This window comes from Geotrypetes seraphini, chromosome 11, assembly GCF_902459505.1.
Source record: "Geotrypetes seraphini chromosome 11, aGeoSer1.1, whole genome shotgun sequence".
Classification (NCBI taxonomy): domain Eukaryota; kingdom Metazoa; phylum Chordata; class Amphibia; order Gymnophiona; family Dermophiidae; genus Geotrypetes; species Geotrypetes seraphini.
Window position 1 is genome coordinate 546,424 of NC_047094.1, and position 506,855 is coordinate 1,053,278.

Sequence of the window (506,855 nt, forward strand, 5' to 3'; positions counted from 1 at the left end):
ATGAGCAAGGTCCATGCAAACTGCAGGAAGGATTCAATATGCCAAACAGTTGATTGGATCAACACGGCCAATCCTCTCTCATTTTCAGTTCCAGGAGGCTGAGTGACCTCACCCAAAAGAGCTATGCCCACATTCAGGGCTTTCAAGGACTTGAGAGAAGCTTAGAAACTTAGAAACATGATGGCAGATAAAGGACAAATGACCCATCTAGTCTGCCCAACTGCAGGAACCATTTTCTAGCTTGTGTAGGAATGCAGCCAAGTGACAAAATTCATTGAAGGCTAAACACAATATGAAGCCCAATAAAAGAACAGAAGGCAGCAAGAGTGGGGCCATCAGACACCCTAAGACATTGAATAAGGGGCAACACAGGTGGGTTTATTGGGGGAATGGAGCAATAACAGCAAACATCGTCAACAATAGCAGCAAAATAGATGAAGGCATCCAGAGAAGGATGGGGGAGGGCAGGAATATTTTTTTTCATATCTTTTCAGTTGTTTGTTTTTGGGGGACTAAACCACCTCAGTGGAAGTAAGCGATAGGCAAGCAATAAATGTACAACACAAAGAAAGGGATTGAAATACACAAAAAGTCAATAACACCTGTACACTTCTTTATGGATAAGAACATAAGAAGTTGCCTCCGCTGAGGCAGGCCAGAGGTCCATCTCGCTCAGCGGTCCGCTCCTGCGGCGGCCCATCAGACCCATTGCCTGAGTAGTGGTCCCTGACTAACTCTATAACCTATCTCTACTCCTATCCCTATACTTACCTCTACTCCTACTCTATACCTATCTGTACCCCTAAATCCCTTTGTCTTCTAGGAACCTATCCAAACTGCAAAGCACTACTGGCAAAACTTTTGTGGGCAATGGTCCAATAGGCATGAACCTCCAAACGTCTGGCTAGTAGTGTTCAATAAGTAGGAAATTCTTGTGCAATTTTCTAGAAATATATGTGTGTCAGCCCCCATTTACTTCACTAACATATCGTAAATTTAGAGCATACAAAATCATTTTATATACACATTAGCCTAACTAATTAATGCACAGTACAGGTGGTGGAGACAAAAACTGTCTGAAATCAAGAAAGTGTGGGACAGGCATGTGGTATCTCTTAGGGAGAGGAGGAGAGAGTGGATGCTGTGGATGGCAAGACTGGATGGGCCATTTGGCCTTTACCTGCCTTTGTGTTTCTATAACCATAAAGCTCTATGACCTCACAATGCAAGTGTTAAGAGTCTTACTTATAACAAGAATGCTCTATGACCTCACAATGCAAGAGTAAAGAGCCTTAGCCTACATGGAGAAGAGGAGATACTGGATGGGTCATTTGGCCTTTACCTGCCTTCGTGTTTCTATAACCATAAAGCTCTATGACCTCACAATGCAGGTGTTAACAAGCCTTAGCCTATAGGGAGAGGAGATAATGGATGCTGCTCATGGGCAGACTGGATGGGCCATTTGGCCTTTACCTGCCTTCGTGTTTCTATACCATAAAGCTCTATGACCTCACAATGCAAGTGTTAAGAGTCTTACTTATAACAAGAATGTTCTATGACCAGTGGCGTACCAAGGGGGGGAGTGTGGGGGGATCCGCCCCGGGTGCAGCTTTAGGGGGGGTGCACAGCTGGCCAGGTTCGGGAAATGGTCGATCACCAAGGCAAAGTGAGTCGAATGCAGAGCCCATCCCGGGCTCCGTGATAAACTCACTTTGCCTTTGCGTTAGACCATTTTCCGGACCTGACCGGCTGTGCACCCCCCTAAGGCTGCCGTCGGAGAGGAAGTTCGGGCCAGCCAATCGCTGCCTGGCTCTGCGGAACTTCCTTTCCGACAGCAGAATTGATGTCGGGGAGAGGAATGCTAGTCGGCCTGACACAGGGAAGCAGAGAGAGCTTGGGGCAGCCGCGGCGGCAGCTTGGGGCCTGTTCCCCGATGGTGGCAGCAGTGGCTTGGTGGAGGGCAGGGAGAAAGAAAGAAAGGGGGCAGGCAAGGAGACAAGGGAAACAGAAAAAAAGAAAGGGGGCATGAAGAGAGAAAAAAGAAAGGGAGACAGGGAGAAAAAAGAAAGGGAGAGAGGAAGAAAAAGTTGGGAGAGGGAATGAGGTCTGGAGGAGAGGAAGCATACAGGCTGAAAGAAGGGAAGAAAGATTAGATGCACAGTCAGAAAAAGAAAGTGCAACCAGAGACTTATGGAATCACCAGACAAGGTAGGAAAAATGATTTTATTTTCAATTTAGTGATCATAATGTGTTTGAATTTATATCTGCTATCTATGTCTATGTCCCCCTTTTACTAAACCGCAATAGCGGTTTTTAGCACAGGGAGCCTATGAATGTCGAGAGCAGCCCTGGGCATTCAGCGCAGCTCCCTGTGCTAAAAACTGCTATTGTGGTTTAGTAAAAAGAGAGGGGGTATATTTGTCTATTTTTGTATGGTTGTTACTGAAGTGACAGTGCATAGAGTCATCTGCCTTGACCTCTTTGAAAAAAATCCCAGAATAGGGATGATAATTAACATTTTCTCAGCGTACAGTGTGTTTTGTGTTTTTTTTTAAATTTTATTGTTGGTAGATCATTTTGACTTGGTCATTTTAAAAGTAGCTCGCAAGCCCAAAAAGTGTGGGCACCCCTGAGCTAGAGCGTTGAAGTTGCATCAGAGACGACCTTTACGGCAGCCATATGGAACTACAATGCTCCGGCTGCTGTAAGAAGGCAGTTTAGACATCGCAGGCCACAGGGCAGGGAGGTTTGTCGGACCAGACCTGTTGTCCGGGGGGGGGGGGGCCCTTGCAGATTTTGTTACCAAAATCGGAAAGGTGAGAAAGGGAGAAAGATGGGCCTGTGGTGGATGGAGAGGTTGAGACAAGGGGGGCAGATGATGGAAGTGGGTAGAAAGGGGAGAGAGAAGAGGTCAGATGATGGAAGTGGGGAGAAGGGAGAGCAAATGCTGAATGGAAGTGGAGAAAGAGAACACATACTGGATGGAAAGAGGGATAAAGAAAAGGACATATGCTGGATGGGAGAAGAAGATAGAGTTAGTGAGATAGTGGAGGGGTGAAGGAAAGGGGTGGCATGCTGTGGGTAGACATAGTGAAAAGAGGGAAACTGAGGACTGCATAGTAAGATAGAATTTAATTTAAATGGAGGCAGAAAATAAATAAGGAAGACCAGAGAAGGAAAGGGAAGAGAGAGAGATGCCAGAGAACGGGGAAGGAGACAGAGATATCAGATCTAAGCAGAGGAAATGAGAAGAGAGAGATGCTAAAAACCACAGGGGGGAGGGAAAGAGAGATGAAAGGAGAAAGATGCCAGACCATGAGGGAACAGAGGGAAGATGATGTATGCCAGACCAAACGGGGGAGAGGGGGGTCTAGAGGAGAGATGGAAGGGGGAGGCGTACAGTTTCTGGAAGGGGCATAGAAGGAGAGAAGATGCCATATAGGGAGGGGCAGAGAGATGGCAGACAATGGATGGAAGGAAGACAGTAATAAGAAAATGAGAAAAGCAGAAACAAGAGAAGAGAAAGGTAGAACAAAAATTTTCTATTTATTTATTGCTTTAGGAGACATATGTCACTGTTTCTGTGGTGTTGCATTTTATGCAGAGTCCAGCTTGTTGCTGGTTCAATTTAACCTTTGTCTATGTATTTCTATTTTATCCCCCCTTTTACAAAACTGTGGAGCGTTTTTTTAGCGCCAGCTGTGGTGGTAGCAGCTCTGATGCTCAGAATTCTATGAGCGTCAGAGTTGTTACCACCTTGGCTAAAATCCACACTACAGTTTTGTAAAAGGGGGAGGGGTTAGTTTGTGATGACATATTTCATACTAGGCGAAGGTGTTTTCTGTGTTCTGTGTGTTCGAAAGACATGGTTTTCTGTTAGGATTGACTGTGCAGGATTGATCTGTAGTACTCTGGCTTGTTTAGTTTTACAATGGGTGTATTGATGTACTGCTCACTGCAATATGTAAGATGCTGCCTTTTCCTAGGTACTCATGTGTGACTTGTGGCTTGTTACTAAAAATCATATTTTTTGTACAAATGGGAGGGGGGAGGTGCCAAAAAATGATGGGCCCCGGGTGTCACATATGCTAGGTATGCCACTGTCTATGACTAAACTAACTAAACCTTAATTTTATAGACTGGGTCATCAACCAAAAGGAGCTCGACTCGGTTTACAATAATGGAAAAAAAGCCATAAAACATAACAAAAGAAATACACTAGAATGGTTAGTTTCCAAAGTGTTTAGCAAACAGGAAAGTTTTCAGGGATTTCTGGAATAGAGCAAATGGGCCTCAACTTCTTAATGCAAGCAGTAAAGCATTCCAGAGTTCTATTAATTTAAAAGTGAAAGACTGACTGAGTCCCCTGAAAGATCTGTTTTTACCCCTATGACCTCACAATGCAGGTGGAATAGTCTTAGGGGCTCATAATCGAAACGGAAATACGTCTAAAAACTGGCCTAAGTTGGCGTTTAGACAATCAGTGAGACAAGTCGTCCAAGTGCCGATAATCGAATCGGGTTTTAGACTTATCTAACAATGACTTAGGCCTTGACAGTGCTGCAGTACAACCAGAGCTAAAAGGGGCGTTTTAGGAGGAGTGGTGAAGGCGGGACATGGGCCATCCAACACTTAGTCGTACTGCATGTATAACCGAAAGTTTTAGAACACTGCCTAGACAGAACTTGGACGTTGTGACTTAGGCCATCTAAAACCAGGTCTAAGTCACAAGAAGGTATCCAAAGTGACCAGATAACTACTGCATACACAAAGTACTGCCACACACTGCCCCAGTGATCACTGACCCCCCACCCCAACACCCATAAAAATCATAATAACTTTACATATCTGCCTCCAGAACATCAGCATCTGGCAGCCTGGCATAGAAAAGCCTAGTAGAGCTGCACAGAGGAGGCTTAAGTGGTCTTGGGGGTGGGTTAGTGAACTATGGAGAGGAGGACCCAGGCCCATAAGCCACTCTAATCACTGCATTCATGGTGAAACATGTGCACCCCCCAAACCCTTTTGTACTGCCATATAAGTGGCACCTGTAGCCATAAGGGCTATTGGAGTAGTAGATAGGTGGGTCTAGTAGGTTCTGGGGGTGTTTGGTGGGGGGGGGCTCACCATGACCTATAAGGGAGTTGTGGTGAGATGTTTATGTGGCACCCTTTTTGTAAAGTTCACAGCAGTGCCCTGTAAGGTACCCCACTACTCTGGTGCCATGTCTGGGTGTCCAGTCCCTCACTTTTCTGGCCCCTCCCATGCCCAAAAGTTATTTTTCTAGGCGTTTTTGACTTTGAAGAATTTTTAGTCAAAAATAGGGTATAAAGATAGACAATTTAGCAGTCTGCACAATCAAACGGCTGAGCGTACAGTTACACGATTTTTGAAAAAAAATATATATATATATTTTGGACGCATTTTTTGATAATGGACTTTTTACATATCTGACTTTGGGTGACTAACGACTTAGGCCCAAAATGGACTTAGATGTTTCTTTTGATTATGCCCCTCTTAGCTATAAGGAGGGGAGGAGATAATGGTTGCTGCGGATGGGCAGACTGGATGGGCCATTTGGCCTTTATCTGCCGTCATGTTTCTATGTACATATTATCATAATAGATGATGGCAGATAACGACTGATATGGTCTGCCCAATAGAGTTGCCAGACCAGTGGCTGCCATGCAGTGCAGGTTACTTTCCGTAAATCAAGAAAACTTCCAAAATTCTAACAGCTAAAGATATTTTGCCCATGGGCATCCTGAGAAATTTGTAAAGCTCAGGTAAAGGACATTTATCTTAATGTAGTCCAGCAAACAGGAGCAGCACAGTCTCAATCAGTGACTGTAGAGTAGACAAAAGTAACTTTTACAGCACCGTAATAAAGGTTGGTCTCTGAATAAATCAAATTGTCCTTTTATCAGGGGCAAAGTCAACACTTCCTCAAGGAGGACTCTCAGCACGCCAAAGGTAGCCTCTCTGAGCTCAGTGTACAATGCTCCAAAACAGTTTTGGTGCCAGCCATGAGCAATACGGACTGATGTCTTTCACCATTCATTATACAAGAAAAGCAAAGGCTGGACAACCTGCCGAGTCCAGTTTAAGAGGTCTGGATTTTCTTCCAGCATTCAACAGTGGAAGTTATAAACTAGCCAGGTTTTCCATTTGTCATAGTAACATAGTAACATAGTAGATGACGGCAGATAAAGACCCGAATGGTCCATCCAGTCTGCCCAACCTGATTCAATTTAAATTTTTTTTTTTTTTTTTCTTCTTAGCTATTTCTGGGCAAGAATCCAAAGCTTTACCCGGTATTATGCTGGGGTTCCAACTGCCGAAATCTCTGTTAAGACTTACTCCAGCCCATCTACACCCTCCCAGCCATTGAAGTCCTCCCCTGCCCATCCTCCTCCAAACGGCCATGCACAGACACAGACCGTACAAGTCTGCCCAGTAACTGGCCTAGTTCAATCTTTAATATTATTTTCTGATTCTAAATCTTCTGTGTTCATCCCACCCTTCTTTGAACTCAGTCACAGTTTTACTCTCCACCACCTCTCTCGGGAGCGCATTCCAGGCATCCACCACCCTCTCCGTAAAGTAGAATTTCCTAACATTGCCCCTGAATCTACCACCCCTCAACCTCAAATTATGTCCTCTGGTTTTACCATTTTCCTTTCTCTGGAAAATATTTTGTTCTACGTTAATACCCTTTAAGTATTTGAACGTCTGAATCATATCTCCCCTGTCTCTCCTTTCCTCTAGGGTATACATATTCAGGGCTTCCAGTCTCTCCTCATACGTCTTCTGGCGCAAGCCTCCTATCATTTTCGTCGCCCTCCTCTGGACCGCCTCAAGTCTTCTTATGTATTTCGCCAGATACGGTCTCCAAAACTGAACACAATACTCCAAGTGGGGCCTCACCAATGACCTGTACAGGGGCATCAACACCTTCTTCCTTCTACTGACTACGCCTCTCTTTATACAGCCCAGAATCCTTCTGGCAGCAGCCACTGCCTTATCACACTGTTTTTTCGCCTTTAGATCTTCGGACACTATCACCCCAAGGTCCCTCTCCCCGTCCGTGCATATCAGCTTCTCTCCTCCCAGCATATACGGTTCCTTCCTATTATTAATCCCCAAATGCATTACTCTGCATTTCTTTGCATTGAATTTTAGTTGCCAGGCATTAGACCATTCCTCTAACTTTTGCAGATCCTTTTTCATATTCTCCACTCCCTCTTCGGTGTCTACTCTGTTACAAATCTTGGTATCATCTGCAAAAAGGCACACTTTTCCTTCTAACCCTTCAGCAATGTCACTTACATACATATTGAACAGGATTGGCCCCAGCACCGAACCCTGAGGGACTCCACTAGTCACCTTTCCTTCCTTCGAGCGACTTCCATTAACCACCACCCTCTGGCGTCTGTCCGACAGCCAGTTTCTGACCCAGTTCACCACTTTGGGTCCTAACTTCAGCCCTTCAAGTTTGTTCAACAGCCTCCTATGAGGAACTGTATCAAAGGCTTTGCTGAAATCCAAGTAAATTACATCTAGCATATGTCCTCGATCCAGCTCTCTGGTCACCCAATCAAAAAATTCAATCAGGTTTGTTTGGCACGATTTACCTTTTGTAAAGCCATGTTGCCTCGGATCCTGTAACCCATTAGATTCAAGGAAATACACTATCCTTTCTTTCAGCAACACTTCCATTATTTTTCCAACAACTGAAGTGAGGCTCACCGGCCTGTAGTTTCCTGCTTCATCCCTGTGACCACTTTTATGAATAGGGACCACATCCGCTCTCCTCCAATCCCCAGGAATCACTCCCGTCTCCAGAGATTTATTGAACAAGTCTTTAATAGGACTCGCCAGAACCTCTCTGAGCTCCCTTAGTATCCTGGGATGGATCCCGTCTGGTCCCATCGCTTTGTCCACCTTCAGTTTTTCAAGTTGCTCATAAACACCCTCCCCCGTGAACGGCGCAGAATCTACTCCATTTTCTCGTGTAACTTTGCCAGACAATCTCGGTCCTTCTCCAGGATTTTCTTCTGTGAACACAGAACAGAAGTATTTGTTTAGCACATTTGCTTTCTCCTCATCACTCTCCACATATTTGTTCCCAGCATCTTTTAGCCTAGCAATTCCATTTTTTATCTTCCTCCTTTCACTAATATATCTGAAAAAATTTTTATCTCCCTTTTTTACATTTTTAGCCATTTGTTCTTCCGCCTGTGCCTTCGCCAAACGTATCTCTCTCTTGGCTTCTTTCAGTTTCACCCTGTAGTCCTTTCTGCTCTCCTCTTCTTGGGTTTTTTTATATTTCATGAACGCCAACTCTTTCGTCTTTATTTTCTCAGCCACTAGGTTGGAGAACCATATCGGCTTCCTTTTTCTCTTGTTTTTATTGATTTTCTTCACATAAAGGTCCGTAGCCATTTTTATCGCTCCTTTCAGCTTAGACCACTGTCTTTCCACTTCTCTTATGTCCTCCCATCCTAACAGCTCTTTCTTCAGGTACTTTCCCATTGCATTAAAGTCCGTACGTTTGAAATCTAGGACTTTAAGTATCGTGCGGCCGCTCTCCACTTTAGCCGTTATATCAAACCAAACCGTTTGATGATCGCTACTACCCAGGTGAGCACCCACTCAAACATTAGAGATACTCTCTCCATTTGTGAGGACCAGATCCAATATCGCTTTTTCCCTTGTGGGTTCCGTCACCATTTGTCTGAGCAGAGCCTCTTGAAAGGCATCCACAATCTCCCTACTTCTTTCCGATTCCGCAGACGGAACATTCCAGTCCGCATCCGGCAGGTTGAAATCTCCCAACAGCAGAACCTCCTCTTTCCTTCCAAACTTTTGGATATCCACAATCAGATCCTTATCAATTTGCTGCGATTGAGTCGGAGGTCTGTAGACTACACCCACGTAGATAGAAGTTCCATCTTCTCTTTTCAGAGCAATCCATATCGCTTCTTCCTCTCCCCAGGTCCCTTACATTTCGGTCGCTTGGATATTGATCTTTACATAGAGAGCTACTCCTCCACCTTTATGACCATCTCTGTCCTTCCTAAAAAGATTATATCCCGGTATGTTTGCATCCCATCCATGTGATTCACTGAACCATGTCTCTGTGATAGCAACAATATCTAGATCTGCCTCTAATATCAGGGCTTGCAGATCATGAACTTTGTTGCTTAGACTGCGAGCATTTGTGGTCATCGCTTTCCAGCTATTTTTCAGCGATAACCTCCTTTTTCGTATGGATTTTTGTGTCGTTTCACTTTCCGTTGTAATACTAAGAAATGAGTTGCTGATATTGCTTATGTTGCAGCCTTTACTACTATCACATCTTTTCTTTTGCCGGGGGTGGTCTCTATAATTGTCCTTCGTACATACACCACCCCCACCTTCTAGTTTAAATGCCTAGAAAAATATTGTCTAAATTTCTCTGCAAGGTTTCTTTTTCCTGCTGTAGTAATATGTAGCCCATCAGTGCAATATAGCTTCTTGTCCTTCCATGTATTCCCCCATCCTCCTATGTACCTGAAGCCTTCTTGATGACACCAAGCTCTGAGCCATCTCTTAAAGTCCTCTGTGTTTTTCACTCTTTGCTCTCCTTTTCCATATGCAGGCAGTATTTCAGAAAAAGCTAAAGTCTTTACAAAAGGTTTCACGCCCTCACCAATCTCCCGAAAAGCTTTCTGTGCTGCAAGTGTGGAGTTGTTGGCCAGGTCATTTGTTCCCAGATGGATAACAACATCAGTGTTAAAATCCTTAGTTTTTTCCTTAATTATAGTCAGTATTTGCCTGGAACTCCTGGTAGCTGAGGATCCTGGAAGACATTTCACTATTTTGGTCTCCTCGTCTTGTGTTCCAAGGTTAATGCCTCTGATGATGGAATCCCCCAACAGTAATAGTTTTCTGTTTTTGGCTTTTTTATTTGTACTTAGGGTGTGCTTGTTCTCTTGAGTTACCTTCATTGGTTCCAGTCCCACCTCCCTTCTGTTTTCCTGAGTATCACAGTGCACTAGTGGAGCGAAGGAATTCTGTAGAGGTAATATTAGTGAAGGTGGATGTTTCTGTGTTACATGTCGCAGTCTTCCTGAGCCTACTGTGACCCATTTATTCCTGGGCTGTTTTATTCTTTGAGGTAGAGGTGGTAAGTTGGTATGATTTTGTGGAGTAATGGAAGCTGCTTTAATTGTATTCAATTCCTGTTTAAGTTTGCAGAGCTCCTCCTTAATACTGGCAAGTTGAAGACAAATTGGGCAAGCCTTAAGCCTCCAAATAGTATGTCTTGGAATTAAAGCACCACAGTGATTGCATAGAATAAAGGTCATCTTGATTGGTTGTGAAGTCCTGATTATATGGGTCTATATATATGAATAGTGGTCCCTGTGGTTGGTGGGACTATAAGTAAGACTACTAGTAAGGCAGAAATATAGGCTCTATACCACCTAAACACAGTATTTTAAACAAAACTGCAGGTTCTATCAGTGCTACCCTAAAACACAGGATTTATAACAGGATTTTCCCTACTTTAGTCACCCTGAGCCACAGGCACCAGAAATATAGGCTCTATACCACCTAAAACACAGTATTTTAAACAAAACTGCAGGAAGAGGAAATAAGATTTAACAGAGGAAAGAGAAGGATTTATTTTTTTGTGCTTTTTTATATTTTTTTTAGTAAGAAACAGGGAGGAGAAGAGAAATTAAGCAGATATAATGCTGAAAACCAGTCAAAAGAGCAGAATATGAAATGCTGAGTAACTTAGCTTTTAGAAGTTCACAGGGCAGCCTTGTTTCAGCAATGTCCCAAGGATAATGCAATTAACCTTAGAAGTAAACTAGAGCCCCTCCCTTCACCACCTAATCAGCAGAAAACAATGGCTGAATACTAGTAAGACCGAAATATAGGCTCTATACCACCTAAAACACAGTATTTTAAACAAAACTGCAGGTTCTATCAGTGCTACCCTAAAACACAGGATTTATAACAGGATTTTCCCTACTTTAGTCACCCTGAGCCACAGGCACCAGAAATATAGGCTCTATACCACCTAAAACACAGTATTTTAAACAAAAATGCAGGTTCTATCAGTGCTACCCTAAAACACAGGATTTATAACAGGATTTTCCCTACTTTAGTCACCCTGAGCCACAGGCACCAGAAATATAGGCTCTATACCACCTAAAACACAGTATTTTAAACAAAACTGCAGGTTCTATCAGTGCTACCCTAAAACACAGGATTTATAACAGGATTCATTTTATTATGGCTGTCTTATCTATTTTTCGATCTGCATACTTCTGGTCTTTATCAGTGTCTTTAATTGTAAATTGCCTTGTTTGAATTTAAATATCTTAGTCGTGCTTTCCCATGGCCTGCATACCTGTGGCTGCCACTGAATCCAATGCAGCCTTAAATGTCTCAGATTTTGGGCTTTCTGTACTGGCTTTATAATCCATGTAAGGTGATAATTATTAGATCTACTTGTTAAAGATATAAGACGAAAAGAGGCCTGCTGGGTCAGATCAACAGTTCTCCAAGCCAGGGATCCTGTCTGTCGTTAGGGATAGATCCAAACTAGAGAGTTGCGCGGGGACAGAAATCCCACCCGTCCCCGCCAAAGTCCCACCTGTCCCCACCCGTCCCCGTGAGGACTCCCACCCGTCCCCGCGAGGAATCCCTCCGTCCCCACCCGTCCCCGCGAGGAATCCCCTCCGTCCCCGCGAGGAATCCCCTCCGTCCCCGCGAGGAATCCACTATGTCCCCGCCCGTCCCTATAAACTATAGAAATAGTTATTTCATTTAATTATGCTACTGAATTAAAGGCTCTGGTAGAAACCCATTTAAAAATAAGCAAAAAGACTTTATTAATTTGGAAATATTAATTGGGAAGAATACATACTTTGTAAACGGGTTTCTACCAGAGCCTCTAATGTTTATAAATTTTTATCAACACAACTAATATACTACTTTATCCTTAAGCAAAAAAAAAAAAAATAATAATAATTTTTTTCCTACCTTTATTGCCTGGTTTCTGCTTTCTTCATGTTCTCATTCAATTCCTTCCATCCACTGCCTCTCTTCTCTCTGTGTCTTCCATTTGCTCTGTTACTGTGCCTCTCCCTTTCTCCCCCCTCCCAAATTGGTCTGGCACCCATCTTTTTCCCTCCGCTCCCCCCATAGTCTGGCACCTCTGTCTTCTTCCCTGCCAGCGTCTTCTTCCCATTCCCTCTTCCCTATTTCCTTTCAGTGTCCTTCTCCCCCACCATCTTCCCCATGTCCTGTCAGGCAGCATCCTTCTCCCCCCTCTGCCTTCCCCATGTTCTTTCAGCGTCCTTCTCCCCCCTCTGTCTTCCCCATGTCCTTTCAGCGGCCTTCTCCCCCCTCTGTCTTCCCTGTGTCCTTTCAGCAGCCTTCTCCACCCCTGTTTTCCCCATGTCCTTTCAGTGGCATTCTCCACCCCTTTGTCTTCCCCAGTGCTTTCAGGGTCCTTCCCCCCCCCTCCTCCCATTTACCCCATGTCCTTTCAGCGTTCTTTTCCACCCCTTTGTCTTCCCCAGTGCTTTCAGCGGCCTTCTCCCCCCTTAAGCGTCTTTTCTTCTCCACTCCACCTTTCCTCCCTCCCTGCCTCCACCTTTGTGGCACTTTTGCACCCGACCGACAACAGAACAGGCCCGGTCGGACAAATCTCCCTGTCCTGTAGCCGCGAATCTAAATTACCTTCTTACAGCAGCTGGAGTAGTGAAGCTGCTGTAAGAGGTAATTTAGATTCGCGGCTACAGGGCAGGGAGATTTGTCGGCCGGGCCTGTTGTCGGTCGATCGGGGGACCTGACCGGCTGTGCATATTCTCCGGGGCGGACCGCCCCCTCCCTCCTCTTTCATACGCCATTGCCTTCTCCCTACCTGCCCTGCCGCACACAGCCGACCGGAAGTCTTCCTGATGTCAGCGCTGACGTCGGAGGAAGGGAGGGCTTTGCTTAAGCCCTCCCTCCGACGTCAGCGCTGACATCGGGAAGATTTCCATTCGGCTGTGTGCTGCGACAGGGCAGGTAAGGAAAAGGAGACTACCCTCGCGGCTCGAGTGCACTGCGATCCAACCCCGCAGGAACCCCGCGACCCTCGGAGGCGTCCCCACGGGATCCCCGCGACCCTAGGGGGCGTCCCCACGGGATCCCCGCGACCCTAGGGGGCGTCCCCACGGGATCCTTGTGACCCAAAGGGGGAACCCGCGGGATTCCCGTCATCCCCGTTCCCGTGCAGCTCTCTAATCCGAACTTCACTTCCCAGTGGTTAAATAAGGATTAACTGAGCTGTCTTCCAACTATCTCTTCATTTGGTGCTTCTGAAAATAGCCTTAAGATGGCGCCATTTCTTCATGAAACATTTCTGCAGCTCAGACCTCAGGAAGCCCCTTTTCTGACAGTACCACTGATTCATTGCATCTAATTATTTAGATATTTAGATGTACAACGTTTTGTATAAAAGTATTTATATTTTGCTCACTAATGAGCTATAGCATCAGGTGTGCTCCAACAGGTCCCGCTGTAAAATCCCAGTGAAGATGTAAGACCTGCTGGCAGACAATCTAGTCTTTATTATTAGCAGCTTGAAGTGATGGATTTTCCATTTCTAACTCTATTTTCCATTTTTCAATTTTCTGTTAAGTGGATTTCAGGCTGATGCTTTGTGTTGGATGGCAAATGTGGGATGAATTTTCTTTCGGTTATCATGCAATCTAAATATTAGCATAAATTCCATCATTTTCATAGACAAAGTGGCCTCTCAAGAATGCCCACAAAACACAGTTACCATGAGATGGAACACCTATATGCCCATAGCCTGCCAAAGCAGCAAACCACTACATTCAACTGACTTCAGAAATGTGCTTTAATTTGAAATGCAAAATTCCTGTAAAAATATCCTTTTGTCAGCATTACATTTTTTTAAAGTATAAAATAAATTTGTTTTTACCTCCTTTAATTTTATAAAATTATAGGCCTGAAGAAAGGGGAGGGAGAAGGACACTCTATGGTCACTCTTGCCCTACGACACAATAGTTTTATAACTTGAATGTATAAATGATACTAAGAGACAGGGGTGGGTATTTATGGCATGTGGGTGAGCATTGTATGTGCGGGTGGGGTGGATTGTTTTTGATGTAAGACAATACCGTTAAGGCAAGTCTGTGCTTGTATGTACGTGTTTTGTAATATGTGTTTTTTTTTTATTATGCATGTGTTTTTGAAGCCCGCTTTGTATAAAGCAGGATATAAATAAAAACCATAATAATACAAATGATGGTCTTTTTTTCAAGTTTCCAAGTTTATTTAAAATTTGATAAACCGCCTTATCAATAGTTTCAAGGTGGCTATACAATAAAATCAGGGGGAGGACAAATAATAACAAAGCTATCATCAATTAAAACAGTGGACAAATAAGACAAAAGGACATACTGAAATGAATGGAAAAAAGGGAGAACTACAATATAAATAAAGGAAAGAAAAAGGTCTAGGCAAATACAAAAGGTAAGGGTAACATATAGCGGTCCTACTTAAGTGGGCTGAAAGTAGGTTTAAGGATTTTATAAAAAAGGACAATCAAAACTTGGAATGCGTCTTTAAAAAGGAAAATTTTAAGAAAAGATTTGAATTTCTCCATGGATGTCATCTCTCTCAAATGGTTAGGCATTGAATTCCAAAGGGAGGGAGCAACAACCGAAAAGTACAGTTACTTACCATAACAGGTGTTATCCAGGGACAGCAGGCAGATATTCTCAACATGTGGGTGACGTCACCGACGGAGCCCCCTAGCGGACGTTTTCGCAAGCAGACTTGCTTGAAGACCTTCAAGATTGCGATTGGCCCGCACATGCGCACATGCCCCTCCCGCCAGACCTATGGCATGCGTCTCCTCAGCGTGGCCTCAATTCAGATAGCTAGCAAAGAAGCCAACCACAGGGAAGTGGGTGGGTTGCAAGAATATCTGCCTGCTGTCCCTGGATAACACCTGTTACGGTAAGTAACTGTGCTTTATCCCAGGACAAGTAGGCAGCATATTCTCAACATGTGGGAGACCTCCAAGCTAACCAGAACGAGATGGAGGGAGAGTTGTCAATTTAGGAGAACAGATTTTGCAAATCGGACTGGCCAAAATGGCCATCATGGCTGGAGAAAGTATCCAGACAGTAGTGCGAAGTAAACGTATGAACCGAGGACCAAGTGGCAGCCTTACAGATTTCCTCAAGCAGAGTTGAGCGGAGGAAAGCAACAGACGCCACCATCCCTAAGACCTTGTGGCCTGTGGCTCGACCCTGCAGGGAGAGACCAGCCTGAGCGTAACAGAAAGAGATACAAGCGGCCAACCAGCTAGAAATGGTCCACTTAGAAACAGAGTGACCCAAGCGATTTGGGTCGAAAGAGAGGAACAGCTGGGGAGCAGAACGATGAGGAGCGATGCGCTTCAAGAAGAAGGACAGCGTATTCTTACAATCAAGAGAATGCAGAGCCACTTCTCCAGGGTGAGAATGGGGCTTCAGAAAAAACACAGGAAGAACAATGGATTGGTTGATGTGAAACTCAGAAACAACCTTAGGCAAGAACTTAGGATGGGTACGGAGAACCACCTTATCATGATGGAAGACAGTGAAAGGTGGGTCCACTACCAAGGCTTGAAGCTCACTGACCCGACGGGCAGAAGTGAGAGCAATCAGAAACACAACCTTCTAGGTAAGATACTTCAAGTGAGCCCCGCGCTAGTGGCTCGAACGGGGGTTTCATCAAGCGAGCAAGGACCATGTTAAGATCCCAAACTACCGGAGGAGGTTTAAGGGGCGGATGAACGTGGTAAAGTCCTTTCATGAAGAGGGAGATCACAGGATGAACAGAGATAAACTTCCCGTCAATCGGCTGATGAAAAGCAGCAATGGCACTAAGGTGGACTCTAACCGAAGAGGACTTGAGTCCAGCGCCAGACAAGTGTAACAGATAATCCAGGACAGCAGATAAGGAGGCAGCGGCTCCTGCTGCCGAGTAGCACACCAGGAAGAAAAGCAGGTCCACTTCTGATGGTAACATTGGTGAGTGGACTCCTTCCGAGATGCCTCCAGGACGTCCAGCACAGGCTGGGAGAACTGGAACGAGGGCATTAAGTCTCAAGGAACCAAGCCGTCAAGTGCAGAGACTGTAGGTTGGATTGAAGCAGAGAACCTCGACTCTGCATAAGCAGAGAAGGAAAAACAGGCAGAAGAAGAGGCTCCCTGGAACTGAGTTGCAACAGAAGGGAGAACCACGACTGTCGGGGCCACCAAAGAGCTATCAGAATCATGGTGGCACGTGTGGACTTGAGCCTGACGAGAGTCTTCAGAATCAGAGGGATTGGAGGGAACGCATACAGAAACAGATTCGTCCAATCCAGCAGAAAAGCATCCGCCTCGAGCCTGAGAGGGGTGTAAACCCTGGAGCAGAAGCAGGGCAATTTGTGATTGAGAAGGGACACGAACAGATCGACATCCGGAGTCCCCCAACAAGCAAACACCTGATGCAGGGTCAAGGAATGGATGGACCACTCGTGAGGTTGCAGAAGACGACTCAACTTGTCCGCCAGACAATTGTACTGGCCTTGAATGTAGACCGCTTGAAGAAATATGTTGCGGCGGATGGCCCAATCCCAGAGCCGCATCGCCTCTTGGCACAGGGATAGGGACGCCGTGCCCCCTTGTTTGTTGATATAATACATGGCGACCTGGTTGTCTGTGCGGACCAGCACCACTCAGTCACGAAGCAGGTGACAAAAAGCTTCCAGAGAGAGGAAAATCGCTCGAAGCTCCAGCAGATTGATGTGACAAAGGCGCTCGGCACTGGACCAAAGACCCTGAGTGCGAAGACCGTCCAGATGAGTCCCCCAAGCATAGGCTGACGAGTCCGTCATCAGGATCTTCTGCGGAGGAGAAGCATGAAACAGAAAACCTCTAGAAAGATTGGAAGAGAGCATCCACCAACGGAGAGACTGCTTCAACAAAGGAGTCACGACAATGAATCGAGAGACAGGGTCCTGATCCTGGTTCCATTGGGACGCTAGAGTCCATTGAGTAATATGGAGCTGAAGTCTGACAAAAGGAGTCAAGTGAACCGTGGAGGCCATGTGCCCTAGGAGGACCATCAGGAGCCGAGCTGGGGCCACCCTCTGGCATAAATGAATAAGGGCCTCCAGATGAGGCCAAGGCAAGAAGGAGTGGAGACGTGTCCAGGACCGCTCCGATGAACTCCAGTGACTGGGACGGACAGAGGTGAGACTTGGGGAAGTTCACCTTGAAACCCAGACTCTGAAGGAGCAAGATGGTTTGATTCATCGCTCGCAGAACTTTGTGGCGAGAGGACACTTTGATCTACTAGTCATCAAGATAGGGAAACACCTGCAGGCCGCAGAGACGCAGGGCCGCAGCTACCACAACAAGACATTTCGTGAACACCCTTGGAGAGGCTGCCAGGCCGAAGGTAAGAACATGATACTGGAGATGGAGATCCCCTACCCGGAATATCAGATAACGGCATGAGGCCAGGTGTATCGGAATGTGCGTGTACACCTCTTTGAGGTCCAGCGAGCACAGCCAGTCCACCTCATCCAAGAGAGGGTACAATGTAGGAAGGGTGAGCATTCTGAACCGTTCCTTGACCAGAAACTTGTTCAGAGCATGGAGGTCCAAGATCGGACGCAGATCCCCCGTGTTCTGGGGTACCAGAAAGTACCGGGAATAAAATCCGATATTCCACTGGTCCGGAGGAACCTCTTCGACTGCCCGAAGGCGAAGAAGGGCCTGAGCTTCCTGCAGAAGGAGAGGCAGCTGAGACCGAGTAGAAGGAAACTCTCTTGGAGGAAGGTCCGGGGGCACGTGACTGAAGTGAAGGGAGTATCCCTCCCGGATGATGGAAAGCACCCAACTGTCGGTGGTAAGACTTTCCCACTGGGTAGAGAAATGATGGAGATTATCCCCGATGGGGAGGGGGGAAGGCTCCAGGAGGAAGGGAGCCCAAAGGCTCAGACGGGAATTGTCAAAAAGACGGCCCTGGCTTCGCCAGAGCCGGCAGCTGGGCCTTAGCCTGACGCTGCTGCTGTTACTGAGGCCATTTTGAAGGAGGCCGGGAGAACACAGGGGTAGATTTCTGTGGATACCTCCAGGGAGGAATTTTGTATTGCCGAGACGAAGGGGTCTTCGGCTTAAGTCTCACCAGAGAGGTGAAGGACCGTTCATGTTCTGAGAGGCGCTTAGTGGCTACCTCTAAGGAATCATCAAATAGCTCATGACTCACGCAAGGGAGGTTGGCCAGACGATCCTGGAGATTCGGATCCATATCCACAATCCTGGGCCAAGCGAGGCGACGCATGGCTATCGCAAAGGCCGTAACCCTCGAGGATAACTTGAAGGCATCATAGGCTGCCTGAAACATATAGAGGCGGAGCTGGGAGAGCGCCTCCTCGAGGAGACGAAACTCCTGACGTCAAGAATCCAGCACGTCCGCCCGGAATGAGTGGAGAGCTTCCACACAGAACCGGAGATAGGACGTGACGATAAAGTTATAATAAGGGACACGATTCGCCATCATTGAGTTTTGATAAAGACGGTGACCAAACTTGTCCATCGTACGGCCCTCCCGACCTGGAGGGACGGCTGCGTATACCTTCGAGGAGTTGGATTTCTTCAAGGAAGATTCAACCACCAAGGATTGGTGTGAAAGCTGAGAACTTTCAGACCCCTTGACCGGGATCGTCTGGTAACGGGACTCCAATTTGGAGGGAATAGCCGGGACCGCATAAGGGGTCTCCAGGTTCCGGAGAAATGTTTGCCGGAGAACCAGCGCTTCACGGGGCAGATGAGCAACACCCATTTCCGCCAGGAATTCCTGGGTATAACGAGACTCAGACTGGAGGTCCAGGTTCAAGGCCCTGCCCATGTCAGAAATGAAATGAGTGAAGGAGGAGTTTCGAGAAGAAGACTCATCCTCCTGAGGAGATCCCGAGCGAGATCTAGGGGCAGCAGAGAAAGAGGGAGAAATTTCCCTCGAATAGCATGCCGGAGCCTCGGAGTCCCATGAATGGGAGATCAAGGAGGCTCGACAAAATTGCCTCGGGGGCGTCGAGGAACGACCCTGTATAGGGTGGATTGGTGAGGATCCCGGAGTCCGAGGGACCATCTTGTGGAGCCTTGGAGAAGACGGGGCAAAGGAAAACTCCTCCACTGCTTTTGAAGAAGACCCCTGAGAGGTGGTCATCAGCCCCGAGGGGGAATGCACAGTAGAGTCCAACTCAACGACAAGGGTGTGCCTGGAAGGTATCGTGGTCGGAGACTTGCCCCGCAGGGGCGGAGAAGACTGCAGCTTTTTAGAAGGGACAAACCTCGGCAAAGTAGCAGGTCAAAAGCGGGCCCCTGTCATGGGTCCCCGGAACATCACAGGCCCCGATTCCAGAGATGAAGAATCGCACGAGGGAACCCTGTGAGTCTTGCGGGCATGGCCCCGAGACACAAGAGAAGGACGCTCAGGCTGGTCAGACCGGGGCTGGGTCAAGACCGAGGTCAGAGACGTCGAGATCGGAACCAGTTGGCTCACCACCAAGGAAAGCTGTGATGTAAGGATAGCCTTAAGCATGTCCTCGAACATAATAATTATAATAATAATAACAGTTTATATACCACAGGACCGTGAAGTTCTATGCGGTTTACAATGATTATAGAGAATGTTACAAATTGAATAGAATTGACATAGTTAGTGTCTATTGTTAGGAGATCTGGAGGTCTGGTATTGAGAGAGATATTCTGCAAATCAGTTTCCTATGTACTTTAAGAACAAGTATGTTTTCATTTGTCTCCTAAATTCCCTATATGTATTGGTAAGCGTAAGTAGTTGTTTCAGATCGTTGCCCCATAATGCTGCTTGATAAGAGAGAAGGTATTGGTGATGAATTTTGAATTTGCATCCTCTAACTGGGGGGAAACGAAGTGCAAGTTGGAGCTTCTTTTATGTCTATTGATTGAAAAGGAGAATAGGTCGGTTATGTATTTGGGGGCTAGACCAAATAGAACCTTGAAGCAAAAGCAACCGAACTTGAACCTCACTCGCGCCTCCATTGGCAACCAATGCAGGAGTCGGTAGGAGGGAGTTATGTAATCGAACTTCTTCAACCCAAAGATCAGCCTGACTGCTGCATTCTGCACAAGTTGCAATCGCCGCATATTCTTCTGGGAAATTGCCAGATAGGCAATGTTGCAGTAGTCCAGTTGGCTTAGTATGAGGGATTGTACCAGGATTGTAAATGATGGTGCGTCAAAATACGCTCTAATGGACCGAAGCTTCCAGAGAGTAGAGAAGACTTTTTTGACCAAAGAGTCTACCTGGTCTTTCATGGTCAGGCCCTGGTCCAGCGTTACGCCCAGAACCTTCAGAGTGAGTTGAATGGGGTAACAAAGATCGTTGATGCGTAGTGGAGTTGTAGTATCTAGTGGGTGTGGTGAAGCTATGAAAAATTTTGTTTTTTCTGAATTGAGCTTCAGTCTAAATTCAGTCATCCATTGTTCCATCGAGTTTAGTGCTTCTGTTGCCGTGGGAGTGACTTCTGTGAGAGAGGTGGCGAATGGGATGATAATCGTAATGTCATCTGCATAACTGAATACTTTTATTCCTAGTTGGGATAGTTGTGTACCCAATGTTGACATGTAAACATTGAAAAGCAGTGGGGTCAGTAGTGACCCCTGTGAGATGCCAGATGGGTTACTCCAGGTGTCCGAGAGATTGCAATCAAAATGAACTTGATAGGTGCGGGATATAAGGAAGCCTTGGAACCAGTCTAGCACCTCTCCTCTGATACCAATGTCATTTAAGCATTGTAACAATTTCTCATGGTCTACTAAGTCAAAGGCGGAACTCATATCAAATTGCATAATCAGGGCATTGAGGCCTCTACTAAACAAGGAGCATAAGTTATCTAATATGGCTGCGATTACTGTCTCAGTGCTAAATGAAGATCTGAAACCTGATTGGGTTTCATGTAGAAGAGAGAACTGGTCAAGATAATCCATCAATTGGGTGTGCACTAATCCTTCCATGATTTTTACAAACAATGGGATGGAAGCTACTGGTCTGTAGTTAGTTACTGATGCTGGTGATTCTTTACGATTTTTTGGAATAGGGGTTATTATAATGTGACCATTATTCGTAGGGAATTTTCCGTTTTTTAGATTTTCGGACAAATAATTCAACAATGTTAGTTTAAAGTCTAATGGGACTGATTTCATAATTTCTGGGGGACAGGAGTCCAGGATGCAGTATGATTTTGTATATTTGTTGTATACTTTGATATAATTATCCCATTCTAAGCTTTGAAAGGAGCTCCAGATCATATCCACTGGTATTTCATTTCCTTGTCTGTTAACTATTTGGTGTTCATGTATGTCGTTTGCTGGGCAGTTATTCCTTAGGTTTTTAATTTTTGAGTCAAAGTGTTGTGCTAGGTCATTTGCTGAAGGTAACTTAATGTTATGCATGGATTGAGTGTGGTGAGTGGTATCAAATAAATGTGTAACCAAGTTGAACAATTCTTTTGTATTGGTTCTTGTTAGGCTAGTATTGGATGGGTCAATTTTGGATGAGTAGAATGCCTTGCGTTTATCTTTTATCAATTGTTTGTAACTTTTTATGTTGGATCTCCAGATGTTCCGATCTGACAGTCTACCCGATTTTTTTCCAGATCCTTTCAAGGCGTCTTACTACTTGTTTCATTTTCAAAAGTTCAGCGTCAAACCATTTATTATGATTATTTGGGCGGCGTTTAATATTACGTTTAGGGGCAATATTGTCTACGATGGTTGTGCTCGTTTTCATCCAGTGATCCCAGAAATCAGCTCCTTCTTCTATTTCTGCTTGTAGTTCATATTGAGACCAATATTTCTCTGGGTTGATATGGCCCCTTGAGAGATATTCTTTTTTTGTCTTTGATTGTGTTTTAAAATTTAGATGAGACCAGGATAGGGTAAAATAGTAAGTGAAATGATCAGACCAGATGTCATGATGCCAGGTGCCCTCTGGTAGAGAGATGGAAGGGTCAAGAGTCTCCTTTGTGGACATAGCTACTACATCTAAATGATGGCCTTTTTCATGTGTTTGTGTGGTCGGAGGGAAGTTATAATTAAGCAAAGATAGGAAGTTTTTAAAATCTTTTGCTTCTGTGTTGCCTTCATCATCTAAGTGTAAGTTTATGTCTCCTGCGATAATATTATATGAAGGAGCAATTGAATTATGTAGAACAAATTCGTAGAAGTCCTCTCTGGCTTTTGTCCAGCTTTTCAGTGGGACATAAAATAGTATGCAAGAAAGGATTCTTCTAGTTCTTTGTTGCTAATTTTGCATGCCAGTATTTCTAATTGATTGGACATTTTGGAATCCAATAGTTCGAGTTCAAATCCTTCTTTAGAAACAACATGAGAATTTTGTAGTTATCTGGTAGAAGGTCATTTATTATTGGATCTTCTTCAGACATTAACCATATTTCTGTTAGAAAAAGACAGGCTATTTGCTTGCTGATGATCCAATCTTTGATTAAAAAAGCTTTGTTTCTTACGGATCTGGTGTTAAGGTATGCGCAAGAAACAGAAGTGGGTGAGATAGGTCTGGCGGATGTGGTGGTGGTGGTTCTGACAGGTTTTATTTCCCTTGTCCTTTTTTTGAGAGTACGTTGGTGTCTTCCTTTGCTAGTAATTACATTAATAAGATTTTCTCTATCTTCCTGCTGGTTAGTTAGAAGCCTGATAGGTTCTTCGGGGTAGTGGACTATTTGTAGTTGTGGATAGAGTGCATTAGTGTCCTTGATGCAACCGGTTGTTAAGTAGATCAATAGAATCAGTAGTAAATTCATAATTGCAGATTAATGTGATACCTTCCTATTGTAATAATTATAATGATTTCCCTAGCCTAAACCAAATTCCTGAGGTTGTTTTTTTTGGTGGGTTTTTTTTTTTTTTTTTTTTAGTGGTAGACAATTTTTGGGATTATTTAAGTGATACTGAGCAGTGGGAGGGGGAGGGGGCGTTGAGAGGCGGAGCTGGTCTCACTTATCAGGATATTTTGGGGTGGGCATGGAGGGTCATTGGGGTGGGCAGACTAGATGGGCCGTGGCCCTTATCTGCCGTCTATGTCTATGTTTCTATGTTTCCTATCAATGTTATACAGGAATATGCAGTACTATCAATGATATACAAGAGTAGTAGCTGTGACTGGTGCTATACAGTAATTTTCGGCTATAACGGTTGTTATACTTATCAGGATATCTTGAAGTCAGGCACCTTTGTTGCTTCACAAGACGTTGCTTCACAAAGGCGCGCACTAAGGCGGGCACCCGCCTTTGACACACGCCTTAGACAGCGCACCAAATGGCTGAAGAAGGGTCTTGGGGACGGAGCCAAGGCCCCGATGCAGGATCCGAAATTCGGGTCGGCAGGCCAGGGAGGAAAGATGGCGGTTGCCCTCCTCCTGGTTCTACCGGCTGCTGGAACAAACGCGGTGCTCCGTTAGGCAGGCCCTTTTCAAAGGGCTGAAGAAGGTCGAGTCTTGGGGCCGGAGCCAAGGCCCCGATGCAGGATCCGAAAGTCGGGTCGGCAGGCCAGGGAGGAAAGATGGCGGTTGTCCTCCTCCTGGTTCTGCCGGATGTTGGATCACAGGTGCAGCAGTGCGCTCCTTCAGGGGCGACCTCGAGGAAGAGTATTCCCTACGTAAGGAGGCACGCTTAGAATGAGGTCTTGAAGATGCCGACAAGGCGGTACTCGCATGAGGCTCAGAGGTAGGCTTCTTTGACGGCACACCTGAGGAGGAAAGACAGCCGGAGTAGCAGGAGGAGCCGAGGCCAGAGCCTTGAATTTGTGGATCAGTGATGGAGATAACCCAGTTGCAGTTCTTGAACCCGGTGCGAGCCGGGACATAAGAAAAAAAGACAGCCGCAGCCTCGCGAGGCCAGGTGGCCAGAGCAAGACCGGAGACCCGGTCAACAAGACACGAAAAGAAGAATAACAAAGACGCGAGCACAGCGACTCAAACAAAAATAACAAAGAAAGCTGCCGTGCAAGAGGGACAACGAGATTGCGCGCAGCACGGGAGCAGTGCTTCTGGCTCCATGGAAAACATAGAACTGAGGCCACGCTGAGAAGACGCATGCCCTAGGTTGGGCGGGAGGGGCTTGCGCAGGCCAATTGCAAGCTTGAAGATCTTCAAGCAAGTCTGCTTGCGAAAACATCCGCTAGGGGGCTCCGTTGGTGACGTCACCCACATGTTGAGAATATGCTGCCTACTTGTCCTGGGAAAAAGATGGAATTTCTCCTCGTATTGATGTGTCTGAGGTAAGTGGAGAAGAGAGAGCTTAGGAAGATTTTTTGCTGACACTGATATGACATGTGTAGTTTGACATTAAGGGGTTCTTTTATCAAGCCACGCTAGCGGGATTAGCGTGGACATTTCATCACGCACTAACCCCCGCGGCAGGCTAAAAAACTAATGCCTGCTCAATGCAGGCATTAGTGGCTAGTGCGGCAGGCAGTTTAACGCGCGGTATTACACACGTTAAACCCCTACTGCAGCTTGATAAAAGGACTCCTAAGTTGACAATGTCAGTTTGGCTAAAGATGGATAAATTTGCATTTGTTTCAGGATAAAACTTGATGGTTGAAGAGCAGCTTTTCCCCCACTAAGTATGGGAGTCAACTTTTCAAAACTATTGGAGATGCCAAATCCAACAGAAATTCTCTCTCCTTAGACACAGTCAATATTGGGGGTGCTCAAACACCCACAGAACTGACTCCTTTGCTACTAAAGCAAGGTATCCAGTACATGTAGAGCAAACCTGATAAATTTGGCTCACGTTCTGGCTCACAGCAGACACAGAAAACCAAGTATCTTAGATAGGTAGCAATGGTCATCAACCTGCTGATCAATCTCTTTCAGGACATGTTATGTCATGTACAGTCTTATATCTTGCAGATTACAAATAGCATAAATGTTACATACTGTAGAACCAGATTACATCCTTAACAGATATTTCAGACCCAACACGGAGCCTGCATCAGGAGCCCTCAAGTTCTCCACTCAATAAGAAGACAAAATAAATGAGCTTATATAGCAATCATATTTTAGTGCAGTCTATAATTTTGTACAGAATCTGCTCTAAATCTCTTATTAATCGATTACAGTTGATTCAAAATTCAGCTGTAAGATTAATATTTACTTTATGGAAATTTAAGCATTTACAATCCTATTACACCAGATTTCATTGGTTACCTTTGGAAGCTATAATAAAATTCAAGTTAGGAGTTACAGTTTCTAAGATCTTGATGTTCCAGATTATCTAACAAGTCTACTATCCTTATTGCATAACCCTCTTTCTAAATATCAAATAAGAAATTCTTTTAATTGAAATATCCTATGGTTAAGAATGTAAAGTCTGTTAGACAATTTCTTTTGTCAATTCAATATCAGATGGTTATTGGGATGCTTTCTTCTAGTTAATAATTGCCTTTTTTAGCAAAGCTGATGAACTGTTCACGATCATTCTTATTATGGTTTTAGTTTTTAATAATGTTTTAAACATGATTTTATAGGATTATTTGTATACAATGATGATTTTGTTTTTAAATTATGTATGTAACTCTGTGAACCGTTTAGTTATAAAAAGTATAGAAATTTTTAAAATAAATAAATAAATATGTTTCTGTGGGTAGTATCTTCGGTTCAGAAAATTTTGAAATTTTTTCTGTTTCCATCATGATTGATTTAAATTGAACTTAATTATGCTATGTAAGTTTAATATTTTAAATCTATAATTCCCAGACAAATTGGTCTGGTTCTTTTATTTTTGTTATCTGTCCTTCAGCTATTTAGATCAAGGCGGAATAGAAAAAACTTAAGATAATTTCATTGAGTGTCCACTAGTTTCTGTATTTTTTGAAAGGGTGAAAAATTGATTCACTCATCCTGTTCTACACCACTCAGTTGATCCTGCTGTCTTGCCTCCATTTTTTTATTTGCTTTTCTAGAGGATTTTGGATTTTTATCCCTTCATGAACTGGTTAATGTTTGGATACTGTGTTAGAGAGGGTGTTTCATGAGGATGCATTGCAACTTAGACAAAGACAAGTGAAGAAAGCTGAGCAATTTTGGAGGAAACATCCTACATCATAAGTAAAACTTCGATGTAGGCAATTATAGAGATTAATGATACTCAAATAAAATTAGCTAAGAAGTCCTGTTATTCAAGTATTCTCCCTAATGCTGTAAATCCTTCTCAGCAGCTATTTTCAAACACTTCTGGTCTTTTGAATGGTGGAAATAATGAAAAAGAGAACTAACTCTATCAGCCCATTTTATTTTCTATTTTAATATTAAATTTGTAAGTTCAGTTTCTGATAGGCATACAATGCAAATCCTTTAATGAGATGTTGCCAGTGGTTGAAGAAAGAAAGGGGCAAGCATTTGCTGATAACATTAAATGACAGTCTTTTGAATTATTACCTTGCAATTCATTATCTAAACTGCTTTCATCCATGAATATAACTTACTGCGAGTTGGACCCTATTCCATCGAAGTGGATGAAATTGAATGTTCATGAATTTCTACTGATGGTTAATCAACATCTCTCTGCAGGTTGGAAACAAGCTTTGGTTCGACTGCTTTTGACAAGTTTAGAGTTTCAAGTTTAATAAAATTTTGATTAAAACGCATTATTGTATCTTCAATGCAATGTAAAAAATTTAAAATAGGGTATGACAAACATAGTATTTGGGGAAAAATACTGAAACAGACCAGTACACGATGACAGGAACAAAAGGAAAGAGGGAAGGACCACAATGAAGGAAAGGAGTACATAGAAGGAAAAAACAGTAGGTTAAAAACACTTATGATTTGTTGACCTTGTAGCTTTTACCGTTTGAATGCATCTTTAAAAAGAAAGCATTTAAGATTACCCTTAAATCTATCTGGGTTAGTTTCTCTCAAGGAAGCAGGCAGTGAGTTCCATAAGTGAGGAGCTGTCACGGAAAAGATTGTATCCCATCGAGTGTTGATAGTTTTTAAAGAGGGAACTGAAAGAAGATGTTTATCCTCGGATCTTAATGATCTAGATGGAAAATGAGGAGTAAGAGTTCTTTCCAAAAATAAGGTGCTTATGTCATTTGAACTTTGAAGATTATTAGAACTATTTTGTATGATATTCTATCATTTATGGGCAGCCAATGTGCATTCTTTAAAAGTGGAGTGACATGATCGAATTTTCTTTTATTAGTAATAATTTTTATTGCGGTATTTTTAATAATCTGAAGGTTGTTCAATGTCTGTCCTCAAGGGCTGCAATCCAGTTGGGTCTTCAGGATTTCACCAATGAATTTGCACAGGATCTATCTGCATGCAAATAGAACTCATGCATATTCATATGGGAAATCCTGAAAACCCGACCTGGCGAGAGGCAAAGTTGGACACCCCTGCTTTAGAGCCTACAGCTTTCAAATCCTTGTTTGTAGCAAAAGAAGTAATGAAACAGCTTTCTACTTTTATCTGTCATTGTATTGCAACCATCATGGCCATAGAACTGAAACTTTATTAACATTCTTAAAGCCAAATTTATAGTACTTTAAAATTAGACAAATCTGGTCTTGTGACAATGTTGATGGGTCTCTAGAACATCTGTTATTCAACTGTAAACACCTTGGGATTTACTGGAACAAAGTGTGGGGCACAATATGCTCAATCTTAGACATTTCAGAACCTCTCTCCCTCAGAACTCTCATACTAATGTCTCACAGTTTGACCGCTCCACTAGATAAGCATAAAGATTCTCTCCTGACAATCATGTTGTCGTTAGCAATCCAAAATGTTCTTTTTAGTTGGAAACATTTGGAAAGTGTTGAATACCACGCATGGTGGAACACACTGTGTCTTCATAGTAAATATGAACGAGTTTTAGCAGAAAAAAATAATGCCCTAGTAAAGTATAAGAATGTCTGGTCTCCCATACACCATTACTGTTTGAATGTGTGAACTGATATTGTATCTCCTCATTGAATTCATATAGCTCTTCTGCCTCTAGAATCTGATATCTCTCTACTGCACTTCCTAGACAAGATCTTTCTTGTCACCTCTTGCATCACCTTGTTAATATGCCTGTTTGATACTTGATCTCAATATTTTGTTTTCCTGTACATGGACCATATACTCTCAATTGTATTTATGTTGTCCTTTGTTTTATGTTTCTTTTTTGGAAACTTAATAAAACATTTTTGAACTCTAAAATTAGACAAATCATTTTTGCAGTATCCTTAGACTTATCTTAGGCCTTTGATTTAATTGATAGAGGTCTATAAAATAATGAATGGAGTGGAAAGGGTAGATGCAAATTGCTTGTCGGTCGGTTCAGCGGATGGCCACTAGGATGATCTCGGGGCTCAAGGATGATCTCGGGGCTCAAGGTTCTCTCATACGAAGAGAGACTGAACAAATTGCAGCTCTACACCCTAGAGGAGCGCAGGGAGAGAGGGGACATGATTGAGACATTCAAATACATCAAGGGGCGTATTGAGGTGGAGGATGACATCTTCTTTCTCAAAGTCCCTCTGCCACCAGGGGGCATCCGCTCAAACTCAGAGGAGGGAAATTTGGTGGGGACATCAGGAAGTATTTCTTCTTGGAAAGAGTGGTGGATCACTGGAACGGGCTTCCAGTGCAGGTGGTCGAGGCCACCAGCATGCTCGACTTTAAGAATAAATGGGATATCTACATGGGATCCCTACGAAGGTCGGGTTAAAGGAACTGGGTCATTTGCACTTAGACTTAATGGGGTGGGTTGGTAGAGTGGGCAGACTTGATGGGCTATAGCCCTTTTCTGCCGTCATCTTTCTATGTTTAGTGTTTCCAAAAATACTAGGATTAGGGGGGCATGCAATAAAGCTACTAAAAAGTAGATTTAAAACAAACCAGAGAACATATTTCTTCACACAACATGTAATTAACATAAACAGTGCCTCTGCTGGATCAAACCATAGGTCCATCGTACCCAGCAGTCCGCTCACGCGGCGGCCCAACAGATCCAGGACCTGTATAGTGATCCTCTATCTATACCCCTCTATCCCCTTTTCCTTCAGGAAGTTATCTAATCCCTTCTTGAACCCCAATACCGTACTCTGTCCTATCACACCCTCTGGAAGTGCATTCCAGGTGTCCATCACCCTTTGGGTGAAGAAGAACTTCCTAGCCTTGGTTCTGAATCTGTCCCCTCTTAATTTTTCTGAATGCCCTCTCGTTTTTGTATTTATCGAAAGTTTGAAGAATCTGTCCCTCTCCACTTTCTCTATGCCCTTCATGATTTTGTAAGTCTTTATCATGTTCCCTCTAAGTCTCCGCTTCTCTAGGGAAAAGAGCCCCAGTTTCTCTAATCTTTCAGCATATGAAAGGTTTTCCATACCTTTTATCAATCGTGTCGCTCTTTTCTGAACCCTCTCGAGTATTGCCATATTCTTCTTTAGGTAAGGCGACCAATATTGGATGCAGTACTCCAGATGGGGGCGCACCATCGTCCGATACAACGGCAGAATAACTTCTTTCGTTTTGGTTGTAATACCTTTCTTGATAGTACCTAGCATTCTATTCGCCTTTTTAGCGGCCGCTGCGCACTATGCTGACAGCTTCATTGTCTTGTCCACTATTACCCCCAAGTCCTTTTCTTGGGTACTTTCACCCATTACCAGCCCTCCCATCATATAGCTGTGCTTTGGGTTTCTGGAATTCATTACTAGACAATGTGGTGAAATCAGTTTGCTTAGCAGGGTTTTAAAAAGGTTTGACTAGTTTCCTAAAAGCGAAGTCCATAGGCCATTATTGAGATGACTCGGGGAAATCCACCACTTATTCCTAGGATAAGCAGCATAAAATCTGTTTTACTACTTGGAATCTAGCTAGGTACTTGGGTTGGCAACTATTGGAAGCAGGATACTGGGCTTGATGGACCTTCGGTCTGTCCCAGTAGGGCTATTCTTATGTTCTTATTAGGTATTGCCCAGGATTCAGTCCTGGACTGCTTCAGCTCACTTTTATCTGAAACTTTGGTGCAATGGTGACATCTAACTCTGCTCCCTACTTGGGAGAGTGGGGTGTTCAACAAGGTTTATTTAACATCTTTTGAGTCCTTTACAGACTGTACAGAAGACTGGGATTGGTGTATTTTTACACCAATGATATTCATCCTCAGGCAGGAAGCAGCTAGTAAAGCACTTCCCTTGCTGGCTGATCTATTCTCGGTATTCAGTATCTAGGTAGCAGCCCGGAAGTTAACCAGGCACCGGCCAGTATTCAGACAGCCATTTTGTGTCCTAACTTCATGCCCCTACTTAGTTGGTTACTGGACTGGAAAGCAACACTAACTGGCTAGGTTGGCACTCCATCCTAACTCTGCCCTTGCCCGCCCCCAACCTAGTTTGCTGACAGAAATATTTTGCGCACTAACTAGTTAACTACTGCTGAATATTAGATGTTGGCTTACTCAAGGGGGGTCTAACCAGGCAGGATAAGAATAGCCTTACTGGGTCAGACCAATGGTCCATCAAGCCCAATAACCCGTTCTCATGGTGGCCAATCCAGGTCCCTAGTACCTGACTAAAACCCAAGGAGTAGCAACATTCTGGAACCCCAAAGAGTATCAAGATTCCATGCAGAATCCCAAAAGAATAGCAAGATTCCGGAATCCACAGAGTAGCAATATTCCATGCTACCGATCCAGCACAAGCAGTGACTTCCCAGTACTTTTGTACTCTGCTAGGACAGTGTCCTGTTTTATTGGCAGCAGAAAGCGAATTTCAAAGCTGCAAAATTATCCAGTCCCAGGAGGGAGACTTTTTGACCAGTTCTGGTTTTAAACTTCAAAGCCTTGTGCGATTTGTTGGCCCCGACTGTACCCATGAAAATCAGTGCTTCATTCCATGAAGAGGTTGTTAGAAATCCAAGACTGGCCAAAAATCTCCCTCTTGGAAGTAGATAATTTGGCAGCTCTGGAGCTCCTTCAGCTGTAGTATTTCCTTGTCCCCTGGGCCACAAAGGATGTACCGATTTGCCCAGTCATAAGCCACCCTGGCATTCCTTGTTCTCAGGCCACCTCTGCTCTACAAATTACAATCTGTCTGCAAACTGCAGGAGGCTGAGGCTCATGACATTGTCTGTCTCATAAATAGTGCAACTAGAAAGCTAAAGTTTCCAGAGATGGATTTTAATAGCAAAACACTTTCACATCACAACAGAAATGAGGAAGATATTTAAATATAATGAGCAGTTCTGTGACTAGGGTTCCAATGCAGCATCTCTCCATTCAGAATTATCTTCAGTTCTGGAAGTGAAAAATCTGGTAATTTCCTGGGCCACCATTAGAATTGGTGCTTCCAATATGTATGCAAATAACATTGCAAGCTATATGTTTTACATAATAATGTTTGTAAAAATATTCAAACTTCCTCTAAATTGATTCTTGTGAGCAAAGCTTTAGAAAGATTTCCAATTGCCCTTAATTCACCTTTTGCAATAGGGAGCCCCCTCCCCCATGATTCTCCCACCCCAACCCACAGCAACACATCTAAAGGCTCCCTATGTGGACTGCTCCCCTACTTTTCAGCTCCTGCATCTTGTAGGGCTTATTTTATATAGGTGACATATTAAAGTGCATTTGGAAAGTCATCTTAATCAGGCCAGTGACTCCTAAAACAATTCAGACTTTTCCTGTATAATTTCTACCTCATTTTCTTGGTTTTCAGCTCTAATGAGGTTCTGGTTCTTGATACAATATACAGAATAGTGGCTTAGCAGACACTTCAATTAATAATGTTCTATTGTTTTCATTTCAAACAAACTTGGAAATGACAATTGATTTTCTACTTTAAGTAAACAAAACAAAGAAGTAGGAATGACATTTATTTTACTTCTCTTCCATAACATTTCCTTCCCTCGTTAACTAAAGCCCATAATTAAAAAGGTGTGATGATCTTCATGTGGCCAAACAAGTAGAAAAGGTGACAAGGAAAGCTAGAAAGACACTAGGGTGCATAGGAAGAGGTATGGCCAATAGGAAAAAGGAGGTATTGATGCCCCTGAATAAGACTCTGGTACAACCTCATTTAAAATATTGTGCACACATGAGGTCTGCCACCTTCACACCAGGCAATCCTCACGCCCACCAGCCACCCAGCAATCTGCATGACTAATGATCAAATCACCAATTACAACAATTGTCCTAACCCTTCCCTCCTAGGTCAAAGTCCCTGGAAACACATCCTTAATGTGAGAGGATATTGCATCCAGGGTGGTGCTCTCCATTTAGGAGATCTCCCTCCTCCAAGGCAGCATAGGGGACTTCTTTACAATATCCCTGTTGGTCTCCTCTATGTATCTCTCTGTCTCCATCAGCACCTCCAAGTCTGCTACTCTAGCCTCAAGGGAACGGACTTGTTCTCTGAGAGACAGGACCAATTTGCAGTGAGCACACACATCAAACCTCTTGCCAACTAAACATAAGAATATAAGAATAGCCTTACTGGGTCAGACTAAAGGTCCATCAAGCCCAGTAGCACATTCTCATGGTGGCCAATCCAGGTCACTAGTACCTGGCCAAATCCCAAATTCCATGCCATCGATCCAAGGCAAGCAGTGGCTTCCTCCGTGTCTTTCTCAATAACAGACTATGGACTTTTCCTCCAGAAACTTCTCCAAACCTTTCTTAAAACCAGCTATGCTATCTGCTCTTATCACAACCTCTGGCAATGAGTTCCACAGCTTAAATATTCTCTGAGTGAAAAAATATTTCCTCCTAGTGGTTTTAAAAGTATTTTCCTGTAACTTCATGGAGTGTCTCCTAGTCTTTGTAATTTTTGACAGAGTGAAAAATCGATGCACTTGTACCCATTCTACTCCACTCAGGATTTTGTAGACTTCAATCCTATCTCCCCTCAGCCGTCACTTTTCCAAGCTGAAGAGCCCTAACCCTTTTAGTCTTTCCTCATATGAGCGGAGTTCCATTCCCTTTATCATCTTGGACGCTCTTCTTTGAACCTTTTCTAGTGCCGCCATATCTTTCTTGAGAAAAGGAGACCAGAATTGAACTTAATACTCCAGATGAGGTTGCACTATGGAGCGATACAGGGGCATTATAACATTCTTAGTCTTGTTAACCATCCCTTTTTAACTAATTTGTAGCATCTTGTTTTCAAGTTTCATGTTTATAAAAATTTGATATACCGCCTATCAGTCTTCTAAGTGGTTTGTACTAGAGAATGACACGGGGAGCGATCCCCGCAGGGAGCTGCGGCGTGGCTGCGGTTTGGCTGCGGGTTATGGAGATTCCAAAGCCAAATCGCCGCAGACACGGGGACAAAAGTTTTCACCGCCCGCAAAAACGGTGAAAAGATTTGTCCCCGCAGGCCAATGTACCCCCTTCTAGGAACCGCTATTTACCTGTGTTTCACCGTGCTCCTCATTTGTCAGATCAACCCTTCCTGCCAATAGAACCCGCCCCCCCCGACGATCGCCGGCAGGAAGGTGCTCAGCCCTTCATGCCAACAGAACCAGCCCTCCCCAACGATCGCGGCAGGAGGGTGCCCAACCCCTCCTGCCGGACCCTCCCCCAACAAATCCCGCCATCCCGAAACACCACCCTTAGTCTTACTTTCTAAGTTGGACCGGACAGCTCCTCGCTCGTCTGGCCAGCAGGCCTGCCTCCGTCCAAATGAGGCGGGCCCGCCCCTCCCCTCCCCTGCCTAACCCACAGGATCCTAGGGCCTGATTGGCCCAAGCACCTAAGGCCCCTCCTATAGCGGGAGTGGCTTTAGGTGCCTAGACCAATCAGGCCCTAGGATCCTGTGGGTTGGGCAGGGTAGGGGCGGGCCCGCCTCATTTGGACGGAGGCAAGCCTGCTGGCCATACGTGTGAGGAGCCGTCCGGTCCAACTTGGAAAGTAAGACTAAGGGGGTTCCGGGGTGGGAGGGTTCGTTGGGGGGGGGTCCAGCAGGAGGGGTTGGGTACCCTCCTGCCGGCGATCTTAGGGGAGGCCATTGGGAGGACCGGCAGGAGGGGTTGGGTACCCTTCTGCTGTGATTGTCGGGAGGGCCGTTGGGGGGGGTCTACAGGAGGGGTTGGGTGCCCTCCTGCCGTGATCGCTGGGGGGAGGGGAGACTTGCAGCCGTAGCCGCGGTCACTATGCTAATCACGGCAGGGAGATCTTTGCCACGATTAGGTACAGCGGCCGCGTCTACTTACCATGTAGGCTAACATTGTAAGCATTTAAAGTACATGTCGTGTTTGTTTTTGCATTGCTAGCCCCAGGGGTGGTGGAAGATTAGTGATTGAAAAACTGTATGAAAAATAACTATTTTAAATTTAGTGATCAAAATGTGTCAGTTTTGAGAATTTATATTAATTAATTTTTTCTCTGCGTGTTTTGTTTTTGTATAGTTATTAACTAATATTTAACTAAGTTTTAAAGAATGTTTCCTTTATACGTAAATAAAGAAAAGTATATAAAATCGTACCCGTTTGAGGCTTTTATGTATGCAGCGGTGACGGTGACGGGGCGGTGAATGGGGTTGCAGTGGCGGTGACGGGGCGGTGAATGGGGTGGCAGTGGCGGTGACGGGGCGGTGAAGGGAATGGCGGTGACGGGGCGGTGCAGAGGATGGTGAGACGGGGACGGGGCGGTGACGGGGACCAATTTTTTCACCGTGTCATTCTCTAGTTTGTACATAATAAAAATAGTAAAATAGGGTAATATACACTAAAACATACAGGACCTACTGGAACGATAGGATTAAAGTAAAGAAGTACATTATAAAATAGGAAAGAGAGCCATATAGGGGAAATACAAAAGGATGTACTTTAATTTTACTGCTTCTTAATTGATGTATTCCAATTTTAACTGATTGTTTTTTATGTCACCTCTATTTTGATTGTATGTATTTTACCATATTGAGAACCGCTTTGAACCTTTTTTGGTATAGCGGTATATAAAAATAAATTATTATTATTATTATTATTAAATGAAGAATGTTTTTTGGCCACTGCCGCAAATTGGGCAAAGGTTTCATCGTATTGTCTACAATGACACCCAGATCCCTTTCTTGGGCGCCAATCCCCAAGGTGGACCCTAGCATCCAGTAACTGTGATTTGGGTTATTCTTCCCAATATGCATCACTTTGCATTTGTCCACATTAAATTTCATCTCCCATGTAGACGCTCAGTCCTCCAATTTCCTAAGGTCTGCTACAATTTTTCACAATCTGCATGTGTTTTAACAGCTTTGAACAGTTTAGTGTCATTTGGGAGATAATCATACACGTGACACTCGGTGCAACAGACTGAATAGCATCCCTCTTGCTGCTGGTCTACTGTCTGCATCTTAGTATTATTGAGCTGATTTATTAAGCCTTATCAAGGTAGCAGGAATATTAGACTAGTATAGAAAGCATTTCTGTTCACTGATGCCTACAACAAAAATCCGTCCTACTGAATCACCCATTATACTTTTATAAGTTCCCCAGTGCTTTATCTCCTTGCCAATGAAGACAACTTTTGTCCCCATCCTCATCTCCCCCTTACACTTTCTTTTCATGTCCATTTCCACCTTACATTTGACCCCCCCCCCCTCTTCTGTACTCTCTGTTTCTTCTTCTCCTCTCCTATTGAAAATGATCATAAATGTGAACAGCTCACAAGGATCAGATGGGAGGTACTGTATATCAAATGTCTAATAAACTTGAAATAAGGAAAAAAACATAAAATCTGTTTTACTCCTTATGATCTTGCCAGATGCCTGTGATGTGGGTTGGTCACTGTTGGAAACAGGATACTGGACTTGATGGACCTTCGGTATGTCCTAGTACGGCAACTCTTATGTTCAAATCCCCATCACTCAGAAAGATACTATACTTCAAAATGACACAAACGTACGGGCAGGTAAAAAAATACTTAAGAGTACCTGATTACTATTCAATGTATTGGAAAACCACTTTGGGTAAATCTCTTCATGAAAAGGCAGTTAATAAATCCCAATAAATAAATAAATAGAAACCACTGTGTATCACTCCTGCCCCAAGTTCACCCATTAGCTATAGCCAAGATATAAGAGGGGGCTGAAGGCAATTTAGAAACACAGGATGAGAGGGTGAAGGAAGGAACCTGGACCCAATAGCACTTGAACATGTCTTTGTTTAAACATTATTTTCTTAATTTTTAAAGAAAGAAACTACAAATGAAATGATAAAAAAAAACTAAAAACTTTCTCATGCAATACTTCTGGTGTTTTTCCTCATAATATCGGGTTTCTTTGCTTCTAGTTCTTTACCCAAGGAAGAGCACATAAGAACATAAGAAACGCCTTCACCGAATCAGACCATTGGTCCATCCAGTCCGGTGACCCGCACACGCGGAGGCCAAGCCAGGTGTTCCCCGATGAAGACCTGTTTATCCATATCCATCAATGTGATTTGCAAGAAGGTGTGCATCCAACTTGCCCTTGAATCCCAGAATGGTTGTTTCTGTCACAACCTCCTCCAAGTGTCCACCACACGCTGCGTGAAACAGAACTTCCTGGTATTTGTCCTGAGCCTGTCGCCTCTCAACTTCAGTCCATGGCCTCTTGTCTGATTCACATTTGACAACTTGAATAACGATGCTTCTCGAATCCTTTTATTATTTTATAAGTCTCTATCATATCCCCTCGCAGTCTTCTCTTCTCAAGCCCAGTTTTCTGAGGCGTTCTTTGTAGCTCAAATTTTCCATACCTTCTACTAGCTTTGTAGCTCGCCTCTTCACCTTCTCCAGCAGGGTCACATCCTTTTTTAGGTAGGGAGACCAGTGCTGGACACAGTTTAGGTCATGACTGAGGCTGGAATACTGTAAATTGGTGATTGATGGAAGTAGAAGGGAGGTACTGTAGATAGAATCTGAGAATAAGCCGTTTATTCCTGGTAATAATGGTTCAGTGATGTTATACTGTTGACATGGTTTCCACTTGAGGGCCTGGGCCTTTCTGATATCCGCATGCTAGACCATGGTTCAGTGGAGACTCATTTCTAGCTCCATGCCACAGCATGTGGTTGCAAACTGTCTCATTCATACTCCACTGTCATAGGATGCAGTTGTCTATTTCCCTGTCTTTAAGTCTTCATGGGCCATGTTGTGATCCATTTCTTATTATATTTGTGTTTTAGTTAATTTTTTCCTTGTTTGCAGGTCCAACAAAGTTCCCATTACTTTTTTCTTCTACTGCACTGGTAGAGTCTCATTTATCCCTCCTATTTGTCAGAACAGTTACCAAAGGAATAAAGAGAGTGACCTAATGCTTATGTCAAGGGGTTGAGGGTTCAAAGCTCACTGCTGTTCCTTGTGATCTTGCATAAGTTCCTTAACTCTTCCCTATCTCAAGTACAAACTTATGGATATAAGATTTGCCATTCTGTGACAATCCAAAAGTCAATCTAGCCCCACATCTTCTTACCAATAGTAACCAACTGAGGTCAGAAGTATCTGGCAGAATACCAAAAGGTAGAACTATTCCATGCTTAACTATGATCGAGAGAAAAAAATAATGTCTCCTATTTCTTTTAAATTTATTACTGTGTAACTTCATGATGTGTCTTCTAGTCTTTATACTTTTTGAAAGAGCAATCAGTCAGCTCGCAATTACCCATTTCACTTGACTCAGAGTTTTACAGACCTTTATCATAACCCCCCACCCTCCACCTTCTCTAAACTGGAGATCCCTAATCTCTTCCGACTTTCCTCAGGTCAAAGTTGTTTCATTCCTTTAATCATTCCATTCGACATACTCTGTGATAAAATTTTAAAAAGGAGTAGAGTACACACAGAGGATCCCTAAAGAGCAGAAGAATGAAAGGAAGCCTAGAACACAACTGTGAAATGATTGTTGCACTTGTAGGAAGGTTCAGGAGAGGTGCCAGCAGTTACAGCCCCAGCTACAAAATGAATGAGCACATTGGTCTGTACAGTATCTGCTCTCATGTTACTATGATCACTAACCGTCATCATGTGACCGGCCCAGCAGTATTACCCATCACATATTCACAATCCCAGTTGTCTTCTCGCCAACGCACACACCAAGGACTCCTTGCTGCTCCATCACCCAGTCATCTTATCCGGTGCACACACACAGAGGGCTCTCTCAACCCCTCAGTCATCTTCTCGCTGATGCACGCATTGAGGACTCACCTGGATCCTTCTTCACCAGTCTCAGCCCCAGTTGTCAAGCCTAAGCCCTTCAATTCCAGGCTCTACTGGGTCCCTGGCTACTTTCTTCAGCTCTTTACTTGCCGGTGTATAGGTCCCCATGGACCCTTCCTCCACCAGGCTTTGTATGCTGCACCAGTCCCACCTGTCAGGATTGTTTAACCACACAGGGTCAGATCTCTCTCTCTCTGCTGGTGTATAGGTCTCCACACACCCTCCCACCACTGGCCTTTCATTTTCTGCTGCACCAGTCCCCCCTCTCAAGACTGTTCAGCCTGACTACGCTACTCTGCTGCACTGGGCCCCCTATTAGCACTGGCCTTTAGGACTTACCAGGAATTAGGCTGAAACCAGCATTCCAGCTCCCGAGGGTTCTGAGTGTGCTGAGTGTGCTGTGCTAGGAGCTGCTCTTTTCAGCACCACAATCTACTCAGGGTAAGTGGACAGCTCCCAGCAGCATTTGCAATTCTTATGCAAATCAGCTCTCCTCTCAAGCTCAATGAGCTCCACTACTCGGGCACCCTCCGCTGGCCATTGACAGGTACTCCACCCTGTCACAGTAACACCTTCAAATAAATCTAGCAGGCTAATAAGACAAGTCTTTGTTTTTAAAATCCTGGGGACTCTGCACACTTAAGCTCTGTCTATCCATATGGTCAGTAATTTTGTTTCAAGGAATAGGATCTACCACTATTTCTGGCACAAATATGAAGTTCACTGGTCTATCGTTTCCTGCATTACCTGGAAGCACCGTTCAAAGACTGGTTTTAGTAATTGCACGTCTTGTCCTCAGATAGCAAAGCTGATGCTAATGGTAGGTTACAGATCCACAATTATACTTTCCAGTATGGTTCACCATTATTCTGCTTCAGGTTTCTTTCTGTGAAGCATTACCATCAAAAGAGATAGAAATTTACACAGTGCTAGATTCTGAATAGAGAAGGAGCCTTTCAATAAAGTGTTATGTTGGAATACCCACACGGGATAAGGCCCTACTGGACATAGTGCTTACAAACGAGGAAAGAGTTTCTGATGCAATAGTAGGTAATCATCTGGCATCCAGTGATCATCGCATGGTATGGTTTAATATTAAGAAAGGTGTAGAAAGGACTCATTCGAAAGTGATGGTTCTACACTTTTGAAAAACGAACTTTGTTCAGATGGGGTTTACATCAAGGAATTCCTGTCTGGATGGGAACATCTGGAATAATAATAATAACTTTATTCTTATATACTACCAGACCAAACTTAGGTTACAAATCTATCAAATAACTGCATCTTTACTAATTTTCTAAAATAATAATAACATGAAACACCTGGAATAATTTTACTGAGCCAATCATTCAGTTTGCCTGCCTGAAAGCAAGGATTCTATCAAGAAGACAGGCTTTTACTATTGGATATGCAAATAAATAAACTATGTGTGTGGACTTATTTGAATCATCCAAGAGAAAATGGGAAGCCAAATAGACTGGAGACATACCAAATATTGATTTTAAACAAATACAAGCAAATTTAAACAGGACTCTTGCCTCCATCGGCAACCAGTATATTTTTGGTAATAGGGACTGATGTGCTCCCATTTTTTCAAACCAAATATCAACCGTACTGCAGAATTTTGTATCACTCGTAATCTTTTAAAAGTTTTCTTATAAGTACCCAAGTAAATTATATTACAGTAATCAAGGATACTTAATATGGATGATTGGACCAACAAGTAAAACGATATTTCATCGAAATATTTCTTAATGGTTCAGAGTTTCCATAACCCCGAAAAAAACTAAGTTTTGAGTACATATTGGCAAAAACCTATTAAAGATACTGGTCTGCACCTTGGGCTTTGAAATGAAATCCTTCCTCTCCCCCCAACAAACACAGGGAATCCACACCAGGGGTTTTGGTGAAGTGGCTGAGATCTTAGCCTCAGGCTTCGTGTGTGAGTCCCTTACCCTGAGGACAGGACTGCCAAGGGGGTTACTTGAACACTGGGCAGTTTGTTACAGGTATACAGTATAGCAAGACAGAAAGGACGAAGTCTGGTGTTGGCAGTGGAAGAGAAGGGAATAGATAGGAGGGACCTACCGGCTGAGTGGAGCCGATGGGGGGGGGGAATAAGAAGAGATAAGTGAAGAGAGGTAATGAGAGGCTGTCGAATGAATAAATTTGTAGGTCAGTAATAGGAGTACGAATTGTATTTGGAAATGGATGGGGAGCCAATGAAGTGACTTTAGGAGAGGGGTAATGTGAGTACAGCGGCTCTCACAGAATATAAGTCATACAGCTGAATTTTGAACAGATTGAAGGGGAGAAAGATGGCTGAGAGTAAGACCTGAGAGTAGAAAGTTGCAGTAATCTCGATACCACCTAAAGAAAATGAGGCCTACGCAGCAGACAGAAACTGATCAGTTTTCCCAGACACACAATGGCACGACCTAGACAAACTCTACAAAAAATACAATCATGCAGCCTGCGACCCCAACCACTGTCTCCCATACCTGTTAAAAGCCGCCAGCACTAGATTCCACACCCACCTCATGCGGTGGATTAGTTACATGCTCACAGAGGGTCAATTTCCACAAGAAGTCGCCAAAATTATCATAACCCCTATTCTGAAAGACCAAAAGGGAGCAATAGATCAGCCATCCAATTACAGACCTATAGCCTCAATACCGCTATACATCAAACTAATGGAAGGCCTTGTAGCAAAACGTCTCACCGAATACTTAGAAACCCACAACATTCTTCATCCCTCACAATCAGGCTTCAGAGGCAACTACAGTACAGAAACACTACTAATCTCTCTCCTAAACACAGCCAAACAACACCTAAGCAAAGGCAAAAAAATGTTACTCATACAACTTGATCTCACAGCGACATTTGACTTAGTAGATCACGACATCACAACATCCTATTACAAACACTGGAGGCAATAGGAATCACAGGCAAAGTCTACAATTGGTTTGAAGGATCCCTCCGCTCAAGAAGATACAGAGTAAAAGCAAACAATTAACAATCGGAATCCTGGAACAACCCTTGCGGAGTTCCCCAAGGCTCCCCACTATCACCAACACTCTTCAACCTTTACATAGCCACACTTGGCACATGCTTTGACAAACAAGGCATAACGGCATACAGCTACGCAGACAATATCACCATCCTCCTGCCTTTCGACCAAACCACTCCCAACACAATGAACAAACTATACTAGAAACAGTGTCAAAATGGATGAGAGACCACAAATTAAAACTGAACCAAGACAAAACCAAATTCTTACTTCTAGAAAGAAATAAACCCCAACCATAACAAACCTAGAAATAAATTCCATCACGTACAATCCAACCTAAAACTGCTGGGAATAATGATAGACAAAAGCTGCACCATGCAACTTCAAATCAGCAAACAGTTCAGAAGGCATTCGCAACCATGCGCAACTTAAGACAAGTCCAAAAATACTTGAACAACGAACAATTCAAACTCATAGTACAAGCGCTAATCCTAGGACTCCTGGACTACTGTAACATACTTTACCTGTCATGCTAAATCAATTACAAACAGTCCAAAATACAGCCCTAAGACTAATATATTTGCTGAAAATATATGACCACATTACCTTAGCTTTCTAGGACTCACACTGGCTCCCAGTACAAGCACGCATACAACAAAAAATTCTACTGCACCCTATTGAAAGCCCTAAATGGAAATGGACCAAGTTATCTGAACAACCGCCTAATCAGTTAAAACACATCCAGACCAAGGAGAACTCAAGCACACTTTACCCACCCCCCAATCAAAGGCATGCAAAGCAAAAAAATATGACGGTCTACTAGCCACCAGAGCAGCAAAAATAGACCACCACCTCTCAAATCTGCTGACCACGATGCTCAACTACATAACATTCAGGAAAGAACTGAAAACCATACTACTCAAGAAATTTGTCAAATGATTTAACCAAACCGTATTGACCATTCCCAGATCCTGACGCATACTATAGCTATCAACCTTGTAATCTCCCTGGAAATGCCCAGGCTAATTTCTTGTTGTAAACTGCCTAGAACTGAAAGGTATTGGCGGGATAGAAGACATCAATGTAATGTAATCTAAGCACAAGGTGATGAGAGTGTGAATAAGGGTTTTGATAGTGTGCTCAGAGAGTGTATGCCATCGATGGAAATAAAAAGCAGGAAACTAGTTGTTCCTGGGACATTTTATAGAGTTAGAAGATTTGTACTGATTTTTGAGACCAAGCTATTCTTCTAATGTAAATTGCTTTTCTAATGGGAGTCTTCCAGAAGCAATGGTTAGAATTCTCAGCAGTCTTTTCGTGATTACTAATTTGCTAGACATTTTCTCTAAAGCATTAATAAATGGTTCTGCTTGTCTGACAAATTATCATAATAATGTATTTTAATCGGATTCAAGAGCCTGGAGAGTGCTGAAAATCAAATATTTTAGAATTGTTCTTTTCCTACATCCAAAGCTAATTGCATTTGGGCCGGTTCTGCTGGCGGGTGCCTGGGCTGCGCTTGTTTCAGTGCTACGGCTGTGATACAGCTGTGTCAGGCATCGAGTGTGTGATTACAGCCGTTAATCACTGCCCTTTGGGTGCAGGGGAATAGGGTCCAGCCAACCTCCCTGCTAGAGGGATGATTTAGCTATCTCTTCACAGGAGAAACTAATTCAGCAGATGGATTGCTGAAAAGACCCTCCACGAGAGCGATCAATCAGAGTTTAATCAGCGCAGTCTCTGGCACATTCATGCTGGTGGTGTGGAAGGAAGTAGGGCCCCAGTCAACCAGAGAGTAATGAGTTCTGTAAGTTAATTCATTTAAACAATGAAGACAACCCCTTGAACTATGAAGTGTTATGCCTGTGATCTCAGATGACTCCCTAAGGAATTTAGCCTCTTGGTATAGGCGTGCATAGCCCGGTGGCAAGACAAGGATTACTCTCCCTGGACATGTTCACAAGAGCAGTGAGAGGGGGAGGAGGCGCAAAAAGAAAGTGCAGAGGGTGGGGCCTGATAACCAGTGCAAGTTGTCACTTTCAGTTTGTTCATGGGACTTGAATGGCAATTGAATGCATGAATTCCTGAAGATATTTCACCTGTATATCAAACTTGTTCCTGTTCTGTCATAGGGGAGAACACCCTCCAGGGATTCAAGACAAAGTTAGACAAGTTCCTGCTGAACCAGAACGTACGCAGGTAGAGCTAGTCTCAGTTAGGGCACTGGTTTTTGACCAGAGGGCCGCTGCGTGAGCGGCCTGCTAGGCATGATGGACCACTGATCTGACCCAGCAGCGGCAATTCTTATGTTCTCTGAAAAGATGAAAAAACTGTATTCGGTTGTCTACCCAAGTTGATGACTGCTTACAGTTTAAGTTTGGCCCCCTTACTTCTTGCTACTTTAGAGCGATTGTTGAATTAGCCATTCACCAATCTTAAATCCTAGCCACTGCCCAAGTGAGATGCCCAGGGCCAGCTCAAGACTTGATCCAGGTGAATCAGGATGCCAGAGCTCAAGAGTGCCAAAAGTCTGCCTCACTGGCTCAGGCTTCCCAACAGCAAGGCTATGTGTTGCTCTCACTCTGCCTGGTGCACTTCCAGTGGATGCTGTCAACCAGATAAGTGCCAATAAGTGGAATACCTTGGCAATATTCAGACACTGCTGAGACAATCCATGACTGGAGCTACTGTCTGGGTTTTTGCCAGGTGCTGGTGACCTGGATTGGCTACCGTGGGCCTTAAGTCTGACCCAGTAAGGCTATTCTTAGCACAGATAGCCAGGACCGTAAAAAGGTTTCCTACCTTTGGTAAGTTGGCTATCTGGTCGCTGACTTATACCAATTGCCATCCCTTTTCTACCCACAGCGTTGGTGCTTTAAAACATGATGATCACCACAGGCCGGATTTTGGCCCCTTTGCTCATGTCTAATTTGCAGCTGTGAGCTAATGGGAAGAGTTTCCCTGCATGGTTGCTTTATGTGTTGTTATGTGTCTCTTAAGTTGCATAAATGTTATAGCAAAGATTAAGAAGAACTTGTTTATGAACAGAATTTATTTTTATTTTATTTAAAAAAATTTATATACTGTCTACAAGTAGGTGGTTTACAGAGCTATGAAGATAAAAACTTAGGAATAAACATCACAAAGCAAAATCTTAACAACAACTACTCTTAAAATAACCCACTGTGCCAATGAAAACCTTGGACATTTCACAAAATTGCTGTAACTAACAATTGCATTTTTAATAATTTATAATCTTAACTGGTCAGAACATAGCTTTAACAGTCCCACCAATGTGTCCTATATCTTAATACCAGCAATACAAAAAGCAGCGGCAGAGTTTCAGCAAATCTACCTCACGTTATCGGTTCCAAGAACTTTTGATTTTCAGATCTTAAAGCTCTTTTAGGCTTGCCAGGAACTTATGACCTGGATTGGCCACCGTGAATTTGGGCTGCTGGGCTAGACAGACCATCGAGTAAGGCTATTCCTATGTACTCTGCCCCCCCCCCCAAAAAAAATAAAAAATACTCCATGCAAACTGCACTACTTCTACTATTTCTCATTGCTTTAGCGCTGAGAGGCAAACTCTCTCCCCCTCTCCCAACACAACACATGTAGTGCACCCCAAGAACAGAGAAATGCACACCCACCCAGAGGGGATAGAAGAAGGAATGTCATGAGCTGGGCTCTTTATGCTTTACCCTCTTGTTTAATCTATATTGGTGTTCAGATAAGCTAAAATATTCCTGGCGTTACCAGTGTTCCCGCTAAGCTGCGTTGACGTGCGCACGCGCACAAAATATTACCTCGCAGCGCACAAGTTTCTCGTCACAGCGCACACAGTGTAGAGCACAGTTCTTCAACCGCCGGTCCGCAAACAAAATCTTGCCGGTCCGCGAAGGATTCGGTCCCCGCCGCAACGAAAGGCCGACGTCAGCTGACTTGCAACTTCCTGTTGCAGTCGCTGTGCCGGGACTCCTGCCTTCCACCGCGTTTGCCTCCTGCCTTGTCTCCGCACCTCCAGACCAGCAGCGGCAGCTGTGTATGCTTTTAACTTCGGCACAGAGCTGCCCCTAATCAATAGTTTAGCGCGGTTTCATAAGGCAGCCTCGGGGCCTTTGCTAGGCCGGCCCACATCGCATCATCGAAGCGGGCCGGCTATCAAAGGCCCCGAGGCTGCCTCATGAAACCGCGCTAAACTATTGATTAGGGGCAGCTCTGTGCCGAAGTTAAAAGCATACAGAGCTGCCGCTGCTGGTCTGAACTCTTGGGCCGCTGAAGGAGGGCAAAAAGCAGCTGTCCTGGAGCTTTCCCTTCCTCTCGCCTTTACAGGTTCCTTTTTTCCACCTTTTTTTTTTTTCCTTCAAACGGCAACGGGCCCCAGCATCGACATCAATCAAGTAAGTTCCACTGTCAATCAAGCGGTTCTGCTCGGCCAAAGCTTCCCCTGTGACATGAGCCACCCTCAGGGGAAAGAAAGTGACCCACAAAGGTGAGGGGAAGGAGGGCAGATGATGGAAGTTGGGGGGGGGGGGAGAGAGAGAGAGAGAAGGGGCAGATGATGGAATGGAGGAGATGAGAGAGAGAGAGAAGGGGACAGATGATGGAAGTGAGAAGAAGGGAGAGAGAGCAGAAGGCAGATGGATGTCAGTTGAGAAGGGAGAGCAGATGCTGAATGGAAGTGGGGAAAGAACACATACTGGATGGAAGGAGGAGATAAATAAAGGGGGAAGAAAATAGTAAGATAATGGAGGGGTGAGGGAAAGGGGTGACAAGCTGTGTGTAGACACAGTGAAAAGAGGGAAACGGGACTAAATAGTAAGAAAGAATTTAATTTAGATGGAGGCAGAAAATAGAGAAGGAAGACCAGAGAAGAAAAGGGAAGAGAGAGCAGAGAATGATCAGATCTGAGTGGAGGAAATGAGAAGAGAGATATGCTAAAAACCACAGGGGGGAGGGAAGGATAGAGATGCCAGACCATGAGGGGAACAGAAGGAAGATGATGGATGCTAGACCAAATTGGGGGGTGGGGGGGGGGGCAGGAGGAGAGATGGCAGGGAAAGACAGACAGTGAATGGAAGGGGCAGATGCTGGACTGAAGAGACAGAGAAGGTTATCATGCTGCTGTACCGGGCCATGGTACGCCCTCACCTGGAGTACTGCGTCCAGCACTGGTACTTTAAGAAGGACACGGTACTACTCGAAAGGATCCAGAGAAGAGCAACTAAAATGGTTAAGGGGCTGGAGGAGTTGCCGTACAGCGAAAGATTAGAGAAACTGGGCCTCTTCTCCCTTGAGCAGAGGAGATTGAGAGGGGACATGATAGAAACATTCAAGGTACTGAAGGGAATAGACTTAGTAGCTAAGGCAGGGAGAACGAGAGGGCACTCTCTAAAGTTGAAAGGGGATAGATTCCATACAAACGTAAGGAAGTTCTGTGGTAGAAAGCAACATATTTATTTGGCTCATAACTTGCTGGCGCCCGATATTTTTAGCTCACAGTGAAAAAAGTTTGCTCACAACACCCGCCCGCTTAGAGGGAACACTGGGCGTTACTCCTTATGATGTTTCTTTGCAGTTGAATGGAGTCGGGAAGGTGTTATGATGGTTAGTTTTGGTTCTAAAAATTATATATTCTGGGTAACAAGTTTCAAGTTTTATTAAAATTTGATTCATTTGCTTATCGCAATTTTACTAAGCGAATTACAAAAAATAAAAACAAATACCAATTATTAAAAATCAAAAGGATATATTTACAGGGTGCGACATTAAACAGACCAACTGGCACAGAAGGAAAGAGGGGGATAGAAATACCATCTTTATAGGAAAGGTAACATATAAGGTAAACACAAATTGTTAAGGGTCTGGATAAGAACAGGGAGAATATGGTGAAGAAATATTTCTAACTGGCATATTAGGAGACGAAGGCGTCCTTGAAAAGGAAACTTTTCAAGTTGCTCTTAAATCTATCTAAGTTTTGTTCCTCTCTTATGTATAAAGGTAGAGCATTCCAAAGTTGTGGGCCAATAATAGAAAAGATTTCTTGTCATCTTGTACTAATTATCTTCAGTGATGGGACTGTAAGTAAATGTTGGTCTCTAGATCTAAAGGAACGAAAAGGCATATATGGAATAAGTAGTTTTTCAATAAATTGCGGTGATTTAGTTGATAGTGTTTTAGATTGTAAACAATTTTTATTGACTGAAAAACAGGCAGAACCATAGGAAAACTCCAGTATACAAAAGACAACAAACAAAGGCAGAAGATCCGCTTATCAAAGCATAACCGGTAACCAATTCGTTTTTTCTAGTTTGTTCAAACTTTTTGGCATTGAAAATGAGTTTTACGGCTGTATGCTGAATTATCTGAACATAGTAAATGACAGCCAATAAAGACCTGAACAGTCCATCCATGATTAAATTAAAGCATCTTTATTCTTTGTTATTTCTGGGCCACCCAGTACAGTCCTTAGGTTACGACTACTGGAGTTGCCATCAACGCTCACTCCAGCCTATCCAAACCATCTCCTCTCTGAGATTCAGACCGTGAAAGTTTGACCAGCACCATCCTCATGATCCAAATTGCTGGGGCTATCCCAGGCTTATCCTGCATCAAACTGCCATATACAGGACACAGATCATACAAGTGTGCCCATCACAGTTTTCCTCTGCACCACCTCCCTGGGGAGGGCATTCCAGGCATGTACCACCCTCTCCATGAAAAAGAATTTCCTAATATTAATCCTAAGTCTACCACCCCGCAACCTCAATTTATACCCTCTAATCTAATCTAATCTAATCTAAACCTTAAGTTTATATACCGCATCATCTCCATGAGAATGGAGCTCGACACGGTTTACAAGAACTTAAAATAGTGGGTAGAGAAGAAGAAAAAGGATTACATGAACTTATGTGTAGAAGGGGGTAGAGAAAGTTTTACCATTTCCCTTCCTAGAAAAGATGTGGTTCTATATTAATACCTTTCAAGTATATATCACCCCTGTCCCTCTTCTCCTCTAGCGTGCACATATTCAGGTCTTCCAGTCTCTTCTTGTATGTCTTTTGGCTCAAACCCTCTACCTCTGCACCACTTCAAGTCTTCTTATATCCTTAGCCAGATAGGGCCTCCAAAACTGAGTACGGTACTCCAAGTGAGGCCTCACCAATTGCTTGTACAAGGACATCGACAGCTCCTTTCTTCTGCCAGTTACACCTCTCTTTGAACAGCCAATGGCTACTTCTGTAAATGGAAAGAAGCCTGCAGTGGCGCTGAATGGGCTGAATCCGTTTGAGAACAAAAAGCCGTGATTTTGGTATGATTGTCCGTGTGTGCAGATGTAACAAGTTGCTGAACCTGCCAGAAACGGTGTAGTGCAGTCTGTGATGGAAAAAAGATGCTGCTGAAGAATTTGGACGTTACCAGTGTCATGTGATACAGCATCGTCTCCACAGTGTTTTTGTTCCTGTCATGGGATACAGCACACACCAGGTGGGGCTAATAATACTTGAAAGAATAATCGGCAGAGCCATATGTCCTGCATGTCCAGAAAGCTTCACAGAAGCTCCTGATCTAAGGTCTTTTCTGCACCTTAATCTTTCACAATACAGTACGTGCAGAAGGGTAAGCTACAAGTTATCAGCAGTGGATGCATTATGCTGCCCTCAGAGTAATTATCGCGGAGTACAAGTAATTGAGGAAATGGCAGTGGAAGAATTTGGTGGAACAGGGATAGAAACAGAGAAAAAGAGAAATGAAAGACCAGGTGGCCTATCTAGTCTGCTTAGACTTGGCCCCTCCTCTCTCATAGAGAACTAACGGACTTGTCCCAAGCTGTCTTGAATTCACTCTTCATGTCCCGTAATTCCCACCACCTGCACCGGGAGGCCATTCCAAGCATTCACTACCCTTTCCATGAATAAGTCTTTTCTGAGGTTACTTCTGAATCCTGGTTCTACTGTAGTCTCTGGAAATTTTTTCAAACAGGCATTAGAGAGCTCTTAATTTGAATTTATGACACTGATTTTGTCCCCAGAGGTAACTCCCAACCTCCTCTTGGAATCTCTTATTACAAACGCTCTTTGAAGCAGAACAAAGCTTTCACAACTTGGAAAGGAGTAGAACAGATGAAATAAAGGGCTCTAGTTCAGCCTCTGTAGAAAGCAAATGTCAGCAGCAAAGACTGACTATACAGTAGAAGACAAAAGATACGAGTCAGAGGGTAGACCTATATAATTCTCCAGTAAATGGAAGGAGGCCCTGAGAAGGAGATTCACTTTTAGAGCAAGTAAAGCACTGATCATACCAGTCGGCAGTATGTTCAAAAAGCATTTTTCACTTGTAAGGCATTGTTCTGCTTTTCCTAAACTGGGCGCAAAAAGTCAGCAGACTGCAACCTGGACCCTACTGTTCTGTCATATTTAGGCAGAACAGGGACAGTACTTTGTAAGGTAAAAATGTGAACCTGTCTAAGAAGGTGTGTTCAGTACTGGGAATTTTTTTGGCAGTTCTGGGAGATCTATTAAGAGTTATACTGGATTTTTTTTTCTTTCAAATTATTATCCCAGTAAGAACTGATGACTAACACTGAAGCACCACCTCATGCAAAGTTAAAGCTTTTATTATTATGCTCCAAACATTTTCTCAAAGGGATTAAGGAGTTGATATTTTGGGGCCTTTTATGAAACAAGCATAAAATAGGTATAGATCTAGAATTATAAATCTTTTTCCACCCACCCACACTTCCTTTTTGAAAACAATGTAATGAATGATTTTAAGGTTTGGAGTTATTTCACAGATTAATGTGCACTGCTTTGCATTAACCACTAGGCGGTGCTGTGTAATTACCAGATCCAGGCTGGAAGACAACTTTTAAATGCACAATGTTCATGATTTCAGTAAAGATAATTCTCAGCAAATTGATACATGCAATGCTGAATATACAGCATACAGGGTCAACATACAGCTATGAATAGATACTCATAAGACTTAATTTATAAAAGTGTAGGTGCTTTTTTTTTAATTTCTAAGGAATGCCAAACTTTTGAGAATCCACTATAGGCTGGGGATTAAAGGTTTTCTGAGGCAGGCCTTATAGAGTTATACAGACCTGCAAAATTCAATCACTCTCCAGATAACTTTGGTGCTGGCAGAACATCTTTTTTGGCTAGGAGGTAGCAAACAAACCAATCTGCAGCCCCTACACCAAAGCTCTCCAGCTACTGATGCAGTGATAGACAAAATACTGGCAGGCCCATTTCTCTGTGTATGACTTTAAACATATAACTCACGCAGAATCAAAAGCTCTCTTCTGAAAAAAGCAAACTCTTCCATATATTTATGATTAATAATTCTTATTTTTTTTAGTTTTAAAAATCTTTATTATCGGTTGTAAAAGCCCAAAATTACAACAACAGAATGACCTCCATAACTATTGTTCACAAAGTATCCCCCTCCCTAATTATCACACCCTTCCAAGCCACACTGCACCTCTGTAAAATGCCAGGTTATGTGTCATTGGTTATTCAACAAACAACCTCCAAATTCTCTGTTCCTTCTCCCCCCCCCCCCCCCTTTAAAACTTCTCAACACTGCCTTACAATCAATCCAATGCAAAATCTTATCCTGGTAGTCAATCTGTTTCAGGAAAAGTTAGTTGTTCCATGTCTTTTAGTGACTTCAATTTCCTCCAATTGGACAGAGAGGACTTCAATTTCCTCCAATTGGATGTTATCTTTTTGCTTCCAAAAAGATAACAACCCATTTTGCCACAGTGAGGCCCAGGCATTTAGTTTTCTGTTGCCAATGAGGTCCGGTCCCATTATAAAGATCCAATAGGGAGCTCTAAGGAAATATTAGGAAAGGAATCAACAGCATTTTTGACAATTTTGCACATACTCACTTCCAGAAAGGCTTCAATGCATGCAGAAAGGACCCCTCTCCCCTCCCACACTGACTCGAAACTGAGGGAATCATGGCTTTCAATCACAGGGGTGTATACTATCATTGAGTCAGAATCTTATATGCATTCTCCTGTACCAGCGGATCGATTCACTTTCAGAAAATAGTAGCCCACTCCTCCTCACTAAAAACCACCCGCAAGTCCCACATGACCATGAAAGAGTGTTCAGATGACTCGAAACCCATGATATAGTGATATAGGACTCAGAGTTGCCTTGGATGTTTCCCCAGCGTTAACCTCTGGATTCCTCTGACACCATCCTTGAGCAACTATAAAATGCCTTCTCTGTAAATATAGGTAAAAATCTCCCTCAAACTACAGACTGGTGAGTCTGACTTCAGTACCTGGAAAGATGGTAGAGCCACTGATAAAGGACCACATCATTGATCACCTTGACGGATACGGGCTGATGAGGACCAATCAGCATGGTTTTAGCAAAGGGAGATCGTGTTTGATGAACTTGCTGCACTTCTTTGAGGGAGTAAACAGACAGATAGACAAGGGCAACCCGGTCGACATTGTATATCTGGATTTTCAGAAGGCGTTTAACTAGATTCTGCATGAACGACTATTCGGAAAATAACGAGATATGGAATCAAGGGTGAAATATTCACGTGGATTAAAAATTGGCTGGATCATAGGAAACAGAGAGTGGGGGTAAATGGACAATACTTGGACTGGAAGAGCATCACCAGTGGGGTACCGCAGGGCTTGATGCTTGGACCCGTGCTCTTCAACATCTTTATAAATGATCTAGATATTGGTACGGCGAGTGAGGTGATTAAATTTGCAGACGATACGAAGTTATTCAGAGTAGCGAAGAAACAGGGGGATTGCAAAGATCTGCAACATCACATAATCAGGCTCAAAGAATGGGCATCAACATGGCAGATGAGGTTCAACGTGGATAAGTGTAAAGTTATGCATGTAGGTAACAAAAATCTCATGCACGAACACAGGATGTCCGGGATGGTACTTGGAGATACCTCCCAGGAAAGAGACTTGGGAGTTATGATCGACAAGTCGATGAAGCCGTCCGGGCAATGTGCGGCGGCGGCGAAAAGGGCAAACAGAATGCTAGGAATGATAAAGAAGGGGATCATGAACAGATCGGAGAAGGTTATCATGCCGATGTGCTGGGCCATGGTGCGCCCTTACTTGGAGTACTGCATCCAGCACTGGTCGCCGTACATGAAGAAGGACATGGTACTACTTGAAAGGGTCCAGAGAAGAGCAACTAAGTTTATTCAAGTTTATTTAAAAATTTCTTATACCGCCTAATCAAACCTTTAAGGCTGTGTACAAAGGAGTATCAAAACAATGTATCAAAGTAAATTACAAAACAATTAAAAACAACTTGGGGAAAGTGAGAATTTTTTAGTAACGTGGACAAACGGAAATGAAGGGAAGAAGGACTAGAACTACAATTGGTAGGAGGAAAAAGAACATTTAGGGAAAAAACAAAAGGAAGGGTGACTAAAGATAAAAAAAAACCTTTCCAAAACCTGGTTCGCCCTTTAAAGGGCAATTTAAGTATCAAATACATCAAGAAATAAAAATGGTTAAGGGGCTGGAGGAGTTGCCGTACAGTGAAAGATTAGAGAAACTGGGCCTTTTCTCCCTCGAACAGAGGAGATTGAGAGGGGACATGATCGAAACATTCAAGGTACTGAAGGGAATAGACTTAATAGATAAGGACAGGTTGATCACCCTCTCCAAGGTGGGGAGAACGAGAGGGCACTCTCTAAAATTGAAAGGGGATAGATTCTGTATGAACATAAGGAAGTTCTTCTTCACTCAGAGAGTGGTAGAAAACTGGAATGCTCTTCCGGAGTCTGTCATAGGGGAAAACACCCTCCAGAGATTCAAGACAAAGTTAGACAACTTCCTGCTGAACCAGAACGTACGCAGGTAGGGCTAGTCTCAGTTAGGGCGCTGGTCTTTGACCAAGGGCCGCCACATGAGCGGACTGCTGGGCACAATGGACCACTGGTCTGACCCAACAGCGGCAATTCTTATGTACCTGAAAAGGAATCATTTTCTCATAGTGTAGAAAGTGTTTAAATCTGAATAAGCCTCGTAATTCCCATCTGTTGAATAGTTATCAATCTAACCCTCCCTCAAATCGAGGTTCCTCCCTAATTGGGGCCAGAGAAGAAGAGTTCCCAATCCCCACCTCTTCAAAATCAACCACCAAACCAGGGGTGTCCAACCTGCGGTTCCGTGAAGTATTTTGTGTGGCCCCAGTCGAGAGTGATGCAGTGTTTTCCTCTGCTGCCCCTGGGTGTTTACCGTCTTGCCGGCTCCCTCCTCTGTCTTGCTGCAGCGTTTGCGCATTTATGCGGCCCAGGGAAGCCAAAAGGTTGGACACTCCTGCTCTAAATAGTCATCAAATGTTACAGATCTGGGTGTCATTGTAGACAATATAATGAAACCTTCCGCCCAATGTGTGGCGTCAGCCCAAAAGCAAACAAGATGCTAGGAATTATTTTAAAAGGGATGGTTTACAAGACTAAGAATGTTATAATGCTCCTGTATCGCTCCATGGTGCGACCTCACCTGGAGTATTGGATTCAATTCTGGTCTCCTTATCTCAAGAAAGATATAGTGGCACTAGAAAAGGTTCAACGAAGAGCGACCAAGATGATAAAGGGGATATAACTATTCTCATATGAGGAAAGACTATAAAGGTTAGGGCTCTTCAGCTTGGAAAAGAGACAAGGGGAGATATGATTGAAGTCTTCAAAATCCTGAGTGGAGTAGAACAAAAATTGCAAAGACTAGGGGACACTCGATGAAGTTACAGGGAAATACTTTTAAAACCAATAGAAGGAATTTTTTTTTCACTCAGTTAAGCTCTGGAATGCGTTGCCAGAGGTTGTGGTAAGAGCGGATAGCATAGCTGGTTTTAAGAAAGGTTTGGACAAGTTCCTGGAGGAAAAGTCCATAGTCCGTTATTGAGAAAAATGGGGAGACCCAATGATCCACAGTGAAAACAATCCACCAATGAAAACAAAAACTGTGGATATAGATGTTCTGGAGATAATTTATTAAACACTGACATATAAAACCATGAAAATTCAATTAAAAAAGTACAATGATAAAAAATACTGTGATAAAAATCCAACCGGACCCTACACGGTCCATGTTTCGGCAAACATGCCTTCCTCAGGGGTCCAATGGTTTGCAAACTCACATATAAAGAATTGGATTGAAAACAGTCTATTGTCTTTAAACGTGAGCAAAGAACACCGCAGACAAGCTGAAGTAGCTAAAAAATGCTAAGAAGCAAGGACCGTGTAGGGTTCCGGTTGGATTTTTATCACAGTATTTTTTATCATTGTACTTTTTTAATTGAATTTTCATGGTTTTATATGTCAGTGTTTAATAAATTATCTCCAGAACATCTGTATCCACAGTTTTTGGTTTTGTTTTCATTGCTATTGAGAAAGACATGGGGGAAGCCACTAATTGTCCTAGATCGGTAGCATGGAATGTAGCTACTCCTTGGATTTTGGCCAGGTATTAGGGACCTGGATTGGCCACCTTGAGAATGGGCTACTGGGCTGTCCCAGTAAGATGGAATCTCTGAGAGTGAGAAAGAGATAATGGTTACTGTGGATGGGCAGACTAGATGGGCCATCTGGCCTTTATCTGCTGTCATGTTTCTAATCTTATGTTCTTATGGAAAGGATCAGAAAGATATGCTAATCTGCTGCTCATCCCAGTAGAAACCTGCAGGAAGTGGCAAAGTGCCTCTGGGGTAGAAAAACTGTGTTCTACAAGCGTGGTGTGTTTGTCTAGGAACAATTTTCACTCCAACAGCAGTCTCAACTGTGCAGCTAACTAATACCAATAAATATTCGGTACTGCTCTTCCTCCATAGATGCCAATCTGGAATGTTTCCTTCCCAAATAAAAACAGAAAATGCCTTCTGTATCTGCTTCAGCACTGCTATGGGAACCTGAATGAGCAAGACTTGAAAAAGAAACAGCAAACAGGGCAAAATGTTCATCTTAATCACAGAGATTTGTCCCCATCAAGATAACCAAAGACTTCTCCTCTTAGAAATCATTATAAAGGAATAGCATCTGCAAATACTACTGCTACTACTTATCATTTCTATTAGCACTACCAGGCTTATGCAGCGCTGTACAGTCATAAGAACAGACTTCCTAGGTCAGACCAATGGTCCATCAAGCCCAGTAGCCCTTTCTCACGATGGCCAATCCAAGTCACTAGTACCTGGCCAAAACCCAAGGTGTAGCAATATTCCATGCTACCGATCCACGGTAAGCAGAGACTTTCCCCCATGTCTTAATAGACTATGGACTTTTCCTCCAGGAATTTGTCCAAACCTTTCTTAAAACCAGCTATGCTATCCGCTTTTACCACAATCTCTAGCAATGCGTTCCAGAGCTTCTATTCTCTGAGTGACAAAATATTTCCTCCTATTGGTTTTAAAAGTATGTCCCTAGTTGAGACAGACAAACTAGACAAAAGGGAATATCTACAGTATATACAGTGCCCATAACTCATGTGCATAACTGCCAAATTCTTGCAAGCATTACTCCCTAAAGATGTGCATATCGTACAGGAAGGCGGAGCCTGGGCAGAGGATGGGCGGGATCTGCAGTATTTAGGCAGCAGCACTTACTCTAGCGCTCAGGTTCATGTTGCTGGAAAGGAGGCACCTACAACCCTTCCTAAGGTGCCTAGCCCTACAGAGTTTAAATGTAAATCAAAATCAATCAAAATCAAAATTGCAAAATTATATACTTCTAGTGAGTGTGAAAGTCCCGATGTGGGATGTCAGATATGACCACTGAAAGCAAAAACTTTTCAACGGTCTGTCTATTCTTCATACATCCCCAATCGTTATAACATTGTGATATGTTTATGTATTTTTTCTTTGTGCTTTTTTTTCCTCTTTATGCTTTATACTTTATACTTTTAGTAGAAAATTTTTTTTTATACGTTTTTCAGTGCATCTATCCTAAAATTTAAAGAACTTATCTTCATTCCATTGTAGGTGATAGTAGTAAATATCTTGTGTTCCTGCGTTCAAGTCAACGCTCCCCTCTGTCAACGCGTTTCGCTGATCTTAATCAAGGCTAGGGGCACTAGGGAAACACATAAAAAGTCAGTCCATTAGAAAACAAGTAAAACTCTAAATCAAGCACTGTCAAAAATATAAAATAAGCACAAACCTGCATGATTGTAATTTCCTAGTTGTGCTATCAAGCGGCATCTGAAAAATGGCCGCGGCGTCTTTTTTCACTCACAGATATAGGACCCTCCCCTTACGTCATGATTGCTAATTAATAGCTAAGATCGACCTGGGCTAGCCAATCCGATGTTTCATTTAACCCTTCCGGAGCCATGGAGTTCAACATGATCATCCACCGGAGTTCTTTCAAGTTCAGATTTTTTTCAAAATTTCCTCCCTCCCACCCTACTGTAATCATATCAAGCACTCTCCATTTAAATGCTGTTGATTCCTTTCCTAATATTTCCTTAGAGCTCCACTATGATAAGTGATTATGGGAAACTCCTCGAACACTTTGGGGACAGTTTTCAAAATGTGCCACCAGGAACAGAGAAAGTGCCCACATATCATGTCTACGGTGCTGCTTAAGAAATAATTTGCGGTAGTAGAAATCCTTCCAGGTGGCTATTTATAGGGAGACCACAAAAGCAGTCCCTCCAGGGTGTCTCCATCCTCCTACACTGTGATCTTGGCCACTCTGGGGTACAATGTCTCAAATCCTTCCACAAGCCACCTACTAGTATAGAGCAGTGCTTCTCAGCTCAGTCCTTAGGACATATTCAACCAGTCGGGTTTTCAGGCTATCCATCAAGATTTTGCATGCTCTGCCTTCTTGCTATGCAAATGTATCTTACGTATTGTCACAGTGACTTGGCTAAGAGCACCTTGAGGGCTGGGTTGATATCCACTGGTACAAATTCTTCAGCCTTTCATATGCTGTCCTGTGCCACCCTAGAGTACAGCGCTTCAAACTTTCCACATGTCACTCCAGGTACATCCTGAATTGTCTTCTTTAACCACTCCATTCTAACACTGCAACATGTCTATGGACAAAAGGGTCTATGTGAAGTTGCCTTGTCTGCATTTCCTGATACTGAAGAAGTATTGATCTTTTGTGAATTTTCTTTGTGTCTTTTGGAATGAGGGTGTTAGGATGGTCTGTGCCAGCAGCATCAGAGCAAAGTGCCTGGGAAGTGGGGCTTCGACTCTGCATTCCCATCTTGTGCTCTCAGGGTATGTCAGGCACTGATAAGGCAACAAGAAAAAGCTGAATAAGCATTCTGAATATAAGTCTGCAACTAATCCCACTAATCAATATTTTTCATTAAGCAACTGTGAGAGTCACCATTAGAGGGAAAATATGTTTAATTGGACGTGTGATTGAAACCGAGGGAGAAAGAGGCCATATCCCCATGCTCTGATATCCTGGAACCTCATTCCTGTGTGTGCTCTCTCTCTCTCTCTCTCTCTCTCCTATATTGGGAAACAAGTGGGACTGGAAGATCTTTATGAAGCTACAGTGGAAATTTTATTATAGACTGGTTCAGGGAATGTTATTCTTTCATGGTGCCTCTGCAAACAGAACAGCATAAGGAGAGCTTGTGTGTGAGGAGGAGCTTACCTAAGATGGCGGCGTGATCTCAGCAGGGAGACACCAACGCGGATCTTTTGGGAAATTTCCTCTCTTTTGCCTGATGGTGAAGAGAAAATCAAAGGTCCGGGTATTCCCGGACAAGTCAACCATTTCGCAGACCAGGCCGATGGATCTCTTTGTTGAGCGAAGCTCCTGAACTGCACATCCGGAGGATCAAACCTCGGCTGGAGAGGGCATGCAAGTTCTCCTTTGAGTGAGCCACACTTTCCCTGGACGAGCGAAGCCCGCAGACTCATCCTGCGGCATCAGAGGAGCTCATGTTGGCTGAACCGACCCAGGACGCTCACCTGCTGGCCCAACAGGACAGATTTTCTGTCCATGAACGAAAGCAGGAGGAGTCTTCTTTAACAGCATTGCAGCCAGCAGGGAGACTGAAACAAGCCCAGGAAACTTCAGTGACTTCTATAGCGGCAAAAGGTACTGTGTTTTCCACTACAGGGCCCAAAACTGAGATTGCCCCTCTGACTAGACCTAAGGTCTTTAATATGGAATCATTGTGGGAGGCGATATCCAGTTTACAAATTTCCTTAGGCAATCAAATTGAGCAACTTTCATCAAGGTGTACCATGGTGCTTTCTGAAAATTCAGAACTTAAGACTAAAGTATTAAGTTTGGAAAATAAAGCGGATGATATGGATACCAGGATAAAGACTTTGGAGGCCTAGGCATTGACTTGGGTTAAAGACACTTTAAACAAGAAATGGTAGAAAATTCCATTAGCAGATGTAATCTCCGGATCATTAATTTCCCAAAAATATTTCTGACAACTGCTTTAACAATGTTTAAAAGATATTTGAATGAAGTTCTTAAAGTACCAGAGTCCTCATACCCACCTATCTCCAAAATATATTATTTACCTAGACGAATAAAAGCTCAAAGCCCGAACCAGCAGAATTTATCTGCTGATAGTTTGGACTTATCTAATTTCCTGGAGAAGTCGGATATGGAGGTCTAGACTTCAGCTACATTATTGGAACAATTTGCTATAGATTCAGATAGGGAATGGATGCTTAAGTTGGTTTTCAAATATAAGGATGTTCCCTTTTTGACTAACGTTATAAGAATGTATCCAGATGTGTCGCGTCCTACTCAAAAGCGAAGGTTTATATAATTTCCACATTGTACTCTTATTTCTAGGTGAATTTGATTATGTATTTAAGTTCAAATAATGAATTTTATTTATTTATATTTTGAACGTGAAGAATATCTTATGATGGAATTTGTTTATTATTTTATGGGATTTTTGTATGATTTTGTATGATTCAATTACACTTTGTATATTTTAAATAGTAGCTAATTAAGAATATTATAATAGCTTGTAAGGAGTTTTTCAGTACCTGATCGCAATTTACGTTTCCAAGTTTTTCGTAATAAATTGGGGAGGGTGGGGAGGGTTGGGGAAGAGGGAAGGTAAGGGTGGGTATAGGGGTAGATGGTATTATATATTTGATTTTGTTTATTGGAAAAATGATTTATTAAACATTACTTATAAGAAGAATTGCAGGAATACAACGTTTTGATTTCAAATGAATTATAAGATATTTTCTTTGAATGTTAATGGTCTTAACCATCCGATAAAAAGGGAAAAAACATTATTATTAAAAAAAAACCAGAATGCGGATATTTGTTTTATCCAAAAGACTCACTTGTCAAATGTAGAATCTAAAAAATTGTACTTTTTTATATTGTTTTGGAACCCTTGTTATTAGCTATTCAACAAGCGAGGGAGATACAAAGTATTTATTCCTCGTTCAGATCGTGAATATAAAGTATCTGCATATGCAGATGATATTCTACTTCATTTGAGAAATCCGGAAAAGACCATTCCATGTTTACTGGATTTGATTGAGAAATTTGGAAAATTCTCAGGATATAAGATAAATTGGAGTAAATCTGAAGTTCTTCCTTTAAATGTATACTATACAAAAGGATTATTTGATTCCTTTTCTTTTGTATGGAAGGAAGATGGGCTAAAATATTTAGGAATTTGGATTAAAAGTACGCTAGCTGATACAATGAAAGTAAATGAAAAATCTTTATTGCAGAAGGTAACAGAAATGTGTGAGCAATGGAATCCTCTACATTTATCTTAGTGGGGGAGAGTACAAACTGTTAAAAAGATGATCTTGCCTGTGGTTTGTTACCAAATGGGAATGATACCAGTTTTTTTCAAGGGGTCTTTTTATAAAAAGTTGAATAGTATTTTACCAAAATTTATTTGGCTAGGTAAAATTGCTAGAATTGCTTTAGTGTCTCTACAAAAACCAATTAAGGAGGGTGGGGTAAATTTTCCTAACTTTTATAGGTATCATCAAGCCTATATTTTGCGCCAAGGTATGTATTGGGTCCTCCCAGAGCCCAGTGAAAATATCCCGAACTGGTTTTGGTTAGAATGGAGACTCATGTTTCCTTTGCGACTAGTGAGAGAGGGAGGGAAATGGAAAGAAGAAAAAGCATGGAAGCTCTGGAAGAATCCCTCTGGAAGAATCCCTGTAAGTCCTGACATTATTAAACCAGGTGAAATGGGACAAGGGAAAACCATAAGCTCATAGCTCATAGAAGCTGTTCTCTCTACAAAAACCTTTCTCTCCCCCTACAACTAGTATCTTATCTCTGCAGCTGATGGAAACAGTAGATTACCTGTAAAGAGATATTGCATACAATTTACCAGAAAACATGCAAGAATGAAGAAATACCCAGGTTTTAAGAAAAGTTAGCTACTGTGTCAGCAAAACTGGAGAGAAAATAACAGGTCCTGATACTGAGGTCTGGCATCAGGCCCACACAGCCAGATACCATGAAGAGATAAACAGACCATGGTCCGAAGATAGAATTCTCAAGAGATATCATCTACAGTGTCAGAGATATTTACGGTTGGGAGGGGGTCTTGTGCTCGGAAATACTAATATGGGGAGGAAACAGGCATTTCGGGGAACAGGTTAGGTCTTACGGTAAACAGAGTAAACATATAACGTGACGCAGGTCAACCAGCCAATAAAAGAATGTAACTAAGCAGTAATGCATAGGAAAGTAGCCAATGAAGATGTATCATGTGATGTAAACCAACGTGGTGTTGGCCACTAAGAAATGTATAAAAGCTAGGCTTTTAGGAAGCAGAAAAAAAAGAACAGACATCAGAGGACCTCTAGGCCTAGAGGTCACCTTCTGAGCCACTTTCTATATACTAAATGATTTATTCCTGTAAGCTGTTATTGTTTAGCTAAATAAATATATACTTATTGAAACCAGTATATAGTGTTCGAGGTCTCATTACCAATGTAGGCCTGACATCTGGCCCACATCAGTGGTGAACCCCGACGTTGAAAAAGGGAATATGCACCTTTAGAGACCTCACTGGATTGCAGGCCTATACTCTGCTTGTCAGATTGCCTCTCCATTACTTTTGGCCAAAAGTGTGTTTCTGGGTTGCCTACTTGTACTTATGCAGTGTCTCTGCTCAAACTTCCTTATTTCCTTGCAGATTTGCTGTGTTATTTTACTTCCCCTTTTCTGCGGTTTTTTCTTTCTTGTTCTAGCTTGAAGCCAGCAATGGAATGTGGTCTGCCTTAAACACTGCTTTCTCTTTTCTTACTATTCCTGTTTGTTTGTTGCTACACAGGCGCAGTGGTGTCAGCTTTGGACGACCCCGGACCCAGGAGCAGGATTCCATGTTGATTCGCCCGGGACCGGGCTCCCATCCTTAGCTATCCTACTGGTCCTGTATGGACTAGCCTTCGCAGGGTTCAGGTAGCCAGCATATGTATTTAATTTGTTTAATGACTGGTGGGAGTGTAGCCAGCATATGTATTTAATTTGTTTAATGACTGGTGGGAGTGTAGCCAGCATATGTATTTAATTTGTTTAATGACTGGTGGGAGTGCAGCCAGCATATGTATTTAATTTGTTTAATGACTGGTGGGAGTGCAGCCAGCATATGTATTTAATTTGTTTAATGACTGGTGGGAGTGCAGCCAGCATATGTATTTAATTTGTTTAATGACTGGTGGGAGTGTAGCCAGCATATGTATTTAATTTGTTTAATGACTGGTGGGAGTGCAGCCAGCATATGTATTTAATTTGTTTAATGACTGGTGGGAGTGTAGCCAGCATATGTATTTAATTTGTTTAATGACTGGTGGGAGTGTAGCCAGCATATGTATTTAATTTGTTTAATGACTGGTGGGAGTGCAGCCAGCATATGTATTTAATTTGTTTAATGACTGGTGGGAGTGCAGCCAGCATATGTATTTAATTTGTTTAATGACTGGTGGGAGTGTAGCCAGCATATGTATTTAATTTGTTTAATGACTGGTGGGAGTGCAGCCAGCATATGTATTTAATTTGTTTAATGACTGGTGGGAGTGTAGCCAGCATATGTATTTAATTTGTTTAATGACTGGTGGGAGTGTAGCCAGCATATGTATTTAATTTGTTTAATGACTGGTGGGAGTGTAGCCAGCATATGTATTTAATTTGTTTAATGACTGGTGGGAGTGTAGCCAGCATATGTATTTAATTTGTTTAATGACTGGTGGGAGTGCAGCCAGCATATGTATTTAATTTGTTTAATGACTGGTGGGCGTGTAGCCAGCATATGTATTTAATTTGTTTAATGACTGGTGGGAGTGCAGCCAGCATATGTATTTAATTTGTTTAATGACTGGTGGGAGTGTAGCCAGCATATATATTTAATTTGTTTAATGACTGGTGGCAGGGCAGCCGGCATATATGTGATAAGTTAAGCTTAGGTATAGTATAGTTCAACGCAGCCAAATTGACATTGAGTACCACTTCCAGTTATATGTTTTCTTATATTTTTTTTTATATACTTCTCTTTTTGATACAGGCGCCGATCCAATTGCTGGTTGATTTTTTGTTTTTTTGGGTTTTTTTGCCAACATCTGGCCCTTCGTTCTCCCACTACTTTTCTTCTGTGGTTCTTTTGAGGGGAGTGCTTCGTCTCAAGGTAAATACATGATTTTTCTTCTTTTATAATTGCTGAACTAAACGGAGGTACTATGTTCCCCTTAGCTTTTCTAAAAAGTGTAACCCACCCGGAATTACACAAGCTTTTGCACCATTTCCATGACAAATGGGTTAAACATACTTCAAAAAAACACTCCCCAAATTCTCCGGATTGGACGTGGCCCCCACAGGGGTCCCTCTTTTATGATGATTTACTTTCCCTTCGTACCGCTATTCTCAATGACAAGCAAGGACGATCAAGAGAAAAACACTTAGAAATGTGGAAATTGTGGCGGGCTCATTGCGTGGACCCCCCCTCTGCAGCTACACCACACATGTCTGCTGCTAGTCCATCGGCCCCGGACCCGTCGACATCCAAGCTTGGTTCCCAGAAGGTCGCCTCTCCGCCCCCATATAGCACGGTCCCTACTACTCCAGGGTCGTCCGCTCCGTCATCTGGTATATATCCTTCTCTGCAACCCCCGGCCTGTGGATATGACCAAGCCCCTTATGTGCCACCGGAGACCGAGAAACCTCCCAGTCAGGCAATCCTGACTGCCCCCCTTGCCCCCATCACCGCACCCTCTTATCAGATAAATGGTTTTGTTGATTTGTCTCCAATACCCCCCGATGTTTTATTTCCCCCTGACACCTCATCCGGCCCGTCTTCCAAAGCTGATTCCCTAGACCAACGCGCTAAAAACATACAGGTGCATTGGCAGGATGAGGAATTAGCCAAATTTAGACATGATCTAGGCTCCTGTACCAATCATATCCTACAGAACAAAGGTAGTCGGGCTACCTTACCTTCCCTAATATCCCACTGCCCTAACCCCTCTGACTGCCTTTCTGCAGAGTGTCATGGCCTTCCGGATCATGTTAGTTTTGCCCAGAAACATGAAGATTCCGGTTGCAAATATGAGCAGCGCGGTTGTCGTGTTTGCTACCGTCTGCCCTCTTGTCCCGACCCACAGGATTGTACTGCCTTTGGTGCGTGTACTATCGTAGCAGCTCATAAAAATATTTCTGACGGCCTTGTTCACCCTTGGTCTCCTATCTCTAAACAGCCCACCCTGGATAACTCAACTTGTACAGTCCCCGTACCCCCCGTCGCCCTCAAAGCCCCTCAAGAGGGTTCGTTCAGTGAGTCTCCACGGGAGTGCCCCATGGTTACATCGCTCCCATCCCGTGCATCTATCATTGACCGTCTTGCTCCTGTAGCAGCGCCTGCCCCCGTAGCCACACCCAGGGGCCCTGGGCCGGAGCCCCGGACATCCCCGGCCCTCCCAAGTTCCCCCATTTTACCTAAAAAGAAAACTGTCTATATCGATCTGGCAGATAGCAATTCAGTCCATATTGATTTAGCAGACACTTCTGGAACATGGTATAAATCTGCTTCTTCTGCACAGTCTGTTCCCACCACTATCTTGACCCCCCAAGCCTCTCCATCCCTAGGTGACCTTCTGTCAGATATTCCCGAGCATGGCTCTCTCTCTATGTCTACCCCGCTGTCTTCTACCCTCCCTTCACATCCCATACATTCTCCATTGGTACCGTCTCTTACCCCACCTTCCTCCTCTCATGGGGACCGCCCTACAACCCCCTTTACTCCCGACTGGAAGCTTACGTCTTGCCCAGCCCCTGCTGATTGTGCCCTTAATGCTGGCTGCGGAGGTCGCGCCTTTCATGTCAGTTACGCCCAGCGCCACATGGCTTCTAACTGTCAGTGTCAGTATTGCCGGGTGTGTCTGGGTTTTCCTTCTTGCCCGAACCCCCATGACTGTACATCCTATGGAGCCTGTATTCATCTTCCCCCTCATATTAGTCTATCTACGGGACATTCCAGACCTTTTCCGGAGCCCCTCCGACCGTTGCTGTTTTCTGAATATGTCCCTCCTGTTCCCCTTGGTGCATTGACTACTGATTTTGCTGGATCATACTACAAGTCTTGTCTCACCCCAAAGCAGATAATCGCGCAGCATGAACACTCTACTCATTATGTCCACCCGTGGCTTGACAATCTTGCCGGTTGGACAGAGTCGTGTGCTCCCCAACTTATCCCCTTCCCTCGTGAAGGCTCTTTCGAGACCAAACATATGAATACAGCCCGTTTATGCATTCGTCAGGGCTTCCAAGATTCTGGTTGGGATTTACAATACATGAAGGATGGTCTAAAAATTTGGGAAAAATATGAGCGCAGATTTTTTGGCCAGCCTGCTGAACCCCCTACCCACCAACCTATCTTCTCCGGATTTTCCCCTACTAGTTCTTCTCCTAGTGCTACCCCTACTAACGCAGTTCCTGCCATTTCTACTACGGCTATTTCTATCCCCGCGTTGCAAGTCCCTCTCATTACTAAGCACACCACTGCCGGCTCCACCAAAACTGAATATGATGCATGGAGCTTTGCTGATAAACTTTCTATCAAAGCTCAACTTCCACCCTTGTTGAAGGGTGCATCTCCATGGATTTCCAAATTTGAGCAGATTACTTCCCAATGGGAACTTGCTCTGGGGGATGTTCGCTCTTTACTAGTTGAATGCATTGGCAAAGTAACTACTGATATTTTTGCTGATGCAGGCATTGCCAATTATACCATTGATGTCAAAAATTTTGACGGAGACCGTTTTAATAATTATAGGTCCTCAGTCTGGAAAGCCCTTCGTACTCATTTCCCGGATGAGAAAGATATGTCCCAACTTACCTCCATGCAGTATAAAGTTGGCTCTGACATATACTCTTTTATTCGGGATTTTGAGGACATATGGGAACTACAAATTGGCGATCCTTGTTCCAAGGATAAGATTAAAGGCTTGGCCTTCCAAACATTGCGTGGTACTATGCCAAAGGCCATACAAACCAAACTAGATGGGATTGTGGGTATGGCTGGCAAGCCTTGGTCAGAAATTATTACTCATATTACTCATTATTCCCATCTCTTATCTGATGCGGAAATCAAGGAGCAGAAAGAATTACTTCAATTACAGAAAAAGGCTCTGACCTCTCAAATTCAGTCTCAGTCTCATCCACTGCCCATATCTCCACCTTCCCCTCCCGTAGCCCCAATGGCACCCGATGTTCTCTCTCAAATGAAGCAAGCTGTCCGGCTTGCTCAGCAAGAAGCTGTCCAGCTTGCTCAGATTCAATGGTCTCAGCCTGCTTCCCCCTGGCAACCTTGGCAGCCTTCGGCTGCTCCCATTTCTACACCTCGGGGTATACGCAACACTGAGCGTAACTCCTTTTCTCAACCTCGAGGCCGCTCCGGACCCCAATGTTGGACCTGTAATAGATATGGTCATATATCTTCTGGGTGTCAATTGAACCCCTTCTCCCGAGCCACCAGAGGTATGGCAAGGGGTCGGGGGCATCCTGCTCCCCTTACTGCTGCTCCTGACTCCACTTCCCCTCCCCCTTTATCTTTCCCCTATCCCTGTGCTCCTCCACAACCATGGTACGACCCCACTGAACCAGCTGGCCCTCAACCTCCCCCAGACTCTTTATGACTACCCCACCATTTTGTTCACATTTCTGTGTCTGGTCACACTGAACCCATCAAGCTGGTACAGATCGGCGATGACGCCAACATCCCCTTTATTGTTGACACCGGCGCCACTTTAACCTCTATTAATTTCATTCCTCCCCACTACCCTGTTTCCACCCGGACGGTCCCTACCATCGGTATTGAAGGGGCAGCTCAGCAACATCACATCATCCCTGATGTGTTGTTGATCATTGATGGTCAGGTCGTGCTTGCTGACATTTTGTACGTTTCCTCCTGTCCGGTCAACCTCTTGGGCCGTGATGTGCTTTCTAAAATCAGGGCTGTCATCACATTTGTCGGTTTTCATCATTCTGCTCCCGTATTGGACCCTGCCACTCGCTACGGTTGTGTGACCAGTGTCGCTGGAGTCAAGCTTATCCTCAAAGACCCATCCACTGGTCCGACCATACCACAATACCCATTAAAGCCGGATGCTTTGCATGGTATCCGTGCTTTAATTCAAGAACTCTTGGAACATAATATCATTGAACCCACTGAATCCCCTTGGAATACCCCCCTCTTTCCCATTCGCAAGGCGGATGGTAAGACCTGGCGTCTAGTACATGATCTACGCGGCCTCAATCACCTCTTGCAGCAGGAGTTTCCTGTTGTCCCTAATCCCATCACGTTACTTACCTCTTCCGTCCTACATGCCTGGTTCTCTGTCATTGACCTCAGAAATGCCTTTTATTCAATCCTCTTGCACCCTGATTCCCGGCCCCTTACGGCGTTTACCGTAGGCACTGACCGGTACATGTGGCAGCGCCTTCCCCAGGGCCTCCACGAGAGTCCTGGTATATTTTCTCGTGTCCTTGCCCATGACCTACAGGGGTTTCGCGACGCCTTGCCCCCTGATTCCCAAGCATCCCTTTTTGCTTATGTTGATGATCTTCTCTTGTCCGCTGACACTGAGTTACTCTGTCATAGGCTCACCGATGATCTCCTGTCCTATCTGATTTCTAAGGGGTATGCCATTAACTCTGAAAAGTTGCAATATTGTCAACAGGAAGTTACCTTTTTGGGCCACACCATACGGGCTGACAGTAAATTTCTCTGCCCTACTCTACTTAATGAGATCGACTCTCTTTCTATTCCCCTCACGGTCCATGATCTCCGTGCCCTGCTGGGCTTACTTAATTACTGCCGGGAGTATATTCCCTGTTTAAGCACCCGTGTTCTGTCTCTCCGCGCGCATTTAAAGGGGAACCCAGAGGGGAAGCAATCCATTCATCTCTCCTCCTCGGATGTCGACGTCATCAAATCCCTACAAGCTGACCTCAAATTGGCCCCGCAATTCATGTTACCCCTTCACACACTCCCGGTTGACCTCTATGTCATTAACCACCCAGAGGGGTGGGCTGCGGTGGCTGGCCAGGGTGATCATACCATTTGTTACTTATCAGGCTCTTTCACACCGGTTGAGGCATGCTTCAACCAGTGTGAACAGGGGGTAGTTGCGGCCGTTAGCGCTGTTTTGAAAGTTTACCAGTTTTTGCCCTATGCCTGTATCTCTTTGCATTCTACTCATGCATTGTCCAAAATCCTATCCCTTCCCACAGTCACCTTTACGACACGAAGACTGGCTACTTACCTAGCAGTTCTCCTTACAGGGAACATTGACATTCGCCCCGTACCAACGGATAATGTTCTGACGGATAAAGTACAGCCATTCCTTGCTTTTTTTGGTCCCGAAGCAACGGCCCTGCATGGCTGCCCCCAAGAATTACCTACTAACCCATTTGTCAAACCGTATAAAGATGGGTTTCATATCTTTGTGGATGGGTCACAAACGAGCGCAGGCACGGCTTTTGCCTGGTTTGTGTACAACATTAAGGAGCAAGTCTGGGAAAGTGGGTGGAGCACTATGCCCACATCCCTTACAGCACAGGCGGCGGAGCTAGCAGTTCTATTGCACGCCCTTGAAACCTATCCTGACCAAACTCTGACAATTTACTCTGATTCTATCTATGCTATTAAATGTATTACAGAGAATCATGATAAATGGCGGGTGAGAGGCTTCATTGATAGCACAGGCAAACCACTACAACATATTGCTCTTCTGGAGCGTCTTATGACAGCCATACAGAACAGAAATACCCCTGCAGCAATTGTAAAAATCAAGGCTCATGATGACACAGACGGGTCCTTCCCTCAAAAAGCACATCAGCACGTTGACTTTTTGGCCAAAGAAGCTACCACGTATTCTCAGTCCACTCTGTTGTATGTGAACACGAGGGCTCACTCTACGGAGCTCGCGGCCTCCTTTGCTGAGGGAGCCACGTTAGAAGAATTACAAAGATGGCAGGATATGGGGTGTAAAAAGGTAAGAGGCGTTTGGAAAACACAAGATATGAGAACATGTATATCTACAGCTTCATTATGGCTATATGCCCAAGATTACCATGTGAAGACACATGCCCCTTTCTCATACCTAAGTACCCGACTTAGACCGTTAGTTTGGCATCCGAAACTGGATGCCATCTTAAAAGAGGTACTCCGATCATGCCCCACCTGCATTAAAACAAATCCCAGGGGCACTCCCACCCCGTTGGGGGTTATACCCATTCCTGAAGGGCCTTGCAGGAAGTGGCATATTGATTACACAGATATGATATTTGAGAACCAAGGGAAACGATATCTCTTGGTATGCATCTGCCCTTTTTCTCAGTGGATTGAAGCCTATCCGTGCGTTTCTGAAACTGGGAAAGATGCAGCTCAAAAGATTTGTGCCGAAATTGTAAGTAGACATGGGGTACCTGAAGCCATTATTTCAGATAATGGCAGTCATTTTCGGAATGACCTCCTAAAAGAACTATGTGGCTCTTTGGGCATTGAACAAAAATTTGTCACTATCTACAGACCACAAGCTAATGGTTTGGTTGAGAAGGCCAATGATCTCATTAAGGTGGCTTTAAAGAAACTAATGCCTTTAGAGTCCAAAAATTGGCTGAAGTACTTGCCGGCAGCACTCTATGCAGTCCGGAATCGGACCTTACAATTTAAGGATCTTGTAACCAGTCCATTCCAGTTGTGCACTGGAAGGCTACCATATTTTCCACCCTTTCAACAGCCGGGCCAGAGGGCCTTGCCGCAGGTTATATCTGATTATGTGTTTTCTTTGCAGACAGCGCTGCAATTACTGGACGACAAAAGGCAATCCTCAGTAAGGGCCCCAACGCCGTGGGTCTACAAGTACCACAAGGGACAGCAGGTGTATAAACGTAATTACCAGAAGCAGAACTGGAAACAGTTGGCCTTTCACGGACCATATATTATCGAGGAAGCATATCCGTTTGCAGTCAAGCTACAAGGACAGACTACATTGGTGCACCATAAAGATCTTAAGCCGGCTCCTACTGTAATGTCTGCCCTGACCGAAACTCGAGACAAATAACTAATCCAGCTTATGAGCTGGTGGACTAACTTACTGTCTTCTGACTTTATTTGTTTTATATATATATTCAGTATTTCCTGGCTGTTAGGATATGTTATATTAGTGTTGTGTTCCAAGAGGTGTAGAACAGCCATAGACTTTGGGTTGCATGTACACTTTGTCAAATGATAACGCATACATCCCCTTCACCTTTCATGAGTAACATATTAAGTTGCCGCTCCAATTCTGGTTTTTTTCCTTTTTTTAGGGTTCCTTTTCTTTGTTGAAAGCCTCTAACTGGTTTTGGGGGGTTGCCAACTTCCTGGGCGGATTCGTTGTACATTCCCCCACTGGTTTCCCCCGTTAGCCCAAACCCGGCCCCCAATTTTCAACCTGGATAACCCAAATGGGAGCTCCATGTAGCCTTTTCCCTGATCCTCACCCAGGGAAACTTCCCTTCTCCCGGATAATGAGCCATAAACTGAACAACCTATTGCGATTGATTGTCTTCCTCTGGTTTTGCGCAGGAGGGCTTACAACCGCTCCAAGGGAATCCTGGATTGGGACGTCTTCCCCTTTGCCGGCTTGCACCGCTTGTGTACATCAGACCCGAACAGGCACCCATATTACTAATACATTGATTTATTACAAACATTTTGCTTGTAATACTACCATCACGGAATGTGTACATAAAGACTACACCTATCATATGTGTGTAGTTCCCAGAGGGGCAGGGGATAATACTTACACTCATGTTTGTTTCGACCCTCAAGCCCGACCCTCTTACCAGCTGTATATACGATCCTGTGATAATCATAAGTTCACTGGGGGATTTCGCTGTTGGAATACAAAGAGCAACTCTTTAAAAATCCCTTCCCTTGACACACCTATAGGTTTCCCCTTAGATGTTTGCACGGTCATCAACTACCAGAAATTTTCACATCATAACTGTGACAAGCTTAGCCCCTTCAAATATTTTCCCCTTAGGAAATATCTTTGTCCACAACGGGACTGGTACACCTATGACACCAATGATGGATATTATTGGTGCAGCTCCTGGTCCCTGGTTATAGCAGATACCCAGAACCCTGCTTTTGGAGGAGATCCTTTAGTAAAAATAACCCAAAGTTCCATGGTCCCAGATAAACAGTGCGTTCGCCACAATAATTGTTCCTTAATCTATTTCCAGATACAGAACCCTAAGGCTTTCCTGGTCCCTCGACGATATCAGATAGCTATTGAGATGGGAGGAAGAGCCCCTTATGGGTTCATGGAAATAGGCCTTAGACTCACCCAACCAGTCTCTTTCCATAAGACCCATCAAATTGAAGAAATAGAACATTCAGTTGAGTATGGTACCTCCGCAAACAACCTATTTCTTGCCTTAGCTGAAACTATAGCAAGCAGCCTAAATATCACTAACTGCTATGTTTGTGGTGGTACTCATATGGGGGAACACTGGCCATGGGAAGCACAGGAGATTGACCTTACCAAAACGTCATCATTTATAGTGAATCTTACCAGGCCTCCCCCAGCAACGATAGGTTCCCCCTGGGTTCTGAAATCCCTTTTTGTCCCCCGTTTTTGCCTGGTAAGGCCTCATACCTCCCAAAGCTTTGGGGCTTTCCAAGCAGGATGGTCCGCTTGCACCCATACTTATACCTGGAATCATTCTCGGTGGGTCACCTGGCCTGCTGATACTCCACCCTTCGAAGATGCCTTCTTTCAACTATTACACCATTCTCGTTATGTTAAGCTCCAGAAAGGCCCCTCTGCACTAGTTAATTGGCCAGCCCCAGATGGTCTTTATTGGATATGTGAGAGTAAAGCATATATTTGGTTACCCAGGAATTGGGAGGGGTCATGTACCTTAGGTATAATTCGCCCCAGCTTTTTTCTGCTCCCTCTTGCACACATAGATTACCTAAAATTTCAAGTGTACCAATCCCTCAGCCGAACCAAGCGGGATGTAGATGTTAGTAAAAATTTGCTAATTGGTGCCTGGACGGATAAAGAATGGCCCCCTGCTCGTATTATCAGTTACTATGGGCCTGCCACTTGGGCAGCTGATGGCATGTGGGGATATCGTACCCCTATTTACATGTTGAATAGGCTTATTCGACTCCAGGCAGTGGTAGAAACCATTACAAACGCCACCTCCCTTGCCCTAAATCTTCTGGCTGCCCATGATGATCAACTTAGAAATGCTATGTACCAAGATCGTTTAGCTCTGGATTATTTATTGGCTGCAGAGGGTGGTGTATGTGGTAAATTTAATTTGTCTAATTGTTGTTTACACATTGATGAAATAGGTCAGGTTGTAAAGGATATTACTGATAGTATGAAGGAGGTTGCACATGTCCCGGTACAAAGTTGGAGTGGAGTTGCACCAGACTGGTTCACTTCCTGGTTTCCTAACATCGGTGCCTTACGCCCTATTTTGATTTTCTTATGCATCTTGTGCCTCATTTTCCTATTAGTACCTTGTTGTGTTCCTTGCTGTATTAGTCTAGTACGTAGTACTACCATATCGGTGTCTCGGCAAATGTTTGCAGCACAGATATACTGTCTCCCCAATTCCTTACCAGTTGAGGGGGATTACCTCCCTATGCTACCCACGCACGATCAGTTTACTGATTGTACTCGTTTTAACGAGTGTGACTCCGCTGATATTGATGCCCCTTCCTATGAAACCACATCACCTGAGATTCTCTCCCAGGAACCGTTACCTCCACCACCACCTCCTCTTCCCCCTATATCGGCACTTTATGCTGATGTTTCTATCACAGCCCGGCAGGTATAAGCTTTATGTAGCATTTGACATGAGTTTAATGCAGCACCTGAATACCCATGTAATTTCTGCTTTGCACAATAGCTGGATTATTTACTGCTTAGCCTAGTGTTATAAACAATAAGAACACTGCTGCGACAGGTTATATTACTCTGTCCTCGGTAGCATAGTAAGGGTGGGCACTTGTCTCTTTCCTTTTTCCGTGTGTACTTCCTAGCACATAGCCCTGGGCCCATACTGTGTAATCTCTGACACAATCTAACCCTTCGCCAAATGACCGGATGTCAAAGCCACCTGGCGGGGCTTTGAAGAGGGGATGAGAGAGGGAGGGAAATGGAAAGAAGAAAAAGCATGGAAGCTCTGGAAGAATCCCTCTGGAAGAATCCCTGTAAGTCCTGACATTATTAAACCAGGTGAAATGGGACAAGGGAAAACCATAAGCTCATAGCTCATAGAAGCTGTTCTCTCTACAAAAACCTTTCTCTCCCCCTACAACTAGTATCTTATCTCTGCAGCTGATGGAAACAGTAGATTACCTGTAAAGAGATATTGCATACAATTTACCAGAAAACATGCAAGAATGAAGAAATACCCAGGTTTTAAGAAAAGTTAGCTACTGTGTCAGCAAAACTGGAGAGAAAATAACAGGTCCTGATACTGAGGTCTGGCATCAGGCCCACACAGCCAGATACCATGAAGAGATAAACAGACCATGGTCCGAAGATAGAATTCTCAAGAGATATCATCTACAGTGTCAGAGATATTTACGGTTGGGAGGGGGTCTTGTGCTCGGAAATACTAATATGGGGAGGAAACAGGCATTTCGGGGAACAGGTTAGGTCTTACGGTAAACAGAGTAAACATATAACGTGACGCAGGTCAACCAGCCAATAAAAGAATGTAACTAAGCAGTAATGCATAGGAAAGTAGCCAATGAAGATGTATCATGTGATGTAAACCAACGTGGTGTTGGCCACTAAGAAATGTATAAAAGCTAGGCTTTTAGGAAGCAGAAAAAAAAGAACAGACATCAGAGGACCTCTAGGCCTAGAGGTCACCTTCTGAGCCACTTTCTATATACTAAATGATTTATTCCTGTAAGCTGTTATTGTTTAGCTAAATAAATATATACTTATTGAAACCAGTATATAGTGTTCGAGGTCTCATTACCAATGTAGGCCTGACATCTGGCCCACATCACTAGGTCATGTACTTAGTATCAAAATGCCAAGGTTATATAAAGATCATAGAATTTTTGTTGATACAAGGAAAACTTTACGTTATGTAAATATTCTAACTCCTATTCCGATAAATAAAACAAGAAATCAAACGATTTGGCTTAACTCCAAGATCAAAATTGGCGGTTATAAAATCATCTGGAAGCATTGGATGATGGCAGGAATACGTACATTGGAAGATGTAATATCTAATTGTAAGATGCTTGAGTTTTCACAATTGCAACATAAATTTGGCCTCAACAAATCACAAAGTTTTAGATGGTTGCAATTGAAGCAGACTATTCAGGCGGGGTTCCCTGAATGGAAAAATCTAAATAATCAATTTAGTTTGGAATTCTTATGCTTTCAGGTAGATTTCATGGGACACCAGGCCACACAGTGGTATAAATTAATATCTGGATTTGTGAATAAAAAACCAAACACTGGTCTTCAAGACATTTGGAGCATTGAGATTAGGCATCAAATTAATGCGTCTCAATGGTCACGAATTTGGTCTTGGAGGATGAGATGTACAGTGTCTGCATCTATGAGACAAACTTGTTTTTTTCTTCTTCATAGAGCTTTTTGGACCCCTGTTTGTTTGCAAAAATTAGATAGCTCTAAGTCTAATAGATGCTGGCACTGTCATCTTGAGCCTGGGACATTAGATCATCTTTTATTCTATTGTCCATTTATATTATTATTTTGGAAATCAATTTGGCCTCAAATAAATAGGATGTTGGAAAATCCAGTGGCCTTGACATATGATACTATTTTATTTGGCACAATAATGAGAGCAAAGAGTCAGATTACTTCAAATGACAATAAGCTTTTATTTATTTTGACTGGAGTTGCCTTGCCATCCAACAGATTACATTCAATTGGAAAAATCATAGCAGATTAAATTATAGCTTCTGGTGAAATTCAGTTTGTCATATATATAAAATGGAAAGAATAGCAATACAGAGAGGATATTTTGGTAAATTTCAGGAGGTGTGGGGATCATTAACAGATTTTTGTAATGAGTAATGAACATTTTCCCAAAGATAAAATAATTGTGGGGATGGGTGGGTAATATTTTAGGAAATAGTTTGATGTATAAAATATATGAATATGGTTGGAGTGTTACGGTTTGATATATGTAAGGATTAGGGAGGTGGAGAGGGATCTCAGATTTGGTATTAAGAGTTGTAATTAGGAATATGATTAATACAATGAATTCTATATAAAATATGCATTATCAGGGTTGGGGGCAGGTTTATTCATTATATTTATGTGATACATATAAATTAATCAAGTGTTATTGTAAAGGTCAAATGTGTTTCTATGTTACACTTGTTGTACTATGTAAAAATGAATAAAGAATTAAAAAAAAAAAGCGAAGGAAACCATTTTTGATTTTGAGGTCGAAGGCAGTGTCACACCTGGGGCCCATCATTTTTTGGCACCCCCTCCCCCCATCTGTACGAAAAACATGATTTTTAGTAACAAGCCACACGTCACACATGAGTACCTAGGAAAAGGCAGCATCTTACATACTCAGTGAGCATACAACAGCAATACACCCATTGTGAAACTAAACAAGCCAGACTAGTACAGATCAATCCTACACCGTCAATCCTAACAGAAAACCATGTCTTTCGAACACACAGAACACAGAAAACACCTTCGCCTAGTATGGAACTGTAGTATAGATTTTAGCTACGGTAGTAACAGCTCTGACGCTCATAGAATTCTGGGCATCAGAGCTGCTTCCACCACGGCTGGCGCTAAAAAACGCTCCACAGTTTTGTAAAAGGGGGGATAAAATAGAAATACACAGAGAAAGGTTAAATTGAACCAGCAAGAAGCTGGACTCTGCATACAATGCAACACCACAGAAACAGTGACACATGTCTCCTAAAGCAATAAATAGAAAATTTTTGTTCTACCTTTGTCTTCTCTGGTTTCTGCTTTCCTCATCTTCTTGTTAGTCTCTTCCTTCCATCCACTGTCTGCCATATCTCTGCCCCTTTATGGCATCTTCTCTCCTTCTATGCCCCTTCCAGAAACTGTATGCCTCCCCCTTCCATCTCTCCTTTCACTCCCATTGGTCTGGTATCTGTCTCCTCTCCTTCCCCCTCTGCTCTGGCATCTCTCTCTCCGCTCCCTTCCTCCTGTTCTTCCCTGGTCTTCCTTCTCAATTTATTTTCTGCCTCTGTCTAAATTCTTTTTTACTATTCAGTCCTCAATTTCCCTTTTTCACTTTGTCTACCTATAGCTTGCCACCTCTTTCCCTCACCCCTTCCAGTAACTAACTCTATCCTCTTCCCTCAATCCTGCATGTGCCCTTTTTTTCTTTCTCCTCCCCACTTCCTTCCAGCATCTGCTCCCCCTTTCCCTCACACTTCCATTCAGCAGCTGTCCTTCCTCTCCCCCACACTTCCATCCAGTGTCTGTTTCCCTCTCTCTACCCCTTCAATCTACTGTTCACCCTCTATCTCGCCCCTTCCATTCACTGCCCTCTTTGCTCTTTCTATCCAGTGTGCACCCTCTCTCTCTCTCTTCCATATGGCATCTTCCCTCTTTCTATGCTCCTTCCATAAACTATCTATCCCGTGCCCCTTCTCTCCTTTGTACACATGATTGATTTCAACTCTGTCACCTCTCTGATTTTCTCTCTCTGTCACCACCCCCTCCCCTATGCTCTGGCATCTCTTTCTTCTCCTTTCTTTCCTTCCCACCTCACGGTCTGGCATCATCCCTTCCCTGATTCCCGGCATCTCTCTCCTTTCCTTTTCTTCCATCTCTCCCTCCCACTCCATGCTCTGACATCTCCTCCTTCCTATCCCCCTTCCTTTTCCCTTGATCTGGCATACCTTCCTCCTTCCCTCCATGCCCTGGCATTTCTTCTTCCCTCCAAGCCCTGGCATCTCCTTTCATTCCCTCCAGTTGGGTACAGCAACACTCTCCCCAATTCTCTCTCCCTCTGCTCCCTTTCCTCCTTCTGTCACCCAAAGCCTGGTGTCCTGAACTTCATCGGGCAGCAGCAGCATTCACAATTCACTACTGTTGCCCGCTTCAGGCCTTCCTCTCCGTCGGGTCCTGTCTTCCTGAAAACAGGAAGTAGGCAGGACCCAGAAGAGAGGAAGGCCTGAAGCCGGCAACAGCAGCGGATTGTAAAAGCTGCTGCTGCCCTAAGAAGGTAATGGCACTAGGCCTTGGAGCACCGAGGCAGACCGCTTCTCCCCTCTCCCAGCCGAACCCCCGCTGACCCTCCTATCTCTCCCCCCCCAAGTAAACCTTTCTGACCCTCCCAGCGAGAGCAGCAAACCTCCCTCCAGTAGTGTCAACTGCTTCACGGCTTTCTCCTGCCAGTGAAGCGTCACTGATGACGTCATCAGTGACGCGGCAGAGGGAGGAGAAAGCCACGAAGCAGCCGACACTACTGGAGGGAGGTTGGGAGCATGATAATAATAATAATAATAACAGCTTATATACCGCAATACCGTGAAGTTCTATGCGGTTTACAAAAGATTAAGCAAAGGTACAAATTGACTGACTTCAAGAGGGGAAGAAGAAAGAGAAGTAATTAGACAGGAAATTCATTGTTGAGGAGAAAAGTGATCAAAAGGACAGTAGGTCGCTATTGAGAGGAAAGAGATAAGTGGATCAGTTGTCAAGATGTTTTAGGAACAGGTGTGTTTTTAGACGTTTCCTAAATTCCTCATAAGTAGAGGGCGAAAGTAATTGTTCTAGGTCTTTACCCCATGATGCTGCTTGGTGTGAGAGAAGGAATTCATGGTGTTTTTTCAGTTTTTCTTCATTTTTCAGTATTTCTTCATTTTATTTCAGCTTAATTTCAGCTCCTTCTCCATATGTATGATGGACTAACTACAATCTGTATAATTTCTCATTATTTCCTTTAATATGAAATATTTTGTAGTGATATTCTTTTGATATACAGACTGTTATTGCTTCTTGACTTTTTTTTTAGATTGTCAATTGTTAAAATTAAAGAAAGAATTAAAGAAAAAAAAAAAAAGGAGAACTTGTGTGTTTTGTGGGTTGGAGTTTGTAGCACATGGCAAAACACTGTGTTGGTTATACAACTTTGCTGGCAGATGTCCATGGAAGTGCTGGTGTTACAAGTCCAGTCCAGAGTCCCTCACATATACTTTTACCGGTGCCCTCACTCATCCCCTGCACCACTCTTCAGATATTCAGTAGACATCGGACAGAGTTCTAACAAAGCATCTCAGTCCTGCTCTTCCAAAGCAATTCGTTCCTGTCTGGAAGCTCCACTTACTGTTTAGGTGGTCTGAGGAGGTTGGAGATGGAAGCTCACCAAAACGTTTTTTGTTGTATCTTCCACAGAACTCAGCTGATTCTTATGAAATTTAGTGCGTTATGTCCTGAATGAAGTTGATGTTAAATGTTGTAAATATTTTCCAATTGTACCACAACACTAACTACCTTGTGAAAATGAATTGTGACCTGGATAAAAATGCATCAAATGTTTTATGGCGTATCTTGCAGAAAAATGTAAAGTTAAAAAGTAATGTTTCAATTAAGCAAATGTTTGAAGTGCATACCCATTGCACAAAGGCACAAAGCCTTGACCACCACTGATCTATTGACTTGTCAATGATGCTCTGCTCCAACTCAGCCGAAAAAGAGATGAGGTACTGTTTAAAGTCTTAAACGTCAGATATCGCTGTCTGGTAGATGCGTTCCTGTATCAGCCCCCTGATCTGGTAGTCAACTGGGTTGAGGTCTAGACCAATAAAGTCTGAAGTCTCCTGATGTAGTAGTTCTAAGGTGTCCTTTGCCCAATGTACTGGGCCATTGTCCTGTTGGAAGATAACGTTGCTGGCAACAGCTTCAGTGTCAAGAGGACACCCCAGTAGTATGTACCATTGATCTTAACCCCAAGATCAATGAAGAGCAGATTTGTGAATCCAAGTTTTGAGATTGCGACTGAGACCATGACTGATTGGCTGAAGGTCGGGCAGATCCATAGTAGACGCTTGGCTTTAACTCACACTTCAGTGTTGTTGACGGTACATACAGGCAATCATTCTATGTGTTAATCAGTGGAGCTACTGTAAATATCTTTTCATCTGTAAACTAGATAACGCTGTGCTCCAGGTACTTGGTCAAAAGCTACTTGCACTGTTTCAGGCATGTGGCTTTGTTGTGTAAAGTTAACATTTGAGTAAGATGCTTTTGAAGACACTTTAATTTCAGATCGTCATGAATTATCCTAACTACAATTGTCTGGCTTATTTCTGCTTCTCTTGCTATTTGGCGAGTTGTTCACTGTGTATGCAACGCGTGCTCCTGGCTCAGTACAAGATTGTCTACAACATCAATGTGCTTTTGTAGGTGAATCAAGCACAATTGTCCGCTGCCTGGCTAACAATCCACAGTGCCTGTTGCTCAGATCTTGTATAGCAGCACATCAAGGCTGTTTTTGTTCCAACCCCTCTTTCAACAATCGTTGACTGCTGTAACCTTTTAGCAGTACCAAGTTCTTTATCAGAATTTGGTCTTCTGCAGTGAAAACCATTTTGACAGAGACTGTTTACAAACTATCGTCTGCTTCTGTGCATATCCCTTAGCAACAATTCATTTTCACAAGGTAGTTAGCGATGTGGTGAGGTAGAAAATATTTACTACATTTTACATCCGTTTTATTCAGGACACGACGCACTGGCCCTCTTTTACAAAACCATAGTGCAGCTTTTAGCGCCAGCCGCAATTGTAGCAGCTCCGATGTTCATAGACTTCCATGAGTGTCAGAGCTGTTACTGCCACGACCGGCACTAAAAACCAAGGGAGGGGGGTAAATGTTATAAGAATTGTCTGAGTATGATAAAAAAAAAAACCCAGTATATATTGTATGGACTTTTAACACAAAAATCATCAAATTCCATTTCAGAAAATAATGACTTAAATTAGGCTCTGCAGAGATGAGATTCACTGAACTTCCAACGATGGCCAGAAAGTATCTTAGCCTAAAACCTACAAAAAGCTAGAATTAACCAAAGTGTTCAAAAGTGAAATTTCAATTAACAAATCAATCTTGCTGACAGATTCTTCTTCTCAAACATGATGGTGGACCTTTAAATGCCCTCCTTTGTTCAGCAACTTTATTGACAGAACCCTGATGAATGAACAATTTTCCAAACAAATTCTCAAGTAAAAATTACTTCTCAGTCAAAAAATGATCTTAAGTCAAAAATGATGCAACTCCAATTGAGAATTCAGTCTCAATGGCTCAACTGAATTTCAGCAGAAAATCCATTGTGGCACAGGAACATGAAGGCTTCGATAATTAATATAATTTTAAAATTTGTTGGTGTAAAAAGAAGATGGCGCTGGACCCTGGGGGGTGGGGAAGGAGCAGAATTTAGATGGAGCTAAAGCCCATGTGGTCCTCTACTTTCTAATGCCATCCTGAAGCATTTGGGGGCATTGCCCAGCCCCTGTAAATGTGCCAATAGTATCAACAAAAGTATGAAGAGGGGATCAGCAGCCCCCAACCTCAGACTCCCACTTCAGTAAGAACAGCAAGAGCGGCTTGATGGCTCCAACATAACAGCTACCAGACCAAGCAAAGATAGTGGGAGTCAGTGACCCCAATAAAATAGCATCAGTCTTCTTGATCCCTGTCAACAGCTTCTTCCTCTCCCTGTCTTTTATCCCGTTCATGTCCCCTCCTCTCTTCTACCCTCTCAGTCCCAGTACCATCTCTTGCCCTCTCATTATCATATCCCCCACACTCTTCTGAACAAATTTACCATGCTGCATTAACTTACATCTATTGGGGAAACTGTTCTCAGTAATGGCCCCCCAATTACGGAACGCTCTTCCCCAATATATCAGAGAAGAAAAAGACCTCAGTCAATTCAAAAAACTACTAAAAAGTTATCTTTTTAAAGATGTATTTAATTTCTAGCTTTTTCCTATTAGACACAGACATTAGGGCTCAGTTTCATTACCTCATCCTATTGTTTCATTCCTTGTTTTGTCTCTTTTCTTAAGCAGTGATGATGTAACTTTACCCTTCTATCCTTCTCATTTCGTGTATGTCTTAATAATGTTAGTTTTAAGTCATTTTGATTACTTATATAAACCTGTTTTATGAAGTTGTAAATCGCTTAGTAACTGGAATAAGCGATTCATCAAATATAAATAAAAACTTGAACTTAAACAAGCCATATTACTAGAAATGATGCTAGAAGTTTCATGCGGACAGAACACCTATCTTCAATGACACACAGAATAAATGACCGCAATCTAGAAATACAAATATGTAGACAGAAATCAAACTTGTGACCTGGATTGGCCACTGTAGAAAACAGGACACTGTCTAGATGGACCATTGGTCTGACCCAGTATGGCGGTCCTTATGTTCTTAAGTCAGAACTTCTATGTAGAACACTACCAGAGAAATTGAAAGAGGTGCCGTTTCCCCTATACTATACTAATCAGGCATAGGATTGGGAGTGGGGTGCAACCAGGGCAATTATGAATCTGTAGGCAGCACAGCCTCCCAAATTCCTGTCAAGGACCTCAGTCGTGTCTAAACACTAACACCACTAGATAGAAAATAAATTTAGTTTTCCACATTTGTTGTCTGGTCATTTGGTTTTTATTTTTTTTAATCATGTTGGTTCCAGTGTCTGGTTTCCACTTTCCTCTGGATTCTTTTAACTTTCTTATCAGGCTCTTCTATCCATTAGGCATTTCTTGTGTCTCCTATCTTAGACCTTGTCCCCCATTGTTCAGCATCATTCCTCTGTGTGCCTCTCCCTCGCTATATCCAGCTTTTCCCTTTTCCACCCAACATCTTTCCTATTATTTCCATGTGATCCAGCATCTTTTTATCCTTCCAACCTCCACCTACTATCCAGCATCTTTCCTCCCTTCATAGGTTCAGCATCTCACTCTCTGTTTCCATTTCCTCCCCCTGCCCACTGCCGCATGTTCCCTACCTCTGTGCATCTAGCCTTTCTTCCCTCCCACAGTCCCACATCTCTTACTCTCTCCTTACTATATTTCAACATATTTCTCTCTGGGTTCTCCCCTCCCCCATCGGGTTGTTTGGCTTCTCTTCCTCTCTTCCCAATTCCCTGTGGATATATAATCTCCCCCCCCCCCCTCTCTCTCTCTCTCTCTGATCCCCACCCCATGAGTCCAGCAACTATCCCTCCTCCTCCAGTGCAAGCTCAGCAGCTGCTCCTGCTTCCTCCTCACCCCCCCCCCTCCCAGTTGCCAGTCAAACAACTCTCCTTTCCTCCTTCCCTTGTGCAAGTCCAACAATTCCCTCTGACACACCCATGCTTCTCCCATAGCCATTCCCCCTTTTCAGGTACACTCTAAATATAAAAGATTTACACAAGCATCTTTATAGAATATTGGCACACAATTTTGGGCACCATATATAGAACCCAGGGGATAGTGCTACAACAGGTAGAGATTTTCTCAGCAGCACTGTCTATTTGGACATATATGTAGCTGTCAATTACATATAGATTTTGTTGTATATAAACACATATTATCACTCTTTGCAGCATGGCTACCACTCCCTCACAGCTCTAATTCCACTCACTCCTGCACCAAAGCACCTCATTCTTTTCCATTCTATACTATATAATTCCATATTCTGCAAGGAGAATTTTAAGATCTAATGAACAAAACTTATTGTCTATCCTCTCGTTGAAAATTATAAACACTAGACGACAATTTATTTTTTCATGTACTGCACCGCAGACTTGGAATGCCCTCCCTATTTCTTTAAGGGAGGAGAAGGAATTTGGAAAATTTAAAAGTAACTTAAAAACATTTATTTTCAAGGATGCCTTTGCAAACTAATTTTATTATCTTATTACCCTACTTTTTTATTATTATATTTTTTATTTGTTACCCTCTTGTATTTTCCCTTAATGTCTTTTCTTTACTTTAATGAATTGTATTTCATCCCTCCTCACCTAATGTTAAGAATATGTTAAATTGAGTGTAATTTAGTCCTTTTTAAGTATTCTTATGTATTGTATTGTCACCTAACAAATATAAATTTTAATATGTACATCGCTTAGAAGTCTGATTAAGCGATTAATCAAGAAACCTAATAAACTTGAAACCACCCACATGCACGCCATCTCTCCTAATTCACCTCACTCCTGCCCTGTAGATCCCCCTTCTATTTTTCTACTGAAACTGACCCCCTCCCACACCTCACAGCTCTGCTAATGCACCTCACTCCTTCCCCACAGCAGCCCCTCCCAACTGACAACTCAGCTAATGCACCTCACTGCTGCCCACAGCAGCCTCTCCTATTACAGGACTGATACCACCCCCTCCCTCCTGATAACTCAGCTAATGCACCTGCCTCACAGCAGCCCCTCCCAATGCACCTCACTCCTGCCTCACAGCAGCCCCTCCTATTCCAGGACTGATACCAGCCCCTCCCCCTCCTCGCAGCTCAGCAAATGCACCACACTCCTGCCTCACAGCAACCCCTCCTATTCCAGAACTGATACCACCCCTCCCTCCTCACAGCTCAGCTAATGCACCTTACTCCTGCACCATAGTGCCCCCCATCTATTCCAGCACTGGTCCCAGCCCTCTCACTGTTCGCAGTTCTACCAGAATTTCAGCATAGCCTTCATCAATACACATGAGATATTTTTCCTGTGATTTAATAACCTCTCCTCTTAGCTCTGTCCCTCTGGAACATGTAGATGTGCTTGGGAGAATGAATGACTGTAGACATGACATGTTTGCATGAAGGTAGGAAGTATGGAGACGGATTTGATAAATGGAGGCTGGAGCTGTGATTGCTTCTAATGAAAGTGACCTGCATCTGAATTGTCTGACTATGGAGGAGAAAATCGGACATAGTCAGATGTCAGATTCCTGGTAAGAGCAGCACCCAAGTCTCTCTTTTCGCTGCTCAGCCACATAGAGGCGGCATGCAGCTCCTCTGCTAAATCCCTTCCAGCTTGAGGCACAAATCTAATTAGAAGTCGATACAGCTGCAGAAAGTCTTCTGCAGGGCTGACAAAAACACTAAATGAGTTTTGAATAGGAAAGAGACCGTTGTGTCCCTGCATTAATAATAAATAGCGGCACGTCGAGGAGATTGCGACATTACCCTCCTTCCTATGAATTATGGATGGGTTAATATGAGGCAGGATCCCTGGCAAGGTCTGGCCGACTATATGTGCCAGGAAACACTGGGTCTGTTTCAGCATCTGTCATCGCTCTTTCAAATAGCAACACTCTAGAAATTTCAGGCTTAACTAAGCCACAGAAAAGGATTTGTCCTCAATTCACCCCATTCTCTTGTCTCTGGAAGACACAATGGGAAAAACCCAAATGCAGACATTTTATTGCTTAAAAAAAAGTGTGTTCAGGCAGCTCCAGAAAAATCATGATAAATGTTCTATGAATGTTGACCTCGTCGCTCTTGGATCTCCCTTCGCCCAAATACAGGAACTTAGACCAAATCTATCTAGCTTTACCTGAAGGAGGTCAGGGAAGTGCCACAGCCACGTAGAGATTTTGCCACGTATAAAACTTTCAGCTTGTGATAAACAAGGAACGTTACTACAAGAAGCCTCTTCTTTTTCTTGGGGGGGGGGGGGGGTGAAACATTGCTCCTAGATATGCTCTGAAGATTTATTAGGAAAGAACAGAGCGTGCAGACCAGAGTGATTCCTGGAGCAGCAGTTTGTTATCCTGTACAGATCACAGAATGCAAGAGATTAATTGCAGGTCTCTTCCACAGACACGAAAGGGGAGATTTTTCAGGATATAAGAAGGTCCAACAAGCACAGCATCCTATCCATGGCTATTCAGGCTCCACAGTTGGCATGGACCGTCATTTGCAACATAGCCCATGTCACTAAAACCCAAAAATGAGCAGGGGGGGGGGAGCGGTGATGTCTTTTGAAAGAGAGTCCACTATTTGGATGACGACCGTGTACTCGTCATTTTTCCCTGAAAGTGTATCATTGCGCATAGTCCGCCCTCTTTTAAAATTGTGCTCTCACGTTGTGTGATTGTTGGGGGATGCTTACTCCTCTCATTAGGATGAAGAATACATTTGCTTCCAGGGTGGATGTATTTCTTCATTTACTGCTAGTACTCAAGGACTTAACTTATTATAATGCTATTATCCGTAAGTTCCTGTAGGGCACTAGCCAACTGCGGATGGCTCTGTGCCATCTTCAACTGGCCTGTAGGAATGGAGGCCCAGACTATCTGGTCTTAAAACCTATGATGTGGCATCTCGATTGCATTATGTTAGAGACTGGATTTTTGCTACTCAAGAATTTTGAGACCTTACCTATGAATGCAATGAGGGGAACACTTTTTCACCTATGAAAAGTTGGCATCTTTTATTAGGCACAATGAGGTGGGTCTGGAGGCTTCTCAGGAAGAAGTATGGTTTACACCGCACATGTTCTCAATACTTGCCTAGAACAGGAAATGGTGACTTTCCTCCAGGACTGCAACAGTCTCAGTTTAACCTTTGGCCTGTACATAGTGTTTTGCTTCATCAAATGCTTGAGAAAGATGGGGCAACACTATTATCTAATGGTCTCCCCCACCCAGATTTGTTTATGCACACCTGAAACATTATGCTACAAGTTTGATTTGTAAATATGCCAAAGAGGTTCAGGAGTCTTTATCTGATGCAGGTTGGCCACGTCCAGGAACCACTAAAGAATTGGTTAGCTGATATTATGAAGGCCTGCAAACTCCCTGCATCATACATTAAAATTGTGGAAAGCTTGAATTTACAGTAGAAGAATTAAGCAGATGGAGCCGTTCTAGGATTTAAAAGCAAACTAGATGCACATCTCCTTATGAGAGGCATAGAGGGATATGGGTGACTAAAATTACGCCAGGTGTACACCTGGCTGGGCCTCCGCGTGTGTGGATCGCCGGACTTGATGTACCAAAGGTCTGATCTGGAGATGGCAGTTCTTATGAGTCCGTTTGGTGACCAATATCCTAATGCAAGGATTGCATTATACATTTCTGTTGCGCATGTATATCCATCCCTCTCGAGCTCATAAGATGGATCTACTCACAGATGACACTTGTGGCCTTGGGTCCTGTAATCCACTGGATTCCAGAAATTTCACTCTACTCTGTTTGAAAAGCGTTTCCATACTTACCACTGAAGTCAGACTTAGCAGTCTTTAGTTCCCTACCTCTTCCTTACTTCTGCTTGTGTGTCCAGTGAACATAAGAACTGCCGCTTTGAACCACAAGGTACAAGCGGAATAGAAATCACGAATGTAATGTAATGTAATCTCCGGATAAGACCTTCGGTCCATCAAGTCTGGCAATCCGCACACGCAGAGGCCCAGCCAGGTGTACACCTGGCGTAATTTTAGTCACCCATATCCCTCTATGCCTCTCGTAAGAAGATGTGCATCTAGTTTGCTTTTAAATCCAAGAACGGTGGATTCCGCAATAACCTCCTCTGGGAGAGTATTCCAGGTGTCCACCACTTGTTGCGTGAAGCAGAACTTCCTGATATTTGTCCTGGACTTGGCCCCCCTTAGTTTCAGTCCATGTCCTCTTGTCCGTGTCACATTGGACATTGTAAATAATTTTTTTCCTGCTCTAGTTTGTTGATTCTGGATGTTCCTTCTTCTAAGTCATTGATGAAAATATTAAATAAGATGGGCCCAAGTACCGAGCCCTGGGGCACACTGCTAGTCACTTTCTCCCAGTTTGAGAACTTCCCATTTATGCCCACTCTCTGCTTTCTGTTCTCCAGCCATTTGCCTATCCATCTTAGTATATCTCCCTCTATTCCATGGCTTTGTAGTTTCCTGAGAAGTCTTTCATGTGGAACCTTGTCGAACGCTTTCTGGAAGTCCAAGTATATTATGTCCACTGGTTCTCCACTATCAATTTGTTTGTTCACGGTCTCAAAAAATTGAAGTAAATTCGTCAAACATGATTTCCCTTTCCTGAAGCCATGTTGACTGGCTCTCATCAGGTCATGCGTATCCAAGTGCCAGACTATGCTATCTTTAATCAGTGCTTCAACCATCTTTCCAGGGACAGACGTAAGACTCACAGGTCTGTAGTTGCCCGGTTCTCCTCTTGATCCTTTTTTGAAAATTGCCGTGATGTTCGCTATCTTCTAATCATCCGGTATCTGTCCAGTTCTAATTGACAGGTTGTAAAGTTTTTGCAAAAGCTCTCTGATTTCAACCTTCAGTTCTTTTAAGACTCTCGGGTGAATTCCATCAGGTCCAGGGGATTTGTCACTTTTAAGATTGTCGATCTGGTAGTATATCTGGTCCAAGTCCACTTCTACTGTGGTGAGGTTGTCCTCTATTACTCCTTTGAACACTTTCACTGCTTCTGGTATTGTTGCGGTGTCCTCCTTCGTAAAGACAGACGCAAAGAAGGAATTTAGTCTGTCTGCAATTTGTTTGTCTTCCTTGATGTACCCTTTTCTTCCCTGGTCATCCAGCGGTCCCACCGCCTCTTTTGCAGGTTTTTTTCCTTTTACGTATCTAAAGAAGGGCTTGAAATTTTTGGCCTCTTGTGCTATTTTCTCCTCATAGTCCTTTTTGCCATCCCTCACCGCCTTGTGACATTTCTTCTGATCATCTTTGTGTTTATTCCAAGCTTCGGTTGTTTTCGTGCATTTAAATTTTTTAAAGGAGTCCTTCTTTTCTTTTATGGCTTCCTTCACCTCTCTAGTAAGCCATGCCGGTTCTCCTTTGCCTTTAGTTTTCCTTTCTTTGGAAATCCGCGGATTGTAGAGATTTTGTGCTTCCGTGATAGTATTTTTCAGTAGGGATCATGCCTGATCTACCGTTTTAACTTTTTCCATCTTTTTCTTAAGCCATTGTTTCACCATGGTTCTCATGCTATCGTATCTTCCCTTTTTAAAGTTTAAGGTCGTGGTTAAGGTTTTGGTACATTTCCCTTTCCCGATGTCAAGTTTAAAGTTGATCATGTTGTGATCGCTCGTCCCCAGCAGGACTGTGACTTCTACTTCTTTTGTCGGCCCCGTAATGTCATTTAGGACCAAGTCCAAGGTGGCGTTTCCTCTCGTCGGCTCTCCCACCATTTGTTCCAGGAAGCAGTCCCCTAACACTTCCAGGAACTTGGCCTCCTTACCACAGTTTGAGGTTCCCAGGTTCCAGTCTATCCCCAGGAAATTGAAGTCTCCCATGATTATTACATTACCTGTCTTACATTCTTGTTTAATTTCCTCTATCATTTCTGAGTCTGTCTCCTCCGTCTGTCTTGGGCAGGGGTGTCAAAGTCCCTCCTCGAGGGCCGCAATCCAGTCATGTTTTCAGGATTTCCCCAATGAATATACATGGGATCTATTTGCATGCACTGCTTTCATTGTATGCTAATAGATCTCATGCATATTCATTGGGGAAATCCTGAAAACCTAACTGGATTGCGGCCCTCGAGGAGGGACTTTGACACCCCTGGTCTTGGGGGTCCATAGCTAAAGTGGTCTGAAAATTGTTCAGGGTTGTGAGAGATTCAGGGGTTTTTCCCTCACTAAGACTGCAGTTACGCCATGGGGCATCAGACAAATCAGGGAAAACTACATATCCTATAATGACCTGAGTTTTGCAGCTCAGTGCTGAGATCCATTAGGTAGGGGAAATAGACCTAAGTCAGAAGGGCAGGACTAAGGCAGTCAGGAGTACTTCTGCTCCAGAACTGAATCATTCAAAGAGATCCCAGGGAAGAGGTCTATGTGTGAGAAATTTCCACCTTTCCTAGCTGTAGGCTGAGAAAGAGCCCTAGAAAGGACTGGAGAGTATATGAGAACATCAAGAGATGACTGGTCTCTGCTGGGCTATGGTAAGCCAACCGCATATATTGAATCTATTGAGGAACAGTATTGGGATAGAGTCTTGTGATAAATGAAGACAAGTGTGGTGGAACTGAATTAATACTCTATGAAAGAACAGGCTCAGGTCTGCAAAAGAATATAAGATTGTTCATTGTACCTTTCAACCAGATCTGTCTGCTGTTTCTGTGTGAATGTGGACAGGGTGCAGGAAAACTCGGACTGGACTCTGTCACAAGGGTTTAGTAGCACACCTCCATTTCTATTTACGTCTGTCTTCTGTGGTCCCACTCTTGGCACTTCAACTGTGAACACAGAACAGAAATATTTATTAAGCAATTCAGCCTTTTCTTTATCAGCTTCTACATATTTGAGCCTCACAATGCCATTTTTGATCTTCCTCCATCACTAACATATCTAAAAATTGTCATGTCCTCCTTGTTTCACCATGTCGGCTTATTTTTCTTACAGTTTAATCTTTGCTTTCCTGCCTACTCTAGCAGCTTCTCTTAACTGTTCCAGATATTTTTGCCCATCTTTCTCTTTCTGCAATCTTTTGTCATTTATGAGGCTAAATGTGTTCAGCAGATGAAAATCTCTAGGTAGCAGAGATTATAGCTAACTCATTCACAGCCTACATGCAGGACAGGGTCCAGCTTTTGGAATAATTGTTCTGGCTGGAAACTGTGGGCTCAGCAATGCCCCAGAGTTCTGCCTGATCATTTATTTCTAGCCCTTTCAAGAGTCACCTATCAATCTGACGCTGATGATTTTCTGCTTTTATTTACTGCACCCAAGGACAATGGAGTGGACTCGACTCTATTCAGAGTCAGTTCTGCAGCTGGGGTAAAGCTCCTCCTGTTTCCTCTGTCCCTTCATTATCTGAAGTATGGCATCGGGGAATTCTCTGCTTCTAATTTGTCTTTGAAGAGTCAGATTAGGACTGTATGTGGAAAATACCTCTTTTTATCGATTGTGAATGCACCCTTTGCCCTCCTCATTCCTGAGAATTACCTTACAGGAACACAAAGTCCATCCTGAAAGCTCCCCCTCACCTTAGCAGCTGCTCTCCTGCTCTGTTCTATCAATACCATATTGGCCGCACTTACAGCAGAGACCGTTTCTGTCACACTCCTTTAACTGAGTGATATATTAACAGAGCTAACAGGAGTTTAATAATCTGAGATTTTCCTGCCTCATTATAAGCACATAAACACAATGAGAAGGCACATACTTTTCATCCATCATTTTCAAAATTACATATTTCTCAATATGTTTGACTTCAAGAAGAGGAATGGGCTGTTGTGATTACATCCAGCCCTGAGGTAGGTAATACTCCCTGGGATATTAAGAAGATGGAGCAAAGTTACAAGTTATTCTGCAATCTGTGGAAAGGGGAGATGCCGTCCTAGACTGAAGGATTATGACAAACGTTTAGCCTTCAGGTCAAGCTGTCCCTGGTATACTCAAGAGTCATAGGCGTCGGAACGGGGGAGGCCAAAGGGACCATGGCCTCCCAAAAATTCTCAGTTGCTGTGGTTTTAGTCCTTCCACCCACCATTCTTCTGGTGTTTGCTTAGACCTTAGCGCAGACAACGCACAGCATCAAAAAACAGGCCTGCCCCAGAACCCTTCATCTACTTCCAGGGGCAGAGAGTGTCCTGTCCAGGAATCTTTTCTATTGGCAACCCTTGGGAGTCAGGAACGAAAATAGTAATGTTTTGTGGGAGAGCCCCTCCCTTGGATTACATAGTAACATAGTAACAAAGTAGATGACAGCAGATAAAGACCCGAATGGTCCATCCAGTCTGCCCAACCTGATTCAATTTAAATTATTAAATTTTTTTTTCTAAGCTATTTCTGGGCAAGAATCCAAAGCTCTACCCAGTACTGTGCTTGGGTTCCAACTGCCGAAATCTCCATTAAAACCTACTCCAGCCCATCTACACCCTCCCAGCCACTGAAGCCCTCCCCAGCCCATCCCCCCCCCAAACAGCCATACACAGACACAGACCGTGCAAGTCTGCCCAGTACTGGCCTTAGTTCAATATTTAATACTAGTGTTTAAACCCGTTAGATTAACGGGTGCTAGAATATATGTGCAGAGTTAAAACAATTTACTGTCTGTCTCCTTGGCTACTGTCTGTCTATCTGTTTCATTGGCTGCTGTATGTCTCTCTGTCTTTTTTTCCTATCTCTCTCCTTTTGTGTTTTTCTGTCTGTCTCCTTGGCTACTGTCTGTCTATCTGTCTCATTGGCTGCTGTATATCTCTCTGTCTTTTTTTCCCTATCTCTCTCTCGCCTTTTGTTTTTTCTGTCTGTCTCCTTGGCTACTGTCTGTCTATCTGTCTCATTGACTGCTGTATGTCTCTCTGTCTTTTTTTCCTATCTCTCTCCTTTTGTTGTTTTTTTTGTGTGTGTGTCTCTCTCTCCTAGTGCATTTTTTTCCTTTAAATCTGTCTGTCTAGCTCCCTGTCCTTTTGTGTGTTTGACTACCATCTTCTGTCTGCTTAGCCAGCCTCCTGCAAATGAACAGCCTCACTCTCAGCCACGATTCTTTCATCTGCCAATTCCTTTACTCTTTTTCCTTCCAGTGACCTTACAGCTTCTTGCTCCTCTTCTTTCAATCTCTGCCACTCAGAGACGACGACACAGAACCTTCTGTTTGCCTTCCTATTCAGGACTATCTGGGCTCCGGGCTCGCCCGCCACTGCCAGCAGCCGCGACAGCCGTGGCCTGCAGCCGCCAACATCCGCCTCAGGGGGGAGAGAGAGAGATGCGCGCGTATGCACACTCCTACCTGTGGTGACCTACAGCACACGGAAAACGGGAGCACGCAGATGGGAGTGTGCATGCACGGCTTAGGGTTTTATTATATTAGATTATTTTCTGATTCTAGATCCACTGTGTTCATCCCACGCTTCTTTGAACTCAGTCACAGTTTTACTCTCCACCACCTCTCTCGGGAGCGCATTCCAGGCATCCACCACTCTTTCCGTACAGAAGAATTTCCTAACATTGCTCTTGAATCTACCACCCCTCAACCTCAAATTATGTCCTCTGGTTTTACCATTTTCCTTTCTCTAGAAAAGATTTTGTTCTACGTTAATACCCTTCAAGTATTTGAACATCTGAATAATATCTCCCCTGTCCCTCCTTTCCTCTAGGGTATACATATTCAGGGCTTCCAGTCTCTCCTCATACGTCTTCTGGTGCAAGCCTTCTATCATTTTCATCGCCCTCCTCTGGACCGCTTCAAGTCTTCTTACGTCCTTCGCCAGATACAGTCTCCAAACTGAACACAATACTCCAAGTGGGGCCTTACCAATGACCTGTACAGGGGCATCAACACCTCCTTCCTTCTACTGGCTACGCCTATCTTTATACAGCCCAGCATCCTTCTGGCAGCAGCTACTGCCTTGTCACACTGTTTTCTCGCCTTTAGATCTTCGGACACTATCACCCCAAGGTCCCTCTCCCCGTCCGTGCATATCAGCTTCTCACCTCCCAGCATAAACGGTTCCTTCCGATTATTAATCCCCAAATGCATTACTCTGCATTTTTTTGCATTGAATTTTAGTTGCCAGGCATTAGACCATTCCTCTAACTTTTGCAGATCCTTTTTCATATTTTCCACTCCCTTCTTCGGTGTCTACTCTGTTACAAATCTTGGTATCATCTGCAAAAAGGCACACTTTTCCTTCTAACCTTCAGCAATGTCAACCACAAACATACTGAACAGGATCGGCCCCAGCACCGTACCCTGAGGGACTCCACTACTCACCTTTCCTTCCTCCGAGCGACTTCTATTAACCACCACCCTCTGGCATCTGTCCGACAGCCAGTTTATAACCCAGTTCACCACTTTGGGTCCTAACTTCAGCCCTTCAAGTTTGTTCAACAGTCTTCTATGAGGAACTGCATCAAAGGCTTTGCTGAAATCTAAGTAAATTACATCTAGCATATGTCCTCGATCCAGCTCTCTGGTCACCCAATCAAAAAATTCAATCAGGTTCATTTGGCACGATTTACCTTTTGCAAAGCCATGTTGCCTCGGATCCTGTAACCCATTAGATTCAAGGAAGTACACTATCCTTTCTTTCAGCAACACTTCCATTATTTTTCCAACAACTGAAGTGAGGCTCACTGGCCTGTAGTCTCCTGCTTCATCCCTGTGACCGCTTTTGTGAATAGGGACCACATCCGCTCTCCTCCAATCCCCAGGAACCACTCCCGTCTCCAGAGATTTGTTGAACAAGTCTTTAATAGGACTCGCCAGAACCTCTCTGAGCTCCCATAGTATCCTGGGATGGATCCCGTCTGGTCTCATTGCTTTGTCCACGTTCAGTTTTTCAAGTTGCTCATAAACACTCTCCTCCATGAACGGCGCAGAATCCACTCCATTTTCTCGGTCCTTCTCCAGGATTTTCTTCTGTGAACACAGAACAGAAGTATTTGTTTAGCACATTTGCTTTTTCCTCATCATTCTCCACATATCGGTTCCCAGCATCTTTTAGTTTTGCAATTCCATTTTTCATCTTCCTCCTTTCACTAATATATCTGAAAAAATTTGTGTCTCCCTTTTTTACTTTTTTAGCCATTTGTTCTTCCGCCTGTGCTTTCGCCAGACGTATCTCTCTCTTGGCTTCTTTCAGTTTCACCCTGTAGTCCTTTCTTATCTCCACATCTTGGTTTTTTTTATATTTCATGAACGCCAACTCTTTCACCTTTATTTTCTCCGCCACTAGCTTGGAGAACCTTATCGGCTTCCTTTTTCTCTTGTTTTTATTGATTTTCTTCACATAAAGGTCCGTGGCCATTTTTATCGCTCCTTTCAGCTTAGACCACTGTCTTTCCACTTGTCTTATGTCCTCCCATCCTAACAGCTCTTTCTTCAGGTACTCTCCCATTGCATAAAAGTCCGTACGTTTGAAATCTAGGACTTTAAGTATCGTATGGCTGCGCTCCACTTTAGCCATTATATCAAACCAAACCGTTTGATTATTACTACTTCTCAGGTGAGCACCCACTCGAAAATTAGAGATACTCTCTCCATTTGTGAGGACTAGATCCAATATCGCTTTTTCCCTCGTGGGTTCCGTCACCATTTGTCTGAGCAAAGCCTCTTGAAAGGCATCCATAATCTCCCAACTTCTTTCTGATTCTGTAGACGGAACATTCCAGTCCGCATCCGGCAGGTTGAAATCTCCCGACAGCAGAGCCTCCTCTTTCCTTCCAAACTTTTGGATATCCACAATCAGATCCTTATCAATTTGCTGTGATTGAGTCGGAGGTCTGTAGACTACACCCACGTAGATAGAAGTTCCATCTTCTCTTTTCAGAGCGATCCATATTGCTTCTTCCTCTTTCCAGGTCCCTTGCAGTTCGGTCGCTTTGATATTGATCTTTACATAGAGAGCTACTCCTCCACCTTTTGGACCATCTCTGTCCTTCCTAAAAAGATTATATCCCAGTATGTTTGCATCCCATCCATGTGATTCACTGAACCATGTCTCTGTGATAGCAACAATATCTAGATCTGCCTCTAACATCAGGGCTTGCAGATCATGAACTTTGTTACTTAGACTGCGAGCATTTGTGGTCATCGCTTTCCAGCTATTTTTCAGTGGTAATCTCCTTTTTCTTATAGATTTTTGTTTCGTTTCACTTTCCGTTGCAAAACTAAAAAATGAGTTGCTGATATTGTTTATGTTGCAATCTTTACTATCACATCTTTTCTTTTGCCGGGGGTGGTCTCTATAATTGTCCTTCATACATACACCACCCCCACCTTCTAGGATTGATAATTTTATGCTTCTGTTTTTAGTGGGGAAGATTACAATGGAACAGGGAGAGAGTTTTAGAAGAGAAAAGGCTTATAAAGATTATTCTGCAGTTGATATAGAGAATTTACCCCCGTTGAAGCAGCATTTACTGGAGCAGGCAGAGTTGGGTACAGGGATTGTGGAGACTTGTAGATGAGGTTGTCCCTTTTAGGATGGTTGGGGGAGTATAAACGTAGGTGAAACCTATGGTATTATGCGGGATTAGTGTTGTGACAACTTAGGAGAACAGAAAGGATTTGGAGAAAATTGTGTGATGCAGAGAGCTTGGAAAAATATAATACTAGTTTTTTACCCCGTTACATTAATGGGTGCTAGAATAGTGTTTAGACTTAAGCATTTCTTTCTTTCTTTCTCCCTGCACCCTGTCTGTCTTCCCCTCTCCCTTATTTTTACCTCCTCCTGTCCAGCAGCACCCCTTCCCTGTTCCCCCTGTCCAGCAGTAGCCCTTCTCCCTTCCTTTTACCTCCCCCTTTCTAGTAGTACCCCTTCTCCCTTATCTGCTCACTGTCCAGAATCTGCTAGGCCAGGCAGCCTCCGGGCATTATCGAAGTGGGTCGGCCTAGCAAATGCCTTGCGGCTGCCGTCACCACTGGTCTGGGGGTGAGAAGGAGAGACGTCGTCAGAAGTCAGTTGGCATCGGAGATCGGGGCAGGAACGTTGCTGGGGAAACCACTGCTTATATCACAAACCGCCAAAGGCTTCTATTGTGTATGCGGCAACACGGAGCCACAGATCACGGCCGCACGGAGTTTCAATTGCGCATGCGTGCTAAGGGTTTTATTATAGCGGATGCTGTGGTATTATGCAAGAGGTGAAACAGGCAAAATACTACCATCACTTAATAAGGGATTCCCTAAACCCAGCAATCATTAATAGGGGCTACTAGAAGTATAGGATTGCAACCTACTCTACCCTCCAGAAGATTTGGCTATATTTTTTAAACTAGGTTAGAGGATTTAAGGAAGGAACAAGGGATCTCATGGAGCCTTAGAATTAAATGTTGTTCCAGCAGCATAGGTTAAAAAGGATTGAGGGAGGGTTGATAGAAGAATTATATGGAATGGTGGTAAAGAGTTTAAAAGAGGGGGTAGTTCCCACTGGCGTAACAAGGGGGGGCGGTCCGCTCCGGGCGCACCCTCCAGATGGCCACCCTCCAGTGTTCTTCCTAGGCTGGCAAACTGCGGCTCAACTTGAGTGCCACCGCCGCCATCGGGAACAGGCCGGCACCGAGTTCGCCCTGCTTCTTTTCCCTGTGGGGCCGACCAACTCTCACCGCCCGACGTCAATTCTGACGTCGGAGAGGACGTTCTGGGCCAGCCAAGTTGGTCGGCCTCTTGGGTAAGAGAAGCAGGGTGAACTTGGCACTGGCCTGTTCCCGATGGCAGCAGTGGCAGCCTATTCTCCGGTGGTGGTGGCAGCATTTTCCCAATGGCGATGGCACGGGGAAGGGGAGGGAGAAATAAAAAAAGAAAGGGGGGGACAGGGAGCCAAAAAGAAAGAAAGGGGGCAGGGTGAAACAAAGAAAAAGAAAAAAATGGGGCACAGAGAGAGAGAAAGACAGACATAGAGAAAGAAAGGGTATGGAGAGAGAAAGAAAGAAGGGGGCAGGATGAAAGAAAGAAAGAAATGGGGCACAGAGAGAGAAAGACATACAGAAAGAGAGGGGGCATGGAGAGAGAAAGAAAGAAGGGGTCAGGGTGAAAGAAAGAAAGAAATGGGGCACAGAGAGAGAGAGAGAAAGACATACAGAAAGAAAGGGGGCATGGAGAGAGAAAGAAAGAAGGGGGCAGGGTGAAACAAAGAAAAGTTGGGGGAGGGAATGTGGTCTGGAGGTGAGGAAGCATACAGGAGGCTGAAAGAAAGGAAGAAATATTGGATGCGCAGTCAGAAGAACAAAGTGCAACCAGAGACTGATGAAATTACCAAAGGTAGGAAAAATGATTTTATTTTCAATTTAGTGATCAAAATGTGTCCATTTTGATAATTTATATATGCTGTCTATATTTTGCACTATGGCCCCCTTTTACTAAACCACAATAGCGGTTTTTAGCGCAGGGAGCCTATGAGCGTCGAGAGCAGCGTGGGGTATTCAGCGCAGCTCCCTGCGCTAAAAACCGCTATCGTGGTTTAGTAAAAAAGGGAGGGGGTATATTTGTCTATTTTTGTATAGTTGTTACTGAGGCGACATCGCATAAAGTCATCTGCCTTGACCTCTTTGAAAACTCACGGAATATAAATGATAATTAACATTTTCTCTGCGTACAGTGTGCTTTGTGTTTTTAAAATTTTATTGTTGGTAGATCATTTTGACTTGGCCATGAAGGTAAGGGGGAGGGAAGGAGGGAAGCTGCTGAAAGACATCTAGTAATCCTTGCAGGCTTGACTGTGCAGGGAATTATTTTTGTAAAATCATGTTTTGTTATGTGACTTGCATTATTTAAACTTTAATTTCTATGAATGAATAGAATGAAAATTATATAAAATTACTTGCTTGTTTTTATGTGCGTGCGCTGAAGGAAAGTGGAGAGAGAGTGGGCTGAGGACGCTGAAAGGAAATTGGGAAGAGAGAGTGGGGAGAAGACGCTGATTTATAAATTGACAATTGTATAGAATATTGTTTCTTTTTATACTTTAATATAATAAGTTCAATATAAAACAATTCAAGACTTGTGTGGATGGAATCAGGGGATGAGGACCGAGCTGACTGGTAGGGGATGGAGACAAATTTTTTCCCCCTGTCATTTTCTAGGCTCTGCCATGAATCGATTTCAACTACGGGTTGACGTAGCTGTTGTAGCGCAAGCGGGTATGGCTCTCAAAAAAAATCTTAATCGTTGTACTGCTGGTTTTGGCTCTTTTGACTAATGAGTTTGCCTACCACTTCCCTAGGGCCTTAATTTAGATGATCGCCCGGCTGCCATCTATCGCAAATCCTGCCGCTGCCCAACATTTAAAAAAAAAAAAACCACCCTCCACCTCTCACCGGCTTGGTGATTTCCTGGAACCTTAGCTCATGCTTCAGGGCTTTAAGATGTGCGTGCCAGGTTCCCTTCTCTCCGAAACCGTAAGTTATGTTCTGGGGGGGAGGAGGAGAAGAGAAGTCGGCACGCACATGTTTGAGCCCCGGAGAATGAGTTTGCTAGGGCTAAGGTCAGCGACGGAAGGAAGCTAAGGGAGAAAGGTCAGCGATGGAGGGAAGTTAAAACTTGTCTTGCTGCTCTTCCTTGCTTCAGGCCTTCCTGGCTGCCAGGTCCTGCCTACTTTCTGTTTCCGCGAGGAAGGCCCAAAGCAAGGAAAAGCAGCAAGAGGTCAGCGAAGGAGGGAAGCTTGCGACTCCACCGATGGGAAGAGAAATGCTGCTGCTGCACACAAGGGGGAGAGGGGGGAACAGAGATGCTGTTGCTGCACCCAAGGGGGGAGGGGGAAGAGAGATGCTGCTGCTGCACCCAATTGGAGAGGGGGCAAGAGAGAAGTGCTGCTGCTGCTGCACCCAATTGGGGGGGAGAGAGAGGGGAGAAGGAACACCAAGGAAGGGAGAGGAAATAGATGCCAAGACTATGGAAGGAAAGGAAAGGAGCTACCAGACCATGGAGGAGGGGGGGAAGAGATGTCAGGGGGGAGGAGGCAGATGCCAGACCAGATGGAAGGAAGGAGAAGAGATGCTAGATAATGGAGTGGGAGGGGGAGAGGAGATGCCAGGGCATGGGGGAAGGAAGGGAAACTAAAGGAGACAAAATGCCAGACCAGAGGGAAAGAAAGGAGAGGAGGTACCAGAGGGAGAGATAGGAAGAAGATGCCAGGGCATGGGGGGAGAGAAGGGAAGGAGATAGAGATGCCAGACCATGGGCTGGAGTGGGAAGGAAGGAAGGAAAGGAAAAGAGAGATGCCAGAGCATAGGGGAGGGGGTGAAGCCAAAATGAATCATGTGCAAAGGAGAGAAAAGGCACAGGATATACAGTTTATTGAAGGGACATAGAAAGAGGGAAGATACCATATGGAACAGAGAGAGGGTGGACAGTGGATGCAAGGGGCAGAGAGAGAGTGGACAGTGGATGCAAGGGGCAGAGAGAGAGTGGACAGTGGATGCAAGGGGCAGAGAGAGAGTGGACAGTGGATGCAAGGGGTAGAGAGAGAGAGAGAGAGAGGGCACAAGCTGGGTGGAAGAGGTAAAGAGAGGGCAGATGTTGCATGGAAGGGAGAGAGGACAAACGTTGTATAGAAAGAAGAGAGCAAAGAGAAGATGATTAAAGCAGAAACGACAAAAGGTAGAAAGATTTTTTTGTTGCTTTACTTAGAATCAAGTAGTATTGTAACTGTATTGATAAAATTTTATAAATAGGAAATGGAAATAAGGCAATTTTTTGGACTAAACCCTTTTCCTCAGGTCAGGACAGGATACCATAACAGTACTGTTCTGAAGAAAGATTTGGCCTCTGAAAGCTAATTGAAAAATGGATTAGTCCAATAAAATGGTATTTTCTTATTTCTCATTATTTGTTTTATTTTTATTTGTTAATTTGTAAAGTGGTGATTGTTATGTATCAGTTTTTTCAAATTTACATCTACTGTCTTTATATTTTGCACAGTATTAGAGGACATGTTACTGTTTTTGTGGTGTTGTGGTGTTGCATTGTATGCAGAGTCTGGTTTCTTGGCGGTTCAGTTTAACTTTTGTCTACATATTTCTATTTTTAGTTTGTGATTATTCCATATTGGGTGAGGGTGTATCTCTGTTCTGTATGAAAAGAACATAGTTTTCAGTTGGCATTGACTGCAGGATCAATTGACTGTGCGGGATTTGGCTTGTTTAGTTTTACAATGTATGTGTTGGTGTTCTAGTACTCACTGCAGTGTTTAAGATGCTGCCTTTTCCTAGGTACACTCTTGTGCGATATGTGGATTGTTACAAAAAATCATATTTTTCATATAAATGGGGGGAGGTGTCAAAAAATGTTATGCCTCGGATGTCACGTATGCTAGGTACGCCACTGGTAGTTCCTAAGATTTGGAAGCAGTCAGTGGTTAGCATGTTAGAAATGTTCTTTGCCCTTGAATAGGCTATGCATGGTCCGTCTGAGAAAACTTGAGGGAGCTGTAGCATATACCAGTGTTTACGAATGCTCCAAACTCCCTGAGAATCTTGATGGGAATAAGATAAAGCAGAAATTTGTTTGTGCATCAGCTCAGGATTGATTGCTGGAGCAACAGGGAAGGGTTAGCATATATAGCCCAATGAACTGCTTGTCTGATCATTCCTTCAGAATAACCTCTCTGTAGAATGGCATACCTCTGTATAATATGAGCTTCTTGTTTCTCTTTATTTCCTCTGGATCAGTCCAGCACCTGTACTTCTCACTTCTCCCTCCCTCCTTCTGGTCCAGCATCTTTATTTCTTTCTCTTCTCCTCGCCTACATTTCACTCCCAATCCCACAAACATCCCTTTGTGGCTCATTCCTATGTGTTCTGAAATCAGCTTAGAAAAAGAGAGCCCCACTCAAGCGAACAGTGTCTCTGCAGTAAGCCCTGTCCTTTTTTCACTCTGACAGCAGAGCAAATCGGAAGGAGCAGTGGTGGACCCGGAAGGGTCTGAACACTTGGGGAGGCAGGGGGGAGCACTGCCATGCTCATGCCAGATTTCAGTATTTATCCTGTCCCCATTACTAAAATCAGAGACATGGGTCAAAAACTGGGGCAATCCCCCCAAATTGTAGACATTTAGGAGCCTGGGCAGCCACTGGATGAGTCTTAATCTGCCCTACTTTCCTATGAGGGTATTACTGAAAAAAGAATAGATCCAACTACAACAGAAATTGCTCTTAAATCTTTAAGGAACCTTTAAAAGAGCAGTTTTCATTATTGAGAGTCATGCTGAATTTTTTTGTCATTCTGTTTTTTATTTTTCAAATAAAGAAACCATTTTTATATTTCCTGCAGACATGCAATTTCCTTCCTGCCAGACAACTGACACTTGCTGACTTTATTGCTTTTATATAAGACAAGCCATGAAAAAATGTTCATTTCTGAGCAGAAGATATTAGAAGGAAGAGTTTGACTCATCAATCAAGCCTTTCATGTTCAACATAGAACCAGTTTCCCCAGCTCTCTTGCACCCCAGTCCCATAGCTTCCCAGCAGAACCAGTTCTTATCTTGTCCAGTTCCATTGCATATTTCTCTTTTGAACAGGGACTGTCTCTTCTGTGTTTTGACATACAGTGCTTTAGAAATGTTAGTAGTAGTAGTAGATTGAGATGTACCTACACTGACCAAAAATTCAATCCCTCAGGCAATTGCTGCCCATAACTTTACCTTGTACTCAGTAGCGTACTGCAGGAGGGGGAGGTCCGCCCCGGGTGCACACCCTGAGGGGGTGCTCCCGGCCTGAAGTCATTGGTGTCCGTTCCCCCCCCCCGACGTCCGGTTCTTCCCCTCTTGCCTCCCCGCACCATTTAGAGTAGTGAAGCAGCCTGCAGCAAGATCACGATGTCAGCGATCTTGTGCTGCTTGTGCTGTCCTCCGCCGCGGACCCACCCCCCTCCTCTGACATCAGAGGAGGGGGCGGGACCACGGCGGAGGAAACAGCACGAAGCAGCGCAACATCGCAATCTTGCTGCAGGCTGCTTCGCTACTCTAAATGGTGTAGGGGAGATGCAGGGGGGGGGGCGAGCGGTCCTCAGGGGTGGGTGGGCAGGCAGGCCTTCAGGGGGAGATGCAGGCCTTAAAGGGGGGGACAAGCCTTCATGGGGGGAGACAGGCAGGCCTTCAAGGGGGTGCAGGCCTTCAAAGGGGGGATAGGCCTTCAGGGGTGAGATGCAGACCTTTAAGGGGGGGACAGGCCTTTGGGGGGGACCCTGGTTTAGAAGTACACGGAGGGAAGGGGGTGTTCAAAGAGACATACATATGCCAAACTTTGGGGGGAAGAAATAATGGGTCTGAAAATAGAGGAGAGGGAGAGAGATGATGGACCATGGGATTTAGGGAGGGAAGGAACAGAAAGGGAGAGAAATTGGACACAAGGGATGGTGTGGAGGAGGGATAGAGATACTGGATAGGAGGGTAATTGGGAAAAGAAAGGGAGAGATGATGGACCCTGGGGTGGTGGGGAAGGAGGGAGAGATGCCGGATGAAAGGGTAGTTAAGAAAAGGTGGATCTATGGAGGGAGATGAAAAAAGGAAAGATACCAGACATCCTGGGGAGTGAAGGTAAATGGAAAGGGAGGACAGAGATAGCAGATGGATGGTTAGCATGCAGAAAGAAGAAAGGAGACCCTGGCAAGCAAGTTATCAGAAGAAAACCAGAGCCTTGGACCAACAAGATTTGAAAAATAACCAGACAACAAAAAGTAGAAAAATTAATTTTATTTTCTGTTTTGTGATTACAATATGTCAGATTTGAAATGTGTATCCTGCCAGAGCTGGTGTTAGACTGCAAACGTGAGCTAGGATTTAACAGAGAGAGGAAAAGTCCTTTTTGTTTCTTTATTTTATTTACACCACAGAGCAGTGTGGTTAGGAGAAGCCAAAGGGGGTGAAAAAGCTATAAAACCCATCAGGATTTTTGAAAAAAATTACCCAACTGGGCAGGAAAATCGAATCGAAAATCCAATTCAATAGGCTGAATCGAATCGAAATTTTTTTTCCTGAATCTGGCAGCACTAGTTTGCGCTTCTGTCTTAAGACTTTAGGACCTGGGATTGGGGAGAGATGGCATCCTCAGTACTTTATAATGCAAGTGAAACGAGGATTTGGTCAGACTTTTGAAGGGTCTGCAGAAGAAAAATATTGTATAGGCCGGGGACATGAGACAGCAGGAAATGGGAACTTTTCATCCTTCTATTTTTGTGAATGGAAAGGCTGAGGATGTCAGAGAATTCAGTTAAAATATGTGCTTTATAAGAAAATTTAATAATGTGTTTTATAAAGTTTATAGCATTGCTGGCCTACCCGGTGAGGTGTTCTTAGTGGTGGTGGTGGCAGCGTGTCAATGTGTTGAGAGGAAGAGGTGGTCTGGGAAATTCTGCTGAGCAAACTCCGGACCCATTTCCACCCCCCAGTTAGTCCACTCCACTCAACTGGTTCACACACTGAGTGGGTCTTTGGGTGTTGTTTTGGGATCTCTTCCAGTGGTTTATCAGTATCTCCTTCTGGTCCAAGGAAGGAAACTTTGTTATCCTTAGCATTGACCTACAGAATATGTTTGTAACAGCGCTGCTTGTGTGGCATTAGGCTATGTAGTGATCGAAAGAAAAAAACAGACCTTTGCACATTTTTGCACTATATGGTGGGTGTATGAGGAGATTCACATTTCCTGCACAGCTAAGTCCATGTGAAGTTACCTTGTGCTGTATTTGACATCTAGCAAGGTCTCTGTTTGAAAGGAAAGATCTAAACTTAAAAATGAAGTGGCCAGAAGTTATGGTAAAAGCAGATAGTGTAGCTGGTTTTAAGAAAGATTTGGACAAATTCCTGGAGGAAAAGTCTATAATCTGTTATTAAGACATGGTGGATGTGTCTGCTTGCCCTGGATCGGTAGCTTGGAATGTTGCTATTCTTTGGGTTTTGACTAGGTATTAGTGACCTGGATTGGCTACCATGAGAATGGGCTACTGGGCATGATGGACCATTGGTCTGACCCAGTTAGGCTATTCTTATGTTATGTTCTCATCTGTAGGGGCCTTTGTTTTCACTTCTTATTTTAATGCATTTTTTTTCTGGGAACTTATCAGTGTTTTTTATAATGGGAACAAAAATGGAAGAGAATTAATGTGTGTGGGATGAGGGGGTAACTAATTTCTTCAGCTAAATAATTCAATCCACCTCAACCAGACATAGGAGAACTCACGCACCATTCACACACCCTCCAACCAAAAACGTCAAAAGAAAAAAACTGTTCGGCAACCTCCTAGCCATTCGAGCTGCAACACTCGACCCCCAACTCTACAACCTATTGACCTCGACCACAGACTACAAAACCTTCAAAAAGAAATAAAAACCCTTCTATTCAAAAAACACATAAAACCGAACTAACACAATCAGAACTGTCCCAAGCATCACCTGCAACTACTCCATATGTACTTTTGATGTCATGACAATTCAGACATAATTTATGTTGTGTTATGTTTGGAATAAAAGAAAATTTTCACTGCCTGTTTCTATTCTGACCATTTATTCCGTTTCATGGTCATTACAAAAAATATATTTTTACATGGGGGGGGTGTCAAAAAATGATGGGCCCCGGGTGGCCTAGGCACGCCACTGCTTGTACTAACTTTGGTGGAGGAAATAAATGTTATTCTGGGGAGCAAAAGGGACAGCAGGAGAGATGAAAGAATGGGAAGAAGAATGGAAAGATAAAGAAAAAGCAAACAACTTTTTAAATCCATCCTCTGCAGCTCCTCTCATTGATCTGTAGTCCATTTCTGCATTAATTAATCTCTCTCTCTCCAATATAAAGTCTGTTAATTACCTCTGATTAATTAGAGTGCACTTTTTAATTGCATCCTCTAGCTAAGAAATTCTGTTCAATAGGTAGCAAATTAGTGACCCAACAATCAGCTTTAAACCAATTAGTGATATGTAATTAGCATCAGTGAACATAACAGAGCCAGAGGCATAACGACATATGTGACCAAGTCCAGAAGAACATGGATTGGCTGAGACTTGGCCATTACAAAGGTCATTTTCATTTCATGGATCCAGGTCTCCCTTCCTTACCCTTCATCTGCCCTTATAGCCTTCCCTTTCCCTTCCAAAGCCTCCTCCTAAGGCTCCCATCAGGCTTCCTGTAGGATCATGTGCCCTTTTTTGGTTCCTTCATATGTGATCACTAAGACATCAACAAACAGAGCTGAGGTAACCATTTAATTTTAAATGAATAAGAAATCCGTTTAAACTTGCATGGATTTCCAGATATGCTATCCATGTTAATTGCTGCTGCTGAAAACAGACCGACTACTCAACTGTTATCAAGTGGATGGCTGAGTTATGCGTTCAGCAGCAGAATTTCACCACAGAACAAACACTGGCTGTATTCAGACCAATAACCTAATTCTAAAATAGGGAGCCAGCCCAGAAGTAACTGAAATGGTAATTGTAAAAACCCATTTCTAAACTGTCTAATGCAACTGCTGGGACATAATGATGAGCCAACAATAACCTACTTGAACTTGTAACCATGTATTTGTAATTATGACCTAACTGTATTAATAACTGGAATATCTTAAAGAGAGGAAGAGATAATGGTTTCTGCAGATGGGCAGACTGGATGGGCCATTTGACCTTTATCTGCCGTCATGTTTCTATGTTCAATCTACCGGTACTAGCAACCAGGGCCGGATTAATGAATAGGCCCATTAGGCACATGCCTGCTGAAGGAGAACACTGAAAAAAAATTTTAAACGGCAACAGGCCACCACCCAGCATCGATCGGCAACACCGGACCCCTCTCCCCTTGTTTAGACATAGAAATGGTGATCCTTTTATTGGATTAATTTTAATTCATGTTTGACTAACTTTCAGAGACCAAATTCTCCTTCCTCAGGTCAGGACAGAATACTGTAATAGCAGTATACTTTACTGACCTAACGAAAGAGGGTTTGATCTCTGAAAGCTAATTAAAAAATGTATTAGTCCAATAAAATGGTATTATCTTATTTTCCATTTTTTGTTTTATTTTTATTTGTTAATTTGTAAAGTGATTTGTTATTTCTCTTTTTTCAAATTTACATCTGCTATCTTTATATTTTGTTCAGTATTGGGGGATATGCACCACTGTTTCTTCACCCCCTAAACTGTACCATTCTTTCAGTTTGTAACACAAGCCAGCATGCTGGATGCTCTGCACTGCTCCGATGATCGTCAGAACAGCGCAGAACATTCAGCCCGGCAGCCAGTGCTAAAAACCTCTTCCATGCTTTTGTAAAAAGGGGGAGGGGTTAGTTTGTTTATTCCATACTGGGTGAGGGTGGTTCTGTGTCCAGTGTGTATGCAAGACATGGTTTTCTGTTAGCATTGACCAGCCTTGTTTGGCGAAATGCATCAGGCAGGGTTCCTGGGAGCACCTTGAATAAACCTGACTTGAATCTCCTTATTGTCTGCCGATCTTCTTTTGTTCCACATTGGATTATTTGGTGGACCGTTTGCCTTGTTGTTTTGTTACAAATTAACTTACATGTGGAACACACCAGAGGAGATACAGATTTGGTTGTTAACATAAGAACATAAGAAGTTCTTCTGCTGGGTCAGACCAGAGGTCCATCGTGCCCAGAAGTCCGCTTGCGCGGCGGCCCAACAGGTCCCGGACCTGTGTAGTAGTCCTCTATCTGTACTCCTCTATCCCCTTCTCCTTCAGAAAATTGTCAAATCCCTTCTTGAACCCTAATACATACGGGTTAAAGTTGGACGACAGAGTGAGGCAGTTGAGAGGAGTTGCAAACTTGGTTATTAATATAGACTTATGCATTTGAACACTTTTATATACGTATGGAAAGGGTTCCTAGTTAAAGTCCTGGGCAAGTATGTGGGAAGGGAAGTAAATGGGATTTTGTTCAGAGATGTTTGGGGCTTGCATAGAACTAAAACTGTACACTGGCACTGGTATGGTAATCTTTGTTGTTTGTTTTGAATTTTATAATAAAAGTAAAAAAGAAATACAAGTGGAAATAAAGAAGTAAATAAAAAAACAGGTAAGTAAATGTGGGTGGAGCAGGGCGGGGCAGGGCAGGGCTAGGGGGCCCAGTGTACTTGTGTGCCTAGGGGCCCTCGACGAATTAATCCTGCCCTGCTAGCAACTCTATTGAATGTCAGTGTCAAACTGTCCATTGTATAAGGGCTGTTCAAAAAGCTATGCACTTTCAATTTTCACAGGGTATGGTTGGGGTGGGACAAGTGGTAAGAGGGCATAAGAACATAAGAACTGCCATCTCCGGATCAGACCCATGGTCCATCGAGTCCGGCGATCCGCACACGCGGAGGCCCAGTCAGGTATACACCTGATGTAGTTTTAGTCACCCATATCCCTCTATGCCTCTCGTAAGATGTGCATCCAATTTGCCTTTGAATCCTAGCACAGTGGATTCCTTAATAACCTCCTTTGGAAGAGCATTCCAGGCGTCCACCACTCGCTGCGTGAAGCAGAACTTCCTGACATTTGTCCTGGACTTGTCCCCCCTTAGCTTCAAACCATGTCCTCTTGTCCGTGTCACGTTGGACAATGTAAATAATTTATTTTCCTGCTCTATTTTATCGATGCCTTTCAGCATTTTGAACGTCTCGATCATATCCCCTCGCAGCCTCCTCTTCTCAAGGGAGAACAGTCCCAGTTTCTTGAGTCGTTCCTCATATTCCAAGTTCTCCATACCTCTTATTAGCTTCGTTGCTCATCTCTGCACCCTCTCCAGCAGTTTTATATCCTTCTTTAGGTTGGGAGACCAATGTTGGACACAGTATTCCAAGTGTGGTCTGACCATTGCTCTATAAAGCGGCATTATGACTTTCTTCGATCTACTCGTGATTCCTTTCTTTATCATGCCTAACATTCTGTTTGCTTTCTTTGCCGCTGCCGCGCATTGTGCCGATGGCTTCAGGGTCCTATCTATCAGTACACCCAGGTCCTTTTCTTGTTCGCTCTTACCCAGAGTTGCGCCTGACATTCTATACTCGTGTTCCTTATTCTTACTACCTAAATGCATTACTTTGCATTTCTCCATGTTGAACTTCATCTGCCATTGCTCTGCCCATTTCTCTAACTGATACAAGTCGCTCTGGAGTTCCTCGCTATCCTCCTGCGATCTGATTGCCCGGCATAGCTTTGTGTCGTCTGCAAACTTAATGATCTCACTGGATATTCCGTCTTCCAGGTCAATGATATAAATATTAAATAGGATCGGCCCAAGTACCGAGCCCTGGGGCACACCACTAGTCACTTTCTCCCAGTCTGAGAACTTCCCATTTATGCCCACTCTCTGCTTTCTGTTTTCCAGCCATTTGCCTATCCACCTTTGTATATCTCCCTTTATTCCATGGCTTTGTAGTTTCCTGAGAAGTCTTTCATGTGGAACTTTGTCGAATGCCTTCTGGAAGTCCAAATATATTATGTCCACCGGCATTCCACTATCAATTTGCTTGTTCACGATCTCAAAAAATTGAAGTAAATTTGTTAAACATGATTTCCCTTTCCTGAACCCATGTTGACTGGGTTTCAGCAAGTCGTGTGTATCTAAGTGCCGGACTATGCTATCCTTGATCAGTGCTTCAACCATTTTTCCAGGGACAGACGTAAGGCTCACAGGTCTGTAGTTGCCCGGTTCTCCTCTCGATCCTTTTTTGAAAATTGGCGTGACGTTCGCTATCTTCCAGTCATCTAGTATCTGTCCAGTTCTGATTGTCAGATTGGCGAGTTTTTGCAATAACTCTCCGATTTCAACCTTCAATTCCTTTAAGATTCTCGGGTGAATTCCATCCGGTCCAGGGGATTTGTCACTTTTAAGTAGCCCGTTCTCACGGTGGCCAATCCAGGTCACTAGTACCTAGCTAAAACCCAAGGTGTAGCACTATTCCATGCTACCGATACAGGGCAAGCAGTGGCTTCCCCCGTGTCTTTCTCAATAACAGACTATGGACTTTTCCTCCAGGAACTTGTCCAAACCTTTCTTAAAACCAGCTACGCTATCCGCTCTTACCACATCCTGTAACTTCATTGGGTGTCCTCTAGTCTTTGTAATTTTTGACAGAGTGAAAAATCGACCCACTTGTACCCGTTCTACTCCGCTCAGGATTTTGTAGACTTCAATCTCATATCTCTCTTCAGCCATCTCTTTTCAGTTCTTGTTAGGATCTCGCCATTAAGGGTGTAAGTCTTGCATGGATTTTGGCTGCCCAGGTGCATGACTTTGCATTTTTGGGCATTGAAGCTGAGTTGCCAGGACCTAGACCAGCGCTCCAGTAGGAGTAGGTCGTGCATCATGTTGTCGGACATTGAATTTATGTCTGTTGTGCTTTTGCCCACTACATTGCTTTTGCCCACTACATCGCCAATGACGCCACTACATTGGCGTCATTGGCGAATAATGTTATTTTACCTCGCAGCCCTTCTTCCAAGTCTCTTATAAAGATGTTGAATAGGATCGGGCCCATGACCGAGCCCTGCGGCACTCCACTGATTACCTCCGTCATTTCGGAGGGGGTGCCGTTCACCACTACCCTCTGAAGCCTACCTCCAAGCCAGTTCCCAACCCATTTCGTCAATGTGTCGCCCAATCCTATAGAACTCATCTTGCTCAGCAACCTGCGGTGTGGTACGCTATCGAATGCTTTACTGAAGTCCAGGTATACGATGTCCAGGGACTCCCCAACATCCAGCTTCCTCGTCACCCAGTCAAAGAAGCTGATCAGGTTGGATTGGCAGGATCTCCCCTTAGTAAATCCATGTTGACGGGGATCCCGTAGATTCTCCTCATTCAGGATCGTATCCAATTGGCGTTTGATTAGAGTTTCCATTAGTTTGCACACTATTGATGTGAGACTCACCGGTCTGTAGTTTGCTGTCTCCATCTTGGAGCCTTTCTTGTGGAGTGGAATGACGTTAGCTGTTTTCCAGTCCAAAGGGATGTTACCCGTACTAAGGGAGAGATTGAAGAGCGCAGATAGCGGTTCCGCCAAGACATCACACAACTCCCTGAGCACCCTGGGGTGTAGGTTGTCAGGCCCCATTGCCTTATTAACCTTAAGCTTTGCCAGCTCGCAGTAGACACCGCTGGGTGTAAACTCGAAATTACTAAACGGATCATCTGCATCAACCCTTGTCTGTAGCTGAGGGCCGAGTCCTGGCACCTCACGGGTGAAGACTGAGCAGAAGTATTCATTTAACAGTTGGGCTTTTTCCGAGTCCGCTTCTACATAGTCTTCATCTGGTTTCCTAAGACGTACTATCCCTCCTGAGTTCTTATTTCTGTCACTGATATACCTGAAGAAGGATTTATCTCCTTTCTGGATGTTTTTCACTAGAGACTCCTCCATGCAGAATTTGGCCTCCCTAACTGCTGTTTTGACGGCTTTTGACTTGGCCAGATAGACTTCCCTAGAGTCCTGTTTCCCTGATTGTTTGTAAGAGATGAATGCTTTTTTCTCCTCCTTGAAATCTCCGCAGAGAACTACTGTGGCTTATTGTTCCTTCGCCGTTTACTTACTGATTTAACAAAGCGGTTTGTTGCTTCTTGTATGGTGGCTTTCAAAGTTGACCACATTTCTTCCACATTGTCGGTTTCTGCTTGGCTTTGTAGCGCCTGGTGAACGAAGTCTCCCATTTCTTTGAAGTTTGTGTCCTTGAATTTGAGGACCTTGGTCAGTGTGGTAGATTTAGTGAAACCTTTCCTGAGATTGAACCATACCATGTTGTGGTCACTGGAGGCCAATGTGTCGCTCACCGAGAGCTCTGTGACACTTTCTCCATTGGTAAGTATCAGGTCCAGTATTGCCTGATCCCTTGTTGGTTCCAACACCAGTTGCTTGAGTCTTGCTCCCTTCATAGAGTTTAATAGCCTCCTGCTGCTGCCGGAAGCAGAGGAAAGCGTGTCCCAATCCACATCAGGCATGTTGAAGTCACCTAACAATATTGTGTCCCCACGCAAGGTGATATTCTCTATATCTCCGATTAATTCCATATCTAGGTCATCCTGTTGTCTTGGGGGTCTATATATTACGCCAAGATACAGGTATTTGTCCTTCCCTCTGGCCAAATTTACCCAAAGGGATTCCCCAGTGTAGTGGACATCTGTGATTCTGGTGACCTTAATGTCATCTTTAGTATATAATGCTACACCTCCTCCCATTTTGCCTTCCCTGTCCCGGCGAAGCAAGTTGTAACCCGGTATGACCATGTCCCACCCGTGGGAGTCCGTGAGCCAGGTCTCAGATATCGCCACCACATCCAGGTCGGCATTCCTCATTTCTGTTTCTAATTCCAGGATCTTGTTTCCCAGACTGTGGGCGTTTATGTACAAAGCCCTCCATGTTGTATGTTTGTTACGTCTCAGTGGGGATGTTCCCGCTTGAGCTACTTGGACATCTTTAGCATTATTTGCATGTTTTGTACTTTCCCTAGACCCAGAGTTACAACGTGCACCTATCCCGGACTCCCCAGACCAGAACTACAGTGTGTTCCTATCCCAGACTCGGAAATGTGTGTACCCTGTGGGGGTATTCCCGCTTGGGCTACTTGAACTCCTTTAGTACAATTTGCAATGTGTGTTCTCTCGCTGGACCCAGAATTGCAATGTGTACTCCCCCTAGACCCAGAATTATAATGTGAGCCAACCCCAGACTCGAAAGTGTGTATACTCTCCCCTGACCCAGATAGGTGTTTACTTACCTTAGTCTCAAAAAAGTATTGGCAGCTTAGCTCGCCAGATAGGTTGTTTGTGCCCGTACCCTCCCCCAACTTACCTAGTTTAAAGCCCTGTGTAGTAGGCGGGCTAGACGGTGTCCAAGGACGTTCTTCCCTCTTCTGGTCAGGTGTAACCCGTCTTGTCCCTGTAGTCCTTGCAATGCCTCTCCATGGTGCAAGAACCCAAAGTTCATCTCCTTGCACCATCCCTGCAGCCAGTCGTTTGCCCTCTGGATGCAATCCTCCCTGGCACTGCCCTTGCCCCTTACTGGGAGGATCGAGGAGAAGACTACATGCGCATCCATCCTCCTCAGCTTCTCACCCAAGGCTCTGAAGTCTTCAGGTATGCTCTTCGGGGTGCTCCTGGTGGTGTCGGTTCCGACGTGGATGAGAATCATGGGGAAGTGGTCACGGGGCTTGATGAGTCTGTCCAGGTAAGCGGTTACATCCCGGATCCTGGCCCCTGGCATATAGCAGACCTCTCTTGATTGCAGGTCTGATCTACAAATTGGACCCTCAGTGCCCCTCAGCAGCGAATCCCTGATGACCACCACTCTGCGCTTCTTAGGGGTGGACCGATCTGTTGACTCCGGAACTGGAACCGTCTGCTGAACAACTTCCTGTTCCTCATTGTCAGGACCTTCCTGTAGCAGCTGGTATCTGTTCCTCAGGGTGTTTTGTGGTGTCGATGTAGAGCTGCCCTGTATGTGAGAGAAAGAGACAGAATAAGGTCTTCTGCATTTTCCTGTGGAGGAAGTCACCAGCTGCCAGAAATCAGCGTCCCCAGCCACTTCCTGTATTCCGACGGTTGGTCTCAAGTTTGCAGGTTTGGATGCTTTGGATGTCTCTAGGATGGTCTTGTCAGGTTCCAATCAAGTGGAGCAAACTTCATTCAAGGCAAGGCAAATCATAGGTTGCATATGCAGGAGTTTCGTCAGCCATAAGCCTGAAGTCATTATGCCGTTGTATAGATCCAAGGTGAGGCCCCACCTGGAATACTGTGTGCAATTCTGGAGGCCGCATTACTGTAAGGATGTGCTGAGACTGGAGTCGGTCCAGAAAATGGCCACCTGGATGGGCTCGGGACTCAAGGATCTCCCGTACGAGGAACGGCTGGATAAGTTGCAGCTGTACTCACTCGAGGAACGCAGAGAGAGGGGTGACATGATCGAGACATTCAAGTATCTCACGGGCCGCATCGAGGTGGAAGAAGATATCTTCTTTTTCAAGGGTCCCGCAGCAACAAGGGGGCATCCGTGGAAAATCAGGGGCGGGAAACTACACGGGGACACCAGGAAATTCTTTTTCACTGAAAGGGAGGTTGATCGCTGGAATAGTCTTCCACTTCAGGTTATTGAGGCCAGCAGTGTGCCTGATTTTAAGGCCAAATGGGATAGACACCAATATTCTTCATTTTTTTTTGAAGATGAGAATAAACGTGTGGATAAAGATGAGCCATTTCGTGTAGTGTATCTAGATTTTCATTGGCTTTTGACAAAGTTCCTCATCAGAAACTCCTGAGAAAATTAGAGAGTCATGGGATAGGAGGCAATGTTCTGTTGTGGATTAGGAATTGGTTATTGGGCAGAAAACAGAGGGTAGTGTTAAAATGCCATTTTTCTCAATAGAGGGTAAATAGTGGAGTGTCACAGGGATCTGTACCCACCTCACTCCCCTTTTATTAAGCCCAACAGCACGGGCTGATGCGATAAATACTCCAATGCCATAGGAACTGAATGGATGTCAGAGTATTTGCTGCATGGCTTAATTAAAGGGGGCCTAAATTTGCAGATTTGAACTATTTGCAGATTTGAACTATTCAAAGTTGTTAACACACATGTAGATTGTGAAATGTATTTAAACAACATTTTAAAAATGAATTGCCAAATTCAATGTACAAAATAATTAAAATAAAGAAAACAGAAAAGGAAGTCATGATGGCATTATCAACTGATGATCTTATTTCTTTCTGGCACTGAGTATCGCCAATGTTTACGATTGGCCTAATGTAGGGAGGGTGTTGCTTTTGTTCTTCTATGGATTCTGGCAAGTATTTGATATTCTTTGCCAGATCTGGAAAGATCTTCCATTTTTCATCTGTCTGCAGAGACTGGCTTTATTTAGTTTTTCTAGGTGCATTTATATCTGTCACTTTTTTCCTTTGTTTGTGGTCTCTTACTCTGCATTTTACATAATTACAGAGACAGAGAGAAGATCAAAGGTCCCTAGAGTCCAGCTTTCAACAAGGCAATCCAGGTTGAGAAAACCACCTACATCTGAGCTGATTCTGCCAATAGTGGGAAAAGAATTCTTTCCTGTCTCCAAATCTAGTGATCAGTTCAAAGAAACTTTGTCTGCTGTTTTCCACATTCTTTTTCCTGTAAAGCATTGCCCAATATCTGAACTGCTACTGCTGCTAAGATGTATCAGAATTCTCTTTAGACCAGAGGTGAGCAACCATGGTGTTCAAGGGCCACAACCTGATAACCCTATTTCTTCTGAGCAGAGACTGTCTATTGTATGTTAAAATGGACAGCGCTATGGAAATATTAAATAGTAGTAGTAACCCAGTTGGGTTTTCAAGATTTCCACAAGTAACATGCATGAGATTGATTTACATGTACTGTTTCCATTGTATGCATTAGATCTGATGCATATTTATTGTGAGGTTAGGACAGCCATTGTGGCTAGAGATTTGATCATTAGCATGTAGGTGGCTAGTGAATATGAGGATCTCTTAGTCTCTTGCCTTGTCACTTATGCGAAAGTAACACACCTCACACATCACCTAGATAAGACTTTAGACAGTGCTGGGGAGCAGTCTTTTGTCTTGGTACATATGAGAACCAATGACATAGGAAAATGTGGGAGAGAGGATCTGGAAGTCAAATTTAGACTCTTAGGTAGGTAAACTCCAGGACTCAAGAAACAGACAGAGCTCCAGAGTCTCAATGCATGGATGAGGTGATGGTGCAGGAAGAAGGGTTTTAGATTTGTTAAGAACTGGGTGACATTCTGGAGAAGGGGGAGCCTATTCTGCAAAGATGGGCTCCAACTTAACCAGGGTGGAACCAGGTTGCTGGCGTCAACATTTAAAAAGGAGATAGAGCAGTTTTAAACTAGAAACTGGGGGAAGGCCGACAGTCACTGAATAGTGCCTAATTCAGAATACGGTATCTTGAAACGCTTGTGTACCTTCTATGTAAACAACTTTGAATCCAAAAGGGCTAGCTTGGTTAAAATGACTGAAGAGAGTACAGTAAAAAGATGGATTGTTCTTAAACATCATTCTTTGGAAAATTCTATATACAGGAAATTTGTGGAACCTGCTAAATCATATTTTTGTTTTATCTTTCAGATACTCACATAACATTACAAATTAATTTTCAACCACAAATGAGCCTGTGTGGCTTACATCATATCATGTAGAAAAGAAAAAACAACAAAAACACCACACTCTCTAGTCAATAAATAAACATAAGTGGAGTAATACATAACTTAAGAAAGTATATTCAATAAGATAGTAATATGACTACAGTCAAATATGTTTAAATTGAATATAGCTGTATTTCAATTTTCCATTTCTAGACCAAAAATACCTTTCAGTTCAATGCGGTGTACAGAAAATAATAAATGAAACTGTACAATAACAGTGATCTACACAATGTGTTTTGATGGTATGTAAGCTGACTGAAAACTTCCACTTAAAGGAGAAAAAAAAACCTCAGACCCCCTCTCCATATGTTTTTAGGCAATCAATACCTGCCAATTGAATGGGATTTCTTTAATCATCGGTCATTAAAAAATCCCTCCTTGTAATTTATCTGAAAGGTCCTGATCCCGGCGGGACCCATTTCACCATGAGCTTCTTCAGGGAATCAGAAATAATTCTGTCATTCATGAAAACTGATAAATGATAAGACAGACAGAGAATCAAGGTTATATGAAGGTGCTCACTCAGGATGTACATGAAGGAGCATGACCTGCAAGAGTATTTAAAGACTCTACCTAATGACTTCACTTCCGGGTGGGAAGCATCTGAAGCAGGATACTGGCTAGATGGACTGTTGGTTTGACTGACAATGGCTATTCTTATGTTCTTATGACTTTAAAAGTGCTATTCTGCTGCTGTCTTGTGAGTTGTATTAGTGCCATGCTGCTGTTCCCTAGGCATACTTCTCATTTGCCTAGTAGTAGGGCCAGCCTGTGTAATTTCTGTTTCTCTCATTATAATTATAGAAAGTATGGAAAGAGACATGGTAAAGTGGGATTTTATTTGTCAAGATTATTTGAAGAGTGGTGTACTGTTTTCTCATTGTTTTATAGTGTTACCGTATTTTTGGTGTGTATTGATTTAACAACTCAGAATTGTAGATAGAATGGTTATATATCAAGCAAAATAAATATGGCTTCAGCTACATAAGGGTTTTTTCTTAATCTGTGGCCCTTATTTAAATGACTTTAGATGACCAAAACTATTTTAAATTGAGGCAGAGCAAAGTTGTCTATTTGCAGTGAATTCTGCCACTCAATGAATAACGTTGGCATTTATTTCCAGATAAATTAGCCTTGGATTAGAGCCTTCCTATATTTCAGTTTGCTGAACATCTGGATAACTTTCAAGGTATATTTTATCCTCAAATATCAAGTTTTAAGTTTAATTAAAAATTTGATTAAATCGCAATATCAAGTTTCAAAGCGAAGTAAAATTTATATAAAAAATTGGGGGAGGGGACAAACAACACTTAAAGTTGAATACAGAGACAAACATATACAAAAGGTGAGTGGGGAACTACAATAAATTAAGGAAAAAACCCAATCTACTTGGGTTACTCCACAATCTCTTCCAAAACATATTCCCAGTCCATAGTCTGCTGGTGAGATAGACATTGGACGGTAGCATGGATTGCTGCTACTATTTGGTTTTTTGCCAGGTACTTGTGACTTGGATTAGCTCTGCCATGACAGGATATTGGACTAGATGGACCATTGGTCTGACCCAGTAGGGCTATTCTACCTAAATACAGCTGAAAGTGGATGTAGAGCTGTATTGAGTGAGAGCAATTTTTAAAAGGCAGTTTTAACCTCATAAATGATTACAGTATTTACCCATGCAAACACTTCATGTACTTGAAGCTACTGCTGAAAAGGAGCCACTAAATTCAAATCCTTTTCTCTTCTCTTCTTTTATTTAAATTGCTCTAAAAATTGACCTCTAAAATCTGTACTTCTTTTCCCATTGGGGTCTAACACTCTGGATGAACTTTCTACAAATGTAACTTTGAAAATAGCTCCCAAACCATCAAACCTACCATACCAAAGAGACCCTAAAGTAGACATGGGCAACTCCGGTCCTCGAGGGCTGGAATCCAATCGGGTTTTCAGGATTTCCCCAATGAATATGCATGAGATCTATCTGCATGCACTGCTTTAAATGCATATTCATTGGGGAAATTCTGAAAACCCGATTGGATTCCAGCCCTCGAGGACCGGAGTTGCCCATGTCTGCCCTAAAGCAGCAATACATCTACTGGCAAAACTGCTAAAGGAGAGCTGAAGAGTAGCTTTAACCAGAATCCATAGAAGGTTCCAATAAATGTAAGAAACTGAAGAACGGATCATCAGGAGACCCATATGCAGCTCATTCACGTGAAGAATGAATATAGCACAAAGAGAAGATTCCTCAATCACAGCCAATGGAGATGTCACACTGATGCGCCTAAATCATGAACACACCACGAGAGCAGATTTCAGTATGTTTTTGGGTATTTATAGACCACTATTCCATACATCATCATAGTGGTTTACATAGTGCTAAACAAAAATGAAAAGAACGCCATAATCAATAGAAAAGTAAAATACAAAGAAAATAATAATAATTTACAAAGTAAATTCTAATTAAAATAAAAAATAGAAAAAAAGATTATAAAACTTAAAAAATACAATTGTAAAAATCAGCGACTGCAAATCTTTTCCCCAACAGCGCTTAGATTGATTCACCTAAAGCAGGGGTGGGCAACTCCAGTCCTCGAGGGCCAGAATCCAGTTGAGTTTTCAGGATTTTCCCAATGAATATGCATGAGATCTATTTGTATGCACTGCTTTCAATGCATATTCATTGGGAAAATCCTGAAAACCTGACTGGATTCCGGCCGTCGAGGACCACAGTTGTCCACCCCTGACCTAAACTAAACTAAACCTTAGGTTTGTATACCGCGCCATCTCCGCAAGCGCAGAGCTCGGCACAGTTTACAGAGTTAAGAGGAAAGGAACTACAATGAAAGGATATAGGAGAGGGGACTAAGAAGATGGAGAGATGACCTAAAGCATCAAGGATAGCTGAAGAGGTGCCTTATCTCCATCAAAATTCCACGTAGGTGTTACATGACAGGTAGATCAGATGTTCTTCTGAGTCCCATGTATTGATACTCAGAAACCCCGAAACCCTGCGCAAACTACCTAGGCTAGGGGAAAGTTTTACAAACAGGGTTGTGGTCAGCATGAAAAGTCATCCAATATTAAGGAATAAAGTTGAAAGAAAAGGCAGTGGCTATTTGGAAATGGAGTGTCATTTGGATTCGTTTCAAATGAGTTCCTGCTACAAACGCCTCAATTGCATCGACACAATTACAGTAGATTTTAGCCTCAAATGTCCAGAGTCTCAACTTGATGGCTGCATTTTAATGCTGCAGTGTTTCTCTTAAACCCGTTTTGACAGAGCAACATTGTATCTGTGCTGAAGCTATAAAAATGGTACTACACACAGTAGACCCCCTTCCCATCTCTCGGGACCCGAGCAACTGCCCCTCCCTCTCATTACGGAGGGCTTTTTTCAATTCGGTTCTCTCCTGCCCCATCTATTTCACACTAAAAGGCTCTTTCTTCCTCCACCCCTCCTTCTTTCCTTCCTCCCTCTCTCTCTCACAAACGCACATACACTAAGGAACTCTTTCCGTCCCTCCCCTGCTTCCAACCCTCTCAAGGGGGCTCTTTGCCTCTCGCTCCCCTCCCCACCCCAATTCCCTCTCTTTTCCCTTCTTTGCTGACGTCATGTGGCTCATTTCGGTCCCTGCAACAGCCAAAGCAAAGACTCCAGAGGTAGAACTGAGTCAGGTCAGAACCGAGCCCAGCCGAAGCAAGACGAAACAGAGCGCTCAGAGTTCGTCAAGCCCAATCCGAAGCACATACAACTCCAGGTATGGGAGCCGGAACCGGGCCCAGCCTGGTCCTGAAACGAGGAAAACAGGAGCCTGGGACAAAAACTTAACCGAACCGAATGCAAAGACAGGCAAGAAAAGAAAAGGCGAAATTTAAAGGCTGACACCGAGCGGAACAGAATTGAACCAGCCGCGGCCAGATTTCAAGCTTCTGCCGACACCGGGTCAAGCGCAAGGGATCCAGTGGAATCCGAACCGCAGTAAGAAGTCGGGGTACCGATAAGGACTCCCGAAACCCAAGGGCCAAACATCCAGGATAAATCACTTCCCCTCAAACCATTTTCTCCTGCCAAGGTAGACTCTCCTCTCTCTTCATAACTGTCTTTCCTCCCATTTGTACCCCCCCTCTCCCCTCTCCCCCCTCCCCGGTTTGGGCATTCCTATCTCCATCAGGTGTTCTTTTCCTCACTACATCATTCAACTTCTCTCTTCTCTAATCAGCTCCCATTCTCCATAATTAATTCTGTCTTCTCTCATTTATCTATCACTTTTTAACCATCCTTCATTTCTTTCTTTTCCCGTCTTCATCACTCCTTTTTTCTTCTGTCTGGAGTCATCACTCTTCTAACCTGTCTCTCTTCTCTTTGCTCACCTATATCTATCACTGTCTCTAATCATCCTTTCTGATACAGATCTAGCCCCTTCTCCACATCATGCTATCCTCCATTTTAGCACATCCATCAATATCTCTATCCTCTCTATCTTAAGTGTGGTTAAAGCTCCAGCCTCAGCACCCTGAGGTTGTGGGTTCAAACCCACACTGCTCCTCGTGACCCTGGGCAAGTCACTCAATCCCCCAATTGCCCCAGGTACGTTAGATAGAGGGAAAACTGCTCGAGTACCTGAATAAACCCATGTAAACCGTTCTGAGCTTCCCTGGGAGAAAGAACGGTATAGAAAATTGAAGAAATAAGAATCAAATAAATAACTCTGTTCCATCCATTCTCTCTCTCTCTCCATTGTTAACTCTTTCTCTAATATCTACATTTACCCTCATCAAATCTACATCCAGCCCAACTTCAACATCTTCATGTTCCTTACCATCTTCATCATTAACTCTATAATTTCTACCTTCATATATTTATTACTATCTCTATCACTGACTTTCTCCATTTTTGACCCCTGCTTTATTTCTCACTTTCATTTCTCTTCTCATTTCTACATCGCCATTGCTCTCTCTAATCATTTTTGTCCCCCCTGTCTCTTTCCACATCTTTCCTTCCCATAACCATACACCTCTCTACATCTAGTTTTCTCCAGCTTTTTCTGTTTCCCTCTTTCCTGTTCTTAGTTTATTTTCTTCTCTTTTCAAGCTTTCATCTCTCTCCTCCAATCCCTCCAACATGTTTGCTGTTCTCTTTAGATTCCTAACTTTTCCAAGTACTATACTCTTTTCTCTCAAACTGTAAAGGTGTCAAGGTTTCTTTAACAAATTGATCTCTTTCCTTACTACATTACAACTTCTCTAATCCTTTGATCCTTTTCTGTTCTTCTTTGTTATTCCTTTACAACTACTTTTATCATTAACCTTTTTTCATTCTTCTCTCCATAACATTCAAACTCTAATTTACTGCCTTCTGTTCTTGCCAATTCTATCACCCTCCAATCCGTTACAATCCTCTGCATCCTCCTGTTTCTCCCAGTCTAAGATAAAGTTCCAAATGCTGTTTTCTAGTAAAGTTATAGGATTTTATTTAAAACAATTCACTTAATTCTGTTTCCTGCTTCTGCTATTGCCTCAGAAACATTCCTAATCATCCTACATATGACCTACCAAAATATAATCCATTCTGCCAGAATCAAAGAGGAGAAGATGCAGGCATTTTCTCCATGGAGACATGGCTAGTAGGTTCCTTGTCAGTCGGATGCTGGCAGCTTCTAAAAGGCTAACCAGACGATTTCTCTTCCTCTTCACCCTGTCCCTATCTTGCACCTATCTCTGCTATTGCCTCATCTTCTGCTGTGACTCAATCATGGAAAACCCAAGTTATGAAGGCTACAGGTGCATTCTTAATCAAAATGTTGGGGGCAAGAAGCTGCTTCAGAAATCTCCTCCCTGCAATGCAGCTGTAGATCACAAGGAAACTCAGATTAACATCCATAGTCCAGCATCCAGGCTCATCAGACTGGTTCCTCCAGAGGACAGCTGGACTGAGAGGAACTTCAGTTACATTCATGAAGATGTTTCAGGACAAGAGACCAGCAACAATACAGGAATGCCCAAATTTGGTAGGAAGAAACTTCCACATACCATCATAGCTGGAGTGAAAAAAGGGGGTACTAGAGCAGTTCTGGAGTTTATCCGAGTACATCCTGATGTCAGAGCAATGGGCACGGAACCTCACTTCTTTGACAGGAACTATGATAAAGGGCTAGATTGGTATAGGTAAGATAATTATTATATTTAGCACTTAAACTCCTCCCCCAACAATTTATAGAAAAAGTAAAATGATTTTAATAACAATTAAGGGAAAAATAACAGTGTACTCTGCACAGACTGCTTGTGTGGATATCATTGACCAGAGCAGAAACTGCATGCGTTCATCATTACTCGCTCTCCCAGGTTCACTGTCTCTCTCTGCCTGCTAGTGGCTCTTTGCCTCTGTCCTGTGTGTACTTAGCTATGTCGGTCAGTCTTTTTTCTCTCATGTGTCCGATATCATTGCCATCATTGTTCTACAGCAGGTGTTACTGAGTTAGAAGAAACGTGATATCTCATGTCCTCAATATCTAACATCGAGTCTTGTTTTAAAATCCAGAAATGGAAAGCAGAAGTGCACAAGTCAATAATGCTGTAAAATCCTGAAGCCAGTGAAACACTCATTAATCTATAGTAGCCATTGAAAGGTACTTTGTGAGGCACAGATATTTCCGACATGAGACACAGCAGAGCTTAGTGTTGCCTTGTTGTCTTTAGAATACAGTTAAGGAGGAAAGGCATTAAAATCAATAAATACTTTACGCACCAACTTTGCTGTCACTGCCCCTTCTCTTTGGAATTTACTGCCTATACATCTCCGTAACGAATCAGATATAAAACAATTTAAAATAGAATTAAAAACATTTCTATTCCGAGACGCTTTTTGTTAAACGCCCTTTTTTTTTTTTTGACAATCTTTTTACCCAACCTACTGTTTTAGCCTTTATGACTTACCTATCCTATATTTATTGTAGTTCTTCCCCATCTGTCCTTTTGTTGCTGTATGTTTGTGTAAGTCACTTGTCTTCCCTGTTTTAATATGTTTAACCTGTTTTTGTGTAATTTTATTATGTTAACCGCTTAGAAATTGGATTAAGCGGTCAAACAAATTTTTAATAAACTTGAAACTTGACTGTGAGTAGCAGAATATTGATTACCATCTAGGCACTGTATTTTCCTTTGTTTGATTGCTTAGGATATAAACTTTTTAACTGATGAAAAGTGACAATGGTAGGAGAACCAAAAAATGCAAAAGTACCAGAGAAGCAGCTGCTGCAGAGGGAGATATTTGATACTTTACAGATCAATCAAAAAAAATGGAGACATCTTGTTATTGTTTCTGTGAAGTATTGAAAGACCTTCAGGGATGAATGCTCCTCCCAGGAACACTTCCTGATACACCATCATCTTCAGAAACCCCATGAGAGGATGCAGAGATACCTTAGGGCAGAACCTGGTTCAAGTCAAATTCTATTAAGCCTAACATCCTGGCTTCAACAATGGCCACTTCAAGTCCACATACCCAGCAGCATTTACAAATTCTCATGTACAATAGCTTTCCCCATATTGCCATAGCAGTCTGCCCATCACTGGTCCTAATGCCATCCAAACAAACTCTTGCCTATCCTGATCCATCTTGCCGCATACGGAACCCAGACTGTAGAAGTCCATCCAGTGGCAGAGGGTTGGTTGGGCTCCCATAAGTTGAAAACTAATAAAGATAAAACTATGGTTTTTATGGTTGGGACTAGTGCTGCCCGAGTTTCAATTTGATTTTTTAAAAAATCGGCCTCCCGATTTGATGACCGACCCTCCCCCCCCCCTGTGCCTTCCTAAAGCAGGAGCAGCAGTGCTGCCTCTTGCTGGCCGTCCGCTGCCACTCCTGCTTGAGGAGGGAGGGTCAGTCGGAAAGGCCTGCATGTTCCCCCAGCTTCTCCTGAAGCTAATACAGCAGCCTGCAGGATAACTGGTAGACAACAATCTTGGTTAGGTAAATGTATTCAGCAAGGTAAGTTATCCTATTGCAGTTTTCAGAAATTAATTAAGACCACTTTGTTCAATAAGTTTATTACTTAGTGAGTTTTATTATTGACATTCTATTTTACAAATATTTATAATTTTTTTTTACTGTATTATTGTATTTCCACTAGAACTTTTGGTTATGGTGGTATAAAAGAATAAAGTTATTATTATAGCAATCCCTGCAGCTTCCATCGTCCTCAGCAGCACGTTCCCTCTGCCGCAATCCTGCCCCTGACATCAGAAGAAGGGCGGGACCATAGCAGAGAGAATGTGCCACTGAGGACAACAAGTTTCAAGTCAAGTTTATTTTTAACTTAATGAATCGCTTATTAAATTTTACTAAGCGATGTACAAATTAAAACAAATAAAATATCATTTACATCAAAATAATCAGTAAATTATATGGGTTAAACGGACTGACATACAAACTTACAGATACATATGGAAAAGAAGGGCTGAACTACAATTATTATTATTAGGTAAAGGAGAGGACATAAATGGTAAAAACAATAGGAAAAAGGGAGGGGTAAAAAGTTGGGGGTTGGTTTTTTTTTTCCATTTCGTTATTCTTTTCCTTAGAAAGAAAAGAGAGAGAGAGAGAGAAAAAAAAAAAAAGTAAACATTAAATATATTTATAAATTAAAAGCGGCTTTAAAAAGAAAGCTCTTCAGTTTGCCTTTAAAATGGTTTAACTCATTTTCATCTCTAAGATACTGGGGTAAGGTGTTCCATAATTGTGGAGCCATTACAGAAAAAATGTCATGACGATGGGTTCCAATAATTTTCAGTGAGGGAACTACTATAAGTTTTTGGCTAATGGACCTAAGGGAACGAGATATCCTATGCGGAATGAGTAATTTATTAATAAATTGAAGCTCATTTGAGGATAGAGTTTTAAAGATTAAAAGTAAGATTTTAAACGTAATACGATGACTGACGGGGAGCCAATGGGATTCGATCAAAAGTGGTGTAACATGATCATATTTTTTCCGGTTATGTAGGCTGCCGTATTAGCTTAAGGTAAAAGCGGGGAAGCTGGGGGAACATGCAGGCTTGTGGGGGGATCAGGCTTTCGCGGCGGGGAGGGGGGGGGGCAGTATAACACATTTGCTATACTCTTATGTTGAAGAATGAGAGATGCCTGCCAGGCCTGTGCAGAGGGAGGAAGAGGAAGGGGCAGGGGCAAGAAGAGTAAGAGAGGGGAGGGGATATGCCAGACCTGAAGTGATGTGAAGGGAAGAGAGAGACCAAACCAAAAAGAGGGGGAGGAAAGCAGAGGAGAGGTGCTGGACTAATGGAGAGAGAAATACAAGACTACAAGGGGAAGGTACAAGAGGGACAGATACTGCTCCAAAGTAGGTGAGCAGGTTACAGGATGGCAGGAGAGTTAGTAGGAGAAAGCCTGTACCTGGGGAAGGGAATAAAGGAGGTAAGGAAGAAAGAAGAAGCTGGATATGGGGGAGAGATAAGATGCTGAACATGGAGGGAGCATAGGAACAGGGACACAAGGAGGACAGTACTGGAGAGGAGAATAGGGACAGGGACACAGAAGAGAGATGCTGGATATGATAGATAAGGGATTCAGAGGGAGGATGGATGGTGGACAGGGGAAGCTGGGGAAACATGCAGGCCTAGGGGGGTGCCCTGATGTAGAAGTACACAGAGGGAGGGAAGGGGTTCAAAGAGACATGCATATACTGGACTGGGGGGAGGGAGGGGGAAAAATTAATGGTCTAAAAACAGAGGAGAGGGATAGAGATAGACAATGGAATTTAGTGAGGAAAGGAACAGAAAGGGAGAGAAGTTGGACACAAGGGATGGGGTGTAGGGGGGTTGGGGCTAGAGATACTGGATATGAGGGTAGTTGGGAAGAGAAAGGGAGAGCTGGTGGACCCTGGGATGGTGGAGAAGGAGGGAGAGATGATGGATAAAAGTGTAGTTGAGAAAAGGAGAGATGGTGGATCTGGGGATGGTGGGGTCTATAGCTGCAGGGAGATGGAGGTGAAAAAAAGGAAAGATACCAGACCTCCGGGGGAGGGAAGGGAAACAGAAGGGGAGGACAGAGATGGAAGATGGGTGGTTAGCACGGAGAAAAAAGAAAGAAGGAGACCTGGCAAGCAAGTTATCAGAAGACAACCAGAGCCTGGGACCAACAAGATTTGAATAATGACCAGACAACCAAAGGTAGAAAAAATAATTTTATTTTCTGTTTTGTGATTACAATATGTCAGATTTGAAATGTGTATCCTTCCAGTGCTGGGGTTAGACTGCGAACGTGAGATAGGATTTAACAGAGAGAGGAAAAGTATTTTTTGTTTATTTTGTTTACACCACAGCACTAGTGTGGATAGGAGAGGGCAAAGGGGGTGAAGAGGATATAAAAGGGGTGAAGAGGCTATAAAATAAACTCAACAGGATGTTTGGGAAAAACACACCCAATTGGGCAGGAAAATCGAATTGAATCATCAATTCAATATGCTGAATCGAAATTTTTTTTCCTGAATTGGGCAGCACTAGTTGGGACCAATACATAAAGCAAGACACGACCTGTATTTGGTGCTAGGAAAGAGTAATTATGTATTAGATATGCAAACTAGACGTGACTTTAGAATTACATGGTTCTAACTGTACTGAAAGTCATTCTCGTAGTTAGAACCTTGTAATCCCATGCATAGATTAATTTCTGTACATAGAATCATGTAATTTCTTATAAAATGAAGGAATGGTTAAGTTGCAATAAATCCTTGTGAGTGTTGTAACATCTACATGTCAGATAGAACCCGGAAGTCATCGGAGTTAAAAATACTGAAACTTGTCACTTAGAACCCTGTAATTCTAAGGTCACGTAAGAATCTTAGGTGTTCAGTTGGACAATTTACTCTCTGTGAAATATCAGATATGTAAAGGAATTAAGAAAATTTGCAGTTTATTGAGGAAATAATATTTGCTCTTGTGGTTCAATCTTTTATTGTATATTATTGTAATATAATTTATTTGGGATATTCTAAGAACCTTTTGAATAGATTACAGACAGCAATAAGAGTGATTTTCTCCATTTCCAATAGGATTATGCTTTATATAGTAAAATTGCATTGGCTCCCAGTGATAGCCAGAATCTATTTAAAACTTGGTGTTTTAGCTTTTAACGTTCTGTATGGTTTAGTTGCTCTCAGCCTCCATGAAGAGACTTCTCTGAGCAAAGAAGGCTCAGAAACCATGGGTTAAGGAGAACCCTGGGAAGTTGAGAAGACTGGAAAGGACTGTTTGAAAGAGCTGGTATTATTTCTGATCAACGATTGATTGATACTGGCAGTAGAACAAGCTGTAGCACTTCCCCCTGAAGAAGCCCGTTGGTGTGAAACGGATTTGGCCTCCATTGGGTTTAAAAGATAAGTGCTTATTGTTAACGTATTTATAGAGCCAGATTCAATATTGTTTTGATTATAATTCAACAGTTGCCAGCTTTTTATTTCTTGTTTGAACATGAGAGAAATGATATTTTATTAAAAATCACATAATTAGTTATAAACAGTATTCACTAATAGTAAATTTGAACAAATTTAAATTATTAAAAAACTTTTCAACAGAGGTTTTGACCGATGATGACACCCTAACCCTAAATTGGTGTCCATCCATTGACTGGATTCCAAGGGTTTTTTGAGGTCTTTTTCCTCTGTTTTGTCACTGTTCTACATTTTTCATGTTAATCTGAGAATTTTTGGGTTTTGAACACTCACTAAGGTCTTCACTCATTTTGTTCAGTACCTAGCATATGTGACACCCGGGACCCATCATTTTGTGACACCCCCATCTACATGAAAAACATGATTTTTAATAACAATCCACACATCGCATAACAAGAGTGTATCTAGGAAAAGACAGCATCTTACATACTGCAATAAGCAGTAGAGCATCAATACATCCATTGTAAAATTAAACAAGCCAGACTAGTACAGATTATCCTGCACAGTCAATGCCAACAGAAAACCATGTCTTTCAAACACACAGAACACAGAAAACACCTTCACCCAGTATGGAATATGTAATCACAAACTACCCCCTCTCCCCTTTACAAAACCGTAGCGTGGTTTTTAGCACTAGCCATGGCAATAACAGCTTCGATGCTCATATATATGTAGACGAAAGTTAAACTGAACTACCAAGAAGCTAGACTCTGCATACAATGCAGCACCACATAAACAGAAACAGTGACGCATGTCACCTAATATTGTGCAAAATATAAAGATAGCAGATGTAAATTTGAAAAAGCAGAGAAATAGAAACATGATGCCAGATAAAAGCCAAATGGCCCATCTAGTCTGCCCATCCGCAGTAACCATTATCTCTTCCTCTCTCTAACAGATCATCACTTTACAAATTAACAAATAACACCCCTCCCCCTTTTATGAAGATATGTTAGGGTTTTATTATTGCAGGCTGCGGCAGTAAAAGCTCTGGCGCTCAAAGAATTCCTATGAGTATCAGAGCTAATATCGTCATGGCTGATTAAAAGAATAATAATTAAAAAAAAGCCTAATGCAGTTTTATAAAAGGAGACCAAAAGGGGGGAGGGGGAAATAAAACAAACATGGAAAATAAGCTGATACCATTTTATTGGACTAATACATTTTCCAATTAGTTTTCAGAGGCTAGACCCTCTTTTCTCAGGTCAGTAAACTGCTGTTACGGTATCCTGTACTGACCCGAGGAAGGGGCTTTTGGTCTCTGAATTAGTAAAAAATGTATTACAATTAGTCCAATAAAAGTATCGCCTTATTTCCATTTTCTAGTTATAAATATTTATCAACACAGCTACAGTACTACTTTATCCTAAAGCAAAAAAAAAAATTTTTTTTTCTACCTTTGTCTTCTCTGGTTTCTGCTTTCCTCATCTTGTCACTTTCTTCCATCCAGTCTTCCTTCTCTCTGCTCCTTCTATATGGCATCTTCTCTCTTTCTATGCCCCTTCCAGAAACTGTATGCCTCCCCTTTCCATCTCTCCCTTCACCCCCATTGATCTGACATCCATCTTCCCTTCCTTCCTCTAATGGTCTGGCATCTCTCTCCTCTCCTTCCCTCTCCCATACCCCCATGGTCTGGCATTTCACTCTCTCCTCTCCCTTTTCTTTCCTCATCTTGCTTCTTAATTTATTTTCTGAATCTGTCTAGATTGTTTTTACTACCCTGTCATCAATTTTCCTTTTTACTGTGTCTGCCTACAGCTTGCCACCTCTTTCCCTCACCCCCTCCAGGATTTCACTAACTCAGTCCTCTTCCCCCCCCCCATCCAGCATGTGCCCTCTTTTTATTTACCCCCTCCTTCAATCATGTGCCCTAAGAACATAAGAAGAACATAAGAAGTTGCCTCTACTGGGTCAGACCAGAGGTCCATCGCGCCCAGCGGTCCGCTTCTGCGGCGGCCCATCAGGCCTATGACCTGTGAAGTGGTCCCTGACTATTCCTATAACCTACCTCTACTTCTATCTGTATCCCTCAATCCCCTTATCCTTTAGGAACCTATCTAAACCTTCCTTGAACCCCTGTAACGTGCTCTGGCCTATCACAACCTCCAGAAGCGCGTTCCATGTGTCCACCACCCTCTGGGTAAAAAAGAATTTCCTAGCGTTTGTTCTAAACCTGTCCCCTTTCAATTTCTCCGAGTGCCCCCTTATACTTGTGGTTCCCCACAGTCTGAAGAATCTGTCCCTGTCTACCTTCTCTATGCCCTTCAGGATTTTGAAGGTTTCTATCATGTCTCCTCTAAGTCTCCGCTTTTCCAGTCCCCTCTTTTTCTACCCCTTCCATCCAGCATCTTCTCCTCTCTCTGTCCACTTCCATCCAGTGTCTGTCCCTTCTCTCCACTTCCATTCACTGTCTGTTCCCCTCTTTCTCTCCCACTTCTTTCCTGCAACTACTCCCCTCTTTCTCCGTCTCCTTCCCACTTCCATCCAGCATAGGCTCTCACTATACCCTCCCCACTAACATCCAATGTCTGCCATTTCTCTCTCTCCATCCACCCCTCTTCCATCAGCATCTGCCCCTTGTCTCTCCCTTTCCCCCACTTCCATCAGCATCTGCTCCTTTTATTCCTCCGACCCAATTCCATCCAGTATCCTTCCTCCTTATGTCTCTATCCAGGGACTTTGCTGCAGCTCCCACGATGACCAGCTGCCAGTCCACTCCTGCCAACATCACTTACTTGTTTCGGAGCAGAGCTGGCAGCTGCAGTCAGCACGGGACCTTGCTGCACCTCCACACAGCTGCTAGTCCACCCCCTCCGTCACATACTTATTCCGGAGCAGAGTTAGCAGCCGTGGGGAGGTGCAGCAAGGTCCCGTGATGACTGTGGCTGCTGACTCTGCACTACAACAAGTGACATCAGAAGGGGTGGACTGGCAACCACAGGGTGGTGCAGGAAGGTCCCACAATAATTGAATTTAAAGTTTATTGCCACTGCTGCTGTTTCAGGAAAGCAGCAGTGGCAGAATAGGGTGGGAGGCTCCGGATCTAGTGTGCCAGCTGTGCACCCCCTTAGGGCATGCACCTGGGATGGATGCCCCCCTGCCCTTCGTACGCTACTATTCTAAAGCTCCCCACTTTTTCAAAACTGCAAATTTTGCCTAGAAACTTGCTGGGATAGAGTCCTTGGGCTTTCCTCATGTGGGTTCTTGCCAGGATTATGCAAATTTACCATGTTTAGAACGTTATTGCACCATGTGCCATGTGGCACAGCCAGGGGAGCCACAGTGTCCAACTTAGCCTCTCCCATGCTGAAGCAAGTGACCAAATGCTTAGCTAGCCTGGCAGGATGGCCTTCGTGACTTTTGGGACTTGGCACACCTGGTAATTCCATCTGGTAGGCTGTCCTTTGCAGTCTAAGAAATGCAAATGGCTACAGGCATTCTCCGCCATCCTCCTCCAGTTCTGTGCCTCCTGCTGAAGAGGCAAAATGGTGCCAGGTCAAGGGATGTTCCTCTTCAGATAGGGGGCCGGCTCTAAGTCTGTTTTTTCCGCCTAGATGTACATGACATCTGACAAGTGAGTCTTGGATTTTCTTCAGTCAGGCTACAAGACGGAATTTGCCCAGCCTCTGCCAGATTAGTTTGTGGACTCTCTACAGGTAGCCCGGTCACAGTACTTAAGATTCCAGCCACCATTCAGCACTGGCAGGATATTTAAGCTCTAGATCCAGGGTCGCCTGAACTTTCAGGCTCAGGCAGATACTCTACATACTTTCTCATGCCCAGAGAAAGGCTCAGATGATCTTCAGCTCATGGTTCGTGGACTCTCTTACAGGTCGCCTGGTCACAGCACTCAAGATTCCAGTCACCGTTCAGCACTGGCAGGATATTCAAGCTCTAGATCCTGGGTCGCATGAACTTTCTGGCTCAGGCAGATATTCTACATACTTTCTCATGCCCAGAAAGGCTCAGAAGATATTCAGCTCATGAATACGTCTCTCAAGGTTCCACGCTTTCAAATGGAGACTGTGATTTCAGTCATTGCAGTAGTGCTCCATGGGAGTTTTTTGCCTCTCTGGTTCTCATGGAAGCATATTTGCACATTTATTTTATTCCGGCCCACCAAAACTTTTTCTGGTTTCATGTTATGGAACAGCATTACCAATTCTCAACTCTGCTTTTTTGGCTACAACAGCACCCCGGACCTGCACCAAGGTGATGGTTGTCATGGCGAGTTACATGCCCCCAAAAAAAGCCATCTGATCACACAGTTGCTGGAATACCTGGGAATTATCTTTGACTTGATGTGGGTCACATCTATCTACTAGTAGCCTGCTGGCAGAACCTGTGTGTGCTCAGGTTTCTCCTCTTCTAGAGCATCTGACTCCATCAGCATGGGTTTATCTTCAATTTCTGGGATCCATGGTTGCCCCACTAGATGTGGTTCCTTGGGTGAGGGTGCACAAGTGTCCTCTTCTGCATGCATTGCTCTCTCACTAACTTGGCACAGGGATGCCTTGCAAGCCTATCTACCTTGGACTCTTGAGGCCGAGCAAGCATGGACTGGTGGATTCTCCCACAATCGTTCTGTGGGAGCGTACCACTACACATTGCCTTCTGAATCATGGTGCTGTCCAATGTCAGCCTTTGGGGCTGGGGAACCCATTGCAATTGCTCTCCTGTTCAGGGGAGTTGGATGTCCTTTCAACGGAAGTGGTCCCTCAACCAGTTAGAACTCAGAGCCATTTGGCTAGCTCGGATGAGATTGCAGAAATCTCTGGAGGGTCAAACGGTCAGGGTCTTTTCTGGCAATGCTACAGCAGTAGTCTACATTAATTGCCAGGAAGGTTCAAGAACACTCCTCTGGCTCACCTTCTTTTTCTTTGGGCAGAGCGTCATCTCCTAGTGCTGCCAGCAGCTCATGTGGTGGGAGTAAACAACGTTCAGGCTGACTTCCTCAACAGACAGACTCTGGATTCAGGTGAGTGGGTTCTGTCCCCAGAGGTGTTCTGAGCGATAGTGTGATGCTGAGGTTGGCCTCACTTCAATCTTATGGCCACAGCAAGAAACAAGAAAAAGGATTGCTTCTTCAGTCGAAGATCCAAGCCCAGTTGTGCGAGACTCTGTGCTAAGGTGCAGCTGTGGCCTCAGGAGATTCTCCTGTATATTTTTCCTCTTGGGCCGATAATCGGCCGGGTCATTCAGAGATTCACAGTTCATCTGGGCTGTGCCATTCTGGTGGCTCCAGGTTAGTCTCGCAGACCCTGGTACATAGATTGGAGGCATCTGCACAGAGGTTGCAGCCTTCAGCTAAGTGCCACTCCGGACCTTCTCTTGCAGGGTCCGGTCTCTATTGAAGATTCAGGTCACTTTGCTCTTACAGCAAGGCTATTGAGCGCATAGTCTTGGATCATAAAGGATATTCTACCTCGGTTGTTGATACCCTTCTGAAGTCTAAGAAGTCATTAATGGTGTCGGCTTATGCTAAAGCGTGGAAGGCCTTCCAGCACTGGTGTGCCCAGGACCAGGTGGACCCTTATTCAGCTCTGATCTCGCTAATTCTTGCCTTGCTTTATGCTAGGTCGGATAAAGGCTTCACTATGGCTTCTCTTAGGGTCCAAGTGGCCGTGCTGTCCTGTTTTAGATCCTGGAAGTATCAGTTTTCCTTGGCGTCTCATCCTGATGTCGCTGGATTCTTGAAGGGGGCTATTCATGTCCGACTGCAGGTTAAGCATCCTTTCCCTTCTTGGGATCTTAACTTGCTGTGGTCTAACCTTCTCAAGATTCCTTTTGGGCCTCTTTGAGATGTTTTCCTCTTGGACTTGATGCTTCAGACCGTTTTTCTGGTAGCCATTACTTCAGCGCATCATGTATCAACATTTCAGGCTTTGCCTTGCAGGGACCCTTTCCTCTGTATTTCGGAGGCGGGAGTTTTCCCTTCGGATGGTTCCTTCCTTCCAAAGGTAATTTCAGTTTCCCATGTCAATCAGGAAGTGTGTTTGCCTGCCTTTTAACTGACAGGTTTCAAGACACAGGACTGCCTGTTGAAGAAACTTGGTGTGCACAGAGTTCTTCTGCATTCTCAGGAGGTCACCCACAAGTTTTGTTTCTCTGACCATTTGTTTGTGCTGACTTATTCAGTTAAGCGGGGCACTCCCGCTTCCAAGACCATAATTTCCAGATGGATCCATAGGGCCATTTCATCAGCATGCATTCTTTCACAGAAGCTGTCTCCTGTTTCTGTCAAGGCACATTCTATCAGGAGTGTGGCTTCTTCATGGGCCAAAGCTAGAACTGTCTCTCCTGAGATTTGTAGAGTGGTGACGTGGTCTTCTCTGCACACATTTTCCAAGTTCTACAGCGTGGTCGTGGTGGCAAGACAGGACTCCGCATTTGGGTCCTCGGTCTTAAGAGTTGATGCAGCAAGCCCACCCTATTTTTTGTGGGGACTGCTTTTGTACTTCCCTACTATCTAGAATGTTTCACCTATTGCACTGGAAAAAGAAATTATGTATTTACTCTAGTAAGCTCGTTTCCAGTAGATAGGTGAGACATTCTAGACTCCTGCCCAGTCCTTCCTGCGTCTCTCTACTGTTTCAATCAGTTTTATGCTTCTCCAAGTTGACTCATTGATGTCTGTCAGCCATTGTGGGCTGGGAAGTGGTTTCTAAGCTCCTTTGAAGCTAGTGTTGGCAGTTAACAGTACTGTCTAGTTACTTTTGAGCAGAACACTTTGTTTAAGCCTGTTGCTACAGGTGTCTCTACTTCATGTATATTTGGTGGCTCTACATGTTTAGGTGCTAACTAAAGGAGGAGCTAGAGAGCCCAGTGAAGTATAACAGAGGCAGAGTGAAAAATCCGGAGTGAATTCCTTCTGCAGCAGCATGCAGATATAGGGAAATAACCTTACTGTCTAGAATGTCTCACCTATCTACTGGAAAAGAGCTTACCAGGTTAAGTATATAATCTTTTTAAAATAAATTTGTATTAACTAGTTGAGGTTGTTTTTATGTATACGCCCACTAATTCAGTTTATATGTAATTAAAACTTTTGTTTAACTAGATCTGTTACCAGCATATACTCTTTTATTGTAATATGCCATGAACAGTGGAGGCAACTTCTTATGTTCTTCTTAACTCTTTTTAAAGCATAGCCAGGCATGAAACTTAAATGAACAACAATTTTAAATATAAAACAAATTTTGTTCCCTCTTTGTGAAGAGCCTTGAGCAGCGACGCTCAAAATGGGAAACACTCTCATTGAGTAATAATCTCAGCCGCTATCTTCCTCATCCGCTTAATATAAATGTCATATAAAAAAAACTGGCAGTTTGTTGAACAGCTCAACATAAGAACATAAGCAGTGCCTCTGCTGGGTCAGACCAGAGGTCCAACACGCCCAGCAGTCCGCTCACGCGGCGGCCCATCAGGTCCAGGACCTGTATAGTAATCCTCTATCTATACCTTTCTATCCCCTTTTCCTTCAGGAAATTATCTAATCCCTTCTTGAACCCCAAAACCGTACTCTGTCCTATCACACCCTCTAGAAGCGCATTCCAGGTGTCCACCACCCTTTGGGTGAAGAAGAACTTCCTAGCATTGGTTCTGAATCTGTCCCCTCTTAATTTTTCTGAATGCCCTTTCGTTCTTGTAGTTTTTGAACATTTGAAGAATCTGTCCCTCTCCACTTTCTCCATGCCCTTCATGATCTTCTAAGTCTCTATCATGTCCCCTCTAAGTCTCTGCTTCTCCAGGGAAAAGAGCCCCAGTTTCTCTAATCTTTCAGCATATGAAAGGTTTTCCATACCTTTTATCAATCGTGTCGCTCTTTTCTGAACCCTCTCGAGTATTGCCATATCCTTCTTAAGGTACGGTGACCAATATTGGACACAGTACTCCAGATTCGGGCGCACCATCGCCCGATACAATGGCAGGATAACTTCTTTCATTCTGGTTGTAATACCTTTCTTGATAGTACCCAGCATTCTATTCGCCTTCTTAGAGGCCGCTGCGCATTGTGCCAATGGCTTCATAGTGTTGTCCACTATTACCCCCAAGTCCTTTTCTTGGGCACTTTCACCCATTACCAGCCCTCCCATCGTATAGCTATACTTCGGGTTTGTTTCCTTCATGCAAGACTTTACATTTCTCTACATTAAATTTCATCTGCCATCTCGTCACCCACTCTTCTAGTTTATTCAGGTCCCTTTGTAAATCTTCACAGTCCTCTTTAGTCCCTACTCCACTAAATAGCTTGGTGTCGTCTGCAAATTTTATTACTTCGCACTTCGTCCCTGTTTCTAGATAATTTATAAATACATTGAACAGCAGCAGTCCGAGTACCGACCCCTGCGGAACACCACTCGTGACCCTCCTCCAGTCCGAGTAGTGGCCCTTCACTCCTACCCTTTGCTTTCTACCCGCGAACCAGTTTTTGATCCGTCTATATATGTCTCCTTCCACCCCCATGGTTCTTAAGTTTCCGTAGTAGGCATTCATGGGGTACCTTGTCAAAGGCTTTTAGGAAATCTAAATAGAAACATAGAACATGACGGCAGAAAAGGGCTCATCTAGTCTGCCCACACTAATGGCCCACCCCCTAACTACCTCCATGAAGAGATCCCACATGTCAATCCCATCTTTTCTTAAAATCTGGCATGCTGCTTGCCTCAATTACCTGTTGTGGAAGATTATTCCAGCGATCAACCACCCTTTCGGTGAAGAAATATTTTCTGATGTCGCCATGAAATTTCCCACCCCTGATTTTCAACGGATGCCCTCTTGTTGCCATGGGTCCTTTAGGAAAAAGAGATCCTCTTCCACCTCAATACGGCCTGTGACATATTTGAACGTCTCGATCATGTCTCCCCTCTTTCTGTGTTCCTCGAGTGAGTACAGCTGCAACTTACCCAGTCGTTCCTCATATGGGAGATCCTTGACTTCTGAGACCATCCTGGTGGCCATTCGCTGAACCGACTCAACTCTCCGCACATCTTTTTGATAATGCGGCCTCCAGAATTGTGCACAGTATTCCAGATGGGGTGTCACCATGGATCTGTACAACGGCATTATGACCTTGGGCTTACGGCTGACGAAACTTCTATGGATACAGCCCATGATTTGTCTAGCCCTGGATGAAGCTTTCTCCACTTGATTGGCAGTCTTCATGTCTTCGCTAATGATCACCCCCAAGTCACGTTCTGCCTCAGTCCTTGCTAGGATCTCACCATTTAGGGTGTAAGTCCTGCATGGATTTTTTCCGCCAAGGTGCATGAACTTGCATTTTTTGGCATTGAAACTTAGTTGCCAAGTCTTTGACCAATGCTCCAGTGGGTCCTGCGTCATACTGTCAGGCATTGAGCTTTTGTCGGGCACTGTGCTTTCATCTGTTGTGCGGTTGCCTACCATGTTGCATAGTTTGGCGTCATCGGTAAAAAATGTAATTTTACCTCGATGTCTATGGGGTCCCCTTTGTCCATCTGTTTGTTAATTCCTTCGAAGAAATGCAATAAAGTTTTATTAGGATTTTATATACCGCCTATCAAGGTTATCTAAGCGGTTTTTACAATCATATACTCAAGCATTTTCCCTCTCTGTCCCGGTGGGCTCACAATCTATCTAACGTACCTGGGGCTATGGAGGATTAAGTGACTTGCCCAGGGTCACAAGGAGCAGCGCGGGGTTTGAACCCACAACCCCAGGGTGCTGAGGCTGTAGATCTAACCACTGCGTTAGGCATGATCTTCCCTTGCAGAAGCCATGTTGGCTTGTTTTCATCAGTTTATTCCTTTCTAGATGCTCGTCGATGCTGTTTTTTTATCAGCGCTTCTGCCATCTTCCCTGGAACTGAGGTTACCGGTCTGTAGTTCCCCGGGTCACCTCTCGATCCTTTTTTAAAGATGGGCATAACATTAGCTATCTTCCAATCCTCCGGGATCACACCTGTTTTCAGGGATAGATTACAAACCTGCTGTAGAAGTTCCGCTATTTCCTCCTTTAGTTCTTTCAGTACCCTAGGGTGGATTCCGTCCAGGCCTGGAGATTTCTCAGTTTTTAATCTATCTATCTGCTTGTGTACGTCTTCAAGGCTTACCTCCATGGATGTTAATTTTTCTGCTTGATCTCCTTTAACGATTTTTTCAGGTTCTGGCACATTGGATGTGTCCTCTCTTATAAATACTGACGAAAAGAACATGTTTAGTCTATCCGCCACTTCTTTTTCCTCCTTCACCACTCCTTTCCTATATGCATATGAAGTTTTTTGTATGAAATTTATATTGAGCTGATGAGGAACCTAGTGAACATAAGACCAGTGGGTAAGACCAGTGGTTCATCTAGCCCAGTAGCCTGTCCTCACGGTGGCCAATCCAGGTTACTAGTAACTGGCAAAAGCTCAGAGTAGCAACATTCCTTGCTACTGATCCAGGGCAAGCAGTGGCTTCCCCCATGTCTTTCTCAATCACAGACTATGGACTTTTCCTCCAGGAAATTGTCCAAATATTTCTTAAAACTAGCTATGCTATCTGATCTTATCACAACCTCTATTGCAATGCATTCCTGAGCTTAAATATTCTCAGAGTGAAAAAATATTCTTCCTTTTGGTTTAAAAAATATTTCCCTGTAATTTCATTGAGTGTCCCCTAGTCTTTGTAATTTTTTTTTAACACAATGAAAAATCGATTCACTTGTACCCATTCTACTCCACTCAGGATTTTGTAGACTCCAATCATATCTTCCCTCAGCCCTCTCCAAGCTGAAGAGCCCTAACATTTTTAGTCTTTCCTCATACAAGAGGAGTTCCATCCCCTGTATCATCTTGGTCGCTCTTCTTTGAACCTTTTATAGTGCTGCTATATCTTTTTTTGAGATAAGACGACCAGAAATGAATGCAGTACTCCAGGTGAGGTCACACCATGGAGCGATACAGAGGCATAATAAGATTCTTAGTCTTGTTAACCATTCCTTTTTAAATAATTCCTAGATCTTGTTTGCTTTTTTGGCCACCGCTGCACATTGGGCGGAAGTTTTCATCGTATTTTCTACAATGACACCCAGATCTTTTTCTTGGGTGCTAACCCCCCAAGGTGGACCCTAGCATCTGGTAACTGTGATTTGGGTTATTCTTTCCAATGTGCAACACTTTCCATTTGTCCACATTAAATTTTATCCGGCTGAGATTATTATTCAATAGGAAAGAAAATGTTTTCCATTTTGAGTGCTGATTCTAAAGGTTCTTCTCAATGATGAAAAAAAATTTCATTTAAATTGTTGTTACTACTACTATTTATTATTTATAAAGCGCTGAAAGACATACACAGTGCTGTACATTTTAACAAACAATAGTTATTCATTTAAGTTTTTTGTCTTGTTATGCTTCAGAAGTTTGGATGTGATTATCAGGCAGTTTGAAAGTTGGTGACTAAATTTAAAGGATTTATGATGTAGTTTGGTCTTGTGACTGTGCAATTATAGCTCAACCTGATTTGGATTATTTTGATTATTCTGAATATCAAGTGGCTATCCTGTTGCAGAGGACCTCTTTGTTGGATTCAAGTGGGGAAAGAATTTTGATTGCCTCATGGCAAACTTTAGAGGATGTGTATAGAAGATTAATGAGAGCTGAACTGCATGCAGATACACTGACTCAATATGTAAAAAAATCATGTGATCCCAAGAGGCCTTTGTATTCAGAAAGCACCTAAAATGTTTACCTCAGATGCTTCATTTATAACTAAATGGAATGCCATCCTTAATAAATGTAGTAGAGATTTAACGCTCTTGACAGTTGAAATGACTGGACAACAGAGAAAGATCTTAAGCAAGAGATTGAGATAGTAACATAGTAGATGACAGCAGATAAAGACCCGAATGGTCCATCCAGTCTGCCCAACCTGATTCAATTTAAATTTTTTTTATTTTTTCTTAGCTATTTCTGGGCAAGAATCCAAAGCTCTACCCGGTACTGTGCTTGGGTTCCAACTGCCAAAATCTCTGTTAAAACCTATTCCAGCCCATCTAAACCCTCCCAGCCACTGAAGCCCTCTCCAGCCCATCTTCCCCCAAACAGCCATATACAGACACAGACCGTGCAAGTCTGCCCAGTACTGGCCTTAGTTCAATATTTAATATTATTTTCTGATTCTAGATCCTTGTGTTCATCCCATGCTTCTTTGAACTCAGTCACCGTTTTCCTCTCCACCACCTCTCTCGGGAGTGCATTCCAGGCATCCACCACCCTCTCCGTAAAGTAGAATTTCCTAACATTGCTCTTGAATTTACCACCCCTCAACCTTAAATTATGTCCTCTGGTTTTACCATTTTCCTTTCTCTTGGAAAGATTTTGTTCTACGTTAATACCCTTCAAGTATTTGAACGTCTGAATCATATCTCCCTTGTTTCTCCTTTCCTCTAGGGTATACATATTCAGGGCTTCCAGTCTCTCCTCATACGTCTTCTGGCGCAAGCCTCCTATCATTTTCGTTGCCCTCCTCTGGACCGCTTTAAGTCTTCTTACGTACTTCGCCAGATACGGTCTGCAAAACTGAACACAATACTCCAAGTGGGGCCTTACCAATGACCTGTACAGGGTCATCAACACCTTCTTCCTTCTACTGGCTACGCCTCTCTTTACACAGCCCAGCATCCTTCTGGCAGCAGCCACTGCCTTGTCACACTGTTTTTTCGGCCTTTAGATCTTCGGACACTATCACCCCAAGTTCCCTCTCCCGTCCGTGCATATCAGCTTCTCACCTCCCAGCATATACAGTTCCTTCCGATTATTAATCCCCAAATGCATTACTCTGCATTTCTTTGCATTGAATTTTAGTTGCCAGGCATTAGACCATTCCTCTAACTTTTGCAGATCCTTTTTCATATTTTCCACTCCCTCTTCGATGTCTACTCTGTTACAAATCTTGGTATCATCTGCAAAAAGGCAAACTTTTCCTTCTAACCCTTCAGCAATGTCACTCACAAACATATTGAACAGGATCGGCCCCAGCACTGAACCCTGCATTCAGTTGATGAGTATAATAAACAATATGTTGAATTGATGAATAGGATTAAGCAGCTTAGAGAGGACATTACAAAAGTAAAAATAAAAAAATTTAAGTGGGTTGAATTGGACCACTCATCGAATCAAATATACCCATGAATGTATAAAGAGGCAAGACCATCTGTTGTGAATAAGAGAACATTTGATAGCCCCTCCGATAGCTCAGAAGTGGAGATAGTGATGCATCAGTTAGTGGTGCTTGAGGTGATTTAAATTTTTTATATCAGTGATCCAGTGGAGGGATTCAGCACAACCGGAGAGTTGGCTTTCGGCTACAGGTAGCCAGAACCGGCCGACAACAGGAACCCAGAGGACCTCTAACCAGAGCTCAAACAACAAGGGATCAGCAATAATTATTTTGAGATGCGTCTTTAATAGATATTCATCATTCTCTTCTGAAATTTGGATTAAATTTTGGTTTTGACAGTTTAATATGATCCTTTCAAAAACAAGAATGGGGTTTTTTCAATTAATTCCAATAAACTCCAACTCCGTCAGTTTTTTGCTAATAATCTTAGTAGAGTGGACATCTCCATTAAAAGCCCTCACTCTCAAGGGTAGCCATCTTGACCTATTATTTTTACTTCTCAGGAGGTGGTTTTGAAAGATCTTGAACATATGGAGAATACTATGAGGAGAGCTGGTTATAACCTTACGAAGAATCAATATCAGGTATTGTTAGAGTTGCGTGATAATAAAGAACTTTTAGTCCTACGAGCAGACAAGGGAGGCTCAACTAGTGTTCAAACAATATATACAGGAAGCAGATATTCAATTAAATGATTCCACAGTGTATGTTTTGTTATCAAAAAACCCCCTCAATGACATACAAAAAAAGGATTAAGTAGTGTCAGAGGCTTTTGAAAGAGATATTATTTTTGAGCCCACTGTATCCATCGATGCCCCGCATATATTTTCTTCCACAAATTCATAAGAGTTTGGATAAACCACCAGCAAGACCCATTGTCTCTGAAAAATTTGGTACTGAAATTGCTGTCTCAGTTTGTGGATATTTTCCTGCAGCCTAAGTTCAAAGAAATTAAATCATTTCTAGAGGACACTTATCTGTTACAACTTGCTCAAGATCTTTTTCTTCCCGATGGAGTGATTCAGGTATCTTTAGATATTGTTTCACTATACACCACGATTTCACAGGAGGCTGCTTTACAAACAGTACAATCAATTTTATCTTCAAGATTGGACCCTCACAGTGTATTTTCCACTCAGTGTTTTATGAAATGGACCTCTTTAGTAATTCAAAATAATTATTTTTTCTTTCAAAATGATTTTATGAGCAAAAACAGGGGGTGGCCATGGGAGCTTCTTTGGTTCCCTCTATAGCCACTCTATTTATGGCTAATTTTGAGGAAACATATTTATTCATTGGAATATTTTTCATCTGTATTATTTTGGAGAAGGTTTTTGGATGATGAGTCATGCAGCAGCATTTTGAATGAAGAGGTGAGAGAGATGGGTGTGTGAGAGGCCTGAGAGAAGTACATTGCAGTAGTCTAAGTGCGACATGATGAGAGCATGGATAAGGGTTTTGGGTAGTGTGTTCATAAAGGAGAGGATGGATTTTGGTAATATTATAGAGGAGGAAGTGACAGGTTGTGGCAGTTTGTTGGATCTGAGCAGAGGAGAGAGAGGAGTCAAAGATCACCCCAAGGTTGCGAGCTGATGAGACAGGGAAGAGGATAGTGTTGTCCACAGAAATAGAGAATGGTGAGAGGAGGGAGGTGAGTTTAGGTGGAAACATAAGGAGTTCAGTTTTAGCCATATTCAGTTTGAGACATCCAAGCGGCAATGTTGGACAGGCAGGCTGAGATTTGGGCCTGAATTCCTGTAGAGATATCTGATGTGGAGAGGTATATCTGGGAGTCATCAGCCTAGAGGTGATATTGAAAACCATGAGACGAGATCAGTGTACCAAGAGAGCAGGTATATATGGAAAAGAGAGGGCCCAGGACGGAGCCTTGGGGGTACGCCAATAGACAATGGGATGGCAGTGGAGGAGAATCCACTGTAGCATACACTGAAAGTACAATGAAAGAAATAGGAAGAAAACCAGGAGAAAACAGAACCCTAGAATTCCAGTGAGGACAGCGTGTTGAGAAGGAAGTGGTGGTCAACAGTGTCGAAGGCAGCAGACGTATCGAGAAGAATGAGGATAGAGTCCACTGGATTGGGCCAGGAACAGGTCATTAGAGACTTTAGCAATGGCAGTTTCTGTAGAATGGAGAGGGCAAAAGCCCGATTGAAGTGGGTCAAGAATATTATGAGAAGAAAGTCCAGGCAATGGCGGTAAATAGCACATTCGAGTAGTTTGGCTAGGAAGGGGAAGAGAGAGATAGGGTGGTAGTTGGAGGGGTTTGTGGGATCTAGTGAGGGTTTTTTGAGGAGGAGTGATTACATCCCCTCTTTTTATGCTTTGTAAACTCTTTCTCTTCTCTCTTCCCATATTTTTTTAACTCTGTAAACCGTGTCGAGCTCCTCTTCAGTGGAGAAGATGCGGTATATAAACCTAAGGCTTAGTTTAGTTTAGTTTAGTTTAGAGTGTAGCTACGGCATGTTTGAAGACATCAGGAACTATAGCAGTGGAGAGTGAAAGGTTGAGAATGTGACAGATGGAAGCGATTACAGTGGGAGCAATAGATCAGAGTAGACGGGTAGGAATCGGATCAGAGGAACAGGTAGTGGGTTTGGAGGAGGAGAGAAGGTGAGCAGTTTCCTCTTCTGTGACTTCAGAAAAGGAAGAAAGGATTGTAGGGGTTATTGAAGGGAGATTGACAGAGTCAACAGTTGGAAGGGGTGGTGGTGGAGGTGACATGGTTGAGAATTCAAGATGGATCTTGTGAATCTTGTCTTGGAAGAACTCTGCCATCGTCTAAGGAGAAAGGGGAAAGTGAAGAGGGGATAGGAGATGGGGGTACTGAGTAGAGAGTTGAGTCTGGCAAAGAAACAGCGAGGGTTAGCACTAAGAGAGTTAGTTAAATGGTTGTAGTAGTCTTGTTTGGCAAGCGAGAGGGTAGATCGGAAGGATGTCAGCATGAATTTGAAATGAATGAAGTCGGCATGTGTGCAGGAGTTAAGCCAAAGACGTTCAGCAGCTCAGGCACAGGAGCGCAGGTAACAGATTTTGGGGGTCAATCAGGGCTGGGGTTTGGCATGTCTTACAGGATGTGAAATGGGAGGGGCAAGGGTATCAATAGAAGATGAGACAATGGAGTTATAGGAGAGGACAGTTTCATTGGTAATTTGTTTGACATAGTAGTAGAAAGGATGGATGAGACAGTGGTAGAGAGCATGTCAGGGTCAATAGCCTGAAGTTTCCTAAATGTATGGGTAGTGATTGTTGGGTTGGGGGGGAGGGTGATGAATTGTGAAGGTTAATAGCTGATGATCAGAGATGGTAAGATTCAAGGTGCAGAATTCAGTGAGAGAGCAGTTGGAGGAGAGGACAAGGTCAAGGCAGTGGCCTTTCTGGTGGGTAAGGGCAGTGGAGCACAGCTGAAGATCATATGAGGACGTTAGAGCAAGAAACCTGGATGTATAAGAGTCAGAAGGGTCATCAGCATGGATGTTGAAGTCACAGAGGATAAGGGAGAGAGATGAGGGTTCAATAAAGGAGGAGAGCCAGGAGTCAGTCAGTGAGGAAGGAGGAGGATTTATCAGGGGGTCGGTAAATGGCTGCTACTCTGAGAGACAGGGGGGTGAATAGACAGATGGAGTGAACTTCAAAGGAAGGATAACAGTGAGATTGAAGCAGAAGAAGGAGTTGATATTTACAAGATGGTGAAAGTAAGAGTCCAACACCACCTCCATGACCATCTGGGCGAGGCGTGTGTGAGAAAAGGTACCCTCCATGACACAGGGTGGCAGCTGAAGCAGAGTCCTCAGGGCAGATCCAGGTTTCAGTTATTGCTAGCAGGTGGAGCCTTCTAGAGATAAAGAGGTCGTGGAAGAAGGTAAGTTTGTTGGAGATGGAGCGGGCATTCCACATGGTACATGAGAAGGGCAGGAACTGGGGAGGACAGGAACAGAAATAAGACTGGTTAGATTGTGGTGTGAGCAAGAGAAGGAGTAGGAGGATACGAGTGAGTGTGAGCGCTGGTCTAGGTCCTGGCAACTCAGCTTCAATGCCAAAAAATGCAAAGTCATGCACCTGGACAGCCATAATCCATGCAAGACTTACACCCTTAATGGCGAGATCCTAACAAGAACTGAAGCAGAACGAGACTTAGGGATGATCGTCAGTGAGAACATGAAGACTGCCAATCAAGTGGAGCAAGCTTCATTCAAGGCAAGGCAAATCATAGGTTGCATACGCAGGAGTTTCGTCAGCCGTAAGCCTGAAGTCATTATGCCATTGTTTAGATCCATGGTGAGGCCCCATCTGGAATACTGTATGCAATTCTGGAGGCCGCATTACCGTAAGGATGTGCTGAGACTGGAGTCGGTCCAGAGAATGGCCACCCGGATGGTCTCGGGACTCAAGGATCTCCCGTACGAGGATCGGCTGGATAAGTTGCAGCTGTACTCACTCGAGGAACGCAGAGAGAGGGGTGACATGATCGAGACATTCAAGTATCTCACGGGCCGCATCGAGGTGGAAGAAGATATCTTCTTTTTCAAGGGTCCCGCAGCAACAAGGGGACATCCGTGGAAAATCAGGGGCGGGAAAATGCACGGGGACACCAGGAAATTCTTTTTCACTGAAAGGGTGGTTGATCGCTGGAATAGTCTTCTACTTCAGGTTATTGAGGCCAGCAGCGTGCCTGATTTTAAGGCCAAATGGGATAGACACGTGGGATCTATTCACAGAGAAAGTAGGGGAGGGTCATTGGGGTAGGCAGACTAGATGGGCCGTGGCCCTTATCTGCCGTCTATTTCTATGTTTCTATGAGAGAGGCATGGGGGCTACGCCATTTTTGAGATGCACATAAGTGGAGATTTCTGAATGAGAGGAAGAGAGTGAAGTAGCTTTAAGGCTGAGAAAAGGGTGGGGGAGAATAGGGAGGGTGAGGTGGTAAAGCTGAAGTGACTGGTGTGGTGATGGGAGGTTAAGTGGCTTGGGATGGGGAAGGTCAATAGCAGTAAGAGGAATTGATAAACAGGAGCCATTGGGGGAGGAGAGGGAGTGAGAAGTACCTGCCTCCTAATTAAATAGTGAAAATTGTCCTGGATATGATGGTGGAAGATAGAAGAGTGGTGCCAAGTCTCATAAAATGAAAGGAGGATAAATTTTTAAAAGTAAACTCACCATGGAGAGGCAGCACGTGAAAATCATGGCCATATATGAGTGCCACAGAAAAGTAAGGATAAGGAAGGGTATAAAATTTTTTGCTCATGCAGAATGAGTGAACAGAGCTATAGAAACCTTTAAAGGTACTGCTCCATTGTGCTTGGAGGAGGGTTTTTGGAAGGGAATAAGTTGATCGCAGGGATGTGTAAAACCTGGTTGGGTGAAAATCCTGTCAGTCAATGAATCTTTAAAGGTACTGCTCCATTGTGCTTGGAGGGATTTTGGCAAGGAATGAGTTGATCGCAGGGATGTGTAAAGCCTGGTTGGATGAAAATCCTGTCAGTCAATGAATCAAGAGGCACAAGATGTACATATATTAGATAAAATGAAAGCCCCTCTGGATGATTTTAAGTATCATGCAAAATTAATGTCAGAAAGATGTTTTAAGTGAGGATCAAGAGAATGTAATTAGGAGAGCTTATTTGTGAGCACGATATATAAATTGTGATCTCTTATTATAGTACCAAACAAAGGCATAGGAGGACAGAATAGCTGCTGTTTTTCCATTTCCCATTAATTCTTCTACATTAAGAGCTATAATTTGCAAGCATTGGTCTATTTTGACAATTTATGAGTTTGGAACTCCCCCAAATTTTGCATATCATAGGGGGAAACAATTGGAGAAAATATTGACTTACAGAAGACTGGATTATTTTTCAATTAATACTCCATTGACAGGTCATATGAAATGTGGTGCTTGTCAATAGTGCAAATCTAATATTGAAGGACTACTTCGAGAGGTCTTACATAGTAACAGGACTATTTGTTCAAAAACTAATACATCTTTTCATCTAAATGTGTCATCTATGTTATAATCTGCCCTTGTGAAAAATTTCACATTGGCAGATCAATGTGCTCAAGTTAGAACTCGCTTAACTGAACATAAATCCAGACTGAAAAATAAAACTACTTTGGCACCATTGGTGTTTCATTGGGAGCAAAAGGGGCATTCCTTTCAAGATTTTAAGTGGTGTGTTTTGGAATAAATTACTGTTGGGTGGGAGGGTAGTGATATTGAGACACTTAAATTATAAAGAACAGTGCTAGATTTTTGAAATGAAAACCCTGGAACCAAGAGGCTTAAATGCAGAATTGAACTGGATGTCTCTGACCTAAAAAAATGCCTACAAATGAATTCCACATTTTTGGTAATGTCAGAATGTATGCATGTGGATGGTAGCTTTAATTGCGGCTTGGTATGCTGTGTCACCATGTTGTTGGAGCAGTTGTACATATGCACTATGTTAAGTACTTAATATAAGTGCTTTTTTTGATTCTTGTTTGATTTTTGTGAATGAGCAAATTCTGTGTATTTTGGAACCAGGTTTTTTTGTGGGGGGAGGGTTGCGGGGGTTCAAACAACTTTGCCCTGATGCAGATTGTGAAACATGCATGTCAGGCAGTATGTTATTGAATGACAATTTGCTACTGAACAGCTCAAGATAAGTTTCTTTCTAAATTAAATCAACATGATATATGCATATGAAGTTTTTTGTATGAAATGTCTATTGAGCCAGTAAGGAACCTAGTGGCTGAGATTATTGCTCAACGGGAAAGTGTTTCCCATTTTGAGGATGGAGCCAGTCCATAGGAAGGCTACTAAAATGGTGCGTGGTCTTCATCATAAGGCGTATGAGGACAAACTTAAATATCTCAATCTATATACTTTGGAGGAAAGGCAGGAGAGGGGAGATATGATAGAGACATTTAAATAGATAAATAACTGCAGCAAAAAATGTTGCAACAATTTTATAAGCCAAGTGGTGGAAATACCCTTTGAAAAACCATTTAAGTAAAGTGGAGGAAAAAGCCTCTAGTTTTATATGCAGACAGCAACCCAATGCACAGTTATTAAATATTTTCCTATTTTGAAAGATTACATTTAGAGAAGTAGTGGAGTTTTTTTTGCCTATGATACAGATTAAGAACGTCTAAATAACTCATTGGGTTGCCGTCTGCATATAAAACTAGTTGAGGCTAGTGGGGGGGAGGGAAATGCTGCTGCACAGGGAAGGGTGGGAGGGAAATGCTGCTGCTGCACATGGAAGGGGGGAGAGGGAAAGGGGGCCAGGGTGCGAACTTGCTTTGCGGGAGGGGTGTACTGAGTGGCAGGGAGCAATCTTGGCTTGCTTTGGGGGGGGAGACAGAAGGGGGCCACGAAGAAAGGCAAAGAAAGGCAGGCAGGGACCATGGAGAGAGACAGAAAGACAGGCAGGCACCGCATGAGAATGAAAGACAGTCGGCAGGGAGAGAGACAGAAAGAAAGACAGACAGACAAAGGAGGTGAAAGAGAGAGAGACAGAAAGAAAGACAAAGGGGGCCAGGGAGAGGGAAAGACAGACAGACAGCGGGAGGGAGAGAGAGAGAAAGAAAGAAAGATAGACAGGGGAGAGAGAGCGACAGAAAGAAAGAGACAGGGGCAGGGAGAGAGACAGACAAAGGGGGCCAGGTAGAGAGACATACAGAAAGAAAGACATCTATTCTATTACCCGTTAATGTAACGGGCTTAAACACTAGTGTTTCTATATTTCATGATGGCAGATAAAGGCCAAATGGCCCATCTAGTCTGCCCATCCGCAGTAATAGTTGGAAGATAAGTTTGCGGATGTAATCATTAGGAGTAATCATTAGTGCAGACATGAAAACTGCCAATCAAGTGGAGAAGGCTTCATCCAAGGCAAGGCAGATAATGGGTTGTATCAATAGAGGTTTCGTCAGCCGAAAGCCTGAAGTCATAATGCCGTTGTATAGGGCCATGGTGAGACCTCATCTGGAATACTGTATGGAATTCTGGAGGCCACATTACTGTAAAGATGTGCGCAGAATTGAATCGGTTCAGCAGACGGCCACCAGGATGATCTTGGGGCTCAAGGGTCTCTCGTACGAAGAGAGACTGAACAAATTGCAGCTCTACACTCTCGAAGAATGTAGGGAGAGCGGAGACATGATTGAAACATTTAAGTACATCACGGGACGTGTTGAGGTGGAAGATGATATTTTCCTTCTCAAAGGACCCTCAGCCACAAGAGGGCACCCGCTCAAACTCAGGGGCGGAAAATTTCATAGCGACACCAGAAAGTATTTCTTCACAGAGAGAGTGGTTGATCATTGGAACAAGCTTCCAGTGCAGGTGATCGAGGCAAACAGCGTGCCAGACTTTAAGAATAAATGGGATACCTATGTGGGATCCCTACGAGGGTCGAGTTAAGGAAATTGGGTCATTAGGGCATAGACAGGGGGTGGGTCAGTAGAGTGGGCAGACTTGATGGGCTATAGCCCTTTTCTGCCATCATCTTCTATGTTTCTATGATGATATGAAGTTATTCAGAGTAGTGAAGACATAGGAGGATTGCGAAGATCTACAAAGTGACAATCAAGCTCGAGAAATGGGCAGCAACATGGCAAATGAGGTTCAACGTAGATAAGTTCAAAGTGATGCATGTCGGTAACAAAAATCTCATACACGAATACAGGATTTCCGGGGCGGTACTTGGAGAGACCGCTCAGGAAAGAGACTTGGGAGTTCTGATCGACAAGTCAATGAAGCTGTCTGCACAATGCGCTGCGGCAGCAAAAAGGGTGAACAGAATGCTAGGAATGATAAAGAAGGGGATCACAAACAAATCAGAGAAGGTTATCATGCCGCTGTACCAGCCATGGTGCACCCTCACCTGGAGTACTGCGTCCAGCACTTGTCGCCTTACATGAAGAAAGACATGGTACTACTCAAAAGAGTCCAGAGAAGAGTGACTAGAATGGTTAAGGTGCTGGAGGAGTTGCAGTGAGGGATTGGAGAAACTGGGCCTCTTTCCCTTGAAAAGAGGAGACTGAGAGGAGACATGATCGAAACATTCAAAATACTGAAGGGAATAGACTTAGTAGATAAATACAGACTGTTCACACTCTCCAAGGTAGGGAGAATGAGAGGGCACTCTCTAAAGTTGAAAGGGTTTCAAGACTAAGCTGGACAAGTTCCTGCTAAACTGGGACGTACACAGGTAAGGCTGGACTCATTTTAGAGCACTGGTCTTTGACCTGGGGGTCGCCACGTGAGCGGACTGCTGGGCACGATGGGCCACTGCTTTGACCCAGCAGCGGTAATTCTTATGTTTAGATCTAAAAGGGGTAGACTCAGGAACAATATCAAAAAATAGTTTTACACAGTAAGAGTGCTGGACACCTGGAATGCACAGAAAAAAGTAGTAGCAAAATTGTAAAAAGCAGGGCATAAAGATAGAAGAATTCTATAGAAGCCTGGTGTAGTTAGAAGTCTAAAAAGCAATAGTTGAAAGGTTATACAACAGAATAGGTGAATCTCTTCATAAAGGTGGGTAATAAATCCCATTAATAAAAGGGGATGAATATAGAATTCCCTATGAAGATTTGAATCTGCAACTAGCCAAAGTGCCTAAGGTGCTGTTGGACACGTCCTCCAGTGTGACCTCAGGATGCTCCCTATTTTGTACATTGATAAAAAGCATTTTCATTTAAGTTGGGTCATATGGGAGACATCTAGATACCTTCTTATCTCAATGCTCATAAATTATTTATCCAAAGTATGAAAGAAAAGAAACTTAATGAAATTTTTATCAGGCTCCAAGACAAGAGCAATCAGAAGAGTCCCTTTGAAGCTGCTGTGTTGGCAAAAGAAACCTTAAAACATAACTCATCTTAACAATACTGTAGATGGTAAAGCCTTATGCAGAAAGCAAATATTGCTCTAAATAATCTCTCTTAAAACATGGAAAGTTATTCTGATCTTTTGCTGAGAAACCAAACTCTAGAGAGTCCCTGACCTCAAAAATTAAACATAATACTTCAATTCTTACAGTCCGCAAATAACCTATCAGTTCCATGTGGTTAACAGTTAAAGTGACTTGGACAATCCTGGAATTACATAAAAAACAGACCTAAACTAATAATTTATCAAAATAATTAATGGAGTAAAGTCAAGATTTCAACAACAGATGCTCTTGAAATAAAATTGTCGTCATTACCTTTCTGAATAACTGATAGAGGGATATAGTTCTAGGTTAATCACAGCTTGATAATATAAAAATGTCAAAGATTTGAATGATTTGACCCTAGTTACTGCTGTAAAGCTTAACGTCATCTTTAGCCACTAAAGGAATTTCTGCTATAATGTACTTCTCCTAGGATCTTGTTATTTGCTGAATCTGTTTTTATTAGCTGAATTTAATTATTACTAAGTTTGTATTTTACTATCCCCCTATTCTACAAAACTGCACTAGCAGTTTCTAGCGTGGGGAGCTGCGCTGAATGGCCTGCGCTGCTCCCGACGCTCATAGAAACTCAATGAGCGTTGGGAGCAGCGCGGGCCATTCAGCGCAGCTCTCTGCACTAAAAAACGCTAGCACGGTTTCGAAGAAGAGGGGGTATGTTTTTAGTTGAATTTGTATTCTCTGTAGGTCTCAATTTGTGTATGTTCTTTTGTAATCCACCTAGTTGATAGGCGGAATAGAAATTTTTAAAATAAATAAAGCCTTATGAAATTACATGTCTCTACTTTCTGAACCAGGTGCTTTTAACATCTGCAAGAAAGTCAACAGCATCTTGTGTTTTATTCCAATTTTTTTTATTTTTTTTTCGTATTGATTGGATTTTACCTATGAAAGCCACAACATTTTTCAGTAAGTTCCTCCAGAGATCCTGAGCAGCTTGCCATACTGAGCACAAATATTCTGTAACATAATTACACCTATCTCTGGTGAAAATGATGGTGAGAGAGAACACCAGCAGCAGCTCCCTTTCTAGTAAGTGCTGAGGAAACATCAAGGCAGACTGTACAGAGAAAACAGCTTTGGCTCGCTTTTGGTCTGCTATCACAGGTATTTTTGTAATTCCTGTCCATTTCAGTTTAAAAGAATAATGAAGATCTACCTCTTTATTAATGCCTTTTCACTATGACAATTAGGTTCAGTTGTTCTGGGAAGGGCTAACTGTCTTTGAAGAACTATATTTGATTGTATATGCTTTATTATGTGCTGCTTCCCTGGTGCCATCGCCAGCAAAACGGTCAATATAACCATAAATCCCTCTAGCCATGTCTCGTCCTGCACTAAGACTGCAACAGCTTCCCCATGCTTCTAGGGAAACCTTACTCCATAAATCACTGAGTGCCATCAAGAGATGGGCATGAGACTCTAACATTACACCGATCAGTCAAAGCAACACTAACCCCATGGCTTTTCTTAATATATCTTTAAACAAACTTCAGCTGCTCATAATATATCCTGCAACCATTCCTTATCATGCTGCTTCAGAAAAAAAACTACAGACCATGGTCTTACCTGAATTCGTTGACGTCCTCAGAGATAGATTGGTGTACAACACCAAACTGGTTTAAATAACTATGTGGACTGGCTACATACCCCTAAGATCTTATTTCTATCTCTAGTCCCTCCTAGAGGGCCACAATCTAGTTGGGTTTTCAGGATTTCCCCAATGAATATGCATGAGATCTATTTGCATGCACTGCTTTCATGGTATGCTAATAGATCTCATGCATATTCATTGGGGAAATCCTGAAAACCCAACTGGATTGCGGCCTTCAAGGAAGGACTTTTTCACCCCTGCTCTAGAGGAAGCCAAGGAAACTGACACAAAAGTGTAGTTAAATATTCAAGACCTTGGGAGTGTTTTCACCTCTTACTAAATTGGTAAGATGACAACCAAAAGTCTCCCCGAATAACAAGTGACTGGCCATTTTATTGGGATCATGACATCATCAATTCATTATTAAACATACATAGTAGGTACATCTTCCAATTACAAATTGCACACTTCAGCAATATTCTATTGGTTCTATTCAAGTCACATGGTTTTTGGTAATTTCCCTTAGCAACTATAATGGCTTAACTCATCACATGCTATTGATTTCACCCATCAGCAATAGAAGTGAACATGTTCATCAAGGACATGCTGACCTTGTTGACATGCTCTATTCTATTGCAAACATCTATTTTACAAAAACTAACATTTGCTAGACAATATATCTCTGTAGGCTACAATTGCATGGTTAGTCACATGATTTCCCCTAATTCTATAAGACATCCCTATGTCATACTGGTAAAAAGCTAAATCTTGCCTCCCTAAGCATTTGTCAAGGGAACAGTACAAAATATGTTAGTTCTGAGGTCAGTGTGCCCCTAGTTATGACTTTGAGCTACAATTCAACTGCCATGTTTGGGTTATCACATACATGAAACCTAAATATTTCTCACTCTGATAACAAACAATATGTACTCTGCGTGCTATCCATATTATGCTGTATCTCAACTCTCTGAAGCATTTCTACCATTCAGGTACATCTATAAGGCCTTAAATAAAATTGTATCTAATACATATTGTTTATGGCCCCCCCTTTGTATCCTGCTTAATACAATTAGCACAATCAGTATCAGATAACAAGGCAATATTCAATCAACCAATTAGAGAAATTTGTCTACTCAGCTGTAAATTTCCGCCATAACTACCAGCAAATAAGGACAATTTGTTATATTCTTATATCCAACAGAAGCTCTCAAATATTAAACATAATGCAGGACATTGTCTCCTTCACTGTAAGATCTCTAAGATATAGGCATAGCTTTGGGGGAGGTGGGGAATGCCACAAGGGTATAGGAGTATTTTTCCTCTGTTCTACTGCTGCCGCCGCCACCAAAGCACCTTGCTTCTCTCTCCTTTCTCTTCCAATCTCCCCACAAAGCTCCTTCCCTTTGGTAGCTCCTTCATCTAGTCAGGCTGTAGAAGCAAGAACAGTGGATATAGAAATATAAGGTACCATGAGGAGGCTTCTAGTCTCTGAATTCAGGAGGGCTCTGCTAGCATCCCACCCCTCTGATTCAGAACATAAGAATAGCCATACCAAGGGTCCATCTGGCCCAGTACCCAGCAGTAGCCAATCCAGGTCACAAGTACCTGGCAGAAACCCAAATAGCAACATTCTGTGCTACCGATCCCAGGGCAAGCAGTGGCCTCCTCCATGTCTATCTCAATATCAGACTATGGACTTTTCCTCCAGGAACTCGTCCAAACTTTTAAAACTCAGAAACATTAATCGCTATTATCAAATCCTTTGGTAACAAGTTCCAGAGGTCAACTATTCATTGGGTGAAAAAAATATTTCCTCCTATTTTTTTAAAAAGTATTTCCATAGCGTCTCTCATTTTTTGGACTTTTTGAGAAAGTGAAAAATCACTTCACATTTACCCATTCTACACCACTCAGGATTTTGTGGGGCTCAATCATATCCCCCCCCCCCCCCAAGCTATCTCTTTTGCAAGCTGAAAAGCCCTTTCTTTATACCAGAGGAGGTCCATCCACTTTATCATTCTGGTTGCTCTTATTTAAGAGGGACGGTGTTGCTCATTGGTAAAGCTGCTGCCTCTGTACCCAGAGATCAAATCCCAGTACTGCTCCTTGTGATAAGACACTTAATCCTCCTCGTGGGCAAGTCACTGAGGGGCAGATTCCCAAAACAAAAATCTGCCTTTAATGTGCTCGCTAAACCATTTCCAGCCCATAGGAGGAGCCTTAAACAACCTGGGCCAATCAGAGCCTCAGGCCCCTCCCAGGATGCACTTGGGAAGGGAAGGCCCACCATTTTGAAGAGGCAGGCCTGTTGACTGGAGGGAGTAGGCATCCCTCCGGCCAGTCATCGTAAGTAAGGGAGATGGCAGTCAGAGGCATGGAGGTGTCAGGTGGTTGCATGGCAGTGGGAGAGAGTGGGCATCTCTCCCCCTGCCAGGGGGTGTGTCAGGTAGTGCGTTGCTTGGTGGCAGGAGGGAGTGGGAATATCTCCCACTGCAGGGGGTTTGTGTCAGGTGGGGGAGGGGTCACTTGACATCAGCGGCGGGAATGGGCATCTCTCCCACTGTCTGGGGGATATCGGATGGGGGTTCTTGACTTGCTTCCGGTCCCTTGTACGCTGCTTCAAAGCATAAGAAGACTATGATCTTTGTAAGGCAGGTCGATTATAAGGAGCAAATCTGTGTTTCAGATAATACAGCTGAAAAAATTGCAGATGGTATGCTCTTCAATATGAAAAAGAGGAGGAAGGATGACAAAATTGTTAAGTTTGCTCCGTAGGATGTGCTGAGAGTTCCCTACTTGTCGAGGAGTCTTCCTTAAATTGTGAGACTGTGGCCTGTACCTTTTCTCCAAAAAGACTGTACCCTGAGCAAGGAGTATCTGCTAGTCTATCGTGAAGGTCTTCTCTAAGATCTGATGCTCTAAGCCAAGGGTGTCCAACCCGCAGCCCCATGAAGTATTTTGTGCAACCCCGCTCGTGCTCAAGGGTGATGCAGTGTTTTCCTCTGCCAACCCTGGGTGTTTACCATCTTGCCGGCTCCCTCCTCCGTCTTGCTGCAGCGTTTGCTCAAAGCTGCGAGCAGCGGATCCTATTTGCCTCTTGCAGCTGACATGGAAGTGTTCCCTCTGATGTCGTGATGTCAGAGGGAATGCTTCCAGATCAGCCACAGGAGGCGCGTGAAAGCCGCTGCCCATGGTTTTGAGCGAACACTGCAGCAAGATGGAGGAGGGAGCAGGCAAGACGGTAAACACCCGCGGCACAGATCTCCCATTTCACTCTCACTTAAAGCAACAGAGATTCTTCAGGAACAAAGCATTTTAAATTTGCCAGCACTGTTCACTGGAAGTGTTTCCTGAGGATCCCCAATCCTCAGGAAACACTTCCGGTAAACAAGCTCCGGAAGTGACAAAAGATGCCTTGATAGAACCTCTGAGGCAAGATAGTTTGGTGATTCTTAGAGAGGGTCGTAATACTGCTAGGCGGCATTGAATATTGAACAGTGCTAGCAAATTTAAAATGCTTTGTTCCTGAAGATGCTCTGTTGCTTTAAATGAGAGCGAAACGGAGATCTTTTGTCGTTTGTTTCCAGATGGCCGGGTAGAGAATCTACACCCAAGCTAAGTACTATAATGATGATGCTAACATCATAAATTTAAAATAAGGATAAAAATGAATGCAAGAAATGAATTATAAGCGAATTACACAAAAAGATAAAAGTTTCATATATATTAAATTGAATAATGTAAAGAGTTTAAAGGACCGATGATAGCTCGCAAGATAGTTATGAGCCAAGACTAGTTCAACGGGTGACATAGCTGCGAGCACTTGAGATCCAAAAAATCTCTTAGTTTAGCATCAGCCTACTTTATTGAAGATTAATAGTGTGTTTCACAAGTTTTCAGAAGGGATTATTATTCTCTAGTGAGAAGCATAAAAAGACTTTCTGTCAAATTACTCCTTTATGCCAAATTACAAGAGACAGAGCTTGTTTGCTTCTCCCTCTTCTACTGATAAGAGAAGCCAACGTTGGAGTCCTCTGAGATATTTCTGATACATTATTAAAGCTATAGAACACGTACAAGGGTAGTTTGAAAAGTATGGTAAAAAAAGCACCTTAAACGATGTAATCTCCATCAAGGGAAAGCCATTAAAATGGTCAGTGGTCTTTGTCATAAGGGGACAGACTTAAAGATCTCAATATGTAGACTTTGGAGGAAAGGCGGGAGAGTGGAGATATAATAGAGACATTTAAATACCGACTTGGCGTAAATACACATGAGTTGAGTCTCTTTCATTTGAAAAGAAGCTCTGGAAGAGAGGGCATAAGATGAAGTTAAGAGGTGATAGACTCAGGAGTAATCTAAGGAAATACTTTTATACATAAAGGTTGGTAGTTGCATGGAATAGTCTCCTGGTAGAGCCAGAGTCTATGTCTGAATTCAAGAAAGCATGGGACAGGCATGTGGGATCTCTTATGGCGGAGATAATGATTACTGTGGATGAGGCTGACTGGCCTTTATCTACCATCATGTTTCTATGTAAGGGCTATACATTTAATCCAGCAAGTTTCCAGTTTTTTCATAAGCTATTTTTCCTACAAACTGGAAACTCACTGGACTAAGTGTATGGCTCTTGACAGAGACTATGTTGTTTAACTTGCTTCTTTACCAAACTTTTCAAGCCACCCTCATAGACTACTAGCTGATATCAGAATCTCTCACTCCTGCTCACTCTCTGGTTATTGAGATGATAAAATTCCAGTTTATGGTGTCTGGATCTCCATTCTTCTGGATTACTGAAAGTACTGGCTGCTACTCAAGTCGACGAGATACATGTTGATGGTCAGTGTATCAAAATTTGAATAAACTTGAAAACTTGGTATTAGTGCTTCCTTTCCATTTATAATATACCACAGCTGCTTTCATATTAAGAAGGACCTTCCCTAAGTCCTGCCCTAAAGTTTTGAAATATCTGTCTTTTTTTTTTTTTTTTTTTTTAATTATATATTTATTTTTTAAGTTCAAAATTTTAATTTAGTTTGAAGATTATAGAAAGGTAATAACAAGAAGAAATAAAATTTGGAGTGTATACAACAGCTCAGATCAAATAGTCATACATGGTGAGGGGCACCGAGGGACCAATTTTCAGACTGGATATGCAATCTAGGGAGGTCTGCTGTCTGCCTGGAGCCAGGATACAAGATGTCACTGCCAGTCTGGATAGACTACTCACGCCTCGAGACCACTTTCCTATGCTTCTTGTCCACATAGGAACCAACGACACTGCCAGGAACACGCCAGAGACCATTACCAGAGACTTTGGAGCACTGGGTGAGAGGCTGAAGCGGACAGGAGCGCAGGTGGTTTTCTCATCGATCCTCCCAGTTAGAGGCAAGGGAAGAGCCAGAGATGAATGTATCCTGAGGACGAACGAGTGGCTACAGGGATGGTGCCGGGATATGAACTTCGGATTCCTAAACCATGGGGAAGCGCTACAAGGACTTCAGGGACCAGACGGACTCCTTCTGACCAGTAGGGGTAAGAACGTCTTTGGACACCGACTAGCCCGCCTGCTTCACAGGGCTTTAAACTAGGTAAGTCGGGGGAGGTTATCCATTCACATATTAGTGCAGAAAGAAATTATCCTGATGAGGTGAGTCGAAACTCCGCTTCCATGTCCAAGGTAAGTACCCACATTGCAAACAGTTCTTTAGGAGTCACACCGACTCAGGTAGGATACGCCTCACAGGGACTTAGCAAACACAAGATATGGAAGGCCATGTATGTCAATGTACACAGTTTAGGTAACAAAATTCTAGAATTGGAGGCTGAAATAAGGAATGCTGACCTAGATGTGGTGGCAATATCTGAAACTTGGTTCACGGACTCACATGGGTGGGATATGGCTATACCGGGCTACAATCTACTTCGTCAGGACAGAGAGGGCAGGTTAGGAGGGGGGTTTGCTCTATACATTAAAGAGGACATCAAAACCACCAGGATCACAGATGTCAAGTACACCGGGGAGTCCCTCTGGGTAAACCTGGCAAGAGGCAGAGAAAAATGCCTGTATCTAGGTGTGGTATACAGACCCCCAAGACAACTGGAAGACATGGACACAGAATTAATTGAAGACATAGAGAATATCACTCTACGAGGAGAAGCTGTACTGCTAGGGGACTTCAATATGCCTGATGCAGACTGGAACTCATTTTCAGCGACAACCAGCGGTAGCAGGAGGCTCTTAACCTCCATAAAGGGAGCACTTCTCAAACAAATGGTAACGGAGCCCACTAGGGCCCAGGCAATCCTCGACCTGGTACTCACCAACGGGGAGAGCAGCTCAGAGGTCTCAGTAGGAGATACACTAGCCTCCAGCGACCACAACATAGTATGGTTCAACCTTAGGAAAGGCTTCCCTAGATCAAACACGAAAACAAAGGTACTCAATTTCCGGGGCACAGACTTCGCACGCATGGGAGATTTCGTCCATCGGACGCTGCAGGACCAAGCGGAGACCGATGATGTAGAAGCTAAGTGGTTAACACTGAAATCAACCATACATGAAGCAACTAGCCGCTTCATAAAATCAGTAAATAAACGACAAAGAAACAATAAACCCCAATGGTTCACCGCGGAGATCTCGCACCTCATTAAGGAGAAGAAAAAAGCGTTTCTCTCCTACAAGCGCACAGAGAAAAGAGAGGCAAAGGTAGAATATAGGACCAGGTCTACAGCGGTCAAAATGGCAGTTAGGGAGGCAAAACTTCGAGTGGAAGAAATTCTGGCAAAAAACATTAAAAAGGGGGACAAATCCTTCTTCAGGTATATTAGTGACAGAAAAAGGAACACAGGCGGGATAGTACGCCTTAGAAGGCTGGACGGAAGTTACGTGGAAGCAGATTCCGATAAAGCCGAACTACTGAATGAATACTTCTGCTCAGTCTTCACCTGTGAGGCACCGGAACACGGTCCGTAGTTTAAGGCAACACAAAGCACAGAAGACCCGTTTCAGAATTTTCAGTTCACACCAGGTGAAGTTTACAGTGAACTGGCAAGACTCAAGGTGAACAAAGCCATGGGACCAGACAATTTGCACCCAAGAACATTACAGACTCGTAGTCCAATCCCTAGTCCTAAGTCTAATGGACTATTGCAATATTCTCTACCTTCCTTGTCCCACCTACTTAATAAAACAACTACAGACCGTGCAAAACACTGCCCTCAGACTGATCTATTCCCTTGGAAAATTTGACCACATCACCAACGCTTTCCTAGATTCACACTGGCTTCCAATACAAGCCCGCATCCAATTCAAACTCTACTGCATATTATTCAAAACATTAAACGGAACGGCACCCACCTACCTAAACAACCGCCTAAACAGGAACCTCTCATCCAGACAGAGGAGAACCCAATCCCCCTTCTCCCACCCCCCTTATAAAGGAACCAAGCGCAAAAAGATGTACGACAACCTACTAGCAACACATGCAGCTAAATTGGACCCCTCAATCACAAACTTACTGACAGCATCAACGGACATCAAAGCTTTCCGAAAAGAAATCAAAACACTGCTATTTAAGAAATTCATCCAAATGTACTAACCCCTTTTTCTTTTCCCCTCTCTCCCCCTCCCAGTATCTTCCCTTCAAAATTGTTTCAGACCTAACGCTTTTAATTGTATTCATCTTCCTGGAAATGTCTAGCTATCTTCTTGTTGTATTAGGCCCAATGTCTTTAATTGTATCCCTCATCCTGGAAATGTCCAGTTATCTTTTGATGTAATCCGCTTAGAACTGCAAGGTACAGGCGGAATAGAAGTCATTAATGTAATATAATGTAACTCCTTGTAGAACTCTACAGTTAAACCATCCGGTCCCGGTGATTTTTTAAGAGCCATAGAGTTGATAACTAGAGAGAGTTCAGAGAGGATTATTGGTTCATCTAAGAGGTCGTTGTCCTCACTGTCAAGTCGAGGGTGTGGAATGTTGTTCAAAAAGTCCGGGATCAGTTGCGGACAAATGAGCTCAGACGTGTAGAGTTTCTTGTAGAAAGTCATAAAGGCTTTGGAAATAGCAGAGGATTCAGTGATTTCCTCATCAGACTCTAATTTAATAGTGGTGTTAAGGGATTTTTCTTCGCGCTTTTTAAGAAAGTTAGCCAGGAGGTGACCACATTTATTGTTCTCAGCAAAGTAGGAAGCTGATTGTTGGAATATTGCATGCGAAGCTTTTCTGCTCAAGGCAGAATTGTATTGGAAACGGGCCTTGTTAAGGCAGAGTAGTAGGTTGATATCAGACGGTGTTTGTTGATGTTGAGCCTCAAGACATCTAATTTCATCCTCAATTAGCTTCTTTTCTTCCTTCAATTCTTTGTGTTTATTAGCTGTGTGGTTTATTATAACTCTGATAAAGGCTTTGAAAGCGTCCCAGCAGCATGTCCAAGAGGTATGCTCAGGTGTATTAAACAGGAAAAACTCTTGGATCTGAGTTCTAATCAGATCACAAAACTGCTTGTCTTGTAATAGGGCATTATTAAAGTGCCACTGCTTAGGTTGTGTAAGATGAGACCTGATTTTGATCTGAATAGTAATAGCTGCGTGATCAGAGACTATTATAGGCAAGATGTTTGTATCCATTGTAGAAGCACATAAGGAGTCGCTAATCAGGAAGGTCTATTCGAGAGTATGATGAATGGGGAGGTGAGAAAAAGGTGAACGCCTCCACATTGGCGTGCATGTGTCTCCAGATATCAGTTAATCTAGTGTTGCTAATCAGCTCCTTGAAGGCATACTAAGATTTTGATTTTTTGTATGCACAATTTGATTTTCTATCCCTAGTAGGGTCCAAGACCAAATTAAAGTCCCCTGCTACAATCAGTTGAGAATCCACCTCCTCCAAAAGCGATTCAGTTACACCATGAAAAAAGTCTGGGCAGTCCAAATTTGGACCATAGATATTAAACAGACAAAGCCTCTCCCCCGCATTGTGGATCGTAACCTTGACCCATCTTCTATTGAGATCCGTGGAGAAAGAGAGTATAGAATTATCACTCTTATTCCTTATTAGGGTTAGTACTCCCCCTCTGCGGTCTATAGCTGTACCGAGAGCAGATGCAAAGAGGCAGGCAGACCTCCAGGCTGTGAATGCATGGTTGAGGAGATGGTGCCAGGAGGAAGGCTTCCACTTTGTGAGGAACTGGACGTCCTTCTGGGGAAAGAGTAAGCTCTACCGGCGGGACGGCCTGCACCTGAGCACAGCGGGAACTAGACTACTGGCAGCCAATGTGAGGAAGGAGATCGAGAGGGCTTTAAACTGAGGAGAGGGGGAAAGCCGACAGCTGATCTGATGTTGAAGCTTCGGACAACAGCATCCAGAACAGATGCTGAACGGGCTGACTGCAAGGAGGAAGTAGAGAGACCGGTGGATCTTATGATCAGACAGCGAGGGAAACATCAGGTAAAGGGAGCTTGCTGGGAGGAGACTAAGGGGCATGGAGACACAAGGGGACTGGGTGGCACGAGGGCGAAAGCTGAGGGCAATATAGGGGTGCCACAAGGCGAGGGGGATCAAACGGAGGTTCAAGGGATGATAGCCCAGGAGGGGGCCGGTAGGGCTAGAAAACCCAGAGGAAAAGCGGGGAAGTGGGGTGGCGGAAATGTGGGGAAACCGAAAGCTACGAGGGTAAAGGCTGAGGGCAAAGCAGAAGCACAGGGAACAGGAGAACTGCCCGAAGTTCAAGGGGAGGCGGCCCAGGAAAATACAGAGGTGGAGGAAAAACGACGGGACCTGCGGTGCTTGTACGCAAATGCAAGAAGCCTCATGGCCAAGATGGATGAACTAGAGGTCGTGGCCAAGGGGGAAGACCTGGATATAATTGGAATTACAGAAACATGGTGGACAGAGGAGAATCAATGGGATGTGGCGCTGCCGGGGTACAAGCTCTACAGGAGGGACAGGACCCAAAAGAAGGGGGGAGGCATAGCACTTTATATAAAGGACTCTATCTACTCGGTCAGGATGTATATGGCAAAGAAGGCAGAGGGGCTGGAATCGCTATGGGTCAAATTGCCGGGAAACAAGGGTGCAGGCATAAAACTGGGGCTGTACTATCGCCCACCTGGTACGCCGGAAGGAGTCGGACACGACTTGGAAGCTGAACTGAGACAAGAATGCAGGACTGGATGTGTAACAGTGATGGGGGACTTCAACTACCCGGGGATTGACTGGAGTATGGGTCACTCCAACTGCACTAGGGAAACAGGATTTGTAGAAGCTGTGAGGGACTGCTTCATGGAGCAACTAGTCAGGGAACCGACGCGAGGGAGTGCTACTCTTGACCTCATCCTAAACGGACTAGGGGGGCCTGCAAGAGGGGTAGAAGTGGGAGGACCACTAGGCAACAGTGACCACAACGCGATCAGATTCACATTGGAAAGGGAGACACCCACGGTAAGGAGGACCGCAACAACTGCGCTCAACTTCAGGAAAGGGAACTATGTTGCTATGAGGGAAATGGTGGGGAGGAAGCTCAGAAACATCCTTAGGATGGAGACTGTAGGAAGCGCCTGGACCCTATTCAGGGACACCCTGCAGGAAGCACAAAGAATGTACGTCCCCAGTTTCAGGAAAGGCGGCAAGAACAAGCGGTCAAAGGACCCGATTTGGATCTCAGCAGAAGTAAAGAGGGCAATAAATGACAAAAAAGTATCCTTCCGGAGATGGAAAAAGGACCCAACGGAGGAAAATCACCAGGCGCACAGGAAATGCCAAAAGGAATGCCACCGAGAAGTTAGAAAAGCAAAAGGGAAATACGAAGAGGGGCTGGCCAGGGAGGCGAAAAACTTCAAGGCATTCTTCAGTTACGTAAAGGGGAAGCGACCAGCGAGAGAGGAGGTGGGGCCGTTGGACGATGGGGACAGGAAGGGAGTGATTAAGGAGGATAAAGAGGTAGCTGAGAGGTTGAACACGTTCTTCTCGTCGGTTTTCACGAGAGAAGACACATCTAATATACCGGACTCAGAGGAGCTCATGAGTGGGGAACAGGCTGAAAAATTGAAACACATAGAGGTAAGTAAGGAGGATGTCCTCAAACAGATAGACAGGTTAAAATGCGGCAAATCGCCGGGCCCGGACGGGATCCACCCAAGGGTTCTAAAGGAACTAAGACAAGAAATAGCGGGCACAATCCAGCATGTTTGCAACCTATCCTTGAAAACTGGAGAGGTACCAGAGGACTGGAAATTGGCGAATGTCACACCCATCTTCAAGAAGGGATCGAGGGGTGACGCCGGGAACTACAGGCCTGACTTCAGTTATAGGGAAGATGGTGGAAGCTATGATCAAGGACAGTATTTGCGAGCACATCGAGGGAAATGGCCTACTGAGAACAAGCCAGCACGGATTCTGTAAGGGAAGGTCATGCTTAACGAACCTTCTGTACTTCTTTGAGGGAATAAGCAGTCGGGTGGACAATGGGGAACCTATAGACATCATTTACCTCGATTTTCAAAAGGCTTTCGACAAGGTGCCACATGAAAGGCTGCTTAGGAAGCTGTGGAACCACGGGGTGGGAGGGGATGTGCACAGATGGATCGAGCACTGGTTGTCGGGTAGACTGCAGAGGGTCGGAGTAAAGGGACAATATTCTGACTGGCGGGGAGTCACGAGCGGTGTGCCACAGGGATCGGTGCTGGGGCCGTTACTCTTCAACATATTTATCAATGACCTGGAAAAGGAGGCAAAGTGCGAGGTTATAAAATTTGCAGACGATACCAAACTGTGCGGCAGAGTTAGGTCCAGGGAGGAGTGTGAGGACCTACAAAGGGACCTGGACAAACTGGAAGACTGGGCAAACAAATGGCAAATGCGCTTTAACGTGGAAAAATGCAAGGTCATGCATATAGGGAAAAAGAACCCGTTGTTCAACTACAAATTGGGGGGGGGGCATTGTTGGGAGACAGCAGTCTTGAGAGAGACTTGGGTGTGCTGGTGGATGCATCACTGAAACCATCTGCACAGTGCGCAGCAGCCTCGAAAAAAGCCAACAGGATGCTGGGCATCATAAAGAGGGGCATAACAACCAGGACGCGGGAAGTCATCATGCCATTGTATCGAGCGATGGTGCGTCCACATCTGGAATACTGCGTTCAATATTGGTCGCCGTACCTCAAGAAGGACATGGCAGTACTTGAGAGAGTCCAAAGGAGAGCAATGAAACTGGTAAGAGGACTGGAACACTGCCCATACGCTGAGAGGTTGGATAGGCTGGGACTCTTCTCTCTGGAAAAAAGGAGGCTCAGGGGAGATATGATAGAGACCTTCAAGATCATGAGGGGCATAGAGAGGGTGGATAGGGACAGATTCTTCAGGCTGAAGGGGACAACAGGTACGAGGGGGCATTCGGAGAAACTGAAGGGAGATAGGTTCAAAACAAATGCAAGGAAGTTTTTTTTCACACAAAGGGTCGTGGACACTTGGAATGCGCTACCGGAGGAAGTGATCAGGCAGAGTACGGTACAGGGATTCAAACAGGGATTGGACGGATTTCTGAGGGATAAGGGGATCGTGGGATACTGAGAGAGGTGCTGGGATGTAACACAAGTATAGAAAGCTAACCAGGAAATAAGTATAGAAACCAAATCAGGTCGTGCATGTGCAAGACCGGAGGGTTAGGACTCCGGTGGGAAGATAGGACTTCAATGAGAAACCAAGGTGGCAAGGGAGCCCCTTCTGGTGATTCAGACAGGTCGTGACCTGTTTGGGCCGCCGCGGGAGCGGACTGCCGGGCAGGATGGACCTGTGGTCTGACCCGGCGGAGGCACTGCTTATGTTCTTATGTTCTTAAAAGTATGGCAGCAGGGCCCACGGGGGTTGAACCTTGGCTGAAGCAGCATTGTCCAAGTGGGATTCCTGCAGCATAACAATATCAGGATTGTAGTTGTCAAGATAGGTTAAGATCTTTTTCAATTTAGTTTTGTTAAGACCTTTTGGGTTCAGTGAAATAATTTTAAGAGACATAACAATGCATATAAATGATTCTAGGTATGAATAGGTGAACATATGTATATTGTGCCATTGGTAACATCTCAGTCCAAGTCTGTCATTACATTTCTAACTCGTGGTTTGGTAGAACGTTACTTTTAGTGAATGAGACCTTGTCTCTTGATACCTTATTTTTATATTATTTTCCTCTCCTATTATGTTGTTCCTTTCTAGTTGTTTATGGACTTTGTGCCATTAAAGTAGTTAAAACAATTTAATAAAACCTGAAACCTGATGATGGATTGTATGCATCTAACGCTCTTCTTTTCTTTACTTGCAGGAATTTGATGCCCCGAACATTAGAAAATCAGATTACAATGGAGAAAACTCCCAGTTACTTTGTCACCAAAGAGGCACCAAAGCGAATTTTCAGCATGTGCAAGGAGATAAAGCTGATCATTGTGGTAAGGAATCCTGTGACCCGAGCCATCTCAGACTACACACAAACATTATCCAAGAAGCCAGACATTCCAACCTTTCAGGACTTAGCATTTAAAAACTGGACTTTGGGTCTGGTGGATACCTCATGGAATGCAATCCGTATTGGCATGTATGTGCTTCATTTGGAGTCCTGGCTACGATACTTTCCCATATCACAAATCCACTTTGTAAGTGGAGAAAAGCTCATTACAGACCCGGCTGGGGAAATGGGCAGAATTCAGGATTTCCTGGGTATCAAAAGGATCATTAAGGAGAAACACTTTTATTTCAATAAAACTAAAGGTTTTCCCTGCTTAAAGAAGACAGAAGATACTAGTTTACCACGGTGCCTAGGAAAATCTAAAGGAAGAACTCATGTCCAAATCGACCAAGAGGTGATAGATCAACTTCGAGACTTTTATAGGCCATACAATGTGAAATTTTATGAAACAGTAGGCCAGGATTTTCATTGGGAATAAATGTACAGTATTTGGATTAAATCCACCCTGAGCAAGAATTCCTTGAAGTAGAGAAGTCAACTCTGAAGAGGTTCTCGAAGAATTAGCTTCCTGAGAGATTAAGCAAAGTTTAAAATTATAAAAGAATAAAAAAATTAAATATTTACTACAAACGACCTACTGAAAATTCTTCACCCTTGTTCCCCGATTCTCAAGAATCACATGCATTTATTCACATGCATTAATTCACATGCATTAATATAGCTACATAGTTATCAAATGACATGATGTCAATGAAAATGACGAAAAACATGAAATTTCATGCTTTTTTCATAATAGTACTCACCATTTTGAAAGTGTGCCCTTTTTTTTTTTTTTTTTTTTGCAGAGTAAATGCTCTTAACATTACACTGAATGAAAAAAAAAATCACATTTATTTATTTATTCGATTTTTTTAGCCCATCCTCCCAAAGGAGCCCAGAACGGGTTACAAAGTACATCCATAATAATCCAGACAGAGCAGAGATGACAGTTTACATAAATTACAATATAGACATGACAATAAAATATATGTACTAAGTAGCATCTGGTGAGATTAAGTGACATAGGTGCGTTGACTGGGTGGCATTTCAGGGTGAATGACTTTAAGGCGCTGGGTTAGTAAAGAGGAAGGTTTTCACGGCCTTCCTGAAGTTCCAGAGTCCATCTAGTGATCTGACAGATGGAGGAATTGTGTGCCAAAGTTTGGGTAAGAAATGTGAGTAGGAGCGTTTGCGGGCGGTTTCAGTTTTGAGGGAGCGGCCAGAAGGTATGGTCAGTCGTTTTTCTCCTTGGGACCTCAGTGGTCGTTTTGGGAAATAGATTTGTAGTTTAGTTTTCATGTAGTACGGAATCGTTTCATGGAAGGTTTTGAAAGTGAGGAGCAGGGCCTTGAAGGTGCAGCGTTTTTGAATGGTCAGCCAGTGCATGGAAGCTAATGCAGGGGTAACATGGTCGCGGATGCCTAGGTTTTTCAGAAGGCAGATTGCAGCGTTTTGCACCCTTTGGAGGCGGGAGAGAGTTTTGGTAGGCAGGCCGACTAGTAGAGTGTTACAATAGTCTACGTGGGATAGAACAAAAGCGTAGAGTAGTTGGGCAAATTCAGGTTCTGAGAAGTAGGCACGTATGGTTTTTAGCTGGTGGAGGTAGTAGAAGGAGGATGATACTAGTTTGAATACGTGATCTGTCATTGATAAATTAGAGTCAAGAGTTACTCCTAGGCTGCGGACGTTGTCTTTGGTGTAAGGGTGTTTGTGGCCCAGAAAAAGGACGGACGGGGGTATACGCATAAATCTTTGTGGATCCAGAGAAGTTCTGTCTTGGATTCATTTAACTGTAATTTGTTTACGGTCATCCAAGACCCCCTTACGTGCTTTATCTTTGCTGTTTAACCTGTGTTTGTCAATTAACTTAGGTACCAGTAAGTACAAATTTTACAACAGCACCTGGATGCCCAGATTCCATTTAAGCAGTAATATTTTGGCACACTTGCTCCTGTCATATATATGGCAGATAAATGTGCACCTACATGCAAAAGTTACAGGATTCTCTATCTTAATATTGTATGCAAAGTAGACTTGGGGAAATCCACTGCTTATTCCTAGGATAAGTAACATAAAATCTGTTTTACTCTTTGGGATCTTGCCAGGTAGTTGTGAACTGGATTTGCCACTATTGGAAATAGGATACTGGGATTGATGAACCTTCAGTCTGTCGCAGTATAGCAACTCATATGTTCTTAATTATAGGAGACACCTATGCCCCACATTCTTGAACACCCCTTGCATTTCCATGTTAAGAGTGTAGAATACCACTTAGCCTCTATCTAGCAGAGACACATGAATCTGTAACAGTGACATACCTAAGTGCTAGCTGCCTATAACTTGAATGTGCAAACATCACTTGCTCACTCACATCTAGACGCTCATGTTACAGAACAAGGGGGTGAGTATATCAGCGAAAATCACCAAAAGCAAGCTTTCTCAGAGTCTGTCTTTTTGTATCATACTATAAACCCCTGAGGCATGATGCTACGGAATATTGTAATAGCTTCTGTCCATGCACCATGAGCATCTCTTCCAGGTGAGACACTGATAGGGAAGCTCTATCATGAAATGAGAAGAGAGAAGGCAGAAAAAAATCTAGCAGTTTTGCCTATGCCCTAGGAAAACAGAAATCTGAGAAAAACTGTCCTTACCTAGGAATGTCTGCTAGCAGAGATCTAGAAAATACATGGAGCTAGAACAAGCAGAAGCCCAGGGAGGAAGAGCGGGCAGGAAATCAAATCCAAGAAGATGACACAGCTTGGGGAATGCAGACAATCATCGGGATTGTAGTAGCAGGGGTTTTCTTCTTGAAGGTGAACAAATTAGTCATTACCTGGTAATGACAGAGATAGAGGATATGGGCTGACACTATGCACAAAGCCAGCAATATATAAGAGAGTTGGAGCACAGAGGTCCTGGGAGATGAAAGCAGCCTTCAGACAGAACAAGAGATTCAGTGGAAGCTGATCCCAGGAAGCAGATGCAGTCTACATGAAGCCAAGAAAAGTTTATTTGTTTGATATAATAATAATAATAACTTTATTCTTGTATACCGCATTACCATGGAAGTTCTATGCGGTTAACAGAAGAAGAGACTGTACATTTACAGCGATATTACAATTTCATTAATATTAGATTTACATTTTGGAAGATACATATTCGGTCAAGTTACCTTTACATTTTTGACAGTAAATATCCTGTGAAGTTATGTTGGCGGCTAGGTTAGTTAGATACAGCAGCGTTACAGATAGCAGTGTTGCATGAGGCGGTAAGGGTCTAGGGGGGGGGAGGTCAGGAGGGAAGGGAGGAGGAGGGAGGGTTAATCAGAGGAACTTGTCAAAGAGGTAGGTTCCTCTGATTAACCCTCCCTCCTCCTCCCTTCCCTCCTGACCTCCCCCCCCTAGACCCTTACCGCCTCATGCAACTCCTCTGATTAACCCTCCCTCCTCCTCCCTTCCCTCCTGACCTCCCCCCCAGACCCTTACCGCCTCATGCAACACTGCTATCTGTAACCACCTAACATTACGTCTAGACAGTTTATAATACATTTAAAATAAGTATATGTATTAAAAAAGGGTAAAAACACCAACACTAAGTCTGTAAAGACAATGGATAGATACAGAAGGGAGGATGGAGAAAAATACAATTTCAAAAAAAAGGCCATACAAATTGGAAGGGGGTAAAACAAATGGTGCTTGTTGGTAGGTAGGCTTTAGAGGTGCTCTGTTTGCATAGTGGGAGAAGGGCTTAGAGGAAAAGCTAATATTGAGGAAGGTGCACAAGCCAGGAACAGCTTAACCACTGGACCAGGTAATAGGGTTACCAGGCATCCAGGAAAACCTGGACATGTCCTCTTTAAGGAGGACTGTTCAGGTGCCCAGACAGACTTTACAAAACCCAGCAATTTGTCCAGGTTTTGGAAGGCCCCAATGAGCTCCGTCAACATCTGGAGAGCCTCTGAGCAGGCGCCGATGATGCCATACACATCCACGCATGCTCCAGGCCCTCCTTGCCAGGGAAGAAGAGGATTGTGTGTGTGTGTGTGTGTTTGGGGGTGGGGGGCTGGGGAAGAATGGGGCAGAGCTGAAAGCGGAATGGGACTGAGCCATGTGTCCAGGGTTTTGCGGTCCAAAATATGGTAACTCTACCAGGTGAAACTCTGGCTCAGGGTGCCATAATACCCTGCCTCTGACCTCTGGTCTACAGGTTAAACCTTTTCTATCACCCACTCCCACCCCAGTCTAGTCTCCCCTTTCGTCTCCCTACCAGTAGATATGGCACTGTTCTCTCGCCTCTCTCTCACAGTCCTGTAAAGTTTACATCAGTAGCTGACGGCAGTAGTATCAGCAACAATCTCCATACAAATGTATCTATAAAATGTTGATGTCCAGTAAACTATATAAAATATTTTAATTCAATGTACCAACTGGCCTCAAAAATCCATAAGGATATTACTCTATTGAGCAGCTGCTCAAAAGAGTCCTTTCTTATCACTGACCGCTATGCAGAAAGGGGTGGGAAGTAAAAAAAATTCCCAAACACAAAGATTGAAAAACCATTTACGCCCCTAAACTCGCATGCAATTAAATGTCAAAAAGTCATATAAATATATGTAATGAACTGGACAAAGAACATTAGTCACAAGAAGGTTGTATTGAAAAACAAGGTTACTTAGCTCCAAACAATTCCAAAAGCATGGAATAACGAGGAAGAGCGTTGATGAGATACACTGCTTTTATGCGCGTAACATTAGCATGGTACCGAAGATCCAGCATTGGTACCGCAGGATAGTGGCCTTATGCTCAGGCTTGGCCAATACCAATGGAGCCAGGTGTCAGAGCAAGAAACTTGAACATGCCACTAACTTGGAAAAGCACTTTGATCTTCTCACGGTACGAGGGCACTGGAACCGTTTGGCCGGTACCATGGTGCCCTGTCTGGCCTCAGCGAGGATGACTCTAAAGAGGATGCACACCTCAATGCAGGAGAGGCTAGTTGTCGCCCTCACCTGGAGTACTGCATCCAGCACTGGTCGCCATACATGAAGAAGGACACAGTGCTACTTGAAAGGATCCAGAGAAGAGCAACCAAAATAGTTAAGGGGCTGGAGGAGTTGCTGTACAATGAGAGGTTAGAGAAACTGGGCCTCTTCTCCCTTGATAAGAGGAGACAGAGGGGACATGATTGAAATGTTCAAGATAATGAAAGGAATAGACTTAGTAAAGACAGGTTGTTCACCCTCTCTAAGGTGGAGAGAACAAGAGGGCACTCTCTAAAGTTAAAAGGGGATATTCTGTACAAATGTAAGGAAGTTCTTCTTCACCCAGAGAGTGGTAGAAAACTGGAACGCTTTTCCGGAGGCTGTTATAGGGGAAAACACCCTCCAGGGATTCAAGACAAAGTTAGACAAGTTCCTGATAAACCAGAACGTACGCAGGTAAGGCTAGTCTCAGTTAGGGCACTGGTCAACTAAAGCAAAGTAAGGTCCAGGTGCCGTCCCCCAAACTTTCTTCCCGACGTCAATTCTGATGTCGGAGAGGAAGTTCCAGGACAGCCAGGATTGACTGGCCTGGAACTTCCTTTCCGTCAGAATTGACGTCGGGAAGGTTTGTGGGCCGGTGCCCGAACCTTACTGCTTTAGTTGCTGTGGTCGGTGGTGGACCAGGGGTGTGTTTGAAGCGGTCCAGGGAGGCAGGCTTCAACACTGGAGGGGAAGCGATCGCCTGTCCCATTGTCCCCATGGACAGCTTCGGGACGCTGTCTCTGAAAATGGGACATTTCAGCATCCCGAAGCTGTGCGTGAGAACAACAGTACAGGGGATCTAAAAAGGGGACAGCCCCATTCAAAACAGGATGTAGGGTCACCTTAGCTATGCTGTGTGATTAGTTGACTTTGGACCGAAGATACTGCTACATTTCTTTAAGTCAGGGGTGTCCAACCTGCGGCCCTGTGAAGTATTTTGTGTGACCCCGGTCGAGGGCGATGCAGTGTTTTCCTCTGCTGCCCCCAGGTGTTTATCGTTTTGCCGACTCCCTCCTCTATCTTGCTGCAGCGTTTGCACATTTGTGCTGCCTCAGAAACATTTTTTTCAGCCAATGCGGCCCAGGGAAGCCAAAAGGCTGGACTCCCCTGCTAAGTTGATGCTGCAATTCTGGTCTGACCCAGTAGCGTCAATTCTTATGTTCTTTAAAAATTTACGTGAATGAAAAAAAACAAACAGCAGATCTCAAATCAGTGTGCAAAACTGATTTAGAAAAATGTGCTGTTGTCAGATTATTCCCAAAAAATTTTTTTGTTGCCTTGTGTAATTATATTGTGATAGTATTTAAGTAGTAGCAGCAAGACAGGCTGCCTTCAGGCAGCCCCTGGGTCTTCCCTTTGTCACATTCTGCCTTCTCTGATGCAAGTTCCTAAGCCACAGAATAACTTTTCCTAAAGTGAAGCAGTTATGCAGGTAACTGTAATCAAGTAAATATGCTGCCTTCAGCAACCTAAGTTTCCAAGTTTATTGATTTCTTGATATACCATCTATCTCAAGAATCTAGACGGTTTACAAAACAGTTAATACAGTAAAAGATTTAAAAATATTCAAATACATTAAGGGAAGTTGACAAACAGACTTAACTAACATGGCACCAAGGGGGAAGGGAGGCAAAGTTACAAAAGAAGTACAGTCAAGAGAGGGTATGGGGAAGGAAGAGCACAACTGGTAGGGGTGTCTTTTCTTTGCTCCTCCTCTACTGCTTTCTGTCCTTTCATAGGCAGAAAGCAATAGCAGAAAGTTTCCAGGTCACTGAAGGCAGCATATTTACTTCAGTCATGCTGCCAACAGCCTGAAGAGTTACAGCAGAGCCAGGTGAGCAAGCACTGGATCCTGGGAAAGGGGGGGGGATGCTGGACCGTGGAGACTGGGAGAAAAGAGAAGATGCCAGACCTTCAGAGGAGGGAGGGGCAGCTAAATATGCCAGACCACTGGAGGGGGAAAGGGAAGTAGAGATGTCAAACCAGGAAAAGGAGGAAGGAAGGGATTCCAGATTAAGGCAGGGGGAGGGAAAGAAAAATACAGATGCCAGACCACAAAAGGGGAGAAAAAGGAAGGAGGAGAGATGCCAGACTATGGGAAGGAGAGACTAGAGATCCCAGACCATAGGAGAGGAAAAGAGAGGGAGGGTATGGTGCACAGGAATGGGAGGGATGGGGAAGAGATGGAAGAAATACTGTTTATGGATAGATGGGAATAGGGGAGAAGATGGCACACATGGATGGTGGGAAAGGGCAGAGAAAGGGAGGAGACAGTGCACATGGATAGATGGGAAGGGAAGACATGGAAAAGTAGATAAATCTGAGGAGGAAGCAGAAAAATGGAAGTTAAATAATAAAAGTTAATGCCAAAGATGAATGTAGGGCAGAGAGAAAACAGCAAATGGATAAGGCCTTGGAAACACAGTTAAGAGCACAGACAGAAGGAAGTGCAACCAGAGACTGGGAAAAGATGAACAGAAAAATAAAATCACCAAGACAACAAATGTTGGAAAAGTGATTTTATTTTCAATTTAGTGATTGAAATGTGTCCATTTTCAGAATTTACATCTGCTATCTATATATTGCATTGTTCGGGAAGAACTGTATTTCTGTTTCTCTGTTGTTGTACTGCATGCAGAGTCTGACATCTTAGGGTTTCGTTTATGGTCTTGTATTTGTATAGGGTTTATCTGTGTTCTGCATGTGTGACCAGGGCCAGGTGCCGGGCAAAATGGTAAAAACGATTATAATAAATAAAATTGTGGAACACGTAGACAAACATGATTTAATGAGACAGAATCAGCATGGGTTCAGCCGAGGGAGATCTTGCGTCACAAATTTGCTTGACTTATTTGAAGGTGTGGATAAAGATGAGCCGGTTGATATAGTGTATCTAGATTTTCAGACAGCCCATCCTACCTGAACAACCGCCTCATCCAAGCATCCACAACCAGACACAGAAAAACGCACTCCCCATTCATACCTCCCCCGATCAAAGAAGTAAAACGATCAAAACTACACGACAGCCTCCTAGCCACTCAAGCTGCAAGACTAGACAACCAGATCTCCAACCTTCTGATGACCACCCCAGACTACAAGACATTCAGAAAAGAAATAAAAACTATACTTTTCAAGAAATTCCTGAAGCAGCCCTAACTTCACGTACTCTTAATAACTCTAAAATTGACAAATGATCTACTCTTTACTTCACTAGTAATGACAATTGTGCTTCCATTGTTACCCTCTTTTAAATCTTTTGTAAGCCACCTCTAGAGGGGTAAAGTCGAGGGGGTGGGTAATTAGAGTGGGCAGACTTGATGGGCTATGGCCCTTTTCTGCCGTCTTTTTTCTATGTTTCTACTCTTAACAACCCGAGAAATGTCAAAAGATCTACTATTTACCTCTCTAGTAAATCAATCGTTCTCCCATTGTAACCCCCGTTTATTAATCTTTTGACCACATCACTGAAGCCTTCATCAACTCACATTGGCTTCCAATCCAAGAAAGAATCCAATTCAAATTCTACTGCATACTATTCAAAACACTACACGGAGACAGTCCATCATACTTGAACAATCGCCTCATACAAGCACCCACTACAAGACAAAGAAAAACGCACGCCCCATTCATACCCCCCCCAATCAAGGAAGTAAAAAGAACAAAACTACACGACGGCCTCCTAGCCACCCAAGCCGCAAGGCTGGACAACCAGATCTCCAACCTCTTGATGACCACCCCAGACTATAGGACGTTCAGAAAAGAAATAAAAACCACACTTTTCAAGAAATTCCTGAAGCAGCAATAACATCACGACCGCTTAGTAACTCTAAAACCGACACTTGATCTACCCACTACTGCACTAATAATAACAAAAGAACTTCCACTATGACCACCTATTAACTCTTTTACAAACCACCTCACCCTCAACAACCTGCTAAATGTTTATAAGATCTACAACTTACCTCTCTAGCTAATCATTGTAACTCTGTTTTTTTTAAACTAACCTTTTGTAATCCGCCTTGAACCGCAAGGTAATGGCGGAATAGAAATCCCTAATGTAATGTAATGTAATGTAATGTAATGTAATGTAAGCCGCTTTGAACCGCAAGGTAATGGCGGAATAGAAATCCCTAATGTAATGTAATGTAATATGAGAGGCTCCTGAGAAAATTAGTCATGGGATAGGTGGCAAAGTTCAGTTGTGGATTAGGAATTGGTTATTAGACAAAAAACATAGGGTGGGCATAAATGGCAATTTTTCTCAATGGAGAGTAAACAGTGGAGTGCCACAGAGATCTGTACTGGGACTGGTGCTATTTAACTTATTTATAAATGATCTGGAAATTGGAACGAGTGAGGCAATTAAATTTGCAGATGACACTAAACTGTTCAAAGTTGTTAAAACGCATGCGGATTGTGAAAAATTGCAGGCGGACCTTAGGAAATTGGAAGACTGGGCATCCAAGTGGAAGATGAAATTGAATGTGAACACATGCAAGGTGATGCACATTGGGAAAAATAACCTGAATCAGTTACTGGATGCTAGGGTCCACCTTGGGGGTTAGCGCCCAAGAAATGGATCTGGGTATCATTATAGACAATATGATGAAACCTTCCACCCAATGTGCGGTGGCGGCCAAAAAAGCAAATAGGATGCTGGGAATTATTTAAAAAGGGATGGTTAACAAGACTAAGAATGTTATAATGCCCCTGTATTGCTCCATGGTACAACCTCATTTGGAGTATTACGTTCAGTTCATGTCTCCTTAGCTCAAGAAAGATATAGTGGCACTAGTAAAGGTTCAAAGAGCGACTAAGATGGAAAAGGGGATGGGACTCCTCTCGTATGAGGAAAGACTAAAACAGGGCTCTTCAGCTGAGGGGAGATATGATTGAAGTCTACAAAATCCTGAGTGGAGTAGAACAGGTAAAAATGGATTGATTTTTCACGCCATTAAAAATTACAAAAACTAGGGGGACACTCGATGAAATTACAAGGAAGTGCTCTTAAAACCAATAGGAGGAAAATTTTTTTCACTCAGAGAATAGTTAAGCTTTGTAACACATTTCCAGAGGATGTGGTAAGAGTGGATAACATAGTTGGTTTTAAGAAAGGTTTGGACAAGTTCCTGGAGGAAAAGTCCATAGTTTGTTATTGAGAAAGACATGGGGGAAACCAGTGCTTGCCTCTATTGGTAGCATGAAATATTGCTACACCTTGGGTTTTGGCCAGGTACTAGTGACCATCGTGACAACGGGCTACTGGGCTTGATGGACCATTGGTCTGACCCAGTGAGGCTATTCTTATGTTCTGGTAGGAATGAATGTCGTGAAGCATTATTAGTAACATGTCCCCAAGTAGGAAGATATTTGTCAGCAGTTTGTCCGGGCTTTGGAAGACCCTGAGCTCGAGGCCGCATCTGGAGGGCCAGGGGTGGAATAGGGCAAGGCTGGGAAGGGATGGGGGTCACATGTCCTCTTTTTTTTTAAGAAGAAATCTGGTATCCCTACACAAATCTGCAGGTGCTGAGCTCAACTAATGTTATGAACACACCAGATTAGTCTGGTGCGTCTCCATATAAATAGGGGAACTTCTCTGACATTTGCTCCAATACAAAATATAATCACAGGTCCTCAATGAAACTGTGCTTAAATACACTTTTACATGAAACAAAACATTATACTTAGCACTAAACTATCATTTCTTGTTTCAGTTATAAGTGCTGGAGAGTCATTGCCTGAGGAGGAGGAGTGTGTGGCACAGTGGTTGGAGCTACAGCCTCAGCATCCTCAACCCCACCCTGGGCAAATTGCTCAGTCCTTCATAGCCCGTTATGTTAGATACATTGTGAGCCCACCGGGATAGGGAAAATACTTGAGTACCTGATTGTAAAACTGCTTAAACCTCCATAGGCGATATATAAACACCTAATAAACGAACTTGAGAAGTTCCCTCATTTATACATAAAGGCCCTAATTATATAAAACCATTTTTAGCTTTTCCTATTTAGATAGTATACTCTGTTGCCCACAGCATCACTCACTGCCCTCTGCTGTGATTCTAGGGGAACAGCATGCAAAGAAGTTGGTTCTAGGGATTCCAATGGCAACACAGATTTTGTAGTAGAAATGGTAGCAGTGGCATCTCTAGACAGAAATATTTGGGCTGGCAACAAGGAGGCAATCCAAAGTGACATTTCCATATAGCATAATCACCTCCCCCCAGCAACTTTAAATAAGCTATAGAAAGTCACAAAGGTCTTCTATGCATAAAGAATTCTTTCAGCTGGTTTCAAGCACCCTGGAAAACCACCACTGTAATTAACAGCGTTCATTTAAAAAATTCTTCTATATGGGAGTGAAATTTTGGATTCTACCCAAAACTGAACAGAATCCAGAGAGACACCAAGCTACCTTGTCCCAGGAGGCAGATTAGACTTTCTGGTCAAACCTGGTTTGGAACTTACACCGCCAAAGCAGTGTGAGAGTTACAGCCCCTGCAGGTCCCATAAAGCATCATGATAAGGTAGTCAGAATGCCAAAAGTGACATAAAACATAAACGATTGGCTGGGCAACATTATCTCGCACTCCTCATCCTACCTAGACTTCAGGAAATTATTAAAAACTAACCTATTTAACCGTTTTATAACCTTACTCCCCTATGCCCGTCCTCTTGTTCCCAAGATCTCTTAGCCTCCTCCTATCCCCTGCTCACCTTTACATATGACCCGTTATATTTTATTGTACCTGTATCCTGCTTCCCTTCAATTGTATCTTCACTCGCTGATTGCATATTGTACCTATATCCTGTCCCAATATGCACTGATTGTCCAGCCCTCTTAATTGCATCTTCTTTCGCTGACTGTCCAGCCCTTTAATTATATCTTCTTTCACTGATTGTACCAATTTTCGGTTTGTCCAGCCCTTCTTTATTGTAAACCACCTCGAACTACTACGGCTTTGGCAGTACATAAGAAATAAATTATTATTATTATAAAATCTCTCAGCTGGAACTAGATATGTTGGCAGCTCTGAGAATCTCTGTAAAAATCCTGAACCTCCAGTTCTGTAATACTCCACACTCACATAACATAAGCATCGCCTCTGCCGAGTCAGACCATAGGTCCATTGCGCCCAGCAGTCCGCTCCTGCGGCGGCCCCCCAGGTCAGTGACCTGTAGTGATCCTTTACTTAAGACATTTTGTCCTGTATAGTACTCCTCTAACTATACCCTTCAATCCCCTTTTCCTTCAGGAACTTATCCAACCCCTTTTTGAAACCCAAACAATGGAATTAGGACTTTTCCCCTTATTCATTACATAAGATTATTATTTAAACTGTGATAGCATCTCGGTAACAGCTACATGGTTTCTAGGGTTGTTCAGAAAAACCTAAAGTTGGGAAAACTATGCGGATTGAAGTTTTTCTCATGAAGCTGATTGTGCTTGATTTAAAATGTTAAAAAATTATTTTCTGAAGCCCATCCTGGGGACCCTCAAAGCCACTGATTACATAAAGCTCTGTTTTTCTTAACATTTGCTATTTTTGCTTAATGGAGCAAATTTCTTGATATTATAGCTCTAACTTTTGTTTTAACACTCAGCAATGATACATTGATAAAAAGACATTTTATGCAAATATTCTAGCAGTATTTTATTAAATGACCTTCAATATCTGCACTTTATTGTGGAAAATAACAGAAATTTAACATACTTCGCTAATACACTTTGGTGTAGTCATCTCCCAATGACATTCCCAACACTCAAGCATTCAATGTCTTCTTGAGATAGTCAGGCTAAAAGCCTGCTAAGCTGTTCAACTCCTTGTAACAAGGTATCAGTGAATATAAAGTATGGTTTATTGTATTGAATGCTGATGAGGTATCAAATTGCATTAATATCATTTGTTGTCCTTTAGTTAAAGCTGATCTTACTCTAGTTACCAAATCAGGCATGTTTCTGTACTATGATAATTTCTAAAACCATGTTGAGATGACCATAGCAGATTCCAGCCGCATACCACCCCTGCTCAGCAGCCCTTGGAAAATCATCCCTTAGTCTAGGAAGCCGAACACTCTCAACACCATCCACCATCCATCTCCAGGATACAAGTTTCTCTGCCCTGGCCTTTATCCTTGACAGGAAGGATTGAAGAGAATACCACCTGAGCACCTGACTGCTTCACCTTCTCTCCCAGAGTCATAAAGTCACTTTGATATGTACAGAGGGGTACCTAGTAGTATCATTAGTGCCAACATGGATGAGAAGCATCAGATAATAGTCACTAGGCTTAATGAGTCTCAGCAAGCTCACCATATCTTGGATTTTGGCATCAGGCAGACTACATACTTCCTGGGACATCATGTCTGATCTGTGGATGGACGCCTCTGTACCCCTCAGAAGGAAATCACCATCCACCACTAGCTTATGCCTCCTAGTGTCTTGGATTCAGCAACTGTGGAGATTTTGAGCTTTTGTCCTTCCTCTCCCTTGGATGTTCTCATCTCCTCCACTTCTAGGGCTACATACTGGTTCATCAGGTGGTCACAATATCAAATCTGCACTGTCCCGTAATCTGTGTCCCTCAGCACAGCCTCTTCTTCCCCACTGCTGGAAATATTTAATGCCTTATGAAAAATTTTACCAATGTACCTTACATTCACATAGATGTTTCTCAAGTCTTGTCACCTCCTTTCAATTCCTTTACTTCCTTCATGAGATTCAAGTTGGAGAAAACTTGCACGTGGAACCACTCTCTTTGCTTGGGTAATATTTTCTGTCTGCACAAAGACAGAAGCTGTAACCCATAAAATAGCTTTCATGACACAATGTTTTTCAAACAGCACAAAAGTGTAACCCTTTGTACAATAGCCAATAGAGTCCAAAAAATGAAATCCTCTGTACAATTGGCTAACACACTTAGTCCCTCGGATTGTAGAAGTCTGAATGCAAGCAGGTAAGTTATTCCAATGGAGTTTTCTTCCCCTTAGCAGATCCTCACTCAGTACTTCTTCAGAAAAGGAAAGAGAGCTATAATAGAGACATCTAAATATCTACATGGCAAGCCTGTTTCATTTGAAAGCAAGCTCCAGAATGAAAGGGTATAGGATGAAGAGGAGATAGGCTCAGGAGTAATCTAAGGAAATATTTTTTTTTTCCAGAAAGGGTGGTAGATGCATGGAATAGTCTCCAGGTAGAGGTGGTGATATATATTTTTTGCAGCATGTTTATATCATTTTTATGAATTTTCCATTACAGGAACAAGTTGACATGATGCTCAACATAGATGAGAAAACACCACATTTAGATCCTCTGAGGAAGCTTGTTTAAAGTGAAATGGAGATCCCTACTGGGATGGTACACTGAAGCTAAGTACTTGCTAGATTTTTTGATACCTGCAATGATTGGAGGGGTGTTTTTTTTTTTAAGATGGAAGACTTGAATTCAGTCCATATCGCTAAACATTGGCATATATATGAGAATAGTGCAAGACTTGACTTGCAAGATCTTTTTCCTTTAACATTTCATAAAAAGTGACTAAGGGTGTATTTAAATACTATATGCTATAAGGTTTGTTACATTCCCTAACTCTATATCTGTATTATTACAAGTGATCTTTGCTGGGGAAACAAATTCCCATTTGAGTCTATGCGTTTTGGTGAGGGGGAGGGGGATTTGCAATGCTGTGGGGGGTTTTTAACTGATTTTATCCTATATTGCAAACTGAATTGATATACTGTATAATTTTTATGTAAAAGGCAGTATATTAAATTTTACAAATAAAAGTGGTGTGTCAATCTAAGAGTTCCACTTAATTATCATAATGCCAGCCCACATTATCAATTCCACTTCCTCTACTAAGACCATAATCCAGTCTACAGTATCATTGAAGGCTCTACTATCAGAACTCTCTCTTCTCCTCCTCTACTATCATTCTCAGTCATCCTCTGGTGCAGTGGAATCCCCATAACATCCAATGGCTCTTTTCAGACTTGATAATTGCATATCTGACTAGGCCTCGTGTTATACTGGCTCCAGCCACATAACTGCAATAAAGGCTCATTACATTCCCAATGTGTCTGCCATACACCATCCTGTCATATTCAGCTCATCTGTGTATTAAGTAGGAAAATGGAGAAGCAGCGTTGCCTGAAATCAGAGGGTAAGGTGATGGGAGAATGGTTTCAGATGACAAGAGTGAATCAAATATGTATTACGCTGAATCCATTAATGTCTTCATAGCTACTGCAAGAGATTCTCAGTCTCTTAATGAAATATGCATGATCCTTCTATTTATTCAGAGACAGCGCTAGCAAAAGGACATTTATTTTAAGAAACAATTTGTAAGGTTATCTTCATTGTTTTTCAAAAACAATCCAGCCACTTTTTGCCTTCACAGCTTGTTAAAAATCAGCCTCTCGTCAGATAAAAATTGACTGTGGACCCTTAAGGTTACAGAAGGGTTAGACTCCAGTGAAAGTTGGTGCCAGATGAAAGACTAAGCGAGCACTTTCCTCAGAAGAAAATTAATGGATAAAGCTTCAAAACAAAAGAAAGACTTTGAGAGAAATGCAAGGTAGATTTTAGGAATTACTAAATCTATCTCAGTTGATATCTACATTCCAGATTGGTCTCATCAGAGCATAGGACAACTCTCCTATATGAAGTAGTAAATTCTGGTCATGAGGATCTGGCAGATCCCAATTTCATTCTACTTGAGATTTATATAATGGGCTATGCAGCTCAGGGGCAGAACCACAGGTGAACCAAGGCCTACCCAATTTGGGCTCAGGTCCACCCAGCACCACTGTGAAAGGAATAGGCTAGGTTCCCGCACTGCTCTCTTTCTCCCTCAACCCTCCCCTAACTCATCCCCATCCACAAAATGCATCCTTTTCTGGCTCCTTTCTATACCTTTGCTGCTGCATCTCCTTCCCCAGTCTCCTCCATCCCATGTCTAGCAATTATCCCTATCTCCCCTTTCTCCCTCATTGTACTTCATCCACAATTCTTGCCAGCTCCCCTGTTGCTCTCTTCATGGGTCAGTGGTAGGGATTTCCACACACTTCCTGACACTAACCCAGAAGCCTGCCCTCTGCCATGTCCCACCCCCTCTGTTACAACTTTCTGACTGGGAAATGGCAGAGGGGAGGCTTCTGGGTTAGCTTCAGGCAGCATGTGGAAATCACTGCCACTGACCCATGAAGAGAGCAACAGGGGAGCTGGCAAGAATTGTGGATGAAGTACAATGAGGGAGAAAGGGGAGATAGGGATAATTGCTAGACATGGGATGGAGGAGACTGGGGAGGGAGATGCAGCAGCAAAGGGATAGAAAGGAGCCAGAAAAGGATGCATTTTGTGGATGGGGATGAGTAGGGGAGGGTTGAGGGAGAAAATGTTGGATATGGGGCTGGAGGAGAGGGAGAGATGGTACATAGGGGAGGGAAAAATATTATATATGATGATGGAGGGGGAAGAGAAAGATGTTGCATGGAGGGAATAAGAAGAGAGATGTTAAACCAGGAGTGTCAAAGTCCCTCCTCGAGGGCCGCAATCTAGTCGGGTTTTCAGAATTTCCCCAATGAATATGCATGAGATCTATTAGCATACAATGAAATAAGTGCATGTAAATAGATCTCATGCACATTCATTGGGGAAATCTTGAAAACCCGACTGGATTGTGGCCCTCAAGGAGAGACTTTGACACCCCTGTGTTAAGACACAAGGGAGGAAGAGATATATGTTAGATGTGAGGTAGATGAGGGAAGAATACAAAGGTAGAAAGGGAATAAAGAGGGATACGTTGGATCTAGAAACAGAAGGGAGTGATAGAAGAGAGAATGCTGGGTCATGGAGGAGAGGGCAGGAATGGAGCAAGGAACAGGGAGATGAAGTTACAAGGACAAAGGAAAAAAGGCAGCAGATGCTAGGCCAGAAAGGTAGAGGAAGAACTGGGAATGATGGAACTATGTGAGTGATGCCAGAAGGGAGTGACCAGGAAATGAATAAGATAGTCATTATAGAGGGTAGAAATATGGCAAGGGGCAGTAGATTAAAGATGAAAGCATATAGAGGGCTGGGGAAAGTGAGATGGGGAATGGAGATTTAGTGGGTGAGAGAAGATGGAAATTTGATAGTAAAGTAAAAAGGAGGAAAAGAGTGAGAGGGGGTGAAATCTTAATTGGCAGAGGCAGAAAAGAGAGAATCCAAGATGGCAGCAGTATAGCTTCGGCATCTCATTCTTTATTTCCTGAGGCATCTTTCTGCTTGTGGTGATATGCCACACTCAAAACGCAAGGGAATTGTTCGAGCTGAGCTCCCTGCGGCTCGAACATCTACCCCTTTACAGTGCTCCATGCTGGAGTTTGTCGGAGCCGGTTCTTATGTTAACATCAAAGGAATGTCCAGCGGTTCCCCAACTGGAAGAGAGGCTGGGGCTTCGGACTGGAAAGTTTCACTCTCCCCCCCCCCCCATGTCTGTTTCACTGCCGCACCCAGAGTCTACTGCGGCTGAGCAGGAAGTATCTCCCGTTATGTTATCTTTGAGAGAGCAGCAGGGGCTGTAGCCAAGATAGAATTTCCGGAGGTAGAAGAAACCGGGGAGGTTTCGTCTCAACATAGAAAATTGTCAGCAGTATCGTTAGAGAGCATTTGAGAAGCTCTCATGAAGATTAACACCACAGTTAACAAATCTTCACAAGAAATTGCTACGCTTGTAAGTACTGTTAATATCTTAACAGAAAAGCTCCAAGGTACTACAGAACACTTTAATGCTGAACTTAACCAGGTTAAGAGTAAAGTGACGGATCTACAAACTCTAGCCACAGAAATGGTCAAAGACAAAACTATTCTAAGTAGGAAGATAGAGCAACTGGAAAATTATAAAGAAGATTGAATATGCGTTTACTCAAACTTTCCAAGATCATTGGGAATGTCCCCTATAGAAATGCTTACAAAATATTTTGTTGAAATTTTGAAATATTCTTCTGAATTAATTCCACCAATTAATCGTATATACTATATACTTCCCTAAAAGGAAATAGGGGTCGCTTTTGGTGAAGTTGGTGCTGCGGATTCAATCTTACTGAAATACTTGAAACTTCTGTTTCAGATACCACAGAGCAAGCTACTTTATTAATTTCCTTTGTCTTTGAGGGCGGCAGACAGTACTGAAGATTCGCTAAATTTGCATGTGCCTATCGCTGGTGATAGCAATGGGCACTTGCACAGAATAAAGCACAAAAATCAACCCAACAACAAAAAATTGAGCCACAAGTAATCCTCTTCAGCTGCAAAGTAACACTCCCCTGACAGCCGGAGAGATGTCCACTCTCTCCCACCATTAACCAACACAGCCACCCGGCAGCGGGAGAGATGCCCAATCTCTCCCACTGCCAACCGACAAAACCCCCAACCCTCCTCTGTAGCAGATGCCCACACTCTCCAGACAACCGACAGCCCCCTGGCAACGGGAAATGCATTAAGGAGGGACCTGAGGCTCTGATTGAACCAAATTGGTTAAGGCCCCTCCTATGGGAAGGGCATTATACTTCTGGGCCAATCAGAGCCTTAGGCCCCTTCCCAGATGCATCGGCAAATAGCCTAAGGCTCTGATTGGCCCAGACACCTGAGGTCCCACCCATAGGAAAGGCCTTAAACAACCTGGGCCAATCAGAGTCTCAGGCCCCTCCCCGGTTACAGTTACTTTATTTGATATACCACCATTACTGACAAAAAAAAGTCAAAGGATAGAAATAGAATTGATTTACAAAATGTACCTGGGAAGGAAAAGCCCATTTTGAAGAGGGCCAGCTGGCCGGAGGAAGTAGGCATCCCTCTGACCTGCTGGCTAAAGGTAAGGGTGGGGGTTGTCAGAGGCACCAGGAGGGGGATGTAGCATAGCGGCGGGAGAGATGCCTAGGGTTGGGGATTGTGTTGGTTGGTGGCGGGAAAGATTGGGCATCTCTCCTGCTGCTGGAGGGATGTATCAGTTGGCAGAGGAAGAGACTGGGCATCTCTCCTGACGCCAGAGGGGTGTATCAGTTAGTGGCGGAAGAGTGGGCATCTCTCCCGCTGCCAAGGGGGGGGGGGGGCTATAATGCACGCGCTCAAGCATGTTTTTACTATTCCCACTAAAAAAAACAACTAATTTTTATGTTTTGTCATTAGTCACAGTCAAAATACAAACTTTTAACAGTGCTGGCACTGTACTGCACCTCAGACCAGTCGCTGATTTATGTTGCTAAAAGCAGACGCCACTCTTGGAGAATGACTCAGCGATGTTTAAGAATCCACCGGAGTGCTCGTTTGAATACTGAAAAGCCCATTTGCATGGCAGTGTCAGACTGCTAGAAAGCTTGCAAAAGACTGCCATAAGCCATTTTGATAATCCGCCACAAAAATGCATGCAGGCTAAACTGGTTAGAACCAGTTTAGCGACTGCGCTAAATGCTGATTTTGTTTTGAGAATCTAGGCCTTAGTGCTTACAAATGGGGAAGTGTTTGATGTTACAATGAGTTTGGTGGAGGATGGGCTGGGGAGGGTTTCAGTGGCTAGGAGGGTGTAGATGGACTGGAGTAGGTTTTAACGGAAATTTCAGCAGTTGGAACCCAAGCACAGTACCGGGTAGAGCTTTGGATTCTTGCCCAGAAATAGCTAAGAAAAAAATTTAAATTGAATCAGGTTGGGCAGACTGGATGGATCATTCGGGTCTTTATCTGCTGTCATCTATTATGTTACTATCATATGGTTTAATATTAAGAAAAGTGTAGAGAGGTCTCATTCAAAAGTAAAGCTTTTGATAAAGCTCCTCACGAGAGGCTCCTGAGAAAATTAAAGTGTCACTGGATAGGTGGCAAATTTCAGTTGTGGATTAGGAATAGGTTATCGGATAGAAAACAGAGTAGAGTTAAATGGTCATTTTTCTCAATAGAGGAGAGTAAACAGTGGAGTGTCGCAGGGGTCTGTACTAGGACCGGTGCTATATTATGGTATTTTCCTGAGGATTGTATGTAGATTCATTTTAATACATTTGTATCTTATCATGTATTTGATTTTACTTTGTCTTTATTTTAATATTGTGTATGTAAATTATGAAAACCGTTTAGTCTTAAAAGGTATATACATTTTTAAAATAAATAAAAATAAATGATAAATGATCTGGAAATTGGAACGACGAGCGAGGTGATTAAATTTGCAGATGACACTAAACTGTTCAAAGTTGTTAAAACGCATGAAGATTGTGAAAAATTGCAGGCGGACCTTAGGAAATTGGAAGACTGGGCGACCAAATGGCAGATGAAATTTAATGTGGACAAATGCAAAGTAATACACATTGGGAAGAATAACCTGAATCACAGTTATCGGATGCTACAGTCCACCTTGGGGATTAGCGCCCAAGAAAAGGATCTCGGTATCATCGTAGACAATATGATGAAACTTTCCGTCCATAAAACAAGCTCAAACTTGAATTTTGTTTCCCCCCCGGTTAACCCTTTCAGGACCAAGGGACATATTTGTCCCATAACTTTAAAATCCTATAAATTTTGATTGGGATAGTCTACAGTTCTAAATTTGATATGTACGGATTCCATATGATACTGTCTTTATGTAAACAAACTGGTTCCGACATTCATTCATTAGCGTCGTTGCCAGATTGACGAGAAGATTCACTTGCCACACTGTCCATAAGCCAGAAGTGTGATTTTTTTTAAAAAAAAATAATGATATTTCACAAAAAAAATCAATTTTTTGGCATCTGCAAGCCCTTTTTACCATAAAAATGTCGTCAAAACCACAAAAATTGGCCTACGATCCTTATGGTCCTGAAAGGGTTAAAGGATGTAAATTCAAAATTCATCACCAATATCTTCTCTCTTATCAAGCAGCATTATGGGGCAACGATCTGAAACTACTACTTACGCTTGCCAATACATCTAAGGGAATTTAGGAGACAACTGAAAACATATCTGTTCCTAAAGTACATAGGAAACTGATTTGCACAATCTCTCTCTCAATACCAGATCTCTAGAACTGCTAAAGAATAGATATTAACTATGTCAAATCTACTTAATTTGTAACATTTTTTATAATCATTGTAAACCGCATAGAACTTCATGGTCCTGTGGTATATAAACCGTTATTATTATTAATGTGCGGCGGTGGCCCAAAAAAGCAAACAGGATGCTAGGAATTTTTTTTTTTTTTTTAAAGGGATGGTTAACAAGACTAAGAATGTTATAATGCCTCTGTATCGCTCCATGGTGCGACCTCATCTGGAGTATTGCGCTCAATTCTGGTCTCCTTATCTCAAGAAAGATATAGCGGCACTAGAAAATGTTCAAAGAACAACGACCAAGATGGTAAAGGGGATAGAACTCATCTTGTATGAGGAAAGACTAAGACGGTTAGGGCTCTTCAGCTTGGAAAAGAGATGGCTGAGGGGAGATATGACTGAAGTCTACAAAATCCTGAGTGGAGTAGAACAGGTACAAGTGGATTGATTTTTCACTCCATCAAAAATTACAAAGACTAGGGGACACTCAAAGTTACAGGGAAATACTTTTAAAAATAGGAGGAATTTTTTAATTAATTAATTTATGATTATTAACACGATATACAAGTAAAACAACTTGCGTAGGCAAATTGAAAGAAAACAATATATATCACATAATATTAACATATTAGGAATCCAAAATTTCTCCTTAGACCTCAAACAATTACTGGGGGGGGGAACTCTTTAATGATGGGGACCTAGTTTAACTGAAGAAACAAAGAGAAAATAAATGAAAAGATATTAACGGCTTAAAAGCCCCTCAATATCCAATTACCCCCTGGAGATTTTCTTCAAGTCTAGGAAGGCTCGCAAATGTTCAGGAACAAAGAAAGTGTATTTAGTCCCAGCATATTTGATAAGGCATTTGCATGGGTACATCAATTGGAAGACTGCACCAATTTCTTTAGCTTCTTGTCTCATAACAAGAAATGATTTCCTTCTTGACTGTGTCTCTTTATTTACATCGGGGAAAAATCCATATACATTGACCCATAAAAGGAATTTGAGATTTCCAAAAATAAAGTTTTAATACAGAGTTCAAATCTTGTTGAAAGATAAAAGGAAATTTTTTTTCCACTCAGAGAATAGTTAAGCTCTGGAACGTGTAAAACACCAGAGGATGTGGTACGAGCGGATAGCGTAACTGGTTTTAAGGAAGGTTTGGACAATTTCCTGGAGGAAAAGTCCATAGTCTGTTATTGAGATAGACATGGGGGAAGCCACTGCTTGCCCTGTATTGGTAGCATGGAATATTGCTACTCTTTGAGTTTTAGCCAGGTACTAGTGACCTGGATTGGCCACTGTGAGAATGGGCTACTGGGCTTGATGGACCATTGGTCTGACCCAGAAAGGCTAGTCTTATGTTCTTATAAAGGTTCTAGACTTTAAAAATAACCCCTAACTTTGTGGTTGGATGGGAAATTACGTCAAGGAATTGTCTGGATGAGAACATCTGGAAATAGTAGGAAAGCAGTGGGCAAAACAAAGGAGCTATTAGGTGAAAAAGAAGGCCACTCTGGTTATCAAAAGTAGTAGCTGAGAAAGTAAAGAAAAAGAGGTTAGCTTTCATAAACTACAAAAATATATGGAAAAATTGAGGCTGGTTGAGTAGTCAGAAAAGCAAAGATGCAAATGGAAGAAAATATAGACCTGGTAATGCAGGGAGACAAGACATCTTTTAGATATATTAGTTAAATTTTTGTTATTTCCCACAATAAATTGCAGACATTGAATAAAATACTGCTAGATTTTTTTAAATCAATGAATAATTGATGAGTGTGAAAACATAAAAGTTATAGCTATAATATCAAGAAAGGTATTTCAGCAAATTTTAAAGAAAAAGGAAGCTCTGTGTAATCAGTGGCTTTGAGCGATCACAATCACAATCAAATTCATGGGAAAAACTTCAATTCACACAGTATTTTCCAACTTTTAGTTTTTTCTGGGCAACTGAACTGTTCTGAGCACAAAGGGTCTGAAACATCTCCAATTGATTTAAAATGCTGCAGCAAGACTAATAGAAGATCGTAAATGGTGTAGCCACTTGACTAATACAATATAGGGCTAAATTTAAAACTCTGATCTTGAAGGTCTTCAAACAAAATGGCCCAGAGTGCTTGGAAGAAAAGGATCTTCCCCTCTACATAACTCTCCCAAGGAGTATCCCTAAACTCACCCTCTCCAAAGGACATCACACATTGCGATACCCACAACAGTCCTGAAATGCGCTCCCTGAAAGTCTTTGCTTAACATAAGACTATCTCTACTTCAGGAAAGTGAAAGCTTGGCTCTTCAACCAGGCCTTTAAAGGAAGCAGCTAATGCACACAAGTGACATTGGCTACACATACTATAGGATATGTTTATCTACTCCTTCCCTAAGAATATTCATGCAACGTTCTTTAAATTAGTCCCCTTATTTTCTTATTCCTGTTACTTTATCTATATGCACCATCTTTGCTTACACCCTATCAAAATGTTTTATTCTGTACTATGTTGACATTGTAATATTTTTACTGCTGCAGTTGGCTATTGCTTACGACACTGCCTTGAATGAATTTCAAGAAGGCAGTAAATAAATCCTAATAAATAAAATTACTAAAGCAGACTTTTGTCCATTTCCTGTCAAAATGGCTCAGTGAATCTAGACACCAAAATCTGATCCATTGTAAGCTCTCTGGGGACAGGGAATTACCCTGTGTCCCTGAATGCAACTCACTTTGTACTACCAAAAAAAGGCATGAGCTAAATATAAAAATGAGAATTCATGGGAAATTTCTTGCAATGGGAATAACTCTTGCACTACTGTTAAGAACATAAGAATTGCTGCTACTGGGTCGACCAGTGGTCCATCATGCCCAGGAGTCCGCTCCCATGGTGGCCCTTAGGTCAAAGACCAGTGCCCTGAGACTAGCCTTACTGCGTATGTTCTGGTTCAGCAGGAACTTGTCTAAATTTGTCTTGAATCCCTGGAGGGTGTTTTCCCCTATAACAGCCTCCAGAAGAGTGTTCCAGTTTTCTACCATTCTCTGGGTGAAGAAGAACTTCCTTATGTTTGTACGGAATCTATCCCCTTTTAACTTTAAAGAATGCCCTCTCATTCTCTCTACCTTGGAGAGGGTGAACAACCTGTCTTAATCTACTAAGTCTATTCCCTTCATTATCTTGAATGTTTCAATCATGTCCCCTCTCAGTCTCCTCTTTTTAAGGGAGAACAGGCCTAGTTTCTCTAATCTTTCTCTGTACGGCAACTCCTCCAGTCCCTTAACCATTTTAGTTGCTCTTCTCTGGACCCTTTCGAATAGTATTGTGTCCTTCATGTACGGCGACCAGTGCTGGATGCAGTATTCCAGGTGGGGGCGTACCATGGCCCAGTACAGCGGCTTGATAACCTTCTCTGATGTGTTCATGATCCCCTTCTTAATAATTCCTAGCATTCTGTTCACCCTTTTTGTCACCGCCACGCATTGCGCGGATGGCTTCATTGACTTGTTTACCAGTCTCTTTCCTGGGGGGTCTCTCCGAGTACTGCACCAGACATCCTGTATTCGTGTATAAGATTTTTGTTATCAACATGCATCACCTTACACTTATGTTAAACCTCATTTGCCAAGTCGCAGCCTATTTCTTAAGTGTGTTTATGTCACGTTGCACGTCTTCGCAATCCTTCTGTCTTCACTACTCTGAATAACTTCGTATCATCTGCAAATTTAATCACCTTGCTCATTGTACCAATTTCCAGGTCGTTTATAAATATGTTGAAGAGCACGGGTCCAAGCACAGAACCCTGTGGCACTCCACTCGTGATGCATTTCCAGTCCGAGTATTGTCCATTTACCCCCTCTCTGTTTCCTATCCACCAGCCAGTTTTTAATCCACGTATTTTACCCTCGATTCTATGGCTCACAATTTTTCAAAGTAGTTGAACACCTTTTGAAAATCCAGATATACAATGTAGACAGGGTCACCCTTGTCTATCTGTCTGTTTACTCCCTCGAAGAAGTGCAGCAAGTTCGTCACGCAAGCCGTGCTGGCTGATCCTCATCAGATTGTGTCCGTCAAAGTGATAAATGATGTGATCCTTTATCAGCGCCTCTACAATCTTTCCCAGTACCGAGGTCAGACTCACCGGTCTGTAGTTTCCCGGATCTCCACTTGACCTTTCATGAAGATCGGCGTAACATTTGACACTTTCCAGTCTTCCAGAATCCTTCCTGATTTGATTGACAGATTGGCTATTAGTTGAAGCAGTTCAGCTATAGCCCCTTTCAGTTCCTTGATTACCCTCAGATGGATGCCATCCAGTCCCAGGGATTTATTGTTTTTAAGACTATCAATCTGCCTATTTTAGACTGACCATCAACCCTGTCAGTTTCCCGTCTTCGTTTCCTGTGTATACCCTGTCGGCTTCCGGTATGTTGTGTATATAAGAACATAAGCAATGCCTCTGCTGGGTCAGACCTGAGCTCCATCATGCCCAGCAGTCCGCTCACGCGGCGGCCCAACAGGTCCAGGACCTGTGCAGAAATCCTCTATTTATACCCTTCTATCCTCTTTTCCAGCAGGAAACTGTCCAATCTTTTCTTAAATCCCAGTACCGTACTCTGCCCAATTACATTCTCTGGAAGCGCATTCCAGGTGTCCACCACGCGTTGGGTAAAGAAGAACTTCCTAGCATTTGTTTTGAATCTGTCCCCTTTCAACTTTTCCGGATGCCCTCTTGTTCTTTTATTATTTGACAGTTTGAAGAGCCTTTCCTTTTCTACTCTCTCTATGCCCTTCAGGATCTTATAAGTCTCTATCATATCCCCTCTAAGTCTCCTTTTCTCCAGGGAAAAGAGACCCAATTTCTCCAATCTCTCAGCGTATGGAAGGTTTTCCATCCCTTTTATCAGACGTGTCGCTCTCCTCTGAACCCTCTCGATTATCGCCATATCCTTCTTAAGGTACGGCGACCAATACTGGACGCAGTATTCCAGATGCAGGCGCACCATCGCCTGATACAACGGCAGGATAACTTCTTTCGTCCTGGTTGTGATACCCTTCTTGATTATACCTAGCATTCTATTTGCTTTCTTAGCGGCCACTGCGCACTGTGCGGTCGGCTTCATTGTCATGTCCACCATTACCCCCAAGTCCCTTTCCTGGGTACTCTCATTCAATAACATCCCTCCCATCGTATAGTTGTACCTCAGGTTTCTGCTTCCCACATGCAGTACTTTACATTTCTCAACGTTGAACTTCATCTGCCATCTCGTCACCCATTCCCCTAGTTTGTTCAGGTCCCTTTGCAATTCTTCACAGTCCTCTTTAGTCCGAGCTCCACTAAATAGTTTGGTGTCGTCTGCAAATTTTATTATCTCACACGTTGTCCCTATTTCTAGATCATTTATGAATATATTAAATAGTAGTGGCCCGAGCACCGAGCCCTGAGGAACATCACTTGTGACCCTCTTCCAGTCCGAGTAGTGGCCCTTCACCCCTACCCTCTGTTTCCTACCCGCCAACCAGTTTCTGATCCATCTATGTACGTCTCCATCCACCCCATGGTTCTTCAGTTTCCGGAGTAGATGCTCGTGAGGCACCATGTCAAAGGCTTTTTGGAAATCTAGGTATACGATGTCTATGGGGTCTCCTTTGTCCATCCGTTTGTTGATTCCTTCGAAGAAGTGCAATAAGTTAGTTAAGCACGATCTCCCCCTGCAGAAACCATGTTGGCTTGGTATCAGAAGTTCGTTTCTTTCCAAATGTTTATCGATGTTTTCTTTTATCAGCGCTTCCGCCATTTTCCCCGGAACCGAGGTCAGACTCACCGGTCTGTAGTTTCCCGGGTCACCTCTTGATCCCTTTTTAAAGTTGAGAGTGATGTTGGCTATCTTCCAATCCTCTGGTATCACACCTGTTTTCAGGGATAGGTTGCAAACTTGTTGCAGTAAGAACATAAGAAGTTGCCTCCGCTGAGGCAGACCAGAGGTCTATCTTGCCCAGCGGTCCGCTCCCGTGGCGGCCTATCAGGGCCATTGCCTGAGCAGTGGTCCCTGACTATTTCTATAACCTACCTCTACTCCTATCCCTATAACCTACCTCTACTCCTATCTATACCCCTCAGTAGTTCCGCTATCTCCTCCTTTAATTCCTTCAGAACCCTTGGATGGATTCCGTCCGGTCCCGGGGATTTGTCAGTTTTTAGTTTTTCTATCTGCCTGCGTACATCTTCAAGGCTCACTTCCATGGATGTTAATTTTTCTGCTTGATTTCCATTGAAGAATTGCTCAGGTTCCGGTATGTTGGTTGTGTCTTCGTTCGTAAATACAGACAAAAAGAACATGTTAAGTCTTTCCGCGACTTCTTTCTCCTCCTTCACTACCCTCTTCCTGTTTCTATCATCCAGCGGTCCTGCCTCCTCCCTAGCTGGCTGTTTCCCTTTAACATATCTGAAGAATGGTTTGAAATTTCGTGCCTCCCTGGCTAGCCTCTCTTCATACTCTCTTTTGGCTTTTCGAACCACTCGGTGATATTCTTTTTGATACTTCCTGTGCTCCTTCCAGTTCCCCTCAGTTTTGTCCTTTTTCCATTTCCTGAATGAATTTTTCTTATTGCCTATCGCTTCCTTCACTATTTTAGTCAGCCATACCGGGTCTTTTGTTCGACTCTTTTTGCTCCCCTTTCTGAATCTGGGTATGTACAGATTTTGCACCTCGCTCACCGTGTCCGTGGCATGTTCTACCGTTTGCCATTTCTTGGAAGTGTTCCTAAGTTTCTTCCTTACCATTTCCCTCATTGCTTCATAGTTTCCTTTCCTGAAGTTGAAAGTTGTTGCTATGGTTCTCTTTCCTTTCGGTATTCCTACTTCAACTTTGAACTTGATCATATTATGATCGCTGTTTCCCAACGGTCCCACTACTTCCACTTCCTTTGCAGGGCCCATTAACCCATTTAGGATTAGATCCAGAGTGGCATTTCCTCTCGTTGGTTCTCTAACAAGCTGCTCTATGAAGCAATCTTGTGTAGCCTCCAGAAAGTCTGTCTCTCTAGCGCATCTTGAGCTTCCAAGTTTCCAGTCTATCCCGGGGTAGTTGAAGTCTCCCATAATAACTGTGTAACCACTTTTGCATTCTCGCTTCATCTCGGTTTCCATTTCTCTGTCGATATCTCCGGTTTGCCCGGGTGGATGATAGTATAGGCCCATCTTTATTTCATGTCCTTTCCTATCCGGTATTTTAACCCATTGCGATTCCAGCTTGTTGGTCATTTCTGCTGTGTCCATTCTTGTCGATTGTATGCTTTCTTTTATGTATAGGGCTATTCCACCTCCTTTCTGTCCTGACCTGTCCTGGCGATACAGCTTGTACCCCGGCAGTACTGTATCCCATTTGCTTTCCTCATTCCACCATGTTTCAGAGATTCCAATGATGTCTATGTCCTCTGCATTGGCCATGGCCTCTAGTTCCCCCATTTTGTTGCTTAGGCTCCTTGAATTAGTATATATGCAATTTAGGTCCTGGCATTTTGTCTTCACTACCTTTCCCTGTGCTTCGTTCTTTGGTGTCTTCTCTTTTGCTACACTCTTTCTAACCTCCTCTTCTGGGTTAGTTGACTCCTGTAATTTGTCCCTTGTTTCTTCCCAGCCTTTTTTCCCCTTAGTATCTTCACGGGATACTTTCTTCCGAATCATCGTCGCTAGGTCAACTGTCGGCTTTCCCCTTCCTTTTAGTTTAAAGCCTGTTCTATTCCTCTCATGACGTTGTTTGCTAGAAGTCTTGTTCCCGCTGCGCTCAGGTGCAGTCCATCTCTCCTGTAGAGCTTGCTCTTGCCCCAGAACGTTGTCCAGTTCCTCATGAAGTGGAATCCTTCTTCCTCACACCATTTCCTCATCCACGCATTTATTGATTGTAGTTCCTCCTGCCTTTTCACATCTGCCCTCGGTACCGGTAGGATCTCTGATAATGCTATCTTTTGGGTCCTCATCCTTAGCTTCCTTCCCAGAATCTTGAACTGTTCTACGAGTGTGCTTCTTCTGTAGTCTCTCCTGCTGACATCATTCGTCCCGATGTGGATCATTACTGTGGTATCTTCCGTCTCCACTCCTTCCAGGATCTTCCCAATTTTGTCCACGATGTCCTTGGTTCTCGCTCCTGGGAGGCAGGTCACCAGTCAATCCTCTCTCCCTCCTGCTATGTGGCTGTCCACATGCCTCAGGATCGAGTCTCCCACTAGGATCGCTGACTTTCCCTTCTTCAGTTTTCACTTCGGTCTCAGGTCAATGTCCTCGGTGTGCTTCTCTCTCTCTTCTGGGCATCGACTAGCCAATTTCTCCCCCTCTTGTGGTATTCCTCTGTGGCTGTCTTCTTTGAGGTCATCTACTTCTTGCTCCTCCTTCCACATTGGTGTAACTGCATCCTTCATCTGGAGCTCGTTCTCTGCCACCCTCCTCCTGTATGCTTCCTCAATGAATTCCTCAAGTTCCCTGACTTCCTTCTAAATGTGTCTCTCACTCCTTAAGCCTTCAAATGCCTTGATAGAGTCCTCCGTGGTGTAAAGTCCTTCTAGCTCCAGTATCTTGTCCTCAAGTCGCTTGACTTCTTTCTTCAAGCTTTTCAGCTCCTGACACCGACCACATACATAGTAACATAGTAGATGACGGCAGATAAAGACCCGAATGATCCATCCAGTCTGCCCAACCTGATTCAATTTAAATTTTTTTTTTTTTTTCTTCTTAGCTATTTCTGGGCAAGAATCCAAAGCTTTACCCTGTACTGTGCTTGGGTTCCAACTGCCGAAATCTCTGTTAAGACTTACTCCAGCCCATCTACACCCTCCCAGCCATTGAAGCCCTCCCCAGCCCATCCTCCACCAAACGGCCATACACAGACACAAACCGTGCAAGTCTGCCCAGTATTGGCCTAGTTCAATATTTAATATTATTTTCTGATTCTAAATCTTCTGTGTTCATCCCACGCTTCTTTGAACTCAGTCACAGTTTTACTCTCCACCACGTCTCTCGGGAGCGCATTCCAGGCATCCACTACCCTCTCCGTAAAGTAGAATTTCCTAACATTGCTCCTGAATCTACCACTCCTCAACCTCAAATTATGTCCTCTGGTTTTACCATTTTCCTTTCTCTGGAAAAGATTTTGTTCTACGTTAATACCCTTCAAGTATTTGAACGTCTGAATCATATCTCCCCTGTCTCTCCTTTCCTCTAGGGTATACATATTCAGGGCTTCCAGTCTCTCCTCATACGTGTTCTGGCGCAAGCCTCCTATCATTTTCGTCACCCTCCTCTGGACCGCCTCAAGTCTTCTTACGTCTTTCGCCAGATACGGTCTCCAAAACTGAACACAGTACTCCAAGTGGGGCCTCACCAATGACCTGTACAGGGGCATCAACACCTTCTTCCTTCTACTGACTACGCCTCTCTTTATACAGCCCAGAATCCTTCTGGCAGCAGCCACTGCCTTGTCACACTGTTTTTTCGCCTTTAGATCTTCGGACACTATCACCCCAAGGTCCCTCTCCCCGTCCGTGCATATCAGCTTCTCTCCTCCCAGCATATACAGTTCCTTCCTATTATTAATTCCCAAAAGCATTACTCTGCATTTCTTTGCATTGAATTTTAGTTGCCAGGCATTAGACCTATCCTCTAGCTTTTGCAGGTCCTTTTTCATATTTCCAACTCCCTCTTCGGTGTCTACTCTGTTACAAATCTTGGTATCATCTGCAAAAAGGCACACTTTTCCTTCTAACCCTTCAGCAATGTCACTCACAAACATATTGAACAGGATTGGTCCCAGCACTGAACCCTGAGGGACACCACTAGTCACCTTTCCTTCCTTTGAGCGACTTCCATTAACCAGCCCCCTCTGGCGTCTGTCCGACAGCCAGTTTCTGACCCAGTTCACCACTTTGGGTCCTAACTTCAGCCCTTCAAGTTTGTTCAACAGCCTCCTATGAAGAACTGTATCAAAGGCTTTGTTGAAATCCAAGTAAATTACATCTAGCATATGTCCTCGATCCAGCTCTCTGGTCACCCAATCAAAAAATTCAATCAGGTTTGTTTGGCATGATTTACCTTTTGTAAAGCCATGTTGCCTCGGATCCTATAACCCATTAGATTAAAGGAAGTACACTATCCTTTTTTCCAACAACTGAAGTGAGGCTGTAGTTTCCTGCTTCATCCCTGTGACCACTTTTATGAATAGGGACCACATCCGCTCTCCTCCAATCCCCAGGAATCACTCCCGTCTCCAGAGATTTGTTGAACAAGTCTTTAATAGGACTCGCCAGAACCTCTCTGAGCTCCCTTAGTATCCTGGGATGGATCCCGTCTGGTCCCATCGCTTTGTCCACCTTCAGTTTTTCAAATTGCTCATAAACACCCTCCTCCGTGAACGGCGCAGAATCTACGCCATTTTCTCGTGTAACTTTGCCAGACAATCTCGGTCCTTCTCCAGGATTTTCTTCTGTGAACACAGAAGAGAAGTATTTGTTTAGCACATTTGCTTTCTCCTCATCACTCTCCACATATTGGTTCCCAGCATCTTTTAGCCTAGCAATTCCATTTTTTATCTTCCTCCTTTCACTAATATATCTGAAAAAATTTTTATCTCCCTTTTTTCCATTTTTAGCCATTTGTTCTTCCGCCTGTGCCTTCGCCAAACGTATCTATCTCTTGGCTTCTTTCATTTTCACCCTGTAGTCCTTTCTGCTCTCCTCTTCTTGGGTTTTTTTTATATTTCATGAACGCCAACTCTTTCGCCTTTATTTTCTCAGCCACTAGGTTGGAGAACCATATCGGCTTCCTTTTTCTCTTGTTTTTATTGATTTTCTTCACATAAAGGTCCGTAGCCATTTTTATCGCTCCTTTCAGCTTAGACCACTGTCTTTCCACTTCTCTTATGTCCTCCCATCCTAACAGCTCTTTCTTCACGTACTTTCCCATTGCATTAAAGTCCATACGTTTGAAATCTAGGACTTTAAGTATCGTGCGGCTGCTCTCCACTTTAGCCGTTATATCAAACCAAACCGTTTGATGATCGCTACTTCCCAGGTGAACACCCACTCGAACATTGGAGATACTCTCTCCATTTGTGAGAACCAGATCCAATATCGCTTTTTCCCTTGTGGGTTCCGTCACCATTTATCTGAGCAGAGCCTCTTGAAAGGCATCCACTATCTCCCTACTTCTTTCCGATTCCGCAGACGGAACATTCCAGTCCGCATCCGGCAGGTTGAAATCTCCCAACAGCAGAGCCTCCTCTTTCCTTCCAAACTTTTGGATATCCACAATCAGATCCTTATCAATTTGCTGCGATTGAGTCGGAGGTCTGTAGACTACACCCATGTAGATAGAAGTTCCATCTTCTCTTTTCAGAGCAATCCATATCACTTCTTCCTCTCCCCAGGTCCCTTGCATTTCGGTCGCTTGGATATTGATCTTTACATAGAGAGCTACTCCTCCACCTTTATGACCATCTCTGTCCTTCCTTAAAAGATTATATCCCGGTATGTTTGCATCCCATCCATGTGATTCACTGAACCATGTCTCTGTGATAGCGACAATATCTAGATCTGCCTCTAACATCAGGGCTTGCAGATCATGAACTTTGTTGCTTAGACTGTGAGCATTTGTGGTCATCGCTTTCCAGCTATTTTTCAGCGATAATCTCCTTTTAGGTATGGATTTTTGTGTCGTTTCACTTTCCATTGCGATACTGAGAAATGAGTTGCTGATATTGCTTATGTTGCAGTCTTTACTACTATCACATCTTTTCTTTTGCCGGGGGTGGTCTCTATAATTGTCCTTCGTACATACACCACCCCCACCTTCTAGTTTAAATGCCTAGAAAAATATTGTCTAAATTTCTCTGCAAGGTTTCTTTTTCCTGCTGTAGTAATATGTAGCCCATCAGTGCAATATAGCTTCTTGTCCTTCCATGTATTTCCCCATCCTCCTATGTACCTGAAGCCTTCTTGATGACACCAGGCTTTGAGCCATCTATTAAAGTCCTTTGTATTTTTCACTCTTTTCTCTCCCTTTCCATATGCAGGCAGTATTTCAGAAAAAGCTAAACTAAACTAAGCCTTAGGTTTATATACCGCATCTTCTCCACTGAAGTGGAGCTTGACACAGTTTACAGAGTTTAAAAAATATGGGAAGAGAGAAGAGAAAGAGTTTACAAAGCATAAAAAGAGGGGATGTAATCAGGAGAAGAGATTATTATATGCTAGAGAAAAGCCAGGTTTTCAGTTGTTTTCGGAATAGTTGGAGGGAGTCCAGGTTCCGCAGCGGGACAGTGAGGTCGTTCCAGAGGCCGGTGATTTTGGAGAGGAGGGATCTACCCAGTTTACCTGCGTAGAGGATGCCGTGTAGAGAGGGGAAGTATAGTTTATGTCTGTGGGCAGATCTGGTGGTAGTTGGTGTCGGGGCGAGGAAGGATAGAGGGATTAGGGGCGGAAGGATGCCGTGAATGATCTTGAAAGCCAGGCAGGAGCATTTGAAATGAATTCTGGAAAGTACTGGGAGCCAGTGAAGATTGGTAAGTAGAGGGGAGACGTGGTCATATTTGCGTTTAGCAAAAATCAGCTTAGCCGCAGTGTTCTGGATAAGCTGGAGTCTGCGAAGACTTTTTTTCGTTAGGCCTAAGTAGATGGCGTTACAATAATCGAGTTTGGATAGGATGATGGATTGTACAAGGACGGTGAAATGCTTTTGGTGAAAATAGGATCTAACTTTCCTCAGCATGTGGAGGCTGAAAAAACAAGATTTTGCCAGGGAACTCAGGTGATCGTTGAGGGAAAGGGAGAAGTCGATAGTGATGCCAAGGACCTTGCTTGAGAACTCAAGGTGTAGAGCAGGGCCTGTGGGTAGGGTGAAGAGGGCGGGCAGGTGGGCTAATTTTGGGCCTAGTCAGAGTAATTTTGTTTTTGATTCATTTAATTTCATCTGTACTGAGAGGGACCAGGCATGAAGTCTCATTATGCATGATGTGATGTTCTCTTGGAGGTTTGTAAGGTTTGGATCTGTTTCCAGGAGGATGAGGATATTGTCTGCATGTGTGTAAATTGTTTCAAGGGGGGATAGTTTAAGGAGCTTCAGGGAGGTCATATATATGTTGAAGAGAATAGGGGATAGGGGAGAGCCCTGTGGAACACCACAGGATGGTGTCCATGAAGCGGATTTGGAGCCGTTTGTGTTGACAATGTAGGAACGATCGTGAAGGAAGCTTGAGAACCACTTTAGGACAGAAGAGTCTATCCCAATCTCGGAAAGTTGGTAGATTAGTATATCGTGATGCACGACGTCGAAAGCCGCGGAGAGATCAAACTGTAGGAGCAAATTTGTTTCGGGCGTGTAGTTGTTGCACCTTTGAGATTAGGGAAACTAGGAGGGACTCGGTGCTGAAATTGGGCCTAAATCCGTATTGGTAGTGTTGGAGAATGGAGAATCTCTCTAGGTAAGAGGAGAGCTGAGTGGCGACTATGGTCTCTAGAAGTTTTGTTAAAAGAGAGATGTTTGCTATGGGGCGATAGTTCGATGGTGAGGAAGGGTCAAGATCGGGTTTTTTCAGAAGAGGGGATAAGGCAATGTGTCCCATTTCGGTGGAGAACAGGCCCTATAGTAAGACTTTGTTTATGAGGTTAGTAAGGGAAGAGATGGCCTGTGTAGGGATTTTTTCGTAAAGGTAGGATGGGAAGGGATCTAGGATGCACTTGCAGGATTTAAGTTTGAGGCAAAGTTTAGAGATCTGGGTCTCGGATACAAGTTCGAATATAGTCCATGATCTGTCGGCAGGGATAGCGTCGGAGTCTTTCGGGGGGAGAGAGTTGTAGGAGATAGCTGAGGGAAACGAGCTCTTTATGGTAGTGATCTTCTCGTTGAAAAATTTGGCTAGGTCATTTGGAGATGGGAGGGGGGGAGGGGGCGGAGTCATTTTTAGAAGTTAGGTTCCGCCAGATGTGGAACAGTGTACTGTTTTGGTTTTTTGACCTGGAGATTTTGTCTCCATAGTAATTCTTCCTAGCTTTTTTTAGTACGGAGTTGTAGGATTTGATGTTTTCTCTCCAGGATTGCTTATCTAGGGGGGATTTTGATTTTTTCCATCTCCGTTCCAGGGCCCGACATTTCTGTTTTAATTCTCTGTGGTAAGGGAGGTACCAGGGAGCCTTGTGAGAATAGGAGATGATTTTAGTGGTTAGAGGGGCAAGGGCACGGTACGTGGATTCGGAAAGAGTCACCCATTTGTGCCAGATTGAGTCAGGGTTCGTGTGAGTGGGAAGGGGAGGGAGTTTGTTGAGAAACTGGGACCAGAATAGTTCATTTGAGATCTTTTTGCGGTAGGTGATGGAGTTTGTGGCACAGGTTGGGGTATCAAGGGCTGACATGAAGACAGGGAGGCAGAAAGAGCCTAGGAGGTGATCCGACCATGGGACATGTTCCCAATGAATCGTATCTGTGGAAGTTTTATGCTCAGTCAGGTCAAGAAAGCTAATGATGTCAATGGAGTGCCCCTTTTCATGGGTAGAGGTGGGCGGGGAAGCAGTGAAGCCTAAGGAGGTGAGGAAGTCTTTGAACTCAGTTGAGTCATTGTTGGTGTTGTTGTCTAGGTGAAGGTTTATGTCACCTATGATCAGTAGTCTTTGGAATTTTAGATAGGCCTTTGTTATGGTCTCAAGAACAAAGTCAGAGGATTTATTCCAGGGGTTGGGTGGGCGGTAAAGTAGCAGGATGCCTAAAGGGTGGGGGCGAAGTTCGTCGTTTATTGAGGCTAGCATGAATTCCAGGGAGGGGTGACTACCCTTTTCTAAGAGCTCAACATTAAAGAATGATTTGTAGAGAAGAGCTAGACCTCCTCCTTTTCGATTTAATCTAGGAGAGAAAAGACCGTGGTAGCCTGGGGGACAGAGTTCATTTTGTGTGAGTAAGTCATCTTTTTCGATCCATGATTCAGTGATGCACAAAAAACCCAGATCAAAATCCTCAAGTAAATCTTTTACTATTTGCTCTTATTTCTGACGGACCTGGCATTACAATAGAGAGTAGGGACTGGGGTGAGAGAGTCAGAGGTAAGGATTTGCAGGTTTGCTGGGGGAACAGGTTTTAGGGAGGAGAGGTTAGCACCTCAGTGTTTTTTGAAATGATGGGGTCTGGAGGATACTAGCATGGGAATTCTGAGCCCAGGACAGATGTTGTTGGGGAATGTAGCATCGGGAGAGTTTGGGAAGAGGTTTTTGGGAGTGGGAAGTGTTTGTGAGGGAGCAGAGAAGGAGGATAAGAGGCCAGAGTGAAGGAATTCGGGGGCAGAGCAGGGCTCCCACGCTGCCCGAAGTCACCGGGCCGAAGAGAGGAGCAGCTCCGAAGGCAGGGAGCTGCTTCTGAGGAGAGCGATGAGAGTCTCTGGACTTCGGGGGCGGAGCAACGGCTCCCACGCGGCCCGAAGTGGCGGTTGGAGTGAGGAGCAGCACCCGATGGCAGAGATGCTGCTCTAGAAGAAAACTCGGTCCAGCAGGGGAATTCGGGGGCGGAGCAGGGCTCCCACGCTGCCAAAGTCACCGGGCCGAAGAGAGGAGCAGCCCCGAAGGCAGGGAGCTGCTTCTGAGGAGAGCGATGAGAGTCTCTGGCTTCGGGGTGGAGAAACTCTCCCCAGGAACTCCTGCTGGTGGCTGGAGGGGGTCCGGTAAAGGCTGTGCGCCGTTGGCCCTTTAGATATTTAAATTCGGGTCCCCCGCTGGTCTGGGAGAGGGGCGGAGCAAGGGCTCCCACGCTCAACTCTCCCCAGGAACTCCTGCTGGTGGCTGGAGAGGGTCCGGTAAAGGCTGTGCACCGTTGGCGCTTTAGATTTTTTAAATCCGGGTCCCCCGCTGGTCTGGGAGAGGGGCGGAGTAAGGGCTCCCACGCTCAACTCTCCCCAGGAACTCCTGCTGGTGTTTTTAATAATTAAATAATTTAATAGATAAAGAAGTGTTGTTTAAAAGGAGGGAGCTCAACTGTCAGCCAGCCACCATCCAGCCTCCAAGTTCCGGAATCTTTACAAAAGGTTTCACGCCCTCACCAAGCTCCCGAAAAGCTTTCTGTGCTCCAAGTGTGGAGTTGTTGGCCAGGTCATTTGTTCCCCGATGGATAACAACATCAGTGTTAAAATCCTTAAGTTTCTTCCTTAATTATAGTCAGTATTTGCCTGGAACTCCTGGTAGCTGAGGATCCTAGAAGACATTTCACTATTTTGGTCTCCTCGCCCTGTGTTCCAAGGTTAATGCCTCTGATGATGGAATCCCCCAACAGTAATAGTTTTCTGTTTTTGGCTTTTTTATTTGTACTTAGGGTGCTCTTGTTCTCTTCAGTTTCCTTCATTGGTTCCAGTCCCACCTCCCTTCTATTTTCTTGAGTATTGCAGTGCACTAGTGGAGCGAAGGAATTCTGTAGAGGTAATATTAGTGAAGGTGAATGTTTCTGTGTTACATGTCGCAGTCTTCCTGAGCCTACTGTGTCCCATTTATTCCTGGGCTGTTTTATTCTTTGATGTAGAGGTGGAAGTAGTCATACATATGACAGTCTGTGCAGAACACTGAAAAGCTCATCTTCTGGTTTCCCTCTGCTTCCATCGTTGTTTCTACTTTTAAGATAACAGTTAAGATTATGTGCTCTTTCTGTGCCTGCTTCTTGCCTTGCTGCCTTCTTCTTGTGTATGCTGCCTACGCTCTACCTTTCCTTACTTTTGCTTGTGTGTTTGTTCTTTCTGTGCCTGCTACCTTTGCACAACCTTGCCTAACTTTTGCTTGTGTGTGGTTGTTCCTTCTTTGCCTTGCTGCCTTCTTGTGTGTGCTGTCTTTGCTCTTCCTTACTTTACTGCTTCTTGTGTGTGTTGGTTCCTTCTGCACTTGCTTCTTCCTTACCTTTCAGTCCTTCCCTGTGCTCCTGGGTGTAGTGACTTGGCCCTTCGCAAAGGCGCTCTCGCTAATGCGAGTGCCTTCGCCGCGCGCCAAATGGCTGCGTGCCGTTAGCTCCTCCCCTTTTGTAGGAGAATTCGGACGCTGACTCTTCCGACACGGTGGGGGTGGGCGGAGCTTACTCTCACTCTGCCCCTAGCCTCCTGCTCTTCTCTGTCTCCCTCCTCGGCTCTTTTCTTAACTTTAAACTGCCTTTAAACAGCTTTTCTCCTGCTCCTCTTGCTCTCTCTTAGCTATTATTGCTGCTCCTCCTGTCTGATGCTGTGCACTGCGTGTGCCTTTGGCTCCTCCCCTTTTGTAGGAGAGTTCGGACGCTGACTCTTCTGACACGGTGGGGGTGGGCGGAGCTTACTCTTGCCCTGCCCCTAGCCTCCTGCTCTTCTCTGTCTCCCTCCTCGGCTCTTAACTTTAAACTGCCTTTAAACAGCTTTTCTCCTGCTCCTCTTACTCTCCCTTAGCTATTCTTGCTGCTCCTCCTATCCGATCCTCTTTGGTAAATACAGACGCAAATGTGTTCAGTTTGTCAGCGATGGCTTTGTCCTCCTTTAGCACTCCCTTTATTCCATGGTAGAGAATGACACGGTGACAAAATTCATCACTGTCCCCGTCCCCTTGGATAACCACGGGAAATCATCTTCATGTCATTCTTTAAGGAGAGAGGGAAGAATCAGAGTATGAATGGCCACAACCACTGACCCGCAAGCTTTGCTTTGAATAATGATGGTGTTGAAGGATTGAGATTGAAATAGACACTAGAAAATGACATGGGATTTTTTCCAGCGGTTATCCGCGGGGACGGGAATGGTGATGAATTTTGTCACCGTGTCATTCTCTATTCCATGGTCATCCAACGGTCTCACTGCTTCCTTCATGGGTTGTTTCCCCTTAATATATCGAAAGAACGGCTTGAAGTTTTTTGCCTCCTTGGCTTTTTCCTCATAGGCTCTTTTGGCCCCTCTTACCGCCTTATGGCACCTGCTTTGATGTTTGTGCTTTGTCCACTTTTCGTCCATTTTTGACCTTTTCCATTCCTTGAAGTCTTCTTGTCTCTGATCATTTCCTTCACCGCTACAGTGAGCCACGCCGGTTCCTTATTCTTTTTCCTCTTGGATCCCTTGTTGATATGCGGTATATATAAATTTTGCACCTTGGTGACTGTGTCCTTAAAAAGGGACCATGCTTGCTCTAGCGTTTTTACAGTGTTTATCCTCTTCTTAATCTTCTTCCCCACTATGAATCTCATCCCTTCGTAATTCCCTTTTTGGAAGTTCAATGTCGTGGCCATCGGTCTGGATCGATGTTTTGTCTCCGTGTCCAGGTTGAATCACTGCTTCCCAGTGTCCCTTCTACTTCTACACTTTGCGACGGTCCTCATAGTCCATTTAGAATTAAGTCCAGAATTGCATTTCCTCTCATATTTTCTTTGACAAGTTGTTCCAGGAAGCAATCGCCTAAAGCATCCAGGAACTTGGTCTCCCTACTACAGCCGGAGGTGCCTAGGATCCAGTCTATCCCCGGATAATTGAAGTCACCCATGATAACTGCGTTGCCTCCCTTGCAGTTGCGTTTAATCTCATCCATCATTTTTCCATTAATTTCTTCGGACTGCCCTGGGGTTCGGTAGTAGATGCCGATTTTTGTTTCCATTCCATTTGTTCCTGGAATTTTGGCCCACAGAGACTCTACCTTATTTTTCATTTCTGGGGTGTTCTCTCCGGTAGACTCAATTCCCTCTTTGATGTGTAGGGCAATACCCCCACCTTTTTGACCTACTCTGTCTCTGTGGTATAGCTTGTATCCCGGTAGCACAGTGTCCCAGACGTTTTCCTTGTTCCATGTTTCCGTGATGCTGATGATATCAAGGTTATCTTTTTGTGCCATAGCTTCCAATTCACCCATCTTATTCCTTAGGTTCCTTGCATTCGTGTACATACACGAGTTTGCGGCCTGTTACTTTTTTGCATTTCCTTCTCTCATGTCCCTTTCAATCCGTCAGGATTTCTGTCTTGCCTATGATCTGGTGAGTCTTCCCCGCTATCTTCCTGCATGGTATCCTCTGGGTATATCAGTTCCTGAACCATTGACTCTTGGTCAACTGTCGGCTTTCCCTTTCTTCCTAATTTAAAAACTTTTCTCTTGATATTGCTTGCAAATAGCCTCGTTCCGTCTTCTCTTTCAGTTAGTGCCATCCCTTAGTCCAATTAAATATCAGAAAATAAGGTCAACAAAGAAGCTGTAGGTTTGTTACTACTACTATTAATTATTTCTATAGCACTACCAGACGTACATAGCACTGCAGAGTCACAAAGAAGAAAACAGTCCTTGCTTGAAAGAGCTTACTGTTAACCGAGTCGAGCTCCATTTTGGTTGAAGACCCGGTATACAAAACTAAGTTTTAGTTTAGTTTAGTTAAGGGGAACGGTTAATCAGCTGGCTGGATTGGAGGGCAGAGAAGTAGGGTTAAGTATTGAAAGCTATATCAGGAAGGTGGGTTTGTTGGACCAGTTTAATAAATTCTGTACTTTTTCAGAGCTGCATTTGCTAAAGAGACAAATCTTCCTTATCATAATGTATGGCTGGAACCTACAGTCCTACTCTTTAAATTTAACCTCATGATTGAAATGCAACACGGTGACTTCTTGCCTTGTCAGGTTGGCCCTCTTGGTTTTGCTCTGTTCCTCAGGGCCACCAGTGTATTCACACACTTACTACACCGTTTTTTTTTTTATTGTTTTTTTTTTAAACAACTATTCTGTGTTCTTTCAGCTTTGCTAAAATCAATTGTTATTGATTTTGTTATAAACCTCCCAATAGCCTAAGAATTTGGCAGGCAAGGATGGAAGAGATGAAACTGCCAGTAAATTGTTTAAATTAGCCCCTGCTAACTGCTGACCCTAAAATTACCAGATGTCAGGAATGTGCTTTTCACATGTGTTTTATTAAAATTGCTGGATTGATTCTTAGTTGCTCTGCATGGCAATCGTTAGAAAGACTTGCAATTAGTCTGTGTCTGTCACAAAAAAACCTTGCTAGCATAGAAATGGAAGTGAGAGATGGTATAGTAATTAAACTAGTGTCCACACTAGCTAACTCTCCTCTAGTGGGAGACCAAAATCCCGACATGCAGCTACTTCTCGCTGATGGGATGGGGGTACTGGGCTATTGAAGTATTAGAAGCACTAGCCCTGAACAGAAACTGAAAACACCAAGGGATGAACAGTTCACTCTGTTAAACATTTTAATAACATTTCTACAGATAAACCATTTTCCTTTCACTGAAGTATAGATTTCATGTTCAGTAGTAAAAATCTGATTTTAATAACTTTTCCCATACACTAACATTATTCAAAATTAATCCCAAGCAATGACATCCCTTCCTAGGAATTATGTGGGATTAACCTGTACAGAAAACCCACCTTTTTGATATAACTTTCAATCCTTAACCCTACTCCTCTGCCCTCCAACCCAGCCAGCTGATTAACCCTTCCCCTTAATCTAATCTAATCTAATCCTTAGGTTTGTATATCGCATCACCTCCACGTTCGTAGAGCTCGACGCGGTTTACAGTAGGAGAAATAGGAAAGAACTACAACAGAGGGTTAGAGGTAGAAGTGTGAAGAAAATTTAGAGGACTTGGGATGCCAAGATATAAGAGTTTCCTCGATTCCTAAATTGGAGGGAGACTTACATTTTTTGAGAAAAGCCAGGTTTTCAGATGTTTGCGGAAAACTTGGAGAGAGCTCAAGTTCCGAAGAGGGGAGGTAAGGTTGTTCCAGAGCTCAGTGATTTTGAAGTGGAGGGAGGTCCCTAGCTTTCTTGTGTGGGAAATGCCTTTTAGCGAGGGGAAGGATAGTTTTAATTTGTGGGAGGATCTGGTGATATTAGGGTTTGAGGAATTCCAAGAAAGAGGGATAAAGGGAGGGAGGATACCCTTAACTGTATCCATGACATCCTGTTTGTGTCTTGGCTGTTTAAATTGTAAGTTCTTTCGAGCAGGTACTGTTTCTTCTTCTTTGTGACTCTGTGCAGCGCTTTGTGCGTCTGGTAGCACTATAGAAATAATTAATAATAGTAGTAGTAGGAATTGAGCAATTAGACGGACCAAGCCATGTTAAATTTATGACTTGTCTGGGAATGTGTTTTGGTTGTTGACTCTCCAATTTATACTCTAGTATTTGTTTTCTATTAATTCCCTACCCCACCCCCCTTTTATGAAGCCGCACTAGGCATTTTATCGCCGGTCACGGCGGTATTAGCTCTGATGCTCATAGAATTCCTATGAGCGTCTGAGCTAATGCCACTGCAGCCAGCGATTAAAAAGCTTCATAAAAAAATGAGGAGGGGTATTTTTTAGTATCTTTAATAAATCATAAATTATAAAGTGATTTAACAACTCCAAGCTGGGGCTATCCACTGGTATTCAGTAGTATTTATTTATCTATTTTGGCCTTTGCTCACATCTTTTTCAAACGTAGCTCAAGGTGAATGAACATATGGATAAAGGTGAATCAGATGATATTGCGTATTTGGATTTTCAAAAGGCATTTGACAAAGTACCTCATGAAAGACTTCTGAGGAAATTAGAACATTATGGAATAGGAAGTAATGGCCTAATAAGGATTAAGAACTGGTTGAAAGACAGAAAACAGAGAGTAGGTTTAACTCAAACCCTTTGCAGGGCCACATTTTAGATCTGTAGGTACTTGGAGGGTCTCAGAAAAATAGTTAATGTCTTATTAAAGAAATGGCAATTTTGCATGAGGTAAAACTCTATAATTTATAAATCTTTCCTTTTGGCTAAGTCTTAATAATAATATTGTAATTTATAGCTAAAGAAACATATGATCAAGAAACTGTTTTATTTTACTTTTGCAATTATGATAAACATAGCGAGGGCCTCAAAATAGTACCTGGTGGGCCGCATGTGGCCCCCAAGCTGCGAGTTTGAGACCACTGGTTTAACTGGTCAATATTCTCAAAGGAGAAGGGTAAATAGTGGGGTACACTCCACAACCACAAACTCAAGGGACCAACTAATCCAAACTCCACTACCCTTGACAAAAAAAAAAAAATATTCCTATTCTCAAGTAAGGAGTATAAATTTACACCTTGGCTCCACAGTGCATTGATGGAATCAATATTTATAAAATAAATAAATATTTCCAGAGATATGGGAACTTCATAAATGGGGAGAAAAAGCCTCAGACTCAAGCCTACTGCTGCATTTTTCTAAGCATTCAGGCTGCATTTAGAGCCACCTCATCGGCATAAAAAAAACCCTCCCTCCTCCATTTATTCTTACAATCTGAATATTTCTAAATATTTTTTCTCTTATAAATATATTCAAATCTCAAAAATCTTTAAAATTTCAATCAAATAAATGCTCATCTATTTGCACTGGGAAGCAAACTCACAAACTCCTAAGAAAATAGCTTTGTTTGGGAGCGACCATAAAACTGCTTCCCATTAATGTACACGGACTGCGTATGGGTGCGTGCTAGTGTGAAATGTTATAATGATTAAACTAATCTCCTAAACACTAATCTCTCCACAGCATGACTGCTGGATCAAGTTGCTTCGCTTCCACACCTCCCTCTCCATGTAATGCTTATACACACTGCTGTTTTCTGGCAAGTCTGCTCAACCAAAGCAGACGATGGCCAGCAAGCATTTCGCTAAGCTGTGTCAGGGATTCCTAGGCTGCGTTTGGCACTTAGTCTCCGTGCTCACAGGCAATGACATCGTCGGGTTATTTTTACAGTTTTCTTGTTTGTGCTTTTATTTGATCCCTTATTGACCTGGGACCCCTGATGAAGGTCTGTTAACCAAAACACGGACCGTGTTGGGTCCCCTGGTTTGTTTTTAAGGTGGTATTATTAACCGCATTCAATTATTTGATATAAATAAATTCAGCTTGCATCATTGTACGTGTTTCTGCAGTATTCCTTGTTTTTGTTTCATATCCTTCACTGCAGATCTTGTTGGTTCTTCCCTTTGTTTGTTCTGGATCTTTTTTATCTGGACTGGCTCTCTCGATTTCCTCATTCAATTTAAAATCTAGATCAATAGTTTGGGATGTTAATTTGAAATTTACTATGGAACACAGTGCTCATTCCATCACTTTTTTGGATACCAAAGTCACCAAACAGGACAACAGTTTGATATCTTCTGTTTACCGAAAACCCACTGAAAAAATATGACAGTAAACTAAACTAAAGCTTAACTTTATATACCGGGTCGTCAACTTAAGGAAGCTTGACTCGGTTTACAACAATTAGATAAAAACTAAAGAAAGTTTACAATGATTAAATAAAGTAATAGAAAAAGATAGATAGCGTTACAGTAATCTAGTCGAGATTAATATGATTGATTGGACCAAGACAGAGAAATGTCAATAATGAAAAAGATGTCTAACCTTCCTCAACATTCGTAAACTAAAAAAGCATTTCTTGACAAGGGAATTTATTTGGTCCTTAAAGGTAAGAGAGTAATCAAAAAGGACTCCCAATATCTTAGATGAGAACTCAATCTGCAAAGAGGCCCCAGATTCCAAAGCTATAGTAGGAGGAAGACAGTCCAATTTTGGACCTAACCACAGAAGTTTAGTTTTAGTTGTATTAAGCTTCATCCGGACAGAAAGAAAGAGCCAAGGCTTGAAGTTCAAAAATACAATGATTTACTTTGGAAACTAAATTGGTAATATCCGAATCGATTTCAATCAGTATAAAGATATTATACGCATAGGTGAACAGCGTTTCCCAAGCTAACAGCTTAAAAGTATTCAGTGTAGTCATATAGAGATTAAATAAAATTGTAGAAAGCGAAAAGCCCTGGGAAACCCCACAAGGAGGCCGCCAGGAATTGGAGATATCACCTTCGATACTCACTGAATAAGAGTGAGACAAAAGAAATTTAGAGAACCAATCCAGAACAACCTGATGAAGACCTATATTTGAAAGTAAATGAAGTAAAATGTCGCGATGTACTACAACGAATACCACAGATAAATCAAACTGGAGCAAAATAGAACATTTATTTTGAAGACGTAATTGTTGAATTTTTGAAAGAAGAGAGATCAATAAGGTTTCAGTACTAAAATTAGAACGAAACCCATGTTGAAACGGCTGGAGTAATGAGAATTTCTCCAAATAATCAGTAGTTGACCAGCTACAATTGATTCTAACATTTTTGTTAACAAAGGTATATTGGCAATTGGTCGGTAGTGAGAAGGGATAGTAGGATCTAAATCTACTTTTTTTTAGAAGAGGATTAAGTGTTATTTGCCCCATGGATTGTGAGAAGTATCCATTTTCCAAAGAGAAATTCAATAAAGTAGTCAACAATGTTATAGCTTGAGATGAAATATTAAGAAATAGATATGATGGAAAAGGGTCCAGTGAACATTTACACTTTCTCATCTTTTCACACAGTTTAGAAACTTGAGGTTCAGATACTGGATTAAATGAACACCAATAACGATCAGCTGGTATCTCCTCTATAGAATTTTTGGAATTTGTAGGGATATCTCCAATTTCACCTATGGGAAAAGATTGCCTGATAAGAGAGATTTTATCTTGAAAAAAAAACAAGCTAGAATATCAGCAGAGGGAGATGAGGATTGGTCAGATTTAGAATCAGAGTTAGTCAAAGAACACCAGAGTTTAAAAAGGATACCACTCTGGTTATCAGACTTAGCTATTTTACAACCATAATAAGTTTTCCTCACTTTTCTAAGTTCGAAATTATATTTTCTAATTGCACATCTCCAGTTTAATTTGTCCAGATCTAAATGAGATTATTTTCCATTTCTTTTCTAACTTCCTACAATTTTGTTTTAGGGCTCTATGAAAAGGTAAAAACCACCATGCATTCCAAGCATAAGAAATTGTTTTAGTAATTACTGGCGCCAAATGAATGACAGTAGTCATCCTACATGGTTAAAACAAGCGTTGCCTCTCAGCCTATTTTTGCGAATCTGCAGAATTTGTTACATCATTCAGGAATACAAAAAGAGGTGAAGGTTTTGAAAGCCAGATTCAAAGCACACAATTATCCCACCTGGACGATACACCAGGCTTATTATTGGGCTTTATATGCTGGCCCAGTGGCCCTTCTTCAATCCCAACCTAGAGTCCCTTTGGAAAAATAAGTTTGTATTCTAACTCATTTGGACAAATCTACTAAGGTGGCTGCAAGCATCCATCATCACTGGCACATACTTTTGGTGCATGAACCCTTTAATCAAGGTTCTTGCATTGCCTACAAAAGAACTAAAAATTTGGGTAACTTATTAAAACAAAAGGAATCAGGTTCAGTCTCATGAAATTTTCTTGCACAGCCATCAGTCTTGTGGTTCTTGTATCATGTGTGACACTTCCTTAACCTGTACCACTTGGACTAATCCACAATCAAATAAGACATACACTCTTAAACAACAAACTTCCTGTATGACTGCTTGGGCCGTTTACATTATTATCTGCCTGTGTCAACTTATCTATGTGGGTCGTACCTTTAGACATATTAAAACTTGTCTAATAGAACACAAGAGCAGATTACATAACGCTACAACTACAGCTCCCATAATTCCTGCCTTCAATTCAGCCACACATTTGATCAGCTCAGATGGCTGATCATTGAGTCTTTACCTTCCAATTTTATTGGCAATAAAAAACACTTTATTTAATATTGAGAACAATTATGGATTTTTGAATTGAATTCGGTATTTCCTTCAGGTCTCAATGAGAACATCGAATGGAATACTATCATTTAATCACTTTTTGCCTGATTTGTGATGTCCTTCCAGTTTCTTGTTTTCTTGAGTCAACACTCTCAGTACTGACTCTCAACTGTCTCTGGTACGCTGGCCTTGTTCCAGCGCTTCTGCTGCTTTCATTTTTTGAAGCTTGCAATTATTGTAGGTTACTGAAGAAGGATGTTTATCCGAATCTGAGTTCAGTTGAATCTTTTGTTTTTTAACTTTGACTTCACTCTTAAGCAGCACATTATTACCTTATATTTTGGATTTTCGTACTGAAACACCTTCGGGAATCCTGGGGTCCTTTGGATCTCTAATTGAGATAAGTAACTGTGTCTTATTTCAGTTTTCAGGACTGTGCAGTTTTTCTGTTTTACAAACTGTGTTAGAGCAGCATTGTGAATACACACATTTTTTAGTGTTATTGCACTTTATTATTTTGGCACTAATTTGTTTCACACATGGCAGACTCGATGATGGGCTGTAGCCGGCACACGGGTTGAAGTAGTGAACGTTAATTCATTTATCTGACTGTTCAATCTACACTGAGGTCTTCCTATTAAAAATTCAAATTCAAATGAATACTATAATTAAGTAAGATTTTTTCCTTTTGTGGCTGCGCTATACAGTTTGTCAAACACTGACGCTATAGAACTTGTTCTTTTTTTCAGTTTATGCTGCTGTTCTATAAAGACTCAAGTTTTGTCAACCTTGATAGAAAAATACAGCAGTAGGCTCGAGTCTGAGGCTTTTTCTTCCCCTTTATGAAGTTCCCATATCTCTGGAAATATTTATTTTATAAATATTGATGCCATTGATGCGCTGTGGAGCCAAGGTGTAAATTTATATTCCTTATTTGGGAATAGGAATAATATATTTTTTATCAAGGGTAGTAGAGTTTAAATAGTGGGGTACCCCAGGGGTCTGTGCTGGGACTGCTGCTTTTTAACATATTTATCAATGATCTAGAGATGGGAATAACTAGTGAGATAATTAAATTTGCTGATGACACAAAGTTGTTAAATTGCAAGAGGACTGTGAAAAATTGCAAGAAGACCTTGTGAGACTGGGCATCACAATGGCAGAAGACATTTAATATGAACAAGTACAAAGTGATGCATAAACAAACTATTTCTTAACTGCATTACCCTTAAGTTCTAGGTAATTTACACAAGGTTAATGAAAAAAATCATAAATAATGAATAAGAACCCTGAAATTAAGAAGTTTTCAGTAGTTTTCTAAATTGATAATAAGAAACTGAAGAGAGTAACAATTATTTGAAATTCTTGACCCATGCATGTGGGAAAGAGGAACCCAAACTATAGCTAAGTCACTGCCCAAGAAAAGGATCTAGGTATCATTGATGATACATTGAAACTCTCAGCTCAATGTGCAGCGGTGGCTAAGAAAGCAAATAGAATTTTAGAAATCATCAAGAACGGAATGGACAACAAAGAGGAAAATGTCATAATGTCCTTGTATCCCTCTATGATATGGCCGTACTTCAATACTGTGTGCAATTCTGGATACAGAGAAGGGTGATGAAAATGATAAAAGGGATGGAACGACTTCTCTATGAGGAAAGGCTAAAATGGTTAGGGCGCTTCAGCTTGAAGAAAACACAGCTCAGTGGTGATATGATAGAGGTCTATAAATACTAAGTGGAGTGGAAAGGGTAGATGTGAATTGCTTGTTTACTCTTTCAAAAAAAATACTAAGACTAGAGGATATGTGATGAAGCTATTAAGTAGTAGCTTTAAAACAAACTGGAGAAAATATTTCTTCATATGTGTAATTAAACTCTACAATTCATTGCTAAAGAATGTGGTGAAATCAGTTAGCAAAGTTTAGGTTTGGATAATTTCCTAAAAGAGCCATTATTGAGATGGCTAGGGGAAATCTACTGCTTATTTCTAGGATAACCAGCATAAAATCTATTTCATTACTTAGGATCTAGCTAGGTACACTTGAGATCTGGGTTGGCCACTATTAGAAACAGGATGCTGGGCTTAATGAACCTTCAGTCTGTCCCAGTATGGTAATTCTTATGTTCTTAAGCAGTAAATTTATTGGCATAATCAATGAGCCCTGGCCACTTTACCTTCCCTCATCCATCCCTTTTATCATTTTCATCACCCTTTTCTAATTCTGCTACATCTTTTTTTGCGAAACGGTGACCAGAATTGAACACAGTATTCTTCAGCACTGCTGCCGGCCTGGCCGCGCATGCATTGCTGACTGCTCTCCTCTCTCCCTGGCAGCCAGGAATCAACTGTTTTGCTGTGCTACCAAGGAACTAAAGCTGCCTGCCTCATTGAGCCAAATTAGGCCCTGCCGCCAATTCCACCAGCCGAGCCTGCCTCAGCTGCTCTTCCCAGCCATGGAGACACAAGGACCAGAGGACAAAAGCCCTCACAGCTGCTCTCAGGTGTCTCCTGTACCCTACACCCAAGCTTAGGCCCCAAACACAGCTAGACTCCAGCACCAGAGACCCCTCCAAGTGGGCTAAAACTAAAAAAACAAAAGAAAACCCACAACTGGTTACAAATAGCAGAACACCTCCCCCCCTCCCCACCCATGAAGAATCTTCAGAGGCCTGCTCCAGAGCCTTTTTACTGTTAAGTCCCTCCTTGATGTAACTTCTGATTTGGAAAACCAAGTTTCATCAAGGGGTGCTCAGCAGAAGGCAGGCCTCTGAAGATTCTTCTCCTGGTGTGGCTGAGGCTCCTAAATGTAAAACTGGCACAGAGTGAGAGGAAAGCTGGGAAGGAAGGTTTAGACATGCCATTGCCATTTCTTTTATCCATGGGAGCAAGGCTTTTTACTGCTCTTGTGGGGTGGTAAAAGGCCTTGCACCTGTTCCTGCAGTAAACTGGCTGCAATTTTTCCTGTTCCCATGGGAACCCGTCCTTGTGTCATTCTCTATTTATTTATTTAAAAATTTATATATCATATATTACCTATACGGTTTACATAATAACAGGCATAAAATGTTAAACAAACATGCATAGTTCAATTATTGCAGAACACTCTTTAAAAATGATCAATAAACACTAAAAAAATTTTCAAATCCAACTTGAAAATAAAATTTCAACTCAAAAAAGCATTCACAAACAGTTGAGTTTTTAACATTTTCTAGTTTCAACTTGCCTGAAGTGAACAAGTGTTGATCAATAAAGGTTGTTTGATGGAATGATCAGAAGTTGTGGAGAATAGTGATTTGCCTGGGGTAGAGGGTATTTTGGTTGGGCAAGACGGAATGAATGGAAGTGGAAAATGACCTAAGACTTTAGGGGGTCTGAAGTTGTCTTTGAATATTGTCTGTCTATAAGAATTAAAGTTTGCATCAAGTTGGCTAATGGAGGTAAGATTATTTAACAAGAAGGGAATTGGCAGCACTAAAGAAATAAGTAGTAATACTGTAGTAGAATTTTCCTTGTAGGACTCCACAGTATAGGTGTGAGATTTGGCATCTTGTCTTTGAACAATGTAAGACCTATCTGTTAAATAGGGTTTAGACCACTGCTGTGCCAGTCCAGAAATAGAGATGAGTTTTGCAGCCTGTGGAGTAGCAAGGTATTGTATACCAAATCAAAAAGCCACAACAGTAGTAGTTTTGTTGCAATTCAGATTAGTACAAATGTATATTATTACTCCTTATAGGATAGATATTCTTTATGCTATGATAATGACAAAATCCGAATTGGCTAGGCTGCAAAATACTGGCATGTTCCATACAAGTTGTTAGTTGATTGGCTTTTACTACTAGCTTTTTGGCAGAGGAAGAAAAGGTTAGATATTGGTTGATAATTACTCAGTGTTGTAGTAATGCAACGTGGGTCTTTCAGCCAAGGTTAATATGAACAATTTTCCAGTATTTGCGGATTTTGTTGTTCTTTAGATTGGAGCAGATCATACTTACCAACTTTGATAGAAGAGGATACAGTGGGGTTTTGGTGCATTTCATAAACTGCAGGAATTTGGTGGCAGCAAAAATTGAGGTGAGATTGAAGGACCACCAATTGCTTTAAAAGCTTTGATGGAAGATGGTCTTTTGGCACTGTGGTGTGTCATGACTGTAGAATGGAGAGTTGCGCGGGGACAGAAATCCCACCCGTCCCCGCCAAAGTCCCACCCGTCCCCACCCGTCCCCGCAAGGAATCCCACCCGTCCCCACCCGTCCCCGTGAGGAATTCCTCCGTCCCCACCCGTCCCCGCGAGGAATCCCCTCCGTCCCCACCCGTCCCCGCGAGGAATCCCCTCCGTCCCCGCCCTTCCCTATAAACTTCAGAAATAGTTATTTCATTTAATTATGCTACTGAATTAAAGGCTCTGGTAGAAACCCATTTACAAATAAGCAAAAAGACTATTAATTTGAAAATATTAATTGGGAAGAATACATACTTTGTAAACGGGTTTCTACCAGAGCCTCTAATGTTTATAAATTTTTATCAACACAACTAATATACTACTTTATCTGAAGCAAAAAAAAAAAGAAAAAAAGAAATAGAATTCTTTTCCTACCGTTGTTGCCTGGTTTCTGCTTTCCTCATGTTCTCATTCAATTCCTTCCATCCACTGTCTCTCTTCCTTCTGCATCTTCCATTTGCTCTGTTACTGTGCCTCTCCCTTTCTTCCCCCTTCCAAATTGGTCTGGCACCCATCTTCTTCTCTCCGCTCCCCCCATAGTCTGGCATCTGTCTTCTTCCCTGCCAGCGTCTTCTCCCTACTCTCTCTTCCTCATTTCCTTTCAGTGTCCTTCTCCCCCCCATCTTCCCCATGTCCTTTCAGCGTCCTTCTCCCTCTGTCTTCCCCATGGCCTTTCAGCGTCCTTCTCCACCCCTTTGTCTTCCCCATGTGCTTTCAGCATCCTTCTCCCCCCTCTGTCTTCCACAAGTGCTTTCAGAGTCCTTTCCCCCCCCGCCCTTCCCATGGCCTTTTAGCGTCCTTCTCTACCCCTTTGTATTCCCCCATGTGCTTTCAGCGTCCTTCTCCCTCCTCTGTCTTCAAGTGCTTTCAGAGTCCTTCCCCCCCTCCTGTCTTCACCATGGCCTTTCAGCGTCCTTCTCCCCCCCTCCTTCTCTACCGCCCCGGGTGCAGCACAGCTGGCCAGGTCCCCTTACTTTTGTGGCACTTCCCCGACCGACCGACAACAGCCCCGGTCCGACAAACCTCCCTGCCCTTAACCGCGAATCTAAATTACCTTCTTACAGCTGCTGTAAGAAGGTAATTTAGATTCACGGCTACAGGGCAGGGAGGATTGTCGGACCCGGGCTGTTGTCGGTCGGTCGGGGAAGTGCCACAAAAGTAAGGGGGCTGTTATCGGTCGGTGCTGCAAGCAGAGAAGGTAGGGAGAAGAAGAGCCACGCGAGTGAGTACATCCAGCCCCGCAGGAGCCCCGCGACCCTCGGAGGCGTCCCCATGGGATCCCCGCGACCCTAGGGGCGTCCCCACGGGATCCCCGCGACCCTAGGGGCGTCCCCACGGGATCCCCGTGACCCGAAGGGGGAACCCGCGGGTCCCGCGGGATTCCCGTCGTCCCCGTTCCCGTGCAGCTCTCTACTGTAGAACAATGTCTCTCAAATCTTTTTAGCTCCAGCACACTAGATGGAGCAAATGTTTTTCACAGCACATTATAATTTAAATTATAAAATTGCAAAACCAACAAAAAATTAAATTTGAGACCTATTTATTTAAAGTTCTTTAAAGCTATTTAATGGGTAATTGTAACCATGGTGAAACTAAAGTATATTTCTTAGCACTATATCCCTTCGTTGACTATAAAAGTGCCCTTTGTTATAGCTCTACCATCAAACTACTATCAAACTACTAAACGAATACTTCTGCTCAGTATTCACCTGTGAAGCACCGGGAGCTGGTCCGCAACTACATATAAGAGACAGTCAAAAAGACCTATTCAAAGATTTTGAGTTTACACCCAGTGGCGTCTACTACGAACTTTCAAGACTCAAAGTAGACAAAGCCATGGGACCAGACAATCTACACCCCAGGGTGCTCAGAGAGCTGTGTGAAGTTTTAGCTGAACCACTATCCGTGCTCTTCAATCTTTCCATGCGCACGGGAAGAGTACCCCTGGACTGGAAAACAGCTAACGTAATTCCACTCCACAAAAAGGGCTGCAGAACAGAAACAGAAAATTACAGACCGGTGAGTCTCACATCCATAGTGTGCAAACTCATGGAAACACTGATCAAACAGGAACTCACCAAATACTAGAAGAAGAAAATCTACGTGATCCACACCAACATGGATTTACCAGAGGAAGGTCCTGCCAATCTAATCTGATTGACTTCTTTGACTGGGTGACTAGTCATCTGGATGCCGGGGAGTCCCTGGACGTGATTTATTTGGACTTCAGCAAAGCTTTTGACAGCGTCCCACACCGCAGGCTGTTAAACAAACTAAAATCTATGGGATTAGGGGATACACTCACTACATGGGTTAGGGATTGGCTAAGCGGTAGGCTTCAAAGGGTGATGGTAAACGGTACCCCCTCCAAAACATCAGCAGTGACAAGTGGAGTACCACAGGGCTCCGTCTTAGGGCCGATTCTATTCAATTTATTCATAGGAGATATTACCCAAGGACTTAGAGGAAAAGTATCACTGTTTGCCGATGACGCCAAACTATGCAACATAGTAGGTAAAAGCAGTGTGCCTGACATTATGACGCAGGACCTACGGCAGCTGGAACAGTGGTCGTCAACTTGGCAGCTAAGCTTCAATGCTAAAAAATGTAAAGTGATGCACCTAGGTAAAAAAAATCCACACACAACTTACACACTAAATGGTGAAACCTTGTCCAGGACCAAGGCAGAACGTGATTTAGGAGTGATCATTAGTGATGATATGAAGGCTGCCAATCAGGTGGAGATAGCTTCGTCCAAGGCAAGACAAATGATGGGCTGCATCCGTAGGGGTTTTGTCAGCAGAAAACCTGAAGTCATAATGCCGTTGTACAGATCCATGGTGAGACCTCATCTGGAGTATTGTGTTCAATTCTGGAGACCGCACTACTGGAAAGATGTGTTGAGAATGGAGTCGGTTCAGCGAATGGCTACCAGGATGGTCTTGGGGCTCAGGGAACTCACGTACGAAGAAAGGCTAAAATAACTACGGATGTACTCGCTGGAAGAACGGAGAGAGAGGGGAGACATGATTGAGACCTTTAAGTATATTACGGGACGTATAGAGGTCAAAGATGCTATCTTCTGTCTTACAGGGCCCTCGGTTACAAGAGGGCACGCGCTGAAAGTCAGGGGAGGGAAATTTTACGGTGATACCAGGAAGTACTTCTTCACCGAAAGGGTAATCGATCATTGGAACGAGCTACCTCAGCAGGTGATTGAAGCCAACAACGTGACAGATTTTAAGAGAAAATGGGATATTCACGTGGGATCTCTAGGGGAATAAACGTTAGGGAGTGGGTCATTGGTGTGGGCAGACTTGATGGGCTAAGGCCCTTTTCTGCCGTCAATTTTCTATGTTTCTAAATGTCAGAACATATGAACTGCCATCTCTGGATCAGTCCATCAAGTCCGGCGATCCGTACAAGCGGAGGTCCAGCCAGGTGTACACTAGAGAGCTGCACGGGAATGGGGATGACGGGAATCCCGCGGGTTCCCTCTTCGGGTCACGGGGATCCCGTGGGGACGCCCCCTAGGGTTGCGGGGATCCCGTGGAGACGCCTCAGAGGGTTGCGGGGTTCCTGCGGGGCTGGATGTACTCAGCCGCAAGGCTCGTCTTCTCCCTACTTGCCCTGCCGCAGCACAAAGCCGAACCGAAGTCTTCCCGATGTCAGCGTTGACGTCGGAGGGAGGGCTTAAGCAAAGCCCTCCCTCCCTCCGACGTCAGCGCTGACATTGGGAAGACTTCCGGTCGGTTGTGTGCTGCGGCAGGGCAGGTAGGGAAAAGGCAGTGGCGTACTAAGGTGCGGAGGGCGGTTCGCCCCGGATGCAGCACAGCCAGCCAGGCCCCCTACCTTTTTGGGGCTTCCCCCGACCGACCGACAACAGGCCCGGTCCGACAAACCTCCCTGCCCCGTAGCCGCGAATCTAAATTACCTTCTTACAGCAGGGAGGTTTGTCGGACCGGGCCTGTTCTGTTGTCAGTTGGGCGGGGAAGCGCCACGAAGGTAAGGGGGCAGGGAGAGAGAAAGGGAGGAAAGGTGGAGTGGAGAGGAAAAGACGCTTAAGGGAAATGGGTAAAACTGAGGGGGGAGGACGCTGAAAGCACATGGGGAAGACAAAGGGGTGGAGAAGGACGCTGAAAGGACATGGGGAAGACAGAGGGGGGAGAAGGACGCTGAAAGCACATGGGGAAGACAGAGGGGGGAGAAGGACACTGAAAAGACATGGGGAAGACGGGGGGAGAAGGATGCTGAAAGCACATGGGGAAGACAGAGGAGGGAGAAGGACGCTGAAAGGACATGGGGAGTACGGGGGAGAAAGACGCTGAACGGACATGGAGAGGACGGGGGGAGAAGGACGCTGAAAGGACATGGGGAAGACAGGGGGAGAAGGACGCTGAAATGACATGGGGAAGACAGAGGGGGGAGGACACTGAAAGCACTTGTGGAAGACAGAGGGGGGAGAAGGACGCTGACAGGACATGGGGAAGATTGGGTGGAGAAGGACGCTGAAAGGAAATGGGGAAGAGAGAGTGGGGAGAAGATGCTGGCAGGGAAGAAGACAGAGATGCCAGACTTTGGGGGGAGCGGAGGGAAGAAGATGGGTGCCAGACCAATTCGGAAGGGGGAGAAAGGGAGAGGCACAGTAACAGAGCAAATGGAAGATGCAGAGAGAAGAGAGACAGTGGATGGAAGGAATTGAATGAGAACATGAGGAAAGCAGAAACCAGGCAACTAAGATAGGAAAAGAATTCTATTTCTTTTTTTTTTTTTTTTTTGCTTCAGGATAAAGTAGTATATTAGTTGTGTTGATAAAAATGTATAAACATTAGAGGCTCTGGTAGAAATCCGTTTACAAAGTATATATTCTTCCCAATTAATATTTCCAAATTAATAAAGTCTTTTTGCTTATTTATAAATGGGTTTCTACCAGAGCCTTTAATTCAGTAGCATAATTAAATGAAATAACTATTTCTGTAGTTTATAGGGACGGGTGGGGACGGAGGGGATTCCTCACGGGGACGGGTGGGGATGGAGGGATTCCTCACGGGGACAGGTGGGACTTTGGCGGGGATGGGTGGGATTTCTGTCCCCATGCAACTCTCTAGTGTACACCTGGTGTAATTTTAGTCACCCATATCCCTCTATGCCTCTCGTAAGGAGATGTGCATCTAGTTTGCTTTTAAATCCTAGAACGGTGGATTCCACAATAACCTCCTCTGGGAGAGCATTCCAGGTGTCCACCACTCGTTGCGTGAAGCAGAACTTCCTGATATTTGTCCTGGACTTGTCCCCCCGTCTGTGTCACATTGGACATTGTAAATGATTTTTTTTCCTGCTCTATTTTGTCGATTCCTTTCAGTATTTTGAAAGTCTCGATCATATCCCCTCGCAGTCTCCTTTTCTCAAGGGACAACAATCCCAGCCTCTTAAGTCATTCCTCGTATTCCAAGTTCTCCATATCTTTTATTAGCTTCGTTGCTCATCTCTGCACCCTCTCCAGCAGTTTTATATCCTTCTTTAGGTTGGGAGACCAATGTTGGACACAGTATTCCAAGTGTTGTCTGACTATTGCTCTATAAAGCGGCATTATAACTTTCTCCGATCTACTCATTATTCCTTTCTTTATCATGCCTAACATTCTATTTGCTTTCTTTGCCGCTGCCGTGCATTGTGTTGACGGTTTCAGGTCCTATCTATCAGTACACCCAGGTCCTTTTCTTGTTCGCTCTTACCCAGAGTTGCACCTGACATTCTATATTCGTGTTCCTTGTTCTTTCTGCCTAAATGCATTACTTTACACTTTTCCACATTAAACTTCATCTGCCATTTCTCCGCCCATTTCTCTAAATGACACAAGTCACTCTGGAGTTCCTCGCTAGCCTTCTGCGATCTGATTGTCTGGCATAGCTTTGTGTCATCTGCAAACTTGATGATCTCACTGGATGCTCCTTCTTCTAGGTCATTGATGAAAATATTAAATAAGATGGGCCCAAGTACCGAGCCCTGGGGCACACCGCTAGTCACTTTCTCCCAGACTGAGAACTTCCCATTTATGCCCACTCTGCTTTCTGTTCTTCAGCCATTTGCCTATCCATCTTAGTATATCTCCCTCTATTTCATGGTTTTGTAGTTTCCTGAGAAGTCTTTCATGTGGAATCTTGTCGAACGCTTTCTGGAAGTCCAAGTATATTATGTTCACTGGTTCTCCACTATCAATTTGTTTGTTCACGGTCTCAAAAAATTGAAGTAAATTCATCAAACATGATTTCCCTTTCCTGAAGCCATGTTGACAGGCTCTCATCAGGTCGTGTGTATCCAAGTGCCGGACTATGCTATCTTTAATCGGTGCTTCAACCATCTTTCCAGGGACAGACGTAAGACTCACAGATCTGTAGTTGCCCGGTTTTCCTCTTGATCCTTTTTTGAAAATTGGCATGACGTTCGCTATCTTCCAATCATCCGGTATCTGTCCAGTTCTAATTGACAGGTTGGCAAGTTTTTGCAAAAGTTCTCTGATTTCAACCTTCAGTTCTTTTAAGACTTAGAGCAGACTGTTTACATATAAGAGACACTGACTTTTGGCATCAGTACAAGTGAGCTGTGCAGTCCCTCTTAGAATCAGTCTTTACGAATAGCCAAGCAGAAATCAACTAGGCTGATTCAGAGCATATGACTCCACACTCACATGCAAAAACAACAAAAGCCTAGCCCAAGCGGACCAGGAAAACACTATTGGATACTGATTAGAACAAGAACCTTCCCCAAACATCCCACAGTTCACCAGCTAAACCTGCCGAACCATATGCCACTGCTTTTGTAACTCCCCCAACAACCAACACCAATAGAAAAAAAATATACTCTTTGAAAAACACAGAATAATACGACAGGGCGGGGTACTGTGCTGGTCTGGAGGGACTAAAAGAAAGAAAATTGGCAGGGAAGAACCTAATTTCTCCATCTTTATCGTCCCTCCAGACCGGCACAGAAATGGATGGGACGTACCAAAGTAGTATCCATTATGGGTGGGATCCCCGAAGAGCCACCACTAGAATGCTCTAACCGAACACCACCTCTCAATGTGCCTGACTGTCCACACGGTAGTGCCACACAAAGGAATGGAGAGAAGACCAAACCGCAGCTTTACAGATCTCCACCGGAGGTACAAGAGAAGACTCTGCCCAAGAAACTGCCTGACCCCGAGTGGAATGAGCTTTGAAAAATTCCGGAACAGGATTCTTTTGAAGAAGGTACGCTGAAGCGATAGCCTCCTTGATCCATCATGCAATAGTAGCTTTGAAAGCACTATCCCCCTTACGAGGACCCGTTAAGAGGACAAAAAGATGATCATATTTCCGAAACTCTTGGGTTCTCTGAACATCCAATTTGCACAACTTTCGCTGCTCCAAAGAGCCTTCCCGACTATCCAAGACCAGGAGGACCACAGACTGGTTGACATGAAAAGGCAAAATCACCTTTGGCAGAAAGGAGGGAACCGGCTGCAGCATGATCCGCACTCGAGAGAACTCCAGGAAAGGCGGCCTACAAGAGAAAGCCTGCAGTTTAGACACGCGTCTTGTGAAAGTAATGGTTACCAGGAAGACCGCCTAAAGAGTAAGGTCCTTCAATGTACAGGAACCGAGAGGTTCAAATGGAAGACGAACGAGAACAGATTGAGGGGTTCCAGGCAAGAACCGATGGCCTAACAGGTGGTCGGAGCAATTTCGCAGCTCTCAGGAATCTAATTACATCTGGAAAAGAGGTCAACCGCCGACCAAGGAGCCTAAGAAACAAAATGGGGGAATTAGAAGCCATGATCATTGCGGAGGACATAGACATCATTGGAATCGCTGAAACATGGTGGAATGAGGAAAGCAAATGGGATACAGCACTGCCGGGGTACAAGCTCTATTGCCAGGACAGGTCAGGACAGAAAGGCGGTGGAATAGCACTATACATAAAAGAAAGCATACAATCGACAAGAATGGACACAGCGGAGACGGCCAACAAGCTAGAATCACTATGGGTTAAAATACCAGGAAGGAAAGGGTCTGAAATAAAGATAGGCCTATACTATCGTCCACCCGGACAAACCGGAGATATCGATGAAGAAATGGAAGCCGAGATGAAGCGAGAATGCAAAATCGGTAACACGGTTATTATGGGAGACTTCAACTACCCTGGGATAGACTGGAGTCTTGGAAGCTCAAGATGCGCTAGGGAGACAGAATTTCTGGAGGCTGTACAAGATTGCTTCATGGAACAGCTTGTTAGAGAACCGACAAGAGGAAATGCCACTCTGGACCTAATCCTAAATGGGCTAAGGGGACCTGCAAAGGAAGTGGAAGTAGTGGGACCGTTGGGAAACAGCGATCATAATATGATCAAGTTCAAGATGGAAGTAGGAATACTGAAAGGAAAGAGAACCATAGCGACAACTTTTAACTTCAGGAAGGGAAACTACGAAGCAATGAGGGGAATGGTAAAGAAGAAACTTAGGAACACTTCCCAAAAATGGCAGACGGTAGAACATGCCTGGTCCTTTTTCAAGGACACGGTGAGCGAGGCGCAAAATCTATATATCCCCAGATTCAGATTCAACAAGAGACAAATAAAAGACCCGGCGTGGATAACTAAAATAGTGAAGGAAGCGATAGGCAATAAGAAAAATTCATTCAGAAAATGGAAAAGGGACAAAACTGAGGTAAACTGGAGAGAGCACAGGAAGTATCAAAAAGAATGTCACCGTGTGGTTTGAAAAGCCAAAAGAGAGTATGAAGAGAGACTAGCCAGGGAAGCACAAAATTTCAAACCGTTCTTTAGATATGTTAAAGGGAAGCGTCTAGGGAGGAGGTGGGACCACTGGATGACGGAGACAGGAAGGGAGCGGTGAAGGAAGAGAAAGAGGTCGCAGAAAGACTTAACATGTTCTTTTCGTCTGTATTTACAAGTGAAGACACAACCAACATACTGGAACCTGAACAAATATTCAATGGCAATCAAGCACAAAAGTTAACATCCATAGAAGTGAGCCTTGATTATGTGCGCAGACAGATAGAAAAACTAAAAACTGACAAATCCCCGGATCCGGATGGAATCCATCCAAGGGTGCTGAAGGAACTAAAGGAGGAAATAGCGGAACTACTACAGCAAATTTGCAACCTATCTCTGAAAACAGGTGTGATTCCGGAGGATTGGAAGATAGCCAACGTTACGCCCATCTTTAAAAAGGGATCAAGAGGAGACCCGGGAAACTACAGACCGGTGAGTCTGACCTCTGTTCTGGGGAAAATGGCGGAAGCACTAATAAAAGAAAAAATTGATGAACATTTTGAAAAACACGAACTTCTGATAACCAGCCAACATGGTTTCTGCAGGGGGAGATCGTGTCTGACCAACTTCTTGCACTTCTTCGAGGGAATTAACAAACAGATGGACAAAAGAGACCCCATAGACATCATATACCTAGATTTCCAGAAAGCCTTTGACAAGGTGCCTCATGAACGTCTACTCCAGAAACTGAAGAACCATGGGGTGGACGGAGACGTGCATAGATGGATCAGAAACTGGTTAGCGGGTAGGAAACAGAGGGTAGGGGTGAAGGGACACTACTCAGACTGGAGGAAGGTCACAAGTGGTGTTCCGCAAGGCTCAGTGCTCGGGCCGCTGCTATTTAATATATTCATAAATGATCTAGAAACAGGAACAAAGAGTGAGATAATAAAATTTGCGGACGACACCAAACTATTTAGTGGAGCTCGGACAAAGGAGGACTGCGAAAAATTGCAAAGGGACTTGGACAAATTAGGGGAATGGGCAGAGAGATGGCAGATGAAGTTCAATGTTGAAAAGTGTAAAGTATTGCATGTGGGAATCAGAAACCCGAGGCACAGCTATACGATGGGAGGGATGTTATTGAATGAGAGTATCCAAGAAAGGGACTTGGGGGTAATGGTGGACATGACAATGAAGCCGACGGCACAGTGCGCAGCGGCTGCTAAGAGAGCGAATAGAATGCTAGGTATAATCAAGAAGGGTATTACAACAAGAACAAAAGAAGTTATCCTGCCGCTGTACCGGGCAATGGTGCGTCCGCATCTTGAGTACTGCGTCCAGTATTGGTCACCATACCTTAAGAAGGATATGGCGTTACTCGAGAGAGTTCAGAGGAGAGCGACACGACTGATTAAGGGGATGGAAAGCCTTTCATACGCTGAGAGATTGGAGAAACTGGGTCTCTTTTCCCTGGAGAAGAGAAGACTTAGAGGGGATATGATAGAGACTTACAAGATTATGAAGGGCATAGAGAGAGTAGAGAGGGACAGATTCTTCAAACTTTCAGAAAATAAAAAAACAAGAGGGCATTCGGAAAAGTTGAAAGGGGACAAATTCAAAACGAATGTTAGGAAGTTCTTCTTTACCCAACGTGTGGTGAACACCTGGAATGAGCTTCCAGAGGACGTTATAGGGCAGCGAACGGTACTGGGGTTTAAGAAAGGATTGGACAATTTCCTGCTGGAAAAGGGGATAGAGGGGTATAGATAAAAGATTACTGCACAGGTCCTGGACCTGATGGGCCGACGCGTGAGTGGACTGCTGGGCACGATGGACCTCAGGACTGACCCAGCGGAGGCATTTCTTATGTTCTTATGACCATGCAAGAGATCGCATAAGGAAGACAACGTGGTAATCCATACCCTAAGAGAGGACCAGGCGAGGCTGCACTTCAGGCCACCCTGCAGAAACTCCAAGATGTGAGGCAGTGCGGAAGGGCTCAAACCACCATGCGGAGCACCACTCCTCAAAGAGATGCTAAACACACACATAAGCCTGAGAGGTCGAATGTCTCCGAGACCCTAATAAAATGGAGATCACCCTATCCAAATATCCCTTCTTCCTCAGGCGAGCCCTTTCAAGAGCCAAGCTGTAAGATAAAAGGGACCCGGATCAAACATTTGAATGGGACCCTGAGACAGAAGATTGGGTGATAGGGGCAGTGGGAGAGGATCTGCTGCAAGCAGACTAACCAGATCTGTGCACCATGGGCACCTGGGCCAATCCAGAGCCACCAGGATCACATGGCCTGCATGTCGAGCAATCCGAAGAACTCTGCCCACCAGAGGCTACGGTGGAAAAACATATAGGAGGCCTGTAGTCAGCCAAGCCTGTACCAGAGCGTCCAGCCCCTTAGCCTGGCAATCCCTGCACTGACTGAAGAACCTCAGTGCTTTGGCATTGACACTCATGAGGTTCGTGATTGGCTGACCCCAGGATTTAACAATTTATTTGAAAGCCTTCAGCCCAAGACACTACTCACCAAGATCCAGAGCATGACGACTGAGATAGTCTGCCTGGACACTGTCCACTCCAGCAATGTGGGAGGCCGAGCTGTCTAGAAGATGAATCTCTGCCCATTCCATGAGGAACCTCCGAAAGTCACGCAAACATCCCTTGGCGAACCCTAGCGAAACCTGGTGAGGTCAGTCCTCTGGTAACCAAGGCACTCTAGACACTCTCAAAGCCTGAACCAGATTATCTAACTCCTCCCCAAAAGGAAAACTTACTGAGTTTAGTTTTAGATACCACATCCACTTACCAACCTCAAAGCCACAGGGTACGGAGGATAGCTACTCCAAGAGCCATGGACTTAGCTGAGTCATGCTAAAGATCATACATGGAATCAGAGCGATAAGACGTGCCTAGCTCAATATTATTCAATTTTAAAATAGGCAATATAGCAAATACTTAATATCCTCAAATTAGTTTCCTCTTGCTATATAAAATCAAGTTTGTAAGAAAGCAGTATGTAGATGTTAAACATGGGGAATTCTCAGAACGCTACTCTGATATGGAAATAATCAGTGTAGCAGCAGTCGTCACTGATCTCACCCAATATATCTCATGACTACTTAAATTACTTGTTTTTATATGAATAAATATTTGAATAAATAAGTCTTTAATCTTTAATTCTCATAATACTATTAGTCTCTTTTCCTCAATGATAAAGTGCAATTCTTATTTCCAATTCAATTCATTTCAATTCATTTCTTTCATTCTTAAATTCTTAAACTTCACTTTGAGTGTAGTGTTGTTGCACTGTTCCCCACCAACGCGTTTCGATTCTTCGTCAGGACGGGGCTAGTGCGGCAACAGCAGCTCTACTAATCCAGTGGCCATTAGACATTCTAAAATGCTCAATATTATCCACTTCCTGATCCACTAAGGACCAGTCAGCGGACTCAGTCAAGAACTCACCCTGATCACCAGAAACAAGCCCGGGCCGCCAATCCGCCACAAATCACCGCCTGGTCAGCCAGAGCAGCAACATCAAAACTTTGTTTAAGCAGAGCCTCCATTTTATGGTCCTGAGGGTCTCTCAGGGTCCTATATGTTCCTACCTTTAATGTTGCTTTTCTATCAAAAATTATAGTTCCAACCCCTTTCCTTTATTTCTAGTAAGTGAATATCTGTCTCAATACTGTCTATGTGTTTTTAAACCCTAATTTTAATGTAAATCACTTATAAGCGTTATCAAATTTTTAATAAAACTTGGATAACTATTGCATATAAAATAAAAACAAAATTACTTTGCCGTTAGTTTTCAGTAGCAATCGCATCAAGGAATGTTGTTTGTTTGGGCGGTTGTATCCTTATGCACACAGATGCTCATAACCTTGACATACTTTTGCATATGTGACATATGTCATCTGTTCTAGTGCATACTTGTGAAGGGAATTTTTTTAAATAAAGTAAAATGGGGGGCGCTAGAGTACCTGAGTGGAATGGCAGCCTGATCAAGTTGCTCTCCATACAGCGTTATTATTTTCAAAATAAGGATTGAACATTGATAAATAAATTTTTCTGGAACCATATAAATTCACTGCTAACCCTTTTCTCTGCTGGAATATCTTCAAATCAAGAAGTGATGGCCACTAATAAAAACTGGAAAAAGGCATAAACCGGAGCCCAGATCTCCATCCAAGACACCTCTGCCTGTATCAGAAAATGGCAGTATGACTGAGGTTCTTGATGAACTTAAAGTTCTGAGAGCCCTTATGACAGAATCCAAAGAAGAAATAATGAATGGAACAAAAGAGATTAAAGAAGAATTTTCCAACCTAACATCAGAGAGGGCTCAATTCAAGATTCGGGTAACTGATCTTGAAATTAAAGCAACTGCTACTGAGGACAGTGTTAAACAGATCAAAGGACAAATTAAAAAGATAGAAGTTCTGGAGCAGGAAATTGATGATGCTAGCAACCATGCACGTAGAAATAATTTGAGAATTCTTGGAGTACTGGAAGGAAAAGAAGGCACCTATGTTGTTAAATTTGTGGAGCTACTGATCCCGAAGGTGCTTGATATCACATTTGAGAGGGAATTTGAAGTGGAGCGTGCCCACCATACACCAGTAACAAGACTAACTAACAGTAAATATCCCAGACCCTTAATTCTAAAAGTTCTGCGGTATCACCATCTACTGCAAATAATGCAGAAAGCTAGGTCTCTAGCTCCAATTCAATATGAAGGTGATACCCTGCTCTTTGTACCAGACCTGAGCAAGAGAACTGCAGAGGCACGAAAGAAACTCCTTGCTTACCGCCATCAATTAAAGAACCTAGGAGCTCGATTTGGTATTTTCTATCTAGCCCGTATGAGTCACTTTACACAACATTACAAAGGATTTCACTAACTCGAAGGATCTGGCTGACTTTATTGAAAAACACCACTGGACTCCAATAGATAAGGCTTGACACGTGGCAGCCAGTGACTGTTGCTGTTCCTGATACGCCATATTGGAGTGATTTTCACCTAAGTGTGATACTACTTACAGCTTCAATTTAAAACTGCTTTTGTTCTTTCGGTGTTTTGACTCCTTGATCTGATTAAAGCTTTTTCCCTGCATATGCCTTGCTTCACTTGCCTGACTCTGCCAAACTGTTAATTGTTTATTCTCCAGCCCTGCTCTAATTACCTGTCGCGGCTGAGAGCAGCATGGTTCTGATATCTCCAGTGACACTGGTTTGTCTTGCTTGTTGTTGTTGTTTTTTTTCTCTACATCAGCTTCTCCACCCAGCTACATTAACTTTCCTTTTAATTTACTTTTCTTCTACAACTACAAGATCGTCTTCCAGCTCATCTGCTGATCATCATGCTAACTGGATTAGAACTTCCATTTCTGGGTTTCTATGCTTGTGATGTCAAGTTTACTGCTGCATTCTTTTAAATATCTTTCACTGTTTTATTTACACAAACATTGTGCCATAGACTTGATATGTTTTATCTTGATCTGCATAATTGTTGTGTGAAATCACTGACCTCCCTTGCTTTCCTATGAATTGTTTGTTACCAATTGTGCTATAGTTCACTGAATTGCTCCTTTGAAATGCAGATTTCACACACTCATGGATGACTAGATTTTGAGCTAGGGCTACTTAAACTCTGCTATGCTGTTTTTGAATGGCAACCCCTGTGCTCATATCAAGGTACTAATATGTGCTGCTTGAGGAGATAGTTCTGTGAGCTCCTTCCACAATTACAAGAGCTTTTCTTGATTATGCTTTCTTGCAATTGATATTAGCATTTATAGTGTCTTGTTCAGAAGTTTGGCTTATCCTCTTGAATGCACTGTCTGAATAAAGGAGATTCCCTTTCCTCACATTCTAGCAGGGTTGCTTTTTGATAAACCCTTTTTTTTTTTTTTTTTTGTCTGCTGCCTGTTGATGTCCCTGTTTATTTTGTTTACCCTGTGTGATTCTGCTTTATATGATACTCGAATGCTTTATAACGGTTAGATTCTTACTGCTTATTTGCTATATGTAAGCTTCACTGAATGACGAGCGAGTGAATGCCGTCCCTATCACATATATAGTAAGATCACCTGCTGAATATTGCTTAAATCATCTGCTGCTTACCCAGATTAAAACTGAAGGTTTATCAAGGTGTTAAGAATACTGTGGGTATAGAGCTATTGTCCTTATTTTTTATTTTATCTGAACGTTTTATTAACATTTCTTTTTTTTAAATTTTCAATGAGTATTGCGTACTTGCTGAATGGTGAGCTATTTTTTACATGAATAATTGCTGCCAAGAACAGCCGTTCCCCTGACCTTTAACTTTTACCTTGAGCAGAATCGCTGTTTAAATTTGTGTTATGGCTCATTGTTTACTGTGTATTTTGCAAGCAGGCAATTAAGTTCAATACCAGAGGTTGAATTGTCTATTAGTGCTGGGCTGATAATATGGTTAGACTGGCTAGTGATCTTTCCATATCAGGGCTCCTGTAACTATTAATTGAGTTCAAGTTGCTAAATGAATTTTTATTTAACATTGAGTGTCTTAATTGTTTTTGCCTTTACTTGATTATTACTAGCAACTACCTTGTTTATTCTGGTTTACTATTAATGATGCTTGAAAGAGGAGCCTTTGTTCATCTTTCTGCGCTATCACAATTGCACCTCCTTGACCCTGTTGCCACTGACATCTCCTGTTCTGTGGCCAGTCCAATGTGGTGCTGGGTGGTTTTACTTTGGATGGATTAGGATTATATTCAATAGATTTGACCACTGAGGCTAGCAGGCTTATCATCTATAACTTAGCTATGGCTGATTGTGTGAGGTGTTTGACTATTGTTGCTGCAAATATTTAACTGGCACCCACTCTACCCAGATGACTTGTGCTGAATTATCATATATATATTGAGAATACTATAGGTTAGCCCGGGAGAGCTGTAAGATCAACAGTTTTTTCTCATAATTTTCTGATATACTTGTCTATGCTGTTCAACTTGTAACTGGGTCTCCATCTCCTCACGATCCTCTGCTTTGTTCTTATTAGACTAATTTTAGTTGTTAGGAGGCATATCTCTTATATTGTGCTCTTCCTGCCAATTATTGGTCTATCGCAGATATGTATCTTTCCCTTAACTTTCCTGAAATCAGTATTTGATTTTTGTGCAAGTTTGAAAGCTCTATTATGACAAATCTGTTTCACTTGGTACAGTTTGTAAGTTTTGGAGTGTTTTCTACTTACATATATTGCTTATATATCATGGTTGTTGTTTTTAAAAATTCCTATTCTTATTTTTTTTGTTGTTGCATAACTTGTTTGATACTACTGAGCTAATAGGGTATGCTAGCATAGATCTGTTATTGATAAATATTATACATGCTACTTTTTCATGATGGTATCCATGGTCATTACTCTCCTATGTTCCTGTTTTTTCACTCTTCTGATGATTCTCTACTACTGATGTTCTTTACTTGATCCTTTTCTTCTGACGCTGTGGGGTGAATGGCTCATAATGGCTGGTTTTCCTTTTCTCCTCTCTAACCCACAATGTGTATTTTTGCAGGATGTTTTCCCTGCTTGGGGAGTGTTAGTATGACCGCAGCCCTATTTTGCTGTTCCTACATGGAGTTGACAACGGAGGAATGTACCCTTGAACCATTGAGATTGCTGCTATGGATAGTTGTTGTTCTAATAGGTACACTTTTCAATGTCATTTAACATAGTATCACTGAATGTCAAGGGCCTTAACAATGTTATTAAAAGGAAAAAAAATTTGTCCCATTTAAGCTCTTCACAACTGGATATCATACTATTACAGGAAACCCATCTGAGTGCTACAGAGGCTAATAAAATACGGCTCCCTTGGACCCATTTGCCTTACTTTTCTCCTGCGTCAGGGAGAAGAAATGGGGTCCTTACCTTAGTCAGAAATAGACCGGATTTCACTGTTCTATCGTCTTCTAATGATGCTAGTGGAAGATGGGACCATGTTAACTCGTGTGTTAATAAATGCCCTGTATCTGTTACTAATCTTTATGCTCCAACGTTGGACTGTCCTGAATTTTTTGAGGAAATTGCAAATCAAGTTGTGAACTCCAACTCTACCTATCATATAATTGCTGGTGATTTTAACCTAATTTTGAACCCGTGCCTTGATAGAATCTCTACAGCTATTTATCGACCAACCAAGGCGAGCGCTGCCTTGCTAGACATGACACAGCTTGAATTAATAGATGCTTGGAGAATGATACACTCGAATGATAAGGAATACTCATTTTACTCCCCTCCACATGGATCATACTCAATTGACATGTATCTCATAAGTAGCTCTCTACTTCAATCCCTCAGCGACTCCTCTAATAAATAAATATCTGTATCGGACCATGCCGCTATCACACTTACCCTGGATAATGTAGTACCGCTTTTAACACCCAACTCATGGAGATTTAACTCTTCATTGCTTTTAGAAGATGGATTTAAGGAGCAAGTGGAAAAAGCTATCACTGAATTCTTTCTTTTTAATATTCTAGAAGATACCAGTTGGAATGTCACTTGGGACTCCTTCAAAGCATACATCAGAGAAGTGATCATGTCGTTCAGTTTGATGGTTAAAAAGAAAAACAATGCAGAACTCCGAAAGCTTGAATCTCTGATTAAAACAAAAGAATTAGCACATCAATCTGATATCAACAACCCTCTTCTTATGGGGGAATTGCAGAAATACAGATTTCAATACAACTCTTTACAGAGGAAAACTGCTGCTCATTCTGTACTTGTTCAAGCAGCCCACTATTATGCAGACAATAACAAGTCGGGTCACTTATTAGCATCATACTTAAAGCATAAAAGTGAGCATAAATCCATTTCCAGCCTGACCCGGGCGGATGGCACAGATATATACCTCAAATTGCGCTACGTAAATTGAAGCGATCCAAAGAGTTGGGGGGAGTAAACTTCCCTGACTTCTTGCACTACCACCAAGCTTTTATCAAACGACACGGTTCGTAGTGGTTGGATACCGACACCACCTATAATTCTCCTGTCTGGTTACAATTGGAAAAAAGTCAGCATGGTCACTCTCGCCTTGTCTACACTCTATCTACTCCACTACGTGTAAAGGATAAACAACAGTTCATTTACTATTCTACCCATGAAGTTCTCAAAGCCTACGACAACTTGATGGAAATTAAATGGCATGAATCTCGTCGAATTTTACTGTGTCATAACGATCATATTAAGATACAGGACAGATCACTTGATTGGAAGCTGTGGCAGAATTGTGGCATCTGGACTCTTCAGGATTTAATAAAGGATTCCCAATGGATGTCCTTTGAGGACCTTTACACTAGTTACAATTTGCCACCTCATCAACAGTATCAATGGATACAGCTGAGAGCCACTGCTTGACAGCTCTTTATCCGGATGTAGGGAAATTAATTACTACTCCAGAACTGATTTCTCAAACATCGCTAATTAATAACAACAAAAAAGGAGTTGCTTCAAGATGGTATATCCTCATGAGAAAATCTATGACTTCCTCCCTGTCTAACGTGATGAATGCATGGCATGGAGATTTTGGGACTTTCATTAGAAGATGAGACTTAGCAGGAAGTCTGGAAAAATTTGTTTAAATCCTCTCAATCTGCCAGTGTTTTTCAATCTATGTTCTTCCTGCTGCATAGAACTCACTGGACCCCAATTAAGGTATCAAAATTTTCAAACGGACTCTCTTCTATATGTTGGTCTTATAACTCACAGGAGGGCACGTTAACCCATATGATCTATGATTGTGCACATTTAACAGGTTACTGGAATAAAATATGGGACACTATTTCTAAAATCTTACACATACAAGAACCTTTGAGTTTGCGCATCATTATATTAGGTAATCACGGCCTACTACATACGCTACCTGTTCATAAGGCACGACTGCTTAACATCTTGATATTCCTGGCCCTTAAAAACATATTACATTGCTGGAAAGACCTTTCTAGGGTGAACTACATCATCTGGTGGAATACACTATGCCTTACAGCACAGTTACAAGTTTCAAGTTTCAAGTTTATTCAAAATTTGTTGAATCGCTTATTTAAATTTACTAAGCGATTTACAGAAACAAGAAAAATAATACAAATACAAGGTTAGTTAAACTTTAATACAATGTTAAAAAGAAAAAAAATAAAAATAAAAATTTAGTTAAAATTAAGTTAAAATTATACAGACTAACAGACACATAAGGAAAGAAGGGTAAAATTACATATGTATAATAAAATAAAAGGTGTGAGGTAAAAGAACATGAGGTAAGGAAAAGAAGTAAGGAAAAAGATGGAATTATAAAAGATTAGGGAAATTGTTTTCATACATTATATGCATCCTTAAAAAGGAAACTTTTTAAGCTACTTTTAAACTGCTTTAAATCCTTTTCAGTTCTAAGATACAGGGGCAAATTATTCCATAATTGTGGGGCTATGACAGAAAATATATCAGTACGACGAGTTCCAATTATTTTTAGTGAAGGAACTGTTAAAAGATTTTGATTGGTTGATCTTAATGTGCGAGGGGTACAGTAAGGAATAAGTAGTCTGTTAATAAATTGAGGTTCGTTTGTGCTCAAAGTTTTAAAAACTAAAAGTAGTATTTTAAAAGTAAAACGATGAGAGATAGGGAGCCAATGAGATTTAATAAAAAGTGGTATGACGTGGTCAAATTTTTTACAGTTATGTATTAATTTAATTGCTGTGTTTTGCTGTGTTACGTACCGTAACAGGTGTTATCCAGGGACAGCAGGCAGATATTCTTGACTGATGGGTGACGGCACCGACGGAGCCCCGGTACGGACAATTTTAGAGTGATTGCACTCTAAGAACTTAGAAAGTTCTAGTTAGGCCGCACCGCGCGTGCGCGAGTGCCTTCCCGCCCGACGAAGGCGCGCGGTCCCCAGTTAGTATAAGCCAGCTAAGAAGCCAACCCGGGGAGGTGGGAGGGATGCAAAAATATCTGCCTGCTGTCCCTGGATAACACCTGTTACGGTAAGTAACTGTGCTTTATCCCAGGACAAGCAGGCAGCATATTCTTGACTGATGGGTGACCTCCAAGCTAACAAAAAGAGGGATGGAGGGAAGGTTGGCCATTAGGAAAATAAATTTTGTAAAACAGATTGGCCGAAGTGTCCATCCTGTCTGGAGAATGCATCCAGACAATAGTGAGATGTAAAAGTATGAACTGAGGACCAAGTAGCAGCCTTGCAGATTTCCTCAATGGAAGTGGAACGGAGGAAAGCTACAGACGCTGCCATAGCTCTAACTTTGTGGCCCGTGACAGAACCTTCCAGTGTCAGGCCCGACTGAGTATAACAGAAAGAAACGCAAGCAGCAAGCCAATTGGAGAGGGTGCGTTTAGATACAGGATGACCCAACTTGTTAGGATCAAAGGAACAGTTGAGGAGATGATCTGTGAGGTTCAGTGCGTTCAAGATAGTAAGCCAAAGCACGTTTACAGTCCAAGGTATGCAAAGCCTGTTCACCTGGATGAGAATGAGGCTTTGGAAAAAATACAGGTAGGACAATGGACTGATTAAGATGAAAGTCAGACACAACCTTAGGGAGAAACTTTGGATGTGTACGGAGGACCACCTTATCATGGTGAAAAACAGTGAAAGGTGGATCGGCCACTAGTACATGCAGCTCACTGACCCTCCTGGCAGAAGTGAGAGCTATAAGGAAGACCACTTTCCAAGTGAGAAATTTGAAATGTGCGGTGGCCAAAGGTTCAAAAGGAGGCTTCATTAAAGCAGAGAGAACCACATTGAGATCCCAGACCACAGGAGGGGGCTTGAGAGGTGGTTTCATATTGAAAAGGCCCCTCATGAACCTAGAAACCAAAGGATGAGCCGAGAGGGGTTTTCAATGAATTGGCTCATGAAAGACAGCAATGGCACTAAGGTGAACTCTGATAGAAGTAGATTTAAGACCAGAGTCAGACAAGGAAAGAAGATAGTCCAACACCAGTCCCACTGCTAGAGACATGGGATTATGGTGATGTAAGAGGCACCAGGAAGAAAACCGAGACCACTTCTATTGATAACACTGGAGCGTGGCCGGTTTCCTGGAAGCGTCAATGATAGAGCGGACAGGCTGAGAAAGAAGTGAGTGAGCCGAAGTCAGCCCGAGAGATACCAAGCTGTCAGGTGTAGAGACTGTAGGTTGGGATGCAGTAGAGTCTGCTGATGCTGAGTAAGCAGAGAAGGAAACAGTGGAAGCAGTATGGGTTCCCTGGAACTGAGTTGAAGTAGAAGGGAGAACCAATGTTGCCTGGGCCACCGTGGAGTGATGAGAATCATGGTGGCTCGTTCCCTCCTGAGCTTGAACAATGTCCGCAGCATGAGCGGTAGAGGAGGAAATGCACATAGGAAGAGATTGGTCCAATCCAGGAGAAATGCATCGGGTGCCAGACGGCGAGGAGAGTAGAGTCTGGAGCAAAACAGGGGCAGCTGATGATTGTGAGGAGCTGCAAAAAGGTCCACTTGAGGAGTGCCCCACTGAGCGAAAATGGACTGGAGAGTCAAGGGGTCGAGAGTCCATTCGTGAGGTTGAAGAATTCTGCTGAGATTGTCTGCTAAGGAATTCTGCTCCCCTTGAATGTAGACAGCCTTCAGGAATAAATGACGAGCTGTCGCCCAAGACCAAATCCGTTGGGCTTCCTGACACAACAGGCGAGAGCCCATCCCTCCCTGTTTGTTGATGTAGTACATTGCAACTTGATTGTCTGTGCAAATGAGGAGTACTTGAGGAAAGAGAATATGTTGAAAAGCCTTGAGGGCATAAAACATTGCTCGGAGTTCCAGGAAATTGATGTGGTGTTTCTTTTCCTGGGCAGTCCAAAACCCCTGAGTTTGGAATTCGTTCAAGTGAGCTCCCCAGGCATAAGGGGATGCGTCTGTGGTGATCACGAAATGATGAGGAGGTAGATGGAACAGTAGACCTCTGGATAGATTTGAAGATGTCAACCACCAAAGAAGCGACTGTCGAAGAGACGATGTCACAGATATGTGTTGTGAGCAAGGATCCGTCGCTTGGGACCACTGGGTCGCTAGGGTCCATTGAGGAGTGCGCAGGTGGAGACGTGCGAAGGGTGTGACACGCACTGTCGAAGCCATGTGCCCCAAGAGCACCATCATGTGATTCGCAGAGATTGTAATCTGTTGAAACACCTGCTGACAGAGATGAAGGATGGTCTGAAGGCGGTTGGAAGAAACGCCCTCATCAGAACAGTGTCCAGAATGGTTCCAATAAATTGAAGCCGCTGGGTCGGAATGAGGTGCGACTTGGGTAGATTGATTTCGAAACCCAACAGTGGAAGGAAGTGAATGGTCTGGTTGGTGGCAAGCAGAACCGCCTGAGGTGAATGAGCCTTGAGCAGCCAGTCGTCCAGATAAGGGAAGACTTGAAAATGGTGAGAGCGGAGATAGGCCGCTACCACAATCAGACACTTGGTGAATACCCTGGGAGAGGAGGCCAGACCGAAGGGTAGCGCCTTGTACTGATAATGATGTTGATTGATGAGAAAGCGTATATATTGCCTGGATGTCAGATGGATAGGAATATGTGTGTAAGCCTCTGTGAGATCGAGGGAGCATAGCCAGTCGCCCTGAGTGAGAAGAGGGTAGAGGGTGGCAAGAGAGAGCATTTTGAACTTCTCCTTGACCAAACATTTGTTGAGATCTCTGAGGTCAAATATAGGTCTGAGGTCTCCGGTCTTTTTGGGAACTAGAAAGTACCTGGAGTAAAATCCCTGACCTCGCTGATCTTGAGGAACTTCTTCGATGGCATTGAGAAGGAGGGATTGAACCTCTTGAGCGAGAAGAAGGGACTGAGACTTGTTGGAAGCAGACTCTTTTGGCAGGCCTAATGGCGGAGGAGTCTGAAAATTGAGAGAGTAGCCGTGGGCTATGATAGAGAGCACCCACTGGTCGGTGGTGATTACTTCCCATCAAGTCAGAAAAATGTTTAGTCGACCTCCTATGGGCTGTAGAAGAGGAGATGAGGGAGGAAGACTGGCAATGCCCTGGAGAAGTGAGTCAAAAGGGCTGAGTCGGTTTAGGTTGAGTAACAGGCTTTATGGCAGGCAGCTGTTGTTGGCGAGCCTGTTGTTGCTGTTGACGTTGCCTTTGAGGTTGAGAAGGATGAGGCTGAATCGGCCGAGCAGAAAAACGCCTCTGATACGACGGCTGCTGCCTAAAAGGGCGAGGAGGAGGAGGTTTCTTTTTGTTTATCAATAAGGTAACCCACCTCGTCTCATGGGCAGAAAGCTTCTGAGTGGTGGTATCCAGAGATTCTCCAAACAGCTCATCACCCAGGCAGGGAGCATTAGCAAGGCGGTCCTGGTGGTTCACATCAAGGTCTGAGATGCGAAGCCATGCCAATCGTCTCATCGCTACAGACATAGCAGTAGCTCGGGATGTCAATTCAAAAGTGTCATAGATGGAACGGACCATAAACTTCCTGAGTTGCAAGAGACTGGCAGTGCATTGTTGAAAGGCAGAAAGCTTGCGGTCAGGAAGATACTTTTGAAAAGTGGCCATCTGCTGGATAAGATGTTTCAGGTAAAAGGAGAAGTGAAACGCATAGTTACCTGAACGGTTGGCCAACATAGCATTTTGGTAAAGTCGTTTACCAAATTTGTCCATGGCCTTGCCCTCTCTGCCAGGAGGGACAGAGGCATACACACTAGAGCCTGCAGATTTTTTGAGGGTTGACTCCACCAGAAAAGACTCATGTGGTTTGTCAAACCCTGGAATAGGAATAACCTTATAAAGTGATTCCAATTTCCTTGGAGCTCCAGGAATGGTGAGAGGAGTTTCCAAGTTTTTGTAAAAAGTTTCCTTTAAGATATCATGAAGGGGTAACTTTAAAAATTCTTTGGGAGGTTGGTCAAAATCCAAAGCCTCCAGGAATGCTTTTGACTTTTTGGACTCAGACTCCAAGGGAAGAGAAATTTAGTGAAGGAAGAGTGCTCTGGCTTACTAGCAGGATGCTGCACCGATAGGTCAGCCTCATCCGATGAAAAATCCTCCTCGGTACCGAGAGGATCCTCTGAATCATCCCATAAATCAGGGTCACGTACCGATGGAAGACGGCCCTGAGAGATAGGAGTAGAGGATTCGGTATGCTTGGTCTTGCGTACTGATTTGCCTGAACGCATCGACACCGTACCCGGTGACTGTAAAACGGGACGGGTGTCAGAGAGCGGTACCGGATCAGAGGCCGAGTGAGCAGTACGTCGAAGAGACTTCGGCTCTGCCGATAAAATAGGCATAGACATGGAAGAGGCAGATTTAAGCGGTGCCGATAACGTCGATGCCGACAATATAGGCTGGTTGACGATCGGTACCATAGGCTCAGTGGGGACCGACACCGGAAGGCTCAGAGTTAGCAGAGCCGGGAGCAGGTGTTGTAATTGCTCCTTAAGCTGGACCTGGAGGATGGATGCTATTCTCTCATCCAAAGACGGTCCCGATGGCACCAGTACCATTTTTTTCTTGGTACCTGCGGTGCAGCTCGACGCTCAAGCGAAGTCGATGCCGATGAAGAGGCAGTGACTTCTATGGGAGCGGAGCATTTGCGGGGCCGGCGTGCAGTCTTCAGGACTTGGCTCACTGCTTGTTCGACTGGCGGGCCAAGGACAGTAGGGGATGGCTTCTTAGCCGGCTTATCTACAGGGTGCGACACCGACGATGGATCTTGCGGTGTCGAAACCACCGGTGTCGACTTAGAGGAAGTTGCCGGAGTCGATGCCGGGGGAACTTACATGGCGGCACCGAAAAGAATCCGCTGCTGAATTTGGCGATTCTTCAAAGTTCTCTTTTGAAGAGAACTACAGCGGGAGCACGTTTCTGCCCTATGGTCTGGACCCAAACACTGAAGGCACCACTTGTGTGGGTCAGATAAAGAAATAGGGCGTGCACACCACTGACACTTCTTAAAACCCGGTGAAGGGGGCATGAAGGGAAAAACGGCCGTAGCAAAATCGAAGCCCGAGGCTTCGATGGTGCCAACAGGCCCCGCGGGGGCCGACTGAAAAAAGTCGAAAAAAAAGGACGTGTTTTTTTTTTTAAAGTAAAGAAAATAAGAATGTGAAGAATTTCACGAAGAAAAATAACGCGCAAGCGGGAAGGCAACGAAAAAAGAAAATTTGTCCAACAGCCGTTGGACACACGCGACTTCTTAGCTCCGCGGAAACTAAGAAACTGGGGACCGCGCGCCTTCGTCGGGCAGGAAGGCACTCGCGCATGCGCGGTGCGGCCTAACTAGAACTTTCTAAGTTCTTAGAGTGCAATCACTCTAAAATTGTCCGTACCGGGGCTCCGTCGGTGCCGTCACCCATAAGTCATGAATATGCTGCCTGCTTGTCCTGGGATAAAGTAAAGTATGAAAGTGTTATAGCGGAAAAACACAAGTCCACAAGCTCCCATACCAAAATTTGGAGTCCAGTTAACTTCTATTGCAGTACAGGCTAGTGCTGCCCGATTCAGGAAAAAAAAATTGGTTTATCGATTCAATTTTCCTGCCCAATTGGGTGTTTTTTTCAAACATCCTGGTTGGTTTATTTTATAGCCTCTTTACCCCTTTTGCCTTCTCCTAACCACACTGGCGCTGTGGTGTAAACAAAATAAACAAACAAAAAAGATTTTTCTTCTCTCTCTTAAATCCTAGCTCACGTTTGCGGTCTGACACCAGCTCTGGCAGGATACACGTTTCAAATCTGACATATTGTAATTACAAAATGGAAAATAAAATTAGTTTTTCTACCTTTTCTTGTCTGGTCATTATTCAAATCTTGTTGGTCCCAGGCTCTGGTTGTCTTCTGATAACTAGCTTGCCAGGGTCTTCTTCTTTCTCCGTTCTAACCATCCATCTGCCATTTCTGTCCTCCCCTTCTGTTTCCCTTCCCTCCTCCAGAGGTCTGGCATCTTTCTTTTTTTCTTCTCCATCCACATATCCACCTTTTCTTAACTACCCTTTCATCCAGCATCTCTCCCTCCTTCCCCACCACCCCAGGGTCCACCATCTCTCTCTTTCTTTTCCAACTACCCTCCCATCCAGAATCTCTATCCCTCTTCCACACCATCCCTTGTGTCCAACTTCTCTCCCTTTCTGTTCCTTCCCTCCCTAAATCCCATTGTCCATCATCTCTCTCCCTCTCCTCTATTTTTAGACCCATTATTTCTTCCTCTCCAAAGTCTGGCATATGCACATCTCTTTGAACCCCACCTTCCCTCCCTGTGTACTTCTACACCAGGGCCCCCCTCCCCTGAAGGTCTGTCCCCCCCCCTTGAAGGCCTGCCTGTCCTCCCTGAAAGCCTATGCCACTATCCCTGGCCTGTCCCCCCCTTTAAAGGCCTGTTCCCCCCTTGAAAGCCTGCACCCCCCCAAGACCTGTCCCACCCCCTGAAGGACTTCCCCCCCAGGCCTGTCTGTTCCCCTTTGAAGGCCTGTTCCCCGTTAATAATAATAATTTATTCTTGTATACCGCCACACCCAAAAAGTTCTAGGCGGTTCACATCCATTAATTAAGATCCGTGCTGACACACGGATTTACAATATTTTGACAGAGTTAAAGGCCTGTTCACCCCACCAAGGCCTGTCCCACCCCCTGAAGGACTGCCCCCCCTCCTATCCGAAAGACTGCGCATCCCCCCACCGGGAAGGCCTCCGTGTTCCCCCTGGCCTCCCCGAACCGTTTACCTTACAGCTTCAGCCGAACATCGCAGTTACAGCTCTTTGCACTGCAGTGCAAAGAGCTGTTTCCTCTGCTGCGGTCCCGCCCCTCCTCTGATGTCAGAGGAGGGGCGGGACCGCAGCAGAGGAAACAGCTCAAAGCACTGCAGTGCAAAGAGCTGTAACCGTGATCTTCAGCTGAAGCTGTAAAGTAAACGGTTCGGGGAGGCCAGGGGAAACATGGAGACCTTCCCGGAGGGGTGCGCAGTCTTTCGGGGGGGGGGGAGGCAGTCCTTCGGGGAGGCCAGGAGGGAAGCTGGATGCAGCACTTCCTGACTGACCCTCCCTCCTCGCCCTCTAAACAGGTGCGGCAGCGGCCAGCAAAAGCAGTGCTGCCGCTCCTGCTTTAGGGGGGCGAGGGGAGAGGGTCCGAATCAGGAAGCCGATTTTTTAAAAATTTAAATCGATTCGAATTGATTCACCCGAAGTGAATTGGTGAACCGATTCGAATCATGAATCAGGCAGCACTAGTACAGGCTAATGACATTCAGTTTAAGTCCTGGAACATGGATGTCTACATATGAACATAGCTGTTGTCTCCTGGCTCTCTCCACACATTCCTTTAGGTGTATGGCTCCGGTGTCTCTCTCTGTGTTTTGGATACTACATGTACTTCTGGCTGCGCATTGTGCTGATACTCTCCTCCTTCTAAATAGGCATGGGTCTGCTTGCTGTATTATATTATATTAATAATATTTTGTGACTCCTTGCATTGATGCAGCTTGTATGTATCTTGCCTTGTTAACATTTGTTGTACTTTTATATGCTAAAATCAATAAAACTTTTGAACTTAAAAAAATAAAGTAAAATTCTTGAATCTCTCGTGGTACACACAGTTTGAAAGGCACTGCTATAGGACCTTGGTGATAGCAAAAATTAAGGGGATATTGAATACTAAGTGTTCTAGTTGGAGAAGGTGCATTAGTTGGCATCTGTGGTATTATGCTGAGATTAGATGCTGATAACAACCTCAGGCTACAGAATATTTAGAAAAGAAATAAAAACCATACTATTTAAAAAACCCTGCTACCCAACAATTCCTTGAAATTAACCTAACACCATCACTATTCTCTAAAACAATCTAATGCCACAAGAACCACCTCATCTCTTTGATCCAACCTCTATATTCTCAAATTCCTCTGGAAATGGCCAGATATATCCTTATGTAATCCACCTTGTACCGCAAGGTAACGGCGGAATAGAAATCACTAATGTAATGTAATGTAATTAGCTGAAATAAGTGAGAAGGGGGCATGGCCAGCTGGCCAGCTCAGAGGGTGGTGAACACCTGCTTGCTGATGTGGTCATGTGAATTGAAATGCTTGTGTCAAGGTTCCTACATTAAACAGATGTTGCCTTCATGAATGACACTTTACTTTTCTTCTACGGATTTAAAAATTTTAAAAAGAGGGACAGGGTTAGACAGTGTGTTTGCATTATCCTGTTTATGGAAAATCCCCATTCAGGCATCTACTTTCTTAAATTTGTTTTAAATCTGCTACCAGAGGATAATTTTCAAAAACATTTATCCAGGTAAATACCATATTTTTCGCTCCTTAAGACGAACCTGACCATAAGACGCACCCTAGATTTAGAATAGGAAAACAACAACAAAAAAAACATTCTGAACCAAATTGTGTACTAATATATACCAGGCTCTGCACTCAGCCCCCCTCACTCCCTGCCAGGTTCTGCAACCAACCCCACACTCCTTGTCAGGTTCTGCACCCTGTCCCCCCTCCCTGCCAGGCTCTGCACCCTGTCTCCCCTTTCCTGCCAGGCTCTGCACCCTGTTTCTTTCATTTTTCATATACACACAGCAGATATAAATCCTCAAAACTGACACATTTTGATCACTAAATTGAAAATAAAATCATTTTTCCTACCTTTGTTGTCTGGTGATTTCATGAGTCTCCTTCCTTCCTTTCTTCACTCAGGCCCACCAATTGTTCCTTTCTATTCCCTCCCTCCCATGTCCCAAGTTCTTGCTCCCTCCCCCTCACTACCTTCCAGCCTTTGTCCTCCCTCCCATGTCCCGAGTTCATGCCCCCTCCCCCTCACTGTCTTCCAGCCTTTGTCCTTCATCCTCCCTCCCTCCCATGTCCCCAGTTTGTGCCCCCTCCCTGCCTTCCAGCCTTTGTCCTCCCTCCCTTCCTACCACATCAAAACCTGCCTTCCTCCCTCCCTGCTGCACTGAAGCCTGCCTACCCGCTGCCGATTCCTCCTCCTCTTCCCCCGGTCCGCTGCAACTCCAGCAAGGTAAGGGAAGGGCCAGCATGCAGCAATTGCATGCCGCCAGTCCACAAGCCTTCCCCCGACATCAGTTCTGACGTCAGAGAGGTCTGGGCCAACCTTCTCTCTGACGTCAGAACTGACGTCGGGGGAAGGCTTGTGGGCCGGTGACATGCAATCGTTGCACGCTGGCCCTTCCCTTCCTGGAGTTGCGGTGTAGCGGCTGCGAGCAGCAGCGGCAGGCAGGTGGGGAGCAGTGGCAGCCGGCAGTCAGCCCGCGTACCCCCAACAAGCGAGACATTTAAAAAGGTATGACGGGGAGGGTGGGGGTGTTTAAAAAAAAGTTATCTTCGCTGCAAAGACGCGACGACATTTCCACCCATTTTTTGGTGGAAAAAGTGCATCTTATGGAGTGAAAAATACGGTATGTATTTTAAAAGTGCCATCAATTACTGCAGCTTAAAGTAAGCATGGTCTGCCATGGCACATCTAACATTTTGCTGGACAGAAAGAAGGAAATTCCAAGAAGCCCTTTTAGGTAGGGAGAAAAAAAATATGCAGAGAAATTATGTTTTCATGTCTAAATGCATTTTTCACTGAACTGTCACCCACCCTAAAAGCATGTGCAAAGTTTGTGGCCTTTTATATCCATGGATAATATTCAAAGGTAAAGTGTGAGTGCACAGGATCAGGAAATTAATGCTACAGTCAAAGAAGACAAAGAGTCTTTAAAATGCACCTTTAAAAATGTGTTGTACTGCCACTTCCACAGATATATAAGATTAAGGAACAAAAAGCTGCACTGTTTAAATAAGGGATGTCTTAACATTAGTCCTCGAGGGCCACAATCCAGTCTGGTTTTCAGGATTTCCTCAATGAATTTGCATGAGATCTATTTGCACACACTACTTCCATTGTATGCAAATAGATCTCATGCATATTCATTTGGGAAATCTTGAAAACCCAACCTAGCGAGGGCCAAGTTTGGACACTCCTGGTTTAAATATTTCACACATATAATGTGAGGGCTTGCAAAGGAACAGCAACATTTCTCCTGCAAGAGATTTCTTTATGGAAGATGAGAAGTCTTATGATACATCAGAGATCAAGCAAGCACCGGAAAGAAAGGTGTGCTGTTCTCCTATTTTTTGGTTTTAGAAATAATCATTGTATGGCATTCTGACACCACAACAAACATGAGTCTGGGCACCTATTAATCTCCACTGTATATGATGAAAGTAGCTTGTCCAAGGAAGTCTGGGTAATACGATCATTAGCATTAACAGCATCGTCGAGTCTGTGAAGAAAAAATCATGCTCAAATGTTACAGAATTTACTAAATTTCATGTATTTTTATATATACACTGATGCTCTGTAATTCCAAGTATGTATATTCAACAGTATTCCTGTAAAAGAAGCATTCTGAACATAAAAATATATATTCTACATCTGAAAAGTGCATCCATTTGTAATAAACCAGAAATAAATAACACGAAGACCTTGTTTACTTTTCTCATGCATTGGTCCCCCACTAACTTAAAAAATTAACATATACAAATAACATTCCAGTCCTACAACCTTCTCCCGTCCCCCACCTCCCCAGTTGGAAGCCTCCAAAAAGTTAAAATACATGGAGATTATCAAAAGGCAAACAGCACTGAAGGCAAGGATGACAGAAACAGTCCAGTGTATAACCAGAAACTCCAGATGCTCTGTGCAGGGTCAGTATTCACTCACTTTTAACCACTGGTGAAACTTAGCTCTATAGATTAACTTTTACAAAGGCGCTAGGAGAGGAAGCTGCAGGAGCACAGCATCTTCACCTAGCAATTACTGCAGCATGATTAGCATAACTTGACCCAAAATAGCCAGACTTTGCGCTTCTCTCTAAAATACATTCTATTGAGGATTTGGATTTATACAAAAGATGCCAAGATCATGCCTCCATCTAAGAAACAGCACAGGTGACAACGCTGAGATTAGAATTTCCCCATGCATTTAGGCAAATATAATCTTGCCCACTCATGCAGTGAGATCGCAGCAGAGTGTCTTATTGCACGAAGTGGATGACATCACACACAGCTTGCTCCCAGGAAATGTACATATCAATTTCAGTGGCACTGGTTACAAGGAAACAAACCAGTACAAAGGATCAACAAAGTCTCTTATACAACCTGGTTCCCGTTAAGATTTCCCTGGTAAAACTCTATGAGGAAAGATTAGGGATATTTCCTTTACAGGTGTTGAATTATGATCAGATAAAAGCATGATCTTGATTTAATTGCGGCTACACTAACCCCTACAACAACATACTTGTATCTAGGGTCCAAATCAAAAACCATGTATATCTCGCCAAAGATTAACTCTCAGTGGGCACTGCCACGGCACACAGTAAAACATTACAGGTTGGTAAATCTAATCTAATCTAATCTAAATCTTGGGTTTATATACCGCATCATCTCCGCAGATGGAGCTCGACACGGTTTACATAAGAAATAAACACAAAAACTGGACAGAAATGTCAACTTTCAGACAAAAGATGAGTAAGGAGAAATTAGGTCTTACCTGCTAATTTTCTTTCTTTTAGTCCCTCCAGATCAGCACAGATGGATGGGTTTACGCTCCTCTACTGGCAGGTGGAGACTGAGAACACAGTGAATTCTATCGGCAGTACAAGTAGGTTGTGCAGTCCCTCTTAGAACCAGTCTGACAAATAGGAATTTAAAAAATATATTTTTATTTGTAAATTGGATACAACTGTTGGAAAAAGATTGAACAGATCCAATACTGTCCCCACAATTCACCAGCTAAACCAGACAAACCAAAATGCCACTGCTCCACAGTACTTACAGTTCCCTTAAAAAAGAAAAGTGAAAAGACAAAAAAATAAAAATAAATTTGACAATCCCACAGAAAAAAATGACTTCATATCCACAAAAAACACTGGGTGGGTTCTGTGCAAGTCTGAAGGGACTAAAAAAAAGAAAATTAGCAGGTAGGACCTAATTCTCCTTCTTTAGCGTCCCTGCAGACCAGCACAGACTGATGGGATGTGCCAAAGCAGTACCCATCACAGGTGGGAACCCCGAACAGCCACCACAAGAACTCGCTCACCATAAACAGCATCCTGACATGCCTGGATGTCAACCCAATAGTGACGCACAAAGGAATGCAGAAAAACAAAAACAAACCAGACTGCCACCCTACAAATATCCACCAGGGGCACAAGAGAACTCTCCACCCAGGATACCGCCAGACCTTGACTTCTCGTAGAATGAGCTTTAAGAAAATCAGGAACTGACTTCTTATGAAAAAGATACGCTGAAGCGATAGTTTTCTTAAACCAGCAAGCAATGGAAACTTTAGAAGTACTTTCTCCCTTACAACTGCCTGCTAATAGGACAAAAAAGACGATCCAACTTCTGAAACTCTTGAGTTATTTTCAGATAGGCTTGGAGAACTCTGCAGATATCCAACTTGTGCAACTGCTTCTAGTCAAAAGAACATTCCCCCTCACCCCTTAGACTAGAAGGAAAACCATCTGATTCACATGAAAAGGGAAACAACTTTCAGGAAAAAAGGATGGAACAGGCTGGAGAAAACTCCAACAAGGGAACCCGACAAAAGAACATAAGAATTGCCGCTGCTGGGTCAGACCAGTGGTCCATCATACCCAGCAGTCTGCTCATGTGGCGGCCCTCTGGTCAAAGACCAGTGCCCTAACTGAGACTAGCCCTATCAGCATACGTTCTTGTTCAGCAGGAACTTGTCTAACTTTGTCTTGAATCTCTGGAGGGTGTTTTCCCCTATCACAGACTCCAGAAGAGCATTCCTGCTTTCTACCACTCTGGGTGAAGAAGAACTTCCTTACGTTTGAACGGAATCTATCCCCTTTCAAGTTTAGAGAGTGCCCTCTCGTTCTCCCTACCTTGGAGAGGGTGAACAACCTGTCCTTATCTACTATCCCCTTCACTACCTTGAATCTTTTGATCATGTCCCCTCTCAATCTCCTCTGTTCGAGGGAGAAGAGGCCCAGTTTCTCTAATCTTTTGCTGTACAGCAGCTCCTCCGACCCCTTAACCATCTTAGTCGCTATTCTCTGGACCCTTTCGAGTAGTACCATGTCCTTTTTCATGTACGGTGACCAGTGCTGTATGCAATACTCCAAGTGAGGGCGCACATGATAACCTTCTCCAATCTGTTCGTGATCCCCTTCTTTATCATTCCTAGCATTCTGTTTGCCCTTTTCGCCACCGCCGCACATTACGTGAACGGCTTCATCGACTTGTCGATCAAACTCCCAAGTTTCTTTCCTGAGAGGTCTCTCCTAGTACCGCCCCGGACATCCTGTATTCGTGCATAAGATTTTTGATACTGACATGCATCACTTTACACTTGTCCACGTTGAACCTCATCTGCCCTGTCGATGCCCATTTCTCAAGCATGAATATGTCACGTTGCAAATCCAGCACACATCACACTGATGTAATGGCCACAAGAAACATCACCTTCGAGGTAAGGTCTTTCAACCTGCAGGAACTCAGAGGCTCAAAAGGAGAACGAACCAGCACCGACAGGACCAGACTGAGATCCCTGGCCGGAACTGAAGGATGCACCGGAGGACGCAGCAACTTTGCTGCCCTAAAATGGATCACATCAGAATGAGAAGACAACCGCTGTCCAAGCACCAGGCTTCTAAAGGATGACAAGGCTGCCACTTGAAGCCACAAAGACAACCAAGCAAACCCCTCTCAAGCCCATAAGAACATAAGCAGTGCCTCTGCTGGATCAGACCTAGGGGTCCATCCTGCCCAGCAGTCCGCTCACGCGGCGGCCCATCAGGATGCGAGGTACAGACATGCAAAGGGGAATCACGGCTCTCACAGAACAACAGTCCTCAAAGAGATGGCAGATGTGTATTTCTGTACAGGAAGTTGAGAACCTAAAAGAGTAGAGACCACCCTATCTAAATAACCTTTCTTGCTTAAACGCTCCCTCTCAAGAGCCAAGCTGTAAGAGAAAAGGGACCCAAATCGAACATGGAAATGGGACAGTTAAAAGGCAGAGGCAGAGGAAAGGGCTCTGCAACAAGGAAACAATCCAGATCCCCATACCATGGGTGCCGCAGCCAATCCAGGGCCACCAGAATCACACAGAATCAATTCAAAGAAGAACTCTGCCCACCTGAGGCCATGGAGGAAAGACATACAGCAGCCCGCCCACCAGCCAACTCTGCACCAAAGCCCCTCGGCCTGAGAATTTCTGTACCGACTGAAGAATCTCTGCGCTTTGAAGTTTCAACACGTGGCCATGAGATCCATCATCAGCCGACCCCACGACCGATCAGATCGAAGACCTCCATCCCCAGCCACCACTTGCTGGAATCCAGTACATGATGACTTAAGAAATCCGTCTGGACATTGTTCACTCCCATTATGTAGGACACCGAGATGTTGAGCAGGTGACTCTCCACCCACTCCATGAAAAGCGGTGTCTCTTGCGCCACCAAATGACTCTTGGTTCCCCCCTGCCAACTGACATAGACCACCGCCATGGCATTGGCGGAGAGAACCTGAACAGGTTTGCCCACCAGGAAGAACTGGAAGGCCGTAAAAGCCAACTGAATGGCTCTAGTCTCCAGAAAGTTGATCGACCACGAGGCTTCCTCCAGTGACCAGCTGCCCTGAGCTGAACAACTGAGACACTGGGCTCCCCAGCCGAGAAGACTGGCATCCATGAGAAGAACTTTCCAATGGAACTGATCCAGACTCACTCCTTGGATTCGATTGTGGGCCTGGAGCCACCAACACAAATTGTGGTGAGCTAGACCATGAAGAAGAACCAGCATGTCCAAATTGTGGAACTGCATGAACCATGTCTGAAGAGCATACTGAATTGGAAGCATATGAGCACGCACTCACTGAACCACTTCCAATGAGGCTGCCATCAAGCCCAAGACCTGAAGAAATTCTTGTGCCTGGGAACAGCGAGAGCCATCAGAGATCAAATTTGTGACTGCAACTTCTGCACTCATGCTTCGGGAAGGAACACCTTCCCTAGACCGATGTCGAAGAGAACTCTGAGATACTCCAAGTGCTGAGATGGGTTCAACTGACTCTTGGCAAAGGCGACTATCCAGCCTAATGATTGTAGTAACCCCACTATGCGGGCTGTGATACGTGTGCTCTCCTAAAAGGACTTTGTTCGAATCAATCACTCATCCAGGTACGGGTGAACCAAAATGCCATCTCTGGGTAAGGCTGCTCCCATGACTACCACTATCATAATCTTGGGAGACAGTACAGGGAGCCAGACCAAACAGAAGCACACAAAACTGAAAGTGTCATCCCAAAATTGCAAAGCGAAGGAATCGCTGAAACTCCTGATGTGCTCATGAGAAGTACTCACTGTGAAAACTGCTAGGCAGGCCCAATTAACAAAACCAGTCAGCTAGGGAAAGAAAAAATATGAATGAAATGTTTCCCTTCAGACTAGCACTAATATTGTGAAAGGCTCTGCTTGGGTTTTTTTTTCTAAATTAAAGGAGTAGACCTCACTGGCTCTCTAAGCTGTAGTCAGTGCCCTTTGGCAAGGCGTACAGCTTTAGGCACCACTAACACTGAGGGGGAAGGGGAGGAAAGTGGGGGAGGGACTCAGCAGCCCGAGAGTGACATCTCCAAAGACAAAAGTGCCTTCAGCAGGACCCAACCTCTTTCTGGACATGAACAGGGCCAGGAAAAGGACACCTCTGATCCCTTCCAACAATCACAGCCTAAGGGCCTAACAGGACTGCACAGACCTACTACCTCCACCTGGAGACTGAGAACAGACTCATTCCAAGAGGGACTGCGCAGACCACTTGTACTGCTGATAGAATTCAATGTGTTCTCAGTCTTCACCTGCTAGTAGAGGAGCATAAACCATCCATCTGTGCCGGTCTAGAGGGACACTAAAGGAGGACACGTTACCCAGCAAGACAATGCAAGAATGTGGATCAGGCCTATCACTGGCTGGGTAAATATGCTGCTTGCAGGTTATTCCATAAAACAAATTCCAAGTCCAGCTAGACAGGTAATGATGTAAGGCTTTAGAATCTCAGTACCCACATGGTCCCACAGCTTGCAAATGTGGTGATTTTGCTTTATTCTACCTAGTCTTACACTCTTTTTTGGGTATTCTATAGACCCTCCCCGGACCCCCCTTCCCAACACACTGTCTTTAGATCATGCTTTATTTCTCCAGGCTTGTGTTGTTCCCCACCATAACACGCATATTTCTTTAGACCAGTTTATTCCCAAACCTGCCCTGGCCAAGCCCCACTCAGTTGAGTTTACATAGAAATATAGAAAATGACAAAAAGACCATAAGGCCCATCCTGCAGGCCCATCTACACCATCTCCCTTTCCTCTCCCATGGAGATACTTTATGCTTGTCCCATGCTTTCTTGAATTTAGATACCTCTGAAAGATATCTGTAATGAATATACAAGACAGATCTACAAAACCTGACAGTTTGAGAACCACCATCTTAGATAATCCGCCCCCCCAGCCTTCTTATGATATAATTCCTACTGCCCCACTCCCCCAAACTCTTACTGCTCTAGTGAAACCCAGGGTTGCTGCCTTTGACAAGACTTGATATTTGAAAACAACGAATGGAAGCGCTAATTTATACCTGAAAATCCCTACTAGGGTACAGACAGTCCAAAGTGCAAAGATTATCAAGGGTAACACATGCTGTATTCCCCTAATATATACAGTCTAGAAAGTAGCTCTAATCTGACTATACAGTATCTTCCACCACATCTGCATACCATGTGGCAGGAAGAAAATCTGAGTGATGAGGTGCAATAAAGGAAAACAGCCACATAAATCCCAGTGTTGGGACACAGCTAAAGAACCAGCAACTCTGTACAAACAGTGCTCAGAGGGGCTCAGTGAAGAAGTTTCTTGCATAGTTAATCAGAGCATGCATTCAAAGCAATCAGCCATGCAAAAATTACTTTTACACAAAACTGTGCACTGCATCTTTGCTGAGTCTTTTCTTAAACCAGGGAAGCAACCTTCCCCTCCCCCCAAGAGAGCATCAACAAATTTATGCATATCATTCTAAAATATGTCCACTGAGCAAACTTGTTACACATAGTATATATATCCATTTTTTTGGCAGCCATGAACTTATTCTACAAATTCAATTTCATAAACAAGAAATTAGCCCCAAAAAATCCATGCCAAGTTGGAGTTTGGTGAACATTTTTCATCACCTGAAGAGGCAGCTGGCACCAGTACAAGTTTTTGATTCTCATAAATGTACTGCCAACCCTGAGCAGAAAACAAGGGTTCACTGATGCAGGGAGGGTATTGGAGAGTATCATCACAGAGTAGAACAATGAGATACAATCTCTCTTCCTTGGTTCTCTTGGGAACCTTCTCAAATTTTATAGTTCTATACAGTGAAAAATCCATGCGTGGAAGACATGACATCAGATACTTTGGCCCCACACCCCTTCACTTTCATCTTTGCCCTGCACCGCGTAGGAGCTCATACAGCTTGCTTAGTTGTTCACCAACACTGCTGATTCCAGTTGTTATCCATCAGGTTTCCTTGTATATGATATACTTTAGGACCCCTGAGGAAGGAGTGCTTCTTCGAAACACAGACCGTGTCGGATCCTGGTTCATCAACCCTTTTGGATACAAACTGTTTTATAACTATATTTATATTTATGATTGTTCATTAAAGACTTGGCGTCTTGTACACCATTACTGCAGTTTTTGTTTTTCGATCCGATATTTTACTGCAGTTTCGTTGGATTCTTTGCTTGTTTTTGCCCACACCCCTTCTCTCCAGATTTGGCCCTAATCTATCTCTACATGACTATCCCAGCAGTCTGGTTTTAAGGGTCTCCACAATAAATATGCTTAAGCAATATTTGCATATATTGGAGGGTGGTAACTTGTCCACAGACACTGTAGATATTCTTACAGCCCTAACATCTGAGTTAAGAAGCAGTTCTACTTATCTCATGAACCCGATGATACTTATGTTGCACTGAGGAGCTAATTTACCAATGCTAATGAAATTTGTGCCCAATATTCCTGATAGGCCCAGTTCACATTGCTTCCATCATCTCCCTTCCTCCCTTTAAAAAAAAAAAAAAAAAAACCCTCTCACAAGATACCTTGCACTGCTCCTATCACATCATCTGAAGATTTCACCAGGGCCTAAAGGGAGAAGAAATGAAGAGCACCGTCCGCAACGGAGACTGAAAAAGTGGACATCCGCAATCCTGGTGGAAGACTCCATCCTAAGGCAAGTAGACAGTCACATAGCAGGAGGGAGAGAGGATCGGCTGGTGACTTGTCTACCAGGAGCAAGAACGAAGGACATTGTCGACAGAATTGAAAGAATCCTGGAGGGAGCTGAGATGGAGGAGACAGCAGTGATAGTCCACGTTGGGACCAACGATGTCGCCAGGAGAGGCTACAACTAAAATGCACTTACTGAACAGTTCAAGATTTTAGGAAGGAAACTGAAGATGAGGACCCAGAGGATAGCCTTCTCAGAGATCCTGCCAGTACCGAGGGCAGAAGCAAGGAGGCAGAAAGAACTACAACCAATAAATGCATGGATGAGGAGATGGTGTGAGGAAGAGGGTTTTCTCTTCGTGAGGAACTAAACAACATTCTAGGGCAAGAACAAGCTCTTCAAGAGAGATGGACTACACCTGAGCACGGCGGGGACTAGAGAACTAGCAAATAACGTCAGAAGAGCAATCGAGCAAGCTTTAAACTAAGTAGAAGAGGAAAGCCGATAGTCGACCTGGTGTCGACGTTTCGGAAGACAGTATCCCGAGAAGATACTGAGTGGGAAAAAGGCTGGGAAGATGCAGATGGCAAACAACAGGAGCTAAAAAAGCAGGGAAGCTGGATGAAACGTGAGGAGGATAGGAGGAGTGTACTACAAGGGGAAGTCAAAATGGAGCAGGATGAAGGGAAGGAACGAGAGGAAGTCAATGGGAACATACCACAAGGGAAAGACAAAAGAGACAAAATTCAGGAGTCAGCAGGTCAGGGAGGGGACGGAAAGAAAGACGTAGCACAAGAGAAATCAACAAGGAAGGGTAAATACCAGGACTTGAACTGCATGTACACTAATGCACGGAGCCAAAAAAACAAAATGGGGGAATTAGAAGTCATGGCCAATAATGAGAGACTAGACATCATAGGGATCACAGAAACATGGTGGAACGAGGAAAACAATTGGGACATAGTTCTGCCAGGGTACAAGCTCTACCGAAGAGACAGGACACATCAGAAAGGAGGAGGAATCGCACTATACATCAAGGACACCATTAAATCAACCAGGGTGGACGCGGCAGCAACAAATGACCAACCAGAATCCCTATGGGTTAAAATACCAGGAAAGAACGGAACCGACATAAAGATGGGTCTGTACTGCCGTCCACCTGGGCAATCCGAAGCAATTGATACAGTAATGGAAGCCGAATTGAGGCGGGAATGCAAGAACACAAACACCATAGTTATTGGAGACTTCAACTATCCTGGGATAGACTGGGTCTTGGAACTTCAACATGCACAAAGCAGACGGAGTTCCGGGAGGCTGTACGAGACTACTTCATGGAACAACTTGTCAAGGAACCAACGAGAGGGTCAGCGATTCTGGATCTAATCCTCAATGGGCTAAAAGGACCTGCAAAGGGAGTAGAAGTAGTGGGACCTTTAGGCAACAGTGATCACAACATGATCCAATTCAAAGTGGAGGTAGGGTTACCAAAGGGAAAGAGAACCATTGCAACAACGTTTAACTTCAAGAAAGGGAACTATGACACCATGAGACAAATGGTGAGAAAAAAAACTCAAAAACAGCTCTAAGAAAGCGCTGACTGTGGAGCAAGCCTGGTCCTTATTCAGAGACACGGTAAACGAGGTGCAAAACCTGCATATACCCAGATTTAGAAATGGATGCAAAAAGAATCAAGCAATAGACCTGGCATGGATAACAACTGAAATAAAGAAAGTGATAGGAGACAAGAAAAGGACATTTCGGATTTGGAAAAAGGACAAAACCGAAGAAAATTGGAAAGAGCACAGGAAGCAACAAAAAGAGTGTCACCGAGTGGTCAGAAAAGCAAAGAAAGAATACGAGGAGAGAATAGCCAAAAAGCACAAAATTTTAAACCATTCTTTCGATATGTGAAAGAAAGGCAATCGGCGAGGGAGGAGGTGGGACCTCTGGTGAGGGCAGCAGGAAAGGAGTGGTGAAGGAAGAAAAGAGGTGGTTGACAGACTGAACACGTTCTTCTCATCCATCTTTACAGGGGAAGACACATTCAACTTGCCGGAACTGGAAAAGATCTTCAGGGGAGATCTAGGGGAAAAACTATCATGCATTGAGATAAGCCTCGAAGACGTACTCAAGCAGATAGAGTAAAATCTGACAAATCTCCGGGCCCGGACGGAATCCACCCTAGAACACTGAAAGAGCTCAGAAACGAAACAGCAGAGTTACTGCAGCAGATCTGCAACCTAACCTTGAAAACAGGGGTAATCCCGGAGGACTGGAGGATAGCGAATGTTACACCTATCTTCAAAAGGGGATCGAGGGGCGACCCAGGAAACTACAGACCGGTAAGCTTAACCTCAGTTCCGGGAAAGATGGCCGAATCCTTGATCAAGGAAAGTATCAATGAGCATTTAGAAAATAATAATCTGATAAGAACAAGCCAGCATGGTTTCTGTAAAGGAAGATCATGCCAAACTAACCTACTGCATTTCTTTGAGGGGATATGTGAGCAATTGGACAAGGGCGACCCCATAGACATCATATATCTTGATTTCCAAAAAGCCTTTGACAAGGTACCCCATGAGCGCCTACTGAGGAAACTGTGGAGCCACGGGGTGGTAGGGGACGTGCACAGATGGATCAGAACTTGGCTGGCGAATAGGAAACAGAGGGTAGGTGTAAAGGGGCACTACTTGGACTGGATAGGGGTCACAAGTGGGGTCCCACAGGGGTCAGTGTTGGGACCACTGCAGTTCAATATATTCATAAACGACCTGGAAACAGGGACGAAGTGTGAAGTCATAAAATTTGCGGACGACACAAAACTCTCCAGTAGAGTCAGAACCATGGAGGATTGCCAAGAATTACAAGGAGACCTAAACAGATTGAGTGAGTGGGCAATAAGATGGCAGATGAGCTTCAATGTAGAAAAACGTAAGGTCTTGCATGTGGGGAAGAGGAACCCAATGTACAGCTATACGATGGGAGGGAGGGTACTAGGGGAAAGCAGCCTTGAAAAAGACTTGGGGGTTGTGGTGGATAAAAAGATGAAACCAGCGGCGCAATGTGCAGCAACCTCAAAGAAAGCGAACAGAATGTTGGGCATAATCAAAAAGAGTATCACTACCAGAATGAAGGAGGTTATTCTACCATTGTATCGAGCGATGGTTCGCCCACATCTAGAGTACTGTGTCCAGTACTGGTCGCCGTAGCTTAAGAAGGATATGGCGATACTCGAGAGGATCCAGAGAAGAGCGACACGGATGATAAAGGGCATGGAGAACCTTTCGTATGCTGAAAGGTTGGAGAAGCTGGGGCTCTTTACCCTGGAGAAGCGGAGACTTAGAGGGGATATGATAGAGACTTATAAGATCATGAAAGGCATAGAGAAGGTGGAAAAGAACAGATTCTTCAGGCTAGCCGGGCCCACAAAAACAAGAGGGCATTCAGAAAAATTGAAAGAAGACAGATTTAAAACGAACACTAGGAAATTCTTCTTCACTCAAGAGGGAGGTGGACACCTGAAATACGCTCCCAGAGGAGGTGATAGGGCAGAGTACATTATTGGGCTTCAAAAAGGGATTGGATGACTTCCTGAAGGATAAGGGGATTGAAGGGTATAGGTACAGGTATTAAATGAATAGGGGATGAAAGACTTAGGTAAAGTCCAATGACAGGTCATGGACCTGGGGGGCTGCCGCGGGTGCAGACTGCTGGACACGATGGACCCCTGGTCTGACCCAGCAGAGGCAATGCTTATGTGCTTAAGAGTCCTTCACACTTATTCCACTAACCTCTCAATGTAAGGAAATGTGCCTAAGACTCCTCATACTACTACCATCACCTCCTCCCTTCAAACAAGAAAGCTCATACTTCTCCAATCACCCATAAGCAGTGACCCCAGGCAAGTCACTTAACCCTCCATTGCTCACCGGAATAGATAGGGAAATCAATGTATTGTAAATCACTTTGAGATCCATAGAAAAAAGCTAGTATATCAAATAAAGATAACAATAAATAAAATACAGCATCAAAAAAGGGCCAATGGAGGGATTCCCCTCAAAAGATTCCAGAGAAGTTTTGAAAGGGGCTGCTTAATGGAAGATTAGGTTTACCTTCGATAATCTTCTGTTAGTCCCTGAAGGATTCCATACGCTAGGTGTTCAATCCCAACCCGTAATCAGGAGTTGTAGAAATCCAACACTTTTCTAAGCACATGCTCCACACCCCCTTAGCCTGAGAACTAGAGAACATATCCAGTTAAGTCCCAAAGCCAAGTAACATACCATAACAAATATGTGACAAGGGGGTACAGGGGAAGATCCCCAGCAACACATATAATTTCTGAACTGGTCTGCTCTGCAAAACATGAAGCAAGTAATACACATGCACAAAGACAATCCTGCCAAACATTGAGGAACAATGTAGAACTAACCTGCTGCATGCAATGAGCACCCACATGAGACAGCCTCCAGTAAAGCATACTCATGGAAGGGCAACACTGCTCACAGGATCCATCAACTGGCTGGAAAGACTTCAAGCCTGCAAGGAGAACAATCAAGGCGGAAAGAAGCAGGCTATTCAACAACTGAGTGTGTATACAGAGAGGCCGGGTCGTATGGATTCCTACAGGGACTAACAGAAAGAAGATTATCGAAGGAAGAAACCTAATCTTCCATTCTGTTATGCCCCTTCTGGATTCCATACGTAAGGTGACATACCAAAGCAATGGTAACAGCTCGGGAGAGACAGAAGAGCCTGCCCTCAACCCCGAGGTCCCAACAGCGGAATCAGTTGCGTGGGCTTTAAGCGAAATCAGCGGCTGCTTACATTTGCCAACATTAAACATTCTAGACACTCACATGTTTTACTTTTCCATCTGTCAAAGGGTGTAAATTTAAAAGGCATCATCAACGTCTCCTGTCTTATCAAGCAGCATCTTGGGACAAGGACTTAAATCTTTTCACTGCGACTTCCAGTACCTATCAACTACTTAGGAGACATTTGAAAACATATCTGTTCACTAAAATATTTCATTTAATTGTAATTATTTTACTTCTGTAAACCACATAGAACTTAACGGTACAGCAGTAGAGAAATAAATTTTTATGTTATGTCACAGAAATGGCCATTCAAATCCATCGAGTGATCAAAGACTTGAATGCTGGCTGACCACAGCGAGGTGCAACAGCCAGGACAAAAAGGTGATCAGACAACCTGAAATCATAAGTCCTCTCCAAATAGTGGAGCAAGACTCTCCAGACATTCAACTTGCATAAGATCTGATCTGCGTGCTCCAAACCTGAGGGATGAAACGCAGGTAACCGAACCTCCTAATGGACATGGAAGGTTGATACCATCTTCAGCAGAAAGGAAGGTACAGTATAGAGAACACCACACGCGTCCATAATATGGAGAAAAGGTTCCCTGCACAAAAGAGCCTGAAGCACCGATAAACATCGTGCCGAGACAATGGCAATCAGAAAGACCGTCTTAATCGTTAGATCCAGAAGAGAAACATCCTTCAGTGGTTCAAATGGGGTCTCTCCAAGGCCCTGCAAAATGATGTCAAGGTTCCATGAAAGGAAAGGAAGACGCAAGGAGGATGCAAACAAAGCGCCCCTCTCAGGAATCTGGTCACATCCGGATGAGCAGTAAGCGAACTAGCACCTGTGTGTGCTCGAAAACATGAAAGGCCTGCAACCTGAACTTTAAGGGAGGCCACTGCCAGACCTTTGTCTAGGCTATCCTGAAGAAAAGCCAGGACCATCGAAATGGGAACCCTCTCAGGTTCTGCTTGATCCTTAGCACAGCACTGTTGGAAAGCCTTCCAGGCTTTGGCATAAGAAGCCAAAGTGGAAGGTTCCTTGAACGCAAAAGAGTCGAGATAACTACCTCCGAAACCACACTTCATGAAGGCTGAGCACTCAAGAGCCATGCCGTAAGACCAAACCACCATGGGTTCTCCATAAGCACTGGCCCCCGACTGAGAAGGTAGCAAAAAAGAGGGAGCTGAAGTTTCTTATCCCACTGAAGACAGACAAGATCCACATACCATGGGCAATGAAGCCAATCCGGACTTACTAGAATCACCAGGCCAGGATGCAGCACTATCCGGAAGATGACCCAACTGACCAGGGGCCACAGAAGGAATACATACAGGAGCTCGTGAGCCAGCCTGGGCTGAACCAAGGCAGCCAGCCCAAGGCTTCCACGTTGTGTTTCTTGACTGAAACAGCACCTGGCCGAGTTATCTGCTGAAGCCATCAAGTCCATCTAGAGCTGACCCCAGCACTGTATGATCAGATAGAACACCTTTTGTGAGAGGGATCATTCTCCCGGATCTAGGACCTGTCGGCTGAGGAAGTCTGTCTGAACATTGATGACTCCGGCCACATGGGCCGCCAAGAGAGACAGAAGATGTACTTCTGCCCAGCAGAACAGTATACTAGCCTCCTGGGCCAAGGAAGCGTTTCTTATGCTCCCTTGATGATTTATGCATGCCACTGCTGTGGCGGTCAGAGAATACTCGCACCACTTTTCCTTCCAGTAGAGTCTGTAGAGCAAGTAGCGCCAGCCAAATTGCCCAAAGCTTCAGAAGAATGATCAACCAACGTTTTGGACGAGGAGTCCACTGCCCTTGAAAGGAACAGTCCCATCAGTGAGCACCCCAACCCAACAGGCTGGCATCCATCATGAGAGTCATCCACTCAGAAATCCAAAGAAGCCAGCCCTGGCAGACAGTCTCCCCCTGAGGCCACCAGCTCAAGCTGCTGCGAGCTGGCACCATCCAGGGAAATGGCATCTGAAGGGGTTGACGCTGCAGAGACCACCAAGAGAGGAGGGACTGCTTTAAAGGGCACATATGTGCTCTGGTCCAGGAGCACCTCCAAGGCTGCCATTGACCCCAGAACCTTCATATAATTCCAGGCCATAAGAGCCAGATGGTCTAGGAGATCTCTGATCTGTTGTTCAAGTTTCTGTCTCCGTGCCTCGGGAAGAAACACATGACTGGTGTCGAAAAGAAGGCCCCGATACTCCATGGACTTGGAGTGCATCAAGCGGCTCTTCCTGAAGTGGCCAACACCTGCAGCAAAGACACGACTATCTCCACTGCACATTTGCACTCCTGACAAGATGGGAGTCTGGATCAACCAGCTGTCTATGAAAAGATGGACCTGGACCCACTGCAAGCGGAGAATAGCTGCTACAACTACTATCACCTTGGGGAGAGTACAGGGCGCCATCGCAAGGCAAAAGGGCAGAGCTACATACTGGAAATCCTGCTGCAGAAAATGGGAAAAATGCAGAAACCTGTGACGCTCCGGGTAAATCGGAATATTCGACTCAGAGATCCAAGGATGCCAGAAACTCTCATAGAGAGACCGCAGCTAACACAGAAACTTGACTGATAAACGGTATATAAAAATAAAGAAATGATCACTGTGCACTCTGTTACCATGCCGAAATGAGACATCCTCAAGAATATAAGAAAAGCCTTACTGGGTCAGACCAATGGTCCATCAAGCTCAGTAGCCCGTACTCACAGTGGCCAATCCAGGTCCCTAGTACCTGGCCAATACCCAAGGAATAGCAACATTCCATGCTACCGATCCAGGACAAGAAAAGGCTTCCCCCATATCTTTCTCAATAGCAGATTATGGACTTTTCCTCCAGAAAATTGTCCAAACCTTTCTTCAAACCAGCTACGCTTTCCGTTCTTATCACAACCTCTGGCAATGCGTTCCAGAGCTTAACTATTCTCTGGGTGAAAAAAAAAAATTCCTCCTATTGGTTTTAAAAGTATTTTCCTGTAATTTTATCGAGTGTCCCCCTAATCTTTATAATTTCTGATGGAGTGAAAAATCAATCCACTTGTACCTATTCTACTCCACTCAGATTTTGTAGACTTCAATCATATCTTCACTCAGCTGTCTCTTTTTCAAGATGAAGAGCCCCAACCTTTTTAGTCTTTCCTCATACAAGAGGAATTCCTTCCCCTTTATCATCTTTGTCGCTCTTCTTTCAACCTTTTCTAGTCCTGCTATATCTTTCTTGAGATAAGGCAGGGGTGTCAAACTCAAATCACAAAAGGGGCCAAAATCTAAAACACAGGCTAAGTCATGAGCCGGATTTTTTATTAAGATACTTACCCCCTCGTTTGCTGACGCACAGCGTGGGCCCCAGCGCCAGTGATGGCTCCGATGCTCACAGGACTTCTGTGAGCATCGGATCAATCGCCGCCACAGCCAAAACCCACACTGTGCCAATAAAGGAGGGGTTAGTCTTAGTAGAAGTATAGGAATACAACCTCTCCTACCGCAAGCCGGCTACAAAATAAATAAAAAAGACTTTTCCTTTCTTTTAGGTCCTAGTTCACGCTTGCTGTTTAACATCAGCTATGACAAGATATACATTTCAAATTTGACATATTGTAATCACAAAACAGAAAATAAAATTATTTTTTCTACCTTTTGTTATCTGGTCATTTTGCTTTTAGTCCAGGTTTCTCTTTCTGATTTTGTAAATCTTCTAATTCTCTTTCCAGTGTCTGTTTATTTTTTTCTCCTCTTCTCTCTTGCTCTAGTCACTGTCTCCAACATATTGATTTTTCCCTATCAACTTTTCTCCTTTTCTGTCTCTGTTCACTCAAATATTGCCTCTCTCATCCTTCTACTTTTTAAATTTTCAGCTACCTATCAATTTTCCATCTTCTCTTATTCTGTAGTTCACCCATTTCCCATCTCACTCCTTTCCCAATCTCTTATTTCCTTCTATCTCTCCTCCTCTCTCCTCTTGGTCCAACATTTTGCTCCCTCTCTTTTCTGTTGTTCTTCTTCCCTCCCCCCTTGATACTGAACAATGAGATGGAAAGGGAAAAAAAAAAAAGAGAGATGCTGCATCTCTCTCTCCCTTGCACCCCCAAGCCTAACATTTCTCCCTCCCTTCCATCTCCAGATCCAACTTCTCTCTCTTTCTCTTCCCAACTGCCCCCCATCCCATCTCTCCCCCTGTCTGCCTGCTTCCCTCCCCCCAGATCCACCATTTCTCCTCTCTATTCCCAACGGTTCTCCCTTCAAGTATCTTTTTCCCTCTTTCTCCACACTACCCCAGGTCCAACCTCTCTCTCCCTTCATCTCGCTCTCCTCACAGCCCAGCTTGCCTTTCCCTCCAGCGCCGGTCCCTCTCTCCTCACAGCCTGGCATGTCTTTCCCTCCAGCGCTGGTCCGAAGTCGTCGCCAAATTGAGGAATCTGCCTGCCTCAGCGATTCGGCAGAGTTGTCCGTGGCTCCCCTTCCTGCTTTTCGCCTGCCACGGTCTGTCTCCAATGACGCACAACTTCCTGTTTCCACCCAGGTGGACTGTGGCAGACAAAAGGCAGGAGAGGGAGCCACGGACAACACTGCCGAATCTCTGCCGATGCAAGCAGACTTTCCGGCATGACGGTGACGTCAGACTGGCGCAGGAGAGAGGACACGCTGAGCTCTGAGAAAGGGAAGTTCAGGAGCACTGTTGCGGGCCACATAAAAAGGCCAGGTGGGCCGGATTCAGCCCGCAGCACTTGTGTTTAACACATGTGAGATAAGGAAACCAGAATTGAACGCAATATTCCAGATGAGGTCGTACCATGGAGTGATACAGGGGCATTATAACATTCTTAGTCTTGCTAACCATCCCTTTTTTTAATAATTCCTAGCATCCTGTTTGCTCTTTTGGCCACCACACATTGGCGGAAGATTTCATCGTATTGTCTACGATAACACCCAGATCCTTTTCTTGGGCACTAACCCCCAGACCCTAGCATCCAATAACTGTGATTTGGCTTATTCCTCCCAATGTGTATCACTTTGCATTAGTCCACATTAAATTTCATCTGCCATTTGGACGCCCAGTCTTCCAATTTCCTAAGGTCTGCTTGCAATTTTTCACAATCCGCATGCATTTTAACAACTTTGAACATGTCACTCCCTTCTTAAGAAAGCACACTGGCTCCCAGTCGCACATCGTATACAGTATAAACTAAGCCTGTTTACTTTTAAGTCCCTGTTATATAAAACTCTAGCTTTCATTTACAAATCTTTGATCCCCTATACTCCAACCAGATTACTCAGATCTATTGATCAACATTTATTAGTTATTCCTTCACTCAAAATTATTAATACATGGCGACATTTTATTTTCTCTGTTACGGCTCCGCAAACATGGAACTCCCTCCCTATTTACTTAAGAGAAGAAAACAATTTAGATAAATTTAAGAGCAAACTAAAAAGTTTTTTCAGGGATGCCTTTGATATCTAAAACAGCCTAATTGGGAGTTCCATTTCATTTTTATAACCTCAAGGTTCATTGTTTATTCCCTCCCTATTGTTTTTTACCATAATTGTTCTCTTTTCTATCAGCAATATGTATTTCTTACCCATCCTTTCCTTTCATTTTAACATATTCGTACTGTTAGTCCTTATCATGTTATGCATGTACAGTCTGTTTAATCTGTCTGTGTTGATGCCCTTTTAGTTGTATACAATTTTAATGATATGTGCATCGCTTAGAAATTTGAGTAAGCGATTAATCAAATAAACAATAATACAATAAACTTGAACAGTTTAGCGTCATCTGCAAATTTAATCACTTCACTTGTTGTTCCAATTACCAGATCATTTATAAATAAGTTAAATAGCACCAGTCCCAGTAGACCCCTGTGTTCTGAAATGGGTTCCATTGCTCTGATGTCTAAGAAACACTGCAGAGTATCGGTGACCCTGGACTAATGTTCTGGCCGACTAGCTGGAGTTCAGAAAAAAAGCAGGGGGCAGGCAAAAGGGGTCCCACGGATCCAATAAAAGTCAAGACCACTCCTGATAAAACTGAGAAGTTGGCCTTCAATATAAAGAAGCCCCACCGGATCCCTAATGGCATCGGGTTGTTTTTGTTTTTAAGCATAGCTGCTGCATGAGAACCTGAGGATGCCTGGAATTGTAACGGGAATATCTCTGGTAGGAAAAACCTGCGGATCCCCGACGACACCTGCGGAAGGAACAAAAGCACTACAATCCCCTCCTGACATCCAGCAAAACTGGTTCACAGGGAGAGACTTAGGGCAGCACTCGGCAACACCAGTGATGAGGACATCTAGACCTTTACCAAAAAGAAGCTGGCCCTTGAAAATCTGTTCAGAGACAGCATCCCCAGCCCAAAGACGAAACCAGAGTCCAGTGCACATACACTGCGTAAGCAGACTTTACTAAGAACGCAAATGAGATCATAAAGGGTGTCCGCCACATAATCCATACCATCCATCACCAGCGGAGGACAGGCAGACATCTCCACAGAGGACGCACTGTGCAGTCAGGCATGACAGGCTTGCGTCGTAAATGAAGTGGTCACCGCTGCTTTGATACCTAAAGACACCACTATCTACCCTTCAATCCTGAAAGTCTTTAAGCATCACTCACCCATCACTAGGGAGGACTGTGCATCAGAAAACCTGCATCACGACGGAATCTACCTTAGGCTGGTCAAACCTGCTGAAAATCAGGAGTCGGGAGATAAAGCTTAGACATAGCATTAGAAGGGCAGAAAGAGCTGTCTGGAATATCATACTGATCTGTAGCCAGACCAAGAAACTGGAAATGGGAAAGAAAAAAGGCATATGAGAATGGTCCCTGACCGAAGCCTGAGAAATAGAAAAGATTGATGAAAATCCAAGATGGCCGCTGTCAGCGAATGTGTGCCAAAAACAGCACAAATAAACAAAACCCGAAAATAAATAGCGATTTGGGGGTCTGTGGAGATAGGGGACTTTTTAAGCGTTCAGCAAACCACCCCCAAGGTTTCCATAGGAAATAATGGAGGTGTACGCACAGTTCTGCAGTGCAATGCCTGTCAAAAGTTTTAATAGCAGCTGAGAGGAGGAAAAGGATTTTCTGCCTCAGAAACATTTCCTGCAGAAATTGTAACTGGATAGGTTCTCTAGCTCTCAGGAGGTTTGCACCAAAAGACATATGAGAATAATAATAATAATAACAGTTTATATACTGCAATACCATGAAGTTCTATGCGGTTTACAAAGATTAAGCAAAGGTACAAATTGATTGACTTTAAGAGGGGAGGAAGAAAGAGGGTTAATAGGACAGGAAATCCATTTTTGAGGAGAGAGTGATCAATAGAACAAGTTAATCGCTATAGAGGGGAGAGAGAAGAGAGGATCAGTTGTCTAGATACTTTAGGAACAGGTGTGTTTTCAGACGTTTCCTAAATTCCTCATAAGTAGTGGGCGAAAGCAATTGTTCTAGGTCTTTACCCCATGATGCTGCTTGGTGTGAGAGAAGATGTTCATGGTGTTTTTTCAGTTTACAACCTCTCACTGGGGGGGAAACAAAGTTGGAATGTGAGCTTCTCTTGTGTCTGTTGGCTGAGAAGACAAAAAGGTCAGTTATATATTTAGGGGCAGGTCCGTGTAGTGCTTTGAAGCAGAAGCAGGCAAATTTAAACTTTACGCGCGCCTCCATTGGCAGCCAATGCAGCTGCCGGTAGTAGGGTGTCACATGGTCAAACTTCCTCAGCCCAAAGATCAGTTTGACCGCTGCATTTTGCATCAATTGTAAATGCTGCATGTTCTTTGGGGAAATTGCTAAATAGGCGATGTTGCAGTAGTCAAGTAGACTCAGTACGAGGGATTGGACTAGGGTTCTGAATGCCGCTGTATCGAAATAAGCTTTAATGGATCTGAGTTTCCAGAGAGTGAAAAATCCCTTTCTGATCAAGGAGTCCACCTGGTCTCTCATGGTTAGGCACTAATCCAAAGTTTCACCTAGTATCTTTATGGTAGGTTGGATAGGGTAATTAAGATTATAGATATATAGTGGAGATTTGGTGTCAAGCGGATGTGGTGAAGCAACGAAGAAAGTTGTCTTTTCTGAATTAAGTTTGAGCCTAAAGGTTGTCATCCAGTGCTCCATCACGTTTATGGCTTCTGAAGCTTTAGGAATAGTTTCAGAAATAGAATTAACGAATGGGATGATGATCGTAAAATCATCTGCATAACTAAATAGTTTTATCCCTAACTGGGTTAGCTGCGTGCCTAGTGAGGACATGTAGACTTTGAAGAGCAATGGAGATAGCGGAGACCCTTGTGGCACACCGGATGGATTGCTCCAGGTATCTGAAAGTTCATAATTAAAACGTACTTGATAAGTGCGGGACATAAGGAAGCCAAGGAACCAATTCAGCACCTCGTCCCTGATACCAATGGCGTCTAGGCATTGCAGCAATTTCCCGTGGTCTACTAGATCAAAGGCAGAACTCATATCGAATTGCATAACCAGGGCATTAAGGCCCTTACTAAACAGTAGGCGCAGATTGCCTAAAATAAACGCAATTACTGTCTCAGTACTGAATAACGTTCTAAAACCGGATTGAGTTTCATGCAGGAGAAAGAACTGATCCAGATAATCCATCAGTTGGGTGTGTACCAATCCCTCCATAATTTTTACAATAAACGGAATCGATGCTACTGGTCTGTAGTTGGATATTATAGCTGAAGATTCTTTTCGATTTTTTAGAATTGGGATTATTATTATGTGACCATTATTAGAGAGGAACTTCCCAGTTTTTAGGTTATGAGCCAAATATTGCATCAACGATAGTTTAAATTCTAAAGGTGCCGCTTTCATGATTTCTGGGGGGCATGAGTCCAGAACGCAATAGGATTTAGAGTATTTGTTATATAGTCTGTTGTAATTGTTCCACTCTAAATCTTGAAAGGAGCTCCAGATCATGTCTGCCGGTGTATCATTTCCTTGGGTGATAGGCATTGGATGATCACTAGGGTCGTTTGTTGAACAATGAATTCTAAGGTTTTTAATTTTCGAATCGAAGTGTAGTGCTAAGTCATTTGCAGAGGGTAACTTAGAGTTGTGTGTGGGTGTGGTGTAGCGAGCGGTGTCAAATAAATTTGTGATCAGGTTGAATAGCTCTTTTGTATTGATTCCTTGTAAACCATTACAAGATGAGTTGATTTTAATTGAGTAGAATGCTTTACGTTTGTCTTTTATCATTTATTTGTAGATTTATTTTTATGTTAGCTCTCCATTTGTTACGGTCTGTTAGTTCTCCTGTTTTTTTCCAAGTTCTTTCTAGTCGTCTAGCTAGTTGTTTCAGTTTTAGAAGTTCAGTGTCACACCATTTGTTATATTTATTTGCATTGCTTTTGCTATTGCGTATAGGGGCGATTTTATCTAAAATGGATGTGCTGGTTGTCATCCAGTGATCCCAGAAATCGATTCCTTCTTCTATCTCTGATTGCAATTCATATTGTGACCAGAAATCTATTGGATTAATATAGCCTCTGGTGTGATGTTCTCTTTTTATTATTGGGCGTGTTTTAGATTTAGAATAAGACCAGATTAGCTTGAAATAATAAGTAAAATGATCAGATCAGATATCATGACACCAGGTGCCTTTACATATAGAGATGGCAGGGTTTGGGATGTCCTTTGTGGACATGGCTACCATATCTAATTGATGGCCTTTTTCATGTGTTTGTGTGGGTAGAGGGAGGTTGTAATTGAGTAGGGATAGAAAGTTTTTAAACTCTTTCGCGTTTGTATTGAACTCTTCATCTAGGTGTAAGTTTATGTCTCCTGCGATGATATTGTAAGAAGAACCGAGTGAATTGTTTAGGACAAATGCACAGAAGTCTTTGTTGGCTTTTGGCCAGCTTTTTGGTGGGACATAGAATAATATGCATGATAGGGATTCTTCTAGATGACGGTTGCTAATTTTACAGGCTAGAATTTCTAGTTGGTCGGTCATTTTGGAATCTAATAGTTCGAACTCAAATCTATCTTTAAGAATAATTGCTTGACCTCCTCCTTTTTTTCCCACGCGGTTTAGCGTAAGGATTTTTAAATTGTCTGGTAGGAGGTCAATTATTATTGGATCATATTCTGATAGTAACCATGTTTCAGTTAGTAAAAGGCAGGCTATTTCCTTGTTAATGATCCAATCATTAATTAGGAAGACTTTATTCCTGACAGATCTAGTATTAAGGTATGCACAAGGGACAGATGTGGGTTTGATAGATTTGGTAGCGGTATTGGTTTTGATGGGTTTTACTTGCCTTATTCTTTTTTTAAGGGTTCGTTGGTGTCTTCTTTTATTTGAGATAGCAGTAATGTGATTTGTTATGTTTTCTTGTAGAATAGAGATGTGTAAAAGTGAGAGATCCGGGTAGTTGATTGATTGTGATTGTGGGTGGAGGAAGTTAACATCTTTGATGTTGCCAATTAGCAGACAGATCAGGAAAATCAGGAGGAGATTCATGTTTGCAGGGTATGGTATTTCTTCCTAGCACAGAAGTGTAATGATTTCCCTGTAAATTCTTGAGTTATTGTTTGTATGGTTGTTGACTGGATTGGTGTAGGTTTTGAAGGTGGTCCAAAGGGATATAGATCTTAAGCAGTTCTACGACAAGTCTCTAGTAATTACACATGCAGCTATCAGTTACTCATGCATTTAACAGCTATTTGTGTCTCTGATGATAACATATGCCTCAAAAATTCCTAAGTAGTCCTAATTCAAGACTTCACCAATTACACATACATCTAGTGGTTAAATTTTCATCTAGTAATCGTATGACTCTGATGGTAACATATGCCTAGCAGTTAGATATGCAGGCAGGCAGTTCTTAATCGTAGGATCGGGTCGATGGGCTCTCTGTAGTGGCGATGGCTGACCCCGCTGCTTGTAAATAAAAAGCAGGTAGTTATTTGGCGGAGCACAGATACTTGGCAGGATCAGGTCGATGATCTCCCGATAGTGGTGGCTGATCCCTCTGCTTGTTTTTAAAAGAAAGCAGGCAGTTGATTCTCCCCAGCGGACTGCGGGGGGAGGACGGGGCTCAGACACCCGGCAGGAACGGGTTGATGGGCTCCCGATAGTGGTGGCTGGTCCCTCTGCTTGTTTTTAAAAGAAAGCAGGCAGTTGATTCTCCCCAGCAGACTGCGGGGGGGGGGGGGGTAGGGGCGGAGCTCAGACACCCGGCAGGATCTGGTTGATGGGCTCCCGATAGTGGTGGCTGGTCCCTCTGCTTATTTTTAAAAGAAAGCAGGCAGTTGATTCTCCCCAGCGGAAGCTCTGAATATGTATACCTTAGAGCAGTGATCTCAAACTCGCAGCCCGCCAGTTACTATTTTGAAGCCCTAGGTATTATAAAGAACGATTCTTTATGGAAAACTTATGCCTTAAGTGTCCGGCAGTCGCTATAACCTCACGCAAGCACTTTTCTGCATCTGTACACGATTGTGAGGTGGAATGGAGAGGACAACCGCGTACAAGCAGGCAATCGCTTGCATGAGGTTACAGCAGTGAGGTGGGCAATATTCCAGAACATAAGGCAACCATTGGAGGCAGTACAATTTTTGTGCGTGTGTCTGGTGCTGTAGGAGGTGAGAGCTGAAGGCAGTTGCAGACGTGACCGCTGGACACTTAAAAGCACAAGATTTCCATAAAGATTCATTCTTTATAATACCGAGGGTCTCAAAATAGTTGGTCCAAAATCTTGTCTCTTGCAGTTGATACTTTGATAGTTTTTCACTTTCTGCATGTTGCACTGCTTTCAGCTGAGTATAGCTGAAATTATCAGAAGCAATTAAGGAAATATTTATAAACATTTCTTTAATAAAACATTATTTTTTTCTGCAGCCCTCCAAGTACCTACAAATCCAAAATGTGGCCCTGCAAAAGGTTTGAGTTTGATACTGCTGCCCTAGAGGTAAGGAGGGACAGGGGAGATATGATTCAGACATTCAAATATTTGAAAGGTTTTAACACATAACAAAATCTTTTCCAGAGAAAGGGAAATGGTGAAACCAGAGGACATAATTTGAGGTTGAGGGGTGGTAGACTCATGAGTAATTTTATGAAATATTAGGAAATTCTTCTTTACGGAGAAGGTGGATGATGCCTAGAATGTGCTCCCGAGTGAGGTGGAGAAGAAAACAGTGACAGAGTTCAAAAAAGCATGGGATGAACACAGAGGATCTCTAATCAGAAAATAATGGTATACTACAAAGTCTGTGTCCTGTGTATGGCCATTCAGTTGAGGATGGGCTGGGCTAGGTTGGTTTAGATGGGCTGGAGTGTGCTTTGACGGTAACATCTTTACAGAAGCTAATGTATCATAACACCTTTACAGAAGCTCATGTAGTGTAGAGCCTTTGCAGAGGCTCATGTAAACTGCTCTGAATTGACTCCCCAGTCATGAGTAGTATAGAAGCTCTCAATAATCATAATCATACTCCAGTAGATGGGACCTAAGTACAGTACCGGGCAGAGCTCTGGCTTTCTGGCCCAGAAATATGTAAGAAAAAGAACACTTTAAATTAAATCATTAATTTATAGAGTGTATGGTTAGGCAGACTAGATGGACCATTCGGGTCTTTATTTGCCGTCATTAACTGTGTTACTAAGGGGGTGGCGCATGGGCTCAGAAAAATGTTGGATTTCTGCAACTGCCGAATTGCGGCTTGGGATTGAACACCTAGCGTATGGAATTCAGAAGGGACATAACAGAAATTGAATTTATGCTGCTGCCTTCAAAACTCTATACACTGGCTTCACCCGCCATAAAAGCTATTCACATCCCAAGGCACCTCTCATTACTTCCATTATGGCCCACCCCAAGATTACTTTCACTTTCTCATGACTCTTCAAAAGAACATAAGAATAGCCTTACTGGGTCGGACCAATGGTCCATCAAGCCCAGTAGCCCGTTCTCACGGTGGTCAATCCAGGTCACTAGTACCTGTCCAAAACCCAAAGAGTAGCAATATTCCATGCTACCGATACAGGGCAAGCAGTGGCTTCCCCCATGTCTTTCTCAATAACAGACTATGGACTTTTCCTCCAGAAAAGAAACCTCAGCCCTAAGAGACAACCCAAATCTTTCTTACTGATCAACATCTCAGTTAGGAGAAATTTTGTACTACTCCCGCTTACTCCCAAGATCTTTCATACTGCTCCCATTGCTACCCACCCCCTTCCCCCCACATCACACACACACTCTAAAAGAAATCTTATCCTGCTCGTAAAACTCCCTCTAACAAAGCCCCATCACTCCAGTCATTATTAGCAAATGCTTATGCTACAAGCTATGAGACATCCAGCTATTTCATAATGTCTTTCCAAGTCTCCTTGCATTACTCCTATCATTCTCACAAGTCCCCTCATGTTGTTTTAATTAATCCCCTCTTTCTACAAGACATTCACATTCTCATCATGATCCCAAAAGTGCAGTTATGAAAAACTTTGCACAATTCCCATCACCTCTGACCCAGGACATCTTTCAGTGGTATCAACACCTCTAAAACATATATGCTCCTACAGTCTTCCCCTCCCACTGTGGCCAACACTATCTTGACGACCTTCTCACTGTTGCTCTCATCCTATAAGACTATTCACATTTCTTTCAAAACTGTTACAATCATCACATCAAGACCCCAAATTTCTTGGGAGAATGCTTATATAAGAAAAGCAAGCTGTCCCTTGCATCTCCAACACTTAATCTAGTTAATCTTCACTGCTTACCTGGCTACAGCAGAGAGCTCTCCCACATGACTCTGTCACTTGGCCTGGCTCCAATCTGAATGCACACAGTACTGTATAAAGCTCTCCCATATACCCCCCATCACTCAGCATGGCTATTGCATAAATGCATACTTCCAACATTCAGCCCGGCCATAGTAAAAAAGCTCTTCTATGCACAACTCCTACAGTCAGCCCAGGCATGGTAGAAAGCTCCAACTGTGGGCCTAGCCACCGTCCAAATCTCCCCTACATACCTGTAATAAAAGGCACAGCAAGAGTGCAACACACAGCCCACATATGGCAAAAAGTTCTCCTGTATACACCAAGCAGCACCAGCACTATCACTGCTGCTGGGTTCCTGTCCCAGCTTCCAGGGAATACCAGGAATGACAGCATGGGATCCCACTCTGCCACTGAGGCTGGGATCCTGTCCCAGTTCACTCCCTTGTTATATTTTCCAGATCTCTACTCATTCAACTAAGATTTTTTTTTTTTTTCATTTTCATCTTAACCTTTGCATCACCTATTTTTAAAGACATCTCTTTCCCAATCCTGCCTTACCCATCAGATTAACCATTATTGCACAGAACCAATAAGTTTAACTGACTTTTCAATGATTATGAGTTCAAGAAATATAATTTGTGGATCTCTGTCAAGTGCTGTAGGAATAAATGCCACGTGGCTCTTTTGGTCCGCTGGCATACTTTTGTCTATGGCTAATTTTTTGGTCTAATTGCAGAATAAGACAGTGAGATTCCTCTGCAACCAATACAAACCAGAGAAGCTGATCCACAGAGACATCAAGGTATAATTGTGTGCTGTGTCAAACAGCAGCAATTACGGTGAGCACAAGCCAGCAAAATGGCAGGACTCTTTCCACAATGCCCATGATTGTGCTAGAAGATATGCCTGTTTTGGTTTGAAAAGTTTCAGCAGATTCTTTATAGATGTTGAACCCCAGAAAAGCAGCAGGTTTCACTGAGGCTTTGAGGCTGCTTTTGTGGAAGAACTCATGCTGGAAGGGAATTTTCTCAATGTTGTCTCTGCTGTTTTTAGTCCACTGGCGCTCTCCCCTAGGGAAGTTTTGCGTTTGTGTGATGACAATAAAGAATGTTTCCCAGAAGTAGATACTTTAGCTGTTGGCCCATCAGAACAAAGAAGCTGTCTGTTTCTCTCCAATTTCTCATCTGTAGTGTTTTTGACAACTGAGCGACAGGAGCCCCCATGTGCTCTTTTGGACAACAGAGTTGTTTTCCCCAAGTCAGCTGACTGACGTGTCTCCTTCTGTCTCAGGGCTGACTTCAGGAAAGACAGTCCTTTATCTTCGGATTTGCTATCCCTTTTCAGTGTGGATCTGCTAGTCCCATGCAGGGAACGTAGGCTTGCCATAGAAGAGCTCCTTACATGCTCACCAGGCTTGGGATGTGGAATCCGCACGGAGCTGACACCTTTGGAATTGCAGGCAGTGCTAGTTTTGTCAGAGCCCAAGCTAATTTTAGATGCCTCCCTGCTGAGAGCTCTCTCTGAAGCTCGCCTTTTGACAGTAGATGAGGAGCCCGAATCTCTCCCTACAGAGAAGCTTGAGTCAGCAATCTTCTGTGGTGTGGCAGATACTGGCACAATCACTTGCTTTGGCTTTTGTGATGCCACTGATTTTGTCATGTCTTGCTTTTTTGGCGTTTCCTTTTTTGGCTGACCCACTAAGGGTCCAGTAGATGAACGTCGTGACCCAACACTTCTTCTGGAGCTCTTTGGGGCAATGGTGCCATGTGTTGGTTGCTGATTAATCAGAGATACTTTTTCATCTCTGGTACTTGTAGCTGTAGAAGGAACACCTTTGGCTGTGGCTCTCTTTTCTCCCTTTTGTGACAGTAAACCTGAGACACTGCGGTGTTGCCCCTCTCTCACAGGAGAGCTCTCTGCGGAGTCACTCTGATCCACAAAGGCAATGTGGTTGCCATTCTCCAAGACATCAGACCTGGGGCTTCTCTTCTCCAGATGAGATGTACGCTTTACAATCGGATCCAAAACATTTGCACTTGCTTTCTTACCAGGTGATTCACTACGCAATGCCCCTTCCATGACTGCAAGTGGTGCTCTTCCTGAGGGCTGGCAGTCACGTCTGGTGCTGTCCGTGGACTCACTGTGGCTGGTGGACAAGTTCCGTAAGCTCCCAAAGCAGGATGTGGAAACCTTGTCATCACTTGTCTCACCAATCTTCTCCAGCGTAACAGGAGAGTCCATGGAAAACTGTGATGGAGAGCTGGAACGCATGTGGAGCTTGGCAGCTAGTGACCAGGATGGTCTGAACCCATTCTCATTGGCTGCCAGTGGGCTGGTTACTGAGAAACGTGCAGACAAGCTCTGTCTTTGCACACTTCTGACAAAAGGACGTGTGGAGAAGCCCCCTACAAGAAAAACAAGACATTATTTGTTAAGAGAATAGACCTCACAAAGGACACAGAAGCATCAGCATACCCTCTTCTAAGCATGATCATAAGAATAGCCGTACTGGGTCAGACCAATGGTCCATCAAGCCCAGTAGCCCGTTCTCACGGTGGCCAATCCAGGTCACTAGTACCTGGCCAAAACTCAAGGTGTAGCAGTATTTTTACACATTCCTATCTAGCTCTCATCATAATTACTGGGCTTTATTAACCACCTTTATGAAGAGATTCACCCAAGGTGGTGTACAGCAGGTGCAGTTTAACTTAAACTTACAATTCTGTTAACAGCATAATAGTGAAATGATCAAATATAAACAAATGCAATATGAAGTAAACTTAAAAACAGCAAATTGAAACCTGGTAAGACTACCATGAAACAGTATCAAAAACATACACATTTAAAAGCATTTTATTTAAACAGTTAATGATTCCAACATAAATATCAATGAAAACACCTAATGAGCAAGCATTAGAATATTCAAACAACAGATGTGTTAATGTTTTTTTTCTACAATACAGCTTACCATGCAGCCGAGGAGCCAAGTGCAAATATATAGAGCTAGTTAGGATAAACAGATGAGTGGCTAAATTCAAGGCAAGTTCTTTGTACAGTGCAAAAGATATGAGGAACTGGTCTAAGGTACAGAGTATGAAACAAGTTAGTCTAGGTGCAGAATCAGGGTATGGTCAAGGCTTGGGCGAAGAGCCAGGAATTTACCTGCTTCCTGAAGTAGAGGTAGTCTTAGTTAGACAGAGCCCCTCTGAAAGCAAGCTCCAGAGCATAAAGGCTACTCCTGAGGTGGTTTTCTGGCAGGTATCACATCATAGAATTTCTTCTGAAGAGGGTACAGATGAGATGCTGCTTGAAAAAGGGCTAACTCAGTGTTCTTCAACCACCGGTCCATGGACCAGTGCCGGTCCACAGAAATTTCCTGCCGGACCACAGGGCCAGCATGTGCATGAGGCCCAAAACACTGTTCTTCAACCGCCGGTCCACGGTGCGATCGATGCAGCGTTATCTTTGAGCCAGCACCCTCTTCCTAACTGATTCAGTGCACAAAGCCACGTGCAGTGGCTCCTACGGGCATCCTGTGCCTGAACTGGAAGCCTTCTTTCTGACGTTGCAACATCAGAGGGAAGGCTTCCAGATGAGGCATGGGATGTGCAAGGTGCAATTAGTACTATTATGGGGGCGGGGTCTGGGGTGGAGATTGGGTAGAGATGGGTGGGGTCTGGCCCACGACTTAGCCCAATGTTCTTCAACCGCTGGTCCACGGACCGATGCTGGTCCACAGAATAATTCTTTTATTTCTGCCGGTCCATAGGTGTAAAAAGGTTGAAAAACACTGGGCTAACTTATTCTTTAAGTACTCTGGGCTGTTTTATCCGAGGACTTTGAAAATCAAACACAGTTTTAAATTTAGCCCTGTAAGGTGCTGGTAGCCAGTGAAGTGTTTGCAGGAAGGGTGTGATGTGGTCATGTCACTTTCAGCCTTCTATTAGTCAAGATGCAGCATTCTGAATTAGTTGGAGCTGATGCAAACTTACAGGGCATTAAATTAGTTTAGCTGTGATGTTAATGCATGGACCACTGTGATCAGACTCATCTTTTCAGTATATGGAGAAAGATTTCTTAGTTGCCAAAGGTGAGAGAAGGTTGTTTGAATCTTTGGGATCAGTGTGAATGATGAGTGAGCAGTAGCCCTAGATTCCTGATCTGTGATTTCAGGGAGAGTTCATACTTCTCAAAACATACTTTGAAGTTGTATTTGTCCACATGTGTCAAGTACCCAAAGAATCTGTTTAGCTTGAGTTCAGGCAGAATGTATTGTTTTCTATTTCTAAGTTGCATTTAGACAGTCAGTTTAATCAAAGCTGTGGGTAGATCTGGTTCAATGTGTATGAATAGTTGCATAATCCACAAAGCTGCTGAAAAGGCACACTATAGAACTCCTGTGTCCAGGGATTGGCTCCATGTGGTGTGTTTTATGAATAATGGCATATCATCAGCACAGATATAGAATTTTGTGACCATTGGCCAAAGCAGCTCAGTAAGAAGCTTGAGGAGACTATTATATAAAACAGGAGACCATATGGATCCCTGTGACACCCCACAGTTCAGTGTCCAAGGTTGCTGAACAGAATTGATTGTTGCCTGTCTGACAAATAGGCTTGGAACCATGTAAATACTGTGCCACAGATATCTGCTTCTGCCAGCCTTGTAAGTTAGATATTAAGATCCACAGTGTCGAAGGCTGCTAAGAAATCCAGCAACACTAGTATCAAGGCAGATCATCAAGAAAGGACACAAGAACTTACTTTGGTCAGCATTTAAAATTTTGTGCTCACTCTGGCCGCAAAGATGGCCACGGGACAGTACTACTACTACTACTACTTATCCAAGTTTATTTAAAAGGGGCCTCCTACCTGCTGCTCGACTGGTTCCATGGTGGCAGTTGAGAGATGTTGGTCTGGGCCCTCGTGCCTTCTCTTTTGTCAAAGGAGGGGGGGGGTCTGTTTTTGGCCCCTTTACACCACCAGCAGGACTGTGCCATGGCTGAGGAGGTCAGCGGTGAAGAGATTGACACCACTGAGAGGGAAGCAACACCTCGCATCGGAGGAGATGGCCTGCGGAGGCATCTAACATACTGGCAAGGGTCGGCCAGCGCCTGTGGCTGATGGTAGCTGTTACCCAGCTGATGATGAGACTTCCCTCACTTCCCGTATGACTTCCCTCAGCTCTCAGGAGAGTCAGCTTCGGCTGTGTCTTGTTCTAGCAGTGGGCCAATCTCATTGGCGGTTGCTGACTTTTCCTACTTCCAGCTATTCATGCCAGCAGATTACTGCTAGCCTACGGAGGTGTAGAGCGGCAATGATTGGCTGAGGCGGAATGCAACTGGTGGGACAGCCCTGTCGAGGTTGGATGACTCTTCCTCTCCTTGGTCTGTCATATCTGCGGACTCCTAATATCAGGACCTAATGTCTGATTGGAATTTATTTATTTCTTTAAATTGTTTAATCTTTTAAATTTATTATTTAATAATTATTTTATTTTTGTTTTTAAGATAATCTTTGTTTCATCCTCACTGAATACTTGTTGGAATGTATATACCTTATCTTTATCTCTATCTGTCCTATCTTCAATGGAGTTCCTTTCATTAATCAATTGTTACATTGTAAACCACTTAGGTCAGTAAAATGCAGGAGTGGTATATCAAATCTTAAATAAACATAATCCGCTTATCAGGTTTCTAAGTGTACATTAATCTAAAATTGGGGCGATACATTAAAAAAAAAAGAGAGAGATATACAGTTGTACTGAAACAGGAAGGGAAAAGGGGAAAGAACTACATCGTCAAATAGGATAAGAAATAAGAATTGCCACTGCTGGGTCAGACCAGTGGTCCATCATGCCCAGCAGTCCTCTCACGTGGCGTCCCTCTGGTCAAAGACCAGCGCCCTAACTGACACCAGCCCTACCTGCGCACGTTCTTGTTCAGCAGGAACTTGTCTAACTTTGTCTTGAATCCCTGGAGGGTGATTTCCCCTATGACAGATTCCGGAAGAGCGTTCCAGTTTTCTACCACTCTCTGGGTGAAGAACTTCCTTACATTTGTACGGAATTTATCCCTTTTCAACTTTAGAGAGTGCCCTCTCATTCTCCCTACCTTGGAGAGGGTGAACAACCTGTCCTTATCTAAGTCAGCCCCAACCTATTCCAAATACCCCATCCTCCGCCACTCTCTCCCAATTTAATATGGCCACTCATGCCGAGGTTCTCGAAACCTTGAGAGAACTCAAACCCTCCAACACCATCCTCGATCCCTGCCCATCCAGCCTCCTGCTGTCCACAGAAGACGCCATGGCAGAATCCATCCTCCCCATCATTAATACCTCCCTCACCACTGGGACTGTTCCCCTCAGCTGGAAATCAGCTATTATCAAGCTCACTCTCAAAAAACCCACCCTTGTTCCTAACGAACCCGGCAACTATCGCCCAGTCTCCAACCTCCCTTTTGTCTCCAAACTCCTTGAATGAATTGTGCTCCACCGACTACACTCTTTCATTGACGAACAAGCTGCTCTGTCCCCTGCCCAGTCCGGCTTCCGAAAAGGCCACAGCACAGTCAGTACTCCTTCATATCATTGATGGCAGCTGGTCAATACTCGACAAAGGCAGTGATGCCCTACTAGTCCTACTTGACCTCAGTGCTGCCTTTGACACAGTCGACCACCATCTCCTCACATCCAGACTCTATGACCTCGGAATCAAGGACACAGCCCTCCAATGGGTCACCTCCTTCCTCCATCAAAGGACCCAGACTGTCCTACTAGGGACACACAAATCTAACCCCAAGCCTATCAAATATGGTGTTCCTCAAGGCGCCCTTCTATCCCCCCTCCTATTCAACCTCTACATCAGGCCTGTCATTGATATAGCGCAGAAATATAGCATTAAAATCCACTCTTATGCAGATGACATCCAGCTGCTTCTCCCACTAGGCGAGAACCGGTCGTCCCAAATTGCTAACCTCCAACACTGCCTCTCTGACATGAAAACTTGGATCCAGTGAGGGTGGTGAGGGCGTTTCTTATGTTCTTATGTACTATCCCGCCTGAGTTCTTATTTCTGTCACTGATATACCTGCCTGTTTACTCCCTCGAAGAAGTGCAGCAAGTTTGTCAAACAAGATCTGCCTTTGCTGAAACCGTGCTGGCTTGTCCTCATCAGCCCATTTCCCTCAAGGTGATCAATGATGCGGTCCTTTATCAAAGCCTCTACCATCTTTCCCGGTACCGAGGTCAGACTCACCGGTCTGTAGTTTCCCGGGTCTCCCCTCAAACCTTTTTTGAAGATCGGCATAACATTCGCCATCTTCCAGTCCTCCAGAATCTTTCCCAATACGATCGACAGATTGGGAGATAAACATAGAAACATAAACATAGAAATAGACGGCAGATAAGGGCCGTCTATTTCTATGTTTATGTTTCTATGTTTATCTCCCAACGGAGCTCGACTCAGTTCACATGTAATTAAGTCTAGAGTACATAAGAAAGAGAGCATAGAGGAAAAAAAAGCTGGATTATCAGTTCTTTGATACTATAGTTAAGCCATTTAAGTTTTGTGTAAACAGCAGAGTTTTCGGGGTTTTATGAAATTGTTGTAGCTGGCCTATCAGTCTAATGGAATCAGGAAGTCCATTCCACATCTCTATCAGCTTGAAGGCAAAAGATTGACCCGGTATATAAACTGAAGACTACATATACACACGTCACATAATGACTTCACACGCCGATTCAAAATTAGGCCGGTCTGTTCCATAGCCATCTTTGCTGCCAGAGTGAGCACGAAATTTTAAGTGCCAACCAAAGTAAGTGTTCATACCATGAAAGGAGTGTTAGCATTACATTATGGTGAGAATTTAGATTAAAAGTGTCACTTTATTATGCCTTCTGCCCAGAAATTTTCTGTCATCAGAACTTCACAGTCAGCTCTAAAACAACTAATTGTTTCCAGCTTTCTTACAGAATCTATAGATACCAGATTACCAATTTTTTTTCTATTTGCTGTGAACCATCTCGAGCATAATTCACTGTCCTGGGCTCCAACTATCAACTGCTCATCCTTGATCACTGCAGCCCAGGACAGTGGATTATGGACGAGATGATTCACAGCAAGCAAACACCCCCATGACTCCCCTCACCCTGGCGCACACAAAAGCCCTGCAGTGTTCCCCATTCTGTATATAGTTGATGGGACAGACGCACCATCATCCTCGCTTTTTTCTCCAGTCAGTTCCACAGATTCAGACAGAGAGGCCAGAGATGTACGGCGGGAAGAAGCAGCTGAAGCAATACTTGGCTGTTTGCTACCAGGAAGCCTGCTCACCCAATGCTCACAGAGAGATGAACTTGTGGAGCCTACAGAAAAAAAATCAGGAGAATATCAGAGAAGATACAGACTAAAATACATTGTGTACCAGTGTTACTATGTGGTAAGCATTAGCCATACAGTGGCAGAAGTCAGAGCATTCATATCAGCCAATGGAAATAATATTCTTTTTTTTTTTTTTTAAATCTTTATTCATTTTAAAACTTACAATAAGTATCTCAGCAAATAAAAACATTTTAACTTAGATACAACACTTAATATTCTGCAATAATCCATTTTAAAAAGTTTGTCACCCTCCCTCCCCTCCATATCAAAAATATAACAGATATACCATATAATAAAATATTTCCTAACATTTCTTTCAATTATAGAAAGATCAAACTCTATCCCTCCTTCAATTAAATAATATTATATTAATATTATATATGGAAAAATATTGTAATGAGTAGACATCACTTTTTATGGGAGATTATATTTTACGCATTGGGGGGTGGGGGGGGTGTTATATTTTCCATTGAGAGTTTGTTTTTATTTCTTTAGGTAGGGCGGGAAGGAGGGGATTAATATTTTTATTTTAGATGATTTGGAAAGATGTTCAAGTGTTGTATTGAAATTATAATGATTATATTTCTGTACACTTAGTGTATGTTTGAAAATGATTCATGAATTTTAATTTCAGTAGGGTGGGGGGTGGGGATATATACTTTTGTTCTTGATGATATGATTTAAGATTTTCAAGTGTTACATTGAAATTTAATGGATATATTATTGTACACTTGTTTATGATTTAAAATGAATAAAGAATTAAAAAAAAAATAATAATATTATATATTATAAATAATATATAATTAATATTCTTTAAAATACAAAGCTTAACCCCCCCCCCCCCAGCTTTATTCATTTCTCTTGACCCTCTGAATAATAATATAAATTAAAACTAGCTGAAACCTGCAAAGATCTGTGGTCAAACTGAATATTTATCTTGGAACACCCTCTTCAACCTAATCCCTCTGAACCTTACCTACATCACTCCTCCCTCCCCGTACTTCTCTTGCCTAGTATTTCTAAATCACCTTTTCAAGTTAGCTGAAAGTACTTTTCATTTTTTAGACCTGTTCCTCTCAGCTCCTCATTCCTTTTTAACCCAATTTCATTTCTTTCTGTCTCACAAGACTTGCCACTTATCTCTGCCAACTCAGCCTTTTATAAGAACGTAAGAATAGCCATATTGGGTGAGACCAATGGTCCATATAGCCCAGTGTCCTGGTTCCAACAGTGGCCATGCTTTTTTTGCTTTAGGTTTCTTTTTCTTTGTTTTCAGAACTGTAGAAACTCCCACTGCCAGAACCATTATTACCCTGGTCCTTCCCTCATTATGGACAAAGACTGATGAAAATTACTTCCTGTTTCATGATGCAGTTTTATCACACCTTTCCACTGGAAGAACCTGCCAGGCAGTGAAACAGAATGAGAATACTTTGTTCTTTGCTGGTTAAAACATTTATAAGGGCCTGATGGTGCTTGCTCTATAAACTACCGACCTACTGCATTTAAAGGAAAAGCTAGTCTAGTCTGTTTACCTGCTACAGAGCTGTTCGCTGACCAGGCTGGGATTGCTGCTCGCCTCTGGTAGAACAGAATGTATGCTGTCTGTTTGCAGACTTCCTCTTCCGCTAACTGCTGAACATCACTGTCATCAAAGCAATACCAGAGCCCGTCCACAGAATTCTTACAGTATGCTGAGGAGAAACAGTCACATAGATACCATTACCGCTTTCTCCTTCCAATGCAAGTGTTTGGCAAGCCCTGCACTAGAGAACTGCCTTGTTAGCTATAGTACTAACCATCTACTGCCCTATTATTTGTCTAATGCTCCCTCCCTGGGGGGGGGGGGGGTGTCATGTGACCATGCCTGGCTTTTATTCCAGACCATTCTGTGAAAGCCTAAAGGCCTCTCTCGCACATCTCTTCCCTTGTTAGGTATTTATTTGCATTTAAATTTCATACACTATGAACACCCAAACTGAGTTACAAAATACAGCAACAGAAATACCACTGAATAAAAAACAATCGGGTCAACATTCAAAGCGATTTCAGCATGTTTAAATCATACTCTACAGGCCAACCACAGAAATTCAGCAGCACTTTACTGGGCAGTGTCACCGAATATCAGCTCCAACCAGTCATTTGGACTAAATAGGGATATTCCAAGGGAGATTTTGAAGCTATGTAGCTGTCAACTAGGCAACCAAACAAGACCACATATACAGCAGTCCTAACCTTGGTCCTTTAGCTACGTAGAGGTAGACACCTGCAGAGATTCCACCTCCTCCCGCCCTGGTGGCTCAATTCACTAAAATAGCTGCTGAAAGTTCTACTCGAGTCTCATAGTACCATCACTAAAGGTCAACCTCCTTTAGTGATAGTGATAGTCAGCATTTAAGAAACACTGACTGCCGTCAGCTGAACACTGATCAGAACACACAATCCACAGCTCATGCATCCAAGGTACTGGAGGAACTGAAAGAAATTCTGGTGGCTCTGCTGGCTGATGTTTTCAATGCTTCTCTGAAAAGAGAAGATGGAACTTCTATCTATGTGGGTGTAGTCTACAGACCTCCAACTCAATCGCAGCAAATTGATAAGGATCTGATTGTGGATATCCAAAAGTTTGGAAGGAAAGAGGAGGTTCTGCTGTTGGGAGATTTCAACCTGCCGGATGCAGACTGGAATGTTCCGTCTGCAGAATCGGAAAGAAGTAGGGAGATTGTGGATGCCTTTCAAGAGGCTCTGCTCAGACAAATGGTGACGGAACCCACAAGGGAAAAAGCGATATTGGATCTGGTCCTCACAAATGGAGAGAGTATCTCTAATGTTCGAGTGGGTGCTCACCTGGGAAGTAGCGATCATCAAACGGTTTGGTTTGATATAACGGCTAAAGTGGAGAGCGGCCGCACGATACTTAAAATCCTAGATTTCAAATGTACGGACTTTAATGCTATGGGAGAGTACCTGAAGAAAGAGCTGTTAGGATGGGAGGACATAAGAGAAGTGGAAAGACAGTAGCCTAAGCTAAAAGGAGCGATAAAAATGGCTAAGGACCTTTATGTGAAGAAAATCAATAAAAACAAGAGAAAAAGGAAGCCGATATGGTTCTCCAACCTAGTGGCTGAGAAAATAAAGGCGAAAGAGTTGGCGTTCGTGAAATATAAAAAAACCCAAGAAGAGGAGAGCAGAAAGGACTACAGGGTGAAACTGAAAGAAGCCAAGAGAGAGATACGTCTGGCGAAAGCACAGGCGGAAGAACAAATGGCTAAAAATGTAAAAGGGAGACAAAAATTTTTTCAGATATATTAGTGAAAGGAGGAAGATGAAAAATGGAATTGCTAGGCTAAAAGATGCTGGGAACCAATATGTGGAAAGTGATGAGGAGAAAGCGAATATGTTAAACAAATACTTCTGTTCTGTGTTCACAGAAGAAAATCCTGGAGAAGGACCGAGATTGTCTAGCAAAGTTACACGAGAAAATGGAGTAGATTCTGCGCCGTTCACGGAGGAGGGTGTTTATGAGCAACTTTAAAAACTGAAGGTGGACAAAGCGATGGGACCAGACGGGATCCATCCCAGGATACTAAGGGAGCTCAGAGAGGTTCTGACGAGTCCTATTAAAGACTTGTTCAACAAATTCCTGGAGACGGGAATGATTCCTGGGGATTGGAGGAGAGCAGATGTGGTCCCTATTCATAAAAAGTGGTCACAGGGATGAAGCAGAAAACTACAGGCCGGTAAGCCTCACTTCAGTTGTTGGAAAAATAATGGAAGTTTTGTTGAAAGAAAGGATAGTGTACTTCCTTGAATCTAATGGGTTACAGGATCCGAGGCAACATGGCTTTACAAAAGGTAAATCGTGCCAAACGAACCTGATTGAATTTTTTGATTGGGTGACCAGAGAGCTGGATCGAGGACATATGCTAGATGTAATTTACTTGGATTTCAGCAAAGCCTTTGATACAGTTCCTCATAGGAGGCTGTTGAACAAACTTGAAGGGCTGAAGTTAGGACCCAAAGTGGTGAACTGGGTCAGAAACTGGCTGTTGGACAGACGCCAGAGGGTGGTGGTTAATGGAAGTCGCTCGAAAGAAGGAAAGGTGAGTAGTGGAGTCCCTCAGGGATCAGTGCTGGGGCCAATCCTGTTCAATATGTTTGTGAGTGACATTGCTGAAGGGATAGAAGGAAAAGTGTGCCTTTTTGCAGATGATACCAAGATTTGAACAGAGTAGACACCGAAGAGGGAGTGGAAAAGATGAAAAAGGATCTGCAAAAGTTAGAGGAATGGTCTAATGCCTGGCAACTAAAATTCAATGCAAAGAAATGCAGAGTAATGCATTTGGGGATTAATAATAGGAAGGAACTGTATATGCTGGGAGGAGAGAAGCTGATATGCACGGACCGGGAGAGGGACCTTGGGGTGATAGTATCCGAAGATCTAAAGGTGAAAAAACAGTGTGACAAGGCAGTGGCTACTTCCAGAAGGATGCTGGGCTGTATAAAGAGAGACGTAGTCAATAGAAGGTGTTGATGCCCCTGTACAGGTCATTGGTAAGGCTCCACTTGGAGTATTGTGTTCAATTTTGGAGACCGTATCTGGCAAAGGACGTAAGAAGACTTGAGGCGGTCCAGAGGAGGGCGACGAAAATGATAGGAGGCTTGCGCCAGAAGACGTATGAGGAGAGACTGGATATGTATACCCTAGAGGAAAGGAGAGACAGGGGAGATATGATTCAGACGTTCAAATACTTGAAGGGTATTAACGTAGAACAAAATCTTTTTCAGAGAAAGGAAAATGGTAAAACCAGAGGACATAATTTGAGGTGGAGGGGTGGTAGATTCAAGAGCAATGTTAGGAAATTCTACTTTACGGAGAGGGTGGTGGATGCCTGGAATGCGCTCCCGAGAGAGGTGGTGGAGAGTAAAACTGTGACTGAGTTCAAAGAAGCGTGGGATGAACACAAAGGGTCTAGAATCAGAAAATAAGATTAAATATTGAACTAAGGCCAGTACTGGGCAGACTTGCATGGTTTGTATCTGTATATGGCCGTTTGGTGGAGGATGGGCTGGGGAGGGCTTCAATGGCTGGGAGGGTGTAGATGTGCTGGAGTAAGTCTTAACAGAGATTTTGGCAGTTGGAACCCAAGCACAGAACAGGGTAAAGCTTTGGATTCTTGCCCAGAAATAGCTAAGAAGAAAAAATTTAAATTGAATCAGGTTGGGCAGACTGGATGGACCATTCGGGTCTTTATCTACCGTCATCTACTATGTTACTATGGATTGGTAGCAAAGGACTGGAGAAGAACAGATGTGATCACTCTCTACAAAAGCAGAAGTAAGGAAGAGGTAAGAAGCTACAGGCCGGTAAGTCCAACTTCTATAGTAAGTAAATTAATGGAAATGCTTTTAAAACAGAGTAGTGCAGTTTCTGGAACCCAATAGATTATAGAAGCCAAGGCAACATGGTTTTAGTTGAAGCAGGTCTTGTCAGACAAATTAGATCAATTTATTTGACTGGGTGACCAGAGAGCTGGATAGAGGGAGAGTGCTAGATGTGGTGTATTCAGATTTTAGCAAAACCTTTGAACAGACTACTTTACAGGAAAGGCCCCATACCTGGAAAAACTATAGAACATACAAATCTACCCCACTGTGATTTCAGATCACACAATGGTGATGAAATTTGAAAAGGAGGGGGTGGGACATATTGGACTCACTCTTGGAATGTTACTCTAAGGAGATACAACAGAAGCTTCAGCAGGAATGGAGAGTGTCTCATGATGAATGAGATGATGAATAAGAAGCTGGAAAGGTTTGCTGTTTGGACTTTTAATTTTAAAAAAGGAGCATGGGAGAAGAGAAAGAAGGAGACAGGCAGCTTCCCTTTTGGTGGAGATTAAGGAGTGACAATCCCAGCATAAGAAAAAACACACGACTCCCATGCTCCTCAAGCAAGGGCAAACAAGAAAAGGGTTTTAGACCTTTTAGATATGCAACATATGATATGACATCTTTTAGCCTTTACCAAATGCAATTACATGGAAAATGACGACACCAGGGGAATTACTGGCTTGGTTGTTACAAAAACAACAAAGCTCCAGATGGGTGGAAGTCCTGCAGGGGATACAAATAGTGGCAAACAGGGACCCTGCAGTGCAATTTAGGTGATTTTATGAAAACCTCTATAAAGCAGATGGCAATGCTTTTATCCCAGACATAGATGTTTAGAGAAAAAGGAGCTACCCAAACTGAGGAACAACATTGGCTCAGTAGATATTCAGACATTAGAAGTAGTAGCAAGTGTTAAGAACTTATCTACCGAGAAAGCTGCTTGGAAGATGGCTTCACCATTGAATTTTATAAGTGAATAGTGCATTAACTTGCTCTCTTCTTGACCCACATAGATAATGGAGTTCTTGGGAGACAGGTGCTTCCTAGCAATATGTTTAAGGCCTATGTAGTGCTCTTCTCTAGTACACAGCTTTACTCAATACTGACATCAAGATTTTTTGGAAACCTGTTAGCGAATTGGTTTGAAAATGTCTTACCCTTCCTTGTTCACTAACTAATAGTAGATCAGTATAACAACAGGTGATTTCAAGTACCATTTATATAGAGACTAGAGCACTTTTATTCAAAAATTCAAAACTAAAACTTGAGCATTGTGAGCTCAAGTGTTGCCCAGATGGAAGCTGGTATTGCTTTTTGAATCCCTGAAGAAACCATCGGATTGTTGGTGAAACAAGATCTTGTAGGAGGAATTGTTGACCTGCCGCCGCTAATTATGCTGCAAAGCTGAACGCCATTGAAAAGACGGTCTCCTGTTACCGGCAAATTTTGGCCTGCTACAGCAAAAGTTCTGGCGCCAGAGCTAAGTTTCTTTTTTCTACTTTCATCTGTTGTTTGTTTAAACGCCTTTAAAACTATAGGCTTTTTTTATGAATTAATTATATATATAAAAAATGAAAAATTATAAAAATACTATTTTCTACTGTGCACTGTAGTGGGTTTGAAATCTCTTTAGATCCCTACATTCTTTTGGGTGTGAGCTTTTTGATGACAAAAACAACACTAGCTTAAAAATCATCAATGACTGCTACGTGATATAATAATTGAGGCTTTTTCTCCACCTTTTTGTTTGAATATTGGATCTGAGAAATTGAGTCCACTGCTGGCGAGTGACATTTTTATAAATTGTTGATTTTACTGTCACTATGATTTATTTATTGAGAGACATTTAAATACCTAAGTAATGTAAATGTGCACGAGTTGAGTCTCTTTCATTTGAAAGGAAACTCTGCAATGAGAGGGCATAGGATGAAGTTAAGAGGTGATAGGCTACAGAGTAATCTAAGGAAATACTATTTTACAGACAGGGTGGTAGATGCGTGGAACAGTCTCCCGGAAGAGGTGGTGGAATAGGTATGTGGGGTCTCTCAGGGAGAGAAAGAGATAACGGTTACTGCGGATGAGCAGACTAGATGGGTCATTTGGCCTTTATCTGCCATCATGTTTCTATGTTTTTATCTTGCATTGTCACAAGGAGGCAGCAGCGGTTTGGGTCTCCATAACTTGTTGAAATACCACAGAACAGCTGTTTTAAAAGCCCTGAAAGACCATCATGTTAGACCAGAAGAAAACCATTTGATGGGACTTAAAAATAATCATTTGGTTCTTCTTCATTTCTGAAGCTCTGCATGAAGCACTAGAGAAAATTGACAAGAATAAGATAACTATAGGGAGCAGCAACTGTTGGCACCCCTATTGAGAACCTGGGCCTGGGCTAAATAAAGATTAGGGATAACTGGGAAGTTGCAGAATCACATGCCCATGGCAATGGAATATCTTAAACTCTTGCAGACCAAGGTAGAATAACCCAATGTAATGGTACAATCTTGTATTCCACCAACTCCCACAAAAAGCTTCAAAGTATATAAAGCACAGTTACTTTTTTTTATTTTTTTAATCTTTATTCATTTTATGTTTAACATCAAGTGCACAGAAAGTAACAACAATCTGACTAATACATCACTTGAAATTCCACAAACATTTTCAATAAATAAAATTTATCCCCTCCCCTCCCACCATAATACTATTAAATAATACATATAATATAGTAAATTCTTCCATCCCTTCATAACAAATGAAATCCAGAAACCCACCCCCTCCCCATTTTTTCATTTATGTTAATCAGGGGAAAATGATATCTATTCATTACAATAATTTATTAATGGCCCCCCAACACATCCTTAAATTTATTAAAATATCCTTTTTGAACAGCTAATGTTCTTTCCATTTTGTATATGTGACACACTGATCTCCACCAAAAACTATAATTCAGTCTATTCCAATTTTTCCAATATGCATTATTTGTTGAATGGCAACACCTGTCAGAATCATTAAAAGTTTATTATTATTGGAAGATATTTGGCTCTTGGCTCTCATAGACATGCCAAATAAAACTGTGTCATATGATAATGCCACATGATTCTCTAACAATTTATTTGGCCCCAAATCGACTTCCAAAAAGCCATAATAAATGGACAATAAAACAGTAGATGATCTAAAGTCCCCGCATCGAGATGACAATGCCAACATCTATTAGACTTAAAGCAATCTAATTTTTGTAAACGAACAGGAGTCCAGAATGCTCTATGCCACAGTTCTTCAATCGCCGGTCCGCAGAAAATTCCTGCCGGTCCGCGCAGGACTGGCGAGATCAACTTCTTCAATTTCCTGCCGGTCCACGCAGGACCGGCAAGATCGAGGAGCTGTCCTTCACGCAGGACCGGAGAGATAATAGGGAGCGCCCCACACTGTGCTTTCTCCCCTCCCAGCAGCTCTCCTTACAAACGCAGTGATTGAAGAAGGAAGCCTTGGAGCTTTTGCTGAATCGGGCCGCCTCTGATGATGCAACTTCCGCTTTCTTCAGAGGCGGTGTGACCCAACAAAGGACCCGGGGCTGCCTTACTGAATCGCAGCGCTGGCAAGTAAGGAGAGTTGCTGGGAGGGGAGAAAGCTGCTGGGTATGGTGAAAAAAAAAAAAGGGACAGCTGCTACTGGACCTGGATAGGGAGAAGGAGAGATGCTGCTGGGAAGTGGGAGGGAAAGGAGTCTGGGAAGCTGCTGGGTAAGGGGGGAAAAGGAACAGCTGCTACTGGACCTGGAGAGGGAGAAGGAAAGATGCTGTTGGGAGGGAAGGAGGGAAAGGAGTCTGGGAAGCTGCTGGGAAAGGGGAAAAAGGGACAGCTGCTACTGGACCTGGATAGGGAGAAGGAGAGATGCTGCTGGGAGGGGAGGAGGGAAAGGAGTCTGGGAAGCTGCTGGGCATGGTGAAAAAAAAGGGATAGCTGCTACTGGACCTGGAGAGGGAGAAGGAGAGATGCTGCTGGGAGGGGAGGAGGGAAAGGAGACTGGGAAGTTGCTGGGCAAGGGAAAAAAAGGGACAGCTGGGCAAGGGGACAGCTGGGCAAGGGGGAAAAGGGACAGCTGCTACTGGACCTGGATAGGGAGAAGGAGAGATGCTGCTGGGAAGTGGGAGGGAAAGGAGTCTGGGAAGCTGCTGGGTAAGGGGGAAAAAGGAACAGCTGCTACTGGACCTGGAGAGGGAGAAGGAGAGATGCTGCTGGGATGGGAGGAGGGAAAGGAGTCTGGGAAGCTGCTGGGCAAGGGAAAAAAAGGGACAGCTGCTACTGGAGAGGGAGAAGGAGAGATGCTGCTGGGATGGGAGGAGGGAAAGGAGTCTGGGAAGCTGCTGGGCAAGGGAAAAAAGGGACAGCTGCTACTGGAGAGGGAGAAGGAGAGATGCTGCTGGGTTGGGAGGAGGGAAAGGAGTCTGGGAAGCTGCTGGGCAAGGGAAAAAAAGGGACAGCTGCTACTGGAGAGGGAGAAGGAGAGATGCTGCTGGGATGGGAGGAGGGAAAGGAGTCTGGGAAGCTGCTGGGCAAGGGAAAAAAAGGGACAGCTGCTACTGGAGAGGGAGAAGGAGAGATGCTGCTGGGATGGGAGGAGGGAAAGGAGTCTGGGAAGCTGCTGGGCAAGGGAAAAAAGGGACAGCTGCTACAGGAGAGGGAGAAGGAGAGATGCTGCTGGGATGGGAGGAGGGAAAGGAGTCTGGGAAGCTGCTGGGCAAGGGAAAAAAAGGGACAGCTGCTACTGGAGAGGGAGAAGGAGAGATGCTGCTGGGATGGGAGGAGGGAAAGGAGTCTGGGAAGCTGCTGGGCAAGGGAAAAAAAGGGACAGCTGCTACTGGAGAGGGAGAAGGAGAGATGCTGCTGGGATGGGAGGAGGGAAAGGAGTCTGGGAAGCTGCTGGGCAAGGGAAAAAAAGGGACAGCTGCTACTGGAGAGGGAGAAGGAGAGATGCTGCTGGGAGGGGAGGAGGGAAAGGAGTCTGGGAAGCTGCTGGGCAAGGGGAAAAAAGGGACAGCTGCTACTGGAGAGGGAGAAGGAGAGATGCTACTGGGAGGGGAGGAGGGAAAGGAGTCTGGGAAGCTGCTGGGCAAAGGAAAAAAAGGGACAGCTGCTACTGGACCTGGAGGGAAGCTTGAGGGCAAGGGAAAAAAAAGGGACAGCTGCTACTGGAGAGGGAGAAGGAGAGATGCTGCTGGGAGGGGAGGAGGGAAAGGAGTCTGGGAAGCTGCTGGGCAAAGGAAAAAAAGGGACAGCTGCTACTGGACCTGGAGGGAAGCTTGAGGGCAAGGGGAAAAAAAGGGACAGCTGCTACTGGAGAGGGAGAAGGAGAGATGCTGCTGGGAGGGGAGGAAGGGAAGAGAGTTACTGCTGGACAGGAGGAGGAGGGAAGGGAGAATGAAAAAAGGAAGGAAACAGCTGGCAGAGAGATTAGAGGAGGGGAAGGGGAGACACAGGCATGAGAAAGTAGAGAGATTGATGATAGGAAGGGGTCAGCAGAAAAATAAGCAGAGAGGGACAACGATGATAGATCTGGTGTAGGAGAGATAAAAATGAAGAGAGCAGTGAAGCTGGAATGAATCATGTAAAAAGGAGAGAGGGGGCACAAGCTGGATGGAAAGGGGAGAGGGGCATAGAAAGAAGACAGATACCATATGGAAGGGGGAGAAGACAGATACCATATGGAAGGGGGAGAGGACAGACAGTGGATGGAAGGGGCAGATGCTGGACTTAAGAGACAGAGAGGGCAGACGCTGGAAGGAAGAGAGTGAAAAGAAGATTGAAAGCAGATACCAGAGATGACAAAAAGTAGAAAAAAATAATTTTATTTCTATTTTGTGATTAGAATATATCAGATTTGAAATATATATCCTGCTAGAGCTGGTGTTAGACATAACTGGGGACTGCAAAACCCAGGCAGTGCTTCTTTAGCTTCCAGCTGGCTTAAGGCGCTCTCTGACCAGGGGGTAGTTGCCCTAGTTGCACTCCCCTAAAACTATTCCTGTCATGTGTGACTGCAGTATTCTGTTAGCATGATATTTCTGTGTAGCATTCTGTAATAATTTGGCTTGTTCAGTTTTCTTGATAGTAGAGGGGATATATGTGAAGGGGAGGGGAGACAGGGGTTTTGTTGATCCTTGCTCTGAATTATTTGTATTTATAAAATGACAATTGTACAGAATATTGTTTCTTTTTATACTTTAATAAAATACATTCAATATAAAATCATAACTGAGGCTTGTGTGGATGGGATCAAATGATTTGTGGGGACCGAGCTCGCGGAGATGGGGCGGAAACGAGGTTTTTAAATTTTAGTCCTAGTAGTTTGCCGGTCCACAAAATAATTCTTTTTTTTCTGCCGGTCCACGGGTGTAAAAAGGTTGAAGAACACTGCTCTATGCAACAGGAAAAACCACGTTTGCCTCATAGATGCAGACATTGTACATTTCATCCTCCAAGACCAAATTCGTGGCCATTGAGATGCAGTAATTTGATGCTTAATCTCAATGTTCCAAATATCCAAATACTTACTGTAACAGGTGTTATCCAGGGACAGCAGGCAGATATTCTCACATGTGGGTGATGTCATCCACAAAGCCCCAGTACGGAAGGTCTCAAGTGCATCACTACTTTAAGAACTTTAGACAGTTTGCGACTGACCGTGCAGCACATGCGCAAGTGCCTTCCAGTCTGATGTGCAGCTCCTCAGTTCAGTAAACCAGCTAAGAAACCAACCAGGGGAGGTGGGTGGGTTGTGAGAATATCTGCCTGCTGTCCCTGGATAACACTTGTTACAGTAAGTAACTGTGCTTTATCCCAGGACAAGCAGGCAGCATATTCTCACATGTGGGTGACCTCCAATCTAACTAGAATGGGATGAATAGGAGAGTTGGCCTTTTAGGAAAATAAATTTTGTAATACTGATTGGCCAAAGTGCCCATCCTGTCTGGAAAAAGATTCCAGAAAATAATGTGAGGTGAAGGTATGAACCAAGAACCAAGTAGAAACTTTCCAGATTTAATCAATAGGAGTAGAGCAGAGAAAAGCTACTGAAGCTGCCATAACTTAACTTTATGTGCTGTGACCCGACTCGTCAGTTGCAGCCCAGCCAGAGCATAACAGAACGAGATGCAAGCAGCCAACCAATTGGAAATCGTTCTCTTGGAAACAGGATGCCCCAACTTGTTAGGATCAAAAGAGACAAAATGCTGGGGAGATAATCTATGTGATTTAGTTCTTTGCAAATAGTAATCCAATGCTCGTTTGCAGTCCAGAGTATGAAGAGCCGTTTCCCCAGGATGAGAATAAGGCTTGGGAAAAAATACTGGAAGCACAATTGACTAATTGAGATGAAATTCAGTGACCACCTTAGGTAAGAACTTTGGCTGAGTGCAAAGCATAACCTTGTCATGGTGAAACACAGTAAATGGTGGATCTGCCACTGATGCTTGAAGTTCACTCACTCTTCAAGATGAGAAAGACAACTTTCCAAGTAAGGTACTTGAGATGAGCCGTAGATATTGGTTCAAACAGAGGCTTCATAAACTTAGAAGAACCACTTTGAGATCCTAGACCACTGGAGGTGGCTTGAGAGGTGGTTTGACACTGAAAAGTCCTTTCATGAATCTGGAGATCATAGAAACATAGAAAAAGACGGCAGATAAGGGCCGCGGCCCATCAAGTCTGCCCACCATAATAAAGGATGAGCAGTGAGAGGTTTTCTATCCACTGGCTGATGAAAAGCAGCAATAGCACTAAGATCAAGTTTCAAGTTTATTAGGTTTTTATATACCACCTATCGAGATTATCTAAGCGGTATTCAAGCATTTTCCCATCTAACGTACCTGGCGCCTTGGAGGACTAAGTGACTTGCCGAGGGTCACAAGATGTACTTTAATAGATGTGGATTTGAGTCCAGAATCAGACAAATGAAGGAGATAATCGAAAATAGAGGAAATAAGATATGGATTTTGGATCCTGGTGGTAAATTGCTATTGTTGCTGCTGGCCATGCCCTCTCTTCGAAGAAGAAATGTCAGACAAACCACACTTGCTGCATATGGCTCACACACTGACTCTGTCCCAAACACTGGTCAACAGGTTTTACACTGCCTATACTTTTCCCATTCTGGACATGCCAATATAGCCAGCTCTTACTGTCATTGGAGCACTTCCATTTAGATTGAGGCATCTAGCTGCAATGGCAAGGAACTGTCCCTCTGTCTTTTTTCTAAAGGGAAACTTTTATAAACTGCTCTCTTGCCAGGTACAGAGAATCTCAAAAATATGCCCTATGTGCCTGCCCAAAAAACTGGCCCTTGGCCCCTCCACAAACAAGTCTGTACTAGCATCATATAGCAGGGAATTTGCCAGGGACAGTGAAGAAAAGGAATCTCCCTACAAGGCACTGAAAAAAGGTCAGCCCCCCCCCCCAAGTCCTTCAACCTCAATCTCTATTCAGACAGGGGAAGATTAGTCATCCCCCTTTTGACTCTTTGGCCATCCTCCCAGACTGCTGTGCCAGACCAGGTCAGATGCTGCACCATCTGCTACAGAAATAGGAGCTTCAGCTGCACTAGCTCTATAATAGGAAGATGTCAGCTTCAGGAGCTTTATGTTGGTCTAGTAACGAGGAGGAACTCTACTTCCCTGGCCCTGGAACGTTATCCATATAATCTTCTCCTAACTAGTTTCCATGTATTACCCTCTACGATGTTCCCATCCTGATGACCTATAAGACCACCTTTCCCTGCCTCATTGCCCCTCAAATGCCCACCCTTCTTTGCTCTGGTCATTTATTGTGTAATAGCTATTGCCCTCTGCCCTAGACCATTATCCATACAATGCTTCCTTCCCAGCCTATTACCTGTATAATGCCCGCCTTGCATGGTACCCAAGTGATTGCACACAGCGTACAGATCATACAAATAGTGCTCAGGATCTCTGCCAAGACCATATGGCCTTCGCCAAGGTGACCAGTGTGAGGGCAGGCTCCAGCTGCTCTGACTGCGCTTCACCACATGAGGTGTCATGTCCAATCCCAGCAGTGGGAACTTCACTATATTTTGAAGCTTTATTCTGCGCTCTCCTTCCTGCATCATAAAGAAGAAAGCAAATCAGAGTGACCATCCTTACATTGAAAGTCATTTTCTTTCACATTATACAAGGACCATGAGCCTACTTTCTGAAGCAAAACAAAGCCCAATTGATCATTGGTTTTCCCCCTAAGTTTTCAAAAAGCTATCAGGCCAATACTAAAATCCAGCAGTCTTCATACACACACAATTTTCTAAGCTGACAACTTCTTATTGTTAAAAGTAAATAAGAGGTGTCAGAGCTCTACGGTACAGCAGAAAGTAAGTTGGAACCGACTACCTCTGCCACTTAAACAGTGGCAAAATATGACCTCGCTTATGCTATGTCCAAAGTTTGGTGATAGATTGGATATATTTTCTCTGGTGCTGTAATGACACCACCTATGATTGTTTTTGAGTTTTGTTTTCATGGAACATTTTTTTATCACTGTGTATGTGGTTTATGATCTGCCGTGGATAAACGTATATTATGTATATTGGTATTAGATCCCTAATGTGTGTTTAGTTAGGACAGAAAACTTGTATTGAAAAACTTACGCTGTTGAGGATTACTCTGAACTCTATTTTATGTTTATTGGTATTAGACCCCCTAGTATGTATAGAATTAGGACACAACCTTGTATTGTAAAAATTGTTCTGTAACTGTCATATTGTAACCTGTTAACTGTATTTTATGTATGTTTAACCTGTAACCCATTCTGAGCTCCCTGGGAAAAATGGGATAGAAAACAAATTAAATAAATAAATACTGTATAAAAACTCAATATATACTGTATATATCAGTACATACAATGACTAGGGTATTGGAAAAAACATGCATATAGGCAAATGTCTCTATATGCACACAGAATACAACAGCCACCATTATATGCACAGAGCAGTGAAATGTGGTCACATTACATACAGTTCAGCTTTACTGTCCACATTCCACCTTTCCTCCGATACTGATAATGCCAAACACACTATCACCCCTTTGCACATCAGCAGATGGAGCAGTTATACATTTACTGGCCACTAGTGAGGGAGGAGAGTTGTTTTAATTTATTAACCTTTATTTCTTATAACTAAGGATTCACAGTGCTTATGTCAGACTTTCTTGACTCGTTACCATTTTTCTTTCTACCGCTTCTACTGGGAAGTCCTAGCAACCTTTCCGTCTCCTCTGCTGTCTTCCTCTTATAGGGTGTGCAGATTTAGGTCCTGTCACACAGCTTTTGGTGTACACCCCCATAGCTTTTTCACAGCCTCTCTCTCTAGACCACTTCAAACCAACTTATCCTTTTGCAGCTATGGCCTATAAAACTGTGCACAATATTTCTGAGGTCTTACCACAACTCTCTGAAGTGGTATTCTCTCCTCCTCTTCTCTCCCAGTTATGCAATTCTGACAAAGACCAACAAACTTCTTTACTCTGGCCACTACTTTATTGCAGCTTTCTCTCCTTGAGACCAGACACAATTACTCCAAGATGAGACTGCTGACTGATCACAGATTTGTCACCCCCTTGCACTTCTACAACCCAAATACATGATTCTTCACTTTCTGCAGTCTTAACATCCAAGCACCTGGCCAATTCTTTAACTTTCTCAAACCACTTCTCATTCCATCTGCCCTTACAGGGGTGTCTACTCTGTTCCACATCTTAGTGTCATCTGACACAAGATAAATTTTACTTCCTAATTCCTCTGCCACATCACGCACAAGGATATTGAACAGAAATGGTCCCAGGGCAGATCCCTGAGGCACTCTCCTTCCTTTTCTCAGAACTTCTGAGGGAACAAAAACAAATACTGAATTTGTTTCAAGAATTGTATGCAACAAGGAGGTTTGTTTTTAAATTTGAGGGTTTTGTCTTGGGGGATGCAAGTTTTTTATTTCATAGTTTTGTATATCTACCTAAATACCATGATAATGTTTAAACATGGGATAAAAATACATTAAACATCTGAGTATGCTACCCAGCCATGATCCAAAGGATATAACTCTTCATTAGAGATGGTCTGTAAGAGTCAAAATGGGCAGCAGCAGTCTGGCTGCAATTAGCTGAGTTGCAGGATCAGAATAGTAAGTCCCACCTGTCTGAACCTCTTCAGGTGGATTATAAGAACATCAGGCAGAGTCCACAAACTCAGTTTAATGCTTCCTTGCTGCAGCTGCTTGCAGTGTGGACAGCGCCAGGCATCATCTGGGGCCAGCTGGAAACAAACATTATAAAGCAAAAACAGCACCAAGTTAGCATATCAAACAGATTAAAACCAAAGCAAAAATCAGCACCAACCTTCAACTGTTTCTCTCACTGGTCTGAGCCTTCAACCTCAAGGTAAGAATGTGCTTATCTCCAATGGGTGTTTTCAATAGACAGCAGGATTGATCAGATATTCAAGTGGGTGATGACACTGCACAACAGCAGCTCTCCAAGAGCCCAGACCTTCCTGTAAAGTTACCCCGCCAACCACAATCCCTACATACCTCCTTCCAGAGCAGTGTCAGGCTAGCAGCACTCTAAACATGCTGCTTTGCATCCTTCTCTCGTCAGGGAATGCCTTCTGCCGCATCACTGATGATGTCATCAGTAACGCAGCACACAGAAGGCTTTGACGAGTGATGGCTGTGAAGCAGCCTGTTTAAAGTGCTGCCAGTCCGACGTTGCTCTGCAAGGTGACTTACAGTTTGACATTATGGGAATACAAATTAATACACTACAAACAAAATAGCAGAAGATACAGTTCATAAAGAGAAAAGACTAAAACAAAGAATTCATTCAGTCTCTCCTCTATGGCCTTTATCCTTCCTGAGTGCCCCTGTTGTTCCTTGGTCATCCAACAATCCCACAGATTCCTTCACAAGTTTTCCACTTCTGATGTACCAGAAAAAAAAAATTGTTAATATGAGTTTTTGCCTCTTTTGGCAAATTTCTTTTCATATTCTTTCTTAGCTTTATCTATCAATGCTTTACATCTAACTTGCACAGCTTATGAGGGGGTGTTGATAAGTCCTTGTCTTTGTAAAGAAAACAAGCTACGGGATTGAAAAAATTTATTTATAATACATATTCACCACCGAGTTCCACTCACTTATGATTTCATTGTTCTAACTTCTTTAACCCATCAAAGAAAAATTATTTTGGTTGTGCTGCAAACTAGCCAGGTAAACCGCCGAAAGGGTGGGTAGGTGGGGGGGAAGTGCTCACTGCAGGCACGGGGACAAAGCCATACACCGACCCGTGGAGTGGTCAATGGCCTTGTCCCCGCAGTTAAGGGAGGGAAGGCGCGTGGCCCCCTCCCTACCTCCAGCCAAATTTATCTCCCTCCCTCCCCCTTACCTTTGCAGCGCTTTAGAAAATAAACTGAAGCCGGCAAAGCCTGCCTGTGCCACCCTGCAGTCGTGTGTGTGTGGGCGGAAGCTTCTCCTCTGACGCAACTTCCGGTTTTACCTCGATGAAGCTAATCTGTGCATCAAGTTTTCCGATGAAGCTAATCTGTGCAACATAGTGGACAAAAGCACCGTGCCAGACACTATGACGCAGGACCTATACTTACTAGAACAATGGTCCGCAACCTGGCAACTGGGTTTTAATGCCAAAAAGTGTAAGGTTATGCACCTTGGCTGCAGAAACCCAAGCAGAACTTACACCCTGAATGGTGAGACCTTAGAAAGAACTGCTGCAAAATGGGACCTAGGTGTAATCATTAGTGAAGATATGAAGACTGCCAATCAAGTAGAGAAAGTATCATCCAAGGCTAGACAAATGCTGGGTTGCATCCGTAGAAGTTTTGTCAGCCAGAAGCCCGAAGTAATAATGCCATTGTACAGGTCCATGGTGAGACCTCATCTGGAATATTGTGTTCAATTTTGAGGCCACATTATCAAAAGGATGTGCTGAGAATGGAGTCGGTTCAGCGAATGGCCACTAGGATGGTCTCAGGCCTCAAGGATCTCCCATATGAAGAACGTCTAGGTAAGTTGCAGCTATACTCTCTCGAGGAACGCAGAGAGAGGGGAGATATGATAGAGGCGTTCAAATATGTTACTGGCCGTATTGAGGTAGAAGAAGATATGTTTTTCCTTACAGGACCTACGGCAACAAGAGGGCATCCGTTAAAAATCAAGGGTGGGAGATTTCATGGTAACACTAGGAAGTATTTCTTCACCGAAAGGGTAGTTGATCATTGGAATAATCTTCTTCAGGTAATTGAGGCCAGCAACATGCTCGATTTTAAGAAAAAAAATGGAATAAGCATATGGGTTCACTTTGAGGAAGTGATTAGGGGGGAGGGTTCTTAAGAGTGGGCAGACTTGTTGGGCCGATGGCCCTTTTCTGCCATCATAGTCTATGTTTCTATGTTTCAGGTGAGGCTGGACTCATTTAGAGCATGGTCTTTGACTTAGGGGCCGCCGCGTGAGCGGACTGCTGAGCATGATGGACCACTGGTCTGACCCAGCAGCGGCAATTCTTATGTTCTTAAGTGATTTGAGGAGAGGGGTAATATAAGTATGGTGGCTTTCGTGAAATATAAGTCATGCAGCAGAATTTTGGACAGATTGAAGATGAGAAAGGTGGTTGAGTGGAAGATATACTAACTATTGTTATCACATCTTCTGGCAACGAGTTCCAGAGCTTAACTATTTGTTGAATGAAAATGTATTTTCTTCTATTTGTTCTAAAACTATTACTATGTAACTTGATGGAGTGCGTCCTAGTCTTTGTACACAGATCCCCGCCAAGGCTTTCCTCCTTTTAAAACATGTGTCCTAATATTTCTTTTTTTGAAGGCTGCCTTAGAAGCAAGGAGGAAGCTGGGATGGGAATGATTCTGGAAAAGTAAGAACAAGGAGAAGTCCATATTCACCTCCAGTCTGCTGCCTCTCCTAAGACCTGAAGTACAAACCAACAGGAATCTCGCCCCATCCAATACTGGCAGGTGTCTTGTGAATACCTTACCAGTCTGGTTTGAGGCTCAGTGCTTAAGAGGGAAAATCTTCCAAGCTCAATCAGGACAAAAGTCCATAGACTGATCTCTGAGAGTTCACCAGTCAGAGGACTCGACCAAGCTTAAAGCAAAACAATTTGCTGCTCCAATCCATCTGCACCATCTGCTGGAAGCAGAGAATACTGTCAAGATCCAGGGCTGCACCACACCTTGTACAGGTAATGCCATCATGGCCATTTCAGAGTTCTCTACCTCCATTTGCTGGTAGGTGAACGTAATCCACTCATCTGGTCTGGTCTATAAAGATAATGAATTTTCATTTTCAAGTGCTTTGGAAGGACTTGAGGATACTGTTTTCCCTTCAGGCTAGTGATGGTCCTCAGAAGGCAACTGTGCTATAGGCCTGGATACCTCAGATGCACAAACATAAGAACATAATGGGTGACCAATCTCAAGGCACTGCACTAGAGGTGGAGCGTTGTTCCACTGAAGATTCCTGTCTCATATGTGCAGGTGATCTTTTTCAGTGTTAAAGTAGTTGCAGAGGCCATCTCTATGGGTTCTAGAAGATATGAACACAATGCTTGCAATTGCTCTGGTTATAGTCTACACTCAAGCAGATGAAGTACTTGAAATGAGTGTTGAAGCTTTAGATTCTTCTGCCACATTTTGGGCAAGGTCTGAATCCTGATATTGGTGAAATACCGAGAATAACAAAAAGAAAAGAAATAATATGATGAAAATCAGAAGTACTCTAACAATTTGCACACAAACTTGGGAGAGCTTGATTTAATATCTGTTCAGCTAAGCAGAAAACACAAAACTGAGAAACTCAGGAGATTGTCACATACAGGAAGGGCCATGCACGCTCAGACCTTGGTGTAATGTTCTGAGTTCTGGGAAGGAAAAAGTAGGCTCTTACCTGCTAATTTTCTTTCTTTTAGTCCCTCCAAACCGGCACAGAAACAAATGGAAGTTCTTCTTTACCCAGAGAGTGGTAGAAAACTGGAACGCTCTTACGGAGGCTGTTACAGGGGAAAACACCCTCCAGGGATTCAAGACAAAGATAGACAAGTTCCTGCTGAACTAGAACGTACGCAGGTAAGGCTAGTCTCAGTTAGGGCACTGGTCTTTGAGCCAAGGGCCGCCGCGGGAGCGGACTGCTGGGAACTATGAACCAATGGTCTGACCCAGCAGCAGCAATTCTTATGTTCTTATAGTTTGCATTTCTCTGCCAGCAGGTGAAGACAGAGACATTCACTTTTGGCTGTAGTATAAGTAGGTTGTGCAGTAGAGAATGAAACAGGGAAAAAAAATCTGTCCCCGTCACCGGACCACCATCCCTTTCACTGCCCCGTCCCCACCGGCCCCTTCACCGCCTCGTTCCCGCTGGCCTCTTCACTGCCCCGTCCCATTCACCCTTCCCTCTCGCCACCTCACTACCCTTCGGCACCCCTAACGCGGTCTGTGCATCTCCCTCCCTCCCCCTTACCTTCGCTGCGCGTTTTAAGGTTTGAGAAGCTTGTTGACAGCCGCCAGAGTGTTCATGCCGGAAGTTGCGTCAGAGGAGAAGCTTTTGCCCACACACGCATGCGACTATACGTATGCTCCAGCGGCTTTCAACAAGTCTCAAAGCTTAAAACGCGCTGCAAAGGGGAGGGACGAAGATAGATTCGGGTAGGTAGGAAGGTGACCGCACACGTTCCCTAACCTTAACTGCAGGGGCAAGGCCATTCACCACTCCACGGGGCAGTGGATGGCCTTGTCCCCATACCTGTGGTGAGCACCTTCCCCCCTCCACCGCATTGGCGGGTTACCCGCGGGTAACATCCACCGTGTCATTCTCTATTGTGCAGTCCCATCTACAATCAGTTTGACAAATTGCCAAGCAGAACTAAGAACTTAACTGTGAACTATAAACACTAACAGCAGTCCCAGAAGAACATCAAGAAATTGTCCCAAATGGACAGGGCAAAATACTGTTGGATACTGATTAGAATAAGAACCTTCAAAAACATCCCCACAGCTCACCAGCTACATCAGATGAACCAAACACAGCAACTCTTATTGAACTCCCCAACAACCTAGATAAAGTTACCACAGAAAAAAAACGTACTCTTCGAGAAAAAACACTGAATACCAAAATGACAGGGTGGGGTCTGTGCTGGTCTTGAAGGACTAAAAGAAAGAAAATTAGCAGGTAAGAACCTAATTTCTCCTTTAGCATTCCTCCAGACCGGCACAGAAATGGATGGGACATACCAAAGCAGTACCCATCATGGATGGTACCCCCAAAGGGCCTCCACAAGAACACGCTCACTGAACACTGAGGCCTGATGTGCCTGAAGGTCCACACAGTAGAGTCACACAAAGGAATGGAGAGAAAACCAAACTGCAACTTTACAGATATCCACAGGAGGCACATGAGAAGACTCTGCCCAAGAAGCTGCTTGACCCCGTGTGGAATGAGCTTTGAGAAAATCTGATACAGGCTTCTTTTGAAGAAAGTACACAATAGAGTAGACATGCTGGATGGTGTGAATGACATGAAGAAAGACCTGGTGAAGCTTGAAGAATGGTCTGAAATTTGGCAGCTAAAATTTAATGCTCAGAAATGCAAGGTCATGCATTTGGGCTGCAAAAACCAGAGGGAACGATACAGTTTTGGGGGGGAAGAACTTTTGTGCACGATGGAAGAGCAGGACTTGGGTGTGATTGTATGTGATGATCTTAAGGTGGCCAAACAGGTTGAAAAGGTGACAGCGAAAGCTAGAAGGATGCTAGGTTGTGTAGGGAGAGGTATGGCCAGTAGGAAATAGGAGGTATTGATGCCTCTGTATAAGATTCTGGTGAGACCTCATTTAGAATACTGTGTACAATTCTGGAAGCCCCACCTTCAAAAAGATATAAAAAGGATGGAATCAGTCCAGAGGACTGTGGTCTTCATGATAAGGCGTATGGGGACAGACTTAATTATCTCAATTTGTATACTTGGAGGAAAGGCATGATAGAGACATTTAAATACCTACGTAATATAAATGTGCATGAGTCGAGTCTTTTTCATTTGAAAGGAAACTCTGCAATGAGAAAGCATAATAAGAAGTTAGGAGGTAATAGGCTCTGAAGTAATCTGAGGAAATACTTTTTCATGGAAAGGCTGGTAGATCCGTGGAACAGTCTCCCGGAAGAGGTGGTGGAAAGAGAGACTGTGTCTGAATTCAGGAGGGCCTGGGATAGGCACGTGAAATCTCTCAGAGAGAAAAAAAAAGAGATAGTGGTTACTGTGGATGGGCAAACTAGATGGGCCATTTGGCCTTTATCTACCGTCATGTTTCTATGTTTCTTTGAAGCAATAGTCTCTTTGATCCAGCGTGTAATCATAGCCTTGGAAGTATTGTCCCCCTTACGAGGACCCACTAAGAGGACAAAATGACAATCCTACTTACGGAAATCTTGAGTCCGCTGAACATAAGCAAGGATGACTCTATGGACTTTGCGCAACTGTCTCTGCTCCAAAGAGCCCTCCCGATTACCGAAGACCGGAAGAACAACTGATTGGTTGACATGAAAAAGCAAAACCACCTTCGGCAGAAACAAGGGAACTGGCCCTAGCATGACCCGCTCCCTGGAAAACTCCAGGAAGGGAAGCCTATATGAAAAGGCTTGCAGTTCTGAAACACGCCTCGCTGACATAATGGCCACCAGGAACACCGCCTTGAGAGTAAGATCCTTCAACATGCAGGATCCGAGAGGCTCAAAAGGAGGGCGAACCAGCATGGAAAGAACCAGATTGAGATCCCAGACTGGAATTAAAGGACGAACTGGAGACCAGAGCAATTTTTCTGTATTCATGAACTGAATCACATCCGGAGAAGAGGCCAAATGCCAACCATGCAACAGACCGTGAAAAGAAGACAAAGTTGCAATCTGAACCCTGAGGGAGGACCAGGCAAGACCTATCCAGCAAGAACTCCAAGATGTGAAGCAAAGATTTGCGGAGAACCATGCCATGCGCAAAACACCATTGCTCAAAAAGATACCAAACTCACACAAAGCTCAGAGATGAAAAGTCTCCAAGAACCCAAGAAGTTGGAGATCACCTTATCTGAATAACCTTTGTTACTTAGACTTTCAAGAGCAAAACCATAAGACAAAAGGGACCCAGATTGAACATGGGAATGTGACCATGAGTCAGAAGGTCAAGCGAGAGGGACAGAAGAGGATCCACTACAAGACGAAGAACCAGATCCACATACCACGGGCACCTGGGCCAGTCCAGAGCCACCAGGATCACGCGGCCTGCATGTCAAGCAATGTGAAGGACTCTGCCCACCAGTGACCAGAGAAAAGACACAGCCAAGGTTGCACCAGAGCATCCAGCTCCTCGGCTTGCTAATCCTTGCGCCGACTGAAGAACCTTGGCGTTTTAGCATTGATATCTGTGGCCATCAGGTCCCTGACTGGCCAGCCCCATGACTGAACAATCAACTCGAAGGCTTCTAGACCAAGACATCACTCTCTGGGATCCAGCACATGACGACTGAGGAAGTCAGCTATATGAGAAGCTGAGATGCCCAGAAGATGAATTCTCTGCCCATTCCATGAGAAGAGACGACTACTATGCTACCAGATGACTCTTGGATCCTCCGACAATTAACGTAAACGACCGCACTGGCATTGTCCAAGAGAACCCGAACCAACTTGACCTTTAGCAACACCTGGAAAGCTAGTAACGCCAAATGATTGCCTCTGGTCTCCAGAATATTGATCGACCAATACACTTCCTCTGGTGACCAGCTGCCCTAAGCCGAGCGACTGAGGAGACTGGCGTACGCGAGCAGCACTGTCTACTAGGACTGATCCAGACTCACCTCTTGAACCAGATTGGAAGACTATAGCCACCAGCGCAGGCTTTTTTTTTTATATACAACCTCACTCAAAGTGGCTTACTATCTGTCAAATGTAGCTGGGGCAGTAGTGAATCAAGTGACTTGTTCAGGGTCACAAGGAGCAGCACAGGCTTTTTAACCTACTACCTGAGGATGCTGTGGGTAAACCATTACGTTACCAGTTAGTGAAAGAGAGAATAGAATAGCTTTAGAGAAGCTCTTGGTAGTAAGTTATTAGAAATGAAAGAGCTCATCTTGATCTGTAGTAGATGCTTGTGCTAAGGGGGTCCGGTAGACTAGGTCTGACCTTGGAAGAACCCTGTTGATCTTATATATCCTATTACTGACAGACGGGAGGTTGTTATCAAGTAAATATGAATTCAAAATACTTTGAAGGCAGATTAATCCAAAAATGCCTTACAAATTGTTGGTCAGGCTCTTTTGGAATTGGTTATGGAACAAAGATAGCACCTGACTGGAAAAAAAATGAGAAGATCTTCTCATTCTTTGCATTCGACAGTGACTTGGGGTGATTTGCAGCCCTTAGTATTTGCACTGGTTAGGATAATAAAAGCAGGACCTGTTTGGTAAAAAGAAAAGCAATAAGAAAATAATGTGATTATGTGCAGAGTTGAAGCACTACTGGCAATTCCCGTACTGAATGAGACTCTGAGAATATATTTGGAGGATCTTGACCAGATGAGTCTCCACCCCATCCCCACAAACCAACTGATCCCATCCACACAAGCCTCAAATAGTTTTATACTGAACATATTTTATTAAAGTTTAAAAAGAAACAATATTCTGTACAATTATCATTTTATAAATCAGAGTTCTGACTGCTGAACTACAGGAAGACATTTTCCACTGGCAGGGCTTTGTTTATAAACATTTATCAACACAGCTACATTACTACTTTATCTTAAAGCCAAAAAAAGAAAAATATAATTTTTTTTTCTACCTTTGTCATCTGGTTTCTGCTTTCCTCATCTTCTCATCATTCTCTTCCTTCCATCCAATGTCTGCCTTCTATCTGCCTCTTCCATATGGCATCTGCTCTATTTCTATGCCTCTACCACAGGGGTGCCCAATACGTCGATCACGATCGACTGGTCGATCGCTCAAGCAACCCCAGTCGATCGCAGAGCCAGGTTCCCTTCTCCTTTTTTCCCCTCCTGACTAGCCCGCCTCTTGAAGAACGCCGGCCAATCAGAGTGCTGGCAAGGCGGGGTGAAGATCGGTAGCGCACTACAGGAGAAAGAAGCCTGTTGAGGTAAGAGCCGAGAACTTCTTAGTGCTGCCCGATTCGAATCGATTCACATCTGGTGAATCGATACGATTAAAAAAAAAAAAACAACCCCAAAATCGGTCTCCCAATTCTGTGATTGACCCTCCCCCCTCGCCCCCTAAAGCAGGATCGGCAGCGCTGCCTCTTGCTGGCTGGCCACCACTGCTCCTGCTTTAGAGGGCAAGGGGGAACGGTCAGTCAGCTGTTGTGTCCGGCTTTCTCCCTGGCTTCCCGGTACTTTAGCAATTCTTGCAGGTTGCCATAGGTCTCAGAAGCTCTGCCACGGTCCTGCCCCTCCTCTGAGTCAGAGGCAGGATCGGGGCAGAGGGAAAACAGCTCCTGAAGCCTATGACAAACTGCAAGGATTGCTAAAGTACCAGCAATCTTCTCTGCAGGCTACTCCCTGCAGGAATTAGGTAAATGGATGTGGGAGGGCAGGGAGGAACATGCAGGCCTTCGGGGGGGTGCAGACCTTCAGGGGGGTAGTACAGGCCTTCAGGGAGGGACAAGCCTTCAGGGGAAGAGGACCCTGGTGTAGAAGGGAGGGTTCAAAGAGACGTGCACATGCTGGACTTTGGGGGGAAGAAATAATGGGTCTAAAAACAGAGGAGTGGGAGAGAGATGGTGGGCAATGGGATTTAGGGAGGGAAGGAACAGAAAGGGAGACAAGTTGGACACAAGGGATGGTGTGGATAGAGATACTGGATAGCAGAGTAGTTGGGAAAAGAAAGGGAGAGATGGTGGACCATGGGGTGGTGGGGAAAGAGGGAGAGATGCTGGATGAAAGGGTAGTTGAGAAAAGGTGGATCTGTGGATGGAGACAAAAAAAAGGAAAGATGCCAGACTTCCAGGGGAGGGAAGGGAAACGGAAGGGGAGGACAGAGATAGAAGATGGATGGTTAGCACGGAGAAAGAAGAAAGAGGGAGACCCTGGCAAGCAAGTTATCAGAAGACAACCAAGCTGGGGGGACCAACAAGATTTGAATAATGACCAGACAACAAAGGTAGGAAAAATGATTTTATTTTCAATTTAGTGATCAAAATGTGGCCGTTTTGAGAATTTATATCTGCTGTCTATATTTTACACTATGGCCCCCTTTGACTAAACCGCAATAGCGTTTTTTAGCGCAGGGAGCCTATAAGCATCGAGAGTAGCGCAGGGCATTCAGCGAAGTTCCCTACGCTATAAATCACTATCGCGGTTTAGGAAAAAGGGAGGTGATATATTTGTCTATTTTTGTATAGTTGTTAGTGAAGTGACATTGCATAAAGTTATCTGCCTTGTTCTCTTTGAAAAAAAAAACCCAGAATATAAATGATAATTAACATTTTCTGTGCATACAGTGTGCTTTGTGTATTTTAAAATTTTATTGTTGGTAGATCATTTTGACTTGGTTATTTTAAAAGTAGCTCGCAAGCCCAAAACGTGTGGGTACCCCTGCTCTACCAGAAACCGCATCTCCCCCTCCCCACCTCTCCTGCCATTGGTCTGGCATCTCTGTCTCCTTCCCTCCACTTCCCCCATGGTCTGGCATCTCTGTCTTCTTCCCTTCCATCTCTCACTCCGTCTCTCAGGTGGTTTTTAGCATTTCTCTCCTTTTCTTCCCTCAGATCTGGTATCTGTCTCCCCAATCCAGCATGTGCCCTTTTTTCTTTATCCCCTCCTTCCCTTCAGCGTCTGCTCCACTCTCTCCCCTACCCAGTTCTCACTTCCATCCAGTGTCTGTACCTCCCTCTTTCCACTTCCTTCCAGCGTCTGTTCCTCTCTTTCTCTCCTCTCCACTTCCATACAGCATTTATTCCTCCCTCTCTCTCCATTTCAAGTTTTATTTTAGTTTGATGAAATGCTTATTTAGTTTTACTAAGCGAGATACAACATTAATAAAAAATATAAACATATATTTAGACATACCATTTAAAATTTAAATTAATGGGTTAGGGGGCGTGGCTTTGGAGCATTCCGATATGGTCGGGTAGTTGAGGAGCTCTGTAAAATCAGGCTATTTATGGTATTTTAAAGTATTAAAAAATCGTGAGTCACATCAGTAAAGTTTTGTTTTCGGTAGCGGAATGGCTTCGGGCAAGCAGTGTAAAAGCGCGTCAGCGGGAACAGGAGCAGGAAATGTCAAGAGGTCAAAGTTGGAGCTGACATCTCCTGCATTATTTCCACTTCCAACGGATGAAATAGAGAACAGAGACCTCATGAAGGAATTGCAACAGATTAAAGAGATAGTGTTAAATAACGTAAAAAAACATAAGAGGTCAAAGAAGAGGTAGAAAATTTAAATAAAAGAATGCAAGTAGTAGATTTAAAAATTGAGCATATAGAAAAACGTGTGGAGAAAACTGAGGCAGAAATAACACAATATAAAAATGATCACAAGGAGATAGAGATATTAAAGAAAGAACTGGAGGATCTGTCTAATCGCGAAAGACGGAGTAACTTAAGGGGATAGAAAAAAATGATCCCATAGCCTCTCTCACTAATTTTCTACCGAAAATTCTGCCAATAAAAAGCAAGTATCCATTGGAACTGGAAAGGGCACACAGGGTCCCAATAAGGAGGTCTAGTAATCAAAAAGGACTGCGTCCCCTGATTTTTAAGATGCTCAGATACCAACAGGTGGAGGAGATTATTAAATTGGCTAAGGAGAACAGAAACCTCAAATGTCAAGATGCAAAGATACATATAGTACAGGATTTTGCGAAGGAGACTGCTTATAAAAGAAAACAACTGTTAGAGTTACAGCCACAGTTAAGAGCGTTGGAAGCCAGATATGCTTTAATTTATCCAGAAATTATGAGGATTACTCATGAAAATAAAACTTACAACTTTGAAGATTCTGCTAAGTTAAAAGAGTTCCTGGATAGGTGTGAAATGCCTATGGCCACAGAGGAATGAAACTGGGTTTTATATCTTTTTCCTATTTCTTTAGTTTATTATAATACTTGGTTTACTTTTGGTGGTTGGTGAAATATTTTAAAACTCAAAGCAAAGGATATAACCTGGGTAACTCTGCAGTTAATTTTGAATTGGCTCAACATTCTGACAGAGGAATGTAGTCAGTGGAAGCAGCTGCATGGAATGTGGCTGTTTAGTGAGAGGTGTTAAAGGAGAGTTCTTCCTTATGCCAGAACTGAGCATAATAGATGTGAATATGGCATAACATTATGTGGAATATGTGAACTTTTTCATTTCCCTAAATAGTTGGAAAGAAGATTTTAAAGAAGGCTAAGTTTGGGTTTGAGAATGATACAAGTCATATGGAGCAGGAAAAGATTTAACAATGCTCTGGATGCTATTCGGTAATTGGCAATGGTAACTGCATTTTCCACAGCAAGGTTGTGCTTTGAGATTCTTCAGCACTTTTAGACTCATTCCTCCAAGTGCATTAAAATTTCCTATATGTACTGTTTTTATTCCTGCAGTACTTCTCCAGTCAGAATTTTAAAAGCTACATTACAAGGTACAGGGGAGAAAAAGACAGTAAAGATGTTTGTATGCATCTTAGTCTGCAGTGGTTTAATTAAAGTACTGAAGGAAATGGATTCTTATACCTGTAAAGAATGTCAAATGATTTGCAAATTGACATAAAAGGTTGGCTGATTATGACAGTTTTCTGCAATATGGTGGGAAGTAAAGGATGTTGGGTATTGTAGCATGAATGGAATCAGTGCATGTATGATACGTTCTGATTCTCATCTTATACCCTGATGTTATTTTTTGCTTTCCATGGATTCTAATATATTTTGATGCACAGTTAAATTGGAGGAAGGAAGTCTATGAGAAATGCAGATTTTCAACTTAACAGCTGTATGATGATTTCCATAAAGTTAATCTTGGGATATGCTATATTCTATAGAGTTATGGATTAATATATACAGATACTATATGAATGTATGATGATTACTGTATTAAAGAAGTCTACTGGAGTAAGCATACAGAAACATATACAAAGAAGATTTTTTGAAGAAAGAAGAAGGAAGAGGATGGAGAGCAGAACTGATGATGAACAGAGATTTGGATATGATATTTATACCAAGTTGTGGGAATAATTGCATGTTGTTAACTTAAGATAGATGGGAATTGATGGCCTGTAATTACTAAAAGTGTACGTGCTAGATGTACTTGGGTTTTGTTTAACTAAATGTGGGGTGAGAAATGAAAAGGAGATTTAATATAAGCTTATTGTTATTATTTTTGGAGAGTATGTTATAGATTATTCTTCGAAAAAAAAAATAGTAGATTTATTAAGTTTTAACTATTTCTTTCTTTTAATAAGTGACTTACATATATTGTTAATTGTGATTTGAGTAAATACTTATTGGTTTTTGGATATGGCCTGGGGGAGTTTCTCATTTACTTGATCTGATATGGGCGTTTCAAAGTTAGCATTATGGAGATGGGTGGGTGGGGTTGAGGGTGGGTGGGGATGGGGAATGGGAAGGGGGTTGGGGTTGGGGTTAAATTTAAATTTTCAAAGTAGGGAAATAGATTATATAATAATTGCTATATGGTATTGTATATTATTTGTGATTAATCAATATAATGGGTTTTAAAATCTTTTCTTTGAATGTTAATGGCCTTAACCATCCGGTTAAAAGAAAGAAGACGTTATTATATTTGAAACAGCAGAATGCGGATGTTTGTTTCATTCAGGAGACTCACCTGTCTGGGGAGGAATCTAAAAAGCTAATAGGTAATTGGGTGAAAGATTGTTTTTTTGCACCTGCTGTAAAGAAAAAAGCTGGAGTAGCTATCCTAGTTAATAAAATATGTTCTGCAACGTTTAATATGGTGGCTGCAGATCCTCTAGGCAGATGGCTGCATGTAGACATGAGTATGGGCAATAATACCATGGCGCTTATGAATGTATATGCCCCTAATTCGAATCAAGTTGAGTTTTTTAAGACTCTACAACAACAATTAGTTTTACCACTGGCTGCTAGCAATTTGAGTGGCGGGAGACTTTAATGCTGTAATGGATCCTTTATTGGATAAGAATCCCAGTAAGAGGGTCTCGATCCAAGATGGCTGCCGCTATCTGATTGCTGGCAGGACGCTGGAGAGTGTCTCTCTTACCTGCTAGGAAATGCCGAAGAGAAGGGGTAGGAGCGTTGGTGGAGCCTCCCAGCGGTCGGGCCCCGTGGTTCTCACAGTCGACGACATTTTCCGACGTCTTCAAAGTGAGTTGAGTCGTTCGGGGAATCGCCCGTTGGGAGTGCCGGCTGTGAGGAGTGCTACAGCGGATACCCCCGGGCTGGACGTCACGCTGAGCCCCGACGTCAGGACGCATCCCCTACAGCCGTTGCCGCTGGGAGCTAGCTCTCCACGGGAGGAGAGCATGTCCGAAGAGGCAGAGTTTTCTTCCCGAGAGGCCAGTGAATTGGAGGGCTCGCTGCAGGGAACAACACAAGGGGAATTTCTCCTTTTAAAAGAACCAGCGACCGGGACAACTGTGCTTAAGGGACAACAAGGCACAGGGGAGGTAAAGCACTCAACTGAACAAACTAGTATTGCACAAGTACCTTCTTTTGTCCCTATTAGGACCCCAGAGGTTACACTGGATTCGCTATGGGATCTGGTTTCCAGTTTGGGAAATTCCCTCAATCCTCAGATAAAGAACTTGGAAAAAGAATTAGAATTCCAGAGAGAAGAAATTAAAACTGTGAAACAAGACATTGTAGTAATAAAAACTGAAATTCAGGAAGAAAAGAAGGACTTAAAAATGTTTAAGAGTAACCAAGATTTAATTGTGAAAGATAATCTTACTATGAGAAGAAAATTAGAAGTACTTGAAAATAATAGTCGGTTTAACAATTTGCGTTTGATTAATTTTCCAAAGGTCTTGTCAATTTCTCCAGGAGAAATGATAAAACGTTACTTTCTGGAAATCCTAAAAATTCCTGAGAATTCTCTGCCACCATTGTCAAGAGTGTATTATTTGCCTAATAAAAAAAATCAGGATTCTCAAAAAAAAGGCGAGGATGGAAAACCACAGGAAAATTTTTTGGATGTTACTGCTTTATTGGAACAATCTGATAGAGAGGTGGCTAGTCCAGCCACTCTCCTACTGACTGTGGCTTTGGCTCCGGACAAAGATTGGATCCTTAAACTTTTCTTTAAAAATAGATCTAGAGACTTCCTTGGTTTCCATATTCAAGTTTTTCCTGATGTTTCGAGAGAAACTCAAAAGAGGAGGAGGGAATTTTTATTATTAAAAGCAGGTGTGACCCAGATAGGGGGATTATTTTTTCTTAGATACCCTTGTAAGTGTGTAATCAGGTATAATTCCCTTAAATACATTTTCTTTGAACCGTATCATTTGACGGCCTTCCTCTCCATGAAGCGCCTTGAAAAAGGAGAAACATCAGTGTCTCAATAATTAATTTAAACTCTCTTTCAGCAACAGATGACATGATTTGGTTTAATTTGTCATTGTATTATATTTACTCCTAATTCCTTAATCTTGGATCCAATGTTGAGGACTAGTGTGGGATTAAGTTGAAATTTTATTACCTTTTATGTAATTTTGGTTTATTTTCAAGTTTGAGAATAATTAATGATATGTTTTCTTGATCGCACTTTTCTGTACAAGATTATATGCTTGTTAAATAATTTGAAAAATTTATAAATAAATAAATAAAAGAATCCCAGTAAGATTATGAAGTCACTGGGTTTAGATAATTTTGTAAACTCTTGTAATTTAAAAGATATATGGCATATTCTTAATTTTAATGATCGGGAATTTTCGTTTTGTTCGCATGTTCATAAATCTTTTTCTAGAATAGATTATATTTTTGTTTCTAATCAGTTGATACAACAAGTAATGCAAGCTTCTATAGATCCAATAATTCTGTCGGATCATGGGGGTGTATGGATTGATTTAAATTTTGTTGATCAAGATAATGCTAAGCCTGTTTGGAGATTTGATAATGCATTGCTTACATACCCAGAATTTTGTGAAGATTTTCAATTAAAAATTGATGAGTATTTTCAAATTAACAACACTGAAGAAATCTCTATAGAAACCTTGTGGGATGCTTTTAAGGCAACCATGAGAGGTCAAGTTATTGCATTCTCAGTATATATTAAGAAACAATTAAAAAAGCAATTTATTATTAAAGAAAAAAATTAAAATCTTAGAATTCAAATTGATTAGAAAATGGGAATATTCTACATTGCAAGATCTTTTAAAAGCTAAATGTAAATATGAGATTTCTTCTAAATTGGTTAGGAAGGATATTCTTTCTCAGCAGGTTTTGTATTATGGAAGCTCAAATAAGGCGGGAAGATTATTGGCAAACTATCTTAAAGCAAAAAAGAGAAAGACAAAAATAAATGCAATTAAGGATGAAAAAGGAGATATTCAGACTCAAATTGGACCTATATTAAAACAATTTTTAAAGTTTTATAAAGACCTTTATTCTTCTGAGCCTTATTTAGATAGAGAAAAAGATGGTTTAGAATTTTTAAAATTAGTTGAGGGTCCAAAAGTTCCTGATCATATAAAAAGAAGTTTAGAAGAGCTGATATCGTTAAAAGCAGTGGTTCCCAACCCTGTCCTGGAGGAACACCAGGCCAATCGGGTTTTCAGGCTAGCCCTAATGAATATGCATGAAGCAAATTTGCATGCCTATCACTTCCATCATATGCAAATCTCTCTCATGCATATTCATTAGGGCTAGCCTGAAAACCCGATTGGCCTGGTGTTCCTCCAGGACAGGGTTGGGAATCACTGGTTAAAAGAATTACAGACAGCATTGAAGTCTCTTAGAGTGGGGACCGCTCCAGGTGGTGATGATTTTACGGTAGAGTTCTATAAATCATTCCAAATTACCCTATTACCTTATTTATTAAATTTATATCAGAATCAACTGAATAAAGGTTGTATTTCATAGAAACATAGAAGATGACGGCAGAAAAGGGCTACAGCCCATCAAGTCTGCCCACTCTGCTTACCCACCCCCTGTCTATGCCCTAATGACCCAATTTCCTTATCTTGACTCTCGTAGGGATCTCACATGGGTATCCCATTTATTCTTAAAGTCTGGCACGCTGTCTGCCTCGATTACCTGCACTGGAAGCTTGTTCCAATGATCAACCACTCTCTCTGTGAAGAAATACTTTCTGGTGTCGCCATGAAATTTTCCGCCCCTGAGTTTGAGCGGGTGCCCTCTTGTGGCCGAGGGTCCCTTGAGAAAGAAAATATCATCTTCCACTTCGACACGTCCCGTGAGGTACTTAAATGTTTCGATCATGTCTCCCCTCTCCCTACATTCCTCGAGAGTGTAGAGCTGCAATTTGTTCAGTCTCTCTTCGTACGAGAGACCCTTGAGCCCCGAGATCATCCTGGTGGCCGTCCGCTGAACTTTCCCCTTACTTAGGGAGAGATTGAATAGCTCAGCCAACGGTTTCGCCAGGACATCGCTCAATTCTCTGAGTACTCTTGGGTGCAAATTGTCTGGTCCCATGGCTTTGTTCACCTTGAGTCTTGCCAGTTCACTGTAAACTTCACCTGGTGTGAACTGAAAATTCTGAAACGGGTCTTCTGTGCTTTGTGTTGCCTTCAACTGCGGACCGTGTCCCGGTGCCTCACAGGTGAAGACTGAGCAGAAGTATTCATTCAATAGTTCGGTTTTATCGGAATCTACTTCCACGTAACTTCCGTCCGGCCTTCTAAGGCGTACTATCCCGCCTGTGTTCCTTTTTCTGTCACTAATATACCTGAAGAAGGATTTGTCCCCCTTTTTAATGTTTTTTGCCAGAATTTCTTCCACTCGAAGTTTTGCCTCCCTAACGGCCATTTGACCGCTGTAGACCTGGTCCTATATTATACTTTTGCCTCTCTTTTCTCCGTGCGCTTGTAGGAGAGAAACGCTTTTTTCTTCTCCTTAATGAGGTGCGAGATCTCCGCGGTGAACCATTGGGATTTATTGTTTCTTTGTCGTTTATTTACTGATTTTATGAAGTGGCTAGTTGCTTCATGTATGGTTGATTTCAGTGTTAACCACTTAGCTTCTACATCATCGGTCTCCGCTTGGTCCTGCAGCGTCTGATGGACGAAATCTCCCATGTGTGCGAAGTCTGTGCTCCGGAAATTGAGTACCTTTGTTTTCGTGTTTGATCTAGGGAAGCCTTTCCTAAGATTGAACCATACTATGTTGTGGTCGCTGGAGGCTAGCATATCTCCTACTGAGACCTCTGAGACGCTTTCCCCGTTGGTGAGTACCAGGTCGAGGATCGCCTGGGCCCTAGTGGGCTCCGTTACCATTTGTTTGAGACGTGCTCCCTTTATGGAGGTTAAGAGCCTCCTGCTACCGCTGGTTGTCGCTGAAAATGAGTTCCAGTCTGCATCAGGCATATTGAAGTCCCCTAGCAGTACAGCTTCTCCTCGTAGAGTGATATTCTCTATGTCTTCAATTAATTCTGTGTCCATGTCTTCCAGTTGTCTTGGGGGTCTGTATACCACACCTAGATACAGGCATTTTTCTCTGCCTCTTGCCAGGTTTACCCAGAGGGGCTCCCCAGTGTACTTGACATCTGTGATCCTGGTGGTTTTGATGTCCTCTTTAATGTATAGAGCTACCCCCCCCCTCCTAATCTGCCCTCTCTGTCCTGACGAAGTAGATTGTAGCCCGGTATAGCCATATCTCACCCATGTGAGTCCGTGAACCAAGTTTCAGATATTGCCACCACATCTAGGTCGGCATTCCTTATTTCAGCCTCCAATTCTAGAATTTTGTTACCTAAACTGTGTGCATTGACATACATGGCCCTCCATATCTTGTGTTTGCTAAGTCCCTGTGAGGCGTATCCTACCCGAGTCGGTGTGACTCCTAAAGAACTGTTTGCAATGTGGGTACTTACCTTGGACATGGAAGCAGAGTTTCGACTCACCTCATCAGGATAATTCCTTTCTGCACTAATATGTGAATGGGTACCCTCCCCCGACTTACCTAGTTTAAAGCCTTGTGAAGCAGGCGGGCTAGTCGGTGTCCGAAGACGTTCTTACCCCTACTGGTCAGATGGAGTCCGTCTGGTCCCTGAAGTCCTTGTAGCGCTTCCCCATGGTTTAGGAATCCGAAGTTCATATCCCGGCACCATCCCTGTAGCCACTCGTTCGTCCTCTGGATACGTTCATCTCTGGCTCTTCCCTTGCCTCTAACTGGGAGGATCGATGAGAAAACCACCTGCGCTCCTGCCCGCTTCAGCCTCTCACCCAGTGCTCCAAAGTCTCTGGTGATGGTCTCCGGTGTGTTCCTGGCAGTGTCGTTGGTTCCTATGTGGACAAGAAGCATAGGAAAGTGGTCTCGGGGCGTGAGTAGTCTATCCAGACTGGCGGTGACATCTCGTATCCTGGCTCCAGGCAGACAGCAGACCTCCCTAGATTGCATATCCGGTCTGCAAATTGGTCCCTCGGTGCCCCTCAGCATGGAATCCCCGATGACTATTACTCTGCGCTTCTTTGGGGGGGAGCCGGTCACTATAGCAGAGTCGTTAATGATTGTTTTGCCTAAGCCAAATAGAGATTCTGTGTTGGTTTCAAATTACAGGCCTATTTCTTTAATCAATGTAGATGGTAAACTTTTAGCTAAAAGTTTGGCCATGCGTTTGGCTAAGGCTCTTCCTTATATAATTGGTATGCACCAAACAGGTTTTGTTGCTCACAGACACTCTTCCAATAATACCAGACTGGCCTTTCAGATGTTATACTTAACAAAAGACATGAATGATCCGGCCTTCTCTGTGTCTTTGGATGCAGAGAAAGATTTTGATAGGGTAGAATGGACTTTTATGTATCAGAAAAATCCAAATATACAAAAAAGGATGTCCAAAAAATCCAAAACCAAAAAAACACCCTCCAAAGCACAGAGCTACGTATCAAAGTTATACCAAAAAAAGGAGAAAAGACCTCAGTGTCCAATAGGGGCTCTAAAAAGCTACCCACATAGACAAGCTGGTTTCAAACAAAATTTGAGACCAGCAGACACATCCTCGGTCGAAAAACTCCCAAAGGAAGAGTGTTAAAATATATACTCCCTTTCAAAGCTCTCTTTGCAAATTCAATTTTTCATATGTAAACTCAATTTTAATTATTTTTTTCAATTATTTCATTAAAGTCACTTATCTGAACATATTGCTGTTTGAACGTAGTCCTGGGATTAGAAAGCAGGAAAAAATTGCTCCATGGGAAGTAAGTTGAAAGCTTATTCAAGCATATCCATTGTCACACTTCCACATAATCCAACAGGGCTCCCTGTTTCGCTACAACGCTTCTTCAGGGATTTGCCGGGTGTGCAACCAGTGGAATTTGCATCGCGCAACGGAGCAATCCTCCAAGTGCAGCGACAGATTGCATGTTCGAAGCAACACACACACACCGTCCTCTCTAACTTGCGCAAGTGATTTCTAATGGTAAACTGCTGGATTTTTCACAGTTGCAATATAAATTTGGCCTTGATAAAAAAACAAAGTTATAAATGGTTGCAACTGAAGCAGGCTATTCAGGCAGGGTTCCCTGAATGGAAATCTCTTAATAATCAATTTAGTTTAGATTTCTTATGCTTTCAGGCAGATTTTCTGGGTCACCAGGCCGCACAGTAGTATAAATTATTATCTAGCTATTCGAATAAGAAACCAAAGACTGGACTTAGAGATATTTGGAGCATTGAGATTAAGCATCAAATTAATGCATCTCAATGGCCACGTATTTGGTCTTGAAGGATGAGATGTACAATGTCTGCATCTATGAGGCAAACATGGTTTTTCCTGTTGCATAGAGCACTCTGGACCCCTGTTCATTTACAAAAATTGGATTGCTCTAAGTCTAAGATGCTGGCATTGTCATCTCGAGGCTGGAACTTTAGATCATTTATTGTTTCATTGTCCATTTATTAAAGCTTTTTGGCAGTCAATTTGGGATCAAATAAATTGTATGCTAGAAAATCATGTAGCATTGTCATATGACAATTTTATTTGGCATGTCTACGAGAGCTAAAAGCCAATTATCTGCTAATAATAATAAACTTTTAATGATTTTAACAGGAGTTGCCATTCAGCAGATAACATATAACTGGAAAGATTGCACAAGATTAAATTATTGTTTTTGGTGGAACTCGATGTGTCACATGTATAGGATGGAAAGAGCACTTGCAGTTCAAAATGGATATTTTAGTAAATTTAAGGATGTGTGGGGGCCATTAATAAGGTATTATAATGAATAATCAGCATTTTTCCCTACTTACTTAATATATATTGTTTTGTGGATGGGGGGTGGGTTTTGTGGTTTTCATTATCAAATTGTAAAATAAATGATCTAAATTATTATATGATATATATCATATTTGAATATAATTTTTGGGAGAGTGGCGTGGGATATAATCTTTTTCTTGAGAAAAGTGTAGAGCTTCAAGTGATGATGTATATTAAATGATGATTTTATTGTACACTTGTTGAAAGATTTAAAATGAATTAAGATTTATAAAAAAAATTTTCAAAAAAAATTAATGGATTAGACCACATGTGTCAAACACAAGGTCCGCGGGCCAAATCCGGCCCGCCAGGCCTTGCAATGTGGCCCGCACCGCGCTGTCATCACTGCACGCCGCTGCGTTCCATCACAATGACGCGCGGTGACATAGGAGGCTTGTGATCTCGCCGGTCGTACTTGCTATCTATCTCCCCCCATCGACCGCCCCCCCAGCCGACCCGCGACCCCCCTGGCCGACCCCCATGACATCCCCACCCCTCTTCCCCGTACCTTTCTGTAGTTGGCCGGACAGACGGGAGCCAAACCCGCCTGTCCGGCAGGCAGCCAACGACGGAATGAGGCCGGATTGGCCCATCCGTCTCAAAGCTCCGCCTACTGGTGGGGCCTAAGGCGCCTGGGCCAATCAGAATAGACCCGAGAGCCTTAGGTCCCACCAGTAGGCGGAGCTTTGAGACGGATGGGCCAATCCGGCCTCATTCCGTCGTTGGCTGCCTGCCGGACAGGCGGGTTTGGCTCCGGTCTGTCCGGCCAACTACAGAAAGGTACGGGGAAGGGGGGTGGGGGTGTCGTGGGGGTCGGCCAAGGGGGTCGGAGGTTCTTGGGGGGGCGGTCGATGGGGGGAGGGGGGTTTGCGTCGAGGGCAGGAGGGCCTGGGATCCCTCCTGCCCGTAATGTAGTGCGGGGTGGGGGTAGGGGGTCGCCGTGGTCAGGAGGGTTTGGGCTCCCTCCTGGCCCGAACAACTAGCGGGGGGGGGGGGGTCGCCAGGGCAAGAGGGCTTGGGTTCCTTTTTGCCCCGATCGTGTCGGGGAGTCGGGGGGGCAAGAGGGCTTGAGCTTCCTCTTGCCCCGATCGTGTCGGGGGTGCCGCGGTTGGCTGGGGCAAGAGGGCTTGTGCTCCCTCTTGCCCCGATCGTGTTGGGAGTCGGGGAGTCGGCGGTCCTTCGGGGTGGGGGTGCAGGTGCGTGCGAGCGGTCCTGCTTGGGGTGAATCGGACGTCGGGGGGGGGGAACTATGTAAAAAAAATTGCGTATACCGCGCAAGGGTATGCACGGTTTGTAAAAACACGTATAACGCGCGCGTTATATGCGTGAAAATACGGTATTACGCATGCGCATAGATAACAAGTCACGCGAAATTCAGGAGGCGTGACCTATAGTCCGGCATCCGATATGGTTGTGCGGGTGGCAGAGCAGAGGAGAGAGTGAGTGTGCGGGCATAAAAAATACACAGCAGAAGCTGCCAGTTCCTGGCATAAAGTGTAGGCATAAAAATTGCAACAGAATCTGCTATCTGTACCCAGCCAGGCATTTATTGACTGACTTTTTCATTCTAACGCAGATTTCCAATAAACTACATCTTTTACTGCCAATATTGATCCCAAAATGTCCAGGAAAAGAAAAGTTGACGGTGAAGGCAGACAATTTAATGACAAATGGGAAAATGAATACATGTTTGTGCTTAGTGAGGGCAAACCAGTGTGTATATTGTGTTATGAGACAGTGTCGGTGATGAAAGAGTACAATATACGTCGTCATTTTGACACCAAACATAATGTTAAATATGGCAAATATACTTTGGAAGAAAAGCATAAAATTGTTAAAGAACTAAAAGGCAAACTACAATCACAGCAGCAAATGTTTACAAAGGCTACAGCAAAAAATGATGCTGCAGTGAAAGCAAGCTTTATAGTGGCTGAAGAAATTGCCCGTACTAAAAGGTGTTTTTCAGAGGGTGCCTTTTTGAAGCAATGCATGCTAAAAGTGTGTGAGAAAGTATGCCCAGACCAGATACAGAGTTTTCAAACTGTCAGTTTGTCAAGAAACACCATTGCAGACAGAGTTCAAGAACTCTCAGGAAATCTATCATCACAGCTGGCCGAACAGGCATGCAGTTATCTCGCTTTTTCACTTGCTATCGATGAAAGCACAGACAACACTGATACAGCGCAACTGTCCATCTTTATACGTGCTACGAAGACCGACCTCTCTGTCACTGAGGAACTTTTGGATGTAGCTGCCATGCATGGGACGACGACTGGTAGAGATATATTTGAGGCTGTGGAGAAATCTATAAATAATTTTAAATTACCCTGGGAAAAGTTGGTGGGGCTAACTACCGATGGCGCACCTTCAATGTGCGGAGAAAAGAAAGGCTTGGTTGGACTAATGAAGGAAAGAATGCAAAAAAGTCACTGCCACACACCCTTGATTACTTATCATTGCATTATCCACCAAGAGGCTATGTGTGGAAAAGTTCTGGACATGAATGACATAATGACCACAGTCATTAAAACTATTAACTTTATAAGGGCACGTGGCCTGAAACATCGCCAGTTCCAGCAGTTTTTACAGGAGGTGGGTGCAGAGCATGGAGACGTGCCATACCACACAGAAGTAAGATGGCTGAGCAAGAGCGCAGTCCTCAAAAGATTTTTTGAGCTCAGAGAACAAATTGCTCTTTTCATGGAAAGTAAAGGAAAGCCCTTGCCTGAACTGTCGGATCCCGCCTGGCTATGTGATTTTGCTATGATGTGTGACATATGCGAGCATCTCGCCCAACTGAATCTGAAGCTGCAGAGACGCAAACAAGTCATCACGAAGATGTCTGACATGATCACAGCATTCCAGCGTAAACTTCAACTATGGAAGTCCCAACTGGAACAGGACAATCTTGCCCACTTTCCCGTTTGTTTGAGTATCTCAACCACTATTTCTGGTACTTTTCCTTGCAGTCAGCTGGCTACCAAAGTTAGCCGTTTACTAAGTGAATTTGAGCGGCGCTTCTCTGACTTTAGAACACAGCACTCAGGCTTTGACATCTTTGCCAATCCTTTTACAGTTGATGTCAACAATGTGCCCCATCACCTTCAGATGGAGATAATCGAGCTTCAGTCTGACAGTGGCCTGAAATCAAGGTTTCAGAATGTTGAAATTGAGGACTTCTACCCTCTACTGCCCCCTGACTCAATGCCAGAGCTCCGACTTCATGCTGCCCGTATTCTATCCATGTTCGGGAGCACCTATCTTTGTGAACAGATGTTTTCAATAATGAATCTGAACAAAAACAAGCACAGATCACGCATTACCGATGACAACCTCCATGCTGTTTTGCGGGTTGCTACAGCCCAAGAAATAAAACCGAACATTGACTTATTGATACGGGGAAAACGGTGTCAGACATCTAGCCAGAAAACAAAACAATGAGCATTTTAGGTACATTCCAATATTACTGTTTTGCTTGATACCAATATTACTGTTTTGCTTGATAGCATGTGAGTTGGTTAACAGCACTGTTAAGGAAAAGATTGTTCCACTCATTTTAAATTCACATTTCTGGTTAACATTGTCAGTTTATGAATGTTCAGTAAACCATTTGGCCCGCGATTTAGGCTGGATTTTAGATTTTGGCCCCTTCTCTGATTGAGTTCGACACCCCTGGGTTAGACAAACAGACTTACAGACTAATCAATACACAAGGTAAAAAAGGACAGAACTACAATTAAATGCTTTAAAGTACAGAGGAGAACCATAAATGGAAAGAACATTAGGGAGGGAAAAGTGGAAACCTGGAAGAAAACTAATGTAAAATTTTAACATAATTTAAAGATTAAAAGCATCTTTAAAAAGGAAATTATTTAAGTTACTTTTAAAATGACTCAAATCATTTTCCTCTCTTACATGCTGAGGCAAAGTGTTCCAAAGTTGTGGAGCCAAAACTAAAAACATATCATGTTGTCGAGTTCCAATAACTTTCAAAGAGGAGACTACTATGGGCTTTTGATTAGTGGACCAGAGAGAACGTGACGTGTTATAAGGGATAAGTAATTTATTAATGAATTGAGATTCATTAGTGGAAAGGGTTTTAAATACTAAGAGTAAAATTTTAAAGTAATATGATGATTTATTGGGAGCCAGTGAGATTTAATCAGAAAAGGAATGACAGGTTCACATTGTAATTCTGGGTTTAGGGAGGGTACACACATTGAAAGCTGTACTAAAAGAATTAAAGTAGCTCAAGCGGTTATTCCCCCACAGAGTACAAACACTTTCGAACCTAGGGTAGGTACACATTGCAATACTGGGTCTAGGGAAGGTACACAAACTACAAGTAGTACTGAAAAGGTCCATGCAGCTCAAACAGGAACAGCCCCAGGGAGGCATAGCAAACATACTACATGGAGGGCTATGTATGTCAACGCCCACAGTTTGGGCAACAAGATCCTGGAACTAGAGACTGAAATGAGGAACGCTGACCTGGATGTGGTGGCGATATCTGAGACATGGTCATACCAGGATACAACCTACTTCGCCAAGACAAGGAGGGCAGAATGGGAGGAGGTGTAGCAATATACACTAAGGATGATATTAAAGTCACCAGAATCACAGATATCAGGTACACAGGGGAATCCCTTTGAGTAAATTTGGCCAGGGGGAATGACAAATGCCTGTATCTTGGCATAATATACAGACCCCCAAGGCAACAGGATGACATAGATATGGAATTAATCGGTGACATAGAGAATATCACCTTACGTGGGGATACAGTGTTATTAGGAGACTTCAATATGCCTGATGTGGATTGGAACACACTTTCCTCTGCATTCAGCAGCAGCAGGAGACTATTGAACTCTATTAAGGGAGCTAAACTGAGGCAACTGGTATTGGAGCCAACAAGGGAACAGGCAATACTGGACCTATTGCTTACCAATGGCAAAAGTGTCACTGAGGTCTCAGTGGGCGACAAGTTGGCCTCCAGCGACCACAACATGATATGGTTCAAACTCAGGAAGGGTTTCGCCAAAACTAACACATAGACCAGGGTCCTTAGCTTCAAGAACGCCAACTTTGAGGGTATGGGGGATTTCATCCATCAAGCACTACAAAACCGAGCAGGAACAGATAACGTAGAAGAACTGTGGTCAACTCTGAAAGCTAACATTCAGGAGGCGACCAATCGCTATATAAAATCAGTGAGTAAACGGCGCAGAAACAATAAGCCACAATGGTTCTCTGCGGAGATCTCGGACCTCATAAAAGAGAAGAAAAAAGCGTTCATTGCCTACAAACATACAGGATCTCAGGACTCTAGAGAAGTCTATTTGACTAGGGCAAGAGCCGTCAAAACAGCAGTTAGAGAGGCCAAATTCCGAATGGAGGAAACTTTAGCAAAGAACATCAAGAAGGGCGATAAATCCTTCTTCAGGTATATTAGCGACAGAAACCGCAACACAAGCGGGATAGTACGCCTTAGGAAACCAGACGGGAACTATGTAGAAGCAGACTCGGAAAAAGCTGAATTGTTAAACGAATACTTCTGTTCGGTCTTCACCCGCGAGGCGGCAGGTTCCGGCCCTCAGCTACAGAAAAAGGATGGCTCAGTAGACCCGTTTAGTAATTTCAAGTTTACAACAAGCAGTGTCTACTGTGAGCTGTCAAAACTCAAGGTTAACAAAGCAATGGGGCCAGACAACCTACACCCCAGGGTGCTCAGGGACGTCCTGGCGGAACCACTAGCCGTGCTCTTCAATCTCTCCCTTAGTACAGGTAGAGTCCCGTTGGATTGGAAAACGGCTAACGTCATTCCACTCCACAAAAAAGGTTGCAGCACAGAGGCTGAGAACTACAGACCAGTGAGTCTCGCATCAACAGTGAGCAAACTAATGGAAACTCTAATCAAACACTAATTAGATAAGATCCTGGGCATGGAGAATCTACGGGATCCCCGTCAACATGGATTTACCAAGGGGAAATCCTGCCAATCCAACTTGATCAGCTTCTTTGACTGAGTGACGGGGAAGCTCGATGTTAGAGTCCTTGGACATTGTATACTTGGACTTCAGCAAAGCATTTGATAGTGTCCCACACCGCAGGTTGTTGTGCAAAATGAGTTCTATAGGATTAGGTGACACTTTGACAAAATGGGTTGGAGACTGGCTTGGTGGTAGGCTTCAGAGGGTGGTGGTGAACGGCACCCCCTCCGTAACGACGGCAGTGATCAGCGGAGTACCACAGGGCTCGGTCTTAGGCCCGATCCTTTTCAATATCTTTATAAGGGACTTGGCTGAGGGGCTTCGAGGTAAAATAACGTTATTTGCCGATGACGCCAAACTATGTAATATAATAAGCAAGAGCACAACGGACAATATGAAACACGACCTACTCCTATTGGAGCAATGGTCTAGGACATAGCAACTGAGTTTCAATGCCAAGAAGTGCAAAGTCATGCACCTTGGCAGTCAAAATCCATGCGAGACTTACACCCTAAATGGCGAGATCCTAGCAAGGACTGTTGCAGAACGGGACTTAGGGGTAATCATCAGTGAAGACATGAAGACTGCCAATCAAGTGGAGCGGGCTTCATGTAAGGCTAGGCAGATCATAAGATGTATACGTAGGAGTTTCGTCAGCCGTAAGCCTGAAGTCATTATGCCGTTGTATAGATCCATGGTGAGGCCCCATTTGGAATACTGCGTACAATTCTGGAGGCCTCATTACTGCAAGGATGTACTGATGCTTGAGTCAGTCCAGTGAATGGCCACCCAGATGGTCTCGGGACTCAAGGATCTCCCGTACGAGGAACAGCTGGATAAATTACGGCTATACTCACTCGAGGAACGCAGAGAGAGGGGAGACATGATCGAGACGTTCAAATACCTCACGGGCCGTATCGAGGTAGAAGAAGATATCTTCTTTTTCAAAGGTCCGACGGCGATAAGAGGACATCCATGGAAAATCAGGGGCGGGAAATTGCAAGGCGATACCAGGAAATACTTTTTCACCGAAAGAGTGGTTGATCGCTGAAATAAACTTCCACTTCAGGTGATCGAAGCAAGCAGCATGCCTGATTTTAAGAAGAAATGGGATCGTCACAGAGTTAAACAGGGGAGGGTCATTAGGGTGGGCAGACTAGATGGGCCGCGGCCCTTATCTGCCGTCTTTTTCTATGTTTCTATGATCATATTGTTTATCGTTATGAATGAGATTAAAGGCAGTATTTTGGATTATCTGAAAGCGCTTCTTTTCTTTTTGTGTCTGCTCCCCTCTCTCTCTCCTACCCACTTCCATGCAGCGTCTGCTCCTCCCTCCACTCCCCTACTTCCTTCCAGTGTGTTTCCCTCATTCTCTCCTACCCACTTCCATGCAGCGTCAGTTCCTCACTCTCTCCTCCCCATTTCCCTTCAGCATCTGTTCCTCTATTCACTATCCTTCAGCGCCCTTCACGCGGTTCAGCAGCACCTCCTGATCGCCGCAGTCCAGGCATCTCTTCCCTTTGTCGGGTCATCTCCTTCCCTGCCACACACCTTCACTGGCCATTTTCAGTTTTTTCTCTCCAAGTGGCCCGAACCTTTTCACAAGTCGCACGCACGGCTGCCCCGAAACTTCTCCTCTGACGCAACTTTCTGTTTCTTCCTGGGTGGCTCACATCAGAGAAGTTTCAGGACAGCTTGCATGTGCGACTTGTGAAAAGGCTCGGGCTGCTCAGAGAGAAAGCTGAAAATCGCAGCGAAGATGAAGGGAGATGCTTCAACGAGTGGAAGAGATGCCTAGACCACGGCGATTGGGAGGGACGAGGCTGCTGTACCGTACGATCGCGGGGGTTGTTGACCGGGAGGGGTGAGAAGTGAGGCAATGTGCGCAAGATACTTAACTGCGGGGACAAGGCCATTTATCGCTCCTTAGGGTGGTGAATGGCCCTGTCCTTGTATCCCCGGCAACCAGGTTTTTTCCTCCATGTTCCACAGGGTTACCCGCGGGTAACAATCACTGTGTCATTCTCTACCTCAAGAATCTCTTAAAGTTGCTCAATTTTGTGTTTACATCTGCTGTATGCCCAGAAAAATGACAGGAGGAAGCAGGGTATACAGAAAGAGCCTGAAGTAAAAATGTCTAGCCCCTGTGATCATGCAGGTCAATGCAAGGCTCGGTCTTTTTACGTTTCCTTGGAGACCTTTGCTGTTCTGAATGAAGAGAAAACTGTGAGGCCAAATCCTGGCCCACAGGAGTCCTCTGAGTCTGTAGTTAGTTCTACTGATGTGACACAGGAGAGGACCACGAGCCATGATTTGGCCAGTGGGAGCCTTTCCCGTCTGTGCTTAGGGCTTCAGAGGAAGTTGTAGATGAAGTGAAAGCCCTTTATTGTAGCTATGATGCTACATTATTCTCCTCAGCTGAGACGGTGGCAGTAAGGGCAATTCACCTCCCCCAGCAGGTTGAGACAGGACCCTAGGGGGAGGGAGCGATAATTCACCTCCTCCAGCATTCCAAAATGGGACCTTGGGAGGAGGGAAGAAGAGGGGCAGAGAACTTATTCCCTGCCTTATTTCCCATTGATGATTCACCTCCTCCAGCAGGCCAAAACAGGACCTTGGGACAAGGGAGTAAAAGGAGCAGAAAAATTCACTTACTGCTTTGTGACAGCTGCCTTCTGGCTGTATCTGTTTATTTTCTTGTATCAATAACAGGGATTGTCTGAATCTTTCCCCTAGCAGTAGTGAAATAGACCTCGGCAACGCCATGCTGGCATTAGTATGAAGAGCCCCACAAAGAAAATTGCTGTCCATCACATCGGGCTCCAGGAAAGTAGAAAAACCACAGCTTTTTCTTCTTGCAGCCTGCTCAATGGTGCCATCTTTCCCACTTCAAATGGCATTGGTTGGCTGTCCTCTCCTTGCAGTATCAAGACAGGGCCCTGGGGAGAGGGAGTGAATGGCGAAACTTGCTGTTGCAATGACATTGATTTATTTGCCGACTGGAAGGGCCAATTGAGAGCTTCCCCACTACCTGGAGCTGACGAGCGGTGCACACGCGAAGAGGAACCCTGCTTGCTGGCACCCGAAGCTGACAAGAATTCCCATTTCGGGCAATCGGAGCACTTTGTGCACACGTCAGCCATGTGCACCGCTCGTCGGGCACACAATGAACACTTTTTTCCTTTAAAAGTGCTCATCGCGAACCACTAGAAAGATAAAGGATAAAACACACCAGTTAACAATTAAAGTCAATTAAAGCTCATTGAAAACTTCCTTTCAGACTGGCACTGCCTCAGGATGTGGGGGTCTTTTTTTTTTTTTTTTCAATACAACTTTAACTAAAGTGAGCAGACCTTACTGGATCTCAAAGCTATATGCCTTCCTGAACAGTGGTAAGGCTTACAGCTGAGGCACCTCTATACCAAAAAATTTCAGGGATGTGGGGGAAATGGGGGGAGGGACTCGACCAGTAAAGTGTGGCACCCTGAGGTCGGACGTAACCTCTGAAAAGGTCCCCCAAACTCAATCCAGCAACTACAACAGGGACAAGAAGGCCACTAAACAAATCCAACAGGCCCTACACTAAACCAGGGAAAGACTGCACAGGCATACCACCTCCATCTGCTGGAGATTAAGAACAGATTGATTGTAGATAGGACTGTACAACCCACTTATACTGCAGCCAAAACTCAATGTCTCAGTCTCCACCTGCTGGCAGAGGAACGTAAACCATCCGTTTCTGTGCCAGTCTGGAGGGACACTAAAGAAAACCATCTTGGCCACGTGATGACAACGCTCATTTGTATGCCTGATCCATCCTGCTTGTCAGAAGAATCTTCAACCTTTTTATTTGTATCACTGTTTTCTGCCAGAAACTTGTCCATTCACCCTGAATTACAATCATGCAGAAAGATTATCTAATCAAGCAATTAGTCCCCATCTTTCATCAAGAGTTCATAAAATGGCCACTAAAAATATGAAGAATTTTTTTCTGCTCCGCTTTAAAGACCCCAAAATTTGCTTGCCCACTCCATTTCTGCATCTCAGTTTCCAAGCCAACCCCAGACTCCAACTGTGCTCTGAAGGATCTTGCCTCAGTCCCTTGATCACACCTGCTCCTCCTTGGTGTAGAGCTGGAAACACTGTGACAAGGTACAGAACTGGGGCTGAAGGTGAAGCTCCCTCTGGTGACGCACACTCTCTGAATCAGGAACATATTCTTCCTCCATATTTCCAAACAAGCTGTGAATACAAACAGGAAGTCACTGGTGCTAACAAAGCACTACACACAAACCTTTATCTAATTGGACTCCATTTTAACACTGGAAAATTCACACATCAGAAAAGCAGACCTCTATCCCTCCTTCACTCATTTATCTAAAGTGAAAAAACAGTCACAACAGCAGCAAAGCAGAGCCTAAGAGCCAATTCAGGATCAAAGGCCAGGGCCAAGGACTAATCCCTGGTTTTCAAGACCAGGAGGAGGCAAGATCTGTGGCTGTATACAAGTCCTCAGGCTCCACAATAGCTGCCAAAGCCACTCAAGCGTATGGAAATGTGGACAGGCCCTCTTTCCTGTAAACCCATCCGCTGATATTTTGACCCCATTTAGGACCATAACCAACTCTTTAGGAACCATTGTGTCATGATTATTTCCAGAAGACATTACATAGAATTTCACTTACTACTCTTCCATCTCTCTACCCCACTCCACCACCAGCTTCACGTGAGCTGGCCCACCAGGGCCACAGGCTTTCACTGCTCTGCAAGAGACAAAATGAGAACACCTGAACATGCAGGCAACACCATCATATTTGAGTTGTCTAAAGCATACTTTGTGAACCCCCTCCCTATCCTAGCACATTACACTCACCTGCACACAACCCCACCTTACATTATAACCACTTAAAGCACACATCTGTGAATCCTTCCAACCTTATTACATCTATCTAAAGCACACTCACCTGCACCTCCCCACTATCTTATCACATTACTTCCACCTAAAGCATAGTTACCTGTGCATCCCCTCGCCTTACCACATTACACCTGCCTAAAACAAACTCACTTAAACAAACACTGCACCAAGACATTACACTTGCTCATAGCAAAAGAACAATTATGATTACAAGCCACTGCTGCGTATGTGCAGATCACAAATTTACCCCCTTTACTTTCCCTACCTCTCCACTGTGGGATGGCAAAGTGGATGCTCCTCCTGAGGTAAGAGATATGTTATTCCCACAACACTTACAACACGCAGACTGATTGGACAGACCTGATAAGAGAGAGAAATTATAAAAACAAAGTTATAGCACAAAGCTCCAAGTTGGATTCCCACTAGAGCTGCACAGGGACAGAAATCAAAGTCATCCCTATTGGACTCGAATCCACCCCTATAAACTTCACAAGTAGTTATTTCATTTAATTATGCTACTGGTAGAGAGTCAGTTAAAAATAAGCAAAGACATTTTATTAATTGGGAAGAATGCATACTTTGCAAATTGATCCCTGCCAGAGCCTCTAATGTAAACATAATATAAATATTCCAGCTGATGAGGACTCTTAAGCTGTGTCAGCTGAAGACTTCCTCTGAAGGTGGCCGAGAGTCCCTTTTGCCAGGCTTGACAGGCAGCAGCAGCAGCGCCCCTAAGTCACAAATGCTGCCAGCGACCTTTGAAGGAGATCCTTAGCTGACAGTACTTGGGGATCTCCACCAGCTATAGCGAGGGTGAAAGGCGCCCGGGATGCTGGCACCCCTCCCCCTTCCTGCTGCACGTGTGCCACTTCCCTTCCCCAATACCTCTGTAACGCTCCTAGTGCGAGCAGCAACCGCCAAGCTACTCTTGTGCCAGCGTCAACTCTTCCTCTAATGTCACTTCCTAGGCATAGAAGAGCCAACACTGGCACAACAGCAGGTTGGGAGTAGATGCTCGGGCCAGGAACATTACACAGGTATGAGGGAAGGGAAGCGGCATACGGGGGCGGAGAGGATGACAGGTGCCTGTGCCCTCACCAAGACGGCACCCGGGGCAGACCTACCCCTGCTCCCCCCTTTACTACGCCACTGTAAGTACTTCAGCACTGGAGAATAAGACCAGAAATGTTATTTCCTTTTCTGTTAAACAGAATACAAAGACATCCACTATATATATTTCTCAAAGCTAACGTATTTCAGTCAATAAATTCCTGGGGTTTTTTACCTTTGTTGTCTGGAGATTTATTTTTCCATCAAGTTGGTTCCAGTTTCTCTTTTTTCTGCTTTCCTGTCTTCTGCATTTCTTCCTCTCGCTCCTCCACCTCTATTTACAACATGTCCCCCCCTCTCTCTCATTCCCTCCCTAGCTACATTGGGAGTGGGAAAGGAAAGAGGGGGGAATCCAGGGCACATCTCTCCTACTATCTCTACTACCAAATGCAACATTTCTCCCCCTCTCAAACCCCTAGCTCCTGTACAGCATCTTTTGTCCCACTCCACCAGCCCCATGCCCAACATTTCTCCATCAACCCTCTCCAACACCATGCTGCATCTCTTCCTCCCTTCCCTCCACTACCATGTTCAACATTGCTCCCTCTTGCATCTCTTTCCATCCAACATCCAATATTTCTCCCTCCCTCCATCACAACCATGTTCAACAATTCTCCCTCTTTCTTCCTTTCCCTATGTACACCATCTCTCTTTCCCTTCCACTCCATGTATCTATGTCCAACAATTGTCCCTTTCTCTTCCCTTCTCCACTGGCAGCATCTCTTTCCCTCCCTTCCCACCACCCCACCCATGCAGCATCTCTTTCCTTCCCTTCCTAACCCCTCCCTCAAATACTCCCTTTCTGGTCACATCTCAATATAAAGCTGAATTAGAAAAATTACAGAAAAATCTCAATATAAAGCTGAATTAGAAAAATTACAGAAAAGAATGATCAAAACAATCAAGGAGATGGATCAACTCTCATATTAGAAAAAACTAATGAGGTTAAGGCTCAGAACTGTTGTCAGGATGAGAGTCAGAGGTTAAAGATGCCACCCAAGGGCAGGAAAATGCAAAACCCTTTTCTGAAAGTTTAGTTTGGCTAGCTCATTTTTTTTTTTTTTAAATATTTTATTTATAAATTTTTCATTCTTACAATAATTTAATTTTACATAAACTTCAATTAATACATGAAAAATTGTGATTACAAGTAATTCATCTTATCACATAAAATATAACCCTCCCCTTTCTTCATTTCTTAAATCCATATAATATACATTCCCACCTTTCCCCAATCTAATATATCCATTACTAATGTGCTATGAAACCTGATCATTGGAATATCGAGTCAATGGTTCCCAAATTTTCTTAAAATTATGAATATTTCCCTGTTGTAATGCTATTGTTTTTTTCCATTTTGTATATATGACAGACTGAATTCCACCAAAATGTAAAATTTAATTTGGTGTATTCCTTCCAATTTTGAGTTATTTGTTGCATGGCGACCCCTGTCAATATTAATAATAGTTTGTTATTGTTTGCTGAAATCGGACTCTGAGTTCTCATTGCTGTACCAAATAGTATAGTATCATATGAGAGTCCTACATGATTTTCTAGTAATTCATTAATTTGGGGCCAAATTAGTTTCCAAAATGCATTTATACAGGGACAAAAAAAAATTAAGTGATCTAATGTCCCGACTTCTACTCTGCAATGCCAGCATCTATTAGATCTAGTACTATCTATTTTTTGAAACGCGTAGGGGTCCATAAAGTTCTATGTAACAAAAACAACCAAGTTTGACTCATAGATGCTGACTTTGTAGATCTTAATCTCCAGGACCAAAATCGTGGCCATTGAGATTCAGAAATTGTCTGACCAATCTCAATATTCCAAATATCCCTAAGTCTAGTTTTCTTTTTTTTTTGTTTAAAAATCCATTTAACAATTTATACCATTTTGCGGCTTGGTGACCCAAAAAATCCGCCTGGAAACATAGAACCTGCAGACTATATTGAGTATTAAGAGCTTTCCATTCAGGGAACCCTGCCTGAATAGCTTGCTTCAATTGCAACCATTTAAAATATTGTGTTTTATTTAATCCAAATTTATGTTGCAATTGTGAAAAACTAAGCATTGCTCCTTCTGAAATAACATCATTCAATGTTCGTATACCTGCAATTATCCATTGTTTCCAGACGATTTTGTATCCGCCAATCTTGATCCTGGAGTTTACCCAAATTGATTGATTTAATGATTTAGCAATTGGTTCTGGTGATAGATTACTGATATATCTTAATGTCTTCCAAGAATCCAACAGAATTCTGTTATCCTTATATCTTCTAGGCATGTTTATACTAATTAGATCTTCTAAATGTAATGGGAACAGGAGCCGCCATTCTAGATATAGCCAATCTGGTACATTCTCCATGAGATCTGGGAGGATCCAATACATACCCTGTCTTAGAATATAGGCTTGATGGTACCTATAAAATTTTGGAAAATTTACCCCTCCCTCCACAATTGGTCTTTGTAAAGATACTAAAGCAATTCTGGGTCTTTTCCCAAACCAAACAAATTTTGTAAGAATATTGTTTAACTTTTTATAAAATGACCCCTGAAAAAATATTGGTATCATACTCATTTGCTAACAAACCACAGGCAATATCATCATTTTAATTGTTTGGACTCTTCCCCACCAAGAAAGATGTAAAGGATTCCATTGCTCACACATTTCTGTTATTTTTTTAATAAAAGTTTTTCATTTTCTTTTACTGTATCTTCAATTGTATTTTTGATAATAATACCTAAATATTTTAATCCTACTTCTTTCCAAATAAATAAATATGAATCAAATAATCCTTTGGTACAGTGAATATTAATTGGAAGAATTTCCGATTTACTCCAATTAATTTTATATCCAGAAAATTTCCCAAATTTCTCTAGAAGATTAAGTAAACTTGGAACAGTATTCCCTGGTTCTCTTAAATATAATAATATATCATCTGCATATGCAGAAAGTTTAAATTCCCAGTAAGAAAATGGGATTCTCTTTATCTCCTTAGTTTGATTAATTGCAATTAATAAGGGTTCTAAAACAATATCAAAAAGTAAGGGGGACAAAGGACATCCTTGTCTAACTCCCCTACGCAAGTTAAATCTATCTGATAAATTGTTATTAATATATAATCTTGCACCAGGAGAGCTATACAATGTCTGAATCATTTTAATAAAACCGGGGCCTATTCCAAACCATTCCAGAGCTTGATACATATAACTCCATTCCACTCTATCAAATGCTTTTTCTGCATCTAAAGATAGCATAAAAGCTGGATCATTCATATTTTTCACTAAATTTAAAGAGTGGAATGCTAATCTAGTATTGTTTGATGAGTGTCTTTTAGCAATAAATCCTGTTTAGTGTACATCAATAATAAAAGGAAGAGCTTTTGCCAATCTTATTGCTAATACTTTAGCAATCAACTTACCATCTACATTTAATAAAGGGATAGGCCTGTAGTTTGAAACCAAGGTAGGATCCTTGTTTGGTTTTGGTAAGACAATAATTACCGAATCAGCCATAATACCTGATATATTCCCATTATTTATTTGATATTGATACAAATTTAATAAATATGGTAAGATGATATTTTGAAATGTTTTATATAATTCAACAGTATATCCATCACCACCCGGAGCGGATCCAACTCTAAGAGACTTCAATGCTGATTCTATTTCTTTTAAAGATATAGGATCTTCTAAACTTCGTTTTATATGATCCGGAACATTTGGTCCAATAAATGAGTTTAAGAAATTTAATCCCTCTTGTTCTTTATTTTCATAAGATTCAGAAGAATATAAATCTTTATAAAAATCAAGAAATTGTATTAAAATATCTTTGATGTTAGTGTGTGTGTTGCCTTGTGTATCTTTAATTGCAATAATCTTAGATTTCCTTTTTTTTGCTTTAAGAAAATTAGCTAATAATCTTCCAGCTTTGTTTGAATTACCATAGTACTGAACTTGCTTATAGAAGATATCTTTCCTCACAAATTGAGAAGAAATCTCATTATATTTCGCTTTTATTTTTAATAAACTTTGTAATGTATTATGTTCCCAGTTCTTAATTAATTTATTTTCTAATACTTTAATTTGGTTTTCCAGATCAACATATTGTTTTTTAAGTTGTTTTTTGATAAATGCTGAATATGAAATAATATTTCCTCTTATTGTTGCTTTAAATGCGTCCCACAAAATCTCAGCATTAATATTGTCCGAATTATTTATTTGAAAAAATTCATTCATCTTTAATTTAAAATCTTCCAGAAAGTTCGAGTCCGCAAGTAAAGCATTATCAAATCTCCAAATTGGATCGAAATGTACTATATCATTATTCTTAAAGTCAATCCACACACCAGCATGGTCTGAAATTATAATGGGATCAATAACTGCATTCATCACTCGCTGCGCTATATTATTAGACACGAATATATAATCAATTCGTGAGAAAGATTTATGGACCTGAGAACAAAAAGAAAATTCCTGATCATTAAAATGAAGAATACGCCATACATCAACTAAATTACAAGATTGAACCAAATTATCTAAACCTAATGATTTCATAATTCTACTTGGTCTCTTATCCAAAATTGGATCCATTACAGCATTGAAATCCCCTGCTACAATTAAATTAGAAGTAGCCAGTGGTAACAGTAATTGTTGAACTTGTTTGAAAAACTCCATTTGATTCGAATTAGGAGCATATAAATTTAATAAATCCAGGGTTGTATTTCCCAGAACCATTTTGATATGCACCCATCTTCCTAAAGGATCAAAGTTTATTAATTTGAAATCAGCATTGCACTTCCTATTTATCAGGACAGCAACCCCAGCTTTTTTCCCCATTGCAGGTGCAAAGAAGCATTTAGAAATCCAACCCCCAGATAACTTTTTAGATTCAATATCAGAAAGGTGCGACTCTTGAATAAAATATATGTCCGCATTTTGCTTTTTAAGGAACGTTAGTACTTTCTTTCTCTTAATAGGATGATTTAAACCATTGACGTTAATAGAATAAATTTTTATATCCATCTATTTTATAATTAAATGTTGGCAAATACTTCTAAAATAAAAAAGATGACCAGACCTCAGCACATTAAGTAAATATAATTCATTCATCCAATTTCCCCATCCCTTTCCCCCCCCTAAAATAAGATAATAAAAGAAAAATTCAAATTTTACATTTATCCCATTTTCAATCCTCATCAATATATTATTACTGTGAACCCCCCTCCCTCTCTCTATGCTCCCTCCCCTCCCCCCCATAATCATTGTCTGATCTGGAACACACATTGGTATAGCAGACCCTAAACCCCCTCCCCCAGACAACTAATATCCCTCCATATTGAATTAATATATCTCAAAAATTCAGCTATTCTTTTTTCCCCCACATACTTAATATTTCATTATTTCTATCCGTACATATTCAATCATTCAATTAATAATTATCATTAATATTAATATTTCATTATAGCAAATAACATAAAATTATCTATAATGAATTCAAATATAACTATTCAAAAAAAATTTCATTCATATAAGTTATTCATATAAATAATAGTATCTTAAAAATCTTTATCTCCTTAGTAATTATCTCTTCTTTAAAAAACCCAATTCCCAGACTTAACCCTTTATTTAATAATTTTTGTATTTCATATCAATTAGTATCTAGGTAAAATATATCATTATATTAAGAATCATACTTACTTAATTCATATAAATTATACATAGTAACATACATAGTAGATGATGGCAGATAAAGACCCGAATGGTCCATCCAGTCTGCCCAACCTGATTCAATTTAAATTTTTAAATTTTTTCTTCTTAGCTATTTCTGGGCAAGAATCCAAAGCTTTACCCGGTACTGTGCTTGGGTTCCAACTGCCGAAATCTCTTTTAAGAATTACTCCAGCCCATCTATACCCTCCCAGCCATTGAAGCCCTCCCCAGCCCATCCTCCACCAAACGGCCATATACAGACACAAACCATTCAAGTCTGCCCAGTACTGGCCTTAGTTCAATATTTAATCTTATTTTTTGATTCTAGACTCTTTGTGTTCATCCCACGCTTCTTTGAACTCAGTCACAGTTTTACTCTCCACCACCTCTCTCGGGAGCGCATTCCAGGCATCCACCACCCTCTCCGTAAAGTAGAATTTCCTAACATTGTTCTTGAATCTACCACCCCTCAACCTCAAATTATGTCCTCTGGTTTTACCATTTTCCTTTCTCTGAAAAAGATTTTGTTCTACGTTAATACCCTTCAAGTATTTGAACGTCTGAATCATATCTCCCCTGTCTCTCCTTTCCTCTAGGGTATACATATTCAGGGCTTCCAGTCTCTCCTCATACGTCTTCTGGCGCAAGCCTCCTATCATTTTCGTCGCCCTCCTCTGGACCGCCTCAAGTCTTCTTACGTCCTTCGCCAGATACGGTCTCCAAAATTGAACACAATATTCCAAGTGGGGCCTTACCAATGACCTGTACAGGGGCATCAACACCTTCTTCCTTCTACTGACTACGCCTCTCTTTATACAGCCCATCATCCTTCTGGCAGCAGCCACTGCCTTGTCACACTGTTTTTTCACCTTTAGATCTTCGGACACTATCACCCCAAGGTCCCTCTCCCTGTCCGTGCATATCAGTTTCTCTCCTCCCAGCATATACGGTTCCTTCCTATTATTAATCCCCAAATGCATTACTCTGCATTTCTTTGCATTGAATTTTAGTTGCCAGACATTAGACCATTCCTCTAACTTTTGCAGATCCTCTTTCATCTTTTCCACTCCCTCTTCGGTGTCTACTCTGTTACAAATCTTGGTATCATCTGCAAAAAGGCAGACTTTTCCTTCTATCCCTTCAGCAAAACGGAAAAAGCATATTGAACAGGATTGAACAGGATTGGCCCCAGCACTGATCCCTGAGGGACTCCACTACTCACCTTTCCTTCCTTCGAACCACTTCCATTAACCACCACCCTTTGAAGTCTGTCCGACAGCCAGTTTCTGACCCAGTTCACCACTTTGGGTCCTAACTTCAGCCCTTCAAGTTTGTTCAACAGCCTCCTATGAGGAACTGTATCAAAGGCTTTGCTGAAATCCAAGTAAATTACATCTAGCATATGTCCTCGATCCAACTCTCTGGTCACCCAATCAAAAAATTCAATCAGGTTCGTTTGGCACGATTTACCTTTTGTAAAGCCATGTTGCCTCGGATCCTGTAACCCATTAGATTCAAGGAAGTACACAATCCTTTCTTTCAGCAAAACTTCCATTATTTTTCCAACAACTGAAGTGAGGCTCACCGGCCTGTAGTTTCCTGCTTCATCCCTGTGACCACTTTTATGAATAGGGACCACATCCGCTCTCCTCCAATCCCCAGGAATCACTCCCATCTCCAGAGATTTGTTGAACAAGTCTTTAATAGGACTCGCCAGAACCTCTCTGAGCTCCCTTAGTATCCTGGGATGGATCCCGTCTGGTCCCATCGCTTTGTCCACCTTCAGTTTTTCAAGTTGCTCATAAACACCCTCCTCCGTGAACGGCGCAGAATCTACTCCATTTTCCCGTGTAACTTTGCTAGACAATCTCGGTCCTTCTCCAGGATTTTCTTCTGTGAACACAGAACAGAAGTATTTGTTTAGCACATTCGCTTTCTCCACATCACTTTCCACATATTGGTTCCCAGCATCTTTTAGCCTAGCAATTCCTTTTTTCATCTTCCTCCTTTCACTAATATATCCGAAAAAATTTTTGTCTCCCTTTTTTACATTTTTAGCCATTTGTTCTTCCGCCTGTGCTTTCGCCAGACGTATCTCTCTCTTGGCTTCTTTCAGTTTCACCCTGTAGTCCTTTCTGCTCTCCTCGTCTTGGTTTTTTTTATATTTCACGAACACCAACTCTTTCGCCTTTATTTTCTCAGCCACTAGGTTGGAGAACCATATCGGCTTCCTTTTTCTCTTGTTTTTATTGATTTTCTTCACATAAAGGTCCGTAGCCATTTTTATCGCTCCTTTCAGCTTAGACCACTGTCTTTCCACTTCTCTTATGTCCTCCCATCCTAACAGCTCTTTCTTCAGGTACTCTCCCATAGCATTAAAGTCCGTACGTTTGAAATCTAGGACTTTAAGTATTGTGCGGCCACTCTCCACTTTAGCCGTTATATCAAACCAAACTGTTTGATGATCGCTACTACCCAGGTGAGCACCCACTCGAACATTAGAGATACTCTCTTCATTTGTGAGGACCAGATCCAATATCGCTTTTTCCCTTGTGGGTTCCGTCACCATTTGTCTGAGCAGAGCCTCTTGAAAGGCATCCACAATCTCTCTACTTCTTTCCGATTCCGCAGACGGAACATTCCAGTCCGCATCCGGCAGGTTGAAATCTCCCAACAGCAGAACCTCCTCTTTCCTTCCAAACTTTTGGATATCCACAATCAGATCCTTATCAATTTGCTGCGATTGAGTCGGAGGTCTGTAGACTACACTCACGTAGATAGAAGTTCCATCTTCTCTTTTCAGAGCAATCCATATCGCTTCTTCCTCTCCCCAGGTCCCTTGCATTTCGGTCGCTTGGATATTGATCTTTACATAGAGAGCTACTCCTCCACCTTTATGACCATCTCTGTCCTTCCTAAAAAGATTATATCCCAGTATGTTTGCATCCCATCCATGTGATTCACTGAACCATGTCTCTGTGATAGCGACAATATCTAGATCTGCCTCTAACATCAGGGCTTGCAGATCATGAACTTTGTTGCTTAGACTGCGAGCATTTGTGGTCATCGCTTTCCAGCTATTTTTCAGCGATAATCTCCTTTTTCGTATGAATTTTTGTTTCGTTTCACTTTCCGTTGTAATACTAAGAAATGAGTTGCTGATATTGCTTGTGTTGCAGTCTTTACTACTATCATATCTTTTCTTTTGCCGGGGGTGGTCTCTATAATTGTCCTTCGTACTTACACCACCCACACCTTCTAGTTTAAATGCCTAGAAAAATAATGTCTAAATTTCTCTGCAAGATTTCTTTTTCCTGCTGTAGTAATATGTAGCCCATCAGTGCAATATAGCTTCTTGTCCTTCCATGTATTTCCCCATCCTCCTATGTACCTGAAGCCTTCTTGATGACACCAGGCTTTGAGCCATCTATTAAAGTCCTCTGTGTTTTTCACTCTTTGCTCCCCCTTTCCATATGCAGGCAGTATTTCAGAAAAAGCTAAAGTCTTTACAAAAGGTTTCACGCCCTCACCAAGCTCCCGAAAAGCTTTCTGTGCTGCAAGTGTGGAGTTGTTGGCCAGTTCATTTGTTCCCAGATGGATGACAACATCAGTGTTAAAATCCTTAGTTTCTTCCTTCATTATAGTCTGTATTTGCCTGGAACTCCTGGTAGCTGAGGATCCTGGAAGACATTTCACTATTTTGGTCTCCTCGCCTTGTGTTCCAAGGTTAATGCCTCTGATGATGGAATCCCCCAACAGTAATAGTTTTCTGTTTTTGGCCTTTTTATTTGTGCTTATATATTCCTTTCAAAGTAATATATATCCTATCTTAATATTTTGTTAACATTTTCAATTTTAACTATAATTCCATGTATATTAAATATTCATTGTTAATTTAAATATATTCATTCATAGCGTTAATATATTACTAATATTAGCATCTAACCAATTTATTTATAACATTCTCATTTAAAAATCAATCATGGGCGTGGCTTGGACGCGAACTCGGATGGTTGGATAAACGAGTAGCTCCACATTGACAAGCATATATATAAGAAATACTACCAATATTTTTTAAGAAATTACAAAAATATAATACAACATGACTTCTACTAAACAAACTAAAGCTGATTTGGGAGCCGGAACATCGGGAAGCAACAAGAGGTCGAAACCAGAGCCAGGTACACCCTCTAAAACCCCGCTGCCAAAGGAAAAAAATCTCGACGTTATGGAAGAACTGAGACAAATAAAAGAAATTGTCTTAGATAGTAATAAAAAATTACAAAAAGCGATAGAAGAAGCCGCAATACTTACTAAAAGAGTGGACATAACAGAAAACAGAATTTCAACATTGGAAGATAATACAGAACAATTAAACATAGATATGAGTCACAGCAAAATCATATGGAAAGAAGTGACAGAAATCAAACAAAATCTTGAAGACAGCCGAAATCGCGAACGAAGGAACAATTTGAGAATAATTGGATTACCTGAAGGAGTGGAAAAAAATGATCCGATTGCCTTTCTGGAAAATTTTCTGCCTAAAATATTGCCACTAAAATTTAAAACAGAACTAGAAATAGAAAGAGCACACAGGATTCCAACACAAAGAAAAAACACTCAAACGGGTCTGAGAACTTTAATATTTAAACTCTTAAGGCATCAACAAGCAATTGAAATATGTAAACTAGCCAAAGAATACAAGAATCTCAAATGTCAGGACTCAAAAATACATATAGTCCCAGACTTTGCTAAAGAAACAGCATCAAGAAGAAAACAATTCCTAGATATGAGACCCCAACTGAGATCTCTAGGAGCCAGATTTGGGCTCCTTTACCCAGCGATAATGAAGGTAACTATAGCCAACAAAACACAAAACTTTACGGATCCCAAAAAATTACAAGAATTTTTGGATCAACACGAACAACCAATGACAATTTAAAGACAAGTGATGACAACTTTATGAAAATTATAACTTTATATACTTTATATGGTTTAAAAGACTTCAATATGGAAAAAAGAAACTTTTAAAAAAAAACATCGGTTAAGGATTTGGAACTTTCAAGGCAACGGAAAAGAACACACAGGATCGAACTAAAGATTTGAACAACATTCTTCTTGGAAAGCAAAGAGAAGATAAAAACCTGAAGAAAAACACAAGATTCAATTCAAAATATTCTAAATAGAATAGACTTACATGTTAGAATGTAAACTGGACAGAGATCCATCCTCGAATGGTGACGAAGGAACTTTTTCTTCTTAAACAAAAGACTAAAAGATATACTGATTGGTTGAAGAATATTGTGGGCGGAGTAATGAAAAGAAGGAGAATTATCCTTCAATTACGAAGAAGATTATAGAAGAGGGGAGAGCAACAAGTAATGATTGGTTTACTCGAACGATTTTTATGAAAGGCGGTACTTCCGGTTAAATTTGCGTTCCAAGTATATTATAATGCGTTTCATATACGCAACATTAGAGGATATTGACGGGGAAGAATGTGTTTGGGATGCGGAGGTTCCGAATAGGTTTTTTATTTATTTCTCTTGAACTTAAGGTTTGTTCATAATAAGGGGGAAGGCTTGTTCGGAATGGCATCCCCAGTATGAATAGACTAACTCCCTCTTTTGCGGAACTGTGATGGCGGTTTCTGACACGGGGAGCCACAATAGATGGCGCTGATCCCAAAGCTCTTAGAAAATTGGAAACCATCCAAGGTAACGCGAAGAGGCTGCCCGTGCTGGAGACTACTGTTGCGGTTTCGTAGGGGAGAGCTTAAGTCTGGATGCCTTTAATACAATATTTTATCACCATTAATACCCAGTTTTGTAAGCTTTCCAGGGGGATAACAATTCATCACCTTGAAAAGAGAAAAAAAAAAATTGTAATAGATGTTTTTAAAACTACATATACTGATATTTGAAATATTTGAAATATTTGAAATATAGATGATATATATTCATCATATTAAAAAAAATATATATATAAAAATATGATGGATTTTATTTCACTTGAAATAATTCATTCTTATAATCTTAAAGAAAAAAAAAAATTAATTTATCTTTTATATTTTAAGAATGACCAAATTTTTCAAATATATTTTTTTGATTTAGGGGAAAAAATTTATATATAAATATAGAGAATTTTATGGTAGTACTTTAGATAAATTATTAATAGCTTGAAGGAGTTATCTAAATCTAACCTCAATCTGCGTATCCAAGTTTTCGTAATTAATAAGGGAGGGAAGGGAGGGATGGGAGGGAATAAAGGGGAATTATATAAGGAAAATATGAATATGAAGGAGGGAAAAGATATAAAATATTTAAAATATTGGGAAAATTTTATTCTTCTTAAAAATATATATTATTTAAAATATTATTTAATTACTGAAAAATTTAAAAAGGTAAATGGATCTTAAAATAATGTCATTAAATGTTAATGGTCTAAATCATATGATAAAAAGGAAAAAAGCATTATCATTTTTAAAAAGGCAAGATACAGATATATGCTTTATACAAGAGACCCACCTCTCACATATAGAATCTAATAAGCTAGAAGGAGGTTGGGTCAAACACTGTTTTTTCTCACCAGCTATAGGGAAAAAAGCGGGTGTTGCTATTTTAGTTAATAAAAAATGTTCTGCTTCATTCAAATTAAAAGCTTCAGATATTCATGGAAGATGGGTAATTGTGGAAATGAATATGGGAAATACTACCATGACGTTGTTTAATATATACGCCCCTAATTCGAACCAAAATGAATTCTTTAAAACTCTTCAACAACTGATTTTACCACTGGCTACTACAAATCTTATAGTAGCTGGGGATTTCAATGCTGTAATGGATCCTTTATTAGATAAAAACCCAAGCAGAATTATGAAATCTATGGGATTAGAAAATTTAATTCAATCTTGCGACTTAATAGATATTTGGCGAACACTTCATTTTGATGGACGGGAATTTTCTTTTTGTTCTCATGTTCATAATTCCTTTTCAAGAATAGATTATATTTTTACTTCAAATCATCTAGCACAACAGGTGACACAGGCCGCCATAGATCCTATTATTTTATCTGATCATGGTGGAGTATGGATTAAAATTAAAATTATTGATCAAAATAATAATAGACCAATTTGGAAGTTAGATAATACATTGTTGACTGATCCAATTTTTTGTGAAAACCTTACAACAAAAATGAAAGAATTTTTTCAAATAAATGATAAAGATGAGATTAATAGAGAAACTTTATGGGATGCTTTTAAGGCATCAATTAGAGGACAAATAATTTCTTATTCGGCTTTTCTTAAAAAACAGATTAAAAAACAATTTTTAATCTTAGAAAAAGAGATTAAAAATTTAGAATCAACACTTATAGAAAAATGGGAATATTCTATTCAACAAGAATTATTAAAACTAAAAGTTAAATATAATGAGATCTCATCTAAAATGATTAGGAAAGATATATTCTCTCAACAAACATTGTATTATGGTAACTCAAATAAGTCGGGAAGAATATTAGCAAATTATCTTAAAGCAAAAAAAAGGAAAACAAAACTAATTGCTATAAAAGATGAAAATGGTGATATACATACACAAAATGAACCCATTTTAAAACAATTCTTAAAATTTTATAAATCTCTTTATTCTTCCGAGACTTATATAAACAAAGAAAAAGATGGTTTAGAATTTTTGAAATTGTTAGAGGGTCCAAAAATTCCTGAACATATAAAACGAAGTTTAGAAAAACCAATATCACTAAAAGAATTAGGAACAGCTTTGAATTCCCTTAGAGTTGGATCCGCTCCAGGTGGTGATGGATATACAGTTGAATTTTATAAAACATTTCAAAATTTTTTATTACCCTATTTATTAAATCTTTATCAATATCAACTTAATAAAGGTTGTATTAATGGCACTATAGCAGAATCTTTAACTATTGTTTTGCCAAAACCTAATAAAGATCCCACTTTGGTCTCAAACTATAGGCCAATATCTTTAATAAATGTAGACGGAAAATTATTAGCAAAAATACTTGCATTAAGATTGGCTAATGCTCTCCCCCACATTATAGGTATGCATCAAACAGGATTCGTTGCTCAAAGACATTCATCTCACAATACCAGATTAACATTCCATATGCTATATTTAACAAAGAAAATGAATGAGCCTACTTTTGCTATTTCATTAGATGCAGAAAAGGCTTTTGATAGAGTGGAATGGCCTTTTGTATATCAGGCAATGGAATGGTTTGGTATAGGTCCCGGATTCATACAAATGATACAAACATTGTATAGCTCCCCTTCTGCAAGATTATATATCAATAATACGCTTTCAGAAAAATTTAATCTACAGAGAGGAGTTAGACAAGGATGTCCTTTGTCTCCTCTGTTGTTTGATATAGTTTTAGAACCCTTAATATTAGCTATCCAACAAGCAAAGGAGATACAAGGTATACCTCATTCAGACAGAGAATATAAAATATCTGCTTATGCAGATGATTTATTATTATATTTGAGGAATCCAGAATCTACCATTCCATATCTACTTGAACTAATTGAAAAATTTGGAAGTTTTTCTGGATATAAAATTAACTGGAACAAATCAGAAGTTCTTCCTCTAAATGTATATTGTACAAAAGGTCTATTTGATACATTCTCTTTTGTTTGGAAGGAAGAATCAATTAAATATCTTGGAATTTTTCTCACAAAAACAGTAGATGAAACAATGAAAATTAATGAAAAATGTCTAATACAGAAAGTGACAGAAATGTGTGAACAATGGAATCCTTTACATTTATCTTGGTGGGGAAGAGTACAAACTGTTAAAATGATGATTTTGCCTGTAGTTTGCTACCAAATGGGGATGATACCAATTTTCTTTCAAGAATCTTTTTATACAAAATTAAATAGAATTTTGACAAAATTTATTTGGCTTAATAAAAAACCAAGAATTGCTTTAGTGTCACTGCAAAAACCAATTAAGGAGGGAGGGGTAAATTTTCCCAACTTTTATAGGTATCATCAAGCCTATATTTTACGTCATGGTATGTATTGGATCCTCCCAGAGCCCACTGATAATATTCCAGACTGGTTCTGGCTGGAATGGAGACTTATGTTTCCATTACGTCTTAGTCATGTAGTTAGTATCAAAATGCCAAGGTTATACAAAGATCATAAAATATTTATGGATACCTGGAAAACTCTAAGATACATAAGTAATTTAACTCAAATTCCAATTAATAAATCAACTACTCAAACAATATGGCTAAACCCCAAGATCAAAATTGGCGGTTTTAAAGTCATCTGGAAACATTGGATGACAGCAGGCATTCGTATTTTGGATGATGTAATAAAAAATGATAAATTGCTGGAGTTTTCACAATTGCAACATAAATTTGGTCTTAATAAAACACAATATTTTAAATGGTTGCAATTGAAGCAATCTATTCAGGAAGGGTTCCCTGAATGGAAAAACCTTGCTAAATATCACAGTTTGGAATTCTTATGTTTCCAGATGGACTCAATAAGGACATAAAGCCGCACAGTGGTATAAAATAATATCTGGATTTATAAATAAAAAACCAAAAAATGGTCTTAGAGACATTTGGAGCATTGAGATAAAACACCAAATTAGTGCATCTCAATGGCCACGACTTTGGTCTTGGAGGCTAAAATGTACGGTGTCAGCATCTATGAGACAAACTTGGTTTTTTCTTCTTCACAGAGCATTTTGGACCCCTACACGTTTACATAGAATTGATAGCTCCAAATCCAATAGATGCTGGCACTGTCATGCTGAAATTGGGACATTAGACCATCTTATATTCTTTTGCCCACTCATCTTAACATTCTGGAAATCAATTTGGCCCCAAATTAATAGAATGCTAGAAAATCCAGTAGCCTTGACATATGATACTATATTATTTGGAACAACAATGAGAAAAAAAAGTCAAATATCATCAAATAATAACAAACTTTTATTTATTTTAACTGGAATAGCAATACAACAAATTACATTCAACTGGAAACAACATGATAGATTGAATTATATGTTTTGGTGGAATTCTGTATGCCATATATACAAAATGGAACTAGCTATTGCAATACATAAAGGATATATGAATAAATTTCAAAAAATATGGGGACCATTAAAAGATTTTTGTAAAGAATAATAAATTTCCCCATGAATAAAAATTGACCGTTAACAGATTTCTCTAATGAATGATTAACTTTTCCCAAGATAAGATATTTGATTAGAAGGGAAGGGGGTGGGCTTTTAATTCTGATTATTACACACTAATTTAATTTTGAATGAATTTACAGTAAAGATTGAATTTTGTATTATTGATTGGGAGAGAGGGAGGGAGGGAAAGGGGATTGTTATATCTAATAAGAATTATATCAAATTAAATTTCTTGCATAATATTATAACTTTATATAACATTAACTTTCTAATGAAATGTTAAATTTGATGTTAATATATGAGATGACCAAGTGTGTATGTTCAAGTTTCTAATGAATTTTATTGAAACACTTGTTGTGACATAAGAAAATGAATAAAGATTTACAAACAAAAAAACAAAAATCAATCATAATATATTCAATATAAATAAATATTTGAATAAAATATATATTTTCATATTTATTAATAAAAGTCTAAAATTATTTCCTATTTTGTTCATAATCCCTTTTGAAATATGTAATATCCTATATTTATTTCCTCATATTAATCAATTATTGTTATTCAGGATGGTTAGTAATTAGTAGTTAGGTAAATATATATATTATATTTATAATATCTCTCATAGATAATTAATTTCTTGTTAAATTAAAAATGTATCAGTAAATTCACAATATTGAAAAATTAGTCAAAAGCTCTTCAACTGCAATAAAATGCAGTAAAAATAACTTGGACCAGTATCAATCCACTTCTTTTTTTTTTTTTCCTTCTGTCTTCCTTTTTTTTCCCCTCTTTTCTTCTCTTCAAAATGAGTCTTCTCCATTTTCTCTTTTTCCTTTAATCAATTTTCCTTTATGTAGACATCGGTTCCTCTTGTGATAGAAATTCTTTAAGTTTTGCAGGGTCTTGAAAATACCAGGACTTATTTCCAGTAGATATTCGCATTGTAGATGGATAGTACAAGCCGTACATGTAACCTTTTTCTTTCAACTGCTGCCTCAGCATAAGAAACTGCTTTCTGATGTTTGCAGTGTGTTTTGCAAAGTCTGGAACCAATAACAATTTAGACCCTTTATAATTTAAATTTTTGTTCGCTTTTGCTACTTTCAGGATTTCTAAAGCTTGCTGGTATCTCAAAACTTTAAAAATCAAGGGTCTGGGGCCATTCTGATTCACTGGTTTTTTTGAAGGGATTCTATGTGCCCGTTCTATTTCCAACGGCCACTTGGAGTTTAACTGCAACAGTTTAGGTAGTAAGTTCTCTAAAAACTGTACAGTGTCTCCCCCTTCAAGATTTTCAGCCAGTCCAAGCACTCTGATGTTCTTCCTTTTCCCCCGATTCTTCAAATCTATCAGCTGATTTTTCAAGCTTTCTACATTTTGTCTTTCACTGTCACACTTTTGTGTGACAGTTTCCAGCAGTTCAATTCTCTCCTCAATCACAGACATCCTCTACCTGTCAGTATGGATCTCCTGCCTCAGACCCAGCACCTCCTCCTTTACCTCCGAAATTTTGCCAGCGTTGTCTGTCAGCATTAATTTAATTTTAAATAGCTCCGCCATTATATCTGCTTTATCTGAGAATTCCTCTGTTTCCAACGGGATCGGGACACTCGACGGCGACACCGGAGTCACTTTAGATCTTTTTGCCGATACACCGGAAGTGCACAGCTTCTCCGATTTGCCTTGCCTTGTGGTAGCCATTTCAGAAGTTATTTTTTGTTTTTATAACGCGGGTGAGCAATTCTTAGCAGCTGTTTCCTTTCCTTTAGTTGTCTGAGTTCAGGGAGCTCCGTTGCTATGCGACCATTTTGCGTGCTCCAAGCCACGCCCCCAAACTAGCGCATTTTAAAAAGCGATATGCACTAAAAAATGTAAGTTGGGGAAGGGCTGAGAGCTCTTGGTGAAGAAGGGTCTTCTGGGGTGTAAACTGAAGAGAGACTCTCTTGGGGGAAGATTCAAAGGCTTTCATAGTAAGAGTACGATATAATCCCGAGCCACCACTTGGAGACTGGGATGATTGTTACTGAAATGACTTGGTGCTTGACAAGATTATCATTATGGGCTTTTAATCTTTTGTGTAGTCTGTTCAATATGAACCCAAAATAGATCATCTCTTAAGCAAGGGAAGTTGGAGAGGCAATCGTGGGAATTGGCCTCAAGATCTGAATGCATATCCAAGCATGTCTGCCTACTGCAATGGAAACTGCTGAAATGCAAGAGATGATGTGAAAGGCACTAAATGTAGATCTGACTTATTTTTTGCTGTCCAAGAAATCAGTGGTCAAATGTTGCATCGACTTGAGTTGGTTCGATGGAAGGTACTGCTCATGTCAGTAGATGTTTGATTAGAGATTTTTAATAAGTATATGATCTTATAACGAATAATGGGCTTTGAGGGAAGGTGGGGAGAGGGTTACATTTCTACTTATAGATTATAATGATAAGATGTTCAAGTGCTCAGATTAATTGTGTTTATTATGAATTTTTGTACACTTGATGAAAGTTTAAAAATGAATAAAGAATTAAAAAAAAAAAGAGAGATTTTTAATAAGTAGTTAAATAAAAGTTGTAGTTGAATATTCTGTTAGTGAGCATTGTTGCCAGGAATATTCTTCTACCAAATCTGTGAAAGGTTTTGCCCTCTGTCTGGTGGCGTTCTGGCATAGGAACAAGAACTGGTTGATCAGTTTAGGGTCATTCAACTACTAGTGAATGATGCTGTAGTTGTGGTTTGTCCAAGGTTTGATAAAGTGTCCAACTTGCATAGCTTATGTAGAGGCACTGTGATGCAGTCTTTAGACCACTGCTTGGTGTTTTAAGATCTCATAAGCTCTGCCTTGGGTCAGTGGCGTACCAAGCGGGGGCGCCGGTCCACCCCTGGTGCACACTCCAAGGGGGTGCACAGCCGGCCGGATCTGGAACCACCCGCGCTGCTTCAAACCGCACTTCAGCGCAGCTGCCCTACTTAGAGCAGAGTCAGCAGCCACACTGAAGTGAAGAAGGTCCCGCGATGACTGGGAAGAGGTCAGTGACATCTGGGGGGGGAAGAGGGGGGGACCGGCAGCCGCAGTCATCGCGAGATCTTGCCGCAACTAACTGCGTCTGCCGGCCCAGCCCCCTCCGACGTCACTTACCTCTTCCATCGGAGCAGAAGCAGTCATCGCAGGACCTTTGGGATAGAGAAAGAAAGGAGGTCAGGGTGGCATGAAAGGGTGTGGAGGGTGACAAAGGGGGGTCAGGGTGCTATGGAAACACGGTAAAGGGTGACAAAGGGGGGTCAGGGTGCTATGGAAACACGGTGAAGGGTGACAAAGGAGGGTCAGGCTGCTATGGAAACATGGCAAAGGGTGACAAAGGGGGGTCAGGGTGCTATGGATGCGTGGTGGGGGAGAGAAAGGGACAGATGCTGAAGGAATTGCAGGGAAAGAGACATAAGGGGGAACGATACTGCATGGAATTGGGTTGTAGGGAGCGAAAGGGGGCAGATGCTGATGAAGTGGGGGGAAGAGAGAGAAGGGGCAGATGATGGAAGTGGGGAGAAGGGGCAGATGATGGAACTGGGGAGAGAGAAGAAGGCAGATAATGGAAGGAGAGGGAAGAGAAAGAAGGGGCAGATGATGGAAGGAGGGGATAAATAAAAGGAGGGCACATGATGGGGGGAAAAGGATCGAGTTAGGGAAATACTGGAGGAGGTGAGGGAAAGAGGTGGTGAGCTGTAGATAGACAGTAAAAAAGGAAATTGATGAGAGGGTAGTAAGAACGTAATCTAGATGGATGCAGAAAATAAATTGAAAAGGAAAATGAGGGAAGAAAGGGATTGCAGAAGAGAGGTGTGGGAGAGGGAAGGAGCAGAGAGAGAGATGCCAGACCAATAGGGGTGAAAGGAGAGATGGAAGGGGGAGGTATACAGTTTCTGGAAGGGGCATTGAAGGAGAGAAGATGCCATATAGGGGCAGAGAGATGGCAGACAGTGGATGGAAGGAAGAGAGTAACAAGAAAATGAGGAATGCAGAAACCAGAGAAAACAAAAGTAGAAAAAATTTTCTATTTATTTATTGCTTTAGGAGACATGTGTCACTGTTTCTGTGGTGTTGCATTGTATGCAGAGTCCAGCTTCTTTCTGGTTCAATTTAACCTTTGTCTATGTATTTCTATTTTATCCCACCTTTTACAAAACTGTGGAGCGTTTTTTAGCGCCAGCCATTGTGGTAGCAGCTCTGATGCCCAGAATTCTATGAGCGTCAGAACTGTTACCACTGTGGCTAAAATCCACACTACAGTTTTAAGAACATAAGAAGTTGCCTCCGCTGAGGCAGACCAGAGGTCCATCTTGCCCAGCGGTCCGCTCCCGCGGCGGCCCATCAGGCCTAATTGCCTGAACAGTGTCCCTGACTAATTTTGTAACTGCCTCTAATCTTATCCCTATAACCTACCTCTACTCCTATCTGTACCCCTCAATCCCTTTGTCTTCGAGGTATCTATCCAAACCTTCTTTGAAGCCCTGTAGCGTGCTCCTGCTTATGACATCCTCCGGTAACGCGTTCCATGTATCCACCACCCTCTGGGTGAAAAAGAACTTCCTGGCGTTTGTTCCAAACCTTCCCCCTTTCAATTTCTCTGAGTGCCCCCTTGTACTTGTGGTTCCCCATAATTTGAAAAATCTGTCCCTGTCTACTCTTTCTATGCCCTTCATGATCTTGAAGGTTTCTATCATGTCTCCTCTAAGTCTCCGCTTTTCCTGGGAGAAAAGTCCCAGCTTTTTCAGTCTGCCAGTATATGAGAGGTCCTCCATACCCTTTATTAGCTTAGTTGCTCTTCTCTGTACTCTCTCAAGTACCGCCATGTCCTTCTTGAGGTACAGCGACCAGTACTAGACACAGTACTCTAGGTGCGGGCGCACCATTGCACGATACAGTGGCAGGATGACTTCCTTCGTCCTGGTTGTGATACCCTTCTTAATGATGCCCAATATTTTGTTTGCCTTCCTTGAGGCTGTGGCGCACTGCGCCGACGCCTTCAATGATGTGTCTACCATCACTCCCAGGTCTCTTTCAAGGTTACTCACCCCTAGCGGTAATCCCCACATTTTGTAAGTGAACATCGGGTTCTTTTTCCCTACATGCATGACCTTGCATTTCCCTATGTTGAAGCTCATTTGCCACTTTTTGGCCCACTCTTCCAGCGCTGTCAGATCTTTTTGGAGATTTTTGCAGTCCTCCGTGTTTTCAACCCTGCTGTATAGTTTGGTGTCATCCGCAAATTTAATAACCTCACATTTTGTTCCTGCCTCCAGATCGTTAATAAATATATTGAACAGGAGCAGACCCAGCACCGACCCCTGCGGAACTCCGCTCATGACCCATTGCCAGTCTGAGTAATGGCCCTTTATTCCAACCCTCTATTTCCTGTCCACCAGCCAGTTTTTGATCCATCGGTGGACCTCCCCTTGCACCCCATGGTTCCATAGCTTCCTTAGCAGTCTTTCGTGTGGTACCTTGTCGAAGGCTTTTTGGAAGTCAAGGTAAATGATGTCTATAGATTCCCCTTTATCCACCTGGCTGTTTACCCCCTCAAAGAAGTATAACAAGTTTGTGAGGCATGACCTGCCCTTGCAGAAGCCATGTTGGCTCGGCTTTAGCTGCCCAGTGTTTTCGATGTGTTCCCAGATGCTGTCTTTAATCAGCGCTTCCATCATCTTTCCTGGGACCGAGGTCAAGCTCACCGGCCTGTAGTTTCCTGGGTCTCCCCTTGAGCCTTTCTTGAAGATGGGCGTGACATTTGCTATTTTCCAGTCTTCCGGAATCTATCCAGTTTTTAAGGATAGATTGCATATTTGTCGAAGTGGCTCAGCTATTTTGTTCCTTAGTTCCTTGAGTACTCTTGGGTGAATGCTGTCCGGACCTGGCGATTTGTCGCTCTTTAGCCTGTCTATCTGCCTGAGGACATCCACCTTGCTCACCTCTAGTTGGATCATATTTTCATCCTGCTCTCCTTTTACGATCTCCTCAGGTTTCAGAATGTTGGTTGTGTCCTCCCTCGTGAAAACTGAAGTGAAGAACTCATTTAGCCTGTCAGCTATCTCCTTTTCCTCTTTTACCACTCCCTTTCTGCCTCCATCATCCAAGGGTCCCACTTCCTCCCTTGCTGGTTGCTTCCCCTTGACGTACCTGAAGAATGATTTGAAGTTTGTTGCTTCCCCCGCCAGTCTCTCTTCATATTCTCTTTTTGCTTTCCTAACCACTCGGTGACACTCCTTTTGATGTTTTTTGTGCTCCTTTTGGTTGTCTTCTGATTGGTCCTTTTTCCATTTTTTTGAATGATGCCTTCTTGTCACTTATTGCCTTTTTCACTGCATTTGTTATCCACACTGGGTTTTTTGTTCTATTTTTTTTTTTGCACCCTTTCCTGAACTTGGGGACGCACAGGTTTTGTGCTTCGTGCACCGTGCCCTTGAGTAAGGTCCAGGCTTTTTCTACGGACTCCATCTTCCTTGCGGTGTCGTTGAGTTTCTTTCCCACCATTTTCCTCATGTCATCATAATTCCCTTTTTTGAAGTTCAGTGCTGTCGTTGTAGTTCTTTTCACCTTTGATGATCCAATTTCTATCCTGAGCTGGATCGTGTTGTGATCGCTGTTTCCTAGTGGGGCTAGTACCGCCACCTCTTTAGCGAGTCCCCCTAGTCCGGTGAAGATTAGGTCAAGAGTGGCATCTCCCCTTGTTGGTTCTGTGACCAGCTGTTCCATGAAACAGTCCCTCGTGACCTCCAGGAATTTGGTCTCCCTCGTGCAGTTTGAGTGCCCTATACTCCAGTCCATTCCCGGGTAGTTGAAGTCCCCCATCACCACCACACTTCCACTTTTGCATACCTGCCCCAGTTCCACCTCCAGATCCTGGTCGATTTCTTCCGTTTGTCCCAGTGGGCGATAGTACAGACCCAATTTTATGTCTGCTCCAGTTCCTCCGGATAGCTTAACCCATAGTGATTCCAAGTCATCCGCCCTTGTTGTTTCCATCCTGGTTGAAGGTATGGAATCCTTTATATATAGCGCTATTCCTCCACCCTTTTTGTGTGACCTATCTCTCCTGTAGAGTTTGAACCCTGGTAAAGCCACATCCCATTTGTTGTCATCAGCCCACCACGTTTCTGTGATTCCAATTATGTCTAGGCCTTTTTTGTTGGCTAAGATTTCCAGCTCTCCCATTTTAGCCCTTAGGCTCCTAGCATTTGTGTAGAGGCAATGTAAGTCCCGGTTGTTCGCCTTTCTTGCTGGCTTTCCTCGTGGTTTGGCGCTCCTGGCGACCCCCTCGTGAGTTGCCAGTCCCCAAGCCTCGTCTCGATCATCCTCCTTCTGTGGTGTGTCTGTTTCATCCTCAGCCTGTTTCCCTATTTTTGGTTGTTCCTCTGGATTCCGTTGTTCTCTGTTAGTCCTGTTTGCCAATTTCATTTGTGCCCTAGGCCCCTGCAATTTGTCCTTAGGTCCTTCTTCAAAAGATTCCCACTCAGTCCTGAGCCCTCTTTTACAGTGTCCTAGCTCAATGTCCTTGGCCCTGGGCATCTGCATTGCGTCCTTAGGTCCTTTTCCCAAAATTTCCCACTCAGTCCCGATCCCTTTTTTACAATGTTCTTGCTCAGTGTCCTTGGCCCTGGGCCCCTGTAATGCATCCTTAGGTCCTTTTTCCAAAAATTCCCACTCAGTCCCGAGCCCTCTTTTACAATGTCTTTGCTCAGTATCCTTATTTGATACTTTTGTCCGATGTGTCAGATCGACTGTCGGATTTCCCCTCTTCCTCAGTTTGTAAAAGGGGGAGGGGTTATTTTGTGATTACATATTCCATACTAGGCGAAGGTATTTTCTGTGTTCTGGGTGTTCGAAAGACATGGTTTTCTGTTAGGATTGACGGTGTAGGATTGATCTGTACTAGTCTGGCTTGTTTAGTTTTACAATGGGTGTATTGATGTTGTACTGCTCAATGCATATGTAAGATGCTGCCTTTTCCTAGGTACTCATGTGCGACGTGTGGATTGTTACTAAAAATCATGTTTTTCGTACAGATGGGGGGGTGCCAAAAAATTATGGGCCCTGGGTGTCACATATGCTAGGTACGCCACTGCCTTGGGTTTCTCCTCAACTCCATGTTAATAGGGAGCTTTTGACCCATCTGTCAAAGTTGATAAGGACAGACTTTCAGATCGAGGAGTTGATGATAGGTCCAATGGAATCCCATAGGATTCATCATGTGAGTAGTTGTTGGAAGAGCATGGTGACAAATCTGAATCAGATTCTTCAATGTCAGCTCTATTGGAAGAGGAACATCAAGGAGAGCATCAAGAATGGGACGATGAACACCAATGTCTGCTCTTGAAAGAGGACACATGCCTGATTTTATTTGATATAGATGCTCAATGTTGAGGAGTTCCAGATCGATGTTTTGATGGACTATGTGATCGATGCTTGGACTGGGTCAAGGCTGGGAGAGATGGTACTGGAACTTGCACTGGGTGCGAATGCAATAGCACAGCTAATTTCTGGTTTAACAGCAATCAAAGATGATCTTGCAGCAATTGCACCAGTATGGATACTGGTAAGGGTACACAGAAGTTGACTGTGCTGGATATTGAGGCACACCTCAGAGAAGACACCCATTGTAGAGATAGAAACATAGAAAAAAGCAGCAGAAAAGGGCTATAGCCCACCAAGTCTGCCCATTCTAAGTATCCCCTCCCCTGAATTTACTCCCTTAAAGATCCCACGTGAGTACACAGAGGTTGGCTGTGCTGGATATTGAGGCACACCTCAGAGAAGACACCCATTGTAGAGATAGAAACATAGAAACATAGAAAAAAGCAGCAGAAAAGGGCTATAGCCCACCAAGTCTGCCCATTCCAAGTATCCCCTCCCCTGAATTTACGCCCTTAAAGATCCCACGTGAGTATCCCATTTTCTCTTAAAATCCGTCACGCTGCTGGCCTTTATCACCTGGAGTGGGAGTCTGTTTCAATGATCCACTACTCTTTCGGTGAAGAAGTACTTCCTGGAGTCACCATGAAACTTCCCTCCCCTGATTTTCAGCGGATGCCCTCTGGTGGTCGAGGGACCCATGAGTCAGAAGATATCATCTTCTGACTCGATGCGTCCCGTGATGTACTTATATGTTTCAATCATATCTCCCCGTTCTCTTCTTTCCTCAAGTGAGTACAGCCGCAATTTTTTAAATCTTTCTTCATACGTGAGATCCTTGAGCCCCAAGACCATCCTGGTGGCAGTTCGCTGAACCGACTCGATCCTCAGCACGTCCTTTCGGTAGTGTGGTCTCCAAAACTGAACACAGTACTCCAAGTGAGGCCTCACCATGGCTCTGTACAACGGCATCATAACTTCAGGTCTCCTGCTGACGAAACCTCTGCGGATACACCCCATCATTTGTCTTGCCCTGGAGGAAGCCTTCTCCACTTGATTGTCAACCTTCATGTCCTCACTAATGATCACCCCTAGGTCGCGTTCCGCCGTGGTCCTAACCAAGGTCTCACCATTTAGTATTTAAGTTCTACGCGGGTTTCTCTTACCCGGGTGCATTATCTTGCATTTTTTAGCATTGAAGCCTAGCTGCCAAGTAGTTGACCATTGTTCCAGCAACAGTAGGTTGTGTGTCATATTATCAGGTAATAAGCTTTTGCCTACTATGTTGCAAAGTTTGGCGGCGTCGGCGAACAGTGATACCCTTCCTCTAAGTCCTTGCGTCATATCTCTTATGAATAAGTTAAATAGAATCGGGCCCAGGACCGAGCCCTGCGGCACTCCACTGATCACATCCGATGCTTCGGATGGGGTACCGTTCACCACCACCTTCTGAAGTCTACTGCTCAGCCAATCCCCAACCCATGTAGTTAGAGTGTCTCCTAATCCTATCAATTTCAGCTTGTTCAGTAATCTCCGATGAGGGACGCTATCAAATGCTTTACTGAAGTCCAAATATACCACGTCCAGTGACTCTCCGGCGTCCAGTTGTCTAGTAACCCAGTCAAAAAAGCTAATCAGATTAGATTGGCAGGATCTACCCTGGGTGAACCCGTGCTGGTGTGGATCACGCAGTTTTTCTTCGTCTAGGATTGTGTCAAGATTCTGTTTGATCAGTGTTTCCATGAGTTTACACACTATAGACGTGAGACTCACTGGTCTGTAGTTTGCTGTCTCTGTCCTACAGCCCTTTTTGTGGAGTGGGATTACGTTGGCGGTTTTCCAGTCCAAGGGGACCCTTCCTGTACTTAGGGAAAGATTGAAAAGAACAGATAATGGTTCTGCCAGGACTTCCCTTAACTCCCTGAGCATTCTGGGGTGTAGGTTATCCGGTCCCATGGCTTTGTTTACTTTGAGTCTTGATAGTTCGTCATAGACGCTACTGGGCGTAAATTTGAAATCTTGAAACGGGTCTTTCTGGTTATCAGACATCGTAGTGTCAATGCTTCGAGTGCATCAATGAAGACGACACTTGAGATGATGCCGATGCATGCTTCAAGGGGAAGACTTGTTTATGCTTTTCAGCTCCCTTACGATGCTCCCCTGACATTGGTGGCACCGAAGACAAAGATGTTGAATTTGTAGTCAATGCAGCTGGTTCTGGTGTCAATACTGGAGTAATTTGTGGCTGTGCATTGAGGTCAGAGTCACCAGCCATACCTGAAGTTCTCAAAGTTGTACCGAAAAGTTTCTTGAATTGAAAATTTCCTGGCTTTAAACGATCTTTTCTAAATGTGCGAACAGAGCACGCATGAAATGTCTCAATGCACAGGACCCTAGGCACTGAACACACCAGTTATGCGGTTCTGTACCTGAAATGATCCACTGACATTGAGTGCACCTCTTGAAGCCACTAGGAGCCTTGGACTTCGATGGAAAAACTTGACGATGTAAAGTCAAAGGGCTCAATGGCCTGGTAAGATCGAGTAGATGGTATACCAAAAAAAGTCGAAGTTCCCGGCATGGGAACGCCTGAAAAGAATCTGAAAGCAAAAAAAAAAAATGAAAATGTTTTGATAAAAGGAGAAGAAATGAAAGAAAACAAACATGATAAGAATGGGAAGACACAAAAAGGTACTCAAACAGAGCTTTTCAGCTCCGCATTAAACTAAGAACTAAAGATTCCACGAGCCATTGAAGGCACCAATAAGCACGCAATATGGGCAGTCTTAAAGTTCTAAAGTGACAGTATACTTTTTGACTGTCCGGGCCAGGTTCCGTGGATGACGTCACCTACATGTGAGAACATAATGCCTGCATATTTTTGATGAAAAAAATTAATATCCGTGTAAATATAATATGATATACCTGATTGCTGTAATAACTTGCATAAAGCCAACAAATACAAGTTAAACAGCACAGTGGATAGATAACACAGAGTCCTGCAGTATCCCAGTCAACAATGGTCACTTATGAGAGAAATGACCATCCACACAGATTTCCTGCATTCAACCTGTCAAAAAGAATTCAAACCAAGACAAAATGCAAGGCCACAAGCACACAATCATTTCGTAAGATGGAATGATCATGCGTATCAAATGCAGCTGATGCATCATATCATAAGGCATTCAACCACCGATGAAATTTCATCTAAAGTGGCAGCTATGAGTGATTCAATGTTATGCACCTTACAAAAACTGTACTGAAATGATCTAACACCACATACTGTGTCAAAAACTCCTCAAGTTGAACATACACTATCCCTCAACAATTTCTGCCAACACTGGTAAAGCAGAAATAGGATGGAAGGTAGTAATTACATCAAATTCTAATTTTGGATTCTTTATTACCAGATGGACTGTAAATGGTTTTAACACCAAGAATACACAGGGAAGCAACAAAATGTAATAATAGCACATTTCAAAACAAGCAAATGCAAATCAAAAACAAGAAGTGGCTCAAATCCTATAGAAACAGTGATTATAAATTAAATTATTAACTTTTTTATAGTGCTCAGAGATCATTAGGAATCAGACCTTGGAACGAACCCAGACAGATGAACGTCTGTTGATGCCACCTCTAGTCATGGCACTTTTTTATTTTCTTTAGCTTCATAAATTAAAAGTGAGAAGTCATAAATTGAGAAATATCCCTCCCCACTCACCTTTCAACAGGTACACAAAACAATATTGCATTCTGACACCTACCTGCAGACATACATTAGGTCGCAGGACACAGTGTAGTTTCTCCAGGATTTCTTTCTGCAGCACTTCCCAAGTGATTCCCTTCTCCAGATGCAGTGCAAATGGATGCCCAAACCTAGGTGTAAGAGTAAAGTTGGTTAAAATGGTCTTTGAAGAACCAACAGAAGAGCTTTTAAGACTGCAGAGGATGTGACCGTGTAAGTCTTTTAATCTTGTACTAAAACCTCATCATTCAAAGTCAGGACACTCCAGACTTTCTCTCAACCACAGCGCTTAATCCTTGGACATTCAGCTTACGTAAGTGATGTTGCTGATTCCTATCAATCACAGGTCACCTGTTAAGAACATAAGAATTGCCGCTGCTGGATCAGACCAGTGGTCCATCATGCCCAGCAGTCCACTCATGCTGCGGCCCTCTGGTCAAAGACCAGCACCTTAACTGAGACCAGCCCTACCAGCGCACGTTCTTGTTCAGCAGGAACTTGTCTAACTTTGTCTTGAATCCCTGGAGGGTGATTTCCCCTATGACAGATTCCGGAAGAGCGTTCCAGTTTTCTACCACTCTCTGGGTGAAGAAGAACTTCCTTACATTTGTACGGAATCTATCCCCTTTCAACTTTAGAGAGTGCCCTCTCGTTCTCCCTACCTTGGAGAGGATGAACAACCTGTCCTTATCTACTAAGTCTATCCCATTCAGTATCTTGAACGTTTCGATCATGTCCCCTCTCAATCTCCTCTGTTCAAGGGAGAAGAGGCCCAGTTTCTCTAATCTTTTGCTGTACATCAGCTCCTTCAACCCCTTAACCATCTTAGTCGCTATTCTCTGGACCCTTTCGAGTAGTACCATGTCCTTCTTCATAAGAACATAAGAAGTTGCCTCCACTGGGTCAGACCAGAGGTCCATCCTGCCCAGCGGTCCGCTCCCACGGCGGCCCATCAGGTCCGCGACCTGTGAAGTGGTTACTGACCACTTCTATAACCTACCTCAAGTTCTATCTGTACCCCTCTATCCCCTTATCCTCCAGGAACCTATCCAAACCTTCCTTGAACCCCTGTACAGAGTTCTGGCTTATCACCTCCTCCGGAAGCTTGTTCCATGTGTCCACCACCCTCTGGGTAAAAAAGAACTTCCTAGCATTTGTTCTAAACCTGTCCCCTTTCAATTTCTCCGAGTGACCCCTAGTGCTTGTGGCTCCCCACAGTTTGAAGAATCTGTTCTTATTCACTTTCTCTATGCCCTTTAGGATTTTGAAGGTTTCTATCTTGTCCCCTCTAAGTCTCCTTTTCTCCAGAGAGAACAGCCCCAGCGTTTTTAACCTGTCAGCGTAAGATAAATTTTCCATACCTTTTATCAGTTTAGTCGCTCTCCTCTGCACTCCCTCGAGTACCGCCATGTCCTTTCTGAGGTACGGCGACCAGTATTGAACACAGTACTCCAGGTGCGGGCGCACCATTGCGCGATACAGCGGCATGATGACTTCCTTCGTCCTGGTTGTGATACCCTTTTTGATGATGCCCAGCATTCTGTTTGCTTTCTTTGAGGCTGTCGCACATTGCGCCGATGGTTTCAGTGATGTGTCAACCATCACCCCCAGATCCCTTTCAAGGTTACTCACCCCTAGCGGTGTTCCCCCCATTTTGTAGTTGAACATCGGGTTCTTTTTCCCTACATGCATGACTTTGCATTTCTCTACGTTAAAACTCATTTGCCACTTATTTGCCCAGTCTTCCAGTCTCGTTAGGTCCCTTTGCAGGTTTTCACAGTCTTCCGTGTTCCTAACCCTGCTGCAGAGTTTGGTGTCATCAGCAAATTTGATAACCTCACATTTTGTCCCCGTCTCCAGATCGTCAATAAATATATTGAACAATAGAGGTCCTAGCACCGACCCCTGTGGAACTCCGCTCGTGACCCATTGCCAGTCTGAGTATTGGCCCTTTACTCCAACCCTCTGTTTCCTGTATGGTGACCAGTGCTGTACGCAGTACTCCAGGTGAGGATGCACCATGGCCCGGTACAGCGGCATGATAACCTTCTCCGATCTGTTTGTGATCCCCTTCTTTATCATTCCTAGCATTCTGTTTGCCCTTTTTGATGCCGCCGCACATTGTGTGGATGGCTTCAATGACTTGTCGATCAGAACTCCCAAGTCCCTTTCCTGGAAGGTCTCTCCAAGTACCGCCCCGGACATCCTGTATTCGTGCAGGCGATTTTTGTTACAGACATGCATCACTTTACACTTATCCACGTTGAACCTCATCTGTCATGTCGATGCCCATTCCTCGAGCCTGATTATGTCACGTTGCAGATCTTCGCAATCCCCCTGCTTCTTCACTACTCTGAATAACTTCGTATCGTCCACAAATTTAATCACCTCACTCGTCGTACCTATGTCCAGATCGTTTATAAAAATGTTAAAAAGCATGGGTCCAAGCACCGAGCCCTGCAGCACCCCACTGGTAACGCTCTTCCAGTCCAAATATTGTCCATTTACCCCCCACTCTCTGTTTCCTATGCTCCAGCCAGTTTTTAATCCACGTAAATATTTCACCCTCAATTCCATGGCTTGTAATTTTCCTAAGTAGTCGTTTATGCGGAACCTTGTCGAATGCCTTCTGAAAATCCAGATATACAATGTCGACCGGATCGCCCTTGTCTATCTGTCTGTTTACTCCCTCAAAGAAGTGCAGCAAGTTCGTCAAGCACGATCTGCCTTTGCTAAAACCGTGCTGACTGGTCCTCATCAGCCTGTGTCCATCAAGGTGATCAATGATGCTGTCCTTTATCAGTGACTCTACCATCTTTCCAGGTACCGAGGTCAGACTCACAGGTCTGTAGTTTCCCGGATCTCCCCTCGAACCTTTCTTGAAGATCGGTATCAGTGACTCTACCATCTTTCCCGGTACCAAGGTCAGACTCACAGGTCTGTAGTTTCCCGGATCTCCCCTCAAACCTTTCTTGAAGATCGGCGTAACATTCGCCACCTTCCAGTCTTCCGGAATCTTTCCCAATTTGATCGACAGATTGGCTATTAGTTGAAGCAGTTCAGCTATGGTTCCTTTCAGTTCCTCAATGACCCTCAGATGGATGCCATCCAGTCCCGGGGATTTATCGCTCTTAAGCCTATCAATCTGCCTACACACCTCCTCTAGACTAATCGTCAGCTTTCCGCCTTCATTTCCAGCATATAACCTGATGGGTTCCGGTATGCTGTGTACATCTTCTTCGGTAAATAGACGCAAAAAAATGTGTCCAGTTTGTCGGCAATTTCTTTGTCCTCTTTAAGCGCTACAAAGCAATTGCCGACAAACCGAACACATTTTAACATTCACTTCAACCAATCTCCAGGGCTTTCTCATTCAATGTAATAATTGTGGGTCATTTAAGGTTTGCCCCATCTGTCTCCAGCTCTCTTCTAAGAGGGAGGGGATCAACATACTCAGACAGGAACTGGTTGCTATTAAAAGGATCTTCTAAAACTGCACTTCCTGTAGCCAACTTACTACCACTGCCACAGAGAAAACAACTCATGAATAAATGGAGAACTGTAGGCTCTGGCAGATTAGGGCCAGTGACACAGAGGCATCCACCCTGCCAATTACTGCTCCTGATGTAATGGAGCATTCTGATGCAGAGAATGGACTCTGAGGTGAGCATACAAACAAAGTATGTTAATCAAAATAAGAGACACCCACAAAGCACTAATAAAAAGCAAAACACACAAAAAAAAACCCTTGTTGTTATTAGGGGACTCCATTATCAGAGACATTAATTTAGGGAGTCTATGAGTCCAAACAAAGTTAAATGCCTTCCTGGATCCTCTGCCATCAGAGATACTAATCGCATACCGACTCTGATCAAAGAAGTAAAGACTCTAAACCTGATATTGTAATCCACTTGGGGACAAATGATTTGGCCAACAGTGGCATGCTTGAAGCACTGAAAGCTTTTCTAGAGGCTGGGGGAAGGTCTTTAGTCTTTGGTACAGGCTGTAGTCCTTTCTGAATGTCAGGAAGTTCTGTTTCACACAGCGAGTGGTGGACGTTTGGAATGCTCTCCCGGAGGAGGTTGTGACAGAGACCACCATTCTGGGATTCAAGGGCAAGTTGGATGCACACCTTCTTGCAAATCACGTTGAGGGATACGGGTGATCAAGGTGTCCATTTGGGAACACCTGGCTTGGCCTCCGCGTGTGCGGGTCGCCGGACAGGATGGACCTTGGGTCTGATCCGGTGAAGGCATTTCTTATGTTCTTATGAAATACTCCCTACCTGGGGTAAGGGAGAAGAAAGGCTTCATAATATAGAGAAGTTCAACAAATGGCTCAAAGTCTGGTGTCAACAAGAAGGTTTTAGATACATAAGAGGATGGGGCAATATACGGAAAAACAAAAGGCTATATTGCAGGGATGGCCTATATCTTTCTATAGTGGGAAGGTTACTTGCTGAGAAATTCAAACAGTATGTGACTAAGTGTTTGAACTAGAATGGGGGGGTGACAAAGGGAAACAGGTGGAATCAAAGAGTCACCCCCAGAAAATGCAAAAACAAAACAGCAATGGAGAAGGTAATGCTAATACTATCATCAACAAAGAGAAAGGGAAAAGTAGGTAAAACATTATACAGAAAAATACTAGTAAAATGTTGCTGAAAAACAACAAGCACAAATGCTCAAAGTTTAGCTAATAAAGTTCAGGATCTGCAAGCCCTGATGTTAGAAGCTGGTTTGAATATTATTGCTATCACAGAGACATACAGTCATGTGAAAAAATTAGGACAGCCCATGAGATATTCAATTCTTTCTTAAGAAATGTTCACATGGTGGGAATCTGTCATATTTTTAAAATGGAATGTCTGATGGCCATACAGCAGGGGCATTATAGGAAATTTTTGGATGTTTGGGAACAACTGACTAAATTTTGTAAGGAATGATATCTGATTTTATTTATGGATCTTTAAACATACACATCCAGGGTGGGAGGGAGGGGGGAGGGATTTGCATTAGAATTTGATTAGGGGAATTTATGGATTGTTTCTTGCAGGTTTTATTTTACTTGATTATTAGGAGGGAGGGTGGGGGAAAATAATTGTATATTATTCTCTGTAAGTTCAATGTGTTTTTCTTTTTGTAATATTATTTATAGATGTTGTTTGCACAATTGTAGTTTGGAAATTCAATAAAGATTTATTTTAAAAAAAATGTTCACATATCGATGTCAAATCTTTTTTTTATTTATCTCTGAAAAAGAAAGTGAGAATTGCAGGTAAACAACAAAAATGTTCCTTGATTTACTCATGAAACAAAACATATCCACAAAACTGTGTAGTCTAACTGAGGAAAAAATTAGGACACCCTACACCCTAATAGCTAGTGTTACCCCCTTTGGCTGAAATAACTGCAGTGAGACGCTTCTTGTAGCCATCTACCAGTCTCTGAGGAAAATTTGGCCCACTCCTTAATGCAGAATTCTTTCAACTATGAGATGTTTGAGAGGTTTCTTGCATGTACAGCTTCTCAATGGGATTAAGATCAGGGCTTTGACTCGGCCACTCCAGGACTCTCCATTTCTTAGTTTTCAACCAGTCCTTGGCAGATTTACTGGTATGTTTTGGATCATTGTCGTGTTGCAGGGTCCAGTTCTGCTTCAGCTTTAATTTTCTTACAGATGGTCTCACATGTTCCTCAAACCATGACACTTCTACCTCCATGCTTCACAGTTGGTATGAGGTTCTTTTTCTGGAATGCTTGACATGTCCTCTTTTCTGGTGTCCAAATAATTCAATTTTAGACTTATCTGTCCGTTAAAGGGAAGAAACCTGCAAAGGAGACAGTGGGCCCTCTCGACGACCAAGGAAGAAAAGGATACATCAAAGAGGACAAACAGATTGCAGACAGATTAAATTCCTTCTTTGCATCTGTCTTTTACCAAGGAAGACGCCACATCAATATCCGAAATAGTGAAAGTCTTCAAGGGGGAAATAGAGGAGAGCCTCACCACAATGAAGGTGGATCTGGACCAGATATACTATCAGATTGACAAACTAAAAAATGGCAAATCCTCTGGCCCAGATGGAATTCACCAGAGAGTATTAAAGGAACTAAAGGTAGAAATCGGAGAACTACTGCAATCCCTCGTTAACTCCGGATGGATACCAGAAGACTGGAAGATAGCGAACATCATCCCAATCTTCAAAAAAGGATCAAGGGGAGAACCGGGAAACTATAGACCTGTGAATCTCACATCGGTCCCTGGGAAAATGGTTGAGGCTTTGATTAAAGACAGCATAGTACAGCATCTGGATAACCATGACCTGCTGAGAGGTAGTCAGCATGGCTTCAGGAAAGGAAGTCGTGCTTGATGAACTTACTTCAGTTTTTCGAGAGAGTGAACAAACAAGTCGATAGCGGAGAACCGGTGGACACAATATACTTGGACTTCCAGAAAGCGTTTGACAAAGTACCTCACGAGAGACTTCTCAAAAAACTACAAAGCCATGGAATAGAAGGGGACATACTAGGATGGATAGGAAAATGGCTGGAAAACAGAAGGCAGAGAGTGGGCATAAATGTGAAATACTCGGACTGGAAAAAAGTAACTAGCGGTGTGCCTCAGGGCTCGGTTCTTGGGCCTATCTTATTCAATATCTTCGTAAATGACCTGGAAGAAGAAATGACCAGTGTTATCATCAAGTTTGCAGATGACACAAAGCTATGCCAGGCAATCAGGTCACAAAAAGACAGTGAGGAACTCCAGAGAGATTTGAAACAACTTGAGAGATGGGCAGAGAATTAGCAGATGAGTTTTAATGTAGAAAAATGCAAAGTGATGCACCTGGGCAGGAAAAACAAGGAGCATGAGTATAAACTGTTAGGTATAACATTGGGGAAGAGCAAACAAGAAAAGGACCTGGGGGTACTGATAGACAGGACGGCGCAGCGGCGGCAAAGAAAGCTAACAGGATGTTAGGAATGATAAAGAAGGGGATTATAGAGCAATGGTCAGACCACACTTGGAATACTGTGTCCAACACTGGTCTCCATACCTGAAAAAGGATACGACGCTGCTGGAGAGGGTGCAGAGGCAAGCAACGAAGCTAGTAAAAGGTATGGAGAACTTGAGCTACAAAGATCGCCTCAGAAAACTGGGATTATTCACCCTTGAGAAGAGAAGACTGAGAGAGGATCTGATAGAGACTTTTAAAATATTAAAAGGAATCGACAAAATAGAGCAAGGGGGAAAGGATGGTGAGCAAGAAACAGCGTTATTCACATTGGCAAATGTGACTCAGACTTGGACCAGAGGTCATGGCCTGAAGCTGAGAGGGGATACGGCCAGGACAAATGTCAGAAAGTTCTGCTTCACACAGCGAGTGGTGAACGCCTGGAACTCTCTTCCGGAAGAGATGGTGGAGGAAACCACCATTCTAGGATTTAAGGGAAAATTGGATGCACATCTTCTTGCAGGACACATTGAGGGATATGAGTGACTAAGGTATTCGCCAGGGTACGCCTGGCTGAGCCTCCGCATGTGCGGATCACCGGACTGGATGGACCCTAGGTCTGATGTGGTGCAGGCATTTCTTATGTTAGGTGCTGTCTCTGGCAACTTCAGTCTGACCTTGATGTTTCTCTTAGAGAGCAAAGGTTTCCTCCTTGCACCCCTATCATGCAAGTTAAATTTGTGCAGTATCTTAATGTTTGGAGAGGCATGCACTTTCACATCAACAATAGCCTGATGTGATACACCTGTGTGTGATTTGAGCCGTTTTAAGTGGGAGGATAAGTGGGGTGTCCTAATTTATTCCTCAGTTAGAATACACATTTTTGTGAATATCTTTTGTTTCATGAGTAAATCAAGGAACATTTTTGTTGTTTACCTGCAATTACATCACTTTCTTTTCCAGAGATAAAAAAGATTTGACATTGATATGTGAACATTTCTTAAGAAAGAACTGAATATTTCATGGTGTCCCATCAAAAATGCACCGGACTTTGGCGCGCTGACAATCCCACAGCAACATTTGCGCACAGGACATGTGTGCCGCCGCTTTGAAGCCTTTCCGTTACTGGATGTGTGTATGGGGGGATCCACTTCCCACTACATTTACAAGTCCTCAAGCTAGCGTTGGGAGGGGGACACCCCCCCACACTACACTGAAACTCCCGAACAGCGAAAATGGAAAGGAGAATGGGAGTTTTCAGTGTATTTTGGGGGGTTCCCCCCAAACTCCCCCCCAACGTGAGCGCGAGGACTTGTAAATGTAGTGGGGGGGTTCCCCCCACTTCCCCCTCACAGCGCTAACAGAAAGGCTTCAAAGCGGCGGCGCGATATGTCCTGTGCGCAAATGTCACCGTATCACCAGCAAATGTCACCAGCACGCTTTTGACGGTGTACCTATTTCATGGGGTGTCCTAATTTTTTCACATGACTGTAGTTCAATGATTCCAATGAGTGGGATGTAACCATACTAGGCTATAACCTTTTTAGAAAGGAGAGAAGGCTGGAAGGGTGGTGGAGTAGTGCTGTAAGTGAAAACCTAATGTTAAAGCAGCTGAAATACAGGGGTCCTGGGGAATGGAGGAAGCTTTATGGATCAGCTTGTAGAGAAAAGATAAAACCTCTATACACTTATATACACTATATACTTTACTATACACACAGGAGTCACCTATAGGCCTCCAACACAAACAGAGAAGCTGAACAAAGAGCTAGTTTCAGATATCCATAAGCTAAGCCTGAAAGGGGAACTGCTGTTACTAGGAGATTTCAACCTTCCTGATGCAGACTGGAATGTTGGCTGCAGAATTGGAAAGAAGCAAAGAGATGATGGATGCCCTTCAAAGTGCTCTGCTCAAACAAATGATGATGGAACCAATGAGAGAAGGAATGACATTAGATCTAGTGCTCACAAATGGAGAAAGTATGTCTAATATTTGGGGCTCAAGAAGGGTCTCCCCTGAGACAAAAGGAACCGCATCCATGCAAATTTAGCCCCCCTTGCAGGCTGCAGTTCACGTGGAACATGCCATCCGCCGCAAACAAGGCATGAATTTGATTCATCCCAACCTGGGAAGGCCATCTGAGAAGATTGGAGCAAAAACGAAGCTAACTATAAAAAATATATAGATTTATTCAAATCTTAATGAATTATTCATTATCTTTACTATATAAGCTATGGTATTTTTTTGTAGGCATGCTTTCTGAGGATTGTTTGTATGTTTATTTTATCATGTTTTTGTTTTTTTGTTTTTTTTTTCCCATTATTTTTTATTTTCAAATTTTACATAAAGTGTACAAAATATTAAAATACAATTGATAAATACATAGTATCACTTTTATATCTAATACATTATATATCTAAATTTGATTTTCCCCCTCACCCTCCCCCCACCCTTTTATTACTTTAATCTAATATTTTTAATTTTCAAATTTTACAGAAAGTGTACAACATGTTAGAATACAATTGATGAATATTCAATAACATTTTTATATCTAATACATTATGTTCTAAATAAATTTTATCCCCTCTCCCTCCCCCCACCCTTCTATTACTTTTCATTCATGCATTACATATTGTAACATATTATAACATATTATGTAGAAATTATTTTCCTTATCCCCCCTCTATGTGTGTCATAAAAAAGATCCTTAAAAGAAGAAAAGAAGAAGAAAAATCCTACTATTTATTCATTACAGTATTTTGTCAATGGCCCCCATATTTTTATAAATTTAGTATATGTCCCCCTTTGTATTGCTATTGTTCTTTCCATTTTAAATATATGACATATTGTATTCCACCAAAATGTATAATTTAAGTTGTTATAATTCTTCCAGTTGTTAGTTATATGTTGAATGGCAACCCCTGTCATAATTAATAAAAGCTTGTTATTTTCTGGTGAAATTTGACTTTTTTTTCTCATCATCATTCCAAATAATATTGTATCATATGATATTGCAATATGATTTTCCATCAATTTATTAATTTGTGGCCAAATTGAATTCCAAAAACTTTTAATGTAGGGACAATAATATAGTAAGTGATCTAACGTCCCTGGTTCCAGATTACAGTGCCAGCATTTATTGGACTTAGAACTGTCTAATTTTTGCAAACGTGTAGGGGTCCAAAAAGCTCTATGTAATAAAAAGAACCAAGTTTGTCTCATAGATGCTGACACTGTACATCTCATTCTCCAAGACCAAATTAGTGGCCATTGAGATGCCAATCTCAATGCTCCAAATATCTCTTAGACCATTTTTTGGTTTTTTATTCAAATATCCAGATATTAATTTATACCACAATGCGGCTTGATGTCCTAGGAAGTCTGCTTGAAAACATAAGAACTTTAAACTATATTGATTATTCAATGTTTTCCATTCAGGGAACCCAACCTGAATGGCCTGCTTCAATTGCAACCATTTAAAACTTTGTGTTTTATTAAGACCAAATCTATGTTGCAATTGTGAAAAATCCAGCAGTTTACCTTCTGAAATAACGTTTTAAAATTATGTATGTAAATCATGTAAACCGTTTAGTTTTAAACGGTATAGAAATTTTTTAAATAAATAAATCGATGAAAAAAAGATGGCCCGCTGGGTGCTGATTTTTAAATAAAATCACCCAGGAAAGGAACAGGAATCCCCAGAAAACAGCGATTTTGAGATTTTAGAGGTGGGGGGGGGGGGGTAGGGCATGCAGGGAAACCACCCAAAAACCCTTAAGAAACCCCAACATCGTCAAAACAGGCTGTCACACTGTTATTCACTGTTCCATTGTGTTTAATGGGAAATAATGCAGGCAATGCTGGAACAGCATGTAGGGAGATCCAAAGCTTCAGGAAGTGAAAAGCTGGATTTCAAGTCTTCTGACTGCCCCGACCACCACAGCTGGTGACCTCTGCCACTCTTGGATATGTCACACAACCACCTGGCAGAGATACGCAGTCCGGCTCCGATCCCAGTCACACCTCCACAAAACCACTCAGCCTGCGCTACACCCACTAGCGGAAAAACCTGGAGTGAGCTAGCTCCCAATCCCAGAGCCCCGATCTGTCCTGCAGGCTGTCCAAGGGGCTTACTGCCTCGCAGGGAACCCTCCCAGAAGCAGATGTTCTCCAACCGTCTGCGATCTCCCGCCGCAAAGATGTCCCTGAGGGAACCTCCACAGCATGAGGGCAAACCCACGAAGGAAATACCGAAAACATTACTGAAACAAAATAAAACACAAGCAGAAGAGATATGCTTCTACAGGTTTGGCATGTAGAAAGCAAGACTGGATTCTAATGGGCATGCTCCAGGATATGCTAGCAGAGGGAGAAGTTATGGCCTCAATCAACTGAAGCTTTATACAGTGCCTGACAGTTAGAGATGCATAAAACCCAATGGTCCCAGAATAAAGTGGGATTGTACAAGAAATGCACATTTCGATCCATCCCTCCCACTGGCATTTCCTTTGGTTCAAATTTCTCAAGAGGGACTTCCAATACAAGGTGCTTCCCCTTCAATCTTTCGTCGGCCCCGTAGGTTTTCACAAAGTGCCTAGCGGTGGTAGCAGTTCACCTGCGCAGACATCATATGGTGTCCCCTACCTGGATGACTGGCTTCTCGTAGAACATTCCAAGGACCGATTTACTGTTAACCTTTCAGGTCACTGTTCAAACATTACAAACCTGGGATTCATCATTAACTTCCAAAAGTCCACTCTGACCCTAATGCGTTCCCTCACATTCATTGGGGCATGTTTGGACACATTCTCTGCAAGGGCCTATCTTCCTCAAGACAGACATCAGACCATTCGCAATCTAGCAGATCAGGCAAGCCAATCTTCTGCTCTGCCAGCTCATACTATTCTACGACTGTTAGGTCACATAGCCGCCTCGATTTCTCTCGTTCCCAATGCAAGACTACATATGAAACCCCCTACAGTAGCATCTCAAGCTAAACTGGAATCAAAGATATAATTCCCTTGCAAGGAGGGTGCCTCTACCTCAAAAGATTTGTGCTTCTCTCCTTTGGTGGATTCACACTCCGTTCCATTCTCCAACTCCTCGGCTTGCCATAACAACTGATGCTTCAAAGCAAGGCTGGGGAGCACAGCTAGACTATCTACAGACTCAAGGTCAGTGGTCACCAGAAGAGAAAACCCTTCATATAAATCACCTGGAACTATGAGCAGTCTACTATGCTCTTCAAGCTTTCTGACCTTAGCTTCACAACAAGTGAGTTTTAATACAGACGGACAATCAAGTAACAATGTTCTATACAAACAAGCACAGGGCTTGGGTTCTCTCCCTCTTTGCAGAGAGGCTTACCGTCTGTGGAACTATGCTCTATCCTTTCCTGTACATCTACAAGTGATATACATTCCAGAAGAACACAATATCCTTGCAGATTCCTTATTCTTATGTTCTTATCCTCATTGAGTGGACTCTCGATCCTGCCATACTTCAACAAATATTCCAGCAATGGTGAATCCTCCAGGTGCATCTTTTTGCTTCTCAAAACAATGCCCAATGCAGTCAATTTTGTTTGTTCCGTCCAGCTCCTCAAGCCATGGCAAGAAATGCTTTCTCCGTTCACCGGAGGAACAATCTGCTGTATGCTTCCCCCCTCCCCCCATCTCCTCTCATTTCCAGAGTGCTTCAGAAAATTCTCAGACAAAAAGCACGTCATACTTATAGCGACTCGTTGACTCAGACAGATTTGGTATTTACTCTTACTGGACCTTCTAAATGTTCCTCCAATTCCACTGGGAGTCCATCCTTCCCTCCTTTCTCAGAACGGTCATCTACTGTACCCCAACTTGTACAGTCTCAACCCGACAGCTTGGAAATTGAAAGCTCACTCCTGACGCACCTTCCTCTTTCTGAACCAGTGAAAGCAGTTCTCCTTGCAGCATGTAATCCTTCTACCAGAAAATCTTACCAATCTAAATGGAAACATTTTACCATTTGGGCATGTTCTCAGGAGCAAGATCCTCTTTCATTGCCCTCTGACTTATATTTTAGCATACCTGCTTCACTTAGCAGATTCAGGGCTAAAGTCAAATTTGGTAAGGTTTCATTTAGCAGCAATTTCAGCTCATCATACTCTTCTAGATAATAAACCAATTTCTCAACATCCTTTAGTTTCTTGTTTCATCAGAGGCCTCACTAACCTCAGACCTCCAGTGCAGGAACCTCCACTATCATGGAATCTCAATCTAGTTTTAGATCAATTGATGAAGATTCCATTTGAACCTTTGGGATCTGCTTCTCTTACATTCCTTACATGGAAAACAGCTTTTCTTATAGCTCTAACATCAGCTAGAAGAGTTGGTGAACTCCAAGCTCTCGTAATATATTATCCTTATCTCCAGTTCTTTCCTAACAGAGTACAATTAAGAATTCATCCAAAATTTCTTCCCAAGGGAGTTACGGACTTTCATTTGAATCAAATGATAACTTTACTGTCGTTCTTTCCACCTCCACACTCCTCTCCAGCAGAACTACTCCTGCATACATTAGACTGCAGAAGGGCATAATTTTTTTTTTACCTCAAAGCAACTTCTCAGTTTCAGAAATCCAATCAACTTTTCGTTTCTTTCAATTCAGCTACCCAGGGTCAACCAGTGAGCAAAAGGACTATATCCTCTTGGATTGCTCACTGCATCAATTTCTGTTTTGCACAAGCCCACACCCAGTTCTATTGGAGAACATAAGCTAAGAGCTAAGGCTTCCACCATAGCAAATTTAAAATCAATCCTTATTAGGATATATATGCAGAGCTATGGCTTCCACCATAGCAAATTTAAAATCAATCCTTATTAGGATATATATGCAGAGCTATGGCTTCCACCATAGCAAATTTAAAATCAATCCTTATTAGGATATATATGCAGAGCTACGGCTTCCACCATAGCAAATTTAAAATCAATCCTTATTAGGATATATATGCAGAGCTACAACTTGGTCTTCCATATATACTTTTACAAAGCATTATTGTTTGGACCAAGGCTTATCACAAGATGTTCGTTTTGGACAATCCGTTCTATGCAATTTATTTGCACTGTAAGAACTCACCTCCACCCATACAATTATTTCAGCTTGGGACTCACCTTCAAGTGTGCCTGCATATCTTCCGCTCATCTCCGGAGAAAGCAAAGTTGCTTACCTGTAACAGGTGTTCTCCATAGGCAGCAGGGAAATGCAGCCACACTTGCCCGCTCGCCATCCCCTCAACTACTTACTTTCTTGATTGCTATGGAAAAAATTGACAGGACAGAGGATGGGGCTCTAGAAGTAGGGTCCTCTTGAACATGCCCAGTAAACTCAAAGCTTACCATTAGCTAGGGGAGAGCACCGGCACTTAGGCTCAGTCAGAGGACTTCACCTTCAAGTGTGGCTGAATTCCCCTGCTGTCTATGGAGAACACCTGTTATAGGTAAGCAACTTTGCTTTCCAGCCTCCAGCCCAGTGGTTTAACCACAACACTGATATGCAAGTCACCTGTATTTCAGTCTCTAATCCTGTGGTTTGGCATGCAATTGACCCATGCAACATATTCTGGTCTGACTGCTCAGCCTCAGTAAAGCACCACAAATGACCTGTGTTCCAATCTTAACCCATGACCTTCTGTAATACTATGACACAGCTGAGGCATGTTCCTGTTTCTGCCTATAAGGGGTTGGTAACCCTTACTTCAGTTGTATCACATGAGCACACATAAGACTTGAGACTTGTACTCTTGGAATAGGGAGGATCACTACTAGATAAGGCATAGATCTCTGCATGGGACAGAGCAGAGCTGCAAGGTGCAGTCCTGAAGACAATCCCTAAGGCCTACATCCAGGAAAGTCCTTCAGAATAAGAAAGGAGGATCGCGAAAGAGATGAAGCCTTGACAAAGTGAATTCATTGACTTAATTTAAGTTTACCAGGGGGAGGTTTTTTAGGGGGGAGCTGTTGTGCTGGTAGGGTAGCTTCCTAAAGAAACAACTGGGGGGCTACTCAAGGGAGTGGTACTGTATTGCTTTGTGGGGACTTGGGGTGGATCGTTGTTAGTTGATTGTGTGGGGATTTTGGAGCATTGATAATCTTGTGGGGTTGCAGGCATGTTGTTTTATAGTGCATTGCCAATGTTCTGATATCCTGTCTATTGTTGTATTGTATTTTCTAAAATATTTAATAAAATTTAAAAAAAAAATTTTTTTAAAGGATTTAGAATGACTTTGGAAAAATTCCACAGCTTAACCAGAATAAGCAAAGCCTGGGACAACACGGTCATGGAAGTGCAATAGGATGATGATGGTACTAAAGTGTGTATGAACAAGAAAATGATGGTTGTGCTCATGGCAGACAGCATCTTGCCTTTTCCCTTGGTGGCCAGTGCAGGCTCGGTTACACACCAACAGGATTATCCTCTCTCTGGCTGCTGGTCTGTTGGAGAGTTCTTGCTTCCGGATGCAGGGAGACATGTGCAGAAGCTCAACACCTTGGGACAAAGGATTCTGGTTACTGTTCACACAAATTCCTATAATGGAAAGGAAAGAAACAGACAGTCACAGACTATTTCCTGGTTGCTCTCTTGAAAGCTTTTTCTCTACAAGGTAGTCTGGGGCTGAGGGGCAGAAATGCACACTGAAGAGCCAAACTGCTCATTTTGGCACTTAAATCATTATCTAATAAGCTCTACTCTATATATTGTGCTTTAAATTGAACACAAATTTGTGCACACAATTTACTACTACTAGTTATTTCTATAGCGCAGAAAGGTGTAGGCAGTGCTGTACATTTAACATTCAATAGATCGTCCTTGCTCAGAAGAGTTTACAATCTAATTTGGACAGAGACAGGACATCTTGGGGTTGGGGATATTCTGGTAACAAGAATGATACAATGGTATCTGACAGTGAGTGGGAGTTAAGAGTTTAAAGCAGTTTCAAAAAAAAAGCGGGCTTTTAGCTTTTAGTCTAAGCGTGAGGTGATGAGAGCATGGATAAGGGTTTTGGTAGTGTGTTTGGACAGGAGAGATTGGATTTTGGTAATATTATAGAGGAGGAAGAAACAAGTTTTAACGGTTTGTTGGATCTGAGCGGAGAAGGAGAGAGAGGAGTAGATCACCCCGAGGTTGCGAGCTGATGTGACAGGGAAAAGGAGAGTGTTATCCACAGAGAGAATGGCAAGAGGGAGGATCTTGGGAAAGATAGAAGGATTTAATTGAACAAACCAATTAAGGCATGCAATTTAATTGATTGAGCTAATTAGTACCAATTTGGCAACAATTATTAGCATTATTGAATTTACACACACAACCTTCTATCAAGATGCGTACGTAAATATTTACACACAGCTCCAAAAAGAGGGAGTTGCCATGGGAGGGTCATTCCTAGAATCCACATGCAGACCCATGCTTAATTTAGGTGCAAGGATTTATATCAGGTTGTTTGAACCTGGCTCCAAGCGCTATTCTATAAATGGCACCCAACTAGTTATTGACCATGTAGCTGAATACTGACCTCAAATTAGGTATCAGCTCAGAAAAGCTGAATCAGTACTGTTCTCAAAGTATACAGCTGTTCATCTAACCTGCCAATATCTTTCTCCTCCAAATTTGTTCAGACATGTGAGTTTGCAAAGCAGAAACCATGAAAATCTACAGCACCTTACACATGCCACAAAGAAAGGTCATTAAGCACAGCTCTAAAAAGAGTTAGGTCTCTATTAATAGTTTAGTGGTGGTAAGGTAAATCCCAAACATCAGCTGCCTAAGTCCTTATGCTGTTGCTGGACATCTGCCTTACTAGTTTTGCTAGACATTTAGATTACTGCAAAGCTTGGGAGTTAAGCATATGGGGACATACTTAAAAATCTCAATATGTGTACTTTGAAAGAAAAGCAGGAGGGGAAATATGAATAAACGCACAAGTAGCAAGTGTCAACTGCATGGAAACTCTGGAATGAAGGGGCATAAGAGGAATGTGATAGGGGATAAACTCGGGAAACTAAAGAAATATTTCTTTATAGAAAGGGTGATGGATGAATGAAGTGGGCTCCTGGTGCAATGAAGACCATACTGAAATCAGGAAAGTTTGAGACAAGTACATAGGATCTCTTAGGTAGAGGAAGAGATAGTAGATGGTATGGATGGGCACACTGGATAGGATATATGGTCTTTATCTGCAGTCATTTTCTATGTAAGACACAGAAAGAAATGGGAAGCTGAATAAACATGTTGTTTTTGCATTGTATTCTACTATGATTGTTCAGTAAATTTCTGTTTTGTGAACCACATTGAACTGTAAGGTATTGCAGTATATAAATAAATTGTTATGCAAGGTTTTAAAACGGATGCTTTACTAAGGATCACGCTTCTATAGTTGACAGCGAATAACAGGGCAGAACTGATGAGTCAACTGGTCTTTGAGAAGAGGAGACAGAGGGGACATGATCGAAACATTCAAATCCCTTCAAAATCTTGACTTACTAGAGAAAGAGAGAGAGATTGTTCACCCTCTCCAAGGTGGAGAGAACGAGAGGACACTCGTTAAAAAGGGATAGTGGTAGAAATCTGGAACGCTCTTCCAGAGGCTGTTATAGGGGAAAGCACCCTACAGGGATTCAAGAAAAGGTTAGATAAGTTCCTGCTGGGCCAGAACATATGCAGGTAAGGCTAGACTCTAGTAGGGCACTGGTTTGACCTAAGGGCCACCACATGAGCGGACTGCTGGGCACAATGGACCACTGGTCTGACCCAGTAGCGGCAAATCTTATGTTCTTATTTCTTGATTTCCATCCTATTTGCTGTGCTCACAGGACAGCAAGTCATGCTATGGGCCCTATATTACCAGACTATGAAAATAATAATTCAGGAGGTAATGCGAGTCAGTCACAATCCCACTGCATACAATCCTGGGTCTCATTACATTATAGAAAGAGAAGTATTTCAAGTGCCTGCAAATGCATTCAGGGGATTAGAAAATAGGGGATATGATGCCAGGGACACCACTAAGTGACACATACAAGATGCACAATAAGGTGCATAAGAACAGCCATATTGGCTCAGACTAATGGTCCATCTGGCCCAGGATCCAGTTTCTAACAGTGGCCAATCCAGATCACAAGCAAATGGCAGAATCCCAAATAGTAGCAAGATTCCACACTACTGAGACCAGGGCTTACTCTTTCATATCTTAATAGCAGATTATGGACTTTTCCTCCAGCAACTTGTCCAAACCTTTTTAAAACAAGATAAGTCAAATGCTGTTTCATCCTCAGGCAATGAGTTCCAGAGCTTAACTATATGTCGAGTGAAGGGTATTTTCTCCTAATCATTTTAAAAGCATCATCATATAACCTCATTGATTATCCCCTAGTCTTTATACTTTCTGAAAGCAGATCTTTTTCTTGGGTGTTGAAGGTGGACCTTAGCATCAAGTAACTATATTTTGGATCATTCTTCCCAATGTGTATCACTTTGCATTTGTCCACATTAAATTTCATCTGCCATTTGGATAACAATTTCCTAAGGTCTCTCTAAATGTTTCACAGTCTATTTATGTTTATTTGTATTTATATAATAACAACTAGTATTTTAGCCCGTTGCATTAACGGGTGCTAGAATATGTCTGTCTGTCTGTCTTTCTTTCTTTCTGTCTCTCTCTTCCTCCCGCTGCTTTCTTTCTGTCTGTCTCTCTTCCTGGCCCACTTTGTCTGTCTTTATGTGTCTCTCCCTGCCCGTGTCTTTCTTCTTTTCTTTCTGTCTCCCTTCCTCACGCTATCTGTCTTTCTTTCTATCTATCTGTCTCTCTCCCTGCCTCCTATGCAGCAGCATTTCTCTCCCACCCCACTTGCCTGTGCAGCAGCCACAGCAGTATTCCCTCCCCCTCCATTTCCCTGTGCAGCAGAATTTCGATCCCCCCCAACTTCCCTGTGCAGCAGTAGCATTTCCCCAACCCCCCCCTTTCCCTTCCCGCGGTCCCGACAAACCTGCCAATTTCAGCTGCGTCTGCAGCACTCTACACACACTGCTTCGGGGCCTTCTACTGCCCTGACTTACTCTGGCACGTCCCTGATGACATCATCAGAGATGCGGTAGAGCAAATCAGGGAAGTAGAAGGCCCCGAAGCAGCGTGTGTAGAGTGCTGCAGACGCTGCTGGAGTCGGCAGGTTTGGAGTCGGGACCGCGGGAAGGGAAGGGGGGGCCGCAAGGGACTACGTGAGTCGGTCAGACATCGGGAAGGGATGGGAGGGTCAGACCGCGAAGAACTTACTTAGTGAGTGAGTGGGGAGCCGGCAAAGCGGCTGGAGTGTTTTTTGTCGGCGCTTCCCTTCCCACCCCGCGAGATGCCGTCGCGGCTCCTCTCGATCCCCGCCAGCGTCGGAAGCCATCTCCGACGCTGGTGCGGCTCGTGAGAGGAGCCGACACCGTGGCTTTTAATCTTCTCCAGTACAGGGCAGCTGCTTCTGCTCCTTAAGGAAAGGAGAATGTGACCTCAAATTCAGTGCAGCTGCAAAGGAAGAGACTGGTCCTCCTCGGATGACATCACCCAGCCATGATGACAGAAGAAGGATAATGCCCAAGTGCTGCAAGGCAGGGCAATTTTCACAGCTTATTGGTTATGGCTAGAAAAACAAATTTCTCGGTTGGGGTGTTTTACTGAGATTTTCCTGTTGTAACAGAAGCAGAAGCATCCCTAATGTAGCTAAAGGATAATGTGAAACAGCTCCTGACCAGTAAAACCTGACAGAAACATGAAGTCTGGCCACATACCTTCAACCACCAAAACCCGAGAGAATAAGAATCTCTCACCTCTCTGACTGAGAATCCCTTCTGGTCGAAATATTTCAGGAGTTTCAAAGGCAAAGATACAATCACTTTCATGTAGAGTGTCCAGGTCATCTGTGTCACTGAAGGAGCGGTGAAAGCCATCAAAATACATTTCAGTTACTACTATCTGAGAAAGAGAGAGGGGAAAAAAGTATTAGAGATTCTAAAAAGTGTCGCACTACAGTCTCCCCTTCTGTCTCCTCTAGACACTTCTTTCCCACACCACATTCACTAATTACCACCAGGCATCAAAGTACTAAAATGATATCTTAAAACCCCTTTTGTGCTCCCAAAATTTCAGATCCATATTTCAAACCATCTCCAAGTTATAAGGTGGGGACACACAAATGCAGAGCTATGCTTCTCTGGATAAACATACATTAAATAAAACCCACTTCTGCCCCCTTAAGCCTACCACAGGCACATCACACTAAGTAAAATAGGAAAGCAGCCTGCAAATGGAGTCTAGCAGACATCCACTGACAGCTATGTTAAAACTTACAATAAACATTTTTTGATGAACATGCTGTAAAATTTCAGCCCAAGATCTTCACTCTTCAGTGCTCACTCATGATACAGATTGAGTTTTATTATGGAATTAGTTACCTGAGCTATAGGAATTTTTGTCTCTACTGATACAGCTTCTCGAAGTCTGGCTACTGTTCCTGAGAGCGGCACAGCTACACCAATGCGCATGCAGTGCGAAAATTTTCCCTGGTACACAACAGTGACAAATAAAGGTCTGTGGAAAAAATAAACAAAAGAGTCCTACAGATTTAGTGTGCACTGCTTTTGAAGCACCAGAGATCTATAGGAGAATTAAAGAAAAGGTAGGGTCTGCTACTGTAGTTCAGGATTCATACCCCTGGACCTCCCTTGTGCACCCCTAAACATTGCATCATGTCCCGTTTCTAAGCTGTCCCCTGCATATCTTCAGCGCCACATCACATTCTGCTCTGACTCTGCAGCTCACAATCAGTACCATGCAATTCCCAACCCAGCATAGTATAACCCCCACACTCTTGGCTCCTTTTTCTGAACATATCTTAGCTCTGCCATATGTGAACATCCTTGTTCAAGTCACTATCTTCTTGGGCACCTCACATGGCTCTACTCCAACTGCACAGTCTATATGTAGATTCTTCAAGATTATTTGAGTTTCTGCCAGGTACTTGTGACCTGAATTGGCCATTGACAGAAACAGAACACTGGGCTAGATGGACCAGTGGTCTGACCTAGTATGGCTGTTCTTAAAAAAAATGTAAAAAAATTCCTTTAGTTCTCATATAAAACATCACATGTACCTATGATTTCCTGTAACCATCCATGTTTCACTAACTTAAACTAAGAGGAGACATGCAGAATATGTTTTACTATGTTGTCAAGAGTAGGAGACTGTCTCCTACTAACTTTGTGTGTCCTTGGTAAGGATAATTTTCAAACTCATTTTATCTGGATAGACATCACTTTAGACACATAAATGGACCATCTGCAAAACTGCAGCTAAGCATACGTGCAATGGAACTGGCATTAAACTCAGTGGAGCCTTTTTTTCCTTAAATTAAATTCAGGCTAGCCATCATTTAGTCCATCTAGTGAAATAATTCAACATTTGTGCAGAGCTAACAGAACTGCCTCTAGTTCTCTGGATGCAACAGAGACCTTTTCTTTGTGAGAAAAGTCAGAACCCAGAACCATCAGAGGAGTTTTGGTGTGGGACACTATCAAAAGCCTTACTGAAGTCCAAATACATGATGTCCAGGGACTCTCCCCCATCCAGTTTTTTTGTTACCCAGTCAAAGAAGCTTATCAGATTGGATTGACAAGATCTTCCCTTTGTAAAGCCATAGTGGTGTGGTTCCCTTAATTTCTCGTCACCCAGAATTGCGTCCAATCTGTTTTTTATCAATTTTCCATGAGTTTACACACTATTGATGTGAGGCTCACTGGTCTGTAATTTTCAGCCTCTGACCTGCATCCCTTTTTGTGGAGCGGAATAACATTGGCAGTTTTCCAGTCCAGGGGGACTTTTCCCTTGTGTAGGGAAAGATTGAAAAGCTCAGCTAATGGTTCTGCCAGGACGTCTCTCAATTCCCGAAGTACTCTGGGGTGTAGATTATCCAGGCCCATAGCTTTGTTTACTTTTAGCTTTGATAGTTCGTGGTAGACACTGGTAAATTCAAGGTCCTGGAATGGGTCCTTTGAGCACCCCTGTGTCTGTAGCTGAGGACCGGACCTTGGCGCTTCGCAGGTGAAAACCGAGCAGAAGTAGTTATTGAGTAGTTCTGCTTTGTCTGCGTCCAAGTCTACGAAGTTTCCGTCGGGTTTCTTTAGGCGCACGATACCGCTTGTGTTTTTTTTCCTATTGCTAACGTACTTAAAAAAGGATTTATCCCCTTTTTTAATCTGTTTTGCTATACTTTCTTCCATCCGGAGTTTGGCCGCCCTGACTGTTGTTTTAACATTTCTAGATTTCGTCAGATAGTTTTCTTTAGCTTTCGGTTGTAGTGATTGTTTGTATGTTACAAATGCTTTTTTCTTTTGCTTTACTAGTTCTAAGATCATCGCAGAGAACCACTGTGGTCTATTTTTTCTGCGTTGTTTGCTCACAGTCCTTTTATTATTATTTTTTTTTAATACAAATTTAAATAGTTACAATACCAGATAATACCAGGAAAAAAAGGATTCTTAAAAATAATTGACAATATTTATACATACAAACAGAATTCCTTTCCAAGCCCACAACAATGGGAAGACATGCTACCATTTCTAATTATGAAAAAATAAGAAGAAAACTAAGAATTGGTTCTTGATTCATCCTTATGAATCTTAAACCCTTCCATACTATTTGGGACTCTTACCTCCTCCAATTTCTCAGTTCTGAAACACATTAAAGAATAAAACTCATTTCTGTTCTCTAGCTAATAAGAATTGTTGCAATTGAATGGGATCTCAAAATACATATTCAATGTCTTGTAATTTAACAAGACATTTACATGGAAATTTTATATAGTATGATGCCTCAAGAGCTAAAACTCTTGTTTTTAATTTTAAAAATTCTTTCCTTCTTAATTGCATGGCTCTTGATACATCAGGAAAAATTCTAACCAAATCTCCACAAAATTTTGTCAACCTATTTTTAAAGTAAGTTTTCATTATTAACATTTTATCTATCTCACTCATGCATGTTATTACCAGAGTGGACCTACTCTGGATCACATCTTTACTATCTTCCAAAAACTCTGTCAAATTTATTTCATTAGTAACCAGGTGGTCCACCTCCTGGGCGGATTGTATTTTCTTTTGTGGAACATAATAAATTATTTATTGGGAAATTTTCCGCATTGGGTAATCCCAGTATTTCTTTAAAATATTTCCTTAACAGAATTTCAGAAGACAATAAATGAGTTACTGGGAAATTAACCAAGCGGAGATTTCTCGCTCTATAAACATTTTCCATCATTTGCATTTTTGAATGTAACACCGTAGAATCCTTAACAGCAGATACTGAGATAGCTTGAAGTGTATTACTTCACTTAATCTTTTAAGCAAGCAATTTAAATTAGAATCCATATTTTCGAATTTTTGAGACACAGACTGTGAAAAGTCCAGTGTTTGTTTCACCGTTTCTCTGAGAATCCCTTCAACTCTAGATATACCTAACCACAAATCTTTAAGGGTAATATCCTGTGTTTCCACTGCAGGTGGTTGATCCTCTACTACACTTTAAAATTCAAGTGGTTTAGGTATTTCAGTAAAAGCTAGTTTACTTGTCTGAGTAGAGGGTCCCACATATTCAGTGGAAATATTGGGAATATCTTTCCCGCTATCACCTGATACTGGATGAAGGGGGGAGTTCTTTCGAGGGGACTCATTGATGCCCCCGATATGGGAGATGTCATATCCGATAAAGTTTGTGGAGGATTATTAATAGAAAATGTCAAATGCCTGTCCATGGGACCAGATAAAGCAGGTGTTGAACTCTTAGGTTTAATCTTTCTTTTCCCCATGACCTGGATGATTAATATTTATACAACCAATGACAATAGCATAACATCCATCTCATAAGAAATACAAAAAACATGCTGCTACTCTCTCAATACACTATTATATAGCAGAAATGAAACAGAAAGCTGGGGCTCCATTGTCAGCACTTTCCAGCTCTGCCCAGGATTTATGATCTGAACTTGGCCTGTCTAGGATCCCACACCACCAGAGGGACTAGGAGAAGCAAAGTCCATGGCTTCCACCCCTCCCTCATATGCTGAGTTGGGACACGGACAGTCCTTGGCCAGCCAGCCATCCACCGCAAATCTGGCATGAATTCAGAATATCCTGACCTGAGGAGTCCATCTAACCTAATTTAGAGCAAAATCAAGGTGTTTTGAGGCTGACAGAGGCTTTTATTTAAAAAGATGGCCACTGTAGCAGGGATTTTGGCACTAAAAACAGCCCAGGGGGTTACACTGGGGTTTAAACTAGCAATTTTAGGGATGGGGACTTTGGCCCTAGCCCCAGAACCCCAAAAACCCCCAGTTCTGAAGCTTCCCCCCCCCCCCCCCCCGGATTTTATTTTAGGAGCTGTTAGCCCTCTACTCACTGTGCAATGCTTTGTGCTGGGAGCTGCCTAGGTTGACACTGCAGCCATCTGAAGGGGAGAATCCTTGCCTCAGGAAAGCTGGAAAACTAGACTGCTTATTTCTTCTGACTGCCTCTCAGTTCGTCCGACAGGACAGAGATCTCATCCTCCTACCAAAACTACGTGCTTGCCAAGGGGAGGAAAACAGCCATGGAGCTGATCAGCTTGTACTCAAGCACACTGCGGCCATGCTCCCAAGCCTCCAAACTAGATCCATTAAATCATATTTCAATACGTCAGCATTCAGAATCCTAGTGAAATCCCTCGTACTAAGTCAACTTGACTACTGCAACATCGTCTATTTAGCAATCTCCCAAAAGAATATGCAACGTCTTCAAATAATGCAAAATGCAGCGGTCAGACTTATCTTTGGGCTGAAGAAATTTGATCACGTGACACCTTACTACCAGCAGTTGCACTGGCTGCCGACGGAAGCACGCGTAAAGTTTAAATTCGCCTGCCTCTGCTTCAAAGTACTATATGGACTAGCCTCCAAATACATAATGGACCTTTTTTCCTTTTCCACTAACAGATACAAGAGAAGCATACATTCAAACTTCGTTTCCCTCCAGTTAGAGGTTGCAAACTGAAAAAACACCATGAACACCTTCTCTCACACCAAGCAGCCTTATGGGGTAAAGACCTAGATCAATTGCTCTCACCCACTACTTATGAGGAATTTAGGAAGCGCCTAAAAACATACCTGATCCGCCCTTCTATCTCTCCTCAATAAAGGTCCTCCTGACCTCTTACCCATTCCCTCTCTCCCCTCTTAAGTCCGCATAGAACTTCACGGTACTGCGATATATATAAACTGTTATTATTATCATATTGTAATTTTCGCTGTATTTTTTGAAATGCGTGACCTTTTTCTAACAGGTCCTCTCGGAAATTTCTTAGCAAACTGTATATCTTATATTCTCGCTCAGCAAACTGTATATTTGTAAACTTTATATTTATAAACAACAATTCGCCCCCACCTACAGCCACCCTCCTAGCTTCCTACTTCAAAAACAAAATCGCAATTATCAGAGCTTCTTTCAACGGAACACCCTCACACGTAGTCATCATTTCCACCAATAGATAAAAAAATCAGTCGCAGGAGATAGAACCTGGTCCCATTTCTCACCTATAGATTGGACAGAATTCAACAATCTTTATAATAAATATAGCCAAGCAGCCTGTGACCTCAACCATTGCCCCACATACCTACTGAAAACATCAAGAACATTATTCCGCTCCCTGCTTCTACAATGGATATACTCTTCACTACTAGAGGGTTATTTCCCACCAGAACTCAGCGAAATCATAATAACTCCGATATTAAAGGACCCTAAAGGAGCAACAGACCAACCATCCAATTACAGACCCATTGCCTCAATCCCATTGTACATTAAACTGATGGAAGGTCTCGTAGCCAAAACTCTAGCCTCTTTCCTAGAGAATCACAACATACAACACCTCAGTACAGGCAAAAAAATACTGCTGATACAATTAGACCTTTCTGCAGCCTTTGACTTGGTCGACCACGACATGCTTCTACAAACTCTGGACTCAATAGGAATCTCTGGCAAAGTACTTGCATGGTTTAAAGGATTCCTACAATCAAGAACTTACAGAGTCAAAACAATGCAAGAAAAATCAGAACCTTGGTTCAACCCCTGCGGAGTTCCCCAAGGATCACCCCTATCACCTACTCTATTTAATATTTATATAGCTTCCCTCAGCTACTACCTGGATAATCTTGGCATAATTTCATACAGCTACGCAGATGACATCACTATTCTTCTACCCTTCAACCAACCAGAATCCTTCATAGCAAACACAATACACAGAACCCTCGAATCAGTGGCTATATGGATGACAGAGCACAAATTAAAACTTAACCCTGACAAAACAAATTTCATTCTACTTGAAAATGACAAAACTCCAACGTTAACTAATCTTGTAATAAATTCATTTTCATACCCAATACAACCTACTTTAAAATTGCTTGGAATCACGATTGACAGAAGCTGTAACATGCAACCCCAAATTAACAAAATAATAAAGACATCATTCATGACCATGAGAAATCTTAGGAAAATCCGATCATTCTTCGAAAAGAAGCAATTCCTACTACTGGTACAATCTCTAATCCTTGGGATGCTGGACTACTGCAACATACTATACCTACCATGTCCCGCGACCATGATGAAGCAATTGCAGACGGTGCAGAATACAGCCCTGAGACTTGTCTATTCACTAAAAACATATGACCATATCACAGAGGCATACCATGACTCTCATTGGCTTCCAATAGAAACAAGAGTGAACTTCAAATTCTACTTTACAAGGCTATCAACGGAGAAAGCCCAACTTACTGGAATAACAGACTAAATCATTCCTCCTCAATCAGACACAGAAGAACACATTCACTATTCTATTACCCACCATCTAAATATGTCAAATGAAAAAAACTTTATGACAACCTAATAGCCTCCAAAGCAGCTAAGTTGGACAAACAACTCACCACTCTGTTATCTTCATCCACAGATTACAAAACCTTCAAGTAAGAAATTAAAACCATACTCTTCAAAAAAAACTTTAAACCTATCCAGCACAACAATCCTAACCCAACATCCAACACTCTATAAACCCTTAGTACTCTCTAATTTTTCTAGTTACCAAACATTATCTAAAACCCATAATTCTCCCTTAAAATTTTATCTCATCGTTTAATCTATTACTTCAAGTTGAAATGTAATTCTTGTTCTAGTTTGGATATAATCCGCCTTGAACCGCAAAGTAATGGCAGAATAGAAATCACTAATGTAATGTAATGTAATCTATATTTTTGCTTTCTTAAAGTTTCTGCACTCTGTATTTTCCTCTGACTATCTGCATATTGTAACTCGCTGAACGTCCAGCTCTCTTGATTGTAAATCGCCTAGAAGTCACAAGATTGTGGCGGTATAGAAGAATAAAGTTATTATTATTATTATTATTATTAAACTATTAGTGCAGGCTGGCCAAGCAGATCCCAGACCCTAAAGCCTGTGTTATCCCACAGCCAGAGATGTCCCGATTCTGGAAGCCTGTGCAGCACTGAAAAGCCTCTTGACCAGATGATAAAAAGAAAGAAAGAAACACCTCGCGTCTAGAGAGAACAACTAAGGAATAGCCTAGGGAAAAGGGAAGTGGAGTGGAAAAATGCAAATGAGGCTCTCTACACACACCCTGTGGGTGAAGGTGCATAAACCCAGTGGTTCAAGACTGTCGTTCATATTGAACTAGAAAAGACAGTCTGGAAACAGGCTGGGCTAAAAAGCACAGTTACTTACCGTAACAGTTGTTATCCAGGGACAGCAGGCAGCTATTCTCACTAATGGGTGATGTGATCCAACGGAGCCCCGATGCGGACGCCTCACAAGCAGTCTTGCTTGATGAAACTCGAAGTTTCGAGTCGCCCGCACCGCGCATGCGCGAGTGCCTTCCCATCCAGCACAGGGCGCGTCAACTCAGTTCAGATAGCTAGCAGAGAAGCCAACCCAGGGGAGGTGGGTGGGACGTGAGAATAGCTGCCTGCTGTCCCTGGATAACAACTGTTACGGTAAGTAACTGTGCTTTATCCAAGGACAAGCAGGCAGGTATTCTCACTAATGGGTAACCTCCAAGCTAACCAGAATGGGATGGTGAGAACGTTGGCAACTTAGGAGAATACATTTTGCAATACTGTTTGGCCAAACTGTCCATCCCGTCTGGAGAAAGCATCCAGAGAATAATGAGAGGTGAAGGTATGAACCGAGGACCAAGTGGCAGCTTTACAAATCTCATCAATCGGTGTCGATCTGAGGGAAGCTACAGAAGCTGCCATTGCTCTTACCTTATGGGCTGTGACTTTACTGTGAAGGGGTAATCCAGCCTGGGCATAGCAGAAAGAGATACAAGCCGCCATCCAGTTGAAGATGGTACGCTTAGAGATAGGACGTCCCAACTTGTTCGGATCAAAGGAGAGAAAAAGTTGAGGAGCAGTTCTGTGCGGTTTGGTGCGTTCCAGATAGAAAGCCAAAGCACGTTTACAGTCCAGAGTATGAAGAGCTGATTCTCCAGGATGAGAATGAGGCTTCGGAAAAAACACTGGAAGAACAATGGATTGATTGAGATGAAATTCCGAGACAACTTTAGGAAGGAATTTTGGATGAATGCGAAGAACCACCTTGTCATGATGGAACACTGTAAAAGGTGGATCCGCAACCAATGCTTGAAGCTCACTAACTCGACGAGCAGAAGTGAGGCCAATGAGAAACACCACTTTCCAAGTGAGATACTTCAGGTGAGCCTTGTCAATAGGTTCAAAGAACAATATTGAGGTCCCAAACCACTGGAGGCAGTCTGAGAGGAGGATTGACATGGAAAAGTCCTTTCATGAATCTGGAAACCACAGGATGAGCAGAGAGAGGTTTCCCTTGAAGCGACTGATGGAAAGCAGCAATTGCACTCGTATCGATGTAGACTTGAGGCCAGAATGAGAAAGGTGCAAAAGATAGTCCAAAACAGAAGATAAGGAGGAATGTTGAGGCTCCTGATGATGAGAAAAACACCAAGTAGAAAATATAGTCCATTTTTGGTGATAGCATTGTCTAGTAGCCGGTTTCCGTGAAGCTTCCAAAACATCCCTCACAGCCTGCGAAAACTGGAGAGGAGTTACGTTGAGAGGAACCAAGCTGTCAGGTGGAGAGACTGCAGGTTGGGATGAAGCAGAGATCCCTGATGCTGTGTAAGCAGCGATGGAAACACTGGCAGAAAGTAGGGCTCCCTGCTGCTGAGTTGAAGTAGAAGGGAGTACCAAGGTTGTCTGGGCCACCGAGGAGCAATCAGAATCATGGTGGCATGGTCGGACTTCAGCTTGACTAGAGTCTTTTGAATGAGAGGAAATGGAGGAAACACATATAGAAAGAGATTCGTCCAGTCCAGAAGAAAAGCATCTGCCTCGAGGAGATGAGGAGTTTAGATCCTGGATCAGAACTGAGGCAGTTTGAAGTTGTGGGGGGCTGCAAAGAGGTCTATCTGAGGCGTTCCCCACAGAGAGAAAATGTGTTGAAGGGGTGTGGAATGGAGAGTCGTGAGGTTGCAGAAGACGACTCAAGTTGTCCGCTAAGGCATTGTCCGCCCCCTGAATGTAGACAGCTTTGAGGAAGGTGTTGTGGCGAATGGCCCAATCCCAAACTTTCAGAGCTTCTTGACAGAGGGAGGCCGATCCCGTGCCTCCCTGTTTGTTGACATAATACATGGCGACTTGGTTGTCCGTGCAAATGAGGACCACACGGTCGTGAAGCAGATGTTGAAAAGCATTGAGAGCATTGAAAATCGCCAAGTTCCAGGAGATTGAAGTGGCACTGGCGGTCCGCACTTGTCCAATAACCCTGAGTGCGGAGACCATCCAAATGAGCCCCCCAAGCGTAAGTCGAAGAGTTGGTTGTGAGCACCTTCTGATGGGGGGGGGGGCGTGCAAAACAGTAAGCCTCTGGATAGACTGGAAGAGAGCATCCACCAGCAAAGAGACTGTGTCAGAGCAGGAGTGACCTGGATGTGTCGAATCAGAGGGTCGGAAACCTGCGACCATTGAGATGCCAGGGTCCACTGAGGAATTCTGAGGTGAAGTCTGGCAAAAGGAGTCACGTGTACTGTAGAGGCCATATGGCCCAAAAAAACCATCATGAGTCTTGCAGAGATGTAATGGCGAGAGGACACTGAATGACAAAGACCGAGAAGAGCTTCCAGATGTTGTGGGGGGAGGAACGCTCTGAGTTGAAGAGTATCCAGAACAACTCCAAACGAAGGGAAGAGTCTGGGAAGGTTGCAGATGTGATTTAGGGAAGTTGATCTCGAACCCCAGACTCTGCAGGAACCAAATAGTGCGCTGAGTCGCCAGGACGACTCCCTGAGACGTGGAATCCTTTGAGCCAGTCGTCCAGGTAGGGAAACACCTGAAGACCATGGTTCCCGAGCGCTGCGGCCACTACAATCAGACATTTGGTGAAGACTCTGGGTGACGATGCCAGACCGAAAGGGAGCACTCGGTATTGAAGATGAAGATGTTCCACCCGAAATCTGAGGTACTGACGGGAGGCCGGATGGATGGGAATGTGAGTGTAGGCCTCCTTGAGATTAGAGAATGACACGGTGAAAAAATTGGTCCCCGTCACCGCCCCGTCCCCGTCTCACCATCCCCGTCACCGCCCCGTCCCCGTCTCACCATCCCCGTCACCGCCCCGTCCCCGTCTCACCATCCTCTTCACCGCCCCGTCACCGCCACTGCCACCCCATTCACCGCCCCGTCACCGCCACTGCAATCCCATTCACTTTTCTTTATTTACGTATAAAGGAAACATTCTTTAAAACTTTAAAACTTAGTTAAATATTAGTTAATAACTATACAAAAACAAAACACGCAGAGAAAAAATTAATTAATATAAATTCCCTGACTTCCCTGCACTGTCCCCCCTTGAAGGTCTGTCCCCATCCTGAAAGCCTGATGCCCCCCCCCCCGACGTCCGATACATCCCTCCCCCCGAAGGACCGCCGACTCCCCAACAATATCGGGCCAGGAGGGAGCCCAAATCCTCCTGGCCACGGCGACCCCCTAACCCCACCCCGCACTACATTACGGGCAGGAGGGATCCCAGGCCCTCCTGCCCTCGACGCAAACCCCCCTCCCCCCAACGACCGCCCCCCCCCAGCTTCAAAATGATGCCTGAAGTTACCTTGGGGGTTCTGAGCACTATTAATTTTAATTTATTACAGCACTCCAGAAATATTTTTCTAATTGTTTTAACTTGGAAAAGCGAACCAGGATTGTCTTAATGAAAGGCTTATGTTCTGCACTGCAGCCCTCCTGCCCTCGACGCAAACCCCCCTCCCCCCAACGACCGCCCCCCCCCAGCCGACCCGCGACCCCCCTGGCGACCCCCCCACCCCCCTTCCCCGTACCTTTGGTAGTTGGCCGGACAGACGGGAGCCAAAACCGCCTGTCCGGCAGGCAGCCAACGAAGGAATGAGGCCGGATTGGCCCATCCATCCTAAAGCTCCGCCTACTGGTGGGGCCTAAGGCGCGTGGGCCAATCAGAATAGGCCCTGGAGCCTTAGGTCCCACCTGGGGGCGCGGCCTAAGGCACATGGTCGGGTTGGGCCCATGTGCCTCAGGCCGCGCCCCCAGGTGGGACCTAAGGCTCCAGGGCCTATTCTGATTGGCCCACGCGCCTTAGGCCCCACCAGTAGGCGGAGCTTTAGGATGGATGGGCCAATCCGGCCTCATTCCTTCGTTGGCTGCCTGCCGGACAGGCGGGTTTGGCTCCCGTCTGTCCGGCCAACTACCAAAGGTACGGGGAAGGGGGGTGGGGGGTCGTGGGGGTCGCCAGGGGGGTCGCGGGTCGGCTGGGGGGGGCGGTCGGAGGTTCTTGGGGGGGGGGGGGGTCGTTGGGGGGGAGGGGGGTTTGCGTCGAGGGCAGGAGGGCCTGGGATCCCTCCTGCCCGTAATGTAGTGCGGGGTGGGGTTAGGGGGTCGCCGTGGCCAGGAGGGTTTGGGCTCCCTTCTGGCCCGATATTGTCGGGAAGTCGGCGGTCCTTCGGGGTGGGGGTGCGAGTGGTCCTGCCGGGGGGGGGATGTATCGGACGTCGGGGAGTGGGCCGGGCAAGAGGGCTTGGGCTCCCTCTTGCTCCGATCGCGGGTGCGGGTGGGAGCGCGTGCGAGCGGTCGTTCGGGGTGGGGGTGCGAGCGGTCCTGCTTGGGGGGTGAATCGGGCGTCGGGCGGTAAATAGCAGTTCCTAGAAGGGGGTACATTGGCCCGCGGGGACAAACCTGTTCACCGTTTCCGCGGTCGGTGAATGGCCTTGTCCCTGTCACCGCAGCGACTGCTAGTTTTCTTCCCCGTTTTCGGCGGTGACCCGCGGCTTAAATGCGGTGGCCGCGGGTAAACCGTCACCGTGTCATTCTCTACTTGAGATCCAGAGAGCATAACCAGTCGTTCTGCTCGAGGAGGGGATACAGAGATGCTAGGGTCAGCATGAGAAACTTTTCTTTGACCAGATATTTGTTGAGCACTCTGAGATCCAGAATAGGACGCAGATCGCCCGTCTTCTTCGGAACAAGGAAGTACCGGGAGTAAAAACCCTTGTTCTGTTGAGCCAGAGGAACCGGCTCGACAGCCCGGAGCTGGAGCAAAGCCTGAGCTTCCTGAAGAAAAAGGGTGGTCTGGGAAGAGGAGGAAGGATACTCTCTTGGAGGATGTTCCGGAGGAACTTGATGGAACTGAAGAGAGTATCCCTCCCTTACGATGGAAAGGACCAGAGGTCGGTGGTAATAGTCGTCCATCAATGGTAAAAATGATGGAGACGACCTCCGATAGGGGGAAAAACAGGGAAGGGCAGAACGACGGACGTTATGCTCTCCATGAGACAGTCAAAAAGGCTGAGGAGCCCTGGGGACAGCAGGTGGCTGAGGCTTTTGCTGCTGTTTCTGCGAATGCTACCTCTTAACAGGCTGACGGATGGTAGGAGCCTTTTTAGGTGGGAAACGCCGCTGGTAAATCAAAGGCGGGCATGAGGGACGAGAAGGAGCTGGCTTGGGCTTCGGACGGAGAATCAATTGAAAGGACTTCTCGTGGTCCGATAGCTTCTTGGTCGCCGCCTCGATGGATTCGTCGAAGAGGTCAGTACCAGCACACGGGACATTAGCCAGCCGGTCCTGCAGACTGGGGTCCATGTCAATTGTCCGGAGCCATGCAAGCCTTCGCATGGCTACCGAGCAAGCAGTAGCCCGAGCAGATAACTCAAAGGCATCGTACGAGGACCGCATCAGCTGCAAACGGAGTTGGGACAACGAGGCTAGGACTTCTTGGAAATCTAAGTGGGCCTGAGGCTCCAAATAGGCCATGAACTTAGGAAGGACGAACAGGAAAAATTCAAAATATGTAATAAAATGGAAATTGTAGTTGAGAACTCTGGATGTCATCATAGAGTTCTGGTAAATTCGCCTGCCAAACCTGTCCATCGTCTTGCCCTCCCTGCCAGGTGGAACAGTGGCATATACCCGGGAGGGGTGAGACCGCTTCAATGAAGACTCCACCAAAAGGGATTGATGACAGCTGGGCACCACAAATCCCTTATGATGAACCGTCCGGAATGTGGCATCCAATTTGCCCAGAACAGCGGGGATGGAATAGGGAGTCTCCAGAAAGCGGACAAAGGTCTGATCCCAGCAGCTTATGAAGAGGAAGCTTGAGGGATTCAGCAGGAGGTTGAGGGAGATGCATTATCTTGAAATACTCCTTTGAGAATTTGGACCCTGTGTCCAGTTGGATATCCAAATCAGCTGCCATCTGACGGAGAAAAGAAGAAAACGACAGCTGATCAGCCAAAACAGGGCCTCGAGATGGGCTCGAGGACTTCGAGGCCTCCTGATCCAATGAGGACGGGGATCTAGGTGGAGAAAAGGATCCCATCATGTCCTCGAGCTCCGGCATACGAGGAGGTGAAGTAGCCGGTGGTGAATACTGCAGAAAAGGCTGCTTCCGATGAGGCGAGGCATGCCCGGATGAATGCCTTGAAGAATGCCTCGATCGATGGTGCGAGCTATGCCTGGAAGCAGGCCTCAATAGACGAGGCGAGTGTGTCTTCACTGAGGCCCCCAGAGAGTGGATGGGGCTAGAAGCGGTGGATCGAAGCAGAGGAGGATGGCTGGAAGCACCTCGAGGCACTCGCAAAGGCTTGAGCCCTTGCATCAAATGGATAGGTTCCAATGGAGGCACTCGCAAAGAATCTACTCCTTGCATCGAGTGAATCGGTTCCAATGGAGGCATGGGCAAAGACTCTGCTCCTTGCGATGCATGCATCGATGCCAGACCAGACACTCGCAGAGACTCTGCTCCCTGTAGAGAGTGTGCGTACTGCTGAGGCACCAGAGGCGGCTCGACCTCGCGGGAGACCTCCGCGTGCCCAGGCTGGATTTGAGAGAGAAGCTTCGGCTGGATGAATTGCTTCTCAAGCAAGGTCTGGAACGAAGCCGGCAAGGATGGATCTGCATCTCCAACGGGACCACCTGCACGGGCTTCGTGCTCCCTTGAGGCAGTGTGAGAGTGCTTGGACTTAGAAGCCTTGGGCACTTTGAGCAATACCGGGGAAATGGGCTGCTGCGCAATCTGACCTGAGGAGACAGAGGAAGGCACTGCAGCCTGCGTCGAAGACTGAGCCGGGACAAACGAAGCAGGTTTGATAAGGCTCGGAGTAGATGTGGAAACCTGGGGAGCCTCGGGAGAGGCCGATGGTGAAGGGCCCTTCGATGACGAAAGCTCCCTCGAAGACTCCATGCTGAACAGCGACTCCCACAAGATGCAACGACGCTTGAAAGCACGGACTGTAAGTGTTGAGCAAGGCCGGCACGATTTCGGGAGGTGTTGAGGCCCGAGACACCGAAGACAGCGTCAATGAGGGTCCGTCAGTGAAATCGCGCGCTGGCACTTGGAACACTTTTTAAAACCAGTAGCAGGCCGGGACATAGGCGGAAAAGCTCCGCCGCGAGATCAAAGTCGCGGGGCTGCAGTCACATGGCCTGCCCGGCCGAACGGAAGAAATTTTTTTTTTTTTTTTTTAAAACAATAAAACATGATGAAAATAATAATAATAACTTTATTTTTGTATACCGCAGTACCAGAATAGTTCAGAGCGGTTTACATGACAAGAGACTGTACATCTACAGTGAAATTTACAAATAAGTCAATCAATCAATATAACTTAGCGAGTCGGGAGCAGGCAAGAAGGAGAAGAGAGGTTATAAACAAGTCAATCAACGTGGCTTAGGAAGTCGGATGCAGGTAGATGGGAGGTACAGGTAGGGAGAAGGCAGGTAGGTGGGATGTGCAGGAAGGTGGGAGGTACAAGGCATAGTTAAAAGTAGAGTTACAAGGAGGGCGGGAGTCAGAGATATTTGTCAAAGAGATAAGTTTTGATTGACTTCCTGAAAGTTTGGTAGGAGGGAGAATTAGAGATGAGAGTGGATAGACATTTGTTCCATTTGCATGCCTGGAACGCCAGGGATCTGTCGAGGAATCTCTTGTAGATGCAGCACTTTAGGGACGGGAAGGCAAACAAGTGGGCGTTACGTGTGCGGGTGGGGCCCGGACGGACAAAGTGATCTGATAGGTAGATTGGGGACGAGCCTGTTAGGGTTTTGAAGCAGAGGCAAGCAAATTTGAAGATACCGTATTTTCACGCATATAACGCGCGCGTTATACGCGTTTTTACCTACCGCGCATACCCCTCGCGCGTTATATGCGTGAGCGCGGTATACAAAAGTTTTAAAACATAGTTCCCACCCCGCCCGACGCCCGATTCACCCCCCCCAGCAGGACCGCTCGCACCCCCACCCCGAACGACCGCTCGCACGCGCTCCCACCCGCACCCGCATCCACGATCGGAGCAAGAGGGAGCCCAAGCCCTCTTGCCCGGCCGACTCCCCGACGTCCGATACATCCCCCCCCCCGGCAGGACCACTCGCACCCCCACCCCGAACGACCGCTCGCACGCGCTCCCACCCGCACCCGCATCCACGATCGGAGCAAGAGGGAGCCCAAGCCCTCTTGCCCAGCCGACTCCCCGACGTCCGATACATCCCCCCCCCCGGCAGGACCACTCGCACCCCCACCCCGAAGGACCGCCGACTTCCCGACAATATAGGGCCAGAAGGGAGCCCAAACCCTCCTGGCCACGGCGACCCCCTAACCCCACCCCGCACTACATTACGGGCAGGAGGGATCCCAGGCCCTCCTGCCCTCGACGCAAACCCCCCTCCCCCCCAACGACCGCCCCCCCCCCCAAGAACCTCCGACCGCCCCCCAGCCGACCCGCGATCCCCCTGGCGACCCCCACGACCCTCCCACCCCCCTTCCCCGTACCTTTGGTAGTTGGCCGGACAGACGGGAGCCAAACCCGCCTGTCCGGCAGGCAGCCAACGAAGGAATGAGGCCGGATTGGCCCATCCATCCTAAAGCTCCGCCTACTGGTGGGGCCTAAGGCGCGTGGGCCAATCAGAATAGGCCCTGGAGCCTTAGGTCCCACCTGGGGGCGCGGCCTGAGGCACATGGGCCCAACCCGACCATGTGCCTCAGGCCGCGCCCCCAGGTGGGACCTAAGGCTCCAGGGCCTATTCTGATTGGCCCACGCGCCTTAGGCCCCACCAGTAGGCGGAGCTTTAGGATGGATGGGCCAATCCGGCCTCATTCCTTCGTTGGCTGCCTGCCGGACAGGCGGGTTTGGCTCCCGTCTGTCCGGCCAACTACCAAAGGTACGGGGAAGGGGGGTGGGGGGGTCGTGGGGGTCGCCAGGGGGGTCGCGGGTCGGCTGGGGGAGCGGTCGGAGGTTCTTGGGGGGGGCGGTCGTTGGGGGGGAGGGGGGTTTGCGTCGAGGGCAGGAGGGCCTGGGATCCCTCCTGCCCGTAATGTAGTGCGGGGTGGGGTTAGGGGGGTCGCCGTGGCCAGGAGGGTTTGGGCTCCCTTCTGGCCCAACTACCAAAGGTACGGGGAAGGGGGGTGGGGGGGTCGGGGGGGTCGCCAGGGGGGGTCGCGGGTCGGCTGGGGGGGCGGTCGGAGGTTCTTGGGGGGGGCAGTCGTTGGGGGGAGGGGGGTTTGCGTCGAGGGCAGGAGGGCCTGGGATCCCTCCTGCTCGTAATGTAGTGCGGGGTGGGGTTAGGGGGTCGCCGTGGCCAGGAGGATTTGGGCTCCCTCCTGGCCCGATATTGTTGGGGAGTCGGCGGTCCTTCGGGGGGAGGGATGTATCGGACGTCGGGGGGGGGGGCATCAGGCTTTCAGGATGGGGACAGACCTTCAAGGGGGGACAGTGCACGGAAGTCAGGGGGGGTGAACGGAGAGTCGGAAAGTCAGGGCGGGCGAAAGGAGCGTCGGGCAGCATGCGCGGTATACCCGTGAGCGCGGTATACCAAAGTTTTTGTACATATCATCGTGATTTCTGCGCGCTATACCCGTGTGCGCGTTTTATACGGGTGCGCGTTATTTGCGTGAAAATACGGTAATCCTCGCCTCCATAGGCAGCCAGTGCAGTTTTTTGTAGAAGGGGCTTATATGGTCAGATTTTTTGAGATTATAGATGAGTCAAACGGCTGCATTCTGAACGAGTCTTAAGCGTTTGATGGGTTTTTAAATGAACCTAGGTAGATGATATTACAGTAGTCTAGGATGCTCAGGATTAGTGATTGGACCAGTAATCGGAAGGAGAAGAAGTCAAAGTAGTGTTTGATGGTGCGGAGTTTCCAGAGGGTACCAAAACATTTTTTAATCTGAGCATTGGTGTGGGCTTCGAAAGTAAGGCAGCGGTCCAGGATGACTCCAAGGATTTTGATTGTGGGGTTAATTGGGTAGTCTAACCCGTTAAGTTTCAGGGAGGTGTTTGTTAGCTTGTTGTTGGGACTGGCCAGGAAAATTTTGGATTTTTCTGGGTTCAGCTTTAATTTGAATTGAGTGGCCCATTGTTCTATCTTGGTGAGGATGGATGAGGTGAATTGTTCAATCTCTTGTGAAAGCGAGGTAATGGGAATAATAATAGTGATATCGTCTGCGTAGATATATGATTTTAGTTTTAGATTGGATAGCATATGACCTAGTGAAGCCATGTAGACATTGAATAGAGAGGGTGAAAGAGGGGAACCCTGAGGAACTCCGCAGGGATTGTGCCAGGGTTGGGAGAAGGTCCCATTGAAGTGTACTTGGTAAGAGCGGTTTTTTAGAAATCCTGTGAACCAGTTTAGGACCTCACCGGAGATGCCGATGGAGTCAAGGCATCTGAGTAGAATGTCATGGTCAACCAGGTCAAAGGCACTGCTCAGGTCGAACTGGAGTATCAAGGCACTTTTTCTCAGAGAGAATAAGTGGAGGAGGTAATTAGTAAGAGAGGCTAAGACAGTTTCTGTGCTGTGATTTGGGCGGAAACCAGACTGGGAATCATGAAGAATGTTGAACTTCTCAAGGTGGTTCATGAGTTCGTGGTTGACTAGGCCTTCCGTAATTTTTTGGAGTAGCGGTATGTTGGCGATGGGTCTGTAATTGGAAGCCGAGGAGGTAGAATCCTTGGGGTTTTTTATAATCGGGAATACAAGGATGTGGCCGAGTTCTTTTGGGAAATGGCCGGTGAACAAGCAAAAGGATATCCAGTTGAGGAGTTCAATTTTGAATGAGAAAGGGGCAGATTTCATGATGGAGGGGGGACAGCTATCTACCGTATTTTCACATAGATAACACGCACCCGTGTAAAATGCGCACACGGGTATAGCGCGCGGGAAACCGAAATATATGTAAAAAAAATTTTCTATACCGCGCACACCCGTATACCGCACATGCTGCCCGACTTTCCCGTCGCCGCCCGACTCTCCTTTTGCCCGCCCCGACTCTCCTCTAGCCACCCCGACTCTCCTCTCCCCCTTGAAGTCCTATCCCCACCCTGAAAGCCTGATGCCCCCCCCCGACGTCCGATTCACCCCCCCTCCCCGCATGACCGCTCGCACCCCCACCCCGAAGGACCGCTCGCACGCACCCGCACCCCCACCCTGAAGGACTGCTCGCATCCCCACAGCCTCCCGACCCTCCCCCCATCATGTAGAAGCTCCTACCGGTGTCCTGCTGCTTCCTCTTGGCGGTCCCGCCCTTTCTCTGACGTCAAGCCCTCTTGCCCCGTCGACTCCCCGACACGATCGGGGCAAGAGGGAGCTCAAGCCCTCTTGCCCCCCCGACACGATCGGGGCAAAAGGGAGCCCAAGCCCTCTTGCCCCACCGACTCCCCAACTCCCCGACAATATCGGGCCAGGAGGGAGCCCAAGCGCTCCTGGCTCTGGCGATCCCCCCCCCCACTAGTTTTTCGGGCCAGGAGGGAGCCCAAGTCCTCGTGGCCCTGGCGACCCTCCTCCCCGCTAGTTGTTCGGGCCAGGAGGGAGCCCAAACCCTCCAGGCCACGGCGACCCCCTACCCCCACCCCACACTACATTACGGGCAGGAGGTATCCCAGGCCCTCCTGCCCTCGACGCAAACCCCCCTCTCCTCAACGACCGCCCCCCCCAAGAACCTCCGACTGCCTCCCCAGCCGACCTGCGACCCCCCTGGCCGACCCCCACGACACCCCCACCCCACTTCCCCGTACCTTTGTGTAGTTGGCCGGACAGACGGGAGCCAAACCCGCCTGTCCGGCAGGCAGCCAACGACGGAATGAGGCCGGATTGGCCCATCCGTCCCAAAGCTCTGGTTAATGGTGGGGCCTAAGGCGCCTGGGCCAATCAGAATAGGCCCGGGAGCCTTAGGTCTCTCCTGGGGGCGGGGCCTGAGGCACATGGGCCCAACCCGACCATGTGCCCAAGGCCCCTCCCCCAGGAGGGACCTAAGGCTCCCGGGCCTATTCTGATTGGCCCATGCGCCTTAGGCACCACCAGTAGGCGGAGCTTTGGGACGGATGGGCCAATCCGGCCTCCTTCCGTCGTTGGCTGCCTGCCGGACAGGTGGGTTTGGCTCCCTTCTGTCCGGCCAACTAACAAAGGTACGGGGGGAAGGAGGGTGGGGGTGTCGTGGGGGTCGGCCAGGGGGGTCGCGGGTCGGCTGGGGGGCGGTCGGAGGTTCTTGGGGGGGGCGGTCGTTGGGGGGATGAGGCGGGGCAAGAGGGTTTGGGCTCTCTTTTGCCCCAATCGTGTCGGGGAGTCGGGGGGGCAAGAGGGCTTGAGCTCCCTCTTGCCCCGATCGTGTCGGGGGTGCCGCGGTTGGCTGGGGCAAGAGGGCTTGAGCTCCCTCTTGCCCCGATCGTGTCGGGGAGTCGGCGGGGCAAGAGGTCTTGACGTCAGAGAAAGGGCGGGACCGCCGGAAGGGGAAGCAGCGCAGGCGCAGGGCTCACAGAAAGGCCGGGACCGCCAAGAGGAAGCAGCAGGACACCGGTAGGAGCTTCTACATGAAGGGGGGGGTCTGAAGGCTGTGGGGGTGCGAGCGGTCCTTCAGGCTGGGGGTGCGGGTGCGTGCGAGCGGTCCTTCGGGGTGCGGGTGCGTGCGAGCGGTCCTTCGGGGTGGGGGTGCGAGCAGTCCTGCGGGGGGGTGAATCGGACGTCGGGGGGGGGGGGGGGGGAACTATGTAAAAAAAATTTTGTGCAAGTTATGCACAGTTTGTAAAATCGTGTATAACGCGCGCGTTATATGCGTGAAAATACGGTAGTAGGCAGTTTGAATTCAAAATCAGCGATTATGAGAAAATAAACCCAAAACCGCGGACTTAGAAGGCACAAGTGAAGAAAACTTTGTGCAGAGAGTCGAAGACGGACTTCTCAGCTCCGCGGAAAAGTAAGAACTGAGGATACGCACCCTGTGCTGGGCGGGAAGGCACTCGCGCATGCGCGGTGCGGGCAACTCGAAACTTCAAGTTTCATCAATCAAGACTGTTTGTGAGGCGTCCGCATTGGGGCTCCGTTGGATCACGTCACCCATTAGTGAGAATATCTGCCTGCTTGTCCTGGGATAAGCTATTTTTTTTATTGTTCTTTAATTTTTATTGCCTCTCTGTTGCTTTCCAAGAATAGAAGGCATGTGTGCTGTTAGTAGCTCCTGCTGTCGGACCATCCCCTACCCCTCAAGTGTAAAAAGTCACTGGGCATCACCTGATTTGAGAACCTGGCTTTCTGCTATGTTCCCAAGGAGATGAAAGAAATTAGCCTAAAAGGACTGTTGTTCACATTATCCCCAGATTCAGTCTATGTTTCATCAGGAGCAGCCTGCTGCACCCAGAGACATTTGCTCTCCTCACACAGACAGACAGACAGCTCCTGAGAGATGCAATCTAGAGAGTTGCGCGGGGACAGAAATCCCACCCGTCCCCGCCAAAGTCCCACCCGTCCCCGTGAGGACTCACACCCGTCCCAACCCGTCCCCGTGAGGAATCCCTCCGTCCCCATCCGTCCCCGTGAGGAATCCCCTCCATCCCCGCCCGTCCCCGCGAGGAATCCCCTACGTCCCCGCGAGGAATCCCCTACATCCCCGCCCGTCCCTATAAACTACAGAAATAGTTATTTCATTTAATTATGCTACTGAATTAAAGGCTCTGGTAGAAACCCATTTAAAAATAAGCAAAAAGACTTTATTAATTTGGAAATATTAATTGGGAAGAATACATACTTTGTAAACGGGTTTCTACCAGAGCCTCTAATGTTTATAAATTTTTATCAACACAACTAATATACTACTTTATCCTTAAGCAAAAAAAAAAAAAAAATTTTTCCTACCTTTATTGCCTGGTTTCTGCTTTCTTCATGTTCTCATTCAATTCCTTCCATCCACTGCCTCTCTTCTCTCTGTGTCTTCCATTTGCTCTGTTACTGTGCCTCTCCCTTTCTCCCCCCTCCCAAATTGGTCTGGCACCCATCTTTTTCCCTCCGCTCCCCCCATAGTCTGGCACCTCTGCCTTCTTCCCTGCCAGCGTCTTCTTCCCATTCCCTCTTCCCCATTTCCTTTCAGTGTCCTTCTCCCCCACCATCTTCCCCATGTCCTGTCAGGCAGCATCCTTCTCCCCCTCTGCCTTCCCCATGTCCTTTCAGCGTCCTTCTCCCCCCTCTGTCTTCCCCATGTCCTTTCAGCGGCCTTCTCCCCCCTCTGTCTTCCCCATGTCCTTTCAGCGGCCTTCTCCACCCCTTTGTCTTCCCCAGTGCTTTCAGGGACCTTCCCCCCCTCCTCCCGTTTACCCCATGTCCTTTCAGCGTTCTTTTCCACCCCTTTGTCTTCCCCAGTGCTTTCAGCGGCCTTCTCCCCCCTTAAGCGTCTTTCCTCCCTCCCTGCCTCCACCTTTGTGGCGCTTTTGCACCGGACCGACAACAGAACAGGCCCGGTCGGACAAATCTCCCTGTCCTTTAGCCGCGAATCTAAATTACCTTCTTACAGCAGCTGGAGTAGTGAAGCTGCTGTAAGAGGTAATTTAGATTCGCGGCTACAGGGCAGGGAGATTTGTCGGCCGGGCCTGTTGTCGGTCGATCGGGGGACCTGACCGGCTGTGCACATTCTCCGGGGCGGACCGCCCTCTCCCCCCTCTTTCGTACGCCATTGCCTTCTCCCTACCTGCCCTGCCGCACACAGCCGACCGGAAGTCTTCCTGATGTCAGCGCTGACGTCGGAAGAAGGGAGGGCTTTGCTTAAGCCCTCCCTCCGACGTCAGCGCTGACATCGGGAAGATTTCCGTTCGGCTGTGTGCTGCGACAGGGCAGGTAAGGAGAAGGAGACTACCCTCGCAGCTCGAATGCACTGCGATCCAACCCCGCAGGAACCCCGCGACCCTCGGAGGCGTCCCCACGGGATCCCCGTGACCCTAGGGGGCGTCCCCATGGGATCCCCGTGACCCAAAGGGGGAACCCGCGGGTCCCGAGGGATTCCCGTCATCCCCGTTCCCGTGCAGCTCTCTAATGCAATCCTTAGGCACACAGAAGCATTTCAATCCCCCAAAGTAACCCGCTAAACTATGTAACTCTTCTGAAACTGTCCAGATAACCTCTTATGTAATCCGCCTTGAACCGCAAGGTAATGGCAAAATAAAAGTCACTAATATAATACTGTACTTCAATTTATTTACCATGGTTTCACTGCATAGAAGGACTACATAATTCTTTCAGTACCATGGACTCCTAATGCAGGAGTTAGTGCCAAAACACGGCCTGTGTCAAGTCTGGATGCACTGCACATTTCAAGATTTATGTGATGTACTATAATATGGGATATTCCTGCACTGGAGCAACCTTTCTTGTTTGATCACTCCCACTGCTTTTTATTTTCTGGCCCTTCTCTCTTTTCAGAGCAGAAATTTAAATGACCAACATAGTATTTTGTTATTTTAGGATTTTTACCATATCAGCCTCAAGTGTCATTGCTGTTAGGAAAAACACACTCAAGTAACCACATTTAAAGAGGGTGTTCTCAGGAGTGAAATTAAACTGGTAAAGGGAAATAAAGAGAGTGTTTCATGAACAAATAAAACCCAACAGGTACAAATTTCAGTTCAAAGCTTGAGGGCACTTGCACAATAGGTTTGAAACTTATTACAAGGTGCATGGGTGAAAACATACTTTCAAATTTATACTTTGCCAATGGACCTCATCATGTATGAGGTGATAAACTGCACTATACTATCAAAATGCATTCTTACGAGGGTGAGCTGGGGGGATGCAGAACTGCACCATATTACCCCAGTGTGCTCTTGTTATATGAGATGCAGAGGTGTGGAGTTCATTTATTCAAGTTCTTACCGAGTATGAGGCAGTGGGATTGGCAAAGATATGCAGAGAAATGGGTCAAAGGTGTTACTCTGTTTTTGACAATGAGGACATGTCAGGGAAGACCTGAAAAAATATAAAGAAAAAAATACATACTGTAATACACACACATTGTTAATAGTAATATTGGCACTCCACTTATACCAAACTCACAGGTCATTCCATGATACTTGGTTTTATTTTAAGAAAGTGCCCCACCTCACCATCACAGATTTTGATGAATCTTTGTATGCTGAATCTTACATGACTTAAACTAATTTTGGTAAGTTTAAGATCCACCAGTGGAATACTTGTGGAAGTATAACTCTTTATTTGATACTATACCATGACCATGTACAGTATCCCTGCAAATTTGAGTCAAAATATTTCCTTGATTATACAAGCAAAACAAATGAAACTTAGTGATCTTATACAATTTTTTACGATCTGTTCATTGGAACTCAAGCAGATTTTTGTTTTTTGAAACTGTATGTAAAAAGTCCCACCATGCGGCTCGCTGAGGCCCCTCTCTCTTTGCATTGAGCCTCCTCCAATGGCCCTTTAAAGGGAGAAAAGCTACCAGGCACTACCATCACCAGCCCCAGCAGGGAGAGGAGGAAGGAGCCAGTCAACATCCCTCCTCTCCCCACTGGAGCAGCTCCCACCACTTGGCTCGCTGAGGCTCCTCCCAGTTTACATCGGGCCTCCTCATAGCAGGCCCAAAAGGACCATGAGGACAGTGGGTAAGAGAGTCAATTTTAGAAAAGAAATGCTAAACAGAATGTGCTAGAATGTATACTTAGAATAGCCTAACAGAAAACAAATGAAACTGCAGGCAAAATGTACAAGATGCAGGCTATGTTTATTATATCAAATTTCAATGTGGTTAAATATTACCACCCTTTAAACAAACCTAAGGACCCGACACGGTCCGTGTTTCGGTAAACACGCCTTCTTAAGGGACCCTAACAAATATAAATAGACATTGTTAAGAATATATAAAAACATAATAAAAAGGACATTTGGTATAATGAAACAATAATAATATTAATAGAACAAAGTAAACTAATGTGAATAATACATTAGTGTTTAAATCTTTTATTAATTTTCTAAAGTTAAGAAAAATGCAGTACAGTATCTACACAAACAACATTATTCATATATGCAAGTTTCAAGTTTATTAAATTTTAATATACCGACCATCAAGCAAATATCTGGACGGTTTACATTGGTTTTAAAAAAATTGACAGTTAAGAGTAGAAGCAATTGAAAACAAAAAGTATTAAGTAATTTAAATAATATATAGTGAACATTAAAAACAATAACAAGACAGACTTGACAGTGAGGAGAGAGGGAGTGGATGGGTAAAGTTACATTGTAAGTAGGAAAAAAGAAAGAGGGGTTAGGGAAAAAAACATGTGGGATGGGGATAAGATATATTGAATGTTTGTGAAAGCGCAAAATTAAATTGCAAAGAATTTAAGAGGATAGAAATTAAGTGGAAGAGAATGTATCTCGAAATAAAAAAGTTTTTAAGTTTTTCTTAAATTTGTCAAGATTTTGTTCGTCACGAAGTGGTTGTGGAAGGGAGTTCCACAATGTCGGGGCAGTTACTGCAAAGTTTATTTTGCGTGTGTAATAAAATTCTTTTATGGACGGAATCAATAAGAGATTTATATAATCAATCATTTATATAATCAATCAAAATCCCCAAAGCAAGATAAAAAATACCCCACCCCACCAATACCTTGCATCATTATTGTGTAGCACTTATGCTAAAATCTTGTTTTGTCTTCCTGTCACCACACCGGTTCTTTGTATGCACAAGATCACTCTGTTTTGTCATGTATTGCTTCATCAGTTTGGTCTTCTTATTGCATCATTACCACATGTCTCTGTTTATTTAATGTATTATTCACATTAGTTTACTTTGATTGTTCTATTAATATTATTATTGTTTCATTATACCAAATGTCCTTTTTATTATGTTTTCATATATTCTTAGCAATGTCTATTTATATTTGTTAGGGCCCCTGAAGAAGGCGTGTTTACCGAAACACGGACCGTGTTGGGTCCTTAGGTTTGTTTAAAGGGTAGTAATATTTAACCGCATTGAAATTTGATATAATAAACAGCCTGCATCTTGTACATTTTGCCTGCAGTTTCATTTGTTTTCCTTTTGGTTACTTATTTTCACTGCAGCTCTTGTTGGATTTGTTGCTTTGGTTTTTGTACTAATAGCCTGCCTTAAAAGTGTGAAATAGAATATTTGCCTAGAATTCTGCTTTAAGAGCGGAATTATAACTATAGAGAACTGGAACTGACAGCAGGACATGCTAAAAATGACCATCAAAAATAAATTGTTTTTAATATAATATAGTAATAGAAATACCAGAACATTTATTGAAAATTGTGCTAACTGAAAAACTTAACCTTAAAAACACAATCCTAGATAGAGACATTATACTACAATATTTGCTAGAAACCTTACCAATATATTGACCTAAGGTATTAACCCAAAATACAACGCTTGTCGGAAAGAAGTGAAAGAATTGAGCTCACTTAGCGCTAGATTCACTTAGCCCACCGATCGTGTTTGCGACCGTGTACCGACCCGATATTCCTCCAACCCGATTCACTAACCTCTGCGCCGATTATCCTCCGATCCAATCCAAGCCACATATGCAAATGAGGGGGGAAAGGCATGCAAAATAGAAAGGATGCGATTCACAAAACAATTTCAGCAACACTGACTGGGCTGCCTGATAAAAAAAACAAGCAACTGCTGAGGACCAGTCACTTGTTTAAAAAAAATCCTGCTCTCTGCCCGCCAGCCACATCCACCAATCGGCACCCACAAAATTACACATTTTTTCTGCTTTTTTGAAGCGTTCATAATAAAGGTGCCAGAATTCCATACACAACAACCTCAGGCCTTTTTTTTTTTTTTTTTTTGCAATGCAAAGCCCCTTTTATTTTTTGTGTCTTATTTTCTCTTTTTATTTCTTCTCACAATGTATCAAGAAAAAACCAGACCCCACAGGCACTCTAAACTATAGTCAGTGCTGGTATTGGTGGCAAGGCATACAGTTGAGGCTCCTCTAGATTCAGAAAAAAATCTGGGAAGGTGGGGGAAATGGAGAGAGATACTTGACCCTTCCGAGTGTGACATCCGGACAGACACAGGGGCAAGAAAGATTCAGTAACCAGATCCAACAGGCATTAACAAACCTCAGCACCTGCTGGAGACTGAGAAAAGGCTAGTTGTAAGAGGGACTGCACAGCTCACTTGTACTGATGCCAAAAGTCAGTGTCTCATTCTCCACCTGCTGGCAGAGGAGCATAAACCCATCCGTTTCTGTGCCAGTCTGGAGGGACGATAAAGAAAGTTTAGTTGCACATGATGTAAGCTATGGATTTGTTTTCCTAAGAACCTCCTCAGCAAGAGGTAGATTACCTGGGAAGTGTGTGTACCAAATATGTAGTTGGCTAGACTTGGAGAAGAGTCTCACTACTTCCCCTATGCCCTTTGTAAAGGCAAAATCAGTCTTGACCCATTGGGGTTTCCTTATACTAGTTTCAATCTGTGTAAACATTTTGAAACAGATAAAGATTCCAGTGAGGGGGGCGTGGCTTGGAACGCGCACGATATGGCAGCTTAACCGCAGAGCTCCTGAGTCCCAGGCAACAACTGAATAAAATAAAACTATTTATTTACTTGTCCGACTTAAAAATAATAAAAATCAACGGCGGAAATGGCAGCGATAAAGCAAGGAAAAAATGAAAAACCTTGTACTTCGGGAGTGTCGGCAAAAAGGTCAAAGGTAACCCCTGTATCGCCGTCCAGCGTACCAATCCCGCTGGAAGCAGATGAAATTAATGAAAAAGCTGACATCATGGCGGAATTATTTAAAATCAAAATAATGCTGACTGATAATGCCAACAAATTATCAGAAGTGAAGGAAGAGTTGATTAACCTGAAACAAGAAATCCAAACTGACAGACAAAGAATGTCTGTGATGGAGGAAAGAATCTGTCAGTTGGAAACTTTCACACAAAAGTGTGAAGAGGAAAAGAAAAATGTAACAGCCTTAAAAAATCAACTAATTGATATGGAGAATCGAGGAAAAAGAAAGAATATTAGAATCCTTGGCTTAGCTGAAAATATTGAAGGAGAAAACCCTATACAGTTCTTGGAAAATCTTTTGCCTAAACTGCTGCAGCTGAATTCTAAATGGCCGTTGGAGATAGAACGTGCCCACAGAATCCCCACAAGAAAACAAACAAACCAGACAGCTCCTAGACCTCTGATCTTCAAAGTATTAAGATACCAACAAGCATTTGAGATCTTAAAAGTGGCAAAAGCAAATAAAAACCTAAACTATAAAGGATCTAAACTGATTTTTGTTCCTGACTTTGCTAAAGATACTGCAAATATAAGGAAACAATTCCTTACATTCAGACAACAATTAAAAGAAAAGGGCTACATGTATGGTCTTTACTATCCGTCTACAATGAGAATTTCTACAGGAAATAAATCTATGTATTTTCAAGATCCTGCTAAACTGAAAGAATTTTTGACACAAGAAGAACCAATGTCTACATAATAAAGCAGAATAAAGCAAATTTATCTAATGAAAATAGATGGAAATAAAGAAAGAAAAAAGAAGAGGAACTAATGTCTACATATAATCAGAATAAAATGGAAGTTTCATCTGAAGAAAGGATATAGAAAATGCAAGATAAAATAAGAATGACAATTTTTGATTCAAATTTTATTACAATATATTGAATTTTATGACTTAAATTAATTTTTGATTTTATTCCATCCATTAAAAAAAAAAAATATTTTATAATTTTTGATTCAATTATTATTAATATATTGGATGTTATGATAAATTTACATTATAATTGAATTGAATACTATTATAGAATTATTGCATATATATTTAATATTGCTATTATTAATTGGAAAAAAAAATTATTTTAGATTTGATTAAATGAGTGTGGAAATTATTATAACATAGATATTTAATTCCTATACATATTAGGTTATTATAAATGATGATGTTTAAAAATGTTGTTATTACAATATGATATATGGAATTAGAATTATATTTTACATATATTAAATTTATTGTAGGGAGAATATATTATTTTTATCTAAGACTTGAAAATATTAAGATGATTTATCCAATTATAATTTATATGAATTACTACATCTATATTTAATTCTGCTAATATTAATGGAAAAATTTTTTTGGATTCGGTTAAATGAATGGGAAATTATTATAACATAGGTATTAATTATAAAATCTTTTTGATATAAATATTTATCTATACATATTACGATACTATAAATGATGATTTTCAAATATATAAAATGATTTACTAAAATATTTATTATTATATATATTATATATATAGGAATAGATATATCTAATTTGAATATATGAAATTAGAACTATATATGAAATATATTTAATTTATTGAAGGGGTAATATATTATTTATATCTAAGACTTGAAAAGATTAATATGATTTATCAAATTAAATTTGATATGAACTATAATATACAAGGGGATTTAATGAAGGTTTAAATGAATAATAAGGTGGATAAAGAAATATGAAATGTATTGAATTAGAGAATATTTTTATGAATGATTAGTTGCCTGGGGGAGGGGATTTAGGTTTTGCATGACCAATGTGTGTTCCAGGACAAACATTGATAGTGGGAGGGTCGGGAGGGAAAATAGAGGGTGGGAATGGGAATCAATATATATTAATTGTGCTGAGATCTAATCATGTATATTATCATAGAATATTGGTTAAAATTTAATGATAAATAAGATGGATATAAAAATTTATTCTATGAATGTCAATGGTTTAAATCATCCTATTAAGAAAAAGAAAATATTATCGTTCCTTAAAAATCAAAATGCGGATATCTACTTCATACAAGAGACCCATCTTTCTGAAACTGAATCTAAAAAATTATCTGGGGGTTGGATTTCTAAATGTTTATTTGCACCGGCTTTAAAGAAAAAAGCTGGAGTGGCTATTCTGATAAACAAAAAATGCAATGCGAATTTCAAATTAATAAATTATGACCCCTTAGGTAGATGGGTGCATGTCGAAATGGATCTGGGAAATACAACCATGAATTTATTCAATTTATATGCTCCTAATACGAATCAAATGGAGTTTTTCAAACAAATTCAACAATTACTTTTACCACTGGCTACATCTAATTTAATAGTAGCAGGAGATTTCAATGCTGTAATGGATCCAATTTTGGATAAAAAACCAAGTAGAATTATGAAATCATTAGGCTTAGATAATTTGATTCAATCTTGTGATTTAGTAGATATATGGCGTATTCTTCATTTTAATGATCAGGAATTTTCTTTTTGTTCTCAGGTCCACAAATCCTTTTCACGAATTGATTATATATTTGTTTCTAATAACCTAGCGCAGCGTGTGATAAAAGCAGTTATAGATCCTATTATAATTTCGGATCATGCTGGTGTGTGGATTAATCTTCAAAATTATGATATTGAACATTTAAATTCAATTTGGAGATTTAATAATACTTTTTTAGCGGATTCAAATTTTCTCGAAGACCCGGGAAACTACAGGCCGGTGAGCCTCACATCGGTCCCGGGAAAGATGATGGAGGCACTGATTAAGGACGGCATCTGTGATCATATCGAAAAAAATGGACAGCTAAGGTCGAGCCAGCATGGGTTCTGCAAGGGTAGGTCGTGCCTCACAAATTTGTTATACTTCTTTGAGAGGGTAAATAGCCAGGTGGACAAAGGTGAACCCATAGACATAATTTACCTAGACTTTCAGAAAGCCTTCGATAAGGTACCACATGAGCGATTGCTCAGGAAACTATGGAATCATGGGGTGCGAGGGGAGGTCCACCGATGGATTAAAAACTGGCTGTCGGAGAGGAAGCAGAGGGTTGGTGTAAAGGGCCACTACTCGGACTGGCAAGGGGTCACGAGCGGGGTTCCTCAAGGGTCGGTGCTGGGACCGCTCCTGTTTAACATATTCATCGACGACCTGGAGGCGGGAACAAAATGTGAGGTCATCAAATTCGCTGATGATACCAAACTATTCAGCAGGGTTGAAACCACGGTAGATTGCGAGGATCTCCAAAGGGATCTTACGACACTGGAAGAATGGGCAAAAAAGTGGCAAATGAGCTTCAACGTGGGGAAGTGCAAGGTCATGCATGTAGGGAGAAGGAACCCGATGTTCACTTACAAAATGGGGGGAACAATGCTAGGGGTCAGTAAGCTGGAAAGAGACCTGGGAGTGATGGTAGACACGACATTGAAGGCGTCGGCACAGTGCGCCACAGCCTCGAGGAAAGCAAACCAAATGTTAGGTATCATTAAGAAGGGTATCTCGACCAGAACGAAGGAAGTCATCCTGCCACTGTACCGGGCTATGGTGCGCCCCCATCTGGAATACTGTGTACAGTACTGGTCACCGTACCTCAAAAAGGACATGGCAATGCTTGAGGGAGTCCAGAGAAGAGCAACTAAACTGATTAAGGGTATGGAAAACCTTACATACACTGACAGACTGAAAAGGCTGGGGCTGTTCTCCCTGGAGAAGCGGAGACTCAGAGGAGACATGATAGAGACCTTCAAGATCCTGAGGGGCATCGAAAAGGTTGACAAGGACAGATTTTTCAATTTGAAAGAAACCACAAAAACAAGGGGCCACTCGATGAAATTGAAGGGGGACAGGTTTAGAACAAACGCAAGGAAATTTTTTTTCACACAGAGGGTGGTGGACACATGGAACACCCTTCCGGAAGCCGTGATAGGAAATAGCACAGTACAGGGTTTCAAGGAAGACCTGGATAGGTTCCTGGAGGACAAAGGGATTGAGGGGTACAGATAAGAGCAGTGGAAGGTTTAGAGATAAATGTAGAGGTAGGTATAAAATTAGTCAGGGACTGCTGCTCAGGCAATATGCCTGATGGGCCGCCGCGTGAGCGGACCGCTGGGCGGGATGGACCTCTGGTCTGCCCTGGCGGAGGCGACTACTTATGTTCTTATGTTCTTAATTTAAATTAAAAATACAAGAATTTTTTCAAATTAATGATTCAGATAATATTAATGCTGAGATTTTATGGGACGCTTTTAAAGCAACAATGAGAGGGAATATTATTTCATACTCAGCATATATTAATAAACAACATAAAAAACAATTTCTTGAATTAGGAAAACAAATTAAATTATTAGAAAATAAATTAATTGAAAAATGGGAAAATAAAACATTACAAGATTTATTAAAATTAAAAGTTAAATATAATGAGATTTCTTCTCAATTTGTGAGAAAAGATTTATTTAATAGACAAGTTCAATTTTACGGAAATTCAAATAAAGCTGGAAAATTATTGGCAAATTTCCTTAAAGCAAAAAAAAGAAAATCCAAGATTATTGCAATTAAAGATATACAAGGTAATACACACACTAACAATAAAGACATTTTAAGACAATTTCTTGATTTTTATAAAGATTTATATTCTTCTGAATCTTATGAAAATAAAGAACAAGATGGACAAAAATTTTTAAATTCATTTATTGGACCAAATGTTCCAGATCATATAAAAAGAAGTTTAGAAGAACCTATATCTTTAAAAGAAATAGAATCAGCATTGAAGTCTCTTAGAGTTGGATCCGCTCCGGGTGGTGATGGTTATACGGTTGAATTTTATAAATCATTTCAAAACATTATTTTACCATATCTATTAAAATTGTATCAATATCAAATGAATAATGGAAATATATCAGGTACTATGGCTGATTCATTAATTATTGTCTTACCAAAACCAAACAAAGATCCTACCTTTGTTTCAAATTACAGGCCTATTTCCTTATTAAATGTAGATGGTAAATTAATTTCTAAAGTACTAGCAATAAGATTGGCAAAAGCTCTTCCTTTCATTATTGATGTACATCAAACAGGATTTATTGCTAAAAGACACTCATCACATAACACCAGATTAGCATTTCACTCTTTAAATTTAGCAAAAAATATGAATGATCCAACTTTTATGCTATCTTTGGATGCAGAAAAAGCATTTGATAGAGTAGAATGGAAATTTATGTATCAATCTCTAGAATGGTTTGGAATAGGACCCGGTTTTATTAAAATGATTCAGACATTGTATAGCTCTCCTGGTGCAAGATTATATATAAATAACAATTTATCAGATAAATTTAATTTGCAAAGGGGAGTTAGACAAGGATGTCCTTTGTCTCCCTTACTTTTTGATATTGTTCTAGAACCCTTGTTAATTGCAATTAATCAAACTAAGGAGATAAGGGGAATCCCATTTTCTTACTGGGAATATAAACTTTCTGCATATGCAGATGATATCTTATTATATTTGAGAGAACCGGGGATTACTATTCCAAATTTACTTAATCTTCTAGAGGAATTTGGAAAATTCTCTGGATATAAAATTAATTGGAGTAAATCAGAAATTCTTCCAATTAATGTTCACTGCACCAAAGGATTATTTGATTCATATTCATTTATTTGGAAAGAGGAAGGATTAAAATATTTAGGAATTATGATCAAAAATACAATTGATGATACAGTCAAAGAAAATGAAAAACTTTTATTGAAAAAAATTACAGAAATGTGTGAACAATGGAATCCTTTACATCTTTCATGGTGGGGAAGAATTCAAACAATTAAAATGATGATATTGCCTGTAGTTTGTTATCAAATGAGTATGATACCAATATTTTTTCAGGGGTCCTTTTATAAAAAATTAAACAATATTATTACAAAATTTGTTTGGTTTGGGAAAAGACCCAGAATTGCTTTAGTATCTTTACAAAGACCAATTATGGAGGGAGGGGTAAATTTTCCAAATTTTTATAGGTACCATCAAGCCTATATTCTAAGACAGGGTATGTATTGGATCCTCCCAGATCTCATGGAGAATGTGCCAGATTGGCTATATTTAGAATGGCGGCTCCTGTTCCCATTACATTTAGATCATTTAATTAGTATAACAATGCCCAGAAGATACAAAGAAAACAGAATATTATTAGACACTTGGAAAACATTAAGATATATAAATAACCTATCACCAGATCCAATTTGTAAATCACTAAATCAATCTATTTGGGTAAACTCCAGGATCAAAATTGGCGGATTTAAGATCGTCTGGAAACAATGGATAAATGCAGGTATACGAACATTAAATGATGTCATTTCAGAAGGTTCACTGCTTAGTTTTTCACAATTGCAAAATAAATTTGGCTTAAATAAATCACAATATTTTAAATGGATGCAATTGAAGCAGGCCATTCAGGTAGGGTTCCCTGAATGGAAAAATCTTAATACTCAATATAGTCTGCAGGTTTTATGTTTCCAGGCGGATTTCTTGGGTCACCAAGCCGCAAAATGGTACAAATTGATATATGGATTTTTAAATAAAAAAAAGAAAACTGGTCTTAGGGATATTTGGAGTATTGAGATTGGACAGACAATTTCTGCGTCTCAATGGCCACGATTTTGGTCCTGGAGATTAAGATCTACAAAGTCAGCATCTATGAGTCAAACATGGATGTTTTTATTACATAGAGTGTTATGGACCCCTACGCGCTTGCAAAAGATAGATAATACTAGATCCAATAGATGCTGGCATTGTAAAATAGAAATAGGGATGTTAGATCATCTAATTTTTTTTTGTCCCTGTGTAAATGCCTTTTGGAATATGATTTGGCCCCAAATTAACAAATTACTAGAAAATCATGTAGGACTCTCATATGACACTGTATTATTTGGAACTGCAATGAGAACTCAGAGTCCGATCTCAGTAAACAATAATAAACTACTATTAATATTGACTGGAGTCGCCATGCAACAAATAACTCAGAATTGGAAAGACTATACCAAATTAAATTATACGTTCTGGTGGAACTCTGTCTGTCATATATACAAAATGGAAAAAGTAATAGCATTACAACACGGGAACATTCATAATTTCAATAAAATTTGGCAACCATTGACTAATTATTCTAATGATTAGATTTCTTAGCACAATTATAATACTTATATAGAAAAGGGGAGGGACATGTATAATTTTTAGAATCATTAATTGGAAAAAGGGGAGGGATGTATAACTTTTGATTATATATAATATATACTGTTTATAAATTAAGTTGTATTAATGATAGATACAATGATATATAGTAATTAATTATATCACTTGAATTTCAAACATTGTAAAAATTGAAAAATTCAATAAATAAAATTTAAAAAAAAAAAAAAAAAGATTCCAGTGAGAGATTTCTGAACACAGAATAATTTGAGCATGTCTCAAGATACTGTGCTACTTTTTAAGAGGAATCTATCATTTTTCTTTTTTAAAGATTATTTCTTTGGAGGTCCAAGGTATCATATAAACAAAGCTGATATCCTAAAGGCAGACAGGAAACCCGTTTCTAGACCTTCTTCTCTTTAATATATAACAGCAACAAAATAGTAGAGTCCGTGTTAGAGCCCAAAAGAACCTTTCTGAATTTTATCTTAACTTTTATAGTTAACATCCCTGAGAAACCTTCTGCAAAGCCTCAAGTTCAAATTCTTCATCTACGCAGATGACATTACAAAAGTCATCCCACTAACCAGTTTCACACCAGAGTTCCTCACCTGCCTTTCAAGTATACTCAATCAGATAGAACTCTGGATGTTATCCTATAGACTAAAACTAAACCCTGACAAAACAAAATTTTTCCTACCTACCCCCAAAGACAAAATCAAAGACATCACAATTCAAGTAAAAGGATCGGTCTTCCCCCTTGAACAAACCTTAAAAATACTGGGAGTCACACTGGACAAACATCTATCCCTGGAGAAACACACTGATATTACAATCAGGAAAAGCATCTCGGTGCTCTGGAAACTCCGCACCATAAAAAAATACTTTGACGACACTTCATTCCGCCTACTAGTACAATCCTCCATTCTCAGCATACTGGACTACTGAAATATCATTTACTTGAGCTCCATGAAGAAAACTATCAGGAGACTTAGAATGATCCAGAACACCGCAGTCCGCCTCATATTCGGCCTGAAAAAATGGGAACACGTCACCCCTTTTTACCACAAACTTCATTGGCTACCATTAGAATCCAAAGTCCTATTCAAGTTTGCCTGCTTTTGTTACAAAACAGCATTTGGTTTATCCCAAGTTACATCAACCCTCACTTCTCCCTGAATCACAGCAACAAAAACTCCCGCAGAATTCAGCTGTTCGCCTTCCCCTCCCTAAAACTATGTCACTCCAAAAAATTCCTTGACAAAACCTTCGCCTTCCAGGCTGCCAAGCTAAACCCATGGCTAGCCCAAATGGTCCTCGAGGCCCCCACCTACCTCAGCTTTAGAAAATTACTCAAAACTCCCCTTTTCCACAGCCAGGACTCTTAATGCCCCTCCTCAAATAACCAAAACCTCCTCCCCCCCTCTACTTTTTTTACCCCCCCCTTGACCTACTCTCCCCTACCCCTTCCTACCTCAACTACTTCGTTGCCTGTAATCTTGATCAATTGGTATGAACCGCTTGTAACTCTGATTAATTGATGTGAACTGCCTAGAACTCACTGGGTATGACGGTATCTAATATAATAAAATGATAGGCCGCGCATGCGCACTAAAAAAAACGTGTTCCCTGATCCGTCGCGAAAACACGAGTGCGCATGCGCGGGTTTTACGTCACAGCCACCTCACAATACGGAAGTTTCTTCACACGTTGACGATCGCCTCCACAAGCCTTCTCCCAGCCACCTGACGATCGCCTCCACAAGCCGGGACTGAGGTACAAAGACCGCCTCCTCCCCCCCCCCGGGACGAACCGAAAAACTGACCCCGCCGCCCAGGACCCAAGTCCTTTGCCACCCCACCCTTCCCTTCCCGCGGACCCCAGGAGGAGTCGGTTTCCGTATCGTCGTCGCCACCATCCCCCCCCCACACACACTATCCCCTTCACGCGGTCTGACCGCTACCCTTACTCCTTTGCCGCCCCCCCTTCACGCGGTCCCCACAAACCTCTCACCTCTAGCAGCGGCCGCAGCACTCTACACAAGCTGCTTCGCTGCCTTCAACTGCCCTGATTGCTCCACCGCTTCCCTGATGACATCATCAGAGATGCGGCAAATCAAATCAGGGCAGTTGAAGGCCGTGAAGCAGCGTGTGTAGAGTGCTGCAGCCGCTGCTACAGGCGAGAGATTTGTGAAGAGTTTCTGCTGACCAGGGGAGCAGGGAAGAGAGACCGGGGGAACAGGGAAGAGGTGCTGCTGACCAGGGGAGCATGGAAGAGGTACTGCTGACCGGGGGAGCAGGGAAGAGGGACCGGGGGAGCAGGGAAGATGTGCTGCTGACTGGGGAAGCAGGGAAGAGGGACCGGGGGAGCAGGAAAGAGGTGCTGCTGACCAGGAAAGCAGGGAAGAGTTGCTGCTGACCAGGGGAGCAGGGAAGAGAGACCGGGGGAGCAGGGAAGATGTGCTGCTGAGCGGGGTATCAGGGAAGAGGGACCAGGGGAGCAGGGAAGAGGTGCTGCTGACCAGGGGAGCATGGAAGAGGTGCTGCTGACCGGGGGGAGCAGGGAAGAGGTCCTGCTGACCAGGGGAGCATGGAAGAGGTACTGCTGACTAGGGGAGCAGGGAACAGGGACCAGGGGAGCAGGGAAGATGTGCTGCTGACTGGGGAAGCAGGGAAGAGGGACCGGGGGAGCAGGGAAGAGGAACCGGGGGAGCAGGAAAGAGGTGCTGCTGACCAGGGAAGCAGGGAAGAGGTGCTGCTGACTGGGGAAGCAGGGAAGAGGGACCGGGGGAGCAGGGAAGAGGTGCTGTTGGACCGTGGTGGGAGGGAGGGGCGTAAAAATGGGTTTGGAGCTGGGGCTGAAAATAGGGCACATGTGAGGGAAGGAGGCTCTACTAGCACCCGTTAATGTAACGGGCTTAAACACTAGTACAAAAATAAAGTTATTATTATTATTAACATCATCTCCAATTATTCATTATTGAACTAGTAGTCAAAATAATGGACTGGGAACCTAGACACATGCTTCAAAACCCTTTTGCCCCTAGCACTTGAGCAAGCAGCTCTGAATCCAAACTTTACAACCAGTTCATCAGGCAAGTTTCTCGTCTGGATCCTTCTCCTCTACTGCCAACTCCTGACTCCGTCCTTTCTGCCCTGCTGCGCCATATGCCTGGAACAACCTCACTGATTCGGTACATCAGGCTCTGTCTCTGGCAGTATTCAAATCAAGGCTGAAAGTCCACTTTTTCAAAGCTGCATTTAAATTAAGTCCTAACCCTATCAACTTGAAAAGCAACATATTTGTCTGTCATTCTCTCAGTACTCCTCTACTCGCTCTACCTCTTCATCCCTTTGTATTTCCCTACATGAGCAGCATATATTGATTTACCATTTTTGACCAATGTGTCTGTCATAATTAGATTGTAAGCTCTTTCGAGCAGGAGGCATCTTTTGTATGTTTAATGTACAGTGTTGCGTGCTTCTGGTAGGGCTATAAAAATAATAGTAGTAGTAATTAGCTGAGTGGCTGACACAGGCACCTACAGTTTGGTGAAATTTCATCAAGCGGACCTTAGGAAATTGGAAGGCTGGGCGTCCAAGTGGCAGATGAAATTTAATGTGGACAAATGCAAAGTGATGCACATTGGGAAGAATAACCTGAATCACAATTACCAGATGCTAGGGTCCACCTGGGGAGTTAGTGCCCAAGAAAAGGATCTGGATATCATTGTAGACAATACAATGAAACCTTCAACCCAATGTGCAGTGGCGGCCAAAAAATCAAACAAGATGCTGGGAATTATTAAAAAACGGATGGTTAACAAGATTAAGAATGTCATAATGCCCCTGTATCGCTCCATGGTGCAACCTCATTTGGAGTATTGTGTTCAATTCTGGTCTCATCTCAAGAAAAGATATAGTGGCACTAGAAAAGGTTCAAAGAAAAGCGACCAAGATGGTAAAGGGGATGGAACTCCTCTCGTATGAGGAAAGACTAAACAGGTTAGGGCTCTTCAGCTTGGAAAAGAGATGGCTGAGGGGAATATGATTGAAGTCTACAAAATCCTGAGTGGAGTAGAACGGGTACAAGTGGATCGATTTTTCGCTCTGTCAAAAATTACAAAGACTAGGGGACACTCGATGAAGTTACACGGAAATACTTTTAAAACTAATAGGAGGAAATTTTTTTCACTGAAAATAGTTAAGCTCTGGAACGCATTGCCTGAGGATGTGGTAAGAGCGGATAATGTAGCTGGTTTTAAGAAAGGTTTGGACAAGTTCCTGAAGGAAAAGTCTATAGTCTATTATTGAGAAAGACAAGGGGGAAGCCACTGCTTGCCCTGTATCGGTAGCATGGAATAGTGTTACACCTTGGGTTTTAGCTAGGTACTAGTGACCTGGATTGGCCACCGTGAGAACGGGCTACTGGGCTTGATGGACCATTGGTCTGACCCAGTAAGGCTATTCTTATGTTCTAAAGTTTGGAATTAAAATAGACAATTAAGTTGCTAAATTTAGACCTGCTACTTGTTTATTTACATTTGAGCAGTGCACTGAGGCCTGACTGACTTCCCAATCTGGCGGGTGAATGATATGATCTTTTAGAAAGATCAAGGTACCTAATGCCCAAGTTAAGTACCTAGATCTTTTGAATAGCAGTTCCACTGTCAACTAATACCTTATACTGCCTCAGGTACTTGCTTATATTTTAAGCTCTCCAGGAAGATGCTCATGCCTTGTTTAATTAGCTGCACGTCACCCTGGTTTAGGGTGCTATATAAATGCTGAAATATAAAAGGAAATAGTGATCTTGCTGGTTAGTATACAATACAATTTTGCAAAAACAAATATTGATAATTGATTTTTATAGTTTGTATGTTAAATTCTAACAAAGAACTGGCTGCCCACGTGTCCCCCACCAACCCACTCCGCTGCACTGTGAATATATCCTCTGTCAACTTTGGGACCTGAACCCAGATACTCTGCACAAAAGGGCAAAAGACCAGGGTAACTCCCAAATGCAATTATTCAGCACATTTCAGACGGTTCTGAGGAAGGGTAGGGTTTCCAGAAATGCTCTCTTTATTGTTTGAGCTGCTATGTGTACCTGTACTGGGCCTGAAAGAGCTCCTGTACGAAGGACCCACTCACAGGTGAAGGCACTCCCTCTGGGGGCATATCAGCTTCTCCCGGTGGCTGTAAGAATGGGCAAAGTGTCATTCTCAGAACACACCATCATATTCTCAATATTAAAGTAGATAAAAATATGACAAATCTAAACTACTATGGACCTTACACTTGGTTACATTGGGCTGAATATTCAGAGGCACTTCATCTGTATGGGAAGCGTCACTATGCAGACAAGTGTTCTATCTGCCAGTACCAAGAAGCACCATCCAGATAATGCCAGACTGCTTTGGCAGTAATTCATTATCCTCAGGGCAGAGCATGACCATCCACCCAACTCTACTGACAATCAGTGAGATTCAGCCACTATCCACATAGCTATGCACAAAGTCTGACCACCAAAAAGGTTCTTAACTTGAAATAGCAAAGCTACGAGGATAAAGGAGCAAAAAACAGGCAAAATCCAACAAAAAAAAGCAAAGAAGCATCAAAGGGGGGAAGACTGCAAGACGTAGTCCAAAGCAGTACAGTGACTAACTTTTATTCAATAAAGTCCAACATGCAGGGGCAGAGACAAATATATAAACAAAAATAAAAACACAACACATTTACTTCAATCACACAAACAAAATTCCTTGCATTTAATTGTCCTTGACAAGTTTTAATTAACCTTTTCAGGTTTTAAAAAAAGTGTATTGGATTATTATAGATTTTTGATAATTTGACTAAAATGGAATGAAGAGAATGTGATGATTTTATAAAGCATTTTATGTGAACAGTGACCAAACACATTATTATCATGAAACTAATGTGTGCTATGAAACAATGACAGAAGGTTTCCAATATCCATTTCTTTCTGTGGTTTTAGATTGAGGCTATACTATGCAGTATGGAAAATTACAACTTAGGATAGAAGATTATGCAATGAAATTCTACAGTATGATAAGAGATTAGGATCTTACCTCAGTATTATATTCTTATGTTCTTATGTAATCTTCTCTCTCGTAAATGTGTCTAGTGGACCTGAACGCCAGGGTCTTCTATCTGAACTAGCAAGTTGCTTGCAGAAAACTGTCAATCATGTTTTCCAACTCCACCTTCTTCCTAGGGAGCTGCTCCTGCCTTCTCAGTTTGTACAAAAGCAATCAAAAAGCACTGCAATAAAAGATACAGGAAGGAGGAAAACGGGGAAAATCCCAACACAATTCTGTTCTGCTCTGTAACAAACATAGTAAACAACATTATAACATTCAAACATGCAACCAGCACTGATTATGCTCGTAGCTACTCGCATGACCTGCTATCAAGCAGAGACTTAACTAGACTGTATGGTCATGAGGATTTACCTATGCATCATCATTTTTTTTTCATCCTCTAAGGCAGAAGGCATGCAAAGCCCATACACAGAGTGGGGCTTCAAAACCACTAGACATCTACAAGAAAGATTACCGAGGTAAGAACTTAATCTTTAAAAACATAAGAATAGCCTTACTAGGTCAAACTAATGGTCCATCAAGGCCAGTAGCATATTCTCACAGTGGCCAATCCTGGTCACTAGTACCTGACCAAAACCCAAAGAGTAGCAACATTCCATGCTCCCGATTCAGGGCAAGCAGTGGCTTCTCCCATGTCTCTCTCAATAACAGACTATGAACTTTTCCTCCAGGAAATTGTCCAAACCTTTCTTAAAATCAGATATGCAATCTACTTTCTTAAAATCAGCTACGCTATCCACAACATCTGGTAATGCCGTTCCAGAGCTTAACTATTCTCTGAGTGAAAAAATATTTCCTCTTTTTTTCTAGTGCAATGTGTCTAGTGGTCCTGAATGCTAGAGATGTATTAAAGTTTATTAGGTGTTTATATATCGCCTATCAAGGTTTATCCAAATGGTTTTACAATCAAGTACTCACGTATGTATCAAAACAGTCTCCAGAGTTTAGGGTGGGCACAATGAGCCTGCTTTCAAACTGGAGGATCCGAAAGCGGCATCTTTCCTGGCTGCTCTATCCAATGCTATAGAACCTGGTAGACCATATAGTCGCTCTAAAAATCTTCTCAGGCAAGATTGCCTTAGTCTCCACCCAAGAGGCAGCAAACCCTCTCGTGGAGTGTGTTTTCAAAGCAATCAGTGGCTGTTTACCACAGTCCACATATGCGTAGGCAACGGCCATTTTAGTTAATCTGGAAAATTGAGACCCTAGACATCGGCCTCCCTTTCTTGACATGACTGGTCAAAAAAAAAAAAAGGTGATCCAGAAGGCGAAAGTCATTGGTAATTTTGAGGTACCGAAGCAGCACTCGCTTATCATCCAGAAAATGCAATGTTTTATACTTTAACTCAGGAATGGAAAAGGTCAAAATCTGGATCAAGCACAAACTGGATCAAGCACAAACAACATCAACGCAGGAATGGAAAAGGTCAAAAATGGACGAAAACTGTAACAAGCACAAACAACATCAACACAGGTGCCATAAGGCGGTAAAAGGGGCCAAGAGAGACTATAAGGAAAAAATAGCCAAGGAGGCGAAGAACTTCAAGCCGTTCTTTTGATATATTAAGGGGAAACGACCCACGAAGGAAGCGGTGGGACCATTGGATGACCATAGAATAAAGGGAGCGCTAAAAGAGGATAAAGCAATTGCCGACAAACTGAACACATTTTTTGCGTCTGTATTTACCGAAGAAGATGTACACAGCATACCGGAACCCATCAGGCTATATGCTGAAAATGAAGACGGCACTCTCTAAAGTTGAAAGGGGATAGATTCCGTACAAACTTAAGGAAGTTCTTCATCACCCAGAGAGTGGTAGAAAGCTAGAACGCTCTTCCGGAGGCTGTTATGGGGGAAAACACTCTCCAGAGATTCAAGACAAAGTTAGACAAGTTCCTGCTGAACAAGAACGTGCGCTGGTAGGGCTAGTCTCGCTTAGGGTGCTGGTCTTTGTCCAGAGGGCCGCCGTGTGAGAGGGACTGCTAGGCATGATGGACCACTGGTCTGACCCAGCAGCGGCAATTCTTATGTCCTTATGACCCTGTAGGGCAGAAAGCAGGCCAGCAGACTTCCTGATCGATGTGGAAGGACGAGACTACTTTCGGTAAAAAGGATGGAACCATGCGTAAGAAGGGCCCTGCTTCCGTGATCCTAAGGAATGGCTCCCTGCAGGAAAGAGCTTGCAACTCGAAAACTCTCCTCGCCGACATAATCACCACAGGGAATACTGTCCTGACTGTAAGATCCAAAAGGGCAGCCCCCCCATAAGGGCTCATATGGAGCAGTACTGAAATCTTGCAACCCGATGTTAAGGTTCCAGGAAGGGAAAGGAAAACCACAAAGCCCCTTTAATGAACCAGGCGACATCTGGGTAAGAGGCCAAGGAGCCCCTTTCCCCTCGAACTTGGAATTGGCCACCAGGCTACTGGGCTTGATGGACCTTTGGTATGACCCAGTAAGGTTATTCTTATATTCTCTCCTGCAAAAAGCCCAGGACTACTAAAATTGGAGCTCGCTAGAGTTCTACATCCACTGCACACCAACGCTGAAAGGACTTCCAGGCCTTAGCATAGGCTGCTACTAGGAATGGTTTCCTATTTCTAAGCTACATGGTATATACCACATCTGAATAACACTTGCTTGTCAGAGCAGCTCGCTAAACTGGCTAAAGAGCCATGTCGTAAGCCCAAAGCTTTCCAGGTTCATGATAGGAACCAGTCCTTGAGTGAAACGATCCACTTGGACAGGAAGTCTGAGGCCTTCGTCTCTCTGGAGACATGGTCTGCAAGACCAATCAGGTGCCACTATGACTACCATGCCGGAATGGATCGCAAGCTCAGTATAAAATCATAACAATGGGAACACATGCTTTGCGGGGATGGGGTGGGGGCAAGGACCAAGCTTGTGGGAACAGGGCCAAGCTCAAAGGGACGGGGGCAATTTTTTCCCCCATGTCATTCTCTAGAAGACACAACTGCTGCCTTAAATCCTAGGGTCAAAGTTTCAAATAGACACTTGAGAAGCAAGTTCACTTCGTAGTCCCGAGGATCCTTTAACATTATCCCTCTTTTACCAGGAAGGAAGGTTTGTTTAGTGACCTGCGCCACCAGTGAATCCACTTTCAGCTTAACAGCTGCTGGAAATCTGGCGCTATTGGATACAGCTTGGCCATAGTTTTAGCCACTCAAAGGTATCCCTCTGGCGACTCCCAGTGGTCAGTGACCAGCTTAATGTCATCTGGATGTGAGGGAAAACACAGTAAGAGCCATAATGGCTTATAACTGAGAATTGAGAAGAGAAAGAAGGTGGAAATAAAACTCAAAAGGGGACAGATCCAAGATGGCCACTGAACAGACACACTGAGAGCGATGCTCCGGACCGCAACGGATATCTCACCTTGTTTCTGGTAGCTTTGCGGCCCGATTTCCTGTGGAAATGCCGAAGAGAAGGGGCAGGAGCGCAGCTGGTGCCTCGCAGCGCTCGGATTTGCCCTCCCTCGGCAGGATAGACCAGTGGTTCCCAACCCTGTCCTGGAGGACCACCAAGCCAATCGGGTTTTCAGGCTAGCCCTAATGAATATGCATGGAGCAGATTTGCATGCCTCTTACTTCCATTATATGCAAATCTCTCTCATGCATATTCATTAGGGCTAGCCTGAAAACCCGATTGGCCTAGTGGTCCTCCAGGACAGGGTTGGGAACCACTGGGATAGACGATCTGTTGCGGCGGATGCAGGGAGCAGCCCGTTAGGAGCACCCGGACGGAGCGAGACTGGGGTTGTCTCTCCTGGGCTTGAAACCACTCTAAGCTCCGACTTGAGAGCCCCACCTCCGCAACCTCGGTCAACCAGTTCTCCAGGGGCAGAGGAAACCCCGGAGAAGGGGGAGGTCCTTTACCCAGAGGCAGCCTATTCTAACTTGGAGACTGTGGAAGCAGAGTTTCCTGATCAGGGAGCAATTGCAGAGGGGACCCAGGAAGGACAAGCAGTCGGAGGTGGATTCCAATTAGATTCAAGCCAGGACAGCTCTTTTTCTCAGGACAGTGAGCATTTCTACACCCAGCAAAGGTTTTCTGAAACCAGCACAAGTGACTTTAGACTCTTTATGGGATCTGATAGCAAATTTTACTCAAACTATAAGTCCCAATTTCCAATACATAGAGGGAAAATTGATTCAACATACTAAAGAGCTGAAAGACTTAACAGCGGATTTGGCAGTCTCTAAGACCACGACTCAAAAGCTTGATCAAGAATTGTTAACACTCAAACATATACAAGAGTCCCTAATTAAGGATAATACTAATCTCAGGAAGAAAGTGGAGATACTTGAAAATAATTCTAGAAATAATAATCTGAGACTTATTAATTTTCCTAGAGTATCTACCGTCACCCCTAGGGAAATGTTAAGGAGATATTTGATTGAAATACTGCAAGTTCCTGGGGAATCTTTACCACCATTTACTCAAGCGTATTATTTACCAAATAAAGATGGGGCTCAATTGCAGTCTAAAATATCGGAACAAACACCATTGAATGTTTCTGAAATTTTAGAAACATTAGATAGCGAGACTGCAGTACCTTCTACAATGGTTGTGACTTTAGCTCTCACAATAGATAAAGTATGGTTATTGAGACTTTTCTTTAAAAATAAACAGAAAGAGTTTCTTGGATGTAGAGTACAAATGTTTCCTGATTTTTCCAGAGAAACTCAAAAGCGTCGTAGAGAATTTCTACTTTTGAAATCTGGAGTCACTTCAATGGGTGCGACGTTTTATTTGAGATACCCTTGCAAGTGTATCATTTGTTACCGTTCAGTTAAATATGTTTTCTTTGAACCTTACCAGTTAATTGCTTTCCTGGCTTCATCTCGATTGGATAAAGAGGAATCAGCAATAGCTCAATAATTTCACAAGCTGTTCTTTAATCTCAGTTTGTCTGAATATGCCAACTTCAACAATCTTTATTTTCCTTTCTCTTGCTTAATGTAATCTTGGATCCTCCTTTTTGAGGAGTGGGGTTATTTGAAAGAATTTTCTTTAGTTTTTTGTGACCTATATTGTTTATAAGTAATATTTAAATAATCTACTTTCTGTACAAGTGAATACTTGAATATATAATTAAAAGATGCATATATGTTTGTATTGAGCACCATGGGGTGCCTGGGTATTGGACTATGTTGTTGCATCAATAAAAATTGTTTGAATTATAAAACTCAAAAGGGCAGAGGCCCTGGACAGCCGACATAATGTGGAGTCTTCTCCTGATACAGGGTCGCCACCATTTCTTGACCATTATCCTCCTGCACAGAAGAAGACTCTGCCAGGGAAATTAATCCTGGGATAAAAGTGGCATTAAACCAGACTCTCTAAGATGCCAGTTTTTCAAAGACTACCTCATTACTAAGTATGGCAACACTTTCTCCTGCCCATTGCCTGATCCAGAGCAGACTGTGGACAGAGATTGTATAAGCTAAGACTATACTCATAATTCTGAGCATATTGTAGATAGCATGTCACATAATCCACCACTGCCAGGACAACAGAGAGGCAACACGCTTCCTCCACGCCTGGATTCTGGCGTAGCATTTTGTAGCAGGCTCACACCACAAAGGATGCTATGACCACTGCCCTTAAGGCCTAAAAGCCAGCACCTCAAATTGTCTTTGAGGACCAAATCCACTCTGCAATCCTACGTACTGTTTAGGATCACCCCCTTTTAGTAATCTGCACTACCAGCGAATCCACCTTAGGTGTTACAAACAATTGCTGAATTTCTGAAGTCAAGGGATCCAATTATGTCATCGACCTAGCCATCCCCCCCCCCCCCTTTTAAGGGACCTCTTGGCATGTCCCAATGCTCCATTATCATCCTGGTAATCTCAGAACAAAAAAGAGAAGCATGTTGACTGTCACTTGGTACTGCATAATAGTGAAAGAAAGAGATAATGGTTACTGTGGATGGGCAAACTGGATGGGCCATTTGGCCTTTATCTGCCATCATGTTTCTATGTTTCTATGACCTAGACCTGTAGAATCTCTAGATACAACTCTCGCAAAGAAACTATAATAACTTCAGTTAAATCCAACTATTTGAAAAGTCTTTGCACCGTCGGATCCTCTCCCTGGTCTAGGGCTGCAATTAGTTCCTGGCGAGGATGTTTTCTTGGAGAGCAATGGCATAGTGTCTGATCCCATATCATTCTAGTCCTTTTCTAACTGGACCTCCACAGAATGTGAAGGGGCTTCGCCCTGAGGAGGCAATCCTCTTTATACACCTCCCTGCTGACACTCTGTAGGTGTTCATTTATATTTTTGGTAGGCTGTATACATCAGAGTCACAAAATCAGGATCAAAGACCTAACTTAGATCCTCCATGTACCTCTGCCAGTCAGACATTCGCCTCCTCTCAGGGTCATACGAATAGCCTTACTGGGTCAGACCAATAGTCCATGAAGCACGGTAGCCAGTTCTCACGGTGACCAATCCAGATTCCTAGTACCTGGCCAAAACCCAAGGAGTAGCTACATTCCATGCTACCGATCCAGGGCAAGAAGTAGCTTCCCCCATGTCTTTCTCAATAACAGACTATGGACTTTTCTTCCAGGAATTTGTCCAAACCTTTCTTAAAACCAGCTATGCTATCTGCTCTTACCACATCCTCTGGCAATGCGTTCCAGAGCTTAACTATTCTCTGAGTGAAAAAATATTTCCTCCTATTGGTTTTAAAAGTATTTCCCTGTAACTTCGAGTGTCCTCTAGTCTTTGTAATTTTTCACGGAGTGAAAAATCGATCCACTTGTACCTGTTCTACTCCACTCAGGATTTTGTAGACTTCAATCATATCTCCCCTCAGCCATCTCTTTTCCAAGCTGAAGAGCCCTAACCATTTTTTTTTTCTTCCTTCTTTATTCATTTTCAAATTTGACAATAAGTGCACAAAATAATATATTTCAACAAGTTATTAAGAACATAAGAACATAAGAATTGCCCCTGTCGGGTCAGACCGGAGGTCCATCGTGCCCGGCAGTCCGCTCACACGTCGGCCCCTCAGGTCCAAGACCTGATAGTGCTCATACCCTAAAACTGTCATACGCTTTTCGCTTATGACCTGTAGAGTAACCTTCTATCTATACCCTGTAATCCCCTTCGCTTCCAGGAATAGCACTTTGATATCTACTACATAAAAATCTAGTGATATGTTTACCCCCCCACCTCCCAACCTTCATCATATTTTCAATCAGAATATACACATATTATAGAATATATTATAACATATTATGTAAAATTGTACCCAACACCCTCCCCCCATTGGTGTGTCAAAAGAAGAAAAAGCCCTAACCATTTTAGTCTTTCCTCATACGAGAGGAGATCCATCCCCTTTATCATCTTGGTCGCTCTTCTTTGTCAGTGCTTGTGTGTTTTCTTATTTTCTTCATTCGGATCCTTTTTCATACAAGAGGAGACCTGTGAGGACCTACAAAGGGACCTGACAAACTGGAGGAGTGGGCGAATAAATGGCAAATGAACTTCAATGTAGGGAAATGCAAGGTCATGCATATAGGGAAAAAGAACCCAATGTTCAGCTACCAAATGGGGGATTAGTACAAGAGGCAAGTAACCTTGAAAAGGACTTGGGTGTGCTGGTGGACACAACAATGAAGTCAACAGCACAATGCGCAGCAGCCTCAAAGAAAGCAAACAGAATGTTGGGTATTATTAAGAAGGGTATTACGGGTGGTGCAGCGCACTGTGGAATGGGACTATGGGTTCATACTCCTGGGTCTGCAGTCATCCCTCCAGGACCAGGGATTCACCACACCCCAATGCAGGTTTCTATACAATGCTATTTTAGTAGTAAAGAAACTGATCTTGACATACTGGATGTCTGAGGAGCCCCCTCCGCTGCCGCACTGGAGGTGTCGGCTTCGAGAGGTAGCTCTGTTTGAAATTCGATCCCAAGCGAGAACAACGAGCGTATTTAAGCAACATTACGCTGGCTTATGGGCGAGACTGCGGGACCTGGTGCCGTCGATCGCACGAGAGGGGGACCAGGGGCCTTCTTAGCAGGGGACTGATTTTCTGTTTCTTGGCCGGCCCTCGGGGGTTTGCCTTCTTTAACTGACTCTTAATAGCCTTCTTTTTCTCTCTTTTTCTTTTTCTTTCTCTCTCTCCATACTTTAGTGCCCTGGGAGGGGGGGGGGGGGAGGGGGCTTCCTGGGATATGAATGAATGGTTTGCATGAATGGATGATGATGAGTGTGCTTGATGATCTGAGTGTTGCGTGGGTTTTTGGGGGTTCTTCTCATGGAAAAATGGCGGGAGCTCACTGCTCCAGACGGGCGACCTACCTTTCCGAATGTTCCTCTCAGCTTATGCCCTCAATGCTCTTTTTTGTCTTGCTCTGTTTTTTGTCTATTACATGCATGAGGGGGTACCCTGGGGGATGTATTGCTATTGTTGATGCCTGTTCAGAGTGTTGGACTGTTATTTGTCTTTTCAATGGTTATTGTTGCGCCCTGCTGGGCGGTGTATTCTCTCTCGCTGTCAATAAAAATATGTTTAAAAAAAAAAAAAAAATTAAGAAGGGTATTACAACCAGAACGAAGGAAGTCATCATGCCGCTGTATCGCGCATATGGAATACAATATTGTCCAATATTGTCCAATATTGTCCAATATCGCGCATATGTCCAATATTGGTCGCCGTACCTAAAGAAGGACATGGAGATACTTGAGAGGGTTCAGAGAAGAGCAACAAGAATGATAAAAGGTATGGAAAACCTTTCATACGCAGACAGGCTGGGGCTCTTCACCCTGGAGAAGCGGAGACTCAGAGGAGCCATGATAGAGACTTACAAGATCATGAAGGGCATAGAGAAGGTGGAAAGGTAGATAGATTCTTCAGCCTATTGGGAACTACAAGAACAAGGGGGCACTCGGAGAAATTGAAAGGGGACAGGTTTAGAACCAATGCTAGGAAGTTTTTCTTCACTCAGAGGGTGGTAGACACCTGGAATGCGCTTCCAGAGGATGTGATAGGACAGAGTACACTAAGTGGATTCAAAGAGGGATTGGACAAGTTCCTGAAAGATACAGGAATTGAGGGATATAGATAGAGGTAGAGATAGGATTATGGAAGGGTATAAGTAGAAGAAAAATGGGGATTGAAAGGTTTTAGACAAAGAATCACTTAAAGGTCATGGGCCTGATAGGCCGCCACAGGAGCGGACTGCTGGGCGCGATGGACCCCTGGTCTGACCCAGCGGAGGCAACTTCTTATGTTCTTATCCCCTTTATCATCTTGGTCGCTCTTCTTTGAACCCATCCTAGTTCTGCTATATCTCTCTTGAGATAAGGAGACCAGAATTGAATGCAATACTCCAGATGAGCTCATACCATGGAGCGATACAAGGGCATTATAACATTCTTAATCTTGTTAATCATCCCTTTTTAAATAATTCCTAGCATCTCGTTTGCTTTTTTGACCATCGCCGCACATTAGGCAGAACGTTTCATCGTATTATCTATGATGTCACCCAAATCCTTTTCTTGGGCGCAAACTCCCAAGGTGAACCCTAGCATCCGGTAACTGTGATTCAAGTTATTTTTCCCAATGTGCATCACTTTGCATTTGTGCATATTAAATTTCATCTGCCACTTGGACGCCCAGTTTTCCAATTTCCTAAGGTCTGCCTGCAATTTTTCACAATCCGCATGCGTTTAACAACCTTGAACAGTTTTGTGTCATCTTCAAATTTAATTACCGTATTTTCTCGCATATAACGCGCGCGTTATACGTGGTTTTTACATACCGCGCATACCCTTGCGCGTTATACAAAAATTTTTTACATAGTTCCCCCCCCCCCCGACGTCCCTCCCCGCAGGACCGCTCGCACCCCCACCCCGAAGGACCGCTCGCACGCACCCACACCCCCACTCCGAAGGACTGCTCGCACGCACTCCCACCCGCACCCCCACCCTGAAGGACCACTCGCACCCCCACAGCCTCCCGACCCACCCCATCATGTAAAAGCTCCTACCGGTGTCCTGCTACTTCCTCTTGGCGGTCCCAACACCCGACACGATCGGGGCAAGAGGGAGCTCAAGCCCTCTTGCCCCCCCGACTCCCCGACACGATCGGGGCAAAAGGGAGCCCAAGCCTTCTTGCCCCGCCGACTCCCCAACTCCCCGACAATATCGGGCCAGGAGGGAGCCCAAGTCCTCCTGGCCCTGGCGACCCCCCCCCCCCCCCGCTAGTTGTTCGGGCCAGGAGGGAGCCCACGTCCTCCTGGCCCTGGCGACCCCCCCCCCCCGCTAGTTGTTCGGGCCAGGAGGGAGCCGAAACCCTCCTGACCACGGCGACCCCCTACCCCCACTACATTACGGACAGGAGGGATCCCAGGCCCTCCTGCCCTCGACGCAAACCCCCCTCCCCCCAACGACCGCCCCCCCAAGAACCTCCGACTGCCCCCCCAGCCGACCCGCGACCCCCCTGGCCGACCCCCCACGACACCCCCACCCCCCTTCCCCGTACCTTTGTGTAGTTGGCCGGACAGACGGGAGCCAAACCCGCCTGTCCAGCAGGCAGCCAACGACGGAATGAGGCCGGATTGGCCCATCCGTCCAAAAGCTCTGCCTACTGGTGGGGCCTAAGGCGCCTGGGCCAATCAGAATAGGCCCGGGAGCCTTAGGTCCCTCCTGGGGGCGGGGCCTGAGGCACATGGGCCCAACCCGACCATGGCGGGTTTGGCTCCCGTCTGTCCGGCCAACTACACAAAGGTACGGAGAAGGGGGGTGGGGGTGTCGTGGGGGTCGGCCAGGGGGGTCGCGGGTCGGCTGGGGGGGCGGTCATTGGTGGGAGGGGGGTTTGCGTCGAGGGCAGGAGGGCCTGGGATCCCTCCTGCCCATAATGTAGTGCGGGTTGGGGGTAGGGGGTCGCCGTGGCCAGGAGGGTTTCGGCTCCCTCCTGGCCCGATATTGTTGGGGAGTTGGGGAGTCGGCGGGGCAAGAGGGCTTGGGCTCTCTTTTGCCCCGATCTTGTCGGGGGGGGCAAGAGGGCTTCAGCTCCCTCTTGCCCCGATCGTGTCAGGAGTGCCACGGCTGGCTGTGGCAAGAGGGCTTGAGCTCCCTCTTGCCCCGATCGTGTCGGGGAGTCGGCGGGGCAAGAGGACTTGACGTTAGAGAAAGGGCGAACCGCCGGAAGAGGAAGCAGCGCAGGCGCAGGGCTCACAGTAGGGCCGGGACCGCCAAGAGGAAGCAACAGGACACCGGTAGGAGCTTCTACATGATGGGGGGGAGGGTCGGGAGGCTGTGGGGGTGCGAGCGGTCCTTCAGGGTGGGGGTGCGGGTGCGTGCGAGCGGTCCTTCGGGGTGGGGGTGCGTGCGAGCGGTCCTGCGGGGGGGGGGGGTGAATCGGACGTCGGGGGGGGGGGAACTATGTAAAGAAAATTTTGTACAACGCACTCGCGCGTATAACGCTCAAGGTTATGCGCGGTTTGTAAAAACCACGTATAACGCGCGCGTTATATGCAAGAAAATACGATCTCACTTTCAACATATTTCTCCATTGTTGAAACAGCTGCATTGGTTGCCTGTCATGTTTTGTACTGAATATGCAATACTTCAGGCTCCAAGTGTCTGCTAATCCAGAACAACAGAACTAGACACATGTCACTGTACCCTATTGCCTTAGTCTTCTGTTCCTTGTTGTTAATTATGTGTTTTGTTTGCTCTGAGTTCCTTGAGGAGGATGGGATACAAATTGAATTAAATAAATATATGAATACATATATACATGGAAAAGCACCATGGTATTTAATACAAGCTTTAAAGTATTTAACAACTCGTTCGTTGCGCTCATAATCAAGTATGAAGCTATCACTCAAGCATCCACATGTAGTACACTAAAAGAAAACATGGATGGCAGCGATCTCTGTGGCTAGGCCTTATTTATGGAATGTTTTGAGTGGCTCCTTGAGGCAATCTTTGAAAATATATTTATTTGCTAAAACATTCTTTTAATAATAAGATGTATCTCTTACCTGATATGTCTGAGTTTTATATAGATGTATTATGTTATTTTACTCTTTGTAAGCTGTATTTTGTTGTTTTTATCCTGATTTTGTGTATGTGAAGATTATAAAATGCTTAGGAAATAAGCGGTGTAGAAATTTTTTAAATAAATAAATAAGAAGATAAATCTCTCCAGGAACACTATTTGAACTAGCTTGCATCTTCCCATGGAGGGATACTACGAGCGAGATCCACTCTGGAACTTACCTTTACTAGAGGCTGGCCATTACATTTTGCAGCACAATTTAGGTCTTCATGGACTCTGTCTAATAGCCAGAGAAGAAATTCTTGTGCATCATGCTGTGAACTCCCACGGTACTGTAAAGCATTCCTGGACACCACAGTCTATGAAAGTTAAAACAAAGCAACATTACTACCAGTGGGAATACACGTTCCTGCAGTTAAAGCAACAAACCTCAAACAATGCACCCAGAACAGAGTTTCTGTTCAATGGCTGTTCAACTGTTAAAAAAAAAAAAAAGCCATGTTGACAAAAGTCCACTAAGCCCGGCATTCTGCCTCTGACAGCAGCCAGTTCAGGTGACAGAAAGATCCCCAGAAATATATTTCCCACTTTTTTAAAAATTTGTATTAACATTTACTATAATAAAATGCTAAGCGCGCATGCGCACTCTTACTGCCGTGTTACCCGATCTGTAGTTCGGTGGTCGGCAGAGTGCGCATGCGCGCTTACCATGCATCTCTCTCCCTCTCGCAGCAGGCTTGCTGGCTCAGCCCTCACTGTAAGTTCGACGCAGTCACCACCTTCCCCGGCGCACATGAATCCCCATTGACCCTCCCACCGCGAGATGCACAAACCTCCCAGCTCCAGCAGCGGCCGCATCACACTAAAGACGCTGCTTCACGGCCTTCCCATGCTCTGATTTCCTCTGCCGCGTCTCTGATTCCATTATCAGAGACGCTGGCAAAGGAAATCAGAGCATGGGAAGGCCGCGAAGCAGCGTCTTTAGTGTGATGCAGCCGCTGCTGGAGCAAGTAGGTTTGACAGTCGTCTCGCGGTGGGAGGGTCAGTGGGGTCGGCTGCACGGCGGCGATAGTGGCGGGGAGGGAAGAGGGTTCTACTGCACAGGGGGATGGCTGGCAGGCAGGTTGGCTTTGGAGGGTGCGGGAGGGACAAAGTATGGAAGGCAGTGAGGGGGGGGAGCAGGGAAGAGAAGCTGCTAGACCAGGGGAGCAGGGAAGAGGGACAGGGTGAGCAGGAAAGGGGTGCTGCTGGACAGGGGGAGCAGGGAAGGGGTGCTGCTGGACCAGAGGAGCAGGGAAGAGGGACAGGGGGAGTCCAGAAGAGGTGCTGCTGGACCGGGGGAGCAGAGAAGAGGGACCAGGGAGTAGGGAAGAGGTGCTGCTGGACCGGGGGAGCAGGGAAGAGGGACAGGGGAGCAAGGAAGAGGTGCTGCTGCACAGGGAAGTGGGTTGGGGAGAAAAATGCTGCTACTGCTGCACAGGAAAATGGAGGGGGAGGGTATGCTTCTGCTGCTACTGCACAGGGAAGTGGAGTGGGGAGGGAAATGCTGCTGGTGAGAAAAGGGGGCTGGGGCTGAAAGGGAAAAGATGGGAGAAGGGAGCTGGGGAATAAAAATGGGTTTGGAGCTGAGGCTGAAAATAGGGAATATGTGAGGGGAAGGAGGCTTTACTAGCACCCGTTAATGTAACGGGCTAAAACACTAGTCCTATATAATAAAACTCTAAGCGCACATGCACACTTAGAGTTTTGTGATTCCTGGCTCCGTGAGATGTGCCTCCGTGTCGAATTCGATTTTCGAACACGGAGGCAGGCCAGAACACGGAACAACTCCCCCCTCGCCGTCACTCACTGCCCGAGTGCCGCCTCACTGCTGCTGATGATTTGGAGGGGGGGGCACAGGCGCACCTGCCAGCATCTTCTCACCCTCCTCACCTTACTGTAAGCTGTTATCCAGGGACAGCAGGCAGATATTCTCAACATGTGGATGTCGTCATTCACGGAGCCCCGCAGCGGATAGCCTCACAAGCAAACTTGTTTGAAGATCTTTAAGAGCTCACGAGTGCCTTCCTGCCTGAGTCAGGTTGCGTGTCTCCTCAGTTCAGATAGCTAAGAAGCCAACCAGGGGAGGTGGGTGGGTTGTGAGAATATCAGTCTGCTGTCCCTGGATAACAACTGTTATGGTAAGTAACTGTGCTTTATCCCAGGACAAACAGGCAGCATATTCTCAACATGTGGGTGACCTCCAAGCTAACCAGAATGGGATGGTGGGAGTGCTGGCAATTTAAGAGAATAAATGTTTTACGACTGACTGGCCAAAATGGCCGTCTCTTCTGGAAAAAGTACCCAGACAATAATGAGAGGTGAATGTATGAACCGAGGACCAAATGGCAGCCTTGCAGATTTCCTCAATAGGAGTTGATCTGAGGAAAACTACAGACACCGCCATCGCTCTAACTTTATGGCCCGTGACTCAACCCTGCAGAGGGAGACCAGCCTGAGCATAGCAGAAAGAGATGCAAGCAGCCATCCAGTTGGAGATGGTTCACTTGGAAACAGGATGCCCCAACTTATCTGGATCAAAGGAGATGAAAAGTTGAAGCGAAGTTCTGTGAGGTTGAGTGCATTGTAAGTTGAAAGCCAAAGCACGTTTACAGTCCAGAGTATGAAGCACTATTTCTCCAGGATGAGAATGAGGCTTTGGAAAAAACACTGGGAAGGATGATTGATTGATTGAAATGAAATTCTGAAACCACTTTAGGTAATAATTTTGGATGAGTACTAAGGACCACCTTGTCATGGTGGAATACCGTAAAAAGTGGATCTGCTACTAAAGCTTGTAGTTCACTGACACATCTAGCAGAGGTGAGTGCAATGAGAAACACCACTTTCCAAGTAAGATATTTAAGATGAGCCTATTGGTTCGAATGGGGGTCTCATCAAATGAGTAAGAACCAGATTGAGGTCCCAAACCACCGGAGGCGGCTTGAGAGGTGGATTGACTCTGAAAAGTCCTTTCATAAATCTGGAAATCAGAGGATGAGCAGAAAGAGGTTTCCCTTCAATAGGCTGATGAAAAGCAGCAATGGCACTGAGGTGGACTTGAATAGATGTGGATTTGAGTCCAGAGTGAGATAAGTGCAGAAGATAATTGAAAACTGAAGACAAGGAGGTAGACAGCGGCTCCTTGTGATGAGCACACCAAGTAGAAAATCTAGTCCATTTCTGGTTGTAACATTGCCTAGTGTAGTGTTCTTCAACCTTTTGACACCTATGGACCGGCGGAAATAAAATAATTATTTTGTGGACCGGCACCAGTCCGCGGACCAGCAATTGAAGAACACTGGGCTAAGTCAAGCCCATCTCTACTCAATCTACGACCCAGACCCCACCCCCATAATAGTACTAATTGTAACACCATTTTTTCCATCCATTTTTCATATGTACACACATACAGTATAATTGTATTAGCAACACATAATGGTTAACCACAAAATTAAAATACACAAAGCACGCTGTAAACTTTTTCAACATTCATTCCTACCAGAAAACAGATAACCCCATGCAAATGCAGGACGAAAAACTAAAAGTACTAATATTCACAAACAAACCCTAAGATACAAAACTCTGCAAGCAGTACAACCCACAGAGAAAAAAAAAACAAATGCATTTCTTCCTGAACAGACAGTTAGGACAGACAATTAGGGCAGATGTAAAATCACTAAATAAAAAAAAAAATAAAAGCATTTCCCCTACCGTTGTTATCTCTGTCCCTTCATGTTCCTTGCCTTCTGGCCTGCCCCCCGGTGTTAGCTTCAGGACGGTCCACGGTGCGATCAACGCAGGGTCTTTGGGCCGGCTCCCTAAGTGCTGCATTACACAAAGCTGTGGGATGCGGCTCCTCGCATGTGTCCCACGCCTCATCTGGAAGCTTTCCCTCTGTCATTGCAATGTCAGAGAGAAGGCTTCCGGGTCAGGCGCAGGTCGTGGGTAGGAGACTTTTCCCAAGGCTTTGTGCACTGCAGCACTCAGGGAGCCGGCCCGAAGACGCCGCATTGATCGTACTGAGGACCGGCAGCTACAGAACAATCTGTTGGGCCCGATGGAGGTGCCGGCCCTATGGACCGGCAGAAAATTTCTGAGGACCAGCACCAGTCCAAGGACCAGCGGTTGAAGAGCACTGGCCTAGTGGACGGTTTCCTGGAAGCCTCTAGAATGTCTTGAACAGATTGAGAGAACTGTAGAGAGGCAGTTAGGTTGAGAGGTACCAAGCTGTTAAGCGCAGAGACTGTAGGTTGGGATGAAGCAGAGATCCTTGACTGTCAGGAGTAAAGGCTCCCTGGTGCTGAGTTAAAGTAAAAGGGAGTACCACAATTGTCTGGGCCACCGAGGAACTATCAGAATCATGGTGGCATGTTCTGTCTTGAGTTTGACAAGTCTTGAGAATCAGAGGGAATGGAAGGAACGCATAGAGAAACTGATTCATCCATTCCAGAAGGAAAGCATCCGCCTTGAAGCAATGAGGAGAGTATATCCTGGAGCAGTACTGAGGCAGCTTGTTGTTGTGGGGAGACGCGAAGAGACCTATCTGAAGAGTACCCCATTCAGCAAACACTTGACGTAGAGGCGAGGAATTGAATGTCCATTCGTGAGGTTGTAGAAGACGACTCATTTTGCCCACCAAGCAGTTTTGAACTGCCCAATTCCAAAGTTTCAGAGTTTCTTGACACAGAGAGAGAGAGCCCATGCCCCCCTGCTTGTTGACATAGTACATGGTGGCTAGGTTGTCTGTGCGAACAAGGACTACTTGGTTGTGTAGATGTTGAAAAGCTTTGAGAGCATTGAAGATCACTCTAGAGTTCCAACAGATTGATGTGACATCGGCGATCCGTGTTGGACCAATGGCCTTGAGTATGGAGACCATCGAGATGAGCCCCCCAAGCGTAGGTTGAAGAATCTGTTGTGAGAATCTTCTGATGAGGGGGCGTGTGGAGTAGCAAACCTCTGGAAAGATTGGAAGAGAGCATCCACCACTAAAGAGACTGTCTCAATGAAGGGGTTACTGTAATGTGTTGAGAGAGTGGGTTGGAAGCTTGCTGCCACTGAGACCCCAGAGTCTACTGAGCAATTCTGAGGTGAACTCTGGCAAAAGGCGTCACGTGAACTATAGAAGCCATGTGACCGAGAAGAACCATCTTGCCGATATTGAGGCAGGAATGCTTTGAGTTGAACAGTGTCTAAGAACATAAGAACATAAGCAATGCCTCTGCTGGGTCAGATCTGAGGTCCATCGTGCCCAGCAGCCCGCTCACGCGGCGGCCCCAACATGTCCAGGACCTGTGCAGTGATCCTCTATTTATACCCTTCTATCCCCCTTTCCAGCAGGAAATTGTCCAATACTTTCTTAAACCACAATACCGTACTCTGCCCTATTACATCCTCTGGAAGCGCATTCCAGGTGTCCACCACACGCTGGGTAAAGAAGAACTTCCTAGCATTTATTTTGAAACTGTCCCCTTTCAGTTTTTCCGAATGCCCTCTTGTTCTTATATTTTTTGAAAGTTTGAAGAATCTGTCCCTATCTACTCTCTCTATGCCCCTCATGATCTTATAAGTCTCTATCATATCCCCTCTAAGTCTCCTCTTCTCCAGGGAAAAGAGACCCAGTTTCTCCAATCTCTCAGCGTATGAAAGGTTTTCCATCCCTTTTATCAGACGTGTCGCTCTCCTCTGAACCCTCTCGAGTAACGCCATATCCTTCTTAAGGTACGGCGACCAATATAGGACGCAGTATTCCAGATGCGGGCGCACCATCGCCCGATACAGCAGAAGGATAACATCTTTCGTCCTGGTTGTAATACTCTTCTTGATCATACCTAGCATTCTATTCGCTCTCTTAGCGGCCGCTGCGCACTGTGCCGTCGGCTTCATTGTAATGTCCACCATTACCCCCAAGTCTCTTTCTTGGGTACTCTCGTTTACTAACATCCCTCCCATTGTATAGTTGTACCTCGGGTTTCTACTTCCCAGATGCAATACTTTACATTTCTCAACGTTGAACTTCATCTGCCATCTCGTTGCCCATTCCCCTAGTTTGCAATTCTTCGCAGTCCTCTTTAGTCCGAGCTCCACTAAATAGTTCGGTGTCGTCCGCAAATTTTATTATCTCACACTTCGTCCCTGTTTCTAGATCATTTATAAATATATTAAATAGCAGCGGCCCGAGCACCAAGCCCTGCGGAACACCACTCGTGACCCTCCTCCATTCTGAGTAGTGGCCCTTCACCCCTACCCTCTGTTTCCTACCCGCAAACCAGTTTCTGATCCATCTATTTACGTCTCCGTCCACCCCATGGTTCTTCAGTTTCCGGAGTAGACGCTCGTGTGGCACCTTGTCAAAAGCTTTTTGGAAATCCAGGTATATGATGTCTATGGGGTCTCCTCTGTCCATCCGTTTGTTAATTCCTTCAAAGAAGTACAATAAGTTAGTTAGGCACGATCTCCCCCTGCAGAAACCATGTTGGTTTGTTTTCAGAAGTTCGTTTCTTTCCAAATGTTCATCGATGTTTTCTTTTATCAGTGCTTCCGCCATTTTCCCCGAAACCGAGGTGAGACTCACCGGTCTGTAGTTTCCCGGGTCACCTCTTGATCCCTTTTTAAAGATGGGCGTGACGTTGGCTATCTTCCAATCCTCCGGAATCACTTCTGTTTTCAGGGATAGGTTGCAAATTTGCTGCAGTAGTTCCGCTATCTCCTCCTTTAATTCTTTCAGAACCCTTGGATTGATTCTGACCGGACCCGGGGATTTGTCAGTTTTTAGTTTTTCTATCTGCCTGCGCACATCTTCAAGGCTCACTTCCATGGATGTTAATTTTTCTGCTTGATTTCCATTGAAGAATTGCTCAGGTTCTGGTATGTTGGTTGTGTCTTCGTTCGTAAATACAGACGAAAAGAACATTTCCATTGAAGAATTGCTCAGGTTCTGGTATGTTGGTTGTGTCTTCGTTCGTAAATACAGACGAAAAGAACATGTTAAGTCTTTCCGCGACTTCTTTCTCCTCCTTCACTACTCCCTTCCTGTCTCCGTCATCCAGCGGTCCCACCTCCTCCCTAGCCAGCTGTTTCCCTTTAACATATCTGAAGAACGGTTTGAAATTTTGTGCCTCCCTGGCTAGCCTCTCTTCATACTCTCTTTTGGCTTTACGAACCACACGGTGACATTCTTTTTGATACTTCCTGTGCTCTTTCCAGTTCTCCTCAGTTTTGTCCTTTTTCCATTTCCTGAATGAATTTTTCTTAATGCCTATCGCTTCCTTCACTATTTTAGTGATCCATACCGGATCTTTTGTTCGACTCTTTTTGCACCCCTTTCTGAATCTGGGGATGTACAGATTTTGAGCCTCGCTCACCGTGTCCTTAAAAAAAGACCAGGCATGTTCCACCGTTTGGCATTTCTTGGAAGTGTTCCTAAGTTTCTTCCTTACCATTTCCCTCATTGCTTCGTAGTTTCCTTTCCTGAAGTTGAAAGTTGTCGCTATGGTTCTCTTTCCTTTCGATATTCCTACTTCAACCTTGAACTTGATCATATTATGGCTTCAATAAACTGTAGAGTTTGGGAGAGATGTAGCTGAGATTTTCAAAAATTGATTTCGAACTCCAGACTTTGAAGAAAGATAATAGTCCGTTGGGTTGCTATAATAACCTCCTGTTGAGACGACGCTTTGATGAGCCAGTCATCCATGTATGGAAAAACCTGAAGACCCTGTGTCCGCAGGGCTGCGACTACCACAACGAGGCACTTAATGAAGACCCTGGGGATGAGGTGAGTCCGAAAGGAAGAACTCGGTATTGAAGATGGAGATTCCCCACCCGAAATCTCAGGAATCTGCGAGAGGCTGGATGAATTGGGATATGAGTGTAAGCCTCTTTGAGATCTAGAGAGCATAACCAATCTCCTTGATCCATCAGGGGGTACAATGTTGGAAGAGATAGCATCCAAAACTTTTCTTTGACAAGAAATTTGTTGAGGGCTCTTAGATCCAGAATAGGTCACAAGTCCCCGGTCTTCTTTGGGACTAGAAAATAACAGGAATAAAACCCTGTGTCCCTTTGGTTCATGGGAACCTCCTCGACAGCTCAAAGGCGAAGAAGAGCCTGAGCCTCCTGAAGAAGAAGGGGAAGTTGCGATATACTGGAAGGAAACTCTCTTGGAGGGAGATCTGGTGGCACTTGAAGAAATGGAAGTGAGTAACCCTTCCGAATGATGGTGAGAACCCAGAGGTCTGATGTAATCTGCTCCCACTGTTGGTAAAAGTGATGGAGGCGACCTCCTATGGGAAGGAAAGAAGTCTGATGGATGGAGGTGGACGTTATGCTCAGACCTAGATTGTCAAAAAGACTGTGCCAGCTTAGCTGCAGCAGGGGTCATTGGCGCAGAGTGACAATAACAATGGCACTCAGGGAGAGGAGTCAGTGGTGCAAAGTACTATTGAAAAAAGCACATTGGCTACCATACCTCACTAGATCACTTATAAAATTGCCCTCTTAATATTTAAAACATAAAAAACTAATGAACCTGCTTTTATAAACCATCTTTTAATTCCATATGATCACCCAAGGGCTTTAAGAGCTATTTCTCAACGAGTGGTGGACGCTTGGAATACTCTCCCAGAGGAGGTTGTGACGGAGACCACCAATTGAGGATTCAAGGGCAAGTTGGATGCACACCTTCTTGCGAATCACATTGAGGGATACGGGTAAACAAGGTATTCATCAGGGAACACCTAGCTTAGCCTCCGCGTGCACAGGTCGCCGGTCTAGATGGACCTAAGGTCTGATCCGGTTAAGGCATTTCTTATGTTCTTACTCTCCATGTTCCCTCGCTAAAAATTATCAGCACCTGTCATGCCTCCATTTTCTCTGTCACAGCACCCATGATCTGGAAATCTCTTCCATTTTCCATCAGAGCAGAACATAATTTAGATAAATTTAAGGATAAGTCTAAAATGCTTCCTTTTTAAAGATGCATATGAGTAATTTTATTGTTTCTACATGATTTCATTCTAATTTTCCCTCCCCTCCCTTCGTGTCTTTTCTCTTTATTGTTTTCTTTCCTTACAAGATTATAGTTCCTTCCCCTCTCCTCTTGTTTTCCAATCCTCCCTATGTCTAGTATGATTAGGTCGGCTGTCTTGTCTTGTAGGTAACTTGGAGTTTGTCTTCCTTTTTAAAAAAATGTTTTAACTGTACACTTCGAATTTTATGATTTGAATTTAATCAAATTTTAATAAACTATGAACCTTCTACTAGAGATACTTCCTGGCAGGCAGCAGGGTCTGGCATAATCTCCATTAAAAAAAAGAAAAGAAAAGCACATTTTAGAGAACTAGTTAATAATAAGAGTATACAACTAGTTCCAATAGTTTAGAAAAGCACATTTTAGAGAACTAGTTAATAATTGAGTATACAACCCTTCCCAATAGTTTTAAAAATGAAGTGTTTTACCAGAGGTAGAACTAGCACAGTTACTTACCGTAACAGGTGTTATCCAGGGACAGCAGGCATATATTCTCACATGTGGGTGACGTCATCTACGGAGCCCCGGCGCGGACAGCTTTTCAAGCAAACTTGATTGAAGTTTCAAGTTTGCACACTGCACCACGCATGTGCGTGCCTTCTCGCCCACTAGAGGGCGCATCCCACCTCGTGGTCCTCAGTTCCATAACTAGCAAGGAAGCCATCCCCGGGGAGGCGGGCGGGTTGTGAGAATATATGCCTGCTGTCCCTGGATAACACCTGTTACGGTAAGTAACTGTGCTTTATCCCAGGACAAGCAGGCATGATATTCTCACATGTGGGTGACCTCCAAGCTAACCAAAACAGGGCAGGTGGGAGGATGGCAATTAGGAAAACAGATTTTGCAATACTGACTGGCCAAACCGGCCATCACTCCTGGATAGAGTGTCCAGACAGTAATGAGAGGTGAATGTATGAACCGAAGACCAAGTGGCAGCCTTACATATTTCCTCCATCGGAGTGGATCGGAGAAAGGCTATTGAAGCTGCCATTGCTCGGACCTTGTGCCCCGTGACTCGACCCGGGGGAGGAAGGCCAGCCTGAGCGTAGCAAAAGGAAATGCAAGCGGCCAACCAGTTAGACAGAGTGCGCTTGGAAACTGGATGCCCTAATCGATTGGGATCGAAGGACAAAAACAATTGAGGAACCTTCCGATGAGACCTGGTGCGTTGAAGATAATATGCCAACGCCCTCTTACAGTCAAGCGTGTGAAGCGCCGTCTCGCCAGGATGGGAGTGGGGCTTCGGGAAGAACACAGGAAGGACAATGGACTGATTGATGTGGAAGTCCGAAACAACTTTAGGTAAAAACTTAGGATGGGTGCGGAGAACTACCTTGTCGTGATGAAAGACAGTGAAAGGAGGGTCCGCAACCAAGGCTTGCAACTCCCCAATCCGCCTGGCGGAGGTGAGGGCAATTAGAAACACCGCCTTCCAAGTCAGAAATTTCAAGAGGGACTTGTTGAGTGGCTCAAAGGGGGGTTTCATCAGTTGAGCCAGAACTACATTCAGGTTCCACACGACAGACGGAGGCTTAAGAGGGGGGCAAACCCTGAGTAACCCTTTCATGAAGCGTGTCACCAAGGGGTGGAGTGACAGGGGGCGTCCCTCCAGAGGTTGGTGGAAAGCAGAAATCGCACTGAGATGAACCCGCACCGAAGTGGTTTTCAAGCCGGAGCGCGACAAATGAAATAAATATTCTAAAACCGAGGATACCGGAACTGATACCGGATCCAGGTGAAAAGACGAACACCAGGTGGAAAACCTGGTCCATTTCTGCGCGTAGCAAAGCCTCGTCGAGATCTTGCGGGAGGCTTCCAACACCTCCTTCACCGATTGAGACAGGTCCGGAGGAGTCAGGGAACAAGAAACCAGGCTGTCAGGTGCAATGACTGCAGATTGGGATGTAACATGGATCCTTGACTCTGAGACAGCAGAGAAGGAGAGACAGGCAGGGGAAGAGGCTCCCTGGCACTGAGCTGGAGCAGCAGGGAGAACCAGTGCTGACGCGGCCACCGAGGTGCTATGAGAATCATCGTGGCCGTGGACGATTTTAGGTGTACCAACGTTCGCATGATCAGAGGGAACGGAGGGAATGCGTACAGGAACCTCCCTTCCCAGTCGAGTAGGAAGGCATCCGCTTCCAGACGGTCCTGCGAGTACATCCGAGAACAATATAGTGGTAGTTTGTGTGTCTCCGGAGAGGCAAACAGATCCACCTGTGGCGTTCCGCAGCGAGCGAAAACCTCGCGTAGAACTGCTGAGTGTAGAGTCCACTCGTGCGGTTGCAGAAGTCGACTGAGTTTGTCCGCCAGGCAATTCCGTTCTCCTTGGATGTAGACCGCCCGGAGGAAGATGTTCCGGGAGGCCGCCCACTCCCAGAGGCGAAGAGCTTCGGAGCAGAGGGGCCATGATCCCGTTCCTCCCTGCTTGTTCACATAATACATTGCCACCTGATTGTCCGTGCGGACGAGGACCACCTGGTCCTGCAATATGTGAACGAAGGCTCGAAGTGCTAGGAAGATGGCTCGCAGCTCTAGCACGTTGATGTGACACTGACGGTCTTCTGCCGACCACAGGCCCTGCGTGCGAAGACCGTCGAGGTGGGCTCCCCACGCGTACTCCGAGGAGTCCGTGGTCAGGACCTTGCGAAAAGGCGGAGTGCGGAACAATAGCCCCATGGACAGATTTGAAGAGTCTGTCCACCAACGCAGCGATTTCCGCAAGGGCGGAGTCACCGAAATGAGGCGAGACACCGGGTCGCACTCCTGACGCCACTGGGACGCGAGGGTCCACTGAGGGATCCTCAGATGTAGCCTCGCAAACGGCGTGACATGTACCGTCGAGGCCATATGGCCCAGCAGCATCATCATGCGCTTGGCCGACACCTTCGACAGTTGAGAGACCTGGTGGCTCATCCGTAACAGGGCTTCCAACCGCTGGGTCGGCAGGTAGGAGCGTAGGCGCACCGTGTCCAGCACCGCACCTATGAATTGAAGAGACTGCGACGGCCTCAACTGAGACTTTGGAAAGTTTATCTCGAACCCGAGAGTTTGCAGGAAGGCAATAGACTGTCGGGTCGCTGAGATAACCCCCTCCCTGGTCGGGGCTTTGATGAGCCAATCGTCCAGGTAAGGGAACACGTGAAGTCCACGCGACCTGAGGGCTGCTGCAACCACCACCATGCACTTCGTGAATACTCGTGGGGACGCGGCCAGGCCGAAGGGCAGTACCCTGTACTGGAGGTGGAGGTCCCCCACCTGGAATCGTAAGAATCTTCGACAGGCGGGGTGCACCGGAACATGGGTGTATGCTTCCTTCAGGTCGAGGGAGCACATCCAGTCCCCTTCCTCCAAGAGGGGATACAGAACCGGGAGAGATAGCATTCGAAACTTCTCCCGGGCCAGGAATTTGTTGAGCTTCCTGAGGTCCAGTATGGGGCGCAGGTCCCCGGTCTTTTTTGGGACCAAGAAGTAGCGGGAGTAAAACCCCGTACCCCACTGGTCCTTGGGGACCGGCTCGACCGCCCGAAGCTTCAAGAGGGCTTTGGCTTCGGTTATAAGGGTCGGTAGCTGCGAACGGTTGCAGGGGACTAAACTTGGGGGACTGTCCGGCGGCGAGGACACAAAGTTGAGCGAGTAGCCCTCGGAGACGATCCGGAGCACCCAAGCGTCTGAGGTAATCCCGGTCCATGCCTCCCGGAAGGACCGAAGACGGCCCCCGATAGGAAGGGGTTCCTGTGAAAGTGCGGAGGGGAACCCGCCCCGTCCGCTCAGCCCGTCAAAAGGAAGGCGCTGGCTTAGAAGGGCCCTGCGCCGGGGCTTGGGGTTGTCCCCCTCTGCCTCGCTGAGACGGACGTCTCGGAGGCGGTCTCGAGAAAGCCGGGGTCGACTTCTGAGGGTATCGGCGCGGCGGAGGCCGAAAGGGTTTCTGCGGCGGGGGCCTAGGTTTGGGGCGGACCAGGGATGCTAGAGAGCGCTCCTGTTCCGACAAGCGCTTGGTCGCCGCATCCAATGACTCGTCGAATAACTCGGACCCCACACAAGGCAAGTCTGCCAGGCGTTCCTGCAGGTTTGGGTCCATGTCGAGGGTGCGAAGCCAGGCCAAGCGGCGCATGGCCACCGCGAGGGCCGACACCCTCGAAACCAGCTCAAAGGCGTCGTACACTGCATGGAATAGGTACAACCGCAATTGAGACAGGTTGGACATAAACTTGTCGAATCCTGCTCTTTGGGAGTCCGGCAACGAGTTTCGATATTGAGGAAGGTCCTTCACCATACCACGCAAAAAGGAGGAAAAGGTGAAGGCGTAATTTAGAACCCTGGTGGCCATCAGGGAATTTGAATAGAGGCGACGGCCAAACTTGTCCAGGGTCCGCCCCTCCCTGCCTGGTGGAACCGCCGCAGAAACCCGTGAGGGCTGTGATTTTTTAAGAGCAGACTCCACCAGAAGAGACTGGTGTGAGAGCTGCGCCTTATCGAACCCTTTAGGGGGAATCGTCCTATACTTCGATTCCATTTTTGAAGGCACAGACGTGACTGTAAGAGGGTTTGACAAGTTCTTCAGCCAGGTTTGCAGAAGGACACTGTTGAGAGGGAGTCTAGGCACCTCCCTAGGAAGAGTGGGGAGGTCCTGTTCCTCCAAAAATTCTTTGGAATACCGAGAGCCTACCATCAGGTCAATCCCCAGGGCTTGGGCCATGTCCTGAACGAAGGATGAAAATGAGGACGGCCTAGCCTGGGGAGAGGGGGTTCTCGACCGCCCCACCGAGGAGAGGGGGGAGGCCTCATGGGAATAATGAGGATCCCTAACCGATCCCGAATCCCAGGATCCCCTCTCAAGGGCCCTCGAGGGGGAAGGGGAAGTTATCCTCCTCGCAGAACCCTTGGGTGAGGACCCCGGGGTTCGTGGGACACTCTCCCGTTTCCTCGGCGAGGCGGCCCGGGAAGACTTCCCATGGGGTGAGCGGAGGAGCCTCGGGTTGTCGAGGCGCAACTCCGACACCTGCAGCGCCTCGCCCCCGAACGACGAGGAACGGTCGCGCCGAGGCGAGCCTCGGGGCCGCTTAGACTTCCTCGATCGACGCCCCGTCCGAGGTCGCGTCGAGGGCGAGGCGTGTCTGGAAGACCCGGAGGAAGAGGAGGAAAGACGGCGCACTCTGCGCAACTTTTCTTTGGGCCTTACACTCCGCTCAGGGGGTTCCCCCGAGGTCGAGGTCCGGGGCGGGGCCGAGACCGAGGTGAACGGGGCCCCAGTACCCGAGACCGAGGTCGCCGAGGCCGGGGCTCCCGAGGGAGCCGAGGCCGGGGCCTCCGAGACCGAAGGCGCCCAGGCCGAGGTCGAGGCCGCCGGAACCGCAGCACGCTGCAACACTTCCAGGGCTCCCGACAGCTCCGATGAGATCAGAGCTCGGAGGAGATCCTGGAAGGCCGGAATCCCCACGAAGGTGGGGAGTTCCGAGTCCGGGGCACACTCCCTGGAGGGCGACCTCGGTCTCGAGTATTCCCTCGGGGTGTGCGGAGTCGAGGTCCGATGCGGGGCCGGGGTCGACCCACCCGCCTTGGCCTGACTCGAGGATGGCTTCTTTGCTGAAGGGGATGGAACAGAGGACTTACCCGAAGCTTGCTTCACTGACGACGCCTTCGAGGAAGAGGGCCGAGGCGAGGCCGGGCCCCCGAGGACGCCGAGGCCGAGGTCAAGGCCGGGGCCGAAGCCGAGGCCGACGTCGAGGCCTTAGGCGGCGCGTCGACGGCGAACAATTCGGCCATTCTTGCCTTACGGCGACGGAGGGCCCTGTTTTGGAAGGTAGCACAGCGATCACACGAGTCTGTCGGATGTTCGGGCCCAAGACAGACAATGCACCACCGGTGAGGGTCAGTGATGGAAAGCAACCTCTCACACCGGCTGCACTTTTTGAATCCCGTAACAGGACGGGACATCCACGAAGAAAAGAAGAAGGCCGGGAACGTACCGACGTCCCGCGGCCACGGCTTCCGGGAGCCCCCGGAGCCCGACGAAAAACGAAAGACTTTTTTTTTTTTTTTTGAAAAGAAACGAAAGGAAAACAGCACCGCGAACTAATTCGAAGGGAAAAACAAACTAAACGCGGCAGCTAGAAGGCAAAAACACTGGAGCTCAGATCCACAGGGCTTTCTTGCTCCGCGGAAAAATTTGAACTGAGGACCACGAGGTGGGATGCGCCCTCTAGTGGGCGAGAAGGCACGCACATGCGTGGTGCAGTGTGCAAACTTGAAACTTCAATCAAGTTTGCTTGAAAAGCTGTCCGCGCCGGGGCTCCGTAGATGACGTCACCCACATGTGAGAATATCATGCCTGCTTGTCCTGGGATAAACTACTATTACTATTAATTATTGCTATAACGCTACCAGACGCATACAGTGCTGCACAGTCACAAAGAAGAAGAAACAGTCCCTGCTCGAAAAAGCTTACAATCTAAACAGACAAGACAGACAAAATAGTATAAAGTAAAAGGCGAACTACAGGGGTCCAAGGACCAAGTGAAACTAGAGACCAAAAAGAAGAGAAAGCAGCAGGAGCAGGAAAAATGCTGGGAAAAACCAAAAGGCGAACTACAGGGGGTCCAAGGATCTAGTGAAACTAGAGACTGAAAAGAAGAGGGAACGACGGGAGCTAGAGACACAGGTGGATACGAGGGTACAGGCTGAGGACAAAAAAGACACACCACAGGGAGAGGAGGAACAAAGCGAAATTCAGGGGTTGGCAGCCCGTGAGGGGGACGGCAAGAGAAACAAATCACAAGAAAAATCAGCAGGGGCAGAAAAAAACCGGGATTTAAATTGCTTATACACAAATGCAAGGAGTCTAAGGACCAAGATGGGAGAACTGGAAGTCATGGCCAAAAGAGAGGACCTAGATATAATTGGAATCACAGAAACATGGTGGACAGAGGACAAATGGGACGTGGTACTGCCAGGGTATAAACTCTATAGGAGAGACAGGACTTACAAGAAGGGTGGAGGAATAGCACTATATGTAAATCCAGCAACATCATCTGGAAATCGTGAGAAAGACACAGATCTCTTCCCCCCTCCTTTCTCTCTTGCACAGCCCTCCTTTGCACTTCAAAAATGCATTCTGCCTCCAGCAAAATAAATAGTAACCCCTGCTCAGGAGCAAGGCACGCAAACTTCACCCTGAATGAAAAATCGTTGGTACTTTTTAAAAAAAAAGTCTGGTGGTCCAGCGGTATCCCTCCCTCGCTAGACGGCTCTCGCTCAGGTCAGGAGCGAAGATGTGAGGAGCAAGCTCAAGCGCTCCTGCTTCGGCCCGCCGCTTTCTCCTCGCATCCATACTCCTAATCTGAGTATGAGAGCTGTCTAGCAGGGACAGGAGAGATTTTAAAAGGTATGGGGTATTTTTTTTTTTTAATTCCCTTGACGGTTGTTGGTTGGTTTTGTTTTTTTTTAATTTTTCTGTGCCAGACCGCGTGAAGGGAAGGGGGGATTGGGGGAAATGGTGATGCTGCTGCACAGGGAAGTGGGGTGGGGGAGGGAAATGCTGCTGCACAGGGAAATGGAGGGGGAGGGAATGCTGCTGCTGTACAGGAAAGTGGGGTGGGGGGAAATGCTGCTTCTGTTGCTGATGCACCCAATTGGGGAAAGAGAGGGAAGGAAGGAGAAGGAAGAGGAGAGGAACAAGAGAAAAAGCCAAGTTCATGGGAGGGGGGGAAGGAAAGGAGATATCAGACCATGGAGGGGGAGGGAGAGATGCCAGGGCATGGGGGAAAGGAAGAAGACAGATGCCAGACCAGGGGAAAGGAAGGAAGGAGGGAGGGAGAGAAAGGAAGGAAAGAGATGCCAGACCATGGAAATAGGACGGAAGAAGAGAGAGATAGGAAGGGAAGGGAAGACATGGAAACGTAGATTTTGAAAAGAAAGCAGAAAAATTGAACATTAAGTTAATACCAAAGATGGATGCAAGGCAGAAAGTGAAGACGGAGAGAAAAACAGTCAAAGGACAAGAAGGCCCTGGAAACATAGTTGAAAGCACAGAAAAATAAAGTCACCAGACAACAAAGGTAGGGAAAATGGTTTTATTTTCAATATAGTGATTGAAATGTGCCAGTTTTGAGAAAGAAAAGATATTAAACTTTAAATGTGAGTGCTGCAGAAAAAAATAGAGTACTTGGAAGGCCGCAGAAAAAATAATTAATGGCTTATTAAAGAAATGACAATTTTGCATGACGTAAAACTCTTTATAGTTTATATATCTTTCCTTTTAACTGTTAAAGGAAAGTTTTATAAACTATAAAGAGTTTTACCTCATGCGAAATTGTCATTTCTTTAATAAAACATTAACTATTTTTTCTGCGGCCCTCCAAGTACCTACAAATCCAAAATGTGGCCCCGCATAGGGTTTGAGTTTGAGACCACTGGACTAGGGGGACCTGCAAAGGAAGTGGAAGTAGTAGGGCCACTAGGCAACAACGATCACAACATGATCCGGCATAAATTAGAAGTAGGGACATCAAAGGTGAGGAGAACCACATGGACAGCGCTCAACTTCAGGAAAGGGAACTACGATGCTATGAGGAAAATGGTGAGAAAGAAACTCAGAAACAGCTCTAGAATGATGGGGACCGTAGAGAAAGCCTGGTCCCTACTCAGGGACACGGTGCAAGAAGCACAAAACCTGTACATCACCAGGTTTAGGAAGGGGTGCAAAAAAAAAAAAAATTGAATAAAAGACCCGGTGTAGATAACAAATGAAGTGAAGAAGGCGATATGTGACAAGAAAATGTTGTTCCGAAAAAGGACCAAACTGAGGAAAACCGGAAGGAACACAAAAAACTCCAAAAGGAATGCCATCGAGTGGTTAGAAAAGTAAAAAGAGAATACGAAGAGAGGCTGGCTGGGTAAGCAAGAAACTTCAAAGCGTTCTTCAGATACGTGAAAGGGAAGCAACCAGCGAGAGAGGAGGTGGGACCGTTAGATGATGGAGACAGAAAGGGAGTGGTTAAGGAGGAAAAAGAGGTAGCTGATAGGTTAAACAGGTTCTTTTCGTCGGTCTTCACGAGCGAGCACACGTCCAATGTACCAGAACCCAAGGAGATCATAAATGGGGATCAAGATGAAAAACTGGAGCAAATAGAGGTAAGTCATGAGGATGTCCTCCAACAGATAGATAGATTGAAAAGCAACAAATCACCAGGCCCAGACGGAATCCACCCAAAGGTACTAAAAGAACTGAGGAACGAAATAACGGAGGACTGGAAACTAGCAAATGTCACACCTATCTTTAAAAAGGAATCGAGGGGTGACCCGGGGAACTACAGGCCGGTGAGCTTGACTTCGGTTCCGGGTAAGATGATGAAAGCACTGATAAAGGACAGCATCTGTGAACACATAGAAAGAAATGGACAACTAAAAACGAGCCAACATGGCTTCTGTAAGGGAAGATCGTGCCAAACAAACCTACTACACTTCTTTTAAGGGATAAACAGCCAGGTGGACAAAGGGGAATCCATAGACATAATTTATTTCGACTTCAAAAAAGCCTTTGACAAAGTACCCCATGAGCAGCTACTTAGGAAGCTGTGGAACCACGGGGTGGGAGGGGATGTACACAGATGGATCAGACACTGGTTGGCAGGCAGAAGGCAAAGGGTTGGAGTGAAGGGCCAATACTCGGACTGGCAGAGGGTCACGAGCGGTGTTCCGCAGGGGTCGGTGCTGGCACCACTGCTGTTCAATATATTTATAAACGACTTGGAAACAGGGATGAAGTGTGAAGTTATAAAATTTGCTGATGACACCAAACTCTGCAGCAGAGTTAGGACCACAGAGGAGTGCGAAGACCTGCAAAGGGACCTAAGCAAACTGTAAGAGTGGGCAAATAAATGGCAAATGCGCTTTAACATAGAGAAATGCAAGGTCATGCATATAGGGAAAAGGAACCCAATGTTCAGCTACAAAATGGGGGGAGCATTGCTGGGGGAAAGTAATCTTGAAAAAGACTTGGGTGTGCTGGTGGATACAACAATGAAATCAACGGCACAATGTGCAGCAGCCTCAAAGAAAGTAAACAGAATACTGGGCATCATTAAGAAGGGTATCACAACCAGGACGAAGGAAGTCATCATGCTGCTGTATCGTGCGATGGTGCGCCCGCATCTGGAATACTGTGTCCAATATTGGTCGCCGTACCTCAAGAAGGACATGGCGATACTTGAGAGGGTCCAGAGAAGAGCGACGAAAATGATAAAAGGTATGGAAGACTGTTCATACGCTGACAGGCTGGACAAGCTGGGGCTCTTCTCCCTGGAGAAGAGGAGACTTAGAGGACACATGATAGAAACTTTCAAGATCATGAAGGGCATAGAGAAGGTAGACAAGGATAGATTCTTCAGACTACGGGGAACCACAAGTACAAGAGGGCACTCGGAGAAACTGGAAGGGGACAGGTTTAGAAACAATGCCAGGAGGTTTTTCTTCACTCAGAGGGTTGTGGACACATGGAACACGCTCCCGGAGGAGGTGGTCGGGCAGAGTACACTACGGTGATTCAAAGAGGGATTGGATAGATTCCTGAAGGATAGGGGGATTGAGGGGTACAGGGAGAGGTAGATAGGGTATAGAAAGAAAAATAAGGAGGCTATAGGGCTAAATCAAGAAAACCTGACAGGTCATGGACCCGATGGGCTGCCGCGGGTGCGAACTGCTGGGCGCGATGGACCTCTGGCCTGACCCAGCGGAGGCAACTTCTTATGTTCTTAAGTCATTTCAAAAGGTTTCCTCAAAAGCAAATTTATTCTTAGAAACTACCCATATAAAATATTTATGTAAGCATAGTGAGTAAGTGGTTTTTAAAAAGGTGCAAAACATATGTCCTAAATATGCTACAAATTGCAAATATGGAATTCTGAATTAAAATATGTGGATAGAGGGAAAACAAGGATCTAAAATTAAGCATACAGTAGTTTAATAAAAGTACTCTTCATATGCTCCAAATTTTGAACATCGGATAAATACTATTTAATTAAAGCAACTATGAAATCTCTTTCCATATAATAAAAGGACAAGTCTGATCGCAGTGGTCCATGCCGTATCATCACAAGTGGACTACTACAATGACCTATACATTGGCTTGAACTAAATCCAACTACTGTAGTTCAGGATGCTGCAGCACAACTGAGGGAGTTGCAAGTACTGTAACTGCATCAAATCCTTCCTACAAGAACTACACTGGCCATCATTACCTTACATAGCCAAATTGTAAAATCTTTTTCTTTGATTTTAAGATACTCAGAAAAAAATACATGTGCAGTGTTCTCCCTAGGGCCTTTTAGCTGAGCGGTCCGCCCAGCTAATTTAGACAAGTGCCGGCTATTATCTGCTGCTGCCGCCGCCGTTGAACATTTTTTAAAAAACCCGGCTTGGAGATTTCAGCCCGTAGCGAGCTTATGCTTCGGGGCTCTATTGGGGGGAAATGCTGCCGGGTCCTGCCTTCGGGGAAACAGAAAGTAGGCAGGACCCAGCAGCAAGAAGAGCAAATGCTTCACTAACCTGTCTCCCGCCTTAGCCCGTAGCGAACGCTTGCTTCAGGGCTCTCAACATGCGCGTGACGGCTTCCCTTCTCTTCCCTCCGAAACCGGAAGTTATGTCCAGGGCGGGGAGGGGGGAAGAGAAGGAAAACCGGCACACACACGTCAGCACCCTGGAGCATGAGTTCGCTACGGGCTAAGGCAGGAAACTTACAATTTGCTGCTCTTGCTGCCGGGTCCTGCCTATTTTCTGTTTCCGCGAAGGCAAGACCCAGCAGCACTTCTCTACATCGCTCCTTAGTGTTTATGTAGTGGTGCAGTGAGGGGCCATCGGCTGTGATTACCACAGCCAGCACTTTACTGGCGCAGGCAGTAGCAGCAGGAGGACGATGGTGGCCTTATGTAATCAATGAGGCGAGCCCAGCAGTGGCGCTGCAGTGCCTGCGGGTGGCGTGCGAGAGTGTGACAGCCACCCTGGAGTCGCTGCACTTCAACAAACTGGACTTTGGTGAGACCGGCGTGCTCAATCACTTCTGCAACGCAGGTGCACGGGAAGCGCGAGAGTGGGGGTAGAAAGTGGCCACAGTGAGAAGGTATCAGGCCCCGTAGGGTTGTTGGGGGTGTATATGGGGTTTTTATTACTTATAACCAGCTGAATTTCAAAATAAAAGTGTGAGCAGAGTGGCTGTACTGCTATAAATAATTCGTTTAAAAAGTGCACTAACAAATTGCCATCTTAATGGAAATTCTTGCAAGCCCCCTTGTTAATACTGCTGTTTTCTTGGTAGTTATTTCAGCTGGGGTTGTTTTTTGTGGGGTTTTTTGGCAGCTCAGAAGAGCCAAACTGAGCAGTCTTTTACCTCTCCTTTACTGTCACTACAGAATTTGCTTTTTCTTCATTGTCATTTTCAGAGCCCCCCACTCCCTTTTTCCTGCTCCTCCTTTTCACAGCTGGGCCTTCCTCCCACAAAAGGACAAACGGTGAGTGAGAAGTGTCACCACCACATTGTCCTGTCCAGAAGGCTGAGCCAATCTTCCATGTCTGCTTTCAAAGGCTGTTCAGAAAAATCTAAAGTTTTCCCCATGAATTTGATTGTACTTGATCAGAAAATAATTTTTATAAAAAATTTGAAAGCCCTTCCTGGGGTCTCTCAAAGTCACTGATTACAAAGCTCCATTTTTCTTAAAATTTGATATTATTTTTGATTAATGAAGCAATTTTCTTGGTATTATAGCTATAACTGTTTAGATTGCTGCAGCTGCCAATGCTCCAGGAGGGAGGTTTGTTGGTCATCTCACGGTGGGGTTCGCATGGAAGGGAGAGATAGGAGGGTCGGTGGGGGGGGGAGAAGTGGGCTGCTCTGGTTGTTCCAAGACCTAGCGTCATTAACTTCTTTGGGCAGTGTTTACAATTTGCTGCTGTTGCCAGCTTCAGGCCTTCCTCTCTGCCGAGTCCTGCCTAATTCCTGTTTCCATGAAGGTAGAATCCAACAGAGAAGGCCCGAAGCCGGCAACAGCAGCAAATTGTGAATGCTGCTGCTGCCCGAAGAAGTTCATGACCGGGGAGGGGTGACAGAAGGAGGAAAGGGAGCAGAGGGTGGAGAGAATTGCTGCACGCAACTGGAGGGAGAAAGAAAGGGAGAAGGAAGATGGGGGAGGGTGGGAAAGGAAGGAATGAAAGGAGATGCCAGAGCATGGAGGGGGAGGGGGAGATTGAAGAAAAGGAGAGAGATGCCAGGGAATCAGGGAAGGGAAGGAGACAAGAGATGCCAGCCCGTGGGGTGGGAAGGAAAGAAAGGAGAAGAGAGAGATGTCAGAAGAGGTGGTGACAGAGAGAGAAAAATGGAGAGCTGGCAGAGCTGAAATCAATCATGTACAAAGGAGAGACGGGGCACAGGGTAGATAGTTTATGGAAGGAGCATAGAAAGAGGGAAGATACCATATGGAACAGGGAGAGGGCAGACAGTGGATGGAAAGGGCTGATGCTGCATGGAAGACAGAGAGAGGACAGATGCTGGCTAGAAAGAAGAGAGTGAAGACAAGATGATTAAAGCAGAAACGACAAAAGATAGAAAAAAGATTTTTTGTTGCTTTAGAATAAAATAGTATTGTAGTTGTATTAGAAACAGAAAATAAGGTAATCTTTTTACTGGACTTATTTTAATACATTTTTTACTAACTTTAGAGACCAAAACCCCCTTTCTCAGGTCAGGACAGTATAATGTAACAGCAGTATACTATATTGACCTAAAGAAGGAGGCTGTGGCCTCTGAAAGTTAATTGAAAAATTGATTAGCCCAATAAAATGGTATATTCTTATCTTCAATTTAATGTTTTATTTTTATTTGTTAATTTATAAAGTGGTGATTGTTATGTATCAGTTTTTTCAAATTTACATTTACTGTCTTTATATTTTGCACAGTATTAGGGGACAAGTGTCACTGTTTCTGTGGTGGCAGATTCTGGTTTCTTGGTGGTTCAGTTTAACTTTTGTCTACATATTTTTATTTTTATTTTGTGATTATTCCATATTGGGCAAGGGTGTATCTGTGTTCTGTGTGTATGAAAAGGACATGGTTTTATGTTAGCATCGACTGTACAGGATCAATTGATTGTGAAGGATCTGGTTTGTTTAGTTTTACAGTGTGTGTGTTGGTGTTCTAGTGCTCACTGCAGTGTTTAAGATGTTGCCTTGTCCTAGGTGTACCCTTGTTGTGTGACTCATGGATTATTACTAAAAAAATAACTTTTTTATATAGAGGAGAGGGTTGTTAAAAATGATTAGCACTAGCTGTCATATATACTAGGTACGCCACTGGATTTAATGACCCTATTCTAACCACCAAATTTCCCTGTCCCGCCCCACTCGGCGACTTTTTCATGCCACCCGGCTGAATAAAAATTTCTGGGGAGAACACTGATGTGACAACATATTTTTCTGTCTTGCCATAAAGAACAGAAAGCAGTGCTTCTGACCTGAATTACCATACATACTTGAAAATTTTTGAGCCCAAAAATGTGGCTCTTGGTTTATATTCAGGTCAACACTGACCTGCCCCCCTCCCAAACCGGTTTGCAGGAGGGATCGATCCCTCCTGCCTCCTGTCCCAGCCCAATTCTAATTATTTTTATCTCCCTCCCACTTCCCCAGCATACCTTAAGTACCCTGGTGGTCCAGTGATGGCCAGGACAGTCGAACTTGTGGCAGCCAATCAGCTAGCGTCTCTATACGGGCAGAAGCGAAGGAAGGTTATTCCTGCCGCGATTCACCACCGGACCACCAGGGATAATTAAGGTACGTGGAGGTGATGGGAGGGAGATAAAAATAATTAGAATCGGGCTCAGAGAGGAGGGATCCCTCCTGTCCCAGCCACCTCTGGACCATCATGGGATCGGGAGGGGGCAAGGGTAAAGAACCTGGCAGGGAGGGAGGGGGGGCTGGGAGCAGAGACTGGCAGGGGAAGGAGTGAGTGAGGGGTCTGGATGCAGAATAGAAAGCTGCACGGGAACAGGGACGACGGGAATCCCGCGGGTTCCCCCTTCGGGTCACGGGGATCCTGTGGGGACGCCCCCTAGGGTCGCGGGGATCCCGCAGGGTTCAATGCCGTTCCTACCTGCCCTGCTACGAGGCCTCGTGTTCCATTTTCTTCCTGCCCTGCTGCAGCACACACAGCCAATCGGAAGTCTTCCCCAATGTCAGCGCTGACATCGTGAAGACTTCCAGTCGGCTGTGTGCGGCAGGGCAGGTAGGGAGAAGGCAGTGGCTTCCAAAGCGGGGGGCAGTCCGCCCCGGGTGCAGCCCGTGGGGGGTGGGGGGGAGTGAGTGTGCACAGCCAGTCAGGTCCCCCGATCGACCGACAAAAGGCCCGGCCGACAAACCTCCCTGCCCTGTAGTCGCGAATCTAAATTACCTTCTTACAGCAGCTTCCATACTCCAGCTGCTGTAAGAAGGTAATTTAGATCCGCGGCTACAGGGCAAGAAGGTTTGTCCAACCGGGCCTGTTCTGTTGTCGGTCGGGTGGAGAAGCGCCACAAAGGTAAGGGGCAGGGAGAGAGAAAGGAAGGAAAGGTGGAGTGGAGAAGGAAAGACGCTTGAGGGAAATGGGTAAAACTGAGGGGGGAGAAGGACGCTGAAAGCACTGGGGAAGACAAAAGGGTGGAGGAGGACGCTGAAAGGACATGGGGAGGACGGGAGGGGGGGAGAAGGACGCTGAAAGCACATGGGGAAGACAGAGGGGGAAGAAGGACCCTGAAAGGACATGGGGGGAAGACAGGGGGGGAGAAGGATGCTGAAAGGACATGGGGAAGATAAAGGGGTAGAGAAGGATGCTGAAAGGACATGGGGAAGACAAAGGGGTAGAGAAGGATGCTGAAGGACATGGGGAGGACGGGAGGAGGTGAGAAGGATGCTGAAAGGACATGGGGAATACAGGGGAGAGGACACTGAAAGCACATGTGGAAGACAGAGGGGGGAGAAGGATGCTGACAGGACATGGGGAAGATGGGGGGCAGAAGGAAACTGAAAGGAAATGGGGAAAGAGAGTGGGGAGAAGACCCTGGCAGGGAAGAAGACAGAGATGCCAGACTATGGGGGGAACGGAGGGAAGAAGATGGGTGCCAGACTAATTTGGAAGGGGGGAGAAAGGGAGAGGCACAGTAACAGAGCAAATGGAAGACGCAGAGAGAAGAGAGACAGTGGATGGAAGGAATTGAATGAGAACATAAGGAAAGCAGAAACCAGGCAACAAAGGTAGGAAAAAAATTATTATTTTTTTTTTGCTTCAGGATAAAGTAGTATATTAGTTGTGTTGATAAAAATTTATAATGTATTACCCGGCAACGTTAGTATAAGTCTTGCTTGAAGTATATATTCATGAAACCAATAGTACAACCATAAGAAGTTATCTTACTGTTGTGAATAACTTCAATCTATTCAGTTCAATATCATTCATAGGTCCTCAGCGGGCCACTGTTATTATCTTGACGTGGCCCCTTGACGTCATAGCCGGGGCTACATATAAAACAGCTGACTTGAAGCGTGGCCGCCATTATGGTTCCGACGTAATGGTGGAGTGAGCTAAACGAGTGGTGTAAGTGAATTTTATTGTTATACACTTTTAAGGCTAAATAGGTTTAAAATATTATGGGGATGAATATATGCTGGTTTACGTCACTTTTACATATTCTATATTGATGTAGGAGAGGGAGCCTTGATAAAGCCCTGGGGATTGACCGGGCGAAACATGTTGGCGACATCTGTTCCCTCCTGACTAACGTCGAACACACTAAGCTAAGTATTCTTAGCATATATTTAGAATCTTATTTCGAATAAGCTTTAAAATAAAAAAATCAAAAATGAATATATGGTCCGATGAGGATTTGGAGCGTAAAGCCACATACAATGAGAATTTTTGAGTATGTGGTGGCCCGCTGAGGACCTATGAATGATATTGAACTGAATAGATTGAAGTTATTCACAACAGTAAGATAACTTCTTATGGTTGTACTATTGGTTTGATAAAAATTTATAAACATTAGAGGCTCTGGTAGAAACCCGTTAACAAAGTATGTATTCTTCCCAATTAATATTTCCAAATTAATAAAGTCATTTTGCTTATTTTTAAATGGGTTTCTACCAGAGCCTTTAATTCAGTAGCATAATTAACTGAAATAACTATTTCTGAAGTTTATAGGGACGGGCGGGGACGTAGGGGATTCCTCGCGGGGACGGAGGGATTCTTCGCGGGGACGGGTAGGAGTCCTCACGGGGACAGGTGGGGACGGGTGGGATTTATGTCCCCGCACAACTCTCTAATTCAGAACCTGGCAGAGCAGCGAGGGAGGAGGAACAGGGTGCAGAGCCTGGCAGGGCAAGGTACTGCACTTCAATATTAAAACCCCTCCCCACGGTTTAAATTCGAGTCAACATTTTTCCTCCTTTTTTGGGGGGAAAAAGGTTATATCAGTTTATATTCAGGTTGGTTTATATTTGAGTACATACGATAGGTGTTAATTACATTATGTGAGAAAGGCTGAATAGCTGTAAAGGTCACCAGGGTAATCTGATTACTGTGTTAGCTTCAAAGGATCTGTTCGTAGCAATCCCCTACTACAAATCATATCTATATAAAGAAAGGAAAAGTCCAAGACAGAGGGGTCAGCGGCACATACAACAGAAGAGATGGTATTCAGGGACAGGGTTATGTGGCGACAGTGGCACTTGAAAGGGGTCATTGGCACAGAGTGACAGTAAGGACACTCAGGGACAGGGTTATGTGGAGACAGTGGCACTTGACGGGTCATTGGCGCAGAGTGACAGTAGAGAGGGCACTCGGGGACAGGGTTGTGTGGAGAAAGTGGCACTTGAGAGGGGTCTTTGGCGCAGTGTGTCAATTGAGATGGCACTCGGGGAGAGGGGTCGGCGGCATACGACAGTAGAGAGGGACAGGGTTATGTGGTGACAGTGTCATTTGAGAAGGGTCATTGGCGCAGAGTGTCAGTTGAGAGGGTACTCGGGGACAGGGTTATGTGGTGACAGTCGCACTTGAGAGGGGTCATTGGCGCAGAGAGACAGTTGAGAGGGCACTCGGGGAAAGGGTAATGTGGTGACAGTGACACTTGAGAGGGGTCATTGGCACAGAGTGACAGTAGAGGGGGCACTTGGAGACAGGGTTATTTGGTGACAGTGGCACTTAAGAGGAGTGATTGGCGCAGTGTGTCAATTGAGATGGTACTCAAGGAGAGGGATGGCGGCACATACGACAGTAGAGAGGGCATTTGGGGACAGGGTTATGTGGTGACATTGGCACTTGAGAGGGGTCACTGGTGCAGTGTCAGTTGAGACCGCACACAGGGAGAGGGTTATATGGCGAAAGTGGCACTTGAGAGGGGTCACTGGTGCCGACTGACAGTCAAAAGGGCATTTGGGGAAAGGGTTATGTGGTGACAGTGGCACTTCAGAGGGGTCATTGGCGCAGTGACAGTCAAGAGGGCATTTGGGGAGAGGGCTATGTGGTGACAGTGGCACTTGAGAGGGGTCATTGGCGCAGAGTGACAGTTGAGAGGGCATTTGGGGAGAGGGTTATGAGGAGACAGTGGCATTTGACAGGGGTCATTGGTGCCGAGAGACAGTCAAGAGGGCATTTGGGGACAGAGTTATGTGGAGACAGTGGCACTTGACAGGGGTCATTAGCGCCGAGTGACAGTCAGGGCATTTGGGGAGAGGGTTTTTTGGTGACAGTGGCACTTGAGGGGTCATTGGCGCCGAGTAACAGTTGAGAGGGCATATGGGGAGAGGATTATGTGGAGACAGTGGCACTTGACAGGGGTCATTGGCGCCGAGTGACAGTCGAGAGGGCATTTGGGGAGAGGGTTTTGTGGTGACAGTGGCACTTGAGAGGTGTCATTGGCGCCGAGTGACAGTCGAGAGGGCATTTGGAGAGAGGGTTTTGTGGTGACAGTGGCACTTGAGAGGGGTCATTGGCGCAGAGTGACAGTCGAGAGGACATTTGGGGACAGGGTTTTGTGGTGACAGTGGCACTTGAGAGGGGTCATTGGTGCCGAGTGACAGTCGAGAGGGCATTTGGGGACAGGGTTTTGTGGTGACAGTGGCACTTGAGAGGGGTCATTGGCGCAGAGTGAGTCGAGAGGGCATTTGGAGACAGGGTTTTGTGGTGACAGTGGCACTTGAGAGGGGTCATTGGTGCCGAGTGACAATTGAGAGGGCGTTTGGGGAGAGGGTTTTGTGGTGACAGTGGTACTTGAGAGTGGTCATTGGTGCCAAGTGACAGTTGAGAGGGCATTTGGGGAGAGGGTTTTGTGGTGACAGTGGCACTTGAGAGGGGTCATTGGCGCAGAGTGACAGTCGAGAGGGCATTTGGGGAGAGGGTTTTGTGGTGACAGTGGCACTTGAGAGGGGTCATTGGCGCAGAGTGACAGTCGAGAGGGCATTTGGGGACAGGGTTTTGTGGTGACAGTGGCACTTGAGAGGGGTCATTGGCGCAGAGTGACAGTTGAGAGGGCATTTGGGGACAGGGTTATGTGTGGCAGTGGCACTTGAGAGGGGTCATTGGCGCAGAGTGACAGTCGAGAGGGCAATTGGGGACAGGGTTTTGTGGTGACAGTGGCACTTGAGAGGGATCATTGGCGCAGAGTGACAGTTGAGAGGGCATTTGGGGAGAGGGTTTTGTGGTGACAGTGGCACTTGAGAGGGGTCATTGGCGCAGAGTGACAGTTGAGAGGGCATTTTGGGAGAGGGTTTTGTGGTGACAGTGGCACTTGAGAGGGGTCATTGGTGCCAAGTGACAGTCGAGAGGGCATTTGGGAGAGGGTTTTGTGGTGACAGTGGCACTTGAGAGGGGTCATTGGCGCAGAGTGACAGTTGAGAGGGCATTTGGGGACAGGGTTTTGTGGTGACAGTGGCACTTGAGAGGGGTCATTGGCGCAGAGTGACAGTCGAGAGGGCATTTGGGGAGAGGGTTTTGTGGTGACAGTGGCACTTGAGAGGGGTCATTGGCGCAGAGTGACAGTCGAGAGGGCATTTGGGGACAGGGGTTTTGTGGTGACAGTGGCACTTGAGAGGGGTCATTGGCGCAGAGTGACAGTCGAGAGGGCATTTGGGGACAGGGTTATGTGTGGCAGTGGCACTTGAGAGGGGTCATTGGCGCAGAGTGACAGTCGAGAGGGCATTTGGGGAGAGGGTTTTGTGGTGACAGTGGCACTTGAGAGGGGTCATTGGCGCAGAGTGACAGTTGAGAGGGCATTTTGGGAGAGAGTTTTGTGGTGACAGTGGCACTTGAGAGGGGTCATTGGCGCAGAGTGACAGTTGAGAGGGCATTTGGGGAGAGGGTTTTGTGGTGACAGTGGCACTTGAGAGGGGTCATTGGCGCAGAGTGACAGTTGAGAGGGCATTTGGGGAGAGGGTTTTGTGGTGACAGTGGCACTTGAGAGGGGTCATTGGCGCAGAGTGACAGTTGAGAGGGCATTTGGGGAGAGGGTTTTGTGGTGACAGTGGCACTTGAGAGGGGTCATTGGCGCAGAGTGACAGTTGAGAGGGCATTTGGGGAGAGGGTTTTGTGGTGACAGTGGCACTTGAGAGGGGTCATTGGCGCCGAGTGACAGTCGAGAGGGCATTTGGGGAGAGGGTTTTGTGGTGACAGTGGCACTTGAGAGGGGTCATTGGCGCCGAGTGACAGTCGAGAGGGCATTTGGGGAGAGGGTTTTGTGGTGACAGTGGCACTTGAGAGGGGTCATTGGCGCAGAGTGACAGTCGAGAGGGCATTTGGGGACAGGGTTTTGTGGTGACAGTGGCACTTGAGAGGGGTCATTGGCGCAGAGTGACAGTCGAGAGGGCATTTGGGGAGAGGGTTTTGTGGTGACAGTGGCACTTGAGAGGGGTCATTGGCGCAGAGTGACAGTCGAGAGGGCATTTGGGGAGAGGGTTTTGTGGTGACAGTGGCACTTGAGGAGTCATTGGCGCAGAGTGACAGTCGAGAGGGCATTTGGGGACAGGGTTTTGTGGTGACAGTGGCACTTGAGAGGGGTCATTGGCGCAGAGTGACAGTTGAGAGGGCATTTGGGGACAGGGTTTTGTGGTGACAGTGGCACTTGAGAGGGGTCATTGGCGCAGAGTGACAGTTGAGAGGGCATTTGGGGAGAGGGTTTTGTGGTGACAGTGGCACTTGAGAGGGGTCATTGGCGCAGAGTGACAGTTGAGAGGGCATTTGGGGACAGGGTTTTGTGGTGACAGTGGCACTTGAGAGGGGTCATTGGCGCAGAGTGACAGTTGAGAGGGCATTTGGGGAGAGGGTTTTGAGGTGACAGTGGCACTTGAGAGGGGTCATTGGCGCAGAGTGACAGTCGAGAGGGCATTTGGGGACAGGGTTTTGTGGTGACAGTGGCACTTGAGAGGGGTCATTGGCGCAGAGTGACAGTTGAGAGGGCATTTGGGGACAGGGTTATGTGTGGCAGTGGCACTTGAGAGGGATCATTGGCGCAGAGTGACAGTCGAGAGGGCATTTGGGGACAGGGTTTTGTGGTGACAGTGGCACTTGAGAGGGGTCATTGGCGCAGAGTGACAGTCGAGAGGGCATTTGGGGACAGGGTTATGTGTGGCAGTGGCACTTGAGAGGGATCATTGGCGCAGAGTGACAGTTGAGAGGGCATTTGGGGACAGGGTTATGTGTGGCAGTGGCACTTGAGAGGGATCATTGGCGCAGAGTGACAGTCGAGAGGGCATTTGGGGACAGGGTTTTGTGGTGACAGTGGCACTTGAGAGGGGTCATTGGCGCAGAGTGACAGTTGAGAGGGCATTTGGGGACAGGGTTATGTGTGGCAGTGGCACTTGAGAGGGATCATTGGCGCAGAGTGACAGTCGAGAGGGCATTTGGGGACAGGGTTTTGTGGTGACAGTGGCACTTGAGAGGGGTCATTGGCGCAGAGTGACAGTTGAGAGGGCATTTGGGGACAGGGTTATGTGTGGCAGTGGCACTTGAGAGGGATCATTGGCGCAGAGTGACAGTTGAGAGGGCATTTGGGGACAGGGTTTTGTGGTGACAGTGGCACTTGAGAGGGGTCATTGGCGCAGAGTGACAGTTGAGAGGGCATTTGGGGACAGGGTTATGTGTGGCAGTGGCACTTGAGAGGGGTCATTGGCGCAGAGTGACAGTCGAGAGGGCATTTGGGGACAGGGTTTTGTGGTGACAGTGGCACTTGAGAGGGGTCATTGGCGCAGAGTGACAGTTGAGAGGGCATTTGGGGAGAGGGTTTTGTGGTGACAGTGGCACTTGAGAGGGGTCATTGGCGCCGAGTGACAGTCGAGAGGGCATTTGGGGAGAGGGTTTTGTGGTGACAGTGGCACTTGAGAGGGGTCATTGGCGCCGAGTGACAGTCGAGAGGGCATTTGGGGAGAGGGTTTTGTGGTGACAGTGGCACTTGAGAGGGGTCATTGGCGCAGAGTGACAGTCGAGAGGGCATTTGGGGACAGGGTTTTGTGGTGACAGTGGCACTTGAGAGGGGTCATTGGCGCAGAGTGACAGTCGAGAGGGCATTTGGGGAGAGGGTTTTGTGGTGACAGTGGCACTTGAGAGGGGTCATTGGCGCAGAGTGACAGTCGAGAGGGCATTTGGGGACAGGGTTTTGTGGTGACAGTGGCACTTGAGAGGGGTCATTGGCGCAGAGTGACAGTTGAGAGGGCATTTGGGGACAGGGTTTTGTGGTGACAGTGGCACTTGAGAGGGGTCATTGGCGCAGAGTGACAGTTGAGAGGGCATTTGGGGAGAGGGTTTTGTGGTGACAGTGGCACTTGAGAGGGGTCATTGGCGCAGAGTGACAGTTGAGAGGGCATTTGGGGACAGGGTTTTGTGGTGACAGTGGCACTTGAGAGGGGTCATTGGCGCAGAGTGACAGTTGAGAGGGCATTTGGGGAGAGGGTTTTGTGGTGACAGTGGCACTTGAGAGGGGTCATTGGCGCAGAGTGACAGTTGAGAGGGCATTTGGGGACAGGGTTATGTGTGGCAGTGGCACTTGAGAGGGATCATTGGCGCAGAGTGACAGTTGAGAGGGCATTTGGGGAGAGGGTTTTGTGGTGACAGTGGCACTTGAGAGGGGTCATTGGCGCAGAGTGACAGTTGAGAGGGCATTTGGGGACAGGGTTTTGTGGTGACAGTGGCACTTGAGAGGGGTCATTGGCGCAGAGTGACAGTTGAGAGGGCATTTGGGGAGAGGGTTTTTGAGGTGACAGTGGCACTTGAGAGGGGTCATTGGCGCAGAGTGACAGTCGAGAGGGCATTTGGGGACAGGGTTTTGTGGTGACAGTGGCACTTGAGAGGGGTCATTGGCGCCGAGTGACAGTCGAGAGGGCATTTGGGGAGAGGGTTTTGTGGTGACAGTGGCACTTGAGAGGGGTCATTGGCGCCGAGTGACAGTCGAGAGGGCATTTGGGGAGAGGGTTTTGTGGTGACAGTGGCACTTGAGAGGGGTCATTGGCGCAGAGTGACAGTTGAGAGGGCATTTGGGGACAGGGTTATGTGTGGCAGTGGCACTTGAGAGGGGTCATTGGCGCAGAGTGACAGTTGAGAGGGCATTTGGGGAGAGGGTTTTGTGGTGACAGTGGCACTTGAGAGGGGTCATTGGCGCAGAGTGACAGTTGAGAGGGCATTTGGGGACAGGGTTATGTGTGGCAGTGGCACTTGAGAGGGGTCATTGGCGCAGAGTGACAGTTGAGAGGGCATTTGGGGAGAGGGTTTTGTGGTGACAGTGGCACTTGAGAGGGGTCATTGGCGCAGAGTGACAGTTGAGAGGGCATTTGGGGACAGGGTTTTGTGGTGACAGTGGCACTTGAGAGGGGTCATTGGCGCAGAGTGACAGTTGAGAGGGCATTTGGGGAGAGGGTTTTGAGGTGACAGTGGCACTTGAGAGGGGTCATTGGCGCAGAGTGACAGTCGAGAGGGCATTTGGGGACAGGGTTTTGTGGTGACAGTGGCACTTGAGAGGGGTCATTGGCGCCGAGTGACAGTCGAGAGGGCATTTGGGGAGAGGGTTTTGTGGTGACAGTGGCACTTGAGAGGGGTCATTGGCGCCGAGTGACAGTCGAGAGGGCATTTGGGGAGAGGGTTTTGTGGTGACAGTGGCACTTGAGAGGGGTCATTGGCGCAGAGTGACAGTCGAGAGGGCATTTGGGGACAGGGTTTTGTGGTGACAGTGGCACTTGAGAGGGGTCATTGGCGCAGAGTGACAGTCGAGAGGGCATTTGGGGAGAGGGTTTTGTGGTGACAGTGGCACTTGAGAGGGGTCATTGGCGCAGAGTGACAGTCGAGAGGGCATTTGGGGACAGGGTTTTGTGGTGACAGTGGCACTTGAGAGGGGTCATTGGCGCAGAGTGACAGTTGAGAGGGCATTTGGGGACAGGGTTTTGTGGTGACAGTGGCACTTGAGAGGGGTCATTGGCGCAGAGTGACAGTTGAGAGGGCATTTGGGGAGAGGGTTTTGTGGTGACAGTGGCACTTGAGAGGGGTCATTGGCGCAGAGTGACAGTTGAGAGGGCATTTGGGGACAGGGTTTTGTGGTGACAGTGGCACTTGAGAGGGGTCATTGGCGCAGAGTGACAGTTGAGAGGGCATTTGGGGGGAGGGTTTTGAGGTGACAGTGGCACTTGAGAGGGGTCATTGGCGCAGAGTGACAGTCGAGAGGGCATTTGGGGACAGGGTTTTGTGGTGACAGTGGCACTTGAGAGGGGTCATTGGCGCAGAGTGACAGTTGAGAGGGCATTTGGGGACAGGGTTATGTGTGGCAGTGGCACTTGAGAGGGGTCATTGGCGCAGAGTGACAGTCGAGAGGGCATTTGGGGACAGGGTTTTGTGGTGACAGTGGCACTTGAGAGGGGTCATTGGCGCAGAGTGACAGTCGAGAGGGCATTTGGGGACAGGGTTATGTGTGGCAGTGGCACTTGAGAGGGATCATTGGCGCAGAGTGACAGTTGAGAGGGCATTTGGGGACAGGGTTATGTGTGGCAGTGGCACTTGAGAGGGATCATTGGCGCAGAGTGACAGTCGAGAGGGCATTTGGGGACAGGGTTTTGTGGTGACAGTGGCACTTGAGAGGGGTCATTGGCGCAGAGTGACAGTTGAGAGGGCATTTGGGGACAGGGTTATGTGTGGCAGTGGCACTTGAGAGGGATCATTGGCGCAGAGTGACAGTCGAGAGGGCATTTGGGGAGAGGGTTTTGTGGTGACAGTGGCACTTGAGAGGGGTCATTGGCGCAGAGTGACAGTTGAGAGGGCATTTGGGGACAGGGTTATGTGTGGCAGTGGCACTTGAGAGGGATCATTGGCGCAGAGTGACAGTCGAGAGGGCATTTGGGGACAGGGTTTTGTGGTGACAGTGGCACTTGAGAGGGGTCATTGGCGCAGAGTGACAGTTGAGAGGGCATTTGGGGACAGGGTTATGTGTGGCAGTGGCACTTGAGAGGGATCATTGGCGCAGAGTGACAGTCGAGAGGGCATTTGGGGACAGGGTTTTGTGGTGACAGTGGCACTTGAGAGGGGTCATTGGCGCAGAGTGACAGTTGAGAGGGCATTTGGGGACAGGGTTATGTGTGGCAGTGGCACTTGAGAGGGGTCATTGGCGCAGAGTGACAGTCGAGAGGGCATTTGGGGACAGGGTTATGTGTGGCAGTGCTGTCAGTGGCACATGAAGGAGGACTGGGTGCGTGGAGTGTCTGTGGCAATGGTGGTTCGGGAGAGGGATGGGGGGCTCACCTTGAACTGGCGGCTGTGCTGCGGCGTGTACTCCAGAGTCCAGAGGGCCCGCAGGAGGCCGGCGAGCTGCTCGGTCACCTCACCGCGGCTTTGCACGAAGCCGTTGGCGTCGGGGTCGGCGGCGTCGGGGGCGCGCTTGTACTGCCCGAGCGCCAGGTACTCGGCGAAGAGCTCGGTGTTGCTCAGGCACTGCAGCACGGCGTTCATGAAGCAGGTGTTGCCGTGGTTGCGCAGCCCCGCCACGCCGGGCACGCGGTCGCGGGGGGGCGGTCGCGGCGGCGGGGGGGCCGGGGCGGGGGGCGCGCTTTCCACCTCCTCGGGCTCCGAGCTCAGGTGTGAGAGGGCGCTAAGAGTCCGCAACACGCGGCCCATGAGGCCGCCGAGGGAGCGCGCCGAAGTGCGGCGGAAGAGCCGCTTGCCCAGGGACTTCTTCTCCTTGCCTGGAGCGAGGGAGGCGGCGGGGGCCCCCGGCACCTCGGACATGGCGGCGGCGGCCGGGGGCATGGGCCGAGCGGGTCAGAATCGGCGCTTGCGCCTGCGCACTCCGGCCCACGGCAAAAGCCGGCTGCGGCAGAGCAAGGGCGGGGCGGGAACTTCCGGTTGCGCCTGCGCACTGCACTCCCAGTTACTACAGTGGCTGGCCGCGCACAAGCACTTCCCCTTGGACCGCGCTGAAGGGTTGACGTCACGGTGACCTAGCAAGTTCGCCTCCTTAGTTCTAGGAAAGCCTCGTGCATGTGAGCATGGTTTCCCGCTCAAATGTATCAACTTCACGTACTGTGCTAGTGCACTCCCCACCAGATCTATTGCCCAGGTCACTCTTTCATTATTATCCAGGGACAGCAGGCAGATATTCTCACATGTGGGTGATATCATCCCAATGTTAAAAGTAAACTGTCATTTTAAGTTTTAAGAAACTTTGCGACTGAAGAGTTGAGGTGAAGTCCAGTCATGGGTCAGAAACCAAAGCCTGAAATTCACTCCTCCATGAGTGGAAGTGATAGAGATCAAGAAGACCACTTTCCAAGTGAGAAACTTAAGATGAGTAGATACCAGTGGTTCAGATGTCGTCTTCATCAGACTGGCTAGTTTGCCCATGTCTGCAGCCCTTTCTCTTATCACTGAACAAAGCACCCACTGTAAATTTTTAGCCATCGCGCAAGCAGGGCCGGCGTCGCTGACAAATCCATTTTGGCTGCAAGTCTCCAGCCGCGGCAGCCAATCTGAACAGCTACCCATGGCTCTCTTCCCTGCTTTCTTTTGCCCTGGTCCTCCCAAGCGGAAACTGGAAGTTGTGTCATTGGGGATGGACCGTGGCATAAGGAAAGTGGGGAGGGGGCGCAGCTGAAAGTCCCCTGCAGCAAAAATGGATTTTTCAGCGATGGAAGGTAACAAAGGCAGAAATTGATTCATGATTTCCAGATGCAAACGCTATAAGGACTCTTCTGGCATGGATGGAAGGAGGAAGACATACGGGTGAAGAAATCCCCGTTACTAGCTGTAAGTTTTTTTTAAAAGTAGAACGGGGGACGGGGAGGGAGTTAAAAGAAGTAGCAGACTGAGTGTGGAAGTAGGTAAAGGGGAAGAGCTTATGGTACTGGAAAAGGAGGAGGAAGATGGATGGAAGGAAGGAAGGAGGGGGGGAAAGAGAGGGTGGGCAGTGATCTGAAAGGCAAGAAGAACATAAGAACTGCCATCTCCGGATCAGACCTTCGGTCCATCAAGTCCGGCGATCCGCACACACGGAGGCCCTGCCAGGTGTACACCTGGCATAATTTATAGTCCACCATATCTTTATATGCCTCTCTTAAGGAGATATGCATCTAGTTTGCTCTTGAAGCCTAGGACGGTCGATTCCACAATAATCTCCTCTGGGAGGGCATTCCAGGTGTCAACCACTCTCTGAGTGAAGCAGAACTTCCTGACATTAGTCCTGAACCTGTCCCCCCTTAGTTTCATTACATGTCCTCTAGTCTGTGTCAAATTGGACAATGTAAATAATCTTCTCTGCTCTATTTTGTCGATTCCTTTCAGTATTTTGAAGGTCTCGATCATATCCCCACGCAGTCTCCTTTTCTGAAGGGAGAACAATCCTAGTGTTACAAGTCTATCCTTGTATTCCAGTTTCTCCATACCCTTCACCAGTTTTGTTGCTCGTCTCTGCACCCTCTCCAGCAGTTTTATATCCTTCTTTAGGTAGGGAGACCAATGTTGGACGCAGTATTCCAAGTGTGGTCTGACCATTGCCCTGTAAAGCGGCATTATAACTTTCTCCGATCTACTCGAGATTCCTTTCTTTATCATGCCCAACATTCTATTTGCCTTCTTTGCCGCTGCCGCGCATTGTGCCGACGGCTTCAGGGTCCTATCTATCAGTACACCCAGGTCCTTTTCTTGTTCACTCTTCCCCAGAGTTGCACCTGACATTGTATACTCGTATTCCTTATTCTTATTGCCTAAATGCATTACCTTGCATTTCTCCACATTGAACTTCATCTGCCATTTCTCCGCCCATGTTTCTAACCGACACAAGTCGCTCTGGAGTTCCTCTCTATCCTCCTGCGATCTGATTGCCCGGCATAGTTTTGTATCGTCTGCAAACTTGATGATCTCACTGGATGTTCCTTCCTCCAGGTCATTGATATAAATATTAAAAAGGATCGGCCCAAGTACCGAGCCCTGGGGAGAAACAGAGAAGTTGGATGTGGGGTGGGGTGGAGTGAAGAAAGGGGAAAGATACTTGAACAGAGAGAGGACTGTTGGGAAGAGAAAGGAAGAGATTGTGAACCTGGGGAGGGAGGGAAAGATAGGGGGAGGCTAGTTGGGAAGAGAAAGGGAGAGATGGTGGACCTGGGAATGGAAAGAAGGGAGAGAGCGAGAAATGTTATGTCTGGGAATGGAAGGGAGAGAGAGATGCAACATCTCTCTTTCCCTCCAACCCATTGTTCAGCATTAAGGGGGAAGGGAAGAACACAACAATAGAAAAGAGGGAGCAAAATATTGGACCATGCGGAAAGAGGAAGAGAGTTGAACTCATGGGAATAGGAAAAAAATCAATATGTTGGATACAGGCATAGTGAAGGAAATGGAGAAAAAGAGGAGAAAAAAATGAACAATAGACACTGGAAAGAGAATTAGTAAAAGATAGATAAAAAGAGAAACTGGGACCAAGATGATGGAAAAACAAAATGTCCAGACACCAGGGTAGAAAAAAGTGTTTTATTTTGAATGTATTAACTGGAATATGTTATGTTTAGGTTATGTGTATATTCGCTAGGATTCAGCAGCTGGCAGCCACAGGAGTGATGTTTCCTTCTGTAGCATCACTCCCCCCCCCCCCTTCCCGGTCGCCTAGCCCTTCTGTCAAATTTAAGATACCATTGTGGCCCACGAGTCAAAGTTTGCCCACCCCTGGGCTAGGACTATATTAAGATCCCAGACCACTGGAGGTGACTTGAGCGAAGGTTTGGACTTGAAAAGTCCTTTCATAAACTGGAAAATGAGTGGCCAGAGATTTATTGTTGACAGGAGCATGGAAAACATTAATAGCATTGAGGTGAACTCTTACCAAAATAGTCTTAAGTCCAGAATTGGATAAATGGAGAAGATAGTCCAAGACTGAAGGAAGAGAAGCGGAAGAAGCATCTTGGCCATGGAGATTACACCACAAATTGAAGTGTGTCCACTTATATTGATAGCATTGCTGAGTAGAAAGTTTTCTGGAAACAGCTATAATGGCTTGTACTGAGTCAGAAAGATTAAAATTTGCTGAAGTGAGACCAAGAGGTACCAAGCCAAGGTGCAGAGATTGCAGATTTGAATGTAAGAGATATACTTGATTCTGGGTGAGCAGAAATGAAAAGATCTGTAAAGGAATTGGAACCTTGGAACTCAGTTGAAGTAGAAGGGAAATCCAAGGTTGTCTCACTGAAGAGCTATCAGGATTATAGTGGCTGATTCGCGCTTGAGCTTCACTAGCCTTGAGAATGAGAGGTATTGGCAGAAATGCATAGAGAAACATGTTCATCCAGTCCAGAAGAAATGCATCTGCTTCGAAATGAAGAGGTGAGTTACTGTCAGGGGCAGAATTGAGGCAATTTGTGGTTGTGGGGAGACACAATGTGGTGAGCAGCCTGTGCCTGCTAGTAGTGGTCCAATAGCAGGAGAACATTTAGCAGCTCACTGAACTTCAGCCCCACATTTAAACATGAATTTTGCTAAGTTTGATGCTGTTCTCTGGAACCTGGTGCTTGGGGGCGGGGCTACAGGTTTTAGAAACATAGAAAAAGACGGCAGATAAGGGCCGCGGCCCATCTAGTCTGCCCACCCCAATGACCCTCCCCTATTTAACTCTGTGCAGAGATCCCACGTGACGATCCCATTTCTTCTTAAAATCAGGCACGCTGCTTGCCTCGATCACCTGAAGTGGAAGTCTATTCCAGTGATCAACCACTCTTTCGGTGAAAAATATATCCTGGTGTCGCCGTGTAACTTTCCCCCCCTGATTTTCCATGGATGTCCTCTTGTCGCCGTCGGACCTTTGAAAAAAAAGAAATCCTCTTCTACCTCGATACGGCCCGTGAGGTACTTGAACGTCTCGATCATATCTCCCCTCTCTCTGCGTTCCTCGAGTGAGTATAGCCGCAATTTATCCAGCCGTTCCTCGTACGGGAGATCGCTGAGTCCCGAGACCATCCGGGTGGCCAATCGCTGGACTGACTCAACCCTCAGCACATCCTTGCGGTAATGAGGCCTCCAGAATTGCACGCAATATTCCAGATGGGGCCTCACCATGGATCTATACAACGGCATAATGACTTCAGGCTTACGGCTGACGAAACTCCTACGTATAATAATAATAATAATTTTATTCTTATATACCGCCATGCCCATCGAGTTCTAGGCGGTTCACAATAATTACATTAGGATCCGCATTGACATGCCGATTTACAAACAATGTTTTGGGTTTACAGGCAATGTATTGGGTATACAAACAATGTATTGGATTTAGAACACCTTCTGCCGAACATGGCTGAAGAAGAGGGAGTGGGAAGTAGAGAAGGAGGAAAGCGGTCAATAAAGGGGGGGGGAAGGGCCGAACATCCTATGATCTGCTTAGCCTTAGATGAAGCCCGCTCCACTTGATTGGCAGTCTTCATGTCTTCACTGATGATCACCCCTAAGTCCCGTTCTGCAACAGTCCTTGCTAGGATCTCGCCATTTAGGGTGTAAGTCTCGCATGGATTTTGACTGCCGAGTTGCATGACTTTGCATTTCTTGGCATTGAAACTCAGTTGCCAGGTCCTTGACCATTGCTCCAATAGGAGTAGGTCGTGTTTCATATTGTTCGTTGTGCTCTTGCTTGTTATATTACATAGTTTGGCGTCATCGGCGAATAACGTTATTTTACCTCGAAGCCCCTCAGCCAAGTCCCTTATAAAGATATTGAAAAGGATCGGGCCTAAGACCGAGCCCCGTGGCACTCCGCTGATCACTGCCGTCGTTACGGAGGGGGTGCCGTTCACCACCACCCTCTGAAGCCTACCACTAAGCCAGTCCCCAACCCATTTTGTCAAAGTGTCACCTAATCCTATAGAACTCATTTTGCACAACAACCTGCGGTGTGGGACACTCTCAAATGCTTTGCTGAAGTCCAAGTATACAATGTCCAAGGACTCTCCAACATCGAGCTTCCCCGTCACCCAGTCAAAGAAGCTGATCAAGTTGGATTGGCAGGATTTCCCCTTGGTAAATCCATGTTGACGGGGATCCTGTAGATTCTCTTCATCCAGGATCTTATCTAATTGGTGTTTGATTAGGGTTTCTATTAGTTTGCTCACTATAGATGTGAGACTCACTGGTCTGTAGTTCTCAGCCTCTGTCCTGCAACCTTTTTTGTGGAGTGGAACGACATTAGCCGTTTTCCAGTCCAACAGGACTCTACCTGTACTAAGGGAGAGATTGAAGAGTGCGGATAGTGGTTCCGCCAGGACGTCCCTTAACTCCCTGAGCACCCTGGGGTGTAGGTTATCTGGCCCCATTGCTTTGTTAACCTTGAGTTTAGACAGCTCACAGTAGACACTGCTTGTTGTAAACTTGAAATTACTAAACGGGTCTTCTGAGCCATTCTTTTTCTGCAGCTGAGGGCCGGAACCCGGCGCCTCGCGGGTGAAGACCGAGCAGAAGTATTCGTTTAACAATTCAGCTTTTTCTGAGTCTGCTTCTACATAGTTCCCGTCTGGTTTCCTAAGGCGTACTATCCCGCTTGTGCTGCGGTTTCTGTCGCTAATATACCTGAAGAAGGATTTATCGCCCTTCTTGATGTTCTTTGCTAAAGTTTCCTCCATTCGGAATTTGGCCTCTCTAACCGCTGTTTTGACAGCTCTTGCCCTAGCCAAATAGACTTCTCTAGAGTCCTGAGATCCTGTATGTTTGTAGGAGATAAACGCTTTTTTCTTCTCTTTTATGAGGTCCGAGATCTCCGCAGAGAACCATTGTGGCTTATTGTTCCTGCGCCATTTACTCACTGATTTTATATAGCGATTGGTTGCCTCCTGAATGATAGCTTTCAGAGTCGACCACAATTCCTCTACATTATCTGTTCCTGCTCGGTTTTGTAGTGCTTGATTGATGAAATTCCCCATACCTTCAAAGTTGGCGTTCTTGAAGCTAAGGACCCTGGTTAATGTGTTAGTTTTGGCGAAACCCTTCCTGAGTTTGAACCATATCATTTGTGGTCGCTGGAGGCCAACTTGTCGCCCACTGAGACCTCAATGACACTTTCGCCATTGGTAAGGAATAGGTCCAGTATTGCCTGTTCCCTTGTTGGCTCCTATACCAGTTGCCTCAGTTTAGCTCCCTTCATAGAGTTCAATAGTCTCCTGCTGCTGCTGGATGCAGAGGAAAGTGTGTTCCAATCCACATCAGGCATATTGAAGTCTCCTAACAACACTGTATCCCCACGTAAGGTGATATTCTCTATGTCACCGATTAATTCTATATCTATGTCATCCTGTTGCCTTGGGGGTCTGTATACTATGCCAAGATACAGGCATTTGTCATTCCCCCTGGCCAAATTTACCCAAAGGGATTCCCCTGTGTACCTGATATCTGTGATTCTGGTGACTTTGATATCATCCTTAGTGTATATTGCTACACCTCCCCCCATTCTGCCCTCCCTGTCTTGGCGAAGAAGATTGTATCCTGGTATCACCATGTCCCACCCGTGGGAATCGGTAAGCCAGGTCTCAGATATCGCCACCACATTCAGGTCAGCGTTTCTCATTTCAGTCTCAAGTTCCAGGATCTTGTTGCCCAAACTATGGGCGTTGACATACATAGCCCTCCATGTAGTATGTTTGCTAAGCCTCCCTGGGGCTGTTGCTGCTTGAGCTGCGTGGACCTTTTCAGTACTACTTGTAGTTTGTGTACCTTCCCTAGACCCAGTATTGCAATGTGTACCTATCCTAGGTTTGAAAGTGTTTGTACCCTGTGGTGGAATACCTGTTTGAGCTACCTTAACTCTTTCAGTACAGCTTGCAATGTGTGTACCCTCCCTAGACCCAGAATTACAATGTAAACCTACCTTAGACTTAGAAATGTGTGTACTCGCCCCATACTTAGAAATGTGTTTATTCGTCCCAGTCCCAGAATTGTGGTGTTTGCTTACCCCAGTCCCAAAAAAGTATTGATGGCATAGCTCGACAGATAGGTTGTTTGTGCTTGTGCCCTCCCCCAACATACCTAGTTTAAAGCCCTGTGAAGTAGGCGTGCCAGTCGGTGTCCAAGGACGTTCTTCCCTCTTCTAGTCAGGTGTAGCCCATCTGGTCCCTGTAGTCCCAGTAGTGTCTCTGGGACTACAGGGACCAGATGGGCTAATGCTGAGTTGCTAGAGAGGGCAGGTACAAAGGCAGGTGGGAGGACAGGAAGAAAGAGAGTCACACAGTCAGAAGTCCATAGACTACCACATGACACAGAGCTCTCAGGGCTGAGGTCTCCGGCTGATACTGACCCAGCAACGGCTATGGAACTAGAGGAAACAGGTACAGAGACTAGTGCTGCCTGATTCATGATGATTCGAATCGATTCACCGATGCATTTCGAGTGAATCGATTTACACCGCCAAAAAATCGGCCTCCCAATTTGTTGACTGACCCTCCCCACTCACCCTCTAAAGCAGGAGCAGCAGCGCTGCCTTTTGCTGGCCTGCCGCTCCTGATTTAGAGGGCTAGTGGGGAGGGTCATTCGGGAAGTGACTTACCTGCTGGCCTCCCGCTGCTGTGCTGTCCTGTCCATCTTCCCCACTGGCCTCAATCTTCCTAACTTCAGCAGCCTGCAATAAGATCGCTGGCACTAGCGATCTTTGCAAGCTGCTGTACGGCTTTGGAGTGTCTTCTCTCTGCCGCCCCTCCTCTGACGTCAGGCTGCTGAAGTTAGGAAGATTGATTCCGGGAGGCCAGGGGGAACACGCAGGCCTTCCGAAGGGGGGGTGTAGTCCTTCAGGGAGAGGTGCAGCCTTCCGGGGGGGGGGGCCTTCCAGGGGGGGTGCAGCCTTCCGGGGAAGGGGAGTACAGGCCTTCAGAGGAAATAGGTAGCCAGGCCTTTGGGGGAGATGCAGGCTTTCAAAGGGGACGACGATAGGCAGGCAGGCCTTCAGGGGATGCAGGCCTTCAAAGTGGGGGACAGGCAGACAGGCCTTCGGGGGGATACAGGCTTTCAAAGAGGGGGGACAGGCCTTCAGGGGGACCAGGCAGGCAGGCCTTTGGGGAGGGATACAGGCCTTCAAACGGTAGGACAGGCAGGCAGGCCTTTGTGGGGGATGCAGGCCTTCAAAGGAGGGGACAGGCAGGCAGGCCTTCAGGGGGGATGCAGGCCTTCAAAGGGGGGGAACAGGCCTTCAGGGGGGACAGGCCTTCGGGGAGGATGCACCGTTGCATGCCTTCAAAGGGGGGGACAGGCCTTCAGGGGGGACAGGCAGGCAGGCAAGTCTTCGGGGGGGATATAGGCCTTCGAGGGGGGGACAGGCCTTCAGGGGGAGGTGCAGGCCTTCAAGGGGGAGGCAGACCAGGGGAGGAAGGCCCTGGTGTAGAAGTACACGGAGGGAGGGAGGGAGGGAAAGGGGAGTTCAAAGAGACGTGCATATGCAGGACTTTGAGGGGGGGGAAGAAATGATGGGTCTGAAAATAGAGGAGAGGAAGAGAGATGATGGACAATGGGATTTAGGGAGGGAAGGAACAGAAAGGGAGAGAAGTTGGACACAAGGGATGGTGTGGAACGGGAGGATAGATAATGGATAGGAGGGTAGTTGGGAAAAGAAAGGGAGAGATGGTGGACCCTGGGGTGGTGGGGAAGGAGAGAGAGATGCTGGATGAAAGGGTAGTTAAGAAAAGGGATCTGTGGATGGAAACGAAAAAAAAAGAAAGATGCCAGACCTCTGGGGGAGGGAAGGGAAACGGAAGGGGAGGACAGAGATGGCAGATGGATGGTTAGAACAGAGAAAGAAGAAAGAAGGAGACCCTGGCAAGCAAGTTATCAGAAGACAACCAGAGCCTGGGACCAACAAGATTTGATTGACCAGACAACAAAAGGTAGAAAAACTAATTATATTTTCCCTTTTGTGATTACAATATGTCAGATTTGAAATGTGTATCCTGACAGAGCTGGTGTTAGAACGCAAACGTGAGCTAGGATTTAAGAGAGAGAGGAAAAGTCTTTTTTGTTTATTTTGTTTACACCACAGCACAAGTGTAGTTAGGAGAAGGCAAAGGGGGTGAAGAGGCTATAAAAGGTGAAGAGGCTATAAAATAAACCCACCAAGATGTTTGAAATAAACACCCAATTGGGCAGGAAAATCGAATCGAATCAAAAAACCAATTCAGTAGGCTGAATCGAATCAAAATTTTTTTTCCTGAATCGGGCAGCACTAACAGAGACTACAATCCCTGAAAGTCTGTTGTATCAGCCGATGGAAGTGGAATCTTCCCAAGAGTCAGCAGAGCAGCAGCCACAAGACATGGATGTGTGTTGATCCATTAAGGCAAGTGGAAAGCTGTTGTGATATTTGGAAAGTCAAGCTAAAAAGTTATATTTAAAACTGAAGGAAACTTTTGCTACTGTTTTTCATTTACTTTTCTGGTAACCTATGTGAAAACTGAATACTTTAAGAAGCTGTTTGTTTTCTTCAAGGACTGAGAATTGCCACGGTGGGCTTAAGTACTGTTTGCCTATTTTTGCTGCAGCCTTTGTTTTTCTTTTGGCTTTTACTTTGGAGTGCATTTGGGGAGAGGTGCATTAGTCTGAGCTGTGGCTCCCAGGACTCAGCTGAACATTTGTTTCATTGAATGTTTCTTTAATTACCTGTTTTGGGACTTACATGCCTTAAGCCTACAGGAGTTGCTGAGAAACCTGAACATTTATGCAAAGACTTACCAGTCTGATTTTTTTATTTTTTTTTGGGGGGGGGGTCTGTGCTGAGCACAAGTAGGACTGAATTGCTTGCTTGAAGCCTGAGAGAAAGGCTCAGTGAAATCATTGCCTTTTTGTTTCTTAAAATGAATCCTAATGCTATTCTGAACAAATATTTGAAGCATTCTGATAAACTGTATTGCATTTTTCCTGTTTTGATATTTTACACTGATCATTGACCACTTGAAAAGCCAGCTATTGTTTTGAACTTTGATTTGCCTCACAATAAAACCTGAGTTTTGTTTCACCTGATGAACCTTGTGTTGTGGGTGTTTTTGCATCTGAATAGTTCGGTATCCTGGAAACTGGTGTACCCTAGTGGTGACCAGTAAAATTGCCACCTGCCTGCAGCTCTAGCAGGTTGATGTGGAATATCTTTTCTTGAGTAGGCCACCAATCTTGTGTCCGGAGACCATCCAGGTGGGCTCCCCAAGCATACATGGATTCATCCGTGGTGAGAACATAAGAACATAAGCAAAGCCTCCACTGGGTCAGACCTGAGGTCCATCGTGCCCAGCAGTCTGCTCACGCGGCGGGTCCAACAGGTCCAGGACCTATGCAGTAATCCTCTATCTATACCCCTCTATCCCTTTTTCCAGCAGGAAATTGTCCAATCCTTTCTTGAACCCCAGTACCGTACTCTGCCCTATTACGCCCTCTGGAAGCGCATTCCAGGTGTCCGGGTGAGCACTCTCTGGTGTGGGGGGGGGATGTGAAACAACAAACTCCTGGAAATATTTGTCAGATCGACTCACCAGTGAAGAGATTGGCAAAGAGGTGAGGTGACTGTGATCCATCAAGATAAGGGATTGAGAGCTTGAGACCATTGAGATGCTAGGGTCTACTGAGCTGATCTGAGATGAAGTCGTGTGAAGGGGTAACATTAACTGTGGATGCCATGTCACACCATCTGTCTTGTTCAGATGGTTTGTAGAGTGGAGATATAATTGCAAAGATGAAGTAAAATGTTTTGTCATTGTCGAGGTAGAAAATCCCAGAGAAGAGTGGTGTTGAGGAGGGCTTCTATAAATTTCAGCACTTGAGAGGGTTGAATTTGCAATTTGGGGAAGTTGACTTTGAACCTGAGAAGCTGGAGAAAAGTTATTGTCATCTATGTTGCCGAGTGCACTGCTTGAGGAGATGGAGCTTTTATCAGCCAATCGCCAAATATGAAAACACTTAAAACCCTTGGGTATGGATGGATGCTGCTACTACCACTAGACACTTGGTGAATATTCTTGGAGAAGAAGCTAGGCTGAAAGGCAGAACTTTGTACTGGAAGTGTTGATGAGCTATCTGAAAACATAGAAACTTTCTGTGATCGGGATGTATTGATGTATGTGTGTAGGTCTCTTTGAGGTCTAGAGAGCACAGCCAATTATTTTGTTCTAGAAGTGGGTATAGGGTTCCTAAAGATAGTATACAAAACTTTTCTTTGACTAGATATTTGTTTAAGGCTCATAAGTCGAGAATTAGGAAATACCAGGAGTAGAACCCTGATTTTTCTGAAAAGAGGGAACTACTTCTAGGGCATTTAGCTGATGTAGAGCTTCAATTTCCTGAAGAAGAAGGGGCGTCTGTTGTGATGTGAAAGAGGACTCTCTTGGAGGGTGGTCTGGCAGAATGGTGATAAAATGGAGAGAGTAACCTTCCTTGATGTCCATGGTGATAAGAGTTCAGCGCTGATGATACAAGAGAAGTCAACCTCCGATGGGTTGATGAAGGTTGAGAAGGAGCAATTTTGGCTATGCTCTCTAAAAGCACATCAGAAAGACTGATGACATTTTTTCCCTTGATTTTACAGGTTCAATTATGAGGAGGAGGGGATTATTTTATTATTATATATTGTCCAATATATGTGATTATATTATAGGAAGGATGGGTGATAATAGAATATTATTTGTTATCTTGATGATTATTAAGTGATATATATATGATTAATTTGTCTTAACATATTGATACACTTATTGTACGTTTGAAAATGAATAAAGAATTAAAAAAAAAAAAGAAAGAAAGACTGGGCTAGTTTCTGAGAAGCCGAAGACAGGCTTCTGAGGTCTCTGTTCTTTCTGCTTCTTCTGCTGTGGAGGCTTAGAAGAAGAGGATGTTGTTGGATACTGCCTCTTATAGGAATAAGAAATTGATCTTTGAGGAGGCTTAGATGGTTGAGCTTTAGCCTTAGATCCTGTTAAAATATTCCAATCTTGCTCATACTGAGTAAGTCGTTGAGTAGCATCCTCACCTCGTCACCAAAGAGTTCTTCACCAAGACAAGGTATGTTGGGTAACCAATCTTGAACATAAGAATAGCCTTACTGGGTCAGAACAATGGGCCATCAAGCCCAGTAGCCCGTTCTCATGGTGGCCAATCCAGGTCACTAGTACCTGGTCAAAACCCAAGGTGTAGCAATATACCATGCTACCAATAAAGGGCAAGCATGGGAAAGATGGAGGGTGTTGGGGGCATGTCTTTCTCAATAAAAGACTATGGACTTTTCCTCCAGGAAGTTGTCCAAACATTTCTTAAAACCAGCTACGCTATCCGCTCTAACCACATCCTTAGACCACAGCCAAGCAAGACATCTCATAGTAACAGACATTACTGATGTTCTGGATGACATCTCAAATACATCAAATGCTGTTCTTTGCCATAGATTTTTGTGTTTGAAGAAGACTGTGAGTAGTCTGCTGAAAATCCGTTAGACAGTCATATAGAATATGCTGCTCAAAATCAGCCAACTTCTTTACAAGTTGTTTGAGGTAAAAAGACATGTGAAGTTCTAATTAAGATTTCAGTTGGCCAACATAGAGTTCTGGTAAAGACATAGTACGACCCTCATGACCTGGTGGTGCAGTAGCATAAACCCTGGAGCTTGAGGATTTTTTAAGAGTGGATTCAATAAGCAACGATTGGTGTAGTTGTGGTTTATCAAATTAAGGGCAAGATTGACTCTCTTTATATAATACAATCTTTCTAGGAGCTATAATGAAAGAGAGAGGGTTCTCCCAGTTTGTAAAGAGCGTCTCTTTTAGGAGATTGTGTAGAGGCAACTTAAGAAGCTCTTTAGGAGGCTCATCGTATTCTAAAGCATCAAGGAGCTCTGCTCTGTGCTCAGTGTCTGCCTCCAGTTTGACACAGAGAGCTTTCCCTAACTGAAATACAGTAAAACCTTGATTTGCAAGCATAATTTGTTCCGGAAGCATGCTTGTAATCCAAAGCACTCGTATATCAAAGCGAATTTCCCCATAGGAAGTAATGGAAACTCAGACGATTCGTTCCACAACTCAAAAACTTTAATACAAAATGCTATACGTACTTATGCAAGACCTCGCTCATTTAGAACAGTCACTACACTCTTGCAATGTAAGAGAGAGAAGAACTATGAGCTCAGTTGTGATGATGTGACGTGTGTATACTGTATGTACTCGTATTGCAAGACTTTGCTTGTTTAGAACAGTCACTACACTCCTGCAGTGTCAGAGAGAGAAGAACGATTGGCTCAGTTGTGATACCATATGTACTTGTATTGCAAGACATTGCTTGTATATCAAGTTAAAATGTAATCAAATGTTTTGCTTGTCTTGCAAAACACTTGCAATCCAAGGTTTTGCTGTACTTGGTAAATGAAAGTTCTTCTGGAGGAGATGGATCTGAAGGGATAGCATAGGACTCAGGAGCAGATAATGTAGGCTCATACTCAGTATCAGTATTATGACGAGACAAATCAGAATCCCCAGACTACAAAACATTCAGAAAAGAAATTCCTGCAAACAACTTAATACCGCTAGCTCCTTCCCACTTCCCAATACCTTCCCGATTCCCCAAAGCAACCTCATCTACTCTTTATCTCCTCTAGAAATTACCAGATATGCAGGGCAGGATTAACCAATAGGCCAAGTAGGCACGTGCCTGGGGCCCAATGAAGAAGGGCATCAACATTGTTTTTTCCAAACGGCGATGGGCCCCTCCAGCATCAATCGGCAACGTGGACCCTCCCCCGATCGGCAACGCAGCCCCCCCCCTCATCAATGGAAAGTAAGACAAGCAGCAACGCAGGTAAGAAAGGCAACGGGAACTGTAATTGTGCAAGTGGTGCTGCTTGCCCAAAGCTTCCCTCTGATACAGCTTCCTGTTTCTGCCTGGATGCATGGTGGGGCAGGGGGCCCAGTGTACTTGTGTGCCTAGGGGCCCTCGACAAATTAATCCTGCCCTGCAGATATCTTCTTCTTGTAATACTTTTTTTTGTAATTCTTTTGTAATCCGCCTTGAACCACAAGGCAATGGCGGAATAGAAATGTAATGTAATTTTTTTTTTCCTTCTCTTCCTATATTTTAAGTTCTTGTAAACCGTGCTGAGCTCCACAACATCCGTGGAGATGATGCGGTATATAAACTTAAGGTTTAGTTTAGTAATAATGAATGCATTCCATCACCGGAAATCCTTGCCGAGTTTTTCAATAATAAAATTCTTGATTTGAGAGCAATTATACCTTCTCCTATAGGAGATTTTGAATTCCATCATAGATATCAGGAAAATGATCCCAAAGTGGACATGTTATGGGACCACTTTGAGCTTTCAAATTGGTACCAATTTTTAAATTTGTTTAATAAATATACTAAATCAAATTGCTGGATGAATGTCCCTCGAAGATTATGAAAGTTGCAACACTCGATTTTAAAGTGGATCTATTTAATTAGTTATCTGTTACACTTACTAAGGGATTATTTTATGATGAAATGGGACATATCTTGATTACACCTATCCCGAAAGATCAGAAGGTATCAATTGCCCTGAAATCCAACTATAGGCCTATAGCGAGCATTCCCCTGTTTACCAAACTTTTGGAAGGATTGGTTAATTTTGAATTGGTGAATTACCTAGATACATTTAATATTCTTAATGAACATCAGTATGGATTTAGAAAAGGTTTTAGTATAGAGACAGTTTTAGCCTCAATCCTTGATCATCTTCATGGTACTAGTGCCTTAATCTTGCAATTGGATTTTAGCAGTGCTTTTGATTTGGTGGACCATAAAATAATGTTGAACTGTTTGGGTGCAATGGAAATTTCAGGAAAAGTGTGGAATTGGTTTCAGGGTTTCTTGATGAAAAGATCATATCGAGTGGTTTGTGATGGTCATTACTCTCATTTTTGGAGTAATCCATCCGGGGTACCTCAGGGTTCCCCGTTATCACCTACGCTATTTAATATTTATGTTTCGTCTTTAGGACATTTATTGCAAAATTTAAATTTACATTTTTATATATATATGCTGACGATATTTCTATTTTAATTCCTTTAAATGATCTAACCAATGATATTTTAAAACAAATCTCTCATATCATGACCAAGATGGAGCAATGGACAATCAATTTTAAATTGAAACTCAGTACAGAAAAGACTAAATTTTTTCTGGCCAGCCCAAAAGACAAAATAACCAGATCATTGCTTTGTTTAAATGGTTATGACTACCCAATCTTAAAATCTATAAAAATCTTGGGAGTCATGCTAGATTCAAATTTAACTATGGCAGAACATACGAATTCAGTGGTAAAGAAATGCTTTTTTGCACTATGGAAACTAAAGACCATTAAAAAATACTTTGATCCTTTATCCTTTAAATTATTAGTGCAGGCACTAGTCTTATCCATACTGGATTACTGCAATATTGTTTATTTGGGAGCTCCAAAGAAAATCCTGAGAAAATTGAGAATAGTACAGAACACGGCTGTCCGACTGATATTTGAGTTAAAGAAAAATGACTATATTAGTCCTTATTACCCACTACTACATTGGCTCCCGGTGGAGGCACAAGTACTATTCAAATTTTCTTGCATCTGTTTTAAGCTGGTTTGGGGTATTGCCCCAACTTACCTTTTATCTCATTTTGTGTTATACAGTCCAACGAGGATAACTAGGAATTCCAATCTATTTGCTGATCCCAAAATTACTAGATGCAGATACAAGACTTTTTTGGCTAGGACTCTTGCATTTCAAGCAAGTAAGCAGCAATCCTGGTGGGGTAACTGTATTGGTGAAGTTCTGCTGTCTTATGGTGCATTTCGAAAAGTAATTAAGTCAGCATTGTTTGATAAATTTATCTCCTAAATGTGGATTATTACTGTTAACAAAACTTTTACATTGAACGTATTTAAGAAATTTGCTGTATTTTAATTATCTGTATTTCGCTGATTGTCCCAGCCTTCTTCTGTGTAAACCACCTAGAAATTGTTTAAGGCGGTATAGAAGAATAAAGTTATGTTATGTTATGTAATATAACAGTTTCCCAGTCGGAGGGGAGGAGGGGAGGATGATGGATTGACTGCTCCAGGGCCCATAAGAGTCAAGGGCCTTGGTGTGCTTTGCTTTTGCTCTTGGACCTAGGTCTGTTAGTGGGGAATAGTTGGTTAGATGATTTTGCATTATGTATATAAAACCTGATGATGACTGTTCTACATAGAAACATAGAAGATGACGGCAGATAAGGGCCATAGCTAAGGTGACCATACGTCCCATTTTCAACGGGACAGTCCCGTTTTCGGGCCGACCGTCCTGTTGTCCCGACCCACCGCTTCGGGACACCAAAATGTCCCGTTTTCAGGAACAGCGTCCCGAAGCTGTGCGCGGGGACACCAGGACGGCCGATCAGTTTTCCTCCCTGCCGCGCAGATTGAAATGCTGGGCCGCCGCCGCTACTTCTTGGCTTCTTCCCGACCTCAATTTTGACGTCGGAGAGGAAGTTCGGGGCCAGCCAATCGCTGCCTGACTGGCCCGAACTTCCTCTCCGACATCAAAAATTAACGTCGGGAAGAAGCCAAGAAGCAGCGGCGGCAGCCCAGCGTTTCAATCCGCGCACTGGGGCAGCGTCGGTACACGGGCGGGCGGGGGTGTTTGAATCTGCGGGGGCAGGGGAGAGTATTGAATCGCGGGGGGGTTGAATATGCGGGTGGGGGTGTTGAATCAGGCACTGGAGAGAGGGAAGGAAGTAGGCAGGCTGGCTTCGGGGGAGGGACAAAGACAAGAGAAGACATAGGAAGGAGGCACTGGGGGCACTAAGGACATGGGAAGGAGGCATTGGGGGCACTATGGACATGGGAAGGAGGCACTGGGGGCACTAAGGACACAGGACAGGCACTGGGGCACTAGGGACATGGGAAGGAGGCATTGGGGGTACTATGGACATGGGAAGGAGGCACTGGGGGGCACTAGGGACACAGGATAGAGGCACTGGGGCACTAAGGACACAGGACAGAGGCACTGGGGGCACTATGGACATGGGAAGGAGGCACTGGGGCACTAAGGACACAGGACAGAGGCACTGGGGGCACTATGGACATGGGAAGGAGGCACTGGGGGCACTAAGGACATAGGAAGGAAGGAGGGAGGGAATAGAAAGGGACAATTGTTGGGTCTGAGTGCAGAAAGAAAGAAATTAAAGAAAGGATACACAGTAAGAAGGAAACACAACCAGAGACTCATGAAATCACCAGACAGCAAAGATAGGAAAAATGATTTTATTTTCAATTTAGTGATCAAAACCTGTCAGTTTTGAGAATTTATATCTGCTGTCTATATTTTGCACTATATTTGTCTATTTTTCTATAGTTACTGAGGTGACATTGCATATTTCTAAAGTCATTTGCCTTGACATCATTGAAAACCCCAAATGATAATTAACATTTTCTCTGCATATAGTGTACTTTGTAGTTTTTTTTAATTTTAAGGTTACCATTATGAATTAATATGAAGATATGTGTACATGAAACATAAATGGAATAAATTTGGGGCGGGATTGGGGGCGGGGCTAGGGCAGGGTTGAGGCGGGGCTAGGGCAAGACTAGGGCGGGATTGTGAGGCGGGACTGACAATTAATAGATGTCCCCTTTTGATGAAAAAAAAAAATTGTCACGTTAGCCATAGCACATCAGGTCAGCCCACTCTACTGACCCACCCCCAAGTCTACTATCCTAAGGATCCTACTCCTGGTGACAGGTTCCCTTGGCTTAACCCTCTAAGGGATCCCACATGGGCATCCCAATTGCTCTTAAATTCTTGCACGCTGTTTACCTTGATCACCTGCACCGGGAGCTCGTTCTAAGGATCAACCACTCTCTCGGTGAAGAAATATTTCCTGGTGTCACCATGAAATTTCCCGCCCCTGAGTTTGAGCGGATGCCCTCTTGTGGCTGAGGGTCCTTTGAGAAAGAGAATCTACTTAAACGTCTCGATCATGTCTCCTCTCTCCCTACGTTCCTCGAGTGAGTACAGCCGCAAATTTTTCAGCCTTTCCTCGTACGATAGATCCTTGAGCCCCGAGACCATCCTGGTGGCCATCCGTTGCACCGACTCTACTCTCAGCACATCTTTTCAGTAGTGTGGCCTCCAGAATTGCACACAGTATTCCAAATGAGGTCTCACCATGGTTCTGTATAATGGCATTATGACTTCAGGCTTCCGGATGACGAAACTCCTGCGGATGCAACCTAACAACTGTATTGCCTTAGATGAAGCCTTCTCCACATGATCAGCAGTTTTCATGTCTGCGCTGATGATCACTCCCAAGTCTCGTTAGCTAAGGTCTCACCATTCAAGGTGTAAGTTCTGCACGGATTTCTGCTGCCGAGGTGCATGATCTTGCATTTCTTAGCGTTGAAGCCCAGCTGCCAGGTCGAGGACCAAAGCTCCAACAAATGTAGGTCCTGTGTCATACTATCGGGTGAATTGCCGCTTCTCACTATATTGCATAGTTTGGCGTCGTCAGCAAATAACATTATCTTACCTTGAAGCCCCTGAGTTAGGTCCCCTATGAATATGTTGAAAAGGAGCAGGCCCAAGACTGAGCCCTGCGGTACTCCACTGGTCACCTCCGATGTTTTAGAGAGGGTACCGTTAACTACCACCCTCTGAAGTCTGCCACTCAGCCAGTCATTGACCCATGTAGTTAGTGTTTCTCCCAGCCCCATTGATTTCATCTTGCTCAACAGCCTGCGATGCGGGACACTATCGAAAGCTTTGCTGAAGTCTAGGTATACGACATCCACGGATTCTCCCAAGTCTAGCTGTTTTGTTATCCAGTCAAAGAAGCTGATGAGATTGGATTGGCAGGACCTACCCTTGGTGAATCCGTATTGACTGGGATCCCGTAGATTCTCCTCATCCAAGATTGCATCTAATTTACGTTTGATTAGTGTTTCCATGAGTTTGCATACTATTGATGTGAGACTCACCGGTCTGTAGTTTGCAGCCTCTGCCCTGCAACCCTTTTTGTGCAGTGGAACGACGTTAGCTGTTTTCCAGTCTATGGGGACTCTCCCTGAACTTAGGGAGAGATTGAAGAGTCCTGATAGCGGTTCTGCCAGGACATCACGCAGCTCACTGAGCACCCTGGGGTGTAGATTGTCCGGTGTCATGGCTTTGTTCACCTTGAGTCTTGCCAGTTCGTAGTAGACGTCGCCAGGAGTGAACTCGAAATTCTGAAACGGGTCTTCCACGCTGGGCCTTGCCTGCAACTGCAGACTGTGCCCCGGTGCCTCGCAGGTGAAGACCGAGCAGAAGTATTCATTTAGTAGTTCTGCTTTATCGGAATCTGATTCTGCGCAGTTCCCATCTGGTTTTCTAAGGCGTACTATCCCGTCTGTGTTCTTTTTCCTATCACTAATATACCTGAAGAAGGATTTGTCCCCTTTCTTCATGTTCTTTGCCAGAGTCTCTTCCACTCGAAGTTTGGCCTCCCTGACTGCCGTTTTGACCGCTGCAGACCTCGCCCTATGTTCTAGTTTAGCTTCCCTAGTCTCTGTTCGTTTGTAGGAAATAAATGCTTTTTTCTTCTCCTTGACGAGGTGCGAGATTTCTGCGGAGTACCATTGGGGTTTGTTGTTTCTCCACCGTTTGTGTACTGATTTAATGTAGAGGCTTGTTGCTTCATGTATGGTAGATTTCAGGGATTACCACATAGCTTCCACATCATCGGTCATAGCTTGGTTCTGCAGTGTCCGGTGGATGAAATCTCCCATGCGTTCGAAGTCAGTGCCTCGGAAGTTGAGTACTTTTGTTTTCGTGTTTGATCTAGGGAAACCTTTCCTGAGGTAGAACCACACCATGTGTGGTCGCTGGAGGCTAACGTATCTCCTACCGAGACCTTCGAGACGCTATGTTGGGGATTGGCTGAGCGGTAGACTTCAGAGGGTGGTGGTAAACGGTACCCCATCCAAAACGTCAGACGTGATCAGTGGAGTGCCGCAGGGCTCGGTCTTGGGCCCGATTCTTTTCAACTTGTTCATAAGAGATATGACGCAAGGACTTAGAGGAAGGGTATCAGTGTTCGCCGCCGACGCCAAACTTTGCAACATAGTAGGTAAAAGCATTTTACCTGATAATATGACGCAGGACCTACTGCTACTGGAACGATGGTCAGCAACTTGGCAGCTAGGCTTCAATGCTAAAAAGTGTAAGGTAATGCACCTGGGTAAGAGAAACCCAAGCAGAACTTATGTACTAAATGGTGAGACCTTGATCAGGACCACGGCGAAACGTGATCTAGGGGTGATCATTAGTGATGACATGAAGGCTGCCAATCAAGTGGAGAAGGCTTCCTCCAGGGCAAGACAAATGATGGGTCGTATCCGTAGGGGTTTTGTCAGCAGAAGACCTGAAGTCATGATGCCGTTATACAGATCCATGGTGAGGCCTCATTTGGAGTATTGTGTTCAATTCTGGAGACCACACTACCGGAAGGATGTGCTGAGAATCAAGTCGGTCCTGAGAATGGCCACCAGGATGGTCTTGGGGCTCAAGGATCTCACGTATGAAGAAAGACTGAATAAAGACTGAATAAATTGCGGCTGTACTCACTTGAGAAACGAAGAGAGAGAGGAGACATGATTGAAACGTTTAAGTACATCACGGGACGTATCGAGTCGGAAGATGATATCTTCTGTCTCATGGGACCCTCGACCACCAGAAGGCATCCGCTGAAAATCAGGGGAGGGAAGTTTCATAGCGACTCCAGAAAGTACTTCTTCACCGAAAGAGTGGTGGATCATTGGAACAAACTCCCACTGCAGGTGATTGAGGCCAGCAGCGTGTCAGATTTTAAGAGAAAATGGGATACTCACATAGGATCTCTAAGGGAGTGAATTCAGGGGGGTGGGTATTTGGAATGGGCAGACTTGGTGGGCTATAGCCCTTTTCTGCCGTCATTTTCTGTGTTTCTATATTTCTATGTTTCTATCCCCGTTGATGAGTATCAGGTCCAGGATCGCCTGGGCCCTAGTGGGTTCCAATACCATTTGTTTGAGTCGTGCTCCCTTTATGGATGTTAACAGTCTCCTGCTGCCGCTGGTTGTTGCTGAGTATGAGTTCCAATCTGCGTCAGGCATGTTGAAGTCCCCTAGCAGAACAGCGTCTTCCCGTAGAGTGATATTCTCTATATCTTCAATTAATTCGGAGTCTTTGTCTTCCAGTTGTCTTGGAGGTCTACATACTACACCAAGATACAGGCATTTTTCCCTGCCTCTGGCCAGGTTCACCCAGAGGGATTCCCCGGTGTACTTGACATCTGTGATTCTGGTAGTTTTGATATCTTATTTAATGTATAGTGACACCCCTTCCCCTGACTTTCCCTCTCTGTCCTGACAAAATAAGTTGTATCCCGGTATAGCCATATCCCACCCATGAGAGTCTGTGAACCAAGTTTTGGATATTGCCACCACGTCAAGGTCGGCATTCATTATTTCGGTCTCTAATTCTAGAATCTTATTGCCTAAACTCTGCTGTTGAAGCTGTTCCATTGTCTCTTACTTGTCTTTGATATGTTTGGTTTGTTTATGATTGTATTATCATCAATAAAATCGTTTGGACTTAATATAAGCAAGTGCAAAGTGATATATGTGGGAAAGAGGAACCCAAATTATAGCTGGGTTCCACATTAGGAGTCACCACTCAGGAAAAGGATCTAGGATATGTTGAAACTCTCAGTTCAGTGTGCAGAGGTGACTAAGAAAGCAAATAGAATGTTTGAAATTATCAGAAAAGAAATAGAAAACAAAGATGAGAATATTTTACTGCCCTTGTATCACCCCATGGTGTGGTTGCACCTCAAATACTGTCTGCAATTCTGCTCACTGCATCTCAAAAACGATCTAGTGGAATTAGAATAGGTACAGAGAAAGGTGATGAAAATGATAAATGAAATGGATTATTTTCCTATGAAGAAAAACTAAAATGGCCAGGGCTCTTCAGCTTGGAATCGAGTCGGCTTAGGGAAGTTATGATAGAGATTTATAAAATACTGAATGGTGTAGAATGGGTATGAATTAGAGAATGACACGGGGACCGTTTACTGCGGTAAACCGTGGTCACCACATTAAATCCACAGGAATAGAGACATTTGCAACTGGTTTACCACAGGAATGGAGACAAGACCTTTCACCGCCCCATGAGAATGGGGACAAGACCTTTTACCACCCGTGGGAGCGGTGAAAAGTCATACTCCTGTGGTAAAAAAAAATTGCTCCCATGTCAGACTCGGCATCTCCTATTTTACCTTTAGGAGCCAGCCATGCCACGATGAAAATAGAAGGAACCCAAAAACAAAGCCTGAGACCAATGTGATTTGAAGAATAAAATTACCAGACAACAAAAGGTAGAAAAAGATAAATTTATTTATATTTTGTAATTAGAATATTTCAGATTTGAAATATATATCTTGCTAGGGCTGGTATTAGACATAATTGGGGACCGCAAAGCCCAGGCTGTGCTTCTTTAGCTTCCAACTGGCTTAGGGCTCTCTCTCTGACCAGGGAGCAATTGCCCTAGTTGTACTCCCCTACCACTATTCCTGCCATGTGTGACTGATTTTTCTTTGTAGCATTCTGTAGTAATTTGGCTTGTTCAGTTTTCACAATAGTGGAGGGGATATTTGTGAAAAGGAAGGGAGAAAGGGGTTTTTTTTTATCCTTGCTCTGTATTATTTGTGTTTATAAAATGACAATTATTAAGAAGGGTATTACGACCAGAACGAGAGAAGTCATCCTGCCGTTGTATCGGGCAATGGTGCGCCCGCACCTGGAGTACTGTGTTCAGTATTGGTCACCGTACCTTAAGAAGGATATGGCAATACTTGAGAGGGTCCAGAGGAGAGCGACACGAATGATTAAGGGCATGGAAAACCTTTCATACACTGAAAGATTGGAGAGACTGGGGCTCTGCTCCCTGGAAAAGTGGAGACTCAGAGGAGACATGATAGAGACCTACAAGATCATGAAGGGCATAGAGAGAGTAAAGAGGGACAGATTTTTCAAACTTTCAAAACATAAAAGAACAAGAGGACATTCGGAAAAGTTGGAAGGAGACAGATTCAAAATGAATGCTAGGAAGTTTTTCTTTACCCAGCGTGTGGTGGACACCTGGAATGCACTTCCAGAGGACGTAATAGGACAGAGTACGGTACTGGAGTTCAAGAAAGGATTGGACAATTTCCTGCTGGAAAAAGGGATAGTGGGGTATAGATAGAGTGCCACTGCACAGGTCCTGGACCTGTTGGGCCGCCGCGTGAGCGGACTGCTGGGCACGATGGACCTCGGGTCTGACCCAGTGGAGGCATTGCTTATGTTCTTATGTTCTTATACTTTAATAAAATAAGTTCAGTATAAAATCATAACTTGTGCGGATAGGATCTGACAGCTTGTGGGGCGGGGACTGAGCTCATGGGGATGGGGCAGGGATGAGGACTGAGCTCGCGAAGATGGGGCAGGGACGGGGACGAGTTCATGGGGATGGGGCAGGGATGGTGATACATTTTTTCCCCGTGTCATTCTTTAGTATGAATCGCTTGTTTACTCTTTCCAAAAATATTAGAATTGGGTAGGTATGCAATTAAGCTTCTAAATTTAAAACAAACTGGAAGAAATAATTCTTCACTCAACAAATAATTAAACTCTAGAATGTGGTGAAAACAGGCATCTTAGGGTTTTAAAAAGGTTTGGATATTTTCCTAAAAGAAAAGTCAATAAACCATTATTAAGATGGACTTGGAGAAATCCACTGCTTATTCCTAGAATAATCAGCATAAAATCTGTTTTACCCTTTAGGATCTTGCCAGATACTTGTGACCTGGATTGGCCACTGTTAGAGAAAAAGAATAGGCTTGATGGATCTTTGGTCTGTCCCAATATGGCAACTCTTATGTTCATTGTGGAACACACAACAAATGGAGAAATAAGTTACAAATAAAAGTCTCAAGAAACATAAAAATTGCTGCTGCTGGTTCAGACCAGTGGTCCGTTGTGCCCAGCAGTCCGCTCATACGGCAGCCCTTAGGTCAAAGACCAGTGCCCTAACTGAGACTAGCCTTACCTGCGTACGTTCTGGTTCAGCAGGAACTTGTCTAACTTTATCTTGAATCCCTGGAGGGTGTTTTCCCCTATAACAGCCTCCAGAAGAGCGTTCCAGTTTTCCACCACTCTTTGGGTAAAGAAGAACTTCCTTACGTTTGTACGGAATCTATCCCCTTTTAGCTTTAGAGAGTGCCCTCTCGTTCTCTCTACCTTGGAGAGGGTGAACAACCTGTCTTTATCTACTAAGTCTATTCCCTTCATTATAAGAACATAAGAACATAAGCAGTGCCTCTGCCGGGTCAGACCACAGGTCCATCCCGCCCAGCAGTCCGCTCCCGCGGCGGCCCAAACAGGTCACGACCTGTCTGTATCACCAGAAGGGGCTCCCTTGCCACCTTGGTTTCTCATTTAAGTCCTGTCTTCCTATCGAGGTCCTAACTCTCCGGTCTTGCAAATGCACGACCTGGTTTGGTTTCTATACTCATTACCTGGTTAGCTTTCTATACTTGTGTTACATCCCAGCTCCTGTTTCAATCATGTTCCCTCTCAGTCTCCTCTTTTCAAGAGAGAAGAGGCCCAGTTTCACTAATCTCTCACTGTATGGCAACTCCTCCAGCCCCTTAACCATTTTAGTCGCTCTTCTTTGGACCCTTTTGAGCAGTACCATGTCCCAGTGGCGTACCTAGGGTATGTGGCACCCGGGGCCCATCATTTTTTTGACACACCTCCCCCCATGTAAAAAAATATTTTTTGTAATAACCATGAAAAATAAATGGTCATAATAGAAACAAACAGGCACTGAAAATTTTATTTTATTGAACCTCATATATGTAACTATTAATCCAAACATAACATAAATTATGTCTGAATTGTCATGACATCAGAAGTACATATGGAGTAGTTACAGGTAATGCTTCTATTGTGTTAGTTTGGTTTTATGTGTTTTTTGAATAGAAGGGTTTTTATTTCTTTTTTTAAGGTTTTGTAGTTTGTGGTCGAGGTCAATAGGTTGTAGAGTTGGGGGTCGAGCGTTAGGAGGTTGTCGAACAGTTTTTTTTCTTTTGACGATTTTGGTTGGAGGGTGTGTAAATGGTGTGCGAGTTCTCCTATGTCTGGTTGAAGTGGATTTAATTATTTAGCTGAAGAAATTAGTTACCCCTCCCCCTCCCATTCCACACACATTAATTCTCTTCCATTATAAAAAAAACACTGATAAGTTCCCAGAAAAAAAATACATTAAAATAAAAAGTGAAAACAAAGGCCCCTACAGATGAGAACATAACATAAGAATAGCCTAACTGGGTCAGACTAATGGTCCATCATGCCAAGTAGCCCATTCTCATGGTAACCAATCCAGGTCACTAGTACCTGGTCAAAACCCAAAGAGTAGCAACATTCCATGCCACCGATCCAGGGCAAGCAGACACTTCCCCCATGTCTTAATAACAGACTATGGACTTTTCCTCCAGGAATTTGTCCAAACCTTTCTTAAAATCAGCAATGCTATCTGCTTTTACCATAATTTCTGGCCACTTCATTTTTAAGCTTAGATCTTTCCTTCCAAACAGAGACCTTGCTAGATGTCAAATACAGAAAGAACAAGGTTACTTCACAAGGACTTAGCTGTGCAGGAAATGTGAATCTCCTCATACACCCACCATATAGTGCAAAAATGTGCAAAGGTCTGGTTTTTTCTTTCGATCACTACATAGCCTAATGCCACACAAGCAGCGCTGTTACAAACATATTCTGAAGGTCAATGCTAAGGTTAACAAAGTTTCCTTCCTTGGACCAGAAGAAGATACTGACAAACCATTGGAAGAGATCCCAAAACAACTACCCAGGCACAACACCCAAAGACCCACTCAGTGTGTGAACCAGTTGAATGGAGTGGACTAACTGGGGGGTGGAAATGGGCCCGGAGTTTGCTCAGCAGAATTTCCCAGACCACCTCTTCCTCTCAACACATTGACACGCTGCCGCCACCATCACCACCATTAGGAACACCTCACCGGGTAGGCCAGCAATGCTTATAAACTTTATAAAACACATTATTATATTTTCTTATAAAGCACATATTTTAACTGAACTCTCCGACATCCTCAGCCTTGCCATTCACAAAAATAGAAGGAAGAAAAGTTCCTGTTTCCTGCTGTCTCATGTCCCCGTCCTATACAATATTTTTCTTCTGCAGACCCTTCAAAAGTCTGACCAAATCCTCGTTTCACTTGCATTATAAAGTACTGAGGATGCCATTTCTCTCCAGTCCCAGGTCCTAAAGTCTAAGACAGTAGCGCAAACTAGTGCTGCCCGATTTAAGAAAAAAAAAAAAAAAAATTTCGATTCGATTCAGCCTATTGAATTGGTTTATAGATTCAACTTTCCTGCCCAATTGGGTGTTTGTTTGTTTTTTCAAACATCCTGGTGGGTTTATTTTATAGCTTTTTCACCCCCCTTTGGCTTCTCCTAACCACACTGGCGCTGTGGTGTAAATAAAATAAAGAAACAAAAAGGACTTTTCCTCTCTGTTAAATCCTAGCTCATGTTTGCAGTCTAACACCAGCTCTGGCAGGATACACATTTCAAATTGGACATATTATAATCACAAAACAGAAAATAAAATTAGTTTTTCTACCTTTTGTTGTCTGGTTATTTTTCAAATCTTGTTGGTCCAAGGCTCTGGTTGTCTTCTGATAACTTGCTTGCCAGGGTCTCCTTCTTCCTTCTTTCTGCATGCTAACCATCCATCTGCCATCTTTGTCCTCCCCGTTTCCCTTCCCTCCCCAGGAGGTCTGGCATCTATCCTTTTTTTGTCTCCTTCGACAGATCCATCTTTTCTTAATTACCCTTTCATCCAGCAACTCTCCCTCCTTCCCCACCACCCCAGGGTCCACCATCTCTCCCTTTCTTTCCCCAACTACCCTCCTATCCAGTATCTCTATCCCCCCTCCACACCATCCCTTGTGTCCAACTTCTCTCCCTTTCTGTTCCTTCCCTCTCTAAAAACCATGGTCCATCATCTCTCTCCCTCTTCTCTATTTTCAGACCCATTATTTCTTCCCACCCAAAGTCCGGCATATGCGCATCTCTTTGAACCCCCCCATTCCCTCCGTGTATTTTTACACCAGGACCCCCCTCCCTGAAGGCCTGCACTCCCCCCCACGAAGGCCTGCACCCCCCTTGAAGGCCTGCATCCCCTCTTGAAGGCCTGCCTGCCTGCCTGTCCCCCCCTTTGAAAGCCTGCCTGCCTGCCTGCCTGATCCCCTTAAAGGCCTATCCCCCCTTGAAGGCCTGTCCCCCCCCTTGAAGGCCTGCACCCCTCAAAGGCCTGTCCCCCCTTGAAGGCCTGCCTGTCCCCCCCCCTCTTGAAGGCCTATCCCTCCCTTGAAAACCTGCCTGCCTGTGCCCCCCCTTGAAGGCCTGCCTGTCCCCCCCCTCTTGAAGGCCTGCCTGCCTGTCACCCCCCCTCCCCCTTGAAGGCCTGCCTGCCCCACCCCGAAGGACCGCTAGCCCCCCTGGCCTCCCTGCACCACCTATGAAGCACCCCGCAGCGGGATCACGATGTCAGCGATCCCTGTGCTGCTTCGGAGCTGCTTCCTCTGCCACGGTCCCGCCCCTCCTCTGACGTCACTTCGCTCATTGTACCAATTTCCAGGTTGTTTATAAATATGTTGAAGACCACGAGTCCAAGCACCGAACCCTGCGGCACTCCACTTGTGACGCTTTTTCATTCCGAGTATTGTCCATTTACCCCCACTCTCTGTTTCCTATCCGCCAACCAGTTTTTAATCCACATGAGTATTTCACCCTTGATTCCATGGCTCGTAATTTTTCAAAGCAGTTGTTCATGCGGGACCTTGTCGAACGCCTTCTAAAAATCCAGATATACAGTGTCGACCAGCTCGCCCTTGTCTATCTGCCTGTTTACTCCCTCGAAGAAGTTCATCAAGCAAGATATTCCCTTGCTGAAGCCGTGCTGGCTGGTCCTCATCAGTTCGTGTCCGTCAAGGTGATCAATGATGCGATCCTTTATCAGCGCCTCTACCATCTTTCCTGGTACCAAGGTCAGACTCACCGGTCTGTAGTTTCCCAGATCTCCCCTCGAACCTTTCTTGAAGATCGGCGTGACATTCGCCACTTTCCAGTCTTCCGGAATCCTTCCCGATTTGACGGTCAGATTGGCTATTAGTTGAAGAGTTCAGCTATAATCCCTTTCAGTTCCTTGATTACTCTCGGATGGATGCCATCTGATCCCGGGGATTTATCATTTTTAAGCCTATCAATCTGCCTGCATACCTCTTCTAGACAGACCATCAACCCTGTCATTTTCTCATCCTCAATTTCCTGCTTATAGCCTATCAGCCTCTGATATGTTGTATATATATCCTCTTCGGTAAATACAGACACAAAAAATGTGTTCAGTTTGTTGACGATGGCTTTATCCTTCTTTAGCATTCCCTTTTTCCGCTTCCTTCATGGGTTGTTTCCCCTTAATATATCGAAAGAACGGCATGAAGTTTTTCGCCTCCTTGGCTATTTTTTCCTCATAGTCTCTTTTGGCCCTGTACCAGGCCATGGTGCGCTCACACCTTAAGCACTGCGTCCAGCACTGGTCACCGTACATGAAGAAGGAGACGGTACTACTCGAAAGGGTCCAGAAAAGAGCGACTAAGATGGTTAAGGGACTGGAGGACTTGCCGTACAGCGAAAGATTAGAGAAACTGGGCCTCTTCTCCCTCGACCAGAGGAGATTGAGAGGGGATATGATTGAAACATTCAAGGTACTGAAGGGAATAGACTTAGTAGATAAGGACAGGTTGTTCACCCTCTCCAAGGTAGGGAGAACGAGAGGGCACTCTCTAAAATTATAAGGGGATAGATTCCGTACAAACGTAAGGAAGTTCTTCACCCAGAGAATGGTAGAAAACTGGAATGCTCTTCCGGAGTCTGTTATAGGGGAGAACACCCTCCAGGGATTCAAGACAAAGTTAGACAAGTTCCTGCAGAACCGGAACGTACACAGGTAGGGCTAGTCTCAGTTAAAGCGCTGGTCTTTGACCGGAAGGCCACCGCGTGAGCGGACTGCTGGGCACGATGGACCACTGGTCTGACCCAGCAGCGGCAATTCTTATGTTCTTATGCTTTGATGTTGTTTGTGCTTTTTCCAGTTTTCGTCCGTTTTTGACCTTTTTATTTCTTAAACAAAGTCTTCTTGTCTCTGATCGCTTCCTCCACAGCTACAGTGAGCCACACCAGTTCCTTGTTCTTTTTCTTTTTGGATCCCTTGGTAATACGTGGTATATATAGTTATCCCAGGACAAGCAGGCAGCATATTCTCAACATTGGGTGACGTCACCGACGGAGCCCCGCAGCGGACAGCCTCGAAAGCAGACTTGGTTGAAGATCTTTGTAAGAGCTTCCGAATGGTGCACTGCGCATGCACGAGTGCCTTCCTGCCCGAGTTAGGGCAAGCGTCTCCTGTGAGGAACTCAGTTCAACGTTTTCTGTGGAGCTGAGAAGTCATGTGTACTTCAGCTCTGCAGCCTTCGTTGCTTTCTCTCACCGCGGCTTTTTTATTTTTTTTAAACATATGTTTATTGAAAGTGAAAAAGGTCACAACCAGGCTCAGACAAGGTACAAAGCATGAGTGTTTTTTATTTTTATTAAGTCACTATGCTCGCGTTTCTCTACGGTTTCGTTCGATACGTCAGCCTGTATTTTTTCTATGTCCCGGCCTCTAACCGGGTTCAAAGAGTGTAGCCAGTGCAACAAGACCCTTTCAATCACCGATCCTCATAGTCGGTGTATTGTCTGCCTGGGTCCTGAACATTGTCCCGACGCTTGTTTGCACTGTGCTACCCTCCAACCTTGGGCACTTCGTCGGCGCCATGCCAATCTCCTCCAGCTTTTTGGCACGATGGACCAGCCGGCTGACAAGGCCTTGACCTCGGCTTCGGGGACGGCCTCGACCTCTAAGTCCTCGACCTCGACTCCAGCCTCTACTTCCACCAAGGCCTCGGCCTCGAAGGCCTCAGCGGCATCTCCTCTGAAGATCTCTACTTCAGGTACCATTCCTAAGAAGCCTCCAGAATCTCAGGCATCCCAGGCCGTGCCTACAGTCCTGCCAGCCTCTTAGAGATCTCCAACTAAGCGTGCCTCCAAGCATCGGGAATACTTAACCTCGAGGTCGCCCTCCTTGGAGTGCACTGCTGCACCTTCGAGACCTGATCCCTTTGTCTCAGTGCCCATGTTCAAGGACATGCTAAAAGCCATTCTGACCACTCAGATTTCCTTGGTCATGGCTCAACTCCTTCCGTCCTCGACCCTGCTTCCTGCGAGCCAGCCTGAGCGGCAGTCTGAGACCCCAGTTGAAGCACCTAGAGGCAAGCCTCGAAAGTCTCATCGTCTCTCATCCAGTGACTCTTCGCCTACTCCTTGACATCAGTCTCTTCAACCGCGATCGAGGCATCGCTCGAGGCATTCGAGGCATCTCACTTCCAAGCTCAGTCAGGAGTCCCTTCTTCACCAGAAACCATCTACTCCTCCGGATACTGAGTCTTCCATGCCTCATTTATCAAAGGCTGTTGAGGCTTCTACAAAACTTAAGCATAAGTCTCACAAGGCCCTTACACCAGCTGCTTCTCCTCGCAGTCCATCGAGGTCGAAGACTCCCCCGTCGAGACTACCTCCGTGGGACTCTTCCCCTCCTACCTCGACCCTCTCTGTTCCTCGAATCCCGAGAACTTCACCATCGAGGGTTTTGAAGCGCAAGCACTCTTTAACGCCACTTGTTGCGAGTAGTGCAGCTTCTTCAATCACTGTGCGCCTAGACTCTGAGCCTCCTTCGCAGTATTCCAGGGAGGCTTCTCCCTCATATTCGGCAGTTCCTAAGTCTCACATTCCTTCTCCTGAAGGTGCCTCGACCTCAAAGTCTGCCTCTTTTGCCAAGTTTGTTTTTGACATGGGACAAGCTCTTCAACTGGATCTCCACTCAGATTCCAAGTATACTCCTGAATACTTGGCCGATATGGAATTGCCTCATCCACCTAAGGAGACCTTGAGGCTTCCTAAGACTCCAGTATTGAAGCAAACTTTCTTCAGGAATATGGAAACTCCTTATTCCATTACAGCCATTCCATCCAAGCTGGAATCCAGGTATTGCACAGTACCTTGCCATGGCTTTAAAAAATCTCAATTATCCCACCAGTCCTTGGTTGTTGAATCTTCTCTAAAGAAAGTTCATCCATCCAAGGTCTACGCTGTGGTCCCTCCAGGCAGGGAGGGCCGTACCATGGACAAGTTTGGCCGCAGGTTATATCAGAATTCCATGATGGCTAACAGAATTCTCAATTACAACTACACTTTTACTGCTTATTTCAACTATTTCCTCAAAATGATGCCTAAGTTCTACCTGGCTCTTGAGGAGCAGAGTCTTCCTGAATTTAAACAGATCATCAGAACTCTGTCTCAACTTCGACTCTTCATGCTGCAAGCCATATATGATGCCTTTGAGCTTTCTTCTAGAGTCTCTGCCTTTGCTGTAGCCATGCGCCGTCTAGCCTGGCTCTGCATTGTTGATATGGATCCCAATCTGCAGGACCGTCTAGCCATCTTGCCTTGCCAGGGGAATTAACTCTTTGATGATTCTGTTGAGGCTGCTATAAAGCGCCTCTCTGAACATGAGCGCTCTTTGCTTCCTTGATTCAACCGAAGCCTAAAACTCCTCCTGCTCGGCCATATAAGCAACCACCGCGTCGTTATCCCCAAAAAACGACACCAGCTTTCTCCAGGCCTCCACTTAGACAGCCTCCACAACAACAACATCAGCAGAAGGCTCAGACTCCTACTGCAACTAAACCAGCTCAGTCTTTTTGACGTTCCCAGTCTGAGCATGCCAACCTTCCTGCATCCAAATTCTCTTCTGCCCATAGGAGGTCGTCTTCACCATTTTTATCACCAGTGGGAGATGATCACCTCAGATCTCTGGGTTCTCACCATTCTTCGAGAGGAATACTCACTTCACTTTCTTCAGGTGCCTCCAGATCGCCCTCCAAGAGAGTGTTCTTCCAATTCGTCGCAACTTCCCCTTCTTCTTCAAGAAGCTCAAGCTCTTGTTCGCCTTTGAGCTGTCGAGGAGGTCCCTCTAAACCAACGGGACATGGGCTTTTATTCCCATTATTTTCTAGTTCCAAAGAAGACGGGGGATTTGTGACCCATTCTTGACCTCAGAGCCCTCAACAAATTTCTAGTCAAACAGAAGTTTCGGATGCTATCTTTACCAACATTGTATTCCCTGATGGATCAGGGAGATTGGCTATTCTCTCTGGATCTCAAAGAGGCTTACACTCATATCCCGATTCATCCAGCCTCTTGCAAATATCTTCGATTCAGGGTGGGGAATTTTCATCTACAATACAGAGTTCTTCCTTTCAGACTCGCCTTATCCCCCAGAGTCTTTACAAAATGTCTGGTGGTGGTGGCTGCAGCTCTCCGTGCCCAGGGTCTTCAAGTTTTTCCATACCTGGACGATTGGCTTATCAAGGCCCCCTCTCAACAAGGTGTTATTGCAGCGACCCAACAGACTATTATGTTGCTCCAAAGTCTGGGTTTCGAAGTCAACTTTTCAAAATCCCAGCTGACCCCATCTCAGTCTCTCCAGTTCATTGGGGCCACTCTAGACACTGTCCATCTCAGAGCGTTTTTACCTCCACCACGTCGGGATACCGTCATTCGCCTTTGCCATCAAGTGTCTAATCTCACATCAATTTCAGCAAGACAAATGATCGTTCTGCTCGGTCACATGGCTTCTACAGTTCACGTGACTCCTTTTGCCAGACTTCACCTTCGCATACCTCAATGGACCCTGGCATCTCAGTGGCAACAAGCTACCAACCCGCTTTCTAAACAAATTACAGTAACTCCTTCTTTGAAGCAGTCTCTCCACTGGTGGATGCTCTCTTCCAATCTTTCCAGAGTTTTACTGTTCCACAATCTCCCTCATCAGAAGGTTCTCACATCAGAATCGTCAACCTATGCATGGGGAGCCCATCTCGACGGACTCCGTATTCAAGGTCATTAGACTCCTGCGGACTGTCTTTGTCACATCATTCTGTTGGAACTCAGAGCAATTTTCAATGCTCTCAAAGCTTTTCAACACCTTCTTCAGGACAACGTAGTCCTTGTCCAAATGGACAACCAAGTCGCCATGTACTATGTCAACAAACAGGGAGGGACAGGATCTCACTCCCTTTGTCAAGAAGCTCTGAAGCTCTGGAATTGGGCAATCCATCAGAACATCTTTCTCAGAGCAGCATATATTCAAGGTCAGCACAACTGTCTGGCGGACAAATTGAGTCGTCTTCAACCACACAAATGGACACTCAATTCCTCGCCTCTACGTAAGGTGTTTGCTTGTTGGGGGACTCCTTAAATAGACCTCTTTGCCTCTCCACTCAACAACAAGCTGCCCAATTCTGCTCCCGAATATACTCTCCCCAGCATCTCGAATCAGATGCTTTCCTTCTGGATTGGACGGGTCAGTTTCTCTATGCCTTCCCTCCATTCCCTCTGATTCTCAAGACTCTTGTCAAACTCAAGACAGAACATGCCACCATGATTCTGATAGCTCCTCAGTGGCCCAGACAACCGTGGTACTCCCTTCTAGTTTAACTCAGCACCAGGGAGCCTCTGCTTCTACCAGTTTTTTCCTCTCTGCTTACTCAGAGTCAAGGGTCCTTGCTACATCCCAACCTGCAGTCTCTACACTTAACAGCTTAGTACCTTTCAACCTGATGGACTCTTTACAGTTCTCTCAGTCTGTCCAGGATATTTTAGAAGCTTCCAGAAAGCCGTCCACTAGGCAGTATTACAGCCAGAAATGGACTAGATTTTCTGCTTGGTGTTCCACTTGCCATATGGAGCCAATGTCTACCTCCTTGGCTGCTGTTTTGGATTATTTACTTCACTTATCACAGTCTGGACTCCGGTCTACATCTATCCGAGTCCATCTTAGTGCGATTGCTGCTTTTCATCAGCCTCTTGATGGGAAACCTCTCTCTGCACACCCTGTAGTTTACCGCTTTATGAAAGGACTTTTTAATGTTCATCCACCGCTCAAACCACCTCCAGTGGTCTGGGATCTCAATGTTGTCCTGGCTCAATTGATGAAGCCTCCATTTGAACCAATTGATAAGGCTCATCTTAAATACCTTACTTGGAAAGTATTTTTCCTCATTGCTTTGGTTGCAGATCCACCTTTCACAGTTTTCCACCATGACAAAGTGGTACTCCGTACTCATCCCAAATTCTTGCCTAAAGTTGTGTCAGAATTTCACATCAATCAAGCTGTTGTTCTTCCAATATTTTTTCCAAATCCTCATTCTCATCCTGGAGAAGTAGCTCTCCATACTTTGGACTGCAAACATGCCTTGGCTTTCTACTTGCAACGCACTCAACCTCACAGAACAGCCCCTCAACTTTTCATCTCCTTCGATTCTAATAAGTTTGGGCATCCTGTCTCGAAGCGAACCATCTCCAACTGGATGGCTGCTTGCATCTCTTTCTGCTATGCTTAGGCTGGTCTCGGGCCTCAGAGTTCGAGCAATGGCGGCGTCTGTAGCTTTCCTCAGATCAACTTCTATTGAGGAAATCTGCAAGGCTGCCACTTGGTCCTGGGTACATACTTTCATATCTCATTACTGTCTGGATACTTTCTCCAGAAGGGATGGCCATTTTGGCCAATCTGTTTTGCAAAATCTCTTTTCTTAACTTGCCAACTCTCCCTCCATCCTATTATGCTTAGCTTGGAGGTCACCCACTGTTGAGAATATGCTGCCTGCTTGTCCTGGGATAAAGCACAGTTACTTACCGTAACAGTTGTTATCCAGGGACAGCAGGCAGATATTCTCACAACCGACCCTCCTCCCCTGGTTGGCTTCTTAGCTAGGTATCTGAACTGAGTTCCTCACAGGAGACGGGCGCCCTAACTCGGGCAGGAAGGCGCATGCGCAGTGCAGCACTCAGAAGCTCTTACAAAGACCTTCAAGCAAGTCTGCTTTCGAGGCTGTCCGTTGCGGGGCTCCGTCGGTGACATCACCCACTGTTGAGAATATCTGCCTGCTGTCCCTGGATAACAACTGTTACAGTAAGTAACTGTGCTTTTTGCACCTCAGTGACCGTGTCCTTAAAAAGGGACCATGCTTGCTCTAGTGTTTTTACAGTGCTTATCCTCTTCTTAATCTTCTTCCACACCATGAGTCTTATCCCTTCGTAATTCCCTTTTTGGAAGTTCAGTGTCATGGTCAACATTCTGGATCGATGTTTTGCCCCTGTGTCCAGGTCGAAGCGGATAATATTGTGATCACTGTTTCCCAGATCTAAAGTTCCATTACGTTTATTTATTTGTTTATTTTTAAAGGAGTTCACTCAAGGCGGTGTACAGCAAGAATAATTCAAGCATAAGCCATAGACAATTACAGCAGTAAAAAAATATTCAGATTACAATACAAAGTATGGCATAGTATGTTGCATTACAATGTCAACACAATGCACGATATTACATTTTAATAGCACAGGGTGTAAGCAAAGAAGGAGTATATAGATAGAAGAGATAGAGTAACAGAGATTAGAAAATAAGGGACTAATTTGAATAAAATTGCACATGAAGTCAGATTGGTTTTTATAAATGATCTCATCTAGAGTAGGAGTGGAAAAACATGTCCTCCTATAGTATGTGTAGCCAAGTGTCACTCCTTGTGTGTGTCCTGGTTGAAGAGTCAAACTTTCACCTGAGATAGTCTTGTGTTAAGCAAAGCTTTTCAGGGAGTGCATTCCAGAGTGTGGGGGCTATTCCAGAGAAGGCTTGCTGGCTGGTATCACATCATATTTAAGTTGATCCTGGCATAGTAGTTTTGCCGTACTCTGTCACGCTATATTAGACACTTACTCGACTTTGACAGTTTGCACATCCTCTCTTTAGTTATTACTAGGTTGCATTATTGTAATATTGTTTCGCCAGCCTTTTTCACATTATTAAAAAACAAAACAAAACCTACAAATACTCCAAAATATGGCTAATAACTATATCATGTTGGCTGTTGCGATCATATTTCACACTTATTTAAGAAATGTCATTGGCTACCTGTATGTCAGATGATTATTTATAAGATTTCAGTTCTCACTTTTAAAACTTTTCAGACAGGTTTATCAGAATATAGTAGAATCCTGATTAACCGGTACTTCAAGCAACTAGCACTCATACAACTGTAAAAAAAAAAATTGTCTTCCCTCCAGCCCCCAAAGTGGCAGTGGTCCTGAGCCACGACCCACCCACCCCTTCTTCCAGTCCTCCCTCCCTCCAGCCTCAAAGAGCGGCAGCAGTGCTGGCTGTGAAACCCCTCCTCCGTCCCTCCCTTACCTGAAACAGCAGCTAGTCAGAAGAGGCAACACTGAAAACAGTCTGCTCGCGGCCAGCCCTGGCAGGGCCTTTCCTCTGACGCATCACTTCCAACACAGCAGAGGAAAGGCCCTGCCTTGGCTGACCGTGAGCAGCCTGCTTACAGCGCTGCCCCTGCTGACCAGCTGCTGCTGCTTTGGTAAATGAGGGGGAGTCCAGGAGGCTAGACCTGCGTGGATGGAGAGAAGGCAGACCGGGGGTAAGTGGACCAGAAATGTGAGGGCGGGGGAGGGTCCAGCAGGGTGCAGGTGAGGGGAGATTGATGGATGCTGGACCTATAAGTGGGAGGAGAGAAAGTGACTCAGACTGAAGAGAGGAGCAGATTCTGGACCTACAAATTGGGGTGGGAGGAAGAGAGTGAGGTGGGAAGGGAGACAAAACTATTTTTACAGTAAAGACATGCTTAGAGTTGACTCGGTTCAGCGGATGGCCACTAGGATGATCTCCGGGCTCAAGGGTCTCTCGTACGAAGAAAGACTAAACAAATTGCAGCTCTACACTCTAGAGGAACGCAGGGAAAGGGGGGGCATGATTGAGACATTTAAATACATCACAGGACGCGTCGAGGTGGAAGACGACATCTTTCTCAAAGGACCCTCGGTCACAAGGGGGCACCCGCTCAAACTCAGAGGAGGGAAATTTAATGGTGACACCAGGAAGTATTTCTTCACAGAAAGGGTAGTAGATCACTGGAACAAGCTTCCAGTGCAGGTGATAAAGGCCACCAGCGTGCTTGATTTTACGAATAAATGGGACATCAACGTGGGATCCCTACGAGGGTCGAGTTAAGGAACTATGTCACTAGCACTCAGACTTAATGAGGTGGGTCAGAAGAGTGGGCATTCTTGATGGGCTATAGCCCTTTTCTGCCGTCATGTTTCTATGTTTCTAACTGAAGCAACCAGAAACTACAGTTATCTGGCATCCACCAATCCCCATGAGTGCAGGATAACTGAGAGTGCGGTGCAGTGGTTGGGGAGAGTGTGGCGCAGTGGTTAAAGCTACAGCCTTAGCACCCTGAGGTTGTGGGTTCAAACCCACGCAGCTCCTTGTGACCCTGGACAAGTCACTTAATCCCCCCATTGCCCCAGGTACATTAGATAGATTGTGAGCCCACAGGAATAGACAGAGAACCATGCTTGAGTACCTGAATAAATTCATGTAAACTGTTCTGAGCTCCCCTGGGAGAAAATTGAATTGAATAAATTAACAATTCCTGCAAAACAGGTTCTACGTTAATTTAATGACCACCGTCTAGTCCTCCCAAAGTGTGCATAGTTGGAATTCACCAAATCTAGAGCTTTTTACTTTTTATCACCATTTACCTGGAACACCATTTCAATTCTGCAGTGAATTAACATTTAAGAAATGTAAATCAGCTTTGAAAACCTGTTTGTTTCAGCAGGCATATGCTGATGGCTAGGCACAGAAACCCCTCTAGTTGACTGATTTCATTGCTATTATTTTGTAATCTTACCCTTTTCATATTTTTTATCTTTCTGTTTTCTCACTGAATTCTCAAATGTCATTGGTCATTTCTGTCCTACCTAGTCAATGGAGTTCCTTTCAATTCTTTTTTAGTTTTAAACTGCTTGATTTTGCAAGTCAACAAATGTGGTATAGAAAATTTTAAGAAAATATAAACTAAAATATAAATATTTTAGGGTTAGCCAGAAATAGCATAACAAGCAGAAAAGTTTGCATTTGTAGACTGCAGACCCCAATCTCTCTTCTGAAAATAAGATGAGGAAGTAAGGTCTTGCCAAACTCTAAACCTAACGGATGGCCTGGGGCCCAGCCTGGCTGGGGATCATAGATGTCAAGAGGGCAGGTCCAGACTAGCCCCTAAAAACACATACTGAAAAGATAAGCCAGGATCAGTCATATATGTGTCAGTCAGGTGGCCAAGCATATTTTTTTTAATGTGGAGGGAAATTTGTACTCTTTTGAAGTAGGTTTGATCTGTCAGAGTGCTTCTCATTTATTAATTTTTTATTTTATTTATTTCAGTTTTATATCCTGTCCTACCCAGGAGGTCAGAATGGTTTACAGTAGTACATTCACAGTGTTTGGGGTGAAGGGGAAGAGGTACATTCTATATTGTGGGAAGAAACAACATAATCATAGTGTTTTGGAGGTACATAGTTAATCGTACGTATACAGAATACTGCTGGGGGAGAAGACAGAGGGCATCTACTATAATAAAACGCTAAGCGCACAAGCACACTCTTACCGCCATGTTCCCTGATCTGTAGGTCTGTAGCAGGTAAGAGTACGCATGCGCGCGTTGTTCTATTCTAAGGACCGGCGGCAGGTAACACGCCGCGACTCTCCCCCCCCCCGGCGCCGACCCTACCCGGCACACCCGAAACCCCCGTTAACCCTCCCATCCGACCCTCCCACCACGAGACAAACACAAATCTCCCGGCTCCAGCAGCGTCCGAGGCACAGTAAACACGCTGCTTCGCATCCTTCTACTGGCCTGATTTCCTCTGCCGCGTCCCTGATGACATCATCAGAGACGCAGCAGAGGAAATTATGGCAGTAGAAGACCGCGAAGCAGCGTGTTTACTGTGCCTCGGATGCTGCTGGAGCTGGGAGGTGTGTCAGCCGTCTAGGGGTGGGAGGGTTGGCTGGGAGGGTCAACGGGGGTTTCGGGTGTGCCAGGTAGGGTCGGTGCTGGGGGGAGATTAAATGGAAACATGCTGCTCAGGAGGATGGGAGGCAGGCAGGCAGGCTGGCATCGGGGAGTGGGGGGGTTTAAATGGAAACATGCTGCTCAGGGGGATGGGAGGCAGGCAGGCTGGCATCAGGGGGGTGGGGGGGTTTAAATGGAAACATGCTGCTCAGGGGGATGGGAGGCAGGCTGGCATCGGGGGGAGGGGTGGGGGGGGTTTAAATTGAAACATGCTGCTCAGGGGGATGGGAGGCAGGCTGGCATCGGGGGGTGGGGGATTTAAATGGAAACATGTTGCTCATGGGGAAGGGAGGCAGGCAGGCAGGCTGGCATCGGGGGGGGGGGACAAAGTCTGGAAGATAATGATGGGGACATAGGAAGGAGGCACTGGGGGCACTAAGGACATAGAAAGGGGCACTGAGGGCACTAAGGACATAGGATGCACTGAGGGCACTAAGCAGGACAGAGGCACTGAGGGCACTAAGGACACAGGAATGAGGCACTGGGGGCACTAAGGACATAGGAAGGAGGCACTGGGGGCATTAAGGACACAGTACGCTGGCACTGGGGCACTAAGGACACAGTACGCAGGCACTGGGGCACTAAGGACACAGTACGCAGGCACTGGGGCACTAAGGACACAGTATGCAGGCACTGGAGGCACTAAGGACATGGGAAGGAGACATTGGGGGCATTATGGACACAGGAAGGAGGTACTGGGGGCACTAAGGATGTAGGAAGGAGTACTAAGGACATGGGAAGGAGGCACTAGGGACACTAAGGACATAGGAAGGAGGCACTGAGGGCACTAAGAACATAGGGAGAGACACAGACAGAAAAAAATGACAGATAGACAGGCAGCGTGCAAGGAGAGAGAGACAAAGAAAAAAAAAAACCCCAGACAGACAGAGATCTACTCTAGTACCCGTTAATGTAATGGGCTTAAACACTAAGTCTCTCTCCCTGGCCCCCTTTGTCTGTCTGTCTTTCTGTGTCTCTCCCTGCCCCTGTGTCTTTCTTCTTTTCTTTCTGTCTCCCTTCCTCCTGCTGTCTTTCTTTCTATCTATCTGTC

The 506,855-nt window shown here is 44.1% G+C and overlaps 2 protein-coding genes across 6 annotated transcripts; one reads left to right on the plus strand and one right to left on the minus strand.

Annotated features, from left to right (window-relative positions):
- Window positions 1–88,911: 88,911 nt before the first annotated feature.
- USP31 (ubiquitin specific peptidase 31) lies at window positions 88,912–466,469 on the minus strand. 5 transcript variants are annotated; one of them, XR_004536457.1, is made up of 17 exons: window positions 465,851–466,469; window positions 431,222–431,359; window positions 417,931–418,019; window positions 401,728–401,820; window positions 378,404–378,539; window positions 377,780–377,924; window positions 373,339–373,501; window positions 358,000–358,111; window positions 329,093–329,187; window positions 328,598–328,675; window positions 328,025–328,154; window positions 296,637–296,756; window positions 294,333–294,558; window positions 281,589–281,747; window positions 279,885–280,037; window positions 272,445–274,076; window positions 88,912–89,026 (listed from the first exon to the last, which is right to left on the minus strand). XR_004536457.1 is itself a non-coding variant. In XM_033914358.1 (16 exons), exons 1-16 carry the CDS (start codon window positions 466,352–466,354, stop codon window positions 272,644–272,646), a joined length of 3,774 nt encoding a protein of 1,257 aa, XP_033770249.1. In that variant the 5' UTR covers window positions 466,355–466,469; the 3' UTR covers window positions 271,145–272,643. The 5 variants fall into 5 exon arrangements, 2 of the variants coding, with proteins under 2 accessions (XP_033770249.1, XP_033770250.1); XR_004536456.1 differs by lacking the exon at window positions 88,912–89,026 and adding an exon at window positions 244,946–245,071; XR_004536455.1 differs by lacking the exon at window positions 88,912–89,026 and adding an exon at window positions 245,015–245,071 and having other exon boundaries at window positions 272,276–274,076.
- LOC117345550 (heparan sulfate glucosamine 3-O-sulfotransferase 2-like) lies at window positions 120,003–164,481 on the plus strand. Its single transcript, XM_033914361.1, has 2 exons — window positions 120,003–120,550; window positions 163,863–164,481. The coding sequence occupies exons 1-2, from the start codon at window positions 120,003–120,005 to the stop codon at window positions 164,479–164,481; spliced, it is 1,167 nt and encodes a 388-aa protein (XP_033770252.1).
- Window positions 466,470–506,855: the final 40,386 nt, after the last annotated feature.

What these genes read in the sequence shown, in the direction of transcription:
- USP31 (XM_033914358.1), bottom strand. Translation starts at nt 466,354, where the DNA reads ATGCCCCCGGCCGCCGCCGCCATGTCCGAGGTGCCGGGGGCCCCCGCC. An exon ending in AGCACAGCCGCCAGTTCAAG is followed by an intron (nt 431,360 to 465,850) that starts GTGAGCCCCCCA and finishes TAACTTTCATAG; the next exon opens with ACTGTGGTGTCCAGGAATGC. An exon ending in AGAAAAAAGCGAGGATGATG is followed by an intron (nt 274,077 to 279,884) that starts GTGCGTCTGTCC and finishes TTTTTCTTGTAG; the next exon opens with GGGGCTTCTCCACACGTCCT.
- LOC117345550 (XM_033914361.1), top strand. Translation starts at nt 120,003, where the DNA reads ATGGCTAGTAGGTTCCTTGTCAGTCGGATGCTGGCAGCTTCTAAAAGG. An exon ending in AAAGGGCTAGATTGGTATAG is followed by an intron (nt 120,551 to 163,862) that starts GTAAGATAATTA and finishes CTTTACTTGCAG; the next exon opens with GAATTTGATGCCCCGAACAT.